The sequence below is a fragment of the Schistocerca nitens genome, chromosome 1 (assembly GCF_023898315.1).
Source record: "Schistocerca nitens isolate TAMUIC-IGC-003100 chromosome 1, iqSchNite1.1, whole genome shotgun sequence".
Taxonomy (NCBI): domain Eukaryota; kingdom Metazoa; phylum Arthropoda; class Insecta; order Orthoptera; family Acrididae; genus Schistocerca; species Schistocerca nitens.
Genome location: NC_064614.1, coordinates 390,220,975 through 390,772,779, shown reverse-complemented (window position 1 = coordinate 390,772,779; position 551,805 = coordinate 390,220,975). Strand labels below are relative to the sequence as shown.

The 551,805-nt window shown below is 42.8% G+C and overlaps 1 protein-coding gene across 2 annotated transcripts; it reads right to left on the bottom strand.

Moving 5' to 3' along the window:
- Positions 1–108,690: 108,690 nt before the first annotated feature.
- LOC126249339 (major facilitator superfamily domain-containing protein 6-like) lies at positions 108,691–455,635 on the bottom strand. 2 transcript variants are annotated; one of them, XM_049950997.1, is made up of 10 exons: positions 455,513–455,635; positions 235,079–235,288; positions 204,811–204,965; positions 159,128–159,463; positions 153,453–153,842; positions 142,847–143,199; positions 140,526–140,689; positions 131,849–132,052; positions 116,815–116,982; positions 108,691–109,894 (listed from the first exon to the last, which is right to left on the bottom strand). In XM_049950997.1, exons 2-10 carry the CDS (start codon positions 235,182–235,184, stop codon positions 109,245–109,247), a joined length of 2,526 nt encoding a protein of 841 aa, XP_049806954.1. In that variant the 5' UTR covers positions 235,185–235,288; positions 455,513–455,635; the 3' UTR covers positions 108,691–109,244. The 2 variants fall into 2 exon arrangements, with proteins under 2 accessions (XP_049806954.1, XP_049806960.1); XM_049951003.1 differs by lacking the exon at positions 455,513–455,635 and adding an exon at positions 284,984–285,050.
- Between the last annotated feature and the right edge of the window lie 96,170 nt (positions 455,636–551,805).

Here is a 551,805-nt window from a genome sequence, read left to right as displayed (position 1 = left end):
AAGTGCCAGCCGGAGTGGCCGAGCGGTTCTAGGCGCTACAGTCTGGAACCGCGCGACCGCTACGGTCGCAGGTTCGAATCCTGCCTCGGGCATGGATGTTTGTGATGTCCTTAGGTTAGTTAGGTTCCAGTATTTCTAAGTTCTAGGGGACTGATGACCTCAGAAGTTAAGTCCCATAGTGCTCAGAGCCATTTGAACCATTTTATTAAGTATATAGATGACTTGCATCAATTTTCGCAACATTTATTCATATTTAATGTCCTCAACTTCAGTCTACAACTGGACTGACAGGACGAATGCTGCAGATTTCAACATTATTTGTAAATGAAGTAGAAAATGGCCATACACTAATGACATCGTACTGGATTGATTGTGCCACGTTCTCTGCGGCAGATAGGTTCGATTACATATCGTTATTTTAACTTAACCTTTCAATTATTCTAAGATTTTCCTGATTCGATCCCATAATATTTTGCATCGATGGTCTTGAGGATGGATTCATAAGTTCAGATCTTCCGGTGATGCATTTTTTACTTGCACTTCACGGAATAATAAGTCTTCACGTTTTAGTTTATAAGAAAGCAGCGATTAATGCCTTTTTATGCGAGTAATTCAGTTGGTTATGTGCTACTGTTTCTATTGAAAATTATGTAGTTTCTTAGACTATTCGCATGTTACATTTGAAAGCCTTCCATCATCTTGAAAAATTCTACTAAATATTCAATTAAATTTTGAAGTTTTTGCCCTAGATTTTGGCCAAATTTTAGGTACGATTCCCTGACAATGCAATCTGACTCCTAAATTTTAGTGACAATGCTAGTTCTTTCGCAAGTGCAATGGATAATTTCATTTGATATTTTCTGGATAGGATATGCGTAGGTTTTGAACAATAACTACTATTGCATGATTGTGTATTGCGTTTTACCTCGTAAATAAAACTCGTGCTATTCAGTGTATTTGCCATCTGTATATTACGAATTTGAGCAAGTAGGATAAGAATGTTTAACTCCTAACAAACAATGACAAACATTAAATTAAAGGAACTGATCTGGTGATTTCGTTACTCTGCACTGCATACATCAGGAAACTCCGACTCACCTGATAACTGTGAAACGTCCCCTTACAAAATTTTATGACATTGTGCTAGTAAACCTCTTACGTTATTTGATTTTCAAACAACTGAACAAAACTGAGTGTACTCAGACACTTCTCTCTTTACTTATTCTGAACATCACTAAACTGACACACCATATTTTTAGCGCAACGCAATCTGACTTTCAATAATCCCCACAAAAGAATGGCACTGACTAACAATAACTTATATCTTTCGTGAATCACTTACCCCACAAAAATCTTTGTTACTTGAACTACTGCAATACAGCGAGCTCCAATACTGCCAGCTAAATAAAAGATTCTAACTACTGAAGGTGTTAACTACTGATAGTCATAGTTAGCAAATGAGAGATTTTGATAGAGAACAAACAATGTATTTACTTTAATAATGTCTTATATATATATATATATATATATATATATATATATATATATATATATAATGACATCCATCTTTACAAATTTCCTTTTCCTGGTGGACTCACGTCTAGATTGTCCACTCAAACCTCTGGCATCTCTCTGTCCACATCCACCACTGCTGGCGGCTCACCTCCAACTGCCAACGCTATGCGCTGTTCACATCCAACTGCCCAACACTACACAGGCGAATATTCCAACATTGGGTCCAACCAGCCACAGACTGCACACAGCACAGTAAGTGATTTTCATACAGAGCGCTACGTGGCGCTACCAACATAAACACCTAAATAGCCTACTTGCAACTGTAAATACTACAAAGACAGCAAGATCATGCATGGCGAAGTAAACGGAATGTGACAAAACATTAAAAAGGTGACCACTGCACTGGTGTAAGAACATAAATCCACCTGGTTGTGAAATCAGACTAAGGCCTCCATTCATTGTAACGAGAAGACGAAAGCCAAACTGTGCTAGAAAGAGATTCTAACGCTCATAAATACTGTACATGACAGATAACACTCTGTGATTGTTTACAACGGGTTTCAAATATCAAGCTGAAATCGTCAAATACATCTGTGTATCACATGAATAAAAATATTGCAGTAAAATCATTCCTCGTTTCTTTCGTCTAGAGAGAGAACATTTATTTACCATCACTGTTCACAGATGTGATTATCCTAAGTGGATACTGCCACCTACCAGGCCGCTTCCCTCCTATCTCATTACAATGAAAAATAGGCTTCCTCATAATCTGAACAAATACGTGTCTTGAGAATTTAGTCCGTAAACATGATTCAAAGATAACACGATTTGCAAAAAGCGAAAGTTATACGAGTGAAATGCTCCACTTGTTAATCCAAAATGATGCAGTGATCTCACACAAATATGTGAAACAGTATGGAGAGCTCTATTGTCCGTCAGAAAACTATAACTAGGATGTCCACACCACACGAAAGGTGGCCCGGAGCGCCTTCCTCTGCAAACTACGTTGTCGCAACTACAATGTCTGAGTGCCTCTCGCAGGGCAAAAACTCTGAATTTCACGAGACACACAATACGAGACTGTCCAGTGGTACTGTGCGAAACTGCCGGAGTAGTGCTCTCAGACCTCACTACTTTGGCTTGAGAACAGAAGACAGGCGCGTGGCGCGCTTGCGCGCTAAACTGAAGGAATTCGTCACGATGAGACACAGCCTTTCACATTTTGAGTATCTACAGTCTAAGAAAACTGCATTGGAAATATGTGGAGTTTAAAGAAGAGAGGCATTATTAGAGAATGCTCGATCCTGTAAGACATTAGCGAAAAAGGAAGCTATCGATCAACAAATAGCAATGTTAGGAACGTTTCTCTTATTTACAGAGGTAGACTGTAGTCGAGAGTACTGCATTAAGAACGTTAATGTTTCTCAAATGAACATATTAAGATTGTTTCGTCATTTTGTTAAACAGTGGCCGGCCGCGGTGGTCTAGCGGTTCTAGGCGCTCAGTCTGGCACCGCGCGACTGCTACGGTCACAGGTTCGAATCCTGCCTCGGGCATGGATGTGTGTGATGTCCTTAGTTTAGTTAGGTTTAAGTAGTTCTAAGTTCTAGGGGACTGATGACCAAAGATGTTAAGTCCCATAGTGCTCAGAGCCATTTGAACCATTTTTGTTAAACAGTCTTAGAATTCTGCGGCAGAGGTACTACATTTATGAATATATGGATCGTTCGAAAATAGGGGATTCTTTGCCATCAAAATGAACTCATATGGATCGGTATTTATTAAACTGTTTCCCAGGATCGTCACAGCTGATATATACTTACCGTGCTGGCGGAACCATGATTTCAGCCTTTAACAAAATTTTATTTGACTACGAAATCCTGTTTTTGCAAATTAGGTAGAATAGCTAAGTAAACATGTAGATATTAGCAAAGGTAGCCTACCATTAGTTTTATTGCTGCGTATCACCACGTATAAAATTAGTTTTTTTCTATACTGACAACTGTATCGTTAAAAATACAACAGCAGAACGACTCATAAAATCCTGCAAGATGTTAGTGTACAATTTCTTTTATACTTTTTAATTATTTGTTTTATTTAACAATTATTTATTGATGAATTTTCTTTTCATTCATATGACTGTACTGCTATAATATGAAAATATATGATAGGAAAATTGAATTATTGAGAACTTCTTTATCTATTTGCAGGAAGAACCTGAAAGGCATGACTTGTAATTTTAGTCATCCTCAGTTTTAGAGATGTACATAATTACTTCTATTTCAGTATACAACAGCAGTCAATAAAACACATAAAACACCTTACTTCATTTAAACTGTTTTATTTTAAAAGTAAATAAATGAAATGAGAATGAAGTACATAATGCACAAAGAAATGACAGTTTTACTGTGCTATATAAATAAATAAATAAAATGGTCGTGAAAAATGTTATATACAGTGAAAATGTCTAACATGAATCGTAGTGCCATCAAGGCAATCTGTTACTCCTTTGACGACACATTAAATCCTGTCTCGACAGAGCCTGATCAGCATGTAAACAGGTATAAAGATACTTGAGGCCTGATTGACCAAAGGTACACATTTTGCACTTCAAATATATCAAACAACTTTACATTGCACGTAATACGGTTGATAGAAGTTTCCAGCTGCAGATCAATTGTTTGAGAGCTTATTCAGTAGTTACAGAGATAAAAGAAGCGTAAACACGGGAAGTTATTGATCATTTATTAGCTGTTATTGTGCTTTTTCAACTAAATGACGAACAGTTTGCCGTGCTGCAAAAAGTGCGGAAAAGGTAAAGAGGGAGTTACGCTGCAATTTTCAGCCAGTAAGTAGTTCCTAATTGCTCACATTCAGCCAAGAAATTATGATATATAATTCCAAGAATTACAATGAATTACTCTGCCAGAAACTCTCATGGGATCTATTCCGTGTATATTTCTTACAATTAATGTCATCAGATTCACTTGCCACTGGAAGCCATTGAATTATCTTTAAGCAGAAAGTGGTATTTTCCGTTATTTTAACCCTAGTTTTGGTTATGTCAAAGAAACATTAGAAAGAGATGAGCAGAAATCTTAAATTTTTCTGTACTGTCAGACCTATTCCGTTTAACAGTTGGGAAGGGATTGTAGCGTACGGCAGAGCTCTCCCTGTCTCTGTCTGTGTGGGTTTGTGTGCGTGTGTTTGTGTATGTGTGTGTGTGGGGGGGGGGGGGTGTTGCTTAAGACTTTTATGTACAACGCCATAAAAAATAGGAACAAAGACAAACAACAATAAATAGGCTTTTGCAGTGGAAAAATGAGGTAATCGAGTATGATTTAGATACCACAGAACACATATTGAAGAATACACTGCGTCCTGTGTTATCTGAATGTCCGTAAAGGACTGAAAAGTATACGCGCAAATTAATTTTTACTATGTGGAATATTCGTTTTCTTAAAGAGTTTTACGCACTCTGATGTGAAACACAGTAACTAACTGTAGCGTTTTTCAGACTGAAAATCCCACGGTGGTATACTGGAAACCGAGGAAAGTTGCTAATCTGTGCAACGCTCTACTGTTTGGACAACTTCAGCAGCTTTCACAGTTCAAGAGATATTTCATCAAATACGTGTATCAGTCGTATTTGGAGGCGGCCGCCCGTAGGGCTCTGTGCACAGTCCTAGCCAGAGCAGTGCCGACCGCGTCGGCCACTGACCTCTTGTCCCAGCCGTGATGTTTCTCGGTCTCTGGGTACTCTATCTTGTGTCTGGAGATAGACTTTATGACAAGGGACGTCAGGTATATTATGTAGTATACGCTGAACCAGAGGGGAACGTACCAAAGTTTGCGTCCCAGTCCATAGTATGGCACGTACGACGGCCTGTTCAGTCGGCTCCCCTCCTGGTCTTTCTTGGAGGGATCTTTTTGGTGTTCAGGCTCCTCCTTCCGTTCCCTATCGTTTCCTTTGCGGTCGGATGCTGACCGCTGATCACCTTCTCGGTGAGCTGTTGAAGAAGAAATATCACTTGACGGCGCCGGCGGCGTCGTAACTTGCCTATGAGCCACGTCACTGTCGTCGTCGTCTTCGCTGGCACCGTCGTTGTCATCATCATTGTCGTTATTGTCGTTGTCGTCAGCGTCGTCTTCATCGTTGTCGCTCTCGTTATAGCTGTCATCAGCGACATCGTTGTCGTTGTTGTCATAGTGTTGCGCATCAACATTGTGCGAACTGTCGTTAATTTTGTTGCTGCTGTTATCGGCATACGTGGGTACCACATCATTTTGCACCTTCGACCGGGAGTGTTCTAGTGGAGTTGGGCGCGCCGTAGACTGCGCTGGTGGCGACGGCGGGTTATCGCCCTCTGTTTCCTCCGGCGAGCCGCCGTTGACCTCGGTTTCGCTTGCCTCTTCACTGTCCTCTCTGTAGCTCTCGCCTTCCCAGTACGTCGGTGGATAAGATTCAGACGGGGCAGTGAGGCCATCCGTACTCTGGACGCCGTCACCTCTGGCAGAGCTCTGCTCCTGTGTTCTGAGTTGGTGCCTGCTGGGCGAGTATCCGTAACCACCAGAGACCTGTGAGGCGTCGTCTTGTGTACCGTCTCCCGCCACATCGGCTAAATTTCTGCTGGCCAGCTGCTTGTGTTCGCCGAAGTCTGATCCGAACGAATACTTCGCGGACTCCGATTCGTCGGACACCTGCTGCTCCAGATGCGACGCGACGTTGCCGTGAGATGGAGAGTGTCGATAGGCGGCGTTGTCGTAGGCTCTGGCGCCGCCCACACCTTCATCCTGACCTTCTGTACCGCTGTTTGGATCGCTGGATGTCATCTCGCTGCCCATCAGCTTGGCAGCCCGGTCGGGGTAGTAACGGCTTTGTGCGTGGACATAGTACGGGCCTCTCTGCGGGCTGTAGCTGCTAACTATCTGCTCTGAAACAGTTAGAGGACTCACGTTAGTACGTTAAGAAACTAAGAGTCGTTTTATAGTATGAAGATTGCCACAGTAACAATTATAAAACTAAGAAGAGGAAGAAACTGTGCTGCTACGGAATGTATACACCAGTGTATTAATACACAGTGTTTAAAAAAAAAGGGATATATTTTGAGAAGTCGTAGTATCGACCAAATGAAGAAAAGCATGAGCTCTAAAATGCAAGCTTTAGAATTTATAATGGCCTGTTCATCTTCGCTGCTGTGAAACATGTGACTTCTACTGTAAGCTTTTTGCTATCTACAGAACGCAGTAGACAGATGAGTAAAGACGTGATAACATGTTATTCTGTTACTGCGAAACAGCAGAGCTTCTAATGTAATCTGCATATTATTACTTAAGAGCTGTATTTATGAGCCATCGCTAAAGGAGGTGCTCAATATGGTGTACATTCACAGAAAGGCATACTTTTGTCCGACGTCTTAGGGAAAGCCGGGCGTTGTGGCCGAGCGGTTCTAAGTGCTTCAGTCTGGATCCGAGCGACCGCTACGGTCGCAGGTTCGAATCCTGCCTCAGGCATGGATGTGTGTGATGTCCTTAGGTTACTTAGGTTTAAGTAGTTCTAAGTTCTAGGGGACTGATGACCTCAGATGTTAAGTCCCATAGTGCTCAGAGCCTTTTGAACCGATCTTAGGGAATCATGTATTCTGTGAAGAAATCCAGGTGGTTACGAATGCTCTAGCAGGCATAGATGATACGTTCCTGTAGTAAATCATAACTACGCTTGTATACGACAAACATTTCAAGCATCTCGACAGCCAAAAATCCAAAAGATTAAGATCAGGGGGACGAGATGGCCAAACAACACTATCAGACATTCGCTACAGGCCGTTTCTGGGGTCAGAAGAGTGTCTACACATTTCTCTACTGCATTCTGTAGGTTGTTGGTAATATCAAAGAGCTTGCAGTAGAATAGACGTGTCCCACACTACCACAGATAAACAGGTGCTCAGAGTCCACGTTTCTGGATATTTTTGTCTTATTTCGTTCTGTACCAACATGTCAAAATATGGAATACTTTTTAACGTCCTTTGTAACTGGACGAGAAACGTAATTAATGACACGTTATGAAAGAAGGGTAAATATATAAAGTGCACAACAAGAATTTACCGAAATACCTCGGCTCTTCCGGGCAACCAAACGAATAAATAGAACAAATCGGCTCTGGAGAAAGTTGAATGCAAGCGTTATCGATTATTATTTTGATTGTTACAAGATAGCATTTGCTGCTGCCAGTCAATATTTTTCTTTATTTGTTTTCGGCGGCATGCGTTTCGGAAAATGATTCCGATCATCAAGTGATATTTATGATCTGTTGGCTGCTGCATTATTCTGGTAACTTTGCTGATGATTGCGTCTGTTGCGTTTGTAGATTCTCATGTGGTCTGCCGTATACCAAGTGTGAAAATCTCGGCCTGTTGTCCTAGGTACAACATGAAGCACAGTATTCTTAAATAAGCAAAAGAAAACAGTGATCCACAGCAATAAGTATTCTTACAGACAATATTTAACATAGATAATGGTTTTAGATTACCACATACAAAAAATTGCCTCTACACTAAATAATAGCTTATATACTCTGCAGACGACCTGTAGCATCACATCACTGTAACAGCTTACGTTTGTGACCGTTTCTATGTGCTTCTTATTTTGATGTTCATTGCGGACTGTGATCTCCGTAAGCGTTATACAAAATGTGAGAAGCTCTACATAAGAGGTCAGATACAAATACGTAAGCTAAATTACTTCCAAAATTGCCGTTATTTGAAGGGAAAGATACATCAGTTATTACAGAATTGTGTCCACATTACACTGGAGTAAAATAACAGAATAATGCAGTAGACTGCACATCACAATCCTTACACGTATAAGATGTTGGAGTACACGAAAACAAACATGACGATGGGAATCATTGTGCGAAATGCGTAGTGCGGAAAATAAATAAAGAAGCAACAAATGTTATTTATTTACAAAACAAAACTTTTGTTTTTACAGCCGCACACTTTCAACAGTCATTTGGATACAATACAATTGTCCGTGACAGATTCAATGATTTGTGTGTTGTATACAACTCCGAATTACAAACAGCGAATGTGTCAGGGAGTAGAGGTGATGACCAGAACTACCTTCCACTGTATACTAAGGCGACGTGCGGGTAAATGAGTAAATGCAAATGCAAAGAGTGTTTAGTTTCCTTGCAAAAATGTCGCTTAAAACATAACTAACAGTTTCCGATAAAGAAAAACAGGTGGACAGCGTGTTCTTTGGCTTTTGGAAGGCTTTGCGACTGGATTCAGATCTTTTAGTAAACATGTAGGGAAGCAGCCTACTCACGCCGTAGTAAATTCACATCAGTCTTTCCATTGTGTGCCAGCCAGTCCGCTGTAACTAGCTCTGACGTCATAAATGTTGCGCAATACTTTTAAAATCAAGTAAATAACCTGAAACGGTTCTAGCATGCCAGGAATAATACTAAATTAATATGTGTTGAATATCAGTTCGATAACTTTAACCATTTTCGAAATTTGGATGTTTTTCTGTAAAAATCATTGGCGCAACAGAAAAGAGCTAGAGACTTAAAAATTTATATTTGGATTCCTTTTCCATAATAATTTAATAGAAACAGTACTTTGGATCTCACAAATTAAAATTTTTGTTGAAATTCATGATTTTCTGGTTTTTGTCTTAAAAATTAAGGAAGCAAGATAGATTAAGTAGGCTAATAAATAAGGCTAGGATGTTTATATTTAAGTAGAATGGAGATCCGCTATAACCATAAAGATGTGAGAAGTTCTATTTGAATAACTATAAAACTATAGTGATAGCGTATCTCCAAAGGGCAAGTTCAGAGCTCGTCTACTGCGTGTAGTGTAATTAAATTAATTCTCTCGCCCAAAATATTTAACTTAGCCACGTCAAACTTTTATTATGATTACTTACCTGTATGCTGAATGCACATTTAAATTGAGAGCTTCATCGGCCATCACCAAAAGAGGCTATGATTTATTTGGTAACTTAAAGTGGTGCATTACTAGCCCAGCAGCTAGTCGGGAGAGCCGATTTGATCAGGCGTTCCCTTAGCCGTCCGCACCGCGGCTTTATATATAAGAACGCTGCATGAGAGAAGAAGGCCCCAGTTCTCTCCAGACGCTGAATAGCACACCACCTGTGTCGGGAGTCGCGTCGCGTCGGTATCATTGCTATAAACAGCCTTGGATGGCGTATTAAGTTACTCGGGATATGCGTAACCATGAAATCATTTTCGAGTGAAGTGTTAATTCTGGGATGACTTTAATTATCTATCTTCAGTTTTCGTATGTCGTTTTTTCACGTGCCGTCGCGGGACAGACATTCTACCATTATTTAGCGTGGCGTTTGATGAACATTATCATCAAATTATGGCGAGCATTCACTTAAACATTTAATTTGGACAGTTAATGCTGCATCAGCGCATTAGACTCTGAACTACTCTGTTAATCAGATTGTGTGGATTCTTTTGTTTTTCATCTGTGACTTTCAGAATATAGAGAACTTTTTTTTTTTTCACGATCGTTTTTGATTATAAATCCCAGACAATCTCCTAATTCCTCAGAGCTATAAGCTGTAGCTATAAGTGTATTTCTCAGATGAAGTGGGCACTAGGAATTCTAATTACAGGCTTCAAGTTTTGCTAATCACTTTCTGGTTGCCAATATTGTAGTTAGAGTGCCAGTGTTGAGAACGGCAAAAGACAGCATAAATAATAGGAACGTTTATTTAACAACAATAATTCCACCCGCCGCCCCACATATGGTTAGACGGCAGGGAAATGCATCTTTTCTACATTCTACATTTAAATTATTAACAAAAGAAAATTCCACCGCCGCCCCACAATTGGTGCATCGGCCGGGAAAAGCATAATTTCCACATTACATTTATTAACAACATAAATTCCAACCGCCGCCCCACAAACAGACCATAACGTGTTGTAATTTATAGAGAAAATTCGTCAGATGTAAAAGTAACTTGGGCACATCGTAGGAAAACTTGTAAGATATTCTCGATATTTGTAAATGTTGTGGAATTCTGCAAGGCTTTTACCGGATGACGCTATTGTTTATAGGAAAATTGCAAGTCCAGAAAATTTGTGAAATGCAAGAAGATCTCCAAATAATAGACGCTGACCCAGAAAATAAATAACTGCAAGGTATCGCGCATAAATAAGCGCGAAGGTCCACTACTATTCGATTCTGTAAATGGCGGTCAAAACGTTTCTGTTTGAGGGCGTTTCTGCTGCGTATACCCAACTTAGCGCGAGCAAGATGCGGCTACTGTAAGCACCGACATATAGGCGAGGGATGAATGTGACATTAGTGTATCTGCGGCATGCGTAACGCAAAATGAGGAAACTTGAACTAAGGCGACGTTATTACCAGGTCGTCCAAACAGGACCAACGTGCTGCTATTCTTTTCTTAGCTGTCGAAGGACAAATGCAGGTAGACATCCATCAGCGATTGAAGAGTGTGCATGGAGCAGCTTCTCTGTCGAAAACCACTGTGACAAGGAGATCTGTTGATCGTAACGCACAAGCCCTACAGGCGTGATATATCCCCATGCTAATCCGCCATCGGTCCCTTTAAAAAGCCCTTGAAGTGTCGTCGATTCCTGTCGGACGAGGATATGCAGCAGGAAGTTACGGACTTCTTCACGCAGCAGAACACTGTTTTATCAAACAGGTGTCTTCAACCTGGTACGTCCATGAGATTATTACCTCAGTCCTCACGGCAATTTTGCTTGATTGCCATACCGATTCTGGGCTGTACGGCTTCCAGTGGATACTTTTTGACCGTCCCTTATACTACCTCTAAAAAAATTGAAAACGGAATTCTGTAAAATATGCAGCAGCATGCGTCTGGAGAGACTTAAAATGGAAAACCCACATGAAACAAAGTTTAGGAAAAGCTGATACCAGGAAGTGGCGAAATGTAAACAATGTGATGCTATCGATTGGCTTGAAGTAACTAAATAACAAACTCGTACGAAGGCTTTATCACTGTTAACACACAAATCTGAATAATCCCTGACGAACAGATACATGGCTTCCTCTCAGTAGTTTGGCATGGTTTATTTGTAGACTAGATACCCATGAATTTTCTTTTATAGAATTTTCAGATGTATGGCATTGTCAGTATTTTGCATGCTAATGGGCTTCTAAACTCTCAGAAATATGTAGCGCTTAGGCCACTAACTTTTAGTAGCATGTAAACAAAATACTTCACCAATACTAAAATTATCAGAGCGAAGATGATCAAGTAAAGATGCTGGAGACCAGTAGTGTGACCAACAAATATAATATACCCCAAACAGAATCGATGGAAGCAACAATTTTCCAATTGTTTCGCGAAATAATAATGGTTTCCTATAATTTAAATAATGAGAACGTGGCAGTTTACAAGCCATCCCTCTAAATTTAGTGTATAGCAGTCATTTTTCATTCTAAATCCAATAAAGTATACATCAATATAACCACGAAAGACTGCAGGGTAATAAAATAATTGTCCATAACTCGAAAGCACCCTATGTCCTAAAGTCGATGACGTGCCCGACACGTGTAGTGTAATTTCCCTAGTGTCTTGCAAAATCAATGATTTTCTAGATTCATTCTTCTGTGTTCACATCGGAGAGAAGAACTTGTTGTTGAGACTGAATAATTAACGAAAACACCAGGTACCAAAACACAAATACAACATAAAAATCTTCACTAAAATAAATATCAGTAGTACCTTTGACTCAGTTAACACAATCCAGGATGCATAGAAAAATTGAATTATTTAGCGTCTGTGCAGTTGCATAGGTTTCGAAATATGTTTCAGTTTCATCAATCGGATCGAACTGAAGCTCATTATTTGTGTTGCTGGTCCTGGCGGAGGTTCGAGTCCTCCCTCGGGCATGGGTGTGTATGTTTGTCCTTAGGATAATTTAGGTTAAGTAGTGTGTAAGCTTAGGGACTGATGACCTTAGCAGTTAAGTCCCATAAGATTTCACACACATTTGAACATTTTTTTGTGTTGCTCACGCCGATGGTATAAGAACTGATATCAGCCACGCAATGCAAAACTTATCATCCTGTACGTTTAGCCACATTATATTTAAGAATTGATATGGTTAGAAATTGATTTATGTCTTTGCAATCCAAATGCCGCTCACAGATGCATGTGATGACGCTAATTAAATATTCTGCACTCATAACTTTGCAGAGTATGAGTACTGGAACTGATAATACTGAAGATTCTGATGTTCATCAAATCATGCAGACATTCTATAGACTCAGTTTCATGAAATTCGTTTTTAAATACAGTCAACCATTTCTGTACATGCTGATATAGATGCAGCCATTTTACTTATTGACATTTCATACCTTGACGTAACATAGAAATTTTTTGTGATACGTATTTACAGTAGTATAACGTGTTAACAGAAACATTGCACGCCCTATGTGCATAATGCTTTTTTGAACATCAAGAAGAGCCTCATGTGACAACATAAAACGCTAATACAATGCATCTCGTAATGTTCAGCAGCTTCTATCCAATGTAGTCGTTACTGATCAGCAACGATGTAGCCAGTAATTGCGTGTAATTGGGTGTAGACATACGTGTGGAGGCCTAACATCTCTTCATAAATGTGTTGAGATGTACGTAAACACCACAGTTGGTTTATTCTGACCATAATTCGATAATGTAACAGTGGAGTAGGAAAACAACAGTTAGTTTAGAATAAACTTCATCTTTGACGTTCGGGTTGCCTGCTGGCTTAACTAAGGGCAATTGCATGGTGTCGTCCTGTCCCAACCCCTTTCCCTCACTTTTCTCTGCTCTCCTTACCATACCCTTCCTCTACCCTCCCCTACCATCTCTTGCGCCTACTCCTACTGTTTCTCACGCTTCCCCTCCCCAGTCCTAAACCGTGCCCCCTTCTATTTAATTTCCTGGAAATAGGCCAGTCAGACACCTTGTAGTCAATAACATTAGGGTAAACACATATTTAGCTCTAACAATCACAGCTCTGTATTTTACAGCCGTATGAGCTCATCCAGTCACATTTCTCACTTTCTACCTAAGTCACGCCCCTTCACCTCTCTCTTCCCCTTCCCTATTTCATTTCTTGGAAACAGACCAATTGAAGAGTCGTATGGGAAGGATTTGAGGAAAATGACATCTTTCTTCAAATGAATTTATCATTCAGCAGCGGAGTGTACGCAAATATGAAACTTCCTCGCAGATTACAACTGTATGTTGGACCAAGATTCCAACTCGGGACCTTTGCCTTTCGCGGGCACCGACTGAGCTACACAAGCAATACTCACGACCCATCCTCACAGCTTTACTTCCGCCTGTACATCTCCTAACTTCCTTCCGGTAAACGGTTGTAATCTACCAGTAAGTTTCATATCAGCATGCACTCCACAGCAGAATGACAAATTCATCCTGTAAACACCGCCCCGTATCTGTCTCGTATCCTTTCTCCCAGGGGTGCTAGTACACACAAGTTGCGAGACACAAGTTATGAGACACTTAACCTGCCTCCAGAGGATGGTGGCCTCGGACTCGTCAACGTCTATATGGGAGCTGCGGCCTTGTATGTGAGTACCGTGAGAAGACAGTGGACCGGACGGTGCACATCTTTAACACGCAACTTGCTTGAGGTCCTCCTGCCTGCGTCCACCTCATCACCGGTGTCTGGGGGCCCATTGTGCCTCATTTGTCTCACATTGCGACCTTTTTCGTCGACTATTCCATGAGGGACCTAAAGACCGCCTCGACTTCTGGACCTATTTACGAACACACATACCAGTCTCCCAGATACGCATCCGCCCAGAACCAAGGATTCTTACAGCCTACTATTGCGCCGTATTCCCCGGAATGTGATGGAGATGAAACATCCCTCCATCCAGATTCCCATAGTGTGGAACACCATTCACCAGCCCTTCCTCCCTACAGGATGTCCGGCCAACGTGGCATCATATAGTCAACAGGAAATTTGGCACAAAACAGCGACTGCACAACACTGGTTTGTCGGATTCCCCTCTTTGTCTCCTTTGCCAGCAACTCGACACTGATGACCACCATCTGACCTGCGCCACTTCGCACGAAGTCTGTCGGTTCGTGCAGCGAATCATTGCCTGCTATCTCCGAGTGCCACCAAACACAATAGAGCCGCGAATGTTTCTATACCCTGGGACAAACTTTTCCCGCCAACAAATATCATGCCATTAGGTGGGTCAAGGGGTGGGCGGCCGGTTACCTATTCCATGAGGGACCTAAAGACCGCCTCGACTTCTGGACCTATTTACGAACGGCCCATGCAGCGTTCGAACACACGCCACGTTACCGAACATTATTTGCCAATTATCTTCGACGGGTCTCAGGCCTCCACTAAGTTGAAGGGGGGGGGGGGGGGGGCTGCGGGCTGCGTGGTGCGGGAGGGGGGGAGGTGCCTGGAGCTGAAGGCACCTGCCCTCCGCCGGCGGTGTCTGAGTTTAAGCTGCCTATGATCGATTCTGCTTCCGACCCCCGCGGATGGGAGAGCGCCCATAAATGTGCGGATTTTTTTTTCTTTGTCTTTTCCTTTGCCCGTCTTTATTTTTTCAATGTGGATGACATATCTTCCATATACCCTCATAATAATAGTGAAAATTACAACAAAAAATGAAGATAAATAAACAACATTAAGCCTTCCACTTCTGTTGATTCCTGTGTCTCCTACTTCCCTCTGTTCCACAGGTTCGGTGGCCAGGCCTCGGGTTTCGATCCCTGGCCACTTTGTCCCCTGAGCTCCCACCAGTCCACTTCTAGTGACTAAATAAAACTGGGGTAGCGCCTTTGATAATAAAATCAGTATAGCACCTGCTCACGAAAGGCAAAGGTCCTGAATTCGATTCTCGGTCCAGCACACTGTTTTAATGTGCCAGGAAGTTTAACACCATGCTGTTCTAGTTGTGATGGAAACTGCGTAATGTCTGCATGGTTTCGGACATAGCTGCACTATCGTCAATGGTAGTTCGTTCTGTGTACGCCAGGGGGCTAAAAACCTTATACTATGAGCAATTCCGAGAGGATATTACTAACTTATTTTATTAAATTGTCTATTTTCGATATGAGTATGGTGAGCAGTTTGTGCCTACACATATGCATGGTGACTTCATTGAGGCCGCCTACAAATGATAGCATAATGCTGTAATTGGCTATATTTCGAGTTTTGATGCTTTTTGTGAAAAAAGATTTGAAGTTAAAATCGTTTTCGTAGATTAAACAGTAACCTGTTTTTTGTTTGTCAATTGTGTTGCCATATTTTCAAGTGAGTGATAGGTATTTGAGAGCTATTTGTAGAAAGGCCTGTTTACTTACTATTTGCTACACTTCTGCATTGTTAATTCACTATATACCAAGTACAGGGACTGAATATTGATAAAAGTGTTTCTGTGATAGGCGGGGCGGTACCAGCTGCTATTGCAACTGATGTTCAAAGAATAGTGTGTACGAAAATCAAATGTTTATCACTTGACATTTTGTTAAAGAATTTCAGGAAAGGTTGAACATGTTTGTTGTATGCATATAATAAAAGTGTTCCAAAATATATTGTAACTTTTTCATTATTCTCTCAATGTTAAGTAAGAAAACTTTAAGGAGCACAGGTTTCTTGAGATTAAATTACTGTCTGATTCCTCATATGAATTTTTGGGATCTTGTTGTCGCATATGTACCTCTCTGGAATTGTACAGACGGGTTAACAAGTATACTGAGGAAACAAAGGATAAGCATACAAAACAAAAAACATATTCTTGGCAAATTTACGCACACCAATAGAAAAATCAGACACATACTGAGGAGGCAATATGTACAAGTTGGAATATCATGATCGCAAATCAGTACACCTGGGGATGACAAGCAGAAATTTAAAAACTAGATATAAATAACACACAAAAATGGTTCATCTAACTTGGAACAGAATAGGAAAATTATTTGAATGAACAATTGCAACAGACAACTCTTGACATTACAAGAAAATTTTCACATACAAAGAGCTCTTGCAGTAAACAAGAAAGTAATAAATGGCCAAATTAATGTAAGTAATAACTAACTGATCATGTTAAACACAAAAACAATAAGAAGCTGATACGAATAACGCAACCAGATTAAATAATAACCTCCTCAATATATCCACCTTTGACATGTCCTTTAAACAGAACACACATACCAACAGAAGAAGGAGGGGACACTAAAAGCATACAGAAAACGCAACGCAAACAATAGACGAGTGCAGAACGCACAGTGATAGTTGACCTCACTATAAACAGTATGCATACATAGCCAAAACAGTGCAAAACTGAAGTATTTACGCTAAATGTGCTCGCAAACGCTGAAAATCCGACATTTTAGTGTATCCAGGACAATGAAGTACAATTCCAGGGCGACACCTATGTGATAACAAGATCCCAAAAATTCATATGTAATATTTAAAAAAATTAATTTTACGAAACTTCCGTTCTAGAACGTTGTTTCTTACCTAGCATTACGAGAATAACAAAAAACAACAATACATATGGGAATTTATTTATTATATACTTACAACAGACATGTTTAATCTTTCCTGAAATACATTAACCGAATGCCAGGAGATAAACGTTCGATATTCGTACCCACGATTTCTTGAATATCTGTTGCAATAGAAAATCGTGAACCACATCGCACACTACTCTATCATCAAAATACAACCCATTTATTTGAAGTACAGTGACTTAACAATTCAAAAGTGTAGGAAATAGTAAGTAAACGAGCCGTTCTATATTTTGCTCACAAATTCGCTTTCAAATATGTTAACACTATTGACAAATAAAAAATAGGTTGTTGATTTATCTATGGAAAACTTTTTCACAATAAAAACATCAAAATTCAAAATACACCAAATTATAGCATCATGCTACCATTTGTTGGCGATCTCAGCGAGGTCACCATACATAGGTTTAGGCACCACATTTATATCGAAACAGATAGTCTAGTAAAATAAGCCCATGGTATCCTCTCAAAACTTTCCTTACCATTAGTACAATGTTTTTAGCTCCCTAGGGTACAGAGAAAGAACTGGTATTGGCGACGGTGCAACTATGTACGACACCATGCAAACATTAAGCAACCGTCGTCACCACTGGACGAGAACGACGTCATGCCCCACCAGTCCATGCCATACGACTTTCTCCGAGAGAAGAGGGAGAGAGAGTTGAAAGGGTGTGGTTATGTAAGAGTTGACCAATGTGACTGAATGAGCTGATATGCCATTAAGATATAGAGCTGTGACTGGGAGAGCAAAATATATACCTACTGTAATACAATTGGCTACAAGGTGTCTGACTGACCTATTTCCCAGAAATTAAGCAGAAGGGGTCGTGGCTTATGAAAGGGGAAGTGAATTGTGAGAGGCAGAATGGGTAGGGGAAAGCATTGGATGTGGAGGGGCAGGGTTTGGTAAAGGGGGGCTAGGGATAGCGGGAGGACGGGGATGGTTGGGGCATGATGAATTCATGCATTTGCTCCTTCCCATGCATGTAGCCAACCAAGTTGTGTAGACTCAGTCTTTGCCCAAAGTTGGTATTGCCTTCCTACTCAGTAGTATCAGTTTTAGTACGTGTACGATAATGCTTTGTTTAGAAGATGATAAACGGCCAGTGTTTCAGCTCTGCACTTTCTCTATACTGTCTAATAAGTGATCTTTGCATGGTGCAATGACTTAAGTCTTGGTACCTGTTGTGATAAATGATGAGTCGGTCTGATCTGTACACAACTCTCTTACGATGAAATATTACGTTACACTCTCACAGACGACAAATTAGTAGAAAAATTTGTCAGAAATATACACCAGCGCGTCAGTCCAGAAAACAATGGCTATAAGTGTGCAATGCAACTTAAACACAAAAATGGTTCAAATGGCTCTGAGCACTATGGGACTTAACTTCTGAGGTCATCAGTCCCCTAGAATTCAGAACTACTTAAACCTAACTAACCTAAGGACATCACACACATCCATGCCCGAGGCAGGATTCGAACCTGCGACCGTAGCGGTAGCGCGGTTCCAGGCGGTAGCGCCTAGAACCGCTCGGCCACTCCGGCCGGCACTTAAACACAAGCAGATACTATAGTTGTATAATTATTTCGAGTTCTAATATCTCGATAACTTCCTCGTTCTGGAGGACCTGACTAAACATTCGAGTATGTTTCTGGTTTATCGCAACGTCGGGTCTCCGAACCTCCTCCACTACTGAAGTAACTGGTGCAGTGCTTAAGCCACGGAATTCATACACATAACACTCCATTTTTAGTGTTTACGAAAATCACCTGAGAATAATTCTTCAATTATCCCTTTAAGATGGCTACTGCTGGGTATCTCCACCATCTTTCTCTAATGACTTCCGTACTGAAAACATGCCTAAGCACTAACATTTCTTCTCTTATCTTTTTTTGTCCGAGTTATGTTCTATCAGCAACGACCTTTGGAAATTGGAAATTTATGGTAAGTTCTTTGGGACCAAACTGCTGAGGTCATCGGTCGCTAAGCTGACAAACTACTTAAACTAACTTACGCTGAGTACAAGACACACATGCATGCCCGAGGAAGGACTCGAACATCCGACGGGGCGAGCCGCGTGGACCGTGACAAGGCGCCTGAGATCACGAGGCTACTCCGCGCAGCCAACGACCTTTCTGACGCGTCATTCACCTTTAACGATAACACAAAATAACTATTCCAAAAACCGCTCCCTATCTCAGTAAACGACCTATATCACATATTGTCCACATTACAAAATTCTATACATGCCACGACATTGACAAGCTGCACTGTCCAGCTGAAATATCCACCTTTCCTAAAACATCTGTAGTCAATAACGGGAATTAGACGACTACTCAAGTATCGAACTAAAAGGTCGTCGCTCTGTGATCACTCCAGTCCAATGGTACACAGACTGTAAAGGAACCATACCCAGCTATGGCTTAACTCAATTCTTAGTGACCGTGGTTTCACTGTGCGAGTACATACTCTGATCTCGATATGAACTTCAGAGAACATATCTGTAAATTATTCTATTCGAATTCATTTTTCTAAATCTTTATGAATTAAATATATCAAAATCCAAATAAGACAAAGAGCCCAGTTTTGTGCTGGGGAGCACTGTTGAGGAGATAATCTACTGCTGAGCAGCTAGTATTTGCGACAGTTATTTACAGTACACGAGTTCCGTTTTCCATTTCCTAGAGTTCATAAAAGTGGCCTGAAGCTACGTCACAAACGGTTATTTGTAATACAATGTCGGAAAAAATCGGAACACCAAGAAGAGTTGCGCGACATAAACGAAAGTTGGTAGGCGTGTTTCTATTCAAATTTCGCACCAGTCGCTTAAGAGTGGCGATCATTGTGCCACTATGTGGATGCAAATCTGATTTGCTTTAAATACGTGCTGTAATGGTCGTGATCGTTAGATACTTTTGAGATTGGACTTGATGAGTTGATGCTAGTCAAGAATGTCTTTAAGGCGACAAAGATGCCATTACCACCCGCTCCGGACAGCCAAGTGGCACTACCGTGAGGGAAGACCATCGTGTTCGGCTTATGGCTCTGGAGCATCATATTCGATCTGCAGCAGCAATGTGAGCAGCAGTCGTCACCACAGTGACACAAAGAACTGTTACAAATCGATTACTTCAAGGACAGCTTCGAGCCAGATCCCAAACCACCGCCATTTGCGACTTCAGTGATGTCAACCGATAACTCATTGGACGGCAGGGCTTTGGTCTGTGTGTTTTCTGTGAAAGCTGGTCTTGCTTCGGTGCCAGTGATGGCACTGTGTTGGTTAGAAGGAGATTACTAGAGGACCTGCACCCAACCTGTCTGCGAGCTAGGCACAGTGAACCTACGAGCAGGAGCGCTCTCTTGTTATCCCACGCAGTCTGGCAGCAAATTTGTACGTCAGTCTGGTGATTTGATCTTTTGTGCTCGAATTCATGAACAGCATTCCAGGGGTGTATTCCTACAGGATAACGCTCGCTTGCATACCGCTGTTGTAACTCTACAGAGTGTCAACGTATTGCCTCGTCCTGCCCGATCGCCATATCTGTCTCCAGTCGAGTACATATGGGTCATCCTTGAACGACAACTTCAGCGTCCTCCACGAGCAGCATTAAGGGGGCTAGGACGTCAAACTGGCCGACTTGGAGCAGGAGAGGCACCACATGACATTTTAATTCCTACTGTCCATACTTTTACAAATAAATTCATAAAACTTTGTCAGCATGACCAAAAAGGATTCAGGATTCACACTCGTACCAGTTGGAGTTCAAAAACAAAACAAAATAATTTTTTTTAAATGTCAAATTTCATCATTTTTTCACTTACTTGCCAGCATGTGTTGCTATAGGTACACTTTTCTTCATAAGTAAGAGAGATTCTTCGATGAATTTTGCACAGCACACAAACCATACTCACAGGTGTATGAAACTCTAGAATTTTCCAAATCTATCAAAAACTGCGGTAAAAATTCAGATAATAAATTGTAGAATTTGAGTTTTTTCTAAACATGAAGTTTAAAATATAACAGTTCATTCATTTTTTCGTAAACTAAAGAAATTCTAGAGTTTCATACCCCTGTAAGTATGGTTTGTGTGCTGTGCAAAATTCGACGAATAATCTCTCCTATTTATGATGAAAAGTGTACCTATAGTAACAAATGCAGCCAATAGTAAGTGAAAAAATGATGAAATTTCAAACATTTAAAAAAACAAAATTGTTACGTTTTTGAACTTCCACTGCCAAGAGTGTTAATCCTGAATCCATTCTGGTCATGCTGACGAAGTTTTAAGAATTTGTTTGTAAAATTATAGACAGTGGAAGTTAAAATGTCCTGCTCCATGTTGGCCCGTTTGACGTCCTACCCCCCTTAACCGTTCCTGTACTGACCGATCAAGTGCAGCAGGCACATAATTCCGTCTCGCAAACTGACATCCGGTATCTGTCCAGCACAGTTTATGTACGTTTACACTCTTGCATGCAACATTCTGGTTACGTCGGTTATTAATGTACCAGCATTTCACATTTGCAACGGCTGATCTAGTGCTTATATTAACCTGTTGTCGCTGAAATATGTTGCCTAGACTGATGTATTCCCGAAATTTCGTAAGTCTACATTAATTATTTTTTGGCGTTGCGATTTTTTCCGTCAGTGTATTTTTTGTGCACTATCAGTTTCTTCTCCTATCACCACAATCATCGCCTCTAGTTGGTTACCCGCGTCACAACACACAATTATAGCAACAGAATCAATGTTCCATCTTTAAATCTCAGAAATACTGACGTTGATAACAGTAAAGATGTAAGTTTCTCCATGCCAGTTGATTTTTAGATTCTTACCTTACCATCAGACACATTCCCAAGACAAGATGTCCTGTGGACGTCGGGATCATCAGAGACATTACATGAACACTGAAGTGGTTTAGAGAAATAACGGAAAAACTAAATCACTGTGAACGGATGGGGATTTGAACTCCACTCATCGCCCCTAGTGTATTATGGTGTGCATGGTTATGACAGTTAGGTACTACGGGCAAAATCATACCAGGCTGTTGCGGTGGAGGCTGCAGCTCTGTCAGTCCAGCCGACGCAGGCCCTCCTCCTTCCCTGGCTCCGAGCAGGCGCACTGAACCACTGAAACAGGTCACACGTACAATCCTTTCAGATATCCCAGTTGTTGATTTTATTTACGCTCCAATTAAAATAACTTCGTTGTGGACAGCCGCCACATGCTCGCTGTTTTGCCTGTCTAGCAAGTACTGAGTGTTTATAAATTAGTTATACAAAAGTAGCCTTTAATTGTGAAAATGGTGAATAACTTACAGAAACGTTTGATAGAACTCTGAATGCAGTATATCTTCAAAGATTATTTACAAATGTTCAGTTTGGCTACCTTTTGTAACAGTACAAGTGTCCCATCTGTAATTAATTGCTGCCAAACCCTATCAAGCAAGTCTTGATTTACGGTGACAGTTGCTTGTGTTATCCGTTGTCGCAGCTCGTCGATGTTTCCCGGAAGCGAAGGAACAAACACTCTGCCTTTAATGTAACATAATACACCGAAGTCCATTGGGGTTAAATCAGGGATAGTGGTGGCCACGATTTCGTTCTGTCACGTCCAATCGAAGTCGACACATTCCTACAGCTTCACGACGATAATGTGGTGGTGCGCCATCTTGCTGGAAAATAAATTCTGTGTCCATATCCTGTTGTAACTGAGGAATTAGATAATATTCAAGCATGTCCATGTACAATATGCCAGTGATAGTTGACTCGGAAAAAAAGGACCGTAAATATTTTTACGGCTTACAGTGCAAGAAACTTTTACCTTAGGAGAGTCGCGTACATGCTCGATTGCGTGACGTCCTTTCTGCTCACCCCATATCCCAATATTATGTCGATTCACTTTACCACAGGTATGGAATGTGGCTTCGTCACTTAAGGACACAGGGTACTTTCCCGGCTCAATATTATGTAAAATCAACACCTTTTTCTTTCAGGCACTGTTTATAATGTATATGTTTTACAGATTTTTTGTTGATATCAGGTAATACAGCAGGCTTTCTAAACAAATTAGAAATATTTTTAATCTGCTTAGGGTTATTAAAAACAATTACACAGAAATTGATGCAATTTTTTTTTCCAAAATGCTTCCTCAAACTGAGGTACCATTTAATCCAATGTTATACATTTGAAGGACACCAAATTTTTACCAGATATGCATGACATGGTGGCTGAGGTACTAGACCTAGTTAATTCCACTTATTATGTGTATTATAAGGATAAAAAATATCACATCTTACATTTTTATTTTTATAATTTTTTTCCTAATAAAAATGTTATTTTTTCTATAATTTAGTTGATTCTGCAATAAAACTTAGGTCTACTACGGAAGTATGGGCTATTGCAAGTCACAGAAAAAAATGAGAACAATAAACTTTAGGAAATATTTGTACCTGAATTCTGAAAAATAGAGCTTGCGGGAAATTGGGAATGAAGATATGGGTCCAATTAGACCGTGCCTCAGAACATTCCTGAAACATAGTTCTTCATCCTGCAGCATTTCTTCATCTTCAAGCTTCCTCTTGGCATTCCTTTTAGCACTTCTTGTTTCTTTGGTAACTTGAAGAGCTAACCTTTCAGCTTCATGCACCCGTTGTCTGTCACACCCAAACAATTTATCTTCCATATTAGAGCCACATTTTGTTCCTAAATTTCTCAGGACTTCCAACCTTCCTAACACTCCATCATTTAGACATGTCACTGCATCTAGCACTCCAACTTTTAATGTATTTGGTCCTACAAAAACATTCTTGGGTAATCTTTCCCATACGCAATGGTTGAAACTTTCATTTGTATTCTGAGTACCCGCATGAAGCCATTTATTAAGCAAAACAGGGTCACTCAGGTCGCTAAAAATTGGTTTTATTACATTCATAACAGGCTCAGGAAGAGAATGCTTGTGATGGAATATTTGACTACTTTCTTTTGCGTTTTGGTAAACCACACCAAGAATCTGCTCCTTTAGGGCAAAGTCCGTGAACAGGGTGGTCATCTGTGGATAACTTATGAAAGTAGGTGGCCCACACAGTTTTTCTAATTGCTGTAACATCATTCAGAGACGCAGTTCGTCTAATGGCCAGTCCATAATAACTCTGAAGAAGGTCTATTTCAGTTTCTGTCAATCTGACTCGGCCAGACAGAGATTTTCCATCAGATAGTAACTTTCTTTTCATTTCTCTTCGTAGCTTCCTTAATCTAGCACCCATCCTCTTTTGCACATGTCCACAACACTCCAGTTTTGTTAACAAGACATCACAACAAACATTGAACTCATTAATTTTATTGAAAGCTTTAGAATCCCCATCGCCTAGGCACTTCGTATATCTAACGTTGTAACCGGACATCGACCTCTGAAATATTTTTAGGGCTCCATCACATCATAATTCTTAGAAAACAAATGTTCAATATGTCCTTCAGTGTTACCATGGCAGGTGTGGCAGTACTTAGATAAGCACTCAACAACAACAACTTTTCCATTCTCCACAGAAGTAGCACTTACATCGACATTCAAGGCACTATGTCCTCGACGTTGCCATGTCCCATCAAGTGCAACAGTAACGTCCCTGGTTCCACTAATATTTACTGTTTCTTTTACTGAACGTTTCATAGATGCTTTAGACACAGCCGTCAAGGCACCTAAAAGTATTTTCATGTACATGATGAACCTACTGAGAGAAGGAGGAAGTTCCATCAAACTACAAAACATTTCAACTATCTTTTTCCATTTCCTATTGCACGTATTGCATACACTAACTTCCAGTTCGCATCATACGAATTATGCACAATGTTCGAAATCATTTTCGAGGTAGATTTATTGCAGAACAACTAATTTTGACTCTAAACCCTTCCTGCTACATTATTGTTCAGTTATTTCCAGACAGCCTACACCATCACATAGTTTACATTTCGCCATTTCCTTTATCAAAGAAGATAAGATGCTCACATCAACAACAGCAAATCCACTACAAACAGCGTCGTTTTCAACACAGAATTTTGAATCACCAGGAGGCGTGCCACGTGGGAGTTCCTTGCCTGAAGAACTGATACATAGGTTACTTTCAACAATGTGGCTTGCTTTGTTTTTAAACTTGATAGCACTGAATTTCCTTTTATTGAATTTCGTGACGCGTGGCATAGTTCGTATTTATTGCACACTAAAGGTATGTACTTCCACAAACACATGTAGCACTTGGGCAACAAACATTCAGTAACACATGAACAAACTGCTTCAACGAAACAAAAGTTAATACTGGCAAAGATAATCATTTACAGACACTAGAAACCTGCACTGTTACCAACATATACAATGTATCATACGTAGAATCGCTGGAAACAGAGAGTTCACAGGTCTTTTCGAAATAATAGTGGTTTCTGTAACAGAAATAAAGGAGGCATGGTGGCATACATGACCGTAACTTTAAAATTTGGTATATATAGGTCATTTTTCGTTTGAAATCCTATGATGTGTACATCAACGTAATCAGGAAAGACTATAGAATTTAATAAAGTCATAAAAATTTCGATTTTCCCACCATTTATAAGTATCCTGTATCCTTAACATAATTTTATAAAGAAAATTGTCCTCAGTCTGTTTTTCTTCGTCTCTTTGTCTTAGATCTTGCAACATTTCCAAATGGTAGGGTTTAAATGATAGACGTTTCCACAATACCTTCCACACTATAACACAAAACATATTTAATTCAAAGCTGGCACATCGCGTTACTTTACTGGGACTACGTATGTAAGACTGCCTAATCTATTCAATTGCTGCATCAGAAACTGCTAGCCTACCCTGATCCAGCGGTATATGTGATACACAGCCAGTAACGAAATAATTTCATAAAACATTTCATCCTCTATTTCACTTCCTTAGGGGTTGGATTTCCTAAAATAATGAAACACATATTTTTTAACTGCAACCGAGTTGTCAAGTACCAGTTTTCACAGATGTAGCTTTAGAAATGTTTTAGTAGTCCTTTAATAATTATTTATTTTCAAAAATATTTCACCCACTATTTTACTCCCTTAGTGCTAGAATTTCCGAAGATGCTGAAATATGTATTTCTTTATTTATGACTGAGAAACCAAATACTAGTTTTTGTAGTTCTAGCTTCAAAATTGCCTTGATTGCGACATATTCTCAAAAAGCCCCTATTTCAACCGTTTGGAAGTGGAATTTCGAACAGTCCCTTCTTAAACCATGGTGACAGCTTAAAATCCACTCGCTTTCCAAATATCAAGTTTCTGTCCTTCGCGGTTTGGGCTGTGTGGGAAAAAAAATCCCAAGACCAAGGAGCTATGTAAATGTCGTGTGGCTACGGCCTCCCGTCGGGTAGACTGTTCCCCAGGTGCAAGTCTTTCGATTTGACGCCACTTCGGTGACTTGCGTGTCGATGGGGATGAAATGATGATGATTAGGGCAGCATAACACCCAGTCCCTGAGTGGAGAAAATCTCCGACCCTGCCGGGAATCGAACCCGGGCCCTTAAGATTGACACTCTGTCGCGCTGACCACTCAGCTACCGGGGGCGGACCACCAAGGAGTTGTGCGACATAAACGAAAATTGGTAGACGTGTTTCTTCATCTGAAAGATGAGTGTATTCCAATTTCGCACCAGTCCCATTACAGTGGCGGTAGTAACACCACTTTGAGGATACAAATCGGGTTTGCTTTAAATACACTCTGTAATCGTCGTGAGCGTTATTTACCATTGAGATTGGGCCTAGTGAGTTGATTTTAGTCAAGAATGCCTTTAAGGCGACAAAGAAGCCATTATCGGACGCTGCTGAGATTGAACAATGTGTAATAGGACTACGAGAAACAGGATGTTCCTTCTACGATATTCCAGTGGAAATGGAAATGCCGTGTGGCTAGGGCCTCCCGTCGGGTAGACCGTTCGCCTGGTGCAAGTCTTTCTAGTTGACGCCACTTCGGCGACTTGCGTGTCGTTGGGGATGAAATGATCATGATAAGGATAACATAACACCCAGTCCGCGCAGAAAAATCTTCGAGTCAGCCGGGAATCGAACCCGGGCCGTTAGGTATGACATAACGTCGCGCTGACCACTTTTCATTTTTCTTTTTCTTTTTTTTTTAAAAAAAATCTCATTTTGCTCTGTATTGGTCGATGAATTTGTTCGTGGCGGACGCCCGATAACAGCCGTTCACGTTCTTTCTTGATCCGTTGACTCAGTTCTTTTATTACAGAAGGTAGCTAACCCTCTTCGTTGTATCAGCTCGGGGCGGACGACGCAAGACACCCGTTTCAGTTCGTTATTGATCGATTAACTCAGTTTTTTATTACAGAGGGCAGCTAACCCTCTGCCCCAAACACGCTGAGTTACCGTGCGGGCTAACCCTCTGACCGAGCACGCTGAGCTGCCGTACCGGCAAGACTCAGCTACCAGAGGCGAGCGTGATATTCCAGTAAGACTTGGCAGTAATCTAGCCACTCTACATGACTCCTGGCAGCGGTGGTCTTGAGAATGTGCGGTCGCAAGAAGACTGGGCTCCGGACGACCACGTGGCACTACCGAATGCGAAGACCACCGTGTTCGGCGTATGGCTCTGGCGCATCGTACTGTATCAGCTGGAGAGCAGTTGGCACTACAGTGACACAACGAACTGCTACAAATCGAACACTTCAAGGACAGCTCCGAGTCAGGCGGCCTGTAGTGTGCATCCCACGGATCCCACACCACCGCCATTTGCGACTTCAGTGGTTTCAAGCGAGCGCTCACTGGAGAGCAGGATAGAGATCCATTGTGTTTTCTGATGAAAGCTCGTTCAACCTCGGTGCCAGTGATGGCCTTGTGTTAGTTAAGAGGAGGCCAGTTGAGGATCTGCAACCAACCTGTCTGCGTGCCAGACTCACTGGACCTACACCTAGAGTTACGGTCTGGGGTGCGGTTTCATATGACAGCAGAAGCACTCTCATGGCTATCCCATGCATCGTGACTGCAAAATTGTACGTCAATCTGGTGATTCCGCCATTTGTACTGCCATTCATGAACAGTATTCCAGGGGTGTTTTCCAACAGGATAACGCTCGCCCACATACCGCTGTTGTATCCCAAAATGCTCCACAGAGTGTCGACATGTTGCCTTGGTCTGCTCGATCATCAGATCTTTGTCCAGTCGAACACATATGGGACATCATTGAAGAACAACTCCAGTGTCATCTACAAACAACATTAACCGTCCCTGCATTGATCGATCAAATGCAACAATATGGAACCCTGTCCCAGAAACTGGCGTACGGTTCCTGTACAACACAGTTCATGCACGTTTGCATGCTTGCATTCAACATTCTGCAGGCCGGCCCCCGTGACCGAGCTGTTCTAGGCGCTTCAGTCCGGAACCACGCGGCCGCTACGGTCGCAGGTTCGAATCCTGCCTCGGGCATGGATGTGTGTGATGTCCTTAGGTTAGTTAGGTTTAAGTAGTTCTAAGTTCTAGGGGACTGATGACCTCAGAAGTCCCATAGTGCTCAGAGCCATTTGTATGTCAATGAAATCTACTGTACTGTCCTGCCGCTGTAATCATATTTTCCGTGAACAGCTTTTAGTTGCATATGTGGTAGGTGATTAATGTACAATAGAGTGCGTTTTATATGTTGATCAAGCTGTTATTGAAATTTTCTACATTTTTTTCTGCGCATCTCAGGGAAAATAAACATTTCACTGAAAACTTAGAGAGACATCTCATTGTTATACTTAAAGCCTGCAAAGGTTAATTAATGGACATTTTAGAAGAAACATAAATCTAAATTCATACAGCTAAATACCGAGAACAGATGTTAAATGAGTAAACAGAAACGCACAGCAATAAATCTATGACGTAACCCGTAAAGTTCATCTCGCGCATCCATTATCCATCTATACATCCTTTTAACTTAACAAAAATGGGAGTTGTGTCTGGACATCAAGGCGACCAACTGCAGCTAGTGCACTGTGTAGGGGAAGTACCTCACAAGTGTAGAAGGGCTCCATCATGCTGGAAGTACAATGCGTTCCGTGTACTCAAAGCGCAGTCAGCTTTTTGCCAAAAATTCAAGAAATTGTGTCTCGGGCACATACTCAAACCTCCGGAGTAAAACGACCTACGAGCATAGTAACGCTCATACCGTGCCATTCATTGATAGAGCAACGAACCTGGAAATTTTTGTTTTGGCTGTACCATTTTTATCCTGCATTTGCCAATAGGTATTTAGCGTATTATTGGTCCCATCCTGTGTGAACATCGCTTCAGTAGTACTAACGGAAGGGCATCACGAAATCTTTAAGAAATGATAAAACTCTTCTCCCACAGTACTACTTCCCATATGACAATGTTGCAGACGATTCCGGAAAAATAACTACAAGCTTTCTGCGTGCACTATTGCCCTACACATCTTCGTGGATCTTCGAGACGGAATCGCACAACTTTTGCAGGATTACACTCAACGGTGCCAATAATATTACTCTGTTTATCCACCTTTTGTCCAATCCCTCATTCAGATGAAACATATGCCAACAATGGACTACAGAGTTGACGAAAATATGAAAAAAAGGAACAGTATAAGTCTGGCGTCCGTTCGGAAGAAGTTGAATAGCAGAGGAAGACAGGAAGGAGGGCAGCTGGCGAGAAACGTAAATCTAACCATAACGTTCTACATCTCGTAAAATCGGTCGGAATGAAGCATCTGTCGACCTGAACTTTTTAGCTTTAAATTATTATTTCGATCACATCCCGGAAGCATGACCTTCAAGTATTATATTAGACTGCGTGAACTCAGCGGAAATTTTCAAATGTTTAAAATTCACTTCAGCGCAAATGTTTACCGTCTGCTGATCTCGAAGTGGATTTGCAAGAAGAGCTGTGTGTCGTCGAATACAACGTAATTATTGCTTCCATGTCATACGTAAGTTCGGCGGCGAATTCCACGTAAACTTTGAATAGTGAGAGACTTTTGATGTAATGCAAATAATTAAATTAAATTGAAGTGGTACAGCATTGTTAACTGAGGAATCCCGCAGGGTGGGTTTAACCGCTTACGTGGAAAGGATTTTCAACTGCCCTCACTTTATTACACATTGGGAGAGGTCTGGAATCTAATCCAAGCAAACAATAATGCGTTTTAACCCTGAAACAACAACCAGAGACATCAAAATACAGATTCGGTCTTTTTATAATGACAAGTGGTGATGTTGAACCGACAAGCTTCAGTAGAAATCCACCAAAGGCACTTCACCCAAATACTGGACACGTATTCGGTGGCGGGGATGAAATTTCAGTGGCACAGTCAGCTACTGTGATTGAGAAGTTCGTGGTTTCCCTATATTAAGTGAGTGTTGTAAATTTTCTTTTTAAAAAAAATACAGAGCCAATTCTTTATTCTTAATCTTTAACGCTACGAACGTGGAACTACAACTTTATGTTTATTCTTCCCAGCCTATCTCGTTCCAACTGCATCCAGAGGAGGCCACCATAAGTCAATATCCAGTCATTTACGGAGATCTGGCGATCTTCGTCTTTCAAATGTCTGTTTCTCAGATACACAATAATATTTTTATTCAGTTAAAAGAGGAGAGACCTTCGTAAAAAGTTAGTTCGATTACGAACGATGCTATTTCTTTGCTTTTTATTTGTTGCTTGATTTAAAAAACGGTAACAGTGAAAGCTATAGGGAAGGTTCGGTAATCAGTAAGCATCCAACAGCATGTGTTATATGTTCAAAAGCGATGCACATGAAAACGGCATTTTTCCATGTCTCATATCTCCGGTCCAGTCGGTGATACAAAGGTAGAGTCAAGTGTTTCGGATAGTACTTGGGCTAGGGATTGTTTGTATTCCCATTGAAGGATCAACTTTACGTAACTACCCTACAGTACAGGGTCAAAGTTTGAACATAACACACTTCCTCCAACTTAGGCAAATGGAGCAAGTCGGTTGTTTTTCTACTATTATATGTGGTTTATTCCGCGTCTTAAGAGGCTTATGAAGGAACCATTTAGTTCATGGGCGGTTCCAGATAAAACCCGAAAAATACAGTATGTCTTTTGGGTACCAAAACCGAGCCAGACATTCCAAGACGGCTATGCATCTCAAACAGTCCTGAAAATTTTCTTGAATTCTTTATCCGTTTCTGAGATACAGAGATTCAAAGTTACCTTACTTGTACGCGTAAAATACACACGTGATATTCAGAGTGAGGCGAAAACTTAGTTTATAAAGAGACGTAGCACGGAGAAATATGCTGTAAAGTGTCTCCTGTGTCATCATAAGGGTTCTGAGAACCCCATTTTGTAGTACTGAATCATACGCAAAATATTTGTGCACGTAAAAGCCGGTCTGAGGTGTACAATTAGTTTTGCATTATTTCAATTTCACCTAAGTAAATTACCAAAAGTTTACTGACACATGAGTTCTTTTCATATGAGTGACAGGCCATTCTGTAGCAGTGAAAACAGGAAAGAAATGCTCCTATAGGGCCACAAAAAAGGCTAATGTGCTCCTGCTTTTTAAGACTCTGAAAAGTAGCGTAACAGCTGCCTTCCTCGGCGCCTTTAAAGATGTTCCCAAAAATTTTGGCATGACAGCATATTAACACTTTTTTATGCTGAGACAGCAGGAGATAGTGACAGTGGGAAAGAGACGGAAAAGTAATAAAAACAGAAGATAATAGACGGTGGTTTCGGTATAGAAAGAGTGATGAATACAATGGCAGTATGAGAAAAACAGTGGGACACAGTGGCAGTGGAGCATATTGACAGTTACAGACCAGTGCTAGGAAAAGAGTAAAGGAGACAAGTGCCAGTGAAAGGGGAATAAAGAGGAAGAGAAAATGGAAGCGGGTGGAGAGCCAGTGATAATGAGGGACAGAGTCTATGGCAATGACAACGAGGAATAGAATGATAGTGACAGTGAGAAGAGACAGCAGCAGTGGGAAGAAATTAATGAGATAGCGGTAGTAACAGAGAGCAACAGGGAGACAGTGACAGTGAGACGAAACTGTAGTAGTAGGACAGAACAAAGGACATTATGGCTCTGAGACAGGACGTAGTTCCAGTTAGAGAATAATTACAATATGTTATGCTGAATGAGTGAGTGAGTGAGAAGCAGCAAGTGGGAGTGGTTGGGTATGAGCGACTTACAGCGGTGGACTAGTGGGAGTGAGCGAGTTACAATTAGGGAAGCTTGTGCGTGTGAAGTGTGAATTTCATATTAAACAGAATGCGATATGTGTGCATGCCAAACCTTTTGGGAAAATTTTTAAAGATTCTGAAGAAGGTAGAATGAGGCAGCTGGTAACGCACTTTTCAATCAGAGTCTTTTAAAACAGGAGTATATTAGCCTTTTTTGTGCCCCTATAGGTGTAGTTTTCCGCTTGTACGCAGCATGTGCAAGAACCAAGGGGCAACAATAAGTCTGGAAGACCTAGAAGGAAGAGCTTGGATTACAAAGGATGTAAGACAGGGATACAGTCCCTACTGTTCAGTCTATTCGTAGAAGACGCAACGAAAGAAAAGAAAGAAAAGTTCAAGAACGGCATTAAAATTCAGGGTGAAACGACATCTGTGATAAAATTCGATGATGACATTACTATCCTCAGTGAAGGAGAAGAAGAATTACAGGATCTGTTGAATGGGATGAACAGTCTAAAGGGTAGAGAATATGGACTGAAAGTAACCCGAAGAAAGAGGAAAGTAGTGAGAAGCAGCGCAAATGTGAATAGCGAGAAACTTAACATCCAAACTGGTGATCCCGAAGGAGACTAAGTCAAGGAATCTGCTTCCGTGGGAGCAAAATACCCACGGCGTATGAAGCAAGGAGGACGTAAGCAGACTAGTACTGGAAAAAGGAGCATTCCTGGCCAAGAGAAATTTACTGTTATCAAACATACGCCTTCATTGTGAGAATGTATATTTGGAGCACAACGTTGAAGGATAGTGAGTCTTGAACTGCGAGAAAACCACAACAGAAGAGAGTCAAAACCTTTGAGATGTGGAGCTATAGAAGGATGTTGATAATTAAGTGAATTGATAAGGTAAGGAATGAGGAGGTTGTACACAGGATCGGCGATGAAAGGAACCTACGGATAACACGACAATAGGATAGGACAGGATAATAAGACATGTGTTTAGATATCAGGGAATAACTTCCATGGTACTAAAGGGAGATGTAAAGGGTAAAAACTGTGGAGGAAGACAGAGACTGGAATAAATCCCGCAAATAACTGATGACGGATGGTCGAGTACTGCTTTGAGATGAAGAGGCAGGCAACGGCCTAAATCGACAGGTTTTTAGTCCTGGTGATAGATAAATGAACCGAGCGGCCAGAATCATTGAATAACGTAGTTCCTTAGTATGTAAGGCAAATTCGTTGTCGGGGCCTAAGCTCGTAGCCAGCAATGTTCTGTGTGAAGCGTCTGTTATTTTTATGACAGCAGCCGATATTGGGGAATCTCTTGTCAGATACTTCAATGGAAACATCCATTCTTCCTAATTCACTGGAGGAACACTGGTCCCTGTAGCTGTTCATTGGAAAAACTGATGAGCCATCTAACAAACGGTCAGAAGTATTTACAACAGGCATTTGAAGAAAATTCGAAATTACGGGAAGCAACTGAAAGGAGAATAAATGTGTAAGAGGTAAATAGGATTCGATAAGACCATATTTAGCGTAGAAACATTAAACAGGGGTTGACGGGGATGTACAGGGAAAATTACACAGATGGTGGATGATGCTATCCTGAGTACCTCCAGATGAGGAGCTAATGAATTGAAGTAAATATTAAGTTCTGTATCGACAGAAACAACTTTCATCTTGAAGTAATGCCTTAAGCAGATATCACATGTACCATATACAGCTTTGTATTTAGTTAAATGAGGAGAGACATTGGTAGAAGTTGCTTTGATTAAACGACATAATTTTCTCACTTTTAATTTGCTGTAGGTTTTAAAGGAATGAAACATTAAAAATTCTCTGGTATCGGTGATCTACGAAAGTATCTAACGCTAGTATTACGTGTTAACATATCTAAACTCTATAAAAGCCGATACAGTGTAGAGAGTATTGCGTTGTCGGCAGGCGTTTATTCCCGCTGAAGAAAAGAAGAATAAAGCGAGCTGCCAGAAAGGCCCAAGGAAGGGGATTATAAGTATTTGAGCCTCGTTTGCTGTCAGAGACAAGTGACTATTAATACGTAATATTACGTTAGAAGCTTTAACTCCCCTTTCGTCTTCGATAGACATTAATCAAACCTTAGTTATACTCGTACATTTCATCAACAATATTATTATTCCTAATTCACTAGATGATCACCATTCCAGACGGCTGAAATTTCTCATTACAGAGTGTATTACTTTTATTGCATCAGTGCCTCTTTCGTACTCAGTGACTTATCAGTTTGTTATATCTCAAAAAATATTTAGTTCGAAACGTCTTGAGATGTACAAACGGTCTTGCGTATTTTATGTAAGTTCGAAAACGAATAAAAGGAATTGTAGCCATCAAAATACGATTTTTAAACAACATTGAAAACACAGCTGTTGGTATTTCGATATATATATTTCTCTTATGAACCAGCTTTAGGTTTGCAGCGCATTCCTCAGACAATAACGTATTATTTATTGTTTGATAGTAGCGTTGCATTGGAGGTGCTGAAAATTGAATCACAAAATACATAAAATTACAGAAAATCAACTGTTTATATTTTCGTTCACAATTATGAAATATTTCTGCGAAATAGTGACGGAAAATCAATCAACAGAAGCTTATTTGTCTTTTATGGAATAAATTCCCAATTCTAAGATGAACGCGTGCACGTTGTGAGGACACCCGCTACGCCACGCTGCGTTACGTTGAGTTACCTGTGCGAGACCCTGCTGTAGGCAGACTCGACGATAGGCGTGCCTCGAACCACGGACGGCAGCGCCAGCAACACAGAAGCAGCCACAGCCAGGGTCCCCACCAGCAGCAGCGGACGCCCCATCTCGACTGCGCGCGGCGCCGCCTCCCTGCTCCTTATATACCGCGCCGCCACGCCCGCCTGTCGCTGCTGCTGTTGGTACTCGGTACGACTACTGCAACAGGACCAGATCGTTTTGCTTCGTGAGTGGGTTGCTCTCTTTCTATTCATTTTATAGCAAGCTTACTAAACCCTCCTAATATTTACGATTGCATTTGGTACCATTTCACGGTTCCCGCCAATCTGGTACTATCAGAAAAGGTGAAAAGGTATAAAACAGGATATTTTCTACTTACTCTGAAACATCCCCTTAGAAAAATTTATGAATTACTGTACTGGTAAACGTCTTACGTTATTTGATTTTCAAACAGCTGAGCAAAACTAAACGTACTCAGACATTTCTCCCTTTACTTACTCTGATCATCACTAAACTGACACACAATACTTTTAGCGCAACGCAATCTGACTTTCGATAATCCCTACAAAAGAATGGCCCTGACTAACAATTACCTGTACCTTTCATGAATCACTTACCTCACATAAATCTTCATTACTCGAACTACTGCAATACAGCGAGCGCCAATACTGCCAGGTAAATAAAAGATTCTAACTACTGAAGGCACTAACTGCTGATGGGCACAGTTAGCAAATGAAAGATTTTGATAGAGAACAATGTATTTACCTTAATAGTGTTCAAAAGTCATAATATATACAGGGTGTTACAAGAAGGTACGGCCAAATTTTCAGGAAACATTCCTCACACACAAATAAAGAAAAGATGTTATGTGGACATGTGTCCGGAAACGCTAAATTTCCATGTTAGAGCTCATTTTAGTTTCTTCCACCTACGCTCAATGGAGCACTTTATCATGATTTCATACGGGATACTCTACCTGTTCTGCTAGAACAAGTGCATTTACAAGTACGACACAACATGTGGTTCATGCACCATGGAGCTCCTGCTCATTTCAGTCGAAGTGTTCGTACTCTTCTCAACAACAGATTCGGTAACCGATGGATTGGTAGAGGCGGACCAATTCCATGCCTCCACGCTCTCCTGACCTCAACTCTCTTGACTTTCATTTATGGGGGCATTTGAAAGCTCTTGTCTCCGCAACCCCGGTACCAAATGTAGAGACTCTTCGTGCTCGTATTGTGGACGGCTGTGATACAATACGCCATTCTCCAGGGCTACATCAGCGCATCAGGGATTCCGTGCGACGGAGGGTGGATGCATGTATCCTCGCTAACGGAGGACATTTTGAACATTTCCTGTAACAAAGTGTTTGAAGTCACGCTGGTACGTTCTGTTGCTGTGTGTTTCCATTCCATGATTAATGTGATTTGAAGAGAAGTAATAAAATGAGCTCTAACATGGAAAGTAAGCGTTTCCGGACACATGTCCACATAACATATTTTCTTTCTTTGTGTGTGAGGAATGTTTCCTGCAAGTTTGGCCGTACCTTTTTGTAACACCCTGTATATCAGTTCATGACATCCAGTCTTACAAATTTCCTTTTTCTGACGGACACACGTCCAGATAGCCCGGGTTCAAAACTCTGTCATCTCTCTCTCTCCACATCCACCACTGCTGGCGGCTCACCTCCCACTGCGCAACGTTACGCGCTGTTCACATCCAACTGCCCAACACTACAATAGCAAATATTCCAACAATGCAAATCAGCCACAGACTGCACACAGCGCAGTCAATGATTTTCATACAGAGCTTTACGTGGCGTTACCAACGTAAAAACCTAAACAGCCTACTTACATAAGAGCGCTACGTGGCGTTACCAACATAAAAACCTAAACAGCCTACTTACAACTCTGTATGTGACATACCATAAGATACCTTATAATTTTAATTAAATAGTGCATAAAGTATGAATCATGACTTCCTTTGAATAAAATATGTAGTAAACTTCACGATGGTTTAGTAACAATGTGACATTTTCCCCCCTTTAGGGTTCTAGAGTAGAAGAATAAGGGCCAAAGAACAGTCTTGATCAGCTGTTCTACAATACTCTTGGAGGTGTGTGAGGAAAGTAATGAGACTGACAACAGGAGCTATATGGCAACGTTGTGTTGTTCTAGTTGTGTAGACTGATGTTTTCATCCCTTCCAGATGCTCAATCTGAGTTTCAGCTACGTACAGCCATCACGTGATTTTTGTGAGCGTCATCACTAAAATTTAGTTTTGGTTGTGTGTTACGAAAATGGAACATCGGAATTTAGAGGAACGTTACGCCATCAAGTTTTGTGTTAAGCCTAGGGAATTCCCGAGCGTGACCGTTGAAAAGTAGAAAAAGGCCTACGAGTAACATTCTTGATCGAGAACACAAGTTTTTCGCTGGCACAAATCATTTTTGGAAGGCTGAGACATTGTCGAAGATGAACCTCGTTCAGGTAGGACTTCAGCTTCAGAAACCGACGAAAATGACGAACTTGTGCGTGCTCTTGTGAGATCAGATCGATGTTTTACACTAAGAAATATGAGTGACTTGTTAAAGTTAAATACGTTCACCATATATCTAACTTAGGCCGAAGCTTTGAACATGTGAAAGGTTTGTGACGAAGTGGTGCCGAAAAACCTCACAACGGAGCATGAGTACAGTCGAAGAAACCTGTGCATTGACCTTCTCGATAGGATTATCCATCACTCCGTATGTCTCAGTCGTGTGATCATAGATGATGAATCCTAGATTTTTTAGTACGGCCCTGACATTAAGCGATTAAGTGAGGAGCGGCACACTGAGGAATTTACTCTACCGAAACAAAATCGAATGAGCAAGTCACAGGTCAAAAGAACGCTTATTTGCTTTTTCAACAGTATGGGTGCCGTGCATAAAGAATTTGTTCCTCCAGGGCAAAATGTTAACCAAGAATTTTACAAAGATGTTCTTGAAACGCTCAGGAAAAGGGTGAACCAAGTGATGCGCTGGACATTGCAAACTAGTGGATGCTAAGTAATGAAAGCGCCCCATGACGCATAGACACTTCTATCACGGAATTTTTTTACCGCAAAAGACGTTTCTGTTATTCCACAGCGCTCCCCCCCCCCCCGCCCCCTCCCCCCGGGCACTATTCATGTCCGAAAGAACAGACACCATATCCATATAAGTATATAGTTCTGGCAATACCGGCCATGACCTTCTTCTGTGCGGATGCACACATATTACCCGAACACTTACGGGACTTGGTAAGAATGTCTTCCAGTAATAATGAGTGTGTTGGGCAGGGACACTACGAATGTAGTGCGTGGACATATAAGGCGAGAGTGTAGATCTCGCGGGAGGCGTGCGCGAGATAGTCCCTGCAGTCGCACTATTCTCTGTGTGCTCGGTTGCTCAGATGGATAGAGCGTCTGCCAGGTAAGGAGGAGATTTCCCGGTTCGAGTCCCAGTCGGGGCACACTTTTTCACCTGTCCCCGTTGATATATATCAACGCCCGTTAGCAGCTGAAGATATTAATATACAATTCTAATTTCGTTGTAGACGGCTGCAGGTCATCAGTGGTGTCTGTTTTTTCAGACATGTCCGAAAGAACAGACGCCATATCCATATAAGTATATTAACAGTAAGTATCCGGCAGAACATCTTACGGCATGGAATCTCCTGAATCGACGCCGATGGCGTACGGGGTACCTGCAACAAATCAGCAACGCGAGAACTTCAGCCCCACACGAATGCCTAGAATGGGAAGAGAAAGTGCGTTAGACATACCATTTCGACTCATATCCGACGAAACCCTGTGAATCATTTCCTAAATACGCCTGTACTTCACTTTGCAACATGAGTGCTCATTGTCAGGATTAAGATTGAGCTATCATTTATATGACCCCTAACTGAATCTACATGAAAAGTTATGAGTGAATACTTCCAAGCACTATTTCTTACAGACTCCAGTATTTTGAATAATTTAGAAAGCATGTCTTCTCCAAAAAGGTCACGTGGGGTTTAGAGGGATCTAGTGTTCGCTTTCTTCAAACACAATTGACATTAAATCTTGGACGAGGTAAACAGATTTTAGATTTCTAGAGTTTTTTTTACCGTTGTTTGAACCTACATCGCAGTGTTGGCTCATAATAAACATGTGATTTCACATGGAATCTTCCCTAATACGGTACTGGCTATTATTTTTTAGAGAGATAGGGCCCTTTGGGCAATCGTCATTCGTGCGTGCTCCTCAGAAGCAAGTGCATCGTTGAAGGTGCACAGATGAATTAATTACTTCAATAAATACAAGTGACTAGTTAGACAGTGTCAGAACAGTTGGAGATTATTCTCTGGAAATGCTATGGCCTTTGGATGCCATCATCGCTAGAGGACTGCCCAGATATAAAAAACAAACATATTTTTTCACTCAGTGTGCTGCTAATAGTAAATATATACAGGGTGAAACAGAACTCCACCGACAAAGGTTTCAGAGTCTGGGTCAAAACAAGAAAAAATTGAACAGCAAACATAGGTTCTAAAGTGGACATGTTAAGCGCTACGACCACATGTTCATCTTTGCTATTCTCAGTGACATCTCTTTTATTGAAAAAGTGTTCACAGCTCTTAAGGATGCATTATAGAACCCATCTTTACTGGGTATGTTTTACTTGTCTTGATTCAGACAACCTTCACCCACAATACGGAAAGAAAAAGGCTCGCACTAGAAGAGATGTGTTCCTCTGTATCTAAGTTGAAAACGTGCTCGTAGATCTTTAGGGATTCATTTAAGAGCCCATGTTTACGAGACATTTTTTCTTGTTTTGGTCCAAACTACCACCTCTGAAAGTTTGTGGGTGGATTTCTGGTTATCCCTACATAACCGCTAGATTGAGAGAGAAAAATTTCATAGTTTTCTACCTTAAATTCATCAAAAGCACCTGGGTTGAGGCATGTGTGACGCAGTGGAGGAATATTAAATGGAAGGAACTCGACGTGTGAGTTGAAAAGGAAAATGAAAGGGCGATATTGTTATTCTGAAATAATTCGGGGATAATACACAGAATCTGAAAAGAAGACAGAATCCGTAAGATCTGTCGTGAACGTTTGGGTTCTCATGGAATTCAGGAAAAAAGAATGAATTCTAAGACGTACTGCTAGGCTTGTAATCGGTCGGTTTAGGCGTACGAGTATGTTGTAGAAATGTTCGCTTGATGACCGGCAGTGAAACGTATTGTTGTGGACAACTAATGCTGTATGTACTTAGGAATAAGAACTTTATGCATGAAGTATAGGTAAATTCCAACTATTCCATCGAACTGGATGAAATTAGTGTTCTTCTTCGGATGTTTGTTTATTCCTATATTGAAAATGATTATTCTCTTGTAAGTGTGGTAAATGTTGATACTGGAAGGTTGTTGACAGTTCCGTTTCCGTCCCTGAAAATTCGAATTTCTGTGGTTACTCACTAATCAAAACACTTGCTTGTCTTCAGTTACAGCCGCTACGTCACCCTCGTTGTAAGCTCTGTGTTGGCGGAATATGAATGGGCTGCAGTAACTGGGGCTTGGCCAGCGAGACGTGTGATGGCCGCGTGCGTGCCCGCAGCGCGGCTCTGGACAGGAACAGGCGGCTCGCCGTGACCGGCCCATCAGCGCCTGGGCGACACCGTTACCCCCGCTAACTGGCGCTCCCGCTCTGACGAGACTGATATCTGGACCAGGGGGACGCAGGCAGGGGTCGGCCAAAGAATGGGTCGCCCGAGAATCCGCCCACACTTCTCCTCAAGCTGCTTAAAGGAAAATAACGACGATTTGTGAAACTGGAACTTCTCCTGTCGTACTGAATTACGGGAATGCTGCCTCGTTATTGAAAACGAGCACGAAGACAGTTGAAAGTGGAGAGTTGGAAGGGAGCTTATGACGTGGAAGTTTGATAACGAAGGAACGCATTGTATTTTGCGTAAGGGAGAGGTATTTTGTGGCAATGGATGAACGATAAAAGTCGAGAACAGCGCTAAAGGAATACTGTAACCGGAGTCAGCGTAATGAAGAGGTTGTCAGGAACGGTGTAATGGTGTCATGCTATGATGAATCAATAAAATTTTCGGCAGAACGTTAAATGTGAAAAGAATTCATAGAGAAGAGCGCCTGATGAAGAAGTAGGGAGGATCCGAAGAAATAAGAATAATTTTAAGTTGTCGCAAAAGAAATATAGAACACAGAAGAGAAGAGAAGTAAAGAAGGCATCACAAGAAAGTTTAGTGTCGGACAGCATTTATGTTATCGTGAGAAAAGGTACCACCAGCTTAGACTCTTATTGATAACGCGTGGACGGAAGGAGTGAAGAATAAGTTTAACAGCAAATGCAGGCGTGAATTCTTGAATTTGTTATACAAACGACGTCATATGTACAAACAATGGATCAGTGTCTGGGGTGTGTTTTAGCCGGAACAAAAAGGGTTTTGAGACTATCGCGATTTACAGGATAATTGGAGCTACATTCACGGCATATCACCTACTTGAGAGTGAAAATTTTGAATAAACTGATGCCCTTTCAGCTGAAATAAATAATTGTATAGATGTAAATTTTTGCCTAAAACAACTGTTTGTATATTCTACAAAACAACTCACTGAATCACATCAGTATAGGGTACCTAAATTTATTTAAAACATTTCTTGTCTACGAACAGTGTTACAAAGATGAATTATGACTTCGAGAAATTTTCAACAAATTTATTTACGTTTATAAACCATACATCGCCATATTAGCGCTCAATACTAATCAACGACGGATTTGGCGTCGCCGTCAGTTTTCGTACCGCTCTGTAAACACACAGCCACTTAAACTCCGCTTACTCAAGAGAGAACTTTTAAATTATGAATGTATTTAATATTATTAATTTACTGTCATATTAATTAAAGAGATTGCCTGATATATACGGGACTAGATACATATTCAGTCACAACACAAGATCTATATCGAAAATTCATCTCAGTCAGATTAAACACTTATGCAGCCATACAGCCATTCAATTACTACTGCTATTATCACTACTGCAGTTGTAGTGCTTTATTTTTTACCTTACGTTCTGTTCTCCTTGTATGTGTGTGATTGAGTGAATTTGTGTGCTTGCAGAAAGCCAAACACAGATAGTAGGTCTACCTAAACTGAGACAGGGTCCTAAGAGCACAGTGCGATTGTCGTATTCGGTCTATTTGTTAAAACGATATACTCTCTGTAAGAAGAGTACATTTGGAAGCAACCGTTTTACCATACACAGGAGGAAAAAACTTTTCATTTTAATCCTTGTGTCCATACACAAAAAATTATGCTTTGTCCTATAACCTGTTTACTGGGGTAACTCAATGAAGTTATTGACACGGTTGGCAACACTCAGCTCTGAGTATATAACAAAAGTGTTACAAAAATGCATTCTAATTGTTGCTGGCTACTGTTGCACAACATTATGAACTATTCATTACCTTACTGGATTTTCATGGTTGATATACGAGAACCCTCTAAATCTATTATTCCTCAATTACCTAATAAATAATAAAACTACTAACATATTATGTAAAATCATTTGTCAACTTTACATCTGTTCTAATGGAGATATGTAGTTACCTGGGTAACCCGTACACTATTAGACAATGCATTACGAGTATATTCTTGTACATTGTAAATGCTCTTCCTTGAAAGTATTTATATTTTGATTTTGTTATGATATTTATGAAGATGCAAATCAGGAAAAAACTGAGGCTTGCGTATGCTAGATTAAACATACCTGATAAACTGGCAGTGATGAAAGTTACCCAGGTGAACCAATGTGGACACAAGGGTTAGGTTAATCAATTAGATCTACTGTAGAATTGAATAAAACGCAATGGGCCAATGCATGCTATGAAGGAAATTTTCGAATGCAGCAACGACTATGAAATCTCTCTTTGCATAGGATTCACAGATTTTGAGAAAGTTTTTATGTTAGTCTCAAGGAAATGCATCTAGCTATGTTAGTGAAATGAAGAACGTATGTACTATGGACTGTGAAGTGAAGTAGGAAATAACGATTTTTCGCGGACAGTAACGTTCTATCCTATTACTCCTCTATACGTCAATGCAATAAGGTTAATGTCCGGGTATTTATATAAGAGACCAAATAGTTTAAGGATTCTTGCATACTTCATATTAAATTCGAATTTTTTAATACATTGGCCGGTAGCAAGTACTTTTTTTTTAACTTTCTTGAATTCACGTTATTGCCCTCCAAAATAAACAATGTCCTTAATGACTACCCCAGAACGACATTTTCCGTATTTATTCATTGTCCGTAACATACATACAGGTGTCTATAACTAAAGTTCCAGTTCTGTTTCAAAACGCTGTAGAAAGAAAATAATTGCTCAGAATGATGTCAAATTTAAGCAGTATTTATGCAGGTAAAATTCATGGAAAAAAGGTTTAATGAAAATTTGACTACTAGACTGCTGACAAAATTCGAAAAGACAGGTCCTTTTGAAGTGCAATGAGGCAGAGGGAGGAATGCAGTAGATCCGGCGTTTGTCGAAGACGTAGCCATAACATTGCAAGAGAGGTCGAGTGGTGGTAGGCAAACATGTTGTGCGTTGGACATGCCTGTACGACGCATAAAATCCTACGAAACATCGTGCATTGCTGTCCATACAAAATCACTCATGTTCAGGAGTAGCCTCCTGCTGGCCTGCCAGCAAGACAGACGTTCGCCCTGGAATTTCTCGCTCGCATGGAAGTGGACAATGAATGGCCTTGGAGCATTCTCTGGACAGACGAAGCCCATTTCTATCTTCAGTGACATGTCGATACGCAGAATTGCAGAATATGGGCAACGGAACGTGCGCACGCACATCGACCGGTACTACTTCATTCTATGTGGTGTGAGTTGGTGGCATCGCTTATCGTAGAGCCGTAACTTTTCGAAGACATGAATCCTGCGGGTCCTGTAACCTGTACCGTCACTGGTAAACGCTATGAGTCTTTTGTGTACCAGCGTCATACCAGCCCTTCAACAGCGTGGTTGTGTGGATAGGATCATTTCCATGCAAGATGGCGCTCCTTTGCACATTGTACAGCCAATGAAGCAGCTGCTACAGAGGCATTTCGGAAATGTTAGAATTATGAGCCATTCCCCTACAGCCTGACAGTCCAAATTACCTGACCGCAGTCAATTTGACTCCTAGTTGTGGGATTATTTGGAGGACGTGGTCAGCGCTCCAGTTTACGAACGTAGCTGAATTGCGCCAGTTTCACAATTATAAACAGATATCATTTTTCTTTTTTTGCCTTTTTGGCCCCATGACAATTAAAAACCAATTTTTCCTATCCTATGTTGTGCGATCGTGCACGGTGGGTGGGCTTACGTAACAAACAGTGCCGAAATTGTGCGCACACGTACACTGAACAGTACATGTGGTCTAATGTACAATTCAAACCATAGCCGACGTTTTACAATTCATCTATCATTCGTAGCCGACCCCATTTACATTAAGAAGCTTACAGTGCATCTGTTGTTAAAATTTTCGTTAATTTTTTGTTTGTTCCATGACGTTTCCCCCTGCATCAATAAAATGCTGTTCAAACTGGACGTCATTCTGAGCAGTGGTTCTCTTACTACGGCGCTTTGAAAGTGGTAATTTAATTATGGACATCTTGTATATCAATGCTACATCTTCCATTAGTCGTCCTCAGGATAGTGAGAAATTCAGTACTGAAAGGAGGAGTGAGGCCCGGTAAAAGTGGAAGGAATACAGAACAACGTAACAAATCTGAATCACCATCGCTATGTTGATGACAATGTACTGTGTGCATCTAGTGTAGGTATCTTCAATAACGAACTGTAAATCGTATTAGGGTAAATTTGAAAGTAGGCTAAAATTTATTACAGTAAGACTAATGAATCCATAGCGATCATGACAAAAATCAAAGTGGTAAGAATTAACATTGAGTCGTAGAACCAGTTGATGAGTTTTCGTATTTATTCTTGTTGAAGGCAACCACTGAGTAGAAAAATAAATAAGCGGATGATCGATATTGGACCTAAAATCCTTTGGGAAACTAAACAGAGTTTAAAAACATAGTCCTCTACGTCTGAAACGGATATTTCACAATCAATGTACGTTACCAGTATTTGCATATGAGCATATTATAAAAGTCTGCAACGTGAAAACACTAAAAACAGAAGATAGCTCAGTATGCAATGAAAACATGCTTATTGGGAAAACAAATACACCGCTAAGGGAACTAAATGGGTTCGAAGGCATTATAATAGCTAACGAAAATTAAATCGAGATGCACTGAAACGTATCCAAGTAAAAGGGTCGTAGATTATACTGTTGGTGGTGGTGGTGATGGTGGTGGAGGTAACAATAATAATAATAATAATAATAATAATAATAATAAGTCGAAACAACAACAAGTCGAAACAACAATAACAACTATCAACACAATCATACACAACAAAATAAATGAAAATACAACAATGGAAGAGTTACAACTACTGGTTTATGTAGGAGCACTCACTACACTAAATATACACACTAGGCAGAGATCAGAACCAACCAACACACAGAAGAAACCCACAAAACCAGCATGGCAACACAGGCTACAGATCAGAATAGAAAAACTGAGAAAAGACATCAGACAGCTAACACAATTTATAAGAAATGAAATATCAGACAAAAAACGAAAAAGGTTAGGTAAAATCTCACAACAAGAAGCAATGGAGCAATTAGATGAAAAGAAGCAGAAGTTACAAGCATTGGCCAAACGACTTAGAAGATACAAAAAAAGTGAAAATAGAAGGAAACAAAACCAAACATTCAACACAAACCAAAAGAAATTTTACCAGACAATAGATAACACACACATTAAAATAGACAATCCACCAAACATAACAGACATGGAACACTTCTGGAGCAACATATGGTGAAACCCGGTACAACATAACAGGCATGCACGGTGGATACAAGCAGAAACAGACTCATACAAGATGATACCACAAATGCCTGAAGTGATAATTTTGCAACATGAAGTCACCCGAGCAATTAATTCTACGCACAATTGGAAAGCCCCTGGAAATGATAAAATAGCAAATTTCTGGCTAAAGAAGTTCACCTCAACACATTCACATCTAACTAAATTATTTAACAGTTACATTGCAGACCCATACACATTCCCTGATACACTTACACATGGAATAACCTATCTGAAACCTAAAGATCAAGCAGACACAGCAAACCCAGCTAAATATCGCCCCATAACATGCCTACCAACAATCTACAAAATATTAACTTCAGTCATTACACAGAAATTAATGACACATACAACACAGAACAAAATTATAAATGAAGAACAAAAAGGCTGTTGCAAAGGAGCACGAGGATGTAAAGAGCAACTGATAATAGATGCAGAGGTGACATATCAAGCTAAAACTAAACAAAGGTCACTACACTACGCATACATTGATTACCAAAAAGCTTTTGATAGTGTACCCCACTCATGGTTACTACAGATATTGGAAATATACAAAGTAGATCCTAAATTGATGCAGTTCCTAAACATAGTTATGAAAAACTGGAAAACCACACTTAATATCCAAACAAACTCTAATAATATCACATCACAGCCAATACAGATTAAGTGTGGAATATACCAAGGAGACTCATTAAGTCCTTTCTGGTTCTGCCTTGCTCTGAACCCACTATCCAACATGCTAAACAATACAAATTATGGATACAATATTACTGGAACATACCCACACAAAATCACACATTTGCTATACATGGATGATCTAAAACTACTGGCAGCAACCAATCAACAACTCAACCAATTACTAAAGATAACAGAAGGATTCAGCAATGATATAAGTATGGCTTTTGGAACAGACAAATGTAAGAAAAATAGCATAGTCAAGGGAAAACACACTAAACAAGAAGATTACATATTGGATAACAGCGACTGCATAGAAGCGATGGAAAAAACGGATGCCTATAAATATCTAGGATACAGGCAAAAAATAGGAATAGATAATACAAATATTAAAGAAGAACTAAAAGAAAAATATAGACAAAGACTAACAAAAATACTGAAAACAGAACTGACAGCAAGAAACAAGACAAAAGCTATAAATACTTATGCCATACCAATATTGACCTACTCATTTGGAGTAGTGAAATGGAGTAACACAGACCTAGAAGCACTCAATACACTTACACGATCACAATGCCACAAATATAGAATACATCACATACATTCAGCAACAGAAAGATTCACATTAAGCAGAAAGGAAGGAGGAAGGGGATTTATCGACATAAAAAACCTACATTATGGACAGGTAGACAATTTAAGAAAATTCTTTCTAGAACGAGCAGAAACTAGCAAAATACACAAGGCAATCACTCATATAAATACATCGGCTACACCACTGCAATTTCATAACCACTTCTACAACCCTTTAGATCACATAACATCAACAGATACGAAGAAAGCAAATTGGAAAAAGAAAACACTTCATGGCAAGCACCCATATCATCTAACACAGCCACACATCGATCAAGACGCATCCAACACATGGCTAAGAAAAGGCAATATATACAGTGAGACAGAAGGATTCATGATTGCAATACAGGATCAAACAATAAACACCAGGTATTTCAGCAAGCATATTATTAAAGATCCCAATACCACAACAGATAAATGCAGACTTTGTAAACAACAAATAGAAACAGTAGATCACATCACAAGCGGATGTACAATACTAGCAAATACAGAATACCCCAGAAGACATGACAATGTCGCAAAAATAATACATCAACAGCTTGCCTTACAACATAAACTTATAAAACAACACGTTCCTACATACAAGTATGCACCACAAAATGTACTGGAGAATGATGAATACAAATTATACTGGAACAGAACCATTATAACAGATAAAACAACGCCACATAACAAACCTGACATCATACTCACCAATAAAAAGAAGAAATTAACACAACTAATCGAAATATCCATACCCAATACAACAAATATACAAAAGAAAACAGGAGAAAAAATTGAAAAATACATCCAACTGGCTGAGGAAGTCAAAGACATGTGGCATCAGGATAAAGTTGACATCATACCAATTATACTATCAACTACAGGAGTCATACCACACAATATCCACCAATACATCAATGCAATACAGCTACATCCAAACATATATATACAATTACAGAAATCCGTAATTATTGATACATGTTCAATTACCCGAAAGTTCCTAAATGCAATATAACATATACCGTTCAGCAAAAAGGAAGTGACGCTTGATAAAGGTCCGCGTCACTCCATTCCTCACCAGACTTAACGTCTGAGAAAGTAAAGATAATAATAATAATAATAATGATGATTCCCGTGGAGGCCCGGGAAAAGAATAGGCCTCCGGTATGTTCTGCCAGTCGTAAAAGGCGACGAAAAGAACAAACCACTAATAGGGCTAACCCCCCTTTTAGTGTGATTACTTGGTTCAGGACAGAACTAAGAAGCCTCGGACAAGCGCCGTCATGGTCGGGGACGACGCTTGAACCCTATGCCCGCCCACAATGGTAATGACACTGCTAGCCAACTGGAAAATGATTTAAATCCAAATAGAGGTGTTTTGCAGGATATGCTTCCTGCAACCACCCTAGAAGGAAAACAAAGACAGAGGATGAGATGGTCAGATGAAGTTAATCGACACCTCATGTTCTGTTATTACCAAGCAACAAACCTAGGAACCAACACAACTGGATACAGATCACAAGTATACACAACATTTATTACCAGATACCCGGAATTAAAATTTTTAACAGAACAACGACTAGCTGTTCAGATCCGTGTAATAATAAAAAATAACAGGATACCCCAGTCAGAATTAGAAAACATCAAACAACAAGTACAACAAATACTGGAACAAAATAATGTGCAATTAGAAGAAGAAGAAAATACAGTAATGGACTCAAACATCCCAGAGCAAACAAACAAAGAACAACACACATCAATTAAACAATCAGAGGAAAACGAAATCTTAAGACAGCCACCAGCACAAGCACAAATAGAACATGAAGTGACACACATGTTAGATATAGAAGAAAAATTTCAGTTGACATATATAGAATACAAAGACACAAATACAGACATTAGACCATTCTTGCATAGACCACCAAATAACCCACAAGTCGAAACAACAATAAAAACTATCAACACAATCATACACAACAAAATAAATGAATACACAACTATGGAAGAGTTACAAATACTGGTTTATGTAGGAGCACTCACTACACTAAATATACACAGTAGGCAGAGATCAGAACCAACCAACACACAGAAGAAACCCACAAAACCAGCATGGCAACACAGGCTACAGATTAGAATAGAAAAACTGAGAAAAGACATCAGACAGCTAACACAATTTATAAGAAATGAAATATCAGACAAAAAACGAAAAAGGTTAGGTAAAATCTCACAACAAGTAGCAATAGAGCAATTAGATGAAAAGAAGCAGAAATTACAAGCATTGGCCAAACGACTTAGAAGATACAAAAAAAGTGAAAATAGAAGGAAACAAAACCAAACATTCAACACAAACCAAAAGAAATTTTACCAAACAATAGATAACACACACATAAAAATAGACAATCCACCAAACATAACAGACATGGAACACTTCTGGAGCAACATATGGTGAAACCCGGTACAACATAACAGGCATGCACGGTGGATACAAGCAGAAACAGACTCATACAAGATGATACCACAAATGCCTGAAGTGATAATTGTGCAACATGAAGTCACCCGAGCAATTAATTCTACGCACAATAGGAAAGCCCCTGGAAATGATAAAATAGCAAATTTCTGGCTAAAGAAGTTCACCTCAACACATTCACATCTAACTAAATTATTTAACAGTTACATTGCAGACCCATACATATTCCCTGATACACTTACACATGGAATAACTTATCTTTAACCTAAATATCAAGCAGACATAGCAAACCCAGCTAAATATCGCCCCATAACATGCCTACCAACAATCTACAAAATATTAACTTCAGTCATTACACAGAAATTAATGACACATACAACACAGAACAAAATTATAAATGAAGAACAAAAAGGCTGCTGCAAAGGAGCACAAGGATGTAAAGAGCAACTGATAATAGATGCAGAGGTGACATATCAAGCTAAAACTAAACAAAGGTCGCTACACTATGCATACATTGATTACCAAAAAGCTTTTGATAGTGTACCCCACTCATGGTTACTACAGATATTGGAAATATACAAAGTAGATCCTAAATTGATGCAGTTTCTAAACATAATAATGAAAAACTGGAAAACCACACTCAATATCCAAACAAATTCAGATAATATCACATCACAGCCAATACAGATTAAGTGTGGAATATACCAAGGAGACTCATTAAGTCCTTTCTGGTTCTGTCTTGCTCTGAACCCACTATCCAACATGCTAAATAATACAAATTATGGATTTAATATTACTGGAACATACCCACACAAAATCACACATTTGCTATACATGGATGATCTAAAACTACTGGCAGCAACCAATCAACAACTCAACCAATTATTAAAGATAACAGAAGTATTCAGCAATGATATAAATATGGCTTTTGGAACAGACAAATGTAAGAAAAATAGCATAGTCAAGGGAAAACACACTAAACAAGAAGATTACATATTGAATAACCACAGTGACTCCATAGAAGCGATGGAAAAAACAGATGCCTATAAACACCTAGGATACAGACAAAAAATAGGAATAGATAATACAAATATTAAAGAAGAACTAAAAGAAAAATATAGACAAAGACTAACAAAAATACTGAAAACAGAATTGACAGCAAGAAACAAGACAAAAGCTATAAATACTTATGCTATACCAATATTGACCTACTCATTTGGAGTAGTGAAATGGAGTAACACAGACCTAGAAGCACTAAATACACTTACACGTTCACAATGCCACAAATATAGAATACATCACATACATTCAGCAACAGAAAGATTCACATTAAGCAGAAAGGAAGGAGGAAGGGGATTCATCGACATAAAAAACCTACATTATGGACAGGTAGACAATTTAAGAAAATTCTTTCTAGAACGAGCAGAAACTAGCAAAATACACAAAGCAATCACTCATATAAATACATCGGCTACACCACTGCAATTTCATAACCACTTCTACAACCCTTTAGATCACATAACATCAACAGATACGAAGAAAGTAAATTGGAAGGGGAAGGCACTTCATGGCAAGCACCCGTATCACCTAACACAGCCACACATCGATCAAGACGCATCCAACACATGGCTAAGAAAAGGCAATATATACAGTGAGACGGAAGAATTCATGATTGCATTACAGGATCAAACAATAAACACCAGATATTACAGCAAGCATATTATTAAAGATCCCAATACCACAACAGATAAATGCAGACTTTGCAAACAACAAATAGAAACAGTAGATCACATCACAAGCGGATATACAGTACTAGCAAATACAGAATACCCCAGAAGACATGACAATGTAGCAAAAATAATACAGCAACAGCTTGCCTTACAACATAAACTTATAAAACAACACGTTCCCACATACAAGTATGCACCACAAAATGTACTGGAGAATGATGAATATAAATTATACTGGAACAGAACCATTATAACAGATAAAACAACACCACATAACAAACCCGACATCATACTCACCAATAAAAAGAAGAAATTAACACAACTAATCGAAATATCCATACCCAATACAACAAATATACAAAAGAAAACAGGAGAAAAAATTGAAAAATACATCCAACTGGCTGAGGAAGTCAAGGACATGTGGCATCAGGATAAAGTTGACATTATACCAATTATACTATCAACGACAGGAGTCATACCACACAATATCCACCAGTACATCAATGCAATACAGCTACATCCAAACTTATATATACAACTACAGAAATCTGTAATTATTGATACATGTTCAATTACCCGAAAGCTCCTAAATGCAATATAACATATACCGTACAGTTAAAAGGAAGTGACGCTTGATCAAGGTCCGCGTCACTTTCCATTTTTAACCAGACTTAACGTCTGAGAAAGTAAAGAAATAATAATGACAATAATGATGAGAAGCGCCATCGTCATCACCAGAATAAAATGGTTGTAATAGGTGTCAAAAGATGCCAGCTGGAGGTTTTCAACGCTTGTAGTGTTTTATGAGTTTATGTATTAATCGCATTTTCACTCGAGCACCTTTCCTTACACTCTAGCTCGAACCAAGTAAATTCTTCGTCATTACATGTAACATTACTGTTGAGTATAGTTTGGAGATAAATGTGAGATAGGAAACTCGACGGTTATATTCTAGATTTATTTCACTTGACCCCCAATTAAAAATATTTTTTGTGGGATGGATTACATATAACACAATGATCATAACGTATTACTATCTGAACTTGCAACAATTGTTGTTAATTTTGTTCTACAGCCAGTCAACATTAATTTTAAATGAACTTTTATAATTCCATTAACTTCAGTAAATAGCTTAGAATTTTGTGGAGTCAATTTTTAACATATTGCCTTGCTTCTTCAACTGAGCTGTTTGATGCTAAGTTTGCTACTACATTTCCAAAGTGATTATTAAATATAGTTTAAAGTTGCGAACTATGGTTACAGTATAGTTATTCAGTTTAATTGTGATACTATCTTGTGCACTCACTGGTTTCTCTCGTTTCATGATTTTCCCCATAGTTGTAATTCTATCGTCAACGCTATTGATTTATTTATTATTTTGCATATTTGTAGGACTGTTTATAGTTTCCCTTAGGATATAGCAATATTTATTTATTTATTTAGCGTATGGCATAGTACATCACTTGAATTAATTACGCGTAATTAGTCTACGATACACACGTTAAGAATGCATATAAGACTGGCAGGTCACTTATACTGACGGAAAAAATAGCAGCACCAAAAAAAAAAAAAATAATGTAGAGTAACGTAATTTCGGAAATACATTTGTCTAGGTAACATATTTAAGCGATTAACCTTCCATGATCACTGCTTAATACTAAAATGAGATAAGCTATTACAGATGTGAAATGCTGGTACAGTACTAGGCAGTGTAACCACCATGACCTTGAATGCAAGCACGCTAACGTGCTTGCATTGTGTTGTACAGTTGATGGATATCAGTTTGTGGGATGGAGTTTCATGGTTGTTGTACTTGGTCTGTCAATACAGGGACGGTTAATATTGCTTGTGGGTGACGCTGGAGTTGTCTTCCGAAGACGTCCCATATGTGCTCGACTGATCAGGTGATCGAACAGGCCAAGGCAACATCTCGACACCCTATTGACCATGTTGGGTGATAGCTGAGGTGTGTTGGTGAACGTTACCCTGTTGGAAAACATTCCCTGAAATTCCGCCCATGAACGACAGGATAACTTGTCGAATCAACGGATTGACGTAGAAATTTGCAGTCAGGGTGTTTGGGATAAGCACGAGAGTGCTCCTCCTGTCATAAGATATCGCTCCCCTGGCCATAAATCCAGTTGTAGGTCGAGTGTGTTTATCACGCAGACACGTTGAGTGTAGGTCCTCAACCGGCCTGCTTCTAACCAACTCACGGCCATTACTGGCACCGAGACAGCAGCAGCTTTTCGCTTGACATATTGAAATCACAAACGGTGGTGGTTTGGGGTCAGTGGATTGCACCCTCCAGGGCGTTTGGCTCGGAGCCCTATTACAAGAGCTCGTTCGAACGCAGTGAAGAGTTGATGATGGCATCCTTGTCGCCTTAAAGGCATTCTGGACGAACATCAACTCTATATGTCCAACATCAAGGATAACAAACGCTCAGGACCGTTACAGCGTGTATTTAAAGCAAACCTGATTTGCAGCCTTATAGAGGCGCTAGTAGCGGCGCTCCTATGCGACTGGCACGAAATTTGAATAGATATCTGTTTTCAAAGGTTGAAGCACACCTGCCGACTTTCCTTTATGTTTCACTGCTTCATCTTAGTGCTGAAATATTTTTCCTGTGAGTATAGAAATAAAAAAGAATGGGTATACAAATAGATAAAATACAGAGTGGTCCATTGATAGTGACCAGACCAAATATCTCACGAAATAAGCATCAAATGAAAAAACTACAAAGAACTTAACTCGTCTAGCTTGAAGGGGGAAACCAGATGGCGCTATGGTTGTCCCGCTAGATGGCGCTGCCATAGGTCAAACGGATATCAATGCGTTTTTTAAAACAGGAACCCCCATTTTTATTACATATTCGTGTAGTACGTAAAGAAATATGAATGTTTCAGTTGGGCCACTTTTTTCGCTTTGTGATAGATGGCGCTGTAATAGTCAAAAACGCGTAAGTACGTGGTATCACGTAATATTCCGCCAGTGCGGACAGTATTTGCTACGTGATACATTACCCGTGCTAAAATGGACAGTTTACCGTCGATATCGTGTTTATGTATGGCTATTGTGATCAAAATTCCCAACGGGCGTCTGCTATGTATGCTGCTCGATATCCTGGACGACATCATCCAAGTGTCCGGACCGTTCGCAGGATAGTTACGTTATTTAAGGAAACAGGAAGTGTTCAGCCACATGCGAAACGTCAACCACGACCTGCAACAAATGATGATGCCCAAGTAGGTGTTTTAACTGATGTCGCGGCTAATCCGCACATCAGTAGCAGACAAGTTGCGCGAGAATTGGGAATCTCAAAAACGTCGGTGTTAAGAATGCTACATCAACATCGATTGCACCCGTACCATATTTCTATGCACCAGGAATTGCATGGCGGCGACTTTGAACGTCGTGTACAGTTCTGCCACTGGGCACAAGAGAAATTACTGGACGATGACAGATTTTTTTCACGCGTTCTATTTACCGACGAAGCGTCATTCACCAACAGCGGTAACGTAAACCGGCATAATATGCGCTATTGGGCAACGGAAAATCCATGATGGCTGCTACAAGAGGAACATCAGCGACCCTGGCGGGTTAATGTATGGTGCGGCATTATGGGAGGAAGCATAATTGGCCCCATTTTATCGATGGCAATCTATATGGTGCAATGTACGCTGATTTCCTACGTAATGTTCTACCGAAGTTTGCTACAAGATGCTTCACTGCAAGAGAGAATGGCGATGTACTTCCAACATGATGGATGTCCGGCACATAGCTCGTGTGCGGTTGAAACGGTATTGAATAGCATATTTCTTGACAGGTGGATTGGCCCGCACGTTCACCGGGTCTGATGTCCCCGGATTTCTTTCTGTGGGGAAAGTTGAAGGATATTTGCTATCGTGATCCACCGACAACGCCTGACAACCTACGTCAGCTCATTGTCAATGCACGTGCGAACATTACAGAAGGTGAACTACTCGCTATTGAGAGGAATGTCGTTACACGTATTGCCAAATGCATTGAGGATGATGGACATCATTTTGAGCATTTATTGCATCATTAATGTGTTATTTACATGTAATCACGCTGTAACAACATGCGTTCTCAGAAATGATAATTTCACAAAGGTACATGTATCACATTGGAACAACCGAATTAAAATGTTCAAACCTACCTACGTTCTGTATTTTAATTTAAAAAACCTACCTGTTACCAACTGTTCGTCTAAAATTGTGAGCCATATGTTTGTGACTATTACAGCGCCATCTATCACAAAGCGAAACAAGTGGTTCAACTAAAACATTCATATTTGTTTGCGTGCTACACGAATATGTAATAAAAAAGGGGGTTCCTATTTTAAAAAACGCAGTTGATATCCGTTTGACCTATGGCAGCGCCATCTAGCGGGCCAACCATAGCGCCATCTGGTTTCCCCCTTCAAGCTAGATAAGTTTCGTTCTTTGTAGTTTTTTCGTTTGACGCTTATTTCGTGAGATATTTGGCCTGGTCACGATCAAAGGACCACCCTGTATATACATCCAAAAATATATGGGAACTCAACTACAGCGAGATATCCACGTATTATTCTGCCGCCTTTGCGATAGTCTGCAAGAATTCGGAACGGTCGTCAGCGAACTCTGTCAATGGGCAATCTTCAACTATATGTTTAAAGTTTGCCTGCAAGTGCCACAATCGGACTTGGAAGAAGATATTTTTATCCATGTACACAGTGAATCAGCACATGTGCCACAGTTCTTTCATATTCTATATTCTGTTTAGAGTAGGCCAGATTTTTCAAGGCTTGTAAACTTCAGGTGGTGTGGTGGCGAAGCAAGACATAATATAAACGGCAGGGGGTGCGTGTTTGGCTCAGTCCTCTTTCCAGCGATCGCTTAGCCTGGATTCATTTTCATTCAAACCTGTTGCAGTAAGCAGTATAGCTCCTCCTCATATGCGACGAGAGAAGTCACTCATTACAGAACTCAAGAAGGTCGACGATAGTCCTCTTCCATAAATCCATCAAGACACCCCCGACAGTGAGAGAACCAGACTGTACTCTAGACATTTGTCTGAAAATTTTATTGAGTACAGGTACTAAAAGATCTTTACTTGTTCATGAAATTATACAGATTTCACTTTCTTTATATATTCTGTACGCTAGAACCTGTTAGTTATCAGTCATCAATGAAAAGTTGCATTTAGTATAATACTATAATCCTTTAAGCGACAGCCACTTTGCACGCCGTTGTTATTTGTGGAGTATAATTATGCTATAAGTACCGTCTGGTATTTGTAACCAAACCCACTTATTCCACGTGTGACCGATTCGCCTAATTTTTTGAAGTACACGAATCGCTTTCTGAGGTTTTCGCAGTGGGGGAAGTATTTCTTTTTGACTACGTAAATAGAAATTATTAGCTAATATAGCAGCTGTGTTTGCTTACAAAGATATTTAATATTGTACAGAATACGACAGTTAATTACTAGAAAGCCAATGTTTCAACGAATGAAGGGCTACGAAAAAAAGAAAAAAGCCTCTGTATTGCCCTTTCAGAAGGAAACGCAGCGAGCGACACGGCCGCTGCCTCACGTAGTCACAAAAAGTCGTCTAACATGACGCCCTCTTCTTCCCAGTAAACTGACGGATTTTGTCGCTCAGTTGAGCACTGGCATTTAATCTGCACTTTATAGCTGTTACTATTTTTCTGGCCGTAGAAATATTTAATTTTTGACCACGTGAACCCCCCCCCCCCCCCCCCCAAAGCGCGATGAGGATAACGGGGCCCGATTTACAGTAATTTTTACAGTAATTTCCGCTCACAACAAAGGCTATTTCACTGAATAATCACTTCATTGCCTGCCTTGTCGTCTTACCATCATCACATTAGCGAATGCCGGCCGGAGTGGCCGAGTGGTTCAAGGCGCTACAGTCTGGAACCGCGCGACCACTACGGTCGCAGGTTCCAATTCTGCCTCGGGCATGGATGTGTGTGATGTCCTTAGGTTAGTTAGGTTTAAGTAGTTCTAAGTTCTAGCGGACTGACGACCTCAGAAGTTTAGTCCCATAGTGCTCAGAACCATTTGAGCCATTAGCGAATGTACTGTAGACTGGTATGATCTTGCAACACGACAAATGAACACCAACGGCGTCAGGAAACACAGCAACATAGTTCTCACCGTTCTTTGCGAAGTAAAAAGGCTTTTATAAAGAAAGAAACTACAAAAAGGACATTAATACATGTGTGCAGTGTCCTTGGAACCTAAAACAAAAAGAATCAGTCACAACAAAACGTGAGTAGAAACAATTATGTATGAAAAACATTCTGACACGCCAAAATCACATTTTTTAAAAATAAAGAGATGTGTTAATTCGCCGATGCAGTGTACATTTACAGCGTTTGGTTTGCAGATGACCAGCTAACAGTGCAGGACGCCATAGAGTTGGTCCTGCTAAACCATATAATATGAAATCACGGTAAGAAGCAAATGAACAGAAACTTTCTTTAGGCCTCACATTGTTAAATTAGTTGTAACCTAAAATACTTCCATTTTTTACAGTTTTCAATAAACAAAAGCCTAATGATGATGCACAGAGGTACTGAAACATATTTGAGTAAAAAGAAGAAACAGAGTGTTTGTAAAAACGCGGAACTCATATCCTATGATTTAACTGCAAATGCGGAAAGAAAGAACAAGAGCTGCAGATTCAAAAGATAAACACAACAGTTCCTCAGTTCCTCTGTAATAGATACTAACTCTACAAAAATTTGTGGTTGCCAGCTCAGAAGGAGCAATTTAACTTTATTCTTTTAGAAGCTATATACCTATTATTGAAATGAATTTACTTTTTATAACTACTTGTTGTGTTCACTTGGAATCAAGAGGGATGCAGCTTATGCTTTTACAGCATAGCTCGATGGCAACCATCTTTAAATTTTGCTGTTACGAATTAAAAAATCTAATAACTAGAATATTAGTGAAATTAATCTATGGATCAATATCAGCAAGTAATTTGACAATACGACCAGTAAACATTAAGTTAGCAATGCGATCAGTAAATATTACCTGAATACAAATATATTTGATGCTGTCTTTACCAACTTCAAAAACATAAGGTTCAATTGCGACAACTTTCCATTGTCGCGACTCCGAAAATTTTGTACTACCTTCTGACTATTTACATTCAAACAAAATTGTTTAAAAATAGTGACAAGGAAATAGGATTATATTTATGACTTTAGCATAATGGATTTAAGAGACAATTTAAGTAACTGACTCAATTCAATAATAGTTATGCAGTTTGGATTGTAACATTCAGTGCAGTTCTATTCACTTACATTTAATAAAAGTTCTTGCTTTTTTACTGTATCTGTTGTGGCTGAAAACTAGAGGATGATAACTGCAAAGGCTCTTCACGTCTCCCTTGAGGCGGAATCAATTTATTACTACCATGTTGCCTGCGGTAGTCATTTTTCTTAATGTAGAGTTGGCTCCAAATTAAACCATAAAATATCTTTGGATAATCTTGATTTCCCAAAACCTGCAATTTCCGGAGACGATTTTACAACACAAATGCCACTGCCACAACAACTTTCACTCGAGTATGTACAGTTTCAGCACTTAGAAAATATTAACATCGCCAGATATGATACAGGCTACAGTGCCTGCGACTGTCGCCTTTTCGCTCTTTCCACGCCACTCTGCGCCAAGCCCATCCATACAACCACGGGCTGAAAACCCAAAGTGCCGCTATTCTTATTGCCTTTGTCAAAAGAACAATAAATTTTCCAATAGCTTCTGAACATTATAGTCATTATAATTATTGTAAACATTCCTTAATGTATCATTAGTTTCTTTAGTTAATTCTTATTCTTTCATGTTATTTTAACAAGTGATCAAAGACATTTACCATACTTTGAAAAAATCTCAAATAGCGATTTTTATGGTTACTGTTAAATTGTAATTTTTTTATAAAATTTTAGTAAAATTTAGATGTTACGTTACATGTTCATCAATTTTGGTTGTGTTGAACTAGACAAAAAATGACTTCTGTATAGAGGAGCGCAGCTATGAAGTCATGTCAAGGTAGAATGCACAGAACCAAGCAGAAGTGTACCATGTGATCCCAATCGCGCGTCACTGATGTTCCCGGCTTCGTTCTGCGCGGGTCGTGCTGTGTTCCACGTTTATTTTAGTCTAGTGTTATGTGCTGAGTGGTTATTTTGCCCTCATGGTGTTCTTTATGAACAATGGTAAGTAATCACGCCAAGTCTGCAAAAATAAACGCGAGGAAAAGACAGTCTTCCGCTGAATCCATCACGGCACAAGATGCGTGTCTCGCCGTTGCCAAATGTCAGAAGCAGACAGCTGAGGCCTGTGCTGTTGGTTTGAGAACCGTTCAGAGGATATCCAGCGACGCCAAGGCATCTATCCAAGTCCGTGGCTCAGCTGTTTTCAAGTCGCCCGGCAACAAACACAACACAAAAAAGCTTTATGGCGCATAGTATTCAACATGTATAACGTTTTTTTGCGAATGTCCGACAACAGAAAACTTAGTTTCACGTATGAAAGATGCCGAAAATTTTAACGGGAGCTAATGGACCATGCTGAGAATAATTGAAGATACAGGGTTCGTACATCAGAAAACGAACGACGGGAGGAAATTACCAAAGGAACGAAGCGATATTGTAGTTGCCAGACTGCTTTTGAGAACAACGAAGAATATCAGAGAAGTTGCCACGTCTAGAATTTATTATGTGAATGAAATTTCCATCAATCAAAATCACACAAAGGATGTATGCTGGAAAATATAGATGGGTGCAGTGGATTAAAACTTCCAATTACTAACGGTAACAGAATTGTAGTCCTTAATGTCCAATCAGTAGAAATTCACATCACTCCCAAGAGTAATCTCATTTTTAAGGCGCCAAAGGCTAAGAATGCTGAAGATTACCATTCTGAAATGAGGTACAGTGTCTTTAAATGGTGGTTTACAGAACAACTGTTGCCGTAAATCTCTGCGTGTTCGGTTATTATCTTGATTGGTGCGGCCATCCGCTCAGTGCAAGTAAACAAAGCCCCTAATACGAGTTCCATAGAGGCAAACATCATTGCACGGTTGCCATCTTATGGAACACCTCATAGTTCGTCATATATCACATCAGAATTTCTGCTTCTTGTTAATGGCCATAGACCCGCGTAAGAGTTTTTAAGGCAGACGAAATTTTAAAGCAGCATGCACAAAATGTTGTTGCCTCCATATTATTGTCATTACAACCCAATCGAGCTGGTATGGGCTCAGGTAAAGGCATATATTGCGGAAAAGACTAGTACGTTTAAAACTGCTGATGCTGAGACACACAACAGAGGAGGCAATAACAGCATCTCAACATCTGCCTGGCAGCTTGCGTAAGATACACAGAAAAACTGAAGGATGAATAGTACCGTAGGTAAACTGGCAGGACAGGATCATGGAACCTTTCGTTATAAATCTTGCTGAATACGAGTCATTTACGTCAGACAGAGAAGTATGTAAGTATTGATTCCGGGTTCTTATGACTTTGTAAGTTTTTGCAGCTGTATTAAAATTATTAATAGCTCAAGTATTCATCTTTATTTACTTCAATTAAATACATAATTTATAATGCTGTAGTATATTGCGCAACGAAAGAAAATTAGCTTTGAATAAGCTTTAAACTATCTGACATTAAACATTCAAAGTATTCAAAGAAAGAAGCTACATCATGATCAATGACGAAATGTTGTGTGTGTGGGTATGTGTGTGTGTGTGTGTGTGTGTGTGTGTGTGTGTGTGTGTGTGTGTGTGTGTGTGTGCGTGCGTGCGTGCGTGTGCGTGTGCGCGTGCGCGCCCGTGTGTGTGTGTGTATGTGTGTGTATGTGTGTGTGTGTGTGTGTGCTTTCACGTTACAAAGAAAGCAATTCAATGTGGAGCAATGTTTATGAAAAAAAAGTCGTGTGCCTAGGGCCTCCCGTCTGGCAGACCGTTCACGGGTGCAAATATTTCGATTTGACGCCACTTCGGCGACTTGCGCGTCGATGGGGATGAAATGATGATGATTAGGACAACACAACACCCAGTCCCTAATCGGAGAAAATCTCCGACGCAGCCTGGAATCGAACCCGGGCACTTAGGGTTGACATTCTGGTGCGCTGACCACTCAGCTACCGGGGACGGACAATGTTTATGGTAGCGTGCCATTAGCTTAACCCTGCGTAGGATGTCGGAAGAAAATTTACAGCGTTGCAACGAATCTTCCCTCTCTCCGTGTGCTGAAAGCGCCACACACCCGCCTTCGTAGCGGCTCTCCACTCGTGTAGAGCACTTGATAAGTGTTAAGTTAGGGTAGTAAAATTTATTTAAAGTTCCCGTTGCTTGAAGGCTGAAGAACAACGTGGTTAGGCAAATGAGCGAAATCCGCAACTCTTCATACACTGCAACCATTTCTGCTGATCGCTACACCGGGCAGCATACGTATCAGGCGTACACACAAGCGTTTTTGTCTCACTCTTCGTTTAAGAGAATATATGACGCGCCCTGTAATTATAGTATCTACGAAAAACTTACCTAATGATAATTTTGCATTTATTCATCGGAAAAGTGACTGCTACACTCGATCTTCCAACTTAAGCTTAAATTCACTTCTTTCAAATCTATCTGCTCCTAAGTCTGTTAATGGTCTGAAAAGTCAATGAAGATATTAGTCATGCTTTAGAAAAATAATAAAAATACATTTAGGATAAAAAACAGTCGTACACAGCCTGCTGGTAATTTATAACCAGAATAGTCCTTGGATCTCACGTTAACCAGATCGCAGAACGTTTAACGGCGTCGCTGCAATCTTATGGTGGTCAGAGTGAACAGCATGTAGAGTATATTGTGTATTTGATTCAAGAGATAAAGCTCACGTTGACGAAATTTCAAAGACAACTTGTAACACCGTCCACTATTTCCTATTGTCAAAGATTTACTAACGGAATTCTGCTTTATTCCACCTATAGTTTTAATTGAACACGTCCGTTTGCGTGACTTTGTCTCACGATTTTCACTCCCGCGTGTATCGGAACATTGACACTCGTGCTCGTTCTTAACATGTTGCTATCGATCACAACAAACATCTAAATTTAAATAAACACAGTTTTATCAGAAACAACACTGGAAAAAATTGGTGTTGTTACGGTACAAACTGATGTGTATCTCAAATGAAATTAGACACCGTAAAATTGACGACAGCACCCAAAGTTAGTATTTTCAGATCGGAGAGCTGTTTCTTATTGTTACTGTCTGACCATAACACAGTTAACAGTGTACAATAAATAGTGTAATATGGCGTGTCAACTATAGCGCCCAATTACTACATGGATAATTTTATAAACTGACTCTCGGAACTGCACGTGAAATACTAGCCTCTTTCTTCGATTTTTCATGAATCTTCCGTCACAGACTTATAGTGAGTAGAAGTTCACATATTTTATGAAAGTAAACTGTAAAGTACTGTTTACAATATTACAGTAAAGGAAAAGATTGGGAAGCTTTCTTTGACAGACGTTTCTATAAGACGTTAAGACGATACACTGGACCGCACAGTGTATGGATCAAGTTGTTCAGACTAGCATTCAAGATAAACTCGGGGTAAAACAAAGGTCTTTGTTCACCGTGAGTAAAAAATTAGCGAGGCGATAACACTACAGTATCGAATTAACTACTTGTATACTCGTGGTTACGCGTGGATGGAATTCAGTCGAGAAATGCGCCTCAGAAAATACGGAGAGCATCATAATTAATAGCGAAAACCGACAAGTTGAAAATATACAAAAAGAAAGTAAAAACGTTCCAGTGAACAACGTTCCGAAAATGAGATATTCGCTAGATAACTGCGAATGTACCGCCATTGAATTCAATATGAAATATTATCCTGGTTAGAACAGGCTTCTGGAAATGATTCGTTCGTCTTCAAAGCTTTATATTTTTTGAAGTATTGCATCTACAAATATGACTGATGCATGAATCGAACCAGGAACTCAGCAAGTTTGCATTTTGCACTCTAAAAATGTTCTGAGAGTTCCCTTGTGGTCACACGACCCACGTCGAAGCGGCAGCCGAATGTGCTCCACATCTTATGTAGCGACATCCCGCCAGTGGTCATCACGGCAGCGCAGGTGAGTTGTCTGAGTTGTTCCAGTGTACTTTAGGTCAGGCGAACTGGGAGGAGGGGGAAGGAAAGGGGGGACAAGGGAACAGAGCTAGTCCACCTCACGACTATGCCCAGTCCAGTGATCGGGAAGTTCGTTGTTTAGGTAGCGATGGTCATCGATGCTCCAGTGAGCGGATGCTCCGTCTTGTTGGAAGATGGAAGTCACGGAATCAGCAGTCAGTTGTGGAAGCACCCACAACATCAAGAAATCAAGGTAAGAGGTACGCGTCACAGTCTTTTTCACAGAAGGAAAACGACCCATACAGCTTCGTCTATTACGTTCCACAGAAAACATTAACCTTTGCAAATGTCGTTAATGCGTCACTATGTATTGAGGATTTTCAGTGCCCCAGACTCTCACATTGTGGTGGTTGACCTCTCCAAATAAATGGACCGTTATTTCGTTGCTGAGTATCAGTTTGGACACGTAATATTCATCTTCAAGTGCTTTCTGCATTGTGATGCATAGCTGAAGGCGCCCGCCATAATCTTCCGGGTTTAACTGTTGCACGGGCTGTAGACATGAAATGTAACTCTCGTCGCAAAATCTCCCACACTGTTTGTACCGGTATTCCAAGTTTGTGGCTTGGCCGGAAGGTTGACTTTTTTGGACTGTGTACGAATCTTACCCTCAACCTCTCCACGCTGCATCCGGCACACTTGGTCGACAAGTACTTTTTTGTTTACAGATACAACCAGTTTCTCAATATTGTCGATACCAACGAACAGTGCTCTTTGCAAGTCGGTTCTTTTCCATAATTCTTTCTGAATCCTCGCTGAACTATTGTAATAGATAAATATCTCGCAAATTCCAATCCCCAAAGATTCTTTAACTGGTTTCTCTCAGTTTTGTCAAGAACTGCACTCGAGACGCAAACTGGTGGTCGCAATGCAAACTCGGTGAATTTACGGTCCTATTTGTGCATGAAATTCTCTGGAATAAGACTTTGAAACCGAATGAGTCATTTATAATAGCCCTGTATTTCGAATACTGTAGTACCTGCATAACGGAGCACCGGCACATTCTCCTGCTGCAGTAAGACGACGTCTAACGCACCAATACCGTCCAGATCATCTGTTTAGTTTTCTGGATTTTTCTGTCCGCGACCATCTGAAAAGTGAAGTTTACAGCAGTCCCGTCGAGGCGGTTGACGAAATGAAGTGAACTGTACAGCCTTGTCAAGATTTAAGGTATGATGTGGTGGAGTTAGAAAGGATTCGTAACTCACTGCGAAGAGTACAGTATTTCATCGAAATGTGAGGGTCGACAGGTGTAATACCTTCTTTAACAGGTGCGAGGGTACCGTAAAATGGAACGCGCAACGTCCTGAAGAAGAATTTAAGGCTGTGGGTTAATTTTGGGCGCAGTTAGAGTAGAACTTAACTGAAAAGTGTGCATTTCAAATACGTTTGTCCTAATTAGGACAGTATGTCATGGTAAAGTTAGTAGCAGCGCGAAACCACGCATTCCAAATTATTTTGCAGTTTACATACTCACGATTACTGGAATGATTTTATCAAAAAAATGGTTCAAATGGCTCTGAGCACTATGGGACTTAACATCTATGGTCATCAGTCCCCTAGAACTTAGAACTACTTAAACCTAACTAACCTAAGGACAGCACACAACACCCAGCCATCACGAGGCAGAGAAAATCTCTGACCCCGCCGGGAATCGAACCCGGGAACCCGAGCGTGGGAAGCGAGAACGCTACCGCACGACCACGAGATGCGGGCTGATTTTATCAGTTCGCATGCTACAGCGTGCGCTAGCTCATATGTCCCAAAACGCCACGCGTAAAAAACGGGCTATCTCGAGTTCCATTGGTGATAGAAAGGTAGTGTCAAGTGTTTCGAATAGCCCTTGGGGTAGGGACCATTTGTATGCTGAACGGAAGGATCCATTTAGTGTCACTAACCTGCAGTACAGGGTCACTGTATGAATATCACAAACTTCCTCCTACTTAGGTAAATTGAGTAAACCTAGTGGTTCTTTCTGCATTTGATGTGGTCTACGGTGGGCCTTAAGTCATTTATGGAGACACCATTAGTTCATGGGTGGCTCCTTATAAAACTCCAAAAACAGGGTTTTCACCATTTTTTCGTACCAAAACCGAGCTGTGGATTCTAAGCTACGCACAGTAAATGGTTGAAATTTTTAGGATCTACTTCTAACATCGCGATTTAGAATAACTTTAAAAAATTTAGTGATGTTTTTATCCGTTTCCGATTTTTTATTTTTATTTTATTTTATTTTTTTGTTTTTTTGTTTTTTGGGCGTCTACTTCTGACTGGTTTGATGCGGCCCGCCACGAATTCCTCTCCTGTGCCAAACCCTTCATCTCAGAGTAGCACTTGCAATCCACGTCCTCAGTTATTTGCTGGCTGTATTCCAATCTCTGTAGACCTCTACAGTTCTTTCCCTCTACAGTCGTCTAGTACCGTGGAAGCTATTCCCCGATGTCTTAACAGATGTACTATCATCCTGTCCCTTCTCCTCGTCAGCGTTTTCCATATATGCCTTTCCTCTCCGATTCTCCACAGAACCTCCTCATTCTTTTCCTTACAGTCCACCTAATTTTCAACATTCGTGTGTAGCACGACATTTCAAATGCTTCGATCCTCTTCTGTTCCGGTTTTCCGAGAGTCCGTGTTTCACTACCGTACAATGCTGTGTTCCAAACGTGCATTCTCGGAAATTTATTTCCCAAATTAAGGCCTATGTTTGCTACCAGTAGACTTCTCTTGGACAGGAATGCCCTTTTTGTCAGTGCTAGTCTGCTTCTGATGTTCTCCTTGCTCCGTCCCTCATGGGTTATTTTGCTGCATAGGCATCAGAGTTCCTTAACTTCATCTACATCGTGACCACCAATTCTGATGTTAAGTTTCTCACTGTTCTCATTTCTGCTACTTCTCATTGCCTTCGCCTTTCTTCGATTTACTCTCAGTCCATATTCTGTACTCAGATTCTTCGTTCCATTCAGCAGATCCTTTAACTTTGACTGAGAATAGCAATGTCATCAGCGATTCTTATCACTGATATCTTTCACCTTAAAGTTTAATTCCACTCTTGAACCTTTCTTTTATTTCCATAATTGTTTCTTCGATGTGTAGATTGAACAGTAGGGACGAAAGACTACATCCGTCTCTTACACCCTTTTCAATCTGAGCACTTCGTTCTTGGTGTTCCACTCTTATTATTCCCTCTTGACTCTTGCACCTGTTGTATATTACTCGTCTCTCCCTGAGTATTTCGAATATCTTGCACCATTTTACCTTGTCGAATGCTACTTCCAGGTCGACAAATCTTATGAACATATCTTGATTTTTCTTTACTCTTCCTTCCATTATTAACAGCGTCAAAGTTGCCTCTCTGGTGTCTTTACCTTTCCTAAAGCCAAATTGATCCTCATCTTACACATTCTTAATTCTGTTTTTCATTCTTCTGTATATTATTCTTGTGAGCAACTTGGATGCATGAACTGTTAAGCTGATTGTGCTATGATTATCGCATTTGTCAGCTCTTGCAATCTTCGGAATTATATAGATAATATTTTTCCGAAAGTCAACTGGTATGTCGCCAGGCTCATGCGTTCTACACACCAACGTGAAGAGCCGTTTTGTTGCCACTTCCCCCAATGATTTTAGAAATTCCGATGAAATGTTAGCTACCCCTTCTGCCTTATTCGATTTTAAGTCTTCCAAAGCTCTTTTAAATTGTGATACTAATACTGGCTCCCCTATCTTTTCCCTATCGACTCCTGTTTCTTCTTCCATCACATCATCACGTAAGTATTCCCCCTTATAGAGGTCTTGAATGTACTCTTTCCGTTTATCCGCTCTCTCCTCTGCATTTACAGTGGAATTACCATAGCTCTCTTAATGTTACCACTCTTGCTTTTAATTTCATCGAAGGTTGTTTTGCCGTTTCTATATGCTAAGTCAGTCTTTCCAATAATCATTTCTTTTGTGATTTGTTCACATTTTTCATGCAGCCTTTTCGCATTGATCTTCCTGCACTTCCTGTTTATTTCATTCCTAAGTGACTTATTTTTCTGTATTCTTTAATTTCCCTGGACATTTTTTTACTTCCTTGTTTCATCAATGAGCTAAAGTACGTATATCTTATATTAACCATTGTTTCTTCACAGTTATTTTCTTTGTGCCTATGTTTCTCTGTCCAACTTCTCTGATTGTCCTTTCTAGAGATATCCATTCCTCTTCAACTGAACGTCTACTGAGCTTTTCCTTATCGCAGTATCTATACCCTTAGAGAACTTCAAGCGTATCTCTTCATACCTTAGCACTTCCGAATCCTCCTTCTTTGGCCACTGATTTTTCCTGACTAGCCTCTTAAACTTCAGCCTACTCTCCATCACTACTAAATTATAAGATGAGTCTGTATCTGTTCGAGTGTACGCCTTACAATCCAGTACCGATTTTGGATACAATCTAATTGAAATCTTCCCCCATCTCGCGGCATTTTCCAAGTACACCACCTCCTCCTCTTGTGGTTCGTGAACAGAATATTCGCTGTTACTGGCTGAAATTTATTACAGAACTCAATTAGTCTTTCTCAGCCGGCCGAAGTGGCCGTGCGGTTAAAGGCGCTGCAGTCTGGAACCGCAAGACCACTACGGTCGCAGGTTCGAATCCTGCCTCGGGCATGGATGTTTGTGATGTCCTTAGGATAGTTAGGTTTAAGTAGTTCTAAGTTCTAGGGGACTAACGACCTCAGCAGTTGAGTCCCATAGTGCTCAGAGCCATTTAGTCTTTCTCCTCTCTCATTCCTAGTAACAAGACCATATTTTTAAGTAACCCTTTCTTCTACTCCTTCCCGTACAACCTCATTCCAGTCCACCATGACTATAAGATTTTCACCTGTGTCTCGGAACACAGCATCACCAATGAGGAACAAACATTGTACCCTGAGATGGAGCTGATCAGCAAAACGGGCACATAATTCTTGTCAAGAATGCAACCTTGCAGAATAACCACCTGGTCCTAAGAATACCACGATATTACTCTTCAAGTGGTTCAAATGGCTCTGAGCACTATGGGACTCAACTGCTGAGGTCATTAGTCCCCTAGAACTTAGAACTAGTTAAACCTAACTAACCTAAGGACATCACAAACATCCATGCCCGAGGCAGGATTCGAACCTGTGACCGTAGCGGTCTTGCGGTTCCAGACTGCAGCGCCTTTAACCGCACGGCCACTTCGGCCGGCTTATTACTCTTCAAATGATTACTAAATCCCTGCCACGTTTCATTCTTAGGAGGTAAACTCGACCAGAAGTTGGAAGCAGTGTGAAACAACACTCATCCCACCAAATTACTTCTCTCCCTTACTCCATAGTGTTGGCTTATGATTTCAGCACCGCATTTTTCTGTTACGGTCATTAGCATCACTGATTAGTGGTTTTGGAATTACAGTTCGCCCTGCAATTCCCTGCTTATGGGCCTCCCTTCGTGTTGCTTTAGTACTGACAGGGTTCGCGAATGCAACGTTCAATTCTGGAGAGACTTTTGTAACTGTCATCCTCTTATTTTTTGTCGCAGTCCTCTTCAGTAACCGTCAGTCATGATCATTCAACACATACTTTTACTGGCGTTGTGACGTAGCGGATGTTTCTCCGCTTCCGCTGTGGTATAAATCTTCGATACGGTGCCTCTTGAAACACCGCACACTTCGGCTACCTTGGTTACGGTAGCATCCATCATACGAGCACCAAGAATTTGCCCACGATCGAATTCATTTAGCTTCGATACAGCACACTCAGAACTACACAGAACACTGTTCTGAATACGACTACATTTGTAACTTACTAAGAACATTGCAGTGTTACGCTTTGGTCAAATATAACAGCGCAACCTGCAAGCTTGGCTAACTTCTTCATTTGCATTCAAGCAAGGATTTTGCGTCGAGTTTTACGTTTTTATCCAACCACTTTATTGGACTACCATTCCTGTCAGAAAGAGTATCGCGGGGAAATAGCTAAGCCTAGTCTAGTTAATCGTTACCAAAATGGATCTTTCACTCTGTAATGAAGCGTGAGCTGTATTTAAACTACCGGGAAAATTAAAACTGTGTATTAGATAGATGTCCTGGGCTCGTTTCCTGGTCCAGCATACAATTTTAATCTGCCACAGGAAATTTGATTGAATTATCCAAGGAATTTTCCAAGCTTGAGGCTATAGCTTGGTGGTACAGCGTTGATTGAAGTTCAGTGTTAAGTAAACGTAGCTTAATGAGGTCGAAACTCAACTGCACCGGCACAACCTTGGCCTCGCGTTGATCACATTTACCGGTTATTTATGTTAATTTTTTTCACTGTGAACACTAATGACCGCTATATTACTACACCATAATTTTAAGAGCTATCTAGCTCTATTCCATGGCAGATCATTCCCACTTTAAAACTCTTATTTGCGGCAATATTTGGACATTGATTTGGTTTGACATTGTATTTGTTTTTGTTATAATTCCTTAAGAAAAGTATACTACTCCGTAAAAATTGTAAAAATACACTTGCATCAGCACAGAAAGCAAAAATTTATCGATTATTATTAAATGTACAACAAGAACTTACTACGCTGTCCCAGCAGGAGGAGAGGTGATACTCCCACGTGGCGTACCCCAGGTGGCGTCTAGGGGTGTCCTAACTGGCTTTACTTCAGTGAAATGAAATAGCTCTCACGGACCGAACATACCCTCTGCGGTTGACAGCGGTAGTTGTAAACCGAAGCTTGTTCCAGCTAAGGTTAATTACCTTTGAAAGTCAAATATGGACAGGTCGTATGAAAAAAATACCACCGCCCTGCCCAAAGAGGGAGGTAAATGCCACATCGGATTCGATGGGTAGCCAGTTACATGAAAGCAATGAATAGGTGCATTTGCAATCACCCAGATGCATAGTGGCACACAAAAAGAAGATTCAACATAATCAAATGAACTATAATGCAACACACAACATAAACTCACAAACAACACGTTACAGTTATCGCAAATTCTCAAGTGAACTATACTACATTCTCATCCAAGCCTGCCCATTAATAAAAAAGAGAATTCAGTCACATGCTGTAACCCGAAGCTGGATATCAAGTTCAGTCACTGAGGCTAGAGAAAAACTATGATGGTATGAGTATGCTATGTTAAATGGCTTGACAAATAAAAAATTGAAAGAAGAGTTCAAAAAGTTTCATAAATACTATACGGACCTCCTAAGTTCTGTGAAACAGAAACATTTTGAAAGCGTCATTCAGAATTCAAATAATATTTCCAAAACATCACGGTAACTAGTAAATAGAGAAATAGGTAAACCTGGGAAACATATAACAGAAAATCACTTACTGATAAATGGTACAGTAGAAATTGATCAGAATAAGGTAGCACATCTATTTAACATTTATTTTGCCTCTGTTGACTCCAGCATAACAAATCAGCTTAAAAATCACAAATACAATTTCAGAGGAAGTGTAAGACCAACAAGTGAAGAAGAAATAATCAAAATAGTGAGTACCTTGAACAATTCTCGTGCAGCAGGATATGATGGTCTTAGTCTGAATACTCTTAAGAAATGTATTCATAAAACTGCATCATCTTTATCAGCAGTTATCAACTTTCATGTGAAAGATAACATTTCCAGATGAGTTGAAAATTGCTGGAGCTGTGCCTATTTTTAAAAAAAGGAAACAGAAATCTAGTAGAAATTTTTGATCCATATCTGCTCTTCCAATAATATCCAAAATTTTTGAGAAAGTAATACACATTAGAATCTGGAGCTTCCCAGTAAGCAATAAGTGGTTTATAAGGGGCAGTATTGGTTTGTCAAGGAGTCATCTACAATTACAGCAGCATCCGACTTAATCGAAGACATCACTCAAGCTATAGATAATAAAGAACATGCATGTGGCATCTTTCTAGACTTACAACAACCATTTGACTGTGTTGATATGACCATACTGCTGGACAAACGTGGAGCTGTGCATTCCATGCACAGCCCATAGTCTGATTAGATCCTACTTGACAAATTAGGATCTTCTAGAACAAACTGTGAAGAGAATATATTAAAGGAATGTAAAAATCTTATTGGGAGACTTTAGCGCCCAGCAGGGAAAAGAAAGGAAATATAAAGATATAATTGGAAAATGGGGTCCACGTAACGTTACAAACAAGAATGGCCAAAGAGTTGTGGAACTCTGCAGAGAAAACAACCTTATATCGAAATCAGCATACTTCGAGAGGAAGCCAAATAAACTTAAAACATGGAAAACCCAGATTGGAGGAAGGGAGAGTGGCAGCTAGGCCATGACTGTATGGACAACGATTTTCATAAGGATATATACAATGTTAAATATTGAGGAGCAGACACATGCTCAGATTACTTAGTTAAAACTAAAATAAAATTCACTCTATTAAAAAAATGACAAAACTAATAAAACATGAATGAGGTATGACTCACATCAGCTATTAAAATTGACAGATCCCAACAAACAACACAAACCATTAAAGTAACAGGTAATCTCGAGGGACTGGTACCAAGTCTCCTGAAATAAGCTGAGAATCTAGCTCTCTTGAACCTACGAAGAAAACAGGCATGATTGGCTCTAGGATATGAGAAAGTCCATGAAGAAAGACACCAAGCATTGTTAAAGTTTCAAACACACAAAACAGAAGTAAATGCCATCAACCTCAAAAATGAAAGGAAAAAATTTCACACAAAACATTAGGATAACTAAGAGAGAATTCCATAAAGACATAATAAAAGGTGTAGAAGATAATTACAACAAAGTCAATTCCAGGTAATACTACAAAATCTTTGGGAAAGAAATACAATAATGTGAGCCCGTGACACTAATACTGAAAGATGAAGATGGAAGAATGGCACACAGTAGCCAAGAAATCGCAGAAATTATGGCAAAAGCATTTAATAAACTTTTGAATTGTGAGGAACCCAAAGAACTCTTTCAAATCGCCGTAAATACCCTAATGAAAACCGAACCTAATAAACTGGACTTTTCAACTTTCCAAGAAGTAAATAGATTCATCAAAGGACAAAAATGTATATGGCACGTGGAGATCAGGTTTTTGTTGAAATGTGGAAATATTCAAGTGACACAGTCAAGACCTCCTTACACATGGCTCTAACAAAAATTTGGATGAGAGAAAAATCCCCTGAACATTGGACCATGGCCATCAAACACCCTCTACACAAGAAGGGGGATAAGAGCAATCCGGACAACTGCAGAGGAACATCTCTCCTAGATTGTACATACAAGATTTTATCCAAGATCCTACGTGGCAGATTCAAGGAAGAACAAAAACAGGAGTTAGGGGAGCACCAAGGAGGTTTCGCAGCATGAAGAAGTTGTGCAGAGCAGATCATTAGTTTAAAATTGAATATACCATACTACATGAAACGACAGACCTCTTGCAATAATATTTGTAAATTTTAAGAAGTCATATGACTGCCTCCATAGACCTTTAGTACTAAACATTTTAAGAAATTTGGTACTCTATCCAAAACCAATTAAATTAATAGGACACTCTACCCAATGCCAAACCAAAGGACAAGTTTAGAGGCAGAAATTTCTGAACCATTCCTTACAAAACAGGCTTAAGAAAATGTGACCATCACCATTACTATTCAACTGTGCCCTACAATACGCAATCAGAAAATGTTACAAGATTAACCCAAAGAACATAAGAATTCGATGTTCTAAAAATAATATAAGTTTGAACTCTTGGGATTTTCTGATGACCTTGCTCTCCTAGCCAACAATTTTCAAGAAGGCAGACAACAAGTTAAATCATTAAAAGAATAGCACAGAAAATTGGTCTCAGAATATCATTTGAAAAAACAAAGATTATACTAACTGACTCACCACTTGCAAACAAAATTACAATAGGAGAACATGAAATCAAAATTGTTGATAAATTTAAATATTTAGGTGAAATCGTAACATACAATTTAAATGAGAAACCATCATAACAAAATAAAATAAAAAAGCTGAACGAAGCAAATTACATTGTCAAAAACCCATACAACAAAAAGAATTTATCCATAGACGCAAAATTAAAACATTATAAAACAGTTACACAACCAGAAATAACTGACGCTGCTAAAACCATCTTCAAAATAACAAATACACAGAAATTGACAAAATACTAAAGACAGAAAGAAGAAGTATTAGTACATACATAAATAACAATATAAAGTAAATGGGCGTTCGAAAATATCTTCAAATGAAACAGTGTACAAGAGAATAAAATTAGTAATGAACATGATCTGGAAGAAGCGTATCTCATTCTTTGTACATTTGATGAGAATACCAGAAAACAGTATTATTAAGGGAATAATAGAAAAATTGTGGATCAGTAAGAGCAACATTAAATGGATCACAGAAATTAAGGAATATATAAGAAAACTCCAAATTACAGTAGATGACTTAAAAAATCAGAGAAAACCAGAACACTGCAAGACACAAAAACTAGGCTACTAACGAAGATCAGTAAAAGGGCTACCGGAAGAGTGATCTCAGATGAAGAAAGAAAGAAAATCTTTGAAAGGATGAAGAAGTATTGGGGAAAACAGAAGAGTAAAACACCCATCAAATAACAATAAATTATAACAATCCCTGTATAACCACTATACACCGGTTCCCGTGAGATCACCGAAGTTAAGCGCTGTCGGGCGTGGCCGGCACTTGGATGGGTGACCATCCAGCCGCCATGTGCTGTTGCCATTTTTCGGGGTGCACTCAGCCTCGTGATGCCAATTGAGGAGCTACTCGACCGAATAGTAGCGGCTCCGGTCAAAGAAAACCATCGTAACGACCGGGAGTGCTGTGTGCTGACCACACGCCCCTCCTATCCGCATCCTCCACTGAGGATGACACGGCGGTCGGATGGTCCCGATGGGCCACTTGAGGCCTGAAGACGGAGTGCTGTATAACCACTGCACTATTGAATTGTCTTATTGAATTATTATTGAACTTTATTGTATTATTGGATAACAACAACCTGTATAACCTCGGTATAACTGACTAGAGTGATCCAATGAAGGCCATAAAATAAAAAATAAAAATATACAACAAGATATTCTGTAGTCCATATACGCTTTACGAAATATTAAAGGTGTCCAAGGCACGTTAAGCAACATAACATGGATACAGTATTTTATGAATAGTGAGAGGCATCTTTACAAAGTTTTCCACCAGTGATACTACGCGAATTGGAGAACTTTTTGCTGCATGTGTAAACTTGGAACGCCCACTCTTTACAAAGATACTGAGCTAAAGTTTCTTGTTGTGAAACAGTGTAATTTTGTTGCTGCATTCGATAACTCATAGTATCACAAGTACTTTGACACACCCAAAACAATGTGAATTGTGTACTCTTCGTATAAATAACAACTAAGTATTACGTTTGAGTCTATCAGACCAAGTTCTATTATGTCAATATAGCATTACGAAGTCAAACATACTATCTGGCCTTAGAATCGACCTTAGACCTTCAAAAGTTCCTGGTCTTTTCAATAAACCGTTCAGCTTGTACATTCACTCATATTGCACCTATGTGCTTATAATTTCACAAGTTATCGAACGCCATTAACAGAGTTCTTTCATTCCTTTTTAAAAGCCATAGCTGCTTTAGTATATTTGTAGCGAGTATTAACAGTACAGAAAATAATGCTTCATTTACGTCCATTAACTTCAAAGAATATCCGTACCAACATCTGGAACCGTTTATGAAATATTAGGGACATTCTCGTATAACACTTCTACCAACTTTCGTGAACACAATCTATGCGCATATTTGAATGGAAAGCGGTGGAGAATCGAATCAGTTACTGTTCCATTGTTTTTCAGACTTAGTTTACGAATGTACGAATATTTTCCCTTGAACTTAACAGTGTGAGTAAATTGCGCATACGTGTGTTTCTCATTAATCTACGACTGAACAGCCTCGCAGAAGTAAAGCCATGAAATGCAAACGACGTCTCACTTATCTTTCGTTGGATTATTGGCCTCAAGAGTAATGGCTCGCAACTTTGAAATGCCCATGACACGGTTGTGGGTAAGCCGTAAACTTCGCTGCGTGGACATGGAAAGTACTTAACGAATGTGGAAATTCCTAGACACAGAAGGACTCTGCTGTATCACAGTGCACTGTAGTAAAATATGGAGTAGCCAGACGTCTAGAATGAGAATCAACTCGTCTAGGTCACAGGAGAGCACGTGCAAGATGTGAGAGAAATACAACAGTTGTGGAGATATACAGAACTCATTCGGCCAGCTGTGTGCCGTGTCTTGACGAAAACGATAATTTAAACGCCTTCAACAGAATGCTGTCTCTGATGGTGCAACAGAGGTGACAGAGTACCATGTAATCGGCAAGGCTACTGGGTGGCATTACTACTATCCTTCAGGAAGTGAATAAACAACGATGTAACTGCTAACAGGCGAGAAAGATTTGTATATCTGAAACGTCCCTTTTGAACAATTATACAGGACTGTGCTTAAACTGACACACAATATTTTTTTGCGCAACGCAATCTGACTTTCAAAAATCCCTACAAAAGAATGGCCCTGACTAACATTAACCTATACGTTTCACAAATCACTTACCTCACAAAAATCTTGGTTACTCGAACTACTGCAGTACAGCGAGCGCCACTACTGCCAGCTAAATAAAAGATTCAAACTACGGAAGGCACTAACTACTGATAGGCATAGTTAGCAAATGAAAGATTTTAATAGAGAACAAACAATGTATTTACCTTAATATCATCAAAAGTCATAATATATATAGCAGTTCATGACATCCAGTCTTACAAATTTCGAAACTCCGCCATTTCTTTCCCCACATCCACCACTGCTGGCGGCTCACCTCCAACTGCGCAACGATACGCGCTGTTCACATCCAGCTGCCGCTGCCCAACTCTACAATGGCAGACAACAATGCAAACTAGCCACAGACTGCACACAGCACAGCCAGTGATTTTCATACAGAGCGCTACGTAACGTTGCCAATAAGAAAACAAACAGCCTACTTACATATCCATTGCGTATCAGTGAGCATAGGCACCGAAGGTTTCTTCGATACCGAGGATGCTCCGTGGTTCAGCAGACAGTAAACAACAATAATGGCGCACAGTTGTTTCGCAATACATCATCTCAGCAGCCGACAAATTTGGTGCTTGCCCATATAGACTTGGTAACACTGTTAGTTATAACCGCAGTGGTCACGAGAAAGTCACTATCGCATAGGAGGAGGAGGAGGAGGAGCATGAGTTTCCTTTCAAGTGAATCACTCTGGCACGCTAAAAAATGTTCAAATGTGTGTGAAATCTTAACTGCTAAGGTCATCAGTCCCTAAGCTTACACACTACTTCACCTAAATTATCCTAAGGCCAAACACGCACACCCATGCCCGAGGGAAGACTCGAACCACCGCCGGGACAAGCCGCACAGTCCATGACTGCAGCGCCATAGACCGCTCGGCTAATCCCTCGCGGCTCTGGCACGCTAAGATACGACTCTTTTCCGTAAACCTCACGCTCGGTACGTTCATCGAGGAATGTACCATGTCTAACCATTTCCCTGTTATGTTCTTAATATGTAGGTATATCTGTTAATGTTACAAACAGATCCATAGAGCTAGCAGAGTATGCGCGTATTAGTGCTGATTCACTTCATCTATTCATGACTTGTCTTCCTCATCAATATACGTCACTACAACATGACAACTGATTGCGACAAAGGGTCAGAGTCGTACTATTGTGGTTTTACGCGCATAATGAAGAATTTACAAGAGCGTGCTGAAAGCTATGCGTCAGAATTTTTTATATGAAAACTCTTACGGCTTTTTGAATAAAACAAACGTTATGAACATTATAAATCTTTATTGATCATGTCACTAGTTTTCCGCCTTCTGCCTCTAGAGGACTTCAAACTGGAGCGCCGGCCGGTGTGGCAGAGCGGGACCACTACGGTCGTAGGTTCGAATCCTGCCTCGAGCATGGATGTGTGTGATGTCCTTAGGTTCCTTAGGTTTAAGTAGTTCTATGTTCTAGGGGACTGATGACCTCAGATGTTAAGTCCCATAGCGCTCAGAGCCGAACGGGAGCATGTAACATGGCAATCTCTATCGTAGCTATGTCGGTGCGTGAGAAACAGCGTTCCGTAATCGAGTTTAGAATTCGAAGAGTTCGTCCACACATGGAGCACAATCTCCTTCAGCATGAGAATGCCAGACCACACACCAGCGCTGCGACATGCGCATTAATCCGATGTCTTGGATTCACTGCTAACTATCATCCTCCATACAGTTCCGACTTAACCCCATTCGATTTTCATTGTTTCCGCAACTTAAGGAACACCTTCGAGCACTTAGCTTTGATAGTAAAGTCAAACATTCTACAATGGTAGTATCAACAAACTGATCTCTCGCTGGGAGACATATGTTCATCGCCAGGGTGACTATGCTGAGAAACAATATGTAGACATGAAAAATAAAGATGTAGAGTGTTAGAAGTTTGTTTTATCTAAAAGTCTTTAAAGGCCTTCACATAAAAAATCTGGAGACATTACTTTTCAACACGCCCTCGTAATTTGACGTCCTGGTCTACATCTACATCTACATCTACATGATTACTCTGCAATTCACATTTAAGTGCTTGGCAGAGGGTTCATCGAACCACAATCATACTATCTCTCTACCATTCCACTCCCGAACAGCGCGTGGGAAAAACGAACACCTAAACCTTTCTGTTCGAGCTCTGATTTCTCTTATTTTATTTTGATGATCATTCCTACCTATGTAGGTTGGGCTCAATTGGGCTCAACAAAATATTTTCGCATTCGGAAGAGAAAGTTGGTGACTGTAATTTCGTAAATAGATCTCGCCGCGACGAAAAACGTCTTTGCTTTAATGACTTCCATCCCAACTCGCGTATCATATCTGCCACACTCTCTCCCCTATTACGTGATAATACAAAACGAGCTGCCCTTTTTTGCACCCTTTCGATGTCCTCCGTCAATCCCATCTGGTAAGGATCCCACACTGCGCACCAATATTCTAACAGAGGACGAACGAGTGTAGTGTAAGCTGTCTCTTTAGTGGACTTGTCGCATCTTCTAAGTGTCCTGCCAATGAAACGCAACCTTTGGCTCGCCTTCCCCACAGTATTATCTATGTGGTCTTTCCAACTGAAGTTGTTCGTAATTTTAACACCCAGGTACTTAGTTGAATTGACAGCCTTAAGAATTGTACTATTTATCGAGTAATCGAATTCCAACGGATTTCTTTTGGAACTCATGTGGATCACCTCACACTTTTCGTTATTTAGCGTCAAGTGCCACCTGCCACACGATACAGCAATCTTTTCTAAATCGTTTTGCAACTGATACTGGTTTTCGGATGACCTTACTAGACGGTAAATTACAGCATCATCTGCGAACAACCTAAGAGCACTGCTCAGATTGCCACCCAGGTCATTTATATAGATCAGGAACAGCAGAGGTCCCAGGACGCTTCCCTGGGGAACACCTGATATCACTTCAGTTTTACTCGATGACTTGCCGTCTATTACTACGAACTGCGACCTTCCTGATAGGAAAAAACGAATCCAGTCGCACAACTGAGACGATACCCCATAGGCCCGCAGCTTGATTGGAAGTCGCTTGTGAGGAACGGTGTCAAAAGCTTTCCGGAAATCTAGAAATACGGAATCAACTTGAGATCCCCTGTCGATAGCAGCCATTACTTCGTGCGAATAAAGAGCTAGCTTCGTTGCACAAGAACGATGTTTTCTGAAACCATGCTGATTACGTATCAATAGATCGTTCCCTTCGAGGTGATTCATAATGTTTGAATACAGTATATGCTCCAAAACCCTACTGCAAACCGACGTCAATGATATAGGTCTGTAGTTCGATGGATTACTCCTACTACCCTTCTTAAACACTGGTGCGACCTGCGCAATTTTCCAATCTGTAGGTACAGATCTATAGGTGAGCGAGCGGTTGTATATGATTGCTAAATAGGGAGCTATTGTATCAGCGTAATCTGAAAGGAACCTAATCGGTATACAATCTGGACCTGAAGACTTGCCCGTATCAAGCGATTTGAGTAGCTTCGCAACCCCTAAGGTATCGACTTCTAAGAAACTCATGCTAACAGCTGTTCGTGTTTCAAATTCTGGAATATTCCATTCGTCTTCCCTGGTGAAGGAATTTCGGAAAACTGCGTTCAATAACTCCGCTTTAGCGGCACAGTCTTCGGTAACAGTGCCATCGGCACTGCGCAGCGAAGGTATTGACTGCGTCTTGCCGCTTGTGTACTTTACATACGTCCAGAATTTCTTCGGATTTTCTACCAAATTTCGAGACAATGTTTCGTTGTGGAACCTATTAAAGGCATCTCGCATTGAAGTCCGTGCCAAATTTCGCGCGTCTGTAAATTTTAGCCAATCTTCGGGATCTGAACTTCGCATGCTTTTTCCGTTGCCTCTGCAACAGCGTTCGGACCTGTTTTGTGTACCATGGGGGATCAGTTCCATCTCTTACCTAACGACTGCGCTACAATCTGCCTGAATTCACGATTACAGTAACTAAAACTAGAAATTACACCTCCTATACGAAACTCACGCGCAATTTAAGTAAGAATCTACGAAGTAAACACAGAAAAGAAGCTATATACGTATCTTTCTGCGCTGTCGATGTGCACCAACTGGGAGCTCTTCGAGCGTCAACACACAAGGAATGGTGCTTATAGTTATTTGAAAGGTAGTAGACTGCGAAGAAGCATCGCCGCCATCTGTAAATATCCTAAAAGGCAAATATTACTTGAAATGTTTTAATTATATATTTTTGGGGTCATTCGTAACTGGATAGAGACCAGACAATCAATTATATTAATGAATTTAAAAAAAAATTATACAAACACTCGGCGCTTGAGCATGGCATTTTCGTTAAAGGTTCATTCATGTATTTTTAACCGTGTTCCTTCTCTCTGTGATTTCTCTAAAATCGGACTTCGTTATCAAACAGTATCAGGAGACAAAGGTGGATCGAGCTGGATGACTTTTTGCTTAGAAGTACGGAACCTTTTGCCATGCCCAGTCACCCAAATATCTTACAATGACTAAAGACACAAAATAAAACGTACATTGGTTAGTAATCAATAAAAACACAATTAAAAGTGCACTAACTGTTGCTACACACTAGTGAAATCAAGGTCACAGTAAAACTTCTGCTCACACACACCTTTATTCTCACACGTCCATTTTACAGTTACCGTTGAAATATATCCGCTTCAGAGGGCAGCACAATGTACAGACTTAACAGAACATCAACAGATGGCGTAGGAGTCTTCATTCCCCGACATCCTCCCCACCCTGGAGGCGGATGACCAGCTGGACCGGTCGACAGATCTTCATACCATCTGGCTGGCGGAGGATGATGCACCGTATTTTACTGTCTCTGCCATGCCGCACTTCTTCTACCACAGCCCTCTTCCACAAGTGCCGTGGTTTGCTGTCTTCTTGGAGCAGAACAACCTCTCCAATTCTCGGTTTCCTCTGCGAAGGGTATCCCTTCACCTCATGATATTGTCTTAGCAGCAGGAGGTATTCTATCTTCCACCTGCGCCAGATGTCGTCATTGACCTTTTGTCTGAGTCAGAACTCCTTGGCAAGGTCCTTTCTAGTTGCTGGCTCTGGCCCACATGGAATTGTTACTAATTTCCCACCATTTAGAAAGTGGGCTGGCGTCAATGCAGTGTCGCTCTCTCCTTGAGTGATGGGTCGTGAGTTTATTGCGGCTTCTATGCTGATCAAGGTGGTGTTTAAGCTCTCTTCATCCACCTGGGAGCGACCAAGAACTTTCCTCAGGCAGCGCTTGACTGAGCCTATCATGCGTTCCCACCAGCCTCCTCACCAAGCCGCACTTGGTGGTATGAATTTCCAAGTGATTCCATGGTGGGCACAGTAGAGCTTTACGTCAGTATGCCGCATGGTTTTGAAAAGCTCTGCCAGTTCTGAGCTGGCTGCATGGAATGTTGTAGCATTGTCTGAGTAGACAGTGACTGGTAGGCTCCTACGTCCTGCAAAGCGTTGCACGGCCATCAAAAATCTGTCAGTGGACATGTCAGTTGCAAGTTCAATATGAATGGCCCGTGTTGTTGCACATGTGAATAGGACCATGTAGGACATTTTTGTTTGATGTCCAGATTTGACATATAATGGTCCGGCAAAATCGATGCCTGTTACTGCAAATGGTCTTGAAGGCTGAACTCTGTCCAGTGGTAGTGGGGCCTCCATCTCTTCATACCGGCGACTGTGTATTATCTTGCATGGTAGGCAAGAGTGAAGAACTCTCCTAACAGCTTGTCGTAAGGCGCGAAGACGCGCTTCAGCAGTTGTGCGGTTGCAGGAGAGAGGCATATCCTTCTTTCGAGGCAGAGATACAACTCTGCGACCATATTCCACACAGTATGATTCTCGGAATTCCTGATAAATAGGGTGGTCCATGGGTTTCAATGCTCGCTCTTGATTTCCTGTTATCCCGATTGTCTCCAGGTCCCAAAATCGGCGCACTGACTCATCAGATATATCACTGCAGCTGCCCTGAATAAAATTGACAGTTGCTCTGTTGATGGTGGTGCTAGGTCTGTTTCCACTGAGAACATATCCAAAGATTGTTGGGAGAAAAACCAATGATGGTGATACCTTGATTGGTTGTTCCAAAGTCACGATTCTCCAGTAATAATCAGCTCCAATCAGGATCTCAATAGGTAGATCTTCAGTGTCTCCTTTAGTATCTGCGAGCGGTGTACCACCCCTCAAGGCCATATCTCCTACATCTTGTGGCACTGTTGGTTGCTGTGAAAAATTATTTGTGGTTTCAAAGGCTGTTACTGATATGCGGGAATTAGTGGAGCACCCCATCCTATTAAACTGCACCTTCTTCCTTGAGAGTGATGAACTGTAACTGGATTCGAAAGTAGTTATCTCGAGAGTAGTGCTTCCAATAACACTTAGTTGGAGAGATTCGACCAGTGAATGGTGAATGAAACTCGATTGACTCCCTGTGTCCAGGATGGCACGTGTCTGTTTGCTCTTACCAGTGGGTCCTGTGCTACTCACACGAGCAGTCTGCAGGTATGTGAAGTTAGAAGTCATAGTTTCAATTTTATTTACTGTTGTGATATGGCTACTGCAGATAGAAATGTGATGCTCCCCCTTACATTTCGCACAGGGCGCCTTTCCCAGTTTGAAACACTGATTTCTGTTGTGGCCACGTCTCAGGCATAGAAAGCAACGGTTCATTGTCTTGAGAGCGTCGATTCTTGCCTGCAAGCTTGCAATCTTTTGGCAGTCTTGGCCCCAGTGCCCTCTTTCGCCGCAATACACACAGAAGGGCTCTGAATTCTGTTGTTTCTTCTTGTCCCTCTTCGTTTTAACCTTTACATGGAAGGCAGATGCTGTTGGTACGTAATTTTCGTGTGGTACAGTTTCTCCACGAATTTTGCGTGTGTTGATAGCTCCTTCCACATTTAAGAACTCCATAAGGTGGGTGAGGTTCCCTTCTTCAATCTTTTGCCTTCGGGCATGAACAAGCCAATTTTTGCAAATTTCTTCAGGAAAGGCTCGAAGAAGTTTGGGTGCAAGCACTCTCCCATAAGAGTCCACATTTTCTCCTAGTGCTCGTAGTGCTTGGATGCGCTTGTGGCACTCAATGTAGCTGGAATTGAGAGCCTCTGGACTGCCTGAAGTCGAAGTGTTAAGATTCTCCAAGAAATCCAGGTGACTTTGGATAATTCTGTTCCTATCCCCATATTTGGATTTCAAAATTTGCTTAGTCTGCTCATATGTATCAGCTGTAACAGCAATGCCATCGACCAAGTCCTTAGGTTCCCCATCAAGGTAACCACGGAGGAATACATGCTTGTTCATTGTTGACACCATCGGATTCTCGTCTATGGAAGCTGTGAATTGCTCCCAAAATCGAGGCCAAGTTTCTATATCCCCTGAGAATGCGTGCAGTTTGATAGTAGGCAATTTTATGTCCATACAGGCGTGTTGTTGAGCCGCTGACGTCACGTTTGTGTCTCCTGAGCGCGCTCCTCCTAGAAGGCCTTTCGGAGGGCGCGTTTGCATTTATCAGTATATTCCTCACAAGCTTCCGTGTCGGCTTCGTATTCAGAGTCATCCAGCAAGTCCTGTATTGTATCGTTGAGTCGGGTCAACTCTTCTAATGTTTCTTGTAGGCGTTCCTGGAAGTGTTCTACTTCTTCTGCAGCTGTAGAACCATCGAAGGCGTTTATTTGGCTGACGAAACGCGTCGCTTTCGATCACAAGGTCGTCCGCTTCCGGCGCATCCTCCCCAAGTTCGTAGCTACTGCTTCTGCCATGGTGAGTTGGTGGTTTTGCTTTCTGTCGCGAGAGTGCGTTCAAGGTCAGTTGGATGCTATCGCTAAGGGATGGCGCTGTCCAGGAGTGTGAACCGTTAGCAGCCCCCTAGTGGTGTTTGTTAGTGATGGGCTAAACTGCGATTTTCCGATATCAGTGATTTCTGTGAATGCTACTTTTCAGTATCTGTTATTCTTAACTGCGATTTGTCGCAGTTAAGAGTCGCAGTTAAGGAACATAGGTCGTGTATCCCTCCGCCACTGCTATTTCTGCGATTTCTGCTACTTCCGCGATTTCTGCTACTTCTGTGACTTCTGCGATTTCTGCTACTTCTGTGACTTCTGCGATTTCTGCTACTTCTGCGATTTCTGCGACTTCTGCGATTTCTGTGACTTCTGCTACTTCTGCGATTTCTGTGACTCCTGCGATTTCTGCGACTTACCACTGTATGAAAAAGTTACATCTGTCAACACAGAAAATTGCATCGCAACAAACCTGTCATTGGCAAGTATGTTTTACGTTTTTTCTTCCGTTGGCTTTAATTTTGTATTAAAGAAACAACTGTGAAAATATTAAAAGTGTAATTAATATGTAAATAGCCGTACAGTACCGTAATAGTTCGTATTTAGAAAATGAATTCTAACATATTGTTATGTTCACAGGTACCTGAACTACATTTCAGTCACTCAGTAAAGTGATAACTCAAAATATCATTGTCAACAGATCTGAAGAAATTGCCACTGCGTCTTTAGACCGTTTTCGTCAGACGAGAGGTTAGTTTCTAAGCGTTTCGATGGACTTAATTACTTCAGTGAGATCGTTCTTGCAAATGTGATATTCATTATAGCAAATATTAGCAATCTACTCTGTCAATTATATTGCTAGTAATTAGTGACAGCAAAATTTGTTTAATAATCCTTGTGTTTTTGCAGACACAGTTCTGACTCTGATTACTGGTTGCTGTACGTATCTATCCACATCAAGGCTGTTGGGAGAGACTCGTGAAGATTCAAGACAGCTCTTAGAGGATTTGCAGTTTAAAAGTGAAATAATTGTGAAATAAGTGTGTGAATGATTAAACTGTGTTTTATTGAAGTTGTGCGATTTTAAAGGAATAATAAATGTCAAATACAGTGAGTGAATAATAAAAATCTCATTTTCCACATGTTTAAGCTGTCCTATACCCATAATTTTCCGCCACTTACTTATTGGTAAACACTTGTTGGAGAGCGACATGCCGCCTCCCCCCCCCCCCCCCCCCCCCTTTCTCCACAATCTTGGTGTGACACTGACCTGTAACATATCCCGAAGTCTACAATATGCATTTTGAGGCTGTTGATATGAAAGTGGGAAGTACAGATCTTCCAGTTAAATCAGGAATAGCTTAAGTGCATTACTTGAAAGTAACACAGGAAAAGTTTACTTATGTAGGTGGTAGTAGTGTCGGCAAAAAGTTCTTGTGTGTGAAGTTGCCATGTAGAACACCAGGTGTAAAACTTTTCTCCCGAGTCTTGAACTGTGTCGGAACAAAAGTGAGGCATTCATATGACTGTTTTCATTTCTCTACACTTATACAGATGTCTGAGTTCTGCTGTGTTAACATTGCAAAGTCCTGTAGGCATGTGGAGTATTAACCAAAACTGTCATATTGGAAGCAGAATCAAACACATTTGTTACGTTACTTGATATTTTCAGGAGAAAAGGGCAATGTTGCTTCTTATTAATATAATACATTCAGAGTCACAGCAGTATTTGACCAACCATAACTGATGCTGAATGTGCATGTCGTCATATAATATGAAAGGCTTATTTCAATAGTGGTACAAGTCCATTACCTCCACTTTTCTGTCTATAATGCTTCTGAAATTAGTGATCCAAACAAACATAAATAAAGGTTCATCTCTAGCAAGAAGCCATATGCTTGAATATTTCTGGTATCTCAAGTGCAGATTTTTCATCGCTCATTTAACTTTACGACTCTGTATCTCAAAATGAACAAAAATGGACTTGTACCACTATTGAAATAAGCCCTTCATATGCACACACAGCACATCGATCTCGTGAGGCACAAGGCTCTCATAACGAAGTACGTACGTCGGTCAACAGATGACACTAGGAAAAGTATGTTAACTGCGCTTTTTAGTTGCTACTTGCGACTCTTAGTTGCGATTTGTCACAGAAATCGCAGTTTGACTCGGTAGCGAATAGCGTAGTATGAGCTTTGCTCAACAGATGGGAGTGCTAACTGCGCTTTTTAGTTGCTACTTGCGACTCTTAGTTGCGATTTGTCACGGAAATCGCAGTTGGACTCAATAGTGTATCGCAGAGATGGGCGTAGTACGAACTTTGACTCGCAGATGGCACTGTTAACCGCGCTTTCTAGTTGCTACTTGCGACTCTTAGTTGCGACTTGTCACTGAAATCGCAGAAAGCAGTGCTAAATTCGACCAATAGATGGCTCACGTCTTTGAATGTGAAATACTTATTGCGACTGCTAACTGTGACTGAAATCGCAGTTAGATTCTGTAAAGTTGCTACTGTGATATCTGTGACTTCTCAGTCACTGTGATTTCTAACAGATACGCGATTTCCTGCCCACCACTAGTGTTTGTAGTTCTCAACAGATGGCGCGACCGTGCAGTTTTCAACTTCCGCGACCTTTAGTAGTGGTCGCTGTTGCTAACAGATGGCGCTGCAGTCTACCAATACTTTAGCAAGTCCCCTTTGTGCCTTGCAAATAATACGCCAACTGCCCTCTATTGCTCTGCCACCAACAAACATGCACCAAGTAACATCACATACAAATCAATCGCCCCGCAGTGTCCTCTGCTACAGTTTCAGAGCAATGCCGCAACTTATCTGTGTGAGCTGAACGTGGCGTGACGTGACCGGATTTTGAGATTGAAGTCGCTCAAAACCTTCTCCGCCAGCGTCGAGTCCTCTTTAATGTGTAGTAGCACTCTATCTCTTCATGTTTTCCCGGGTTTCGGCCCCAAAATGTTGCTACACACTAGTGAAATCAAGGACACAGTAAAACTTCTGCTCACACGCAGCTTTATTCTCACACGTCCATTTTACAGTTACCGTTAGAGGTGGCAAAAAATAACGTAACTGATAGAAATAACCGGTTACTGAAAAGTAGCGGTTACTGCGATAACCGTTCCTCTGAAACAGGCAGTTATTTCAATAACTGTCTAATGTCAACAGTGCCTGGCGCCATCTGTTGACCGAAGATCGTACTACGCTTTCCCGTCAACTCATCGGAGATCTGGCTAGGAACTATGGAGAGGGTAGACCATTTGGAAGGCGTTCAATAGGCCATGGGAATAACTGTGAGACTGCGCGCCATCTGTTGATAAGAACTGTGTACTATATCGTGCGCCTTCGTTACTTTTAGCACAAACAATTAAATAAGGTTAATGTTCGAGTGGTGGCTGATAGGAGCTGCAGTACAGGCATTAATAAGTACGGTCGTTCCCTTAAGCCACCGCCTCATATGTCAATTTAGCTTGGACGGGTTGTATAAAGAGAGGTACCATAAGGAATTCGAGCGACTATGGAAATAACTGTCAGAGATCGGTATTTTCCTGTGGCAGTTATCGTTAATGGCTCACAGTTCTCACTCTCTGGCAGTTATTGCACTACCATTACAAGTAACCTGGAAGTTGGTAACGGAGTAACAGTGTGTCTGTGTCCCTGATACAGTGACTCCAGTCTTAGACCCCGGTGATATTACAGAGACGATAGTTACTGGAGCGAACAAATATTTACGTACTTCTTCGGAAATAGCCACTGGCCATCGCGAATGACAAATAACATGTCAGAAAGTATAACATAATACAGTGGAATATAATAATTATTATCCTCATCAATTGTCAGGAGATTGTCAAAATATTTGAATATATCACAGTAACTGCTAATATTTACAGAATTGGTACACTGACAGAATAAAACACAGTTACGTACTTTTAATAAATTTATCGTACACAGAATACCCGATCTTGACTGTTGCAACCAAGTGCTGTCAAAACTGAAATATAGCAGAATTTTTACCTAAGTTGGTCTATCAGTCTCTGTTGCGATATTCATCTACAGAATAGAAGGAGGGGTTAATGGAAGCGTCTGATTCCACCCGTCTGCTTTGACGTAAAGGTGTTGTGGTGTGTGAATGTCGTTACGGCACGGTGTTTATGGGTTGGTTTTAGTGTGTGTGTGTGGGGGGGGGGGGGGGGGGGGCTGTCGATCTAGGTTGCAGTGCCGGAATTTGCTGGTGGTAATTAATTTTTTTTTCTAGCTGTGATGTTTTGTGTATTTATGAAGTATTGAATGTGATTTAATTTATGTAGGGATGATTGATTTGTGGACTTTTGGGATTGTGATTTTATTTTTCGCAGTTGTAGGTGTTGGTTTTTTGGCATCAGTAGCTGTGGTGGACCTATATAGGTCACCGGAAATGACCGATTCCCATTTTCATAGTTGTGTGTGTTGATGTTTTAGTATCGTCATCTGAGGTTGACCTATGTAGGTCAAGGGAAATGTCCGATTCCAATTTTCGTACTTTCAGTTGTGGGTATTGGTGTTTTGGTATGGTCACCTATAGTTGACCTATATTGTTCGGAAGTGTCCGATTCCTGCAGATTTTTTTTTTGGTGTAGCAGAATGCTGTATTTTTTTTCTTTTTGTTCTTCATTTTGTGTTTTGGGATCATGGTGTGTTTTTTTTTACTAGCTTGTCCTCACCCTAAAACCCCCAACTTCCCGCAGTTGTCCCATTGGTTTGATTGTATTTTTGGTGAGAAATGTTATTGTATTATTTATACACTCCTGGAAATTGAAATAAGAACACCGTGAATTCATTGTCCCAGGAAGGGGAAACTTTATTGACACATTCCTGGGGTCAGATACATCACATGATCACACTGACAGAACCACAGGCACATAGACACAGGCAACAGAGCATGCACAATGTCGGCACTAGTACAGTGTATATCCACCTTTCGCAGCAATGCAGGCTGCTATTCTCCCATGGAGACGATCGTAGAGATGCTGGATGTAGTCCTGTGGAACGGCTTGCCATGCCATTTCCACCTGGCGCCTCAGTTGGACCAGCGTTCGTGCTGGACGTGCAGACCGCATGAGACGACGCTTCATCCAGTCCCAAACATGCTCAATGGGGGACAGATCCGGAGATCTTGCTGGCCAGGGTAGTTGACTTACACCTTCTAGAGCACGTTGGGTGGCACGGGATACATGCGGACGTGCATTGTCCTGTTGGAACAGCAAGTTCCCTTGCCGGTCTAGGAATGGTAGAACGATGGGTTCGATGACGGTTTGGATGTACCGTGCACTATTCAGTGTCCCCTCGACGATCACCAGTGGTGTACGGCCAGTGTAGGAGATCGCTCCCCACACCATGATGCCGGGTGTTGGCCCTGTGTGCCTCGGTCGTATGCAGTCCTGATTGTGGCGCTCATCTGCACGGCGCCATACACGCATACGACCATCATTGGCACCAAGGCAGAAGCGACTCTCATCGCTGAAGACGACACGTCTCCATTCGTCCCTCCATTCACGCCTGTCGCGACACCACTGGAGGCGGGCTGCACGATGTTGGGGCGTGAGCGGAAGACGGCCTAACGGTGTGCGGGACCGTAGCCCAGCTTCATGGAGACGGTTGCGAATGGTCCTCGCCGATACCCCAGGAGCAACAGTGTCCCTAATTTGCTGGGAAGTGGCGGTGCGGTCCCCTACGGCACTGCGTAGGATCCTACGGTCTTGGCGTGCATCCGTGCGTCGCAGCGGTCCGGTCCCAGGTCGACGGGCACGTGCACCTTCCGCCGACCACTGGCGACAACATCGATGTACTGTGGAGACCTCACGCCCCACGTGTTGAGCAATTCGGCGGTACGTCCACCCGGCCTCCCGCATGCCCACTATACGCCCTCGCTCAAAGTCCGTCAACTGCACATACGGTTCACGTCCACGCTGTCGCGGCATGCTACCAGTGTTAAAGACTGCGATGGAGCTCCGTATGCCACGGCAAACTGGCTGACACTGACGGCGGCGGTGCACAAATGCTGCGCAGCTAGCGCCATTCGACGGCCAACACCGCGGTTCCTGGTGTGTCCGCTGTGCCGTGCGTGTGATCATTGCTTGTACAGCCCTCTCGCAGTGTCCGGAGCAAGTATGGTGGGTCTGACACACCGGTGTCAATGTGTTCTTTTTTCCATTTCCAGGAGTGTATGTATCTTCGTGTTTGTTGCCATGTGTATGTAGTGACGTCATAGACACACTTAAAATAGCCATTTCCGGCATATTGATGACGGGTGGAATCAGACACTTCTGTATCAAATAGTCTTTCAAACACAGTGTAAACCGTGCTTTATCTGAAACCAAGTTTTTAATGGTTGCTGACTTGCTGGCAGTTTATTGAAAATGCATGTTCCTGAATACTGGACCCCTTTTGGACCAAGGTAAGCGATTTTAGGTCTTTATGTAGATTGCTGTTCCCATTTCTAGTACTGATATTATGTATTAAGCTATTGGTTGGAAATACTTGTAACAAATTTCATTAAGGAATAAATATACTAGGAAACAGTGGTTAGAATACAAAGTTCCTTGAACAGGTTCCTACATGATGTTCTTGAATTGATACCACAAACAATTTTTACTACACGCTTTTACATGCGAAAAACTTTTGCTACGTTTGATAAGTTACCACAGAATATGCTCCCTTATGAAATAATAGAATGAAAAAATGTGGTATGCCCTTCCCAACTGAATTTATTATCGAGTTGTAGTCCCAGAAATATAACACTGTCAACCTTTTCGATCTGCATGTCTTCATATGTTATAAACATGCTGTAGCTGGAGAAATCGAGCAGTTTCCAAATTTGACATAAAACTTGGATTAGCGTACTCACACTTTCCCCAATAGGTCTAGCTTTTACAGCACAAGAGTAAACGAATCTGTCACATTACGTATATTTTTTTTTTTTATTACAAGGCTGTACATTTTATTCTATTATCTGAGCAGCACAAGAAATTAAGCTTCGAATTTAACCTACAGTACTCAGTTTACATATTACTTCATACTTAAAAACGCACGTTGTTAACATTTTACTTAAACAGTGCTTTGGCGAAGTTCCCCGTACTTTCTGTCGCAGCTGCGAAGATAATATTTCTAATAGCGACCGATAACCTACAAACATATAATATGAAACACTAATAATCGTTCTAACATCAACTAAAATGTACCCGGAGTTAATAAGCTAAGGCTATGACACGATTCATACGACATTCCTGCTATTTCACACTACTCGCAGTTATACTGATAACTGATGGATTCCAACTATGTCGTTATTTAACTGTCGGAGTATTCGGTATTCGCTAGCGAAAAATAACTTGGCAGTTATTAATAACCGTTAAAGATAACGGTTATCAAAGAATAACTGGAACTGTGTTAACGGTTCCTCCAGAATAACCGTTTGGCCCACCACTAGTTACCGTTGAAATATATCCGCTGCAGAGGGCAGCACAATGTACAGACTTAACAGAACATCAACAGATGGCGTAGGAGTCTTCATTCCCCGACACTAACATTTTTTTTTTACGATTTTGGCCGTCTAGGGACCGCGTTAAACAGCTATTTTTCAATGTACATTTCTCCTATTGCGCTCCTCCTCTTTTCTCTTCTGCCAATATGTCTTCATCCTCTCTCTGTGCTGCTCCCTTCGGTCTTCTGTCCACACTGTTCCTCCAGTTCTTCTCTTCTTCACTTCAAATCCTTCAAAATGTTGAATTTTGTCTCTCATTAAGTCTCTGTTGGTTATATGATCTTCTCCTATACCCATCTCCTCCAAGTCTGCTTTGACTTCTTTGAACCAGGTAATTTGGGTTCTGGGGTTCTTGTCAAAAAACATGAGTATTTTCTTTGTCAGCCTTTCATCATTCATTCTTTTCAAATGGGCGTAAAAGCTTACTCTTCTCTTCCTTATAGTATCTCCCACTTTCTCAATTTTGTCATACACTTCTCTATTACTTCTAAGCTTCCAAGTCCCATTCTCAAACCTCGGCCCAAGTACTCTTCTAATGATTTTTCGCTCCTTTTTTGCTATAGCTTCCATTTCCTTGTTAGTGTTCATTGCTAAACATTCAGATGCATACAGACACTCTGGCTTAATCACAGTGTTGTAGTGCCTTATTTTTGCGTTAATTGATACTGACTTCTTGCTGTACACATTCTTTGTTAGCTGGAATGCCATTTCCATTTTTCTTGTTCTTGTTTTATTTCCTTCTTTATCTGAAGCATTGGGCTGGATGATTTCCCCTAAATATTTGAAATTAGAAACCTTCTTTATCTGGCCATACTTTGTAATCATATTGTTCGGTGCCTCTTTTGCATTGGTTAGGTACTCTGTCTTTTCAAAGGAGATTTTCAGTCCTGCTTTTCCTGCTGTTTCATTCAGAATATTGATCTGTTTGACTGCTTCTTCCAAACTTCCTGCCAGAATCGCTAAGTCATCAGCAAAAGCGAGGCAATCTACTTCTAATCCATCCTTTATTCTTCCTAATCTGATTTTTTGTATTCCTTCTTCAGTCGTTTTCTTCCTCCACTCTCTAATAACTTTTTCTAACACACAGTTGAATAGGGTAGGTGACAACCCATCTCCTTGTCTTAATCCTATTCTGATTTTGAATGGTCTGGATACCTCACCACGGAACTTTACTTTTGCATCCGTAAGTGTTTCTTTGACGATTGCGACTGTTTTCTTGTCTGCTCCAAACTCCCTAAGGATGTTAACCAAGGTTGTTCTGTCAACGGAGTCGTACGCCTTCTTGAAGTCAACAAACGTGATAAAGATGTCTTTTCCTCTTAATCGTCTATATTTAATAATTAACTTCAAGTTTAAAATTTGCTCCACACAAGATCTTCCCTTCCTAAAGCCTGTCTCCAATCTGTTTTGTAGGGCCTTAGATAGAATTTTATACGTTACCGGAAGTAAAGATATCCTTCTGTAGTTATTTGCATCGGTTTTATCCCCTTTCTTGAAGATGGGGTGGATTAATGCAGTTTTCCATTCTTCCGGTATACGTTCCGTTCTCCAAAGCTCATTGATTATTCCCAGTAGTTTTCTTGAGTTGTATTATCCACACTTTTCCGCATTTCTGCAATTATCATGTCTTCCCCTGGTGCTTTATTGTTCTTAAGGTTTTTAATGATTTCTCTGATTTCTATGAGGCATGGGGGTTCAGAATTATTGTTTACTGTGTTTGGGGTGTTGGCTGGCAATTTTTCAATAGGTTCCTGACAGTTGAGGAGTTGTTCAAAATATTTTGCTAATACTTCACAATTTTCTTCATTATTCATTGCCAGTTTTCCACTGGTATCTTTAAAACACAGATTTGGTGCTACATATTTTTGTAGTTTCTGTCTGAATGTGCTGTAAAAGGATCTTTTATTGTTTCTCTTAAAATCTTTATCCATTTGTATAAGTTGGTTCTTTTCAAATAGTCTTTTTACTGATCTAATGAGTTTTGCTGTAGAAGATCTTTGCTGTTTGAACTCCAGGTAGTCCTTATCACTTTTGGTTGAGTTCCATTTCTTCCATGCCTTCATCCTTTGTTCTATTGCTTCCTCACATATCTCATTCCACCATTCGTGTTTCTTTCTCTTTTTCATTTTTGCGACTTCTTGAGCAGATCTTATCATTCCTTCTTTTATATCTTCCCATTTATCCGAACATATAACTATGTTTTGACAGAATTCTTCTCTTTTCTCTTTCAAGATGTTTGCGTCTATCTTTTGAGTTTTCCTGTTTTGTATTTGTTTCTTTCTTTGTGGTTTGACATTTAATTTGATTGTCGATAAGTAGTGGTCAGTTACAATGTTTGCCCCTTTCCGAACTCTCACATTCATTATTTCTTTTTGATTATAGTGTGTGATGGCTATGTGATCTATCTGGAACTCTCCAATACTTGTGTTTGGTGATTTCCATGTTTTCTGTTTCTTAGGAGGTTTTTTGAAATTTGTAGACATTAATTTTAAGTTATGACCCTTGCATAGTTCTATTAATCTTTCTCCATTTCTTTTTGTCCTTTTGTGAGCCGGGTAGTTTCCTACTGTTTTTTTGTATTTTTTTTCTTGGCCTATTTGTGCATTGAAGTCCCCAAACAGTATTTTCACATTTGATGTTGGGATTTTAGAAAGTTCGTGGTCTAGAGATTCCCAATATGTATCTACTTTCTGAGGGTTTTTCTTATTGTCATTGTTGATGGGTGCGTGGCAATTAATGAGTGTACAGGTTTTATTTAGGGCGCGGAATGTGAGAAAAGACAAGTGTTCATTAGGTGACTGGAAGTCGGTTATTGAGTTTACCCGGTTAGATTTCACGATGAAGCCTGTTCCAAGGTGGGGAAGGCCTCTTCCACATGGGTTCCAGCCTTTCTTTCCTTTAAATATCCTGTATCCTTCATAATCCATTAAATCTTCATCTGTAAATCTGGTTTCCTGCAGCGCACATATTTGGATTTTATATACCTTCAAGACTTTGGTGAGCTGCTTCAGTTTTCCCGGCTTCAAGAGCGAGTTAATATTTAGGGTTCCAAAGAAATGTACGTTGTTTTTCTTCAGTTTAGAGGATTTTGAATTTCTTGAACGACATGGTGCTTCAGGCTCTCCAGAATCCTTAGGCCTGATTGCGATGCTGTTAGCGGCGGAGGATTGGTTACCTCCTGGAGTAGTTCTATCTAGAGAAATTGACATCATGCATAGTTGTTTGAAATTCAGGGGGGAGATGGCTTTTTGGGCCATTCCGAGGTTAAAACTGGGATTGTAAGTTCCAGAGTGTGTGTTCAGCCGCTCCTAACATGGAGAACAGACGCTGTTTGTAGCCGCTCCTCTAGGAGTTCAGACGCTACATTTCGTTAGTTTATGGTCCGCCCCGGGTATTTGATTTCCCCAGTACCACCTATATCTAGGAGGCATTCCCCTATCCGCCACCTGGGGAGGCGCCCGATGGGGTACTAACAACCCCACACGGGCGACACTAACATTATGTGATTACGAGTGCCGTTTGGTTGCAACTCGTGAATATCTAAATAAAATAATGTAGTATTAATGGCGCTGTGCAACATCCGTCCGATCTGGAAAACAAAAGGTGACTCTTCCTCTTTCGCTAATAATATAACGATCAAAAATCTTCAATTGTTTCCAGCGGCCGCATACAATATTTATACAGCCATGGACCATATCTATGGCTCAAATTACTTATTCCATTACTTATAATTGCGTTTTCTGCTAAGAAAAGCTCAGCATGCAAATGTGCCTAAAAATGTCGGGACAAAAGTGTCAAGGTACTAAGTCGCGGATAAATGGTGGATGTTAAACGCGTTAAATTTCGCATATACGGTATCCCTAGTACGTGCAGCTGTAGCAGGACGTATGTTCTCATGGTGCAACAGTTATCCTTGTGAAAAGTATCCGCCGTTTAGATCGTATGGCAGGCTCATCTTCCTTACCAGTAGCTTATTGTACTGAGCATGACGTTGTTTAGCCCGTCTCACTGCAGTGCACTAGTTGTGGCTCAAATGGTTCTAAGCACTATGGGACCTAACGTCTGAGGTCATCAGTCCCCTAGAACGTAGAACTACTTAAACCTAACTAACCTAACGACATCACACACATCCATGCCCGAAGTAGGATTCGAACCTGCGACAGTAGCAGCAGCGCGGTTCCGGACTGAAGCGCCTATAACCGCTCGGCCATCGTGGCCGGCTGCACCAGTTAGACGGCTGTGTAAACACAAAAATTGTCTACGTCACAGCAGATTTCTGTGAGGTACTACTCTTTCTTTTGCTGTGTTCGTGGTGAAATAGAAGCAGCTTCCTGCGCTTCAGTGCCTGGGATATTTTTGGCAACGCTGCGCCGACGCGGACCCTTCGAGTATTTGCTGCAATAAATAATTATAAAAAGCGTTGTTATTAATCTGTTTTTAAACGTTTACAGTTTTATAAATATAATCTAAGTGTTGTTACATTAGTGGAAGTGTTAGTGAAGTGTTAAAGAAGATTAAACGGGGTAAGAAGTTTATTTCCCTTCTCTCACCTGTAGCATGGATTTTAGGCTTAATTTTACACGCGCATGTCGTAAGTAAACAGTGACTCAAACTTATATGTAATCACCAGTTTTTTTTTTATTCGGTGCTCTTTCAATTTATTTATATCTGTCTGAATAGTTTCTATGGTCCTTTGTTTACGTTTTAGTCAGTACTTAAATCAGTTTATACGATTTCTCTTTTTACCATGAGTGAGAAGTGTGTGACATGCCGTAGGATCGTTAGTTGTTGTTGTTGGGGGGTTGTTTTTCGGGGAAGGAGACCAGACAGCGAGGTCATCGGTCTCATTGGATTAGGGAAGGACGGGGAAGGAAGTCGGCCGTGCCCTTTCAAAGGAACCATCCCGGCATTTGCCTGGAGCGATTTAGGGAAATCACGGAAAACCTAAATCAGGATGGCCGGACGCGGGATTGAACCGTCGTCCTCCCGAATGCGAGTCCAGAGTCTAACCACTGCGCTACCTCGCTCGGTGGATCGTTAGTTCCGGAGTGTGGTGTGATGGGTACTGTAGTTTCTTTCATTGGGGCGAATGTAGTGGCGTGGGAAATGGGGACATAAATGAGGCTCACCAGTGGTATAGTAGGATCTGCATTAGAGATAGGAAAATACTGGAAGAGGAAGGGAAAATTGCAGCTCTTCAAGCTGACTTAGACAATTCAAGGGAGGATCTGGACAGGTTAAAGAGGGTGAGGGGTGAACAGAGGTGGGAAGTGGCAGCAGGTAATAGGGGGGACAGGCAAAGGAGAGCATCAGACAGCTTTGTCGCAAATCTTGAAAATAGATTTGACCTGTTACCTCAGTCAGAATCGGATGAGCCTCATGTAGCTGAAGCTGTAGGTAGGGCACAACAAGCTTTCAAGGACTTGAAAAAGGTAGGGAAATCTGTAAAGAGAAAGAAAGTTCTGTTGTTAGGTAGCTCCCATGGTAGAGATGTTGGCCAACTACTGCAGGAAAATCTAGGTCCAGAGTACCAGGTCACAAACTTTTTCAAGCCTAATGCAGATCTGGGTCAGGTAACAGAGGATGTAGGTTCTTTATGCAAGGATTTCACAAAGGAGGATGCCGTGGATATAATGGGTAGTCCGGGAAACAGCATTGACAGAGACTCTGAATATTCCATAGAGAGTGACCTGGTGAAGATAGCATCAGCAACGAAGCATACGGATGAGTCTCATTTAAAATCGTCTCAAGCGGGTGAATGTGTACGGGTATGAAGACGATCTCATGAATCCATGGACCCTCGTGTGAGCAAGGGACTGACCAAGCTGGTGGAGGCTCTGTAATGGTGTGGGGCGTGTGCAGTTTGAGTGATATGGGACTCCTGATACATCTAGATACGACTCTAACAAGTGACACGTACGTAAGCACCCTGTCTGATCACCTGCATCCATTCATACGAATTGTGCATTCAGACGGACTTGGGCAATTTCAGCAGGACAATGCGACACCTCATGCGTCCAGAATTGGTACATAGTGGCTCCAGGAACACTGTTCTGAGTTTAAACACTTCCGATGGCCAGCAGACTCCCCAGTCATGAATATCGTTGAGCATATTTCGGATGCCTTGCAACGTGCTGTTCAGAAGAGATCTCCACCCCCTCGTACTCTTACGAATGTATGGTAATCCATGCACCATTCATGGTGTCAGTTCCCTCCAGCACTACTTCAGACATTAGTCGAGTCCATACTACGTCGTGTTGAGGCACCTCTGCGTGCTCGCGTGGGCTTAAACGATCTTAGACAGATGTACCGGTTTCTTTGGGTCTTCAGTGTATAATACGAAGGAACTCTTGAGTAGAAAAAATTAATACTCATAGTAATATATAATTTATGTATGCCGTCACTGTGTTAGTATGTATAGGTTTTTTTTTGTCAACTGCTAGGAACTAAATACTGCCGTTCGCCCATATGGCAGGGATCATTTTACATCACACATTTCAAGGCAAATAAAACAGTAAATATACGAAGCAGAAACAATGCAGCATTAACTTTGGGCAGAATGTATAGAACAATTTATATTCAGTTACGAAGAAAAGTACTTTGTTTCTACACTTTATGATGGTGTTCATTAGCATGAAAAAATTCCTAATCGTTTATGACCACATGGTTGTGGAGAGAAGCAGCGATTACTATGATTAATCAATAATTCAAGAACAGTCCTAATCGCATTTATTATTGTTATAATACCGCCAACCGGTTTCAACCCGACGTAGGGGTGATAGTTTCCTGCCGTTATGTAGACAGGAGTGACGCCACCAGCAGTCGACCAATGGTGTAAACGCCCAGAAGATGACCCCTACGTCGGGTTGAAACTGGTTGGCGGTATTATAACAATAATAAATGCGATTAAGACTGTTCTTGAATTATTGTTTATGACCAGCTTCTCCAGTGCTGCCACTTTGAAGTACCTTTCTTTCGCCTGCTGGTCGTATCGTATAGGCGTAAATCTTGCATTTTCTTCCTTCTCTCCGGAGTTGTCTGATCGTCGATGACAGACTTTCCTGCACTTCTTACCTACGAGGGAGCTCAAATGTTAACCTTAAAAAGGTAATTAAAAATCGACATTTCGCGCCATTGTTCTGCAAGCTGCAAGTTGGCGGTACAACATAGTACGGGCGGCAGCATACCGCAGCAAGCGAAACCACAATACCAGTACAAAATGGCTGCCACACTTGCGACGTGCACCAAGGAAGAACGGCGTTCTATCTTACGTTTTATGAGTAGTGAAGGTTCGAAACCTATTGAAATCCATCAGCGAATGAAGGTCCAGTATGGTGATGCATATCTATCACTTCAGCAAGTGCATGAGTGGAGCAGAGATTTCGGAAATGGCACGACTTCAGTGACAGACGTTCAGTTCCCAGGTCAGGCATACCACGTTGTGGCACCAGAGTCTACTGCAGCAGTTCGCGCTCGTGCTATTCTCGGTGGTTCTGATATCGGTGTGCTGCAGCTTACAGCAGCTTTACTGCTTTTCCTACTACTTCCTGGGGATGTTACTTCTTGTACTTCCTTTTGCGGTATGTCTTCTCGTTGCGCTTCTTTCTAGTTTTTCTTTCCTCTTGTTACGTGGGCCGCTCACAGCTCCTCACGCAGCGGGTCCGGCCACCTCGTGGTCGTTCGCCAGTGTACCTGGTTTTCCAGGGCAATTGAAAGACTGTTTCCTGAATTGTGCACAGACGCGTAAAATTTCGTCCAGATTGCCGGAATCGATCTCTTAACATCGGAATTCTGACAGTGCAGTGCAGTGCAGTGCAGCCCTACACGCCGCGGCAGGTGCAGTCTCAGCGCTTTATTTTGAATCGTCTGCGGTGTGTTGATCGACGTGCCTGCGACCTTTCCCCACACTATAGCGGCGTAATTCAAGCAGTGGACTGCTTGAGGGGGGGGGGAGGAGGAGAGGAAGCATGCGCATTCTCTCTAGGGCTGTACCCCTCGTCTCCTGATGTGTGGTTTCCACGTAAGGCGTATGTCCATTGCGACACCGAGGCATATGCCGTTGTTGGAACAGAGTATGGGGCCTCCCATGACCTTAGCGGCTGCAGCTCTAGCGGAATCTTCTTCCTGGTGAAAATCACGGCCTGATATTTGGCCACACTGAATTTGAGCCGCCATTTGGTGGCCCGTGCTCCTACCTCATTGCAGGCCAGCTGCCGGCGGCGTCTCATCAGTCGCGCGTACATTTTTCGCGTGAAAAGCGTAGAGCGCCAGTTGGACCCTTGGTGTCTTTGGGACGTCTACCGTGAAGAGGTAGTGAGCCGTGCTGCGGCTCGCGTTGGTGCCGTGTTTAGGTTTGTGCCATACCGTATCGTTTAGTTGACATGATTGCGTTGTTTGTCTTCTTCTCGTGTTCACTGGCGCCACTCGGTTTCGTAAGCGTTGCCTGTCCGCTGGTGGCAGCAGCGGCGCTTATTGATGTGTAGTTCTGCTGCCCTATGTTTGGGGTGACCTCGTTCTTCTTCCGTGTGGTGTGAGTCTGGAGATCGGTTGAGCACGCAGGAGCAGCGAGGTCCGCGCAGAGCTGAAACACGCCGGGGTCGCTGGCGGCGTGTAGGGACAGCCGGACCGAAGGGCAGTGGTCACGAGGGTGCACGATTCGTCGAAACCGGTTCCTGCATGTTTAAGTTAAGTGCATTGCAATTCGCGTAGAGAAACCACCATTTTGAAATCTCGACCGCAGCTCGTGGTCGTGCGGTAGCGTTCTCGCTTCCCACGACCGAGCGAGGTGGCGCAGTGGTTAGCACACTGGACTCGCATTCGGGAGGACGACGGTTCAATCCCGTCTCCGGCCATCCTGATTTAGGTTTTCCGTGATTTCCCTAAATCGCTTCAGGCAAATGCCGGGATGGTTCCTTTGAAAGGGCACGGCCGATTTCCTTCCCCATCCTTCCCTCACCCGAGCTTGCGCTCCGTCTCTAATGACCTCGTTGTCGACGGGACGTTAAACACTAATCTCCTCCTCCTCCTCCTCCTCTCGCTTCCCACGCCCGGGTTCCCGGGTTCGATCCCCGGCGGGGTCGGGGATTTTCTCTGTCTCGTGATGACTGGGTGTTGTGTGATGTCCTTAGGTTAGTTAGATGAGTAATGACCATAGATTTTAAGTCCCATAGTGCTCAGAGCCATTTGAACCATTTTTGAAATCTCGCGATTCTCCAGTGACTTGGGTTCGTGTTGCTGCTCGTAGTGTCACCGAGGCGAAAAGCAGCGGGTGGAGTACCTGGGGAAGGCGGATCTGATTAGCCTTCCTGAGCTAATTACTGTTTACAATTTTCAGTTTCTTACATAGTTAAGTTCAACCAGTGGTATTTTTTCTGTCTTGTGGCAGGTAACGCCCCAGTCACCTGCCCTGGGGGTTAGTGTATGTACGGCAGTGTACATTTCCTCGCCTTGCCGCCGCTGTCGGGTGAGGCGTGTAAGTTTGACAGCTTTTTGACTGTAGGTTGGGTGGCGTTGTTCTAACTTAGTGGTGGTCATTCCTTCTTGTTTCGGGCGCTCTAAGCACAGTATTCTGTGGGCAGAGCCCAGATCGCCGGTTCCGGTTTTGGCGTAATTTTAAATCTTGCATTTGTTTCTTGAATGTCACGTAGCTTCACCAAGATTATCATTAGTCGCTCGTTAGACTGCCACTAGTCCGAGTTACCACTTTGCGATCTGAATGCAACTCTTGGCTGCCTTTCTCTTCGCTCGCGAAAGTGTTTTCGTGTGACCTACTCAGAGGTCGAATCCTGGAGCACCGTCTGTCACTGGTCCTTGTGTTTTATTTTATTATTGTATTATTAAGTTACCATCATTTGTCTCACCTGTTTAGTGCCTTTTTTGCTATGCCATATGCCGTTTGACGGTATATTTGTTAATTTTTTGTTTATAATTACCTTTTTGGCGTTAAAGGCCTTCACCCGTGATTGTGGTTACTTGCCTTAAAATTCTGATTGCGACCACAGTGGCTTGTCTTAGAAACTGTTGGCTGTCCGTGTTTTATGTATTTGTTAAATTTTAAGTAATTGCCATTTTTCGCGATAAAGGCCTTCAGCCGTGATTGTGGTTGTGGTTACGTGACTTAAAATTGTGATTGCGATCTCATTGGCTTGTTTTTAAAACTTATTTATCAAAATAAATGAGTGAATTTCCAAAGCAAACCAATAGTGATTGATTCGGGTGCCGTCCACAATCGTAACCCAATCCTGCCTTCCTTAACTACCAGGTTTCAGGTAGTACAGGAGGGGGCCAAAGGTGCACCCATGTGGTACTCCCGCTCTGATGAGACGTGCTGTGGACTCTTCATCGCCAGGCAAACATGGAAGGTGCGCCCCGTCAAGTACTATCGGAGCAGGCGGGCGTGCGACACTGGTAGTCCATGTACCAGATATCTGAACACGAGGCCGTCGTGCAACATGCTGTCGAATGTTCTGGAGACGTCAACGAGTACCGAGCCGAGGTACTCGCGTCACTCCAGTGTTCCCGTCGCCAGCACCACCAGGCGAAGCAGTTGATGCTCAGAGGCCGAACTGCTCGTCAGAGAGCATGCCTTCATCCCTCGCAGTCGCTTCGTGTACAGCCTCTCTAACATCTTGGAGACTGCAGGCAGCAGTCTTATGAGGAGGTAGTTCTGCACAGCCTGTTGTCCTTACCAGCCCTAGGAATGGCTAGCACCTACGGTGTTTCCATGCACACGGGTAGTTGCAGGTCCTCAGGATAGTTACTGCAGCAGTTGAAGCCGTTGTGATGGAAAATCGCCATGTTACGGTGGATGGCATAGCCACCAACATGAACATCAATCGTGGCTCAGAACATCACATCATTCAGAAAGCGCTTAAGTTTTGAAACATGTCTGCAAGGTGGGTGCCACAGCAGCTCACTCCACAACTGAAAGATTCATACTCCGCCACAACTGTCATACCCACCCGATCTCGCACCGAGTGGTAACCCAACGTTTGGATCACTCAAAGAGGCAATGGAATGAAAAACGTCGTTCCGATGAAGAGATGCAGCAGGCTGTGCAGGAGTGGCTGCGCACACGACAAAAAGTTTTTCTTCTTTTTTTTCAGAGGAATTCATGCACTTTCTAAGCTCTGGAGGAAGTGTGTTGAATGACGGAGACTATATCGAAAAACGACAAACTTCTGTTCCACTTTTGTTCAATAAATTTTTTTTAAATAGTAAGGTTTTAATTTAACTCTGTCTCGTATACTGTACAATCTCTATCACATGATTCACAGCCACGGTTGACTGTTTCCTCCAATATCGACTTACTCTACTAAACACGTTCGAAGAACAGACTAGAGTTAAGCAGTGATACAGCGTTTGACCGGCAAGTACTGCCACTCTCTTTTCGTAATTTATTATTATTTTCATTTGGGTCTTACTCGGTCATCAGTGCATCACAAGGGGCATTTTCTGAGTTTTGTTTTAACATTCCTTTGCGCCCACACTTTCATTCTCCCAGAAATGGCTTTTTCTGCTTGTCAATCAAACTGTCTCGGTCTTTTCGAGTTTATGTCAGGCCAACTGACAAGTCGTCAGTTTTCTGACTCCTACACAGTGTTTTGTTATTCGTGCTTGCTTCAGGTCTTGCTCTACTAATCCATTGTATGGCTTCAATTTTAGTTAGTTAATCTGATTTACATTCTTTTCATATTCTCATAGAATTATAGCTTGCGTTTTTTCTATCCTAACAGATATTGGCATATTTTTATATGTCTGTTCTTTCTGTGATCCTTATTCAGTACAATTTTGACCTCAAATGCTGCTGATTACTTTTCGTTCTCTCTTTTCGATTTCTTAAATGTGTGTGTCTTTCCCTATAATACAGGGTGTTTCAAAAATGACCGGTATATTTGAAACGGCAATAAAAACTAAACGAGCAGCGATAGAAATACTCCGTTTGTTGCAATATGCTTGGGACAACAGTACATTTTCAGGCAGACAAACTTTCGAAATTACAGTAGTTACAATTTTCAACAACAGATGGCGCTGCGGTCTGGGAAACTCTATAGTACGATATTTTCCACATATCCACCATGCGTAGCAATAATATGGCGTAGTCTCTGAATGAAATTACCCGAAACCTTTGACAACGTGTCTGGCGGAATGGCTTCACATGCAGATGAGATGTACTGCTTCAGCTGTTCAATTGTTTCTGGATTCTGGCGGTACACCTGGTCTTTCAAGTGTCCCCACAGAAAGAAGTCACAGGGGTTCATGTCTGGCGAATAGGGAGGCCAATCCACGCCGCCTCCTGTATGTTTCGGATAGCCCAAAGCAATCACACGATCATCGAAATATTCATTCAGGAAATGAAAGACGTCGGCCGTGCGATGTGGCCGAGCACCATCTTGCATAAACCACGAGGTGTTCGCAGTGTCGTCTAAGGCAGTTTGTACCGCCACAAATTCACGAAGAATGTCCAGATATCGTGATGCAGTAATCGTTTCGGATCTGGAAAATGGGCCAATGATTCCTTTGGAAGAAATGGCGGCCCAGACCAGTACTTTTTGAGGATGCAGGGACGATGGGACTGCAACATGGGGCTTTTCGGTTCCCCATATGCGCCAGTTCTGTTTATTGACGAAGCCGTCCAGGTAAAAATAAGCTTCGTCAGTAAACCAAATGCTGCCCACATGCATATCGCCGTCATCAATCCTGTGCACTATATCGTTAGCGAATGTCTCTCGTGCAGCAATGGTAGCGGCGCTGAGGGGTTGCCGCGTTTGAATTTTGTATGGATAGAGGTGTAAACTCTGGCGCATGAGACGATACGTGGACGTTGGCGTCATTTGGACTGCAGCTGCAACACGGCGAACGGAAACCCGAGGCCGCTGTTGGATCACCTGCTGCACTAGCTGCGCGTTGCCCTCTGTGGTTGCCGTACGCGGTCGCCCTACCTTTCCAGCACGTTCATCCGTCACGTTCCCAGTCCGTTGAAATTTTTCAAACAGATCCTTTATTGTATCGCTTTTCGGTCCTTTGGTTACATTAAACCTCCGTTGAAAACTTCGTCTTGTTGCAACAACACTGTGTTCTAGGCGGTGGAATTCCAACACCAGAAAAATCCTGTGTTCTAAGGAATAAACCATGTTGTCCACAGCACACTTGCACGTTGTGAACAGCACACGCTTAGAGCAGAAAGACGACGTACAGAATGGCGCACCCACAGACCGCGTTGTTTTCTATATCTTTCACATCACTTGCAGCGCCATCTGTTGTTGAAAATTGTAACTACTGTAATTTCGAAAGTTTGTCCGCCTGCAAATGTACTGTTGTCCCAAGCATATTGCAACAAACGGTGTATTTCTATCGCTGCTCGTTTAGTTTTTATTGCCGTTTCAAATATACCGGTCATTTTTGAAACACCCTGTATGTGTACAGTACTTCAAGGTCAGACAGACGCCGGTCTGATGACTGTTGTGCCTCCGTTTTGTTTACGTTGAGGGGCATTTTTTATTGTAGATACCGTTAGCAAACTTCAAAGTTTTTTCCGTTTTGTGACATCGAGTTTCGTAACCAGACTACTTCCTTGGATGACTTTGCTCAGATATTTGACTGGCAACCACCACTCGATTTTGTTGTTTACAAAAGGTAACAAGTGCATCTTAATTCTGGTTCTTCCTCATTTGATACGTCCGTCAGTGCGATGCTCCGAATTTAGTTATCACCACTCTTGCACTACTATCTCATACACAACCGAAAAGTAATGCGAGTCCGTCTCCTCCTCTCATTCTGGTTTTAATTTCAGAGCGTTCCGAAACTGCTTTTGATCTTAGATTTTGTATCATTAATTGTTTCACGAAAAATTTCATCTGTTCTGAAGTTCAGTTGGTGGTCTTTCAGAATTTGGAAGTGACTTACGATCCACTCACTAATAAGCTTTTTTGAAACTAAGTTAAACTTTCTTGTAATTTTTTTTTTTGTTCTTGAGAACTGAAATTTGTTTTGGGTACTATCTATTTGGTTTGAAACCTGCTCGATATTCGCTAATTCTGCATTCAAGTTATTGCGCTTGGTGCAGGAGACATTGAAATGGAATTTTGTACTGGTTATTTATTGAATTTAAGGATGCGATGCGCTGTTCTGGCCAGGAAAACCAAAGGTCTCTTTTCCATTTACATTTTCACTAGGCAGATCGCTTAATTTGTCAGCACGTTTTATTATACCATTCTTTACAGTTTTTCGAAAATAGCGACATTCAGTCTATGGAGATCAGTGGTTGACGTACTACACACTTATTTGTCTAAATTAAGTACTAATAAAAATAAACTGATTTTGGTCATGTCCATATGTTGGTCGTCTATAAATTCTACACGTCGTAGGCGGAATTTTGATCGCTCAAAATTCACCAAACACCAAAATCGTACAGACTGTCCTCGTGCAAATTTCCCAATGGATCTTTGTCACCTCTATATCAGCCTGTTAATTTGGATATTCCGATGCTAATATGATATTGGCTTGTAACAAGATTCCTTTCGCCTCCATCTTCATTCACATGTCATACTGTAAAACTAAAATACTTTTCCCGCATTCAGCCTAAAAGTTTTTATGTCAGTAAACGTCTGACCTTACCGTTTCTCAGAAACTTTTATTAGCATTTCCTCTTATTTCAGCACCACAGTAGACCTCTGCTGGTTCTGATGCTATCAGAGTAGATCCTTTACAAATACGGACTACTTGTCAATATATTTCTCAGTGACGTAGGTCATTAACTACAGATGATCTAATGGTACAACTCAATGTAAATAACTACGTAGATGGTTTCCAGGTCTTGCACAACTTACACAATCACACACCTTTCTTAATTAGTTTTCCGTTCGACTACTGAAATGTGTGTTGAACTTACACTCACTGATTCTATAATTATTTGGCACCATGTTGTAGGTTGTCAGCTGTCTGTACTATTATAGATTTGATTCCTCAGAAAAAAATAAACTTTTAAAGGTGTAGAAAAAATTGTGGTGTTAAACTCTGTTCATTCAACAAGTTTTCGGAATATTTTTCTTTGTGTAGCATTGTATCTAACTGTTCTAGTAGATTAAGTTTTTTACTGTTGGGTTCTGTGTGAAGTACAGTTAGGCTGTTGTGGATGTCGTCAAGTCTGTGTTTATTAACATACATGTCGTTAGCTATTGTAGATTTTTCAAAATTGTTTAGTCGAAAGGCGTCGGTGTGTTCTTTATACCGTGTGTGGAAGGTTCTTCCAGTTTTTCCTGTGTAAATTGCAGGGAAACTGTTACATTGTAATTTATATATTCCACTGTGTTGTGTTATTGGCTAGTTTGTGTTCACTGTGTGAGGTAAGTAGTATCCAAGTTTGCTGTTTGTGGAGAAAGATATTTTAATATTGGTTTTTATGAATAAGTTAGCTATTTTTTGTGATATTGTGCCTAAGTATGGAATGCTTGTGAAGATTTGTTTTGTGTCGGTAGTTTTCTTTTCAGTGTTTTTGTGAGTGATTTTGGTCTGAATTTTTCTAGATAGTTTATCAATTGATTTTACAGAGTAACCATTATTTACTGCAATTGTTTTAATAGTATCTATTTCTTGTGTTAGTGCTTTGGGTTTTAAAAGTAATGTATGTACCCTGTTCAACATTGATCTAAATGCAGCATACTTATGTGTGTTCGGGTGGTATGAAGATTCATGTATTGTGATGTCAGTGTAGGTTGGTTTTCGATAAATGTACAAGTTATGTTCTTGTGGTTCATTCACAATTGTGAGGTGTAAGATATTTATGGATAGATTTGTTTCATGTTCTATTGTGAACTTTATTTTATTGTGGAGTGAGTTGAATGGTGTGAGGAGTTTTTCAAGTTCATCTTTAGTGCCATCAAATAAGAGTAGTGTGTCAAGTACATATCTCTTGTAATACATAATTTTTTGACCAAGTTTATTTTCTCCTTTGAAGAACTTATTCTCTAAGTGGTTGATGAAAATGTCAGCTAGGAAACTTGACATGCAGTTACCCATAGCTAAGCCTTCTTTCTGTTGATAGATTTTATTATCAAATGAAAAGTAGTTGTGGGACAGCCTCCAGGGCTCGAAATGCAAAGTGCAGTAAATAAACGCAACTTGTGACTGAAGGCGGTTTGTTCTTCATTTTACGAAAATAATCTTGTACTTTTAAATCCACTTCCAAAAGCGCCATAGCTACAACGTAGCTTTTAGCTTAGACGACACCCCTAACGAAACCGACAGTTGTTATTTATGCAGAATGAACAACACAAACAAATTTACTACAGCTACTTTTACTATCAAAATAAAATAAAAAGGTAGTATTTTCATTGAGCTCGTGGTTTTTTTCATAGTTACCTGATTTATCTGTATGGGATACAGTTACGTGTTTTAAGAATTCGATGAGTTCCTGGGTCTAACATCGTTCACACACCTGTGCGACCTGACGGCAAGGGCTTTAAAGCAAGCTCCCTGAAATAACTGATGATTTTAAAGTGCTTTAACTGCAATTCTTTAAGGAAATAAAGTACCCATCTGTCGAGTTTCACAGTGTTACTGATTTATTGCATGATCCTAGATATATTAGAGGTCTGTGACATTTAAACACGATCACCAGACAAATCCTTACGTCTTTTGTGTGTGAAGTGCAACGTAACCTGGCTCAACCTCAGTTCTGTTTCATACCTGACACTATTGCCACAGCAAGAAAATATGGAACTGCTGGTCATTCTTGTTCTATTGGCTTGAAGTGAGTCAGCAACTACTCGGGCGCAGAATGTCACCGCCTAGTCACTTAGACGGGATGAAGTCTTCCTCACTGCTTTATGCGTAGTGGACAGAGCAGTGACATGTGGCATTCTACTGCACAGTTAGTTTGATTGATAATGTGCTTTTGAGGATAAAAGTGAGAAAAGAATAGGAGACACAGTTCAAATCTTTAACTGAATTTGTATTTTATATTTTTTTTACAGGTCTTAGACACGCACTAACAAGTTGAGAAAGGGAACTAATGTATATAGTTCCCTTTCTGTTAATGTTCTACATCCATCCTCTTTAGAGGAATGAAGTGGAAGAATTAATACAAACAGGAATGAACAATTTTGAGCTCTGTTTTAACGGCAAGAATCGCTATCTTAGTCTACAGAGATCATTTATTGATGTCATTTTGTCCATTTCGTAGTGTCCATTTTAGTGTCATTTAAAATAACTTTATTGTCACACATATTTTTACCTAACAAAGTTTATATACAACAAGTTATGTTACAATATGTCACAGGAATACTGAACAACGAAACGTTGCTGTGTCAGAGTTTACTGGTCAGAATGCACGCCACATGGCCTAGCAGTCACATTCCTTAAAAACAGTGATGTCCAGTTCTCCGTACAAGTCGTCCTCGAACGAGCGCGGTCTCTCGAAGTGTCATTCCCCTGCTCGCACCGACACAGACAGCTAAGGGCAACGGTGGCGGCTATTCTGGCTCCAGTTGGGTCGCGTCCTTGAACACTATTTCGCGTCGCCTTCCGCGCTCGGGGGCGTAACTTCTGGTGCTGCCGAGGCAGTCTTCGTGTCTTCCTGGGTGGTGTCGCCCTCTTCGGTGCTAGCGGGTGCCCCGCTGCTCTCTTCATCCTTAACCTTCTTCGGACTTTCAGACTCTTCCGGCGGCTGCTCGTCACCTCGATCTTCACTTCTGTTCTCGTCAACTTCATTGGGCTTCTCCTTCACGTCACTACACTGCTCGGTGGCGCTCTGCCCCTCCGTATCTTCGTAAGCGTGGTTGACGTTCCAGCCGGCGGCAGCAGGCGCCGTCGTGTCGAAGTTGGCAGCAGCTATGCTCGCGTTCACCACCTCATTGGCGGAGTAACTTTTGGACGTGTCCTTGTTGATTGGGGAAGTCTCGATGGCGAAAGCGCCCGCTTCCTTGTTCTTGTTCTTTTTGGATTTCCCAAATCCCTTTTCTCCACCGTCCATAAACTTTATCTTGTCCTTGATGATGTCGTTACCCTCGACCTGCGGCCGGCGGCGCAGGTAGAACTTGTTGAAGAAGAAGTAGAAGGTGCCCACGACGGCGCACATCGCGGCGAACACCTGGTAAGTGGGTCGCGCCCCGATCCCCTTCATCAGGTAGCCGCCCACCAGGCTGCCAGCTCCTTTGCCTGCGGAAACAAACCGAGAGTCACAAAAAAATCAACTCATATGTGTCATTTTGCGGGCTCAAAAATATGCTGGGTGGTCAGAAATAGTCTCAAAAGCTTGCAAAGGCGTTCCAGGGTAGGTTGCGCCGGCAAATGATTGTTAAGAATAAAATTCGATACGTTGCACCGTTTCCGTAGTAATTACCATGAATTTAGCCAGGCATGCCGTTGCGCGCGCAAATTCAAGCACGCTGCCAGATACAAATAGTGCCATTTGTTCTCAAAGCGTAGATGATACAGTACGAGACTACTCAGCCTCTGACTCAGGTTCCATCCTTACTAACCCCCCCCCCCCCCCATTATCCAGTTTTTGTACCGCCCTCTTGATCGGATTTAGGAAACCGAACGGGCCGCTTGAGTTTGTGCAGGCAAGAACGGCCTGATTGAAACGGTGCAAAGTATCTAATTTTTTTCTTAGCACTAATTTATCAGCACAACCAAACCTGCAACACCCTTACGAGCTTTTCAGACTGTTTCTGGCCACTCTGTACAATTTCAGGTCATTTCGGTAAATTCTGAGCATCATGTGTGTTCAAAACAGAAGTGTGACCACATAATTATGAAAATCGATGAAAGTAAATTTATGTAATATTTCTAAATACGGTGCTACAGAATAATGATGTTGATTAGATGCGTAACTGGAGTAACTAAGACACGAGGCCCGCCCGGTTGACCGTGCGGTCTAGCGCATTGCTTGCCGGGGGGGAAGGAGCGCCTGGTCCCCGGCACGAATTCACCCGGCGGATTTGTGCCGAGGTCCGGTGAACCGGCCAGTCTGTGGATGGTTTTTAGGCGGTTTTCCATCTGCCTCGGCGAATTCGGGCTGGTTCCCCTTATTCCGCCTCAGTTACACTATGTCGGCGATTGCTGTGCAAAAAAGTTCTCCACGTACGCGTACACTACCATTACTCTACCACGCAAACAGAGGGGTTACACTCGTTTGGTGTGAGACGTTCCCTGGGGGGTCCATCGGGGGCCGAACCGCGCAATAACCCTAGGTTCGGTGTGGGGCGGCGGAGGGGTGAAGTGGACTGCGGTAGTCTTCGTGGGGTTGTGGATCACTGCGGCTGCGGCGGGGACGGAACCTCTCCGTCGTTTATAGGTCCCCGGTTAACATACAATACAATACAATACAATACAATACAATAGAACTAAGAAATACTCGATCGAATTGGGGCGATAAGAAATTTGTAGCACACCTTTACGAAAAGAACAGATAGGCTGACAGGACTCATCCTGAGGTATCAAAGCTATGGAGGGAATTTGGTTGATAGTAATTTCAGGGGAGAGCAAGGCTTAACCACAGTATGCTAAAGTTCAAATACAGAAGTAGTTTTCAGTAGGGTCGTGGAGACAAAGGAGCTTGTGCAGAATATTTTAGCATGGAAAGCTGCTAAACAGTCTCCGGTATTAAGACCCCAAAAACATCAAATTCTTCATTGCCTTTTTTTCCCTTCACGATATTTTCTTGTACAACTTCGTTGAGAGTCTGATCGTACAAACATTACTGCTAAAATAATATCTAATTGTGGGCGATAATATTAGAGGCAAATTTAATGAGTTGATTCAGAACTATTTATAATGTTCAATATCTTGAGAGACTTCTTTTTATGAACTACAAAATTGGTAATCTGTCATTTCTGTCTTCCGCGAACTGAGTGAGAGGAATTAACTGTATATTGCCCAAGTTAATAAGTGTGACACTAACGAAACTGCTCACCCGAAGAGCTGAAGTTGACAGATGCTTCGTATGCTACGTTCTGATGATTGACTTTACGATCGAGATTTGAACAGGAAAACCGAGACTGGCATTCATTCCATTGGCGAGTACAAGCCACAAACTACTCACAAGAAATAATTTTTCATTATTTTTATCATAATTAAAACTCCGACTAGACATATTGTCAATAGTTATTTCATGTACTTTTCTATGGAATTTTCATGGAAGTAAGTGTATCTTTTTCGTATATAAAGTTTCTTAAATTGCTGTAACTGCCGTAATTTTATAGTTCAATGACCAGAAAATTTTGGATAACGGTTGAAAAACAGATTTTTAGAACGAAACTCATTTTGAACCAATCTTATTCTCGAGTAAGTGTGGTATTTTGATGTTTGACGTACGTTTTGGATTTAAGCATCGATACTGTTGAAATTCGCTAAGCAAAAATTATTTTTTTATTTAGTAATAGGTATAGGAAAAAATTAAGCAAAAATTTTATATATACATAACTAATATCTTTCAGCTCTAGAAATATGCATTTTTAAGTGCTTGCCGGAACAATACACTATTTACGTTACATTTCGTGTCGTATTGCAAACTTATTGCTTGCTTACTGAATTGCTAATTTTAGCATCAGCACAGAGACTTTACGACTCTTGTGAAAGATTCTTCTGAGAGGCACGAGTGTGTAGTCTTAATTTATGACAGTGACCTTGGCTACGGGTCTGCAGTACGTGACGGAGGATGTACTAACTACAGTTAGGTTGACGAATGGGTAGTTGGCTACAAGTGCCCTATTACGGGCTGCAGAAGCGGGAAGTCGACAACAGAGGCACGTTCCGGAGAAGCTGCCCGCCCGCTGGCATGAAAAGCAAACACGCACCATTTTGACGCTGAAGAAGAGAAGCTGCGTTTCTATGCTTCGAAAGATAGAAAATTAATATAATTTGGAGCTTAAAGGTATGTGAACCAAAATGGCGGCCCCGTCATTTGTCGCCCCCTATCTCTCAAACACGCCACTTCTATCAAGAAATTTCTTCAACTTTTGCAGTTTCTGTGAGAAACGTATGAGAAGGACGTATGTGAGTGAATAGCTGGTATTGTGCAAATGCCTAAATTCACTGAAAAATGCGGAATGGGTATGTTATCAGGAATAAAACTGATAGAGCTGTAAACTTTCGCACTGGTGGCTTGCACAGCTATTTTCACGACTCACCACAATTACACGAAATCCTTTTAATGCAAAGTCAGTGATAGTATAATCAGTTGTGCTAACTCTGTACTCTTATCGAAATTATTCGCACACATACTATAACGGAGCCTTGTTTTGGCGTTCGTTTGTTTCCTAATGTGTTAATAGGAGCCACAAGGTTGAGGTATCTCCATTTCCTATGAAGCTCCAACTCTTGTAGTTCCACAATGCACTGTCTCTTACATAGAAACTGGTATTTCGTTGGAACGAAGCAGTACACCTGCAACAACTTGTTATAAGATTCAAATGATTCATCATCAATTGGAACACCTTTATTCCGTCATCAATAATGACATTGTAGCTGTACTACACCGTTCTCTTCTTCATTTTGTTACCTGTATCAGTATTTTGTTCTACAATAGGCACATTACAGAACTAAAAGCAAGTGAAACTTGCTTCAGGAAACCTAATCTTGGCAACATGTTTTGCAGAACTTCCTATATGACGAAAACTTAACCAAAAGCATTTTTTTAAAAGTGTACATGGAGAAAGACGAATAGTGCAGAAGCTCTAACTATTAACATTAATGTCAGAGTAGTGTATCCACTAGCAACCCCAAGAGAGTAGAAAAATCTGTTTGAGTGACAAGAAATAAAAACTAATTTTGTGTCGGTTGGATCTGAACAACAATAATAAATATAAATATCTAGGCAGTTATTTCGTTGGTAAGTGGGAGCTTCAACCTGCCTAAGCAGGAGGAAGATATCAAGGAAGATTTACAAAAATTCATACTTGTTTTACTTTCTGAAATAAAATCTTACTGAGCTGAAATTATTCCTCATATATCAACTGCAACTTTTCAAATTTTTTTTCGTGCAATCTGTTTCTAGTTATTTCACAAAGGTATTGTCCATGGCGTATAGGAGCTCTGCATCAGTAAAAAAATTGTTGATCTATCAGCTGAATCTTAATTTTTGGAGGCAGACATATTCAAGTCAGTTAACTGCAGGAGTATAGAGAAGATCAAAGGCACTAAGATTATTGCAGTTACAATATCACCACATTTTTGTTTTGCAGAGTGTTTTCTGTTTGAAAAAAAAATTACCGAGTTTCAGTTCCGTGAGTAGGAGATTGGGCGTAAGGGGTGTCTGTGGCTACCACAATCTCTGCAAACAGAGTTACACTTCGTAACGCTTACCACTTCCCAGTGATTGTTTTGTAAAAGGTGAAGAAAATAGTCTCAATTCCGTAATTCAGAGTCCGAGCTATCGGCACTGCTATTGTTGAAACCTTATCTTGATACTTTCAATTCATGTTTTGCCATTTGTTTGGAATAACTTAGTTATATAGGATGTTCACTACTAAGTGATATACTATTCCGCTTTGTATATTGGTGAAACATTTTGCAGCTACCTTTCGCAATATTTGTAGCTAACTGATCCTCTTGGAAAATGTGACTTGGTGCAGTGTGGCATATATCCAGCTGAGTAACACCTGTAACGTTGTGATCACGAGCCGAGTGCGTGGGTGATAATATGAATGATCGTTTTCTCATCTCCTACTGGCTGTCCAAAGCATGCCTTTACAAGTGTTTAAGTGTTGCTTTCCTGACCTTTGATTGACTAAAGGTCGATAACAGATTCCAGAATAGCTTGACAACAAGTTCGTGGCGACTGCTTGTGGAATGAGGTCGCTCTGCGCAGGAGTGTGCGCTGCGATCATATCCAGACGACTACGCGACGTCGACCGACTGCCGTGTCATCCTCTTCACGCAGCGTCACGCAGATGCAATATGGGGAGCCATGTGACCAGCACGCCGCTTTTCCGGTCGTTCGCTTCTTTTGAGTCGTTTGAGTCACTACTCATTCAAGTAGTTTCTCATTTGTCACCAGGAGGTTCAGTGCAGTCCGTCATAGTCCTCTCACTAAGGAAAAATACCTTTAAGTTTCGGCAATTCAACCTGGGTCGTTCACATATGAGAGTGAGACGCGCTGGTCACTCGGGCTACGGAAGCTAACTGCATAGTGCGACAGCGCTTTTTTATTCAAACTGGATCCTGTTTAAGAACTACACCGCGATTTTGGCAAAAACTTAATAGCACACATTGCACCATGGCAATAAAAGTGTTGAAAAACCCTAAATCTTTATTAGTCAGGAAGGGTTTGGTCAACGGATCTACGACTGTGTCAAGTCTCTTGCGAAATGGACACAATTAGATTAAGTCGCAAGACTGGAAAGAATCTTGTTTCATGATTCTGCTTTCTTAAACTGCAAGTCCAGGACACATTAGATTATTTAAAATTTCTCCTAATTAGCATAATAGCAGTAAAGATTCTACAAGTTATTTAAATCTCAAAAGAACATCTGAAAATTAAGATCTTCAAAGAACACAAGAAATGGACATGGTACATTAGTAATTGGGCCGCAGGAAAAACAAGCAAACCAAAACGAAAGATTTCAATTGGAATGAGTTCGGCCAAAAACTACGCGACGTGACAAAAAAAAAAAAAAAAAAAAAATTGCTTTGCTCACATCGTTCTTCAGTAATGATAGTTCAGCCTGCATGATATGAAATTGCATCTGCTAGGCAACGAATAATCACTCACGTGTTAAAGAGAAGTTGAATTAACAGAATGAAACAAAGTGAAACCCGCGCTTCCACAATTTCCATGAGGCCTGAGAAATCGGTTCGGGCCTAGCGTGGTGTTTGGCGTAGACACACCTGCCAAATTAAACACTCGCCACCGTAAAGTGGAGGCAGCTCCAGCACTGCTTCCAGACGCAAGAGTCTGCGCCGCTCAGGATTGGATACCAGGACTGAAGTATGGGCGCCAACGCCCCTTCTGCCCCATTCTGAGTTCCGCACCAGAATGGGCTTCCCAATTCGCATCTCAGTTGATTTGATTTGATTTGATTTTATCAGGAAAGCAAGAACAACTTGGTCAAGCCTGCTGCTGCACAGAGTTTAATGTGCGTTATCGTTCCCTGTGTCTCTAGTAAAGTCAACCAATATCCTTGAACAGTGAAAGATCTTTTACCAGTGCTTTGTTAGACGATATCCTCAGGTCCAGTTGATCCGAATAGTCTGTTTTTAATCTCCAACGCCTCGCATTCAAAGATCAAATGTCATGCGGTTGCCTCGCAGTTAACTGACAGACCCCAATTCACCGACTTGTTTCAAGATGGTGGACAGGACTTGTGCGACATGTGCCTGGAGAGGATACTTCCGTCTGCAACGCCCACGTGAAACTTAAGACTGTGAAAACGAGTCCACATCACGTTTTCCGGAGTAATTTCGGCTGCAGATACACTTTCTATAAATAGTTATATGTAGATAAAGGTTCAGATGAACTCCATCCAATCAAACACAGTACTCTGTTTCCTTTCACTCCAAGTAAGTCATATGGGCATCTCAGACAATTTGTAATGTGCAGAGAAGACTAAATATTACGGCGAAATGATGATAAGAATCAAGACCATAAGCTGTCGACAGGCGTTGATAAACATCAACGGGGCAGTTGAAAATGAGTGCTCCGACTGGGACTCTAACCCGGATCTCTTGCTTACATGGCAGACGCTCTGTCCATCTGAGCCACCGAGGGCACAGAGGATAGTGCGAGTGCAGGCATTTATCCCTTGCACTTCCCCGTGAGAGCAACACTCCCAACTTAATGTCCACACACTACATTCGTAGTGCCCCTGCCCATTACACTCATTACTCGCGACAGACAACCTTACCGAGTCCTGTAAGAGTTCGGGCAATGCGTGTGCATCCAGCACAGAAGAAGGTCAATGGCCGGTTAGCCTTACCTACATATAAAGATGGTATCTGTTCTTTCGGATATGTCCGAAAGAACAGATACCATATTCATATAAATATTACGGCGGTTCCCATTGGCGACCGTCGAACCCTGCCTGGAAAATTCTCAGCGTGACCGCAGCGCTGAGGAGCGAGAGCTGGACACTTACCGACTCCGAAGTAGAGTCCGCCGAGCAGCCCCTGGATGCTGGTGTCTGTGGTGGTGGTGGACAGCTTGGCGGCGTACGTCACGGCCGCCGTGAACGACAGCGAGCTGGTCACGCTCTCCATCGCCTCGAAGATGAGGCACAGCCACGGGTTGTAGATCAGCGAGTAGCCTGTGGGCAGAACGCAAAGCGGCCGTCACAGCACGCACAGTGGGCAACTGGCGCTTTCCATACCTCGCGCAATGAGAGTCCTAACCCTTCTAGAATCAACACTTTATTACCATTTTCGTAAAGGAAAGGGAAATGTCATGATTCATACAGGAAAGCAGCGTCATTAAATCGTGTGGTCTTAAACGAGAATACTAACTTAAAGGGTGAGCATCCAGTATTTCCCTGTTTACAAAAACTGCTAAATATAATTAAGCAGCAGCTTAACCCAAACCACACTTTTTGCTATAAAATGTCGTATGTGCTCCGTTTGTTGGATGTTGGACGTTTAGGCGGTACGCGGTTTCTACCCCCGTACTTGCCAAACTCTTCTCCGTCGCCACTTCCACACCGTGTCGTATTCGTGAATTAAGAGGCTGCACATCAGAAACTGGTGAACTGAACACAGTCTTAACGTGAGCCCACACAAAAGTCAAGAAGGATTATATCCGGTGAGCATACTGCCCATAATGGTTGACCTTTGCCGTTCCATCTGTCTGTAAAGGTTGCACCCAAGATCTGGCGAACGAGTGACTCAGTGTGGAAGGGCACATCCTTTTCAAACTCTGTACATCGGTGAAATTTTTATTCAGATGCTGTCAGAGCAAATGAACTTCTAGTTAAGCTACCGTTTGCAAAAACACACACGTCTGTAAAACCTTCGCGAGTTAAGCTGCCATATGTAACAAACAACGTAGATGTATCTAGCGCAGCTCCTTAAAAATAAATCTTTGCAATGAGGGTAAGACTGTGTTCGACTTGTACATTCAGTATTTTCTATATTTTTCATACGAAATACAATCCATTGTGTAGAAAACGAACTTTCAGTTGAGATACACTAGTTCAGTTTACATTATTAGTGATAATACTTTATACACATGGCGAGTCGCGTAAGACATAACAACTCTTACTGCGTGATACTTTCGAGATACCGAAATGAGGACCGAGCGAGGTGGCGCAGTGGTTATCACACTGGACTCGCATTCGGGAGGACGACGGTTCAATCCCGCGTCCGGCCATCCTGATTTAGGTTTTCCGTGATTTCCGTAAATCGCTCTAGGCAAATGCCGAGATGGTTCTTTTGAAAGAGCACGGCCGACTTCCTATCCTAATCCGATGAGACCGATGACCTCGCTGTTTGGTCTCTTCCCCCAAACAACCCCAACCCAACCCGAAATGAGGTTGACACACAACATTTCTTCTGTGTTTAATCCTGTTAACCGAGACATAGTAGCAACTTAGATTCTTTAATAGGACGATGTATCTTTTTTAACGCCATTTGAAAGACAAGTAGTGTGATAACGCTTGTTAATTCTGGCGTTTAGGCTTTTCGAAAACAGTCCCAAAAATTTTCTGAAATTGAAAGCCAATGTGGCCGGAACCGGTAATTGCGGTGCGACCCAAACACCGCCAGGCCCCGGCGTTGTATCAAGTTTTTCGGCGGTTTATTTATCGCCACGATAGCTGTTAACTTGAAAGTGGGAGTAAGTACACACAGGTGAAATATTTTTCTTAAAACCCTTACGATACGCTAGCATCGAAATACTATTTCGGGGGATTCGGTTAGGTTATCGCTGGACAATGGAGTGGTAACTGGAGACCAGTTCTTTCAAGAGAATTGACGGAGTGAATTTACGTTTGCAAACCGTTACATATCGACATCCCGCTAAGCTACGGCTTATGGAGACACCTAAGCTCTTTACTTTACTGCCAAATACTCTCTTCTTAATTAGCAATAATATGCTATAAAGCTTTTTCAGTTTTACTGGTCCGTAAATGAAATACAGAAGACGCCCACCAACGTCGGAGAGGCTCAGCATTACGAAGTGCGTAATTGCTTGCTTCTGGACTCAGTTCATCTGTTTGGCCATTAACAATTTAGATTACATGCATTTTCAGAGCCCTCTGTCTTGAGAACGGAGGGCTACGCAACACTCGCTCTATGATGTCTGAGTGACGGACACTGGTGCGCATGTGACAACTGGACAAGTTTAATGTGACAGAATACAGCATTTAGCACGCCGCAGGGCAATTTGCTTCAGGTTGACAACACTGCCGTTCCCACAATTAAACCGCGCTCTAAAATCACGTCCAGCTGACATTAACATCTTCCGCCCTCGACAGCAGTGGCAAAAAGATAGTTGACAAGTCCTCCATTTAAGAAAATTATGGGAAAAAATTTAGTACTAACGTCCTCGAAGCAATAATACAGACACTTATATGGCATCTTATGAAGAAAATAACTTTGCACTGACGTTGGCTGAAGTCATCACGTCCAAAACGAGCTTGTGTGAGATAGTAGACGGCTAACCATTTGTGTTTTTTCCGAATTCTTTGCGGCTAGAGGCTCATGTTTCGTTATAAAACATTAACAACTGAAGGTAACAAGCAAAACTCGCCCCATCTTCACAAAAAAAAGAAAAAAAAGGAAATGAGCGTATGGTATCGTTGCCCTGGAGCCCCATCCGGCTAAGTTCGGCCGCCAAGTGCAAGTCTTATCGTTCTCGCTTCCCACGCCCGGGTTGCCGGGTTCGATTCCCGGGGGGGGGGTCAGGGATTTTCTCTGCCTCATGATGGCTGGGTGTTGTGTGCTGTCCTTAGGTTAGTTAGGTTTAAGTAGTTCTAAGTTCTAGGGGACTGATGACCATAGATGTTAAGTCCCATAGTGCTCAGAGCCATTTGAACCATTTTTTTGCAAGTCTTATTTCAGTCTAGGCCACATTGGGCGACTTGCATGCAGGTGATGAGGATGAAAGGATGAAGACAACGCAACACCCAGTCCTCGTGCGGAGAAAATCTCGAGCCCGGCCGGGAATCAACCCCGGGCCCGCTTGTGTGGGAGGCTAGCACGTTACCACCCAGATATGCAGGCGGACAAGCCCAAAAAATTCCTTTACGTCAGATTGCGGAATGGTAGCAGATGAAAGCTGTCCTGTTTCTTGTCACAATTATTTCGGAAATCATGCTATGCCAAATAAACGGGAGTCGTGTGAAAAGTAGCTTCCAGTGCAACAGAAAAAGTTATTAACAGTAATAGTAATAATTTAATAAAGCAAATTAGATCTTTGCTCAAATTTCCTACACTACTTAATATGTTTCAGACAATTACTCGTCATGCAAATTTGCCGCATATGGTAACTAGTTGATCACCGTAAGGTTCCAAGTGTACTGATGCAGCCATCCTTTTCCTGGTTCCCTCGGTTCTGAACTAAATTTTTGTTGACACAATGACGGATTTTATTGCTCGTGATTTAATTTTTCTACCCGGGTCAGTCGCAATAACGTACACTTGCAAACTGCTTGAACATGACATTCTAAGGTAGTTTCTATTGTGTTTTCGTTTATAAATAGCTGTGCCATATCTTTCACAGCAGATTAACTCAAATGACGAATGTTTCCAGCCAATCACGCGAAGCATAGGCATATCTGTAGAGCCCTAAAATACAGACAGGATTTAATCAACGTGAATCACGTTTAGGATGACGTTTCGTAATTCCAATTGACACCCAGGAAGTCATCTTACTGGAAGTTATATATTTTAAACGTGATCGAGTCATGTTTATCATGCATGCGCATAAGAGTATTATGCCGAGAAGCCCAGAAGAACAGGCTATGGTACCACAAGGTCCAGTCACAGTAATTTGACAATCGCCTAAGTACGACGTCAACGTGCAATAACAAGTCACTCACGGTAGGTGGCAACACTAGCAGTGGAGTTTATATAAAGCTTACGAGGGAGGAGGGGGAGAGAAAGGGGGAGGGGGGAACGCGGCAAACAGTGCAATTGTTGTAATATGAAAACGGAGAGATTTACCTAATGTCCAAAAGAGCATCATCACTGACTTTCGGGCCATTGGTGCAAACACTTCCGAAACGGCTAAGTTTGTAAACTCTTCGCGTGCCGGCGCGGTTTAACTATACAGTGCGTGGCAAAATCGCGTTTTCTAAGAGAGGAGCCGAGCCAACTTGTGCACAACGGGCCATAAATGACAGGGAGTGAACGCTGGTTGTGGAGATGTGTTCAGATGAACGGGCGTGCACCTGTTGAACTGACCACCCAGGTGAATGAAGGGGCAACCAACAACGTCTCCTCAACGACCGTTCGGCAAACGTTGCTGCGTACAGGCCACCGTAATAGGCTTCTCATTATTTTACCTGTGCTCACTGCTGTTCACCAGCGATGAAGACTCGATGTGCACGCCATTACCGCAACTTGACGACCACTGAACGGTGATAGGTGTCTCTTTCAAATGAATCGTATTTTATGCTCCTTCAGACAGATGATCGTTGGTTTGTACGGCGTGAAACGTGTGAAAGCAAACTCCCTGCATCAATCATCGGTAGCGCCCATGCCGGAGTAGGGAGCTTTGTGGTCTGAGGAATGTTTTCGTGGCGTTCCCTGGGTGATCTAGTCATTCTGGAAGACACAGTGGATCCATCCACAACAAGTACGCATCTATCCTCGATGACCTTGTCCACCCTTACACGTAGTCTGCTTTTCCTTGGCACGATGGCATCTACCAGCAGGACAATGCAACGTGTCGCACAGCTCGTAATGTATGTGCTTGGTTCGAGGAGCACCAGGCTGAGTTTATCGTGCTCCCCTGGCCATCCAACTCCCCGCATTCAAATCCAATCGAGAATCTAGGGGACCACCTTGATCGCGCTGTTTGCGTCATGAGTTCTCAACCGATAAACCAGCGTAGCCCGCCACGGCACTGGAGCCAACATGACTCCACGTCCTTGTCGGTAAGTTGCAGAACCTTACTGACACTCTTCCTGCACTTCGTGCAGCTCTTCGTGCTGCGAAAGATACTTATTCAGGCGTTTGACAGGTGGTCACTTTAAGGTGACTGGACAGAGTACATTCCTTAGGGACAATCACTGAAACTTTACGAAATCTGTTAATCGCTATCGTTCAAACACAAATCACTTTTGCTGTGAATAAGCTAAACAGTAGCCTTCCAAGTAAACAGAAAACTGCTTACTGCTTTCGATAGCTCAGAGAAATGCAATGGCTGGAAAATGGTTGGAGAGTAACACTATCAAAACTTCCATTTCATTTCATTCAACTTCAGGCAAAGGTCTTTGAACAATTAACATAAAGTACTGCTCCAATGTGAGAGAGTACTTTGTCGTACTGCGTTCACTGTACTAATACCAACAATATTTATTCAGTGTCCAATTCATGTGATAACTTCGCTTGGGAAATATTGATGTTGATTCAGTCAGTGATGTGACAATGTTTCATATAGTTGGCTGCAGAGAGGAACTAATCCATGACAAATGAAACAATACTAGACTGCCAAGATTCATCTGTCCAATATCTGCACGCAGTTTAGCGCACGGAAAGTCCTTCCACTTTAAAACCAGAGAATAAAACGTTATAACGGCTCCTTCATTAGGTATTGCTAACGCACACTTATGTGGTGTTGCTGAATCTGATGTTAGCTTTTTTCAGGAGTAGTTTTTCTTTCCAGAGATTTGCCGACAAGCAACTACTTGCGCTGGTTGGTTAGTAATCACTAGATCGTGTGACGATATCCTTCACTGAACACTATTCTTCCAGTAGCAACCCACACAGGTAGAGCATATAATTGGTGGTGGTCTGTCCTTGGGTTGATCAGTATGTAATGTCCCCACAGAAAATACCCTCTACCACGCACCAATTAATCATTGTCAATCAAACCATCCACATTCATTCACTTTGGAAAAGTATCTGATCTGATTTTCTCGTAACATATGCGGCGACAGCTAGACGACGCCAAAGTATTTTCTAGCGCGTTTATTCTTTGAAATAACAGATGCATATATGCATTCTCCATGGTTGTTAGAGGGGTAACTAGGACAGCTTCTGGAGTAGGGATTGAGGGATTGACGTGTTTCTGAGAGATACATATTCCGATTTTCTTCTCGCTTCGTACACATCTGGAATTCGCAATCTTTCGTAAAAGGAACAAATTGTCCACACGATTGATTCTCCCGACTGAATGCAGTGTTTAACAGTGTTAAAATGGCCAATCCGTGACAGGACACGTTTTTGGACGTTGCTAAAATAATTTTGTTCTCTGTTTCATGTCAACTACGACGAGCTAACCTAATTGACGCTTGGGAAAGAGAGGAAAGACTCGCAGGTTATATAATTGGATCTACAAATAAAGTCGAAAGACAGCACGTTGGGCGCAGAGAAAAGGCCAAATCTATATTTTTATTATTAAAGCTTGCTAGTATAGTTGAAGTATACGCTTATTTTTGTTTAATGTTATTTGGTTTTTGAACATTGATTAATTGTGTTAATGTTAGATGCGTTTTCATTGACCTGTCCCAGTTGCATTTATCTGTATATGTACATTAAGAAAGTAGACACAGAAGTACTCTTGTGTAAACGGAGTTACATATACTGAAAGTAGAAGGGAGTTATATATATATATATATATATATATATGTGACAGTAGAACATTTATATGGTTTTAACTAGGGCAATGTTCAAGCAGAGCAAAGCAGCACGCAACAGCCTTCAGCTGTTAGCACTGATAATAATGACGTAGTAAGAAGTGTTGTAGGACCGATGGCTACAGATAGCGCAATAGAACGCCCTGTAGACACGGCTGGAGGTGTAACAGCAAGTACACAGCAGGGATTAGATCCATTGGTAATTATCATGAGACAGATGCAGATGATAACCGAGAGCATGAATACTTTGAAAACCGATATTGACGCGAAATTAGCCTCAGTTACTGAAGGGCAAAATGATTTGAATACGAAATTAGCCTCAGTTACTGAAGGGCAAAATGATTTGAATACGAAATTAGCCGCAGTTACTGAAGGGCAGGAAAATCTGAAAACCGATATTAAAGCACAATTAGTGACAGTCACTCAAACTCAAGAAGAAATGAAATTAGTCCAGACTGAGATTAAGCAGCAGTTACAAGACAGTTTTTCCGAATTAGAGCAGCGGATAGAGGCGAAGACCAAGGAACTCAAAGATTAGGCCGAAGAGACGGAACGAAAATTAACTGCACAAATAGAATTGGTGAAAGCACAATGTGAGGAATCTACTCACCGCGTACGTGTCGAAATGGAGGAGTATGTGGCTATTAAGATAGATACTATACGGGAACAAGTGGAAATGGTTCCGCAATTAATACAAAAGCAAGACGCCATGTCATGTGCAATTGCGCAACTTCCTGAATTGGCAGGTACACAGGCTAACCTAAAGGAAAGCGTTGAACATCTGACAGAGCGTCAAGACGTTATAGACCACCAAATTAACGTATTAACGGGTAAATTATCCGAAATCACATTAGAAAACAAAAGGCTAATGTGTGAAAACGTTGAGCAAAATGTTAAGGCAGCATTCCAGAGTTTATTTGGCAAACAGGAAGAGAATTTGTTTGCGAAAGGACTTGAGGAGGTGCGACACCAGTTAGGTGCTGATTTGGAGCATTGGAAACAAACGATAGAAGAGTCTATGCGCGCTTCATAACAAAGCTCAGAACAAATTAATACAGGGCAGCAGCAGAAGTTGGCAGCGACTATAGAGCCAGTTACTGCCCATTCGCACACAATACCGACTTGTGTAAGTAATTCAAACATTAAATTGCCACAAGCGGGCTGTTCGCGTGAATTCTTATCTAACGGAGATTACGAAAGCCTTTGCCATGCCGAAGAAAAAATGATAAAGCATCGGCAATTCCAGATTTTTAACCCTGACAAAAGGGGGGTCCATCCAATTGTTTTTATTCGAAGTTTCAGAGGAGTGCTACCCAGAAATTGGTCGGAGTGGCAGTTTTGTTACAGGATATATACAAGATTCGGGGGCGATCTGGGCCTCGGACACGACTTCTGTTTGCTCGACATATGACGATTCTGAGAAGGCGTTTTTAGCAAAGTTCTGGTCAGAAGGGGTACAGGAACGCCTAAGGCAGGAGGTGCTCTACCCAGAGCCTTTCTCCTTTTCGAAAGGAAGCCTTAGAAAGTATTTCGAAAAATATATAAATAAAACGAGATACTGGGACAGACCTATGCCTTTGCCAGACATAATAAACATACTTAAGGCAAGACTACCAACTAGCATCCGGAATCAATTGATTTACGGCAACGACAAAGACTTTGAGTCGTTCCTCACGACGTTAGACCATATAGATATTATCGAAGAGAACAACCAGAAAGCCCGTAATAACAGATTCCAATATAGGGAGATAGAACCTCCGCCAAACGGTAGGCAAGGTGGAAGTATGTGTTACGCCAATGGCGATCAATCGACACTTAGAAGGAATGAACAGAGATCGTTAAGTAATGGAGAAACCCCTCAAAATCTCAATAGTAATCCCGGAAATGGTCTTGCGAGGGGCTATTCAAGGAACAACAGGAACGGGAAAAGATACAATCCCGTGTGGGGGAACGAAAGAAATTTCAGACCCCAAGCCTGGAATAATAACGATAATAGGAAGTGGAATCAACCGGGAGGAATGAATTCAAATAGCCAACATCAGTGGGGACGGACATCTACGAATCAACCGGTAAGTACCGAAGTGACGGATGATGTCAACCAGCCGACAAATCAAAATCCAACAAACTTGTAAGGACCCACTCGTGCCCCGGAGGAGCGGTCAACAATTGGTTGAGGGGCAACAGGATATGTGTACCAATGCTAACGTATAATTATGGACGATTACTGGCAGATGAACTGACCGAGGACTTAGAACAACAAGATGAGGATAAGGAACAGGTGGCAGTAGCCGAAGTGCAAGTCATTATGGAGACCGTACCTATAGTGGCGGTTTTAGACATAGCTGCAACCACAAATGTTATTTCGGAGGCACTATTCAACAGGATCAGAAATATAAGACGAGTACCAGTATTTCCAGTTCAAAATTGCAGAATAATAGGCTCCGTTGGGGCTCGATCGGCTAATGTAAAGGTGCAGTCACTGCTTGGTGTGGAAGTCGGAAATGTAGCAATATTATGCACATTCCTGGTTGTGAAAAATTTGGTGGTAGATTGCATTATCGGAGTCGACAGCCTACGTCAATACGGATGCAGAATACATTTTAAAACAGGAAAAATTTGGTTGAATGTTAATAAACAAGAAATTGAGTTGGATATTTAAAAAAAAGGCATTACAAGAAAATATAATTGTGGGATCAGTGTGCAAGTAATCAGGACGGCCCACAATTCGAAAGAGCACGTAATTAATGAGTTCCAAGTCAAAGAAGATTTCGGTCAATTAGTGTTTGAAAAGTTAAATGAATCCGACTGCATTATTGAAGATCAGAAGAAGCAGCTCAATGAATTATTATTCACCTATGAAAACGTTTTTGATGAAAGGCCAGGAGTTATTAAGGGATACATATGCCATCTCTACGTTAAGCCGCACGAAACGTATTGTAGAACTTTCTATCCTGTTCCCTGGAGGTTAAAGGCTCAAGTTCAAAAGGAAATAGATCGCATGTTGAAATGGGGTTTGATCGAACCCTCTGCAAGCCCATATTGCTCCCCATTGCGAGTGACAGAGATGAACGCTCGTAAAAACATTACAATAAACTGTGTGTGTTTAGTGTTAGAAAACTTTAAACTGAAATAATTAATCAGTGACACAGATTGTAGAAATAGTGACTAACCATTACTATCGAGTGCTGCAAAGAAGATAGTGGAGATAGGCTTCACCTGTGTTTGGGTAAACATAGAACTTTAGCATTGCTAATGTCATCAAGAATTATAAAGGATTTGAATGACCTTCAAGAAGAAAGAAATGTTTCCCGAAAATGACGCTGCATAATCAAAAGAGGTTCCCAGTGAATGTTCATATATAATTTCAAGTGCACGCTTAGATGTGTAAACGTGTGAAGTGATGCGTTTAGGCAGTGAATCATGAGTGACGGTTAACGCCGCAAAGATAATTTCCCGCGCAGAACAATTGACGTCGGCGCGAGAGTTAGAATCTATATAGATGACACAGATATGCTTTGCAAGAGACTCGCATCAAACGCGAGGGGAAACTGATTGATGTTGAACTTCAAAAAAGTGTCATAATTAGATGTTAAGAGTTCTTGATTTATTGTTGAATGTCAAAAGAAAGTAATATTCATAGAATTAGTAGTTATTTAATGGGTCTTGTTCACTTTGGAATTTTGTTTGAAAATCCATTTCCATATATATGCATGTATGAATGAATGCCGGATGAATCAGAATAAATGAAAGAGGTGAATCCACATTCCCCACTACTAATAACTTTTACATTACAGCAATCAAGCGGAGAAATATATGTATTTAGGATAAAAATTTTTATGAGTATAGATAAATGATATGAGTTTTCAAGGAAATGATGGATTATGTCTTCGTATAAAATGATCCACACTTTCCATTATTCGATGATTTGAATCCAAAATCTACTGCAAGTTGCATGAATCCTTTAAATTACGAAGAACAAATCATTGACAGAAAATGTGTCAGAATTTTTGGACTTACAAGCACAAGTGGTGATGCGAAGTCCAAAAGAAAATTCAAACTAGAGTAAATATTATGATGTTTTCGGCAACAGCATTAGTCAATGGATAAATGGAAACTAAGTCAATGGCTTAATTCCTTGCAGTACATCGTAACAAAAAGGATGCATGAAGCCATAGGGATTTTGTTTTCAAAAAGGAGAATCTTGGACGGTGGAACCTAACCAGTTCTTTTACAGGAAGAGTTTCCCTTTCGGTCATTGCTAATTCTTTTGGAATGAATGTTCAAAAAATGGTTCAAATGGATCTGAGCACTATGGGACTCAACATCTTAGGTCATAAGTCCCCTAGAACTTAGAACTACTTAAACGTAACTAACCTAAGGACATCACACACACCCATGCCCGAGGCAGATTCGAACCTGCGACCGTAGCAGTCCCGCGGTTCCGGACTGCAGCGCCAGAACCGCACGGCCACCGCGGCCGGCGGAATGAATGTTGCATGTGAAATCTAGTATCCCTGTTCCTTCTACTCTTCCCATTGTGGGCCGCGTAGAAGACCGACTACAAATGTGGACGTCGGGGACATGCAAGATCCGGGGGAGTTTCAGCATCGCAAGATATTGTCCTGGGAACAAGATTGTAAAAAAAGAAACTCGAGTTATTTATTGTAAAATTTTTTTGCTAGAGGCACAAATCACTCTTCTCCAAATCGTTATATAAATCGATCCCTATGTTTCCTTTAGAGATCGATTTCAAAATTTTTTTTTCTCTTCTGTAGGCTTTCCTATCTTCTATGTACCGTAGGCTGGGGGTCTAGGCTTAAGAGGTTTTCCAAGGTTTCCCTGCTTAAGAAAGTTCTCGAATGGGTAGACCCTGATAACAGTCTCATGAAAGATCATCTTCCTTGGTTGTGCACAGCAAACCTAACACCTTGATGCACGTAAAAGCAATACAGCCGCGGTACCTGTCTCTTCATTTCTTCTGTTTCCAATGTTTATTTTCTTCGTCTGTCTTAAACATAATTAATCTGTTTCAGTCGGAGGACTGACACTCATCACTTCCGGGTTCCCCACACTAATAGATAGCTCGCGAAGTGTGTTCGGTAAATCAAAATTAGGCTCACAAACTTCGCTCGCAGCGAGGGGCATTGTAATGTCCCCACAGAAAATACCCTCTACCACGCACCAATTAATCATTGTCAATCAAACCATCCACATTCATTCACTTTGGAAAAGTATCTGATCTGATTTTCTCGTAACATATGCGGCGACAGCTAGACGACGCCAAAGTATTTTCTAGCGCGTTTATTCTTTGAAATAACAGATGCATATATGCATTCTCCATGGTTGTTAGAGGGGTAACTAGGACAGCTTCTGGAGTAGGGATTGAGGGATTGACGTGTTTCTGAGAGATACATATTCTGATTTTCTTCTCGCTAAATCGAGCGAATTAACTTTTGTGCCACTAGCGGTTTGTTTGAATATAAAGACAGTGTAAACGGAAAATAATTAAGACGTGGAATCACCGGAGATCTGGACATGTAATGGAGATGGATTTAATACACAATTTCCTTCATAAATAAGGTTTGTGACTTTTTGTTCTGGAGTGAATGAACGAATGAGTTTTTTCTGAATCATTTGATGATCACGTTGGCCCTGTAATTAGTGGGGAAGTTTCAGCTGTGTCGAAGAGAACCTGCAATCACTGAGTCTGTGTTAAATCGTCCAAAAAGGCTTCGTACACATCTGGAATTCGCAATCTTTTGTAGAAGGAACAAATTGTCCACACGACTGATTCTCCCGACTGAATGCAGTGTTTAACAGTGTTAAAAGTAGACAATAAGAATTGCCAACTATTCGACATTTATTTTATCCTCCATGTTTACTTTCCTTTCAGTTCTGCAAGTGACAATATAAACAGAAACTTAAATTGGACAAGCAATAGGATATGAAGAAACATGTCATACATTTTAGCACGTTAGAATTTCACCTTGCTCCACAACACGAAACTGAATCGCAGAATTTGTGTTTTAACTTGAGACTAAGTGTAATTACGTGTTCCGTCCGGACAACACAGTTTGATAAGGCTAGTACACACTGATATAACGTGGTCATCCTTAATATTTCTTGAACGAGTGAGGAGATCAAAGAGAAGTTTTGAACAAGGTACCATCAGAGTCCCTAAGTGACATTCTGCACTGTCACTGTTCATTTTAATGTGTTTACTTTAAAATCTAGAATGTCAGACTTTACTAACGAGATTCCATTGATCACCAATAGCGGTGACAAGTGACACAAAAACCGTTAATATTTCTCTGTAATCACCTCATAAAAATGAGGAAATGCGCTGAAAGTTAAGAGAACGCTCTAGGCAAAGCAAATTGGATAATTGGATTAATTGATTCCTTCACCTCCACATTCAAAATATTTCCCCTTCTTTATAACAGAAGAAACAATTTTCAGTTCTTTACAGCAATTTCAATTCCGACGAGATTCGCTTCTTAAAAGCATCTTCTGTGGAATGTTTACAATTTTTTACTGTTTTTCTGTTTTACAAAATACTTATGTATTTGAAAAGTTCGTGACCTCAGTTTTGGTTGAAGTACTATTGTACTCTCAGTTGATATAAATGTCATAGATTGTGACTTCTTTTCGTTTATTCCGTGACGTAAGAAAAAAAGATTCTACGGAAAGGAGAACTAACCTAAACTACTTTCCCATTTACATTCGTAGAATGTCTTCAACAAAGCATTCGGGAGCATTATATGCGTGTACTCTTCTTTCCCAGACCTACAAAGTGTCATTACATGATACATCGTCCGAATTAAGACGAAGATTTTTCTCACATCTCGGATAATTTTTTTATCGCCCCCTAAGATTTTGTGAGATGTTCCGCTTTCGTCGCAAACAATTACACTACTGGCCATTAAAATTGCTACACCACGAAGATGACGTGCTACAGACGCGAAATTTAACCGACAGGAAGAAGATGCTGTGATATGCAAATGATTAGCTTTTCAGAGCATTCACACAAGGTTGGCGCCGGTGACAACGCCTACAGCGTGCTGACATGAGGAAAGTTTCCAACCGATTTCTCATACACAAACAGCAGTTGACTGGCGTTGCCTGGTGAAACATTGTTGTGATGCCTCGTGTAAGGAGGAGAAATGCGTACCATCACGTTTTCGACTTTGATGAAGGTCGGATCGTAGCCTGTCGCGATTGCGGTTTATCGTATCGCGACATTGCTGCTCGCGTTGGTCGAGATCCAATGACTGTTAGCAAAATATGGAATCGGTGGGTTCAGGAGGGTAGTACGGAACGCCGGGCTGGATCGCAACGGCCTCGTATCACTAGCAGTCGAGATGACAGGTATCTTATTCGCATCGCTGGAACGGATCGTGCAGCCACGTCTCGATCCCCGAGTCAACAGATGGGGACGTTTGCAAGACAACAACCATCTGCACGTACAGTTCGACGACGTTTGCAGCAGCATGGACTATCAGCTCTGAGACCATGGCTGCGGTTACCCTTGACGCTGCATCACAGACAGGAGTGCCTGCGATGGTGTACTCAATGACGAACCTGGGTGCACGAATGGCAAAACGTCTTTTTCGGATGAATCCAGGTCCTGTTTACATCATCATGATGGTAGCATCCGTGTTTGGCGACATCGCGGTGAACGCACATTGGAAGCGTATTTTCGTCATCGCCATACTGGCGTATCAGCCGGCGTGATGGTATGAGATGCCATTGGTTATACGTCTAGGTCACCTCTTGTTCGTATTGACGGCATTTTGAACAGTGGACGTTACATTTCAGATATGTTACGACCCGTGGCTCTACCCTTCATTCGATCCCTGCGAAACCCTACATTTCAGCAGGATAATGCACGACCGCATGTTGCAGGTCCTGTACGGGCCTTTCAGGATACAGAGAATGTTCGACTGCTGCCCTGGCCAGCACGTTCTCCAGATCTCTAATCAATTGAAAATGTTTGGTCAATGGTGGCCGAGCAACTGGGTCCTCACAATACGCCAATCACTACTCTTGATGAACTGTGGTATCGTGTTAAAGCTGCATGGGCGGCTGTACCTGTACACGCCATCCATGCTCTGTTTGACTCAATGCCCAGGCGTATCAAGGCCTCTATTACGGCCAGAGGTGGTTAGTCTGGGTGCTGATTTCTCAGGATCTATACACCCAAATTGCGTGAAAATGTAATGACATGTCTGTTCTAGTATAATATATTTGTCCAATGAATACCGGTTTATCAACTGCATTTCTTCTTGGTGTAGCAACTTTAATGGCCAATAGTCTAAGTATTCCTTGAGCTCCCGTGTTGTGAATTCAGCGTGACTGCAAGCCGCGCTGCACTAACCGAAGAGCCTGATGGCATAGAAGACGAATCCGATGAAGAGCACGTTTGCGTGGCCGATGGATTCGATGATGGGGCCCGAGAGCACGAGCAGTGGGATGCCGGCCAGCCCGGCCACGGTGATGGTGACGCCCATCAGCGAGCGGGAGCCGCCCAGGTCCTGCAGCAGCCAGAACAGGAAGCTCTCGATGTAGCCCCACGCCGTGCCTGCAACACCACCAAAAGGCCACGTCACGTTGTGAACAATTTAACACAGGTGTATTATCTAAATTTTAAATACGAGGGTGGGGGTGGGGTGATCAATAATAGTGCAACACTTTTTTCTCTGAAAGAAGGTTGGTTTTATTAAGGATTCCAACACACAACATTATTCCCCACTCTTTTGGGCACAAAACCCTATTTTTCCAACATATTCTCCGTTCAATGCGACGGCTTTACGCCACCTTACTGAGGGGCTTGTATGCCCGCACGGTACCACTCTACTGGTCAACATCGGAGCCAGCGCCTTACTGCCTTAATAACCTCCCCATCCTCCATCTACTATTTCCATCATTGGGCCGAACAGATGGAAATCGGAAGGTTGTTCGTTAAGGTCTTCTGTTAGGTGACTAGGAACCCAGCGGGCGCACACTTTCGAGTACCCCCAACTGCTGGACGAGTCCAATTGAGCAGCGAGGTGGTTGGTTGTGATCGTAGATCACCTCGATTAAGAGTGTCCGCACGTTCCAACATTTAGGAGTCACAGCTGTGTGCGTCTGGCCGGCACGCGGGCGAGCGGACAGGTTTGCGCGATTTTGTTGCGATGATGACTGACAACTCGTACAACTCCCCACGTTTTTATTCACTTCCAGGTCTCCGTAGACATTCAGCGAGTGCCTTCGAAAATAAACGATGCTCTGATTTTCCGCTAAAAGAAACTCAATGACGTCTCTCTGCTTGGAACTCAGAAGCACTTTCGAAGGCTGTGTATAGCGCCGCCATCTACCGGAACTTCATGAAACCATAGAGGCTGACGCGGGGGTGTACCACGGTGTCCCACACCAAATACCGCAATTTTTCCAACTGCAATTGGCCGAGAAGAAATCTGTTTTATTACTTACTGAATGCCCCTCGTGTTATTTGATTATGCCAAAGCCCTTGCCGAGGTGGTTACACCGGTTCCCGGCAGATCATCCAAGTAAAGCGCCGTCAGCTAGCACTTTGATGGGTGGCCATCAGGGTTTTCCATACATAATCTACAAGCGGGATACACCCGGGCCTTGTGACTGAGAAGTAGCGGTAGTGGGTCACGAAAACTGACAACGGGAGAGGTGTCCTGAACCCACGCCCCTTCATATCAACATACGATAAAGCCTTTGGGCTGCGGGTAACACGGCGGTGGGAAACATTTGGTGCCTCCGAGGCCTGTTCGAAAAAGAGTTATTATCTGATTATTTGAGTTGTGGCCTGTGAGTTTATATAACTGACGCAAACATTCTAAAAAAAATTAAATTATCTTTGTAACGTACGTTATGATTACACAGGGACAGCGCCGAAGGAACCGATAGAAGACGTTAGGCACATTTTGTATAACACTGTCTTGTATGACGGACAACCGCAGCCTTAAGTACACATCGCGTATAATAATCGCTTAGCTGCTCTTATAAATAATTTATTTAACCACCGGTTTTGGAATCTAGAAGCCACATCATCAGATTAAATACGGTTAATCGTGAAAAAGTTGCAACATGGACGGGACCGAACATTTCCTGAATACGAATCCGCTAATTGCGTCATTTATTCATAAACAAAGAATTTCCGGTCCCGTCCATGTTGCAACTATAATGTCATAATTCACCATATTCAATCGTATGACGTGGCTTTTAGGTTATGAAACCGGTAGTTAAATAAATTACCTAGTAGAGTAGCAAAGCGGTTATTATTCATTTTGTTTCGTTTGTTGCGGCGCTGCTGTGTGACAGAATGTGCGCGGCTCTTCAATGTTTGATACGTAGTTGCGTGGACGCGCGTGTTGTATGCAGAGTTAAAAGTTGGGTTCATGTGAGGCCAAATTCGTAAGTACGAGACAACGGCCTTGATACTTCTAGGCAGATGTGTAAGACACCAGTAATATCGCCGGCCGGGGTGGCCGTGAGGTTCTAGGCGCTACAGTCTGGAACCGTAGGACCGCTACGGTAGCAGGTTCGAATCCTGCTTCGGGCATGGATGTGTGTGATGTCCTTAGGTTAGTTAGGTTTAATTAGTTCTAAGTTCTAGGGTACTAATGACCTCAGAAATTAAGTCCCATAGTGCTCAGAGCCATTTTTGAACCAGTAATATCAAGATCCTGCCCCATAATTGGTAGTCGCTAATCAGAGTGTGATCGTAATGAAAGGAGAGGAAGAAGCATTGTCACAGAATTGACGCCGTCCTCTCAAAGTCTCAGACGAACTGTGATACTTCACATTTATTCAAATTGGAAATACTGTGAGGCGCACCAAGTCACTTAGACTGAGCTTCTCAATAATAGTTGTTAGACATTAAAACTGTAGCTCTGATCTCATCACTCGCCTACATCGTTGTTACTTGTACCTTTCATTCTAACACAGAGTGTCGTCGTGTTATCAATGATACAAAATACTGAAAACATCAGTACTGCCAGCCTTATTTTCTTATTAATTGAAATTGATCAGTAATGGTGTTTCAATGAGTTAGCTATAATGTTCCATAATAATCAAAGGCAATGTTCATTACAACGATTCAACTGAATTAACAATAAAGTAAAAATTAATAGAAGTAATACTGACAAATTAAGATTAAAACGAAATTAATATAAATTCTGCACGTTTTATTTCATGGGTTCTATTGCAGTGGTAATTTATGTTCGTTTGAGCGGCTCGTGTTCCAGCGACACAATTGCGCTGAAGTTGATTGTTTTTAATTCACTGAAATGACTTCTTAATTATTTAAGATTGATAATTTCGATGAGCTTCATTTGTACAACCCTTGAGTTCAGTGCATATGAGTAATCGTTACTGCAAGACTATGTATTATTTCCGTAACACTGTTTCTCGCAAGTCAAACATTTCAGTAATGATAGTTTGGTTCAAATGGCTCTGAGCACTATGCGACTTAGCTTCTGAGGTCATCAGTCGCCTAGAACTTAGAACTAATTAAACCTAACTAACCTAAGGACATCACACACATCCATGCCCGAGGCAGGATTCGAACCTGCGACCGTAGCGGTCGCTCGGCTCCAGACTGTAGCGCCTAGAACCGCACGGCCACTCCGGCCGGCAATGATAGTTTGCTTACCATTCCTAATAATTAATTTTGATTTCATTAACAGTTTAAAACAATTGCTAACAATTTCCCACCTTCTGTTGGCACACGTTTACTTTAAGAAATACGTAATTATTGCTGTTCCTACTATTGATTAGGTGACGAACAGATTTATACCTGACACAGCTGATGACAAGGTATTCGCATTCAGTGATTTCGAGATATTATCCAACTGCACTGTCAACTGTTCTATTCCTAAAACTCATTCATTTGATTTTGCTGCTGGGCCGGCCGCGGTGGTCTAGCGGTTCTAGGCGCGCAGTCCGGAACCGCGCGACTGATACGTTCGCAGGTTCGAATCCTGCCTCGGGCATGGATGTGTGTGATGTCCTTAGGTTAGTTAGGTTTAAGTAGTTCTAAGTTCTAGGGGACTGATGACCACAGATGTTAAGTCCCATAGTGCTCAGAGTCATTTGAACCATTTTTGCTGCTGGTTATTTCGAATTTAGTGGTATCCCTTCTTTCGTTTCGTCTTCACTGTGTGTCATTACAGTGTCTTACATACGCTATTCAAATAAACAGAGTAGAGAAAGTTATTTGTGAAAATACCTTGTTATACATGTTCTCCATTCATCAGTTATTCACTTCGGAAATTATTGTCCTGAAATTTTCACGCGATCACTGTCAATTTTTGCATAGCCTATTACAAACGGGGGGGGGGGGGGGGGAGAGGGAAGAGGAGGTTACGTCACTACCTTGGCAAGGCGCTTTCTCACTTCCGCTGTCCCGTGACGCTCTTATGCGTCAGCCGACAGGATGTTCTTGACTCATTCCAGCGGAAAAGTAAAGTAAGTTTCACAGCTCTAATCACAGTCATGTCACTAGATACAGTCTAATTACACATGGACACAACAGGAACCATCCCAGAATTCGCCTCATGGAGCATGAGCAAATTCTGGGAAATTAAACCTGCATGACCAGGCGGGGTTTTGAGCCAGCTCCTCCGAAAGGTATGAAGAAACAAAGATGAAGGTTTAACATTCCATCAACGATGAGGTCCCTGGTTGTTCCCGACAGCTCTTAGCGATCTGAAGATGCTACTACATGCTGCGGCTTAGTGTGGAAGGGAGACTAGGACCGTGAAACATCTGGACAAATTTAAACTTTCATTCACGAGCAGTTATTTCCGTCCAACTCAAAATTACATTTCGTCGGTACTTCGTTCTAACATTCTACGCTTCTTCTGCCTTTCTCGCATACCGTACTAAACTAGCACACTTGTGAGAACACACACTGAAAAGTGATTTGAGTCCATCCCACAACTAATCTTTCTATTTGTAGCGGAGTGAACGCTAAAATAAAATTTCATGCGAAATTACTAGGGTGTCACAAGTCCGGCTCTTTTTCCACAAGGAATGCAGTTGGACCGTTATGGAGTCTGGAAGAGATTGAAACTCTACTAACGAAGCCGCAAAGCATCGACTAACAATGGTATTCTACACGACTGACCGAGGAAGGCAAGTTTCTGGGAAACAATGAATCAAAAATAGTTCGTCTCATCCAAGAAATCTTAAATCTGGATAACCCATAGCAGGCTTCAATTCCGTAAATAAGTCCGTCGTCCACATTCGAGCCTCGATACCAGCACGCGATTTTAATCCATTGGGAGATTTCATCAGAGTGCACATCAGTCACGAATTCGATCACGAATATTTCAGCAGTAAACTGCAGTTTATTGATATTACCTAACGTATTTCATAAGTCTTGTTTCTTAGCAGGACAAACGCAAACTGTATGTAACAGTTTACTGTTATAACTAAAGTTAAGTTTCTGCACGCCTAATCCCGAATCTGTTTCACGAACATTATCCATATCTGCAATGAGACACATTTCCCGCCACTGAAGTATTTATAGATCACCTTGACGGTGTAGAATGTTAATTAAGAGAATTGAGTGCAGCTTACGTTTTCCAAGGTGAGCAAGAGAAACCGAATAAAGGCAACGACCAGACTGACTTAGAGATGCTAACTGAAGCTGCATTTGGGATCAGATTTCGTTATGATGAAAGTTATGACAATGTGGCAGAATGACATTCTTAAACGTCAACTTATTTTTCTTTCGACTAGTATTTTACGTTACACATATTTAGATTAAGATTTTAGTTTGAATTAATTTTTTTGTAGTTTCAGACATTTGTATTAACAGATCAATGACTTTGCTGACTGGAATAACTGAAATACTCGGTCCAGTCACATTAATGTGACCATGTTCGACGCCAACGTCAACTCTCAGACGGCAGCTGGGGGAACAGTGGAGGGTACGTTAAGTGTGTTGCTAGGGCGCCGAAAACAGTGCAGTCATTGTCGTAATGCGGAAACGCTGCGATTTGTCTGGCGTCCGAAACTGCACGACATTGGCTTTCGGAACAATGGTGGAAGCAGTTTTATACTGCATCCGACAGACAGCTGTTTGCGTGTACGTCGTCAAACATCTGAAAGGTAACACCCTGCAACAATCGTCCGAAGGGTCCAGACCGGAGGAAGAAGCGTTATGGTCTGAGGTACGCTTTCGTGGCATTCCCTTGGTAATATCGTCATTCTGGAAGGCACGACGGATGAACGCAAGTATGCATCTAACCTTGGGGGCCACTGTACCCCTGCAAATGCGATTTGTTTTTCCTCGACACGATGGCACCTACCAGCAGAGCAATGCAAGGTGTCACACAGCTCTTAGTGTATATGAGTGGTTCGAAGAGCACCAGCACGGTTTTACTGTACTGTCCTAGTTACCAAACTCACCGGATATAAACCAATCGAGAATATGTGGGACCACCTCGATCGGACTGTTCGCGTCATGGATTCTCAACCGAGAAGCCTAGCGCAGCAGACCACAGCAATGGAGTCGGCATGGCTCCACATCCCTGACGGCACATTTCCTTCCTGCATGTCTCGCGATGCAAAGTGTGGTTTTTTCAGGCTTTTGGCCGGTGACCATAACGTGAATGCACAGTGTATTTTAAGGGCGTGTGAGTAGCGTCACGTGAAGTGCACTGTAATGGCACGATTTCGTACTATCGATAATTATCGAGAGAATGCAGTTAGTGTATTATTTATACAGGCAAGTATATTGAATTTGCTGGATTCATAACGAGGGTGAAGTAAGAGGGGATCTACACGGCTTTCCGGATTGGGAAGGAGCGCCTGGTCCCCGGCACGAATCCGCCCGGCGGACTTGTGTCAAGGTCCGGTGAGCCGGCCAGTCTGTGGATAGTTTTTAGGCGGTTTTCCACCTGCATCGGCGCATGCGGGCTGGTTCCTCTTATTCCACCTCAGCTATACTATATCAGCCATTGCTGCGCAAACAAGTTCTCCACGTACGCATACACCACCATTGCTCTACCACGCAAACGTAGGGGGTTACACTCGTATGGTGAGAGACTTCCCCTGGGGTGGGGCGGAGGGGGGGGGGGGTGCGAACCACACAATAACCCTGGGTTCGGTGTGGGGCGGCGAAGGGGTGGACTGCGGTAGTCGTCGTGGGGTTGTGGACCACTGCGGCTGCGGCGGGGACGGAGCCTCTCCGTCGTTTCTAGGCCCCACTTAACATACAATACAATACAGTAGGGGATCTAAGAGCATGCACAAAGAAGAACGCTTTTGTCATAGCATCGCGTGTGGAGCTGGAGGGAAACATTTGACAACCTGTAGACATTAGGAGGAGGACGCTAAGTACCTGAGGAAAATATACTTAAAATTTGAAGAGCTACATGTCACTAAGAGTGCTAGGAATGAATTTTAGTCCCCTAAAATCTTCAGTCACTTAGACAGAAAATGATCTAATTAATTACACCTAGTGGTTGTTGCAATGGTACGACACAAGCTTTTTCGTTAGGAACGATAGCGGTTCAAATACTCATCCAGATTTAGATTTCGCGTTGTTTCCCTAAATCTCTTTCTTACAGATACGACCGATTTCCTTCCCCATCTGAGCTTGTGTTCTATATGTGATAACTAGGACATCGTCGACGAGACGTTTTACTCCCATCTTCCTTACAACCAATTATAGCTAATACATTGAGGTGTAGGAATCAACATGGATTCCGGAAACAGCGATCTTGTGAGACCCAACTCTCATTATTTGTTCATGAGACCCAGAAAATATTAGATACAGGCTCCCAGGTAGATACCATTTTCCTTGACTTCCGGAAGGCGTTCTATACAGTTCCGCACTGTCGCCTGATAAAGTAAGAGCCTACGGAATCAGACCAACTGTGTGGCTTGATTGAAGAGTTTTTAGCAAACAGAACACAGCATGTTGTTCTCAATGGAAAGACGTCTACAGACAAAGTAACCTCTGGCGTGTCAAAGGGGAGTATTATGGGACCATTGCTTTTCACAATATATATAAATGACCTAGTAGATAGTGTCGGAAGTTCCATGCGGTTTTTCGCGGATGATGTAGTATACAGAGAAGTTGCAGCATTAGAAAATTGCAGCGAAATGCAGGAAGATCTGCAGCGGATAGGCACTTGGTGCAGGGAGTGGCAACTGACCGTAAACATAGACAAATGTAATGTATTGCGAATACATAGACAGAAGGATCCTTTATTTTATGATTATATGATAGCGGAACAAACACTGGTAGCAGTTACTTCTGTAAAATATCTGGGAGTATGCGTGCGGAACGATCTGAAGTGGAATGATCATATAAAATTAATTGTTGGTAAGGCGGTTACCAGGTTGAGATTCATTGGGAGAGTCCTTAGAAAATGTAGTCCATCAACAAAGGATGTGGCTTACAAAACACTCGTTCGACCTATACTTGAGTATTGCTCATCAGTGAGGGATCCGTACCAGGTCGGGTTGACAGAGGAGATAGAGAAGATCCAAAGAAGAGCGGCGGGTTTCGTCACAGGGTTATTTGGTAAGCGTGATAGCGTTACGGATATGTTTAGCAAACTCAAGTGGCAGACTCTGCAAGAGAGGCGCTCTGCATCGCGGTGTAGCTTGCTGTCCAGGTTTCGAGAGGGTGCGTTTCTGGATGAGGTATCGAATATATTGCTTCCCCCTACTTATACCTGCCGAGGAGATCACGAATGTAAAATTAGAGAGATTCGAGCGCGCACTGAGGCTTTCCGGCAGTCGTTCTTCCCGCGAAGAATACGCGACTGGACCAGGAAATGGAGGTAATTACAGTGACACGTAAAGTGCCCTCCGCCACACACCGTTGAGTGGCTTGCGGAGTATAAATGTAGATGTAGAAGTCATTATGAACTCTCCTCCGGTAAATTAAATAGAGAATACCGTACAACAGAAAGTCCACTGGCTTATCGAAAGACAAGACTGGCAAGAGTGTCCCTCCTGCCAGTACTCGCGTACGAGAAACTGAAGCGTGTGACGTTGGGATTGTAGAGACTCACCGAGCACGAAGATGACGCAGAGCAGCGCCAGCAGCTCGATGTTCTTGAGGACGGTGAGCACGTCGGTGACGACGTTCTTGGCGGGCGTCTTGAACTCCAGGCTGATGGTGAGGATGAGCAGCCCGCTGGCGATCTTCAGCGCCGCGTACAGGTAGAAGGCGGGCCTGCCGATCACAAACACCGTCACTCCAGTTGTGGAACTTACGCAGACTGCGGCAGTTTTCCTAGAAGTCTTGGTCAGATTAACATCGTACACGTGTTACCTGAACATTAGGCATATTTCACACCTATCGGACTTTACCTTGTACCCATCGCTTTGTTCACGTACGTGAACTGTGTCTTACTACATTCTTCTAGAAACCAGACGCAATGAACCGTCTAGAAACAGTGAGAATATATGAAAGGGCTGTGTAACGGAAGATTTTCGTTCTGAGCAGTTGTCCTTTGTTATTTAAAAATGAACACTATTTATAGCAAATTGAAAAATGTTTTATTTGAAAATTTTTGATTTGTAACGTGAAACAGAGGATGTAGTAAAAATATAAAGAATACAGATTTATCATACAGTGCTAGAAAACGCTATTTTATCGGATAAAAAAATCCCAATATCGCTTCAACACCTCGTCGAGCTTGTATACAGCATGTTTCTGTCGTTCATAAACAACTTTCGCATTTATCGGTAAAATAAACGTCGCGTGACTAGGCCCTCCCGTTGGGTAGACCGTTCGCCGGGTGCAAGTCTTCCCATCTGACGCCACTTCGGCGACTTGCACGTCGAATTTATCGGTAATAACGGGAAACTCTTTCCTTTAATCATGAGGAACGTTCAATTGAGTAATTAATAATAATAGTTATACAGTTTTTTATTTTTACATTTGTGCATGCAAACTCTACTTGCGTCAGTAGTAATGCCTTTGTTACATAAAAGTGCAGAAGTTACACAACAAATTTTTATTACTTATAAAATGCAGTTTACATTCTCTAAGGACATAAAACACACAATAGTCTTACACCGAATAATAGCTGTTCAAATTAAGTGCAAAATCAGCAACCAAAACAAAAGAAATATAGGTCGTTGGCTCTAAGTTCCTCTCTTACACATTCGTTTGTGTTTATTTCCCTTCCAATGCTACCAATACTACCGGTAATCTTATCATTTACTGCGGCCTTTATGTATTATACCAAAGCTACTAAACCGTAGTTTTCGTAAAGCGCAACACTGTGACACGCCCTGCACTCTTATCTGTGCTTACGGCAAATTTAGGGTACATGTCCTGTGTAAAAACTGCAATTGCAACAATAAAATATCCGTGCTTCACAAAAATCAGTTTGCTATATTTCTTCCTAACAGCAGGAAACTCAACAAATTTTTATTTTTCGTTTATGGCATGAAGAGTAGAATTTTCACCCAAATTTACGGAACAGTAATTACACTTATTTTCTTATAGGTTGTGCATGAACACAACAGATCAGCAACTTCTATCATGAATGAGATTTTCACTCTGCAGCGGAGTGTGCGCTGATATGAAACTTCCTGGCAGATTAAAACTGTGTGCCCGACCGAGACTCGAACTCGGGACCTTTGCCTTTCGCGGGCAAGTGCTCTACCATCTGAGCTACCACAGCTTTATTTCTGCCAGTATCTCGTCTCCTACCTTCCAAACTTGCGGACGGGGATTATTTTGCTGAAATGTAAGCTAAGGATGGCTTGCCATGAAGGGCGCTGCGGATGACAACCAAAGGGGCCCTGGTATGACGAGAAAAGGGACCCCAGACCACCACTCCTGGTTGTTGGGCTATATGGCAGGTATTACACCGCTATCCGAGACGTCTTCAGACATGTCTTCGGCCAGGACTCTCATTGAATGGAGTAGAATTGTCTTCAGTGATGAATCACGCTTCGAATTTAGGCCCGATGACCATCGAAGACGTGTCTGGGACGTCCCGGACACGAATGGGACACGAACCTGAAGTTAGCCAATCAGGCCGTTGCGCGCGCAAATTCAAACTGATTCGATCCTTACTATTGTCCCATGTCTAATTTTTGTACCGCTCTCTTCCTCGGTTTTAGGAAACCGACGAAGACGAAGTTTCGCGACATCGTCTCTGGTGATCCGCTTGAATTTGCGCGCGCAGCATTGGCTAATCTCAATCCCAATTAAAGTGGAGAATGCGCAACACATCCAATTTTTACTTAACAGTTATTTCTCAGCACAACTCTCACTACAACACCCTTGAAAGCTTTTCAAACACACACACACACACACACACACACACACACACACACACACACACACACACACACAAAGAGAGAGACTCACCTGAAGTCTGTGTAGGGCTTGCCCTTGCTGAAGTAGTCAATGAGCGCCCCAGAGAGCGGCGAGCTGATCATGCCGCCGATGGTGGCGTAGATGCGCTGCAGGCCGTAGTCGGCCTTCTGCTCTCGCAGGATGGCTATGACGGCGCCCTCGAACATGGCGAAGGCGGTGCCGCCGATGATGCCGATGAAAACGCGGATGCTGAGGTAGAGCCAGAAGGTGAGGCTGACGTCCAGCTCGCGCTTCTCCAGGCGCTCGCGGCACGCCAGAGTGCGGTTCACAGTGGCCAGGCAGCGCGCGGAGCAGTTGGCCAGCCGCGCACCCCACGGCAGCGTCACCGACACGCCGCCCTCCAGCTGCCGGTCACGCAACACGATCCGCGTCAGAAAGACAATCATGTTCTCGACATTTTTATGAAATAGACAATGAAGAACGAAAGGGAAAGGGCGAGGTGAGGTGACTCGTGACGTATAGCTGCACAGGGCATTGTGGTAATGCTAACTCAGATTTACCGCTTCTCATCAGCGGTTGCCTTAACCGCTTCGGTCATCCGAACACGGTCCCTCACATCCAGCTTATCTCACGCTGGAATCCAGCGTCCCTCTTCCGTTAACCAACCACTCGAAAATTATTTATTACCGTAGGATTTCGGACGATATTAGTGGATCCGCACTAAAACACCGCTCAAATATTTTCATTCTGTAAGAGCGCGACAACTCCTCGACGTTTGTTTCGGTGAGGATGCGTTATATCGTCCTAACTCCTATGGGAATCAATAATTTCCAAGTAGGGGATTAAAGGAAGAGCGACGCTGCATTACAGCTTGAGTTAACTTGGGAGTTAGTTGGTCACAGACCGTGTCCGGATGGCCGAAGCGGTTCAGGTAACCGCTCTTGAGAAGCGGTAAATCTGGGTTCGAGTCCGGGTCCGCCACAAATTTTCAATTGTCACCACTGCATTAACATAACGCCCTCCGCAACCGAAAGTCGCAGTTTCCGACGCATCCCTTTCCGTTCTTTGTCTAAGCAGTATTTCATATAAATGTATGCATCAGCTGCATCGTAACGAGTGGTGTCTTCTGTCGGAGATGTTTAATAGTACAGACACCACTCAAATACAGACATTCTCGAGAGCAACCAAGGAGAAAGTGCCGGATGGGGTGGGGAGACATTGTTGCAAGTCAACATGCGCAAACGACCACCCAGGAGTAGTCAGCCGCACTGGTGGAGGAATGGAACGCCCTACCAGAACTCCCTACCAACCTTACGGTCAGTACCAAAGCACCCTGCAGAACATGCATTGCCGTCGCTGATGATTATGAACTCTAATGAACCATATAGTGTCTTGTGTAATGTCCAGGGGACCATAATAATTCGCCGTGTTGTTCTTAAGGCTCCTTCTCCTGACGGAGGTTGGCGGTCCATGTACCAGTTCTGGACCTGACGTTGCCGCATGAGAAGGCATTTTCTGATGTCCAATGTAGCATCTCCGAATGTTCTTCAGTCACGAGATCATCTTCCAACAGAAAAAAAAATGGTTCAAATGGCTCTGAGCACTATGGGACTTAACATCTTAGGTCATCAGTCCCCTAGAACTTAGAACTAGTTAAACCTAACTAACCTAAGGACATCACACACATCCATGCCCGAGGCAGGATTCGAACCTGCGACCGTAGCAGTCTCGCGGTTCCAGACTGCGCGCCTAGAACCGCTAGACCACCGCGGCCGGCTTCCAACAGACCTTTCCCCCTATATTTTCTCTTCAATGATGAGTTATTATAACTTATCTTTCGCAGTCACTTCAGTGTAGTGAATATCTTTGAATAAAAGGGTCATTTCTGTTCCTTTCATTGAGTTGTTCTGTGAGTTACGTTCTTTACTACACAGCAACAGTTCTTTCTATGTATGCGCCAAGTGTCATTGAGCTATGCTGCTTGGAAGGAACAGCATGCTAAAGTCAGTTTTATCCTTAAGTTTTGCACACCAGTTCATATAACAAGCAGGAAGAAACAGACATTTTCTTATTAAAAGGTTACTGGGGAACATATTGAGCTTGTCACGTCGTGTAATTAGAATAACGCTAAAACAGTGGTACGAACTGAGGCTATCACGTGAAGACGTTATCAAGCAAGACATTTGGAAGACAGATTTGACGGAAAGTTTCTGGGAAAACGCAGTGTGTATGCAAAGGTAATAGCATACTAGACGCGAATCCCATGAATGTAAGAGTATCGTTCCAGCGTTTGGCGTCTGTAGTATATCAAATTAGCACGGTAACAGAGATCCATCTACTTCAGATAGACGCTTTTAAGATTTTAATATGTCAGTATAGGCAATACAAAACTGTAGGAAAAATAGTAGGGGAACTTAAGCTGTAGTCGCTGGAAGGAAGACTATGCAGTTCTCGGCAAACCCTGTTGCGAATGTTTAGAGATCTTTTATTCGACAAAGACCATTATGTCGCCACCAACATATAATTCGGATAAATGATGACGAGAGTTGGATGAGAGACTAGGATAAGACCATAGACATATACAAATTCATTTTTCCCTTCGGGAAGTGGAATAGGAAAGAAAAACAACAAAATCGTCCAGGCAAGTACAATGGCTTGTGGTCGTATATGTACATTTAGATACCATGCAACCTGCACAGATACAATGCAGCTGTCTGAAGAACGGTATCATCTACTTACATTATAGCAGACACCAGAAGTTTGTGGAAAATTGAAGTCTAATGACATTACCTGCTAAGAGAGGACAAGGAGCAGGTTGGAATACTTAGTCTGAAATCCTTTCGTTGCACATTTATTACGCCTTTCTTTCACAAAATATGAGTGTTGCTTCTCAAAGGTAGGTGCGTGACTGACGACTGCAAGTCTAGTGTAATTAATAATGGTGAAGGTCAAAAGAGGATGAATCCAGGCACCGACACGTGTCCAACTCCAGTTTCCATCCCTAACCGATGGCTGGGTAACCAAGAGCTCATATTCTCTCACTTTAGCATTCCGCAGTTTGGCGTTGGTACTAGGATAATGGACTGCAGTCTGAAAATTACTAACTTTACATCTCCCCCCCCCCCCCCCCTCTTTCCGATCAAATACAATCGATGAGATATTCAATTGTGTTAAAGTATTGCCACTATAGTGTTTCGAGTCTGTTACGTAAACAGATGCAATACCTTACAAAGCCTGAAAGGGGGTTGGTGTAGCAAACCCGAAACAATGCCAAGTACAACAAACGCTGCGCACAAGTTAGTAGAACGCTAAAGCTGTTAGCGGATCAGTGCAACGATATTTCATTATTCATTATCTACTCCTAGTTTTACACACTTGCTCCATTTGGACAGTGAACTAATCTGTAGAATCGTATTACAGAAATCTCTAGAGTACGATGTTGAAAGTAGCTCTGCGACATACGACTTCCACGTACCGTACATGAAGTATTAGGAAATGAAAGACATTAATTTCCCCAAAATCTTTCAGGAAACATAGGATCTGAATGTTAAGTTAAATCATAAAACATGCCTTTTGGAGTGGTTTGTTCGTCGTGCCTGGATTCCTCAGTGTGTATGAGTACTGTCTTTAATAGCAACGCTTCGGCTTCGAACCCCTGTCCGACATACAGCTGTAATATGTTACAAAGCACGGATGGAGGTTGGCGTAAGTTTCGCGTCGTTAATGAGAACAGTAGTTCTGTTCACTGCTATACACTTCTCTCTTGTACATATGACGACATACTCAATACCTATTATACCACAGTTGCTTTTAGCATATAGTCCCGTAAGTCTCCGCAATGATTCCATTATCCCAAACATCTAGTGTAGTTCCTAACGGTATAAACTTTGTAGAAACTAATTTCATTCCGTTTCCACTGGATTATTACCTCGTGCACGGTATTTTAATAGGTACGTTAACATATTGCCGAGCTGTGGGCAATGCTTGCCCTAATAACGCGCACTACTCACAATATTTATGTTACTAATACTTCCAGGTTTAGTAACTGTTCTGACAAGGTACTATTTCTTTCATTCGGAGTTACAGCAACATTTTGCCTGGGCATACACTGAACATATTGATGATCATATCGTAACAAGGAGAACCAGGTTTAAGACTACCACAAATTATATAAGGATTTCAAGGTGCCCCGTTTTTATTGTAGTTGCTCCTCCCTCTAGGGTAAGTTCATTACAGAAAGAAAAATAAGAACAGAGGGGAGATATTTCTTTTTGGAGCGTATAATACGGAGCCGGCATACCGACCGGCCTCGGCAGATCCTGTGCGGGCTGGTCGGGACACGCCCACCGCTCTACCGGCTCTCACGCCAACCTTGAGCTTCTTGTTGCTTTGGCAGCACTGTTTCAAGTGAAACAACGAATTGTAAAGTGCAGAGAGCCTAGTAATTCATTTCATAATATTAGGTACTCGACATTTTTTCCACTGAAAATTCATTCACGCGTAGCCAAGACTTACAGAGAGCATCAAGGGAGAAAGTAGAAATCGCAAAATTAAGCTAACGTGAAACCTTGCGACACCGAGAGAGTCAAGTTCAATACCTGACTGCCGACTGTGCAATTTTTGTACCAATGTTGTTGTTGTTGTTGTTGTTGAGGTCTTCAGTCCTGAGACTGGTTTGATGCAGCTCTCCATGCTACTCTATCCTGTGCAAGCTTCTTCATCTCCCAGTACTTACTGCAACCTACATCCTTCTGGATCTGCTTAGTGTATTCATCTCTTGGTCTCCCTCTACGACTTTTACCCTCCACGCTGCCGTCCAATGATAAATTTGTGATCGCTTGATGCCCCAGAACTTGTCCTACTAACTGGTCCTACTAACTGGTCCCTTCTTTTTGTCAAGTTCTTCCACAAACTCCTCTTCTCCCTAATTATATTCAATACATCATTAGTTATGTGATCCAACTATCTAATCTTCAGCATTCTTCTGTAGCACCACATTTCGAAAGCCTCTATTCTCTTCTTGTCCAAACTATTTATCGTTCATGTTTCACTTCCATACATGGCTACACCCCATACAAATACTTTCAGAAACGACTTCTTGACACTTAAATCTATACTCGATGTTAAATTTCTCTTCTTCAGAAATGCTTTCCTTGCCATTGCCAGTCTACATTTTATATCCTCCCTACTTCGACCATCATCAGTTATTTTACTCCCCAAATAGCAAAACTCCTTTACTACTTTAAGTGTCTCATTTCCTAATCTAATTCCCTCAGCATCACCCGGCTTAGACTACATTCCATTAACCTCGTTTTGCTTTTGTTGATGTTCATCTTATATCCTCCTTTCAAGACACTGTCCATTCCGTTCAACTGCTCTTCCAAGTCATTTGCTATCTCTGACAGAATTACAATGTCATCGGCGTACCTCAAAGTTTATATTTCTTCTCCATGGATTTTAATACCTACTCCGAATTTTTGTTTTGTTTCCTTTACTGCTTGCTCAATATACATATTGAGCTACAACCCTGTCTCACTCCCTTCCCAACCACTGCTTCCCTTTCATGCCCCTCGACTCTTAAAACTGCCATCTGGTTTCTGTACAAATTGTAAATAGCCCTTCACTGCCTGTATTTGATCCTTGCCACTTTTAGAATTTGAAAGAGTATTCCAGTCAACATTGTTAAAACTTTCTCTAAGTCTACAAATGCTAGAAACGTAGGTTTGCCTTTCCTTAATCTTTCTTCTAAGGTAAGGCGTAAGGTCAGTATTGCCTCACGTGTTCTGTACCAAGACTGATGCAAATGAACTGATAACTGTATCGCCCTTTCCCCAACTTTGAGTTATCTGTTGAAATTATACTTTACAATTAATTCATTTTTTAAATTGTGAAAAATTCAGTATCCCTGACCATTTATTTTGGGACATGCGTCTGTGAACCAAGCCGGAAGCAAACACTTTCAGATATTATCCTGAATAAAAGAACAGAACAATAATTGCACTATGGCTGACGGAATCCTTTCACGTCCTGAATGAAACTTTGTTTTTCTGCTTTCGGTTGCACATTGCATCTTACTTCCGAGCAACCCAAGCACTGCACTATCTCATTTATCCGCGAACACCAGGAAAGCGAATTTAAGTTAGAATGTGTCCCTTGTGATATATCATAATCATCCAATTCAGTCATTGAATGATGTTGCCTCTTCGAGTCGTGGATTCAGGTAGGCTTTCAGCAGTCTTCTCCAAGTGGGACGGTCTTGGGAAGTTCTGTGCCAGGTGTTACCAGCGATCTTCTTGATGTCTTTGTCCCATCTGTCTGCTGGTCTTCCTCTAGGCCTCCGGTGCTCTCTCGGACTCCGCTCCAGTACTAGCTTCGTCCATCTGTTGTCTTTTCTTCTTGCGACGTGGCCAGCCCACTGCCATTTCAAGAAACCTACTGTCTCTAAGATGTCATTAATCTTCGTCACAGACGGATGTCATCTGCCCTTTTCCTATTCTTTCTTGTATAGCCCAGCATTGATCTCTCCATGGCTCTCTGTGCTGTCCTAAGTTTCCCTTTTGTAAATGAGTTCAGTGTCGATGACCCGCAATCATACGTCATCACAGGAAGAATGCATTGGTCAAATACTGCTTTCTTCAGATTTACTGGCATTTTTGATCTGAATACTGTTGAATTCTTCCCAAATGCTTGCCAGCCAAGCTTGATGCGTGATAGATTTCTGGCCTTATGTCTCCCTTCATGTTTATAATCTGGCCAAGGTAGACATATTCACTGACCTCTTCTGGTAGACTGTCCTTAACTTTCACATCTCCAGCTGGGACCCATTTGTTGGACATTACTTTTGTTTTGGAAAGGTTCATGTCCAAGTCAACCAGCTGACATTCCGATGCAAGATCTGTAACTAAGTTTTGGAGCTCTTCGAAGTCTTTGGCCAGTAAGGCAATATCATCAGCAAATCTCAAGTTGGTAAGCCTTCTTCCATTAATTCTAATTCCCTTACCTTCCCAGATCAGCTTTGACATAGCCATTTCCAATACAGCAGAGAACAGTTTTGGGGAGATAGGATCGCCTTGCTTGACACCCCTCGTGATGCGGAATTCTTGAGTTGATTCGCCGATGTTAACGTAAGTTGAAGAATTGTCGTAGATTTTTATATCCCACTATATATATATATATATATATATATATATATGTATGTGTGTGTGTGTGTGTGTGTGTGTGTGTGTGTGTGTGTGTGTGTGTGTGTGTGTGTGTGTGTGTGTGTGTGTATTGGAAGTACGAGCTCAGGTTGTAAACTCATGGTTGGGTAAGACGACCGCTCGTGATAAGCGGGTAATCCGGGTTCGAGTCCCGGTCCATCAAATTTCATTGTCTTCATTCCATTACACAACTTACGGTTGTCCATATTCGGAACTGGAAAACGTTTCATGTGGTCAACATTTAATCTCTCATTACATAATCGCTATAGAATACGGTCCTTCACATTACACGAGGTGCATTTGTTACACCTGGTGTTGCGGTCTACAATACTGAAAACATCAGTTGATAATTTTTTTCATGGTATCACTGAATCGATCTTGGGAAAAGATTCATCGACCAATATGCAGAATCAACACTATGTCAGGCATTTCACCGAATAAAATGCAGCAGTAAAGCGTACACATACTTTAATACACTAGTGACGGCTTTAGTATCTTAATAAACGCTGTAATTTATCAACAGAGAAGTATGAATATTTTTCTTATTAACTTCCTCGGTTTCTTTTAGCTGCCTAACTGCATGAATCACAATGTGCAAACTGCGGTCTTTTGTTTCACATCTATTAGCAAGATTACGCGCAGGATAGTGTGAGAGCAGTTGTGAAGAACAGAACTCTAATTCAGATGATCTCTACAGGGAAAATAACCATAATCCCTTTATTTGTACGTTCAGAGAACGTTTCCCGACATTCGGCTTGGAAGAATAGACACGCCATATCATTCCGAACGAAACGAGCTGCCATTCAACGGCTAGTGCAGCCATTCCAATTAGGCCGGTACTCGAATCCGTGTGAGCTGTTATTCGCCTCACTGCGTAGTCTATCAACGTTCCATCCATCCATCCATCCATCCATCCATCCATCCATCCATCAGTTTTTGAATTCAAAGCATGACTGAAAACTTCATATACGAGTGGTCAATCTTTCTCGAATTATTGTTTTCAGAAACAGGGCGGAGATTCAGCTACAGCTTAACATCACTCTCTTACCCCGAGCCTGCTGGAACAGTTCCTAATGACTGATCACCAGTGACCAACAGCAAGGAGAGGAGAGGACAACAACCCGAAGAGTCTTTCTAAAACTCTCTACATATCTACTTTACGCATAAATATTTCGAGGTATAGTGAATATTTTGTCACTGAATGTAGGAAATCATCTAAAGAGCATGCTAACGTTCTAAGAGCATAGTTGGAATATTACTAATCGTTTACTGTGGAGGAACTGGAAATTAAGATGAGGGTGATGGGCAAGCTGACGACATATTTAGCAGGGGTTAATGATGTAAAATGGAAATAGGGCAAAAGCTTGTCAGACAACTGTCGTTTGCAACAAAATCGGTGTATTGTGTATTAGGTGTTCACACCGTTATGAATAAGAAAGTGGGTAACGCGCCTTGAGTTACTACTAGCATCGCTAATGCACAATTATTCTCAGGTGCCAGCGATAATCACAACCTATTGATTTCCATGCCTTTGTCACAAGCTGATGATTAAATAAAGAATATTTATTGAGATACAAGAACCCTGATTGTCTTGGATGAGGAGAGAAATGCATTCAGAATTATTGGAGAACATTGTATGAAAGAACTAAATGGGAGAGGAGACAACTACTTCATTTGCTGTACGTTGTAATTTTAATAGACAAGACGCCCTTCCAAATTGTAGGAACTGCTGACTATAATTCGCAGTTACTATCTTGGGACACGCAGTTAACCAAACTGCTAAACTATAGTCTCCATTACCTCTCCTTATTGCATGTAAGAAGAATTTTCTGATTTTTATTATTAACTATACAATTAGTAAGCTTTGATTCTGAAATTGAGGAACACTTTTTCATCTCTAATCATTTTCTATACTGTATCATCTGTTTGCCTACACGTTAAATAAGCCTGCAGCGACCGTTGAAGGCTGCCATTTCATTGTTCCACACAGGAGCACTCATTCAAGCTGATACCTCCATAGATTAGTCTGTGTAAGGCATAGTTAGGTCGTGTACTACTTTTGTTAGCGCTATTTTATCAAAATTAGAGCTTACAGAGTTCTTAGTACAGTTAATGTTCGAGCCACTTAAGAGTGTGGGTTTGACCGGAATGGCGTTAATCCAATGTATAAGACATCCCATTTTTAATAAGCCAGAGTACCTGAGTCGTGTGCAGTGAGATTCCTGGATACGGTATTGATGAGGGCTACTACGTGACTTATGTTCTGAGGAAATAACTAAGTGTGGCTGTCAGATCCGTGGCACTCCTCCAGTAAGAGGAGCAATCCTTCATTCTAGTTGGACTAAAATCCAAAATAAGCAATTGTCACATTATTGCAGGAAAAAACAAAATAAGCGATACTTGACTAATCTGCAATTCTAGAGTGAGTAGCAACCTTAAAAACGGTACACAATGACAAGCATCTCTTCTTGTAGGTGTAGAGCTACACGGGCAAAATTATCGTCGTGGTGGTGGGTCGAGGCGTTGTCATGGCAAATCTGCGAACGAAAGAAAATTCTTACTGGCCGATTACTTCATCCATTGGTGACAACTATCCATTAACAGGTTTCTCCAAGCTCACTATAGATAATTCAGGGGACTAACTCTTCAGTTAAATGCAATAGAGGAAGATTATATATAGCTACAGGAATTGGCAGAAGTGAATCTAAAGATTTACTAGAGCCCACGTAAACAATGCGGAGGAACCCGGCTAAGGCGCGTGAAAAAACAGTCTTTTACGTAACCTGAAATTTCAACAATGTACTTTGCCAAGATGTTCAGATACTGCCTGTAGAATGAGCGTCTTCGTTACATCGCGCCTCCTTGATATTTATTCACTCCCCTTTCTTTACTCTTATCGGGGAAAGGGGGCGAAAGGGCGGCTTGATCGTCCCGAGTGATTGTGATTCTGCTTCTGCCCCCCTTCGTAGGAGTGGAAGTCGCTCTCGGCCGAAGCTGTGACTTCAACTGACTGAGCGCTGGGTTTCACGCTTTCCAAGAATAAAGCCACTGTCCCATTTTATCAGGGCCGGCCACTCTTATTCGAATATACGAGGTCTCAAATCTTCCGTTTCTTCGTAAGCGATTGACTTCCTTACTGTGTGTGTGTGTGTGTGTGTGTGTGTGTGTGTGTGTGTGTGTGTGTGTGTGTGTGTGTGTGTGTGTGTCGTGTTCTTAGCGTAAGTTAGTTTAAGTAGTGCGTACGTCTAGGGACCGATGACCTCAGCAGTTCGGGCTGACGTAATAACTTTAAACTTCGTATTCGAAGTTCCATCGTACTAGTGCAATAAAATAACACATAATTGGGTAAGTCGTTTCAGAAGAACCGTACAAAACATCTCACATAGGTAATGTGCCTTAGAGACATAGATAACAGAAGACCTTTAGACGAGTGCAGTGAAGTGTTGTCAGGCACTGACCTCTTCGAAGCGGTCCTCGCACGTGGCGTTGCGGCTGGAGTTTAGTGGCAGGGTGACGGCGGCGTGTTGCGGGTTGCCTGCGCCCGAGACCGACAGCCAGAGGCGCCGGCGGTCGTCCGTGGCATTGACGCCGCCTGCAGGCGCGTACAGCTCGCAGCGAGACCCCTCCTCCGCGGCAGGGGGTGCAGCCGTGGTCGCCTCCGTGCCGTTGGCGCTGGATGCAGGCACCCGCCCGGGGCTGCAGCGCATGCGCACCAAGCCCGACGTGGGGAAGAAGACTGCGTTGGAACTGGCGGTACCCGGCAGCACTCTCACCGACGTCCGGAAGCGCTCGTTCAGGTGCTGCGACAGGTGCGCGCGGATGTCCGGGTCCTCAGACTCGTGCCACGCCTGCAACACACGACACAACCGTCATTGGGTTGCGCTCCTCTTAAATGATACGTAACAATATCACGAGAAAGTTAGTCTCGGCTGGAAACGACAACGGAAGTAACAATTAAAAATGCTTTTAGAAGCGACTTCAAAGACAAAAGGTTCGTAATTGGACCTCCATTTGACCTTTTCGTTCACTATCGAACTTCCAGACCCTGAAACGTTTTCTGTAAGTCAAACCCGATAGGCTGTTACTCAGTTTTCGTTAACTCTGTGACTTCACGTAACTGCCCTGGTGGTCCAATTCATAGGTCTAACAAGAGGAAGGCCTCAGAGGCAGCCAACTAATCCAGCTCCCATTTTTGAGAAAACCACAAGGAAAGACACTTTCGACTACCATTGTATACCCAAATTATACTGGCGTAGCGACCAAGACATCTAGACGGGAAGAAGAGACCATGTTATCCCGTAGTGTTTTTCTCATTTGTGTTTCTTCCTCAGCAAAATTGATAACCATAGAGGGCTAAAAAGGCAAGCAAATCAATAAAGAATACAGGCCAATAAATTTCTGAAACGACTTGGATTAGTAAAGAATTAAAATTTTAGGCCTCCTTCTATGAGAATATTTCTGGGAAACACTGCTGTGAAGACGAACATTGAATGCACGCAACCACATGAGGGAAAATAACTCTTGTCGCAATTGGTAATATACATAAAATGACGCATTCGTTCACTATGCAATATTCCACAATACTGTCTGGAAAGCTAACGTCTAAAGTTTTTTCTGTGGTTATAAGTAACTAATTATTAATGTGGTCTTCGTGATATGGATGAGGAACAATATACCCGACTCCTTAACGAATGTTTTCGTCATCTTTTCCAAATCCGAGAAATTGACGTCTTCAGTTTACAAAACAAAACTTGAGAATGTTTGGAAACCATACTTTGTTTATAATAACTATTGTGTGATGTTGGATTCCTGGAGTAGATGAACTTGTGAAGTCATTTATGAGGGCATATTTATAGATGAGGTTCAACTGACTTTAACGGTAAACTACAAACCTGTGTGCCGGTTATGTTTATTTTTATCGCCAAGCATAACACCCATTTACAGGCTACAAAACTGCAATCTGCTTTTGGAAATCCAGCGCGAATTACACAAACATTCTGATGCAATAACGATTCACAGCACGATTCATAACCTATTTTCAGGATAGATTTTTTGGGAAATGTTATCGTGTGCATCAAAATTAATTCCCGAATAATAACTATTTTAAAACGTAAACCAAGTCTGTTTTCTGCCGAATTTTCGGAATTACGATCTATTTACTCCATATATATTTGCTTCGAACGTTTATTTGACAAGTACCAGTCATATAGTACTTCAACAGAGTGAAAGAGCCATTGTAAAGCTACCAGGATTAAATTTTTAATTTGATACTAATGCAAGTCGTTTGAGAAGTTTGCCTACTTTGTTATTATTCCTTATTGATTTATTTACCATATTAGCCCTCTTATTCTTGTCAATTCGAAGCGGAAAAAACGAAAAAACTGCATATGCATTTGGGAATCGAACTAAGGTTCTCTGCTCCGAAGGCAGATGCTCTCGTCGCTACGCCAGCAGCGTTTTCGTTAATATTTCTAGGAAAATACTCACTTTCGGGCCTCACATATGATGAAAATGCTCAGTTGTAAATTATCTACTGATCCCATCCATTTTGAGTAGAGTGGGCGTCATGAACTTTAGGGGTGGTTTTCTCAAAAACGGAAATGGGGGGGGGGGGGAGGGCTTGATTTTGAAGCAAAAATCTTAGTCTTTCATTTTAGGCTGTACACCTGCCAAATAAGAGCCGAATCGGTTGGCTATGTCTGAGGCCTTCCCCTTGTAAGAAATCCAAAGTTTAATAAAGAAGTATTCTAATTAATGGTTACATTACTTTCTAGAGGACCGCGAGAGAAGGGAGCAAGACTGAACACCGCAGTGATTTGTCTGGGGGAACCCGTATTAGTAAGTATATGTAAATATCTGAAGTATCCTTCCTTGAGTAAGTGGTCAGTGATTTGAATGCATGAGTGGAACAGTAACTCCTATGCGGATTTCTTTGGCTTCAATGACCATCTGCAATCTTGCTTCCTATTTCCAGTTTACGGCAGTCTCCTCCCTAGCACTGTCAAGTGATCACGGTGTTCACTTTATTTTGTGCTTTGCCTATTTATCTATCTTCATTTCGTGCACAGTTGCCCTTCCTGCCACCACATTTGTCGATTAATCTAACGAACAACAGCCTCATGATCTACCTGTATTTGCCTGTGAATATTGTTCAGTGTGTTATGGTATTTTATATTTTCCGAATCGCAACCCATACTCTGACTAGGTGTACCAGACCGAAGGTTGTTAACAGGGCACTTAGACTCACTCTCTATCTATCTCTCTATCTATCTCTCTATCTATCTATCTCTCTATCTATCTCTCTATCTATCTATCTCTCTATCTATCTATCTCTCTATCTATCTATCTATATCTCTATCTATCTATCTATCTATCTATCTATCTATCTATCTATCTCTATCTCTATCTCTCCCCCCCCCCCCCCCTCTCTCTCTCCAGTAAGCGGGTGGCCGTTCTTACCCATACAGTATTTCTTTCCAGATTGTAACTAATGTGAATACCAGATTTGATTGAAATCGTTCTAGGGATTTGGAATGAGCTTCTTACCCATTGGCTTTGCTTGCATATGCAGATATTAAATCTATTTCATACGCATTTAACTATTTCATCCGTATTTGTACATATATGTCACCTGTATTTGTAGTTAATTTCACCGTGCAGTTTCGTTTTAATGCAGCTTACTGTTAATGACGTTTCTCCTGAACTGTGTATCGAAAAACGATGCTGTCTTCGAAATGTGTTGCGAATCTAAGTGTTGTACAATTATTTAATTTTTCTGGTTCATTCAGTGGTATATGTAAATACTGTGTGCATATTGAGTCACGAATACACACAGCAGTAAAGCAGTAATCAACTAGAACGTTATGCTTCAGCTCTACTATATGAACAGCGAAAATGTAAATGGCAAACTTTTTTCACCATTTTTTTCGGGGGGTCATCTGCGAGAAAAATGTGGTAAAGGCCTGAAGTTAAGTGTCAAGTTTATTGAAAGTTTCCAAGTGCTCTCATCCCCAATGACAGAATGACTGAAGTACGAGTATTCTTATGTCAAGGACTACACTGCTTTTTCCATCCCCATTCCACAACCCTTTTGTAGGGGCGTGGTTCTTAGCAGCACAATGCTTCTTTCGAGATAGTAAAAGATGTGTCTCGTTCGGTTAAAATCGGACCAATGGTTAGGAGAAGATGTTAAGCATGCATGCATGCATGCATACATTTTTATAATTTTCATGGATTTAAGCAGTGGCCGGGTTCAACCCGAGACTCAGGACGTTCTGATAACATGTCAATCATGTCTGGTGAAGACTGCAAACTCACGAGTATAGGAAGTTCGACACTCTCGTAAGCTACCTCTTTCGTAAGTAAATTAAATTTCTTGTTCTTCGAATTTCAGGTTGGTACCTTCTTGTCCTGCAGCTACATTTATGCGGTCGTTTCACGTAAGGTCGTTGCAGAAGCCTACTCATATTTCATGGCCGTTTCCAATAATGTTTGGTCAGTCGTGTAATTTGCATATTACAATTAGTTCTATTTACACTACCGGCCATTAAAATTGCTACACCAAGAAAAAATGCAGATGATAAACGGGTATTCATTGGACAAATATATTATATTAGAACTGACAATTGATTACATTTTCACGTAATTTGGGTGCATAGATCCTGAGAATTCAGTACCCAGAACAACCACCTCTGGCCATAACAACGGCCTTGATACGCCAAGAGATTGAGTCAAACAGAGCTTGGATGGCGTGTATAGGTTCAACACGATACCACAGTTCATCACGAGTAGTGACTGGCGTATTGTGAGGAGCCAGTTGCTCGGCCACCATTGGCCAGTCGTTTTCAGTTGGGGAGAGATCTGGGGTATGTGCTGGCCAGGGCAGCAGTCGAACATTTTCTGTATCCTGAAAGGCCCGTACAGTACCTGCAACATGCGGTCGTGCATTATCCTACTGAAATGTAGGGTTTCGCAGTGATCGAATGAAGGGTAGAGCCACGGGTCGTAACACATCTGAAATGTAACGTCCACTTTTCAAAGTGCCGTCAATGCGAACAAGAGGCGACAGAGACGTGTAACCAGTGGCAACCCATACCATCACGCTGGGTGATACGACAGTATAGCGATGACGAATACACGCTTCCAATGTGCGTTCACCGCGATGTCGCCAAACACGGATGCGACCATCATCATGCTGTAAACAGAACCTTTATTCATCCGAAAACATGACATTTTGCCATTCGTGCACCCAGATTCGTCGTTGAGTACACCATCGCAGGCGCTCCTCTCTGTGATGCAGTGTCAAGGGTAACCGCAGTTATGGTCTCCGAGCTGATAGTCCATGCTGCTGTAAACGTCGTCGAACTATTCGTGCAGATGGTTGTTGTCTTGCAAACGTCCCCATCTGTTGACTCAGGGATCGAGACGTGGCTGCACGATCCGTTACAGCCATGCGGTTAAGATGCCTGTAATCTCGACTGCTAGTTATACGGCGTTCCGTATTACCCTCCTGAACCCACCGATTACATATTCTGCTAACAGTCATTTGATCTCGACCAACGCGAGCAGCAATGTCGCGATTCGATCACCCGAAATCGCAATAGGCTACAATCCGACCTTTATCAAAGTCGGAAACGTGGTGGTACGCATTTCTCCTCCTTACACGAGGCATCACAACAACGTTTCACCAGGCAACGCCGGTCAACTGCTGTCTGTGTCGCCAACCTTGTGTGAATGCTGTGAAAAGCTAATCATTTGTATATCACATCATCATCTTCTTGTCGGTTAAATATCGCGACTGTAGCACGTAGTCTTCGTGGTGTAGCAATATTAATGGCCAGTAGTGTATTTAAGCGTCGTGCGTTACATTTATTCGTGTTGACGATGAACTGCCATGGCTTGCAAACAAGCGTTGATTCCCTTGAAGCTCTGTATAGCATTGAGACTTCCCAAATTTTGGAAGGATCATCCACGAAGTTTCCCGTTCACCCTTTAGAGAACCACCGGTACACTGAAACCGAGGAGTCGTGAAATAGCGGCAAATAGGGAAGGTGTGAAGGTGTGTGTCGAGTTGTAAACCAGTGTCAGACTGCACATCCTGTTGGCTGGATGGCGCTGCGAGGATGCGACGTACCTGGTCGTCCTGCTGCAGGGAGTAGCTGTATGAGGAGGCAGCCTCGCCGGGCAGAGAGACGGTAAAGTTGCGCACCGTGGCGGCGGACTGCAGCAGCTCCGGCGGCGGGTCGTCGCACAGGAAGCCGCACGCCTGCAGCGTGGCGAGCGTCGGCCGCCCCAGCGGAGAGCAGGGCAGCCCGTCCGCCGGCGCCGCCTCCCAGCCGCCGGCGCCGCCCCCGCAGCCCAGCGACACCGCCGCCAGCGCCGGGTACGTCAGCGTCACGCGGCCCACGGGCACCAGCAGCAGCAGCAGCGCTGACGCGCCGCCCAGCGAAGAGAACGCCGCCAGCAGGATCTGCGGAAAGTTAAACCATTTGCATTCGTCCCACAAGAGGTGTGCAATTGGAGCTTCGCAGGTTGAGAGGGTATTACAGGGGTCGAGCCCAAGACCCCTATGGTTGCTACGATAGTGCCGAGCAGAGCGCGACGAGGAGAATCTCTTCTCATCAAGAAAATGTTTTTCACAACGAAACTTATTAATCAGAAATAAGTGACTGTCTTCCCCAGGCGCTGACAGCTCATTCGAGCCAATGGTATGTGGATTCAGTCAGCCGTAACAGGCACAGGTCACCTGGCAGTTCTGCTTCGTCATTGAAGGCTCCCGTGGAAGCCATTACGTCACGGACGGTTGATCGCTCCCAGGCGTCGCCCTTAACGGACGGTGACGGGGATCAACCACTGTGAGTTGATCTCTAAAGTGCTCTCGTTGAGGACCTGCCCCCAGGAGACTCGCCCTCTAGCGCAGCCTGCAGTACTTGTCTTGTAGAGTTCGACCTGCGGCTCTCCAGGAGACTGTGGCCGGCAATATAAGTGTCGTCTCCAGGAACGGGCTGAGCAGCAATAGTGGCTCCCACTCGCGATGGCGGATGGCATACAGCTTCTTGCCTCTGCTGGTGAAGTCTCCAGTAGGCCAGCAAAATGATCTCTGCATCCTATCATCAATGTTGGGGCTGCAGCTGACAGTGGAAGACTATCTAAATGTTCTCTTTTGCTAGATCAGTGGCTGAACAGTTACTGGTGCGTTATAACTGGACTTTTTTGTGACACTGCTCTGTCACTAGTCTAACGATATCTGTCTGTTGTCATGATGTCACTGCGCTTTGTTTGTGGACTGGGACGCTCGGATGGTCCCACTTGCCACAATGTGTTGCATGTTCACTTTGGCCTGCTCAACATTTCCTCCTAGCTGACAGTTTTCCGGTCATTCAGTCACGAGGCTTACTTCTGGTGTCGTCAGTGAAGAACTTCAACAAATTTTTAGTGTCACGATATTATTCTGGGATTCAGCCAACCCACTTGCATTCTCCCCACAAGAGATGTGCAGCTGAAGTAGTCAGGCGTCAGCTAAATCAGTCTCTTGCAAATAAACACTGCCTCAGAAAAAAGTGAGGAAGAAACTGAAAGGAACTTAACGATTTGAGAATGTACGTCGTGTTATTACACTGATTACTGTATAGAGTAAAATTTACAAAAAAAAAAAAACTTGGCAGTATGAGCCCAATTATCAATATTCCGTGGCATCAACTCTTTCTTGGATGCTTGTAGTGATTTGATAGGAAATTGTTTCACCAAGACTGCTGAAGCGAGGTGCTCCACAACTGTTTTAACTGGCCCTTGATACCTTGAGTACTCCGCTGGGACGGAGATTACGTCCGAGCTGGTCCCACTAATGCTCTGATGGGGACAGATCTAGCATCTTGCAGCCATGGTACTACCTCATCATCATGCAGACAGTTCATATAGACACCACGATACCGCCACACGAGAGATACCACAGTACTATTGTGCCGTCAGAGTTCCCTCAGTCGCTGCCAGCCGTGACAGCTCATACGCGATGACTCCCCATCGTATGACACCAGGACCAGCAACACTGTGCCTAATCAAAACCTTCGAAGAGAAGGACGTCTCCCCTTGTCGCCAGCACACACGCTGCCGATTGTCATATGGTGTGATGCACAACTGTGCTTCATAGCTGAACACAAAGCGACCCCATTAATCTTCAGTCCATTCTTTCTGGTTACAGCACCACACCAAACGTAGCTATTCGTGTTGCGTTATTGGCAAAATATCCATGGGACTAATTGCTTAGTACGTCTGGTGCTAGTCTCTGACCAATGGTGTGGGATGACAGTGTGTAGCAGGGAGTCCATTACTCGGATAACAGGCCCAGATTTGAAGGGGTTACGATGTGCCTGGTACAAGATCTGATGATCCTGTGTTGTGACTGCCAGACATAGTCGACAGAAACCAATACAACGATGATGTGTGCCCTCACATTCCCATGTAGTCAATCATCAGACCATTGTCATATCCCAGTGTCCCACAGTTCTGGATATTTCACAATGCCACTAGCAGGCCAAATGAAGAGAAACCATGAGGCCCCTTGCCAACTCTGCCAGGTACTGATAACCCTTTCTCACACATAAGTGGTGTGCTGGCGTTAAGCTGGCGCCAGTACACCATGTGGCAAAGAGGTTGCAAGACGATAGAGGCCAACAAGAGACTCGCAGGAAACGAGCCGCCAACGCCCTTGTAACACTACCGTCTGCTACTGCTGTACCATAACCTTAAAACTGGAAACAAGTTATGAAATAAAACTATTTTGTTAAAGCAATTATGGTATATAGCAACAGAGCAGTGTTACCCTCTGAGAGGAATTTTGTTATGTTGACCGTGTCGTACCTAACGGAGGTGGCTTATCGGAAATGAAAGTCAGAATTACGTAAATATTTGAACAGTAACAAACAAATTTTTGCCTATCTGCACTCTTTAACTGATAAAGAAAACGGTCGCCAGCCTAACTAGGCAAGAGAATGATTAACATTCTCGTTCAAGAAAATAGTTATTAGTAACTTTAATGGATAAACACAACCTATACTTGGCCATACGCGAGTGCAATGAACTCTGACACATACATATGTTTACGTTAAGATTGAAGCTAACAACTGGAGCAGCACAAACTATTTGCGAAATTATAACAGATACCGAAACACACTATTACTTTCAGGGCTTATACAAACTGAATGGTCTTTATAACGTTATTATTACTATTCACTGCAGAATACTTAATTGGATATAGGTTAAGCCTCTTTCAGTTAAATACTTTACTATTAAAAATGAAAGTTAATTGGAATTCACTAACAGGTTGCTTCTCACTATCATTTGAATAAAGAAATTATGGTTTCCATAATTAGTGGTCTTTCCGTTACTTGTTACCGAACATTAACACACTAGACAAACTGTGGATCCTGTTGTACTGTTAATATGCACTTATAATACACAAGAGAGACAAACACTTAGTAAACATGAGTATATAACGTTTCACAACTGCAGTTTTCCACTTTTACTACCCTGAGAGACAAAATTAACATATATGTAAGATACTGACTCACCTTCTGCGATTTACAACAACAGGCGGTAATGTGAACATTTACTAAGCAAAACTTTATAAGCCTCAGTCTTAAGAACTTTTAATTTGAAGTTGGCAACAACACATTAATAAGCAGTTTTACTAGGAAAATTATTTTCAGCAAGCTACATTAACTTTAACTTTCCTTTTACTATGTTCAAGAGGCATCGATTAGCAAAACACTGGTATTTATCGTTATTTCAGTAGGGACACTCGGTAATCACTTTAGTTCAAACGGAGAGGAACCTGAGGTGTTATGATGAGGAGAAAGATCAAGGTAGGTACATAAATTCAGGGACAGAATCGCTGGACTCTGGCCCTTCTTGGTGGCGATGATGAATACCAAATCCAGAATCGTTCGAGCTATTTATCCATCCATCCGAGGCATTGGAAAGTAGCAGAAAAGCCTCTCTCGGAACCAGCACAATATGCATCTTTTACATGGCAGTGCACAGTTTAGTAGCTCGTCCCCGACTGCTAGCTCGTCCCCGACTGGTGGCTCGTCCCCGACTGACTATCAATTCCACCTTTTCGTCCTAGGCCAACCACAATTTGCGCGCGCTACACAGTTCCGTTCCCGAGGGGCACCACAACAACTTTTACATACAGAATAACTAAGAGCCCTAATTGAGGATCAGCAGTTTACATAACAGTAAACAAACATTTTCAATAAAACAGAACCTTTGGACATATTGACATTTCTACAAAAAATTATTCACACAGAAATCACAATTATATATAGTAAGTTTTGTTCCCTCCAAATGGGACAAAGAATTTAAATGACAGATACACTACATTGATAGAACCAAATCATGACATCAAAGTTTGTATAAAGAAAGCAGTATACAATTTTGTGTTATCTATTCAATCAAACACATTTACAGAAGCTCAACGATGTAATTTTAAATGAAACAAAAGCAAAATAAATCAGTAGAGCATTAGAGCTATGGTGTTACACCCTCTCGACCGCCAGTATTTAGGATCGCCACTGCGTACTGGAGGGCAAGTCCATCGTAGTCTGTCGCACTGAGTAAGTTCCAGTGTCATCTGCCTCAGCCCAGTGACAATTGCAGTAGCACATAACAACCTTAATAGAGTACATAGCCATGTTTGTGCTTCACCAGGAGTGAGGCTAACTAAGACTATACAGAAGAGCTTGTACCACAACGAATATCTTGATTTAAATAAACTTTCCATTCTTATGAATAAAGAACCCAGTTAATCTATGCGTGCCGTTTGTGTCATAGAAAGAGGATACTGGCACCAAACAACATCCTCTCCTTGCCTCCCATACTACAGCTCTACAGAGACAACGAGACGACATACAACGTGGCATCTCTGTGTCCTTCACAGTGATCACACCTCATGTACCCTATCAGGGCTGAGAAGAACACCGAACACGAACAAGGCGAATGCACTCTGGTGGTGATTCTACGTGTCACAGAACTGCTACTTTTATCATTTAATCGCCTGCCGTTAGTGTGAACCTATGCATACGAAGTTATACCGATATCCGGCCATGTCTCGGAGTGCTTCAGTTTTTTTCTCAGGCAATGTAATTACTTTTCTTTCTTTGAACACTATCGTAGAATATGGAGGAGATTAGTGTTTAACGTCACGTTGACAACGAGGTCATCAGAGACAGAGCACAAGCTCGGATTAGTTAAGGATGGAGAAGGAACGTGGCCGTGCCCCTCTCGAAGGAACCATCCCGTCATTTGCCTGAAGCGACTGAGGGAAACCACGGAAAACCTAAATCAACACGACCGGTCGCTGGTTTGAATAGTCGTCCTCCCGAATGCAAGTCCATCGCAGAATATGACTACGGAGTGCGGCTGGCCGGAGAAATCATTGTAGTCAGTGTGTCATATGACGCTACGGTTACGGAATGTTGTTTACTGTACACTTAAAAGATGCGTCACATTGAGAGGGAACAGCATTTTTTACAATTTAGATTGCTGTTATGAGCTGTTCACACACTATAAATGCAACCGAAAATTCTAATGGTAATTGCAATGTCCGCAATTCCAGTTTATTCCCTACATTTTGTGCAGAGTGTGGCAAGTGGACCATATTTGCCGCTGACGACGTTGTTTTGGAGACCGATACATTGTCCTCCTAACAATGCGTGTTTTTCGATCTGAGCGCGGACAAGTGCTGAAGCGCTGTACCTGCAAGTGGGGAGGCAATGTGTCACTAAATCGTGTCACGAAGAGAGAGAAGGTGGGCTCGTGAGTAGAACAAAGTTATATTGAAGATTAGTGAGAACCGATAGTTGTCGCCAAGAGGTAAGAGATGGAATAATAAACTGAAAATTCTGGGGAAGCTTAGTCGTAAGCGAAGCTATGTTCGAATTTGAGTGGCTCAAGTGTTAAGATTATTAATGGCGTGTGTATAAAGAGGAATAGGAATTATGGTATACAATGTTTCATCTACACTTCAGAAACTTTCACGGGAGAATATCCCCACGGCATTAACCTGAGTGAAATTGTATAAAGTTAACGAGTTCCGAGTACAGATTAAAACTGTTAGGATGAAATTATTGTTAAACAGCAAATCACAAGATGTGTACCAGAATTACTGAATATAATCCATGTGGTTCATATCGTTATGAAACTCAATGTTAAAGTAACTGTGTTATAGTCTCAGCTGGGACATGGGATTGATAATAGATGCAGTGTCAATGCTCTTATCTTTTCCTTGCCTGCCTGTGAGTTCTTTACCTCCAGCCGAATAATATAAAATTTCTTCTAATTAAATCTGCACCTCAAATTGTCATCGACATATATGGACAGGGTGATGAAAGCCACAAAGTACTTGAAAAAGAGAAAAGGAAAACGTTCGCACAGAACTTTATGTGTTATTCTGTTTGTTCCGACTAAGCTACTGTTTCTTTCAATACGCTGCTGATGAGCCTAGACTGCGATTCAAGTTTTAGTTTGGCAGTATTTATGGTTAGCTTCACAACGTCGTTTAATTCTGAACACTGACTGGGTTGGTTGTTATGAGAACAGACCAATGTATTATTAGGTGACGCGCTGGCAATAGATGTTTCCGTTCAGTACTATTCTGTAGCTGATGAGGTCCGGTGCTTGTATGGCTGCAAAGTAGATATTTTACTGGCGGTATGAAATTACTATCTGTTTAATAATGTTTCTGAACGGCCAACCTGTCAGATACGTCAACATAATCGATTGTGAACAAAACAAATGACCACTTTAGTTATGTACCTTTCCTCTACAGTGAGGAATTGGTTCAAAAAATTTTTTGAAATGTGACGAAATGGTGTAACCTAAATAAGGAGGATGGAGGGTTGAGGGAGGACACACAGTTCTTTAAAAATAAAAATCTTTTTTGCATAACAAATTGTTTGCCCATACATTCTTTATATCGCCCAATTAAACATTTAGAGAAATTATCTCGTACTGACGTGTCGCCATTCATAATTCATTACGTTGTTTTAGTGACACTGGTATGTACGAGTTCCGACCATGTTTACTCATCGAGCTTTTGCATATATTCTGTATATGCTACAGTTTCGTGGAAGGTGATTATTTTTTTTATTTCATCTTCGAGCAAAGTGGTGGCTTTTCTCTGTTCCTACATTGTAGTATCGTACCAGTCATATGTTACTAAAAAGATAATCAGAAGCACTGGACAGTGAATCGTCTTTAGAAATCAGTTTACTTGAGCACATGCGATTCACGAGAAATACGAACTTCGCGACGAACTTGCGACGTATACTAGTCAGCTTGTCCGCCATACTCTGAACGCTCGACTCGGTGCAGGACTCCCAGGAAATCAATACGTCAATGACACGGTCCCCACAGCAGGTCTTAACTTTTCCGTGTTCTATCGAGAGCTTGTACTCATTTAAAGGCGCAGTTGATAATTGTTAAGCTGGTCTGAAGTAGTTTGTCGCTCCCGCCGGAAACGGCTGCTGGCACTTTTAAGGGCTGGCACCGCGACCTGGCTTTCTCGAGGGCCCACATCTGCATCTATATTTATACTCCGCAAGCCACCCAACGGTGTGTGGCGGAGGGCACTTTATATGCCACTGTCATTACCTCTCTTTCCTGTTCCAATCGCGTATGGTTCGCGGGAAGAACGACTGCCGGAAAGCCTCCCTGCGCGCTCGAATATCTCTAATTTTACATTCGTGATCTCCTCGGGAGGTATAAGTAGGGGGAAGCAATATATTCGATACTTCATCCAGAAACGCACCCTCTCGAAACCTGGACAGCAAGCTACACCGCGATGCAGAGCGCCTCTCTTGCAGAGTCTGCCACATGAGTTTGCTAAACATCTCCGTAACGCTACCACGCTTACCAAATAACCCTGTGACGAAACCCGCCGCTCTTCTTTGGATCTCCTCTATCTCCTCCGCCAACGCGATCTGGTACGGATCCCACACTGATGAGCAATACTGAAGTATAGGTCGAACGAGTGTTTTGCAAGCCACCTCCTTTGTTGATGGACTACATTTTCTAAGGACTCTCCCAATGAATCTCAACCTGGCACCCGCCTTACCAACTATTAATTTTATATGATCATTCCACTTCAAATCGTTCCGCACGCATACTCTCAGATATTTTACAGAAGTAACTGCTACCACCGTTTGTTCCGCTACCATATAATCATACAATAAAGGATCCTTGTTTCTATGTATTCGCAATACATTACATTTGTTTATGTTAAGGGTCAGTTGCCTCACCCTGCACCAAGTGCCTATCCGCTGCAGATCTTCCAGCATTTCGCTGCTATTTTCTAATGCTGCAACTTCTCTGTATTCTACATCATCATCCGCGAAAAGCCGCATGGAACTTCCGACACTATCTACTAGGTCATTTATACACATTGTAAGGATTATTGGAACATCTGGATGAACGTGTACCGAAAAGTACAGTCTTAAGATCCTGTTAGACACTCGGTTTAACGTTTAATTGAGGCAATCACGGCTGAAAAAGCCGACTTCTAATTACAATCACCGTATATACTCAAGCACAGTTTCGAAGAAAGCTTGTAAGATCAGTACAGCAGTATTCACCGACATCACAACAGTAGAGCTGACAGAAGGTGCGACAGTGATTAAAGGGATTTAGAGTCATGCATGAGCTCTGAGGCGTCCGCCAGATCCAAGTAGCTCTTTGGAAAGCCGACTACCTCTATAAGGATTCGCCAAGTACCGGAGGCGTCTTTATGTTATTCGCGACGACGTACGTAACGCAGCAGTACCTGTGTAACGAGAAACTTAAATATGGGGATAAAGATGAATAATGATCACAACTAAGTATAAGGATTGAAATAGAAAATCAAACATGCCATGAAAAATATTTATCAGCTAAGAAATATGTAAATAAAAATTATAGTGTGTAAGAAAATTGTTAAGAAAAATGTTTTGTAAAATTTAAGTTCTTAAGTATCCGCACCAAGCTCTTTGTTGGCGGGATAGCCCGCGCATTGATACATAGGGAGCGTGGCGAGAAGCGAGCAGCGTTGTCGATAGAACACTCTTGAGTCAACCTTTGTGCAGTGAAGTTGTGTGTAGAGACATAGAGGTGTGTCTTTTCGCTACCAGCTATATATTACGTGAAGAATACTATAATTATATAATTCGTAATTATTTCGGAAATACTAAAAATCGACGTCATCAAGAGATCAAAGGTATTTAAGCACTAACTGCATACTGTAAGTTCGTTGTTACATTTTTTATCTGTTTTATGTGAACGATCCCCAACTGAATCACTATAAAGAGTTAAAAATTTATATTCAATCATTTTCAGAATAGATCAGTTTATCTCAGTCAGTATCGTATTATTTTTCATTGAACCCAGTAACCACAAGATTTAACTTTTGTTGAGTTTTCTAAATTTTTTTGTTTAATAATGACATTGAATTTTTCACCAGTATCTTCAATCAAAAAAGCAAATAAATAGTAAGTACAGTTGTAGCTCACATGTTTGCAGTCCCAGTAAACGAACGCCAACCCAAATAATTATCAACAATAGATCAGAGCGAGTACATTCAGACAAGCAGTCAGATGATGTTATCCAGAGGCGACCCAGTAAAATAAAAAGTAAGGAAAATATATATATGAATGTTTTCAGGTTCACTGTATAGATAATCAGTGCTAAGGGCTACGGCGTAAGCTTGTGTGTTCACGTCGAAATAATCTTCTTTTGCTCAGTCACATTAGTATTGTTACCAATAAAGGCACAAGGCGTACAAAATGTGTACGCTAAGGACTATCAGATCAGACACGTTGTCAAAAGCAAGTCCAGACAGGAAAGCTTCAAGGCGCAAACAGTTCAATTTTCTTGCTTTCTTTATTTCTTTCATTAAACGGAAAGTAAGTTAAATTAATTTATTCTAGACGTTAAGGCTACCGTCAAAACGCATTAAATTCAATAATTATTTCTTTTATTTATTCGACGGGAAGGTTTCATGATTGTTTAAATTAGAGAACAAATAACACAGATAAGTTAGTTGCCGACTATGCTTTTGCTGTCGTAATATTAGGTATTATAACCGCAAAGAAATTCTGAGACTTATAAAGGATTTACGTTTGGTGTACTAAACAGTACCTCACGTTAAACAGGAATCAAGGGAACATAATGCGTACACACAAGAATCCGAATCATTTACCTATGTGATGGGCCTCTAACGAAACATCCTAACTGTGACCAAACTAAGTGGCAGAGAGTAGAATTAAGACATTAGGCCATATTTATGTGGAGTGAACTGTGCTTTTTATGATCTTTGTACAACAACAAACTTCAACGCCGAGACGCGTGAGAAGATTTGTAGACCAATTATACTGCTGGAACCTGAAAAATTGCTGTCAGTGGACTATAAGCGGTTCGCTTTATTAAAGCACGGGTATTTCCTCAATTTCTGTAACTATGTAGCATTGAGCGTGCTGGCGACCTTGTTCGCGCTTAGCCGAGCGTAGCCGGTGCTATAGAGCTAATCAGCTATCGCTGCACCTAACAGAACACGCCTCATTACAATCTCAGTGGTGGAAGGAGGCGGAAACCACCACTCTAGCGCTACACTTTCGATGCTGACCTAGAACTACTACTATGAGCATTCACAGGAAGTGCGGGGTGTATTTCACTAACTTCCAGAGGACGACCTCATCACTAAGAGTATGGCCAAGTTGCATTAAATAGGGTACAAACAAAAAATACTACTGTACTGTGAATAATTTTCCTCTACCTTCACAAATATATTCCAAAGTACTATTAAGTTTTAAGTTTCATTCTGGAAACAAATCAATCTAACAGGAAAAAAATTCTTCGTCCACGGCAGAAATGTCATCCTCAAACAGTCAAAATTGTTGTCCACGGATCATGTCTTGAGTGAACTGCTACGGGTAGGAAAGTTGTAATTATTATTCAAAACAATAACGTTACGCATTTATTTATTTATTTGCACTTACATATCCCCAGACCTTGTAAACACCGAAATCCTTACGCCACAGTAAGGTAGCATACCGTTAAGGAAGAAAAAACAAAATGGTCCAACCCTTTGATAAAGTAAAGATGGATATGCAGCTCCATTTTGTTCAGGCTTTCCAGCGGCTAGCTAATGAACTACGGTGCGGAAATGTCAATGTTTACCAGGACTGTTGAGAGGTACTTGCAAACAAATATGTTCATTGCGTAACTATCTTTCGAGGTAATAAAATTTTAAGACTACCAGTCTCCCTTCTGGTCTTTAGACACCAGTCGTTGATAAGGAAGATTAAGGTTTTGCCTGCAGTATTCTATTCTCTCGCACTCGTTGCCACAATACAGTGTAGTAACTGCCAGAGCTAACAGAACACCGAATTTATCGGCAATTGTATGCCCACGCGCTGAGGCAATTAACCTCAGACTATTGTCCGTTAAACAATGAGCTACAGCTTACCGCATCCAAACGTCAAACCGCAGCTGTTTCGAAAAGCACCGATCACGAAAGCGTGAAAACGGTCGGCACAAAAGCACGTAGACTGCTGTTTATTTGTAGCTTTACATTTACTGCACAGGAACAGGGCTATAGCTATCCATTTAATGCACAAGAACAGGGCTATTTCGAAAATCTCCGGCAGCGAAATATTTACGAAGTGACCACGAATTACCAGCTGAAATCTGATGAACCCTTTTGGTGTGATTACCGTAGACTTAGTAAACTCAAAGATACTACAAAGACCCTTCATTAATATTAAATAAACGACAGAAAGATAGGCTAATAGTGTTAACTTTACTGTGAGTGAAGTACAAATGATTAATAAAACTTCGTACTTTGACTGTAATATGAAGCACGTTCGGTTTAATTCCCACAAAAACCTGTAAATGACTAAAATATTTGCTCGAGGCCTGTCACGAAAGTGTTTTATTTTATTGTATTGTATTTTATTTTAACCGGGGACCTAGAAACGACGGAGAGGCTCCATCCCCGCCGCAGACGCAGTGGTCCACAACCCCACGACGACTACCGCAGTTCACTTCACCCCTCCGTCTCCCCACACCGAACCCAGAGTTATTGTGCGGTTCGGCCCCCGGTGATGTCCTTAGGTTAGTTAGGTTTAAGTAGTTCTAAGTTCAAGGGGACTGATGACCACAGCAGTTAAGTCCCATAGTGCTCAGATCCATTCTAGAACATACTTTGCACTACATTGCAACGAACCACCACCCGACCAAATGTTTCTAAAAATCACCCCAACAACAAAGTTCATTGCTTCCCCGTTTGGACGATCAAACTTTTAGGCGACTAAATAACTTACGTGTCTCAACTGGCTCTTTAGTAACAATCAATGTGGAACAGGCTCGAAGCAGACTGACTGCCAGTGACACACAATCGTCAGATATCCCGACGATTCCATCTCAATGCTCCTGTTTCAGGACATACTACCTTACGTGACAATGATCTGCAAGTACTAGTCCCTAACATTATTCATTTATTGTTCAACATTATTTGTCTTCTGTATTGTAAATACATCCATGCTTCGGTCACCCCTTCTCCAGGCTGTGGGGCTGTCTCTCCACATTCCCACCTCTTAGTTTCCATATAGCACAGCAGACATAGGAAGGGTGGAGGGGGGGGGGGGACGACGACCGAGCAGTTAGAACAAGTACAGGGTAGCTGTAATTAAAGTGCAGCTGGTCACAGAAGTCGAGTGTGCGCTGTAATCATCGTATGGCAGCCAAACTTGGTAGATATTCTAATGCGCTAATGTGCAACCCATTTACGCTAGAAAAAAATTATTTCCAGTTTTGGCCTCCAGATGCAAATCCGGCCTTTTGAATGCTAGATAGACACACAGTAAGGTTTCCATATGTAATGCAAGGGAAATGGGATCGAGGCAGAAAAACGTCAAACAAGTTAGAGTAGCTTAATGTTGATTTAATGGTAACCAGTGCTCACACAGTTTAATGTGAGCACCGGTGCGTCGAGTAGCAGTACCTGCTGCACCTGGTGGCCAATATCTGAACTACTTTTCCGGTGTCAATCTGTTCCGCATTAAGGCATTAGCGTATCTACGAAGGTTCGCTGCCATATGATCGTTAAGAGCCCACACTGGACCTCCGCGAGTAGCTGCTTTTTAATTACCGCTATCCGGCAGTGAAATGGAGAGATTGAGGACGTATGTTGTCGGAGCCGCCGGCGAGACGTAGTGCGAACCTACGGCAGCCGTGCAGCGGTGGGCGGAGCGGAGGCGGCAGTGTGAGGTGTGCAGAAGTGAACTGGGCCAGGGAGAAAGCTGCGACGGCGCGCAGCCTCGGCGGCTGCGTGGCGGATGTGTCTCCGCGAAGGGAACGACGCTGCGCGCGAGTCGCAACGTTGCCGCTGCCGCTGCCAGGGGGAGGGGTGCGTCTTCCAGTTCCCGGGAACGTCATTTACTATTAGCAGCGACGTTTTGTCTGGCATGTGCTTTGCAAAATTTGGTTGAAGCTATTGATACACATTGGTGGGGCCGCCATATCGAATGCCGACAAGTATTTGAACATTAGAGTAAAACTTCTGACAAGGTGTGTTTAATAGCAGACGTCTGAATCCTAACGACCCTGTTTTGTGTTTTACTTCTCTTCGACATCGAGATCATTAAAGATGGAACGTTGTGACATTCCGAGAGGCCGGCCTGCCGACAGAGAGGCTGTGATGAGTGAGGCAGTTTGCGGCGGCTGCCCGGACAAGCGAGGCATGCGCGGAGCAAACTCGTTGGCACGTGACGGAGGTGCTAGAAACAACTCACTGTCGAATAAGGTGGTCGATATGAAAGACCAATACTGTATATTTTTAACGAAATTACTTAAGATCGCCCACAAACACGATGGAGAAAAGTCAAGTAAATCATAAAATCGTAGTGGTGGCACGAGTTCATTGCAGCTTCAAATTTGATATTATGATTAATATTAACAAAGTGTGAATTGTTTTCGTTATTATAAAGTTAATAAATAAACCACTGGAGCAATCCATCTTTTAATTTCTCATATGAAAGCTGTCATGTCACCGAACACCACAAAAAATACATTTAAAAATGATCTGTGTAGATTATTATCTAATAAATTGCAGCCAAGTAGCCATATACAGTTACTTTGCTTAACATTTTACATATCTGCATATTCATTTATAGATTTCACTCTTTTACTGCACAGTTCTATATATATCATTCACAGGCCTCGCTACACAGTTCACACATATGTTCTGGTTGGGTCGTGATAATTTTTGTTTTTGCAAATTAGATGGTGAAAGCCGTGAATAGTTAATCTAGTTACGACATGTCGCAGTTCGAAGTTTGGTGCTGTCCATGAGCGGTTCCTCATTGCTTCGGTGCCATAGAACTCCGGCCATACTTTATCTCGTTTATCCTCCATGACCTCCACTTGATTTCTGGAAACCTTGTGTGTGTGTGTGTCATATCTAAGTTTGATGTCTTCGATTAGAAATATATCTCTCGTTAGCAGGTACACTAGTCTAGATCTTGTCTTTGAGAGACCTAGTGCTCTTTTTAGATACGTCGATTTTACCTTTTCTAGTGTTTCTAGATTTTTTTTTCTGTCAGGTGGTCCCATATAACCTCCATCCCGTAGGCCAGGATTGGCAAGAATTTTGCGTTGAACAATTTAACCGCCTTTTCTGGACTGAGTAGGCGGATGTTTTTGATGTCCTGTATTGCTATTATTGCTTGGGCTGCACATTCTGTTGTACGTTTTGTGAAGCATTTGGCTATTGGTTGCAATGTCACCCCTAGGTATTTAAATTCTGATTAGATTTTTATTTTTTGTCCTCTGATGTTGATTTCCGCATTCTTGGGTGTTTTGCCTCCTTTTCTGAAAATCATCATTTCGGTCTTTGTTATGTTTAAGTGAAGTTGGTGTTCACTGCACCATTTATTTTCTCAATGATTTTCTGCAGCTTCCTACGGCTATGTCGTCAGCGTATGAATATGTATACATCATCTTCATTTTTTCCAATTCGCAGTACTACTTCAGTGGCAAGAATGTACAGCAAAGAGCTCATTGGGTCTCCCTGTGAGACCCAGTTCGATTGCAAAATGAGGTTCGAAAAAGAGAGGTTGTCTGATATTGTGATTAAGTTTTATTCGAGGATTGACTTTACTATTCTTGCCCACACGCTATCTGTGTGGATAATTACAGACGAGTTTATTAAAATTTCAGATGCAAATGAATCAATACCACAACTCCGAAACAGTTAAACATGGCATGATGGGAGTTATGAATTTTTCAGATCCTCCATATTTTAGTGGCTGAGCAACCATGATTTGTTACCTCATACAGGGTGACAATTACTGAACTATACGAAAAATACGTAAATTGGTTACAAATTAGGCGTGTGCACACTTTATTCAACATGTAAGCGTCACTACAGATATTCAGATTTAGGTTATGACATGTTCGATATCCCTGCCATCATTGGCGATGATGTGGAGCAGACGAATAGCGAAATTCTCCACGATACGCTGAAGTGTCGGAACATCGATGCTGTCGATGACCTCCTAACTTGCAGTATTCAGCTCAGAAATGTTTTTGGGGGTTATTGCTGTATACCTTATCTTTAATATATCTCCACAAAATGGAGTCGCATGTGTTCAGACCCGGAGAATGTGGCGGCCAATTGAGGCCCATGCCAGTGGGAAATGGATACCTCATAGCCAGAATGCGGTCCCCAGAGTGCTGTTGCAAGACATCAAAGACTCTCCCGCTTCGAGGGAGTCGAGCTCTGTCTTGCATGAACCATATCTTGTCGAATCAGGGTCACTTTGGATAATGGGGATGAAATCATCTTCCAAGACCTTTGCGTACCGCTCGGTAGTCACCGTGCCATCAAGGAATAACGCACCGATTATTCCGTGACTGGGCATTGCACACCACACGTAAGTTTGTCATGTTGCAAAACCGGATGTAGGTATACTTCCTGAACTTCGTTATATCATGTTATTTTGAAGAGCTTTTCAAAACGATCGCAGTTATTTTCAGTTTTCTTTCATCTTAGAAATATGTACGGTTAGCTTTCGATTCGAATATTTCCATTATTTAAGACTAACTTGGATTCAATAATGTGTGTCGTCAGTATGTACACTACTAGCCATTAAAATTGCTACACCAAGAAGAAATGCAGATGATAAACGGGTATTCATAGGACAAATATATTATACTAGAACTGACATGTGATTACATTTTCACGCAATTTGGGTGCATAGGAAAGTTTTCAACCGATTTCTCATACACAAGCAACAGTTGACCGGCGCTGCCTGGTGAAACGTTGTTGTGATGCCTCGTGTAAGGAGGAAAAATGTGTACCATCACGTTTCCGACTTTGATAAAGGTCGCATTGTAGCCTATCGCGATTGCGGTTTATCGTATCGCGACAATGCTGCTCGCATTGGTCGAGATCCAATGACTGTTAGCAGAATATGGAATCGGTGGGGTTTAGGAGGGTAATACGGAACGCTGTGCTTGATCTCAACGGCCTCGTATCACTAGCAGTCGAAATGACAGGCATCTTTTCCGCATGGATCGTGCAGCCACGTCTCGATCCCTGAGTCAACAGAGGGGGACGTTTGCAAGACAACCATGGACTATCAGCTCAGAGACCATGGCTGCGGTTACCCTTGACGCTGCATCACAGACAAGAGCACCTGCGATGGTGTACTCAACGACGAACCTGGGTGCACAAATGGCAAAACGTCATTTTTTCGGATGAATCCAGGTTCTGTTTTCAGCATCATGATGGTCGCGTCCGTATTTGGCGACATAGCGGTGAACGCACATTGGAAGCGTGTTTTCATCATCGGCATATTGGCATAACACCCGGCGTGATAGTATGGGGTGCCATTGGTTACAAGTCTCTGTCACCTCTTGTTCGCATTGACGGCACTTTGAACAGTGGACGTTTCATTTCATTTCAGATGTGTTATGACCAGTGGCTCTACCCTTCATTCGATCCCTGCGAAACCCCACATTTCAGCAGGATAATGCACGACTGCATGTTGCAGGTCCTGTACGGGCCCTTCAGGATACAGAAAATTTTCGACTGCTGCCGTGGCCAGCACATTCTTCACATCTCTCACCAATTGAAAATATCTGGTCAATGGTGGCCGAGCAACTGGCTCGTTACAATACGCCAGTCACTACTCTTGATGAACTGTGGTATCGTGTTGAAGCTGCATGGGCAGCTGTACCTGTACACGCCATCCAAGCTCTGTTTCACTCAATGCTCAGGCGTATGAAGGCCATTATTACGGCCAGTGGTGGTTGTTCTGGGAACTGATTTCTCAGGATCTATGCCCCCAAATTGCCTGAAAATTTAATTACATCTCTGTTGTAGTGTAACATATTCGTCCAATGAATAGCCGTTTATCATATGCATTTCTTCTTGGTGTAGCAATTTTAACGGCCAGTAGTGTATGTAAGGTCCAAGTCTCACCGAGCCATGTTACTTGGCAGGGACATGTCATGAGACAGTTACTTTCGTCGATAAGATTACCACACCACCAATGTATATAACAAATATATTTCTTCTCAAATGTATCCATATTCGTCGTAAAGAGCACCCAAATTACACCAAACCCTTTGTGAGCCTAGACATGAAAGTTTTTAGCAATTAAGAGTGGAGATCCAAATTAGACGGCCTGTTGCTACAACCATACTTCGTTCATCATAAGAATAAACCTGATGTAAACATTACGCCAATGATTCTTCCGAGTTTACTTTATCTCATTAGATTGTTTCACGTTGAGTGGAAGCCGAGTAGTGCCCAATACAGGCAAATACGATCATAAGGATAAGTTTCATCCTTTGTTACACGCACGTAGACTGAGCAATAATGCGGGACAGCAGCTTGACCGGTGCATTAAACTTTGACAGCACTGACCAGCCAGCTGCTCCAACTAACCCGCAATGATATGAGCAATTACAGTTCAGACGAACCAAGAAACAATGTAGCTTCGAATGCCATTTAAATATTACAGAGAATGAAATAATATTCGGCAAAACTCCAACACTACCGCACGCTTCTTAAGCGACCAGACAAAGCATAAAATGCTCTCGTTCTCACCTGACAGTGTTCTAATTACAAAGAAGTGTGATGAATATTCCTAAATTAAACACAAGATAATTTTTCTATGTGTGATTCAAAGGCATACTACAGGGATTTCATCGTACTGTTGAATACTGAAGCCACCGAAGGTATAAATTAAAGTCAGTCAGTGAGTCTGGTAATCACTTAGCTTCTTCCTTATCCGAATCCGAGAAACACATTTCAGTTCTGGAACTGTCACCTGATAGGTTGATAACGAGCCTATCAGCAACAGAATCCACGAAGCCCACCAGGCACCTCATTTGCTTCTTTTCGTTTATGACATGATGTTCTATATCCCGCCAGCATTCTGCAGTCACATGTAAGAAAGCTGCGTGCGTGAAGTTCCAGTACATCTGGCAGCTTAAGTGTGTTATTTCTCGGGATAAATATCTTAACTTGGATCCAGATGACTTCTGTTGGGTTCATATTGAAATGGTACAGTGGCAAATGTAGGAATGAAACATTTATATTGTGTGCTCGATGCTGTGAAAATGATTTTTTTCATGTTTCTACGACACTGATCTCACCGTTTCGTATTAGACTACAGCAGTGGTGTAGAACGATGGACATAGTCGATATAACACGTTTTCGGCTTTTCATTTTCGCCCTAATAATTAAATTAGGTTTTCTTAATAAAGGTTAATATAAGCAACCATTATTAAGAATACTTCATAAAATATCAATCATTAAGAATTTATATTTGAAATGAAAACAGGAATTCCGCGTGAAATATTTGATTATAAACTAAGAAGACATGCATTATTCACAAACAATGACGAATTTTACAATTAGGAGATGTAGGTATTTCAAACTGAACGAAAAAAAAAAAAAAAAAAAGAGAGACGGGACTCGTTCAAAATAACCATGAAGGGCAGGAAGTTATTAATCTCTTACGCTACCGATTCTGCTATACATCCAATGTGTATTTCATCTCAAATGTATCAAATACAGTCCCTCGTATAACTTCAAAGCCTATTATTTCTGAACATTTATGAAAAACATTCAGAACAACGCATTTCTCGGCACATTTTAAACTTGTTCCACACACATGTTTCGCTACTTAACAGGAAGCACTCTTAGCCATTTTCATACTGCGTATTAACAGTGCGACAATCAGAACACGATTTTTGAAATAAAAATTACAAAGCTAAAGCATGATTAAGGAAAACGTTGACGGCTGTGAATAAATTAGAATATCTTAAAGTTTCATTTCATGTAACTTCTTAATAATATATCTGATACATACGTAGGAGCTACTTCCAAGAGCTTAACACCACCAGTGTACGTGTGCTACGGCTTGTGACCAGTCATTGGGTTTGTATTTACATCAGGTTTATTCTTACGATGAACGAGGCATACGCTTCCATTCCAAAGTTCATCCAAATCTGTCGTGCCACTTCAGAGTGGAGGAGTAACAAACATACTAATTCGACGAAGAAAAGCAATTAGCAATTTCTAGTTTGGTGCAGTGCGAATTTATAATAACTTTTGTATGTGCAACAACGTCATCTGCCCTCACGTGTCTGTCACCAGCGGATTGACTCTAGTATCAGTGAAATCCAGCCTACCGCATTCTGTATGTTAATGTCACGACGTCTCTATCGTACAGCATTCAAATGAGACCGTCGTTTTGAGTCTTCAGGCGTCTCATAAGCTATAAGATACGCGTGACGCTCAACAGCTAAAATGCAATGCGCTTGTATGGAAGTATGGATTCACACTTTGAAGATTCTGTAACCTATTTCGTAATGCTACCTATTTCGTAATGCAACCTATTTCGTAATGCAACCTATTTCGTAATGCAACCTATTTCGTAATGCAACCTATTTCGTAATGCAACCTATTTCGTAATGCAACCTATTTCGTAATGCAACCTATTTCGTAATGCAACCTATTTCGTAATGCAACCTATTTCGTAATGCAACCTATTTCGTAATGCAACCTATTTCGTAATGCAACCTATTTCGTAATGCAACCTATTTCGTAATGCAACCTATTTCGTAATGCAACCTATTTCGTAATGCAACCTATTTCGTAATGCAACCTATTTCGTAATGCAACCTATTTCGTAATGCAACCTATTTCGTAATGCAACCTATTTCGTAATGCAACCTATTTCGTAATGCAACCTATTTCGTAATGCAACCATGTGTCAGAAACCCATACTGCATGAGCACCAAGCATGTGTAAGTAATACAAGAGTGGAGCAGATAGAAGTCATAGCGTCTAATGTTGGTGTTAGTTTGAGATACGTAGTATATTGCGTTGTCTTTGTGTTTGAAACCAAGCCATTGAAGTGCGGGTGGCACTAGCGCCTAGCGCCTGCATTCCAGCTGCAGGGGACGACCTGCACATTGGCCTGTAAGATTCCCGAAGCTGATCCCATTACACTCCTTTCTCTGGGGCTGCATGAAAGCCGAGCTGTATTCCACCGCTGTCGGCAGACAGAATTGATTGCAAGAATTCTTGCAGCGGCCACACAAACAGAGAAAACACCACACATTTCCCAGTGAACACGGGACTCCCTCCTACGTCGATACTAGCACAGCACTGAGATTGATGGTGATTACTTTGAATATTTATTGCACTGTCATAGTGATCAGAATAATAAAGCCAAGAAAAACATATAAGACCGTTATACTCTCAATCACACACAACTACCTCCTGCATACTCAGTGCTCCCAACAGAATGAGTTTTCGGCACATGGTTTCTTTACGAAATGTACACTGCTGGCCACCGTAAATGCAACACCCTGAAGGAAGCATCTGAATCAAGTGAAATTTACACCATGAGTTTGCAGCGATGAGATATGCAACTGATTAGAATTTCAGCGCAGACGCACATCACGCGCGCCTGTGCGCCACCTCATAGCGCTATTTAAGGCTTGGCGATTTCGACGAGTGTACGTTCGGCACGTGTGTTTACCTTGTGGTTGTTTCACAAGACGATCAGTTATGCCTCGTAGACAACAGCGAACATCGTTTGATCAAGTATCCGAGTTCGACAGAGGAAGGATAGTGGCTTACCGAGATTGTGGATTATCATACAGAGAAATCGCTAGTCGTGTTGGACGAAACCAAACAACTGTAATGCGGATATGTGACCGTTGGATGCAGGAGGGTACGACGGACCGACGTGGTCGATCGCATTCACCTCGGTGCACCACTGCACGTGCTGATAGGCAAATTGTGCGCATGGCAGTGACGCATCGCTCAGTGACATCCCGAACCATAGCACAGCACATTGCGTCTGTAACGCATCATCCAGTGTCTGCGCGTACCATTCGACGCCGTTTACAGCAGAGTGGTCTGTCCGCAAGACGTCCATTGCTTCGTCTACCATTGACGCAGAACCACAGACGTCTCCGTCGCCAATGGTGTGATGACAGACGGATGTGGACGGCAGAATGGAATGACGTTGTCTTTATTGGCGAGGCACGCTTCCGTCTGCAGCACCACGATGGTCGGATTCGAGTGTGGAGACACCGTGGAGAGAGGATGCTGGGCAGCTGCATTATGCACCGCCACACTGGTCTTGCACCGGGTATTATGGTATGGGGCGGTATTGGATATTACTCTCGCACGCCTCTAGTACGCATTGCCGGTACTTTAAATAGCCGGCGCTACATATCCGAGGTGCTGGAGCCAGTTGTCCTTCCTTACCTTCAGGGCTCGGCCACAGCCATATTTCAACAGGATAATGCGCGACCACACGTGGCACGCATTGTCCAAAGGTTCTTCGTCAATAACCAGATTGAATTGCTTCCCTGGCCGGCTCGCTCTCCGGATCTTTCGCCGATAGAAAACATGTGGTCCATGGTTTCTCAACGAGTGACCCAGATTACAACCCCAGCTGCCACACCAGATGATCTTTGGCAACGTGTGGAAGCTGCTTGAGCTGCTGTACCCCAGGAACACATCCAACATCTCTGACTCAATGCCGAGACGTGTGGCAGCGGTGATCTCCAACAATGGCGGCTACTCTGGCTACTGATTCTGGCAGGAACCACATGTCACAGACGTCTGTAAACGTAATCATTTGATACTTGGTCAACATGTTATCTACAAAATAAATTTTGTTGTGCTACCTCTTGTCTTTCTTGGTGTTGCATTTACGGTGGCCAGCAGTGTATATCCCTGTTAGTTTGGCCATTGAGTTTGTTAACATCCTGCATAGAGGATTATTTTCATCACGATTAAAAATATAATTTAATTCTTAGCAATTAAACACGGTAATTGCATACGTGAAATTTAATTAAGGCTCGAGTATGAGAACTTCAAGATTTCATACGATGTATTATTTCTCCCCGATTTCCTATTATTACTTTATAAAGTATTCCCAGAACTGAAGCGTCGTCATATCCCAACTGTTTTCCCGAGACTTATGCCTTCCACTTCACGCAGTGACGTCATCCGAGTGGTCTCGTTCCGCAGCTGCCCCTTCTTCGAATCGGCGCTCTAGAAACGGTTGCGAATGGAGCAGCACTTCGCGGGAGAGGCCAGCCGTCCAGGCGGACGGCTCGTCGATCTTGACCCAGTGTGCACAGGCTGCGGCGGTCAAGGCGATAGGCGCAGGGCGTGGCGCCTGCCGACTGGCCGGCACCGAAGACGCCACTTGCAAAAAAAAAAAAACCTTACGTCGTCCCGTTCCCTACATTACTCAACTACACATCGGGCCGTGTCTAAGACTCATATTGTCACTACCACCTCAGAAGAGTAGGTACGTCCTGGTGAAAGGGAACCTACAAGAAACAAACTAAATGACGATTAGAAGAAGCGCTGTAACGAAATACGTAGGGGTATTTCTGGATGAAGTAATTTTGCACGCCATATACAGGGTGGCCCATTGATCGTGACCGGGCCAAATATCTCACGAAATAAGCGTCAAATGAAAAAACTACAAAGAGCGAAACTTGTCTAGCTTGAAGGGGGAAACCAGATGGCGTTATGGTTGCCCCGCTAGATGGCGCTGCCATAGGTCAAACAGATGTCAACTGCGTTTCTTTAAATAGGAACCCCCATTTTTCATAACATATTCGTGTAGTACGTAAAGAAATATGAATGTTTTAGTTCGACCACTTTTTTCGCTTTGTGATAGAGAGCGCTGTAATAGTAACAAACATATGGCTCACAGTTTTAGACGAACAGGCAGGTTTTTTTAAATTAAAATACAGAATGTAGGTACGTTTGAACATTTTATTTCGGTTGTTCCAATGTGATACACGTACCTTCGTGAACTTGTCATTTCTGAGAACGTATGCTGTTACAGCGTGATTACCTGTAAATACCACATTATTGCAATAAATGCTCAAAATGGTGTCCGTCAACCTCAATGCATTTGGCTATACGTGTAACGACATTCCTCTCAACAGCGAGTAGTTCGCCTTGCGTAATGTTCGCACATGCATTCACAATGCGCTGACGCATGTTGTCAGGCGTTGTCGGTGGATCACGATAGCAAATATCCTTCAACTTTCCCCACAGAAAGAAATCCTGGGACGTCAGCTCCGGTGAACGTGCGGGCCATGGTATGGTGCTTCGACGACCAATCCACCTGTCATGAAATATGCTATTCAATACCGCTTCAACCGCACGCGAGCTGTGCGCCAGACATCCATCATGTTGGAAGTATATCGCCATTCTGTCATGCAGTGAAACATCTTTTATTAACATTAGTAGAACACTACGTATAAATCAGCATACATTGCACCATTTAGGTTGCCATCGATAAAATGGGGGTCAATTATCCTTCCTCCCATAATTCCGCACCATACATTAACCCTCCAAGGTCGCTGATGTTCTACTTGTCGCAGCCATCGTGGATTTTCCGTTTCCCAATAGTACATATTATACCGGTTTACGTTACCGCTGTTGGTGAATGACGCTTCGTCGCTAAATAGAACGTATGCAAAATACCTGTCATCATCCTGTAATTTCTCTTGTACCCAGTGGCAGAACGGTGCACGACGTTCAAAGTCGTCGCCATGCAATTCTTGGTGCATAGAAATGTGGTACGGGTGCAGTCGATGTTTATGTAGCATGCTCCAACACCGACGTTTTTGAGATTCCCGATTCTCGCGCAATTTGTCTGCTACTGATGTGCGGATTAGCCGCGACAGCAGCTAAAACACCTACTTGGGCATCATCATTTGTTGCAGGTCGTGGTTGACGGTTCACATGTGGCTGAACACTTCCTGTTTCCTCAAATGACGAAACTATCCGGCGAACAGTCCGGACACTTGGACGATGTCGTCCAGGATACCTAGCAGCTTACGTAGCACACGCCCGTTAGTCATTTTGATCACAATAGCCATACATCAACACGATATCGACCTTTTCCGCAATTGGTAAACGGTTCATTTTAATACGGGTAATGTATTACGAAGCAAATGACGTCCGCACTGGCGGAATGTTACGTGATACGAGGTACTTACACGTTTGTGAATATTACAGAGCCATCTATCACAAAGCGAAAAATGTGGTCCAACTAAAACATTCATATTTCCTTACGTACTACACGAATATGTAATAAAAAAGGGGATTCCTATTCAAAAAACGCAGTTGATATCCGTTTGACCTACGGCAGCGCCATCTAGCGGGCCACCCATAGCGCCATCTGGTTCAAAAATGGCTCTGAGCACTATGGAACTTCTGAGGTCATCAGTCCCTTAGAACTCAGAATTACTTAAACCTAACTAACCTAAAGACATCAGACACATCCATCCCGAGGGAGGATTCGAACCTGTGACCGTAGCGGTCGCGCGGCTCCAGACTGTAGCGCCTAGAACCGCTCGATCACTCCGGCCGGCCTAGCGCCATCTGGTTTCCCCTTCAAGCTAGACGAGTTTCGTTCTCTGTATTTTTTTTTCGTTTGATGCTTATTTCGTGAGATATTTGACCCGGTCACTATCCATGGACCATCCTGTAGAGGAATCAGGCAGAAAAGGTAGAAACGTGATGTATAAAATAATAGCAATTGCAAACAGACAATTTGGGCTTAGCTTGAAAACAATCAGAGGATACCACCAATGTCTATTAGTATCCGTTGTAGGATATGGTGCCAGCCTTTGGGTTCCTACACTGCATCTAGCCAAGGCAACCTCATTAGTGAGAAGAGTTGAACGAGGAGTGCTACTAGGAATAAGTGGCACCTTCTGCACCATCCCGAGTGAAGTTTTGTTACTAGTTCTAGGAATATTCCCATTGGACATTGGAACAAAGGGAGTCCTTTACTGATTAAAGGAAGGCAATCAGATGGATGCTTGGAACTGGGGCCAACACGAAAAATTTAATGAAAGACCACATATTACAACTATGGCAAAATGGAACACGTCAGCAACGGGCAGGAGAACTTGCTCCCTAACACCAGGGAGGGACTAAAAATGAGATTTCTTAACCAATCGAGTGGACTCATACATTACCTTACCGATCATGGCCCTCACGCTGCGTATGTATACAAAATCAAAAGACAGATAAATGATAGTTGCGCCTGAGGCAATGTGGGGACTCAGGGAAACACTTTACGAAGGTGCGGCAAGTAATGAACGCAGGTATTAGAGATGTTGGATCCCAAAGCAGCACTCAGGAACCAGTCAACCTGGCCCATCTTTGACTATACTGCAGCCGTAGTATCCAGAACGGCCAAGACAGACTTCACGAGGCATTCAACCACAAGTCAACATGCTGCCATCCCGGCTAGACAACGTACTCTGCAGTTGGAGAGGACAACTGAGGTCGGCGACCACCGAATGAAATGGTCTCTCAGCAAACGTAATAGGTGAAGTGTGGGCTATGAGGTAACAGTGAATAGTGGAATTTCCCGTTACAATGGAGTGCAGCAGACGTGCCGCCTCACACCTAAGGTCTCCAGCATACAATGGCTGGTTAATGGTGTGATACGAGGGCGGATCCAGTAACTAAAACAGCCACCTACCTGTCAAATGCAACAAAATAGAGAAAAAAACAGAACAGACTGTGGTGCTAACGGTAGTATTAATATTTGGGTAACTGGTTATGTGTTTTATTGTAGTAAAAGTAGTTTCAGTGTTAGAGAAATTAATCATCAAAAATAAGTCGTTAATACATCAGAGATAATGTTATTTGTATAGCCTGTTTTAGTTTCGAGATAATGGGCTCCAACTGCGAAGAATGAATGAATGAATGAATGAATGAATGAACAAGTAAATAAATAAATAAATAAATAGTGGACAATTACCGTTTACAAAAGTAGTGGATAACTTTGTAGGTTTCGTGAGGCTGCTAGCGCATGATGCTGTTGTCTATAGGAAGCCTGCAACTCCAGAAGACTGTAGTGAAATGAGGGAAGACATTCCGAATGTTAACAACTGCAGGAGGAAATAAGCATTTAACGTCCCGTCGACAACGAGATCATTAGAGACGGAGCACAACCTCGGATTAGAAAAGTATGGAGGAAAAAAAAAAAAAAAGCGACCGCGCCCTTTCGAAGGAACCATCCCGGCATTTGCGCGAAGTGATTCAGGGAAATCACGGAAAAACCTAAATCAAGATGATAGGATGCGGGTTTGAACAATCGTCCTCCAGAATGTGAGTCCAGTCTGCTAACCGCTGCATTACCCCTCCTGGTGATCGTCAATTAATACTGATACTGCCAATTGTCGCTTACAATGTTGGCGGCAGATCGTTAACAATGACCACCCTAGAAACACTTAGGAGTACCCACCTTGAGCGACCTATAGCGGTGTGACTTATAAATATGGAAGCAGGAGCAAGTGCTAGGCTGAGGTTCACTGGGAGAAAGATGTGATTTTCAAAACACGTCCGTCTTTGACCGATTCTCGAGTATTCTTTGCCTGTCTGGGGCCCTTTCTGTTCTCCAGCATATTTCAGTGACAGACGCTACATCATGAGAGCTTTACTGTATTAACTGTTTAAATTCCGAGATCATATGTTCCAAGAAGAGTCTGGCAACTGGCTTACTTCCTCCCATATACGTTTCGTGAAATGACCACGGCGAGACAACCAGGGGAAAGAGAGCTCATACGGATAGTTATCTGCTGTCTTTTTCCCTATGTACCATTCTTGAATGGAACGTGGTAGGGGGAAAGAAGTACACTCAAACTAGCGTAAGGTGACTTGCAGGGTTCAAATGTAGATTGAAATTGTTATGGCTGACACCAACAAACAGTGAAATCTGTGTTTCAACCACCTTCACCTCTTCAATTTATATTGTTTGACGTATATTGTAACCAATGATGGAAAAAATTTACCACTGTTTTAGATACCTCAAAAAATGTTTCTTGTAGCGATTCAGTAGTTTCTTGGGATGATCTAAATCGCCGTTGACCAGTGTGTTTTACACAACAGGAAAAAGTGATCGCTTAGCAACGAGACATTAATTCGATATTCATCTGCATCACGCAACTGTTTCATGTGCAATTTGACAACTGGCAGTCATGATTAGCGGCTTGGGTCATAATGATGTATACCACGCAGCATTAACTGTTCTTCAAACCTCTGAAGCACTGGTCGTGACAGGTCTCATGTAATCAAAGAAGCATGTTACAATTTTCTGGAAGAGCTTCGTCAACGTACCCCTTTTGTTGGATTGGTTTCGTCTTCAAATCTAGTGAACCGTTCTTTTAGACGATCATTTGGACGCCTCTGTCTCACGGTAAGTAAAAAGGAATTCGGCAAGCCAACAGTAAACGTTATTTTCTGAATGTAGTTTATTACCGAAAGCCTAAAGTTGAATAAATCTAATCGTGTCGTCGTTCTATGCCTTTGCAAAAATATTAAAAATCGTCTAACGAAAAGCGTCACGTGAAATTTCCGTTTTTTTTTCTCTCAACACTTTCTTTTAAATGTTTACAGTAACAAAATTATCGGTCAGTTGGAGTTCCTGTTTTACTGAAATTTCTTAAAACAACAGTAACACCACGTCTGAATAACACCATATGGTGCTCTTCCGAAAGGAAATAAAGTGCTATAGACGCCGTTGTCATTGCCGATTTTAGTAACAAGGCAGTGTCTACAGTATACTCGAGAGAATATACATAATATTGTGCTTTAAATTTGTTAATATGAAGTAGTTCCACCAAGAAGCGACGGAAGAATCAGTTAATACGAACGTTATTCAGTTTCACATACATGTCTAAGCAACGAACTGTATAGAATTGAAACGATTATCTTTGTGATTTTTCCCCTCTTTTTTTTCTTCCTATGTCAGCAGTATTTCTGCAATGTTACTTCTATTAAGAAGTGCAACCGTGCACATAATCCTGCACCAATCAAGACCTGTTCACTTGATATTTCCTCCAGCACGCTACTGAACTCGCCGTCACTTCGATTTTGAAGCAATAATATACCGCATTAAATCAGGCAACGTGGCTGGGCGTCTGTTATTTCCAGTTTAATGTCACGTGTGCTTCATTATCGAAGAAAGGAATGTGAACAAGGAAGGGGCAAAATAGCCCGACCGGAGACCAATCAACTGCTCAGGAAGGCTGTCCAAACACCAGACGACCTTGCAGACTTCAGAGCGAGGATAATGTGGTTTCTTAAAAAATTCGTCTTCCAGGTTTCGCCATCTACATTAGCTTCAGCTATTCTTTAGCAAAATTTATTATTCCTGATGAACTAATTCACCTTACTGACGGAACTAAGTTTCACCAAAGGTTTCAATGCAGTTCTTTTTCACAAACTGACTGCAGCCGCACCAAATTCTGTGACAGCATTCATGCAGTCTCTTTAGGTGAGTTTCCATCCATCACTGACCAATGAAACACAAAAACGTAGTTAATAGTCATCAAACTTTGCAAGTATGACGCAGTTGGAGATGGCGTACTCTGAAACGGCTTACCCAGCCAGGTATAATGGAAATCTACAGATTAATTTTGAATCCTAACAACAAAATGTTTCTCTCAGCAACAAAGCTTTTGCCACAAAAAGAATCACTAACAAGACCCTGGAATAACCATGGAACTTACGACAGTTCCAGCCCGTAACCATAAACTGCAACACACATCCTCTCCATCAACGAGCCAAATTTGCAGGACACAATGAAAGGTTATGAAGGCAAATATTATTCAGTGCAATATAGACCAAATTCCCCTGGTCACGGTTAATAGACAATGACAGCATTTATATATATTTCTTAACGTTTTCGTTTGTCAAGAGATTTAAGTTCATCGCTCCAACCTGTAGAGCGAAAAAGATCTACGGAGACGCCAAAAGTTAGTGAGTCAGAGCGTAGAGTGACGCAACTGGAATGTTTCTGCATCTGAAATGATCTTCAAGTAAAGTAGCAACAACTAAAAATAACCGTGACTTCATTCGGTACTTACTCTGGGACGAGACCAGTTCCAGTAAATTGGAACAAGATAGACCGGAAACGTGTCTTGTTAATGGGGAACGGAGTGGCATTTCAGTCGAACCAATTTTTTTATTCTGAATCTCTAGAATTTTATTTTTCAAATGGTGCTTAAATATTGTTTATTCACGTGAGCTCCCGAAGCCCACCGCAAGGCGTCCATGGAGACGAGGCGCACGCCAGAGCTTAAGTAAAGTCTTTGTGTTGACTTAGTACTTACGTACCGCATTTTTAAAATGTTACTACGCCTATTCGGGCTGTTTTAGTTTTATTTCTAGACCATGCCCTCTGAGACAAATTATAGATTCAGATATATCTTCTGAAGAAGGCTCAATTATTTGGGCTGAAAACTAGGTAAAGGGTGGTTTCATTACTGCAATCGAGGCTGATAGTTTCTTATATATTACTGTACGAATTAGTCAACTACCAGAAGAAGTTTCTGAGGTCAGGAACAAATATTTTAGATTTAACAGTAGAAATTTCTCCAGAAAGACCAAAAGATAGATCTGCAACAGAGATGTCTTGTACAGGCTGCTGCTTAGCAGCCACCGTTTTATGAGCTGTTCTGAGGAAAGACAAATGAAAAGGAGTGAGCTTGATATGTTGCAACTTCTTCGAGAGACCACCTCATAGAAGTGAAGAAGAGAATGCAGAGGAAGATGAATTTCAGGAAGAGGATGAAGGTCTGAATTCTGTAGAGTCAGATTGAAACTGCCGATATGAAAACTGAATGTGTAAATAGATGAACTTATTGGCATAACTGACGTTTTATATATTTATAAATTAATTGTATTTCTTTAAGCTGTACTTATAGAATAACCAACATTTCCTTTCCCATTAAACAATACGCTGTTAAAATTACTTCGTATGTTACATTTTTTAAGAAGATAAACTCATACTTTCTCATTTATACTAGTGAATCTCTAAACCAGTGGCCTCATGCAAATTCGAACGCTAAAAATTGATAGTACGTACTTTAAACATATGGGTCGGCTATCGTGATCGCGATCATTAGACAAATGAACGTAATTGCCGCACCAACCTGGACCACACATACTAACGTACACACCTCAATACATGTATATGTAAGTACATGAAATACCGTTGTACATATAGGTAGGATTACTGAATTAGCTTGAGAGAGTAAATTTTTTTTAAATGCAGCGAGAAATTATGACAAACCTACTACTTATTGAACAAGCGAAGAGGCATTTGGTTACTATAATGGAAGCATCCCTCTCAAAGCGTCATCGACACCTGTACAGTTAAATAAGGGCATCTCACGAGCTGACGTTGGAATTTTCATGCCGAAAGACCAGAAATTGTGGAAAGCAGCGTGGTATGAAGCGAAAGACAGGCAGGCAAACTAACATATACATACAGATTCATCCCAAGGCGCCTCTACGGTTGGAAATTAAGTAGCTTAGGGGTATTTACACATAAAAGTGAAAAGATGTGCTTTAAATGTTTAAAACTATAAAAATTAATTTTGGCCAGAATTTCGGTACAAAAATTCCGCTATGCGTCGTTTTTCCAAATGCGAATCCAGTGTGGCAAAACACGAGAAACACACATTTAAGCGAGGCAGCTGGAGGCGGTTGGAATCTTATTCCTTTCGAATATAGTGACGCACATTTGCAAACAACAAAGTAGCTATCAACATAATCTGAAACGTAAAACACACTCGTTTCACACAGTAGTTACGTTTACTTCTCACCTCATGATGATGATCGATTTTTTTCTGGAACAGTATTGCTGAACAGTGCTCTCTGACTTCTGTAGGATATCATCCGCTACAGCTGACATTTCAAATCTGGTATGTCCTTGAAAAGGGCCTAATGGGTGTGTATGCAGCACTGCGTTTGAAAGACCGCCTAGCAACGTGCGGATCCATGTTTGGCAAGCCCTTAATCCCGGACCTTTGTCCTGCTCTGCGAGAGGCTTTCCAACAAGCCTAGGAATTTAGAGGGGCTCCTGTTTTACGCGAAATACTAGGGATGCACTATCTCAACCTAATTTAACCTCTGTTATTCGACTTTTGTGAACTTACATTTTATATGTACCTGAAGATGTGACACAGGTCCCGAGACCGGGTGGAGCTTTCCTTTTAGGTAAAAAATTATAACTGCAGCGAATATTATCACTCATGATAAAAAATACACTATGTACTTTATTGCTATACTGCTGGCTGTAGCAGTTGCTGCTGAAAGCAGTCTCCCCACTTTTATTACATGCTGAAAGCACTCAAGAGCCCAGACCAGTTACATAACGAACTGGAATCCTCTTCACGGATGAGCAATCGAAGTTGTTTAGAACAAATACAAACGACCAGGTATAATTCTTGCATTCTATTGGTTAACGATACCTCGACGTTTGGAGGCCATACCAGGCACACACAGCTTTTCCTGCCTCTGAAGGTTATTCACTATATCACCTTAACTGCTGTTAAACGAACCTGTCAGAACAAATTCCACTACATTAAAGGGCATAGCAGAGCGTGCTTTTTCTTTCTCTTGTTCTAATACCGGCAATGTTATATAACAATATTACACTTTTATTTAAAGTACAAGTTTCGAGCACACAAAGCTACCTCTACAGTAATACCTTATTGAATTCTACTAACAAGGGAACCTCCCCATCGCACCCCCCTCAGATTTAGTTATAAGTTGGCACAGTGGATAGGCCTTGATAAACTGAACACAGATCAATTGAGAAAACAGGAAGAAGTTGCGTGGAACTGTGAAAAAATAAGCAAAATATACAAACTGAGTAGTCCATGGGCCACATAGGCAACATCATGGACAATGTGAGCTCAGGAGCGCCGTGGTCTCGTAGCGTGAGCAGCTGCAGAACGAAAGGTCCTTGGTTCGAGTCTTCCCTCCAGTGAGAATTTTACTTTCTTTATTTTTACATCGTTATTATCTGTCCGTTCGTTCATTGACGTCTCTGTTCACTGTAATAAGTTTAGTGTCTGTGTCTTGCGACCGCATCGCAAAACCGTGCGATTAGTAGACGAAAGGACGTGCCTCTCCAATGGGAACCGAAAACATTTGATCGCAAGGTCATAGGTCAACCGATTCCTCCACAGGAAAACACATCTGATGTATTCTATACGACACTGGTAACGGCATGTGCGTCACATGACAGGAATATGTTGTCGATCCACCTAACTTGTACACTTGGCGAATGGGTAAAAAGATTCTTCTACCTTGCCCGATTTAGGTTTTCTTGTGGATGTGATAATCACTCCCAAAAAAGTGGTGAAAACACAATAGTTTGTCACATAAACTGAAAATAAAAAAATTAAACTTTTCACTCGATGGAGGATTTGAACCAAGGACCTCTCGTTCCGCAGCTGCTCACGTTACCACGAGACCACGGCGCTCCGGTGTTCTTAGAGACCTTGATGTCGCCTATCTTCCCATGAACTACTCAGTTTGTATATTTTGCTTATTTTTTCACAGTTCCACACAACTTCTTCCTGTTTTCTCAGTTGATCTGTGTTCAGATTTTCAAGGCCTATCCACTGTGCCAACTTATAACTAAATCTGAGGGGGGTGCGATGGGGAGGTTCCCTTGTAAGTACAACCATTATACTCAACTAAGGGATGCCATATCGTAATATTTATAAGATTGTCATCTGGAGTGACTTGAAATATGCGGACCCCTTTTGAAACAGTGAGCTGATGCCCTTAACGAAACGTGATTCTGAGTAGTTTTCCGCACTTTGCCAGACAAGATTTAATTCAAGATTTTTTCCGTGTATGGTTCGAGTGTACAGTATTTTTTTTACGTTAAAGTGTGCTGTTGATGACTAGTATGCTTCTTATATGTGAATGAAAGCACTAAAAAATCTACCAGTAAGACATATCATGTGCCAACCCGTAGCCCATTTGTTTACAAGATCACAAAGGTGGTATTCGATAGTAAAAACATGGAACGGTGTTTAGTAATCGAGCCACCAAAGCAACTGTGGAGGAATCAGGAATCTGTCCCAAATAACCTGCTGATGACTTAATGAACACCTCCGTCTCTAGTCAACTAGTCTGCTATCAACTGGTAACTCTGATTTTTGATCACCAAATTCTAAACAGTGTATAACGCCAGAATGAACACTTTTTACAATGAGAAATCAGCTGTCAAAATGCCAACTTTAACGAAGCCAGGAAGGCTTTTGGAACTGGTTGCGTATTATCCAGATACTGATTTCTTTCATATTAATTCTGTTCATCGAGCTACATTAAAGTGTACACTAACTAACTAACTAAAGTGTACACTAACTAACTAACTAAAGTGTACACTAACTAACTAACTAAAGTGTACACTAACTAACTAAAGTGTACACTAACTAACTAAAGTGTACACTAACTAACTAACTAACTAAAGTGTACACTAACTAACTAACTAACTAAAGTGTACACTAACTAACTAAAGTGTACACTAACTAACTAAAGTGTACACTAACTAACTAAAGTGTACACTAACTAACTAAAGTGTACACTAACTAACTAAAGTGTACACTAACTAACTAAAGTGTAGCCTAAACAGTAACCTTAAAATGGTGGGAAACCTTCCTGCAACAGAACATCTCCACTGACGTGCCTTTACTGTGTCGTTTCTCAGTTTTGTCAAGCAGGAACGAGCCCGCTTTGGCGGAAGAAATTCTGAGCCACATTGCTCTAGAGGCAGCGAGTGTTTCGCCCACCACAGCAAGCTCGAAAGAATCACATTCCAAAGAAAATTAACTGAAAACACCTACGGAGCTCCCCAGCCAGATACTATCCCGGCCAAGACGGCCTACAACTAGCTAGAGTTTGCTGAATCAACTCGGTAGCTACTCGTTTATTTACTACGAACACTCGGCATACAGTAGGCGTCTCAGAATCTTTTCTGGCTGGTCTCTCAGCAGAAGCGCTTACGCCTTGTTGCCCTTTAAGCAAACTTAAGACTGATACGATGGATATTAATTCCCTGTCTGTTAGCCTGCCTGGTAGGCCGAAAGCTTCATGATTTGTTTGGGCTTCTCATTTCCAAGCTCCAACTATTATTCTTGTCACGGACTGAAAGTCAGGACATTCGACCAACTGGTGTTACGAGTTGAACGCAATCAACTGGAAGTTTGTACTAACGACGTCGCAATATCTTAAACCAAAACTGGATACACAGCATCCATGGCAAATCACCCGTGCGATGTATCCCAAAATATTGGTCAAATGTGTGGGACCAGAACCAACCAGGATTAACATGGAATACTGAATGTAATAAATATGAAAAAACCGTCTTCGGGAAGCTCATTTTTAATTTTATAGACTACCCGTTTCAGCGATGTAGTACGTCATTATCAGACACAAAACAACAAATTTACGGCAGTATTAACAACAGTAACATGGGATAAGATATGTGGAGTCACATTTGTCAATAATCAATAACATGTGAGAATATATGCAATACGAAGTCGTCACTAAGATCTCAGGAGCTACGTTTATTATGTAGATACAGAATAAATTAGAAGGTCCAAAAGTCACACTTTACCAGCGGTTTAACCATTTCGCGGGGCATCTCTTTTTTTTTATATCTACATAATAAACATATCTTTTGGAACCTTCGAATATGGTGGCTTCATATTGGAAATCTGCTCATACCTTATTGATTAGTGACGTATGATTTCATTTATCTACACACAATATTCATATTCTGTGTATTTATTGTTAATATCGCTGTAACTATGTTGTTTAGTCCCTGATGGTGGTGCACCGTATAGCTGAAAGCGGTAGTGTCTACATTAAAATGAAGGTAAACATACAGCTAACAGCTTTTTGATATGTACTACATACATATCGGCTGCTGTCTCGCCATCCAACCCAGGAAGAATCGATGCACCTAAGTGAATACTCCCCCCCCCCCCCCATGAACCATAGACCTTGCCGTTGGTGGGGAGGCTTGCGTGCCTCAGCGATACAGATAGCCGTACCGTAGGTGCAACCACAATGGAGGGGTATCTGTTGAGAGGCCAAACAAACGTGTGGTTCCTGAAGAGGGGCAGCAGCCTTTTCAGTAGTTGCAGGGGCAACAGTCTGGATGACTGACTGATCTGGCCTTCTAACACTAACCAAAACGGCCTTGCTGTGCTGGTACGGCGAACGGCTGAAAGCAAGGGGAAACTAGGGCCGTAATTTTTCCCGAGGGCATGCAGCTTTACTGTATGGTTAAATGATGATGGCGTCATCTTGGGTAAAGTATTCCGGAGGCAAAATAGTCCCTCATTCGGATCTTCGGGCGGGGACTACTCAGGAGGACGTCGTTATCAGGAGAAAGAAAACTGGCGTTCTACGGATCGGAGCGTGGAATGTCAGATCCTTTAATCGGGCAGGAAGGTTAGAAAATTTAAAAAGGGAAATGGATAGGTTGAAGTTAGATACAGTGAGAATTAGAGAAGTTCGGTGGTAGGAGGAACAAGACTTTTGGTCGGGCGAATACAGCGTTATAAACACAAAATCGAATAGGGGTAATGCAGGAGTAGGTTTAATAATGAATAAAACAATAGGAATGCGGGTAAGCCACTACAAAAAGCACAGCGAACGCGTTGTTGTGGCAAAGATAGACACGAACCCCACGACTACGACAGTAGTACAAGTCTATATGCCAACTAGCTCTGCAGATGAAGAAATAGAAGAAATGTATGATGAAATAAAAGAAATTATTCAGATAATCAAGGGAGACGAAAATTTAATAGTCATGGGTGACTGGAATTCGGTAGTAGGAAAAAGGGAGAGAAGGAAACGTAGTAGGTGAATATGGATACGGGGTAAGAAATGAAAGAGGAAGCCGCCTGGTAGAATTTTGCACAGAGCATAACTTAATCATAGCTAACACTTGCTTCAAGAATCATGAAAGAAGGTTGTATACATGGAAGAATCCTGGAGATACTAAAAGGTATCAGATAGATTATATAATGGTAAGACAGAGATTTAGGAACCAGGTTTTAAATTATAAGACATTTCCAGGGGTAGATGTGGACTCTGACCACAATCTATTGGTTATGAACTGCAGATTGAAACTGAAGAAACTGCAAAAAGGTGGGAATTTAAGGAGACGGGACCTGGATAAACTGACTAAACCAGAGGTTGCACAAAGTTTCAGGGAGAGCATAAAGGAACAATTGACAAGAATGGGGGAAAGAAATACAGTAGAAGAATAATGGGTAGCTTTGAGGGATGAAGTAGTGATGGCAGCAGAGGCTCAAGTAGGTAAAAAGACGAGGGCTAGTAGAAATCCCTGGGTGACAGAAGATATATTGAATTTAATTGACGAAAGGAGAAAATATAAAAATGCAGTAAATGAAGCAGGCAAAAAGGAATACATACGTCTCAAAAATGAGTTCGACAGGAAGTGCAAAATGGCTAAGCAGGGATGGCTGGAGGACAAATGTAAGGATATAGAGGCTCATCTCACTAGGGGTATGATAGATACTGCCTACAGGAAAATTAAAGAGACCTTTGGAGAAAAGAGAACCACTTGCAAGAATATCAAGAGCTCAGATGGAAACCCAATTCTAAGCAAAGAAGGGAAAGCAGAAAGATGGAAAGAGTATATAGAGGGTCTATACAAGGGCGATGTACTTGAGGACAATATTATGGAAATGGAAGAGGATGTAGATGAAGATGAAATGGTAGATACGATACTGCGTGAAGAGTTTGACAGAGCACTGAAAGAGCTGAGTCGAAACAAGGACCCCGGAGTAGAAAACATTCCATTGGAACTACTGACGGCCTTGGGAGAGCCAGTCCTGACAAAACTCTACCATCTGGTGAGCAAAATGTACGAGACAGGCGAAATTCCCGCACACTTCAAGAAGAATATAATAATTCCAATCCCAAAGAAAGCAGGCGTTGACAGATGTGAAAATTACAGAATACCAGTTTAATAGGTCAGGGCTGCAAAATACTAACACGAATTCTTTACATACGAATGAAAAAACTGGTAGAAGCCGACCTCGGGGAAGATCAGTTTGGATACCGTAGAAGTGTTGGAACACGTGAGGCAGTACTGACCGAACGACTTTTCTTAGAAAATAGATTAAGGAAAGGCAAACCTACGTTTCTAGCATTTGTAGACTTAGAGAAAGCTTTTGACAATATTGACTGGAATACTCTCTTTCAAATTCTGAAGGTGGCAGGAGTAAAATACAGGGAGCGAAAGGCTATTTACAATTTGTACAGAAACCAGATGGCAGTTAAAAGAGTCGAGGGGCATGAAAGGGAAGCAGTGGTTGGGAAGGGAGTGAGACAGGGTTGTAGCCTCTCCCCGATGTTATTCAATCTGTATATTGAGCAAGCAGTGAAGGAAACAAAAGAAATATTCGGAGTAGGTATTAAAATCCATGGAGAAGAAATAAAAACTTTAAGGTTCGCTGATGACCTTGCATTCTGTCAGAGACAGCAAAGGACTTGGAAGAGCAGTTGAACGGAATGGACAGTGTCTTGAAGGAGGCTGTAAGATGAAAATCAACAAAAGCAAAACGAGGATAATGGAATGTAGTCGAATTAAGTCGGGTGATGCTGAAGGGAATTAGATTAGGAAATGAGTCACTTAAAGTAGTAAAGGAGCTGTGCTATTTGGGGAACAAAATAACTGATGATGGTCGAAGTAGAGAGAATATAAAATTTAGGCTGGCAATGGCAAGGAAAGCGTTTCTGAAGAAGAGAAATTTGTTAACATCGGGTATAGATTTAAGTGTCAGGAAGTCGTTTCTGAAAGTATATGTATGGAGTGTAGCCATGTATTGAAGTGAAACATGGACGATAACTAGTTTGGACAAGGTGAGAATAGAAGCTTTCGAAATGTGGTGCTACAGAAGAATGCTGAAGATTAGATGGGTAGATCACATAACTAATGAGGAGGTATTGAATATAATTGGAGAGAAGAGGAGTTTGTGGCACAACTTGACAAGAAGAAGGGACCGGTTTTTAGGACATGATCTGAGGGATCACAAATTTAGTATTGGAGGGCAGCGTGGAGGGTAAAAATCGTAGAGGGAGACCAAGAGATGAATACACTAAGCAGATTCAGAAGGATGTAGGTTGCAGTAAGTACTGTGAGATGAAGAAGCTTGCACGTGACTGAGTAGCGTGGAGAGCTGCATCAAACTAGTCTCAGGACTGAAGACCACAACAACAACAACAACAACAACAACAACAACAACAAGTGAATACTGAATGCATTTAGAGAAGCGCAACACGAAAGGTCACAAGCCTGTTTGACACATGCGGAGTGTCACAGAGATGCTGAAGAATCTGAACTGACAGCCTGTTGAAGATAGAAGTAAACTATACCGAGAAAGCTTAATTTCAAAGTTCCAAGAGCCGGCTTTAAATGATGACACTAGGAACATTCTACAAACCCCAACGTATCTTTTCCGTAGGGATCATGAGGACAACATTAACTACAGTGTGCAGAGCAGGATTTGGACAGTAATTCTTTCCGCACTCTATACGTGAATAGAATGGGAAAGCCATAAAATCTGTTACAATGGGAAGTACCCTGTACCATGCACTTCAGTTGTTTGCAGGGTACAGCACTAAGTGTAGACGTAGATATTCAGCCAATCTAATTCTTCTCTAGCTCATAACTTTGGACTTCAATGACTATTTAGTAAAGATTTAGTAGGGTAACCGTTGTTCTAATGTCTGTTCCTAGAGGAGACTGTACTCTTAAAAGATCTTTACACAGTTCGGAAGGACAAGTTATTCGCCGTCGCTACTGCAGCGAGGCTTTCCACGTTCTGCATGTGTCAGCGGTGTTCTGAAGTTACCTTAGAAGCATGTACTCTGTGGCTAGACCTTAGGAGAGTCGATGTCCTTCAGATAACTGAAAGCCGAAGGGCACTTAAGCGCGTGTTGGAAGCGTACAACACGCCCACAGGAAGGTCGACGTAGGAAACCTCTTAAAGAACCAACTCTTAACGTGGCCACTTGACGGTAAGTACTTTGAGCGATTACCGAAAACACTGGACACCCGTCGTGGTGGCAGTGTCGCTGACCACATGGATTCTTTGAGGTAGAGAATGTATCAATTGGGAAATACCACAGCTTCTGCCACCATCTCCTAGGCAGCTAGGGTGAGGTTCCAAAACTCATGTTGGGTTCCTCGTTCTGCGCACAGGTTATGACCAGTTTGCGAGGCATCGGCCTGTTTCAGGCCTTCTCATTTTTATTTGCATACTGGATTAGCATACGAGATTATTCCTACTTCATCTACCCTCCGATTCGTGTTTTATTTGTCAACATTTCACTTTTTTTTCACGCTGACTAGATGAGTGGTTGGGGCGTATCTTTTAGCGCCTCTCTCTGAACCTAATTTAACATTTATTACTTGAAATAGCTTTTTCTCAGCTGGCTGTCACTCAGAGTGAGGGTTTCGCGCTAATGGACAGCACAAGCAGCCAAACGAGCCTTTCAGTGCTCATCCTCCTGGTGCCTGGTACAATGGGAGGGTGGCCAGAACTTTCAACAATATAATTGGAAACGGTGGTGGAAGGGGTGAGAAATCAGCCAGTTAATAAACTTTCGGTGGAGTCTTCAGCTGCCCACTTCCCGATGCCTCGCTGTGTTTTTGTTCTTCAGACACTGTTCCGCAAGTTAAATACATGGGCCACACGTGTTTCTGTCCTTTCCGTGGGAATCCAGTGCGAAGCTGACACCAAAATTTCGGGAATTATCCTACAATCAAGTCAGGCAGTGGGAAAATGGCGACACTGTCTCATTTCCGTAAACACGAATCTCGTTAGTGGATATATCTTTAACTTGTTGGCGGTAGCTAGTAAACCGACTTCCAGACACCCCCCCCCCCCTCTATTCCCCTCCATTGGAGGAGCACTTAGGCCCTTTCTGGGATTGGCTTGAAGGAGTGTGACGGATGCCCTTCCTAGATCTGAAGGAAGATTATAAGAAGTTAGTGTGGGATTCTGGGTTGGAACTCTTGATTCTGACACGACTGATGGTTCCGTGCTCGTCTATGTTGTTCTGGACTTCAGCCCAGTGATAAGCCTTCCACGTGTTACTTTGAACTTACTCAGGACTTTTTCCACAACCTCGATCGGTAGTTGGAAAGATGATGAGGTCCGCGACTCCCAATCACAACACACCGACCCACACCAGCCACTACGGCGCGACTGGTCAGCAGCCATCTCAGTTGCAGCCACCACAAGATCCCGTTTGCGATGGTTGGTTGGTTGGGGAAGGAGACCAGACAGCGTGGTCATCTGTCTCATCGGATTAGGGAAGGATGGGGAAGGAAGTCGGCCGTGCCCTTTCAGAGGAACCATCCCGGCATTTGCCTGGAGTGATTTAGGGAAATCACGGAAAACCTAAATCAGGATGGCCGGACGCGGGATTGAGCCGTCGTCCTCCCGAATGCGAGTCCAGTGTCTAACCACTGCGCCACCTCGCTCGGTATCCGTTTGCGATGGCCACCTCCAACTTCGGAAATCGTGGCAGTGCGAAGGGAGACGAGTTCATTCCTATCTACTGCTTTCAGCTTGTTCGTAATTCTGTCAGTGAGCTTCATGCACTTATATACATGTGTTCTGCAGTCTATTTCTTTTTTCGAAGGGGCATCTGTCTCCGTATTCAAATAACCACTCATGTTTCGTTTCGTTGTCGAGTTTATATAAGTGAGTACAAAAGTCTGGTGGTGATCTCTCCGATTTTTGTTCGTTAATCTGTTGTTTGCTCTGACAGGATTCATGGAGGCCTTTTGTAATTTTGTTTAAAGAATTATTAAGTTTTCTATCACGGTTGAATACACGACTCTTGTCCTTTATGTGCCTTGGCACCATTTCTACGGTTACAGTCCAGCATCACTGGTGGCAACCCTAATAATCACTCATTTGTATCATTTTTTGTTTATTATGCAAAAACATTTTCTTGTAATCTCTGTATTAATGTGTTTTTGATTAATTTACATACTGCCTGACCAAACGCGATGATTCTGCAACCAACAACTAGACATATTCAAATGAATACCCAGGTCCTCCAGCCGTAAGTAGTAGGCGAGGCGCTTGACGATATAAGAAACTTTTCATATGAAGTTTATAATGGGCACGCCTGTTGATTTTTCAAGTGGCCTATTAACTTCATGGAGGTAATCTATCATTTTATACGATCTGGGGTATAGAATTAGCAGCAAATCTAATCTGCATATCCACGGACCACCTGACGAGCAAGAGATTGTATTGACACCAAACCGAACCTCTCGCAAGTTTTCTCCCATGGTCCGTTTCGTCTCCGCTCGTACACTTTCAATGCCCACTGTGGCCCGGTGGAGGAGGAGGAGGAGGAGGAGGAGGAGGAGGAGGCGAGTGAGGAAGAGACGTTATCCTGTTCTGCAAACCACACCAGCACAAGGCTCATACTTTTACTGCATGCTTCTATTGGAGAAAATCCTACTGGAAACGGATTAATACCCAAAGATAAAGTTGTCACAGGCATAGGAACATAATATTGCTCATATTATGGGTATATTGACCTGCCTCACGCCGACCGTCTAACTTCTGAAGCAGACACTTCGGAAATCTTAGACCACCGCTAAGAAAAACACTGATTCGTCACAACAGATTACGTTCTGGCAGTCACGGCTGATTATGTCCTCGGCAAATGCAAAGCGGTAGTGTAGATGGTTATACTGTAGTATCTTCCTGACGTCCGTCGCTTTCTTTGTAATAAGATTCCCCAGCCAGCGCCGGACGGCGCCCAACCAACCAACCTGTGAAACAGTGGCAGATTTTAGTAGCACCGCGTTTTAAAAAAAAAGACTTTCCCGTTGCTTGTGTCATGGATCAGTACTGTTACACACTGAAGACCATTTCAGCACGCTTCTAGGATTCTCCAGTATTTCGATATCATTTTATCCATCGTCGCGCAATGCACTCAAAAAGCTCTTCCTGTACTGTTATTGGCTGTTATAGGGCGATTGGTGCGCTTTTAACTTACAACATTAGACAGTCAGTCTCTGCAGTAAAATACGATCTCCGTATGTAGTGTAACATAATAGACTAGAAGGTAATTAAAATACTTCAGAAGAAAGTTATACTCTGGGTAAGGCGATTTTACAAGTAATCTAAGTAGCTTTGTCTCTGCAAATGTCTCCACATAGTTCTACCATTGGAAACAGAACACAAGAGGGCAATGCAAAATTTCCCCATTTGTGGTAACGGACAGCTAGCTAGCCTACTCGTCTCCGAGAACCAGTAAACTTTGAAGGGGAGATCAAGACGTTCAAACTTTTTACACCTTTAGTAGGGCATTAAAGCAACAATGTGCAAGCAGCGAGGTGCACTGCTCTGGCAATTCCGAGAAAATCGCAAGAGAAGTTTTACGCGTCTATTATGTAACTGATGTACGACCGCAAGAAGTCGGTGTGGTCGTTTCAATGGCCTACTAAAGGTGTACAAAGTTTCAAGTAAATGTTCGTCAACACTGTCACCATCCACTTGTCGCCACATGTGACGCCTAATTATGCTGCTAAATTCACTTCATTATCCCTTATCTCTTGGACGTCACACTGAATAATCATTATAGTACAGAGTCTTGAATAACGAGGTTAATCGTCATATGTCTTGTCTGCAGGGATGCCGTTATACGCATTATAACTATTCTTAGCTTTAAAATTAAGCACAATTTACCTTAGCAACTACTGTAGCGATTCCAGATTTTTTCAGGCTATAGTGTCTCGTTAGCTTTGTGGTACTACAATCGGTACGTCATGCGAAGCTGCGCTATTCATCAGTTGAAAATTTCCTGGAGGACTACTATACTTAATGTCATTCCCGTGTTCTATTCTGCTTCGGTCGCTAACGACCAGAACGAAATCCAGTAATACAGTCAGAAGAAACCCTCCTTGTTTGCTGCTGCGTGAACAATGAAATCAGATTTTTAAAATCAACTTTTCATTAGATTGATGAAAGACGTCTGTTCATCTGCAGTTTCTATTTTGGTTCACTATGTTTTTCATTTCTCCAATAGCGGGTTGTCTTTACAGTGCTTTACCTGTTTCTGTTATAGCTAGCTTCAATTTATCTACGTAAGCTCTTTGAGCAATCTCAGTTTCTCCACTGATGCATTTCGTATCTTTGTAGCCGGTTTTCATCGTCGGCGTATAAGAAAGTTTGCGGTCGGATGGAAACTGTACACTGGGCAGTGCCAAAAAACAGTAGCATGAAAAATAAAAAAATATACATACTTGCGGAAAAATGTCGCTCTTCAAATTAACTGAGACTGTGAGGTCATCGTAGAAGAAAATGATTATTTTAGGAGTGCATTCTAAGTAACAGCAGTGTTAACTTGTTACCACTCCGCGAACACACTTGCGACGATATTCTTCCATATGGTGAAACTGTTCATTTTAGCTAACTGGAAACTTATTATAGGGTCGAATATTATCTTTGCAATCTGTCGTGCTGTAGATTGAAAGTTATCATCCCCTCCTGCGTTATAAAAAAAATCATTGCCTTGTTACAAGTTGTGCGTTAAGAGTGTATGATTTGATTACTGTGTCAGAGAATCTTATTTGAGTTTGCTATTCTGATGACCCATGAGGGATTTTTAAATGTGTCTCATTCCTTTTAGAACAACAAACATATTTTTAACATTTTCTATAAATTATTTCGTCTGAGCCAAGTAGTTTCATTTATTGTCTTTACTCAAAGCAGTTCCATGCTGCGAGGCTTCCTTAATGTGCACACTTGTTACAAACGATATTTTATCTCGTAAATGCTCTGAGATGGCACAAACAGTTAACTAAACTAATTACACGCAGCAATCTCAAGTCATTAGCAAATAGCGTTTCTTTACATGAAGTCAGGATTCAGATGGACAAAAGGCAAGTCGTTAGCTGCTTTTTAGAAGATTGCTCCATGCTGAGTATGATGGGTAATGATCTGGCATATTACTGAGGTATATGGTGGAATATTCGATAGCGAGGGACCAATATCCATTTTCGTTGCACATTAATTTAGTAGGCCCATAATACTGACGGACAAGTACCTTTACCATTTTCCTTTCTTGGGCATGCAGATTCATATGCTACAGCATAGCTTAGCAACTCAGGGTTTTACTGAACTGGTCAGGGGAGTACTTCAGCTTATTAAGCAACACACACATCACATTATGACTAATAATATTAATATTAATAATAATAATAATTATTATTATATATTGCAGAAGTTAGAGGGTGGCCGAGCAACAGAAGTTGGCTACCGTTTTATCCCATCTGTCATAAGGAGTGTCCCTCTGTTTTAGAATCAGGAGTAACCCTCTCTTTTTAAAACAAAACTCTGTCATATCCACTGTGGTGTATAAACAAGACAACATAAAGAGGAGGCGTTTCATGTCAGTATAGGGGCGGTGGGAGAAAAAAGGGGGTGGGGGGAGAAGATAGGGTGTCAAACACGCAATTGTTAATCCAGAAGAATTTTAAAAAATAGTAACTGACAAAACACATCGTCGCTTGTAGCTCTGCCTGGTACCCTACCCACGGGATGTCTTGACAATTCAAAGACGGACGTTTTCAATCTTCTTACTACAGATAAAAACTGCAAATTTCATTGAAAGGGAAGTATCTGTCCCTGGGAAAAATGTAGAAAACTGACAGCACGAGTTTCACTTTTTAAAGAAACAGTTACTCTTCCTCGTGTTTCTAGTAAAAAAGAAAAAAAAAGAGAAACTGAAATGTTGCATTTCATTGCCGTTAATTCTCTCCGAGACTTTAGCTCTGAATGGGACCGAAGAACGGACAGTGTACTTATCCGTTAACTGTATTTCTGGCAGAGTATCTCCATTGAGCTTATGATTTGAGTACTTTCTTTTAATAACGTGCAACATTTTTTTAAATGAACTAACTTTAATTAAGTGCAATAAGAACAGTTTGATGTTACGCTGCATCGTTACCGAACACTGAACAAAACCGCCGTTTCGACCAATACACATGTACGAGTTTAGAGAAAATGTCCATTCGTACAGGTGTTACAGCAGTTAAGACATTTACGTCACTGCACGCTGAGAATTTCTAAGAAAAAAAAAGCCACGAACAAACTTGTTAACAGGTGAGATATTCAGACACATCCAGGTCTCATCGCGGTTTAAAATAAAACTACGAAAGGGATATCAGGGAATGAAGCGGTCTGGGAAATTCTAGACCAACGGCGAGCGAGATTACGCGCAGTTCGATGCAGCTGTATCGTGTGTCTTCCGAAAGCAAAACGAATGAGAGGAGGTGGCCGGGGCGGTCGTAGAGCCCTCACCTTGAAGTTGCCGATGCGGTCTGCGACCATGCCGGCGAGCGGCGGCATCACGATGGCCACGACCGGCGTCACCGCCGACATGATGGCCGTCTCCTCCACGTTGATGCCCAGCTCGCGCATGTGGATCGTCAGGTACGGGTACAGCACGAACACCGCTGCAACACACAACACAGGGAGCCCTGCTGAGACTGCGACAGTGTCTGAAGGAGCCGACGAGTTCCAGCCTGTTTCAGCAAATAAACATCGTGGGCAACGCATCTCTTAGGCGCAGCTGGTACGCTACCTTAGCGTCACGTTAGACAAGCGTCAAACGTGACGGCAGAAAGCTGAAATTAAGAATAGGTCTGAACGACGCATCACCGTCTACCTAGTGCTAAATTCAAGCTCAGCTCCGCCGCCGCAGGTCGGCACCGTACTGCAGAATGCGCTACTCAGACCTGCACGTGAGCACGCTACGATGGTATGGGATAACGCCGCGAAAAAGCATGTGAAGAAGTTCCGAACACTGCAGGACCGAGTACCAAGGGTGGCACTACGTGTGGAGCGCGATCAGATGCCGGGAGACGTCCACCAACCCACCCCCTATACCGCCCTCCGTGTTGGTACACACACATCATGCAGTTGCTGTATACTATAGTTCAATGTATGAAAGCAGTGTTTATAAAATTTTTATCCATTTGTTGCATCCTTGAGCCCCCGCTTCGCGACGTACGCTCAGCGGTTGGTGACGTCAGCATTCGGAGATTAAGGCAGGAAAGTTAAAGTTCTCATACACTGAGGGATAGGAGTCACTGTTTACAATGCTATAAAATAATAGTAGATATTGTAGATAATAAAAACTTGTCACTGATAATCAGCATTAAAAAAGGATACACGCCGATCTTAGTTTTTCAAAATTATTAAATTTATTTTTGGCAAAAATATGTCATTTCGGCTGTTCGAGAACGCTTCAACGAAACTGGGCGATCCTTCTCTACGGGTCTTGCACAATTCTAAGATCCAGGCGTTCGAAGGAAATATTACATCGCAGACAGAGACGCGTCAGGTCCCGCTACCTGGTGACGCCAATCTGCATTCCAAGCACGAGCAACTTGCAACAGGACCATCAATCAAAAGCGAAGATCCAGTTAAGAAGAAACAACAATCGGAGGCCAACCACACGGATTGAACTCCAGGAACTAACAGGGAAGAGGAAAACCCATCGAAGACAAAGATTTCTTAACATCTGCTTCCCTTTATGGGAAAAAGCACCTTTAATTTCGCACCATCGTTGCCAATTGCCGGCCACTGTGGCCGTGCGGTTCTAAAGGTAGGAAGATTTTTCTGTTTAGCAAAAGTGACAAAAAGCAGATTACAGAGTACCTGACGGCTCAACACAAAAGTTTTGTCTCTAGTACAGATAGTGCTGAGGATCAGTGGACAAAGTTCAAAACCATTGTACAATATGCGTTAGATGAGTATGTGCCAAACAAGATCGTAAGAGATGGAAAAGAGCCACCGTGGTACAACAGCCGCGTTAGAAAACTGCTGCGGAAGCAAAGGGAACTTCACAGCAAACATAAACATAGCCAAAGCCTTACAGACAAACAAATATTACGCGAAGCGAAATGTGGTGTGAGGAGGGCTATGCGAGAGGCGTTCAATGAATTCGAAAGTAAAGTTCTATGTACTGACTTGGCAGAAAATCCTAAGAAATTTTGGTCTTATGTCAAAGAGGTAGGTGGCTCAAAACAAAATGTCCAGACACTCTGACCAAAATGGTACTGAAACAGAGGATGACAGACTAAAGGCCGAAATGCTAAATGTCTTTTTCCAAAGCTGTTTCATAGAGGAAGACTGCTCTATAGTTCCTTCTCTAGATTGTCGCACAGATGACAAAATGGTAGATACCGAAATAGACGACAGAGGGATAGAGAAACAATTAAAATCACTCAAAAGAGGAAAGGCCACTGGACCTGATGGGATACCAGTTCGATTTTACACAGAGTACGCGAAGGAACTTGCCCCCCTTCTTGCAGCGGTGCACCGTAGGTCTCTAGAAGAGCGTAGCGTTCCAAAGGATTGGAAAAGGGCACAGGTCATCCCCGTTTTCAAGAAGGGACGTCGAACAGATGTGAAGAACTATAGACCTGTATCTCTAACGTCGATCAGTTGTAGGATCTTGGAACACGTATTATGTTCGAGTATAATGACTTTCCTGGAGACTAGAAATCTACTCTGTAGAAATCAACATGGATTTAGAAAAAGACGGTCGTGTGAAACCCAGCCCGCGCTATTCGTCCACGAGACTCAGAGGGCCATAGACACCGGTTCACAAGTAGATGCCGTGTTTCTTGACTTCCGCAAGGTGTTCGCTACAGTTCCCCCACAGACGTTTAATGAATGAAGTAAGAGCATATGGACTGTCAGACCAATTGTGTGATTGGATTGAAGAGTTCCTAGATAACAGAACGCAGGATGTCATTCTCAATGGAGAGAAGTCTTCCGAAGTAAGAGTGACTTCAGGTGTGCCGCAGGGGAGTGTCATAGGACCGTTGCTATTCACAATATACATAAATGGCCTTGTGGATGATATCGGAAGTTCACTGAGGCTTTTTGCAGATGATGCTGTGGTGTCTCGAGAGGTTGTAACAATGGAAAATTGTACTGAAATGCAGGAGGATCTGCAGCCAATTGACGCATGGTGCAGGGAATGGCAATTGAATCTCAATGTAGACAAGTGTAATGTGCTGCGAATACATAGAAAGATAGATCCCTTATCATTTAGCTACAAAATAGCAGGTCAGCAACTGGAAGCAGTTAATTCCATAAATTACCTGGGAGTACGCATTAGGAGTGATTTAAAATGGAATGATCATATAAAGTTGATCGTTGGTAAAGCAGATGCCAGACAGATTCATTGGAAGAATCCTAAGGAAATGCAATCCGAAAACAAAGGAAGAAGGTTACAGTACGCTTGTTCGCCCACTGCTTGAATACTGCTCAGCAGTGTGGGATCCATACCAGATAGGGTTGATAGAAGAGATAGAGAAGATCCAACGGAGAGCAGCGCGCTTCGTTACAGGATCATTTGGTAATCGCGAAAGCGTTACGGAGATGATACATAAACTCCATTGGAAGACTCTGCAGGAGAGACGCTCAGTAGCTCGGTACGGGTTTTTGTTGAAGTTTCGAGAACATACCTTTACCGAGGAGTCAAGCAGTATATTTCTCCCTCCTACGTACATCTCGCGAAGAGACCATGAGGATAATATCAGAGAGATTAGAGCCCACACAGAGGCATACCGACAATCCTCCTTTCCACGAACGAGACTGGAATAGAAGGGAGAACCGATAGAGGTACTCAAGGTACCCTCCGCCACACAGCGTCAGGTGACTTGCGGAGTATGGATGTAGATAGATGTAGATGTAGGCGTTTATGTCACGCACCGCGCTGCTGTTACGGTCGCAGGTTCGAATCCTGCCTCGGGCACGGATGTGTGTGAGGTCCTAGGTTAGTTAGGTTTAAGTAGTTCTAGGGGACTGATGATCTCAGATGTTAAGTCCCATAGTGCTCAGAGCCATTCGAACCATTTTCGTTGCCCATTCCCGGCTGCTCCTGAGGACTGTCTCGCAGTCTTCCCACACTGTCCAGTCAGATTAATGCGACCTCATATCAAAAACTTGAATAAGCACCTTTTGTGGAGCGAGACGTGCAAGAAGAGAGCGATTGAGGTTCGGGAAGCCATGCCGACTACAGTGCCGTGCCCAGCTGCGCTAGGTTCATCGGCTGATATCCATAGTGCGAACAGCCAGATCGAGGTGACCCCACAGAGTCTCGATTGAGTTTGTTGACCAAGGAAATACGGTAAAATTGTCCTAGTGCTCTTCGAACCACGCTTGCACACTGCGAGTTGTGTGACAAGTTGCATCGTCCTGCTACCAGATGACATCCTGCCGAGGAAAAACGAATTCCATGTAGGGGGGAAAACGTCCAAAGGATAGAGGCGTACTTTTACCTTTGGAAGGCATAATGGATCACCACAAGATCACCCAAGGAATGTACAGAAACATTCCCTAGATCATGATGTTCCCTCCTCCGGTCTAGACCCTTCCGACATTTGCCCGATGCAGCATAAAAATCTATTCATGATCAAACGCCTCCCGTCGACACTCACTCAATGGACGTCCATTTCCAGTAATGGCAGGCAAATTCCAGCCTTCGTTGCCCATGAACAGCAGTCACCGTACGAGCAAGAACCAGGTGCCCGCCGTGGAGGCCATAAGCAGCAAAAAGTTCGCTGTACGGAGACACGGTAGCCTCTCGATTCATCTGGGCAGTAGTTGAACATTTGGACGTCTGTTCGCCCGTACACATCCCGGCAGCCGTCGTTCACCCCTGTTATCAATGGCCCGGTCCGCACAGTTCTCTAGGCGCCGGTTTTGGATAGCGCCATTTTTGCCATGAGCGGTACATTTCAACCACGGCGGCACATGAACAGTTCACAAATTCAGCTTTTTTGGGGATGCTTCCACTCATGGCCCGAAAGCCAACGATGTCCTTTTGCACGTCAGATAAATCGCTCCATTTTCCGTATTACAACGACTGCACTGTTTTTCGCGTTTCCTCGACACACACTACACACCCTCCACTGCTGCTGCCACTACCTGCTGTTTGTGGGTGATTATGCACGTTGACGTCGAACAGAGCCGGCGGTCACATTAATGTGACTTCCCCGTGTATATTACACGCCACTGATTGTGTTATGTAAACAAGGAATGACAATCCCCGCCAAGTGTTGGTATTGACTAAAAATCGGACGTGATCCACACTGAGCCGTATTGCTCGCTTCGACCTATCTGAAGCGTGATCGTGTTTGCATCTCTGCCAAAGTGCGGCTCGGCGGCGGGACGACAGCACCTGCGCGTGACAGGCGGGGCAGAGTGCTCCGAAAAGCACGGGCTGGCTGGAACCGTTGCGTGAGGCGGAACTGATACCAGTGGGACAACGGTGTCGCGCTGGCTTTGGAGAGCTGTGTTTCTGTTTTGGCAGGAGCGTACGTGGCTGGCCGGTGCGAGTTGAACGCAAAGTTACACTTAGAGCCCTGAGGCGCGTTCGCTATTCGTCTCTGGTGACATATGTCGTGAGAAGCAAGCCTATGTGAAATTACCTTGGACCTTGTGTTTGTTACCATTCTCTGCCAGTTGTGAGCGACCCGTTCCTGTGATTAACCATGTGATGAGTAGTTTTAGATTGTTCTACGTCGTAGAATTTGGTGCCTCGGAGCTACTGTCTGAACTCCTCTGCAATGTTTTTAATACCGGTTGACTTGGGTTTTATACAAGTCCTTGCGGACTTTCATTTGTGCACAGCTATTGTGTTTATGGCCGCAAAGCGTCCTACCTGAATTTGTCACATGTTTCGAACTGTTATTTATACTTTGTCTGTATCAAGAAGTTGGATTTTTTTCCAGAGGATCCCAAGAAGGAAAAAAAAGAAAAAAGAGAGACTATCTTAAGGTTAAGGCTAAAACCAACTAGTAGTGAAATGCCGAGCGAGCTCTTGAGCTTCAACTGTCATTCCCCACTATTTGAGTTGGTACAGCAATAAGGGCCGCAGTTTACGAATTTTATTGCGTTGTCCTTCATAATTTCGATTCTCCTGACACCGTATTTGGAGCTTCTTGTATGTATAATTATTTAAGCTGCCTTAAGTAATCATAATGATTAAGCTCCCTGTACTCTTGTTACGTCTTGAGCCGATGGGTTGTGAGCACATTCTAAGGGTGACCTGGAGTTTAACTTCCTGCTCCATACTATTTCTTTTGCTTTAACGGCCACTAATTTGCAGGCCGAGTTATTTTAACCTATTTCCCTTAATAGTAGGGGTCTCCTGAAGCTCCTCTCAAGCCGCAGATATGACCTTGGCACCATTTGTGAAACGTTTGAAGTGGCTATTTAAGCGCGCAATAAATTTTGTAAAATCTACAGATTTTACTTAATGAATTAAAAGTAAGCCAAAGTTTTTTTTATTTTTAGTAATACTTGAGGGAATTTTACGCACGGCCCGCATCTCGTGGTTGTGCGGTAGCGTTCTCGCTTCCCACGCCCGGGTTCCCGGGTTCGATTCCCGGCGGGGTCAGGAATTTTCTCTGCCTCGTGATGGCTGGATGTTGTGTGCTGTCCTTATGTTAATTAGGTTTAAGTAGTTCTAAGTTCTAGAGGACTTATGACCACAGCAGTTGAGTCCCATAGTGCTCAGAGCCATTTGAGCCAATTTTACGCATTTGGTATTGAGAAGTACCAAGAAAACCCACTGTTAGAATTGGCCTTCGTTCGGTCGCAGCTCTTGGTTGGCATTTCTTTCTGGTTGAATATTGGTGTGTGTGTGTGTGTGTGTGTGTGTGTGTGTGTGTGTGTGTGTGTTTTATTCGTCCAGTAACTGTAATCAGAGTTTAGTTTTTGTTTGTTATTGTTTTCTGTAATGCCCCGTCTGATCCGGGTGTGTGTTAGCTTGCTTTGGCGAGCCGTACTGCCTCGAGCCGTTGTATCTGCGTTCGTCCTGGTGGCAAAGTTACTGTTGCTTCGTACTGAACGTTGTGTAATTTAATCAACTGATTTTAGCACTACACGACTGTATTCCCCCTCATATTTTGGCGTTTAATGTCCGAGTCATTCTTTAAACAAATCATTTAATTCCAAGGTTTTAAGACGTTAAAATTTTAATTCTTTGATACTTGTATCAAGTCATTTCATTCAAAGTTAATGATTTTTAATTTTTTTTTAAATTTGACAAATCCGTTTACTTCACGGTTTTGAAATAAAATGATTCGATTGAAATAAAGATAAGCGAGTCTGGTTGAATTAGTGTAAAGTAAAAGAATAGAACCTCTAAGGTGGTGTTTTGGCAATAATCTCTTCTGTTGTGACTTCCTCTGTAAGTTGGTTGCTAGTTTTATTGATTAAAAAGAAAATTAACATATTTTGCTGTAATTTTTTCAAATAAATTGCCAGTTTTGTTCTTGAACTATGAATCATACTGTGTTTATCCCCTTGCGTCAACCATCCCACTCCACAATAGAGTGTGCTGAATCACTGTGACGCCTGTTAAAGAATGCACTAAAACCTCTCTCACTTTACCTCATACAGAATAGGGCAACACTCTTCAGTTCGCAGTAATAAAATGGCCTTGGGCAACACTCACGGTGACAAATGTAGCGATGTCTTCTCCACGATAGTATTTTGCTGTTTAGAGTGCTGTTGTTTATCAACAATTACCTAGTTTTAAGAAACTTTGCTTACGACTACGAAGCTAGGCATAAAAATGGTTCTCGACATTTAGTCAACATGTGAACAAGGAACTATTAACACGCTGGCAGTTAAATTTTGAGAACCGCAACAACGATTGTTCGCGAAATCGTCGCATAAAATGGAGGAATTCAGCACAGCTCTTTCAGTGCAGCACTTACTAGCGTCAGCGATTACCTAACAGGAAAACACTTACTCTCTGCCCTACCAAGCACCAGATATTGTCAACAACTGACACGTCTAATTATTACATAGGGCGTGAGCTGCAAGCCACTGAAATCTAACAGACTGAACTGACGAATAAATATGAAAGGTGGCATCCTCGTTACGAAATTATATCTGTAGCACAAGAAGTATCTGGTTGCTCAAAACGTCCTAGTCATCTCTTTTAAACTTGAGTATCTACGGAACTGCAGTTCCACCAGTCACAGATCAGTCCCAGCTTTTAATTTGAGAACGCTGGTAGTTTGGTAAATTGCCTCTCTTTTGTGTGGCTCTACACAGAGAAACGTGGTGGAGTCACTCACGCTCTGTACACTCAAATTCCTTTGAAGTGAATATCAAAGTCCATCCATCTTTATCTAGATTCTCCGTAGTTTCCAGAAACCACTACACGTGAATGAGAGAACAGCCCTCAATGGTTGCTTGAAACGGCTCATAACTGCTTCCTTGTTTCTTACTGCTACACAACTTGTGCTCAAGACTATTTTACAAGCGTGGCACAGCTGAGAATCGAAACGGATACGACACTGAACGTTTCCTGAACCAGACACGTCGCCTAGGCTGTGTGACGCGCCGCTCATAGCTAGGAGCGCGCGGTTTCGTGCCACTCACGCGCGACGAACAACGAGCGCTATGCTACGGCGTCGCGAAGGACGAGGCAACGAACGTCTCAGACTGACTTCTGTGTCCCCCCCTAGCGTTTAGCTCATGGTCGCAGCCTTGTTCCCTGACGTGCCACAGTAATAACGTTTCCCAAGCCTTTGTCTCATGTCCTATGCGGCCCCGTGGGAAGTGTCTACCTGTTCCCATGTGACAGCTGAGTGGTCGTTGCAGACGTGCTGGTCCGTGTATCTAGCTGTCAGACACGCATTCACTTTATTACCTCGAGAGCGGAGGTAACCGTTTTCCTTTTTTTTGTTACAAAGATAATTTATTTCTAGTGAACATATAATCTTTCAACAATGTAGACACATCCACGATAAGCAGCAGACAAAGATTTCTTCTTATAGGTTTGACGTTTCTTTTATCTAATGGTGCGTGGCGGAGGGTATTTTCGGTACCACTATCTGAACCCTCCAACCCTGTTCCACTCGCGAATAGTACGTGGGAAGAATTACTGTCGGTAAGCCTCTGTACTGGCTCTAATTTCTCGAATTTTCTCCTCGTGGTCAATACGCGAGATGTATTGGGGTGGGGGGGGGGGAGGGGGGAGAGAGAGAGGGAGTAATATGTTGTCCGACTCGGAAAAGTGCTGTCCCGAAATTTCTATAGTAAATCTCTCCGTGATGCACAACGCCTTTTAACGTCTGCCAGTGGAGTTTGTTCAGCACCTCCATAACGCCCTATCGCTAGCTAAGCGATCCCGTGACGAAACGGCGCCACTCTTCGTTGGATCTTCTCTATCTCTTCTATCAGTCCTGCCTGATAGGGATCCCAGATAGATGAACAATACTCAAGAATCGGGCAAACAAGCACATTATGAGCCACTTCTTACGTAGCTGAGTTACATTTCCTTAAGATTCTTCCGATGAATCTGAGTCTGGTATCTGCTTTTCCCACTATCTGTTTTATGTCGTCATTCCACTTAAGGTCGCCCTGGATGGTTACGACTAGATATTTTACGGCAGACTTTGTCTCCAGCTGTTTGTCATCAGTAGTGTAGCTGTACAGTAGTGGATTTCTTTTCCAATGTATGCGCAATATTTTATATTTATTTACGTTCAGCGTCGACTGCCAGAGTCTGCACCACTCATCAATTCTCTGCAGGTCGTTCGGAAAATTCTTACTATCTTCTGGCGTTGCTACTTTAGTAAAGACAACTGCATCATCTGCGAGTAAATCGCCTAAGTGGCGTCAAAAATGGTTCAAATGGCTCTGAGCACTATGGGACTTAACTGCTGAGGTCATCAGTCCCCTGGAACTTAGAACTACTTAAACCTCACTAACCTAAGGACATCACACACATCCATGCCCGGGGCAGGATTTGAACCTGTGACCTTAGCGGTCTCGCGGTTCCCGACTGAAGCGCCTAGTACCGCTTGGCCACTCCGGCCGGCGTAAGTCGCGTCGACTCGAAAGACTTGCACCAGGCGAACGGTCTAGCCGACGGTAGGCCCTAGTCACACGTCGTTTGCATTTTGCATCTGCGAATAGCCTTAAAGGGCATCAGACGCTTCCTACTAGATCATTTATATACATTGTAAATAGCAACGGTCCTATGACGCTTCCCTGTGGTAGTCCGGATATTACATCTGTCGATTTAGTTCCGTTAAGAGCGACTTGTTGAGTTCTGTCTGCAAGAAAGTCTTTAACCCAGTCGCAGGTCTGTTCAACACTCCGTAAGCTCGTGCTTTTTTCATTAAACGGCAATGCGGGACGGTGTCAAGTGCCTCACTGAAATCAAGGAACACGGGATCAACCTGAGCACCGTTGTCCACTGCGCTGTGGATCTCATGGAGTAACAGAGCGAGCCGAGTTTCGCCGGATCTCTGTTCGTGGAATCCATGTTGACTTTTATAGACGAGATGTTTATTTTCCGAACAATGTCAGTTATTCAGCGTAAAACATGTTCCATATTTCTACAACAGATTGACGTCAACGATATAGGTCTATAATTGTGTGCATCTATCTTACGGCCTTTCTTAAAACGGGAATGACCTGCGCTTTCTTCCAGTAATTAGTACTTATTTCTTGTGGAGCTTAGGGCTATGTTATCATCATTACCAGAAGTTTGATTGTCATCATCGGCTGCTTCGTCGTCGTCTTCACTGATTCACTGTCTTACTTTGTTTGTGGCAGTTTCTTCCTATGCAGGCTCTTGGTTTTTCTCGGTTCAGCATATAATGTTTAACAACATGGTAACTTGCCCTCTTCCTAGTTTCGTGGAGATGCATTTAAAAAGATAAACGCGTTGCAGAAGAGAAAATCTAATTAACAGCCCAGGTCCCTAAGCTCACTGACGATAAAGAAAACGCGAGGTTTCAGGAATTCATTGTGGCGTTAAAAGGATTACAAGGGTAGTTTTCCAAACCTTTTGAACATACTGCCAATGTTATATTTGTTTCAGAGACAGTTTGTTACTTCAGCTGAAAGCTCTCCTGCGCATGTACATATGTAACTGATTAAAACGGGAATTAAATTGCTGATCAAAGGTAAATCCTTTTACGTGAGTACTGTCCACAATGTTTACATTGCTTTCCTTAGGTAGAGTTTTCACGTCTGCATAACGAGGTTATGGAAGTGTTACAATATTTCTATGAACGCGCGCACACTTGCGCCTCTCACTCACTCACTCATTTTTACAGCTCTATTTCCAATAATTCAAACACTGAGGTACCGTTTAAATACTGTTGCCTACTTTTAGCGCCTTGGTTTTTGGGCTTGGGTTGCAATATATAATCTGCAGACAAGACATGATGACTCTTCTTATTAATCATGCCCAGGCATTTTTCTTTGTTGTGGGATAGCAGTTTTTATCTGGTTGCAGCACTAATGATAGTCAAATTTACTGTCTTGCTAGTCTGCAAGTCAAATATTCTTACTAGCTCATTCCCACACGGCGTTCTCTCCACTAACGTATCTGTGTGGCAGGGTGTTGGTAAGATTACAGTCTATATTTGCTACTTGTGAACGTTCTTCCAGATTATGTTCGCGCGCGCGCGTGTTAACGTGCCACAGCAATGCCTCTGCGACGTGCATGGCGTCGTCGCTGGCGGCGCAGCGTACCTGTGTATCGCAGTTTGAAGGCGATTGATATTGACTTGGCTGGGCAGTTTAATAAACGGCAATTGATTCGAGGTTCTAATGTTTTTCGTGGACTGCATCTAAACTTCACTTGTGATGTTCAGGCTGTGTTTGGAAGTAGTACATGGCTCACACTGGCTGTTGTATGGGGCAACCAAGCAGATTATGGTGGCCTTGAAGCTTTTCCAGATTGTGTGTGTGTGTGTGTGTGTGTGTGTGTGTGTGTGTGTGTGTGTGTGTGTGTGTGTGTGTGTGTGTGTGTGTGTGTATTGTGATGTGTGACGCATTCATCGTCTACTGTATGGAGTACACAATGCTGTAAAATGTGTTGATATCCTTCTGCATTTATAGTTTTCTTAAGCGCAATAAGGGAATCACACCTTAACCACCGAAAACCCTGATACACCGTTAACACCACCTTCTCCATATTTCACTACCACTGCATATGATGGCAGCTAACATTCCCAAGTCATCCGCCAAACCGAAACCATTGCATCTAATTTACAAGAGGTATAACGTGGTTGATCACTCCAGTTCAGTCGTTTCCAGTCATTCATGTCGTGTGGTGTCGCTTTTCTTGCCATTTCAATCATCGCTTACCACTGACTGTAGAAATGTGTGGCTTACAAAGAGTTGTTCGACCGTTGTACCTCATTCTTTGTAACTCCTTACATAGTCTTTATGCTAGATGGACTGTGCAAATGTAATCGGGCTCGTTCACTGTTTTACACGTGGCTCATCTGCAAAGGGGTTGGTAGTGAACGGTTGCATTTGCGCTCCTGATACTGACTCATATATTGGCTAGCCTTTAAACAGAAGTAAATTGAATACACAATTGTCTATACCACAACCTTGCGCAAAATGACCTACATCTTACAAGTTCAGATTGAAACTTATTTATTAAAAAACCTACTAACTCTTTGGCCATGCATATTAAAGTTCACAAATAAATCCGATCTGGATAAATAATAATCGGTGCAATTCGTACACATGGTTTATTGTCTCGCACCTACAAACTTTCACGTTGTTACTTCACAGTTTATTCGCAAACACTGGCGTCCATCCTTACACTCGCAGCACTTTGCCGCTCCAAAACAACCACCACAACCGACAACGACGAAAGGACCACACTTTCCCGCTCATATTCCCAGGCCTGAGTCGGGTCACGTGACACTACATTAATCAAAACAATCATCCTCTCCCTTCATTTAATGACGTCTTTGCACGAAATATGAGACATACAAATACTTGTCTGGCACTACAAAGATCGAAACTGAATGGTGTCTTCATAATAAATAATGACTTACTTTGCAGTTGTTCTGAACATCTTTGTAACTTAATTCAACTATGAAACGTTTTGATTGAAGTACACCAGCCCAACATATTATTTCTACTACTGTGCTTTAAATTTAAATTACGAACTATTTGTAAGTGCTCGTTTTCACATGACTTCTGTTTCAATGATCCAAGAACTCATTACAAGCACACCCTACATTATTTACGTAAGTGCAAAGTCATGTACAGTAATTATATGCAATTATGTAACCAGGTAATTTAAACCATCTGAAACTACTGAATGCTGCCTTCTCTTTGCCAGGGAAAGGTGAATCTATAAGTATATTCACTTGTCTTTGTGCTTTTCACATCCCATCCATTTTTTCCATAGCTGGTATTCACATTGCCAGCAAAGCTGGTGTATGGCCATATTATCCCCTGGTACCTTACAACTGGTGCTTCCACGAAGACTTTTTTACCAGCACCTGCGCAATTCTCGGCGGTCCATATCGGTCCGTACACGAGGTCTACCTGGTCTCTGTTTAGCTGTTGTTGTTCCTTCCCATTTCCACATCACAGCGGCATCGCCAACACACGATATGTGCAGTTTATAATGGTTCGAATGTCTGATCTGTTACGTGACATCCAGTTATTTGTCCACGTACGAAGTATCTCAGCTCTCTTGACCGTTTTATTCTGCTGTTATTGCTTCCCTACAGAGAATACAGCACTCCCCGCTGTCATAAAGGAAAACTAATCATTAGGTGTGATATCCATACTTCCTTTAATGTGGCATTAAGGATTTTTTATGCTTTGATGGATTATCTGCAGCGACTCTTATTTCACTCAAACTAACAGCGGAATATGCGCTGCTGAAGATGGGATTTCGAGCGATACTGATACAGCGTTCTAGCATGTTGTTGTTGTTGTGGTCTTCAGTCCTGAGACTGGTTTGCTGCAACTCTCCATGCTACTCTATCCTGTGCAAGCTGCTTCATCTCCCAGTACTTACTGCAACCTACATCCTTCTGAATCTGCTTAGTGCATTCATCTCTAGGTCTCCCTCTACGATTTTTACCCTCCACGCTGCCCTCCAATACTAAATTTGTGATCTATGATGCCTCACAACTTGTCCTACCAACCGATCCCTTCTTCTAGTCAAGTTGTGCCACAAACTACTTTTCTCCCCAATCCTATTCAATACCACCTCATTTGTTATGTGATCTACCCTTCTAATCTTCAGCATTCATCTGTAGCATCACATTTCGAAAGTTTCTATTCTTTTCATGTCCAAACTATTTATCGCCCATGTTTCACTTCCATACATGGCTACACTCCATACAAATACTTTCAGAAACGACTTGCTGACACTTAAATCAATACTAGATGTTAACAAATTTCTCTTCTTCAGAAACGCTTTCCTTGCCATTGCCAATCTACATTTTATATCCTCTCTACTTCGACCATCATCAGTTATTTTGCTCCCCAAATAACTAAACTCCTTTACTACTTCAATTGTCTCATTTCCTATTCTAATTCCCTCAGCATCACCCAACTTAATTCGACTACATTCCATTATCCTCGTTTTGCTTTTGTTGATGTTCATCTTATACCCTCCTTTCAAGACTCTGTCCATTCCGTTCAATTGCTCTTCCAAGTACTTTGCTGTCTGACAGAACTACAATGTCATCAGCGAACCTCAAAGTTTTTATTTCTTCTCCATGGATTTTAATACCTACTCCGAACTTTTCTTTTGTTTCCTTTACTGCTTGCTCAATATACAGATTGAATAACATCGGGGAGAGGCTACAACCCTGTCTCACTCCCTTCCCAACCACTGCTTCCCTTTCATGCCCCTCGTCCCTTATAACTGCCATCTGGTTTCTGTACAAATTGTAAATAGCCATTCGCTCCCTGTATTTTACCCTTGTCACCTCTAGAATTTGAAAGAGAGTATTCCAGTCAACATTGTCAAAAGCTTTCTCTAAGTCTACAAATGCTAGAAACGTAGGTTTGCCTTTCCTTATCTATTTTCTAAGAAAAGTCGTACGGTCACTACTGCCTCACGTGTTCCAACACTTCTACGGAATACAAACTCATCTTCCCCGAGGTCGGTTTCGACCAGTTTTTCCATTCGTCTGTAAAGAATTCGTGTTAGTATTTTGCAGCTGTGACTTATTAAACTGATGATTCGGTAATTATCGCATCTGTCAACACCTGCTTTCTTTGGGATTGGAATTATTATATTCTTCTTGAAGTCTGAGGGTATTTCGCCTGTTTCATACATCTTGCTCACCAGATGGTAGAGTTTTGTTAGGACTGGCTCTCCCAAGGCCGTCAGTAGTTCCAATGGAATGTTTTCTACTCCGGGGTCCTTGTTTCGACTCAGGTCTTTCAGTGCTCTGTCAAACTCTTCACGCAGTATCGTATCTCCCATTTCATCTTCATCTACATCCTCTTCCATTTCCATAATATTGTCCACAATCTTTCATGATTTTTGAACCAAGTGTTAGCTATGATTAAGTTATGCTCTGTGCAAAATTTTACCAGGCGGCTTCGTCTTTCATTTCTTACCTCCTATGCATATTCACCTACTACGTTTCCTTCTCTCCCTTTTCCTACTACCGAATTCCAGTCACCCATGACTATTAAATTTTCGTCTCCCTTCACTATCTGAATAATTTCTTTTATCTCGAATCATACATTTCATCAATTTCTTGATCATCTGCAGAACTAGTTGGCATATAAACTTTTACTACTGTAGTAGGCATGGGCTTCGTGTCTATCTTGGCGACAATAATGCGTTGACTATGCTGTTTGTAGTAGCTTACCCGCACTCCTATTTTTTTTATTCATTATTAAACCTACTCCTTCATTTTCCCTATTTGATTTTGTATTTATGTATTCGATTTTGTATTTATATGCCAAAAGTATTGTTCCTCCTGCCACCGAACTTCACTAATTCCCACTATATCTAACTTCAACCTATCCATTTCCCTTTTTAAATTTTCTAAGCTACCTGCTCTATTAAGGGATGTGACATTCCACTCTCCGATCCGTAGAACGCCAGTTTTCTTTCTCCTGATAACTTCGTCCTCTTGAGTAGTCCCCGCCCGTAGATCCGTATGGGGGACTATTTTACCTCCGGAATATTTTACCCAAGAGGACGCCATCATCATTTAACCATACAGTAAAGCTGCATGCCCTCGGGAAAAATTACGGCTTTCAGCCGTTCGCAGTACCAGCACAGCAAGGCCGTTTTGGCTAGTGTTACAAGGCCAGATCAGTCAATCATCCATACTGTTGCCCCTGCAGCTACTGAAAAGGCTGCTGAAAAGGCTGCTGCCCTCTTCAGGAACCACACGTTTGTCTGGCCTCTCAACAGATACCCCTCCGTTGTGGTTGCACCTACGGTACGGCCATCTGTATCGCCGAGGCACGCAAGCCTCCCCACCAACGGTAAGGTCCATGGTTCATGGGGGGCCTTCTAGCATATTTGATCGATTTCTAAAAATGGAATTCTAGAAAATCTGTGACGACTCACGCAACTCTTAAAATCTTTTATCTCTCTTCTATTAATCCAGCCCGGTAGGGGTCTCAGAGGGATAAAATACACGAAACAATTAGGTGGTAACACGGTTTTGTGAGCTACCTCCTCGCTGGTGAATGACACTTCATTAGAATCTTCCCGGTATGTCTCATTCTGCCACTAGCCTACCACTCGACAAGATTTACGTGACTATTTCATCTTAAGTGGCTTATATATATATATATATGTGCGTGTGTGCGTGCGTGCGTGTGTGTCATTTCTAGTTGTGATTAGTTTTGGCTGGACTGTACAAACGAAGTTACTATACGCCGTGTGAACACTGGTTGCCGCTTCAGGCGCTCTGGTGCGCGCACCCCGCGGACGGCAGTGCGATGTGCACGGCAGAGGGAACAGGTCGGCGGCAGTTCTGGTGCAGCAATCGGCAAGCGAGCAGTGTACGGAGCTCGGCCGGAAATAGAGCGTGCGTGTGTGTGTGTGTGTGTGTGTGTGTGTGTGTGTGTGTGTAACAGTCGTCTAGGATTAAGTTTCGTGGACACTCAGGAATACTACAGCATTGATTCAGGGTGTTACCTCAGGAACATCTGTCTACCAGTGTGTGTAGTTCATTATTGAACGTGATTTTGTGTTAAGAAATGAACATGCGATGTGACTGATTATTTGTTCAAAAATAATTATTACGTAAACATTCACAGTATTGTCAGATTTAAATATTTAGGTCGAAAAAACGAGAAATTGTCATTTACTTAAATTTCAACATGCTTCAGACCCACTTTAATTCGATAGGTAACAGTAGTGCCATATCGATGAAACGCAAAAGACATTCCTAACCTGAACATTAAAAAATTCGTTGGTTCATATTTTATTATGTGTAGTGACTAAGCATTAAATTATTTTCGAGCTTAACGTCTGGAAGTTAGAAGGAAGTTATGAGCCACGAACAGAGGACATCTAATGGAAGGTTACTTTCAATTAAGGCACCCATATCATTAAGGAGGGCGAAGAAATGTTTGCCAATCGAACAGTAGATGAATTAGTCAACAGACCATATGCTCAGTTACTTGGCGCAAGGAGCTGGTGAGAGATTTTATTTCAAAATTAAATCCATACCAGTAAGTTTCATTATACATGCACGAGACGAAACATCGTACTCGACGGAATCATAGATTTCGTCGTATTTCAGGCGTTACATTCCAGAGGCTGTGGAATTTGCGATATCGATCCGCATGTCAAGACTACACAAATATCAAGCTGAGCTAAAACGTTTAGTTGTTCTAATTGATCTAATAATAATCGCCTCGGTTCGGTATCAGTACTACTTAACAAGTATCGACGTATTAGAGCTCGCAATAGACCCTGTCTAATTTTCTGCTATTGGGGTAAACATCGTAATTTAGCGACCATGATGTGAAGAGCTGTAGATTTTCAGCTCTTAGTCTTCAGATATTACCCCAGTTTTCAGAATCTGATTTGTAGGCTTCACTATCGTGACATATATGGTGTGGACACGACACATGATTTGTCGAAACAGAAATGTCGCGTTCGGCTGCACCATGTGTTGGCAATTTATCCGGAGCTCTTGTTTCAGTAGGTAAAGAACACATTTCTCAAGCAGTCATTCCTCTGACACAACTTAGTACTGGACATATTTTGACAGTTGCATAGTTTCAGGGGCGACAGCAATGTGTCTCCACTTGTACCTTCTCTGTACACCACTGGTAGAATGGTTCAAAGAGCTATTCTTGCATCCCAACATCTGTTTCGTCTTCTCTGGATTGAATGTGGGATCGTGTGCTTTCGTTTATCGTGACTTCGTTTACCTCCGTTTCCGCGCCCACACGTCGTCTCTGATAAAAATGCTGAAGGAATTTTTCAACAGACCAGTTACTAACAGTCTAGAATGTATGAACTGGATACACGTGTACCGAAGTACTGGGGTCCCGCCTACCACAAATATTCTGCATATGTTTCATGTAGACTTCCTCTGTGTAGTATGACAGTTACGAGCTACTAAGCAAATAGTTCAAGCAATCATATTCTAGCCTAACATACATAGTGTATCGTAAGGCATGTTGGGTGGGTAACGTGTGAGCATATTTTCTTTATGAACTTATTTTCGTAAACGTTTCGTTTTCAATCTAATGTCGCTGAAATACGGAGCGGGACGTAGGCAATTTGAACCACACAACCTAGGCAAGGAGTGAAGGAGACGATGTACATTGCAGTCGGTAAATACCAGTGTAACTTATAGAAGGTGCTCAATATCATATGCATGATGATGATTTGCGGAATCCTTGGAAAGATTCGCGGCATATCAAATATGACTTCGGCTGCTACTTTTATTCGTACCAGGAGACCTTGTGGTGACAACACTGGTGTGTCTTACACGACGGTTTTCATGTACCATCAGAAATGAATATCCAGTGAGTGAGGGGATTAGGGGTTCGGCAAGGCATCAGGAGGTACATAAAATGTATCTAAGTTGGTAGCGGTCATATTGTGCATCTCCTGAAAGTGAAGGAAGCTGGTGTTTACTGACAATGTACAGTGTCTCCTTTACTCCTTGACTAGTTTGTGTGGACCGAACAGCCTACATTCTCCTGCCCATTTCAGAGATGTCAGCACGCAAACGAAACGTCTTTGAACCTAAGGTCATTAGCAAAATATGGTCACATGCTACCCATCTACCGAACACCACGTCTTGTAACATACCTTTTGATACATCCTGTATACCGTGCTTCTATCTTGATAATGAGAACCACTGTGTGTGTAATGTGTGAGCAGCAGTGTATATAGAAAAAGGATATTATTAAAAAACTAAGGTTTAGTGAACGACATGAGCATCTTCGACATGGTTCTTAGTGACTTCCTAAATTAATTCGTATACATAGAGCGTGTTCGGAATTACATCAGATTGAATGGAAACTTCTTTCGTGAATATTAGATTAGTAGTTAAGAAAATGTACTTGTGACGTCACGTTCAGTTTCTGGTTGTCTATATGATTATGAAAAAGAATTTTCCATTTCAAACTGAAGACAATCTATTCAAACAGTTTACACCCTGTAGATCTACTGCACATGTCGTTAAAACATTCTCTTCTCTTGTGTACTCCAAGATAAGAAAAAATAAATGCATAAATTTTTAATAGCTTGTGACGAAAAAGGAATAAATAATCGTGCATAGGAGGAAAGACGTAAGAGCATATACGTTCGAAAAGCAGCATCACGTAAGTTACGTTACGTAAGTCAGTTACATACAAAACTTGAATCGATATTTTCTTAAATATTACTCCTCTCGGGCTGCCCTTTCAAGTTTACTGTTCCATGAACATGGCGCAATAGGTCTGTGCAATGTGTAGTTGTGCTGCTAGAACTCTAAACATTTCTAGTCCAGTTTCCGTGTAAGAATAGTTTTACAGTTTATAGCAGCGAAAGGCAACTTCTCGCATTAATCCCGAGCTTGATTATGTTTAACGTTTTCGACTGTCCAATATTGACAATTCTATTTTCGAACAGCACTAAAAAGTTTTTTTTAAACGCAGTTAATTGTGGGTTACGATGCATGATCAACAGACCACAAAAAATGGGCGTATTCCGAAAATGTCTTAATAAAAATGACGTACACGTATACGTATTAATTCTAAGACCTTGGTAGACAGGAAGAACAATTTCAATGCAAAATGTTAATATTAAGCGAACTTTAATTGTGACATGGCAGCTTATTTTCTAAACCCAAAACAAACCACATGCAGTTGTCAACACGCATCACGAAGGCACTGGCGGAAGGCTCCAGGTAGGCTTTTGATTTGGCAGTGACTCCGGACAGACATAGAAAAAGGTCGTAAAACTTACGTGTTAAGACCACATCTTATAAACCAGAAGCGGTGCTACTACTACTACTACTACTACGTGATCAGGCCCAGTGGACCGCACGCATCTACAAGTTTCCTCCTCCACTGTATTCTGTCCACTGCTGGTATCCGCCATTCGTGCACATCTATTGACACTTGGTTTAAATCTTCATGGAGTCCATCCCTCCAACGCTTCTTGGATCTCCCTGGCGGTCTCTTTCCTGCAGGTGTGAAATCCAGGAGCTTCCGAGGCCATCTGTGATCCTCCATCCGGGCCACATGGCCGGCCCACTGCATTCGTTTGGCTTTGACAGTTCCTGCTATGTTGGGCTGCTGGTATAGTTCCTCAAGCTCTTGGTTGCATCTGATCCTCCATTCCCCTGTATCTGCATCCAGAACCGGACCGAAGATCTTCCGAAGCACTTTTCTCTCAAAAACAAGGAGCTTATGGAAGTCCTGTTTCCGGATACTCCATGTCTCACAGCCATATAGAACAACAGGCTGGAAAAGGGTTTTGTACAGTCGAATCTTGAACTGTCTGGAGAGGGATTTGGACCGAAGCAGTTGTGCTAGGCTGTGGTAAGATCGGTTTCCTGCTTGTATTCTGGCATTGATCTCTGCTTCAGATGAGTTCTCAGCGGAAAGTGCCCCTAGGTATTTGAATTCTTGCACTCTTGTAGGAATGGTCCCCAACCTGCAGTGATTGTAGATGATCAGCAGTCTGACAATGGCCACGCGTCATAACGAGGTACTCGGTCTTGGCTTCGTTTATGTTTAGCCCAAATTTGCTGGCAGCCTCCTTTAGTGCTTTGGTCATTTGCTCCAACTCCTCTTCCGACCTAGAGAGTAGACAGATGTCTGCATAGGCTAAGTATGCCACTCTCTTTCCTTCGATTTCAATCCCTACGTTCTCTTTGAAGGTATCGCGTACGATCTTCTCGAGGGCAAAGTTGAACAGGATAGGGGACAACCCATCGCCTTGCCTGAGTCCTGTCAGAATTTCAAATTCCTCAGTTACGCGATTTCCCATCTTCACCTTTGCACGTGTTTCGTTCAGACAGATCTTTAAACAGTTGAGCAGGCTCTTGAGATGTATGCAATCATAGGCCTTCTTAAAATCAACGAATAAAATATGCAGATCTTTACCATATTCACCTAGTTTCTCAGTGAGCTGCCGGAGACTGAAGATGTGATCTACTGTTGACCGTCCTGGCCGGAAACCTCCCTGGTACACCCAAATCACCGATTCTGCCACTGGCTGAATTCTATGTATGAGGCAATTGGACAGGATCTTATAGCAGACGTTAAGCAGGGCGATTCCTCGATAGTGGTCACATTTCAGTTTGTCGCTCTTCTTGTGTATTGGACAAATCAGAGCTGTTTTCCATTCTCCTGGTAGTTCTTCTTTGGTCCATATTGCCTGTATCAGTCGGTGTATTTTTTCCGCAAGTTTCTCTCCTTCCAGGATCATTTCAGCCTGTATTCCATCTTGACCTGGAGTCTTATTCTGTTTAATGTGTCTGATTCTGGTTTTTATCTCATCCAGGGTAGGTGGGGGATAGTCTGCATCAGCTGTAATTGGGTACTGGAAATCAAACTGCAGTTCAGGTTCATCACAATTTAGCAGCCGTCGAAAGTACCCTTTCCATCTCTCAGCTATGTCCCTATCGTTCGTCAGGATCTCATAGCGGTGCTACATGTTAAAAAATCTGGAATAACTTATTTTACGTAGAGTTCCTAGATCATTTCCTTTCACCTACCAACACGACGGCATCCCTACACGAATACCATTTCTTTCAGCAGACCACTGCATGACAGTGGAAGACGCTAAATTGTACCAAACCTGCACGAGAGAACTCAATTCAAGCTGTCTGCACAAAGTGTAACGAATCTGCCGACACCAGCAATCTGAAAGCAAACAAGGACGAGAAATCGCGAATGTGTAATCAATAGACCTCGACGATGCGTGATGTTGCATTTTATAGAAGCATACGGTAGCAGTAGTATTTGCGTGAACACTGTTTTAGAGTATCAACAACAACAGAGAGATTCTTCTCTCGCCTGAGTTGTAACCACGTAGGAGCGGCGTTCAATATTGCTCCACAGCCGTAGGAATATTAATACAGCGACCTATATGCGAAATCTAACCAGCGCATTAATAATTCACCTCTGGGTCTGTACCACGTAAATGGTCACAAACAGCAGCGAAACAACTACTCACCGTATTGGCATGGTTTACAACGAATCGAATGGGCCCATAGGCTTTTGGCGTAATAAACTACGTGACAAATCCTGGAATAAACAACCGGGTAAGGCGTTCCTAGGGGCGTCCCAAACTTAACTATGTTCATAAGCGTGGTACATATACACACAAAAGCAGAATTACCGTAAGTTCAATCGACATCGAGTTCCTTAGAAATGTCAATAGAGAAGAATGGAGAACGTTTCGGCTATGGTTTAGTTTATTTAATCTTGGAATTCGTACGAAGTGCATGACAGAAAACGAGATAAATCTTTGAATATTATAATGGCTGGGCCGCCTTCGGAATCCGCTACACTCTAGTAAGAGTAACTGCACCTTCTCTGAGCGAGCATAGCCTCTAATTAGTTATAGTAATGAACTTAGCAACATACGCATGTGCCAAGTGTAGACGTTTCAGACGGTACCAGTTACAGTAACTTCTGAACTTTCTGCGCGAATAACGACAAAAGGACTTTGCTTTTGCAACAAAGACAAAAAGTGCCACTGTTAGTTCTTAGATATAAAATGGCTTTACCGTTGCGAAGGCAATATATACAAAGAGTGACAAGCACAATGAATACCACGTACAACCCAGGAATTTTTATTACTGACTCCTTTACTTTCATGCTACACGTTTTGCCATAGCACAGCATCAGCTACTGCGTACGTCTTAGTTCTCAGCCACGTCCTGTATGAAACCCATCCAAGAAACCAGCACGAGAACTTGGTGGCACTGAGTAAGGATGAACATGATATCACGCACTAGAGGAATAATCGTTCTCACCCGTTCTTAGTTGCCAGGCAATTGACAGGTGCACTGGTTAGTAGCACGCTGCGCTCTGATTGGAGAACTGGATTGAGGAAGAGTGTGCGAGTGCGAGTGTGTGTGTGTGTGTGTGTGTGTGTGTGTATACTTGACTTGAAATACTTGTTTTGAGAAGCTGTAGCGCCGGCCAGCTGCCAGCATTTTGTGTGAGCAGCTGACGAGCACGAACAAAACACTTCGGCAGGAATATGCGCATCCAGAAGTTCCACCGCAACAGCTAACCTCGCGTTAGTATGATCAGCTCCGATTATTTATTTATTTATTGTTTAGCTAACTCAATCTATACAATATGTAGCCTCTAAGTTATTAAATACAGTTTTAAGAGGTTTTTCCATGCATCTCTGTCCGCTGCTGTCTTCTGCCAGTTGAAGCCCGCAATTTTCCTCAGTTCCTTATCCCAGCGATCACGTGGTCTCCCTGGTGGTCATCGTTTTTCTCTGAGACTCCACTCTAAAACTGATTTTGTCCATCTTCCATCCTTCGTTCGTGCAATATGTCTTGCCCACTGCCATTTTAGAGTCTTAACCCGTTCTATAATATCTTTTACTCCTGTTATTGCTCGAATGTCTTCACTTTTCTCTCGATCTTTCTTAGTGAGACCTAACATTGATCTTTTCATTGCTCTCTGAGCAGTTCTAAGTTTCCTTTAGAAAAATTCATTTAAGGTCCTAGTTTCACACCCGTACGTTAAAACCGGTAGGACACACTGATCAAAGACTTTCTTCTTTAAGTAGACTGGCATGTTAGATTTGGAAACTGTTGCATTCCTTCCGTAAGCCCTCCAACCCAGTTTAATTCGATGAAAAATTTCAGGTTTCAAATCCCCTTTTGTGTCAATTAATTGCCCCAGATAAATGTATTCTGTAACATTGTTTACGATGTTGCCATTCAGTGTTACTTGCCCTGCAGCTGCCCACATATTATGCATAACCTTAGTTTCAGAGTGATTTATTTTAAGTCCAACTTCCTGACAACGATCTGTTAAGTCTTTTATAGAGGACTGCATTTCCATCTTACAGTTAGCTAGGACCACTACATCGTCAGCAAATCTCAGGTTGGTGCCACAGACGTGTCATGAATGTTGCACAATATGTTTGTTTCCACTCCTTGCTCGGCCGGTGCTCGTATGACTGCAGTGTGGCTGACAGAATCAAAGGCTTTTTCGAAGTCAATGAAGGCTATGCATAGTGGCATTTCATACTCATTGGCTCGACTAATTACCTCACGCAGTGTGTTTATATAGTCGATTGTACTGAAACCTCCGCGGAATCCAGCTTGTTCTATGGGCAGTGCAGTCTCCACTACCATTTTAATGCGACTTATCAGGACTTTAGTGAACACTTTATATATAACAGAAAGTAAACTAATGGGGCGGTAGTTCTTCAGATGGCCAGCCGGAGTGGCCGAGCTGTTCTAGGCGCTACAGTTTGGAACAGCGCGACCGCTGCGGTCTCAGGTTCGAATCCTTCCTCGGGCATGGGTGTTTGTGATGTCCTTAGATTAGTTAGGTTTAAGTAGTTCTGAGTTCTAGGGGACTGATGACCTTAGAAGTTAAGTCCCATAGTGCTCAGAGCCATTTGAGCCAGTTCTTCAGATCGTGAATACTTCCCTTCTTATGTAATAAGATTATGTTTGCTTTGTTGCAGCAGGTTGGGATGCTGCCATTCTGTATACACGAAGTAAAGACTTTAGCCAGATGTTTCTCTGTTTCCTCCCCAGTAAGCTTCCGTTGTCAATTATCAGACCATCATGACCCCCTGCTTTGCCATTCTGCATCTCGTTTATAGCTTTTCGTATTTCTTCGGGGAGGATTTTGGTGACATCTCCGTAAGGTTTTCCTAGTAGTTCATGTATTCTTTCATATAATTTTCAATAAAAATTCCTTACGTGCTTTAGAGTTTCTTCCTTTCCCGTTATGCGCCCCTTATCACCGTCAATTTCGTTTTTACCAATCATAAGCGTTTGTTTAGCTTTCTTGCAGCTCCTTTTATTCTATAACGCTAATTTTATGATGTTTTCATTGCATTTTTGTATGTCGGCTTTTATATTCTTCCTAATACACTTACACAGTTCTAAATATTCTATCTTCTCACAAGAAGTTTTAATTTTCATCTCTCGTCTTTTTACGAGTAAATCTTTGGTTTCCGCCCTTAACTTTCCTGGTTGTTTAGAAATTGTTGTCAGACCAGTTATTTGTTTTGCAGTTTCCATTATCGTTTCAGCTAGATTTTCTTCTGCTGACTCCTCTAATCTCACTCTAAGAGTACACTGAAAATCCTTTCTCCTTTCGTTCAATTTATGCATACCTATAATTTCTTTTTCTGTGATATTAGTTTTCTTCGTTCTTGTTGAGTATTAATGTTTAATTTCGCTCTTACCAGTCTATGGTCACTACCAGTATTAAATTGATTTAAAACCGAAACATCTTTGGTTATTTGAGTGTGATCTGAGATTATAAAATCTATTTCATTGTGGGTCTCATGATTTGGGCTTCTCCATGTCCATTTTCTATTATGGCGTTTCTTAAAAAAGGTGCTCATGATGAATAATTTATTTTCTTCCGCAAACTGAACTAGCCTTTCACCCCTTTCGTTCCTCTCATCGATTCCATGGCAGCCTACTGAGACATTGGTTTTTGATACCAACCTTGGCATTTAGGTCCCCAATTACCAGTTTAAAGTGGCAGTCTCCTTTATTATGTGCATTTTTTACTTCATAAAATGCTTCTACTTCATCGTCCGAAAAGCTTGGTGTAGAAGGACTATTTGTAGTTTGTACCTTTTTGATATTTTAATAACAAGGCTTGCTTCTCTACTAGATGTTCCTTCTATTATTGATTGTCTTTTACATCTTTATTTATTAGGAAACCCGCACCCTTTGTTCTACCATCTTCTTCTCCGAAGTGATACAAAACATTTCCCGACTCTTCCCCTTTACGATGTACTTCACTCAGAGAAGCTGCAGTCCATTTTATTTTCTTCAATTCTTCTTCACTTCGCTTAGTCTGTATTTACCCACAAGTGATCTGCAGTTATATATGAAGATGTACAGAGATCTGCTGTTTTCCTCTTCAATGGTTTTCTGTATGAGTGACGCTAAAGCAGTCCCCTCCCGGATATCCGGTAGTTGGGGGACTAACCCCTTTTGCATTAGCGGTACTCATCATAATAATAAGTCAAAGGTTTGAAGCATAATGGCCACGCCTGCTTCAGAGCGGATTGGCGATATCATTTTGAGGCCGCCCCTAACCTAGACGCCCTTGGCTGGCCGCCCCTCTGGAGTACAGACGCCGCCCTTATCGCTAGTTTTGGTCCACCCCTGGTATTTGATTTCCCCGGCACCACCCATATCTGGGAGGCTACCCCCTATCCGCCACCTGGGGAGGCGCCCGATGGGGGACTAACAACCCCCGCACGGGCAGCTCTGATACTACTGCAGGAAAACGTATGATAATATACCTTCCGGTCTGGCTCTTCACTAACAACCTTCACACGTCGTCCGTCAGCGTAATACAAACTTCGGCAGTCAATGTAGCTCTCCTTCCTCGCTAGTTTGATGTCGACCCATTCTTCTTACTGTTTCATTTTGACCTTAACAGCGGTGTCTATGTGGCCAGTGCCTTCATTGTTTTACTTTGGTTACTGCATTGCCTCTTCCTAGGTATCTTTCTGCTACTCCTTCCAGTGCCTCGTAAATAGACACCTTTCACCATTTTCACAAAACGTGGCCCTTTCTCTGTTCAAGACTTTTTATGTTTTCTTCTTAGCTCATTCCTGTCATTCCTCCTCTGAAGCCCGAGTTGGAGGCGAGCTGATTACGTCAGTTAACAATGAGACAGCAAACGTGCGAGCCTCCCTGAACTGCTGGAAGAGTTCTCTGATAACGTGTAGCATCTTGGTTCACTTGCCAATAAATACATTTGCTGTGTCTCTTATTTATAATTCACATTTAAATCTGTCCCTATATTCGATGCTGATGGATCACTACCGAGGCTGTGTAGATCTTAGTTCTCAGCACTCGGGTCGACAGTGGGACAAATGGATGATTAGAATGTTTGCATCCTCTGAATTAGTGCGACTATCTAGTTAAATACCGATGAGCAGAATAGAGAATGTCGATAAATCGCGGTATCTGTTCTCGAGAACCAGCTGAAATTGAATACACGCCCGATATTACTTGTAGTATACAGCCGTCTGCATGTCCGAAGCGCACAGTGAAACCAGCGTGCAGCCAAGTGCACCCCATTAAGGTGCCCACACACATCCAAGCAATATGACCGAAGACTTCGAATCGTGACCACTTCCCAACGTTTATGTGGATATTTATGCTGGCCGAAACAACTTCAACGGTCCTCAGAAGTAGAAACACAGAACTAGGTCGGAACAAGTTCGTAGGGGCGTTGCAGGGTAGGTTGTGCTGAGAAAAAAAGAGCTATACAGTGCGCCGTTTCCGATTTAATTGGCCGACCGGGGTGGCCGAGCGGTTCTAGGCGCTACAGTCTGGAACAGAGCGACCGCTACGCTCGCAGGTTCGAATCCTGCCTCGGGCATGGATGTGTGTGATGTTCTTAGGTTAGTTAGGTTTAAGTAGTTCTAAGTTCTAGTCCCATAGTGCTCAGAGCTATTTGAACCATTTGAAACGACTTAGTTACCAATGAAGTTGGCCAATAAGGCAGTTGCGCGCTTAAATTCAAGCGACCCGCGAGACACAATTAGTGTCAATATATGAATGTGCGGCGTCTGTTCTTTCAGACTTGTCCGAAAGAACAGACACCACACATTCATATAGCTGATTCGCCTCGACGTGCAGACATCGATGCTGTGGCATGAGGCTCGACCGGTGCCGTCAGAGGATCACTTGAGAGATGGAATGGTTTTTAGCGATGAAAGCAGATTCAGTCTGCACGCAAGTGATGGTGGTTTGAGCGTTCGACGTAGACCTGGTGAGCGCTGTCTCGTAGGGTGCAGTAGTCAAAGACACACTGGTGCCACTTCAGGCCTTATGGTGTGCCTACTTCGATGCTGTGGCGTGAGTGGAAGACAGGCTAGAAGTGTGCGTGCCGTAGTCCCACTACTAATAACCGGTTCGCAACATTGGTGTTGACACGTCTGGATTCGTCAGTCCTCTTATTTGCGCTGTGGTAGCTGCACGATCTGCCACTACTGCCTTGCAATACGACAATTCCGGCGGGCATCTGTGCCACGTAGACGTCCAGAACCTCATCTACCCATGTGACAATGTTCACGTGATCACTGATACGAGCATCGTTGCACAACTGAAGCAGAACCTCCAACTTGTGTGGAAATTCTCCGAAAGGACCATCCCGCCACACGGAAGGCCACAATTCGACCCCTTTCAATTTCGCTCATATGGCTGCAGGAAGCCCGAGTGCGTTTCCGTAATATGGTTGTCTGTCTGCTTGCGCCACACGTTTGCAACACACTCAAAAGCAGTAATCACCTCTTTTTACTGATAAGTATGATGAAGATATGGATTATTGGAAAGTACAGCCCAGACCTTCGCCGCCTAAAAGAAGACAGCTGGAAAAAGAACGACTGGTTTTATAATATGAGGCGATACTATAGCTCAGAAAGTTTATTCCTGTGCACAGCAGCTCTAGAAGCAGATGTTTTATATACACTACGAAATCATTAGTCTATTCAGTGTAAGTAGTAAGTTCACGACAGCCGACTGCAAGCGGGTACTACGCTCAGTTTATTAAGTTGTAAATCACCTCCCTGGTTATAGTCTGGTGCAAATTTTATCATTTCATAAATACGGTATAACTGCAAAGCCAAAGATAGGGAAGAAAAAGGTGGATGTTAGAGCGCTCAGGACAGAGATCCCACCGTTCAGGTGCAAAAATAATTTTTATTTTCTGTAACCACACTGAGAACTACGTGTTCGCATACGCAGTATAACGGGTAGTGGTTTACAGAATACGTGATCTGAAAGCAAAGGTTTGTTTAAACTGAGAAAAGTTTAAGCTTGTACAGCTTGTAAGAACATCTAAGCCAGTCATAGACAAACCATTTGTTCTTTGTTTTATACCGGGTCGCCAACATTGAGTAGTGATGGTGAATGGAGTTCTCAAGCTGTCTAAAAATTTCCAATGCAGTGGCATCTGAAGACAACATTTTCTTTTTCGGTTGCAAATAGCTTCCTATAACAGAAGCAGGGTTTGTTCGAGTACTGCATCAAAAGCTATTTAGCCCGTCATCATTAGAACTATTCTTGCCGATAATCATCTATTACATTTCTGATTATCCCAGTAAGATGTTACAAATTAGTGTACTGTTCTAACAACCAAGCACCATTTACTAAAATTACAATAAAAGTGATCTCGATCAGATGAGAATAAGCTGGTCTAAGTAGTCGAAACTACGACTTTTATTCAATCAAAACCACATTAAAATTCCGACATTCCCATTCGAGGCCGCCTCTCTATGATCTTACTAAGGCAGTTATATAGCTGAGTGTGTTCAGTTGTGAAACTTCCTGACAGAGCGAAACTGTCCGTTGGATTTGTATGGCTCACAGTTTAGTCAGTTTCAGGAACTACATTTTTACAATATAAGATTGCGCTCTTGAGATGAAAAACTTTCAGAGCCAATAGGTTGTATTTTCCCTTTTAGTACCAGGCCTAGCAGCGTACAGTATGTAATCTGAAACTTTTCTTGCTACTCTTCTTCAACAATGTCCAACACTAGGCACGTAATAAACAGATATTTCATCAGCATCTGGAGGAAAGAGAGAGAGAGTGAGAGAGAGAGAGAGAGAGAGAGAAGTGAGAGAGAGAGAGAGAGAAGAGAGAGAGAGAAGAGAGAGAGAGAAGAGAGAGAGAGAAGAGAGAGAGAGAGAGAGAGAAGAGAGAGAGAGAGAGAGAGAAAGAAGAGAGAGAGAGAGAGAAAGAAGAGAGAGAGAGAGAGAAAGAAGAGAGAGAGAGAGAGAGAGAAAGAAGAGAGAGAGAGAGAGAAAGAAGAGAGAGAGAGAGAGAGAAAGAGAGAGAGAGAGAGAGAGAGAGAGAGAAGAGAGAGAGAGAGAGAAAGAGAGAGAGAGAGAGAGAGAAAGAAGAGAGAGAGAGAGAGAAAGAAGAGAGAGAGAGAGAAAGAAGAGAGAGAGAGACTGGGACAGGAAAGGAGGGAAAAAGAGAGATGCTCTTGCTTTTTAGAAATGTTGCATAAATTAATGTTAATCCCTACCGAAGCAATGTAACTCTTATGTGACAGTGATGAGTGGCTAATTAACTGTTGAAATTGTGGTCGAATACTTACTTGAGGAATGCACGAAGAACAGAAGTTTCAGCGGCAAGAGTTCCTTGTGGCGGAAGTCTGTGATGATCCGCCTGAAGAAGGCCTTGAGGAAAACTTTGGTTCCCATCTTGCTGGTGGCGGCTCGGCTGCAGCGGCGGTGTTGCTGGCAGGTGTCAGCTACTCGTGCTCCCGGGTGTTAGGCACTGGCTGCGTCCATAGCCGCTTACTGTCCTGCAACACAGCCCAGTTGCCGGTGAAGAGCGCCTCTCACACGACGGCACTGCAGTCTCTGTCTTGCCTCTAGCGCCGTACTGTTAAGTATTTTCTCTAAACCGTGCTGCAAAGCTGCCGCGTGCTTAAAGAACGGCATCACGAACGTGCATATTTATCGACGACTGTTTTCTGTCAAGGGAGTGTTTTCACATCACGATTACCATCACGTCAGGTTGAAAGGACGTTCCTTGACGTTAAATACATAATTATTACTTGCAATATGTCTCTCACACACGCACCCGTTCTCTTACATTTGTTTTCCTTATATTGTCTGTAGAAGACAGTGGACGCATGCATGTCAGATGCTGCATTGGATATTACTTTTGAATACATCGCGGGAGCAGACAGTGATCAATGTTATTACTAATAGTTACTATTAAAATCAGTCTATATCACAACTTTATTTATTCTGATAACCGGTTTCGATTACGCCTGTGGTCATCTTCAGACCAAAATTCTGTATGAGCAGGAGCCGCCTTCTGGTAAATCACTGCAGTGATTTACCACCAGGAGGAGACTCTTGCTCATATAGCGTTTTGGTCTGAAGATGACTACAGGCGTGGTCGAAACCTGTTATCAGAATAAATTTGTGATCAAGACTGAGTTTAATAGTAATTATCTGCATTGGATAATTGTGTACTTCAGATCAAGAATCTTTTACTTAACCCGACATAGTGATATTCGTGACTAAAATAACTTAACTGAAACAGTGTCGATAGTTATATAAGCGTTAATCAACAATCGTCGACGTTATTGCCGTCCGCATATCGTCCTCATCTTCCTAAATTGACATCTGCTGTATTTAAAAAAAATATTACTAGAAATATAATAGAAAATTGAATTTAGTCAGGTCACAGTCATTAGAGTTACGTTATTTGTGAACATCGTCACCACCTACAGTACACTGGATAACTATACAAATGTGTTTTCAGTGTTTCGTAACTCAGTCGGTATAAAGTGAACCAATATAGGAACGCTCTGCTGTCTGTAAACATCTCCCTGAAGGACCGATATACACTGCTGGCCACCGTAAATGCAACACCAAGAAAAACAAGAGGTAGCACAACAAAATTTATTTTGTGGATAACATGTTGACCAAGTATCAAATGATTACGTTTACAGACGTCTGTGACATGTGGTTCCTGCCAGAATCAGTAGCCAGAGTAGCCGCCATTGTTGGAGATCACCGCTGCCACACGTCTCGGCATTGAGTCAGAGATGTTGGATGTGTTCCTGGGGTACAGCAGCCCAAGCAGCTTCCACACGTTGCCAAAGATCATCTGGTGTGGCAGCTGGGGATGTAATCTGGGTCACTCGTTGAGCAACCATGGACCACATGTTTTCTATCGGCGAAAGATCCGGAGAGCGAGCCGGCCAGGGAAGCAATTCAATCTGGTTATTGACGAAGAACCTTTGGACAATGCGTGCCACGTGTGGTCGCGCGAGAGTAATATCCAATACCGCCCCATACCATAATACCCGGTGCAAGACCAGTGTGGCGGTGCATAATGCAGCTGTCCAGCATCCTCTCTCCACGGTGTCTCCACACTCGAATCCGACCATCGTGGTGCTGCAGACAGAAGCGTGCCTCGTCAGTAAAGACAACGTCATTCCATTCTGCCGTCCACATCCGTCTGTCATCACACCATTGGCGACGGAGACGTCTGTGGTTCTGCGTCAATGGTAGACGAAGCAATGGACGTCTTGCGGACAGACCACTCTGCTGTAAACGGCGTCGAATGGTACGCGCAGACACTGGATGATGCGTTACAGACGCAATGTGCTGTGCTATGGTTCGGGATGTCACTGAGCGATCCGTCACTGCCATGCGCACAATTTGCCTATCAGCACGTGCAGTGGTGCACCGAGGTGAATGCGATCGACCACGTCGGTCCGTCGTACCCTCCTGCATCCAACGGTCACATATCCGCATTACAGTTGTTTGGTTTCGTCCAACACGACTAGCGATTTCTCTGTATGATAATCCACAATCTCGGTAAGCCACTATCCTTCCTCTGTCGAACTCGGATACTTGATCAAACGATGTTCGTTGTTTTCTACGTGGCATAACTGATAGTCTTGTGAAACAACCACAAGGTAAACACACGTGCCGAACGTACACTCGTCGAAATCGCCAAGCCTTAAATGGCGCTATGAGGTGGCGCCACAGGCGCGCGTGATGTGCGTCTGCGCTGAAATTCTAATCAGTTGCATATCTCATCGCTGCAAACCCGTGGTGTAAATTTCACTTGATTCAGATGCTTCCTTCAGGGTGTTGCATTTACGGTGGCCAGCAGTGTATTTATCAAGTTGGAATTTATGTCAAATACGGTCCCTTGGCGGTGTCGGTTATTTAAGCTTTTAAGTCAATGCAGTGATCAAAGATACAACCATAGATGTCACGTATTTCGATACTTGGAAACGCTTATCAAAACCGATATACGTTTTGGGCCTGTGAAACAGGTGTCTGGAAACAGAGGTCGCGGGATCTAAACTCGATCGGACAATGGATTTTTCACTCTTCGTTTTAAGCTAGTCTTCATCTCTTAACTACACAATAAATCGCCAGAAAGAACACGTGATTCAGATTTCACGTTAATCTGTAGGTCTCTTTCCCCCTTGGTTAACAGAGGTAGATAAGGGACACTCAAGTCGGCGAAGTGTCGACTGATATAAAGACTTGCTACACGAAATTATTATCTATATACACAATTAAGTTTGTACAGATCCCTCACAGCACGAGACCTACTCGCACTTTTTAGGGTTTTCCTATCTTTGCGTCACCGTTTTTATTTATTGAAAGAACCACACCATTTCGAAATCAGCTTTGGTCGTTACCACTTGTTTATATACTCGCATTTAAAAGGATAACTCTGTCTGCCGTCACACTAACGTCTTTCATGCAATCTAGTTCGTGCTTCGTACTTTACAGTGTTAAACAAATTACATATTTACCAATAGGCGAAAAGCTCTTTCATCCGACATCTGAATGGTAACTCTTCGGTGGCCTGTCGAATAAATCTGAATAAAAGTTTGAACAAAGAATGGCTATATAGTTCTACGGAAACACGACGTTACACCTTCTAGCAACAAAACTAAATTTAGCAAGAACAGGAGTTGCCTGCAGGGGACGCGACTGTTCAAACTAAGTTTTTGAAAGCAGCCACAACTCTCACTACTTATTCTGGATTTACCGGTTTCGCTCTTCAAATGAGCGAGAGCATCATCAGAATAATCAGTTTAAAGTTGGCTGATGGGACTATAGATTACGCTTAAAGTTGGTTGTACTATAGTACTTAAACTTACATTTAAACTTTAAAATACAGCCGGCCTCGGTGGCCGTGCGGTTCTAGGCGCTCCAGTCCAGAGCCGCGCTGCTGCTACGGTCGCAGGTTCGAATCCTGCCTCGGGCATGGGTGTGTGTGATGTCCTTAGGTTAGTTAGGTTTAAGTAGTTCTAAGTTCTTGAGGACTGATGACCACAGCAGTTGGGTCCCATAGTGCTCAGAGCCATTTGAACCATTTTTTAAAATACAGTAGATTAAACTGACATTGGCGCTGTCAATGTCATCATTTTCTACTGTACTTTAAAAGCAAGTTTAAGTACTATAGTGCAGCTAACTTTAAGCGCAATCTATAGGTGCTGTCAAGTAACTTTAAATGAACAAGAGCATCACCAGAACATATAAAGAGCTAAACCGATAAATAAAAAATACTAAGATGGGACTTGTGGCCATTTTCAGAACCAGAACCAAATTCCTTATGGACAAAGTTGGTGAACAGTTGCTTGACAGAATCATTACTGTTTTTCGGGAGCATCATATTTCACAGCACATCCGTTAGATTCTTCACGGAGAAAAAAATACTTACTGGAACACACGCTTACCCATAAAGATATTTGCTTGCATACACCACACCAACAGTTATCAAGAAATGTGTGCGTGAGTAGCCTCCTCCTTGAAATGTAAGTGTAATTTCCCTTTAGATCGTGTTATGTTGTTAACGTTGAAATCAAGATAAAAAAAATTAAAAAAGTTCAAATGGCTAAGTACTATGAGACTTAACATCTGAGGTTATCAGTCCCCTAGACTTAGAACTTCTTAAACATAAGTAACCTAAGGACATCACACATATCCATGCCCGAGGCAGGATTCGAACCTGCAACCGTAGCAGCAGCGCGGTTCCGGACTGAAGCGCCTAGAACCGCTCGGCCACAGCGGTCGGCCAAACTTTACAAATAAAGCTGAAGAAAATTCAATATCCTTTGCAACCTGGCACAAGAAAACACTGGTTCTTTATCATTTTGTTTTCAGAAATAATATTAAATTCTCCATAATGCTGACTTTTTAAACTGAGAGTCACGTGGCTAGTAGAAAATCACAGTATACATTTCTACTGTATCGACCGCTAAGCTTATAGCGTACCTCTTACGCTCTAATTTCACAAGGTGGCTTTGGGAGTGAGTCGCTTATGATTTCTGAGTTGGTTAGACTCCTAAGCAATCGGGCACAGCTCTGGTACGACTCACAAATCCTCTGCAGTTGCAGTGCGACAACCGCTTATGAGCGACTCAGATGTATAAAACCGCCTTGATGCTAAATGCAACTTTTTGTTATCTGTCGAAACGCTTGCGCCATCAGCTTGTTTTCTACACGCTCAAATGAGGGAGAACAGTAGAAGTGTTACGTGTGCATAACTCAAAAAAATTTCAAGTAACACGATCATGATGGATTATATGATGGGTATTGAATTAGAACCAGTGTTTCGTATAAAAGAGACCAATAATTCATAAAACCTCTACAAAATTTAATATTTTACAATTCCGGTATTTGCAGCTATTTCGTATTTTATCTGTTTCACCAGTGCCATTTATTCTCAGGACCGTGCATGAGAAGTCCACAAGTGTATTACACTGTTTGGTTTAATAATCACAAATTACAGTAGAAAATTCACAGTATGAACATTCCTTCAAGCATGTGTCTTATAAAACAAAAACTGCAGTGACCTACAGCGACAGACCCTACGGATAATTACCACAGTCCTGCAATCTTTGACTTATTATTGCTGTGTTACTTACAAGCTGCAAAAATGAATTTCCGATATCTGAATATTTCCTTAAAAAATATTCGCGATTAATAATACGTAGCAAACTTGTAACATAGCACAGTTTACGATAGAGGCCTTCTGATTTTTAAGTCCTAATTACCAACTAGGTTACACCAGTGGCAGCAGCGCGTCTTTTATCACGATGGAAGCAATGTAGCCTCCTATGTTCAACCTCACCAGTGACCACGTGAGTTCCCGTATCTCACGGAACACTGTAGCATTCGTTTCGACAGCTTCTCAAATGCGTATAGTTTGACGAGGCCTACGGTAACCAGATTATGTTTACTTGGCTTCAAATCGACGGGTGATAAAATCACTGATCGCAGTGAGATTATCGATGCCAGAGGGATGTGCATTCTGTCTGATATAGGTCTCTCCTTTTCTGAAAGCGATTTTAACGCTGAGATAAACATGTAACAAATTAGAGAATGAAATTTTCAGTCAGCAGCGGAGTGTGCGCTGATATGAAACTTCCTGGCAGATTAAAACTGTGTGCCGGACCGAGACTCGAACTCGGGACCCTTGCTTTTAGCGGACATGTGCTCTAGCAACTGAGCTACCCAAGCACGACTCACGCCCCGTACTCTCAGCTTTAATTCCACCAGTACCTCGTCTTCTACCTTCTAAACTTCGCAGATGCTCTCCTGCATACCTTGTAGAACTAGCACTCTTGGAAGAAAGGATTTTGCGGAGACATGGCGTAATCACAGCGTAGGTGATGTTTCCAGAATGAAATTTTCACTCTGCAGCAAAGGTCCAGAGTTCGAGTCTCGGTCCGGCACACAGTTTTAATCTGCCAGGAAGTTTCATGTAACAAATTAACTTACTCCACTTGTCAAGTCCACAGATTTATTTATTTATCTCACTTGGTATGCATCTTACATATGACTAGACATTCTCAGTAAATATAGCAGTATGTGTAGTTTATGGTTTGGAAAGATATTTTTAACTTTGTGGCCGATTGCCAGTCTTGTCGCCAGGAAACAATTAGACCAAGGAAAGGAAGTTGTCTGCACCTTTTGTCTGTCAATCATGTAAGCTTTTTCTGTGTTTTATCGTATTTTAATTATCTGTGTATCGTATTTTCTTAGACAGAGATTAGGAAACAGTCCAGCCTTTGCCTGGACGAGCGTGAAAAAACAGCCTGAAAGCTCCATTCGGTCTGGCCGGATTGAATCAGTGTGTCACAACTCCACGTCTCTCAAGGTTGGCCGCCCTGCGTTAAGCTAGTGAATAGTATAATTACACTGTGTTAAGTGATTTACTCGTTACGATTTTGTCTTGTGAGCAATGGCAGCTAATATGTGTGGGAGTAGAACGTCAGCAATCAAATCTGGTGAAGTAGTTAACTGATCCAGGAAGAAGCAAGATTTAATAGGTTAGCTGATGAGTTGGAAAGTAAACAGACAAATAAATATGAAGAAAGCATGGATAGTGTTGACAATGTGGCGGAAATACTGGTTCGCTATTGGACAGAAGGAAGACCGCCGGAAAATGTCGATGCTAACAGATGAACTTTTAATTCTCTATTGAATCACGAGTGGTTTTGGACAAGACGCAGGTCACTGGGCAATTTGTTCCAAAGTCGTGCGATTGAAATGGGTGGTATGAGAAATGTTTATTATGCCCAAGTACATCTAATGTGTTGGACGTGTCAGAGCTCATATTTTTGTATGGAATAGTAAAGGTTGTCTGATAGTCGAGGAGAGCTATTAACAACAGTGACCAAGGAAAGATAAAAGAAACAGAGCATGTAGGTATCACGTCGCCTATCTGGTTCAGTCCACCCTGAACATAGGAAGGACTGACGTATGTTCCACAAAAAATCTGTCGTGTATATACACGGTTAGCTCGAGGATGTGTGTGTCGTGTGTAACTACATCACAGCAGTAAAGATCAGGGATCGGTAAATACACTACTAGTTTTAATTTTACTTTGTGTTGAAGTACTCCGCAAAATTTTGGGATTTTGTGTAAGCAGTTCTTTCCAGTTTAAATGCTTAGCAAAATTACTTACAGATATTTTAAATTTTTATGGGAGGGTAATTGGGCATATCAAGAAATATGGGAGGAACTGTTTGAAGAGGGAGGAACGATGTTCTTACCTTAGGAATTGTGCTTTGATACAGCTGCATGTCAGTATAAAATTTGTAGTTACGTAATATGCAGACACGAATGGAGAAATAGTGGACCAACGACTTAACCCTGGAGGACTCCCAAGACCTCATTTAATTTAAATATTCATTATTGTATTCTAGATGTAGTACTTATCAATGGAGGATTACCGTGTAAGGTTTTTCCAAGTGTATTTCAGGTCGACTTCTCACATGGTTCGAGTGCTTCCGGCTACCGCTATTTCTTTTTATTTTTCATAACAGCAGCTGGATCATTTATTTCGGTGTTTGGGAATTAGACAGCAAGGAGAGCCTAAGGCGACGAAGTTTATATAACATTTGCTCCGAGGTCAAGCCGTTCAGGATGTAAACAGGAAGTTACAGATCGCGAATAAAATGTTTCTTTTAAGATATTCAGCAATGGTTGCGTTAGTTATGTACCAGTTCTCATTAAATGAGGTGTACTTGTAATTAATTCTGGCATACATGTTAGTTTTCCATTAAAGTAATTTTAGAAATAAAATCATAAATCCAGAGTGAAATTTCACCATGCAGCAGAGTGTGCACCGATATGAAACTGTGTGCTGGGCTGAGACTCGAACTCAGGACCACTGCGTTTCGTGGTCTAGTGCTTTACCGACTGAGCCACCCAAACACGACTAATGCCCCGTCCTCGCAGGTTTATTTCCGCCAGCGCCTCGTCTCCTACCTTCCAAATTTGCCCGCGAAAGGCAAAGGTCAGGAGTTAGAGTCTCGGTCTGGCGAACAGTTTTGATTTGTCAGGAAGTTTGAAGATCATAAATATTTGATGCTTGTCATTGCATGAGGAATTCCGTATTTCTCAGAATAACTGGTTATGAGTGAGTCTCGATTTAAAGAGCATAATATATACCGATTTGCTTTAATATGTTGAAACATTAATGTACTCTTTACGTTAAAAATGTTTACATCATTGAATTTGAAATAACCATAGCTTCACACGACTAATAATCTAAATGGGTGGAAATTTCCGTATTCGTGAGTACAAAAGGAAATCCAAACATCTACGATATTTGAACGAGGTGTATGCGTTAATCTTTATACCTGCCATTTATTAATACATAAAGTGGAAGTTTACTGTCGCAGAGAATGTAGGCGGCGGCTGTGCCTGATGTTTTCATTTAGCTATATTTTGGAATGAGTTTAATTCTTATTAAATACTGATATTTATGCTTTCGGGGATTTTTCTACCAAAAATACGTAGTAAATCTGTTTAATTTCTAATTGTTTGTAAATCACGACCACAACTTACTGTAAGACACGCCGGCTCCGGTACTGCCAGACTTCTCACTACGTTGATACTCATCCATCGCGAGGTTCAAGAATGTCGACAGAGTCCACAGAAAAACACCTAACCCAATGGAAAAATTCCCAATTTCAGAAAATTGCATCTATACTGGAAACTGCAGTTCAGCGAAAATTCTGACTACGTTCACTATTATTGAGAGGCCAAAACTCCCCGAGTTGTCATGAATTGGTTGTCGTCATTACAAGACAAGAGAGCCTCATAGCTTCCTGAACTCCTGTTCGAGAGAGAAAGACCACAGAAATATATATCTGTAACCAGTCACTTGTGAAATATTTATTTCTATAAATTAGTTTTCCGAACCTTTTCAGGCGCATCTCCATAGTCAGAGGTTATCTACTTCTTTGTAGCGTGACGCTGTTGCTGGCTCTATGACAAGGTGATAGGAGACGTTATCGTATCCCCGCGATTATTACACGACAATTGTGTGTGTGTGTGTGTGTGTGTGTGTGTGTGTGTGTGTGTGTGTGTGTGTGTGTGTGTGTGTGTGTGTGTGTGTGTGTGTCGAAAAAAGACTTTACTTATTGACAGCAACAGTATGGGCTGTGTAGTTTATAATGGTAGCTTCCACTTTCATTGACTATTCGCCAAGTAGTTAAATCAGAATTCTCTACAAACAGCATATAATCGATATAAAACTCTTAGTAAAAGTAAAAAGTCGAACGATGCCCTCGTGGTTCCTCGTAAATGACCTTGCTTTGAACTCTAGTCGCTCTCGAAAAGGCCAGGACGGCGCAAACACTATCTCTCGAGAAGTATGCGGACACCGGTTAATAGAAACTAATCTGTGATGTGTCCACCTTTCGCCTTTATGACTGCTTTAACTCTGAGGACACTTGTACTGACGTGCCCGAATGTCTGTCGAGGAATGACAGCCCTTTCTTCTCCAAGAGCCGAAAATGAGCGATGTAGTGACGTTGAGGGAAGTCGACGTTTTAACTCACTGGGTGTTGCACTGGGTTCAGGCCGGGACTCTGGGCAGGGTAGGCCGATCAGTTTCAGGAATGACGTCCACAAACCATGGTCTCACACGTGCTGTTTCATAATAACGTTCACTGTCACGCTGATACGAATAATCATCATCCGCGAACTGTCCTCTACTGTGCGCTGTGCAGAATACTGTAAAACGTGTTCGTATCCTTCCACATTTAACGTTTTCTTAAACGCAGAAGGGGTACCACACCAACCACGAATAACGCCCCCATACCATAACGCCTCCTCCTCCGTACTTCACCGTTAGTACTACACATGGTGGCCAGTAAAGTTGCATCCCCTGAAGCATCGCTTAGCATTGACTGTAGAAATGTGTAGCTTAAGAGAAGCTGATGGATCATTGTACCCAATTCTTTCTAACTCCGTACACACAGTCATTTAGCTACATGGACTGCTAGCAGCATTTCCGAACTCACCAGTAATCCCTTCCGCTCATTTCATACGACGTTTACTACCACCCTCCGCAATTCTCGAAGGTCCTTATCCGTCAGTACATGAGGTCCAGCTGGTGTCGGTTCAGCTGTGCTAGTTCCTTTGCGTTTCCTCTTCTTAGTCATATCACCAACATTCGACGCGGGCAGCTTTAGAAAGGTTGGAATGTCCCTGATGGATTTGTTACTCGGGTGACTATCGCTAGTCATTGTTCCAAGTTACTGAGTACTCCTTACTACTGCTGTGCTTTACTGGCAACACCGTACTCCCCGTTTCCTTTTACGCTGGTGGATGAGTCATTCATGACACTTTGTGGTCAATTCCATCTAGCATTGCGGTGTCCGGATCCTTTTGATCGGATAATTTATCTGCATCAAGCTACTTGGTATTTCAGGTAATACAGTGACGTAAGATTTTCATAAACCAGTTAATGGAAATCCCACTGGCTAACGAGAGCAACACGTTTCTGCTGGGCAACGCCAAGCAGACTTACGTAGTTGGATTATATAGGGTCTCGGAAAGATTCTCAGCTGAACAAAGTAACCTTTGGAGGGAAATACGAGATAACCCTCTACTCCCCGCCTCTGCCCTACTCTGTTTCAGGCTGTGCCCTGAGGCATTACGTTCCCAACACTCATAGTTCCCACTGAAGTATTCTTCGTGTGTCGATCGCTCAAATCCTCACCCGGTCATCCGTTATTTACGCGTTTTCCCTACACGATCTCTGCCGGGATTGTTCCCTCACCCAACCCGCAGCCGAATGCCTTCCTCGTCCTTCTCGATCCATGCCAATACTTTACTTTCAGTGAACGACAAGACGCCACTATCTGAAGAATCTTCAGAAGTTTTGATGTCTTCCACTGTGGCTGGCCTGTGCTTCTGTCTGTGAAAGTACTATCAGACTTCAGGACTGCAAAATTGTCAGTAACACTTCGATAAAGCTCATGTAATACCGTCTGTCGTTTTGTCTTTTGCACCAGCTGACTGCAGTATCTCTACCCTATATTGTCATTACTCCTGATAGAACAGCAAATTCCATCACAGCTGCTCATATACCTTTCGCCACAATTGATGGGGAAGGGGTTCCAGTTGTCTCGTATTTTCTTACGTGGTAATCACCCTTATGGCCCCGCTATGTTGTTTGTTCTTGCATGCGATGGAACCATGTACGTATTTTTCCAGTTGACATACGGATGCATATTAGAGTGAAATTTAAGGATACGGAGAATATTTCCCATGAGACACACAAGCTACTGAATCGTTTGGCATCAAAGATGGCATATGTGTATCAGTTACTGGAAGGTGTAAGGAGAATGACTGATTTACCTGTGTATCTGTTTCTGGCGGACAGGGTTATTTAAGGTTTCATAGTGTTTCTAGGTGGTTTTCCGCGTATGTGAAGTGAAAGGACCCTTCTGCTTCTTTTCAATTCTCCAGAGGACTGACTTCAACTTGCTGGTTATTGATGCTTTTAACTAGAGAGTAAGATCTAAGATGTAGAGGCTTATCTCACTAGGGGTAAGATAGATACTGCCTACAGGAAAATTAAAGAGACCTTTGGAGATAAGAGAACCACTTGTATGAACATCAAGAGCTCAGATGGAAACCCAGTTCTAAGCAAAGAAGGGAAAGCAGAAAGGTGGAAGGAGCATATAGAGGGTCTATACAAGGGCGATGTACTTGAGGACAATATTATGGAAATGGAAGAGGATGTAGATGAAGATGAAATGGGAGATACGATACTGCGTGAAGAGTTTGACAGAGCACTGAAAGACCTGAGTCGAAACAAGGCCCCCGGAGTAGACAACATTCCATTGGAACTACTGACGGCCTTGGGAGAGCCAGTCCTGACAAAACTCTACCATCTGGTGAGCAAGATGTATGAAACAGGCGAAATACCCTCAGACTTCAAGAAGAATATAATAATTCCAATCCCAAAGAAAGCAGGTGTTGACAGATGTGAGAATTACCGAATAATCAGTTTAATAAGCCGCAGCTGCAAAATACTAACACGAATTCTTTACAGACGAATGGAAAAACTAGTAAAGCCGACCTCGGGGAAGATCAGTTTGGATTCCGTAGAAATACTGGAACACGTGAGGCAATACTGACCTTACGACTTATCTTAGAAGAAAGATTAAGAAAAGGCAAACCTACGTTTCTAGCATTTGTAGATTTAGAAAAAGCTTTTGACAATGTTGACTGGAATACTCTCTTTCAAATTCTAAAGGTAAAATACAGGGAGCGAAAGGCTATTTACAATTTGTACAGAAACCAGATGGCAGTTATAAAAGTCGAGGGGCATGAAAGGGAAGCAGTGGTTGGGAAGGGAGTAAGACAGGGTTGTAGCCTCTCCCCGATGTTACTCAATCTGTATATTGAGCAAGCAGTAAAGGAAACAAAAGAAAAATTCGGAGTAGGTATTAAAATCCATGGAGAAGAAATAAAAACGTTGAGGTTCGCCGATGACATTTTAATTCTGTCAGAGACAGCAAAGGACTTGGAAGAGCAGTTGAACGGAATGGATGGTGTCTTGAAGGGAGGATATAAGATGAACATCAACAAAAGCAAAACGAGGATAAAGGAATGTAGTCGAATTAAGTCGGGTGATGTTGAGGGTATTAGATTAGGAAATGAGAAAGTAGTAAAGGAGTTTTGCTATTTGGGGAGCAAAATAACTGATGATGGTCGAAGTAGAGAGGATATGAAATGTAGACTAGCAATGGCAAGGAAAGCGTTTCTGAAGAAGAGGAATTTGTTAACATCAAGTATAGATTTAAGTGTCAGGAAGTCTTTTCTGAAAGTATTTGTATGGAGTGTAGCCATGTATGGAAGTGAAACATGGACGATAAATAGTTTGGACAAGAAGAGAATAGAAGCTTTCGAAATGTGGTGCTACAGAAGAATGCTGAAGATTAGATGGGTAGATCACATAACTAATGAGGAGGTACTGAATAGGATTGGGGAGAAGAGGAGTTTGTGGCACAACTTGACCAGAAGAAGGGATCGGTTGGTAGGACATGTTCTGAGGCATCAAGGGATCACCAATTTAGTATTGGAGGGCAGCGTGGAGGGTAAAGTTGTAGGGGGAGACCAAGAGATGCATACACTAAGCAGATTCAGAAGGATGTAGGCTGCAGTAGGTACTGGGAGATGAAGTTTGCACAGGATAGAGTAGCATGGAGAGCTGCATCAAACCAGTCTCAGGACTGAAGACCACAACAACAACAACAACAACAACAACAACAACAACAACAACTAGAGAGTCTGACGCATTATCCCTTCCTTCTGGGAAATATTGTTTTAATTCCATGTTTTTCATCTTTATCGAAAATTAACGACCCATATTCTCACTATTCTACACGATCTGAGCTCTAGTTTCTTCATCGAAAGAATGAGTGTTGGTGCAGGAATAATCAGTGAAAAGGTACCACACTCCCGATATACTCCTTGCACAAAGAACGCAAGTTAGAAAGAGGCTTAAGTAACGACAATCAGCAGCCGCGTTTGGCGTGTTGTTTCCAAAGAATAAGATTCATGTTTCCCATTATGACCGTTCATACTGTTGGATCATACACTGTCATGAGCATGATCCTTTGTTGTGAGACAGGTATAAATGATTGGCACCTATTTCTAGTACTTCAGTTCACCCATATCTTCTTCGTCCTATTTTGGAAGTCGGACATACGGATTATAGCCCAAGCGATTTCACGTCCTTCCCATACTACAGATGCATACACTTTGGCGTAGAGTCCGTTATTCAAGAGGGCCGATTGCTCAGTAGCAGGAACAATAAATAGATTGCAAAAAAGATTTTTAGTTGTCTTCACACTTTCCGGCTGTATCTCCGCATGATTTGATACACACTAATTGCTTAGCTGCAGCCAACTTTTACGTAAATGCTACTTGCTCTCTGCCAAGTTCTCGAGAGTAAATTAAAGTACACGATGTCCGTGACAGCCTATTTCACATTTTTAACATCACCAGTAATGATAATATTGTTAGTGGTAGCATTGCATTATTATCGGTTAGACACTAACGCTGGTCAGTTCATACATTTGTATTTAGCAGACAGAAGTGTTAGTTAATGTATCTGTCTGACATTTATCCTAAATCAGCAATCCACAGCCATAACCCGTGTACGTGTGTAAAAATCATTTCAATTGAAATAATGACTGGGAATTTGGCAGAAATTTGTAGCCTCCACCTATCAAGAAACACGGTAACATTACGCTCTGACCCGTAGGTCACGGTGTGAAAACTGGCTAAAGACTGAAGGAGAAAGGACGTGAATCACTAGCAATGCTTTATGGCAGTCTCTTGAAACATCAGTAACTCATAGGTCTGGAGAGTTTCAGAAAGAGGGTTACAACCTCTTCGACGCAGACACACTGCTGCGCCGGACAAAATAACGGGGATCCATTGTTTTTCCAGATTTGCTGTCTTTATTTGGCTTTTCCACAACCAGTTTGCGGCGATATTCCACTTACTACATATCCTCTGCTGAACCTACAGGGAAAGTTTTTTATAGACGAAGATCATAGAATCGACGTTTTTAAAGTCATTTATTCACTGGAATATGAAGTTTAGTTTCTTAACCTGCTTTCAGGTTGCCTCAAAGAGGGATCGATAGATAGACTTCAATAGAGTAACACGAAACTGCTTGCTAGATATTCTCGCATATCACCTGATAAAGGAATAATCGGAAGTAAAGAATTAACTCAAGAGCTAATCATGTTTCACAGTAAAGGTTGCTTGTTTCAGTATATGCACCTTTGGAGCCTACGTACGTAAAATTCTATTACTTAAGTACTTGAGTAGCTAGCATATTGATGGCACCACGACTGTGTTACTAGTGTTTCTTGTGGCAAGGTGAAAAATTAATCTTACTCGCTGAACTTCTCAAACCCGTTCACTTGCCACGTGCAAAGAGCTCGGTGAAAGCTCTGATCGGAATATCTGGTGGATGACGCGCTGTCCCCTCTCTTATGAGGTTACAACCTCTTTACTATAATGTATTGCTTCTCTCCTCCGTTTTCTGGACGGTCTAAGGAAATGTGGAGCAAGACAACTCTTGTGGATGTTAACGAGTTCCATTTTTACCAAATATCTGCCTCGTAAAAACATGTAGAGCAGCTTGTTAGCGATTCCTGCAAGACCAGTTTGACATGATACGAAGTGCTGCTACTGCTCCGCCCACCTCAGGCACAACATCTGCAGTTCACTTCGTCAATACACTACGTCTGAGAATATATGCGGAAATTAAATGACTGTTCGTAATGAAAATTGTTAGTACTGTTCAATGAGATTTTAGTTTGATCTAACTTCTGAATACAGGATGTACCCCACAAATCCTAATTTTCGCTAAAATTGTCATGGGAATCTGAAAAAATACATAGGACGATGTGCTCACTTTTTATAGTTGTCTGCGTAATTGTACTTTTCCTTTACTCAATGACTCAACGAGACATTTCATTCTTAACAGCACAACGTAGCTCCAAGAACAATTATTGATTATTTTTCTGGTATCTGTACTGCTGAATGAGCTAACCACCCTGGTGCCGCTGACAGGATATATTCCAAATAACACAGCTTTAGCGATGGAAGCTAGTAATACCTTACAGCTGCCTACCAGATAAACCCACAGAAGTGACCAAAGACGCCAGTCTTTTGGTTGGCAATAGAATATTCATTTACGAAATTACAGCGCTGTCCACCAAAAATTCTGGACCAGATATCCGAGCACGCAAACAAAATGTCAATAAATGGTTTGAGAAATGAAACCATGTGCCAGACCATGAATCGGTCCCAGCCCGCTTTCTTTTTTACTGACAGTCTCATTAACCAGTGGGCTTACCTCAATGTCTCCAGGCCTAGCACATACTTTGGAACTTGTGTTACGGCGTTTTCCTTATATTAATAGTATTAGTAAATGTTCAAATTTCAACACCTCCTCCGAATTTCCCTTCAATTAAATACCATTGACTTGCAAAATAGACGAGATGCGTCACCCTCTAATTTTTCCACTCACGAACTACACACACTGAGGTACAGAAGTCAACGGATACCTCCTAATACCGCATCGGACATCCATTTCCCCGGTGTAGTGCAGCAACTCGACGTGGGATGGGCTCACCAAGTCGTTTGAAGTCCGAAGCAGAAATATTGAGCCACGCTGCCCCTACAGGGTGAAAAGTGTTTAAACCGACAAACTCTGGGATGTTATAGGGGACATCAAAACAAATTTTTCCCTAATGTCATTTTCTCCTATGAGGAGTATTTAAACCGGTGGAGGTCGTATTACGATCTTCAGTTGTTAGAGGGCATATTACGCTCTTCAGTTGTAGGCAACTGCTGTCCACCAGTGTAATAGTGCATTGCCTCTGTTTCCTAATGCAGCGATACACCTGGAGTGAGTACACTGATATGGTTGGTGGTTACTACGTAGCCCACCACAATATCCTAATCGCCGTATCCCGCAACATGCGACCTTTGCTGCTGTGTACCAACGTCTACGCGAGACCGGGTCATTCAGCACATTACCTGGACAGGGACGCCGTCGCACGGTAAGAATGTTGCAATTTGAGGAAGCTGTCTTGCAGCATGTGGAGCGGGATATTTCAATCAGCACTCGTGCAATTGCACGTAACATGGGGACGAATCAGACGAATGTAAGAACAATACTTCGAGAGCAATTGTTACGTCCATTTCACTGACAGCGTGTTCACAACCTGGAACCAGTAGATTATCCAACCAGAGCATAGTTTTCGCAGTGGTACCTGGGACACTGAAATGCATCCTACATTTCCATCCTCTGTGTTGTTTACCGATGAAGCAACGTTCGGGCGTGATGGAGTCTTCAGCATGCACAATTCGCATGTTTGGAGTGAGGATTACCCACATGCCACAGATACTAGCGCTCATCAAGTGCGGTTCTTCGCTAATGTGTGGGTCGGTGTTGTTGGGGACTGTTCAATTGGGCCGTATCTGCTACCTAAGCCATTAAATGGCAGGCACTAATACAATTTTTCTCGCCAGAGCATTGCCAGAATTGCTGGAAAACGTCCCGCTCCCTAGAAGACAACGCATGTGGTTACAACATGACGGGGCGCCGGCATATTTCAGTCGACATGTGCGTCTATTCTTGAACCGACGGTTCCCAGAAACGTGGATTGGCAGAGGTGGTCCTGTTCCATGGCCTGCTCGATCCCCAGATATGTCCCCTCTGGACATTTTTGTTGGTTTAATTAGTTGCCAGAGAAATCTTCCTCTGTCCGTTTAAATACTCCTCATCGGAAAAAATATTAGGGAAAAATATTTGTTTTGATGTCCCCTACAACCTCCCAGAGTTTAAATACTTTTCACCCTGTATAGCCGACCACAACTACCGAAGCGTTGCCGGTGCAGGATGTGGTGCACGAACTAACCTCTCGATTATGCCCCACAAATGTTCGATAGGATTCATGTCGGACCATCTGAGCAGTCAAAATCATTCGCTCTAATTCTTCAGAACGTTCTTCAAACAATCGCGAAAATTGTGGAGCGGTGGCATGGCGCATTGTCATCCACAAAAATTCCATCTTCATTTGGGAACATAATTGTACTTGAATGGCTGCAAATTGTCTCCGAATAGCCGAACACAACATTTCCCGTCAGTGGGACCAGAGTACCCAATCCACATCACTATGGAGCCGCCACCAGTTTGCACTGTCTTGTTGATAACATGTGGTCCATGGCTTGTGGAGTCTGCACCATACACCAACCCTACCATCAGCTCCTACCAACTGTAATCAGGACTCATCTGATAAGGCCACTGTTTTCCTGTCGTCCAGGGTCCAACCGATATGGTCAAGAGCCCAGGAAAGGTGCTGCAGGCGATGTCTGACAGCAACGGCACTCGCATCGGTCGTCTACTGCCCTAGCCCACTAACGCCACACTGTCCTTTTCTACTGGGCGACACAGAAAAGCGGGAACATTTCCACAGTGAAGGAAAGAAACTGCATTCACAGTAATTGAAACCTTACAGTTTTGCCATTTACGAAACACTGATGGCATTTGTTAGTTTTTAAAAATGACATCCTTTAGATGGCGTCCTCCAGTACGAACACATTCGTGGAATCTGCTGTTGCCATTCCTCATTGACCGCTGTAACATCTCAGTTGGGATGCTGTGAACTGCATCCCGGATTCTCTGTTTTAACTCATCCAGAGCTCTTGGTCGAGTAGTGTAGACTTTGCCCTTGCAATAGCCTCACAAAAAAAAAAAAAAAATTCACGAACTGATAAATCTGACTAACGGGGGGGGGGGGGGGGGGGGGGGCAGGGAATGTTACCGAATCGTGAGATCACACGGTTGCCAAACAATTCTCGCACACATGCCTCTGATTGCCGTGCAGTGTGTGATGTCGCTCCGTCCTGTTGAATCCAGGCTTCTTGAACGCTGGAAAGTTATTCAATGCAGGTGTAACGAAAGGTCGTAACATCTCCACGTAACGATTGACAGTTATTGTGTTTCCCCTGTTCATACATACGGTCCGATAATCCCATTTGATGAAATACACCATACGGTCACTTTACTAACATGTAAAGGACGGTCATGAACGCCATTAGGATGTGTGTTTGCCCAGTGACTGTAGTTCTGTTTATTCACATAACCTGTGAGATGTGAATGTGAATGTGAATGTGCACCGGCTGGGATGGCCAAGCGGTTCTAGACGCTACAGTCTGGAACCGCCCGACCGTTACGGTCGCAGGTTCGAATCCTGCCTCGGGCATGGATGTGTGTGATGTCCTTAGGTTAGTTAGGTTTAAGTAGTTCTAAGTTCTAGGGGACTGATGACCTTACAAGTTAAGTCCCATAGTGCTCAGAGCCATCTGAACCATTTTTTTTTTAAATGTGTCTCATCTGACATCCACATCTTGTTTAGAAATTCATCGTCTTTGTTATCATTTCTTGACAGAATCCTAATAGTAACCGGTAGTCGTTATCCTTCACTTGTTGCATCATCTGTAGTTTGTACGGATGTCATTTTAAACCAAGATGACGAATTCTGTGAACACACTCCCCGAACATACCAACTAATGCTGCTTGCTTATGAATCGAGCACTAAGTTCCGTAAGACAGACTCATGTACAACATCAAAGTTCGCTGGAGAATGGACACTTCTTGGCCGTCCTGTTGGTTCCTTTTTGAGGGGAGATCTAGTCTCTTCAAAGTCATTAATCCAACATTTTATCACGTGTTGCGACAACGGCATCATTACATCCTAAATTATAAAAACGTCGAAACTCACCTCTGCGTCGCTACCAAACTACGCTTGTCCGTCCTCTTTTAGAATACTGCTGCGCGTTGTGGGATCCTTACCAGATAGGACTGACGGAGTACATCGAAAAAGTTCAAAGAAAGGCAGCACGTTTTGTATTATCGCGAAATATGGGAGAGTGAGTCACAGAAATGACACTGGATTTGGACTGGACATCATTAAAGGAAAGGTGTTTTTCGTTGCGACGGAATCTTCTCACGAAATTCCAATCATCAACTTTCTCCTCCGAATGCGAAAATATTTTGTTGATGCCGATCTACATAGGGAGGAACGATCACCACGATAAAATAAGGGAAATCAGAGCTCGTAGGGAAAGATATAGGTGTTCATTCTTTCCGCGCGCATTACGAGATTGGAATAACAGAATTGTGAAGGTGGTTCGATGAACCCTCTGCCAGGCGCTTGAATGTGATTTGTAGAGTATCCATGTAGATCTAGATGGCTGTTGTCCGTTCCACTGATATGATTACTGAAATGGCGGACTGTTTACTCGCCAACTGTCACAAACACGCAGTGCTGCCACCTGCCAAGGCTACCACTACTCATTTCAGACATTCCCGTTATTCTGTGTCACCCTGTACCTTGTGTTCGCGATACTACATCTGTATATGTGCATATCGCTGTCCCATGAATTCTGTCTCCTCGCTGTATTTAACACGCTGACTGCCGCGATGCCGCCAGCAGACACCGCACAGAATCACGCCTCACGGCGTGTGCCAACCTGCGACAGTTCGCTCCACTATGTTTAGCATAGTACAGAAGTATACTGCGGTACTCTACTGTGAATTCTATTTCTTGACTGAGTTGACTATGCAGTGAAGGAGAGAGATCGCCGGCGAGCACACTCAGCTGTGTCCGCCGGCGGCGTCGTCGCGGCCTTCAACGTGTTAAATAATGTTGCTCTAAAGAGATACTGCGACAGCTACGCTCACAGTTTTCTGCTACTTAGCTGTGCCTCACTAGTTTCAGTACTACTTGTGAGTCCCGTCCTGTGACCAGTAAATCGCAATAGAGAACAACTTCCAACGTAGCTGTTACAACGTCAGATGTTCACTGTCGCGCATGCGCATAGTTGTGTTTACTCACAACCGGAGTCAGTGGACGTAGAGAGAGAGAGAGAGAGAGAGAGAGAGAGAGAGAGAGAGAGAGAGATATAGGAGATATTCACTTAAGAAGGGAGTTGTGACGCAAATGGCAGAATCTGCGCCTTAATTTGTCAGCGTGAACTTGCAGAAAAGTGAAGTAGGAGTGCCCTTGTGTACCTAACACGAAGGATCCGCGTCTACGTCCAAGTGTTAGAAAACCCAGCTGCTGACTGATGTATACACCACTGTCAGCGCCTAATTGTGTGTAGTACTTTGAGGAACCGGCCGTGGTGACCGTACGGTTCTAGGCGCTTCAGTCCGGAACCGCGCGACCGCTACGGTCGCAGGTTCGAATCCTGCCTCGGGCATGGACGTGTGTGATGTCCTTAGGTTAGTTACGTTTAAGTAGTTCTAAGTTCTAGGGGACTGATGACCTCAGATGTTAAGTCCCATAGTGCTCAGAGCCATTTGAACCATTTGAGCTCGGAGGAAGCAGGGTTTAAAAGTTCTCCACTGCATGCATGGTTCTTACACGATATGTTTGCAAAGTACAAGCAGAAATTCGAAGGGTTATATCATGTACACAGCTCGCGTTGCGCCTGTTATCACTTGTTACAAAAACGTTTAAATTCGTCGCAGGAAATAACCATCATTTTTCAACATGTGACGCTTTGCGTAGTTGCTTGGCGCTACCCTACACTCAAATGATGAAAACTGGCAGTGAGACACTGTGCGGATTTGTTGTGTAAGTGGCCATCAAAAAGTTTCCGTCTGAGGACATTGCTGCAAAGCCTATGCAAAGTAGCGCGACTCCGATACGGATATATAAACTTATACATATAGGCAAGGAATTAAAGTGACTTTCGTGTCTTTCCGACGTACGTGCGGTAAATGCGGAAACTAACTATGGCGACGTTATTACCAAAAGCATCCAAACAATATCAGCGTGCTGTTATTCTTTTCCTGGCTGCCGGCAAACAAAAACCAGTAGACATCCATCGATGAAGAATGTGTGTAGGTCAGCAGGTCTGTCGTAAACCGCCATTGTGGAATGATGCAGCAAGGGGTGCTGCTGCTTCATGGAACGCACGCCCCCATACCGTAGGTCCCTAGAAGGGCGTAGCATTCCAAAGATTGGTAAAGAGCACAGGTCATCCCCGTTTTCAAGAAGGGACGTCGAACGCATGTGCAGAACTATAGACATATATCTCTAACGACGATCAGTTGTAGAATTTTGGAACATTTATTATGGTCGAGTATAATGACTTTTCTGGAGGCTAGAAATCTACTCTGTCCGAATCAGCATGGGTTTAGAAAAAGACGGTCGTGTGAAACCCAGCTCGCGCTATTCGTCCACGAGACTCAGAGGGCCATAGACACCGGTTCACAAGTAGATGCCGTGTTTCTCGACTTCCGCAAGGCGTTCGATACAGTTCCCCCACAGTCGTTTCATGAATGAAGTAAGAGCATATGGACTATCAGACCAATTGTGTGATTGGATTGAAGAGTTCCTAGATAAAAGAACGTAGCATGTCATTCTCAATGGAGAGAAGTCTTCCGAAGTAAGAGTGATTTCAGGTGTGCGGCAGGGGAGTGTCGTAGGACCGTTGCTATTCACAATATACATAAATGACCTTGTGGATGACATCGGAAGTTCACTGAGGCTTTTTGCAGATGATGCTGTGGTGTATCGAGAGGTTGTAACAATGGAAAATTGTACTGAAATGCAGGAGGATCTGCAACGAATTGACGCATGGTGCAGGGAATGTCAATTGAATCTCAATGTAGACAAGAGTAATGTGCTGTGAATACATAGAAAGAAATATCCTTTATTATTTAGCTACAATATAGCAGGTCAGAAACTGGAAGCAGTTAATTCCATAAATTATCTCGGAGTAGGCATTAGGAGTGATTTAAAATGGGATGATCATATAAAGTTGATCGTCGGTAAAGCAGATGCCAGACAGATTCATTGGAAGAATCCTAAGGAAATGCAATCCGAAAACAAAGGAAGAAGGTTACAGTACGCTTGTTCGCTCACTGCTTTAATACTGCTCACCGATGTGGGATGCGTACCAGAAAGGGTCGATAGAATAGATAGAGAAGATCCAACGGAGAGCAGCGCGCTTCGTTACAGGATCATTTAGTAATCGCGAAAGCGTTACGGAGATGATAGATAAACTCCAGTGGAAGATTCTGCAGGAGAGACGCTCAGTAGCTCGGTACGGGCTTTTGTTGAAGTTTCGAGAACATACCTTCACCGAGGAGTCAAGCAGTATATTGCTCCCTCCTACGTATATCTCGCGAAGAGACCATGAGGGTAAAATCAGAGAGATTAGAGCCCATACAGAAGCATACCGACTATCCATCTTTCCACGAACAATACGAGACTGGAATAGAAGGGAGAACCGATAGAGGTACTCAAAGTACCCTCCGCCACACACCGTCAGATAGCTTGCGGAGTATGGATGTAGATCGCAAATGTCGTAACGCAGAAGTTACACCAACTCAAGTGGGAGGCACTCGAGTACCCGCTCTATAGTTCTAATCTCCCTCGTGCGATTATCACGCCTTTCGATTCGTTAAAAAGATGCCTTGAGAGGTTTACGATTCCTGTCGGATGACTATGTGTGCTTGGCGGTTACGGACTACATCACGCAGCAGGACACTGTTTTTCTTTATCAAGCTGGCATCAAGCTCTATGCGTTGGTGGTGGTGGTGGTGGTGGTGGTGGTGGAGGGGGGGGGGGGGTGATTGAGGGAATGCTCACGACTATTTTTCCTGATTAGCATACCGATTCTGGACTGTGTGACCTTCGAACGGAAACTTTTTGGATGATCAGTTACAGAACGTCGGCTTTCGCATCAGGTGTTTCAGCAGCTGCAGTATTTACTTTGTGCAAAAAATTTAGTCTTCGTGTCTTATTACATACTTCTCAGCAGAAGTAAATGTTGCGTAGATTTTATTTGAGCGAATTAGTGTCTATTTATCTAGTTTCGTAACTTGATTGTATGTTTACCAGAGAAAGGCTTGAGCCTGTTTTTTTTTTTTCTTTTTGTCAGAGTGAAGACTGGTTTGATGTAGCTCTCCGTGCTAGTTGTTCCTGTGCAAGCCTCTTCATCTCTGCATCCTACAACCTACATTCATTTGAACCGGTTTATTGTTATGTCTTGGTTTCTCTACAATTTTTCACCTCCGAATTCCATTATCACAGAGACAGTTCATTGGTGGTTCAGGATGTGTCCTATTAATCGATCCTATCTTCCTTTCCTCTCTTTCATGAACTGTTTACCATCCAAGCAAGAGGCTGAAGACAAAACAAGAGGTCCTCATGTCGTCACCGACTGTTTTAGTCAACAATAAAGCGTCACATCCCGGCGGGGTTAGGGATTTTCTCTGCCTCGTGATGACTGGGTGTTGTGCGATGTCCTTAGGTTAGTTAGGTTTAAGTAGTTCTAAGTTCTAGGGGACTGATGACCAGAGATGTTAAGTCCCATAGTGCTCAGAGCCATTTGAACCATTTGAAAGCGTCACAGAAGCACTCAGAAAATTCCAGTTGCAAACGCTAAAAATAAAAGTATTGTGCCTCGCATAAAGCTCACGTTTCATGATTAATCAAGAAACAATGATCTCTCTTCGTCTTGTATACTGACGTTCTGAGTAAAACTGTAAAAAGCCCAATAAATATGGATAATTTACTTACGGGCACGACACACTTTAATAGGACAGCGTTTGATGACTCAATACTTCCAGATGTCCGAACGTATCTCAAGAAGGCCATGTTACTGCCTAAACGTAGAATTATTAGAACAATTCAAAACAAGATTTATGGAGTCTTTACTCCGTAAATGCAAACCACAGTACGTTCATAACATGGTGCACTGTACACGAGGTCAGTTAGTCTACCCAAATGATCCTTTTAATACTGTACGCCGTAGACCCCACGTATACGCCTGTCCCAATGACTTCTCGTCGTCGTCGTCGTCGTCGTCGTCGTCGTCGTCGTCGTCGTCGTCTCCTACAGTTCCGGAGTCACTTTTTCGGTGCTGCTAATGTATCATATCACTTTTTGACACTTTAAAGATACATAGAGCATACAGCATAAAATGTAGAAAACAGACACTCACACATTTAGAGTATTTATGTGATACGTCGACTTTGGATTGGCCAGCAGTAAGTCTTTTGGTCCACCACCAAACGATCTTGCGGCGGCATTCTTCTGTGATTTATCTGCGCTTCTCTGCAACCGCAAGAGGATGAATTCTTACCTGATTTTTGTAAAACCATGTTGGGTTTTAATTCTGTAAGCATTCACCATATTTTTCGTCGCAAGTCAAATCATGGTGTTTTTTTGAAAAATACGTGGCACGTTGTCTAATCTGTTCTTTAATCCACGCATTAGTAAGATAGCACTCTTCTTTCACAGCGACCCTCGCTGCTGGTGGTGGTGGCGGTCGTCTAGAGCGGAATGGGTTAACGTTTGCATCATGGGTATCTCGGATTAGTAGATTTTTATTATCCATGATGTTGTTGTACGTGTCGGTGAACATTTATGAGTCGCAGTCGAGGTGTTGTAATGTGCCTTAGTGCTGGCAGCCACTCCGAAGGTGTTGATAACACCAGCAATCATTCTCATGGCATTATTTACTTGGACTTCTACGTTTTATGCATATTGGCTTTTCAGCCAAACTGGAGCACAATAGTCAGCGGTTGAGAAACCAAGACCCAGAGCAGAGACTTTTTTTATTACTTGATAGCATGCAAATATCGAACTCCCATTACGGGCCGAGGTAGTTTTGGAAAGGCAAAAAAACATCGAACATCCAGACTGATTTCTTGATAATAAGTAATTTATACACTGATGAGCCAAAACATTATGACCACTGCCCACTATAACGTTAGATGCCGCCTGGTGGCGTTGCAGGCACGTGGCACACGGACGGGGAATCACTCTAGCGAAGATAGCGGCTGCATTTAAATAAGAGATTTAGACAAAGGTCAGATTATTATTGTTACGCAGAGCCCGTGAACGAGTACCTCGAAAAGGGCAAAGATGGCCGAATATTCACGTGCTACTGTCATGAGTATGTACGGAAACAGTTAAAAGGATACAAACTACCACTAGGCGCTAAACAATTGGACGTCCACGACTCTTCACGAAACGTGGGGTTCCGAAGCTTGTCTGCTCTGTAGAGGAGGACAGATGAACCGAAAGAGTACACTGCTGGTGCACGCTTAAGTTTTTCGGAGCACACCATTCACCTGACATTGTTAAACAAGGAGCCCTGTAGCAGACCACCACGTTCACACGTTGTTACTATTAAAGTGGGAACGGAACCATCGGGATTCGACCGTCGTTCAATGAAAACTTGTCGGCTCTTAGGGTGAATCACATTTTTGCTACACTATGTCGATGGCCGTCTCCACAAACGCCGTCATCGAGGTGAACGGCGGCTTGAAACGAGTAGCGCTCCATGGACTTAGGCTCTTGGGAGCAATATATTACGCCGTGGGAGGCATTCTCCGGCGCTTGCATGGGACCTGTGGTACTAATCGAAGACATGTTGACAGCTGTGAACCTCCTGAGTCTCTTCATGCTTGATAACTTCTCCGACTGCGTTATCATCTTCCAGCAGTGTAAATGCCCCTGTTCCGGAGTCAGAACCGTTCTACAGTATGACACTCCGCTGTACAGTGAAAATTTCATTCCGTTCTACAGTAATTTGAGGAGCATTGTAGTCAACTCACGTGGATGTGTCTGACAAAATTTGCCTCTTATTTACGCGAATTACATGACCTGTGAATTGACATCTAATGCAACATACATTCCGAGAACAAGCTGGCGGATCCCCGATACACAGAATCAGTGCTGTATTTCGTTCCAAAGACGGACACACAAGTCATTAAGCAGGTGGTCATTATGTTTTGGCTATCAGTGTTGATGGTGCGATAACTGAACTGCTGCAGCTATATATATATATATATATATATATATATATATATATATATATATATATATATATATATATATATATCACACAGTAAGAATCTTAGATATTTTCAAGGCTGCGTAGCGCCGCAGCACCCAGAGACTGCCAGCAATGGACATGGGCGCCCTTTTGTGGGCGACCTCTCGACCTGACGCTCGTCGCGACACATACTCGCGGATACGCAAGGCCTTTGGAAAGTACGCACGCCGCTGGCCTTGACACGTACTCGTCGTGCAGCCACCAGTAACCGTTACGGGAATCTCTATCTCGTAACATACAGCACGTGAGCTGTATGAGACTACGATGTATAATGCTACCGTGAAAGTACTGTACGGGTTTGATTTGTTTCGGCAACTTCAAATTGTGTCCACCTGTCGCAACCGACAACTTTTGAAGTGACTCTAAACTACTATTACAGACGCAGAGAGACACTAAAACCATGTCTGAAGGATCGTCGAGTACTGGGAAACCACGTAAAAATTAGATTAGTACTATAAATCTTCAATTTTGTATTCCTTGGTCACTCTACAGAAATATAGGTAATTTATATCGCTTTCGATATTTCTCTGATAAATACTATTTTCAGCGTTCTGCCTAATAATACGTGTAAAACAATCTAAGTGTCAACAGCATACAGCTGGAAGTATCCTAGGTGACAAAATGCACTGATCCCAGACATACTTTTAGACGTCTAAACATTTCATGACTACGTACTACACAATATAACTGCGTTCAAAATTTAATGCCGTGGCAGTCAACCTGTTCCCCACAGTGTACTAATGAACGTTCCACCTTTCATGGTGGACGGTAGGCAGTACGGATTTTAAAAGTATTTTCGTTAGGATTTCATGAAATTTTGACATGAAGTATTTTTCAAGTAATTATTATTATATTCTTTAAGTTACAGTAACTCAGCTTTATAAATTTTTTAAAGATAAGTTTCTTCCCTACATTATAATCACTGTTGCTGTGGAACCGTGGGCGATTAGAAAATTTTACTACTAACATGAATATAGAAATTGGCGATAGGTAAAGGGAATTGCCTGCCTCTGATCTTACGTATTCCTTAATGCCTATTTTCCACAACCGTGTGTACGAAAGAACTGTTACATTATCTATTGATTTATATAGACAAGTTTTCTGTGAGTTAATCCATACACCACACGATCTGCGCCAGGAAGGAAGACAGCAGTATACTAACGGCAGCGTCAGGCAGAGCTATGGTTACATAAAAACTGACGAGTGAATCTGCAATCATCTTGAGGGAATGTCTTCGACGTTTTGGTAGAAGCGACGTATTAAAATAATAAAGGAAAATCTGATTCTGCTGTTCCAAACTGATTCCAGTGTTTTTCCACTGGACCAGAACGGTCTATATTTCAACAGGAGCGCTTAATATGCTTGTAATCATTAACGATGCGAAGTGGTAAGAATTATTTTTTCCTCTTATTGAAGAAGATAAAGTTACTAAAACTTAATTTATGATTTCAGGGATATTTAAAACTCGAGAAATAACGAAATCGATAAAATTAATTATAGTCTGCCCGTAACAGACGAAGCGCAATTCAGATCACTGTTTTCGTATCGCTAGTTACATGCAACAATAATAGATGTTGCAACCTTGGCATGGGAAAGTCTTCCTTCGTTTAACATACGTATACAATACTTAAAGCATTGTCAAATTACACACTTCGCATTAACGAGAGTTGAAATAACTTGTGTCAGTAGTACACAGGCTAACAAAAAATTTAGAAATCAACAGGCGTAGTCCAGCTCTCGTTAGGCACCGCTAGCAGGTAATAACCTACAACTGACGCGCGTATGGTAGCCCCACAAAGCTCATAGCTATATGAAACACAGAGCAAGTGCCGACAAAAACATAACTGAGCAGTTGTCTTATTGCTCTTGCTAATGCCTCGCATACATAAACAGTACAAAGCAAATTTAATCAAGACTGAAACATGTAACTGTCTCTCCGTACGAAATCACTGTCTTGTAATCTACCAATCATTCTACAGAAACACTTTCATTGGCAATAAGTTTGAAATTAGTAAATGAGAACTTCCCAGCTTGTTTTCCACCTACTTGGCAATCTAAACATTATAATTACGTACACTTAGTGGTGCCAAGGGTGAGAAGCCGGTACTTTCCAAGGCCCAGTAATGGTCCAGGCAACGTTTGTCTTGTTTCATTCAGGAATGTGCGGACTGGAAATTAGTGAGCTCCAAGGATAAGCAGTCAATATCAATTGTGGCTAAGTAATTACGCCTTACGCAGCATGCCGATCCCACGAATCAGTGCCAGTAACTACCAAATGCTTGGGGTTTTGTGAGAGTGGTGGGCAGGGGGCGAAAGGGAGGGGAGGAGGAGGAGGAGGAGGAGGGATACCTAACGACTGGCGATTGTGCTACGTTACATAATTTTTTCCTTTTTCCTTTTCTTATATTCTTTCCAGGAATGTAAGAAAACCCTTACACAAATAGGAATAACCATATAACCATAAGCAGTAATTGTACGTACGACAATTGAAAATTAAAATGCTCGAGCTTTCGATGGCCACCTCCGCCATCCTCGTCAGCAGTTCTTGACTGCTGGGCTGCTACGGTTTCTCGCTTATATAGGCGTGATGACATCAGCAGCCAATCAGATCGACCCAATGTAGCGTGCGCGTGTAAGTCGGCCCAGGCAGCTAGCGGAGCTATTGCCCGCGGCAGTACCGGTGACGTCAGGTGGCGCCAGGCGCAGGCGCCACGTTTGAAACTGTCGCTCCCACGTCACCCGTCTGTCTCTGCTTTTTTTCGATGTCCAACGCCCGCCCCATGCCCTGCTGAATGCGTACCCCTGGTCTCTGTTGAAATTGTGGTTGCTCAAACGAATCTCGGCCGCTTCCATTATGTAGATACATGAGCCAAGCTTTTGTATTTTCGAACTGTATTTTCTGTCCGTTTTCTAGGCAATGTTCCGCCATGGGCGACTTGTCAAGCACCCTTTGTTTTATATGGCGCTTGTGTTCAGTACAACGCTCCGCAATCGTGCGAATTGTTTGTCCGATATACATGCTGCCACATTCACTGGGTATACCATACACGCCGACACACTAAGAGCAATGTCGTCTTTAATAGGGCACAACATATCCCGTTTCTTGGGAGCGGGCCAGGACACTGGTCTTAGCCCATGTTTCTGCAGCAGACATCCTAACTTGCTGCTAGTTGTTTCACAGTATGAAAGTTGTTAAACTGATTCGCATCATTGAAGAAACACCGACTCGATAAAACTGGATGTCGTTACGGATTTAATAAAATAAAGAATTCTAATTTTGGCATGAACCTCAAAAAACACATTTCTTCTTCTTTCTTCGTTTGGGTCATTTGACGACCACGCACCAATTTCAATGCTTCCTTGTTTTTTGTTCAAAAACGTTCAAATGTGTGTGAAATCTTATGGGACTTAACTGCTAAGGTCATTAGTCCCTAAGCTTACACACTACTTAACCTAAATTATACTAAGGAGACACACACACACACACACACACACACACACACACACACACACACACACCCAAGGAAGGACAGCGCTCTAGACCGCTCGGCTAATCCCGCACAGCCCTTCTTTTGTGTTCTTTCTTTTTCCTCCCGTATTCTTTTATCTTTTCACTATGTATCCTTTCTCTCTCTTCGAATCACTTTGACTCTGTCTTCTCCCTCCTGCCTCGAATCCGTCCATTTTTAACACTTTCCTCTTGAAAATCTCTGTTGCATCTTTTTCACCTATGTTATTTCTTTCTAAATATTTCCAAACTTCTTGAATCCAGGCTATTTTTCTATATTCTATATTCTATTCTATATAAGTGTCCAAAAATTCATTTATGTTTTCTATGTTGCGATGAACTACTTCATTGCTTCTTAATTTCCATTCCTCTATTTTTTTGTGGCCCAAGTATTTTTCGAATGATTATTCTTTCTAGGATTTTAAGTTTGTGTAATTTGTAGTTCAGTACTAAACATTCACATGCACAAAGACATTATGGTTTTACTACTGTGTTTTAGTGCTCAAATTTTTAGACAGGCCCGTTTTGTTGTAGACATTCTTAGTTATTTCATAAGCTCTCTCCATTTTATGTACTCTTTCTTCTACAACCAATTTTTCTAAGCTATTTTCTTGGACAATTTCTCCCAAATATTTAAATTTATTTACCCTCTATCTGGCCAATATCTGTTGCAAGGGATTATGGAGCATTTTTTATATTTGTCATAAATTTTGTTTTTCTACAGATAAACCTCCTTTTGCGGCTATTTCTTCTAAGAAATTGATTTGTATTCCAACATTTGTTAGGTTTTCAGAAATAATGGCAAAATCATCTCCAAATTCTAAACAGTGAATTTCAATACCTTTGTTTTAGTTCCCAGTCTGATTGGTGATAGCTTCTGTTCTTTTAGGTTTTTTTCCATTCTCTATATTCTCAATTACGCAGTTAAAGAGGAGTGAAGACAGGCCATCACCTTGCCTTACACCTTTTTTTATGTTTAATGCCTTCGATATTTCACCCCGAAAGTTTACTTTTGATTTGGTGTCTGTGAGCATTTCACGAATAAAGTGTGCAAATTTAGATTTGATGCCAAATTCTCTGCTCACTTTATCTATTATTTCCCTATCAACAGAGTCAAATGCCTTTTTAAAATCTATAAATGTTATAACTACATCTTTGGATTCTGTAAATATGTGACGAATTATGGACTTTAGGTTGAAAATCTGTTCTGATCAAGACCTTCCCTTTCTAAATCTGCTCTGATATTCTCCCAAATAGCTATGAAGTGTTGCTTTTACTTTATACAGTAGTATTGTTGAAAATATTTTTAAACCCACTGGCAACAAAGATATATCTCTGTAGTTTCATTATGTTGGTTATTTATCTATATTCAAAAGCAACAAAATAGGTCAATTTTCAATATCCACATTCTGAAGTGGCCTTCATTTTGAAATTCACTTCAGGAAATTTCGAGTTCCACGCGAGACAGAATTTAATTCTCATAACGTATATATATTAAATTATATATTAAATTTTTGATTGCAGATTTACACTTCACCCTCAAACGTGCAAACCTCTTATTCCCGCAATCCGCGCAGAGATATTTGGGGCCCCGTTGTGTGCTACATAGGCTTGTCAGTTCATCGACCAAGCATTATTTACATAGTATTTGTGATATATACTTTTTAATAAAGATTTGGATTAAAACAATTTCTCCATAAAATGTTTGACATGAGCATAAAGTAAGGCTCCGAGTCCGGATAACCCCCTTTAAAGAGGCGCCTTCATACACCCTCCTCTGCATCGGCTGGAGCTCATACAGGGTGGTATCTCTGAATATCGGAGATATTATCTGCTTTCTGTGTCGAAGCGTGTAGAACATGGCCTCTCAGCAGCTGACAGTCTTCTTCTTAAGGAAAGTTCCCGATGACCCAACACTCCGAGGTCAGACTTCGTGACGCAGCCATAACATACCCACACTCTTTGGTCAGGGACAAGCAGTTGCACGTTTTGAAAACTGCCACATAGAATCTAGTTACAATTTTTGCTGTTAAGCTCTTCATTATTCTCAACAGTTTTCAGATAATGACGGCAGCGCCAACGGTTCAAAAGGACTTGAGGCACTGTTTCGAGCAGGAACGTTGCAGTACCGATCAAGATAGCACAAATCTTTGACATCGTTATGTGCCGAGAGGACGCCTCAACCCCCGATCCTATAACGGGCATATTTTCAGCCCCTTCTGTGTTTGCAGGACAACCGCTCACCAGTTTAATATCTAGCAGGTGCGAATTACAGTTTCCTTCATTTAATCAACCTCTTTATGTAAATGAAAATGTAAGGAAAAAATGTACGAGTTTGTAACATTTTTGCCGGTCTGTGTGGCCGAGCGGTTCTAGACACTACAGTCTGGAACCGTGCGACCGCTACGGTCGCAGTTTCGAATCCTGCCTCGGGTATGGATGTGTGCGATGTCCTTAGGTTAGTTAGGTTTAAGTAGTTCTAAGTTCTAGGGGACTAATGACCTCAGACGTTAAGTCCCTAGTGCTCAGAGCCATTTGAACCATTTTGTAACATTTTTCTGTCAATGCTATTATTTGTAAGCTCTGTATATTATGAAGTTTGGTCAGGTAGAGAACGTTTTACTTGTGAGAAAAATGCTAGATGTGGAAGCCACAAATGAAGTAGTCACTCTCAGAAAGGAGGTATTGAGACGGGCAGAGGTGATAAAACTGATAATTTACAGAAAATCAGTTTTATTTTTAAGAAGGAACGCGCGAGCGCGGCATTACTTAGTAGAGAAATTAGTTTTTGAAGGAAAGTAGAACAGTTCTGGTAGCGGTGGAAAGTAGAAGAGCTTAAGAATATTACGAAGACAGTATATGAAAACGGATAATGTAGTAATTAAATAAAGACACGAGAAGAACCCAGAACTTCCCAGACCCTGATTGTTTCACTATTGTTGTCATAACTTTTAGGGGTTTCGAGAATTCCGAAATCGGTGCAGAAGTGTATTTCGCAAGAGGAAGTATTTTGAAGGAAAGAAGGCAAGCAAGAAAGAATCTCCAACTTCAAGAGAATTATTGTTACAAGAGCCATCGCTGAAGACGTTGTGAGGCAGAGGCTAGTATTACACTGAGCCGCTCCAATCAGCAAGAGAAAGCGAACACTTCGCTATTTCTCCTGGCAGGATAACAAGCTATTTTCCGTGCTATTTAGGACAGAATAAAGACTGAAATTTGCCCGTTCTATGGATTGTATTACGACCTGAGACTGCCATCTGCTGTTTAGTGTGCCGAACTGAGAACTGTTTCAAAAATGAGCTCAAACAGTGTAAGGGACAAATCCATCGAAATTTTAAAGAGAACCAATAACGCAAACTACTTGTTATTAAACACATTGTTACGCAGTCGTCCATCAAATCTAAAAAGTTAACCATCCCGACTTATTCCAGTCCCGCCTCCCATTCCTAATAGTTTAAAACTTTTACTGTCTATTCAGTCACGAGACGCCGGAGAATCTGGCAAAATTTATCTGCGGTTTAGTAATGAACTTTCCGATTGACAAAGTAGCAGCCACCTTCTTGCTGTGGCCCAGAAATCTTCAAAACAGAAGCAGTGAGACGGTGTCACAGAGTGTTCACCGGTGCGAGAACAAAGCAGGGTGAGACATATGATTGTTCTAAAGCGACAGCATTTTTGAACGAACTATTTCGTAAATGATGATAGATATTTAAGGAGAGCATTCAGCATTCCATAAAGAAGTATTTAAGATAATTTTATTCCATACCACTGCATTAGCATTATAGCATTTTCACAGAATTGCAATAATACGGCATAACAAACTGTGTAAGCATTGGAGCTTTTATAGGAAATATGAATTTCCTACTACGTTTAAACCTCAAAGTACGTCACTGCTGAAACTCTAAATACGTTGGAGAGTCACAAAAGAAAGGATCGACAGTAATTTCGCATACCAAGAATGAGTTTATGGATAGAACGTAATATGACGTAACGAAAATAAAAGATTTGTCTTGCAGCAACCGTGAATCTTAGATTTTATTCAGTAATGCTGTCCTTTCATTGGTCAGAGCCTTTATCTTAGGTCTCAATTCCTCATAGTCTCGTTCTCTCTGGTGTGAGAGTACAGACTAAAGTTGCGAGAGTTAAGTGATGAATGTAGGGACTATGGTATGGGGATGTAGAGAGTGCAGTACGTGAAAGCTTTGGTCGGTAAGGGAGGCGTACACGGATAGCCAAAGTTGTCACGGAGACATTTCGCTACAAACGGGAAATCCGGTTTCGAGTCCTGGCTGGCATAAATTTTCATATGGTGCTGATCGGTAATAACGTATCTATACCTAACACAGTCGATATCATATTCGTTGTCACTGAATTTATTTCGTTGCAAATGGATTACAAACAGTCGACTGCAAAAACGTTTACTTCGATGGTAACTTTTTCAGTCAGTAGATGACCATCCTCAGGTCTCACACTACAGTTGAGATTCGGGGAATCACAACACCCGTTCCGTTCACTGCCACCGGCTATCACCGTGGCATTACGAAACACACCTTGCCCTTTTCACACAAGATATAATGCGAACTAAGGATGAAGGGCAACAGGCAGATTCTCTATTTCTAGATGTGAGGAAAGAATTTGACACGATGCCCTATTGCAGGCTGTTAACGAACGTAAGAGCATATGAAATAAGTTGACAGATATGTGAGTTGCACAAAGACTTCGAAATAATAAAACCCAGTAGGTTGTCTTCGACGGCGAGTGTTCATCAGAGATAAGGATATCGTCAGGAGCGCCCCAGGAAAGTGTAACAGGACCGCTGCTGTTCTTTACATACATAAACGATTTGGCGGGCAGGGAGAGCGGCAATCTACGGTTGTTTGCTAATGATGCCTTGGTGTATGGTAAAGTGCTGAAGTTGAGTGACTGTTGGAAGATATGAGACGACTTAGACAAAATTTCCACTTTCCTGTATGTAGAAAAATGCAAGTTAATGCTTACGAGTAGGAATATCAAAACTGTAATGTTCGGATATTGGTGTTGTTAGTGTCCTGCTTGCCACAGTCAACTCGTTTAAATATCTGGGCGTAACGTCGCAAAGCGATACGACATGGAATGATCATGTGAGAACTGTGGTAGTGAAAGCGAATGGTCGATTACGGTTTATTGGGAGAATTTTAGGAAAGAGTGGCTCACCTGTAAAGGAGACTGCATATAGGTCGCTGGTGCTACCAGTTCTTCAGTACTGCTCGAGTGTTTGACATCGGTACCAGGTCGGTCTGAAGAAAGACATCGAAGCAATTCAGAGGCGGGTTGCTAGATTTGTTACCGGTAGGTTCGAACAACACGTATGTGTTACGGAATTGCTTCGGCAACTCAAACGGGAATCCCTGGAGGGCAGGAGACGTTTCTTTCGAGGAACACTATTGAGAAAATTTAGCGAACCGATAATTGAAGCTGACTTCCAAACGGTTCTACTGCCGCGAACATACCCTGGATGTAAGGACCACGAAAATAAGATACGAGAAATTAGTGATCATACGGAGGCATACAGGCAGTCGTTTTTTCCCTCGCTGTATTAGCGAGTGGAACAGCAAAAGAAATGACTAGTAGCCGTACATGGTACCCTCCGTCATGCACCGTACTGTGGCTTCCGGAGTATCGGTATAGATGTAGATATTAGGGTCTGAGGATGGTCGAATACTGACCGAAATATGTTACCATCGAAATTAATATTTTTGCCATCGAGAATGCTTGTAACCCATTTTTAAAGTACTTTTCGCCAGACCGCTGTTTATCCACGAGAAAATTTATCAAAAATTACGAATTTATTTCGAATTAAAGGTGGGTAGTTGGACCGTTTTATCCCTTTGTCCCCTTGGCCAAAATCTCTTTAGTGCTATGATTTCTGATTTAAATTTGAAGCCTTCCCGCAACGTATCTTTAGTGTGGAACTTCTGGAGTCCGCCACTCTTGTCACTATTTTTTGTTAATGAATTACTGACGTTTGTGTCGGTGTTTTTCTTAGTGTTGTCCGCAGTCAGTTCGTACGTGTAACTGTACTTTTGTGATGAGCTGTTCTCGGCAATGTCGATTTTTTTTTTTTTTTAATGTTTGACTAATGATAACTTCTGCGTGTGTTTAACTCCTGTCCACTTACTCTCTTAATTAATCAGTTTGGAAGCCGCTGCAAGTAGGGGCGGATTCGATTGACTTACGCGTTCAAGAAACACCGGAACCCACAATTTTCCTCCGGAGAATAACGCGGGGACGCTTCGCTCTCCTCATCCAAACGGAGTGACTGCCAAGTGCAGCTACAAATGTGATTTTTTTACTAATGAATCAAATCAGTCGTGATTGTAAACAGTGTTTTATTTCATTACTGGTGACCGATTTCAGTCTTGGTGGACTTTTTTCAGACCGAAGGGTGACTCATTGGTTTTTTATTTATTTAATCGTATGGCTAGGGCCCCCCGTCGGGCAGACCGTTCGCCGGGTGCCGGTCTTTCAATCTGACGCCACTTCGGTGACCTGCAGTCTACGAGGATAAGAGGATGATGATGATGATGGACGACAGCACAACACCCAGTCCCTGGGTGGAGAAAATTCTCCGACCCAGCCGGGAATCGAACCCGGGCCCAGAGGATTGACGATCCGTCACGCTGACCATCCAGCTACCGGGGGCGGACTACCCATTGGTGACATGCGTAGACGATGAGCAGAGTTATTGTGCCGGAGACACCAGTCGTCATCTGGTCTTCAGACATCAAAAATTATTTCTGTCAGCCTATTCTTTAGTTTCAGGTGCCCAACTTCTTAATCTAACTTGTCGTCAAGCTGCAACGCTAATGAAAGGTTCTCCGCAAGAATTTCATCGACGTCACTTACGTTCCATCGAGACTTAAAATACAGACTGAGGGTTCTTCAATCGCGCCAAAGCCTAGAGACTACTTTAACAGCGAGTGCAACGCGTTTATAATCTACCGCAGCTACACAGACAGGGCGCTAAGGACGACTGACTTCAGTCCGCTGCGTTTCACTGCTCAAATCCCGCATTCCAGGGACGTACATCGCGATACGACTGTCAGCAGTGACACACTGAGCGACGGACGCCGGATAGTTTTGGCGTGGGCGACGGGTGGGACCCGCAAGGGCCGCGCCTAACGGTCACACACACACACACACACACACACACACACACACACTGAGTCACGACCTCCCGCAAAGCAAGGCCCGGCCGGCCACCTCCATTGTACTTGCCGTGTTGCGAGTTGTGCCGACGCAAACGCGACCTACACCCAACTCCTAGCCGCAGGCTTAGATCACTGAGTTATACGTAACCATCAGCTGTCACGTCATTTTCTGCCATACTCTAAAAGTACGCTTAAAGCGTAACGATGAAGATCGCAGATAGCTGAGGGAACGGTAACGAAATAGCGAGACAATGGAATTAAAAATCCGAGAGAGTACGATTATTAGACAACCAAGACTTAATATTTGCATTTCTTCGCTGTTAATTATCACCATTTGGCGTTTAAAATTATCAGCTGACTGTATCATATGTCTGTAGTAAGGATCTCCGAGCTGCTTAGTACGAAAGTGTAGGCGGGGGACATTCTGTTCTCTTATCGAAAGCTCTAACGCTAACTAGCATGCATTACACGGGGTTATATTTTACGACTTTTGGCCGTCGTAATAAAATGTAGTTTGTGGCTAGTATTCCGTAATCCTTAAACTGTCGAGTTTCCTTCGTCGTCCGCACGAGAGAGAGAGAGAGAGAGAGAGAGAGAGATCGCAGGATGTTGAATAGAGAGCAAGAAAACTAAATGAATTGATTGAGTATGAATGGCAGCAAATTCCTGGAAAATGGTGACAGCAGGCAGGGTGGAGGGAAAGGGAAAATCGAAGGAATGGATGGAACCAATCAGATTGACGTAGGATACGTGTTGCGAAAGATGAACAGCATGAAATCTGCTGAGTGACGGGGCCAAGTTGTCACGGCGCAGAGTACGTATCATCATGCTGCGGTGACAAATTATTTTGAAACTGGAGCGGTTTTGCTTACTACTTGTCCAAATTGTGACGGTTCCAATATAAGAAAGCTATGTTCCAGCGAGCTTTGACGTAATTACAGTGAGAAGCAGATTTTTTTAAGGCTGTCTCAACCAAAACACGTTAAATACTATGTCCAGTGGAGAAATGTGGGTAAAAACAATACCTATATAACTTAATAAGAATCCATACTATGTGTCAAACAGTGTACACTGGGGCGGTGCAATAATCGGGAAAATACTGAAGATAATTATTGGACTGTTATTTCTTGTTGGTATACTTTGGGGTTGTTTTGGGGGAAAGAGACCATATAGCGAGGTCATGGGTCTCATCGTATTAGGGAAGGACGGGGAAGGAAGTCGGGCGACCCTTTTCAAAGGAACCATCCCGGCATTTGCCTGGAGCGATTTAGGGAAATCACGGAAAACTTAAATTAGAATGGCCGGACGTGGGACTGACCGTCGTCCTCCCGCATGCGAGTCCAGTGTGCTAACCACTGCGCCACCTAGCTCGGTAGCTATGCTTTCATAAATTCGATGTAGCCGAGATATTTTGGATTGAATTACAACAAAGGGAAACAAGAACTTAATTTCCTTTATAATGATTTTCACACACTGACTGTTGCAGGTTGTGTGTTAAATCCATCTCCAAAGCAAACTAGTATGAACACCGGGCATAGATTCCTTCCAAATCTATGCCTTATTCAGCACTCTAAATTAGACGGTTCTGAATAGTAATGGGATTCTTTCTGTATTAAAGCTAAGCGACTCCTACACCAGACTTGCGCTTTTCGCAAGTCAGACACAGTAGCATTCCTCACTACCTGGCTACAAGGACCAAGTATCCCGTAGCTATTACCGTGGCCTTTAACTATAGTACAGTACTGAGCCAAGTGTTCATTTCGTACTTTTAATTTTACTAAAGCTAATGGGTATCAGACGCAAAAATTACGTCCACTTTCTGACAATAGATATTTTCAGATGTTATTGATGGCCGATGTGAGCGTTGAACACTACGGTGCGTGAATGTACGTCGCCCAAACACAGCAGAACAGCTAAACGTCCAAATAAACGAGCAATCAAACTGACTTGTGTATCAAGATAGTCTACGGACACTGCTGCGTATAAAGGCTCCAAAGTGGACAGATGTCTAGGCTTTTCAACTGGCTAAAACTTTATGAATGAATGTAATTTGGTCAACAGCATGTAAATTAAAGCAAAAATCTTCTGTTAGGATGGATGTTGGCGTGTCCTGCGAGTTAGTTCAGAAAAAAATCATTGCAATCACTCCCGGGAGAAAACAAGACTGTCGAAGCAGCATTATCGTCTCTGGAAGTTTTATCTCGATTTCAAGATCCATTTGGTTACGGATCAGATCTCTGCGAACACGTTGACTGTCTTCATAGAGCACACGAGTTTGAAGATATGTAATTAAACTTTCCTTACCGCTGAAAGTGTCCACGGAAAGCTCAATACTTCGAAGTATTTCCTACCGTCTCAGCCTAATTAATTAATCATTTGCGAACTCCTTCGATCATCTTACTGGCTGTGTATTAAATGTCACACCTTTCAACAGCTGTGGCAAGTATTGCAGAAGGCCTGGCTCAAGAGACAAAGACATGATCGCACCTGACTTTCACTTCCAGCGGTCTGGCTGCGGTAAGACACATACGACGATTACTGTAGACACCACAAGAAGATTACGAACTGTAATTTGGCAGCGCAAAGCACAGCGTCTCGAACTCACAGGGATCACTGTTGTTATCTTTGTGAGTTCGAGACTCTATGCTTCGTTCGTTCGCTGACACTGTACATCACCTATGTTTACGGGGCGTCTACTGTCAGCGAACATGTCTCAGCGTGAAAGAGAAGATAGTTCAGTGTATTTTCTGGGACTATTGGATGGCTAACCCTTGTGAGCAGATGGCACGCCAGAATGAGAAGGCGATTTCTGTCTCGGTGGACCCCTGTGGGTTAGCCCGGCACGTCAACACGAGGCGCGTTGTTTGCCCGGCACGAGTGCCGTTTGCGTCACGGGTGGCCGCCCCCACCAGGGGAAAACCTAACTACTCTTTCGCGGAACCACCGCCGTTTAAAGACAGTATCCCGACGATATATTCGCAACAGCCGAAACTCTTCATGTCACCCGGCGTTTGCAGAGACGGCTGAACAGCGAACGGAGGAAATATAAAATGATACGCTCCTGCGGTCGGATCACTGAAGGTCAACCACAGCAACCCTTTGTTGCAAGTTGTTACGGACATCGCAGGTGGTGGTCAGCTAGGTGAATCTCTGCTAATTTGCAGGAAAGCTGATAGAGGTGAAAGCTGTTGACGATAGAGTCCCATACCTCAGAAGTCTTATTATTACGAGGTTACGTTTCCTATCATCCTGAAACTTACCATGGAGTCCGAGTAACATTTCCACTTAACCAGGTACTATGTCATACCAGAAATAAATACTAATTATTTAAATATGCCATACTCCTTATATATTACTATCATTAAATTATTTCTAAGATAATGTTAAATCATTTGAAATACTGAATACTCCTGACGTAACTTTCCAAAGAAACCTGACGTGGTGTTGCTGAAAGTATTACGTCGGTATGCATACGCAACAACTTAACAGAACAGCTACGAACATGAATTACCGTGGATCACAATATTTTATCAGCCTTTTACTTTCTTTTATCTAAGGAAAGATTTTCATTCAAAATACAGATGTCACCACAATTTCGACATGAACATATAAAATAGTTTTTATATATACATACATATATATACACATATATATACATAGAGAGAGAGAGAGAGAGAGAGAGAGAGAGAGAGAGAGAGAGAGAGAGAGGAGTGTGGGGAACAACTTTTAGCTTAATGTTCCCAATGCCACACACTTCAACAATGCCCTGGGTCAAATTCCAAACTTTACGTCTTATGGCAAGAGGTAATGTGACACTATTCGTCAACTAACGAACTGATGTTGCTCTTTTGCATTCAGATTTGGTCTTTCGTCTATTCGGTTGTAACAAATGAGGTTTGAACCTAAAGTGTTGTAAGACTTTATTCTAGTCTCCTGTATTTTTAATTAGTATGCTTACTATAATAAGACGTACAATAACACCACATGTATTTGCCCCCATCAAAGGCTGAACTAACCCGTGACCTCGTATACACGAAGCAGTGGAACTGCCCTGAAATATCTGAGAAGGATCTCTACGAATTTTATCTCCGCAGTACTCTCGATGCTAGTCGAGAAAAGTAGGCTTTGTGTCCCTAACGGGCTAAACGGTCAATTTTCCGCTTTACGGTCATCATGACGCTCCTGGATGAAAACAAAATTCTCTGAATGAATTAGGACGTATTCAGGGAAAACAAATTGTGTTGTACATTCTTTTTTCATGCATGACATCTTGCAAACAACAGATACAGCGGGCAGGTCGATTCCGCCTCCCTAGATTTCTGGGAGGTATTCGTCATTGTACATCGTCGACTATTGGCGAAGAAACGGCCATGCAGAGCACCTTGACACGTAATTATTTGGTTAGATGAATGTTTAACATAACTCCTCATATTATACTCTATGGGCTGAATCAAAGTAACATCGGATACCCCAACCAAGCACAACAATATATATGACATAGGACGATCAGTGAGATCATTTTAGGAAGACGAATGGAGAGCACTTTAGTTTTGTTGAGTAGTCCTTGTAAAAAAAAAAATCGCATGCGAGACTCTAATGCGACCAACTCTGAAATATTGTACCAGTGTTAGGAATTCTTACCACGTAGCTATGACAAGAGACATCGATTGAAACCTAAGAGTTGCTATTAAGATTAGCAGGTCGGTAAAACTCGTACTTAAGTGTATCAGACACTCTGGACGAACGTAAGTGAGAATCCTAAGACAAACGACTCACCCTGTGTAGTAAATTTAGATAACATGCATTTCAAGAAGACACACCATTATTCTGTCGCCATCGTTTAACTCATTTTCTCATCACACGAATAGAAAAGGACAAAGTCGATAATAAGTATATATAAGGTGTAAACGGTAACTACACTCCTGGAAATGGAAAAAAGAACACATTGACACCGGTGTGTCAGACCCACCATACTTGCTCCGGACACTACGAGAGGGCTGTACAAGCAATGATCACACGCACGGCACAGCGGACACACCAGGAACCGCGGTGTTGGCCGTCGAATGGCGCTAGCTGCGCAGCATTTGTGCACCGCCGCCGTCAGTGTCAGCCAGTTTGCCGTGGCATACGGAGCTCCATCGCAGTCTTTAACACTGGTAGCATGCCGCGACAGCGTGGACGTGAACCGTATGTGCAGTTGACGGACTTTGAGCGAGGGCGTATAGTGGGCATGCGGGAGGCCGGGTGGACGTACCGCCGAATTGCTCAACACGTGGGGCGTGAGGTCTCCACAGTACATCGATGTTGTCGCCAGTGGTCGGCGGAAGGTGCACGTGCCCGTCGACCTGGGACCGGACCGCAGCGACGCACGGATGCACGCCAAGACCGTAGGATCCTACGCAGTGCCGTAGGGGACCGCACCGCCACTTCCCAGCAAATTAGGGACACTGTTGCTCCTGGGGTATCGGCGAGGACCATTCGCAACCGTCTCCATGAAGCTGGGCTACGGTCCCGCACACCGTTAGGCCGTCTTCCGCTCACGCCCCAACATCGTGCAGCCCGCCTCCAGTGGTGTCGCGACAGGCGTGAATGGAGGGACGAATGGAGACGTGTCGTCTTCAGCGATGAGAGTCGCTTCTGCCTTGGTGCCAATGATGGTCGTATGCGTGTTTGGCGCCGTGCAGGTGAGCGCCACAATCAGGACTGCATACGACCGAGGCACACAGGGCCAACACCCGGCATCATGGTGTGGGGAGCGATCTCCTACACTGGCCGTACACCACTGGTGATCGTCGAGGGGACACTGAATAGTGCACGGTACATCCGTCATCGAACCCATCGTTCTACCATTCCTAGACCGGCAAGGGAACTTGCTGTTCCAACAGGACAATGCACGTCCGCATGTATCCCGTGCCACCCAACGCGCTCTAGAAGGTGTAAGTCAACTACCCTGGCCAGCAAGATCTCCGGATCTGTCCCCCATTGAGCATGTTTGGGACTGGATGAAGCGTCGTCTCACGCGGTCTGCACGTCCAGCACGAACGCTGGTCCAACTGAGGCGCCAGGTGGAAATGGCATGGCAAGCCGTTCCACAGGACTACATCCAGCATCTCTACGATCGTCTCCATGGGAGAATAGCAGCCTGCATTGCTGCGAAAGGTGGATATACACTGTACTAGTGCCGACATTGTGCATGCTCTGTTGCCTGTGTCTATGTGCCTGTGGTTCTGTCAGTGTGATCATGTGATGTATCTGACCCCAGGAATGTGTCAATAAAGTTTCCCCTTCCTGGGACAATGAATTCACGGAGTTCTTATTTCAATTTCCAGGAGTGTATTTACAATGTACCACAGCGGTGTTGTGGGAAGTCGAGACGGAAGATTTACTAAAGGACACTTGTTTTCTGTCAAGCCGGGAAACAGCGTCAAATTGGCCTGCAAAATCCGCCTGAGCTTCACCGCATGCGCGCCTCGTGGGAGTTTCAATGTCCTCTGTCTCTTAAGGCCAGTGGCTTTGTCGGCTATTATAGTAACTTATTAAACTTTCCCATGAGGGTAACGAGCGTTATGCACAAACTAGTTAAGTTTACAAACAAAGTAATTTCGTAGTAAGACGGCGAGATAGACAAAATGATTTAATTGTTAATTTTGTGCTGTAAAAATTCAGAATACTTTGAGGTATGATTCACACAACGTGAATTCTACATTTTGCAAGTGCATGGCAAATGGTTTTGATGTTCAGTGAAAATTTTAACCAGGTTCGATTCACGCCATGCATGCGCTTTTTCCGAGACGACTGCCGTGGGCGAATCTGAGGCTGTTTCCCGGCTTGATAGACCACAAGTGTCCGGTATCAATTTGTTCGCCTCGACTTCACCTACCTCACTGTGTTGTGGCAACTGCTTACACGCTACTGTAATTGCTTATGCTTCCACGGCCAGAATTAGTCGGCTTAAAAGGTTTATGGGTATGGTACCGTGTCATAATGTATGAAACTACTGCTGCTCGAGAATAACCGAAGTTTCGGCCACGGTTACAGAGGCCGCCTCCTGGCCGCTGCAACCGTGACCGAAACTCAAAAATGGGTCAAATGGCTCTGAGAACTATGGGACTTTACTTCTGAGGTCATCAGTCTCCTAGAACTTGGAACTACTCAAACCTAACCAACCTAAGGACATCACACACATCCATGCGGAAACGTTGGTTATTCTCCGGCAGCAGTAGTTTTCTACATCATGGCGCGGTACCATACCCAAGAAACTTTTATGTCTACTGTTTACACCGTGTGTATGTGGATATGCTCCCCGCTGTACTGCAGAAGAGCTCACCACTTCATCCAATTGATGCAGTGGTACAGCTATTTTGACAAGCGATAAGGTAACAAGAAACACCTGCCTCAGTGTTAGAATATACTCGGGTCCCAAGGTTCGCGCTGTGACGACTAGAGTTCAACAAGCTGTCTGCTGCCAGTCTAACCGCCTGTTGACACAGACAGCCAGAGCCACAAATCAGAGCAGTGCGGCTGCTTCTTGGTCGCGACTGTACCTCAGCTGGATGTGTGTCAGCGGCGACGCGCGGGCGGTAATTTCGCAGCCGCCGGTTTTCACAGCGTGATAGCGCCGCTGTCGCCGCCGCCGCCGCCCTCCGCTCCCGTGCTCTGTGCTACCGGCCCGGTACCATTTACGACGTTGTCGTAAATACCGCCGCAGGTTTATTGCCCTCTCTTTACTGCTCTCGGCAGGCGTAATCGCACAGTATCTCAAGAATCCCCAGAATAGGTGGCAACTGGAAGCCTCTTAAGAATCGAAGTGATTGTCCTTCACTACTCACATAAAAAAACGTTTTTCCATGATTTTACACTACTGGCCATTAAAATTGCTACACCAAGAAGAAATACAGACGATAAACGGGTATTCTTTCAACAAATATATTATACTAGAACTGACATGTGATTACATTTTCATGCAATTTGGGTGCATAGATCCTGACAAATCAGTACCCAGAACAACCACCTCTCGCCGTAATAACGGCCTTGATACGCCTGGGCATTGAGTCAAACAGAGCTTGGATGGCGTGTACAGGTACAGCTGCCCATGCAGCTTCAACACCATACCACAGTTCATCAAGAGTAGTGACTGGCCTATTGTGACTAGCCAGTTGCTCGGCCACCATTGATCAGACGTTTTCACTTGGTGAGAGATCTGGAGAATTTGCTGGCCAGGGCAGCAGTCGAACATTTTCTGTATCCAGAAAGGCCCGTACAGGGCCTATAACATGCGGTCGTGTATTCTCCTGCTGAAATGTAGTGTTTCGCAGGGATCGAATGAAGGGTAGAGCCACGGGTTGTAACACATCTGAAATGTAACGTCCACTCTTGAAAGTGCCGTCAATGGGAACAAGAGGTGACCGAGACGTGTAACCAATGGCACCCCATACCATCATGCCGGGTGATACGCCAGTATGGCTATGACGAATACATGCTTCCAATGTGCGTTCACCGCGATGTTACCAAACACGGATGCGACCATGATGATACTGTAAACAGAACCTGGATTCATCCGAAAAAATGACGTTCTGCCATTCGTGCACCCAGGTCCGTCGTTGAGTACACCATCGCAGGCGCTCCTGTCTGTGAAGCAGCGTCAAAGGTAACCGCAGCCATGGTCTCCGAGCTGATAGTCCATGCTGCTGCAAACGTCGTCGAACTGTTCGTGTAGATGGTTGTTGTCTTGCAAACGTCCCCATCTGTTGACTCAGGGATCGAGACGTGGTTGCACGATTCGTTACAGCCATGCGGATAAGATGCCTGTCATCTCGACTGGTAGTGATATGAGGCCGTTGGGATCCAGCACGGCGTGATGGTACGCATTTCTCCTCCTTACACGAGGCGTCACAACGTTTCACCAGGCAACGCACATCAACTGCTGTTTGTGTATGAGAAATCGGCTGGAAACTTTCCTCATGTCAGCACGTTGTAGGTGTCGACACAGGCGCAAACCTTGTGTGAATGCTCTGAAAAGCTAATCATTTCCATATTACAGCATCTTCGTCCTGTCGCTTAAATTTTGCGTCTGTAGCACGTCATCATCTTGGTGTAGCAGTTTTAATGGCCAGTAGTGTAGCTCTGTAACAGGTTTGTCACTTTCTGAGTAAGTCCAGAAGTTCTGAATAGCGGGTTAAGCCGTCAGGAACAGAAACACTGTCAAAATAATTATTATCAGAGGAAGGAGACCGCACAACGCCTCCAGTAACAGCAGCATTGTCTTAACCGCAACGCGCGTTCTCGCGCTCCGTTCTGTTCTGGCATTTACTGAAATTCTGTTGCGTAGTTGAATCCAGCGGCCTGTCGAAAAACTAATTCTCAATAAGAAGTGCCATAGGCCTCAAATTGTGTGTCCACATTTCAATGCCCTCAGTGAGCGTATGCTTTTAAACGATTTTAGGTATCTATCTCTAGCAAAAGACGTCACGATGTACGAATCACCAATCTTTTTCACTTGATAATGCAATCCGCAATATTTAGGTGCAGTCTACTTCCTAAGTAATTACCCAGATTGACGATTAGCAACACTATTTAAACATAATAAAGCATTACCGTCTCCCTAATTTGTCCTTTGTAGTTGCTTTTAGTAACGTTTCACTACGTATTGTCTGACTCATTTACCCGTAACCAAGATAACAACGCCATCACCCAGTATGAATCTTTTACTTTCAGTCCTAAAAATCATCATCACGTACAGTGTTTGCGTCTGGTAGGGGAAAGAGGTGCAAATTAAGATTTTTATTCAGTCACGTTTACACATTCCAGGACATGTTTACCCATATGGATGTTTTCTTGAGGGGAAAACATGACAGTACCAGAACTGCCTTAGTTATTTTTACGACTTCATAGCGACAATAATTTATCACATTTTACAAAACACTTTCAGATTAAAAATTTCTATAAAGGTGTATTTTCGTATTTCCTCCAAACTCGTCACCCGTAGACTCCAGCGTTCGAACATACCACATGGAATCCCAGAATTCAAGCGGTTGGAGCACCTGGGTACTTGACTTCAGGTTCTTGCCTTACCTTGGGATCAAATTATTTCAAGTGTATGTTTCGTCATTCGTACACGATTTTCATTTGTTATGGAGTAGTTTGGTTGGTTGACTTAGGAGAGGGCACCAAAAAGCAAGGTCGTCATCGGTCCCACCGGTTAGAGGAAGGACGGGGAAGGAAGTCTGCCTTGCCCTTCCGGAAGGACCATCCCGGTGTATGACTGAAGCGATTTAGGGAAATCACTAGAAACCACTATCAGGATGGCAGGACGCGGGCTTGAACCGTCGTCCTCCCGAATGCGAGTCTAGTGTGCTAACCTCTGCGCCCCTCGCTCGGTGGCTCGTTTGGATCACATAGCGCCATTAGATGAAGTAAAAAGTAAAGTAAAGAAAAAAGGAAAGCAAGCAAAGCGACGTTTACCGGTATTAAGAGAAAGATTCCTCAAAATTTAGAAAATTTTTCCAATTACAAATTATCGTGCAATTCTTAAGGGTTTAGTAAAATGGGGCACATATCATTTTAGAGAGAGAGAGAGAGAGAGAGAGAGAGAGAGAGAGAGAGAGAGAGAGAGAGAGAGAAAGAAAGAAACTGGTTGCTAGTGTATCACACTGGATTTCATAATACCGAAAACTTACTTAGCATACCGTTCAACGGGGTTGATTGAAACATTTGGTCGTTACTGTTATAGTAGAAAACTAACATTCAGGTGTTGGAGCATAAAAAAAGTAAACTGTACCTATCAGAGTGCGAATTAAGCAACGAATGATGTCAGCGAGATTTTAGCAGCGCATACTATTGATTACAGACTAGAAGACCGTGGTTGGTCCTTCATCAACAGATTACAGAGAGCAGCTTTGAAAAAGGATAAAAGTCGGTAAGTCCGGTCTAAATATCACGTAAAATTTTGTTATTACCGCTGTGTACTTGCCATACCATTGAGAAGTAGTAGCCGTATCCTTCCACTGCTAAGTAACCCAAAATGTTTCATGAAAAATTATCAACGAATGTTGAAGTGTACCTTTCTAGCAATTTTTGTGATATTTTATCACTTCTACGTGTTGGAAATACTCCACAGGCAGATCAGATAATAAGCTTATCACGTGACATACTGAAAACCATGGATCATGGAAATCTGATAGGAATATTATTTCGTGACTTCCGAAAAGTATCTGGCTCAGTATCAGACCAATGCTTAGTAATGAAAGTGTGATCATATGTACTACCAAACGAAACTTTTTACTGGAATAAGAGGTTATCCTGGTACGGAGAACGTAGTGTTACCTTTGAGGTGGTAAAAAAGATGTAAAAATTTTTGACGTGCCCCAAGAACGCTTTTTGAAACCTCTGTTCATGTTTTACGTTAATCACCTGCAATATTAACAGCAACCTCATGCCTTCTGGAGACGATTTAGTTACTATTAATCCATTACGAAGTGCTGAAAAAAGTTGCATACGTACTCAAATCTCTATATAACTTCAGAGAGGTGCGAACTTCGCAACGACTTTGAAAGTTCATACACGTAAAAATGTCCTCAGCGCTAAATGGAAAAAAGTGTTCTGTGATAACATCTTCAATCACTGTTGCACAATAGTTCAACTCCTACAAATGATTGGGATACGAAATGATCACGAAGGTTCAGTTCTAGATGCAGCAGATGGCAGTCTTCAATTTATTGAAAATACAGGGAAAATTCCGTAAGTTTACCAACAAGATTGCTGTAAAACACTCGTACGACCAAACTTAATCGTATTTGGTAAATATTTCGCAACCTTCAGCAATATTTGACAGAGTATATTGGACGAACACAAAGAAAATCAGAGCATTAAGAAGTATATTTGCCGCATGAGAGTTTGTCACGGCCATGCTGGACCACACGACCTGTCAAACTCTTGAAGGTAACTGCCAACTTCCTGCGAAATCCTAGATTCAAGAATAGGCATGAAGCGAGGAATCTGGAAATACAGTGCAGACGCCTAAATACCAGATGGTTGTAATTGAAGTGCACCTACTCGCAGAGGTCCAGTATGGGCTGTAATTATCTTAAGACAACGAAAATCTGTGGATATTCTAATGCGTTAATGCTGAATCGATTTACGCTGGGAAAAGTATTAATTCCAATTTTGGCCACCAGGTGCAAATCTGGAGCCCAATCTGCAACTTTGTTTTCAGCGTAAATCGGTTACGAATTCACGCACAAGCTTATCTAAAAATTTTCGCTGGCTTACGATAGTTACAGCCCACGTCGGACCTCCGTGAGTAGCTGCACTTTAATAATAACCACCTGGTTCCGATCGCGTAGTGACTACTAAGCAGAGATTAATGACAGCACACCTATTGGCACTTTAGTATTCCTCCTGCCCATGCTGCACACGCGAATGGAGCAACAGCAAGTACCCTCTGTCATGCGCTTCACAATGGTTTGAAGGGCATAGATATAGACGCAAATTTATTGAAATAAGGTAACACTGGCAAAGCGAGGTTAGCTTACCGCATGAGGCAGGGAAGCCGCTGGGATGGTGGAGCGCCGTCTGCAACTCTTAGGCCGGAGGCGCCAGGACTACTGACGGCGCGGCTGGCGATCTTAAATGGCCTCGCCGCGAAGGGGGGCCGGGGGATTTCCCACGTCACAAGGAGGCTACCTGCCCGCGCCGCCTTACTCCTGACCCCCTTCGGAGACAGTGCGATGCCCTTGCTGCGAATCATCCGGTATGAGCGGCAGCGCCCTCAGCTGAGCGTCAGGCACGACGGTGCCTTAAGTTCGTCCCTCTGCGTCAGGCTCGCCCCTGGCCGTACTTCCCCGTGGCACTTAGACTGTACCAGCCCAGTGATGGCTCTTCTATTTACCTGTTTCGTCATGTGTGTATGTCCAAGGAGATGTCTCATTATTGGCACGCCAGTGAAACCGTCACAGTTTCATTACCACGTTCTCAGTTCTGTATCACAAACTTGGAAATGACTTGTCTTACTAAATTAAGTTCCATCTAGTAATACAAGATCCCGTTACATCAAAGTGACCAACGCTTATGTCCGATGTCAACGTGCAATAAGCACTCACAGATGGCAGCACTAGCAGTGGGTACGTAAAGCGTGTCGTCCGAAAGGGCATGATCAAATGGATCAAATGGTTCTGAGCACTATGGGATTTCTGAGGTCATCAGTCCCCTAGAAGTTAGAACTACTTAAACCTAACTAGCCTAAGGACGTCACACACATCCATGCCCGAGGCAGTATTCGAACCTGCGACCGTAGCGGTCGCGCGGTTCCAGACTGTAGCACTAGAACCGCTCGGCCACTCCGGCCGGCAAAGGGCATGATCATTGGCTTTCGGGCCAAGAGTGGAAGCATTTCTGAAATAGCTAAGCTTCAGAACTATTCGAGTAGCGCCGTGGTTAGAGTATACTGTGCATGGCAAAATGGCGCTATTCAAAACCGTCGCCGAGGCAGCTGCACTGCACCACGGGCCTTAGATGACAAGGGTGAATGACGGCTGCGGAGATGGGTACGGACGAACAGACGAACTGTCTACAACTGGCCGCCCGGGTGAACCAAGGGGCTACCAGCAGTGTGTTCTCAGCGACCGTTCAGCAAACGCTGCAGCGTATGGGCCTCTGCAGCAGGCACCCGGTTTATGCATCCACGATGACTGCCTCTCGTCGGTAAGGAAGGGTGGAGTCTGCGTGCTAATACCGCAGTTGGATGTACAGTAGTGGCTACAGGCAACCTTTTCGGATTAATCACGTTTTATGTTCCATCGGAACCGTATGAAAAGTCGGAAAGCAAACACTCTGCAACAATCGTCCGAAGGGTCCAGGACGGAGGAGGGAGCGTTAAGGTCCTGGAAATGTTTTCTTGCCATTCTGGAAATCATATGGATCAACTGAAGTACGCATCTACCTTGGGGATCATGTTCACCCCTACAAGCAGTTTGTTCTTCATCGGCACGACGGGACAACGCAACGTGTCACACAACTCGCAGAGTACGTCCGTGGTTTGAAGAGCACCACTACGATTTTTCTGTGCATCGCTAGCTACCAAACTCACCGGATTTAAAGCCAATCGGTAATCCGTGCAACCGTTTCGACCGGGCTTTTCGCCCCATGGATCCTCAACAGATAATCCTAGAGCCGCTGGCAACAGGACTAGAGTCGGCAAATCCTTTTCAGTAACGTCTAGAATCTCACTGACACACTTTCCGCACTTCTCGCAGAGGCCTGCGCTGCAAAACATGGGTTATTCAGACGTTTGGGAGGTGGTTGCAATGTGACAGGACGGTGTAGAATTAGGATCCAAGGCGTGAGCATAATTTGCAATGATACCAACAGATTTTATTCATAGCTGCTATTCCAACAAAATTGGTATATAGTTCACCAAAAAAATAACTCAGCTGCCGAATTATTTTTTTTTTTTTTATTAACCGGTTTTAACAGGTTAATATGTTACCCTTGGATGTTCACTGTTTGCTTATAACTTGCATAAAGACATCAGTACCTTCCTCAGTGAAGCGTTATGCCATGACATATCTAAGAATGTACATCTGGTATGCGGTAATTGTACATGGAGATTGATAGCTTAGAGTGAATTAATCACACTTACGTACCGAGTCAAGATGATGTGCTAGGCAATACTGATCTTTCGAAATATGACAGATTAGTCTGTCGAAACCGGTTAGGTCAGTGAAATATTCCAACTGGCTTGCAGCCAGATGTCTACGTCTATACTAAATATATCGGCTGACGAAGTGAGTTCCACACTGGCGATTGCTGGTGCACATCGCTGGTTTGACTGAAAATTCGCGCCGTGGCTCATGCACATAGGTTATAGCTGTACGACCACCTTCTGTCGAGTTCAGCTCCCTCCGTCTAACATTCCTGCATCTCAGATGCACAGGCGCGTGCGTAACAGGGATTTCGAATTATGGGGCCGCGGACAATAATTCTGTGGTCAAAATAATAAAACTATCGCTTGCCATTAGTTCTAAAATTTTATCTCTTTCGAGATAGTAGGTAAATCACTGGGTACAGGGTTAAAAGCCAGAAGTATGATTAATAAAGACCTTCTGCTAATCTTATTTCCAGACATTCCATAATTACCGAGCGAGGTGGCGCAGTGGTTAGCACACTGGACTCGCATTCGGGAGGACGACGGTTCAATCCCGTCTCCAGCCATCCTGATTTAGGTTTCCCGTGATTTCCCTAAATCGTTTCAGGCAAATGCCGGGAGGGTTCCTTTGAAAGGGCACGGCCGATTTCCTTCCCAATGCTTCCCTAACCCGAGCTTGCGCTCCGTCTCTAATGACCCCGTTGTCGACGGGACGTTAAACACTACCCACCACCACCACCACCATTCCATAATTGAATCCCAGAAAGATTTCGTCGCCGTCAAGATTTTCATGGTATAGTAATCTATAGAATGTCTTGAGATGCAATGCTCGGCTGCAGATGACTTACTGGGCTGTGAAAGACTAGTTTCATTTATGTTCCACGCATCTCATGAAATGCGCATGTTGCCTGACCAACCTATGCCTTGCCAAATTGACATGTTATTCTGGAGACTCCACACTTCTGTATACTCGCAATCCTGCTGGCTTTATAAATACACTACAGCCTACGACTCAATGGCTCTGACTTAGAAAGTTTTATGATTCACCCTTGACTCTCAAGCATTGTCACTCGACGACAATGAGTTCAAAATCAATGTAAGTAGCTCTGTTCCATCATGCTCGTTCGTCAACTTTTTATTCAATAGTGACTATTTTTAAAAAATTACGGCCAACAGATGTAAGTTTTGAGATGCTGAATGTACGAGATGGTTCAGCTGAGGCGGGGTGATAGAGATGACAGTGAGTTTTCATGGAGGGCCGAGCGCTTGGCGATAAAGGAGAGGCCAGTGATGGCTAATAGGAGGGTTTTCTCTAGGAACTTCAAGCCGCCAGCCGGCATTTAGAATGGTCTGAAGTGCTACATATGACTCGCCACATTTAAATATTTCTTAATCTCTACATATAAAATGAAATTTCCTGACCCATCACCCAGGCCAAACCGCTAAAGACAGACGCTTTAAATTTGGAGAGTGTGTTGATCTTATACCGTGGGCATTGTTCGATATTACGTCCCTATGGCAGTGAAGTGAGGGAGAAAGGTTTTTTGAAAATATGTCGTTATTAAGGCAATTTTGAAGATAGAACTACGAAAATTGGTATTTTGTTTCTCTGTCAGAAATAAAAAATATATTTTAGAATTTTTGGGAATTCAACCAGTAAGTAAGTAAAATGGTGAAAGTTTTTTCTAAATGAATCTTCATTGAAGTATTACTAATGCATTTTTGAAGCCACTGCTAGAAAAAGAGGTATATGCCTTCTCGGTTAAAAATAAAAGAATAAGTTTCTCAGTGTTTTTGGAAATTCATCACCTAAGACGGTGGAATAGGGGATGAAAATTGTTACGAAAATATTTCGTTATAAAAGCAATTTTTAAAGACAAATCAGTTGAAATTGGAATGACTTCTAAAGAAGTGTGTATAAGGGGATGAAAGTTCCTAGGTAAATACCATCACAACAATTCTAGAGGAAGCGTATCGTGGCACTGAGGACGTCTAATGGAACAATAATATTAAAAATACCACAGTAACTACAGGAGTTACGTTATCTTAGTAAATAAATATTATCACGACAATCTTTCCAAATTAATGGCATTGAACACTTCACGCGGTATTACCAAGCAAGGTATTGGACGATGAGTCTATCGTCCCTGAAACTCACATTTTATTTACTGAGTTATGTTTTTATATCGTTTTTGTTATGTAAGTGTGTAAGAGTATCTTATTTTTCTCAGTTACGTAGTATGGCAATTCTCGTATCTGGAGAAATGCTAGCATCTTTCAAGTGTCGACAAAAAGTTTCTGTTTGAGGGTGTTACTGCAGCGTATATGCAACGTAGAACGACTGCAAAGCGGCACCGACATATAGACAAGGGATTGGCGTGGCATTCGTGTCTTAATGTGTGTGCGGTAAATGCGGAAACCTCAGCTATGGCGACGCCATTACCAAATGAGTCCAAACAAAACCAATATACTGTTACTCTTTTCTTGACTGCCGAAGGCCAAACACCGGTAGACATCCATCAGAGAGTGAAGAATGTGTATGAGGCAGCATGTTTGTCGAAAAAACAGCGTTTTGGAATGGTGTGCCAAGGAGTACTGCTGCTTCAGGAGAGAGAAAGAGAGAGAGAGAGAGAGAGAGAGAGAGAGAGAGAGAGAGAGTTGTATATCTTTGTATATATATGATATCCTCGGTGTGGAAGCACAAGAGGGTCCAAACCTCCCGTGGGAACCCACGAAACACTGCGAACAAACGAGGTATGTTGACAGGGATGCTGCGAGAATATGGGTTGGCCAGTAAGCGTGCTCGGGTAGCCGAAGCGACGCTCGTGTAAAGCGGGAAATTAGGGTTCGAGCGCTGCTCCGGCAAAAATTTTTCACGATCACCATTGAATTCAGAAGGATGTAGGTTGCAGTAGGTACTGGGAGATGAAGAAGCTTGCACAGGATGGAGTAGCATGGAGAGCTGCATCAAACCAGTCTCAGGACTGAAGACCGCAACAACAACAACAACAACAACAACAACCATTGAATTATTTCAATGCCCAAGTGCGGCTGACGTCAGTATCTATCTCTAAATACTGGCCTCTGTATCAAAAATATAGGTGTCTGACACTCATCTTCCCTATATATGACTGACTGACTGACTGACTGACTGACTGACTGACTGACTGACTGACTGACTGACTGACTGACTGACTGACTGACTGACTGACTGACTGACTGACTGACTGACTGACTGACTGACTGACTGACTGACTGACTGACTGACTGACTGACTGACAGCACCAACCGCTAAGGCGTCATTTAAGAAGAGATTGTTCGAAATTCCACTCTTGCGCTGGTGAACAGGAGACCAAAGGCTTGTTGAATGCAAGTCGCTATTAAGGCAATTTTGACGCTAGCACCACGAAAATTATTTGGTTTCTCAGTCAAAAAAATACATGTTCCTGCATTTTTGGAAATTCAGTCACTAAGGCGGTAAAACAGTGGGTGAAAGACTTTTTGAAAACAAACTATCAAGACTGACTGCCGGAACTGCATCACCGAAGGTTTTGTACCAGCACGAGCCCATTTTCTGGTGTATATAATTGTTAGAACATTACCTGTGATGTTAATTTCTTCGATATCAAACCTGCTAGGCCACATGTATGGGAATTATGCACAATATTCAATAAATCGAGACTCCTTTCAGTATTTCAAACGAACAACACTTTTTTGCAACAATAGAGCAGAATGAATATAAATACGATATATTTCTGAAATCAACAGGCGGTGTGGCCGTGCGGTTCTAGGCGCTTCAGACTGGAACCGCGTGACCGCTACGGTCGCAGGTTCGAATCCTGCCTTGGGCATGGATGTGTGTGATGTCCTTAGGTTAGTTAGGTTTAAGTAGTTCTAAGTTATAGGGGACTGATGACCTCAGATGTTAAGTCCCATAGTGCTCAGAGCCATTTTTGAAACCAACAGGTTGGTTTACAATTTCACAGCAGATGTAACAACATATTTCAATTAATTAATAGGTTGTGTGCTTTGTTTTACATGTTTGAATAATGAAAAAAACAGTCCAAGGACATTAACTTTTCCTTCGGTCAACCCTTACAGATTGTGCTGACTTGCCTTTATTTCTTCATGGTTTCAGCGCGTCAAAAATTTTTGAGAGTATCGTCGTTAACATAATATGCACCTTTTTTCTTGCAAGACATTGTTCCCTGAACTTTGTGTTTGAGGTGATCCTAGTACATCATTCCGGTTTCCAATGTTTATCAGTACAAATGCAACTTTCTCTCGAAATTCAGTTACGTGCACTTTGTCAGTTGCTTGTAGACAGCGTGAGCATTACCAACTGCCCTATTTGAGCTCCAATATTGCGGTACCATTTCACTCCTCCTCGTGGAAGCATGAAATGCTATTTGATATGACACATCTGTGAAGGATTTTAAGTAATCAAATTTAAAAAATTGTGGATGATTTTGTGGTTGCTTCTTTTCTTGAGGTCGTTGCTATCATTTCTGGAACGACCTTAGTGGTCAGAAACAAGATATCTCTCCTATTCTTCCATTTTCCTACATCATTTGTGTTACACTGCGTGTATAACATTAAACCTTTCCTGAACTTCCCTTTCACTACGGTCGCTGGACTGTACTTTCTGTTTACAGCATGCGTCTGGCATTCAATAATAGATCCATCAGCTCAATCACTACGAATATCTCTAAGCACTATGGGGCTTAACATCTGAGGTCATAAATCCCCTAGACTTAGAACTACTAACCTAAGGACATCACACATCCATGCTCGAGGCAGGATTCGAACCTACGACCGTAGCAGCAGCGCGGTTCCGGACTGAAGCACCTAGTACCGCTCTGCCACAGCGGCAGGCCTCAATCACTACACTGGGGGCCATGCCATGATCTGTGGGGGCAATGTCCTTTGCAGGGTACACTTTCACATGCCGTGTGTAGCCCCCAAGAACACAGTTTGAATAGCTCGGGTCCATATTTATAACGTTTCCCCGGGATATACTGGCGGAACCCCAGCCTCTCTCTGAACGGCACAATAGTATCATGAATACACACTTACTCAACAGGAGAATTCACTTCGTGAAATGTATCTTTTAGTAGTTTAACTAATGACGAATTTTTTTTTACAGTTTTCCATTGTTTGTACCAGAACTGTCCTAAAAATGTAACATACTCAAAAGGACCTCAATCCTGTTGCGTGATAAAGCTTTACTTCATTTTTGTATAGTATATTCTTTGACCCGTACATATTTCTGGGGTTTATGTTTTCGTTCCAATCCAAGCCACAGAACGACACAAAAATCCGGTTTCTCCATTATTTCTGTCTACCTATTATTGAAGTCTGTCGTATTCAGTACATTTTCGTTGTCAATATTGTCAATTCACTGCTTAGCATAAGAATTCGTCTAAGTAACAATGGCTTCCAAAATTTGGTCATTAAAAAACTATCGGTAAAACTCTAGTTCATTGCATCTTCCAGCCATTTTCATCTTCGCATGACCAGCAATTCCCTCATTAAAGGTTGTGGTAAGGTTATTCATATTTCCAGTTACATAACGCCAAGTAACTTCAGCTGATGCCGCAACGGTGGTTGTTCCTGCATCGGAATCGTCGGACTCACGATCAGGAGTATATTCAGGATCATCGCCGTGAGATACGTCACCAAACAGGTTTCACTCCCACTGAATTCTCAACAAGCAACTGACTCTGCATCGGGCATTGTCACAAACTAAAATTATATATAATTAACTCAGATCTTCAAGGATACACCAACCTCTTCATCTCAGAATGGCAATTGCAACCTATGTCCTCAATTATTTGCTCTGTGTATTCCAGTCTGTTTTCCTCTACAGTTTCTACCTTCTACAGCTCCATCCAGTATCACCGAAGTTACTCCCCCATATTTTAACAGATGTCCTTACCATCCTGTCCCTCTTGTTTGTTGGTGTTTTCCATTTATTCCTTTTCTCGCCAATTCTCCGGAGAATCTTCTCATTCCTTACCTGTGCGTGTTATCGGAAATGTAACCAGAGGTCGTAAACGCAAGGAAACAATCCCGGAACATTCGTAATTTTGTGCTAATGGTGTGTTGGAGCGACATGCAGTTGACTTCCCTGTACACGCCTTTGTTTAATGTGTAACTGCCGGAAGTTTCATTGTTGTATGTCAGTTATTGTTCACTACTGTACTGAGTAGAACGTCGTGTCGCAGTGTCTGCGAATTTCGAAATGGCAGAGTTAGAGGAGCAATGCGTCTTCATTAAATTTTGTGTGAAACTCAAGAAAACCTTTACAGACACCAAATGATACAGGTAGCCAACGGTGTCAAGTGTCAGGAACGTCAACAAACCTGTGCGTGGCAATCAAAGACAGACCGAAACATTGCATAAGAATGTAACATTCAGTTCGGTAATCTCATAAAATCCTGACACAGCATCTTGGAATGCATCGTGTTGCTGCCAAGTTCGTCCCACGGCTGGTGAGTCAAGATCAGAAAGACCTTCCTTGCAATCTGTGAAGAGCTTTTGGATCGCGCAAATGAACATGAGATGTTGCTGAAGAGAATAATAACTGGTGATGAGACTTAAGTCCATGGTTATGCTGTTGAGACCAAGGTTCGATCTTCACGACGGGTCGGGAAAGGTTCTCCAGTACCAGAAATAAAGCTCGTCAGGTTGGTTGGTTGGTTTGGGGAAGGAGACCAGACAGCGTGGTCATCGGTCTCATCGGAGTAGGGAAGTATGGGGAAGGAAGTCGGCCGTGCCCTTTCAGAGGAACCATCCCGGCATTTGCCTGGAGTGATTTAGGGAAATCACGGAAAACCTAAATCAGGATGGCCGGACGCGGGAAAGCTCGTCAGGTCAAATGTCAAATGCATGCTGATAGTTTTCTTTGACTTTGAAGGATTAGTTCATCATGAATTTGTGCCACAGGGAAAGACTGTTAATCGATGGTAACATCGGGAAATGTTACGACGCTTGCGAGAAAATGTGAGGAGGAAACAGCCTGAAATATGGGGAGACAATTCATAGCTCTTGCATCACGATAACGCACCCAGACATTCATTCCTGCGGGTGCGTGACTATTACACGAAGCATGAAATCACTGTGCTGCCTCATCCTCCGTACTCTCCAGACCTGGCCCCCGCGGACTTTATTTTCAAAGTTGAAAACCCCGTTGAAAGGACGAAGATTTGCAACGATAGACGAAATAAAAGAAAATTCGCAAACGGCGCTTCGCACAATCCAGCAAGAGGCCTACAAAGACTGTTTCCGGAAGTGGAAATGGCGTTGGATGCGGTGTATCAATTGTGGAGGAGAGTATTTCGAGGGAGACCATGTACAGTAAGTGAAAGGTACGCGTAGAAAAATTTTATGGAAAAATTTTATGGAAAAATTTTATGGAAAAATTTTATGGAAAAATTTTATGGAAAAATTTTATGGAAAAATTTTATGGAAAAATTTTATGGAAAAATTTTATGGAAAAATTTTATGGAAAAATTTTATGGAAAAATTTTATGGAAAAATTTCCGGAATTTTGTGCAAAGATCTCGTGAAGACGAGGAAGACTTGTGCAAGTCTTACGCGTTCCTCCCTTACGTGGAAAGGGACGGGGGCGGGCAGAATCCTGAAGGAAGATTACATTAAAACAATCTTCCCGGCTCGGTAAGTAAGATCTGGTTTGCGGAAGGCGGATGTCTGCGGAATACCATGTCATTCCGGCAAAGCCTAAATTGGTCTGACTACAATTAACAGTGCGTGAAACACCACACTCGCCCTGCGCGGTCTAGTGTATCAGCAACAGCCAAGCATTGAATCTCTATGGTACGTGCTATGGACTATTCTGCTACGAAACTCTCTGGCACGACAAGATCTCTATGAGATTTAATAACTAAGGAATCTGCGGAAATACGTTTGGTGGAATATCTTGTTAATGGTGATGACTCAACTTTATAGGACTTGGGACTGATTTCCCTATTATTCTGAGACGGAAAATTTTATGCCTATTGATACGTCCAGCGACAATTTCGACCACTGAATTTTACTGAGCGGACCAGCTTTTCGACAGAGCGGTCATGCAGCAAAAACCTTTGCAATTGCGGCGCCGCGCCAATTTTTGGCATCAGGTCAGCGACGTGTACCATAAATTTTTAGAATAGACCTCACCTGAAGATAGAATAATAGTTGTCAGCCGAAATATCGTGACGAGATAGCTACGTCATCAAGCTGCAAGCCGGAAACCACATGGAATAGGCATTACGACGGCAAGAATCACAGAACTACGACCTATCACTACACGTATTCCACAATTTACGTTACAATTTGCGTGTCTATGGTTACTTACGCTGCCACTTCCCAGTGACGTAACTGGGGTACGGCAACTTGGCCGCGTGCCCTGGGCGTCATTTCCGTGGAGGCTAAAACAAAGGCCAAAAAGGGAAAATGGGGCGTAGAAGAGGATAATGATGGGAAACAAGAAGGGAATGGACTAGAGAGTACTAAAACGCCAAGGGGGCGGAGATATATGAAATGGAATCATGAGGCGACTTCGATTGTTCTTTAGCTACAGTTCCCTAGGATGCCCTGGTACAACTTTGTATTCACTGGCAATGAGACACTGAAAAAAGAATCATTAGCCGTTGGTTTTCCATGTATCGAATTGCACCGTTCAAAATAGAACTTCAAATGTTACGTTTTGCTTCACTGCGAAGTCATGTGCGCAGTAAAGGACAAATAGTACAAGCAGCCACGAGCATTAAACAAAAGTTGACCTGATGTCGGCAGGGGAGGTAGGGGTTGTACCAAGTCCAAGTTTATCTAAGTTTATCCTTCCCTGTTTGAGCCACAAACTCTCCCGCTAATAAACCTCCTCCACCCCACCCCCACCCCTCATTTTCTCTGTTCCAGTCACGAATGTGACAAAGATTACCGTCGCAATATCGTATTCTCCCTTCATGGTCATACGACGAATTTTTTTTTTTTTTTTATTTGGAGGAAGTAATGAGTTTCCAGACACCTCTTGGGTCGTGGGCTGTCGGAAATTACGAGTATACAGCAAATTTCTCCGACATGCACAATGCATCTCTTCTATCGTGTGATACTGGATACTGACGAACTTGTCTGCAACGTGCATGTGCTGAGTAAACGAACCCACGGCGAAACACAGAGCTCTTCGTTAGATCTTTCTCATGTCCATTAATCCTACCCTGTAAAGATTTCAGTCTGACGAACAGTACAGAAGAATCGATCGAACAAGGGATTTTTAATTCAATCTCTTTCGAGGCGGAATTAAATTTCTTTAGGATTTGCTAATGACTCAACCTAGAACTTGTATTATAGTGTCATTCTACTTAGGGTCCGTCCCCGGTAGCTGAATAGCCAGCACGACAGAATGTCAATCCAACGGGCTCGGGTTCGATTCCTGGCTGGGTTGGAGATTTTCTCCGCTCAGGGACTGGGTGTTGTGTTGTCCTAATAATTATTTCATTCCCCTTGGAGGTGCAAGTCGCCGAGGTGGCGTCAAATCTAAAGACTTGCACCAAGCGAACAATCTACCCGACGGGAGGCCTTAGTCACACGACATTTACATTCATCCTACTTAGGTATTTTACGTTTGCTACATTCCATTGTTACATTCTCCATTTATCACTAGAAGTGTAATCGATGAATAATGGATCATTCAATTTATGCGAAATTTGTTTTTTATTTACGCTGCATGCACCTTACTCCTATCGTACCATCTGTGAGGACACTAAAAGCTTCATAGTCTGAATATGAAATCTAATATACACCGCAAATTCCTTTACTTGCTCTTAACTATACCACCGCGTTCCACACATTGTTGCTGGGATTCTCTTCCGATCGTTTAGCCGATTTCGATGTTCTGTTAAATATACGAAAGGAATTTAAAGATTACAGAACCTGTCTGTCGACCACCTGACTTACCTATTTAACATTTAGACGACTTTACATTTTGTAATGAGACATATGTTACCCCTTTGCTTCTTAGGCGAAGACTGCAGAGCCCTCTGAATTATTTCATACGTTGAGATACATAACTTCGTCTCGCTGAAGTCTCCTCGACCCAAATGCGTTGCGCAAGAGTGTAAGGTCAGTATTCCGTGTCGCAGAAACCTGACGCTTACGTAAGGTCGCCAAATGCAAATTAATCTTCCTCGTACTACGCGATTTGAAAACGTTTCCACCACAACAGATGGAGGAAAAGGATTTGGTTGAGTTTTTAGGTTTTGAACTTTTATTTGTGTCTTGGGATTTAGCTGCTATTGGTTTATATAACCACCAATTTTATGGTACAATTGGCAAAGGCAATACTGGCGAATAATTTGAAGACATATTTGGCGTGAATGGTATCCAAACGCAACAAGATACAGAATTATATTTTTCAAGAAGGTGGCTTTCTAGTGGTTGATACTTGGGGGCAAATTTAGTATGTTTAACATTCGATAGTCTATGGCTTGTTGCTTCTACAGCTTTCTATAATCGATTTAGAATCGTTTTAACAAATACTAGTTAAGAACTAAAGTTCGGATGAGGCAGAAAGGCTAGATTTTAAGGTTGCGTAGGTGTCTGGTCATCATATACAGACAACTAGCGCACTGGAGAAAGGTGTGGAGGAGTTAGTCATATTCCTATCGAATATGACTCCAGTACATTCATCAACCACTCTGTCAGGCCACTCTTCAGATGTTTTAGAGCACACCTTTGTACCAGAAGTAACGGAGGGTAGGAGACACGGTCTTACAGTAAGTAGACTGTACCCTGCTGTCAATCCACACCACGTAATCGGCCAAATTTTCACTGTACCATCTTACGTGAGATTTCATAAAACAGTGAACATATTACGGATAAGCCGTGGAACGTTGACACCCAACACTAATTAATAACTTTACATCACTCCGCTTGCTCCAGCCTTTGGTCATATTTGTGGACGAACTGGATTATATTGTTAGGTTCTCTCTGCTATCGGGTGTCAGTAGCGTGATGTACTGCAATCGGTTCTGTTTTGCTCGGTCCATGATTAGCAACATCACAAGCACAATAGCACGTCTTACACGTAGTACGGACTATGGTCTGTTTGCCCTAAAATCCTTTATACTAGCAGCATTTCAGAACATTTCCTGAAACTCTTTTTGTAGATGGCACAAGTCATACCGTTTCTTCTAAGACATGCAAAACACTTGTGGTAAGCAGGGCATACTTAAAACAAGATTCTGCTCATATGATACCACATGGTTCAACACATGATTCAGCGATTACGACAGTATCAGGATGTGTGAACTTATTCAGTCCTTTAAATTTTCTAGCCAACGTAACAAAAATACATGTTTGTATGTGCACTTTGAGAATGGTAATCAAATCTGCTCCATTTATTTCGTATTTCTAAATCCATTATGAGTTATGATGTTGTAAAGTTACATACAAATGAATTAGAGGCGTAAAATTATGTTGAAAAGTTTGAAAAATCTGCAGGAAATTAGTGATGTCAATTCTGTTTGCAAACTTATGCCATCAGGAGGAAGAAATTTCCCGAAGGACTAGAGTTCACAACCAACTTTAGGCGATGCATATACAAGATGGTTACAATCAAACTTTCGCTAATTTAGCCAGTGTAGACGGAAAACTGTTAGCTGTATGGGTATCCAACTTTTGAGGAATGGTGTACAGACTGTGTGCTACAGGATCTTCGTTGTTAGTTGTGTGTTACAGTTAGGTGCCCGTACTGGTACGGTGACAGGTTTGAAACACAAGCATCAGTGTGCCTAACACCTGCAAACAGTCTACATGTGTCCGAAATCGGTGAGCAGGGCTTTACTTGTGAAGCTGTTTTATCAAAACAACAGCAATAGTGCTGCTCCTCTGCCAGAGTAAACGCTTTAAAGGAATACAGAGATGTCCTCTTTCTGCACCTAGGTTGAAGAGCGTGACCCGAAAGTTCGAATTAACTGACGATTTGGTAATTGCTCCTGGGTGAGGACAACGGTCAATTGCGTCGCATATAGTTGAAATTACTTTTGCCGCGACTGAGAAGGCTGGACGCAATGTAAGATCTTCAAGCAATGCACGAGCTATCATGACAACTGAACATTCCATGGTCCACCATTCGAAAGGTGCTGCGAATACTTGTGGAATGCCATCTCTAGTGCTGTTCCAGGCTGTCGTGCATGCCAATGGGCGCCACACTGATCATCATTTGTAATCTGGAACATACACGTGACACACAATTCACAAGTGTTGACCTTTCAAATAGAAATTACATGAGTTTCTTTCAGTGGTTTATTCGTTGTTTATCTTCTACATGTCCTTGCAAATGTGTCTACAAAGTGTCTGTCCTACGTTCCTTTTTTCACAGGGGCCATCTCAAGTAGCGGTAATTAATTATAATCACCCTTTAAATCCATATTAGCAGCCATTTCAGTATCAGCCAATTTCACAACTTACATTAAATGTTCATTCAAGCACACACTATTTGTTACATCTGTTCAAATCTGTGTGAATTCCTAAGGAACGAACCTGCTGAGGTCATCGATCCCTAAACTTACACACTTTAAAAACTAATGTTAAGAGACACACACACAGGGACACACACACACACACACACACACACACACACAGAGACACACACACAGAGACACACACACAGAGACACACACACAGAGACACACACACAGAGACACACACACAGAGACACACACACAGAGACACACACACAGAGACACACACACAGAGACACACACACAGAGACACACACACAGAGACACACACACAGAGACACACACACAGAGACACACACACAGAGACACACACACAGAGACACACACACAGAGACACACACACAGAGACACACACACAGAGACACACACACAGAGACACACACACAGAGACACACACACAGAGACACACACACAGAGACACACACACAGAGACACACACACACACACACACACACACACACACACACACACACACACACACGACATGGCGCCTCAAACCGCGCGGCTCTGCATCTGTAGTACACTAGTCCACTTGACACTGTGAGGCCCAGACTGCCATCAGTTACTGCAGTAGTGATCTGAACCGTAGAAACATTAGCTACATCATCTCTATCAGTCTCCCCTCCAAATTCTGAATCCTCTTCATGCTATTCTGCCACCTCTTTCCAGAAGTTCATTACACGATCTGCCAGAACTTCAACTGCCGTGGAATTATTCCACCTCCATAAAATCACTGTTATAAACCTAGAAGAAATGTTCACGAATCTCAGTATGACCCTTGAAAGTATAAAAACCAACCAAACATGAGGAAATATACTTATTACGCTGAAATTTATATATATAAACTATTGTCACGCTGCATGTTTTCACTTATTCTGTGTGTGTGCACTTTCAGCAGAAGTTGTTATTATTATTATTATATGAACGGCTAATAGTTTGGAGGCAATTTGTGAAACATTATCTACAATGCTTGTTCTTCATCAGAAGATTCATTTCAGAACATATGATGTTATACTGGATGTACCTTGAGACTGAATTCACGAAAATCTATTTGATTACATTCTCGGTGCCAACGGACTTGCCGCAATGGTAACACCGGTTCCTGTCAAATCAACGAAGTTAAGCGCTGTCGGTCTTGGCCAGCACGTGGTTGGGGTCTGCGAAGCGCTGTTGGCAAGCGGGGTGCACTCAGCCGTTGTGAGGCCAGGTAAGGAGCTACATGGCAGCCAGGAGAAGGGCGTGCTGACCATATGCCCCTCCATAGCCGCATCCGGTGACGCCTCAGGGCTGAGGATGACACGGAGGCCAGTCGGTGCCGTTGGGCCTTAAAGGCCTGTTCGGATTGTGTCTTCACATGTTAGGAAGTTCCCTGATCTCTCCAAGCCATATGTCTGGATATCGGAAATGTTTGTGTTATGGCTAGAATCATTTTCGTCTCCAGCTTAGTCCAAGTAGTCGGGAACAAAGATGTCGAGTCAGCCATCTACGATGGCGCCAAGTTGCAAGGTAATCAGCATCGAGAAAGACACTCGAGGCATTCGCAATCGTTGATAGTGAAGTGCCAGTGACGAAACATGTCCGCGCGACAGATGTTTCTCTCCTGGATTGTACGAGTCATGGTCTATGCAATAGCCACAGGAAAAATATCATTTATTTAAATATGTACGAACAAATGACAGCAATGTCTATTAGTACAAAACACCGAACATCCCAACATGTGACGCATAGAAGAAAGAAAAGGAGGAACATGTTTAACGTTCCTTTGGCAACGGGGCACATAGTTCAGGTAACTAAAGGATGGGGATGAAAATCGGCAGTGTCGTTTCAGGGCTACTACCTCAGCATTTGCCTTCCGCAATTTACAGAAATCGCGGAGAAAGGTTAATCTGAATGATCGGATTAGATTTGAAGCGCCGATAACCCGGATGCGAGTCCAATGTGCTAACCTGTGCGCCAACTTGCTCGGTACGCACATAAGGTACGAATGCGCTACCGTTGATCATTAGAACGATCATTTGCTGCAATGGAAACGACAATCTGTTTTATATTTTTACTTTTTACAGCGCCCTAATCTTAGAGTATCTGCGGAAAATTATCCTACAGCAGCTGCTGTGACGGATGCTTACTGAGACGCTAGCATTTATGTAACTTCTCATGCATTATACCACCAATACTGTGGTAATGGCGGCTATTACATGCGGTAAAGACGTTAGCAACACGTGCAGACGGATGTACGAGTAGTTATTTCGTGAACTAAGCTCTCAAGTACAGTAGTTAGCTAGTAACCTAGTTCACACCTACATTTAACCAAAGAAACGTAGCAACAGTAACTGTAGGCTCTGGGTGTGCTAACGGGTGCAATTTGCAAGGAAACCAACAGTAAAGTTTTTGCCCAATGCTCGCGGTCTCCTGCGAGGTACGTGAGACACGTGCAAATTGCTTTATGAGCCTCGGTCCGTTGACCTCCGATTCCGTAGTCTTCCCGGTCCCCTCTTCCTCAGCGAAAACTTCAATATAAAACATCTCTCTCTTCAGTATTGCCCGTCGCAGTAATTTAGTTTTGGACGCAGCATCCATCCCATTTGAATGGGAACAGCAGGTCACCGTCCTGTAATAAATCTTGCGGAACCACATAGACCACTCTGGAGCTGTACCTTGATTGACCGACCGAGCAACTTTTACGGCTACTAATTTCGCGAAATTCTCTCAGTGTCGGTCTTTGCTCTTTCGAAACAATTTACGATTTGCCTCAAGACAGCTGCAATAATTCCATTTCTTCTGTAATATCGTACAAAAATTGATGGTGATCACGGGCACCAGTTTCCCTACACGTTATTTGCCATGAACAGCAGCTCCAGTTTCACGACATTTTGTTGGCCAATACGAGCAGTCCTGTCACGTTGTTGGAATTAAATTTCTCTTTCGAAACAGAACTTCGTGGCACAGTTGAAGCACCAACTTAGTAACTCCTAACGGTCGTTTATAGGGTTTCGTTAGTGGCTTTTAATTCCAGATAAAGTAAGTAGCTCTTATCTTGAAACCAACTGCATTAATGGTTTTGAGATGCTGGAGTTAGGTTCAGACGCCAAACTGAAAAATTTCTATATGTGCAGTTCGGGTGCGCGCCGTAAGTTTTTCGTGAAAACTTCGGGAGAAAATTACAAGAGTATTTGTAACAATTATACTAAAGAGGTTGCTAAATTACCTATTACTCAGTAGTATACCAGTTATATCTGGCCGCTGCATGCCCGATGTACCAGCTATATAGCTTTCCGCCATATTTTCTTTTACTGTTCGCCCCTGTCATAGCCCTCGCATAAGATCGGCACAGTACGTTTTAGGCGGTTTGGATTCCTTTTGACGCACGCTTTCCTCCGACTAGCGTTTTCTATAATTTCGGGTGTACTTAAGTTCATATGAAACTACGTCTTGTGTCATTTTTCAGTGTAATTTAATATTGATTTTTATTAACATTCCGACGAATATTTTTATTGTGTCTCTTTCGGCCCTGATAGTGCCCCGCAACCTCTTAATTTCTCAATGACATCCGAATCAATGTCCTAGCTAATCGCTGCATCATTTTTGAACATTGTTGTGGTAGTCTCCAGTCCGAAGACTTGTTTGATGCAGATCTCTGCACTACTTCATCCTGTGCAAGCCTTTTCCTCTCTGAGTAACAGCTATACCCTACATCCTTCTGAAACTTCTTACTCTATTCACCTCTTGGGTTTCCTCTACCGTTTTTACACCCCCACATTTCCCTCCAGTACTAAATTTGTTATCCCCTTTGTCTCAGAATGCTTCATATCAACTGATCCCTCCTTTTATTCAAGTCATGGCACATTTCTCTTCTCCCTCAGTTTTTTTCAGTAGCCTACCTTATTAGTTACGAAATCTACACTTGTAAACTCCAGCATTCTTCTGTAGTACCACATTTCAAAATTTTCTGTTCTCTTCTTGTCTGACCTGCCAATCTTCCAAGTTTCACTTCCGCACAAGGCTACACACCAGACAAATGCCTTCAGAAATTACTTCCTAACATTTCAACTTCTATTCAATGCCAAAATTTCTTTTCTTCAGGAAAGCTTTTCTTTCTACCGCCATATTGCATTTTATACCCTCTCAACTTTGGCCACCGTAAGGTATTTTACGGCTCAAACAGTGAAACTCATTTACCACTTTTAGTGTCTCGTTTCCTAATGTAACTCCCTCAGCATCAACTAACTCGACTACACTTCATTACCTGTATTTTGTTTTTGTTGGTGTCCATCTCATATCTTCCTTTCAAGGCACTGTCCAGTCCAAGTCCCTTGCAATCTGACAGTATTAAAATGTAATCCGCAAAGAAATTTTTTATTAATTTTCCTAAATTCTAATACGTACTCCAAATTTCTCTTTTGTTTCCTTTGCTGCTTGCTCAGTGTACGGATTGAATAGCATAGGGAATAGGCTACAATCCAGTCTCACTGTTCCCAACCACTGCTTTTCTTTCATGCCCTTTATCTTATGTCTGGTTTCTGTACAACTGGTAAATAGTCTTTCACTCCCTGTATGCCGGCCGCGGTGGTCTAGCGTTTCTAGGAGCTCAGTCCGGAACCGCGCGACTGCTACGGTCGCAGGTTCGAATCCTGCCTTGGGCATGGATGTGTGTGATGTCCTTAGGTTAGTTAGGTTTAAGTAGTTCTAAGTTCTAGGGGACTGATGACCACAGATGTTAAGTCCCATAGTGCTCAGAGCCAATTTGAACTCCCTGTATTTTATTCCTGTTACTTTCAGAATTTGAGTGTATTTCAGTCATCATTGGCAAAAGTTTTTTCTAAATCTACAAATGCTATAAACGTAGGTTTGCCTCCCTTAACCTAACTTGCAAGAAGAGACAGTCAATAGTCTAGAGTGTCCCAACATTTCTCCGGAAACCAAACTGATCCTCCCTTTATGCAAGGATAATGAAGGGCACGCACCTACACCGGTCACGCGCGTAAGGAATACTGCGTGAGGAACACGTGCAGACATCTATCCGTTAGAGGCTCAAACACTGTTTACGGATTGTTAGTCTCTTAGTTATTAGCGACCCATATCTGACGGCATTTGTCACGTAGTTCAGCCGACGAACGAATAGAAGTTTTCATGTCAATAGGTTGTGTTTCTTCGCTCGTGTTGTTACTTTATCTCCAATAGGCGTAAGTGTTGTCTTCAGTGCAACTTTTATTTGTGTCGTCGCATCTCTCTTTAAACTCCAGATTCCTTCCCTTGGCTTCCAGAGCACTTTACCAATTTCTAGAAAGGAAGAAGCACGTCAGTTCCAATTCTGCAAAGCCTATTAAATCCTACCATTTAAGGAGACTACTGCTTTCGTTGTTATTGTAATTGCTTCCAGACTTCTATCTGATCAAGTTCCCATCTTCCCGATACTGCATGATGGGAGAACATATTCTGACCTGATAGTCAAAAACATCGTTTATGTTTAGTAATTAAAACTTCCAGGCTAAGAGGCCGTGGTCCAATAGTAGAAATACTTCTCCCTGACATTTCGTTGCCAGCTGCGGGCAACATCATCTGAGGTGAGTCTACGACTGGCTGCTAGGCCGTGGAGGTCCTGTTTATATAGAGCGCGTAGAGGGCGCCACCACTCGTCACGTGTTGTCAACAGTAAAACTATCTCTGGCTGGCGTCATAACTCTCGATCGAAGGTAATCGATTGTCACATCCAAAAATACAATTCACTATGGAGACAGAAAGTAATGGACAGATAAATTTTTTGGACGTCTCAGTAATTAAACGAGCAGATGGGACTCTGGGTCACAAAGTCTACAGAAAAGATACGCATACCGATCGTTATCTTCATAAGGATTCGGACCATCATCCCAAGCAGAAGAGAGGTATTATCAAGACATTGGTGAACAGGGCTAATAAAATATGTGAGCAGCTTATTTGCAAGAGGAACTAAACCACTTGCGAACCGCTTTCCAGGAAAATGGGTACGCTGGCAAGGAGATAGATAGAGCACTCCATCCCAGAAGAAAAATGTCCGAAAACGTGCAACAACAACAACCATCGGTGGGGAAAGTTTTTCTTCCATTCATCCACAATATTACGGACCGTATCGGGAAAGTGCTGGCTAAGTTTCAGAGTTGAAACAATCTTCAGACCCACCAAGAAGATTAGTGAATGCTTAAGATCGGCGAAAGTTCACGACACCCTCTAGCTACTCCTGGCGTCTATAAGATTCCGTGTAGTTGTGGGAAGGTTTACATTGGAACCACAAAAAGAAGTATCAATACTCGCCTAACTGAACATAAAATGAACTGTCGACTGGGACACACGGACAAATCTGCTGTAGCGGAACATGTTTTTGAAACGGGTGACCATGAAATAAAATTTTGTGAGACGAGCGTGCTAGCTAAGACATCGCATTATTATGCACGTATGTATAGGGAGGCTGTAGAGATTTTTAAACACCACAATAATTTTAAAAGGAAAGAAGAAGGCTTGAAGCTAGATAAGATATGGCGATCGACTCTGTACCAAAGATGTGACAATCGATTACCTTCGATCGAGAGTAATGACGCCAGCCAGAGATAGTTTTACTGTTGACAACACGTGACGAGTGGTGGCGCCCTCTACGCGCTCTATATAAACAGGACCTCCACGGCCTAGCAGCCAGTCGTAGACTGACCTCAGATGATGTTGCCCGCAGCTGGCAACGAAACGTCAGGGAGAAGTATTTCTACTATTGGACCACGGCCTCTTAGCCCGAAAGTTTTAATTACTGAAGACGCCGGCCGTGAAAGCGTACACGCTATGATCGTTTATGTTTGTTATTGGTGGCACAAAAATTTTATGAAGATGGCTTTAACACTATGTATCACACGTGGCTGACTGTTTCGTTGGATAGCAACAGCAGAATTCGGTGGGAATAAATTTTACATCCTCATTGTATCCCTCTCCAAGTAACTGGTTTCAAACAGACCACTCGTAGTAACAGAGACCGTTGATAATGTGTACTGTGCGTCTCCAAACTGCAATTTTAGTATGCGTGCACCACTGTCTTCATTGAAGTGAGTGATTAGTGCACGAAGGTCTTATTGGGAAAAAAGTCAGCCATATTTGTTGCATTCATCACTTCCTGCTGAACAATGAGTTTCAATGGACTATTTTCTGCCTCATATTGAACAAACAGCGGTTGCTGCACGTGTTTCAGTTGGCTACATTGGCCATAATACCTACGCGGGCTTAGGAAACCGTTACCAACAAGCAGCAGTACTTACGAATCTTTCACATCGCCTAGAGGTGACTGCTGAGAGCACGTTGTAGCACCGACCGAACACTCGTTTCAGCATTCTAAGCTTTCTTTCCAGCGCAACAGCGGATTTTTTTGGTTCAAATGGCTCTGAGCACTATGGGAGTTAACATCTATGGTCATCAGTCCCCTAGAACTTAGAACTACTTAAACCTAACTAACCTAAGGACAGCACACAACACCCAGCCATCACGAGGCAGAGAAAATCCCTGACCCCGCCGGGAATCGAACCCGGGAACCCGGGCGTGGGAAGCGAGAACGCTACCGCACGACCACGAGATGCGGGCGGATTTTTTTTTTGCATGTGCATGTGCATGTGCATGTGCCACTAAACGTACATGAAAAATCATCTGTCGACTACGAGACAGATTATTTTTTAGTTTTATTCGTATGTTGTGTAAATTCCATGATCTTTTCCAGCCATTTGCGTTGTGATGGTTCTGATATCAGAAAATTTCATTGAATACTCATTCAATGAACTGTGGATGAAGCCCGACCAACAGGCGTTACATGCATTGATCAAACATGATAGTGCATTGAGAATGGCTAGTTTCTTGCTGAAATCTAGATCTGCCAATAAAATTTAAAAAAGGTCGACCGACAGCTGAAATCTATTATTTACAAGATAACTGACCAGTTTTCGTACAGCTGTTCTCTAGTCTTCATGCATCTTCGCATCCCACGTTCACCTGTGACATCAGTAGCAATTTGAAATTTATAATTTCCCATTAATATTTGCAATTAGTCCATTCTCTGCTCACTTTCGCTACAAATGAACATAGTTTAAAATGTCGCTATTTTAAGAAAATGCTGCATACTCTGCCCAATAACTAGTGATCATTCCGGCTTACAACTCCAAGGCTTCTCGTTTACCGATCACAGCAGTGGGTGAAATGAGCACAGATTCAAGATATAATACATACGAGATGTAACATGTTCCTGCTACGTGTGATTAGTAAGTTAAATTAGTGACTTCATTCTGCTTCGTGGGATTAGCATACAGCTCAGTGGGTCAGTATCCCAGTGGTGGATGTCTTTTTCACTGCCCGTATCTGCCCAGCAGGGGCAAGAGAGGTGGTACCTGAAGTTCCTGATCACCAGCCTCTGTGCCAATGTCCTGAAGCTGCTGTTGATCTGTCGGACGGGGACTTTAAGCGTGGTGGCCCCCTTGGTGCTATTCGGAAGAAATAGGTTATGTGCTGGCACTGTGTTGCAACCTCTCGCTTCTACCGTATACCTCACGTCGCGTCTACACTCATGCTCGTAAATTAAGGATAATGCTGATACATGGTGAAACAACGATCTGGTGGGCGGTTTGCAGGTTTAAATCACTTCGGGGTATGACCATGCAGTGCATTTGACCTGCGGTCGTCGCACAGTGGCGCTGGCAGCAGTCCACATACGCAGAGGGGTGTTGGTGCATGTCAGAGTACGGTGCAGCGAGTAAGTGTGCCGACGTGTTCAGATGTGCTAATGCTGACTGTGTATTGAAAATGGCTCAAAGAAAACATATTGATGACGTTATGAGGGGTAGAATACTGGGGCAACTGGAAGCTGGTCAAACACAGCAGGTCGTAGCACGGGCCCACAGTGTGCCACAAAGTGTAATCAAGATTATGGCAACGATTCCAGAAGACAGGAAACGTGTCCAGGCGCTACAGTATGGGACGTCCACAATGTACAACACCACAAGAAGATCGATATCTCACCATCAGTGCCCGCAGACGGCCACGGAGTACTGAGGGTAGCCTTGCTCGGGACCTTACCGCAGCCACTGGAACAGTTGTCTCCAGACACACAGTCTGGAGACGACTGAACAGACAGTTTATTCGCCCGGAGACCTGCAATGTGCACTCGACTGACCCCTGGTCACAGGAGAGCCCGTAAAGCCTGGTGTCAAGAACACAGTACATGGTCATTGGAACAGTGGTCCCATGTTATGTTCTCGGACGAGTCCAGGTGTAGTCTGAACAGTGATTCTCGCCGCGTTTTCATCTGGTGTGAACCAGGAACCAGATACCAACACCTTAAAGTCCTTGAAAGGAACCTGTATGGAGATCGTGGTTTGATGGTGTGGGGTGGTATTATGATTGGTGCACGTATACCCCTGCATGTCTTTGACAGAGGAACTATAACGGGTCAGGTGTATCGGGACGTCATTTTGCACCAGTATGTCCGCCTTTTCAGGGGTGCCAGGGGTGCAATGGGCCCCACTTTCCTCCTGATGGAGGATGACGCACCGTCCCACCGAGCTGCCATCGTGGAGGATTACGTTGAAACAAAAGACACCAGGCGAATGGAGTGGCCTGCCTGTTCTCCAGACCTAAATCCCATCGAGTATGTCTGGGATGCTCTCGGGCGACGTATCGCTGCACGTCTTCAAACCCCTACGACACTTTAGGAACTCAGACAGGCACTGGTGCAAGAATGGGAGGCTATACCCCAGCAGCTGCTGGACCACCTGATGCATAGTATGCCAACCCGTTGTGCGTCCTGTGCACGAGTGCATGGTGATCATATCCCATATTGATGTCGGGGTACATGTGCAGGAAACAGTGGCGTTTTGTAGCACATGTGTATCGGGACAGTTTTCTCAACCTATCACCAATACCGTGGACTTACAGATCTGTGTCGTGTGTGTTCCCTATCTGCCTATGTTATTACCGCCAGTTTTGTGTAGTGCCACGTTGTGTGGCAGCACATTCTGCAATTATCCTTAATTTATGAGCACGAGTCTGTCATTACGTATCTTATCACATCATACCTGTGACGACATTTCATAGCCCCGTAAACGACATACGCATCTGTTATATTCACCTACACTCCACCATACACGTACGTCAAAGCTCTCACAAATCCGCAAGGAAATGAGCCAACATGCGTGAAGGAAGAACGCCGTTTCCGAGAGGCGGCTGAACCCTCTTAGTGGAACATCCCAGCCCACAGTACCACACTATATTTACATTTTTAAGGGGGTCGGTATCTCTTGAGCCCGTGGTGCGGCTGGGCCCATGTAACGCAGATCACTGTGCGACCTCTGGCCGCCGGAAGCGCGCTCACAAAGCCACCGGATGGTCGGGGCGTCGCTGTGCTGACGGTCACTGCCGCCGCCGCCACGCAGCAGCGCAGCGCAGCCATCACATCGTGACAGGGCAGGGCTGAGCCGCCTCTGCGCCTGGCGACACTTCGAGGCGACGCACCAGGCCGCGTAATTATCGTTGCCTTGATGTTATTTCTTATTCTGACGACGCTGTGCGTGTCACTACAGGAACTGTCTAGCTGTCAGGGAACGTGTCGTAAACTGAGGTTTCGACGGGAAACCTGAAGGCACTTACGCACATCCAAAAATTGTTGTCCTCTCCTGAATAACTTATGTAAACACTTTAAGTGCTACATTGTAATGTGTGGCATGTGACAACCGCCGCCAGACTGACTCTGGAATAAGCATGATCACAAACATTTGATTCATACTTCAGGGACAAAACACCTGTTGCCTACGCAGATGTGTCTACATACGTCAGAACATGTGGACAGCAATAATTACGCCGCCTGGTGCGTCTCGAAGTGTCGCCGACGCAGGGGCGGCTCTGTCCCGTCAGTTGCCATCAAAGTCAGCTCAGCTCACGTCTGCGATCGAGTACGTTCTCCACGCAAACTAACGCTGCAGATTTCAGTCACGTCGGAAAATGAAATTTTAGTGAAAGGAAACACAAAACGATGGATAAAGAAGGTAGACAGTGACAGACGTCAACTGTGCACCAAGCTCAAATTGATTCTCCCGGGATTCACTATTGTTCTAATGCTATCGATATAACTGCAGATCGAGGTTAGAAACAAGTGAGCACTGAGAAGACCTGTGTTAGAACCTCCCGTACCTAAGGTGAGAGGAGAGGTGTTTTGTCACGGGAAAATATGAGCGCTCCTGCTCGATACAAAATCCCAACTCTTAAGAATGTAAGTAAGCTGTTTAGGTTTTATGTTGGTAACGCCACGTAGTGCTCTGTATGAAAATCGCGAACTGTGCTGTGTGCAGTCTGTGGTTGGTTCGCATTGTCTGATATTCGCTACTGTAGTGTTGGGCAGTTGGATGTGCAAGCAGTGGTGGATGTAGAGAGAGAGAGAGAGAGAGAGAGAGAGAGAGAGAGAGAGAGAGAGAGAGAGAGATGCCAGTTTTGAGAGGTAGCTATAAGCGGACGATCTGGAAGTGTGTCCGCCAGAAAAAGGAAATTTGTAAAGATGGATATCATGGACTGAGATTATATATATATATAATTCTTTGAATACTGTTAAGGTAAATACATTGTTTTTTCTCTATCAAAATCTTTCATTTGCTAACTATGTCTATCAGTAGTTAGTGCCTTCAGTAGTTAGAATCTTTTATTTAGCTGTCAGTATTGGCGCTCGTTTTATTACAGTAGTTCGAGTAACGAAGATTTTTGTGAGGTAAGTGATTCATGAAAGGTATAGGTTATTGTTAGTCAGGGTCATTCTTTTGTAGGGATATTGTGTGTCGGTTTAGTGATGATCAGAATAAGTAAAGAGAGAAATGTCTGAGTACGTTCAGTTTTGCTCAGCTATTTGAAAATCAAATAACTTAAGAGGTTTACCAGCACAGTCATTTATATTTTTTTCTAAGGGAACGTTTCAAGAAGAATGAAATCATGTAGCTCACGGAAGGAGTACACACTGAATATGGCGGAGGAAAGTGTTAGAGGAAAACAATTCACACCCTATGTCGTAATTTTACATCGCAGTACGATAATTCAAACCCTAATGAAATCTTCAGAACCCTGTATATAGGTTAAATATGACGTCCATAAAAACTACACTAGTGTGCAGAACTTTACGACGAAAGCAATTTTCGCGTGATGTGTCACGGTCAGCTAACACAGCTTTATTGAACTGACTTCAGACAGAACTGCTGCACTATAGTGCAGAAGGTGACGAACAATGAGAGGACAGTTTTGTTCAAAGACAATAATTAAAGTAAAGGCTCCGTGATCCAGGATGGTCCCCTGAATATTAGAAAAGGCAGGATATGGTTATTAATAAGGTGTGTGATTATCACGGACTGCAATGCATGCTCTGCAACGTTTTCCCTTACTGGACATACGTTTGGTAACTAGTTGTTCTGGTAAGGGGGTTCCATTGCTCCACTAGCGCTGTAATAAACGCTGCGTGCTGGTTGCTGCATACGGACAAGCTTCAGTATGTCTCTCCAACGCATTCCAAACGTGCTCGACGGGTCGAATATCCTCTTGTTCCAAGAACTACTCTACGTGCTCTGTACCACGTGGTCGCGCATCGTCGTCCATAAAATGAAGCCACGGCAGAATGTAATAGAAGCACATAGGGAGTGAGTAAGTCATAATACCGTTGACCGGTAAATATACCCTCCCCCGTCCTTCATCCCCTGATATGACTTTACTGTTATTGATGGTGAAGTACACGCTCTTAGGAAACTCCTTAACAGTTAACGCTACGCCAGATCTCGCTTTCGGAGGTATATTGTTACGACTAAATCATCATGGATCAACTCCCACTTTTCAGAACTCCACGAACTTTGTTCTATTTAAAACTCAGACTTTCACAGCCGCTTCTTGACGTGTTGCCTGGTGGCCACCTTTAGCCTCGGAGGGCGAATCTACGATAATACACTACTGATGATTAAAATTGCTACTCATGGACTGTGCGGCTGGTGCCGGCGGAGGTTCGAGTCGCCCTCGGGCATGGGTGTGTGTGTGTGTGTGTGTGTGTGTGTGTGTGTGTGTGTGTGTGTGTGTGTGTGTGTGTGTGTGTGTCCTTAGGATAATTTAGGTTAAGTAGTGTGTAAGCTTAGGGACTGATGACCTTAGCAGTTAAGTCCCATAAGATTTCACACACATTTGAACATTTTGAAAATTGCTACTACAGACGCGAAATTTAACCGATAGGAAGAAGATGTTGTGATATGCAAATGATTAGCTTTTCAGAGCATTCACAGAAGGCTGGCGCCGGTGGCGACACCTACAACGTGCTGACATGAGGAAAGTTTCCAACCGATTTCTCAACACAAACAGCAGTTGACCAGCGTTGCCTGGTGAAACGTTGTTGTGATGCCTCGTGTAAGGAGGAGAAATGCGTACCATCACGTTTCCGACTTTGATAAAGGTCGGATTGTAGCCTATCGCGATTGCGGTTTATCGTATCGCGACATTGCTGCTCGCGTTGGTCGAGATTAAATGACTGTTAGCAGAATATGGAATCTGTGGGTTCAGGAGAGTAATACGGAATGCCGTGCTGGATCCCAACGGCCTCGTATCACTAGCAGTCGAGATGACAGGCATCTTACCCGCATGGCTATAACGGATCGTGCAGCCACGTCAACAGATGGGGACGTTTGCAAGACAACAACCATCTGCACGAACAGTTCGACGACATTTGCAGCAGCATGGACTATCAGCTCGGAGACCATGACTGCGGTTACCCTTGACGCTGCATCACAGACAGGAGCGCCATCCAAGCTCTTTTTGACTCAATGCCCAGGCGTATCAAGGCCGTTATTACGGCCAGAGGTGGCTGTTCTGGGTACTCATTTCTCAGGATCTATGCACCCAAATTGCGTGAAAATGTAATCACATGTCAGTTCTAGTATAATATATTTGTCCAATGAATACCCGTTTATCATCTGCATTTCTTCTTGGTGTAGCAGTTTTAATGGCCAGTAGTGTACTACAACTGGCGATACCTCATGAAAACCACTAACCGGCCACTGGCCCAAAATCCAGAAACGAAAGCCATCAGATCGCATCTCAACACGTAGCCGCGAAAGCCCTAACGATTGTGTACTATGCCTAAACGAGGGAGAGTTATAAATCTGACAAGCTACGCAGAAAGAATGGCCATTTGTTGTTCTATCATTTACATCATGGTTTTTTTCTCCTTCATAGCTTGGTAAGCTAAAGTAGGGCCCCTTCCATAAAATGCTTTCACGAAAAACGGTGTAGCCACTGTCTAAGCATGTTACTTGTAGAAAGAATCATCTTAAACTGTGTGCACGCAGTTGTGAAACTTTCTAATAAATCCGTGTATCGCATACTTTTCATTCCGGGTCTGCACTACGGTTTTCTTCTGCAGTATGAGTAGTGGATTTTATCAAGGGTTCATTTAGACTGCCTTTGTCTACTCAGAGCCATTATAACAGCCAAGCCACTTTTGGTAATCTCCGCTATGGCCATGTACCATTTAGTTAATGATGTTGCTCTGGGTTTGAGTTCTTACTATATCATGTGCGTTTTGTAATATGGTGAGGTAAATTGCCGTTGTACGAATCATTGTCTTTCGTACTCTATTCTTCAAATTAAGAGTGTCATGTGTTGTCAGCACAGTTTTTATTGTTCTACACCAGAGAATGACGAAGTCCATTCTGCAGTACCGTCCATTCTGCAGTACAGTACATTCTGTGACACGTACACTGAAAATCTTGTCCAGAGGTAAACACCGCTGGTAAAATGCTGAAGAAGTTGAGTTCGTATCCTTGTCCCTCATTCTCATGTGTTTTCCTTAAGAAACTTCGGCGACAACGGTGATCATTCTGTTATCAAAGTAAGAGCTACTTTCTTTCTCGGAAGTAAGGTATGGCGGGAGTAGTGCCATTGTCTGGACGAGCAGCGCACACGTACACGCCTTGTTGAATAGCTCGGCCGGTGCGGTGCGTTGCCTGCCTTCGCGTAGCCTTCCATTTCCTTTTGCAGGAGCGGCGGCAGCTTGTCCAGCACCGCGGCCTCTCAATAGCCAGGGGTGAACGCCCGGCTGCCCGCGCCGCAACGCGATCTGACGTACCACTGACCGGCGTCAGCAGCGGAAGAGCGGTTCCCACCTCCAGGCCACCAAACCGTAGCGACACTAAGTTTTTTGATGCACGTTTTATTCTGTCTGCGTATCTTTTGTGTGTCAACGCCGGAAGTTCCTTTCAGCAAAGATTTAATCTAGATAAATTACTTTTGAATACATTATGGGCACAACAGTGATCAATGTCTTATAAATAATTACTATTAAAAACAGTCTTGATCACAATTTATTTAACAAGGTGACCGGTTTCAACCACTACTGTGGTCATCTTCAGACCTATAAGTTGTATACAAAGCTTTAGAGGGCTACATACATTAAACAAAATACATAAAGTTATAAAACTATAAAACGTTGAATTACCATTGAGTAGGAACCTCTTTCCTTGAAGAATCACTACTGGAGAAACCAGTGCACGTCTTACTATATATAATGGAGGCTCCACCCACTTCTGACTGCATGATGTCATTATTAACCAATGAGTTATAAGTCGAATTACAATTAAAACTTTTAGTTAAAAGAACAATTGTCAAGAAATTAGAAATAAATACACACTAAACTTAGCTTATTAAACAGCTATTGTCAATTAGGAAGCCTTGAAAATATTTAAATACGTAGGAAAATAAACTTCGGTTTGGCAGTACATGGGTTGCCCTCTCAAGGCCAGTCAGCGAACCATTTGGAACCACTGGTTGCTATAGTGAAGTTAGACGCCGTTGCAAAGATGAAGCAGCAGGCTTTTTTCACAGAAGTTATTGTAAAGTCGATAATCGAACTAGTGGTTGCCATGGTGAGGACAAACGCCAGTGCAAAGATGTGGCAGCAGGCTTCTTTCCAACGAAGTTGTTGCGAAGTAGAATGGCAAAAGACTGGCGTCAGACGATGTATTATTGAGCAGCATGTCTTTATTGAAACGAAAAGAGTAAGCTACAATAATCTGTAGCTGACATGTATACTACATGCTGTCCAAATATGATACGAAGTAGTTGTCCGTATATATGAAATATTATCTACGAAGTTGATATGTAGATTACATGTGCTTGTTGAAGGCATTGCTAATCCTCAAGTTATATGCCAGTCATATAAGCAAATAAAAATGAGAGAATTTAAAATTATAAAATTATGAGCCAGTGTCAAAAATAAAACGATGTGAATTAGCAATATGCAGTCTAAAAGCATAAAAGCAAAATTCTAAAACAGATAGTCAATCATAAAATAATGTTTGGTAAAAGACAATTACAATGAATAGATAAAATATTTGCTAAAAAACTTTTTATAATTTAAAAATCAAAGGACAGAAGAGTAAACATTCTAAATCAGATCATCGAAAAGCTCAAAGAAATGTTTGTCTTTGAACTGAAGTTGTTCGTTTAAAACAGATAATGGATTACTTTTGTGAAGTGAAAAAATTTCAATTTCTTCTAAGGTATTTAGCAGTGGTCCTTTTGGCACAGTATGTAGTATTTTCAAATTGCTAGAAACGCAACCCTCAGAATGATTGCATCCATCAAGATGTTGACCAAATATTGATTTGATACGTGCAGTACCAGTAGTATGTTCTTTGAAACGTGTTAAAAAGTTACGGCCAGTTTGGCCAATATACTGTTTTTCACAGTCATTACATATTATTTTTATAAACGCCTGACTTTAGGTATCTATTTGAGTCTCCAATTGTGTGTTTCAGTTTCATCTGTAGGGGGTTAGTAGTTTTAAACGCTATTGTCACGCTTGTGTTCTTAAATAATTTATTTATTTTATCTGAGATAGGTCCCATGTATGTCATTTGTGTAAATCTCTTCTTGGAATTTATAACACCATCATTTTTTTCTTTTAATTTTTGATATAACAGATCAACCTGAAGGGAATTATAATTGTTAGCAACTGCTATCTGTTTTAATGTGTCAATTTCCTTTTGGATTGCATCATGTTGGAGAGGTAATTTCAGTATCCTATGTATCATAGTTTTAAAAAATGCCATTTTGTATCTTAATGGATGGCATGACGTAGCATTTATTATTACGTCGGTTGATGTGGGTTTTCTATAAATAGAAATAATATGTTTTCCATTCTGATTTGTAATTGTGAATTTTCAGTTTTCACGGCTTAATGAATAGTCCATTAACTTTCGTGCATATAGCCGTGCAAATTACATCTTCTCCACTAGGCTTGTTATCTTCAGCACATGGTCGAGATAAGCCAAGAGACTTTACTCTCTCCGAGGGTGGCAGAAACGTCCGAGATGCTAGCTCTATTAAAACAGATAAGCAATTGGTGTAAAACAAACATGGAAGCCAACAAAACAGTTACGTAAAGCTAAAAGGTAAACTACAAAGAAACCCTGTGAGTAAACTAGATAACATTTCCAAAAAGAACAATAGAACAGCACGATACCTTCGCGTACACGCTGACGGACGACTGAGCTTTCGTAACCACAAACAGTTTCAGACTAGGCCGAACGACTATTACGAAACTATCGAGAGTAAATACCGAACACTTTAGATTACTATTTTTCGCACTTCGTGCATACCACTTGGCGACCTTTGACTCGATCGTATGCTTTGCAGCCAGTACATGGGCACACCGCCTGAGCTCCGGTACTACCGGAACAGCTGTTAGGCGAAGGCAAGGTGGGGTGGGGTGCAGCTCAGGCTGTCCGGGGTTTTCCGGACCAAGTCACCTGAAGCTATGTTTGTGCTCTTGGGAACCTACCCGATACACTACACGACCAGATATCGGACTGTGGCATATTGGCTCAAGATGAGAGAACTTGGCAAGGTTACTACCATAATAGGGGAAGAAATGAGAGAGAAACGCAACTTAAATGTACTGGTCCTGTAGCAGGCAACGGGAAGAGGTTAGCTGTGGTAGGAGCTGGAGAGTTTAAACCTTCTCCTCCAACGTCACGGAACGGCACCGAGTGAAACACATCGGCCAACGCAGAGGTATTGTCCCCTTCCTGATTGGACATGGCACCTACCCTCTGCACTTCCACCGCATGCATCTCATCTCAGGGAAAAAGAAGAATGTATTTGTGGGCAGAGGTTTCCCAGAGCACAACGTCGTAATACACTGCAAACTAGTCATACAGGCCGGCGGGAATCTAGAACTCGTCTCTAATCTTTCCTATCAAATTTAAGTTGCAGGAAGTTTAAACATCTTATCTGACACCTTCCGTTTCCGTTAATTTAAATTTTTTCTTTAGAACTACTACTACTACTACTACTACTACTACTACTACTACTACTACTATTTTTATTGCTGAATACAGTATTTGCTTGGAATAACTGAACAGTATGTTCGCATAAGCAAAGTAGTAAAATGTACGCCCTGATTTAAAATACTAAGCAGCGGGGTCCTAAATATACAATAAATGAAAAAATCTGAAGTGTAGAAAATGGAGTTAGCGCGGCTACATGCCCGAAATTTAATGGATTATCAGTATTATAGAACTTTGTGAAGCACTTTCTTTTTGAATATCAAATTCCCGTCAGGCTAATCGGCTCAGCAAGAGTATTGTTAACAATCTTTTCAAGTTCGGGTCTCTCCTCAATATTCAGGAGGCTATTGATAATTTCGACTATACTGTGTTTTATTATAGCCACATCCTATCAGTACTCTCTGAACTGCAGTGGAAAAAATGGTCTTACTTTAACATAAGTAGAGGTAAAGATGCTCTGCACAAACCGGAAATATAATGCATTATTAATAACTATTCGTGAATTATTTTCGCGTCATAATCACGATCCCTATTACGTCCACATTATAGGATATGAAAAGTGTTTCTAGGTTAGTCGTAGAAGTGTTCAGTTCTTCGCTCTGTTTCGACGCCAATCTCCAGCGAGTCAAATAATCCACTCACCAGTCAACCTACCATCTTCATATTCACGCGATATCCTAGACAGGTCACAACGTACATTGAGCACGTTGCGGAAATGTTGTGAACTCTTGTCTTTCGCAGACATATCAGTAGGTTCCCAATAGCGTACTAATGAAGGATGTTTATTTTACCAACGTTTTAATTAAACTGATGTTTCTGTAAGTCAGTGACACCACTATTTTAGCAGGACTGCTTATAGCAGGAAAAGCTCATGTCCAGACTATTATTGGCAGTTGTAGCAGAACACATACGGCCTAGGATACACCGTTTCCACTGCATGTAGATCGGCAGGACTGGGTTGTTCTGCCTGGAACCATCGAATAGTGTGTACGTTTAGCGTAACAGTTTCATCGTTGCTGTCTTACGGCTATTATTCTGTAGTGGTGTTGCGGAGTACTGACTCGTCATGTTAGCACCCGCAAGAGGCGTAGAGAGGAATTTTTGTTGATGTGGCACAAAATAAAGGAACTAACTGCCTCTGCAGATGTTCAGTTACAGGCTCGATTTCTCTAGATCGGAATTTTCTCATCATTCCTTAGGACGCGTTTCGAACATAGCTATTATCTGGTCTAAAAAGAAAAAGGGAACGGAAGAAGATAGTCGCTGTGACAAACAGATGAGCTAGAAACATTCAGACACCATTGACACACGCCAGAATAAAAAATGTAGATATAGTGTATCTTGTCCACAACTATACTGAACATTATACTAGTGAATGCCAGATGAGCCCCAAGGAAGCATGTATTTTTTAGTTAATCACTCAAGTAAACTATGCTATACTACACTATGTAATCACAATTTTTATCACCCTAGTACTATTCGAATGTCGACTGGCCGCTTTGTGCTTATCCCTCTTTATTTTGGTGTCTACTAATGGTGTTAGAAGACTGTGCTGATCTGTTTGCCCATTAACTCACAATGGATTTCTTCAGCTTCCTTTTTAACTATTTAGGCCGGATGATGGCTAGGCTAAAACGCGTTAGATGGGATAATACAAATTGCGAGCTAGACAAATTGTGTAAGGGTTAAGAATCATCGTTGACAACCACAAACATTTCTTATATAATGAAGCACTGTGTATATGTATTTATAGGAAGGAAGACCAGGTAGAAAGGGTTAACGTTCATCCGACATCAACGTCGTCGCAGAGAAATGTAACTCTTAAGGGGACCCCACCTACTCATCACCACCGATTTCGTCCAGATTTATAGTGTATCCAGGACTTGGCCAGGAATGTGACGGAAGTGGGAACTCCAGATGACACCGCGTTTACAAAAAAAATTAGCGTTTTTGGCGCGTGTCTGCCGAATCGTCGGCCATTTATATTATGCTGGCATCGTTTCCAGTGCCGCAGCGGAACGATCACAGAACGATAATCCGAGGGTCGCGGTTCCGTAAGTGTAAAGCATTTTTTACTATTTAATTTTTAGGCTACTTACACTGAAATTAAACCGAAATAAGGCATTAAAAGCGAAGGCGAAGGCGAAGGCAAAGGCAAAATATAGGAATGTCGTCATTACTTCATCAAAATCTGTGAAACGTAGAACAGCCTTGTACAGAAATTTGACCGATGTAATGAAGCCCTACGTCAGAACAAATTTTCTTCTGTTAATGACTCGTGGGGAGGACAAACAAGTCCACCACTATACGACGAGATTTTTCAAGATTTAGGATTACCATTGTGTACCAGTGAAGACTGCATCAAAATACATTCCACCGTACGTCAACTGACATGCTAGCCCTTATTTGGCGACGTGATGGATTACGCGTAGTCTGCTGCCAAACTGTGCGATGAGAGAAGCTTATGAATGTAAACAAAGCTTTTCTCTCCAAAAACTTTGAAACAGCCATGTAACTGACGTTTACAACGAGTGAAAGATGCCGAGAAAACAACTGTTTTTCTGTCTTTACGATAAGTATCACCTCAGCACGGGTAAATCATCAATCGTAAAATAATAAAACATAACTTTACACACGAGGTTCTCGTGTAAGACTTACAGTTCTTTCTCAGAAATTTATTTTTAATCCTAAAGTTTGCTTTGTCTTAGCTTTGCATGCCTTTTATGAAAATAATAAAGATAATGTAATGAACATAATTTCGGTTTATTTTGCAATGTAAGTAATGAGTACATTGAAAATATTAGAAGTTCCCGTACAGGGACAAATTCGCAGTCTCCGCATTACTGCTCTGTACCCTTTCCGCTGCGCCAGCTACGCCTGGAAACCACGCTAGCAAATGCATCATGCTTCGCCCGAGCCGTGCCTAAAATGCTACTCTTAGGGTTCCGTAGCTCAATCGGTAAAAACGTAACGCTTACAGGATCATTTTGTCGTCCATCTCTCGGACTGTTGGAAATCCCTTTTCCCGGGAACGGGTAGACGCATCAAGTTGCGATTTGTGTCACATACTAAGATCTGTGGTCCCTTCAGCGTAAAACATGTAAGCTTCTGAGTCAATGCAGTCAAAAGATACGGCTATTAGTCACATATCTGCGAGTGTCGAAAGTCATTCATCGTAACATCTAGGCCCAGAACAATGGTATCTGTTGAGGACAACGTTTAGCAATGTAAAGGAAAAAAATCCGAAATCACTAATTTATAATTTAATCTCACTAAGAAACATTTGCCTTGTAATTTACTATCCAACTTCAAACTTAAGACTAAAAGATTCTCGAAAGTCTTTGAATCCTCAAGGCCTATATCCTGCCGGTATCAGTGTCCTTAATAGGTAAAAATCTTCCAGTTTCTCAATACCTGGGACTGATGACTTATCTGTATACATAATTAAGTTTGTACGGAACCCTCAGAGCGTGAGTACTACTAGCACCTAGATTTTTTTCCATTAAACAGTTGGTCCTGTGGAGTTCCAATTCTTTTTCACTCATTTCTGTCCAAGGCCTGCATACATCATAATTTGGATGAAATTCGTGGCGATGAGTAGGCGCGGTCGCCTTCATCAGTTGGAAAGGGATGAGGAATTATTGAAATCCTGGGATTTGCCTTGAGTGATTTACAGATACAGTGGGAGTTACTGATCAGGTTGGCCGGATGCGTATTTTAAATTTCTCTTTCCGAATACGAGTCGATGGGAATGCTTACGCGACTGCAGCCAATGGCTTTCTCCGAAAGTCGTAGCGCCGAGAGGAGCTTTTGTGCGTTTGGAACTGCGGGATAACGATTGGCACTTTTTCTTCGTGTTATTTGTCGGCTGAAAGCCGGAAGCGGGTGCTTGCTCCTGCTGCTCCTTGGCGTCTTACTTTAGCTGGAGGCGTTATTTCTTCTAAAACTGACGCTAGGTCGTTGGTACGTCGGAGTCCTGGTATAGGAAACAAATTTAACCTTCCAGGGCGATGAATAATCAGCGACCATTTCACTGAAGGCATATTTCAGTCCGAAAGCTGTGTGTACAGATCGGCAGGTTCTCATACGTTTTCTGCTATTGTAAATAATTCATCTTCCCTGTACTGGGACAAAGATGAATGAGCGCACTACACGAATAGTGAATAACATCTTTGACTGTTAAGTTTTATCTATGGTTGAGGTGCTAGTCAGCCAGTTGTACAGCGCTGGGGCATTCTTTGAGGCATAGTAGCGAGCAGTTGAGTTTTTCAGGCAATTAGATCTTATTTGAGAATCTGGGAGAAATAATCTGGAATACTTTATTAGAGAGATGAAAACTCATTTATAATGCTTTATTCTTTATATTGATGGAGAAGACTGAGGAATTTTAAAAGTATTTTTTTAGTTTCTTGTAATTGTTGGAGTCCCTTTTGTGCAGGCTTTTTGCCAATAATCAGAGTTTGATTTCTCAGAAACGATTTTATTAAAGTAAAACGCACCTCCATGATTCATAGTAAAGTTTTGAATATTCTATCGTATGTGTATTGCACCTCACGCCACACGCCGCAACAGATTGTTTCTGACAAGCAAAAAAATCTAGGTTATTCCTGTTTAGCTGCTGCATCTGCTGATGCGTGTTTTCTTTCGAGAACGTCGGTACATCAGACACAAATCAGCATGCTGAGCGAAAGGTAAGTCACTTATTTCAGGGCAGATGACACCATGCACTCTTGAGTAAGCGGTGTGTAGTCTGGATTGTCAGGCGATGGTAAACAAATTTAATCTTTCAGAGCGATCAATAATCAGCGACCAGTTCACTGAAGACGTATTCCAATCATTGAGCTGTTTGTACAGCTTTAAGCTTTTATGTGCTTATACACTGTGTTCGGAAATTCCCGTTACAATCTAGGGCTTTTAGAGGGGGCGTGAGAACGCAATGTTTTGAATAAGAAACGATGTCCGCAAACGTACCGTTTCTGTTCTACGACGGCTACAGTTAAGATGTTTAACTCGTCGACTTCTGCTTGATGAACTGAATTAGGTGTGACGCAGTACAGTTATTAGGTAACAATTCGAAAGGTAACGTTGAAAGGTCTCTGTTGGATTCCTTTCATGTTTAATTTCTTAAATCTGTTGTCTTTTACGGCATAAATTCCTCTTCTAAATTTACTGTGGCGTTTCTGACTATCTGGGAGGAGACTGAGTAGTGGAACGTGTTACTTTTACACATAAACAAGAACGATCTGTCACACTACTACACTTTAAAACACAGTTTATATGTAATTCATGTCACACAGTCTCATACGGAACCTACATCCGCTTTCTTTTATATACTGTATATGATAAGATACTGTCATCCCCCTTCCCTTCTGTGTGAGAGGATGAATGAGCAAATGTATTTCTAGTTGCATGCTTGAGGGTAGCGGACAAGGCTGTCTGTTAGAGAACAGTAGGACCAACGTCGGAACAGGTAGCTACGCTTTCTAAAAGCAAAGAGGTTTCTATCCTTAGTATGGTCCTGTCCGTCTGTTGTCATGTTGGTATAGGAAGCTGCCCCTCTGGCCACTTCCGTTTGTGTTTGTGAGCCACCCTCAGGAAGCACGCTCGGTAGTAGCGCAGGTCAGTTGGTCCGTGGCGAGCGTCTGAAGTGGTAAGATCTCCGGCTAAGCGCGTGTCTGCTAAGTCCGTAGGACAATGGATTTGTTAAGTTCAGCCTAACTGAAAATTTAATCACCTTTATTTCAGGTTTAGCTCTAAAATATCTAATGTTATCTTAAATTGCAGCGCAGTGCAATTCTCGTGTGAAGTTCAGATTATTTTCCGGTAGTTGCTTTGTCACTACTTTGTGAGTAAAGTGGAACCATGTGTTGATCAGTAACTCTAAGATCAATCTTAAATGCGAATGCTTGTGTGATTATAACGTCTCGTCTTGACAATATTTTCAATATAGCAACTTTTCTTTATGTTCAACCCACGTGGGATGTACTTTGCGAGACCAGCACCACGTGCTTATATAACTGTTTGACCCGTCAGGTTAACAGTAAGACGTTAATAACCAGTTCGAGGTTTTTCTTTTGTAAATTGCTTTTCGATCTAATTTATTTTAATTATCAAAATTATTGTGGAGTTATACGCTTTGTGTAAACCAAGTTGACCACGTGAAGCATGTGGTGTAATCATCAAAGTAGCCCTGAGCTATTCTTTTCGCTAAGATTTCACAAAGAGTTAATATGAATTTAGTATACCAGTGTGTGGTAATTACATGACGGACAGGATTGTGCTACGAACGTAATTTCTTTGGGTAAAAATTTGAATCTGTTTGTAGTGGTTAACTTTCTCTTGCATGCGTTTCAACGTTCTTTGCGTGTTGTTTTATGAATGCAGTGTTGTATGCAGTCTCCCAATCTTGGCTCCATATTTGATGTGTTCCGTAAGATTGCAATCTCACATTTTCACAATCCTAAATAAGGCACCAGTTTAGTTAGGAATCATATGTAATATGCTGAAATTTCAATGATCAATCTTAAAATAAATTTCCAAATATAAACTGATTTCTTTCTTTTTATTTAAATTCTCTTTTTATATACACTCCTGGAACTGGAAAAAAGAACACATTGACACCGGTGTGTCAGACCCACCATACTTGCTCCGGACACTGCGAGAGGGCTGTACAAGCAATGACCACACGCACGGCACAGCGGACACACCAGGAACCGCGGTGTTGGCCGTCGAATGGCGCTAGCTGCGCAGCATTTGTGCACCGCCGCCGTCAGTGTCATCCAGTTTGCCGTGGCATACGGAGCTCCATCGCAGTCTTTAACACTGGTAGCAAAATGGTTCAAATGGCTCTGAGCACTATGGGACTCAACTGCTGAGGTCATTAGTCCCCTAGAACTTAGAACTAGTTAAACCTAACTAACCTAACGACATCACAAATAGCCATGCCCGAGGCAGGATTCGAACCTGCGACCGTAGCGGTCTTGCTGTTCCAGACTGCAGCGTCTTTAACCGCACGGCCACTTCGGCCGGCTCACTGGTAGCATGCCGCGACAGCGTGGACGTGAACCGTATGTGCAGTTGACGGACTTTGAGCGAGGGCGTATAGTGGGCATGCGGGAGGCCGGGTGGACGTACCGCCGAATTGCTAAACACGTGGGGCGTGAGGTCTCCACAGTACATCGATGTTGTCGCCAGTGGTCGGCGGAAGGTGCACGTGCCCGTCGACCTGGGACCGGACCGCAGCAACGCACGGATGCACGCCAAGACCGTAGGATCCTACGCAGTGCCGTAGGGGACCGCACCGCCACTTCCCAGCAAATTAGGGACACTGTTGCTCCTGGGGTATCGGCGAGGACCATTCGCAACCGTCTCCATGAAGCTGGGCTACGGTCCCGCACACCGTTAGGCCGTCTTCCGCTCACGCCCCAACATCGTGCAGCCCGCCTCCAGTGGTGTCGCGACAGGCGTGAATGGAGGGACGAATGGAGACGTGTCGTCTTCAGCGATGAGAGTCGCTTCTGCCTTGGTGCCAATGATGGTCGTATGCGTGTTTGGCGCCGTGCAGGTGAGCGCCACAATCAGGACTGCATACGACCGAGGCACACAGGGCCAACACCCGGCATCATGGTGTGGGGAGCGATCTCTTACACTGGCCGCACACCACTGGTGATCGTCGAGGGGACACTGAATAGTGCACGGTACATCCAAACCGTCATCGAACCCATCGTTCTACCATTCCTAGACCGACAAGGGAACTTGCTGTTCCAACAGGACTATGCACGTCCGCATGTATCCCGTGCCACCCAACGTGCTCTAGAAGGTGTAAGTCAACTACCCTGGCCAGCAAGATCTCCGGATCTGTCCCCCATTGAGCATGTTTGGGACTGGATGAAGCGTCGTCTCACGCGGTCTGCACGTCCAGCACGAACGCTGGTCCAACTGAGGCGCCAGGTGGAAATGGCATGGCAAGCCGTTCCACAGGACTACTTCCAGCATCTCTACGATCATCTCCATGGGAGAATAGCAGCCTGCATTGCTGCGAAAGGTGGATATACGCTGTACTAGTGCCGACATTGTGCATGCTCTGTTGCCTGTGTCTATGTGCCTGTGGTTCTGTCAGTGTGATCATGTGCTGTATCTGACCCCAGGAATGTGTCAATAAAATTTCCCCTTCCTGGGACAATGAATTCACGGTGTTCTTATTTCAATTTCCAGGAGTATATATATATATATATATATATATATATATATATATATATATATATATATATATATATATATTACCGGTTGTTGGATGACTATTAAAAGATTATAATTAATGTTAGTCTGTTTGGGAATTTGGTAAACCTAGACTAGATACCTGATGAAACAGTTGCTTAGTAATGCAAGATTAACTTCCCCAGACAGCTCACAGCGTTTAACCCGCTTTTATTGGCAAGCAGTAACGCTTACATAGCAAAATAAAGCAGCAACGTTACAACGTAACGAAACACCCATTTATCACTTAAGCACATTTGTGTTCTGTACGTACAGTAATCTTGTTTCTTTTCTGTTTCGAAATAATGTAAATACGTAATGTTAAAGTATCAATACAAATATGTAATGAATTTGTAAATATATGTTTCGTCATGTTTCCTTTCGAATTGTTACCTAATAATTGTACTGCATCACGCCTAATTCAATTCCTCAAGTAGAAGTGGATGAGTTAAACATCTGAACTGAAACAGTCGTGGAACAGAAACGGTACGTTTTTGCACTCTGGTTCCTATTCGATATGTGCACTCACTACCTCCTAGGAGTCCTAAAAATTTGTAACTGGAAGTTTCTACATCCTGTATAGACCTAAATGTATTTAATCCATACCTTTACACTAATATTGCGAAATGGAAAAATAGCTCTGTTGGTTGTGTTTCCACGACAAACCACTGAACCTATTTTCATGAAATTGGGTATGGACATACCCTGAACCCCGAGGACGACCAAAGGCTACTGCAGAAAGTAGCAAAAATAATCGACCCTGAAGAGAGTGAAGTAAGGAAAGGAGCGCCTTAATTTGCGTCAGTGAATATAAACCACATTTTTAAAATGTCAAATGGTAGAGGACAGCAATCAATCGTCCTTTTTTTCAGTTTTTATTAATCAAATTGAGATTTCGCCTAGTGCCTAGCCATTAACAATGCACTATTTCATAGTATCAAAGCGTGTCCTAGTACATCAGTCCCCTGTTTTTCGGGCATTCGTCACAGTTCGTTCAAGACTTTGCGCACTAGGACACGCACTGATACTATGAAATAGTGCACATAATGGCTAGGCACTAGCCGAAATCTAGATTTGCCTAATAAAACCTGAAAGAAAAGGACGACAGATCGCCTCTATCATTTGAAAATCATGTCACAGTCTTTGAGTGTACCCGTGTAAGGTGTCAGGCAAATCCAACACCTTCCATGAAGACCCTGACATGATAGCAAATCCGGCAGTATGTCACATAGCTCCGAATAAATCGTGACATTAAATTAACCAAAGTAATAGGATCAACGAGTGAGCAAATGGAATACCACAGACTAACACAAGAGCGCCATTATGCATGTCATACCTTCCCACCGTGAAACAGACGCAGTTCCGAGGGGAGAAACGAGCACAGAAGCAGAGAGCAGAGTCGTGTAAGCGAGAAGGCCCTACGATAAGGTACGGACACCCACGTCGCCAGCTAACCACCAGGACCAGCCCCCAGCCCATGTTAAAAGCTAGAGCCATCCAGAAGAACAGTGTAGATCTTACAATAACACTGAAAGGGCCACACCAGCTGCAAGTTTTAGCGTGAGACTTTTTCGCGTCTGTTACGTTGCAAACGTTGAAAACATTGCCCCACCACGAAAAGTATAACGTTTCTCATTGAAGACAGAATTTGTGTAGGCGGAGCTTAAGGTTACCACTGAGACCATGATTGGTCAGTTGAAAACACAGCCAGATAGCTTTTCTAAAACCAACTTCGGTAAATTGTAGTAAGGAGAAGTTAGGAGAGTTGCTTCCGAGCTGGCGAGCTGTGTGGAGCTGCGCCACCCGCCGCCCCCTGACACTGCCTTAACACCGTCAAGGTAATGAACGCACGCGATGCCACATAACAGTGCATAACGCTTCACTGAGAACTGCAGAATTCTCATCTGTTACATCCCCTTTTTACGTAATACCAGTGTCGATCGTCAATAAAAGCTCATGGTATTCACATTTGCTACTTGAAGTTAAATTCTGAAACGCGATGATTTTTCTGTTTTATAATTACTGAGAATCCACATCAGCCACTAACTTACGACAAGTTAAATAAGTAATTAAAGATAATTGAGGGTCTCTGTAGATCATTTGGATAGTTTTCTCTTTTATGAAACTTAAACCTAGATTATAGATGCGATATGCAATAGGTCATCCTTCGATCCATTGTAGAACTTGGAAACCCACTCAGGGAATATTTGTTCACATTTTTGTTGAACGCAGTTGGTTTTTATCATCCTGTATTAAAATATTTCCTTTTATCAATAGTGCAATTTATAAACAATGTTTTTTGAGTAGAATAAAATTTCCAATGGTCAACTTAACTGCTTTTTCGACGTTATTTTACCAGCTAACTAAAAATAGGAAAGCCTTGAACCCCTTCCACTAAATTTAGTTAGTATTAAGATTCTTTTACAGGGAGTGCAGTGGAGCTGATGCTGAAATCATTAAGTATTTGGTTGTATCATCGCTAGTCTCACTGCACTCTTCTGAATTCTACATGTCATGTGTGGTCTGGCGTCTCCTTACCAGCAACAGGTCCCAAGTTCAAACTAGTCAATTCCCTAAAAAACACGCTCAGAGCGTCGTTGCGCGAAAGTGGTAGGGAGACACGACTTAGAACAGACAGACACCACGCAGAATGTTAGACCCGCATTCCTAATGGAAGGTAACATTATGTTAAAAAATTGCATGATGTACACGTATACATGCCCACGATCTTCTGCAAGGACCGCTCGGCGGCGCCTCTGCGCGTGACACGCCATCATACCTAGGAATAGTTGGGGGGAGGGTGGTCACATCACGAGCTATCATTATCCTGAGAGAGAGAGAGAGAGAGAGAGAGAGAGAGAGAGAGAGAGAGAGAGAGAGAGAGAGAGAGAGAGAGGGGGGGGGGGTCAGCTGACGTTATTGCACGTGCAGTAGTTTGCTTGCTCTCCATCACTACTGGTAGGTGAGCACAGCTGCGGGTAACAGCTAGCTTTTTTTATAGAAAGCTTAGTGGGCGAAGGGGGTGAGGAGAGCCGAGCCTGAAACACTAACTGGCAGCACGAGCAGTTAAAACTGTGGATCTAAGCAGAATGGAAGCGTGCTTCCCTCAAGGCAGGGAAAGCGCGCACTTGCGGCGCATACCGCAAGCCGCCGCCGCAACCACAGAGCAGTTTCCGTGCAGCGGGCGCGGAACGCCGCTTTCTAGCCGGTAGCCAGCACGGCAGACCGCTCGTCTCTTCTCTCGCGGCTGCGAGGTGCCTCCCAGCTGCAGCTACGCCTCTGGACGGGACGCGTCCGCTGTTGCTTCTGACGGACAGAGACTCGCCGAACGGTGCCAAGGTCCGTGGCCCGCGGCTGATGGCTGGCGCCTTTAGTCCAATCTATTAGCAGCCCCTTATGTCGTGGAGGTCGCTCTCTACGCTTGCCCAACATCCCTCCTCCACGAGCAGAGCGACGACACTCGTACGTCAGAGCAGCTGGAGTCTAATTCCATCGTGATTTATTTCCCTTTCTCGTTCTTTCTTCTTGTCACTTGAGACGACTTTAGGGAGATTTACTCATACAATGGCAAGGCTGGTTCTTCCCCCTATCATTGTCTCTAAAGACTGCGACGCCGACGGGACGATAAAATCTAAACTGTGTATTTTCCGTTTTACTGCAAAGAAACTTGCTTCCACAACCACAAGCTGGAAGCTGCTTCCTAGTTAATTTCAGCCACATCACGAAAGACGCACTATCACAATGTAAAGCTACCGTAATTATTTAATATTGACCTTGACTGAGTATGAAGGCCACCGCATCAAGTAAGTGATTTCTAACTTTAAACATGAAGGTGGCTTACTGGCCAATCCGTTTTCTGTTGGTACTGTTACTCTTCGCGGGCCAGTTGCTGTTCCAAGTACTCAAGTGTATCCACACAGTCAACATGTGTTTAGAAAACATCGTTCCTGTGAAACACAACTAGCTCTTTATTCACATGAAGTGTTGAGTGCTATTGACAAGGGATTTCAGATCGATTCCGTATTCCTGGATTTCCGGAAGGCTTTTGACACTGTACCACACAAGCGGTTTGTAGTGAAATTGCGTGCTTATGGAATACCATCTCAGTTATGTGACTGGATTTGTTATTTCCTGTCAGAGAGGTCACAGTTCGCAGTAACTGACGGAAAGCCATCGAGTAAAACAGAAGTGATTTCTGGCGTTCCCCAAGGTAGTGTTATAGTCCCTTTGCTGTTCCTTATCTATGTAAACTATTTTGGAGACAATCTGAGCAGCCGTCTTCGGTTGTTTGCAGATGACGCTGTCGTTTATCGACTAATAAAGTCATCAGAAGATCAAAACAAACTGCAAAACGATTTAGAAGAAATATCTGAATGGTGCGAAAAGTGGCAGTTGAACCTGAATAACGAAAAGTGTGAGGTCATCCACATGAGTGCTAAAAGGAACTCTTTACTCTTCGGTTACACGATAAATCAATCTAATCTAAAAGCCGCAAATTCAACTAAATACCTAGGTATTACAATTACGAACAAATTAAATTGGAAGGAACACATGGAAAATCTTGTGGGGAAGGCTAACCAAAGACTGCGTTTTATTGGCAGGACACTTAGAAAATATAACAGATCTACTAAGGAGACTGCCTACACTGCGCTTGTCCGTCCTCTTTTAGAATACTGCTGCGCGGTGTGGGGTCCTTACCAGATAGGACATAAAGTACGTTGAAAAGTTCAAAGAAAGGCAGCACGTTTTGTATTATCGCCAAATATGGGAGAGAGCGTCACAGAAATGATACAGGATTTGGGCTGGAAATCGTTAAAAGAAATGCGTTTTTCTTTGCGACGGATTCTCACGAAATTCCAATCGCCAACTTTCTCCTCCGAATGCGAAAATATTTTGTTGACACCGACTTACGTAGGGAGGAACGATCGCCACGATAAAATAAGGGAAATCAGAGCTCGTACGGAAAGATATAGGTGTTCATTCTTTCCGCGCGCTATACGAGATTGGAATAATAGAGAATTGTTAAGGTGGTTCGATGAGCCCTCTGCCAGACACTTAAATGTGATTTGAAGAGTATCCACGTAGATGTAGAATGGTAGTATAGTTCTCCTTAAAAAGGGCAGTGTTTCAAATGGATGAGCATAATTCACTCTGTTACCTCTGTTCAAGTGTGGTTCACTAATATGTGGATAAATTTCAACCCCACAACTGGTACGCCCAGCCGCCTGACTGCAACATCACTGTCTATTTTTGCCAGAATTATGGTGTGGAAGATACTTTCCAGATTTCCTCACCCATCACCAGTGCCGCACTACATGATGAACGGTACACAGTTTCTACTGGAACAGTTCCTAAGTTGTAACTATGCGTTTTGCACTACGTAACAGTTGCACCTCAGACTCAATTTGTTCTACTCCCAATCAATCCTCGTTCACGTATTTTTTGTACCAATCTGTACAGCTGGAGTCAGTTTCCCCCTCTGCAGCAGACCAACGTCATGAGCGTTACTGATCGAAACGCTGCGTGACATCACCACTCTCAGGCGTTGGCTGCCAGCACCATTCACCGTTGCTGAATGCAATTTCGTCTCATTACCATGTATTTTTCAGCTGTATATCAGCTGTGACTGTGCACGGAAGACTGTGCTGCATCCCTCACTGCAATTTATAGCTGTAGAATCATAATTTCTGTGATGCTCATTCGTCTTCTTTCAGCACGTTGTGCCAGTGAAATATTACATAACACGCAGAATTGGTAAGACAATCCATTCACGAAACCCTCTATCTGTCACAGTATTACCCACCATCAGATTTCATAATCGATGGTGTCTGTTCATACAACCACGTGCAATCAAATTTCACCTTAACCTGCTCCTCAGGTCAGCACAATGACTGATGCAGAGACACTGGAGTCTCTTTCCCTTTACCATTTCACGAAACCAACAATCGTTTTTCTTGTAAATGCCCTAAAATCACTAGTGAATATAATTATCCGTCTTGATCTCTCTTTAATATTTGTACTTTTTACCCCTTAACGCGTTCCGGCCACAGCCATTAAAATATCAGATAAACAGAACAAATTACTAATATTCCTACCACACATATAGTAATATGTTTAAGATCTCGATACCCTGTATCTCGTCAGCTCACATGTACACTTGTACCGTGACTAATACTGTTTAAGCTGGCAGCCTCTGTTAAATAATCTGTGACCATCAGGTGGCGTTAAATGCAATTGGACTATGAATTAAAATTAACGTTCATAAATTAAGCACACACTCATTTCAAAACTTTTTTATAAAGTGAACTGGAACTGTCGCGCTAGAATTCAAAGTAACGCCTCCAAACTGAGCTTACGGTCATTTCATAAAATACAGCACGCTCATTTCATAAAGAGTAATCTATAAAAGCATCTCGCGTCTATTGTTTATACTTGTGTTGTTGACACTGCAAACGTTGTCATATTGGCCGTGGCCGACGAACACACGATGGACAACAGGCAAGCACCATTTAGCAAATGACTTAATGGACCAAGTTGTGAAAGCGAAATTTCCGCAGGTTTCTCTCCCCTCTTATATTCGAGCAGAAATGAGAAGGCGCTATATGCTCAGAACTTTTAGGTTTCATGTCGACATTTTCGACTACCTAGAAAAAAGGAATTAACAAAAAATATTGTTCATACATCGAAAGACCAAAGTCTGTCTGTTGGTCAAACCAGCAACTCGATATGAATAAGATATCGTTTACGTATTAATACAGGACGTCTAGGTGAAGTTAGTTGTGTCTGCGCTTATGATTGCAAACAATCCAATCACTAATATTGAAGATTGCAAGAAACCTGCAACATCGGAAGGGACTTTTTACAAGGATTAATTTCATCCTGGATTACGATGAAGTCAGATTTACTTACGAACATAACTATTACATACGAAAAGTAGCATATGAACGTGATATTCTGCTTGGTGAAGGCGTTTCACTCTACACATTACGTTTATTTTATGAAACAACTGTTCTATTTCTAGACGTTACTTTTAATCTAGCGCTACAGTTTCAATTCACCTTCTTATAAATTAGGTTTTGAAGCTACTGTATGCTTAAATTGTGAACGTTAACCTGAATTTTAGATGACAAGTCCAACTGCTTTTAACGTCACCTAACGGCCACGGATTGTTATTTAACATAGGCTACCTGACTAGACAGCACTAGCCAGGGTGTAAGCGTGCTGGTGAATTGACGGGATGCAGTGTAGAGAGATTTTAAATGTGGTAAATCTTCATTCTGTTCTATTTAATGTATTATTGTATTTCTGGTAGAAATATCACTAGTCTTTTGTTATGTAATCTGTCGAAGGTTGGAGCCGAAAAGGGTTACAGCGTATATTTAAAGGATAAAAACATTAACAGCGATCAATATGGAAAATTGTATTGACTAGCAAAATTTTATTTCAGTTCGTCCATTGACTAAACAGTTTTTTCATTCAGAAAATACTTCCATGAGAATATTATCTCTAGTACCAGGCGTAGATGCCATTTTTCTCTGATTCTGATTAAATACTCTAAACTTTATGAGCATAAACGCTGTTTCGGAAGTGTAACACATCAGACTGTAATTCGAACAGAATTTCGCAGCAAATTTTAACATGTTACGAGTCCAAAACATCCTTGTGGCATTTCACAGTGGTAATTCACGCGCTAACCGGTTTGAACGAGGAAAACTCTGTCTTGCTATCCAAGTTGTTCATCACATAGCTGGTCGAGGCAGGCAAGAAGATAACTTACTAAGCGAGATTCCAGTGGTAATTAACATTGTGTAGTACAAAGTTGCCGCAGTGAGAATGAGGAAAACTCAAGGCACCGCAGTTGCCAGTACCGTTAATTAAATCTGTCTTGCGTAAAATACGGGAACACATCTCCGCTGCCGAGGTCTGAGACGCGCCCCTACGACGGGAAATCGTGTAGAAGTAGTGGGTTCGAGCTCCAATGGTGAATGTATCTTCTGTGCTTGTTTTTGGCAACAAGTAGTGCTGAAGTGAATGGGCCGAATCGTGACTTCCATAACGGTCACAGCTCCGATTTTACTGTTCTCCGTAGTCATATGGTTTCTTCCATATGACCCTTCGCACTATTTAACCAAGAATTTGGCAGAACAACCCGGGACTCTCTCTATTGAAGCGTGCTGGATTGTAAGGATAGCCATATGTTAGTAGAAGTACGAAAGTTCAGTCCATGATATGCTGCTGATGTGTAGCACTGACTGGGAGAAAATACCGACTGTTGGGATCAGCCTCTAATGAAGCTGCGCTTTGTGAGACTGTCTGGAGAGTAAGACGAAAATTAAGTGATGCAGCATTGTACAGAATTGCACATATACTTCATAAGAGCGAGAGTGATATCTGGAAAAAATGTGGCGATTGCTAAGAGGAGCAATAAATCGTAATTGAGACAATTGTCACTAAATCTGCTGCCGACCGAGAGAAGCATTGTGATGGAACATATTAAAATGGGGCCCACGTTTTGCTTGTAGGAAACTCTTTTTATTGAGATTACTTGCTAATTTGTCGATCTCCTAAGGATACTCCAAATACCGAGACGCGGCAGCAACTGTCTGCGTTTCCTTCTTATTTCAGCAAATTCCCGTGGGCTAAACAACACTCAGTCAGCGAAGATTTCTCGGATTGTTGCTTCTCTTTGCTTGCACGTACGCATACACGTGCATCCTCCGTGAACCGTACAAATTATACGGCCTATATACGGAGCTTACGGGCGCCCAACGTCGAGGTTGGCCTATATACGTTATGCCACAGGGACACTAGTCTCTACACGCCTGGCTTCCTTAGTCCCGAATTATTCGTAACACATCCGAAGAGCGCTTTAGTCTTGGCTGGCCGAGGGACTGAAGTGTTGATAAACCTTTTTAAAATGATCGTTAATTTGCATCCCAAGCCCCCAGCGCAAGGAGAGACAGCAACTGTTTTACATCATCATCTGCGCTTCTCGGATGGTCCAACAAACGATTACCGCCCCACAACGCTTGGGACGCGGCCGTCAAAATATTTAGTTGCAGTTGTCCTGGGTTGCTATATATCGCTCCTCCCACCACTCACCATCTGTGTCGCAGTATGTGCAGCTTAAGGGGGCAGCACTGGCTGGCTGTAGCTGACGTGCCGGTAACTCGTGTAGACTTTCTACAGGGTGTCCTGGGAGGAAATGGTCAATATTGAAGGACATTACAGGAACGATCATTTGAAGCGAGGAACTTCATATGGACAAATTTTCTATTCCAAATGGTTTCCGGGACAGAACATCTTTAATGTAAATTGTTATTTATCTTCTCATATGGAATACTTTGTAAGGTCCACACATGCACACGTGGATAACAGGTAGTAAACATTACATGATGAGAAAATTGAAAAATACGTGTTTAATGCCATCACCTCTAGTATTATCTTACTCGTCACATTACAATTTTTGTACAGTTCACAATAAATGTTCGAATATCTCACCGTCAACTTCAATACATTTGTGCACTCTTAAGCAAACGTGTGTTGCTTGTCTGAGTGACACTGCACGTTCCCTAATGGGGGCAGCAACGTCCACGATACGATCAAGCAGTTAATGTCACGTATTAACCTTTCGTTTGCACACCCCAGATTTCATCCAACCCCTCAAAATGATCTAATGGCGTAAGGTCCGGCGATCTTGGTATCCAGTCAACTGTAGTACTATGACCAATCCAGCGATTAGGGTGAGTGCGGCTGAGATCTTCCTTCACAAGTCTGGTAAAATATGGAGGGGCTCCGTCATTCTGGAAGTATGAAGAATTTTCGAAAAAATGCACGTAGTTCTCTCCCATGATTTGCTCTTCTAAAATGAGTCGACTTAACATGTTACTGATCATGCCACACTAAGTAGTGATCGAAAAACCAGCTTGGAGACTGCTACCATCGATAATTATTGTGTGTGTTGTCGATTCCGCTCCGTGCAAATGTAGCTTCATCAGTGACTAGTATTAATGGAAGCAAGTGACTAGTATCATTTACCCGGTGACAAAGTTCAAGTCGTACGACACTGTCGCCAATGTGAAGAGTGTGGACAAGCTGTACGTGAAATGGGTACAAATTTTCCGCTTGTAATGTTCACCATACACATGTTCGTTGGGCACTGATACGTGCAGAAAGTCGCCGTATGCTGATAGAAGTACTATGTTAGTGTATTTCAATAATCGGTTGAAACATTGAACTACACGTTCAGAAGGAAAATGGGAAGCTGGAAAAATACCTGTTTCACACAATGTGCTTTTAAATGGTGAACATACTACGATCAGGACAGCGCCGACGGCATTCGAGAGCAAGAAGAGCACTACCATTGCAGATGTCATACACATACGCCGTATCTGCATATTCTTCATTAGTGTAGATGTGTGGCATTTCAGCCAGCGCACGTACACACACAGTAAAACTAAGCTCCTCTCTGATCTGCTCCCAGTCCTTCGCAGTACATCACAACACACCACGGACAACAGCACTCTCAACGGGATAATTTAATGGCAGAAAGACATTCCGAGCGAAGAGGCTGAAAGCAGTGAGGTAGGTTGGGCTAGAATAAAATGGCAAAGAGGTTGTGTGGGTACGAGGCATTCGTGAGTGAGCGCCACTAACCCGAAACCAAATGTATGAGTACATTAAATTTGTATCTCCGAAACCATTCTAACTGCGTCAAATGTCCATATGATTCAATAGTTCCTGTTACATGACTACATAATGATCATCCCTCCTGGGGTACCATGTATAGGGGTGGCATCATTGGGGTATCAATCAGCAGTTCAGCTTCGTAACTGATGATGGCCAGCTGGAACGCTGAAACGACAGATCAATTTGCGTTTAATATCCGGTTGCATAGAAGTTACCAGTGTTTGTCTTCAAATACTGCAGCTGCCCAGTGCTGCGTCCGGCGTGTGTTCTCTGTACGGGAAGATCCGCTCGCCAACTAGAGCCGACACAGCAGGTAGGAAGACAGAGGCGGCCTCGTCGCTGTGACACAGCCCGCCTTAATTTCGCGTGGTCGGCCGCTGGCTGGATTGCGCAACCGTCCTTGCACAGTGACAATAGCTGCGCTCTAGCTGCCTCCGCTCGTCAAGCCGTCGCTGGTGGCAGCTGCCACCAACTCCCCCGTCTTCGTCACTCCAGCGGGCGGGCCAGCTCGTTACACATATCACCACCTTGATAACGCCCTCACCTGAACTTTTCTTTCTAGTCAACGCCCACTGCAGGATTGCATAAACGAGTAAATACAATTGTCGGCATGTTATCTTCTAAGCCGTAACACCACAGTGATAATATCAAGTACAGGGAGGGACCTATAGCGTTTGGTCCAGTTCCCATATTTATTCAGTGCTATCGAGACGGCCGACAGATAAGTGCAGAACAAATATCTTAATCCACGTATATAGTTTGAAATTTGTCGACTGAAAATCAGATACGCCAAAGGACTTTGAAGATCAGTTTAACGGGACGGATAGTGTCTTTAAAATAAATTATGAAATGAATACGAACGAAAGTAAAATCAGGGTAACACAATACAGTCGAATTAAATGTTTTTTATTCCAGTCTTTGATCACAATATCAATTATTTTGACGATGACCGGTTTCAGTCCGTAATGATCATCCTCAAATCTTTTCTACACTATGTCCTAAAGTGATAAGATCATAATGGTATCGTCAACTACTTCAGTAGCCACTAGCAATAATGACTGGACGACGTGGCCTATTCCACACCTTATTTTAGATCTAAGTGATGATGCTGTGCTGACTGTATGTTTTGACGATGCCATTATGGCCTTATCACTTTAGGACATGGTGTAGAAAAGATCTGAGGATGGTCATTACGGACTGAAACCGGACATCGTCAAAAGAATTGATACTGTGATCAAAGACTGGAATAAGAAACATTTGACAGTGTTGGAGCACTGTTCGTATAAGCGACTATGTGGCAGCTGGTGACAGTCGAATTAGATCAAACGATGCCAAGGAGTTAGATTGGGAAATGAGACACTAAAAGTGGATGAGTTTTGCTGTTTGGACAGCAGATAATTAATGGTGGCTCAGAGATGGTATAAAACAGACTGCCAACGGCAAAGAAACATTTCTAAAAAAAGAAACAATTTAATGTTAACAACGTATTTAAAGCGTAGCCTTGTACGGTTGTGAAAAGTGGACAAGAATAAAACAGAAGCTTTCGAAATGGGGTGCTACAGAAGAATGCTGAGAATTAGGTACAGAGATACGGTAACTACTGAGGAAGACTTGAGGAGGAAAGGAATTTGTGCTAAAACTTGACTAAAAGATGGGACTGGTTGATAGGAAATTCCAAAGTGTCAACGAATCTCCAATTTAGTACTGGAGGGAAGAGTGTGGGATAAAAATTGTAGAGGGAGGCCACAGGTTCCCCGCTGTAATCATGCTGACATGGATCTCGGTTGGAGTAATTACGCAGAGATGAAGAGCCTTGCACAGAGTAGACTAGCGTTGAGAGCCGCATCAAAACAGGCTCCGACCTTAGGATAACGACAACGTAGAACGCAGGTCCCGTCACTCTGCTTTGCACCCATGTGTATTCGCCGACGTCTGCATCCGGAATCCGGGTTTCCTCTTTCTGGAAAGTTCACGTTTGAAATAAAGTAGCTATCAGCATTAAAAATTCTGTCTTGCTGTGACTCGCTAGACTTTTAGGGAATTATTTGTTGCACTCAGTTCGCAGGCGACCATAATGGCAGCTTTAAATGCTTTCTGTAGGGTTTCATAATTTCGGCATTTAGACATGATATGCAAGAGGTGAAAGCAGTTATGAATTAATGTGCACACAAACAGACAAGTCGCGTATTAGTTGCTGCACTGCTCGTTTCGCTCGTCAGACGAGAGCATCTGCAAGTATTCACAGCCCTGACGGCAACGGTTCAGAGTTCCGCTCAGCATCACTATCAAGGCAAACCTCCAGGTTTCATCCCGTTCTCTATATCGATTATAAATTATGTTCCTGACATTGAGCCGCCGGCCGCGGTGGACTCGCGGTTCTAGGCGCGCAGTCCGGAACCGTGCGACTGCTACGGTCGCAAGTTCGAGTCCTGCCTGGGGCATGGATGTGTGTGATGTCCTTAGGTTAGTTAGGTTTAAGTAGTTCTAAGTTCTAGGGGACTGATGACCACAGCAGTTGAGTCCCATAGTGCTCAGAGCCATTTTGAACCATTGAGCCAAAATGAGGAAGGTACCCAGCGTAATGAACTCCGAAGAAAAATTTCAAAAAGCCAGGATCGCTGGTAAAGCATTTATTTCTATTAATTGTTTCGGTAAGGCTAAGTTGTCATCTTCGGATCTTATGCTCAAGAGCACAAATGGAAGAGATTATATGAAATTGTAGAGGAGAAAATCGGAAGGTAGTAACGTAATCTTACCGAAATAGGTTATCGAAATAAATGCTTTAGTAGCGATCTTGGCTTTTTTAAGTTTTTCATCCGAATTTATCTGTACCTACACTATCTGATACGAAGTATCCAGACACCGCTATGTAATCCAGAATTGACCATCAGATGTCACGACAGACGGACCCGTCAGTATAACTGAAGGCGCGCAGTATCGTGTTGTCACTTTTAACAGTAAAGCAGCATCGGCCGGCCACGAGAGCTCGGTGACAACGAACCTGGTCATTGGACGAACCCGACTATCATCCCTCATCAATGTTTCAACCCTTCCAAAGCAGCCCAAGACGGCTTTGGTAATGCCACTGTGAAGTGGAAATGTGGTGGTACAACCACAACAATATCAACACCAGACAGACCTCTGACAGAGCCGTCGAGCATGAAATCGGTGAAAGACATCACTCTTGAGTTCCAAAGAACTACCCGCAGTCTAGCTAGAACGATGACTGTGCGTAGTGAGTTAATAGTGGGGTGCAATGGTATATCTGCTCCTCATAAGCAACACATTTCCATAATCAACGATAAGGGACGCCAGCGCACAGTGGATTATGGGACGTAAGTGATTTGGAGTGATGAACCACGCTATACGTTGTGGCAGGGTCTGGGTTTGTAGATTGCCTGGAGTACGCTACATGTTACAACGTGTAGCGCCAACAGTGAGGTATGGAGCGGGTGGTGTTCTTTGTGATTTGGGTTGGTTCCTTTATTGTGTTTAAGAAAACACAAAATGCGGAAGGATATGAACACATTTTAAAGCATTGTGGAATAGCTCGTAGGCGATGTTTATTTGTATCAGCATGACAATGCACCATGTCAAACCATCATCTGTGGAGCAATTATAGCATTGCTCAGAGTCCCGACCTGAACCTAATGCAACACATTTCGGTTGGTTAAGATGTCGACTTTACTAGCGACCCCAGCGTCCAACATCGCCACGTCCTCTGGTTTCGGCTCTTGAGGAAGAATGATTGGTCTGCCATTCCTCCACAGACATTCGGACACCTCACTGAAAGTGTCCCCTGCACAGTTTAACCCGTTGTAAGACTAAGTGTGGGCATATCCAATATTAGTATTCAGTACCAGGTCTTGGGATAGTTTTGATCGGATGCTGTACTATGTTATTTTTTCTTCACATGATAACAAGAGTCATTCATCTGAACACCAACACGATACGTACATCAGGAGTTATTTTGGAATTTGTTTATTTTCCTAAGTGGACCATGTGTTATCTATGTCAGTGCTCAAGTGACCTATATCTGCCGGGATGGTTCCTTTGAAAGGGCACGGCCGATTTCCTTCCCCATCCTTCCCTAACCCGAGCTTGCGCTCCGTCTCTAATGACCTCGTTGTCGACGGGACGTTAAACAACACTAACCTAACCTACATCTACGCATATACTATGTAAGACATCGTACAATATGTGATTATTTCATCACACTTCATGCGCCTACACAGCAAGGAAGAAGGTTTCTAAGTAACGACATTCTATACATTTTTGCTCGAGCACAGATTCTTGGGTAATAAGTTTTGAACAACCGTATTATTCGTAGTAGCTGACTTCCTAACGGAGTACTGGTATCAGAAACCATGGGTACAAATGTTTAACTATAAAGCTTCCCTAACCCTGCCCGTGACGCACTTGCGACAGGACTACCACCAATGGTTGTGCCTGTGGGACTGCTTTTTGTAGACTCCGGAACAACGCAGCCTGTTTGGAGGCTGCGCCCCCTGTCGTTCACCTTCGGCCGGGAGAAAGCTCCGCAGCGGCTGTGTACTCTTACCCACTCTGGCGACACCGGTCACCGCTGCTCGCGTAATACCCACATACCATGAATACCTTACAACACATCACTGCTTTTTATTTCGTCTTTATCCCGCATCGTCGCAGGGTTGGCATGGTTATTAAAAGATACGGCATTCTTAGTTTAAGGGGCGGCCCGATGCTCACCCTACTACCACCCCGTTAGCGCCGGAGAAGGTTGTGTGTGTGTGTGTGTGTGTGTGTGTGTGTGTGTGTGTGTGTGTGTGTGTGTGTGTGTGTGTGTGTGTGTGTGTGTGTGTGTGTGTGTGTGTGTGTGTGTGTGTGTGTGTGTGTGTGTGTGTGACTGAATGAAGTGTTTTGGATGTTTGCGAATCATAGAACAGAGCCAGGACTTCGGTACCACCCCGGGATTCACCTAACGGGATGTGGGAAATCGCCTGAAAACCACATCCAAGTTGGCTGACACACAGACGATCGTCGTTAAGCTCCCCTAGCATTTACCTTACTACCTGTCACTAGTATTATTACAGAAAAGCTGAGAAACAAGAAAAATGCTTAAATTTCTACCCTCGTGGATTTTACAGAATTATATGAATTGCTCTGTAATTGCTATTTTGTTGAAAACTGATATTCTGAGCCCGTGGCTGTGTACAAAATATAGGTTGACTCTTCCATAGTAGATAACAGTAACCAGCTACTTTTCACAATGCTATTTATTTATTTTAATAGCGCCGTTACGAGTTTCGAACCGATAAGTTGATCTTCAGATGGCTTATTCAGTTGGGAAAACTTAAAGCGATAGCTGATGTAAAATTTATAAACGTGAACTAGGCGTCTGTAGATGAACCTGTCTGTTCGAAACCGGTAAGAGCGCTATTTAAATAAATAAATATCATTGTAAAAAGTGGCTGGTTGCTGTTATCTTCTGTGTAAGGGTCAACCTATATCCAACGATCACAGGCCCTGCAGACCACGCGCTGCTTCCACAAACTGCCTCCATTCCTTCCTGTTTTTTGCCCGGTTCCTCCAGGTGTCTGATTCCCAGGGCTGCCAGGTCCTTCGCCAGGTCGTCTATCCAGCGCTGCCTTGGTCGTCCAATGGGCCGTTTGGTGTTTGGTTTCCCCTCTAGTGCCATCTTCGCCTGTCTTCCATCTGGCATACGGGCTACATGGCCCACCCATTTTATTCTTGTGCTCTTTATCTTCTGTAGGATAGTTGGTTGTCGCATCAGAAGGTAGATTTCCTCGTTTTCCCTCCTCCTCCATTCTCAGTTATCTAAAACTGGTCCCCATATCTTCCTCATTACTTTTCTTTCAAATATTAATATCTTTTTCCTTTCCTCCCTTAGTCATGCTCCATGTTTCTGAACCGTACATTACTGCTGGGCGTATCACTGTTTTAGATTTTCATCTTAGTGTTCACTGAGATCAATTTAGAGCCGAGCGTCTCTGAGGGAACGCTTGCATTTCATTCCCACTGCTATTCTTTCCTTGATGTCCATTTTTATGTTGTTGTCCGTGGTAAACCAAGATCCCAAGTATTTGAACTGGTGTACTCTCTTGAACCTCTTGCCATCTATCTCAAGAAATTCTTCCTGCTCTTCTTCCTAATTGCATGAACTTGTTTTGTCTCGATTCACTTTGAGCCCTAACTTCTGTGACTAGTTGTCCATTTTCTGGTACATTCCTTCCAACTCGTGCTTTGATGCACTTAGTAGTACTGTGTCATCTGCATATGCGAGACAACTGAAGTTCCGTCCATCTCTACTCCAGCCCACTCTTGATGCCTATACTATTATTAATTTCTCTAATATATGCTAGACAGCATCCTCTTGTCTGAGGCCTGTCTCAGTCTCTAATGTTTCTGATGTCGCTCCTCGGAAACTTACTGCTGCCTTTGACCCTTCCATACAAGCTTGCACCATTTTCAATAGCTTCTCAGGGATTCTGAATTCACGCATTGCATTGTATAGACTATTCCTGTGGATGCTGTCATACGCACGTTGAAAATCGACGAACAGGATGAAGACCTCTTTATCATGTTCCCAGATTTTTACAAACAATTGTCTTAGTATGAAAATGTGGTCTATTGTTGATCGGTTTTGGTCGAAAGCCAGCTTGGTACTCCTGTATGTTGTTCTCTATGAATGGTTGCCATTTTCTGATAATGATGGACAGCACCTTATACATTACATTCAAAAAGCTGATTCCTCTGTAGTTACTGCATCCCTTCTTGTGTATTGGGCATATTATAGCCAATTTCCATTCTTCTGGCCATGTCCCCTTCTCCCATATCAACTGGGTCAGTTTATGTATCTCTAAGTGTAAGCTCTCACCTCCCTCCTTGATTAATTCTGATGTTATTCTGTCCTCCCTTGGGCTTTGTTGTTTCTGAGTCCTTTGATTGCGATCTTCACGTCTTCTTCGCTAACTTCCCATTATTCTGCATCTTTCGTTGCCTCCGTAGTGTTTGCAGGTAATATCTCATCTGGGGAGTCAACCTATATGTTGAGTAAATGTTGGTCCATGTTATAGGTCGTTTCGTGCACAGTATGGAGTACTAGACAGCAAAAGCATTTTACTGACGTCTGCAGTTTGTTGAAAACGTCCGTAATGCTGTCACGCCGAGTGAACGATCCTGTGACGAAATACGCCGCACATCGTTGGATCTTCACTCTACCCTCTTATTAATTCTAAGAGGTAAGGATAACATCCTGATGACAATATACTCAAGGATCGTTTGAAAGAGTTTTCTAAACCACTTCTTTGTAGACAAATTACATTTCCTTGAACTTATCTTAATTAGTTTAGACGTGCCATCTGCTTTTCATACTTTGTGTTTTATGTCATCACTAGCTGTATAGCCGGCGTTGCGCAGGTCGTATTTATTCGAATTCTATTAACTCATATCCTTATCCCCCTCCCTCTATACCAACCACCACCACCACCACCACCACCACCACCACCACCACCACCACCACCACCACCACCACCACCACCACTTCTGTGTCCATCTCACCCATGCATTCTATTTCACTCTTCCTCCACCCTTTCTCTCTCCTGGTTATCGCCCCCAACCCAATAAGAAGTTGTTGCTGGTTCTTAACCCCCCCCCCCCAATAATTCTTTCCACGCGGAACATACATACATTTTAATAATACGTATGGATGAATGGATCCTGCTTTAGGTCGCTCTGGATGGATACCACCGACGTATTTTACAGGGGTTACTGTTTACACTAATTGAACAATAGTGGATCCCTTTCGCCTATGTATGCGCTATAGGTCACATAAGTCTTCAAGATCAACCGCCAGTCCCTAAACCAATTTTCGATCCTTTGCACATCTTCTGATGTCGTAACCTTCCTGTAGACATCATAATCTTCCGCAAATAGCCTTACAGTGTCTCCATCGTTATCCAGTGCACCATTCATATAAACTTTGATTAGAAGCGGCCATGGAATACTCCCTTAGGTCACTCCCTCAATTACATTTATATTTGCCGATCTTAAGAACGACGTGTTGAGTTCTGTTCGCAGGAAATAACTGGATGGAGCCACATCTGGTCCGATAATCAGGTGTTTCATTTTTTGTTCACTAAACGACAGTGCTGAACTTCATCGAACGCTTTCCTGGCAGTATAGGAACACTGAATCAACCTGAGCGCCTTATACTGCAAATTTAAATTCTGAAATTAACCCCGAAAATATCTGAAGACAAGTATCTGCATGTAGTAATTCTGATGTACAGCAGGTAACACAAGCATTAACAATTACAACCAAAATGTCTGGCGTCGTAATATTAACTGGTGAAGTTTAAGAGCAAGATGAGAATTTGGAAATATAAAATGATATTAATTTTTTAGCTTCAGGCTGTGCTATAGCGTTAGAAAGATAGGAATCATATCTTCTAGATATATTTATACGCCTTTTTTTTACGAGTCGTGCGAATAATGTTCCATTCAATGCGTGAATTTTAATAGTGTGCCCTGACGAAATTCTTTCTTAAGTAATTTTACCTGTAATGGACATTCATCTTGGTTGTTGAAGGTTTATAAAGAAATCTATTTTTAACAATCAAATGGACGGCTGAATTCGAAAGGGGCTGAACTTTTGTTTTCGTCCAGTCATTTGATGCTCTAAAAGGCAGTTATCGCTAAAGTTTTCCGCGAGTCTTTAAAATTGGTTTTTACACACACACACACACACACACACACACACACACACACACACACACACACACACACACACTCATACTATATATATATATATATATATATATATATATATATATATATATATATCAAAAAACTTTTGTATCACCTCGGTTCCCAGAACTCTGGAAGACAGATATTGTGGATATTTTATCACAGACACAATCCGTTTGACTGCTCAGAGATGTCACTAAACCCGCCCAAAGACGTAAACAACCATGCATGAGCAGCGCCTATTAGACGGAGGGGGTCCGACAGCGATCAGTTCCAGTCATTCTACCAGGAAGGAGGTACACAGCTCGTGTTGTCTGTAGTTCAACCATGCCTAGACGGTCAATACCACGATTCGATTGCGTGCGCATTGTTACTTTGTGCCAGGACGGGCTCTCAGCAATGGAAGTATCCAGGCGTACCGGTGTGAATCGAAGCGATGATGTTCGGACATGGAGGAGATACAGAGAGACAGGAAATGCCTCGCTCAGGCCGCCCAAGGGCTACTACTGCAGTGGATGACCGCTATCTACGTATTATGGCTCTGAGGAACCCTCACAGCAACGCCACCATGTTTAATAATGCTTTTCGTGCAGCCACAGGACATCGTGTTACGACTCAAACTGTGCGCAATAGGCTCCATGATGCGCAGCTTCACTCCCGACGTCCATGGCGAGGTCCATCTTTGCAACCACGACACCAAGCAGCGCGGTATAGATGGGCCCTATAACATGCCGAATAGACTGCTCAGGATTGGCATCACGTTCTCTTCACCAGTGACTGTCGCATATGCCTTCAACCAGACAATCGGCGGAGAGGTGTTTGGAGGCAACCCGGTCAGGCTGAACGCCTTAGACACAGTGTCTAGCGAGTGCAGCAAGGTGGAGGTTCCCTGCTGTTTTGGGGTGGCATTATGTGGGGCCGACATACGCCGCTGGTTGTCATGGAAGGGGGCCGTAACGGCTGTACGATACGTGAATGTCATCCTCCGATCGCTGGTGCAACGATATCGGCAGCATATTGGCGAGCCATTCGTCTTCATGGACGACAATTCGCAACCCCCATCGTCCACATTTTGTGAAGGACTTCCTTCGGGATGTTCTCCAGACATGAACCCTATCGAAAATGCCTGGGATACATTGAAAAGGGCTGTTTATGGACGACGTGACCGACCAACCACTGAGGGATCTACGCCGAATAGCCGTTGACGAGTTTGACAACCTGGACCAACAGTGCCTCGCTGTATGGTGGTACAACATGCCATATGTGGTTTTCATGACCAATAAAAAGAGCGGAATTGATGTTTATGTTGATCTCTATTCCAATTTTTTTCCCACATTATCTGCTGTCCGACTATCACTACGATGCAAACAGTTATGTAATACATTTACTCTTGTTGAATTTCCAATAACTTATACGTTAACTTTTCTCCGCCGGAAGTATAAGGAGACGAGTCACCTTGACATGACCTCATGAACGTCACTTACTGCCATCAGTGAGGCTGGCATGAGGTTCACCTCGTGCAGATGATTGATCGCTTTTTTTTTTTGTCCACCGTCTCCACCCCTTATTCAGTAAGCCTGCCGACACCTGCAGGTCTTAATTCTGGAGTGAATTCAAGCAGCAATGATCTCGAAAACCGTGCTATTTTCCAGCAAAATGCTTCACCTCCAATACGATTTCCGCATCATAGCGGTCACATCGTGTCCGAGGTGTAGATTTTTAGGCAGTGAAAGTAAGTTATTTTATCGACGGTTTATAAATAGATCACGTCTCCCGACTTAAGAGGGCTTATGGAACAGCAGCGTCATGTGCACACCGCAGACGAGGGAAAGACCAAGTTCATGACGCACGGTGCTCTCTATTGACAGAAAAGTTCCACGAACTCCACTGCCGTGGTGAAAACTGCGGTGTACAGCTTCTGCGACGCTTTCCGAGAACAGAGGGCTGGTATCGAAGAGAGTGTGGTGCACGTATATCCTTCCAGACGTCTAGACTCGTGTAGCAGCTCTTACCGGCTGACCTCGTTAGCTCAGCGCCGCTGTATCCAGTTCATGCTGCGGAGCTTACTAGCTGTGAATAGACGACATGTAAGACTGTGTCGTTCTGTCTATCAAGCTACTGCCACATTCAACTCGTCGAAGTTGCTTTTAATGACAGCGAGTTCGGGTGAGTGAGTTTCCGTAATTGCATTAAGATGAGCAAATACTTCTGGAAGCAAAGCAACCCGCTACTGTGGATAAATTACGGCGTTGTGGTCGCTTCGGATCCGAGACAGGCTGAGGTGAAATATTTGTGAAAAGGCTTACATTTGGCTGATGAGGGATGAGAAGAGACTTTATAGTCCCTAAAATTTGTCTAATTCCAAACACTACTGGTGTCTGAGTTTTTGAAACATTTTATGATGGTGCTAAAGTCGAACGTGAAACTAACTTCGCTGTTCTTTTCTTGTGTCTCGAGAACCCATGTTAAACACCAAGGTATTTGTTAAGTAATTGTTACGAGAGAGGAAACTAACTACTTCGACTAAGGTTTTATCAAGGATATCTTTCGACCCGTTACTAAAGCGTGTGTTGAAGTATCGGAAATTTTATAAATTCATGGGTTCCATAAAACCGATTCAGGCGATTTTTCGTTGTTGTGTTGGTAAATATGTTCGAAACGTACGCGTACATTGGTAGCCATATTACATGTATAGTTTGATCAGTTCTCAAGAAGTTTACATATGTTTACGAGTGGCGATTATTGATTTGTTTTATAAATGGGTAAGAGAATTTGCATTAAATTTTGTTAGGAAAGTGGAATAAAATGCAAGAAAGTTGTAGAAATGTTGAATACGGCTTTCAACGAGTCTTCTATGGGGAAAAAAAAGTGTTTACAAGTGATGCGTTTCCAGGATGGCCGAGAAGAAATTTAAGGTGACTAACGTTCTGGAAGCCCCAGCATCATATTCAACAACCGATGAGAACATGGAAAAAGTGAAAAATGATTATGACCGATCGCCGAATCACAGTCAGGGAAGTTGCTGACGATGATGGCGTATCAACTGGCTCATGCCATGAAATATTTTAGGATGTTTTGGGTATGAAACATGTGACAAAATTGTCTGCTAAAGGTGCTGACTTTCGAACAAAAATAGCGGCGAATGGAAGTTGCTCACGAGTCGCTAAATGACGTTAGCAATGATGCCGAACTACTGAAACATGTGAGAAGAGGTAATGTTAGATAGGTGTGCGGGTATGATGTCTAAACTAAGGCTCACTCGTCCCAGTGGAAACATTTTGGATCACAGAGTTCGATAAAAACTCAGCAACTGCGGTCGAATACGAAGGTTCTGCTCAATGTTTTCTTCGATTTTAGCGGCATAAAGCAGCACGAGTTCTATTGAAAGGTCAAATGAACAATAAAGAGTATTACCTGCAAGTTCAGCGCACTTTATGGGAAGAAATCCGGAAAATCCCGAATTTGTTGTGAAGCAATTCATAGCATTTGCACCATGAAAATGAAACTGCTCACACTTCATTGTTCGTGAATTCCTGGCGAAAAACAACACTGTAATGATGCCCCAACCTCCATATTCGCCATTTATGGCTCCGTGTCACTTTTCTGTCTCCAAAAATAAAGAGAACCTCGAAGGACCATCGTTTTAGTAGCTTAGGTGAGATTAAAAGTCAATCAATGAAAGAGCCAAGCGCTATCACAAAAATAGAGTTCCAGAAATGTTTCGGGGATTCGAAGAAGTGCTGGTTTGGGTGTATCATACCTAATGGGTAGTAAATGTAACGTTACTGTAGACGGCCGGCCGCGGTGGTCTCGCGGTTCTAGGCGCGCAGTCCGGAACCGTGCGACTGCTACGGTCGCAGGTTCGAATCCTGCCTCGGGCATGGATGTGTGTGATGTCCTTAGGTTAGTTAGGTTTAAGTAGTTCTAAGTTCTAGGGGACTGATGACCACAGCAGTTGAGTCCCATAGTGCTCAGAGCATTTTTTTTTCGTTACTGTAGACGAATAAATGAAATTATTTCCAAATGATGAAAATTCCCGATACTTTGTTGACACACCTCGTGTATACTCACATTTCTAGATCAAATGTTAAGACCGGCTATTTCTGTCTTAGATTTGCTTTAAACAAACAAACATTTAGAGTGCTAATGAAGAATGTAAGTAACTTAATGATTCGTTAATTATGTAACTTTTATTTTACTTGAGTGGTAGATACAGTTCTATTCTGCTGTGGGACTGACCTAGCTGTTGGAAGATGTTCTACTCAATGTGCAGGTAATTCGCTAGTACATTTTCATGTTTTTCCAGAAATCCGAACAATTCCTGGGATTTAATTTCACTTTTTCTCTGATTGTGCAGTAATCTTACTGTGAACGTTTTGGCGCAAGTTCACTCGATGCTAGACCAGTACTTTAACTGAACTCCGTTCAGTAGAGATTCCAACTGAGGAACACGATTTAGACGAACAGCTCACCAGCGTGGGCAAGTCATCTCGTTTAAACTCGGCATCTTGGCCGCAAGGTCAGTTCTGATCTATAGGACAGTGACCATTACTACCAAACCACGACAGTTATTAGACCATCTACAGTACCCTGTGCGAAAATCAACACACTGATGTTCAGAGTGTGCTATTCAACCAAACCTGTAATCATTTTAACGTCTTGACAAAAATGCACACCATATGTATTGTGTTGAAATGTCGCCGACGCTTGCTGAGAATTAGGTACAGAGATACGGTAACTACTGAGGAAGACTTGAGGAGGAAAGGAATTTGTACTAAAACTTGACTAAAAGATAGGACTGGTTGATAGGAAATTCCAAACTGTCAAGAAATCTCCAATTTAGTAATGAAGATAACACTGTGGGATAAAAATTTTAGAGGGAGGCCACAGGATCCCCACTGTAATCGAGCTGAAATGGATCTCGGAGTAATTACGTAGAGATGAAGAGCCTTGCACAGAGTAGACTAGCGTTGAGAGCCGCATCAAAACAGGCTCCGACCTTAGGATAACGACAACGTGGAACGCAAGTGCCGTCTCTCTGCTTTGCACCAATACGTATTAGCCGACGTCTGCATCCGGAACCGGGTTTCTTCTTTCTGGAAAGTTCACCTTTGAAATTCAGTATCAGAAAATTAATTGAGAAATTATTTTTATCGCGTTAACCTACAGAGATGTACAACGAGCTTTACATTTACTCCAAATTAATGTGAACAATTTCTCCCAACGTTGCTTTCAATAGCTCAGGTACTTTATTAGTGAAAGTAGTACGAGGGGACTGGGCAAGGAGCTTATCGAACGTTACACTAGTCCTGAAAGTGACATTTTTTTCAGTGTAGTCACCGAGTGTGTATAAACAACGATCGGATTCTTCTACCAACTGTTCAATTCTGCGGCGATAGAAACACTCCTTGGTCACTGAGCCACACGAGAATCGCAGTGTTCAGCACAATCATCGTTTGAAAATCTCTCCCCACAGCTGTTCTTTCAGCTTGCCAGAAAGATGGACATCGCACTGTGGAAGTTTTGGACTGTATGGGGATCACCATCGCTCGCGTCTGTGCGACATTGGCCAAATTGGCACCATTCCACTGCGACTGGACGGGAATTCCATTTGGACCCTACAATGCCAAAATTTTACGGTGAATGTGTAATTCAGACCTTTTTCCAACAAGAACTGTACTTTACTGCGTACTTCAACTTCGGAGAGTGCTTTCTGTGCCCGCACCATTTCACTCCCACACTGCGACGCACCTTTTATCCGTACCGCAGCGGAACTGTCTGCAGCAAACCGGAAGCATTACTCTCTTCCGAAAATGTGCCACTCTTGTTGCGCAACGCCCTCAGTTTGACACTTAATTCCAGAAGTTAGTACACATTAGAAATGGTATGCCATTGCCTTCCTCCGAGCGAGATTCAAACGCAGCTATCTCAAGGTGAACTGCGAACCAATCCGCAGGTTAGTATTTTTCTCATTAACAACTCACTGACAGTTGTGAAATAAGTGACAAAAACATCCTATTACTGAGTCAATATCGATTTCCTGACTTGCAGATTTGTAGGCTGCCATTTCCTCACAGCTTCCGGCCACACCATCAACGTCCCACCTACCAACCCCGACCACCACTTCGGTGATCTGGTGGAGCACTGGCGCAACCTCGTCCCACCAGGATCAGAATAATATACACCGTGAAAGGAGATTCATTGGGAGAGTCCTCAGAGAATGTAGTACATCAACAAAGGAGGAAGCTTACAAAACACTTGTTCGACCTATACTTCAGTATTGCTCATCAGTGTGGGATCCGTACCAGGTCGGGTTGACGGAGGAGATAAGATCCAAAGAAGAGCGGCGCGTTTCGTCACAGGGTTATTTGGTAACCCGTGATAGCGTTACGGAGATGTTTAACAAACTCAAGTGGCAGACTCTGCAAGAGAGGCTCTGCATCGCGGTGTAGCTTGCTGTCCAGGTTTCGAGAGGGTGCGTTTCTGGATGAGGTATAGAATTTATTGCTTCCCCCTACTTATACCTCCCGAGGAGATCACGAATGTAAAATTAGAGAGATTCGAGCGCGCATGGAGGCTTTCCGGCAGTCGTTCTTCCCGCGAACCATACGCGAGTGCAACAGGAAAGGGAGGTAATGACAATGGCACGTAAAGTGCCCTCCGCCACACACCGTTGGGTGGCTTGCGGAGTATAAATGTAGATGTCGAAAGCTGTTAACTTTATGTCAGGGCGTGCAATTCGTATCAAGGGGCGTTTAATAATTGTAGAAGCTACACAAGCGACTGCAGTCTGGACTTGCCAGATAGGGGTCAGTTAGTAATACTTTAAAGTTTCTTTTGCTCCCACTTTCAAGACTTGCTCCAGTATTATGCTTCATTTTTATGGTTACCTGCCTCAATCGGTAAAATGAAACCCTTCAAGATCGGTTTGTTGTCCGTCCGACTATTCGGAAACTTTCCCATGAAGGGTAGACGAATAAAGTTGAAATTTACGTCATATACTGAGGTCTATGGTACTTCGGCGGAGTAAAAGAAACTGAAGCTTTTAAGTCTATGCAATCACATATCTTAATACTGGCAAATTCACTCCTCAAAACATATAGGGTACTTGGCCTAGAATTATGAAATTTGGCAAAAAATCCGAAAACTTAATTTTTTAATTATATCATACGAAAAAATATTTCTTTTGTCATTTGTTATCTGACGTCATACTTGAAATTTAAAAATAATCAGTAGTTCTGCATTCAGGCTGACTGGGCTGCAGTGGTGAAACTCAAGTAGCAGACAAGGAATGGCTTTATTGCTCGCATGACGCGTTTCGGAATTTATCACCAGATATCCAGGAGCGATTACTGCATGTAGATATGGTGTTTTAAGTTACTTGTGAAAAACCTTCACTATGTGAGGAATACAGTCATTCCATGCCTGATGTTTGACTTTTATGACCGGGACCCTGTAAAGCCTGAATGCAGAACTACTGATGTAATAATGGTCGCCTGCCTCCTTGCATGACTGACGTTTACTTAACTGAAAATAAATGTCTCGAAAATCTGGGAACCCTTGGACCGTTATCTTGCCAGTATCAATGTTGGTAACAGCTAAAAACGGTAGAGATTCTTGATTCCCGGAATGGGTGAGCTGTCTATAAACGTTATTAATTTTAGTTTGAACCCACAGTGCGCAAGTCCTACTGGCATATCGCTATTTGCCGTCTCTAAACACTCATTTTATGCTTGCATAAACACTCTTAAGACAACAAAACGTCGAATCTCTAAGGAATTATCCTAATGGGACGAGAATCTATAGATGTGATGTAGATGGGCAGGCAAAGAAATGACTACAATTTCAGAAAAAAAAATGTGTGGTCTATTCAAGAGAGAGAACTCCACAACTAAGCAAGTCAATAACACGTTGGTCCACTTCTGGCTGTTATGCAAGCATTGATACATTTGTCGGATGTCGTTCTGACGTATCGTACCGAAGTATGTCCAATTACCGGGTTACATCATCAAAATCCCGAGCTGGCTGGAGAGCCCTGCCAAGAATGCTCCGAACTTTGTTAATTGGGGAGATATTCGGCGACCTTGCTGGCCAAGGTAGGGCTTGGCAAGCACGAAGAAAAGCAGTAGAAATTCTCGCCATGTGCGGGCAGGAACTGTCTTGCTGAAATGTAAGCCTAGGATGGCTTACCATGAAAGGCAACAAAACTGGGCGTAGAATATCGTCGACGTATCGCTTTGTTGAAAGTGCGCCCCTGATGGAAACCAAAGGGGTTCTGCTATAAAATAAAATGACACCCCATAAGATCAGTCCTGGATGCCGGGCTGTATGCCGGGTGACTGACAGGTTTGTATCCCACTGCTGTCCCTCATGTCTCCAGACACGTCTTTGCTGGTCATCGGGGCTCAGTTCCAAGCAGGACTGTCACTTAAGACGTCCGCTTGGCTAGCCGCGCGGTCCAGCGCGCTGCTTCCCGAGCGGATTGGTGGCAAGGTCCGATGTGCCGGCCACACTGTGGATGTTTAAGGCGGTTTTCCATCTGCCTCAGCGAATGTGGGCTGGTTCCCCTTATACCGCCTGAGTTTCACTATGTTGGTGATTGCTGCGCAAACACCCTGTCCACGTACGCTTACACCATAATTACTCTACCACACAAACAATGGGGTTACACTCGTCTGGTATGAGACGTTCCCAGGGGGTGTACACTGGGGGACGAACCGCACAATAACCCTGGGTTCGCCTCGTGGTGGCCGTGAGGTGGGTGGACTGCTGTGGCCTGTTGTAGGGTTGTGAACCACAGGGCTACAGCGGGACGAAGCCTCTCCCTCGCTTCTAGGTCTCCAGTTCAATACAGTACAATAAAGTACAATACAAATCACTTAAGCCTATTCTACCCCAGTCAATGAGATTCCGAGCCGAATGTGCCCGACATCACCGCAAACGGGCTTGTTGGTGTACAGATATCCTTGTCGTCAGCACAAGGGGAGCCTTGAGCTCGGCCCTTTCCCTGCGAGCCACCTACTAATGGTCCTTGTGGTCACTGAAGCACCAGTTGCACCTCAAATAGATGATAAATCCTGGGCTCTTTACCGAGCGAGGTGGTGCAGTGTTCAGCACAATGGACTCGTATTCGGGAGGACGACGGTTCAAACTCGCATCCGGCCATCCTGATTTAGGTTTTCCATGATTTCCCTAAATCGCTTCAGGCGAATTCTGGGTCCTTTGAAAAGGACACGGCCTGTTTCCTTCCCCATCCTTCCCTAATCCGATGGGACCGATGACCTTTCAGTTTGGTCCCCAACCAACCAACCGGGCTCTTAGTGCACCTCTGACGATCCCTCGGTCCTCACGTTCTGCCTTCTCCCTACGTCGAACGCTTACTTCTTGACGCTGTGTTTGGCCATGGTTCAACCCATAGTAGGATTGCTCCCTCTCAGATGTAGAGCGCTTCGCAAATTACTCCAACCGGCTTCCTTAAGCCCAAATATATGTCCTTTCTCAACGCACAATTGTGCGTATAATGCTCGCTTGCGTGTTTGTGAGGCACAGTTACTGAACAACTGAGGTACGGAATGAAAGTTGCAGAGATTTCATGCCCTGGTATCGATATGTCCCCTGTTTACACTTTTTGGCAGCTGCACAGTGAAATTGCGCTGCACCGTCACACATTCATCAATCAACCGCAAAAGTTTGCGTAACTTCTCCGTAATGCGCCTTTTTTTCTAAGAGTATATATGCATTCCATTTTGTCATTTATTCCGGACGAAAATTTAATAAAAATTCTAAGTTAGTAGCTTGGTATCGTGAAAATTTATTTTTGTTATACGAACATGGTACAACATTAAGAAGATTAAATGGATCATCATGCTAGCCAAAACACAAAACTTCATTTCTTTACCAATTATGCGTGATGACTCCCTTTTGTAACTTTAAAGTTGGTCCGTTGTAACCGAAGAGGAGACAGTATTAGATTGTAGAACGTGGAATGTAGTGTTGATGTGACGCAACACTGTCAGATTACGTAACGTGCCGCTGCTGTGGACGGGAAATTCGCGCGGACATCCACTTCCAGAGTGGTGTCAGCAGCAATTACATATCTTTTTGCTAATATCACTGCTAGGCGGTTACATACATGCAGCCATGTTACCGCTGCGGGTGGTGTTTTGCGTAACCTTTTAAGCCGTGTTTAATGTTTTCAGTAGAAAGACATTTATAACTGAACTACTTCACCATTAAGATAACTTTAAACGGTACAAGAGTGAAGGAGCAACAGTGGGGCAACGGTGGCATGTGCGAGCCTTCCAGCGCTGTTTCAACAGATTCTACATCTACATCCATATTCCGTAAGCCACCTGACTGTGTGTGCGGAGGGTACCTTGAGTACCTCTATCGGTTCTCCCTTCTATTCCAGTCTCGTATTGTTCGTGGAAAGAAGGATTGTCGGTACGCCTCTGTGTGGGCTCTAACCTCTCTGATTTTACCCTCATGGTCTCTTCGCGAGATATACGTAGGAGGGAACAATATACTGCTTGACTCCTCGGTGAAGGTATGTTCTCGAAACTTCAACAAAAGCCCGTACCGAGCTAATGAGCGTCTCTCCTGCAGAATCTTTCACTGGAGTTTATCTATCACCTCCGTAACGCTTTCGCGATTACTAAATGATCCTGTAACGAAGCGCGCTGCTCTCCGTTGGATCTTCTCTATCTCTTCTATCAACCCTATCTGGTACGGATCCCACACTGCTGAGCAGTATTCAAGCAGTGGGCGAACAAGCGTACTGTAACCTACTTCCTTTGTTTTCGGATTGCGTTTCCTTAGGATTCTTCCAATGAATATGTCTGGCATCTGCTTTACCAACGATCAACTTTATATGATCATTCCATTTTAAATCACTCCTAATGCGTACTCCCAGGTAATTTATAGAATTACCTGTTTCCAGTTGCTGACATGCTGTATTGTAGCTAAATTATAAGGGATCTTTCCTTCTATGTATTCACAGCACATTACACTTGTCTACATTGAGATTCAGTTGCCATTCACTACACCATGCGTCAATTGGCTGCAGATCCTCCTGCATTTCAGTTCAATTTTCCATTGTTACAACCTCTCGATACACCACAGCATCATCTGAAAAAAGCCTCAGTGATATCCCGATGTCATCCACAAGGTCATTTATGTATATTGTGAACAGCAACGGTCCCATGACACTCCCCTGTGGCACACCTGAAATCACTCTTACTTCGGAAGACTTCTCTCCATTGAGAATGCGTTCTGTTATCTAGGAACTCCTCAATCCAATCACACAATTGGTCTTATAGTCCATATGCTCTTACTTTGTTCATTAAACGACTGTGGGGAACTGTATCGAACGCCTTGCGGAAGTCAAGAAACACAGCATCTACCTGGGAACCCGTGTCTATGGCCCTCTGAGTCTCGTGGACGAATAGCGCGAGCTGGGTTTCACACGATCGTCTTTTTCGAAACCCATGCTGATCCCTACAGAGTAGCTTTCTAGTCTCCAAATAAGTCATTGTACTCTAACATAATACGTGTTCCAAAATTCTACAACTGATCGACGTTAGAGATTCATTTGCCTTCTGCTGCAAGTAGCTTTGCTTCCGTTACAACAAGAATATCCCGAGTAGTACTGAGCTCATCGCTTCCATTAACGTGGTAGCAATAGAGAAATGACATTTATCACATAAATGTATGTTCAGGAATAACTTGAACCGTGTTACTGAAGTACGCAAGATTTGAAAATGACAAGTCCTGTTCCGCAGAAAGAATGTTATCTTCCGTCGTCATCTTCCAACAACCCAATAAAAATCGATCTGGCCTGTCATAATAATACTATGTACGGAAAATTTCGTCCCGATGTCGTGCTAATAGAATAACGTTCGTTGGAACTTTAATATTCAGAAGGACTGGCCGGAAAAATCAGAACTGAGGATGTGTTTAACACCACCTGGAGGAGGAGACTCATTCACCTAAGACAGCATTTTGAGTACTTCTATGCCCCCCCCTCCCCCTCCCACTCACGCGTGACCGTAGAAGTCAGCGTTACGCCAGGCTCAGTCCGTCAACAGTCGCCAAACAAAGCAAGTGTGTGTGTGTGTGTGTGTGTGTGTGTGTGTGTGTGTGTGTGTGTGTGTGTGTGTGTGTGTGTGTGTGTGTGTGACATATATATATATACACATTATTCATCGGCGTTAAAGGGCACATTAACAGCAAGTAAGTTTTGGAACCAGGGAGCTCAACCAGTCGCTGGTGAACGGGTATACTATACCACGATTTACGACTAGCACAGGAAGCTCTGTTGCACGTGTCGAAACAATGGCGGGAAGAGGGCTTTACGTAGTGATCAGCGGGCACTGAACAGCCGCATTGCAGATGAAAAAGTACGACCGACAGGTGCGCCATGCGCTATTGGATGAATCGTGAAATCCCCATTCATACATACACCGTGTACGATTTCAACATCAGCACATGGTGTGTGTTTTAGAGGCCAACGTTCCGTCCCTCTTTCAGGCATCTTTAACTGCCATGTTTCAGCATCTGATCATATGCAGGGACTAATGTGCAAACATTCGAAGAACGGCAACCATCGCGTACATATTCACCTGACGTGTGTAATACCCCTTTACTAAAAACTATTTTGTGCGTAAAATTTGTTTAACGATTTCGGACCACCGAGTCCATGTGTTAACGTGTATGTTATCTGTACAAATAAACGAAGGCGTGGCTTTCAGTTCTTTCGAGGACCGCTAGCAGATGCCTGGCCGTTCGTTTTCATCTTTTGTCTTCCTGATCTTGTCATTTAAGAATCGTTCTTTGTATCTATGGATAATTTATAATATCAATCAAAATATGTTCTAATACTTTACTGCAATATTATTTCACAAATTTATGTTAATAACCACTGTACTACCACGCCATTGGCGTGACTGTTACAAATTTTCAATACCTCTTTTTCGCTTATTGTGTAACCTAAGCCTGCAGTCACCCGCAGTAGCAGTCCGAAAATTTTGATTATTTACACTGCACAAAGCGAACTTCAGATGGGGATAAGGAATGTACATTTCAAAAATTCCATCGGTTCCCATTTTTAGTTGCGCTGCTCCCAAAACCAGTCTGGAACTATTACATCGTGCATTTTAAATGGTTTCGGGAATTATTTAGTGAGTGAAGCTGGACTCTAACGCACACATGTAATCTAACACCATGGGATTGGTTCGGCAAGCAACTCTTTCATCATGTTGTCCCAGCAAACACTGTTGATGGCTTACTGACTCTCACACGAGGAGCGCGGAGGGACATCCCCCTATATCGCAATGTTCTATCATTTAAAATGGTCTGTTCTAAGAGGCTCATATTAATAATTCAGTATCATGTGCTCTAAAGAGATACCTGAAGATTTCACCACATGTTATTTACATTAGAACATTTACTGACAGGAAAACCCTCTTTGGTATAATAAGTCTAAAAAACACTAATGTATAATAGTATTTTTCCGCGTAAGTTATATACCTATCAGCTATCAATACCAATTTCTGCATGTAGTTTTCCAAAAAATTTTTTAGTCGACGATACAGAAGATGGACTAGCTATTACCCGTTTCTAGAGCTAGTCTAGTTGTATGCAGCTCAATAAATTTCAATGCTAAAAAAAAACTCTTTAGCCCTCGTGATCCCTCCACAGTAATTTTCGTGTCTGTGACACGTAAGACCCTAATGACACTGCGTTTATCCTACTTCCAAAAAACCTTGTTGCAAATATTACTAATATGTTATGGGACAATTTAACTATTTCGCTATATGCAGAGTGCCTAGTCAAGTAAGAGTAAATTCTTTAATCAATTACGTGATCAAGTCTACTTATATAATTAAACAAGATTCACAGTTTCTATTCACATTACGTGGTCATTTTCTAGTGTTGCCCTCAGTAAACCTGAGCTATCCGCAGAGAAAAACCAGTCACATCGTTTCCACATACTCACTAATTGGAAGAAAAGTAAAACTAGTTTATTACTTGGAAATCGAGTGTGTGACGAAGGTAGTAGATGGCACAAGTATGATTTTTTAGTCTCCTCGCAAGCCGACAACAAAACAAGATCTCAATTTACTGAAAATTCATATTCTGTTCGTATTCCCTGTCTGCATAGTTTACAGATATTAAGTAGTAGTCTGCTCACGCTGCTATGACGACGAACTGCATTTCACGTCGACAGCACGTATCCCGCCGAATGCGTCACAAGTTGTGCGCAGACGTGGAGACTATAAAATTGTACGATCGGCTGTCCACAGATAGCACTCTTAGGTATCGCAAAAAACGACTTCTTCAAAACTGCAGTGAAGAAATCTTGACCGATGCGTAGCTGGGAATGTGATGATTTCTTTAATTTTCTGTTGCAGAAATGGAAAAAGTAAAATCTGTAACACTGGGGACCAACGTAATAGGAGCAAATAAAGTATTTCGTACCTGAATGGTGTTACTTTGCGTATACAGGGTATGATTGAGTATTCGAAACAACGCCATAAACTTTGTATTACTACTACTACTACTACTACTACTACTACTACTACTAACAATAATAATAATAATAATAATAATAATAATAATAATAATAATAATGTTCAATTACCCGAAAGTTCCTAAATGCAATATAACACATACCGTACAGTTAATAGGAAGTGACGCTTGATCAAGGTCCGCGTCACTTTCCATTCTTAACCAGACTTAACGTCTGAGAAAGTAAAGAAATAATAATAATAATAATAATAATAATTATTATTATTATTATTATTATTATTATTATTATAATACAACGCAGAATAGGCAGCCTCTACATCAAGTGACACTGTATGCTCACTAATGCACATGTTGATGTTCACGACAGTCATACAGCGCTATTGGTCTCCACCATGGATTAATGTCATTGTTAGTGGCAAGTGTAGTGGTAGTACTAATATCACGCAGCCACTCACTCACTCCGGAAGCTAAGATAGCTGACGCATTTTAGTGCTGTTTAGCGTTACTGCTTATCGGACTGTGCGTCAGTATCTCTGATTGACTCCTATTTCCACAATCATCCAAAAAAAAAAAAACACTAACACTGTACTGAACTGTACTGTACTGTACTTCACGAAGGAAAAAGAAAGATTGGGTTTAACCTCCGGCTAAGACGACGTCATTAGATGAGCATCACAAGCTCGTGTCAGGGAATAATTGGTAAAAAATCGGCTCCGTCCTTTTCGAATGAATCATCCCATCCTTTATTGTAAGCGGTGTAGGGAAACTATGCACGAATGAGAGTCGAAAGTCTGACCACTGGACCACCTCGCTCACTTGTCCTAATGTCAACAGCACCAGCGGCAGATGAAAATGGAGAAACTACACTGACTAAAGAAGAATTACGCACTCTCAGTATTTTAATGAGTCTCTGAACGTCCATGGAATGAGAAACAACATTCGGGTTCGCACTACTGACAAGGCGGCAGGACGAGAATAGCTGTATCTGAAAAGTAGTATTCATTTCCTTCGTACTTCATATTAAAATTTAAAATACAGGGTGATTCAAAAAGAATACCACAACTTTAAAAATGTGTATTTAATGAAAGAAACATAATATAACCTTCTGTTATACATCATTACAAAGAGTATTTAAAAAGGTTTTTTTTCACTCAAAAACAAGTTCAGAGATGTTCAATATGGCCCCCTCCAGACACTCGAGCAATATCAACCCGATACTCCAACTCGTTCCACACTCTCTGTAGCATATCAGGTGTAACAGTTTGGATAGCTGCTGTTATTTCTCCTTTCCAATCATCAATGGTGGCTGGGAGAGGTGGCCGAAACACCATATCCTTAACATACCCCCATGAGAAAAAATCGCAGGGGGTAAGATCAGGGCTTCTTGGAGGCCAGTGATGAAGTGCTCTGTCACGGGCTGCCTGGCGGCCGATCCATCGCCTCGGGTAGTTGACGTTCAGGTAGTTACGGACAGATAAGTGCCAATGTGGACTCTCCATACAGTTGATTGTGGAATTTTCAGCTCTCTGCTAGCTCTGCGAGTCGATTTTCCTGGGCTGCGAACAAATGCTTGCTGGATGCGTGCTACATTTTCATCACTCGTTCTCGGCCGTCCAGAACTTTTCCCTTTGCACAAACACCCATTCTCTGTAAACTGTTTATACCAACGTTTAATACACCACCTATCAGGAGGTTTAACACCATACTTCGTTCGAAATGCACGCTGAACAACTGTCGTCGAGTCACTTCTGCCGTACTCAATAACACAAAAAGCTTTCTGCTGAGCGGTCGCCATCTTAGCATCAACTGACGCTGACGCCTAGTCAACAGCGCCTCAACCGAACAAATGTACAACTAAATGAAACTTTATAGCTCCCTTAATTCGCCGACAGATAGTGCTTCGCTCTGCCTTTTGTCGTTGCAGAGTTTTAAATTCCTAAAGTTGTGGTATTCTTTTTGAATCACCCTGTATTTCGAATCCCTCTACCCCTAGTGTCAAAGTATTGCACTATTCCATCAGTACGATCATGTGTGTACGAGAACCGAAATTCTCATGACCAACAGCAACAGGTATTGAACAGGTGTACGAAACAAAGTCATTGCATATCTCTGTAATGGCCGGAAAGTACGCTACTACGTTATTGAGAACATGTAGCCAAATATTACTATACGTACATCACGGTACAGAACAACGAAAGACGATTTTGTAGTGGCCCAGTGCTCGTAGCATTAATTCCTCCCCACAGTCGTCTGTACTCCAATTATTTGCTACTTCCGTACCTGTAGCAACCTCCCCAGATTCGGTATTCTGGACGAGTCGTTCCGCTTCAGAGTCTTGGCTCACCCAAGTCACCTCAGCCAGCTTGTCCTTGGCGTGCTTCGAATTTGAACAGAGAATCGTTTTCTGCTATGACGGCCAGTAGCAGCATGAACCAGAATTCTCAAGTCACGAGGAATTTCCCAGTGTCAGATTGTTCTGTTTTGGACAATCATCCTTTAATTTTTTTTATTTCGACATCTGCACATTTACAAGGCAATAATGGACAATTAGAGAACAACAAAGCAAAGTAAATCACTGCTTGCAGCACGCGGACAATCCGCAAAGGCATAAGAACGACGTTAATTACGAACAGTGAGTGCTAAATTGTAGCATTGCACGGAAAAAATGTCACGATCTTTTTTTTTTCAAATGAAGGTCAACCGCATTCCAAAACAATGCAATAACTTTTCCTAGGCGAGCGAACAAAGTAACCACATACTACGTTAGGTCGATCACAACGAGGAGGTACAAGACTTTTCTCTTCCGTCGTCCTTATTTACGATTACAACAAACTAAGGAGACACACACACACACACACACACACACACACACACACACACACACACTCTGCGAAATTTTTCTATACATGGCAGCGAACAGTTTACTGTAGAAAGATGAGGCATAATTTACAAATCGAAAGGTCACGACTTTTATTTTATGTTCAGAACCCATTTAAACGGAGCCATGTCTTACTACATAGTTCGTAGAAACACGTTTTCTATCAGTTCTGAAGCTCTCGATAAAAATAAAAATCCAACACGAAGTTCTCAAACAGTACAACAGAAAAACTTGGCTGGCCGATAAATGGGCTAATGGATGAATCAGCCCCTCTAACGCATTAGAACATGCAGCTTAAAAGCTTAGGTTGAAACCCAGACACTTCACCAAATTTCAGAAGTTTAATTGCTAACATGAAATGCACTCGTTTGGAACGTTGCGTCCACTGAATTGCGTGCCAGAGGTATCAGACGTGGGTTACTCGATTCGAGGCATGAAACCACGCGTTAGTGGACTGTGTCCTATTCGGAGGCGAGTCGTGAAGCATGAAGACTACACACCACCAAATGACAAGTATGAGGTACTCCACTTCCGACAGTTGGCTCCGCCTACCTTAGGCTTCACATACTACAGCTTATCCAGTACTGATCCTACATTTTCTTAGTGAATTAAGGTACAAATTAAAATAAATGTTGTCTCAATTGTTGTGTCCCAGGAGCGAGAATGTGAGAAATTATCATCATTAACTTTGTAATGGCTAATTTTGGACCAGGTTAATTTTAATTCAATTTAAAGTCTAATTTTTGGTGGTCGCCGAGATGGCGTTGACCTTCAGGGAGGCTTGCTGGCTTGAAGAATCACGACAGGAGCGCAGGGATACTATCTTGGGATGTAGTAGGCGGTTAGGACCAGCCAGATAATGCTAAACATATCTGGAGAGTTTCCTCATAACTCGCTCGTAAGAGGGACAGTGCTTTTTGAAGGAACGGCCGTTTAGAGTGCCAATAGAAAATAGTGCCTAACCCTCTAATGTTTTTTTGTTGGTGACAAGCTTTACAAAGGCGTCAGCAAGGTCGGTGTCCCGGGACAGACAACGCACAGCGTCTGCTCAAATAGTATACCGTAGAGGACCTCTCTGAAGGTGCAGTGTTGGAGGAAGTCTGTCACTAACACCTCATGCACCTTCAGTGGCCAGAGCCTTTGAAAATCGAGTATGACTCTTGGTATTTGCGAGATTAAATGTTCTACGTGTTCTGTGCGATCGGAAAACAATCAAAATGCGATGCTACGGCCTGCACGTTCTCTGGCTCCAGTCCTGTTCCTAACTGCTAGTATTCCCCCCCTCCCCCCCCCCCATCTCTCTCTCTCTCTCTCTCTCTCTCTCTCTCTCTCTCTCTCTCTCAACCCATTGCATTGGCTAGCGGTGGATCTACTGCTACCAATCCAGCAGAAGATGACAGCGCAACCTTTTAAATGGCTCGTCTGCTGGGGTTTTGTTCCACACCGCAGCATTATCCCCTTGCGAAAGTGAATAACGGTTATTAAGGTGGCCTAAGAGATCAGTCAGTGAAATACTGATATATGCAGTGTACCTAATAGCCGCTATGTCCATCTTTGGCAACAAACAGTAGCGACGCGTCGTGGCATGGAAGCAATGAGACCTTGGTAGATCGCTCGTGGGAGTCGGCACCACATTTCCACACACAAGTCACATAAGCCTCTTTAAATTCCGGGGAGGGGTGCTATGAGCTCTGACGCCACGTTCAATTGCATCTCAGATATGTTCATTCAGGTTCAGATCTGGCGACTTTGGAGGGGGAGGGGGGCAGCACATGAATTTAAACTCGCCACTGTGTTCTTCGAACGACTCCGTCACACTCCTGACCTTGTGACACGGTGCATTATCTTGTTGAAAAATGCCGCTGCCGTCGAGAAACATGATCGTTACGTAGGAGTATACGTGGTCCGCAACTATTGTACAAGACCCCTTGGCCGTCATGGTGTCTCGCACGAGTTCCACTAGACCAATGGATGCCCATATGAGTGGGGCCCACAGCATAATGGAGCTGACGCTACCTTGTATCCGTCCCGAAGTACAGGTGTCAAGGCGCTGTTCCCTGGAAGACGACGGATCCGCGCCCTCTCATCGGCATGACGACGAAGGTATCGGGATTCCTCAGTCCTTGCAACGCTCTGCCACTGAACCAACGTCCAGTGCCGACGGTTGTGCGCCCATTTTAGTCGTAGTTGCCGATGTCGTGGTCACATGTAACATTCATGGATTGTCGGCCGCGGAGGTTAATCATAAGGAGTTTTCGGTTCGCTGTGTGTTCACACACACTTGTACTCTGTCCAGCATTAAAGTCTGATGGTATTTCCGCCACAGTTCGCCGCCTCTCCTGTTTTACCAGTCTGCTCAGCCAACGACGTCCGGCATACGTAATGAATGGTGTCCGCCCAACCCCACGACGTATGGACGTGGTTTCACCTTGGTTTCGCCACTTGTTGAATACACTCACCACAGCACTCATAACAGCCGACGTGTCGAGCCTCTGGCCCATCACAATCTGCCCTCGGTCAAACTCAGAATTTGAAGCCATTTTGACTACTTTTCGACCGTGACTGTCTCAAAAAATACTTAAAGATTTTTCACATTAACGCTACCAGTCACAAACTTTGTCAACTATTGTATTACATATTTATTTAGCGACATGTTTCGAGGGTTATACCTCATCTTCAGGCTAAATGGCATTACAAAAACAACTTTACAATAAGGTCATGCTGATGTTACATAGTCTTTTCGTAAAAGCTGTGGTCATCTTTGTTCTTCTGGTGTGGCAGTCTCGTTGTGTTGCGTTGCAGTGTTTCCATTTCCGTGGTTCTCTTGGTCACTGTCACAAAATGTCACTAACGTAGTGTAAGATCGTGTTTCCAAGTGAATTTGTGAACAGTGACCAAGAGAGCCATGGGAATGGAAACACCGCAACGCATCAAAACGAGACTGCCACACCAGAAGAACGAAGATGACCACAGCATTTACCAAAAGACTAAGTAACATCAGCATGACCTCATTGTAAAGTAGTTTTTGTAATGCCATTTAGCCTGAAGATGAGGTATAACCCTCGAAACATGTCGCTAAATAAGTAAGTATTACAATAGTTGACAAAGTTTGTCACTGGTAGCGTTAATTAAAAAAACACCTTTACAAACTCAGATACAGCACCTTCTCCATTCTGCACGGGGGCAGCACGCTCACATACTGGATGCTCCGTGCGTAGGTCTGACAAACAGTCATTCCTCGCCAGATGAATCTGCTATGGCCTGAGGGGGTGGGGGAGGTTACTTTGATAGCAGGTCGGTGGTAGTAATGTTCCGACTGATCAGTACATAACACATGAGTAAAGTAATTAAATAGGGAATGCTGTTATTCTTCGGGGTATTTATGTATGTTTAGCACGTCTTTTAATCATATTATTGCTTTATCCATAGAATATTACTTTGCCATGAACAATGGTCCTACAGATACTATACACAATGGTAGAGACCTAACCTGAAGTAGTTCTAGCGGAGCAGTTGCAGGGAAACAATTCATTATATCACAGTCGCTAGGTTGCAATACGTTCACAATTCAGATTCGCAACTCTCAAAATGATATACCGAAGGCTAACTACCGTATGGTCCTGTAGAGACAGTGATATTTCTACCTCGGAATTCAGACACGTGAGCCAGGCCCACGACCTTTGCCTTGCACACTCTCCTGAGCTTTGTCGTGTAACACTACCCCAGCTAAATTTATATCCATATACATGACCATTCGTATACATTTTTTATACTTCAACCAAATACGTTACACAACTCTGTACGCAATTACTGTTATCACATACTATTATATTTTCTTATCAGAATACCTACTACTTCAACACATTACACGAACCGGAGCAGAACTCGCTCGTCCAAATTAATGCTTTATTCTCTCCTACCCGTTTTGCATTGTTATTCAAATTCCTCTATATTTATTAATAAGTAAATTTAGTATGTTCAAAAATGGTTCAAATGGCTCTGAGCACTATGGGACTTAACTTCTGAGGTCATCAGTCCCCTAGAACTTAGAACTACTTAAACCTAACTAACCTAAGGACATCACACACATCCATGCCAGAGGCAGGATTCGAACCTGTGACCGTAGCGGTCGCACGGTTCCAGACTGTAGCGCCTAGAACCGCTCGGCCACCCCGGCTGGCAATTTAGTATGTAATAAAGATACAAAAATGTCAGTACAAATTACCCACGCAGGGGCTAATAGCTTTATGTATTAGTGGTCAACGCCGTTTTAGGCACACAGTTTCACCTGTTAGCTCACACTTTCAACCCCATAGTGGTTTCCTTGGTGTTTTGTAACCTTCACTTAAGTGATGCTTAAAAACAAGTCAAAACTGATATTCCCTCCCAAATTCTGTGCTTAGTTTGTAAGTCTTGTATCTTAGAGATCTCTTTGTTGGCTATTACTGAATAGTAGTGACTTTTATGCACGAATAACTGTATGGTAAGAGTCTGCGGCGTGGACGTTGTTTTACAGGCTTTCCGCACCAAGAGAAGTCGGGGTTTACCGGCTAGACCAGAAGCTTGGCGCTGGGCTGGGCTGATTCTGAATGCCCTGTGGCCAGCTGAACTCCCTCGTGGTACACCAAGCCTTAGATTTTGAATTTTGAATTTTGAAATTAGAGGGTCGTCTGAGACCCATCCACCTCGCACTCTGATCAATTTCTTTATGGTACTCTTAACACAGAGGGTTGAAGAGAAAGGAATAAGATAGAATGAGACGAGGAATAGCATCGAAGAGATTCGAAAGAGTGAAGGGAAGTGAATAAGATCTTCCACACTGGCTGTCTTTTCACCATGTGGCATTTTGGCTGCGGTTACCAGATCTTTAAAGTTATACGTAAAGAAGAAAGACCTGCATTTGCTTAATCGATCAGAAGTCATTTTTACCGTTTAAGTGACTAGCTTCCAATCGAAATTCATAGATTTTCTATGTGCTTAGTTTTCACTAAGGAGACAAGCTGTTACTCTTGTGTACGTAAGACGTGATCAGCAGTTGTGAGCGAGTTGCCTCCAGCCCCTCAGCGTCGTCACCGCAACCCGGCATGCGGAACGTAGCGGTCTGCCCTGCAGCTCCGTTCCGGTAGAGTGGGTCAGCGTCACTGCTTGTCTCCTCACGCTTCTCCCTCAGCTGACACATTCCGCGGCATGTCACTCACAAAACTTAAGAACAGCTGAGAAAGGTGTACGCAGCAGAATCATTACTCATTATTCGTTACTCGTTTCTAAAAATGTGAGACGAGAAACGTTTACGTGGTTGTTAGAACCAGAGCTCACTATATACACTCCTGGAAATGGAAAAAAGAACACATTGACACCGGTGTGTCAGACCCACCATACTTGCTCCGGACACTGCGAGAGGGCTGTACAAGCAATGATCACACGCACGGCACAGCGGACACACCAGGAACCGCGGTGTTGGCCGTCGAATGGCGCTAGCTGCGCAGCATTTGTGCACCGCCGCCGTCAGTGTCAGCCAGTTTGCCGTGGCATACGGAGCTCCATCGCAGTCTAACACTGGTAGCATGCCGCGACAGTGTGGACGTGAACCGTATGTGCAGTTGACGGACTTTGAGCGAGGGCGTATAGTGGGCATGCGGGAGGCCGGGTGGACGTACCGCCGAATTGTTCAACACGTGGGGCGTGAGGTCTCCACAGTACATCGATGTTGTCGCCAGTGGTCGGCGGAAGTTGCACGTGCCCGTCGACCTGGGACCGGACCGCAGCGACGCACGGATGCACGCCAAGACCGTAGGATCCTACGCAGTGCCGTAGGGGACCGCACCGCCACTTCCCAGCAAATTAGGGACACTGTTGCTCCTGGGGTATCGGCGAGGACCATTCGCAACCGTCTCCATGAAGCTGGGCTACGGTCCCGCACACCGTTAGGCCGTCTTCCGCTCACGCCCCAACATCGTGCAGCCCGCCTCCAATGGTGTCGCGACAGGAGTGTATGGAGGGACGAATGGAGACGTGTCGTCTTCAGCGATGAGAGTCGCTTCTGCCTTGGTGCCAATGATGGTCGTATGCGTGTTTGGCGCCGTGCAGGTGAGCGCCACAATCAGGACTGCATACGACCGAGGCACACAGGGCCAACACCCGGCATCATGGTGTGGGGAGCGATCTCCTACACTGGCCGTACACCACTGGTGATCGTCGAGGGGACACTGAATAGTGCACGGTACATCCAAACCGTCATCGAACCCATCGTTCTACCATTCCTAGACCGGCAAGGGAACTTGCTGTTCCAACAGGACAATGCACGTCCGCATGTATCCCGTGCCACCCAACGTGCTCTAGAAGGTGTAAGTCAACTACCCTGGCCAGCAAGATCTCCGGATCTGTCCCCCATTGAGCATGTTTGGGACTGGATGAAGCGTCGTCTCACGCGGTCTGCACGTCCAGCACGAACGCTGGTCCAACTGAGGCGCCAGGTGGAAATGGCATGGCAAGCCGTTCCACAGGACTACATCCAGCATCTCTACGATCGTCTCCATGGGAGAATAGCAGCCTGCATTGCTGCGAAAGGTGGATATACACTGTACTAGTGCCGACATTGTGCATGCTCTGTTGCCTGTGTCTATGTGCCTGTGGTTCTGTCAGTGTGATCATGTGATGTATCTGACCCCAGGAATGTGTCAATAAAGTTTCCCCTTCCTGGGACAATGAATTCACGGTGTTCTTATTTCAATTTCCAGGAGTGTATATTGTCGGGGGGAAAAAAAATTAGTAAACTTGGTATAAGACTTGTATATTTCTACTGTCTATTGTCAAACCACAATTTATGAAAGGTGTTCATATTTTATTAATAGGATTGAGTAGGAATAATTAATATTTGTCATGTTGGAAATAATTGTGGTAGCAGGGAATGTCTGCACCAAAGTATTGTTGGCAAGAGAGACCGCAAATTGATATAATTTTAAAAAGAGCGGGAAAGACCGCGCATTGATACATTTTGTAATGGTAGCAGGGACTGTCTGCACCAGAAAGCATTGTTGGCAGGAGAGACCGCACTTCAGCGTTCGTAGGAAGTGAGTAGTAAGCGAGAAGTGAAGCGAGTCGGTAGCAGGTCTGAAGCGAGAGGTTGAGGGGAGTAGTGTGCCTGCCAGCCACCAGCTATGATTTACAAGAGATTATAAACGGATGTACAGAGACATCAACTAACTATTATTATAAGAGGAACTAATATTATTGAATTTGAGAAACTCTAGACTACTGAAGGTATGTTTGCGCATTGCTAGTTGTAAGATTATTGTAAAAAGTAAGTCCTATTTGAACGTTTGTAAAATCATTTCATTACCAACAGTGAATATTTGAAGCGTTTTCAGAATATAATTAATTTTTTCCAGCAATGTTTCATTACTGATAAGCCATCCCAAAAAACCATCAACATAAAACTTTGCAAAAATTTTATTGTTGTCAAGAAAAAGTGTAACTGTGAATTACGTAACTTCAGTCAAATTAATTAAAGAATAATGTCAGCTTTGCTATTAAAGAACAACATCAGCTTTTGTAATAAATACAGCCACTTATGACAGCCCACCAGCAGTTAATAGAGTATAGTAAACTAGAGTAAGTATATTCACGCCGCAGTCATATGGCGATCCAGTAACAGTAAAAAAGGTAAGGAACAGTTGTGGGTTATTGCAGATAACGACTGAGGGCCACGACGACGACACATTCTATGTTTCGTCGAAATAATCAGAAAATCACTTTTGTTAAGCAGCAATTAAATTTGTATGCTAAGATTGAGAAAGAGAATGAATTTCAAAGGAAAGATTTTCATCCGACGAAGGGGATAGTAGCTGTACTGGTAATGGTTTCTACGCCGTCCGCCAACACACAGCATACTGCCATAACTATCACAGCGCCATCTGTGTCTACTCTTTAATATGGAATGCCCACAGCCAGAATAATCGGTGTGGTTCAAACGCGTGAAGCAAGCAGGCGAACAGGCAACTGTGCCACAGAGACGCATTCCTGCTTCCTATCACCAAGTTACAGTTTGAAAGGGGTCTAATTGTGGCCTTCCGACTGACAGGATGTTCCTTTCGGAGAACTGACACAAACTGGGCGAGCTGCGTCAGTCGTGCAACGATGCTCATATCATGGGTCACGTGAACACTGTCACATCCATAGACCACGTTCTGGGTATCCACGCAGCACAGACGCCCGACAGGATAACCCGTAATGTAAGGCCAGTAGTGGCAGATCGTACAGCTACCGCAGCAGGGGTAAGACGTTTCAACACTGTCACGAACAGGCTCTGAACAGTGGGTCTACGAGCAAGCACACCTCTATTCAGTCTTCCACTCACGCCACAGCATCGACGTGCACAGCTCGACTAGTGACGCAAGATGATCACTTTGAAGATGGAATGGCGCGCCGACGTATTCAGCGATGAACGCAGATACTGCCCGCACGTGTCGCGTAGACGTAGGGAACGCTGTCTCGTAGAGTGCATTCGTCCAAGACACATTGGTCTTATGGTCTGGGGTGCGATAAGCTGCAACTCTCGTTCACCCTCAGTGTTTCTGGAGGGGACGCTAACCCGCGCTCAGTACATGCAGAATGTTGTGTCACCTGTTCTTTTGCTGTTCTTGTAACAGGAAGATGATGTGTTGGTTCAACGGGATAATGGTGGTTCACACACTGCCCGTGAAACTCAGCGTGCTATGCGTACGTGCAGCAACATAACATGGCCATCACGATCTCCGGATCCTGTTCTTTAAAAATAATGTATATACGACCTTATTAAGTAATTTGTAATAAAACATACACAAATATTTGGGTATAATAATCATGTTGTACTCTATATCAGTAGTGCTATGACAGTTTTGATCAATGATTTTTATCCATTAATTGGTCTTCTCCCCACCTTGCTTTCATACAAGCTTCTATAGGCTTATGACTGGTTTTGTCCTCTATTTGCTTAGGTCTTCAGGTGCTCATTGACTTTGACTCATTGACTTTGACTCATTGACTTTGACTCATTGACTTTGACTCATTGACTTTGACTCATTGACTTTGACTCATTGACTTTGACTCATTGACTTTGACTCATTGACTTTGACTCATTGACTTTTACTTATTGACTTTTACTTATTGACTTTTACTTATTGACTTTTACTTATTGACTTTTACTTATTGACTTTTACTTATTGACTTTTACTTATTGACTTTTACTTATTGACTTTTACTTATTGACTTTTACTTATTGACTTTTACTTATTGACTTTTACTTATTGACTTTTACTTATTGACTTTTACTTATTGACTTTTACTTATTAACTTATTTAATTCAAAATAGTTGAAATGGCTCTGAGCACTATGGGACTTAACATCTGAGGTCATCAGTCCCCTAGAACTTAGAACGACTTAAACCTAACTAAGGACATCACACACAGCCATGCCCGAGGCAGGATTCGAACCTGCGATGATGTCATTAACCACATATTTTAAATTATGTTTTTTACTGCAATGTATATTGGTTTCCATTGCTATAGCTTTGCCGTACGTAGAGGATTGATCCCGTAATGGTTCTTGATTGTATACAGGCACTCAATTCGATTTCCAAGTTACCTTGTTTGACTGAGTTTTAGTATAGGTGACCGCGTGCATAGCAGTAGTGACAGTAGAACAGGTTACATTTTACAACGCACTTAAGGTCGTATACAGATGGTTTTTAAATAACATAATAACTCCCGAATGAAATTTCCACTCTGCAGTGGAGTGTGTGCTGATATGAAACTATCTGGCACATTAAGACTGTGTGTCGGACCGAGACTAACTCGGAACCTTTGTCTTTCGCGGACAAGTGCTCCACCAGAGTTACCCAAGCACGACCGAAGATCTGTCCTCCCTGCCTACTTCCACCAGTACCTCGTCTCGTACCTTCCAAACTTCACAGATACACTCCTGCGAACATTTCACTACTGTAAGAAAGGAAGTTTCATATCAGCGCACACTCCACTGCATAGTGAAAATTTCATTCTGCAAACACTCCCTACGCTGTGGCTAAACCATTTATCCGCAATATCCTTTGTTCCAGCAGTGCTAGTCTTGCAATGTTCGCAGGAGAGCTTCTGAGAGTTTGGAAGGCAGGAGACTAGATGCTGGCGGCAGTAAGGCTGTGAGAACGGGTTTGCGTCGTGCATGGCTAACCCAGTTGGTAGAGAACTTGCCCGCGAAAGGCAAAGGTTCCGAGTTCGAGTCTCCGTTTGGCACTTGCCAGGAAGTTCCAACAGAACGACTATATAACACGTATTTTACTTCTACATACAATTTTGGTTTTGGTGTCATGCTGTTACTAATGCAGCTGTTTTCATATTATTTTTAGTACCTGACGAAGTGTATCCTCGAAACCGTTTCCAGTGAATTGATAATGAAATTACAGCTGACAGTAGTGTTGAAAATTGTAATTAACCTCACGATGATCAACTTGATGCCACATTTGTCCATTCCCGACATTTGCAAGTAGTTTATTTTCGCTCCGCTCAAACATTTGACAAAGGAAAAAAAATAAATCACACCCCCTTTCAGATTTTTAACCCAACTTTCTGCCTACTTCCTTAATTATTTTACATACGAAAGATGCAGCTTCTATAAATTGGCTATTTGGGTAGAACCGAAGACACCAAATTCAAAGAAAGAAACTAAGTGAAATCTTTCACCGCAGTTTCAGAAATATGTTCGATTAAGAAATCAGGTAAAGCCGCTAGGTCGTTGTCAACTTTGTTGCTCTATTACAGTAATTAGGCTAAGAATGCATCTATAACTACATCCACATGACTACCCTGCAATTCACAGGAGGGTTCGTCAAACTACTTTCACACCATTTCTGTACCATTCCACTATCTAACAGCACACGGGAAAAGCGAATTCCTTCATCTCCCCGAGCAAGCTTTGTTTCTCTTATTTTACTTTGTTGATTTCTCCATACGTAGATGGGCAGCAACAAAATGTTTTCGCATTCAGATTCGGGAGCTGAAGATTAATATTTCGTGAAGAGTTCTTACCGCACCGAAAAAGCCTTTGTTTTAGTGATTGCCATTTCAAATTATGTGACACACTGTCCTCTATTACGCGATAGTACGAAACTAGCTGCCCTTCTTTGAAATTTCTCGACGTCCTTCGTCAGTCTTATCGCGTAAGGACCCCATACTCCACAACACTAGCCGAGTATGTACAAGCACAGTGTAGGCGAAGTAGTGGATTTGTTACATCTTCTAACTGTTCTGCCAATGAAGTTCAATCTTTGGTTCGCCTTCCACACACCATTGCCGGGGTGATCATTCCAACTTAAGATGTTCGTAATTGTTATTCCTATGTATTTAGTTGAGTTGACAACTTTTAGATTTGTGAGATTTATCTTATAACCGAAATTTAACATATTCCTTTTTGTACTCATGTAGACAACCTCACATTTTTCTCAATTTAGAGTCAACTGCGATTTCTTGCACCATACAGATATCGTGTCTAAATCATTTTGCAGTTGGTATTTGTTGTTCTGATACTTTACTAGATGGTCAATGAGAGCACCATTTGCAAACAATCTAAGAGTCTGCCTACATTATCGACTAAATCATTTGAGTAGATCAGGAGCAGCGGAGGGCCTGTAGCACTTCCTTGGAGAAAGCCGCATATCACTTCCATTTTATTGTATGACTTCCCGTCAGTTACTACGTACATTGACCTTTCTGACAGGAAATCACTGAAGATTTGTGCGAGTTCGCGAACACCAGCGTGAATGAAGGTCGTACACCTTGTAAGTGGACCGCAGCGCGTCCGTAAGCTAGGCCAGAGGAGCGCCGAGGCGAGGCAGGAAGTGGGTACTTTGCTACCACGTGACCAAGGACGGGTCCACCGTCTGACGACACCGCGGTCCGGTGCGCTAGCTCACCAGTTCGCCGCGTGGGGAAAGGGCCTATTTGGAGTATTGTCAGACAGAATCGATCTAACTGTTAAAAACTATTTGCCTGTACATATGCTATCGCGAATTTCTGCGATACTGGTTATGAATTTAATACGGAAAAAATTTTCCGTCAATCTGAACATTTTAAGTTAGGCTTTACGTGACTGTTATTCACATTAAATCAAACACCAAGTTTACTGTTACTGGTCACTGTTTATCCCCACGATGCGTTTCAAAGGCTTGAACCTTCATCACGTGGATTTACATTGTCACTAAACTCGCACAATGCTGTAAACAACCATGCATGAGCAGCGCCTATTAGACGGAGAGGGTCCGACAGCCGATCAGTTCCAATCATTCCACGAGGGAGGAGGTCCACGGCTCGTGTTGCCTGTAGTTCAACCATGCTTAGACGGACAATACCGCGGCTTGATCGCTTCCGCATTGTTACTTTGTACTAGGAAGGGCTCTCAACTAGGGAAGTGTCCAGGCGCCTCTGAGTGAACCAAAGCGATGTTGTCTGGACATGGAGGAGATACAGAGAGACATGAACTGTCGATGACATGCCTCGCTCAGGCCACCCAGGGGCTACTACTACAGAGGATGACTGCTACCTACGGATTATGGCTCTGAGGAACCCTCACAGTAACGCCACCATGTTGAATAATGCTTTTCGTGGAGCCACAGGACGTCTTGTTACGACTCAAACTGTGCGCAATAGGCGGTATGATGCGCAACATCATTCCCGAAGTCCATGGCGAGGTCCATCTCTACAACCACGACACCATGCAGCGCGGTACAGATGGGACCAATAACATGCCGAATGGACAGCTCAGGATTGGCATCACGTTCTCTTTACCGATGAGTGTCGCATATGCCTTGAACCAAAGAATCGTCGGAGACCTGTTTAGTGGTAACCCATTAGGCTGAACGCCTTAGGCACACTGTCCAGCGAGTGTAGCAAGGTGGAGGTTCCCTGATTTTTGGGTGGCATTATGTGGCGCCGACGTACGCCGCTGGTGGTCATGGAATGCGCCGTAACGGCTGTACGATACGTGAATGTCATCCTCCGACCGATAGTGCAACATTTTGGCGAGGCATTCGTCTTCATGGACGACAATTCGCCCCCCCCCCCCCCCCCAACGTGCACATCTTGTGAATGACTTCCTTCGGGATAACGACATCGCTCGACTAGAGTGGCCAGTATGTTCTCTAGACATCAACCCTATCGAACATGCCAGGGATAGATTGAAAAGGGCTGTTTATGGACGACGTGACCGACCAACCACTGAGGGATCTATGACGAATCGCCGTTGAGGAGTGGGACATCTGGACCAACCGCGCCTTGATGAACTTGTGGATAGTATGTCACGACGAATACAGGCGTACATCAGTGCAAGAGGACGGGCTACTGGGTATTAGAGGTACCGGAGTGTACAGCAGTCTGGACCACCACTACCACTGAAGGTCTCGCTGTATGGTGGTACAATATGCAATGTGTGTTTTTCAGGAGCAATAAAAAGAGCAGAAATGATTTTTATATTCATCTCTATTCCAATTTTCTGTACAAGTTCCGGAATTCCGGTACTCTCGGAACAAAGGTGATGCAAAACTTTCTTTGGTGTGTGTGTACATATCATTTTTGCTTTGTGATAACATTTGTTATTTGCTATTTGATCCTTATACCTTACAGTTTCCAGACCCTATATTTTTTAACGAAGCATGACTGTATACATGTGATGTGTTACGACAGTGAAAGGAACCTGTGACTACTGGAGGCCGTTAGATATACTTTTAGCTTTTGTAAAAAACCTACAACTATGTTAAAATCTTTTGTTTCTCCACTGGACAGTGCCGCCAGTTCTTCCAATAAATCGTAACACAACATACACACAAGTCATATTAACAAATGTAAATACACCTGGAGGTGGTTTAAACCTCAAACGCTTTGTGGAGATAAATAAACAGTGACTGGTAACAGTAAACTTGTTTCATTTGAACCAAAATTTATTTTTTAAATACCACGAATTGCGTAGACATCACACCAAATACAAAACACTCATTTACAAGCAATAAGATTGTCACCAATCAACTTGTTCACCGATAAATTCTTGCCAGTAGCAACCAGTTACAAGGTATGTTTGACGTTTACCACCTAGAAGTTGAACAGTTTTCCGAGAATTAGATTCAAGAGCTTTTCAAGGAATTCTGCCTTTCTCTTTCAAGTGTAACTAACTGCTAGTTAACCTCTTCAGTCTCCCCCAAGAATTAATTGGAACCTCGTTCTCCTTGTTGCTGCTCGTTGTTTTATCACTAAGATAATGAAACAGACGGCATGTAACACATACAGCGTAAGGGTAAAGCTAAATGTAATTTTGTAAACGGTAGTTAAAATTGCATTGCTTGACATTTTTGCAGCATGGCTTTGAATAGTGGCAGTGAGAGATGATATATCATAGCATCTTTACACTCATATGTTTGTAAACACTTTGTATCTATCAAAACATGCGATGCGTGGTAGAAATCTATTCTGCGACAAATCTAAAGTGCTCAATGATACAAATTTGTGTGTGCAACGATAAGAATGTGGCGGAAACTACGAACATCATTTGCTGGACGAAAACTATGAAAAAACAAGTAGTCCAGACCGACATTTCACGTAAGTCTTATGCCAATGCAAATCTGTAACGCGACCATCTGTGTAGCGTGCTTATAATTCTGTATTATTTTTTTTTAGGACAACTAAACAAAAAACACACCACATGTTCTAATGAAAGCCGTCTGACGAACTGTAATGATTCGAAACTGGTAACGGTTCCTTTTGAATAAAGGAACTTAAAATAAGTTTGTGGCTGGTTGCTGTCTCAACACCATCAACATACATGCCCTTGTTTCGTGCTGGAGGAGGGCCGTAAAACGGGATGGAGATTACGCGGAAAAATAGAGTGTGTAGATAAAACACCATTCTTTCGTGTGTATAATTCTCGTTATATTCGATAAAGAATTGCTGAAGAAAAAATGCGTTGCATTACTGCCTGGGCAACCCTCGTATATAGAGCTCTTCAGTCATAAAAAGTTTTATTCGTCTGCAGCGGACAGCTTACTTACCTGGGCTATTGTCCATTATTATGGTCACAAAAATCAAGTGCTGGGGAACCGGCAGGGAGGGGGTTGTACTCTCAAATAGTATTGTTCGTCTCGTGCCTACTCATTATGTACATAAACGGTCTACATTTTCTACTCTTGCGTGGTGGTCTGTGGGAATACTTCTCAGCACGCTCGGCTTCCTGCTGTGTTAAGTGTTCTCACGTGGAACTCAGGGCCTGTTTAGCCTTCGAGAGATGGGAACATTTACAATGGTAAGCGACTACATTTTTGTGCTCTTGTCACTAGACAAAAATATCAGACTTCGTCAGGGAGGCAAACTGGTTGCCCTATTCGCTCGCATTTGTTTCTTACATGTCTGGAATGTCACAATGAATTTCTGCTCTTTAGCAAAGTGCGCACAGATTTGAAAATTCCTGACAGATTAAAATTGCGCTGTGGAAGTTTGGAAGGTAGGTGAGCTGTTACGGCGAGGTCGTGACTTCTGCTTGGATGGCTTACTCGATAGAGCAATTCCCGCGAAAGTTCAAGTCCTGAGTGAGTTTTAATCTCACAGTAAATTTCACAGCTAGAATGTATATACGTGTTGTATAAATCTTTTTAATTAAAAAGTTAAAAGTGCAGTTTCACTCCACGTATCTTTGTTGCTTTAGTTTTGGCATTTTTCAATTCAGTATTTACAAGGGGCGGTCAATAAGTAATGCAACACTTTTTTCCTGAAAGCAGGTAAGTTTTATTCAGGATTCCAATACACCGTATTATACCCACTCTTTCGCCTACAAAACCCTATTTTTCTACAATCTCCATCTAATGCGACGTCCTTACGTCACCTTACTGGGAGGCTCTGTACGCCCGCATGGTACCACTGTATTGGTCGACGTCGGAGCCAACTTCTTGCTGCATCAGTAGCCTCTCCATCATCCACGTACTGCTACCCGCGGAGTGCATCCTTCATTGGACCAAACAGATGGAAGCCAGAAGGTGCGAGATCTAGGCTGTAGGATGGACGAGGAGGAGTCCAGTGAAGTTTGGTGAGCCTTGCGTTGTCATGGAGGAGAAGTTCGTTTGCATTTTAGTGGCGACGAACACATTGAGGTAGATTCTTCAATTTCCTGAAGGTAGACGATACACGTCAGAATTGACCGTTGCACCATGGAGGAGGACATCAAACAGAATAACGCCTTCACACTCCCAGAAGACCTTCGCCTTGATTTTACCGGCTGAGGGTGCGGCTTTGAACTTTTTCTTTGGAGGAGAGGCGATGTAGCGCCAGTGCGTGGATTGCGTTTTATTTCCAATCCGAAACGATGAATCCATGTATCATCGGCTTTGACAATGTTAGACAAAAAAATGTCACGATCAGCTTCGTAAAGCACAAGCTTTTCCGCACAGGTGGTTCTGCGTCGCTCTTTCGGTCTCCTGTTAGGCGGCAAGGAACCGAGCGGGCACACACCTTGAATATCCAAACTGATGCACGAGTGCATGAGTGTGTCAGCACAACCAACAGACGTCAACTTGAGCAGCGAAGTGAAAATGACATATAATCCTTGGTACACTTTTAACCAGTAAATGTCCACTACGTTCAGGCTTATTTCTAACTGATGATAAATTACTTCTGTCAGCGATGGGCGGGGGGCTGTAGTTTCTTGTGGAGGGACAGATTTTGGAATGACCCGGTCTATTTACATGTGTAAGTAACACTAACCGACTGGAGTGTTGGACACAATTTGGATACATTTTATATCACCTCGAACGAGATTGTCCACACGTTCCAGTACTGCAGAAGTCAGCAGCCGGCTGGCACGTGGGAGATTGGACAGGTCTGCGCGACCTCGATGCCGTAATGACAGTCGCGTCGCCCAACGACTCACCGTGCTTTTGTTCACTGCCAAGCTCGTATGGATATCTGTGATCCTTTGTTTTTCACCGAAAGAAACTCAGTGACCGCTCTCTGCATGGAACGTACGTCCCTTACAGATGCCATTTTGAAGGTTACGTATAGCGTTGGCAGCTACTGAAACTTCATGAAACCACAGAGGCTGGATAGGGAATATTCCACGATGTCCCACGAAAAATTCCTCATTTGTGTTACATTACGTATTGTGCCCAGCCCCCCCTCATCAGCGAGGCCAACAGGTTCACACAGAGCAAATGTCACCACGTACCCATTTGAGAATATTTGGATTACGTTGTTTCTGTTAAAGATAATAAAATTTAGTTACCAGACGATTAAATAATAGGTCACATCCGTGAATCTTTTTTGAATGCCTGAACAAAGAATACACTGAATCACCGGGAAGTTTATAAATTAGAAATTTTTTTAAGTTCATTACTTTTGATTTATACTTCGAAGCACAGTTTAGTACTTCTAATATACTGAAAAGTGAATTTAGAAACACTGTCTTTCACACAAATTAGTCGATTACTACAAGTATAAATATGGCTAATTGTTCAGATAATAAGACCACGGTCGCAAAGATTGATTAAATGTATCCAAATTATAACTGATGTGGTATTGTTAACCAGTGCTTCACAGCGTGGGAGTGAATTGGAGCAGCAACTGTAAATGTACTCCGATGTTCAAGTAGACCTGATAGTACGACTCTCGTGGGCAAAAGGCCTAAATTTCCCACAGATTCAACGTGAAATTTGGACGGTGTATGGAGCAAATGCAACATAAGGTGCAATCCTAGTGAAATGATGCCAAACAATTTGACCAAGGCTGCGCGGCCGTGGCTGATGCTGATGGCGAAGGAAGGACATCGACCACAGAATGTCTAGGCAATGATTTGTAGCAACAGCTGATTTGTAACTATGTTCACACAGAAATTGTCTAATAATTCCGTGACCAAGGAGTTGATCGATAAATTGGACGATTGATAAAACTTTCAGATTTTTGTCTAGAGAATTAGTGATTATACTGAAAAACCGTGTCACACGTATCTGTGTCTGACGTCTAGAGAAGCATTTAATAAAAGTTACTTTGCCTGCCTTATTGATGTGTAACTTACTTTTCGAAGCTCCATGGTACGAACACAAATCGTTAAGTGTTCCAACGCGATCGCGCGTAGCTCAGTATTCGCACGAGAATGTATTCATGGTTTAATTTCTACACCGAGGAAGCGGTGACGGAAACCAAACGAAAGTTGAATTAAAATTTAGGGTGGAAGGCTATCATAAAAGAATAAAAATGAAGACCTGTAGAATGGAATGAAACTGGTTGAGCACAGAAGATGGATTACGAGTAAAACAAAGGAATACAGAAGTACTGAAGAGTACAGAAATGCTGTTATCAATCAAATTTGGAGACCGCTTAGTAGAAGAAATTAAGGGAGTTCTGTTAACTTCGTGGTAGTATCAAGCGTGTCGGAGTATGCAGCAGCAGGATCATAGGGTAAGAAGGGAGGGCAGTCTGCTCTATATGAAGTCTAGTAGTAACACGGTCGAATTTGAGGGAGAAATTTCTGAGAATGTTTCTCTGGAGTACAGCTGTATACGGGAGTACGTCATTTACTGTGAGAAAACCGGAAGGAAAAGAATCGAAGCCTGTGAGACATGGCGTTACAGAATAATTCTGAAAGTTAAGTGGACCTTTAAGGTAAGAAATGAGGTTGTTCTCCACAAATTGGCGAAGAAAGGAATATATGGACATACTAACTAGAAGAAAGAATATCGTGACAGGACGTGTGTTAAAACATTAGAGAATAACATCCACAGTACTAGAGGAAAACGTAGAGGGCAAAATCTGCACAGGAAGACAAATATACCTAACAAATAATCAAGGACGCTGTGTAAGTGCAACTCAGATGATGCGGTCGCATGTGAGAGGAAATCGTAGCAGGTCGCATCAAACCAGTGGAAAGACCGAAGAAAAATAGTTAACTATATAAATGTTTCCTATTTGCTCCACGTCCATGCGAGTTGTGCTGTCGATAAAACATGACAGGAGTATGCCCAGTAAAATGCATCCCATGCATATTCTATTGGCGTCCAGGCTGTAGCTGCACTGGCTACTGCACGACACCTATGAACAAATGATCGATCAGTGGAACGCCCCACCCACGCCTGGCCTGTTCAGTGACAATGTCAAGGGGAACAGGCTGGACAGGAGAGAGAAGAGTAGCTGAACTTGCTATCTCCTCGGTGCGCCTGAGAATTCTGTGTATCACGTGGACTAGCACCTGTGGCTGTTGAGTGTCTCCAGGTCTCAGCAGCCAGTACAGATACTTGATGAATGAAAGGCCAACAGTAAGCGTTACAGCCATACGACTTTGCGAAAGGGCCTACCTACCGAGGGACTATCACGAACGCCATCATCAGTGTTGACGATGGCGTTCCATCATAGACGAATTCATCCATTACAGGTTTAACATTCTCAAGCTTGCTGTCTATGGTTACCAAGAAATAACTGTACAAACTTTCACATAGCTCACGGTACAGTGCCAACACCGTAACGGAAGAGTCAGTCCGTGGTACGCTGGTAGTAGCACTCCAGCGTTGTAAAACTTTTTTATATTCAGCCCCACATCCGACCACTGGACGCTGATTAGGCGCCTACTCCAATGCTGCATATACGACTTTCCCAATTCCGATTAATTACTTCCATAGACCCATCAGTGTAGTATCATAACTTCTTATATGGACTGCCGTCTTCAAGAAGCTACAAACCACATTCGCGGAGGCTTAAACCTCAATCCTCCAAGTTGCTTGCAGTCATTGTTGATAATGTCACTTAGTTCCTGTTCTACAATTTTGTGCAATCAAGAAGGCGGGTGCGTTGTGTTTTCTGCGCAAGGAGTGTCGGGGAATAGTTCGCAACGTCACCACTGTGCTGTGGCTGGCCCATGCTACACGCCTCAGTCTCGTCTAGTAACTAGCAGCACAATGAGCCACAGTTTCTGCTTAATATTCTCCCAAGAAAAAAAATGCTTGCTCGGCAAAAGCTTGTTAACATGAGACTTCTGGTTATTTATGCCACCGACGAGAGGTAATGAAAGTTCATTTGTAACCTCGGGAAAAAAAATCATTAAGTTCCTTATCGAATACATTGCTGCATTCCTGGCGCACACGTAAAACTTCACGTCACAGTTTTCTAGCACGCCGCTGGAGTAGCCAGAATAAAAGGGCACAGCCAGCTGATGAAACGGAGTCTTGAGGAGAAATTCTTTTTCGGCAGTAGCGGAAATATGGTGGCTGTGTCAGGTCAATCCCGTTAACTTTCCTGGACCTTTCTCACCCTATTTTTTCAATGTTGTTTCCCCTCATCTAACGGCTTGCTACGGTGCTCTGGAGCGAGTATTTCTATGTTTACTGTGACTGGAGACATGCACCTGCAAACAAAAAATTAAGTGACTTTTTCGAAGCGATGAAACTTTATGACCATCTCTCGCATACACTACAAAGCAGAAATACCCCACTACACCTAAACTAACATGAAAATCTACTCTAAATGTTCTACGAACACCCCAAAGTGTAGGCTATTTTCAGATATACGAGGGGGCTTTAAATGACGGGTGTAGCACTATGAAGTGATAATACAACACACTGTTTTGCAACATAGCTACGAAGTCTGTGTAAATAACGGTCGAAAAGTTCTATAATTACTCAATTCCACGACGATGGAAATCCGATTTTTCCTCGCGGAGATACGTATAACTTATTTTTTGAAGTCCCTATGTAACAAAATGACCCATGCTCTGTATGTCCATCTTTTTACAGAAGGTTGCGGGATCTCAGCTGTTCAGTACAGAATGTCAAATCTAAACACTTTCCACCCGTTTAAAATTCCAAATCCTTATCTTACTGAGCAACCAGTTTCGGTGGTACATTACGCTGTCTTCAGGCCACCAGACTGACGTGGAGGAAGATTCCCATCTCTGGTCCATTCAAACTAGGAACCACCACGGCTTTTCACGGATGATGCTGTAGTATACAGAGAAGTTGCAGCATTAGAACATTGTAGCGAAATGCAGGAAGATCTGCAGCGGATAGGCACTTTGTGCAAGGAGTGGCAACTGACCCTTAACATAGACAAATGTAATGTATTGCGAATACGTAGAAAGAAGGATCATTTACTGTATGATTATATGATAGCGGAACAAACACTGGTAGCAGTTACTTCCGTAAAATATCTGGGAGTACGCGTGCGGAACGATTTGAAGTGGAATGATCATATAAAATTAATTGTTGGTAAGGCGGGTACCAGGTTGAGATTCATTGGGAGAGTGCTTAGAAAATGTAGTCCATCAACAAAGGAGGTGGCTTACAAAACACTCGTTCGACCTATACTTGAGTGTTGCTCATCAGTGTAGGATCCGTACCAGATCGGGTTGACAGAGGAGATAGAGAAGATCCAAAGGAGAGCGGCGGGTTTCGTCACAGGGTTATTTGGTAAGCGTGATAGCGTTACGGAGATGTTTAATAAACTCAAGTGGCAGGCTCTGCAAGAGAGGCGCTCTGCATCGCGATGTAGCTTACTGTCCAGGTTTCGAGAGGGAGCGTTTCTGGATGAGGTATCTAATATATTGCTTCCCCCTACTTATACCTCCCGAGGTGATCACGAATGTAAAATTAGAGAGATTCGAGCGCGCACGGAAGCTTTCAGACAGTCGTTCTTCCCGCGAGTGGGACAGGAAAGGGAGGTAATGACAGTGGCACGTAAAGTGCCGTCCGCCACACACCGTGATTGGATTCAGGATTTCCTAGAAGAAAGAACACAACATGTCATTCTTAACGGTTCAAAATCTGCAGATGTAGAGGTAATTTCGGGAGTACCGCAAGGAAGCGTGATAGGACCTTTATTGTTTACAATATACATAAATGACTTAGTTGACAACATCGGTAGCTCCGTGAGGCTATTTGCAGATGACACGGTCGTCTACAAGAAAGTAGCAACATCAGAAGACTCGTACGTACTCCAGGAAGACCTGCAGAGGATTAATGAATGGTGCGACAGCTGGCAGCTTTCCCTAAACGTAGATAAATGTAATATAATGCGCATACATAGGGGCAGAAATCCATTCCAGTACGATTATGCCATAGGTGGTAAATCATTGGAAGCGGTAACGACCGTAAAATACTTAGGAGTTACTATCCGGAGCGATCTGAAGTGGAATGATCACATAAAACAAATAGTGGGAAAAGCAGGCGCCAGGTTGAGATTCATAGGAAGAATTCTAAGAAAATGTGACTCATCGACGAAAGAAGTAGCTTACAAAACGCTTGTTCGTCCGATTCTTGAGTATTGCTCATCAGTATGGGACCCTTACCAGGTTGGATTAATAGAAGAGAGAGACATGATCCAGCGAAAAGCAGCGCGATTCGTCATGGGGACATTTAGTCAGCGCGAGAGCGTTACGGAGATGCTGAACAAGCTCCAGTGGCGGACACTTCAAGAAAGGCGTTACGCAATACGGAGAGGTTTATTATCGAAATTACGAGAGAGCACATTCCGGGAAGAGATGGGCAACATATTACTACCGCCCACATATATCTCGCGTAATGATCACAACGAAAAGATCCGAGAAATTAGAGTAAATACGGAGACTTACAAGCAGTCGTTCTTCCCACGCACAATTCGTGAATGGAACAGGGAAGGGGGGATCAGATAGTGGTACAATAAGTACCCTCCGCCACACACCGTAAGGTGGCTCGCGGAGTATAGATGTAGATGTAAGCTCTGGCGCCTTTGACTACGGCGCTCTAGTTCTCACAGACGAACTGCTAGAGCTGAGTTCTGAAAGCTGCTCAGGCCTGCTTAACTACTGGCTCAGGGTGCGGTAAGAGCAGGTGCGGCGGGCGCCGACGCCTCCACCGCCGGCTTGGTTGTGCTGCCGGTGCTGGCGAAGGCCCCGCCGGCCCATTACGGGCAATCTGCGGCGAACAGCCGCTGAGCGGCCATTACGGCAATTGCGGCCGCGGGACGCCGGCGCACGCGACGCCGCCACCGCCGCACGGGCTTCCGGCCCCTGTAGCCACCGGCCGGCGCGGCCCACACGTGCCGAAGACACCGCCGCGCAGTTCGCGCTACAATTGCAACGCTAACGGTCTGACGTCTCCAGCCGCTCTGCAGATTCTTCACCAACTACTGTCACCGAGTTGCAAGTCGTCTCGCCGTCGCTGTCTCACAAGGGAACCTCCCCATCGCACTCCCCCCCCCCCCCCCCCCAGATTTAGTTTTAAGTTGGCACAGTGTGTGGAACTGTGAAAAGCCGGCCGCGGGTGTCGAGCGGTCCTAGGCGCTTCAGTCCGGAACCGCGCGACTGCTACGGTCGCAGGTTCGAATCCTGCCCCGGTCATGGATGTGTGTGATGTCCTTAGGTTAGTTAGATTTAAGTAGTTCTACGTTCTAGGGGACTGATGACCTCAGATGTTAAGTCCCATAGTGCTCAGAGCCATTTGAACCATTTGAACTATGAAAAAATAAGCAAAATATACAAACTGAGTAGTCCGTGCGCAAGACAGGCAACATCAAGGATAGTGTGAGCTCAGGAGCGCTGTGGTCCCGTGGTTAGCGTGAGCAACAGCGGAACGAGAGGTCCTTGGTTCAAGTCTTCCCTGGAGTGAAAATTTTATTTTCGCGAAGTTATGATCTGTCCGTTCGTTCTTTGACGTCTCTGTTCACTGTAACAAGTTTAGTGTCTTTGTTCTGCGACCGCATCGCAAAACCGTGCAATTAGTAGACGAAAGGACGTGCCTCTCCAATGGGAACCGAAAACATTTGGTCGCAAGGTCATAGGTCAACCGATTCCTCCACAGGAAAACACGTCTGATGTATTCTATACGACACTGGTGACGGCAAGTGCGTCACCTGACAGGAATATGTTGTCGACCCACCTAACTTGTACACTTGGCGAATGGGTAAAAAGATTCTTCTATCTTGCCCGATTTAGGTTTTCTTGTGAATGTGATAATCACTCCCAAAAAAGTGATGAAAATATTAGAGTGTCACATAAACTGCAACAAATGATTCCAACAGTTTCACAGTCTCACCGTTTTCCCTGTGCTCTGTCGAAACATATGTTTTTAACGTTTTCAAATTTTTCCGTGTGTGGACCGTCAAATCCTGCATATGTCCAAGCAAATCTGAACATGTCCTGGAATTTTGGAGGGCGAAGTTTATGTGTGAGTGCCTGAACTTTGATAATTGTCTGAAAATAAAAAATTAAAATTTTCACCCGAGGGAAGTCTTGAACGTTGGACCTCTCGTTCCGCAGCCGCTCACTCTAACCACGGGACCACGGCGCTCCTGATCTCAGACTATCCTTGATGTTGCCTATCTTGCGCATGGACTACTCAGTTTGTATATTTTGCTTATTTTTTTCATAGTTCCTAACAACCTCTTCCTGTTTTCTCGATTGATCTGTGTTCAGTTTTTCAAAGCCTATCCACTCTGCCAACTTATAACTAAATCTGAGGAGGGTGCGATGGGGAGGTTCCCTTGTCAGAACCCGTCACGCCGAAACGCCGCACACATCGGCCGCCGGAATTCAAGCGTTCCTAGCAGTGTTCCACGTGCGAGACAAGTTATCCGATGCAGTCTACCTGTCACTAGCCGGGAAACGTTTACGACCAACCTGCTTTACTTCTCAGCACTGCTTCAATTCAGAAAGCTATCGTAAGGGACTCCATACTCCGCGAGACACGGTTAAAATGCCGTTGTCCCAGAGTCAATGGCAGATGCCCTGTACCCATCTGACTAAAGAAAGATTCCGAGATCCGAATAGCTCAGTCGGTAGAGCACTTTGCGCTGTATAGACAAACATCCATGGAGTTTCGGTCCGGCGCAGTTTTAATCTACCTGGGAGTTTCGGAAGAATATTATGGATGTTGACCACACTGCCAAAGTCTTACGAACTTAAAATTTGGAAAGTATTGCCATTATTGCTTTGTTACATTCACGAAATTGCAAAGAAATATCAAATAGCTGTAAGATGAGAAGTTTCTCGGAATAATGATATCTCCTTAGATAAATGCCAGCGGAGGGAGCGCCGCGGGCGGAGGGTATTTAAATCGGCCGCCGCCGCGACCGAACCCAGTTCCCTCTGAGCAGCCATAGCGTACGGATCTCCGTGCCGGCACGTTCACAGGAGCTCAGTCAGTTCACCTGATAATGGCGACATATATGATCGCCGAAATATTGTGCCCGTTGGACACTGTAGACCGGCAGTACACCCGTGGATATTTTGATTAAGTCCCAATTGATCGCGAAATGGGAACCACTGTGAGAATCAAAAATTTTATTTGCAATAGTAGGCTACACCTTACAGCTACGTCTTTACATAGTCGCCGCTCCTACTTAGACATTTAACGTAACATTGTACCAACTTTCCAACACCCTCGTTGTAGAAGGCAGCCGCCGTTGCATTCCGCTAATTCTCTACGCTCGTCTACAGCTAGTCATCTGTGTCAAAATGTGGTATTCATAGCCAGCGATTCACGTGAGCAAAGACGACACTCAGGACGAGCCATTTACGGGCTGTGTTGTGGGTGATCGACACTTCCCATCGAAAACGCTGCAGCAACATCTTCATTGCCCCTCAGAGTGCAGCCAAGAATTGTCATGAAGAACGAAACGCATAACTGTTATGTGAGCTGCATGAAATAGCGCGAAATCTCCCACCAGGTTCTCGTACTTGGCGGGAGACACGATTTTCTAGTCCTCTGCGTGTTCGCTGTGCACTCAGAATTGGAAAGAGCAAAGTGCCGCGATCGGCGGGCATGTCACAGACATTAACCAAAACATCTGTGCGAAACTTCATCTGATTTTCACGGTGGTTTCCATTTCGCGACCGATCGGAACAGACTTACCGAATAGTTCTCGTATTTCAACCGACCGCCTTTCAAATTGCACATCAGTGCAAGTCATCCGACAATGTTCTCCAATTGTATGTTTCCGCTACACAGCGTGCGCTCTTTAACAGGTGCTCAGAAGTACGAATAACAATAGACAGCTTGCACAGCACGTACAGTGCAACAGCTCTGTACTAGGTTAGTGCGTAAGTTCCTAGTGGCTTTCCATAAGTTTAGTAAACACAACAAGTACACGTAACAGACATTTGTCATCAATAACATATTCCCTTTCACTCTTTACAACCGTCTGCCAACGCTGGCGTAACTTTTCGATTCCGTGACTGTATAAATCACGCGGTTCTGAGACGAAGAATTCATGGAGCCATGTTCGGAGCGCATTTTCATCCGAAAAGGAACTTCCTTTAAGGTTGTTCAATAGAGAGCGGAGGAGAGAATATTCTGAGGGCGCAAGATGAGGTGAACAAGTCAAGTGCGGAATGACTTCCCAAACCAACTCCCGTATAATACTTTTTGTGAATCTAGAATAATGCGGATGGGCGTTATCATGGAGTAGCATCACTTCATGCATTCTTCCTGATCGTCGTTCTTGGATGGCGTCTTCAATACTTCTCAATTGTTGACGATGAATGTCAGAATGATGGTTACAGCTCTAGGAAGCACTTTCGTAGTATAGCACAGCGTCATTGTTCCACCACATGCGTAACGTCTTTCGTGGATACACGCAATCCTTTGTACGGGTAGTGGCTGCTTTTCTTGCGCTCAACCATTCCTTACTTTTCCGTATTTTAGCATAGAGAGACCATTTCTCATCACTAGTAACGGTACAGAAAAGGAATGCTCGCTGTTGTCCACGGGCCAATTGAACAAGCAGAGATGCACGTGTGGCCTATTATTATTATTATTATTATTATTATATTGGTTACAGCATGCGGTACCCATACACCCGAGTTTTGAACCTTCCCCATGGAATGCAAATATTGCTCGGTGGTGGAATGATGACAGGTCATTACATCTGCCAGTTCTAGAGTACAGTGACGTTGATCATTGTGGATTAATGCATTTAGACGACCTTGGTCAGATCCCGAAGGTGTTCCTGGACGTGGAGAGCCACTAATATGGAAACGATCCTCCTTAAGACGAAGAACCATTTTCCTGCTGTGCTCTGTCCAATGGCTTTATCACTATACACAGCACAAATGGTACTGGCTGCTGTCACCCATCTACTGAATTCAAACAGAAGAAGACGTCGGAAGTGGTCTAATTTCTGCACTTGACACTCCATTTTCTAGACTCGGCGGCTCCACTCACGATCTCTAAATAACAAGGTGACTGTATATAAACTCAAATCTTAATAGACAATTACAAATAAATTACAGTCAGTAAACAAACCCGTAACAATATGAATACAAACATGAAAAACAAAAACGATACGAACTTGCGCACCAACCCAGTATAATGTGCAGTGACTGTATTACTGTATTAATTTTTTCTTTTTAGCTGAGAGCATCGTTTCTTTGTATACGACGGCAACAACATCAATCTACATCGTACACTCATTGTTGGGTTAAAACCTATAATTAAAGCTTAATGTGAAGACAGAATGACAGCGAATTACACCTTTCCTGAAACTGCAGTAATAACTCCAGTTTTTTTGTTTTTAAACCTGTGTTTACTGCAACGTTTTTACACATTCTTGGACGATTAATGGTCTGCATTGTCAAAGACTCAGTTGCTCCCATTGTTCATTACAGACTGGGATCACGCTCTGACCTCTTTCTATTGTACACTGAGTGGAGTGCTATTCGGCGGCCTTCTGCTGAATGCTGATATGCCCCGATTCGTGTCTCTTAGCTGAGGAGTGCCGCAATGGAAAAGGCCTTGCAATGTTTGTTCTGAGAATTTTTTTGTACGGCAGTCGTAATCATTGCGTTTGATTATCAGTGGTACAGGGAAGGGAGTATGTGTTTCGATTTGCGAAGTGATCATTAGTGTTTGATGAATAATTTTCGTTTACCTGACAGCCGGCTGTGTCATTTTAGTGCTACACAATTCTCATGTCAGTTTCCTTTTCATTCCGTGAGGTAGACTGGTTTGATGTCTTGGGTTCGACTTCCTCCTCCGTCGGATCCTACTAAACCTGTAAACGGTGATTTTGATATCTGGAACTGAACAGTGATGCAACGAGTGGATGAGGATATTCCTGGCATGTCACGCCCTGTCACGTAGTTCTCACGGCCTGTTTCCATCTCTCTTTTTTTCTGTCTAATGTGAGAGCAGAATGGTTTCACGAATAGCGACCTTTTGATCACAGTAAGCAATGCAAGACTGAATTTGCTTTGCATAACCTTCAATGAGCGAAAGCTCTCATACACAATTTTATAAAATACGTGCATTCATGCCGTTAGAGCAGTGTGTGTATTTGACAGTGTCTGAAGTTCGGTGCAATGTTCCTTCGCACTTGCATGCATGTCCGAAGTAACCGTGCATCGAACTTTACGGCCAACACACACAGTGCACTAGCATCTTTCATGCCACAGCCAAGGCAACCTGACGAGGAAACTAAGTAAGTATCTCCCTGTGCGAGAATCAGGAAACTGTGCGAGCACTATGAGAAGCAGAAACTAGGATGTACTGAAATGTGTGTGTATCCCTCAAGCATGCTCGAATAGCCGAAGCGGTTAAAGCGACTGCTCGCGTGAAGAGGTAAATCCGGTTCCGAGTCGGGGTATGGCACAAATTTTCGTTTGTTTCCAGTAAATTTGTATAGCTACGGTTGTACCGTATTCGCAAGTGATGAATACAGTTCGTGAATCATTCCTTCCGTAGGATTATATATCAATCCATTTTCCTGTAGTCATAATCTTGTCACGTATGTGTTCGTGTTCTGGATAGACGAGGATAGCAGTCTGAGCGTGACAGTTTTTCGCCAGACGATCTACTTGCAATTGTTTAGCGAAAAGTAATAAGGTTGTACAACTGGAGGTACAGATTTAGAACCTTCCGCTCTCGCTCTCTTTTTCCCCCTTCCCCCATTGCCCTCTTCTCCCACTCACTGATCTACTCACTTTGTACACTACTGGCCATTAAAATTGCTACACCAAGAAGAAATGCAGATGATAAACGGGTATTCATTGGACAAATATATTATACTAGAACTGACATATGATTACATTTTCACGTAATTTGGGAGCATAGATCCTGAGAAATCAGTACCCAGAACAACCAGCTCTGGCCGTAATAATGGCCTTGATACGCCTGCGCATTGCGTCAAACAGAGCTTGGATGGCGTGTATAGGTACAGCTGCCCATGCAGCTTCAACACGATACCACAGTACATCAAGAGTAGTGACTGGCGCATTGTGACGAGCCAATTGCTCGGCCGCCATTGACCAGACGTTTTCAATTTGTGAGAGATCTGGAGAATGTGAAGGCCAGGTCAGCAGTGGAACATTTTCTGTATCCAGAAAGACCCGTACAGGACCTGCAACTTGCGGTCGTGCATTATGCTGCTGAAATGTAGGGTTTCGCAGGAATCGAATGAAGGGTAGAGCCACGGGTCGTAACACATCTGAAATGTAACGTCCACTGTTCAAATTGCCGTCAATGCGAACAAGAGGTGACAGACGTGTAACCAATTGCACGCCATACCATCACGCCGGGTGACTCGCCAGTATGGCGATGACGAATACACGCTTCCAATGTGTGTTCACCGCGATGTCGCCAAACACGAATGCGACCTTCATGATGCTGTAAACAGAACCTGGATTCATCCGAAAAAATGACGTTTTGCCATTCGTGCACCCAGGTTCGTCGTTGAGTACACCATCGCAGGCGCTCCTGTCTGATGCAGCGTCAAGGGTAGCCGCAGCCATGGTCTCCGAGCTGATAGCCCATGCTGCTGCAAACGTCGTCGAACTGTTCCTGCAGATGGTTGTCGTCTTGCAAACGTCCCCATCTGTTGACTCAGGGATCGAGACGTGGCTGCACGATCCGTTACTGCCATGTGGATAAGATACCTGTCATCTCAACTGCTGGTGATACGAGGCCGTTTGGATCAGTACGCCGTTCCGTATTACCCTCCTGTACCCACCGATTCCATATTCTGCTAACAGTCATTGGATCTCGACCTACGGGAGCAGTAATGTCGCGATATGATAAACCGCAATCACGATAGGCTACGATCCGGCCTTTATCTAAGTCGGAAACGTGATGGTACGCATTTCTCCTCCTTACACGAGGCATCACAACAACGTTTCACCAGGCAACACTGGTTAACTGCTGTTTGTGTATGAGGAATCGGTTGGAAACTTTCCTCATGTCAGCACGTTGTAGGTGTCGCCACCGGCGCCAACCTTGTGTGAATGCTCTGAAAAGCTAAGCATTTGCATATCACAGCATCTTCTTCATGTCTGTTAATTTTGCGTCTGTAGCACGTCATCTTCGTGGTGTAGCAATTTTAATGGCCAGTAGTGTAGTTTGTCCAGTCACAACACTGCTTACCTTGATGGCAATTCTTTCTTTCCTTTAGTGAAGCATATTCGGCCCCGGGCTGAAACCCTGGGAGCCTACGGGGAAGCCAAGGGTAGGAAGCATGGTGCGTGTTGCAGTGAGGCTGTGCGCTGTCTGAATGCGTAAGGCGCCAGCTGAAGGTGAACAGCTGACCGGGCAATGCCCAGGACGCGCGCACCACCGCGCCGCTCCGCCGAGGCACCCGGGCAGGTGAAGTGAAACAGAGGGGCGTTCAGTAAGCTATGCAACACACTTTTTCCTGAAAGCAGGTTGGTTTTATTCAGAATTCCAAGCATCATATTATTCCCCACAGTTTTGGTTACAGAACCCGATTTTTCCAATATACAAGATGCGGCAACCCTGCAGGCTTGCGTAGGCACAATATCTTTGACCTTGGTCTATAAGCTGCTTCTAGTCCAAGCGGCACAGCGATACAACTGTTCAGTCGTGAGTTGTGCTGTAGTAAGTTAACACGTGTTTGTGTCTCTCGTCACGGAAATGGAACCGCATAATATTGCGCGACGGTATGCTATGTCTTTTTGCGTTAAATCGGGTGAAAACGTGATGACAACTTACGGTAAGCTTCAGAAGGCTTTTGGAGAGGAGGTTATGTCAAGAGCTCAAGTTTTTCGTTGGCAAAAAATGTTTAGTGAAGGCAAAATGAAAGTTGAAGATGAAGACCGCAGTGGACGACCATTAACCTCACGGACGGATGTCAACTTGGCCAGGGTGCGTGAACTCGTGCGATCTCATCGAAGATTATCTGTGAAAATGATTGCAGAAGAACTGAGCATCAATCGAGAAACGGTTCGTCTAATAACTGAATATCTTGGTATGAGAAAGATTTGTGCAATAATGGTCCCCAAAAATCTCACACCTCAACAGCGAGAAACACGGAAAAATGTGGCAGCCGATCTGTTAGAGCAAACGGAAATCAATTCAGAATTGTTGAGCCGTCTTATGAAAGTTGGTTTTTTCAGTAGGATCCAGAGACAAAACGCCAAAATTCGAAATGGTGCTCGAAGGGATCACCCAGACCATAAAAGCTCGTATGTTAAAGTCAAAAGTGAAATGCATGCTTGTGTGCTTCTTTGATTCCAAGGGGATTGTTCATAAAGAAGGGGTGCCTCCTGGACAAAGAGTTAACAAATATTACTACAAAGAAATTTTAGAAATACTTCATAGAAGAGTTCAAATGGTTCAAATGGCTCTGAGCACTATGGGACTCAACTGCTGAGGTCATTAGTCCCCTAGAACTTAGAACTAGTTAAACCTAACTAACCTAAGGACATCACAAACATCCATGCCCGAGGCAGGATTCGAACCTGCGACCGTAGCGGTCTTGCGGTTCCAGACTGCAGCGCCTTTAACCGCACGGCCACTTCGGCCGGCATAGAAGAGTTCTTCGTGTCCGTGTCAACATTGCTGATAATTGGATTCTGCATCACGATAGTGCGCCATCCCATACTGCTATCAGTACAGCAATTTTTAAACTCAAAATAAATTTCAGTACTACCACAGCCACCTTATTCACTAGATATCGCTCCGTGAGACCTTTTTTCTATTTCCAAGAGTCAGAACGGCGGTCAAGGGACATCATTTTCAAACAACAACAAGATGTCCAAAAAGCTGTGAGCGGGTCTTTGAGGATATTACAGAAGATGAGATCCAGAAATGTTACTGTCAATGGCAGAAGCGCTGGGAAAAGTGTGAGTAATCAGAAGGGAACTGCTTTGAAGGAGACAACACTAAACGTGACTAAAAACGGTAAGCAACATTTTTTTCCACATCAGTCTCATTACTTTGTCTCACCTTGTAGTCTCCGTTCAATCCGACGTCTTTACACGACTTCACTGGGAGGGCCCTTATGCCCACATGGCGACACTCTACTGGTCGACGGAGATAACGAACTGCCTGCATCAATAATCTTCCCGCCATACACGTACCGCATTCCGTGGAGTGCGTACTTCATTGGATCAAACAGATGTAAGTCTGAAGGTGAGAGATCCGAGCTGCAGAGTGGATGAGGAAGAACAGTCCAATGAAGTTTTCTGATATCCCCTCGAGTGCATAGACTTGGGAGAGGTCTTGCGTTGTCGTGGAGAAGAAGTAGATAGTTTGCATTTTTGTGGCGACGAACACGCTGAAGTCGTTTCTTCGGTTTCCTGAGGTTTTTTTTTTTTTTTTTGGTGGGGTTTAAGGGCGCTCAACTACTGAGGTCATTAGCGCCCAGTCACTTGTTAGAGCACATGGAATCTAGTAAAACTCAAGGGGATGGGGGGACACCAGAAAGACCTGACAAAGATGCAGATAAAATAAGTAAAAAGGTTAGATGTCTTTGGACAAGCCAGTCAAAGTTATAAAAGGCAGAACACGAGCAGCTGCTCGAGCGTCATCAGCTAAAATATCTGGTAAAGTAGATGGCAGGGACAGGACAACACGAGATTGACTAAAGCGGGGACACGACAATAAAACATGGCGCACTGTTAATGCCAGACCACAAGGGCACTGCGGGGCTGGGTCACCGGAGAGCAGGTAGCGGTGGCTAAACCGGCAATGCCCAATCCGCAACCTGGTCAGAAGGACCTCCTCTCGCCGAGATGGTCGGGAGGAGGTTGTCCAAGCAGTTGGGAGCGGTTTTACTGCCCGGAGCTTGTTTCCTTGGAGGGATGACCAAGCATCCCACCACAACGACACAAGCCTCTTACAAACATCCCCACGAACGTCAGATGACGGGACACAATGGGAGGCTGGGCGAGGCAGGAGGACTGCAGCCTGGTTTTCTGAGATTGGCATAATACACTTCTGATTTCATCGTTGCGCCATGAGGGAGGACATCAAGCGGAATAGCCCCTTCGGAGTCCCAGAAAACCGTCACCATGACTTAACCGGCTGAGGGTACCGCTTTGAACGTTTTCTTCGTATTGGAGGTGAGGTGGCGCCACTCTGTCGAGTGCCGTTTTTTTTCCGGTTCGAAGTGATGAATGCAGCCTTCTCACCTGCAATCAATTCCGCACATATGGTCCTTCGTTGTTCTTTATGGTCTTCCGTTAGGCGGCGTGGAACTCAGTGGGCACACACCTTTGAGGAGGAGGAGGAAATTAATGTTTTACGTCCCGTCGACAACGAGGTCGTTAGAGACTTAGCACAATTTCGGATTCGGGAAGGGTGAAGAAGCGAAGTAGCCGTGCCCTTTCGAAAGAACCATCCTGGCATTTGCCTAAAGCTATTTAAGAATATCACTGAAAACTTAGATCAGGGATGGCCGGACGCGTGTTTGAACCGTCGTCCTCTCGAATACGAGTCCAGTGGGCTAACCAATCCGCTACCACGCTCGGTCACGCCTCAGAACTCCCACTGGCGGACTCGTGTGTCAGGAGTACCACCAAAATCGTCCAGTTGAGCAGCGAGCTGTTTTTGATTCGTCGATCACGTCAAATGAATGTGTCCGCACATTCCAACATTTCAGGAGTCACAAATGCGCGCAGCCGGCCAGCAAGCGGGAGATCGGTTTGCGCGACCTTGTTGCGATGATGAACACCTCGCCCAACGGCACACCATGCTTTTGTCACTGCCAGGTCTCCGTAGACATTCTGCAAGCGCATGTGAATATCTGCGATGCTCTGGTTTTGCACAAAAAGAAACTCAATGCAGCTCTCTGCTTGGAACCCACCTCCTTTACAGACGCAATTTGGATGACTACGTGTAGCGCCGTCACCCATCGGAACTTCAGGAAATTATAGGGGCTGAAGCGGGAATATTTCACGGTGTCTCGTACCAAATTCCAAAATTTTCAAGCGAAATTGGTGAAGGAATACAATGTGATGCATTACTTGTAGAGCGCCCTGGAAATTAAGTGAACGAAGTGATGGGGATGACGTCAGAGGTACGACGACATGAAACCTCCCGCAAAACGTTCAGGTATGTTGAACCTACGGAGGAGGCAACATGAGTAGCGATCGAAATTTGAAACAGGATGTTCAGAAGCGTAAGGGTCGTCTGAATGAAGTCTCAAATATCTCTGATCTCACAGATCAACAACCTATCGTCAGTGAGATAATCAGGTAGAAATTAACACTGACTTTCCCGTTACTAGCAAATAAAGTTGGTATCAGGAAGTTTGAGGCACCATCCAAGATAGTTATCACAGTCTCAGTACAATGCTGAATCTAACGAACGCATGTTCGAACTGACAAAGGGCCGCCCCTACTCATTATCGATTTCGTCCAAATTTAAAATATATCCAGGACTTTGCCAGAAATCAGTGTGACGGAAGTGGGAGGTACAGATGGCTTAGATTTTAGGAAAATATTACTTTCTTGGAGCTGGTCACGCTAGACATGAACCATGCATGTTGCCATGGTTACCAGTCAGCAACTAGCGCAGCGGAAAGACTAAACAGCGGTCGCCGGGGGTCATGAAACCTGGACTTTATTCAACTTTTTTCTTTACTTGTACTGCAAATGAAGCGCAATAATGCTCAATATATTATATTTATTAACATTTTGTAAGGTGTCAGGCAAATCCAACACTTTCCATGAAAACCCTGAAATGATAAGCAAATCCAGTAGTATGTCACATAGCTCTGAATAAATTGTGACATTAAATTAACCAAAGTAATACGAGTAACGAGTGAGCAAATGGAATACCACAGACTAACACAAGAGCGCCATTATGCATGTCATACCTTCCCACCGCGAGACAGACGCAGTTCCGAGGGGAGAAACGAGAACAGAAGCCGAGAGCAGAACCGTGTTAAGCTATAAGGCCCTACGATAAGGGACGGACACCCACGTCGCCAGCTAACCACCAGGACCAGCCCCAGCCCATGTTAAAAGCTAGAGCCCTCCAAAAGAACAGTACAGATACAATAACACTAAAAGGGCCACACCAGCTGCAAGTTTTAGCGCGAGACTTTTTCGCGTCTGTTACGTTGCAAACGTTGAAAACATTGCCCCACCACGAAAAGCATAACGTTTCTCATTGGACAGACAGAATTTTTCTAGGTGGAGCTTAAGGTTAACATTGAGACCCTGATTGGTCAGTTGAAAACACAGCCAGATAGCTTTTCTAAAACCAACTTCGGTAAATTGTAGTAAGGAGAAGTTAGGAGAGTTAGGAGAGTTGCTTCAGAGCTGGCGAGCTGTGTGGAGCTGCGCCACCAGCCGCCCCCTCACTCTGCCTAAACACCGTCAAGGTAATGAACGCACGCGATGCCGCATTTTTGAGCGCATAAGGCTTCACTCAGAACTGCAGAAGTCTCATCTGTTACATCCCTTTTTACGTAATACTAGTGTCGATCGTCAATTGAAGCTCGTGGTATTCACATTTGCTACGTAAGTTAAAATCTGAAACGCGATGATTTTTCTGTTATAGAATTATTGAGAAGCCACATCAGCCACTGTAATTTACGACAAGTTAGATAAGTAATTAAAGATAATTGAGGGTCACTGTAGACCATTTTGATAGTTTACTCTTTTGTGAAACTTAATTTAAACCTAGATTATAGATGTGATATGGCATAGGTCATCCTTCGATCCATTGTAGAACTTGGAAACCCACTCAGGGAATATTCGTTCACATTTTTTGTTGAACGCAGTTGTTTTTATCATCCTCTATTAAAATATTTCCTTTTATCAATAGTGCAATTTATAAACAATGTTTTGTGAGTAGAATAAAATTTCCAATGGTAATTTTAACTGATTTTTCGACGTTATTTTACCAGCTAACTAAAAATACCAAAGCCTTGGACCCCTTCCACTAAATTTAGTTAGTATTAAGATTCTTTTACAGGGAGTGCAGTGGAGCTGACGCTGAAATCATTAAGTATTTGGTTATATCATCGCTAGTCTCACTGAACTCTTCTGAATTCTACCTGTCACGTGTGGTCTGGCGTCTCCTTACCAGCAACAGGTCCCAGGTTCAAACTAGTCAATTCCCTAAAAAACACGCTCAGAGCGTCGTTGCGCGAAAGTGGTAGGGAGACACGACTTAGAACAGACAGACACCACGCAGAATGTTAGAATTTTCATAAAAGGAATGGAAAGGGAAGGCAAAGAAAAATTCGAGATTGCAAGGTGTACACAAGCAGTTCGTACATAAAAAGCAGATTATTTCATTACTTTACAGTTGACGCGTTTCACATGCTAGAGTGATAGTTATCGTAAAAACAGGGAACTTATTGCTCACGTGCTAGCGCCGAGGCCTGCTCGGAGGCCAAAATGAAACTAATTAAAGTCTTGTTCGCTGGAATTGCAATACCTTCTGGAAAGTTACATATTTTCATAGTTCCCGTGACGCTGCAAGTACAACCTTTCTTCGAAATAACTTGGATTTACAAGTTTTCCTTTATTTTCCCTTTTCATGCCTTTTATAAAAATGTTAATAAACAATATATTGATCATTTCGGTGTAGTTACAGTGGAAATGACGTAAAAATTTGAAAGAAGAAACTGTATCCACATAGGGGCTCGATCCCAAAACCCTCGCATTACCGTTCTGTGCCCTTTCCGCTGCGCCAACTGCTACCTGGAAACTACGCTAATACGAGGGTCAGTCAAAAAGTAATGCCTCCTATTTTTTTTTCTACGTTTAATTGTCAGGAAATTTAAATGCAATTACATAGGTTGAAAACCACAACATTGAGGATCATTTTGTCATTTTTCAATGTAATCTCCGCCCATCTCTACAATTTTGGTCCATCTTTGAACAAGGGCATGTAACCCAGCACGGTAAAAATCACAGCTCTGCTTCCTAAGCCACTGACGCACGGATGTTTTGACGGCCTCCTCATCTTCAAAATGAATCCCACGATGAGCTTCTTTTAGTGGCCCGAACAGATGGAAGTCTGATGGTGCCAGGTCAGGGCTGTATGGGGGATGAGGCAAAACTTCCCATCCAATTTTGACAATCTCGTCAGAGGTGTGACGACTGGTGTGTGGTCTTGCATTGTCATGCAAAAGAAGAACATCTGCCATTGATTTTGTTGGGCGAACTCGCTGAAGACGTGCTTTACGTTTTTTGAGGGTTGTGACGTATTGAACAGAATTTATTGTGCATCCCTACTCCAAAAAATCAACCAGAATCACACCCTCTGTATCCCAGAAAACTGTTGCCATAACTTTCCCTGCCGATCGCACAGTTTTGAATTTTTTCTTCCTCAGCGAGCTTGTGTGACGCCACTCCATTGACTGCCTCTTTGATTCGGGTTCAAAAAAATGCACCCATGTTTCGTCCCCGGTCACAATTTTTTTCAGAAACTCATCTCCCTCCAAACGGAAGCGCTGCAAGTGTTGGGAGGCTATTGTTTTCCTTGCCTCTTTATTCTGATCGGTTAACATTCTTGGAACCCACCGTGCACAAACTTTTGAGTACCCCAATTGTTTAATAATCGTGATCACACTGCCTTTACTAAGAGAAATAATGCGACACACTTCATCTGCAGTCACCCGACGGTCACCACGAATGATGTCATCAACTTGCTGAATGTTGTGTGGAGTCACTGCACTCACCGGCCTGCCGCTCCGCTTTTCGTCAGTCAACGGTGTTTGCCCTTCAGCTTCCTTACAACGACGAACCCATCGTCTAACAGTGCTGACATCCACTGTCACAACACCATACACCTTCTTCAGTCTTTCATGAATGCGTATGGGTGTTTCACCTTCTGCATTCAAGAATTCAATCACACAACGCTGTCTCAAACGAACATCGATGTCGGCCATCTTACAAACTTCTGCTGTGCTGCCACCTGTTGACACAGAAAGTTACTACTGCAGTGGATTGCAGAAGAAGGTTTGAGGAATGGCGCCAAATTCAAATTTTTCACTTAACTTAATTTCTTTAAGTAGAAAAAAAATGGGAGGCATTACTTTTTGACCGACCCTAGTATATGAATGGCTTCTGTCTCTCCCCGTCAGCACAAACACGTTTTCTAAACGCTTGGTCCTTCTGGAGTTATTTTTGGCCAGCCCCCCCCCCCCCCCCCTTCCCCACATGTAACAAAGTTGAGCGAAATCTGATGAATAGGCACGTCGCGTTGTGAGTTACTCTGAAGCTCGTTGTCTGATGTCTGCAACAGATTGTAGAGTCCTTTACGCTATCTATTGCAGTAGCTTCCTTTATCTAAAAGCTCAAGTGACATCCCTTACATACTCTAAGATGTCATTTTTTCACCGTTTTCCCTCTTTTCATTGCTTGGTCCCTAGGAAAGGTCTAAGTCAATGTAAGCATAAATTATGTACGGTATTCAAATGGGAGTGAGTGGATACGATAGTATTTGTTAATGAACTGACGACACACGTGCGCGCCACAAAGTCAATGCTACGTTAACTGTACCGCTACGTGCGGATATTTACACCGAGGACTCGCTTTCCAGACGGGTGGTTTTTTCTACCTCAGTTCAGTCGGCTCGCCGTTTTCTCCTCAGATATCTCAGCCGGCGGAAGAAACCCAGTTTCTTTTGTTAGCGGCGGTCTTCGCGGTTTCACTTTCGTTACAGCGCTTCGCTGGGCACCTGCTCACCAGCGAACACGACCAGATTTCCTAATGTCTGCGCTGATGTGAAATTAAACCATTTCTAAAACCTTTTATTCAACCAAAACTGTCCAGCGTTAAGAGCTCTGCTCTGTTTCTAGGTTAACTTCTTTCGTCACACATGCGTTGGATTACGGTTCTGTTCATTGTCGCATCCACGCTTACCTTTACTCCGTATATAAATCTATGTCCATGTAATTAACTCTGAAAAATATGCTGTACGTAACTGTCCATTTCATTTCTGTTCTAACAAATTTGTACAAATGCCGTGAATTTTTGACGTCTCTGGTAGGAAAGAGAAGATGACAGAAGCACAAAAAGTGTAGCAAACATTCAATGCTTGTAGTAAAGAGTGGATATGTATCAGTCACAACAAGGAACAGAAGCACAACAGTATCCTAAGTCCGTTTTCAGCATGGAGTCTGACTTACTAGTATATGGAGAAACAAGCTGCTGTCGATCGAGTGGGAAGGAGGAGATTGGACTTAATTTTGAGACATATCACAAGCAGCTGTCCACAACAAACTCTCTCACGTAGCATATTTTAAGTTCTTATACAACGACGATTGAAATATTATTTCACCCTCAATACACTTATCTTTAAAAAGTGCGTCGTATGAGATACAGTTGCACTTTTCTATTTTTATTAAAGAATTCTAATTCGGTCATGCATCTGAACATCTGGTCACAAGAAGGTATTTAGCTATGCACTGCAAACTTACAATATTCAATGAAATTTTTAAATGTTCCGTTCTTAATACAGCTGCCCAAATGTAACAGTCTTATTAAGTCATCAAACCGCTATAGCGCGAACACCTTTTTGTGACCCGAAGGTGGTCAGATGCATAACTGAAACCGGTCGTCTCGAATACTCATAAAAAGAGAGAAGCGCAGCTTTATATTATACGATGCAATTTTTAAGCTTTTCAGAGCAATCCAACACACACTGCACGAAATATACCTATCTTTGTTAAAATCATAGTCCCTTGAAGTAAGAACGTAGATGAAACTTAGAGCATTCAAATCATAACATGACAAATGGTTAGAGGAATGTTGTTAGACTTTCACAGCAAAAGTCATTTTCCATAAAATTCTTTATCGTTTTAGGCCGCATTATAGTGTGAAACTATGAACCGACGTTCCGGTGACAGTTACTAGTCAGCATCTGGGTAATAATACCCTTATTGAGACCAGTGTCCCGAATGTGGTTTCGACATTTTACAAAATGGCGATGTTTACAGCCCGCCATAATTTTACGTAAATTGCAAAAATTAGAGCGACAGCGGCTAACTGAGCTGAGCAACGCCCTTGCTCGGTGTCTAAAGGCGTTTAAGGTCCGTTTCATTGCCGGTGGTAAGCGTTGGACGTGTCACTGTGCTTTGTCATCACGTGACAGCACATGGTTATTAGCTAGCGGATTTACGAAACCGGCAAGTGTCTTCATCTGTTTGGTTCCGTAGACTGAAAAATACTAATTTATTGCTAATGCTTTGACTACACAAATCGTGTGAGACACTTGATACAGGGTGTTTCAAAAATGACCGGTATATTTGAAACGGCAATAAAAACTAAACGAGCAGCGATAGAAATACACCGTTTGTTGCAATATGCTTGGGACAACAGTACATTTTCAGGCGGACAAACTTTCGAAATTACAGTAGTTACAATTTTCAACAACAGATGGCGCTGCAAGTGATGTGAAAGATATAGAAGACAACGCAGTCTGTGGGTGCGCCATTCCGTACGTCGTCTTTCTGCTGTAAGCGTGTGCTGTTCACAACGTGCAAGTGTGCTGTGGACAACATGGTTTATTCCTTAGAACACAGGATTTTTCTGGTGTTTGAATTCCACCGCCTAGAACACAGTGTTGTTGCAACAAGACGAAGTTTTCAACGGAGGTTTAATGTAACCAAAGGACCGAAAAGCGATACAATAAAGGATCTGTTTGAAAAATTTCAACGGACTGGGAACGTGACGGATGAACGTGCTGGAAAGGTAGGGCGACCGCGTACGGCAACCACAGAGGGCAACGCGCAGCTAGTGCAGCAGGTGATCCAACAGTGGCCTCGGGTTTCCGTTCGCCGTGTTGCAGCTGCGGTCCAAATGACGCCAACGTCCACGTATCGTCTCATGCGCCAGAGTTTACACCTCTATTCATACAAAATTCAAACGCGGCAACCCCTCAGCGCCGCTACCATTGCTGCACGAGAGACATTCGCTAACGATATAGTGCACAGGATTGATGACTGCGATATGCATGTGGGCAGCATTTGGTTTACTGACGAAGCTTATTTTTACCTGGACGGCTTCGTCAATAAACAGAACTGGCGCATATGGGGAACCGAAAAGCCCCATGTTGCAGTCCCATCGTCCCTGCATCCTCAAAAAGTACTGGTCTGGGCCGCCATTTCTTCCAAAGGAATCATTGGCCCATTTTTCAGATCCGAAACGATTACTGCATCACGCTATCTGGACATTCTTCGTGAATTTGTGGCGGTACAAACTGCCTTAGACGACACTGCGAACACCTCGTGGTTTATGCAAGATGGTGCCCGGCCACATCGCACGGCCGACGTCTTTAATTTCCTGAATGAATATTTCGATGATCGTGTGATTGCTTTGGGCTATCCGAAACATACAGGAGGCGGCGTGGATTGGCCTCCCTATTCGCCAGACATGAACCCCTGTGACTTCTTTCTGTGGGGACACTTGAAAGACCAGGTGTACCGCCAGAATCTAGAAACAATTGAACAGCTGAAGCAGTACATCTCATCTGCATGTGAAGCCATTCCGCCAGACACGTTGTCAAAGGTTTCGGGTAATTTCACTCAGAGACTACGCCATATTATTGCTATGCATGGTGGATATGTGGAAAATATCGTACTATAGAGTTTCCCAGACCGCAGCGCCATCTGTTGTTGACAATTGTAACTGCTGTAATTTCGAAAGTTTGTCTGCCTGAATATGTACTGTTGTCCCAAGCATATTGCAACAAACGGTGTATTTCTATCGCTGCTCGTTTAGTTTGTATTGCCGTTTCAAATATACCGGTCATTTTTGAAACACCCTGTACAATCGGACCAGTCGTAAATCTGGAAGTGAATGGAGGAATGAGACTAGCACAGAACAGCCGTCTTACCTGTTGATAGTGACGTGCCGTAGCATTTCACCTTTAATATTGGCAATACACGGGATTATTTTCTGCAGTTCATACAACGGTGAGCCCCAAGAGAGATCATTACTATTTAAGAGTATTTATTACAAGTGCATGCCGTGCTTCTCTCTCGGAATCGCTACCTCGACTACGACATCAACAATGGACTGAGGCATGTGATTATTGCTGTAGGAAGGAATAAAGGAAGATTAGATTTTAACGCCCCTTCCATAAAGAGGTCATTAGAGACGGAGTACGAACTCCTATTAGGGAAGAAGGGGAAGGAAGTCGGCCGTGCCCTTTTCAAAGGGACCATACCGGCATTTTCCTAAAGCGATTTAGGGAAGACAAGGAAAAATCAACGTGGACGGTCTTCTTCAAGCGAGTCCACTGTGGTAAGCACTGCTGCAGCTCGCTCGGTTACTGCTATAGGAAAAGCAGGCCCAAGTCTGCGACTCATTCGTGTGATTCAAGCGATGTAGTTTGATTTCGGACGAAATAACCGCGAAGCCAAGGTTTTTATACACTCCTGGAAATTGAAATAAGAACACCGTGAATTCATTGTCCCAGGAAGGGGAAACTTTATTGACACATTCCTGGGGTCAGATACATCACATGATCACACTGACAGAACCACAGGCACATAGACACAGGCAACAGAGCATGCACAATGTCGGCTCTAGTACAGTGTATATCCACCTTTCGCAGCAATGCAGGCTGCTATTCTCCCATGGAGACGATCGTAGAGATGCTGGATGTAGTCCTGTGGAACGGCTTGCCATGCCATTTCCACCTGGCGCCTCAGTTGGATCAGCGTTCGTGCTGGACGTGCAGACCGCGTGAGACGACGCTTCATCCAGTCCCAAACATGCTCAATGGGGGACAGATCCGGAGATCTTGCTGGCCAGGGTAGTTGACTTACACCTTCTAGAGCACGTTGGGTGGCACGGGATACATGCGGACGTGCATTGTCCTGTTGGAACAGCAAGTTCCCTTGCCGGTCTAGGAATGGTAGAACGATGGGTTCGATGACGGTTTGGATGTACCGTGCACTATTCAGTGTCCCCTCGACGATCACCAGTGGTGTACGGCCAGTGTAGGAGATCGCTCCCCACACCATGATGCCGGGTGTTGGCCCTGTGTGCCTCGGTCGTATGCAGTCCTGATTGTGGCGCTCACCTGCACGGCGCCAAACACGCATACGACCATCATTGGCACCAAGGCAGAAGCGACTCTCATCGCTGAAGACGACACGTCTCCATTCGTCCCTCCATTCACGCCTGTCGCGACACCACTGGAGGCGGGCTGCACGATGTTGGGGCGTGAGCGGAAGACGGCCTAACGGTGTGCGGGACCGTAGCCCAGCTTCATGGAGACGGTTGCGAATGGTCCTCGCCGATACCCCAGGAGCAACAGTGTCCCTAATTTGCTGGGAAGTGGCGGTGCGGTCCCCTGCGGCACTGCGTAGGATCCTACGGTCTTGGCGTGCATCCGTGCGTCGCTGCGGTCCGGTCCCAGGTCGACGGGCACGTGCACCTTCCGCCGACCACAGGCGACAACATCGATGTACTGTGGAGACCTCACGCCCCACGTGTTGAGCAATTCGGCGGTACGTCCACCCGGCCTCCCGCATGCCCACTATACGCCCTCGCTCAAAGTCCGTCAACTGCACATACGGTTCACGTCCACGCTGTCGCGGCATGCTACCAGTGTTAAAGACTGCGATGGAGCTCCGTATGCCACGGCAAACTGGCTGACACTGACGGCGGCGGTGCACAAATGCTGCGCAGCTAGCGCCATTCGACGGCCAACACCGCGGTTCCTGGTGTGTCCGCTGTGCCGTGCGTGTGATCATTGCTTGTACAGCCCTCTCGCAGTGTCCGGAGCAAGTATGGTGGGTCTGACACACCGGTGTCAATGTGTTCTTTTTTTCCATTTCCAGGAGTGTATCTTTTACCACTTTCAAAGAACTAACAGTTATTCACCAACAAAACAGAGCCAGCCACAATAGACTGTACTACATTCAGAAACCACCCCGAGAGCCCGAAGACTTTCGAGACTGGATTAATAAAAAATAGAGAAGAGTAATATTATGGCTTTCATTCTCCTGGTGCTCTGTATAGTCTTTCCCCACCTGAGCACAGCGCACAGAACGTTCAAACATCCATGCTAAACTGCCAGAAGTAGTCCTTTGCGATGATCAACTCGCGCATCACGCTTGCTTTACTGTCGGTTGCCGTCGAAGGGTTGACCAAATGTGTTACTGCACTTTGCAGTTTGTGGTAGGTTAGTATTAACAACACGAAGTGTCGTCACTGGTAACGATTTTTTAAATAAAAACCGCCCGCGTTTTGCATTTCAGTTAAGTCGCAGCATGCGTCTACTCCTCGTTTTCGTTCGGGGTTCAAGGCGTGCGGGACGAATTTTGCACAACATTTTTTCTCTTCTTCAAAACATTCTGCAGAATATCTTTAACGATTGATTTACAGAGGTTGCTCCATTGCGATTACGGCATCAACGTTGGCAAGCCAGCATGTCAACGTTTTAACTCTGCCTGTACACAATAAACTGGTCGAATGCACATCTCTTGTTAAAGTTATTAGTTAAAGGTTCGATCTTAGATACTGCGCTGACCTCGCTTATATTCCACGAATGTAATAATTGTCTGAACTTTTTGGAAGGACAGCATCTTCAAAGAAGAACTGAACTGTTTGGTTTGTAACTGGTTGCACTTTAGCGATACGAGAGCGCTTTGTAGTTTGACAAACTTCAAACAAGAGTGATGTTAATGTCTGCTGTTAAAATAGTGGCGGACTTTACACAGATTCTTAAGTGTACAGGGTGTCTTCTTTCAGGATAGCACTTTTAAATATAATAGGACGTAATAATGGTCTTTTTAAGGAAATATCTGCAGATTCAATAAGGCAACAACACGATGACAGGACCGGTGGAAGGTCAGAGAAATCTCATTTCCCAGAGTATCTAAAATCCTACTTACAGGATATTACACGCAACGAAGGTCATTTACCTAACGAATACGTCACGACTTCAGAGTGAGATTTTCCCTCTGCAGCGGAGTGTGCGCTGATATGAAACTTCCTGACAGATTAAAACTGTGTGCCGGACAGAGACTCGAACTCGGGACCTTTGCCTTTCACGGGCAAGTGATCTACCAACTGAGCTAGCCATGCACTACTCGCGACCCGTCCTCACAGCTTCAATTCTGCCAGTACCTCGTCTCCTACCTTCCAAACTTCACAAAAACTCTCCTGCGAATCTTCAGAACTAACACTCCTGGAAGAAGGGATATTGCGGAGACATGACTTAGCCACATCCTAGGGGATGTTTCCGGCACACAGTTTTAATGTGTCAGGAAGTTTCATATCAGCGAACACTCCGCTGCTGAGTGAATATCTCATTGTGGAAACATTCCCTAGGCTGTGGCTAAGTCATGTCTCCGCAATATCCTTTCTTCCAAGAGTGCTCGTTCTGCAAGGTTCGCAGAAGAGCTTCTGTGAAGTTTGGAAGGTAGGAGACAAGGTACTGGCAGAATTGAAGCTGTGAGGACGGGTCGTGAGTCGTGCATGGGTAGCTCAGTTGGTAGAGCACTTGCCCGCAAAAGGCAAAGGTCCCGAGTACGAGTCTCGGTCCGGCACACGGTTTTATCTTGCCAGGAACTTCCACGTCACGACTTAACAGAAATACGCCCAGCCTGACATCATCGTTTGCACTATCTTTCTGTTTTAAGATGAATACTTCAGTACCATAATATGCCACACACAGGAAATCCTTTAGAGACTGAGCAACTTATCGCATCAAAAGAAGAGAAATACCTCTACTTATAACTGTAAAAATGAAGAATCGACGGTGTTACCAACGTGTATCTTTCGGGTACGTTTTAAACGATCGCCACACACGTACTGGTTTCCACAAATTTCGAAAAAATTGGAAATCTCAAATGACGTGTCGAATTTAAATAACTTGGTCATTTGACAACGTGTTTAAGCAACACTCACCTGTGAAGTTAACTACCTTCCAGTTACATGCAGCATAGAGCACAAGCTTACGTTCTACGGCAGGCGCGATGTGGAGCAGTGGGTTTAAGCTGAACATGGTTCCCCTCAAATTTGTCCAGGCGAACGCTTAGAGTCCTATCGGCAGAGCCACTACTCCAGACCATAAATATTTTACCAACGTAACTAGTGCTGGGATGACTATCTTAAAATATCTATTGCTGGAAATGTATGTTATGCAGCTATGAGAGATTCTGTGTACATTAATATCTTTTTTGTATGACACATTCATCTAGCATGTACTCAAATGTTCGTGAATTTTGCCGTTTCAACCCTCGACACACGACAGCTGCCTCTACGCTGTAACGACTGTGTGTATTATGTTGACGATGACGAGAAGAGCTTAACTACACGTTTCATAATGGTGCACCGGAAACATTTGAAGCCTGAGTATAGCGAAGCTGGAAGAGGAAGTAATTCCAGCCCCAGCGCACGCTACGATTGGGAACCCTACCGTAAACACACTCGACATACAGTCAGTCTGCAGAATTAGGTACCAACAAGCAGCGATGAAGGTGCAGACACTGCAGCAGCTGCTGCAGCTGCTGCTGCTGCTGCTGCTTTCAAGAGTCCCCACAACCTGGAAATAAAGTATCAGTTACGCAGGGAGCTCCGATCCAGGAGAGAACCACACCTCTGATGTGGTGGCACTTTACCAGGACGTATCTGGCTCCAACCCTGGCCGTGGAAGAAATCTGTGACTTAACAGTTTCATATACATGTGCTGTATCTGATGATTTTTCTTTTTATTCCTTGGCTAGAGTGCATGTCCAAGGAACTTCGCATAGTAAATCTGAATAACATAGGCACTGCAATACCCAGTATGTACAATAACGTTATCAAGCGTATTAATATTATATAATACTAATGTTACAAGAAGGAAACGAAGACTTAGTAAGTGAACTTTATGAACACAGTAAAATAAATGATCGTGTGGTGGAGATGGACTGACAGACAAGAGAAATTCTCGTCACGATTTCCATTTGGAATGGAAGTTATTCAGTACTGTCAGTGTTTGCTTCGACATAACAAGAGATGTCTTGTAAGCTTTTAAATCCTAGCATCATCGTTATTGTCCTGCAACAGCCTAGGCTTTTCAAGGTCGGTACTACACCTCCATAAACATGTTATGGAGCTACCGCACTGAGTATGGCCTTCTCTACTGGGGAGAGCTGCAGCGTCCTTCTAAAGCCAGACGGTTCAGTTACTACTACTACTACTACTACTACTACTACTACTACTACTACTCCTCTCACTTAGCTAAATATCCGCATTCTGTTACTGCAGCCTATTAATATTAATAAATTTTACGTATTCCTAATGCGAGTTTCCCCATCTTGTTCTATCACACCAACGCACGTACGCTTAGCATCTAATGATTGTTTTAATCATGCATGGTACCCTGGAATACAAGTGTGCAATTGCTGTGAATTCATTTACTTTCCAGGATAAATAAAAAATTCAGACGTGCTAGTTTATGAGCTACGTGTCGTTGAACACCAGTATATGTTCAAATCACTGTATTTGAACATGGACAGAAATCACACTGAAAGCTGGATATCCTAATCAACAACAATAACACACACCACTGTAGTCAAATTGTAATGAAGCAACAGTGTGCGACAAACTTTTCCCCCTTTTAGTTGTCCCCCGCAAAGCAAAGCACGGAGAAATCAGACGCTCTAAGACACCATTCCACGAAATCATGGGGATACGACTTGACACGCAACAAGGTAGCACATCTGATAGCAAGTGTTCCGTCAACTGGCATTAGCCAACTGTCGTTGGCAGTATGCACTGACCAATGAAGTGAACAGCGCGTAATCCCTACGACGTATTCAGATATATTCTTTTTATCTTCAAAAAGTTTCTACTTTAACCCCGGAACATTCATGGAACGTTTTTAAGTATCAACGCTTGATCGTTGTACATTATTTCTCGACCAGAAATGTCTAATCAACCACAAAACATCGCCCGCTCAATACATCAGATATATTTGTGCACTGCAGAAGCAGCACTGTGCAAGCACGTCACTGGCCACCTCTAGACTTTCCACCTTATTTTTAAAGTTGATTCTTTTCTTTCCAGTGCAAGATCGAAGACTTGCTAACACAAATTTATATTCAGATATGCTTTTCTCGCTATTGCCTGTCTGAATTTTACATCCTCTCTACTTCGACTATCGTCAGTTACTTAGCTGCTCAAACACACTGTTACTATTTTCAGTGTCTCATCTCCTAATCTAATTCTCTAAGTATCGCGTGACAGTTTTACTACCTTCCATTCACTTTTCTTGGCGTTCACCTTAGAACCTCTCTTCGATACACTACTCATCCCAGTCAGCCGATCTTCCAAATCCTGAAAGAATTGCTATACGCCAGAAAACTCCGAAGCTTTTATTTCTTTTGACAACTTTGTGTCCTTTCCATTGTCTGTTATCGTTACGGATTGTTCAAAGTATAAATATAATCATCAGTGATCGGGTGCATATAACCCTGCCTTGCTCTCCTCAACCAGTTTCCATTTCATTTCCTTCGACTCTCAACTACAAACTGCTTGTGGATAGCCATTCGCTACCCGTGCTTTCGTCCGCAGTGGTCTTCTGTTGTCCAGATGGAACAGTCCGCCTTAAACTGTCCTTCCCCTTCCCTTCAACTGTTTGCGCTCAGTCGCCGCACGCTTTGCGTAACTGCGGGACCGTTGTTTACCATCAAGTGACCACGGCCGTGATGTGGCGGAGCGTTGCTCGGAAGCAGTCAGGTCGTTGGTCGCCTGCCGCTCATCTCACTGCTCATTTAAAACGCCCGAGTTACCCGCCGGCAAGTGTTACGGCACAGCCTGGCCACGTTTGGGCGATCAGTGGTAACGCTGAGTCAGCGTCATCGGACCGTTTACTGCGCACGAGTAAGCAGCTGGTCTTATCGCTGCCCCGACTACCAATAGCAATGTGAACGAGCGTCCAGTGAACAAAATGCCTCGGCAGAATTAACCATCACAGCGGGTTGATCGGCGTCCTGTGGTGGCACACTCTGAAGATTGTCTGTGTGCTATCAGCTTTACTGGGATTAATAGTGCAACTTTCATTACACGAGGAGGTGAGCAGCGGAAACTTCTCTATTTGCTTACGCCTAATGTTCCTGTAATACAAGCAGCTGTCGTATCACCAATTCAGAGTGTTTATCGAAGATTCAGAACGATTTATTTTGAATGACAAAGGTACGGTTCATTTATTTTGAAAAGTGAATGAGGACAAATGTTTAGTTTTGGGGATAAAAAGAGAGCCTGCGCTATGAATACATGGACCGCTGTAGACCAGAAGGAAACGTATACCACGAATTCATCACAGGTCTCTAAGTAATGAAAAATGTGAAGTCATCCACTTGAGTACTGAAAGGTAACTTACACATGTTGGAGTGATTTCTGTTTATGTTTAAATTTGTGATAGCCAAGATCGCTTGATTTTAATACCTTTATTCCAATTACTAGTTTCGACGGAATCGTGCTGACATCTTCAGATTGGAGTTACGCTGTATGGAAAGAAAATAGGTAATCGGTAATCTGCACAAGATAATTTTTCCGTATGTGTGATGTATATTGATGAAATATCTTTGTATGTGGATCGGGTGTGAAGATTTACCTTTGTGATTTCTATTGCATATAATACACTTTTTAACTTGTGTAAAAAATTTCCCGAGACTAATTTAAAAATATTTCAATGTATCGCCGGTATGGCGCCACCTGACATCTACACGGCAAGTCACAAGGACTCTGCGACGCCTCAGTTTAGTTCAGGCGAGGTCATCGACATGGCGTGTCGTTTTAACTCTATTGGTGTTACGGTTGTTTTATCTTTTATTCTTTGACAATCCATCTTGAGGATTTTTTTTATAACTGACAAACTATATGGAATTTTTAATGTAGCAACTTACTGGCAGAACACTTACAAAATACGTCATGGTTACTAAGGAGACCGCCTGCACTACGCTTGTCCATCCTCTTTTGGGGTATTACTTTTCAGTATGGGATCCTCATCAGTCTGGATTGACAGAGGACATCGTTAAAGTCATAAGAATGGTAGCTTCTTTTGCATTGTCGCGAAATAGAGGAGAGTGCCACGGAGATGACATGCTAATTGGAGTGGCAATTATTAAAACAAAGGTGTTTTTCGTTCTGGAAGGATCTTTTCGTGAAATTTCAAACACCAACTTTCTCTTCAGATATTTTAAATATTTTGTTGGCACCCGCCTATATAGACAGAAATCATCGTAATAATAAATCAGACCTCGCAAGCAAAGATTTAGGTCTTTGTTTCTCCCCCGCGCTGTTCTAGAGTGAAACGGCAGGAAAATAGATTGATGGTTCGATGAACGCTCTGCCAAGCACTTAATTGTGCATTGCAGAGTAATCGTGTAGATTTAAGTCTGACCGTCCTGAGAAGGTGCGGAAGCCGAGATACGACTGCCAATTCCTGTAACGTTTCTAGAGTCACTGCAAAAATCTGTTTTAGATTGTGACTCAACTACTTCAAAACGTTATTACAGGCACTAAATTCTTTCATACGAACGACCTTGACCCATTTAATAACAATTGCATTCCGTTTAAATACTCTTGGTTCATAACCAGGGCAAGATGACGTTTGAACTAATGTACTTGTTTCCTATTCATAGTTCTGTAATTCCGTTGTTACGCTAACATAATGATTTGGTGAAACAGTGAGTTTCCCTGATTAAAAAATTTTCCACCAATGCTGCACGTCACACCTTTTCAAGCGAATAAGCCCATTTTGAGGACTTTTGTGAAAAATATATACTAATATCTTTCCTCTATTAAAGCTCTCGTTTCCAGAATTCTTAATTTCACACTCTGCTATGGAACAGATTTCTAAAATCTAATGTCCACTGGTTGGCCAATGAATATATCAAAACAAAGCTATAGCAAACATACTGCGACCTGTGTATACGAAAGACCCATTGACTCAAATTCGTTCCAGCTCAGTTAATAGCCTCGTCAGTCTTCTTGATACTAAAATCAGTATAGTCATAGGGAGATACTAAAGAGGAACGGATGTAACGACAAAATAAATCCGACAACGACGCTGCAGATCAAGGCAGGTAGTTTTCACGTCTTCTCTTTACATTTGTCGTCTCAGGAATAACACCGGAAATAATACCTTATTAGAGGAGGAGGAGGAGGTTTGCGTTTAACGTCCCGTCGACAACGAGGTCACTAGGGACGGAGGGCAAGCTCTGATTAGGGAAGTATGGGGAAGGAAATCTGCCGTGCCCTTTCATAGGAACCGTCCCGGCATTTGCCGGAAGTGATCTAGGGAAATCACGGTAAACCTAAATCAGGATGGCCGACGCGGGATTGAACCGTCGTCCTCCCGAATGCGAGTCCAGTGTGCTAACCACTGCACCACCTCGCTCGGTAATACCTTATTACTTTCCAGACCCGTGATTTCCTATTAATTATTTTCCCCATTAATCAGAAACAAGGAAAATCGTGACACGCACCGTCGTTACATCTATGCTTCCACTACATATGTTCACAGCCGTTGCAGTTGAGAATGAGCAACACGTGTGCTTTCCACAGCGTCATTGTGCTAACTGATACACGCGGAGACGGAGAGCGCTAACTCCATTAGTTTGTTGTCTCGTTCAGCGCTGTTTGGTTCGCGCAGCGGGTATTTCCCAGTTACCTCAGCCACGCGGTCCCCAGATGACAACAATGAGAAAACTCGAATGCACATAATCCTAGAATTTCCGTTCCGCGTATTGAACGAACATGGAACTGAAGATCAGTGTTAACAAAACGCCACTGCAGTGTCATGTGGCGGTATAATGCTATAGGAAAATGCTGTAGATTGTGTTTATTCAGGTTTTGCCGACGATAATAAGCTTAAGCTCTAAATTTTTATTGTTGCACTCAGTACTATTCTGAGCGACAGCCCTGTAGACTATAGCCTCCACTTTCCATCTCCGTGCGTCGTCTCAGTATCACGTAAGTGCCCTGGACGTAAGACGAGCAATATGATCGTTAACCAGAAGAAAAGGCTTTCAGCATGATTGAATTTGTGAAACAATTTGACCATGTTATGAACTACAGCTAAGGTAATCCGTACATGATGGGTCCAATAAGCTAGTGTATAGAGGGAGGAAAAGAACTTAATATTCCAAACAGAAGTTTGTGAAACCTGTCGCATCAACGTTTACGAATGGTCATTTGCCGTCTGCTATTATTGAATACTCTCAGTAAGAACAAAATTATATCTGAATAAAGATCGGCTAATTTTCTTCCACTGCAACAATTAGTGCTGAAGTGAACAAATATGACATACGACAATGACGTAAACGAAAACCTGAAAATACACTGGAGCATGAGACTTCACCCAGGAAGGATAAAAATCACCGAACATTCTTCTTGAGAGAAAGAACCCATTCGTTAAGGACAATTTCATCAATGTTAATATCGCGCTCCAGGGTTTGAGGACTGTTAGCGATAGTCTCAACTCGTTCCTACCTATGATCGAGGAAGAGCTTCAGCACCTCATCAAGGAAACTCCTGATTAAAAGAGTTGCGTTAAAACTAGATCACCATATTGAAATCTGTCGTAACAAGAAAAACTTACACGCAGAACACTTTCGTGTTTATACCTCAATCTCATATTTGAGCCACTTTTCTATGAAACTTGAGCCAACAACGTTTCTCTTACTCTAATCGGGTATATTTTTAAACATGACTGCTCATTGGCACCAGGTATCTCACACATTTTGCTGACTGTATTTATGTATTTAGCAAATTTGCCTGTCCAAAGCCATCGCTAATTAATGTCTAACTTCATATTTTTATTCAAACTTGCACCTTTGCGCTGTAACTAGAGTCAGCAGTTGAAATATACCTTTCGAGATGTTTGCAGCATCAGAGTCACATTTACAGTAAAAATATCACAAAATAACAAGAAAGCGAAACTAAAAATATACATTCAAAATAGCTTCCTGCGCTACTTCGAAACTGAAGTGTGTACGCCAACTATTTCACACTTCAGCACACGATATCTTTCCCGAAAGATAAGAGATATTTAAATTAAATTTTGACTTTCTCCTGTAAGTATATTTAAATAATCAGTTCCCTAAATCAGGTGGACAGGCATAATAATTGGCAGGTTGTCTCATCATCAGACAGCTCACTGATTATTTAAATGAAAAGATTGTACACAAACCTGAAATTAAGAAGTCATATTCATAATCCGCCAGGAAAACGCGTGAGTTCTTTTCTTCCATTGCTCGCATTTATCACAGACTACTGTGATCTTTCTGAAATAAGGACTAAGTGTCGCGCTTATACGACCAGTCATTGCCGTCAGTCGCTGAGCGAACTTTGACGCTGAAGCGGCAGGAGTCCTGCGCCGAGTGCGGCGTGGGGTGGCCTGTATGTGCCACAGGGAAAACTAGATTTATTTCTCGCAGCGCAGCGGCTGCTTGCTGCAGAATTATATCCTGAGTAGGATTACTGGCAAGCAATACACTGATGATAGCTATTTAATGATGATGCCATGTTAACGCTAGTATTCCGACAAGCATTAACAGTGTAATTCCTACTTCGACTACTACGTTAGTTCAGTGACAAATGCACTACGCAGATGTAATGTCTCTAACCAAATAATATGAGGAGATAGTTGCTACGCTCTATACGTAATATAATACTACTCGTTTATTTATTACAGTTTTGCTCTTAACAGTCTCCATGTAGAAATTTTCCGCGTTTGATTTTACCTCATCGGTAATAGCTTCTTTCATTTCCTCATTGTCTAGGAAGATACGTTACTAATGAATGGTGCAAAGAACGCAAATACACTCATCAAAAGTATCCGGACACCTGGCTGAAAATTACTTACAAGTTCGTGGCGCCGTCCATCGGTAATGCTGGAATTCAGTATGGTGTTGGCCCACCCTTAGCCTTGATAACTTCCAATCTCGCAGGCACACGTTCAATCAGGTGCTGGAAGGTTTGTTGGGGAATGGTAGCCCATTCTTCACGGAGTACTGCACTGAGTAGAGGTATCAATGTCGGTCGGTGAGGCCTGGGACGAAGTCGGCGTTCCAAAACATCCCAAAGTTGTTCCATGGGATTCAGGCCAGGACTCTCGGCAGGTCAGTGCATTACAGGGATATTATTGTCATGTAACCACTCCGCCACAGGCCGTGCATTATTAACAGGTGCTCGATCGTACTGAAAGATGCAACCTCCATCCCCGAATTGCTCTTCAACAGCGGGGAAGCAAGAAGGTGCTTAAAACATCAATGTAGGCCTGTGCTGTGACAGTGCCAAGCAGAACAACAAGGGTCGCAAACCCCCCTCCGTGACAAACAGGACCACACCATTACACCACCGCCTCCGAATTTTACTGTTGGCACCACACACGCTCGCAGATGACGTTCACCGGGAATTCGCCATACCCACACCCTGCCATCGGATCGCCGCATTATGTAAAGTGATTCGTCACTCCACACAACGTTTTTACACTGTTCAATCATTCAATGTTTACGCTCCTTACACCAAGCGAGGCGTCGTTTGGCATTTACCGGCATGATGTGTGGTTTATGAGCAGCCGCTCGACCATGAAATCCAAGTTTTCTCACCTACCGACTGTCATAGTACTTGCAGTGGATCCTGATGCAGTTTGGAATTCCTGTGTGAGGGTCTGGATAGATGTCTGCCTATTACACATTACGACCCTATTCAATGTCGGCGGTCTCTGTGAGTCAACAGACGAGGTCGGCCTGTACGCTTTTGTGCTGTGTGTGTCCCTTCACGTTTCCACTTCACTATCACATTTGAAACAGTGGGCCTAGGGATGTTTAGGAATGTGGAAATCTCGCGTGCAGACATCTAACACCTAATCACCTGACTACGTTCCGTAGAGCGCCTCTTTCCGCTCTCACGATGTCTAATGACTACTGAGGTCGCTGATATGGAGTACTTGGCAATAGTGGCAGCACAATGCATCTAATATGAAAAACCTATGTTTTTGGGGGTGTCCGGATACTTTTGATCACAGTGTATACGACAAGCTCGCTGTCTGAACTCTACCTGAAGCCCTCCCATAAGATGATGTTCGTATCGGCTTAGTATATTGTCTGAGCCAATTGAATTTCTGCAGAACGCTCATCAAGTCAGAGTTTAGAGGTGATCAGGTGCATTGTTCTGCTAAAACCCGACACGCATGTAATGCTTCCGCACAGTAACTGGTGCACACGTGTTAGTAGTTGCAAAAGTTTTTAACATTGGACGAGGTATGTGGCGAGTACACGATCTTACTGTGCTCTCTACCACAGCCACTTCCAGGAGGTGTTAACAGTTTATTCCGTCTTTCTTAGAGATGCCTGTTGTCTCGTCGCTAAGGTTCTTAGGCGATCCACTCCATATTATGAGAAAGTATTTCATACAATCAGAACCTCTGTCAGTGTCGCTCGTGCCTTATTCACGAGCAGGATCGGTAGCTCCAATTCCAGGGGTCTGTTTCAAACAACCGGCACTGACTTATCACGCCTTTCTCCATCGTCCAAGTAGCGCCACACTAAATGAAGCGCTGTGTCTATTGCTCCAGTGGATCTTTAGCACAATTAACTAATCTTGTTCCGTGGATATCGTGGAATTTAGTCTCTGGGATGTGGAAAGGCGTCTAGCATGTACGTTTAAGGTCAGTACTACATAAACATAACTTCATGAATTAAATATTACAGCATTTGTGTGCATTATAACATACAAATTTTGTCACTCTGAGGAGATGCCTCACAACATTCTTTAATTTAGTCTTTAACTCCCATGAGCTACAGAACACCTAACAAGACAAGTTGTTGAATAAATTTGTACCAACATTTCTAACTTTAGTACAAATGTTATGCCTGATGTCGTAGCAGCAGAATTCTTGGTCCTAGTATTATCAGATTTTTCACTAGTTTTACATCAATGAAAGATTAATAATGATAAAAGCAATGAATAAATAATTTCTGAAACAATTCTAAAAAAACAGTACAAGGTCACTGAAGCTTTGTCTACCAGATGTTATTAAATGGCAGGTGCATTTTTTTTTAACACACCTCTGTTTTGAAAATGTTATTGCAAGTAGAGCTTCCTTTACCCTTCAGAAGTTACCCAACGTCCGACTTATCTTAATCTTTAGAAGTCTCTACATTCAGTTATGTCACCCTATCATGTATGGCAATACAATGCACTGCATCAGCGAGTGCATCAACTACGGCGCAAATTCGACGTGAATACTCTAGCTTGCCGTACCCACTTCATTCATACTCTCCACAGAAACTTCCCCTATTACAGACAAGCATTGCACAATGTTATCAAACAACCTTCGCCATGCAGCAACAGACGGCTCTGCGGTAATTTTACGCAACGCTGGAAACCTTTGCGTCGTAATAGCGAAGCCGCGACGAAGGTCCATCAGCCTCTGTTAGGGCCGGAAGCTCCAAGCCTTCCGTGAAGCAGTCGTTGATGCAGTCTCCCGACGCATAGTTGGCACGTGAACAGTACAGTTCCATAGCAGGAAGGCGCCACCATTGCCCGGCGGGCCAATACCGTGCATATGGTTGTCAATGTCGACTCGCTTACTCGAAGAAAAAAAGAAAGAAAAAAGTTTTTATTCAGCTTGCATAGGTACGACTTTCGAGTACAATGTTCGGCATAGGAAAGTTACACCCTCTGTATGCAACTTGCCATAAGCATGTTTCGTATTACAGCAGCTTGCCTATTGCATGTCGTCGTCGCCGTCTTCAGTTCGTAGACTGGTTTGATGCAGCTCTCCATGCTACTCTATCCTGTGTAAGCCTCCGACTAACTATTGCAACTTACGTCCTTCTCCATCTGCTTAATGTATTCTTCACTTGGTCTCCCTCTACGATTTTTACCCCTTCCCCACAGATTTTCCTTCGATACTAAATTGGTGATTCCTTGGTATCTCAGAATGTGTCCTATCCAGCGTTCCCATCTTCTAGTGAAGTTGTGACATTTCTTTTCACCTCAATTTTCTTTTTCAGAAACGCTTTTCTTGCCATTGCCGGTCTACATTTATATCCTCGTGCACTTCGGTCATCAGTTATTGTACCGCCCAAATAGCAAAACTCTTCTACTTTAAATGTTTCGTTTCCTAATCTAATTCCCTCAGTGTCGCCTGATTTGACTACATTCAACTATCCTCTTTTAGCCTTTGTTGACGTTCATCTTACATCCACCTTTCAAGACTGTCCATTCCGTTCAACTGGACTTCGAAGTCCTGTGCTGTATCTGACAATTACCATATGTTCAGCAAACCTCGAAGGTTTTTGTATGTTCTCCCTGAAGTTTAATTGCTTGCTCAATATACAGACTGAATAACGACGGGAATAGGCTAAAACTCTGTCTTATTCCCTTCTTAATCACTGCTTCCCTTTCACGATCTCTATTAACTGCCGTCTGGTTTAAGTCCAAGTTCGCTCTCTGTATTTTACCCCTATCTTCAAAATTTCGACGACAGTAGTCCAGAGAACACTATCAAAGGTTTCTCTAGGTTAAATTTTCTGTAAACGTAGTTTTGCCTTTCCTTAACGTATCTTCTAAGATACATCATAGGGTCAAGTATTGCTTCGCGTATTCCTGCATTTTTCCGGAATCCACACTCGTCTTCCTCGAGGTCGGCTTCCACAAATTTTTCAATTCTTCTGTAAGGAATTCGTGTTAGTGTTTTGCAACCATGTCTTGTTAATCTGATAGTTCGGTAATGTTCACACATGTCAGCACCTCCTTTCTTTGGAATTGGAATTATTATGGAAATGGTAGAGGATGTAGATGAAGACGAAATGGGAGATAAGATACTGCGTGAAGAGTTTGACAGAGCACTGAAAGACCTGAGTCGAAACAAGGCCCCGGGAGTAGACAACATGCCACTAGAACTACTGATGGCCTCGGGAGAGCCAGTCATGACAAAACTCTACCATCTGGTGAGCACGATGTATGAGACAGGCGAAATACCCTCAGACTTCAAGAAGAATATAATAATTCCAATCCCAAAGAAAGCAGGTGTTGACAGATGTGAAAATTACCGAACTATCAGTTTAATAAGTCACAGCTGCAAAATACTAACGCGAATTCTTTACAGACGAATGGAAAAACTGGTAGAAGCTGACCTCGGGGAAGATCAGTTTGGATTCCGTAGGAATGTTGGAACACGTGAGGCAATACTAACCTTACGACTTATCTTGGAAGAAAGATTAAGAAAAGGCAAACCTACGTTTCTAGCATTTGTAGACATAGAGAAAGCTTTTGACAATGTTGACTGGAATACTCTCTTTCAAATTCTGAAGGTGGCAGGGGTAAAATACAGGGAGCGAAAGGCTATTTACAATTTGTACAGAAACCAGATGGCAGTTATAAGAGTCGAGGGACATGAAAGGGAAGCAGTGGTTGGGAATGGAGTGAGACAGGGTTGTAGCCTCTCCCCGGTGTTATTCAATCTGTATATTGAGCAAGCAGTAAAGGAAACAAAAGAAAAATTTGGAGTAGGTATTAAAATTCACGGAGAAGAAGTAAAAACTTTGAGGTTCGCCGATGACATTGTAATTCTGTCAGAAACAGCAAAGGACTTGGAAGAGCAGTTGAACGGAATGGATGGTGTCTTGAAAGGAGGATATAAGATGAACATCAACAAAAACAAAACAAGGATAATGGAATGTAGTCAAATTAAATCGGGTGATGCTGAGGGGATTATATTAGGAAATGAGACACTTAAAGTAGTAAAGGAGTTTTGCTATTTAGGGAGCAAAATAACTGATGATGGTCGAAGTAGAGAGGATATAAAATGTAGACTGGCAATGGCAAGGAAAGTGTTTCTGAAGAAGAGAAATTTGTTAACATCGAGTATAGATTTAAGTGTCAGGAAGTCGTTTCTGAAAGTATTTGTATGGAGTGTAGCCATGTATGGAAGTGAAACATGGACGATAACCAGTTTGGACAAGAAGAGAATAGAAGCTTTCGAAATGTGGTGCTACAGAAGAATGCTGAAGATAAGATGGGTAGATCACGTAACTAATGAGGAGGTATTGAATAAGATTTGGGAGAAGAGAAGTTTGTGGCACAACTTGACTAGAAGAAGGGATCGGTTGGTAGGACATGTTTTGAGGCATCAAGGGATCACAAATTTAGCATTGGAGGGCAGCGTGGAGGGTAAAAATCGTAGAGGGAGACCAAGAGATCAATACACTAAGCAGATTCAGAAGGATGTAGGTTGCAGTAGGTACTGGGAGATGAAGAAGCTTGCACAGGATAGAGTAGCATGGAGAGCTGCATCAAACCAGTCTCAGGACTGAAGACCACAACAACAACAACAACAACAACAACAACAACAATATTCTTTAAATCTGAGGGTATTTCGCCGGTCTTAAACTTTGCACACTGTAGTTTAAAAACCATTCTTCGTAGAAAAAGTAAGAAACCAAAAAAACAGCTGACCGACAGTCATTTTTAATGCGCCGAGAATGTTTACGAATTAACATCGAGATTACTACATGCTGTGTTGATATAGAGATGTAGAGTTCAAAACGTGGAACTTCAGATCACTGTCGCAAGCGCATACAAATCTGGAAACCCAAGGAAAACTAATCAAGGTAACAGGAAAAATCTGGATCAACGGATCCCTCAAAGATGAGTCCATTGCAGTAGATTCGGTCCGATATGCCTGAACTCCCTCATCCTGCTTATTTACGCACCCGACATTTACCTGTATTTGTAAATCGTCGATGCAACTAGAATGGTCCCAGAATTCCGATTAAATTTCTTCAAGTCGCACACGAAAGAAATAAAGCACTGACCGTTTGCTTCCAGATGGGCTAACTGGCCATTTTGACCATATTGTTCTCGAGCTTTAGACAGCTTTCCTTATACAGCACCAACTAAGTACCCGACGTTACACAGGTATGTATTTGTTCCGATCTTCTTGGTTCAAATAGCTCTGAGCATTATGGGACTTAACTGCTGTGGTCATCAGTCCCCTAGAACTTAGAACTACTTAAACCTAAGTAACCTAAAGACATCATCACACACATCCATGCCCGAGGCAGGATTCGAACCTGCGACCGAAGCGGTCACGCAGTTCCTGACTATAGCGCCTAGAACCGCAAGGCCACCCCGGCCGGCTTCCAATCTTCTATTAGTTCTTCATCTCCTCCTCCTAGCTGCACGTTACCAACGCCACCCCAATAGAAGGCTGGTGCTTCTTACGCCCAAAATATTTATTTTCAGCTCGTAACTACTACGTGTACCAAATTTGTTTGAAATCGTTGCAGGGGTTTAGGATGAGCTTTTTACTTGGGTCTTTGGCCGCGTACGCACATGTCAAATGTGTGTTACCTGCATTTAAGATATTTCAGGCCTTTTGTACAAACATTTACATGTATCTCTAGTGGTTTTCGCCCTATAGTTTCATTTTCATGAATTTTAATGTGTATGGCGACGTATCTCCTGAACTATGTGCTGTACAATGATTTGATTTTGTAGGCACATCCAGCAGTATATGTGTCTACCGTATGCGAAATATGTTTTAAATAGAGTTAGTAGTAAATAATTAATAAACTGAAACGTCATGCTACATGAACAGCGAAAATGTAGTGAGCTATAAACCTTCGCCCTTTCATCGTTTTGTGAGAATTATCAGCGACAAGACGTTTCACGAGGATTTTGTATTATGTGCAAAGTTTATAGCAAGTCACTAAGTGCTCTCACAAGTACAGGATGAACAAGGTATGGGTACTGGCGCTTCGTGGGTTACGCTGCTTTCTCACTCATATCTTTGATAGGTAGGTGGTTCTTACTCTCTCAGCGATTGTTTCCGGACAATAAGTGATACGTGCACGAACTTTGGTTGAAGTAGGTTCAGCAAAGTAGGAGAAGATGCGGTGGAATGAACATACTCATCCATACTATTTTAATAACATGTATGGATACATTCAAACCCCTTGTAATTACAGTAATCATGTGATGAATTAAGTCTTATCATGAAAGATGTTTAGCGTAAAAAAAACATTTAGACTAACGCTTTTGCTTAAAACTTTTCACACTTCAACACTAAAGTTCGCATCACTATGAGCTACCACAATGAACGCCACGTACACGCCAAACGCTCTATTCTGTTATCACCAAGACAAATTTTTAACAAATTAAGTGTGCTTCTAGTGCAACGATTCTTTGAATTAAAAAAGAAATCAACAAGAAACTGAAAATAAATTACTCTGTATTAAGGAGGAAACTTTAAAATATAAATCCATGCTAAATTGTTTCTAAGGGAAGGGGGAAATTCCTCGTTCCTTACATTAAAAATATTGTGTACACCCTTTATACGTTACAATGACAAACTTTTATTCGGAAAGGATATTCCATCCTTTATGTGCGATTCTGGAATATTAAAAAAATACCTACCTATCTAGAGCTAACGACCTTTTCATTGAATTCCAAACGAATTCCTACAACAGTTTTCTTTATGCGTGGTAATACGTGAAGTCACTGAGTGACTAATCTAGTTAATTCACAGAATATCCCAACGATTCGTAAATGAAGTCTAACGAATCCCCATTGCCATAACACCCATGTCAACTGGTTCACTATCCTGATGAAGGGCCTTTTGTTTCTCATGCAATCAAGCTATTTCTCATCCAATGTTAACTTCCTTTGCTATTTATCTTACAACAACAAAAATAATGCCCACTCTTACCACCATAACTGTGCAAAGTCGAGAAATTTTGACGTAACTACATTACTATGGCAACTAATTATGATCCATTTTTTCAGAAAATATCTGGGAACAATGTATAATTTGCAGCTGCAAAAGTAATTTTGTAATCGAAAAACCAACATACGAAAATCTGTTCATTGTTTACTTGTTGCTGATAACTTATCTAATAGTAAATATGAGAGTAATTGCAATTTTACTAACGTAACTGAAGTTCAATACAGACTGTTTCGAAGATGTTGAAACAGAAAAAGGAATGAAATATGATCTATCAACAACAGCTCCCTCATTTTGTGGTTCAAATGGCTCTGAGCACTATGCGACTTACCTTCTGGTCATCAGTCCCCTAGAACTTAGAACTACTTAAACCTAACTAACCTAAGGACATCACACACACCCATGCCCGAGGCAGGATTCGAACCTGCGACCGTAGCGGTCGCGCGGTTCCAGACTAGCGCCTAGAACCGCTCGGCCACACTGGCCGGCGCTCATTTTGTCGTCTATTTACAACTAAACTGTTGTCAATCTTTATGATATTTTATAAAGAACGGAACACATTCACGTGTACTACTGTTATTGCAGCTTCGAAGTGTGCGTTTCGGATAATGTGCAAGAATCTTTAGAACCAGACTACAAGAATGTTTGATGAAATATTTCCTTACGCTAACCGTCCTTGAACGCTGTCTTAACAACCTCTGCTTATCACGCGCAAGAAATTGCTTTCTTCGAATCTCAAGGCAAAGGAGTACCATCATCATTGCCACCAAGGTAGTAATTAACGTTGTTTATCGCAGTGGGCATCGAAGACACGGAAGATTGCGGCGATTAGTAATTCACAAAACTGCTGTACATGTGCACACATCTCCCTGTAGTTGGCTATTGTGTTTTAATGACCCGTAAAGTAAAAGTGCGTTGCTGAAGGTCACCAGTGAATGTCAGCGCCGCGAAAAGCATTGTGAGCACGTACGCGTGAGTGTTTAATAAACGGGAGAAGTCGTGGAAGTGCGAATCGCGCATGCGCCAGAGCGGAGCCGGCCTTGCAGATGCCACACCCACCGTCTTCTCGTGCAGCAGCTTTCGCACACAACGCCAGAAAGCGGCTGCCTTCCACTCTGTAGCGGCTGGTACAGATGCTACATGGTGCAAAATTTTGACTGAGCGTAGTTGAGTTGGGACTTCATGAAACTCTTTTCAGCGCTTTTACTTTTATCATGTGGGGAGCTACTCGATAGAGTGTAGGCCTGACTTTCTTGAAATTATGGTCTTCCTGCTAGAACCGTGCGAGGTGCCACAGGAATATGACTATTAGATTTCTAGAAGGTGACTATTCAAATCCTAGTCCGGCCATGCAGATTTAGATTTTGCATGGTTTCCATAAATCACTTGAGGCAAATCTCAGTATGGTTCCTTTTTTCATACGCTCGTCACCCTTCCTTTCTATTAGATTGACGATCGCCTTCTTTTCTATGTAATCCTTTCTTGCTTCTTCAGCTGTATACCTGATACATCCTGCATTTGTTGCTTATTCCAGGTCTAACTTCTCTGCCAATGCATTCAGCTTACAACTTGGATGCCTTTCAACATGCCACACCGACCTTTCCGTTTCTCCCAATCAATTTTCCTCCCATCGTCTGCTTCTGAAAGTCTCGTAGCTGCTCCATAGGGGGACATTAGCAACTTAAAATTTTTGTACACTTCTGATAACGAATTTTTTTACTGTAATATTTAGACGCTTCCTGAAGTGAGAATTTCACACTTCCAAATTAGAGATATAGTTATTGTCAGTTAACGATTAGAGTTCCGTCGGAATTTTGAAGTGACTAATCTCATCGATGACCCACAAATCAGGTCGACGTCGAGAGCGTAAAAAAGCAGAACTAGGCAGCTGAGACAATCAGGCGACCCATGGCCAGATGTTTTGAGCGAGCGAGGTCTGTAGAACACACTGGTCAGGGCAATAGTAAACACCCGCCGTAAGTCAGGACAGCATTGGCGACATGCGGTCTTGCGTGACATTGTTGAACGATATCAAAGACCAAGAAGGTATGGCACAGACACCGGCCTTAACACATCGTAAATGTGCTGCATTGTGTCTAAATTACCGGCTACACTAACGGTCGAAAGTTTTAGATCACCCATGATAAAAACTATGTACTTTATTCCAATGTGTGAACACATCGTACGAACTAAACAGACCAAAATAATGAATAGTTCTTTGTCACGAAGTATAGTACAATAAGGGTTAAATTTTACCTGTTCGAAGTATCCACCCTTTGCCCTCAGAACAGCCGCAGAAACTCTTTGCGTTCTGAAGGTAATATTTTGTGGTGTTTTTGCAGATACTGTAGTCCAAAACGACTGTAAATCATTCCAAAGACCTATAACATTGAATGACCTCAGTTTTCTGAAGTCCTTGTCAAGTTCATCCCGTACGAGTTCAATGTGATTTACGTCAGGTGACGTGTTGGCCAAATCGTATTCTTCAGTTCCCACATTTCTGTTTTTTGTTGACATACCCTCTGCTCTATTTAGAAGCATGTTTGAGATCACTGAGCTGCTGGAGAGCAAACCCCTACTCTTACCATATGGAACTGCACTGTTTGACGATATCCAGTGATATCCGTCCTTCTTTAATGTTCCATTAAATCTCGCTAGATCACAGACTTTATCTCTCACAAAACATCTCCACACCATGACCGACTCTCCAACACGCTTCACCGTTGGCATCACACACTAAGGTCAAAAGTAATCTACGAACAAACATGCAGCGATGGCTTCCAAATACTTCAAGTTGGATTCGTTCGTGAACACCACCTTGGAACATTGCTGCATGCTCCAGTTTTTATGTTGCTGTGCCCATTTTACTCTTTCCACCATATTTTGTTTGCGCGGTAAAGGAGTTTTGGCCGCTATGCAGCCCTTCGTACCTTGTTTACGAAGAAGACGTTTCACTGTTGAGAAAGAGATTGGAACTGCTCGCATACTATTTACTTCCTCGTGAATTTCAGGTGCGTTACGAGTCCTCTGACCCGTGCTCTGTACACATATTGACTGGTCTTCCCTGAATGATGTTACTCTGGGCCCTTTTTTATTCCAGTTTGTTGGCTTTCGGCGCGTGCCCATGCAGCCATCCCATCTCAGTAATGAACAGATGACACGACAGTGTGTTGGAGGCGATTTTCCTATAAGTAACGACGTTACGAATGCAAGAACGACAACGACAACTACCAGTCCCCAAGTGGAGTAGATCTCCGACCTGGCAGGGAATCGAAACCGGGCTCCTTCGGTTAGCGATCTGCCGCGCTGATATTGCAGTTTCCGAGGCGGACTACCCTCGGTCTTCCACATCACGAAACATTTGCGTTGGCACCAGTTTGCTTGAACCGCTGCATTATACACGCCACTGTGGATTCGGCTACGCAAACGTTTGTTGCTTCTGTCCTACTGAAGTAGCCTTTCTGGTGCAGAGCTACAATTACAGCACGCTCAAGTCTCCTGCTTCCGTCTCGTTGGTAGGTAATGTGGTATGAGTGTGATCGGGTATACAAACACACTTCTAGATAACCACGAAGTAGTGGAAACTAATGCGTCCCGATTGCTACACAGGCAGCTGAAGGGATAAGACCTATTCGAATGGAACCATGTCAGTGTTGTGGATACTCATCAGCGCCCCTCTATGATAACTTCCTATCTTGCAGCCTCTTTGTTGAGATTGGTTACTCTTTTTTATACTTATTATCAGAGGTGATATAATGGAATATTAGATACGAAACCCCTGTTTCAACCAAACCCATAGTTGTGTTAGGCGATCTAAAACTTTTGACCCATAGTCTACGCAAACTATGCATCCACTAACATCCATTCTAGAAATTTGCAGCTTTGTGGCATTTATAGATGGATGCACGAGTATGAAACAGTGTAGCTCGGTAATTCATTTGTTTCAGGTAAAAATTTCCGCACTAATTAATGAACACTATTTAAATAAAGACGCCTACAACTTTAACGGGAGAGTCAAAATGAAAATTTTTCTGGTTTGTGGATACTGACGTTAAGCCGGTTAGCTATTGTGTGGCTCAGTAAAGTGTCACACGCATCCAAAGATCTCGGGTTTGCTCCCCGGCCAGTTCAAATATTTTGGCACTGTGCTGAAATGCAGAGTTGCGCCGTGATTCGAAGTCCACGTTCAGCCGTAGGCCCTCTTAAGTGGCTGACTACGTCATTTCAAAAATCGGAGGGAGGAACGGCATAAGATCTCGGATAGGATGATATCTAGGAAAGTACTGTGACTGGTGGCCAAATCTACCTTAAAGTTGATGGAAGCGCTACATATTAGTTAGTATACACACTCTTTCCACAACAGCACCATCAGTCTTAACCTTTTGATTAACAATGGTTTCTGCCTGAAATCACCAGATATTACTTTTCTTTTTAAGCACCGGTGCCTTTACTATGAAACTGCCGATTCTGTTACAATACAGACTTCTAGTGGTACACTGAGACATTTCTATGAATTTTAGGTCCATTTTTGCTTATTTAGGACCATAATCTGTTCTGAACATCATGAGATGGAAGTGTCGAGATGGTGGATTGTGTCTAGGAAAAATGCGAATTTTCTTTCAAATATACCTCTTGAAATGATGGGTAGTGGATAACTATGTACTAGTTGTTGCAAAGTGAAACCAGCTACTTAATTTTTTTTTAATTTTACTAATTTCTTGTTACATTCGTTGCTTACTACGATAATAAATGTTAATTATTTGAAAAATTTAAAATTACAGTTTTTCCATATTGGTGAGAAAGGATTAACTGAACTAGCAACAGCTCGCATGCTTTAGGCAGTGTCACTAACGACGACAAAGTTTTCGGCAGCAGTAAATATTGGAAAAATTGTCATTTTGATAATTTTACAGTTGCTTTAACCTGAGTTTGGTACACCAGAAGTTCAGATTTGGATGTTGGTCTAGTTTTTTTTTTTTTCTCTTTTCTTGTTGAATACATACTTTGGGATATCTCTTCAATTTTTCGTTGTCCTGCTTAGCACATGCTTTGTAGAACTGTCAGCTATTTGTATGTAGTGAGAACATATTCTGTGTCCAAAGCAGTCCGAGGAACTGTGCGGTCATGTGTGTTTACAGAACTTTTCTGAACATCATTTTTCTCCTTTGGCGTGCCTTAAAATTCTTCTCAGTTTGGCTTCATGCCAGAGCAACTGAAACCATGAACGTTAACAGATATATAAATATTGTTCAGAATAACCAATTTGCATTTGGTGGCAACGTCAAATACTACGGGGAACTACTTCAAACCGAACCCATCGCGAGATACACAATAGCAGATAAGCAACCAAAGAAATTCCCGTTAAATGCGGCCAGCGTTTGCTTGTCTTGTGACTAAGTCGATAAGATGGCGATATTTGCAGTTGTCGCCTCGATAAACGTATTTGGCACGTCAAGTGTTTTGGTTCTCCGGTAACCGCTCAACCCGGTACCACTTCGTTCCGCAACATTTCACTGTACAGGCAGGACATTAAGAAACTGGAACGCTTACGGCATCAACCACAAACTCCCAACACCAAATTTTTCTTTCAAGTGGTGGCTTGATTGGTTCACGGGGTCGATGGCCCAACCAGTGATCTCAACAGTCCCTCTGTCAAGAGCTAGTTCGTTTTGAGTAAGTGACATCGACCAAAAAATTGATCGAATTACGTATGTATGTATGTATGTATGTATGTAGAAAGCGAGTCGTTGAATGCAATATTAATGCCGGAGTTGAGAAAATTTAAGGAGTAATAAAAGTATATGAGTGGAGGTGGCACGTAGGTCAGAGCAGACGAGGGCTCTCCCAGGGCCCAGCTGTGAATTAACTCCGCACACTTCGGCTCGTAGTTTTACCTTGAACGATTAAATAGATCCTACGTATGTTTAAGCGCCAAACTTGTTGACAGAAGTTCTAGGTAATCTTAACTGGTAAATAACTAGCTTTTCTGATACTAAATTGCGTTATTTACGAGAAATTGTTTTCACCACGCTAGGCTACAGGCAAGCTAATTACTTACTGCACAGAGGAAAAAAAAACCTTAACGACGCGTTTTCCCGTGGTCTCGCCTGCTGGAGTACTAAGTTTTTGTAACTTTCAGCTCTAGACGTCTGTCTTCAAAGTACTTGTATCACACTGTTTGACCGTAAATATAACACTGTAGTTTTGAGCGACTTCATGTCATGGTTCGACCGTCCACACCAACTTGGATTACTCTTCGTACATCCATAGTCGAAATGGAGGACCGTCGGACGTCAGCTGGTATAAATTTACATTAAAAGTGAAGAAATTCCTCCAGTGTATTTGAGGTGTCGATTTTATTTTGGCAACTCGTTTCAACATTTTAACAACGTCATCTTCAGGCCCATACACTTGTTGACTTCAACTGCGTGCGGCTGATACTAGAAGTCAGTGGTGAGATATGGATGTGCTGCCTGTGGAGGGTGGTTAGTAACTAACCACCCTCCACACGGAGGGCGCCCGTATGTCACAACTGACGTCTAGTATCAGCCGCACGCAGTTGACGTCAACAAGTGTATGGGCCTGAAGATTACGTTGTTACAATATTGAAACGAGTTGCCAAAATAAAATCGACACCTTAAATACAGCTGGAGGAATTTCTTCATTTTTAATATAAACTTTGATTACGTTACATACTCATAAAAATTGACAAATTCTTGGAAAGTATGTTGAATAGAGACCAAGTACATTTTAGATGGTACAGAATCTTATTTCTCAACATACAGGCGTATTTGTTTTACTAGTCCACGATCCGACAAACGTATTTATCCGGACCAATTTTAGATTCGTGATCTGTGATGACTGAATTGATGCTGTCACTTCTGGTCGTCGCAGCTGATCTGTGAAGTACCTTCTTCAGAAGGCAGTAATTATCAGAGGTCTTATTTCCCAAAGGCTAGCGTCATTATTTCCAGGAGGGGTTCCAGGATAAGCAGAGCGCTTATGCAACATTTCATAGTTAGCCATTATGTTCTTTTAAAATTTCATTATGTTATGGAGACAATAATATTAACGAAAGCTCTCGCCAGTGTGAATATCTAAGCAGTGATGTGTACTTAGAAGAAGTACTGGTAGGAAGGATGATGATGAGGTCCCTTACTCCGAGGAGCGTAGGGGACGATGCGGGATACCCGCATCGCCGTACTAGGCAAGGTTCTAGCGGAGGTGGTTTACCATTGCCTTCCTCCGACCGTAATGGGGATGAATGATGAAGACAACTCTCAGTCTTCTCGAGACAGGGAAAAATACCTGACTCCGCCGGGAATCAAACCCGGGACCCCGTGCGCGAAAAGTGAGAACGCTACCGCAAGACCACGAGCTGCGGACTGGTAGAAAGGGTGTAGCACTAATTGGAGTAGCTGCTGCTGAGGGGAAAAGCCAGTTTATTTGTAAACTCAGATGGCTAATACGTCGTATGTTTAATTTTTTTTCAGAAGCTGCTGGGGTCTTCACAGTGGAGCAGAGCTTCGCCAAATGAACAAAACATAGTTCCTATCATGTCGTCCTCCGTAACCGAGGAAGTGAGCGCGTTTGACTCCCAGACGGAGGATCCGGGTTCAGTTGCCAGTACTGCCACGTATTTTTCTTCGTGGGAGGACTGGAACTGGTTGACCGAGCCTCGTGATGCCAAATGAGGAGCTAAGTGATTGAGAAGTAGCGGCTGCAAGATCTGAAAGTCGACAGAAATCGGGTGTAGCTACCTGCTGATTACCTGCCCCTCCACCCGCAGCCGTATTTCGACACAGCGGCTGGTCGACATCGTGCAGTCTTCAGTCTTCAGTACTTGACCGCGGAGTTAAGAGGATCTTTATCACGAAGACGGAAGTGCAGTACAGGTGTACATATAAACTTGCAACTTCACTACGAAGAGCAACCGGTAGGTCTCTCTTTACGTTTCTCTAGCTGTCAGCGAATGTAGAGGAAACCACTCTAAGGCGAGCACTCAGATTTCACCATGAAGTGACAAACTTGCTTGGCGGCAACATGCAACCTTACTGCATGTCAAGGTGAGGCAAGTGAGTTACATTTCATTTCATGGCAGTGCTATGCTAAGCTTTACCTGTAAGATGGCGATGAATTTTAGCTTATGTAACATGTCCGAAAGAACATATTTTTGATTCTGCAGCCAGTATCAATCAAGACACAAAGGAATGAGTGACCTCAGGTGCCAGTGGGCATGGATTTAAATCAGTGGAGAAAACTGAAAATTTGTGCCAGACAGGGGTTCGAACCCGAGTCTCCTGGTTACTAGGCAGATACGTTGACCACTGCTCGGAGTACCTTAGCACGCCGCCCGTCAGACCCAAATCCTCAACAAATCCACACAGTTCTGACACAGTCTCTCTTGCCACTATCGTCACTACTCATGGCAGTTCGCCGATTGCCGTCAGAGTTCGATCGTAGTGTGCGTCCCCACTGAAGTGATGATTGGACGCCATCGCCTTAATTATACAAGTGATGTTTTTTTTTCGGATAATGGGTATGATCACTACATGAATAGTGTGTAGATAAGTTGAGAATTTGGGTCTGACGGGAGACGTGCTAGTGGCCAGCACGGTAGCTCAGCACGGAGGAGGCATCGTGACCAGGCCTCTGATTTCAACCCCTGCCCACCCTGTCTCCACCAGCTCACGACTGACTACTCTACTCTTCATTTTTTTCATAATAAAAATATAAAAGAGGGGTAGTGTCTATAAAAAAGATGGCCGGACGTCTCCGGGCCGAAATATCGTGGCAGAATGATGACGGAATCCGGCGGTATGCATCCGAACATTAGAGGCAATAAAAAACAAAAGGAGAAAAAGTGTTCGGTCAGAGGGATATCTACCCTCTATAAAAAACTGAACGTATCAACGGTGAACTTTAACGAGTGTCATGGGACATCCGCCCCGAAAAAATGCAACGAACAATAACGAGTAAAATGAGATTTAAAAAAGTGGTCGGAGCATCTGCCTAGTAAGCAAGAGCCCGGGTTCGATTCCCGGTCCAGCACAAATTTTCAACTTTCCCCATTGATTAAAATCAATGCCCACTGGCAGCAAATGTGATTCATTCCTTTGCGTCTTGAGTACTGGTCCAGAATAAGCTATTGTTTCTGTGGAAACACTAGTTTTTGGGTTTCTGGCACTTTTTTAGCTGCAGAGGTAGGAAACGCTGACAGGATCAAGTAGACAGTTAAGTGCAGACAAGTGCCCAGTCTAGTGGATGGATCAGGAATTTTCTAAGAGCGAAAAGGTAGCAATGGGTCCAATTCAGAGCATAGAAATCACATTTGTCTCCATGTCAATGCGAGCCTGACGATAATTCTGAAAACAATTTTACGAATAGCGGGTGGTAGACGTAAAGCCGCTAGCGAATTTCGTTTGCAGATCTCTGGACTGTTACGTGGCGTAGCGAAATCTTGCTGACAACTACCGCCGACGTTCTTCGACCTCACCGATGGAAAGCACGCGCCCGGTCGCTGCGTTTTACCTCGGTGGGGAGCATAGTAAGAGCGCTGTATAAGTAGTACAGCTCAGACTACGCCTCGCTGAATAAAACGTGGAAAAGTAGCCAAAATCCCTTAAACAGACACGTGTACCTAAAAGATTCAAGGAGCCTTCGAGAATACTGAAGGATACAGAGGATTGAATTATGAATGAGAAAAGGATATTGAAGGTCAGAGTGAGATTTGCTCCAAACGCGTTGCCGGACAAAGAGAAACCACGACCTGGACTCTAAAGGTATTTTAGGACAGTAGCGAAGTGGTCAAAATTTTCTAAATTCTCCACGAACTGCTCAAGTCAGAGAAATTCAACATGACTGATGATGCTAAAGAAATCAAAACAGTAAGTACGCCCGCACTAGGCTGTAAATGATAGTAGTTTTCTTTGTTTAAAAGAGATGAATCAGTAGCAATATCTACGAGAAAGAGACGATCAATGAAGTTTGACAACTGAGTTCACAATGGCTTTTAAGCATGAATTTTTCGACAGAGATTTTACTACTGCAAGAAAAATTCCACTTCTCTCTTCAACGACAATGATATAACTCAAAGCGCGATCGTACAATGCGTTATTCAGGGCTGTTTAATTAAGGGAGTTAGTGCACGGTTCTCTTTCCGCCTCCAAATAGTTTGCTAAACCTGATGTAACGAAACTAACGACAAGAGACGTTTTGTCTGAAGTTCTAGCCAGATTTAGGTACAGAAGGTTTTTGGTTGCTCGCGAAATTCAGTGGTGACGCGGCACCATCCTGAAATTACTGCAACACAGACTATACCACAGTTTGAAATTTAGTGCCTAAAAGGAAGTTATTTCTGAATTAATGAAATTAGCTCATCAGATGACTAATTTTGAACAAAAAGTGAAATTCTATAAATAATTCACGTTGTTTGTGTATTGTCAGTAAAAGCGCTCACATTCACAATCACACCATCTCTGATGATCTCGTTGCCTCCTCACAAACGCAGTAACTGTACCTTAGAGCAAACATGTCCTACGTAACAATCAGATGAATTCATCCTCATCGTCCAGGTAGCCGTGTTCAATAAGTGTAGTAAGTGGAAAACAGTTTCAAATCTTTCCGTGAACAGTACTGATAACTAACTTTGTCTCTCTTAATATGACTGTCAGGATTGTTTGTAGCTGACAACAGTGTCAGGCCCCAGTCACCTGACGCCGGGTGTGTGAATATGAACTCTGCGTTAAAGGAGAATGCTAGAAACCTCTGAGTTGTGCAATAAGAAAAGCTTGTCTAACAGTTTCGTGCCACAAATCTTGCAATTCAAGTTGTTTCCAGAGATCTTGCAACAATGAGTGCCCGGCACCTTTCTAGATTGCAAGACCGATGGCTGTCAATGTTTTTTTAACGATAGCATAACGTTGTTCACAGGAACGGTGACTATGTATCAGCAGAATGCCTCTGCTCACTGAAAACTCACGTTCAGCAGTGCAACCCTACAGTAAAGCATCGAAATAGCTTTCTGAAGACATTCACAAACAGATTTACTGAAAAATTCTGCATTTCAATTGCCATAATTTCTAAATCAAAAACCTAACAATACAGCTGAGTATTTTGTGTCATTCTTTAGACACGTCTCTTCTGAACTCTTTGACGAAAGCCGACCATTTCAATCAAATCCTCTTCCATATTATAGAAAAATGTCATACAACACTTAATCTAACTCTTGTTACCTTAGTGTCTCAAATAGCGTAAGGCTACCACCGTATTATAATTACTTTTCAGTTTGAGATAAAGTCCTCTGAACCGACTTTAAACACTAATGAAAGATCATGTATTGGAACTCTCAGCGTTACTAATCTGAAGCAAGAGCTTACGTAAAATTCAACTGAGCAGTTATGAGAGGCGTGTCATTCTATACATGTTGATTGCGAAAGCGAGCCGTCAGTTCTCAACAGCCAGCTACAAGCGCAGCAAAGTTGCGAACTGCCACTTCTAGTGGTCTACATTGATGCTCTGGAGATAACATTGCTTTCACTCTCAACCATTTCGTCTGGGGCAAAATTACAGAACTACTGGAGGAGCCCGCGCAACAACTAGTGTGATAACGGCAAGATTTCACGCTGATCCAAGGGTTGTCAACCGGCTGTAAATGCAAAAAAGTAGAATTGTTTTCTTCGTGGAATGTTAAAACGTTTTTACTGCAGGATTAACGAGCCACAACGGGGCTTTATAAATACATTGGATTGATAATGCAATGGTAGCTGAAAAACAGCAGTGCACGTTTTACTGTAAGCACTTAAGTCTTGGTTCAAATGGCTCTGAGCACTATGGGACTTAACATCTGAGGTCATCAGTCCCCTAGAACTACTTAAACCTAACTAACCTAAGGACATCACACACATCCATGCCCGAGGCAGGATTCGAACCTGCGACCGTAGCAGTCGCGCGATTCCGGACTGAAGCGCCTAGAACCCCTCGGCTACCACGGCCGGCACTTAAGTCTTGGTTCGATGCATTGTTGGACTAATGAGAAGCTGTAGTCCATCTTCATGAGCATCCTCATGGAACCGTTTAGAGATCATTCAACTGCGTAAGGCTTCTGAGAAGCAAGTTTAGAATTTATCATCTGGCCGATGTCAAAGTCGTTGCAGATAGAATAATCGATTGGTCCGAAAAGGATGTTAGAGGAATTAGCTCGCAATCCTGTGGAAACACCTTTTCTGGCTTTCGCCTTCATTGGGATTTAGAGCAATCACTGAACCACAAAATTAGAAAAATCACGAAAATCGTGGTCAGCGGCTGGGGATTAGAAAGGCGTTCCTCCCAAACTCAAAGACACTTTCTTATCCAGTGCACCTCTCCGTTGTAATCACACTTTGTTGCGACCATGTAGTACGTAGAACGTTAGCAGTCAATGTCGCTTCAGGTTATGAGATTATTTGTGGAAATATCGAGTAACTGACATACTGTCAATACTTACGCTGGGCCTTTTATTTTTACGTACGCACTACATCCAACACTGAGGTAATTTTTTTTTTTAGTTTCTAGTCTCCGACTCGACCACAGAATAGAACCACCTCACGTGCACCTCCAAGTGTACAAGTATTCTTTGAGGCTTTAGCAGATGTCTCACTAAACTGTCGCTTCATATGTGCTGATTTTGCATGGCTTCTTTCATTCTTTCATCTCTTCTTATTCCTAGTACCTGTTCGTATGGCTCTGGTAGCCATGAACTTCATTCACACGCTTTACATCTTAGTTGAGCGAAGATGCAGTAGCCGACGCATGACGTCAAATGAAGCGAGGTACGAAAAGTAGATGTTACTCCAGTTTCAATCATCGTAAGACATTACGCCAAGTGAATGGTGGTGTAATATGATGGGCTGCTATGACAGACAGGATTAACCTCGGACCAGCGCGCCAAAACTCACTGTTGTTCGTTAAATTACTGAAAGTGTAATTCAGATTCTGTGTAAAGAAATAGGGATGAATATCACAACACTAAGGGATCATTACATAGTCTAAACTTCACTCTAGTTTAAGTTTTTGGAGAACAGTAACGACATAGAGCCTCATTATTCGTGTGTACCGAATGAACGCCCAGTGAGGTGGTTTGTGCTGCTCAGAACAGTTGAGGAAGGGTCTAATTAGTAACGTTGCTAGGATTTCAGTGTGTGTTAAATCAAGCAATCGCGATCAAGGCAGAGAGTAATGGAGTTTAGAAAGTGTAACCTGATTTATGAAATACTAACGATACTTTTATCAATGTTCGTCTGTGTAAATGGATTATACTTGTGAATAATAAGGATCCTATCCCCACGCCGAACTTCATTGAAACTTATTGTTATTACTAAGTTATATATTAGTTAGCCTATTTTTTTCAGGATTGGTGAAATGCTAGTGTAAAGTCTCCAAAGGACGTCAACCTTTCACCGTCACGTGGGCATTGCTTTGTTTCCTGGGGGCGGCAGCTCATACAGGCTTAGACCACATACCTGTAGTACGGAGAAACCACTTAAATGACTTTTTAAAGTCTTAACTGTATTAAGAGGTTTTCTTTTCTGTTCTGGGAAGTTATAACTTTTCATTTATTTCAGTTTTTGTCTTTGTTCAGTGTTTCCTTACTACGTTTGCATCTTTCTGTTGATAGCTTTCATTCTGATGAAAGTATGTCCTTACGGATCACATTACAGCAAGTCCTCCATGCCTGGATACTTGTCATTTAGAATGTCGTTTAACCTTACAAAAACTTTTGGGTTACAGTCAATGAAATTGCCGTGAAATTTAAATTCTCTTTCCTTTTTCAAAGAAAATTCCATAAAACTCTACATTGGCTTCATTAAAGCTCCCCTTGAAATTATCTGAAGCCGTTTTTTTTCCTTGAAGCAATTAGCTGATCAGTTAGCTTACCACAAGAATGTGCTAATTTGTGGTGTTTGCGTTTAGCTCTATAAACATCACATCCTACAATCATTTCTAACAGCTCAACATTTTCATTAAAATCTGGAACATTTGCACCTTCCTATTCGGTGCAATTCTCAAACATTTCTCCAAATGGCTCTAAGCACTATGGGACTCAACATCTGAGGTCATCAGTACCCTAGAACTTAGAACTACTTAAACCTAACTAACCTAAGGACATCACAGACATCCATGCCCAAGGCAGGATTCGAACCTGCGACCGTAGCGGTCGCTCGGTTCCAGATTGTAGCACCTAGAACCGCTTGACCATTCCGGCCGGCCCTCTTACCCCTCTCGATGATCTACTCACTTTCTACATTGTCCAGACACAACACTGCTTACCTTGATGACATTTCCAATATTTATCTCATTATTAGGCTCATTACTACGTCCTAAATCAGCACTGGAGAATGGTAGACTGAGTTGGAACTCGAAGGAATATTCAACAACTCATTTTCCACATACCTTTCACACTCCAAATCAAAATGTACTGAGCAGATAGGAGCATTTTCACTCGAAAATGAATCATCATGTTTGATTTGATTTTAACAGAAGAGCTAAAACAGCTTAGGTCTAACCCGCCACTGCCCGCACCGAAACTAGGTTTATTGTGCGGTATCGCTCTCTGTATATCTAGTAAAGTCAACCAGTGCCCTTAAATAGTGCAGGGAGTCCCTCTACCAGTTTTTTGTTAGGCACAATTTCTTCAGGTCTAGTTGTCCCGACGATTCTGTATCTTTTACTCTCCAATGCCATGCATTCAAAGATTAGGTGTGATGCAGTTTCTTCACCCTCATCACAGATCCTACATTTAGGGTCCTCTTCCATTATACCCATTGTGTGTAAGTGTTTTTTGAAATTCCCACGGCCGGTCATCCGTCCAGTCATGAGTGATCTCTTTCCTGTTCAATCCCAGGATTACAGAGCTTCTTTTAAAACATGGCTTGGGCATCATTACCTTACCATGTTTTTGTTTATGGAGCTTGGTCCAATATCCTACGTGCTGTTTCCTAAGCCAGTTCCGTAGTTCTAATTTGATCATAGCCTTGGCGATTGTTAAGACAGGTTCCAGTCCAATAAATGGAGTTGTTGCCCCGATCCTAGCCAATCTGTCGGCTTGTTCATTGCCACAGATCCCTGAGTGGCCAGGGACCCACACTAGGTATACCCTATTGCTTCCCCTGGCTCCACCAGAGCCCTGTGGCACTCTGCAACAATCTTAGATCTTGTTGCAGGAGCTGCCAATGATTTCAGGGCTGCCTGGCTGTCTGAATGGATGTAGATGATGCGGTCATTGAAACACCTACTCATTCTCCTCCACAGATGCCCTGATTGCAGTAATTTCGGCTTGGAATACAGAGGCCAGTTTCCCTAGAGAGATACTGCTGTCCAGTCTTGGCTGAAACCTGCAGAACCCTGCCCCAACGCCTTGATCTGTTTTCGACCCATCGGTGAACCAAACGATGTCCCCCGTATGGCATCTGTTTTCTCCCACTGCTCCCTACTTCCAATTATTATATTGTAAGGCTTGTCGAAGCAGTTAGGAGTTGTTATATAATCAGCGGGCATTTCCCCAGTCATACCTATATTTACCTGACTCACTATGTTAGTGTGTGATTCTGGATGAGACCCGTTTACAAGCCTTTATCCATTTTCATTTCGTCGCATTGTTTTTAGGAAATATATGAAACTTTATTCGTAACTTGTCTGCTGTGGTCAGTACAACTGGCGATCGCGCAGCAAACCATTATTCCTCATTTAAAAAGTTACTCTAAAAATCCCTCAATACATCAGTAATTACGGTGCGACTTTGCACTCAATCGCCAGCCATTAATAAAAATTCGCTATGCCGTAAACGCAATTACAACACAATACGTTACGGCAGTTTCGGACTACTGAGCGCTGGCTGGGTTCACTCTGACGTCAGCGGGCGCTGCTACTGCTCGTGATCTACACCGTGTATTCTGGTGTTCATTGTGTGTACCAGTTGGTTAGTTTCACACGCACCACTTTTTGGGAGATTCACTCAGGTCACATCGCATCTAACTTACATTTCAAGATTGTGCAAAAAAAAACGGGGAACAAAGGAGACTGAAGTGCTGACTTCAGTTCTGGGCTACAGTAGGGCTGTGAAATCTCCGAAGCGCTTGCAGCATTCAGAGCCAGCGGCTGTGTTCCGCCTCGGCTCGGCTCAGCTCAGCCTGCTGCGCCGGGGACTGCCCCAATTGCACACGTACTGCCCGTGGCAGCGGCAGGTCGCCTCGACCCGCCCCGCCGGCGGCCAACTTTCAAAGCCAGCCGACCGACCCACATACTGGACGACCGGCTCCACAGCTGACTGCGCCGCGGCGCAATCCATCAGGCCGGGGGCTGCAGCGCCTCGCGTCAGCGGAACCTACTCAACACACTGACGCTTCCAGATCTTCCCCTCGCTCAGCCTCTTTCTCCCCTTCTCGCATCAATGTCCGAGTAGCATTCCAAAATTAAGGTCCGGCGACCAATATTTAACTGAACAAGTTTCACGCATGAAGCACTGTCTACAGACACTTCATGAAACTACCGCAGTGCTGATTTGATGCAGTAGTCGTTTGCCAGTCGGTGAGAGCAGATCGCAATGGCTGAGACCATCTTAGATCCCGCTAGTTGTGAAGTGCGCAGTGTGATTTTTTTTGCTGCAAAAGGGTCTTCAGCTACTGAAATCTGTCTTGAGTTAAGCCTCGTGTATGGACCTGACTAAAGAGTGACAAGCATGTTCGAGAATGGTGTCGAGACTTAACAAAAGTCCAAGGTGAAAAGTGTAGCGGCACGTCAAGTATTCCGATCGATCACATCGTTGATCAAGTGGAGGAAAAGCTTCGAACTGATCGGCGATTGACTATTGGCGGTCAGGCTAATGAATTCCAAAATGTTGCTGTAACCTCAATTTACAAGACTGTCACTGAACAGCTTGTATAGCACATACTTTGTGCGAGGTAAGTCCCAATAATTTTCACTGATCAGCACAAAGAACGCTCAACGCACGGCGGTTTTTGGAGCGCTGCAGACAAGACAGAGATGATGCGATCTCACACATTGTTAAGGACGACGAGACGTGCATATCTTACACCAACGGAGAACCTAAACAACAGTCAGTACAAGGCGGCCATTCAAGTTCATCCAAACCAAGAAAGTTTAAGCAACATCCTTCCTCGAATCGACAAAGGATGGTTACCGTATTTTGGGACGAAAATGGTGTTCTTCTCATTGATTTCACGGACCGTGGGTCAACAATTACAGCTGATTTGTACTGTGAAAGGCTAAGCAAACATACGTGCGATCCAAACTAGACTGCGCGGAAACTGTCGTTTGGTATTATCCTCCTCCACGACGACACACACCCTCATATCGCTGATAAAACCAAGGAGAAGATTCAAGATTTTCATTGTGAACTTTTTGTCACCCTCCATTCAGTACCTATTTTTCACCAAGCTGTTATTTCCTCCTCTTGCATTTGAAAAAGTGGCTGGGTGAACAAAGATTTCAAAACGACGATGATCTCAAGAAAGAATGGTGTTACCAATTCGTTCAATTCCCCGGCGGCAGACTTCTATGCATGTGGTGCAGCGTTACAGAAAGTGTAGAAACGTGAAAGCTGGTTATGTGGAAGAGTAAAGTAGATACGGTATGCATTAATGATGTTTGGTTTATGGGGCGCTCAACTGCGCGGTCATCAGCGCCCGTACAAAGTCCCAATTTTTTCACACTCCAGTTTTTTACGCACTCCAATCTAGCCCCTATCACGAATGACGATTATGATGATCATGAAATGATAACACAAACACCCAGTCCCCGGGCAGAGAGAATCCCAACCCGGCCGGGAATCAAACCCGGGACCCCGTGATCCAGGGGCAGCAACGCTAGTCACAAGAACACGAGCTGCGGACAGTATGCATTAAAATATTACTGTCAACGGAAACCACCTCTCATGGGCTTTTTTATGGCAACACAGGCCTTACTTCTGCTATACGCCTAGTACTTCCTAGACGTAGCAACACTGACAGTATCCGTCAAGTAACACAGTGAGACCGACACTTTAAGAACTTTCAGTTCGTGTGATATATGTGGCAGAAGCATATGCTGTTCTCCACAATTATAGACACATTTCAAGAAAGAAATACAGAAGTTTTTATTCTTCTGAGAGGAACATAACTTAAACCTCACTAATGTCTAACGTCACTGAATCGTTTTAGACCCAGCATCATAGGAGATAATTTCCTTGCACTGACCTTTTCAAAAACAGAATGTCTGATGGGAAACCGCAATCACTGGTTATACAATGTCAATTATAATCCGTCTTGATTGCAAAAATGTTTATTCACATGACCGGTTTCGGTTCCTCTAGAACGATCTTCAGACATGCAATTTCGGTTACAGGAGTAACCCGTCAACACACAACAACCTTCACATGCTGCGTCACATGCATGTGAAGGTGGTTGTGTGTGGACGGGTTACTCCTGTAACTGAAATTGCATGTCTGAAGATCGTTCTAGAGGAACCGAAACCGGTCATGTGAATAAACATTTTTGCAATCAAGACGGATTATAATTGACATTGAAATTATGACCTGCCGGCCGCGGTGGTCTAGCGGTTCTAGGCGCTCAGTCAGGAACCGCGCGACTGCTACGGCCGCAGGTTCGAATCCTGCCTCGGGCATGGATGTGTGTGATGTCCTTAGGTTAGTTAGGTTTAAGTAGTTCTAAGTTCTAGGGGACTTATGACCACAGATGTTGAGTCCCATAGTGCTCAGAGCCATTTGAACCATTTTTTGAAATTATGACCGCCATCAGCACATGGCACGGAGTGCGTGATGTTCCCAGGATGTAGCAGGAATCTATAGTACCAGCGGTTCCGGCTTGTTGGGCACTCCCACACAGAAGGAGAGGACCAGTCACACGCGGTGGTTGACACTAACACTCAAACCTCCAGGTGTCAGACAGTGAGATCGGTTGCAAACGTACATAGTATCAACGAAAACTCCGATATAGTTTTTTCTATGTCCTGTTGTCCAGGAGAACGTGCGCAAACAGCAAATAATAGGTAAACAGCTGACGTCCGAAGTACAGTAAAAGCGTAACTGTGAGCGTCTGTCCTGTAGAGCTCCCATGGACAAGAGCATTAGTATGCTGTACCAAGGGTCCTGAGTCCGAGCCCTGGTCATGCCAATTTTTGTATTGTAGTACATGTGAAAATTTTATATGGGGGTCACATGTTCCTGACGTCTAAAAAGACTGTTCTGACTTTATAGCAATGTTTTGTTGGCAGTCCTCTTTCGCTTCTTTTATTCGAAAGTAGCAAACCGGTAGAGAATATTTGTAGTTTCACAGAATAAACAAACTAGCGGAACAGATGAATAAAAAAGAAATTGTATACCACGTGCGAAAGTATTAATAAGAATGGTAACAATAACTATAGTAATAATAATAATAATAATAATATAATAATAATAATACTTCAACGCGTGTGACGCAATTGCTTTTTATTCTTCTGTTCCAATTGTTTGCTTATATTCTGTGAAACAAATGTACTCTATGGCTTTGCTACTTTCAAATAAACGAAGCGAGAGCGGACTGCCAATAAAACATTGCTTACTACAGTAAGCAAACTGACACAACCACGACTCGAACCGGGAACCCCTTGTACGACAAATTAACGCTCTACTGACTCCCCCACGGGAACTCTTCACGACAGATGCTCACAGTAATTTTTTTCTTGCGTTCCGTACTTCGAGTGTTACTACAAGCCGTTTGCGCACGTTCTCCCGGATGACAGCACAAAGTGTAGCGTAGTTTTGGATGATCTGTCAATATACAACTTTTGATACAAATCTGACTGGAATCTGGAGATTTGGGTGTAAGTGCAAAGTACATGTAAACCAGTGTGAACACCTGACAGAGGTAAGAAGGCCACGTTCTCGAGTCCTACGGCGAGAACTGTAGCTTCTGCAGTGCCCCCATACATGGAGTCTCGTGCCTTAAACATGTACAGAAAAAACAATCGTGAACAATTGCTACTTACGTCTAGTATTATTTCACTTAAGTCCTTTCAACATTAATGGTAATCTCCATTATTTTTAAAAACTGTATGTTGTTGGATAGCACCTTGCTTTCTTCAATCCCGTCTTTCCTTGCCCTCTATCTTTTCTGCTCTAGGTGACTCTTCTCTTTAACTCTGTTTTGTAAATAGTGGTGCTGTGTTGGTTCACGGGGCTATGCAAATAAATGTTTATAAAGTAATTGAACAATTTTCTTAATCTACTGTGGATTTTAGCAATAATAAATGGATTCTACGACTCCTTCTCAAGTTTCGTTATTTTGCATCATTCAGTATAAAGTTACGGAATACTGTTCCTAACGTCTCTTTGATGGGTTGCTCGAATATATTCTAAGATCGAACATGAGACCTACCCGTGTAGCTGCGCGCGTTAACACCTCGCTTCTGAGATTCTGGGAGGAGCATCAGCTCCGGAATGAATATGAATATGCTGGTTAGCCTAGATGTGGTATTCAGGCGGTTTGCCACACCTGTCAATACTGCGCTGGTACCTACGAGCCGTCTCAACCACACGATTCGCCAACATTTAGAAACTGTACACTCACTTTCACAAGTGATAACATTAGACACAGACAGACGTGGCATACGAATTCTGTCCCAGAGAAGGGTGGGGTGGGAGGAGGAGGATGACGACACGAATGCCATCCGGTGACGCTCTACACTTCAATCATCAAACCCAGACTAACAGGCTGATCCCGTGGTGAAACGGAATGAAGTCATCAAAAAGAAGACATTAACGTCAAAAGTGAGAATCAATTCTATTCTATCGTTAGCGCCTTGTCCAGCAGCTACGCAGGATCGGCCATGGTTAATCGAATTTGCATGTTAAGGTTAAGTGGTGGCCGGATGCCCTTCCTGCCGCCAGCCCCCCAGACGGAATTAGTGTACCCCAAATGTCCGTGTCTAGTGGAATCCATGAAAGAGTGAATGTGTGCAGATGGCTGTGAGCTGTGTAACTGAGGCAGAACGTGGGGACCAGCCCGGTTTTCACCGAGCGGGATGTGGAAAACCGCCTAAAAACCACATCCAGGCTGGCCGGCACACCGGCTCTCTTCGTCAATCCGCCAGGCGGATTCGATCCGGGGCCGGCGCGCCTACCGGAGTCCAGGAAGCAGCGCGTTAGCGCTTTCGGCTACCCTGGCGGGTCGAGAGAGCTTCTTTTCAAATACCAGCGTCAATTAAGAAATCAGCATTGTGACACCTTTCAAATCTTAGGCAAGAGTCGATATAGGAAATTATCCCAGCTGTCCAAAGTTATTAAAAAAGCTGCGTCACGCCGTCGACTCAATGAAGATGCGACAATACAGAGTACTTTTTCAAATATGTGGCTGGTTTTATCACGTTCTAGGATACAGAATCAAGTGCTCTCAAAATGGTTCAAATGACTGAGCACTATGGGACTCAACATCTGAGGTCATCAGTCCCCTAGAACTTAGAACTACTTAAACCTAACCAACCTAAGGACATCACACACATCCATGCCCGGGGCAGGATTCGAGCCTGCGTCCGTAGCGGTCGCGCGGTTCCAGACTGTAGCACCTAAAACCGCTCGGCCACTCCGGCCGGCTCAAGTGCTTTATCTGGAAGAAGTAGCGTTCATCAGAAGCAAGTGCTTAGTCAGATCCTCTTAGGAATGCATGATAGGAGCAACCACGTTCTCCATATATACAAACAACTGTCCATGTTTTATTTGCTCATTAGTAATTTTTGAAGAAGTGAAGTATTGTTTATGATTTTCTTTGAATATGGATCCACAGTTGCTGGAAATTTTTGAAATGACTGCAGACAGCCTGAAAAGCAACTGCTTGGTTTATTGTTGACATTCAACAATTTCGGTCTTAAATCGGTATCAAGTACCGTATTTACAAAATGAAAGATCTAACAGAACCTTAAACTGCCTTAAGGACAAAATTTTACAACAGTACGATAAATTATTCAAGGAACTGACAGTTTCGTAGTGGTCTGGAGTCATTTCAGGAATGAAAGTATTATCGCTGGATATATGAGGATATTTAGTTTCATTTCCACAAAAGTATCGTGCTTCACCTTGGACGTGTTTAAATTCATAATAAGGCACGTAAATAAGGGAGGCAAAAAGTCGCATAACATTGAATTAATCTCACAGATTAAACTACGCAGTTAAATATAAAACGATACGAAGTCAAACGTTCAGGTAGAATTAGTTCTCGTGGTGACTGATTGATTCTGAGTTCAGCATACTGTGTTGGGATATTTGAGCTAAGACATTAACAAATGCAGTGCAAGAACTCATTGTTAACTACGCTAGCATCTGCAGGAAACAAACCGAGCGAGGTGGCGCAGTGGTCAGCACATCGGACTCTTTCGCGAGGACAACCAGATATAGGTTTTCCTTGACTTCCCTAAGTTGCTCCAGGCAAGTGTCGGGACGGTTCCTTTGAAATGGCACGCCGATTTCCTTCCCCATCCTTGACACAATCAGAGCTTGTGCTATGTCTCTGATGACCTCGATGTCGACGGGACGTTAAACCTAATTCCTTCCTTCCTGCAGGAAATATTTTTTCTTTACCTTCTACCGTAAATTTTCCATTCATTTCGCTGAAGATATTCCAGTTAATTGTGCGTTCTCTAAAAGAGTTACGCTTCGCTGTTCTACACCTTCACCCACTTTACGATTTATTTTGTTCCTCACAAGAATGCTTAATATATGTATCCCACACTTGTAAATTTATATTGCATCTTTTAATATACTAGAATACCTGCAGTCTCGATACTAAAGTTGCCTTATCCTGTATTTATTAAGTTGCTACATGTTGAGTCTATGAAAACAGCTATCTTAATTTGAAATATATGTTTGTCACTTCCACACAGCATCTAAAACTTCTATCTAAATTTAACATTTATTTCTGGAGGAAGTTAACATCCTGTGGACACCTAGTGCAAGCTCCGACCGGAGAGGGATGGGGACTCCGTCCACCACTGGCTACGCTCAATGAACCACTCCACCAACTCAGTCACGGGAAGCACGAGAAACCTAAACCAGAATGGCAGACCGAAGTTCGAATGTAGCAACCGCCGCGCCACGCCGCCCGGCTGCTTTACTTTGAGGAACCATGTGATACTATGTATTATTGATAAGACTGGCAAACTGATTGATTAGAGGTGTCAGAATTGAATCTTTTAACTTTCTCAGCATTTCTTAAAATACATCATAGGCACAGAGTAACTGCAAGTAAAATATACGATCGAAATCTTTATTTGGGGCTATTATGTTCCTTGGGCAACGGCCTTGCCGCAGTGGATACACCGGTTCCCGTGAAATCACTGAAGTCGTCGGGCTTGGTCGGCACTTGGATGGGTGACCATCCAGGCCGCCATGCGCTGTTGCCATTTTTCGAGGTGCACTCAGCCACGTGATGCCAATTGAGGAGCTACTCGACCAAATAGTAGCGGCTTCGGTCAAGAATACCATCATAACGACCCGGAGGGCGGTGTGCTGACCCCACGCCCCTCCTATCCGCATCCTCCTCTGAGGATGACACGGCGGTCGGATGGTCCCGGTAGGCCACTCGCGGCCTGAAGACGGAGTGCTATTATGTTCCTTAGTGACAGTTGGAAACAAAATCAACATTTCCTGGCCTCTTAGTACGTATGCTACCAGCCAGATGGATCTCTTCGGAGTTTTGGATCTAATCCGTCAAATTCTGCCACAGAAGATATTTTGAACAGTACATAATCAGAAAAGAAACCAAATTTCGACAGTTTTCCATGAAGGATATTAAACTTGTACCGTCGACGGCTACTCTTGGGTTATTCAAGTTAGTTTAAATCCGTTCTGTTCTCATTTTGTAGATGGGTGAGTCCTTTGAGTTTGGTACTTTATTAGCAAATCCATTTCTTGTCTGGCAGGAGGAACTAAGCTTTGCTGCATATGACAATTTAATATCATATGTACTGGCAAATAAAAATTGTTAACTCTTTATTAATAACCTCTTTAGAAAACTACCAACGCGTGGTCCAATAGATCGTGGGGTTCCGGGTTCGATTCCCAGAAGGATTAGAGATTTTCTTCGTCGTGGACTGGATGTTCGTGTTATTTCGTCTAATGTTCATCGACACGCAAATAGCGGACGTGTCGTCAAACAGGAAGACGTTTTCATTTTAGTTGTAAGTTTAACAGATTTCTTTCGGTATTAAAATCATATGAATAGATTCCAAATATAAAATTCTGAGTAACGAGACTTCCGATTGATTCAGTGGACAATAGCTACGTCATATGGAGCAGTTACGTGTGACATCTAATATCGAGTTACCACGAGAAATTGGAAAACCAGAATAAAATACTGATCGGCGGACAAACACTGCCCGGTGTCTGACCGGACATTATCAACCGGTGATAAACAGCGCCGTACCTTCGACGCGTCTACACTGCTTTGTAATACAAAGCGCAACGCGGAAACGAGTCCCGGATTACAGCTTCATTATTTCGTACAGCTAAAACCACGCTATCGTTAAGGAACAATGCCGTTCTTTGTGCCATAGAAGTGGCGGCAGCGGTAACTACATCGTTTCCGTTTGTTCCCTGCTAAGTTACGTAGCAGCTTCCATGAAATACTGTTACCATTCGGTATGGAGCACTCTCATAGTCTGTATCTGAAGGAAGGTGGTATTCAAAAGGCAGTTCAGCTGAGAGGAACGAAACAAAAAATGCGTCATGGCTTTGTTGGAAAATCATGACAAAATCACCCAGAATTGGATTTGTGTTTCCCTCGAAAACCAGGATTGGCGAAGTAGTTACCACACTCCATCAGAATGGAGAAACCACAGTGCCACATCCTTCCGCCAGGCATTTTCTTGACCCATATGTTATAACAATTTATGGAAACCACATCAATGTTCTCTCCTCTACTATAAAAAAAATGAGCCTTACAGTTACGACCATCGTAGGTGTACTGTTCCTCAGTATTTACTTTTTCTGAAAAATGAAGTGTTTACACTACTTTAGTAACTTTATGCGCTCTTAACAGTCCTGCCCGACAGGTTATGTATTCCCTGGTTGCACAGGAAAATACATTAACATAGTGTTTACACACAGTGGTCAGAGACTCTGGAAAGCTAATAATGCTGCAAGGTACCTTTTGCTGAGAAATAAGCGTTAAAAAATCGATACGTTGCGCCGTTTCCGAGTCATTAGCACTGGAGTTGGCCAGTAAGGCGTTGCGCCCCCAAATTCAAGCGACCCGCCAGAGACTGTGTCAACAAAAGATATCGTTTAGTTTCCTAAACCCAAACAATTAAGTGCTAATTAAATCGGAAACGACGCAATCTATTTTTTTCTTAATTATTTCTCAGCAAGACCTGCTCTGCAACACCCTTACAAGCTTTTCAGACTGTTTCTGACCATTATGCGTTCTATACTTTTAGCAGGGATCAGAAATTCATCCACTGACAAGCTTCGCCCGATTAAAGCTATGTGGCTTGCCGGAATGGTTATAACCCGTAACCTTTGCATTTCGTGGGCAAATGCTCTGCTGAGTGATGTATCCAGGAGCATCTCACGGCCGTCCTCACAGCTTTACTTCCACCAGCAGCTCATCTCCTACCCTCCAAACTTCACGGAAACTTCTGGACAACAGGATATTCCGGAAATGGGTTAGGTAGAGCCCAGAAGATTACTGCGTCGTTCAGTCTGCAGCAAAGTCAGGGCTGTTTTGAAACTTCCTGTTAAATTAAAACTGGGTACTGCTAAGAGGTTACGGATTTATTCTGGAAACAAATGTCTAGATTGCGGCTAAACCATTTCGTCACATGTTATTTCTTCTACGAGTGCGAATCGAGCGAAGTTTACAAGAAATCTTCTGTTAAGTTTCAGAAGCATACATACTGATGGAAGTACATCTATGAGGGCAGGTCGTGAGCCATGCTTGGATAGCTCAGCCTGCAAGGCAGCTCTGCACGTTCGCTCAGGGGACTAGCCACCCTCTGTAATAAAGAAATGTTCTCATCGGTAGAATTTGAATGATGTCATGCGACCGCTAACAAAAAATCTACGAAGAAACATCGAAATAAAGACCAAAACGTCCCGGTCCAGCACACTAATCTGTGAATCTCAAATCAGTGCATATTCCGCTAAAGAGTGAAAGATTCGTTCTGAAATCTATCCATCACTGGAAATTTTCGCCTAGCCCGTTTTTCGAATGTTTCTTCAACAGCTATGTATGTTTCTTGAACGCTGTGAGATTCTCCAATGAGAATCTCTTGTCATTCTTCTGGTTGGACACCATTCCAGCGAGCTGTATTTTTATTCTGCACCATTTTCATGCGGGGCCCCATTTTCAAAGGCATCTATAAACAGTAGTGAAGCTGGCATGAGCATTTCGAGGACATCTAAAATCAAAGGCAGGCACTACGCATTAATTCATCCTATGATTCAGAGAGCACAGTGATACAATTAAAAACATCGAGAAGCTTCACGACACTTAGCACAGCTGAAATTTAGTCATCGGAAGTTGAACAAACATTTCTATGGGATCAGCGGAGAGGAAGAAGATCCAAACCACACATTTCTGCAATGTCCTCGGATTACTTACCACAAACACGTACTTTGAAGTAATCTTCGGGCTCTGTCATCAGTTCCCAAGCAGCCTTCAAACGTGGACACCGTCCAACGACACAGAAAGTATAAAATCCTGTCGGAATTCGTCAACAGTGCCAAGACCCCGTTCCAGCTTCCTGCGCTGCTAATATAATGCTATTGCTACTTAGTATGCCAGGGGAAGACTAAAGCACAACTGACTATATTCCCACGCAGCAGAATGTGAAACATTCATATGTACTTTATGTCTAAATATTTGTGTGTGCGTGTGCAGTACCTGTGTATCCTGTGTAATATTTTTACTCAATTCAGGATACAGTGGTTGTAAAATTTGTTTTATGTCGAAATCTGTTCTTTGTTAAGCCTGGGTGACTTCATACCAGGGTAAGAGACTTATGTCCACTGCGAATTGTCAATAAAAACTGCTGTGTAACATTTCCGGTGTTGATAGGTCTTTATGGGCACATATCGAAGACAGAACTAGAAGCAGTAGTGCAGAATAAAATAACATTCCGGTAGAATAATGTCCTTCAGAATCTCTTGTTTTTCGTATCAGATAAGAGCCAACAAAAGTCAATCTTAAACGTCGATGGTTGAGATAGTATATAAATGTTAGCAAGATTTATTTCCTAGGTGTAACTAGAACTGTTGCTGCTGCTGCCCAGTTTGTGTCATCATTTGCTAAACACCATTAGTCAAACTCACGAAAATAGAAATTCTCCCGTACAGCGATGTAAACAGGACGCCGACTGCCCTCCGCTATCTAGCAGGCGATGCCGGTGAAAGCTTCCGTCAGCGGTGCAACGCTAGCGTGCCTAACGCTTCAATTTAATATTACTCAACTGGCCATTGCACGCTGCTGGATTTGTGCAATCCAAGGGAACGAAAGCCTAGTACGGTAGCTCAGTATCACACTAAGGTTTCATAAAATTCTTTCAACGGGTGTGCCTGTCAAAACTGTTCACTGCCAGTGAACGATGCCGACATGATGCTAAATGCCAATCCCAGCCCGGTGCGCGAGATGGAACACCGCAAGCCCGCGAGGACCGATCTTACTCGCCTGTAACCCTTTTGCATACAATGAGCACTTTATTACTCATGCAAACAAGCGGATCTCAAGCCCACAATTTTTTTTTTTATGCCATCGTTGCGGCTTTCACGCCAAGCTCAGCTTGCAGCTGCTTTATAGCGGACCAAAAATTAACATATCGTAAAAATATTCCGTTCAGCATTTTTTTGTACGATAATGCAGAAAAACCTATTATTACAATTTTAAAGACTCAGATTTTACCAAATAACTAAAACAATTCATTAAGAGCTTTCCTTTATTCTGGTACTAATTCGTCCTTTTAATCTATGATAAAAAAACAGGTCGAAGGCATGTTATATAATGCTGAACCCTCTTGTTCAAGCAAACAAGTTAGGTTACCCTGTTGATATTTACACAATATTGTATGGAATGACACTGTTCTAGAGTTATTTGGGCTGTAATATTTGTGACTGCATATCTAAGCCCACAAAAGCCAACGTGAACACATTTTATTATTGTTTTTCTAGGATTGGTTATTGCCAGTACATGACAGCTCAACTGACTTTGTGTAGAACACTTCGTGCACCAAGTACCGGCGACGAGAGAGAGTAGGAAAAGCTGTTTCCCGTAATCTCATTACCTTGCGGAAATTAGTTCTGGTCTAAAGCGTTCGTTATGAGAGTTGTCAGCTGTTTACGGCCAGTCGATACAGACTGGCAAAAGGCAACTAATTTCTGTGGGGCTCCAAAATCTCAGTTTGCTGGCTCGAATCATGGGCGTGGCTGTTGGATTTAAATGTGCATTTACTCGGACTTCTATACTGATTAACACTCAGATGAGGAACGAAAATACGTGCAGTGAATACGTGTTTAAGGGACATGTCATCGAAATAATACAGACTGTAGAATATGCTGTATTCTAACACCACGAATATAATGTGACTAAATGAATTAAACTCCAAACAAAAGATCTCTGGGCAGTACTTTCAACAGTGCACGAAATCACTGTTTCGCAGATTTAATATTTTCGTATCTTCTGCTCATAATCAGCCTGTCATGTTTGCTATTAGGCTGACGGGTTGGGTTCGAACTAAACTCATTGGCGGTCGAAGGCTGGGAGCACCGAATTCTTAAAATTGTAGCTATCAGAGTATTTTCTCTTTCCAATGTGAAAGGTACCATTAAAAGTGCAGTAACTGCACTATTGCCGGAAAAGCTAGAGAAGCTGTAGCCGATCAAGCTTGTCAACATAGGTCGTTAACACAGAAATGATCATTATTTACATTTTTAAATCTGCACACAAATTTCTTTGAGTGCATTGTCAATGTTCATAATCAGTGTGTATTTCCAGTTTTGACGTTTGGTTGTAGGACATGGAAGATTACTGCCTTTCAAAAATTGAGTTTTGACAGCAAGCAATTGAGAGAGATTAGTGAAATAGTAGTTGGTGGAGCAAACAGTCGCGAATTGATGGCCTAAGGAGCAAGGAAGTTCACTGCTTAACAACATAAGCAGATATCTAAAAAACAGCCTCCAGCAAGATAGGTCTATGTTCCTAGACAACATCCAAGAGCAAGTTGTATGTCAGCAGCCTGAAGATTGTAATGTGTCTAGAGGTACGGAGGCCTCTATTCAGCAGTGAATATGAAATGTTTGATTATGATATGATAATCGAACATATCCTCCTCAGTTTGTAATACTTTTCATTGCGACGCTTGAGCTTGTTGAGCCAAGTACGAGGGTTGGAACTTTAATAGTGGCAAGTATTTATTTACAGCTCGAACAAAACAGATACGTGTTTCAAAGTTTTATTAACCTTCAAAGTAGTCACCAGCATTGTGTATAACCCGCTGCCAGCGATGTGGAAGTCGTAGGATACTCTTAGCAGTGCCAGTTGTGTTGACAGTTCGAGCGGCGCGGTCTATTGCAAGACGAATTTGTAGCAGTTCTGAAGCGAGTGCCGTGAAGTGTTTCCTTCAGTTTAGAAATCGACTTACGAGGGCTTAAGTCAGGGGAGTGCAGTAGGTGGTACAGCACTTAGCAGCCCCATCTGTCACACAAATCAGTAACAGCTTGCACTGTACGTGCTTGAGCATTGTCCTGCAAAATGATGGTCAGGCCCTGCAGAAAGTGTCATCACTTCTGTCTCTAAGCTGGTCGTAGGTTGTGTTCCAAAAATGAACAGCATAGGGACAGAAGTGATGACACTTTCTGCAGGACCAGACCATTTTGCAAGACAATGCTCAAGCACGTACAGTGCGAGCTGTTACTGATTTGTTTGACTGATGGGGCTGCTAAGTGCTGTACCACCTACTGCACTCCCCTGACTTAAGCCCTCGTAAGTCGATTTCTAAACTGAAGGAAACACTTCACGGCATTCGCTTTGGAACTGCTACAAATTCGTCGGGGAATAGACAGCGCCGCTCGAACTGTCAACACAACTGGCACTGCTAAGGGGATCATACGACTTCCACATCACTGTCAACGGGCTACACACAATGCTGGTGACTACTTTGAAGGTCAGTAAAACTTTGGAACACATATCTATTTTGTACGAACTGTAAATAAATAGTTGCCACTATTAAAGTTCCAACCCTCGTATAATAGCATGGTTTGAAATGTAAATTCACATTCCCCTGCCGAAGAACTACAGATACGTTAAGCTGTTGCACAAGGGAAACACGAATGTCGTTAGCAAAGCAGCGTAGGGATGCGTTTCTCAGTACAGGCACATGGCCACACAGTGATCCCAGGTTCTAGACCTATAATAGCACATCTGTAAATGCACAACAGCAGCCTCACAGCATGGATGAGGGGCATCACCGCACCGACAGCTGGATGTCCGGTCGATGCTGTTGACAACGTGCAAATTGCGCGTGTGACTTACGTATTGTAGCGCGAGTGTGGCTGGCGGCTCGGACTGGAGTGCGCGCAGAGAGACGTGTAGCGCGGCGAGCCGTCACGTCAGCTGTGCCGGTGTAACTGAACCTGGCGCACAACAATCCTTCCCGCGACGCCACTCATGCGACCGCTGCGCCCAGGGGAGGGGGCAGCCGCGCGCTCATTGGTCCGCTGTGAGCGCGGCGCAACGGCCGCGGGTTCGAGCCTCGTCGCTTGCAGTCATCTACAACACTGGGTTCGATACACGACCAGTGTCTGTGGCACTTGCATAGCTGAAGGACCCTATACACGACCAATTGCCTGGGCACAAGCCGTTAATCCGTTGGTCGTTAATTAACAAAGTTAAAGAGTCTTTTACACCTGTGCATCTTGCGTCTCATCGCCGTGTGGCTGTGCTTGCCCAACACCAACACGCAAGTAGAGGCACGCGTGTATGCGCATGCATCTTTCTCAGCTTGTGCGCATGACTGATCCCATTCCCACCCACATTCCTTGTCCACATCGCCGCGCTACTCTGCCAAAACGATGGCGCACGTACATCGACTATTCAGCAATCATTCTCAAACAATATTACGGAAACTACCGGGTGCAAACTTTTGATTCTTCTATTACTTATAGCCGTATGTAGCAGTATCAAGAAGAACTACCTGTCTTTTCGTTAATGGTCATAGTTCTCGCCTTATTGACGGATTACGTGTATCAGCATACGAAATTCGAATAGTTTGCAGTGAAACATAGGGGTCGCTATGAGTTTGCGTTTGGTACATTTTCGCCATATGTTGCTGTGTGTCAAATGTAGCTGATATATTGAATTTTTCTTTAGACTTCAGAGAAAGTCTACCTCCGTCTCCAGTCATGAGAAAATGTATTTCATGTATCACACTTCCACCCACGCACTCAACGGTAAGGCTATAGTGAATTATTCAGGCCATCCATCGCATTTCGTTAACAGTTCAAGACACCGAAAAAGAGTTTTTAGTCAATGGAAGAAACTTCAAATTTTTTAAGTGGGATATTTTTTTCATTCATTTCGAATAACATTATCATTTTATATAACATTCATCAAATATTTGATAAGTAACATACACCTAATCAGTACTTTTACGAAAAATGCTCATCACATATATAAATTCTCAGTCTATTACATAAAAGATTTTTAATCAAAATGTTTATTTCGAAAATGTCATCAATTTACCAGCAATATTTTATAAAATATCGGTAATTAAGAAGTTGTTCTGCATTGAACTCTGAAATTTTCCATGCAGTATGTAATTAGAAACAAGAAGAGATGAAGTTTACATTTAAATGATACATGTATTCGAATTAAGTGACAGAAAAACGAAATAAAAAAGTCCTTGGCAATGTTTGAATCAATGATCCATTGATAACCCATTAACCATTCTCCAACGCTACCGAATGAGCTACGCTGTCTAGCGTACAAATGGCGTTCGTTGTTTGCATGTTATACTTATCTGTCAGGGGCCGTTGACAACTATTTCTCTTAATTTTTTCTTTATAGTCGGCAGAGTTGACGAACTGCAAACATGGAAAGGAACGATAATCTTCCACAAATAGATTTGTTTCTCATTAGCTCAATCAGCCATGGTGTTAACACCAACACGTGCAAGAAATTGAATCTTTCATCTGTCAATTACAAGCAGACAAATAAACGGAGGGAACTGGGGACATGCGCACGATTGTTGCGCATGCCTCCATCACTCCTGCGCCTGCGTACGGTAGCCGGTGCGCCTACATCAGAGGCATGCGCTTCCTTGCCTCTACGTGCAATGGCCGCACGCGCCTAGTGGGCACCGGAAGTCGCACAGGTGTACACGCGCCTTAACTTTTCGAGTAATGGATTAACTTTTAAGCTAACTTTAAAAACGTTAGCGGATTCTTCAATTTTGGTTGATTTTCTTAGAGTCCTTTAATGGCTCATTAGGCACAACTTGCGACTAAAATTACGCCGCGCCTCCCACGGAAGTCATGTTCTACGAGCTTGGGTCATGTAGGTGTGTGACTACGCCCGGGGTGAGCGCTATCGGTGTAAATAATTTAGTGCGAATGTGGTGTTAATTGTTGTTTATTTACGGAGTTCGCATGAAGTGCTACTTTTGTTAGTTGATTGTTTTAAACTAGATCAAGTAACTAGGTTCTAGCTATACAACTGATGAAAATCCGTGGCACACTTAAGTGATCGGGAGAACAAATACTTTTCGATTGTAAACTGTGCTTGCCTAAAAAATCAACAATCAGGGCTCATCCTTAACAATTTGAAATAACATGTAAGAAGAGAACATGGAATGGTGTATGTACGGTTTTAAGAAACATGGACGACAGAGTCCGGTCGAGGAGAGCCAAAAAGAAAAATGAAACTTGGCCATTCAGATATCAACAGCGGAACCAGGAGCAGTAATCCGGTCAAAAGAATACCACAGAGAAGCACTGCAGAGCCTTTTGGCATTGTAGCGATGTGTCTTAAGGTAGTATAGACCAATGCATAATAAACATTTTGTTACGAACGTGATTCATTTATGTCCTTGAAGTCCCACCTGAACTTCCCCACCAAAACTTTTTTTATTTAAGCGACGGTAATACATTTGATTCAGTAGCTCCTTTCCGTACACCTACAACATAAACATTACTATTATGAGTTAATCGTTAGCTTTAATTACCGATAAATCTCATGTAAAGTAATGCTATAATGTTTAACGAACTGTTTTAGTAACGGATTGATTTTTAGCGAAGTTAACTTTTGGACTAACGTGTTACGCAGCCTACACACGTCCCGACCGCCTACTCTCAGCCAATATAGCGCCGCCCTGTTGTGATTTGTTCATCTGAAGTTCACTGAGTTTATATTCCACGAGATGCCTTTTGGCTTTACACAGAAACAAAAATGGGTGGGGGGAGGGGGGGCTCCTTGGGTGTTTTAGAGGTAACAAGGCTTAAAAATGCTGAGAGAAAGCTGTGGGCAAAGAAGTGACTAATGAAGAAATAAAATTCAGTCACGCTCTGGACCCGGGAGACGATTATTTTCGCAACTATCTAAGATTGGATTACTCATGCATCTCTAAGCTGCTGAACACCACCAGACCATTCTTAACGGAAAAGAACACAATCATGGGAGAGGGTGTAAGCTGTGAGGAGAGTGTGTTAACTACATTTCGATTTCTAGCCACTGGCAGAAGTTAAGACGACCTCAGATTCGGTATTGTTGTATCCCCACAATTATTAACTAAAATTATTCCCGAAACCTGCAGTATGATGTATAGGTGACTGAGGAAATACATCATGGTAAAGTAAAATAAATAAAACAAAAAAAGTTCATGTAAACGTTATTAATTTATTTATACATGTAGCATAAAATATGACAGGTAAGTTTAAGAAATTCCTTTGAAATTCGAAGAAGAAAGACTACTCACAGTAGTGGCGCACATTATGTAATAAATACGAGTACAACAGATATGTAACAAATAAAGCACCTGGCAATTGTTAGAACTGTATAAAAAATCCCACGCCTTGCTCTTCATAGGAGAGAGCTTCAATATAGGGTGGACATTTTTAAACATTTTTTAAACACTTTCATTTCTGATATGTATGGGAAATAATACCTAAAAACGGAAATACAAAAGGTCGATGGACTTTTATTCTCTCGACGTGCCACACGAAACCATTACGGATTCATTATAAAGATGAAGAAAGTGCTGCATTTCTTGTGTTTGCCGTAGTCCTCGCATGTCGTGTGCCACAAACATCTGCAGTCTTTTTTTTCTCCAGAAACTCTGTCCTGGAAATTACGTCAGCCTGGTACCCTTTTCTGTATGTTAGAACAGCATTTAACCCCGTGTGCAGTGACAAAAGACGACCCTTTGTCGGCGGTTGGCATGACAGTTCCGCACACGGCATGTTGGGTGGAGTGGTGAGGCGGTCGGGTGTTGGGTGGTCCCATCCGCTTGACATCCCAACAAGGAAATTTAGTCTGTCGCTCTGTAAAATGGCTCTGAGCACTATGGGACTTAACTTCTGAGGTTATCAGTCCCCTAGAACTTAGAACTACTTAAACCTACCTAAGGACATCACACACATCCATGCCCGAGGCTGGATTCGAACCTGCGACCGTAGCAGTCGCGCGGTTCCAGACTGTAGCGCCTGGAACCGTTCGGCCACTCCGGCCGGCTTCTGTCGCTCTGTCAAAACACCTAATAACGTCCAATTTGTCGGTCGATCGGTCGGTTGGTTTGTGCGTGTGTAGGACCATTAACATAACTGGCGCCTAGTCCGAACTTAAATTTTGCTGCCCCTCCTCCCACCAACCATCATCACCCCTTTTTTGTTCTAATTCTCATACTCTGTTTATCGACGTCAAAATACGGCTTCACAATGAAGTAAAAGATATACTTTTCAAGAATTATTTTTCGCACGAAACATTTCAAAATATGGAACAACACACTGTCCAAAGTCCCAGTGCTTGCAGCAATAACACCATTTCTTTCCACCTGTTTCAGTATCGATCAATGCAAACCTTAACGGACAAAACAACAGTCCCAAAATACACTACTGGCCATTAAAATTGCTACACCACGAAGATGACGTGCTACAGACGCGAAATTTAACCGACAGGAATAAAATGCTGTGAGATGCAAATGTACTGACATGAGGGAAGTTTCCACTCAATTTCTCATACACAAACAGCAGTTGACCGGCGTTGCTTGGTGAAACATTGTTGTGATGCCTCGTGTAATTAGGAGAAATGCGTACCATCACGTTTCCGACTTTGGTAAAGGTCGGATTGTAGCCTACCGCGATTGCGGTTTATCGTATCACGACATTGCTGCTCGCATTGGTCGAATTCCAATGACTGTTAGCAGAATATGGAATCGGTGGGTTCAGGAGGGTAACACGGAACGCCGTGCTGGATCACTAGCACTCGAGATGAAAGGCATCTTATCCGCATGGCTGTAACGGATTGTGCAGCCACGTCTCGATCGCTGAGTCAACAGATGGGGACGTTTGCAAGACAACCACCATCTGCACGAACAGTTCGACGACGTTTGCAGCAGCATGGACTATCAGCTTGGAGACCGTGGCTGCGGTTACCCTTGACGCTGCATCACAGACAGGAGCGCCTGCGATGGTGTACTCAACGACGAACCTGGGTGCATGAATGACAAAACGTCATTTTTTCGGATGAATCCAGGTTCTGTTTACAGCATCATAATGGTCGCATCCGTGTTTGGCGACATCGCGGTGAACGCACATTGGAAGCGTGTATTCGTCATCGCCATACTGGAGTATTACCCGGCGTGATGGTATGGGGTGCCATTGGTTACACGTCTCGGTCACCTCTTGTCCGTATTGACGGCACTTTGAACAGTGGACGTTACATTTCAGATGTGTTACGACCCGTGGGTCTACCTTTCATTCGACCCCTGCGAAACCCTACATTTCATCAGGATAATGCAAGACCACATGTTGCAGGTCCTGTATGGGCCTTTCTGGATTCAGAAAATGTTCGACTGCTGTCCTGGCCAGCACATTCTCCAGATCTCTCACCAACTGAAGACGTCTGGTCAATTGTGGCCGAGCAACTGGCTCGTCACAATACGCCAGTCACTACTCTTGATGAACTGTGGTATCGTGTTGAAGCTGCATGGGCAGCTATACCTGTACACGCCATCCACGCTCTGTTTGCCTCAATACCCAGGCGTATCAAGGCTGTTATTACGGCCAGAGGTGTTTGTTCTGGTTGGTTCAAATGGCTCTGAGAACTATGGGACTCAACTGCTGTGGTCATCAGTCCGCTAGAACTTAGAACTACTTAAACCTAACTAACCTAAGGACATCACACACACCTACGCCCGAGGCAGGATTCGAACCTGCGACCGTAGCAGCAGCGCGGCTCCGGACTGGAGCGCCTAGAACCGCACGGCCACCGCGGCCGGCGTTTGTTCTGGGTACTGATTTCTCAGGATCTATGAGCCCAAATTGCGTGAAAATGTAATCACATGTCAGTTCTAGTGTAACATATTTGTCCAATGAATACCCGTTAAACATCTGTATTTCTTCTTTGTGTAGCAATTATAATGACCAGTAGTGTTCGTTCTTTACACTTATGCCGAATACAAGGAACAAGTGTTTCTGTACCAGGAAGAGATAGGTATCAGGGAACTGTTGCTCAACACAGTCCAGTTATGGTCTCCTCGAGATTTCCTTTCAAACACATCTGCCCTCTTCCCGTTTTAGTGACTTCTGATCAAGTCCTTTCCCTTCTCCTTTTTCTTCTTCGTTATCTCCCTCCAAATTCTCCCTCCTTCTTTCGCATTTCTTTTACCCTTTCTCTTTTTTTCACCAGTCGCAAAACAGCAGCCTCCCACACAAATAGCGCTCAAGACACGCTCCTCGGCTACCACGCCTTGGTTACGCCACTCGTCCGTGGTGTTGTTATCGTGTCTGGGAAATCCACTAAAGATGGTAAGAGGCACGAGGCAGTGGTAGGTCGTAATTCTGAGATAGACCATGAGGCTTAGGCGGATGGCAGATTTCTGCTCAGTAAAGACTAAGGTCACGGAACTTGGATCTTTAACTACAGCCGGCGACAGCTCACAAGGAATGCTGCGTTGTCGACTTGACTGAAAGTGCAGAGACAGAAACTACCTTACGTTCCTGCACCTTGGCAACGTCATACATCGGCTTGCCTGAACCTGCCTCACGTTTGAAGAACGAGTGCACTTAAAAAATAAGATCCCTTACTAGTTTGTGAAACAGTTGGCTTTTGCTAGGTGTTCAGCTATTACGAGAAAGCTCGCAGAACACACAGAATACCACAGAAATCGGTCATTCGTAGTTTCGCTCGCATAAAAAAGAAAACGATAGAACGCTCAGATACGACGGAAGTTCACACAGTGCGGAACGCGGAAACAGACTGGGCGCTGATTGGCTAGCTGCGCACCTCTCTACTGCGCATCCCCAACCTAGAGGCCATAAACGCTGTCGCGGACTAGTCACCAATGTTTCACTTTCAGCCAATTTCCTGCGAGAGAATCAGAAATTTCCTTCTTTTAAGTAAGAAGAATAGGTTCGCTTTTACTTGGAGGGACGATGGCTACCGTGTCTTCCGCCTCCACAGCTGAGCAGTCAGCCGTCTCATTGCCACAGGGAAGACTCGGGTGCAAACTGCGGGGCAGCTACTGTTTTTCCTTGATAGTAGGGCTAGAAGAACGATGAAGATCTACTTGGAGGAGAAGAAGAAGACGAAGAACTGGCTCCATTTTTGGAACGCCGACATTAACAACTGGAGAACAGTACCCTAAACACATATCTTTACATAAATAATTCTTTCGTTTATCGGTTGTCAGAGTAGTTGATTGAGGGAATTGGTAGACAGTGCATTCAATGTTCCTCCGCCAGAGTGTTTGTCGTTACCATCGTCAAAGTAGCGTAGGTTTCCTAGTCGATACTGGGCACGTTTCATCCACCACCTAATACTACCGTACACTTGCCGTCTTTCCGTGCTACTGAGTTTAGGATACCTTTTTATGATTTTAATACTGATATGTCTGAATCTGGTGATAGAAACATCTGATTGTTAATTTAATTGCAACGATCCCAGTTACTTTGTTCCATATGAGTTCTGCGTCAGATTCACTTTGGTTCTCGCTAGACCTAAAGTTTCTGCTTGTCGCTAGAAAATCTACCCCTGTGCAATCTATCTCTCTTTCGTGATGTACGTTCCTCGACTTAAAGAAAATATTCCCTACACTCTACTTCCGTTTCATCGAACTAACAGTTCTTAGATTTATGTTAGGATGATTCCTTTTTTTGAGAAATGTGAGCTCTGGGACTGTGTTGCGAATACTCTAACGGTTACAGTTAGGAACTAATATTTTAAAACGCCGTTTGCAGAGAACCACACAGTGGTCCCACTAATCGCTATATGTAACTTGGGAGTTTCGTTCTGTGTGGCTCTATAAGTAATTGAGTAAATATCAGATTTCACATTCAAAACTTCCTCGACAGGTTTTAGGATTTTTTTCTGCAGTTTATCGCCTCTTCTACTTCTCACAATGTAAAGTACCGGGTGATCAAAAAGTCAGTCTAATTTGAAAACGTAATAAACCACGGAATAATGTAGATAGAGAGGTAAAAATTGACACACATGCTTGGAATGACATGGGGTTTTATTAGAACCAAAAAAATATGTGAGAACTACTTCGTAGTTCTGAATCCACGTTAAACTGTAGTTTTCCCTATAACTGGTGGGGTAAGTCAGTTCAAATGCCTTACCTACTAAAACACTGTGGCGTTAAAACCAACGTTTGGGTCGAAAATAGCTCTACCTTAGTTTTATTTAATGAAATAACTATAGGAACAGCGTTGAATACTTGCAGAAGTAACTGAAAAAAGTTAAAATACCCAGTATCAATTCTTTCTATGGACAAATAGCGCACTCTAATAAACTTGCACGACAACATCACCATCTCCTCAAGCTAACGACAACGAGAACTTGGAAAAAATTTGAATCGCGCCTGTTGGTTGTCTTACCTCGATCACAAAGCGAAACATTTTCAAATTTTTACTAAGCAGCTTTTACCCACGAACGAAGTGGTACGAAGTGCTATACAGTGATCGAATCTCCCTTACATTAAGAAATATAAAACAGCTCGTTACAACTCACCAACGAGTTATTTGAGTTTCGATGCATAAAGCTGGTCAGAATTCGTGGTGAAACTGTAATAGGCTGTGAACCCTTTGTAGCTAGATGTGGAGTTTGTAGTTAACCTCTTGTATCGCCGGCAGCCGTGCGCCCATAGATCCGAGTGGCGCAGACTGTAAGGATCGTGGGTTCGTGGTTTGTCGGTTGCCATAACATCTCACAACACTAGATTAGCAAAATATCCGGTGGGTGCGATGTCTAGTCTGGCCATAAAAGCATAAAAATATGTATATACGCTAAAAATACGCACTCACGAACTGTTGAAGATATTTCAGACAAGCTGGTGCATATGTAAAGGCACATACAGCATTTGTGGTGTGCAGAGACGAGTCCAAATTCGTTTCCTCATCTTTAATTTTTCCTTCATTGCTCGTATCAGCCCTGTCATTAAGTGCGGGATAGCGGCAGTGATATTACTAACACCCAGCTCTATGAAAATTACAGCCTGAAACAACATTTGCTTAAAGATTAAAGTGACTGCAGAATACCATAAAGGAGCTTGATTTAAATTGTATAGAATCATACCTTAACGGTAGGTAATTAGTCTTCTGGTCTGATGATGCTGGAGTGCAGAATGTTCCTGACGGGATGACGTACGAAGCTGCTTTTGTACTTACTATGGTGCTGCGGCGTTTCTTTGAGTGCTGTGGAACGTTACGGGTGACGTGAGTTTGTGGTAGTGATCAGAAGGGATCGGGGAGAGGCATGGTGATCATTGTTCATGGACCAGAAAAATGGTTCAAATGGCTCTAAGCACTATGGGACTTAACATCTGAGGCCATCATAGAACTACTTAAACCTAATTAACCTAAGGACAGCACACAAATCCATGCCCGAGGCAGGATTCGAACCTGCGACCATAGCAGCATGGACCAGAGATAAATATTTTGAAGTTTTAAGGTTGAAGTAAGTATCACTGGGAAGCTGGTTGTGAAGATAGGAAAATTGGTGTGGAATGCGAATGTCAAGAAGAAAGATAAGGGCTGAGACTAGTAGAAGGGGTAGATACCCTCGAAGATTGATCATCAGGTGGGAGAGTCTGTGGAAATTGTTTTGGGTCAGTATATGGAACGTGCAGAGACGGAGAGGAGCAACTGTACATCGGTGAAGATGTAATAACATGACACAGCCTGACGAAGAGGAGACGAAGTGATTCAGATGTTCCACTTCATGGAAGATGTAGAAGAACTTGAAGAGCGGACGGAATCCGATTGAGTTTAGACGTACAGCATAGCGGAAGTTGTCTAGCTGTCGATTACTGTATGTGTGTCCGAGGTTCGGCCTACTTGTTGTGTTAGGAGTACGAGACGCTGAAAGTTGTACCTCTGACTCCCGTCAGAGTCAGTGCCGTTGTCCGTCTCCCTTTTACCCTCGCTCAAGCACACCACTCAGTTTTTGACTCCAAGGAGACCACACGGCAATCGGATTTTTATAGTTTATATTTTTCTACATGAAGTTCTGATCTGAAATACCGAATTCCCAAGGTACGAGTATGTCGATTCAACTCTCAAAATTTCTTGAGAAAATCGACTTTCAAGCTTTCCGAGCGTCTTTAACGTCCCAAAGTTTGGTACTATTGTCAAGTGGGTGTGACTCTGTTGTAAAATGTTCGCCTTCCATGTAGTGGTCCTTGGTTCAATTCCTCGCTGACGTAAATTTTTAAACAAAGGCGCATGTTCTACGAGCGTTTTCGTGAAGGGTAAGATACACTGAAGATGGAAAAAAGATAGTAGTACTCGAGACTGGTAACTGATGGATCGAGTCTTGTTTCGGTCATTATTTTTGTTCTTTTCTTGCTTTCAGTTCGAATACCTGCACCATTTAAATATAAAATTCGTCAAATATGAGCTAATTAGCACAATCACATCTAAGTGTCATTTTTATGACAAATTCAAGTCTTCCTACACTGCTGGAAAAAATAGTACGCCATTTTAGAGGTTTCCAATTTACTCAAGAGTTATTGACGCAACAGTGCATATGAAGTACATGAAATGATTACATTTACAAATCAATAGCACAAGCGGTTCTGAGGCACTAGGTACCGACCCAAGCTGGAACACCCATATTAGTACGTGGTGTAGTCTCCACAGGCGGCAATTCAGGGACTGAATCTGACATCCACTCAATTGTACAGATGGCAAATACTGTCCTGGGATACGTTATTCCACGCCAGCACAACCTGTTTCCGCAGTTCTGTATGAGTTGTTGGTTGACTTTTGGTCCCATCGTATCCCACACGTGCTCACTGGAGACACGCCCAGAAATCGTTCTGGCCATGGAACTTTCTGTATATCTTGCAGAGCACGTTTAATATCATGATCATTGTGTGGGCGATTATCATCTTCTTGGAACAACACATCACCTTGACGACAGCTTCCACTCTCGCAGGCATTCGTTCAATCAGGTACTGGAAGATTTCTTGGGGAATGGCAGACCGTTCTTCAATTAGGAGAGGTACCGATGTCGGTCGGTGAGTCCTGGCACGAAGTCAGCTTTCCAAAACATCCCAAAGGAGTTCTACAGGATTCAGGTCACTACTCTGCGCACGCAAGTCCGTTACAGCGATGTTATTGTCGTGTAACCACTCCGCCACAGGTCGTCCATTATGAACAGGTGCTCGATCGTGTTGAAAGATTCAATCACCATCCCCGAATCGCTCAACAGTGGGAAGCAAGAAGGTGCTTAAAACATCAACGTAGGCCTGTGCTGTGAAAGTGCCTTGCAAAACAACAAGGGGTGCAAGCCCACTACATGAAAGACACGACCACACCATAACGCCACCGTCTCCGAATTTTACTGGCACTACACACGCTGGCAGATGACGTTCACCGGGCATTCGCCATACCCACACCCTGCCATCGGATCGCCACAATGTGTACCGTGATTCGTCACTCCACACAACGTTTTTACACTGTTCAATCGTCCACTGTTTACTCTTCTTACACCAAGCGAGACGTCGTTTGGCGTTCACCGGCGTGATGTGTGGCTTATGAACAGCCGCTCGACCATGATATCCATGTTTCTCATCTGCCGCCTAACTGTCATAATACTTGCAGTGGGTCCTGATGCAGTTTGGAATTCCTGTGTGATGGTTTGGATAGATGTCTGCCTATTACACATTACGACCCTCTTCAATTGTCGGCTGTCTCTGTCAGTCAACAGACGACGTCGACCTGTACGCTTTTGTGCTGTATGTGTTCCTTCAAGTTTCCACTTCACTATCACATCGGAAACAGTGGACCTAGGGATGTTTAGGAGTGTGGAAATCTCGCGTACAGACATATCATACAAGTGACACCCAATCAACTGACCACGTTGGAAGTCCGTGAGTTCCGCGGGGCGCCCAATTCTGCTCTCTCACGTTGTCTAATGACTACTGAGGTCGCTGATATGGAGTACCTGGCAATAGGTCGCATCACAATGCAGCTAATACGAAAAACGTATGTTTTTGGGGTGACTGGATACTTTTGATCGCATAGTGTATACCTTTTGGGCTTTTGTCAGTATGCTTTTCTCGACGTAAAAACAGTAAATACTTTTTGTTTGATGCTTTCATCCCTAATGGCATCATATGTCACTTGAAATGAAAATTGGTTTCATATATGTCTGTCTTTTTGATCCGATGTTGTAAAATAATTTAGAATCAAGAGTCTATTGAAAGAAAGCCTAGCTTTTATGTACAATCTGCCCCTCTTTTTTTTTTTTTTTTTTTTTTTAGTGAAGGTTAAGGTGAACGAATTTTTCTCCTCTTCAAGGGACAACAAAACGTTCAATTGGCAGAAACAATTTTTTCTTTACAACATAGTAATTCAGTACTGTGTCCAGGTTGTGTCCTTCTCTACCACTCCATTTAGCAGTCAGAGAATAGAAGCACCACGTTTCAGGACAAATCTGTTATTATATGACATCTCTTCCCATGCATCATGAACTGCTTCGGACAGCACTGTGTCAGTTGTCAGTGCTGGTCTTCTACACCTAATGATTTTCCCCACCTCTGCCAATACGTGTTCTGTGGGAATAAGGTCAGCATGTTTGAGAGGCCAGTCCAACAGCTCAATGCCTCCGTTCATATGAAACCAGTGTTTTACTCAGTTTGCTTGAGAGATTCCATGCCCTCTTTTGAATTTTGCCTCCCATTTTCATCAATTTTATTAATGTTTTATGTCATTGCACGGTGGTAACAGACTGAACAAGGTTATTCTAATGAGGGTGTTTGTACTGAGAGCTCAAAGTACTATTCACTTGATTGCTATCCATGTTGCGAACTGTATGTGGTCCTGCTTTTAGTTTCCTCTGTTATTTCCCTGGGTGGCCAGTGCGAGGTGAGCACTGGAGGACGCGGCACACTGCGTTTCCAGTGGGAGGCTGCATTTCCGCCAATACTAAGAGGCTTATACATCAATGGGCTTGAGCGACTGGCAGGATGACTGACCAGGGTCGAGTTTCGCCTATTGCAGGCAGGGCGAAACCACATGTGAGCTGTCTGAGTGTCGCTGCAGTTTATGTGTTTACTGATGCGGCGCATCTGGAACGAAGACTGCTGACGCCGACTGACTGCGTTGTCCTCATGATTCTGAGAATACTTGTGGACCGTGCCCTGCTGGGCGCGACTGTATGGCGCCGGATGGCCGGTGGTCTAAGCATATTGTTTTCCTAGCCTGTCAAACAACAAGTTCAGCGCTCTAAGCTAGACAGCAGAGGCATGATTAGTCAACTTAAACTGAGGCCAGTTGATGTCAAAAGCCCTGCTCGAAATTGGAGGGAACGGTCGCTATTGGAACGAATGATGTTCTGAGATAGTGTGGGGGAATTTGGGAATCAGCTCTCAATGCTGATTTGCAGTTTCCGTGGGTAGTGGGTAGTTAAGTAACGTTGGCTTGGCTTTTGCGATGCGTGGGCGCAGGACATTCGGGATCTGATCTTCATCAGAGTCGGACGGTCTTGCGCCTTAGTCGCACTTTTTCGGCAGAACTTAGAATTCTCAGACAGCCTTCGAGGCCAAGGGTTGAAACAGAGTTTCTGCACAGCAGAAGTCGGCGCCTACATCATCAGAACGCTGCCTACCCGCGGCGTGCTGCAGGTTTCAGGACTGGTAAAGTATTTTGCGGCTCCGGCATTGTAGGACCTATCATTTTTATACTGAAATCTTCAGCAGCACGCTCGCTCGCTTTGCTACAAGTCCACCTTGCTTGATTCTCCATGTGATCCCATTTCAGCTCTCACTACTAATCGCAATACTGCATTATAGTTGGGGGAGTAATATTGGATTCATTAGGACCTCCAGTCATTATCACCACAGAGAGTAGGAGTCCCTTGTTCTCGAGCCAACTCTTATTCTCATAGTAGTCCAGTGTGATCTATCCTTTAGCCTACTGTTTGTATTGACAATCAGGTAACTTTTTGTTCTGGTTTATAAGAAATCACATTGTAATATTAAATCCACATATCATTTCATAGATAGATGCAGAATCTGATGTCCTGTCGTTTATTATGATAAAATCCCGTTTTTCTTTATTCAGTAGATAATGATTTTTATTAAATTATTGTGATTTTGCACTCATTTTACCAACTAGCAGGGTCCATCATCAATTCCTTTCGTTACTGTTGTGCACATAATCAATTAGGTGGTAGGTAAGGAGGGGGTCGAGTGCAAGTCCAGTTCTCATGCAGAATTCGCCAGAATTAAAGAAGTACAAACTCTTCTCTATCCCGGCACCTCGAATGCTGTAAGGACAGAATGACGGTCATGTTGAAAGATTATTCTCCCTCCCGAAAATCTCTGACTAACAGAAGGAAGCATTATGTTCCCCAGTATTTCGTAGTAGTAATGACTGGAAAAAGGATGGTCACTTGCCACAGAATGCCGCAACCTTTTCGTGTGAACTGCAATAAATATTTCCTGAATTTCGCCACAGCTGCTAAAAATGGCCAAGAAGCATTAAATGTTTCCTTCAAGCTCGTGTGTAGCAGCAGCAGAATAAAGAAGTGAATAGCGGTAATGGCAGTAATAATCGAGTATTTGGTAACCTTACACTCTGGAATGGTGTTTCTTGATCTAAGAAAGTTCTTGAAATAGTGGAAATTTCAAATGACTTCCAATCGAGGCTATGATGGCTAAATGAATCTCTACATCCTGTTCCCGTTTCAGAAGCCTGCTTATAATTAACCTGTAAACAGAGAACTGAACTTTTTCACTGTATCTAGTTCGTACGGTAAGCGCATCGTACGTTACGACACAGTGATTAGCCTAGTAAATGTAGGCTTTAGTGGTCTGCTGGATGGAGCCTGTTTTCTTAGCTGTAAGGTATGGGTCCAATTCCCACTTCCTTCATACATTTTAAACACACACGAACAGACCTTCTTCACGTCTAGTAATGCTAAATGAAGAACATCAGGCTGCACCGTAATTCCGAATCCGTGTTAATAACATCGTATCTCTTCGCTACCAAATGGGGCACAGCCGGTTTAGGTTGGGCCGTAGCAGAGGCGGAAGCCGCAGCAAACAGCAAGTCTGTCACCAGTGAGCTTTCTTACACAAGAAACTTTTTTTATTTAATGAACCAATGATCATTAAAGGTCACAGAGGTCTTATTTTATTTGAACTTGAGACGCTGAAAAATTTGGTGCTGGACTGGGATTCCAATTCGGATCTCTTCTTTCGTGGTATGTGACCCACGTGGAACGATGTAGTTCGATTATTTCGTTGTTTTTGCCAAGATGGCAAATTAGTCTAGGTCTCCACGAAAGGCAAATGTGTGGGTTCGCATGCTGTTCCAGCAGCAAAAAAAATACACATGGTTTCATTTGAGGCACTACCATTTGTACACCGAACTACTAATGGTAAATACTTTTCATTTTTATTGCTTCTTCATGTGCTGTTAACAATAAAGATAGGTGCCGTTATTTCTAGTCAAACGTGCATACACTCACTTCTGGTGAACAAACAATTCATGGATAGAAAACAACGGCGGTAAGTGCCAGGTTCGACTTCCGGCAAGGAAAAGAAATTGTATCCTCATTTCAAATGCTAACATCTTACTGCCGGTGAAAAAATTCGATATGCAACATCTGACTTTACTTAATTAACAATCTGATTATGTACTGGGTTCGAGTCCCCGTCACAAAACTTTATATAATGGCACTTCGTTTTAAACACGTGCAAAGTTCGTCACTTGAAATTATATTAAACGTTTTCCGTTGTTAGTTAACAGGGACAAAAGGGTGTTGAGAGGATTCCAGGCAGCGCACAACAATTTTAAAGTTCAGATTTGCTTACTGACACTGGTGAAAACTTCGATATTTCTCGATCTTTGTGTGTAGCCACCACTGACGAACATTACTATGATCGAGTCTCGGTCAGGCATGAAAGCTTTTTGCTTAATTATGTTAGACGTTTGGTTTCAATGCAGATCAGAACAAAAAAGGTTCAAACGTGTGCAAGAATAACTGCTCAATCATATGTACAGAGAAATTACTGGTGATATGACGTTAATTTTGACTTTTCCATAGAGCGCTTGCTGCTGTTAATCGTGTTGCTTTTAACTGGTTAGTTTAACAACCAGTTTATGACTAACCACTCGTTTCAGGAACGAAGTTTCACAGATGTCGGGAAAAATCTTTTAAAGAGCGAAAATACTTCGAATTGTCAGAGAACTTCAGGAGTCCAGACATTGTCTCAAAATGTCTTGTTCATAAAAATATTTGATTTTGCCGAAAGATTACTGGAACGATTTACGTGACGGAATTAGTTAACTCAAATTCTAATAAGTGTTGAAGTGATTTTGAAATGTCACTTACTGTAATAAATTGAGTTTACAAGCATTAAGGACTGTTTCATCTCTAATTATGCATTTCATAGTATTTACAACATCGTGGTCTTGGTTTACATCCGGACTGATTAAAGAACAGTGGTCTCTAGTGATTTCTTATGGTATCCATTTTGTTTAGTCAAACGACTGTACTGCAAAGAGATTAGAGGACCTGCAAGACAGCTACGTTATGTGGGTTGCATGCAGATCAGGCGAAACGCAGTTCAGGTCTTTCGGATACTTTTGGGTATCATAGTACATGTACAAACAGATGATTACAATTTCAGCTGAATGGCTGCTTGCATAAAGGCCAGATGTGGACCAATGTGTTCTAACTTTCTCAGTTTATGAAGCTCCTTGTATTGAATTAGTCATCAAATATTTCTGAATTAGTAATCATTTGTTTGTCTGTACAGGTACATCACACCTATCTATTCATCAAATATTTCTGAATTAGTAATCATTTGTTTGTCTGTACAGGTACATCACACCTATCTATTGGGCGCGTTTGACCCTAGTTGTTTTTGCGCCCTAAAAGAAAACAGAACAAAACACCTATCGATTTCCGTCCCTTTCGGATAATTTCTTCGTAGTGCGTCACTTTTTTTTTCTTAGAGTGGATATGACGAAGCTTGCTTGGCCCATTATTGCGACTCAATCATTTTTACATGTGCTGACTCGATATGATTAGAAAAACATGTGTACTCATGTCTGAAGATGGTCATTATTGACTGAAATTTATAACCTGTTACATGAAAAATTTGTGATTCATGGCTGGAATAAAAAATATATAAAATAAGATGTAGTTCAGACTTTCTTTTCCCTATCATGTCAGTCTACAACAACCTTTCAAAACAAAAACAAAAGGTGCAACTCACTGTGTCACAGGTCTCCACCGAAATACGCGAGTTTCGATACAGATGAATTTGTGGAAATTTGTGAAAATTAAATCACAGCCTAAACCAGTTTGCGCCTCGGCAGCCTAACTGGAGTAGACTGTGCACATCGCATGTAGATGTGAGAGGATGATCATCGACGCACCACGTAATCCTGCGCCGAAGGCGGTTCGCCTTGACATCTACGGGAAGTGTCTTAGTCATGATTCAGGTTTTGCACTCATTTTCTAAATAAATTCAAGAGAATACAGTACACTGATCAAGGCCACGGCCAAGGCCTGTCCAACACACAGTGCTGGGACTCTAAAGACTTCACATTGACCGGATGTATCACGCTAATTGTTTTTTGCGTTCCGACTAAGAGTGGATGAGGGAAAAGATAGTATTAATTGATAATTATTTAATACTTCTCCCAAAGTTAGGCGTTCCCCATCTACACGTCCAATAGAACACAAACAGTCTATTTTCTGGAACTAAAAACAAATAAGAAGCAACACTTGATAGCCATTTGGGAGAATATCAGAGTGGATTTAGAAAAGGCAGATCTTCCTCAGAACAGATTTTCAACCTAAGGTCCATAATACGTCGCAGACTTACAAACTCTAAAGGCATAGTTACAGCATTTATAGATTTTAAAAAGGCATTGATTCATTTGACAGGGAAACGTTACATAAAGTGGTCCGAGAATTTGGCGTTAAATCTAAACTATCAATCGTTATTCGTGAAAAGCTCAAGGACACTAAATCAAAAGAAAAGTTTCGAGGTGGATTACCTAAGGCATTCAAAGAAGAAACACATGCAAAGCAATGTGACGGCCTCCCTCCACTCCTCTTCAACTGTGTAAGCGAATAGAAACAAAAACTAAAAGAACGTAAATTACTACCAATAAGACTTGCACTAAGAACAATGGTATTGAAATTCACAGTCTGGCATTTGCGGATGATTTTGCCATTCTTTCTAAAAACCTAATAAATGCAGAAATATAAATCAATCTCTTAGACGAAATAACGAACAAAGCAGGTTTAAGAATTTCTGTTGAAAAATCTAAATTTATAACAAACCTAAAAAATGTTCCAGGAATGCTAGGAACAGATACTGGACAGGTAAAGAGGGTTAATAAATTTAAATATTTGGAAGAAACGATTCAAGAAAATGGCCAGAAAAATTCACTGTAGAAGAAAGAGTACGTAAAATGTAGAGAGCATATGGTATAATCAATTTACACTATAATCAATTTACACTAAAAGGTCTGTCTAAAAATTTGAAAGTGTAGCACTACACACAGTAATGAAACCAGAACGTCTTTATGCAACTGAATGTTTACTACTGAATCACAAATTACACAAACTTGAAAGAAGACTCATTAGAACAATACTTGGTCCTCTAAGAAAAGCTGAGGTATGGAAATTAAGAAGTAATGAAGAAATAGATCGCAACATAAAAAGCATAACTGAAACGCTATGGAAGTGGTGACTGCTATTTTTTGGACAGTTACGCAGAATGAACGGCAACAGGTTAACCAGACAGATTTTTAAATGTTTTTTGGGCAAGATGTCAACAATACTCTGGATTCCACAAGTTGGAAAGATTTGAAAGAAACAACATAAGTGAAAAAGGGGCAGCGGAAACAGAGATGTTTAAGAAGAAAGTGTTAAACATAGAAGGATTCCAAGGATGGAGGGAGAAGAAGACAGGGTCAAAATGGTCTGAAGAGAGAAAAGATGGGTAATGAGAAGATGAAAGAATACTGGATGAAGAAGAAAGAAGAACAAAGGAGGAAGCATTGAAATTGGCGCGTGGTCCTTACATGGCCCAAACGGAAAAAGATGAGGTATATCGACTGAACTGAAGAACTTAAAGTAATTCATAGCTTCCATACTAACCTGAAAATAATTAGTGAGTGCCTTATAGCACATATATATATATATATATATATATATATATATATATATATATATATATATATATATATATATATATATATATATATTACACAAACAGAGAGAGAGAGATCAGGGCAACAGCACGGCAACCAAAAAAGGGTTACAACTATTTCTTAGGTTTTTTTGCCATCCACTGATTAACTTTACCATTTGAGCTGTCATTCGTTGGAACCAGTGACATGTTCTCTCAGATGCTTAGCTGTGTCCGTGTCGCATTACAGAGAAATGCCACAGCTCGCCTTGAGAGCTTCAGGAGTTCAAGAGTCAACAATCTAGGAAAGTATCAATAATTACAAAATACATAGAAAATACTGAAAAGTGGGACAGAGATACTGCCAGAACTGAAGGTGTGAAGTGGTGTCGGGTAAATTGTGCCTGCATAGCTCAGTCGACGAATGACACGGTTCCAGGTCCACACTGCAGTCCGGCACACACTTGTCATCGCCAGGCAGCTTCAGTTACTTCAAAACTTTGCAGGATTGCACTTGAAGAAATAGGTACGCCAGAATTTTTTGTAACTGGTATCAGAGTCTGACAGTTTCCTGTATTTGATATTCGACGAATTCACACAAGTTTTCCAAGAGAGACAGACTCTTTGCACAGTTAATAAAATATGAGCTTCTGTTAGAAAAATTGTTTCGTGTTGCAGTATGCCAGAATTAGGACGCTTATAATAAATAGGCATCATTCAAAGGCTCAGTTAGACTCAGTGGTGAATGTTTGGAGAACAAGTCTTCTCTATTCGAACACTGATCGCGAAGTTACCTAACGGTTTTCTGCTGAGTCGTAACTCTCTAAACAACTTCCCACACGAGCAAACCAGTTGCGACTTTACCTGATGTTGCTCGCCGCCTTAGGTAGTTGGGCTATGCACGACTCTGTTAAAAAAAGAAGAATAACTCGATGTAGTCATAGGGTCGAGACGCGCACGTTTGCTTTCACGTCCAGCAGCTAGCTCGTTGCAGACAATAATCTGAAGCTGTGAGCTAGCAGTCAAACAGCCTGTGCATTGGCTATAATTGCGAATTAATGAAATACACAGAAATATAAAATATAAGATAAATGAATAATTTAGCAAAAAAGTTTCTATTCTAACATCTGTAACTGATGCCATCTGCACTATATCCTGTATAGACGCATACGCCATCACTGTCGGTGCGTGATCTTCTGCGCCGCTCTTTACATCGGCGTCGCCATCGAGTCTCTAAAGGTACGTTTACAAGGGCCATAAAATTTGATACTGCTGACAGCTAATCTTGACAATGTTGTTGCGCAAAAGTGTGGCCACGCGAATTTCGGCCATATGTCCTACAAAATTACAGGTCAGCATCGCCCGGCAATGTTTGCGGCAATCGTTACAGCGCGGAAGCACTGTGACAAATACTTCTGGAAAGGCCACGCGCAGATGTGCTCGGTTCCTTTATGAGCTAGGGACATGGGGTAAAAACGTTTTTGTTTTAGCCCGGAGCAGAGGCCATTTCTGTAGCCATTCGAACATCTGTCTTACAGTAGCTAAGTTCCATTATATTAAGCAAAGTTTGAACGGCGAACCAGAGCTGACGCCCAGTCAAATTGTGTGAATCGATTAATTCATTTTGCAAAAGATTTTAATTGCAAAAATTTCGAATTTTACGTGTAAAAACAGTCACCCTCAAACGGCTACGGACAGGAGTCAGACTGTTTAAATTTGGTCCATCTGTGTATCGGACCTTTTAAGTTCCAACCGTTTGAAAAAGTCTCGTTTCGTTTGGATTTTACGTGCAAAAAACACATTTTTCTGTGAGGTTTTTGAGGCGTGGAACTTCTGTACTCTGAATTTGTACGAATTGGTTCAAACTACGCACGACGAAAGTAGATCAATAGATAAAGTCAAAACGAATTTTTCTTTTCACCCGGTAATCTTTATCCGTTGTCAAGACACAACGGTCAAGAGACAAGCTAAATGTAGCGCGTAAAATTCGTTCTTACGTGGGTTGAATGACAGGAAACGGTTTAAAGTGAATCAAATAAATAAAAAACAAATTATTACCATAAAATTGAAATCTCACATTGAAAACTTCAGCTTCATTCGAATTTTTCGAGTAAAGAATACGTTTTTGTGAGATTTTTTACATGTGCAACATCTGTATTTCAAAATTGTGCAAATGTGTTGAAATCTTTTAAGAAATTAGACCAATACATCTAATTAATAGTCATCGTGTTGTTTTATGAAAGCTTTATCTGTTACCACAATATAAGTAACAGGGTTCGAAAGACGATAAAAAAAATCTATACCGGATCAGTCGTCGCCCGATTCAATAAAAAGCTACACCGGTTGCCGAGCTGTGGCGGTCTAACGTTAAAATTATGGGACAGTACAAGTTGGGAACCAGAATGAAAATTACACCCATCGTAACACAAAAAAGGCGAATATGTTATGGGAAGAGTTAGAGATGTAAAAGAAGGGGACTAGCTTTTCGACTTGTATGGCAGCTTCAAAGAAATTTAAATCAAAAGGTCTGGACATATTCGCACTTTTTAACGAGTTAACCCTACTTCCTCAGCGCAATGACCTATATTGGAACCACTTTGTTCATGAAGGCCAAGGATGTAAGAACAAATGGACAAAAATTTGTGTGCTTCTAGAGATTGGGATGCTCCTACAATAGGAAGTATCCAAGAGTGGGGGTGCGTCTATAATCGGAGGTATCCCAGAGTGGGGATGCATGCATCCTCAACTTTAATGACAGGTTGTGTTTTATTGCGCGACATGACAGATGCCATGGTGGATGACATGAAGGCATGTGTCATGTTATACGACATGATATCAAGTATCTTGTTAGATTTGTTTTTGGACGGAGCCCGCCTTAAGCAATAGACAATTTTTATTTTTATGTCCCAGACATTTTTCGCTGAAGTTTCAACGTCATCAGTGTGTTTCAGCGAAACATGTCTCGAAAGTAAAAATAAAAATTGTGTTTTGCTCAAGTTGGACTCTCTCCAAAAACAAATCCATTTGTAAGAAAACACGGACAGAAGAGCTTCACCGTCAAGATGATTCTATCATGTTACTTTACTTGACACGATACGTTATATTAGATGGCATGGGAACTAGTACTAACAAGTAAAAAAGCGCGAATACGTCGCAATGTTTTGATTTAAATGTCGTTGAAACTACCAGATAAGTCGAAAAGCTAGTTTGCTTCTTTTTCATCCTTAACTCTGCCCAGCTTATATTCATCATCCCTTGTGTGCTATGACAGGTGCATTTTTCTCCTTCTGGTACATTTCTGGGCCAGAGGTCTTAACACAGGTTGCCTCAAAATAGACGAACGTTAGCTAGTGGAAGTGAGTGCGTCTCTACTGCTTTTGCATCACACAAGGAATGAAGTCAGAAATAAGAAGGGAAATTGGGCTTTGTGGAAGCGTTTTTCTTTAAGTAAGCGGAATGATTCACAAAATTTATCTCGGATACTGATGTGTTACATGATTTTTCCACAATTTTATCAGAATGTCTAAACACGATTTACAATATCATTTGGCCCGAGAATAGCTAAAACCGATACAAATATGAGTGAGTGTATATTAATTACAATCTGACTGGTGATCACTCTTCGTCATTAACAAGTCTCTTGGTACCAGAAATATGCAATGCTTTGGTAGGACTGAAGGCTTTTGTTAATCCTGTAAGTGACAAATGAGTTTTTCCAGCATAACGATGAATAACAAGTCAGTATGTGGTCTTTGATGTTAGCAGTGAATATACCTGCTCAATTTATTGTTTGTTTTTAAGTCTACCATGCGGTATGGGGCAGTAAATATTGATACCAAAGAATGGTTAGCAATGAATATACCTGCTCAATTTATTATTTGTTTTTAAGTCTACCATGCGGTATGGGGCGGTAAATATTGATACCAACGAATGAGGAGAAATACAGTTACACATGATAATTCCAGTTATTTACCAGTTGTATACATATTTACAGTTAAGGCACGTTTGAAATGAGAATACAATTACAGTATTCACATTTTGTTTTTATTCACCAGCACACACCTCTGTTTACACTATCAAATTCTGCTTCAGACACGTCTCGGGATAGTGTGAGATTCACGGCATCAGATGCAATCCATGTAGATGAAGAGCCACCTACACTTCCACTGTTTCTATGCAACTTTGTTGCCTCGCATTTGGCATATATTCGAAGACTTCGGAGTTTTTTGCATGCCTCATTGAGCATGATTCCGACCTCATCGGCAGCAGCTTGCCACCTGCCCTTTTTCAGACTGCCATCTCTTTATGCATTACTTCCGACGTTGCGTAGCTATGGTCGTAGATAAATTGCCTTTGTATCAACAAACAAGTAACAAAACAGGTGGCCTGCGCGCTCAAACTTTTGAACAAGAGCTGAACGCTATTGAATGAAATAGGAATTTTCAGATCTCAGGTGCATACGGTTACTGCATTAAACGCAACGGCGAAGGTGAAAATTTGTGCCGGACAGGGACTTGAACCCGATTGCTTCGAAAGAACAGTCACCACACCTATAACAGTATGTACATATATGCGCCTTGCGGCGAAATGATATTTTCCGTGCGGATGCTCTCACTCGTCCGAACCCCTGCGGGAGTCATCTGAATAGCTGCGGGGTTGTTCTTGTGTTCTTCAGTCAATGCTACTCTATCCTGTACGAGACTCTTTATCTTCGAATAACTGCTTCACTCTACATCCTTCTGAATCTACGTATTGTATTCATCACTTGGTCTCCCTCTACGATTTTTACCGCCCCACACTTTCAAAAATGGTTCAAATGGCTCTGAGCACTATGGGACTCAACTGCTGTGGTCATAAGTCCCCTAGAACTTAGAACTACTTAAACCTAACTAACCTAAGGACAGCACACAACACCCAGCCATCACGAGGCAGAGAAAATCCCTGACCCCGCCGGGAATCGAACCCGGGAACCCGGGCGTGGGAAGCGAGAATGCTACCGCACGACCACGAGATGCGGGCTCCCACACTTTCCTCGGATACTAATTTGGTGATCCCTTGACGTCTCAGACTGTGTCCTATCAACCGATCACTTCTCTTGATCAAGCTGTGCCCCAAATTTCTTGTCTCCCCTATTCTATTCAGTACTGATCTTCAATGTTCTTCTGCAGCACCACATTTAGCAAACTTCTATTCTGTTTTTGTCTATACTGTTTCACTTCCATACATGGCTACACTCCAGACAAATATCTTCAGAAAAGACTCCCTAACACATCTATATACGATGTTAGCAAATTTCTTTTCTTCAGAAATGCTATTCTTCTCATTGCCAGTCTACATTTTATAGCCTCTTTACTTCGGCCATTATCAGTTATTTTGCTACCCAAATAGCAATACTTATCTGCTACTTTAAGTGTCTCATTTCCAAATCTGATTCTCTTAGCATCAGCTGATTTAATTCAGCTACATTCCATTATCCTTGTTTTTCTTCTGTTGATGTTCATCTTATATCCTCCTTTCAAGATACTGTCCATTCCGTCCAACTGCTCTTCCAATGCCTTTGCTGTCTCTGACAGAATTACTATGTCATCGGCAAACCTCAAAGTCTTTATTTTGCTCCCTGAACTTTAATTCCTACTCGAAATTTTTCTTTTATTTCCTTTAATGTTTGTTCAATCTACAGAGTGAATAACATCGGGGATTGGCTACAACCCTGTCTCACACCCTTCTGAATCACTGCTTCCCATTCATACCCGTCGACTCTTATAACTGCCGTCTGATACCTAAACAAGTTGCAAACAGCCTTTAGCTCCCTGTATTTTACCCCTGCCACCTTCAGAATTTGAAAGAGAGTGTTCCAGTCAATATGTCAAAAGCTTTCTCTAAGTCTACAAATGCTATAAATGTAGGTTTGACTTTCCTTAACCTATCTTCTATGAGAAGTCGTAGGGTCAGTATTGCCTTGCGTGTTCCTAAATTTCTCCGGAATCCACATTGATCTTCCACGAGGTCGGCTTAAACTAGTTTCTTCCGTTCTTCTATGATGAATTCGTGTTAGTACAGGGTGATTCAAAAAGAATACCACAACTTTAAAAATGTGTATTTAATGAAAGAAACATAATATAACCTTCTGTTATACATCATTACAAAGAGTATTTAAAAAGGTTTTTTTTTCACTCAAAAACAAGTTCAGAGATGTTCAATATGGCCCCCTCCAGACACACGAGCAATATCAACCCGATACTCCAATTCGTTCCACACTCTCTGTAGCATATCAGGCGTAACAGTTTGGATAGCTGCTGTTATTTCTCGTTTCAAATCATCAATGGTGTATGGGAGAGGTGGCCGAAACACCATATCCTTAACATACCCCCATAAGAAAAAATCGCAGGGGGTAAGATCAGGGCTTCTTGGAGGCCAGTGATGAAGTGCTCTGTCACGGGCTGCCTGGCGGCCGATCCATCGCCTCGGGTAGTTGACGTTCAGGTACTGTAGTTACGGACAGATAAGTGCCAATGTGGTGGCGCTCCATCCTGCTGAAATATGAATTGTTGTGCTTCTTGTTCGAGCTGAGGGAACTGCCAATTCTCTAACATCTCCAGATACTGTAGTCCAGTTACAGTAGCACCTTCGAAGAAAAAGGGACCAAAAACTTTATTGGCTGAAATGGCACAGAAAACGTTCACCTTAGGCGAGTCACGTTCATACTGAGTTGTTTCCCGCGGATTCTCAGTGCCCCATATACAGACATTGTGACGGTTAATTTTCCCGTTAGTGTGGAAAGTTGCTTCATCACTAAACACAATCTTTGAAACGAAAGATTCATCTGTTTCCATTTGAGCAAGGATAAAATCACAGAAATCGATTCTTTTAATCTTATCAGCTGCAGACAGTGCTTGAACCAATTTCAGACGATAAGGTTTCATAACTAACCTTTTTTGTAGGACTCTCCATACAGTTGATTGTGGAATTTGCAGCTCTCTGCTAGCTCTGCGAGTCGATTTTCCTGGGCTGTGAACAAATGCTTGCTGGATGCGTGCTACATTTTCATCACTCGTTTTCGGCCGTCCAGAACTTTTCCCTTTGCACAAACACCCATTCTCTGTAAACTGTTTATACCAACGTTTAATACACCACCTATCAGGAGGTTTAACACCATACTTCGTTCGAAATGCACGCTGAACAACTGTCGTCGATTCACTTCTGCCATACTCAATAACACAAAAAGCTTTCTGTTGAGCGGTCGCCATCTTAGCATCAACTGACGCTGACGCCTAGTCAACAGCGCCTCAAGCGAACAAATGTACAACTAAATGAAACTTTATAGCTCCCTTAATTCGCCGACAGATAGTGCCTAGCTCTGCCTTTTGTCGTTGCAGAGTTTTAAATTCCTAAAGTTGTGGTATTCTTTTTGAATCACCCTGTATTTTGCAACCATGACTTATTAAACTGATAATGGGTAATTTTCACAATTGCCAGCAAACTACATTATTTTTGAAGCGTAAGGATACTTCTCCTGTCTCGTACATCTTGCACAGCACATGGAAGAGTTTCGTCGTGGCTGGCTCTCCCAAGGCTATCAGTAGTTATGACGGAATATCGTCTACTCCAGGAGCGTTGTTTCGACTTAGATCTTTCAAAGCTCTGTCAGACTCTTCTCGCAGTATCATATCTCCCATCTCATCTTGATCTACGTCCACTTCCCTTTCTATAATATTGCTTTCAGGTTCATCTCCCTTGTATAGACCCTCTATAGACTCCTTCCACCTTTCAGCTTTGCCTTCTTTGCTTAGGACTGGTTCCCCATCTGAATGCTTGATATTCATACAGCTGCTTCTCTTTTTTCCGAAAGACTCTTTAATTAATAGGCTGTATCTATCTTTCCCCTAGTGAACTATGCTTCTAAATCCTTATATTTGTCCTCTAGCCATTTCTGGTTAGCCGTTTTGCACTTTCTGTCATTCTCGTTTTTTAAACGTTTATATTCCCTTTTGCCTGCTTCAGTTTACTGCATTTTTAAATTTTCTGCTTTCATCAATTAAATTCAATATCTCTTATGTTTTCAAGGGTTTCTACTAGGCCTTATCTTTTTATCTATCTGATCCTCTGCTACCTTCACTGTTTCATCTCTTAAAGCTACCCGTTTGTCTCCTACTGTGTTCCTTTCCCTGTTCTAGTCAACAGTTGTCTCATGCTCCTTCTAATACTCTCAACAACCTCTTGTTCTTTCAACTTGTCCAGACTAATCTCCTTAATTTCCTAGCTTTTCCCAGTTTCTTCAGTTTTAATCTACAGTTAATAACCAATAAATTGTGGTTAGAGTCCACAACTGCCACTGGAAATGCCTTATAATTTAAAATCTGGTTCCTAAATCTGTGTCTAACCATTATATAATATATCTGAAATCTTCCGATATCTCCCGGTCTCTTCGATGTTTACCACTTTCTTTTATGATTCTTAAACGAAGTGTTAGCGATGATTAAATTATGCTCTGTGCAAAATTCTACCAGGCGGCTTCCTCCTACATTCCTTTCCCCCAATCTCTATTCACACATTATTTTTATTTTTCTTCTTTTTGCTACTATCTAATTCCAGTCCCCCGTCACAAATATATTTTCATCTCCATTAACTATTTGAACAATTTCTTTCATTTCATCATACATTTCTTCAGTCTCTTCATCATCTGCAGAGCTATTTGGCATGTAAACTTGTACCACTGTGGTACAATAATACGTTCACTATGCTATTCATAGTAGCTTACCCACATTCCTACTGTCTTATTCATTATTAAACGCACTTCTGCTTTATCCCTATTTGACTTTACATTTATAACCCTGCATTGACCTAACCAGAAGCCCTGTTCCTTCTGCCACCGAATTTCACTAATTCCCACTATATCCAACTTCAATCTAGCCATTCCCTTTTTAAATGAATCATGTACGTTGCCGTCAGTGGGATGGCTTGTGTGTCTCAGCGATATGGATAGCCGTATCGCCGGTGCAACCAAAAATACACTCCTGGAAATGGAAAAAAGAACACATTGACACCGGTGTGTCACACCCACCATACTTGCTACGGACACTGCGAGAGGGCTGTACAAGCAATGATCACACGCACGGCACAGCGGACACACCAGGAACCGCAGTGTTGGCCGTCGAATAGCGCTAGCTGCGCAGCATTTGTGCACCGCCGCCGTCAGTGTCAGCCAGTTTGCCGTGGCATACGGAGCTCCATCGCAGTCTTTAACACTGGTAGCATGCCGCGATAGCGTGGACGTGAACCGTATGTGCAGTTGACGGACTTTGAGCGAGGGCGTATAGTGGGCATGCGGGAGGCCGGGTGGACGTACCGCCGAATTGCTCAACACGTGGGGCGTGAGGTCTCCACAGTACATCGATGTTGTCGCCAGTGGTCGGCGGAAGGTGCACGTGCCCGTCGACCTGGGACCGGACCGCAGCGACGCACGGATGCACGCCAAGACCGTAGGATCCTACGCAGTGCCGTAGGGGACCGCACCGCCACTTCCCAGCAAATTAGGGACACTGTTGCTCCTGGGGTATCGGCGAGGACCATTCGCAACCGTCTCCATGAAGCTGGGCTACGGTCCCGCACACCGTTAGGCCGTCTTCCGCTCACGCCCCAACATCGTGCAGCCCGCCTCCAGTGGTGTCACGACAGGCGTGAATGGAGGGACAAATGGAGACGTGTCGTCTTCAGCGATGAGAGTCGCTTCTGCCTTGGTGCCAATGATGGTCGTATGCGTGTTTGGCGCCGTGCAGGTGAGCGCCACAATCAGGACTGCATACGACCGAGGCACACAGGGCCAACACCCGGCATCATGGTGTGGGGAGCGATCTCCTACACTGGCCGTACACCACTGGTGATCGTCGAGGGGACACTGAATAGTGCACGGTACATCCAAACCGTCATCGAACCCATCGTTCTACCATTCCTAGACCGGCAAGGGAACTTGCTGTTCCAACAGGACAATGCACGTCCGCATGTATCCCGTGCCACCCAACGTGCTCTAGAAGGTGTAAGTCAACTACCCTGGCCAGCAAGATCTCCGGATCTGTCCCCCATTGAGCATGTTTGGGACTGGATGAAGCGTCGTCTCACGCGGTCTGCACGTCCGGCACGAACGCTGGTCCAACTGAGGCGCCAGGTGGAAATGGCATGGCAAGCCGTTCCACAGGACCACATCCAGCATCTCTACGATCGTCTCCATGGGAGAATAGCAGCCTGCATTGCTGCGAAAGGTGGATATACACTGTACTAGTGCCGACATTGTGCATGCTCTGTTGCCTGTGTCTGTGTGCCTGTGGTTCTGTCAGTGTGATCATGTGATGTATCTGACCCCAGGAATGTGTCAATAAAGTTTCCCCTTCCTGGGACAATGAATTCACGGTGTTCTTATTTCAATTTCCAGGAGTGTATGTACTAAACAATATTGTTTTCGATGACACACGTGACTACAGCACTATCGGTGACAGAAGTAAGTAACTAAGGCGAGAATGAGAGGGAAACATTTGCAGGCAAGGACAGAGATAGGTATTACTCTGCAATACGAAATATTCTCCACCCTCGGAGACAACACTGCCAACCCGTCGGCAGTACGTCGGCAGCTATCTGCAACAGCCTTCAACATCAGCAGTATTGTGCAGCCATATTGCAGCAATGTAGGTGGCAACGCTATTGCAGCTAAATATTGCCGTAAAATGTGGGATACTAAATGCAGATTTAGGTCTACCTGCTTGCCTGTTAGTTAGTTGTGGCTCCAAATTGACAGATTTTCGAGCGCTGACAGATCGTCAAAAACTTGTACTTCACAGAGAATTGTGGTTTGCATTAGACATTAGAACCCTAAATGTAGTGTTAGTGGCAGATTTGAACAAATGTTAGCGCACTGGTATTTTCTGTCCATTTTCATGTAATATATTCCGAGGATGTAAACGAAGCCGTGCATGGTGCATTCTAGTAGTACTCGGAAGAACTTTTTGATCTCATGTGACGTCCCGTGTCAGGCAATGTGTAACTAAACGGACAGTCTCAGGAACGATAAGTAAGGCGTGGTACGCCACATAATATAAGAATGTCACAGAACATAAATATGAAAACGAAAAACACGTCTATCAGTGCTGAAATTCATTGCACTTTTGATATCTGTGTAACCTGGATGTCGAACTACGGCTGTCTCTTTGTGCCAGTCGAAGGCCCTCGAACGTTTATTTCCTGCCTAAATACAACATGGACGCCTCGAAGTGCACAAAAAATGTACTTTCCAATCTTGTACATACATGAGTCAATTACAACAGATGTTCAAGAATTCGAGCAGAACAACATGAGATTCTCCATGACTAGTTTACAAAACGGTTGCGCTTTGGCTGTAGGATTTTCCAAACTCTCGTGTGATCTGGACGTAGAAAGGCTGATCAGAATCAGAAACGTCATGTTCCGTCCTTCTTCCTCACAAAGACCACTGAAGAGAACCAAACACTCTCTGGAGCTTCAGGGATATCATCTTGTATCATCTTCTCCACTTCTTCCCTAATTATCCGTTGTTCATCCGGCAACAAGTTATATGAGCGCTGGCTAATTGGTGTATGATCCCTGCGTAAATACGATGTTTTGTCACGAGCCGCTTGGTCTGTCTTTTATTCACTCCGAGCTTGAAAGCATCCTAAAAGTGACGTAGAATGTCTATTACAAACCGACATTGTTCCTCTGTCAGGCCACACACTTTTGGCAATTCATCCCCTCCGTTGTTTGTAGTGGTAGAGACCGCGGCTCTTCATCCATCACACTAAGCTGTTTTGGAACTAGTATCCTTGATGATGGCGGGATAACAACGTCTTAAACAGCAAACAACAGACCAGGGCTATCCTGAAATAGCTTCATCAATCTGGAACTCTGACCTTCCACAGTCCATGACTGTTTATGACGGCCGCAAGAGGTGCCATCCGATAATAACATTATAATAGCATTCTTCTAAAACGACAAATTCGAAAAGCTATGTTCTACCGTATGTAGTTGTTCCTGCAATACATGTTCCTGTAGGCGGGACGCATTTCCCATTTGCGATCTTCAGCACAGTCGCCTTCCTACTGCAAAACATAGTCTTCTTTAACTGACAAGGATAAGCATTCAACATTAGAGAGAAAAGGAGCCCTTGAGTTGACTATCGCCCAGACTAGTTGGCCGTCGATGATCACTTCGATGAGATTTCGTGTGATTTTGGTAAATATCGCCTATGGAGAATTTTCGTCTGCGGCAGCCTCATCTCCATAGACGGTTGTCTCACTTAGTTTTCCTGAATTAAGAGGCTATGCCGGCGCCTGATGCCTATGTACAGCGACGAGTAATGGCTACGGCATGTTGGGAAGCGACCTCGTCCAGTGTACACGATGAGATTCATCCTACAGATCAACTATAATCGAATAGTCTGCAGTTGACTGGCGTGGATAGGACTGTTTCGATGGATGACGTCTTGTGGCGTAATAGTCTAGCTCCCGTCTTCTTTCTCTGTAGTGGCGCACAAGGCGTCTGGGTCGTCAAGAGAGAAAACAGACTGACATATTGTCTCCAGATATCTGTTCTTCTGCATGGCGTTTTACTTGGTGGCGGAGTTGGTCGTACCTGGATTGATCTTCGTTTGGTGGTGGAGATTCGTGCAAAACATCGATACACTTCTTCTTCAACATTCTGTATTACATCCTAACATATGGAATCGACATTCTCTAGTGTACTACGTCCGACAATTCCAGCTGTCTCAAAATGCTCTGTCTCCTTACAACCTGGCGTATGAGAGAAGCGAGGTCATGACGGTCTTCCAAAACTGTCCTAGAGACCAGATTCAGAATCCCATCACATCTCTTCCATCCGAATCTCCTCTGGTGGCGAATTCTTCTGTTGGTGTGACATCCTTTATCAGAGGATCTTTGTACATGTCTTCTGCGCCTCCTTTCATCAAATGTGAGGTTTTGTCGGTGTCCATGATATTCTGATTCACAGTGTTGCACAAGGGCAGAATATCATGTATGTACGATTGTGTCGTTTCCCCATGACGTTGGGTCGTGTTCTATTGTTCTTCCGCTAAGGAGACTTTCTGTAGACTGTCACCAAATATTTTCTTCATTTGGGCACGAAATTTGTCCCAGCTGCTGGACCACAGCAGGGCTGTGCCGTCCACACAAAAGCATACTTTTTTGAAACACATCATGTCATCCCACCAGTTGTATCTGGCGATTCAGTCGAATTCTTTCGCCATTTCGTCGGGTCCTGACCGGATGTGTAGCTGACTTACTGCATGCTTGGACTCCATCTGTCTCCTCTAAATACAGATGTTCGGAATTGCTTGTTTTCTGATACCTAACCATGTAGGTGACGGATTTAACTTTTGCCATCGTGATGATTTCTTGAAGAACCCGACCTCTCCAACAAACAATATCCTGTCCAAAACGGAATCAAGTCCAAATCTGAAGGCAGGGTCGTCAGTGAAGTACAACACTTAGAACTACAAATACGTTCATTACTGACAACAACCTACAACCAGTGCAGAACTGACCTCCTGGATGGAGAGTGTGGCTATTTATACAAACATAACATTTTCCAGAATGATGGTATTTAAAGAAAAGACGAATATTCCAGAATATACTAAATGAAGCATATCAGTAATATACCAGAAATGATAAACACTAAATAAGAAACTATTACTAGTGGTCGTGGTTGAAGTGGTGACCCACAGCATATCAGCCAGTGATGCTAACCACTATTTTTTATTGTCTTCTCTCTATCTATTTCTTCGTCGTTTTTTCGTCAGTGGTTCTGTGCGGATTTCGCATGACGTCTTTCAAATTCTATTGATGAGAACCTTCACTCAATTTTTCTTGAATGCGGTCAGACCCCACTCACCAAACACGGTGACAAGAGGACCATACGAAACTCCCCTTGCTGAGCTGAGTCATATTGACAGGGCTTGTAGGGCATGGCTGATACTTCAACATATCTACATCTACATCTATACTCTGAAAACCACTATGAGGTGAGTAGTATTGAAATCTGTGTTCTGGTGCATTTGGTTAGTATGGGTTGCGTACATTTAGGGGCGAACTTGATTGATTTATGAATCCCTCCCCTTAACCTATTGTTATGCTAAATCATTTATGACCACCTGAGGGTTGATTTATGACCCCTTCAGAATAATACATCATTCCAAGAAAGCCCTCCACCTTTCTCACCCTCTGGAAACCTCCAACCCTCCCCCTCAGTCATACAAGCATGTCTATCATATCAAATTAATTGACTAATTCATTAAATGTATAAATTAATTAAGCCCTCTCCCCCATCTGAGAAATCTCCCAGCCCTCCACTCCCTTCCCCCACCTAGAAATTGGCGAGGAAAGGACTCAGTCTGTGCTGGAGAAGAAGGATCCCACAACAGGAAATTCTAATCAATGTCAATTACACAGCAAAGGATATACTGTTTATTTATAAAATTCAATTCACATCGGTTGGTTCTTTCCTTTATTTGATGAGAAAAGCTCATCATTCTTTGCTGTTTTGAAATATAATGCTCTTGTAAAATACACCACAATGAGATACAAATTATGTTCAAAAAGTTTTGCACAGTCGTCTCTAATTTCTTTATTTTTTGCAGGAGGAGAATGAAATTTTTTGTGAACATACTTGGAACATTTAGCTATGCATCGAGCCCACTCAATGTAGCCTCCAACAGTTGTCACGCATCTGGCCCAGTGTTCTTTCCATGATGTAAATGCACTTTGGTAAAATTCTGAGGATTGATATTTACACCATCGCTTGACACAGGAAATAAGGTCTTTCTCACTATCAAATGTTTCACCATGCAGGTGGGTCTTCAGACGACTAAAGAAGTAAAAATCATAATAGAGACAAGTCCGGACTGTAGGGAGGATGAAGAACAATTTTCCAACCCATTTTCCTGATTTTCTCTTGCATCATAAGGGCTGTATGGGGTTTGGCATTGACATGGTGTAGTCTGATGAGTTGACTCTGAAGCTGTGGTCTGTGGGTCTTGATGGCACATCGCAGCTTGTCCAGTGACAAACAGTGACGTTTCCTGTTAATTGTGGAGGCAGGTTCCAAAAAGTCAATTAAAATAACACCACACTGATTACAGAAGAAGGAGGCCATCACTTTTTGGCCTGCTGTTCGTGAAAGTCTTGGTTTCTTCTTCTGAGGGGAACCCAGATGATGCCACTCCATGGACTGGGTTTTGCTCTCAGGCTTGGACAAAGAAAAACATGTTTCATCCTGGGTAATTACACCGTCAAACCACTGTTTCCACTCTTCAGTAAAAGTCTTCATGAGACACTCGCACACATTCTCCCTCATCGCTTTCATTTCTCGTGTCAATAGTCTAGGCACCCAACATGCACAGATTTTTCTGTACCCTAGTGACTATACCAGTGATACCACAAACCCAAAGACAAACAAGTCATTTCAGCAAGCTGTCTGTCGTTTTGAATGATTTGATCAATGATGTCCGTATTCACATCACTCACTACCGTCGATGGTCTACCGCAACGTGGATTGTCCAGTAGAGAGATATCACCTTCTTTAAACCTCTGCAACCACCGCTGGATACTGCTCCGATCCACTGTGTCCTCCCCATAAACAGGGAGCACCTTCCTGTGAATCGATGTGGTATAGACATTGACGATCTTGAAGAGGAACTCCATCACCGACTGTTGTCGCAACCTGACATCTACTTCACTGTCCATTATGGCTCACCTTAAAATAAAAGAAAATACTTTTATATACAAAGTTATAGAAAAATATTCCAAGTATGTTCGCAAAAAATTTCATCCTCTTCATGCAAAAAATAAAAAAATAGAGACAACTGTGCAAAACTCTTTGAACGCGCTTTGTAATTAAATAAATCACTGTTTTGCCAACTGCGTAAGGAATACTATCTCAGAATTGGCGTCGACGTAACTTACAGCACGCAATACACTGTTAAAATTTTTTCCCGATCGATCTCCGCACCAGCAACAAGGCAGACGTGCCAGCCACCTTGTGTATTCCCCCGCGCACCACACCGTACCACACCCACCATAACACAGGCAACCTTTTGAGCCCTGAGCATTGGACTGTGAGTTGCCAGTCGCCCGAAGAATAATGCGTGACACTGGATGTCAGCTTCCTCGGAAGTTTGATACAAGATTCACTTCCTATTTAGTTCCCATAAACACACTCTCCAGCGGAAGCAGCTGTTTTATGTGATCGCCCTGCATTGTAAATACCAACTGAGCCAGTTCACAACACCACCAGCAGAGGATACCGACAGAAGCAACCTCTCCACCCTCCCCCTTTCCTCCAACCATTCCACCCCTCCTCCGTTACTCTCTGTTGAGCGAAATATCAGGTGGTGGCAACTCTTTGATACCTGAGAAATTCCTGTAGACACACATGCTCCCTACCCTTCCTCCCCCCTCTCTCTCTTTCTCTATTTCTCTCTCTCTCTGTCACAACTGGTTACTTTCTGTTTATATGAACCACATATGCAAACACACCAAGATGTCGTCCTTAACCCTCCTGCCTCTCATTCCCCTTCCCTGCCCCCCTCAGCCCTCATGCACACATGGCACTGGTAGTCGGTACATCCCTATGTTCTCACACTTCCACGGCTGTGCAACAAAGCCATTCGAGAAGAAGCAGCTAGTGTCTGTTGTGTGCCACACTAACCCCTCCCTTGGCCTGAAAAAAGCACCAGATACCTGCCAAATCTACAGCCCTTCTGAAAATGCTGGACTGATGAGTATGTCTTGGAAATATTGCCTCAGTCTATCAGATTGATTGACTACTTAATTAAATCGATATCCTCTGTGTGGGACAGATTTTTCTTGCATTCTGTTGGTAGATACTAGAACTGGTATACTTGGCGGGATTCAATCCCGCAACTGCCTGGTTCCAAACCCTCCTGGACTTCTTCCCCCTTGCCTCCTATCGGTGGATACTGCCACAGTTAGGTCACTTGGTAGTAAGTCCATTACGTTGGAGGTAGCTGAGAATTTCAAACGTCAGCCCAATTGCATGCCGTTTCCTTAAACTATGGTTCAAATGGCTCTGAGCACTATGGGACTCAACTGCTGTGGTTATCAGTCCCCTAGAACTTAGAACTACTTAAACCTAACTAACCTAAGGACATCACACACATCCATGCCCGAGGCAGGATTCGAACCTGCGACCGTAGCAGTCCCACGGTTCCGGACTGCGCGCCTAGAACCGCGAGACCACCGCGGCCGGCCTTAAACTATCTGTGGAGGCGTTGGATTGATGTGTCCTTGCAGTACCATTATCGGAAACAAGAAACTGATCAAATGGGAATTTGACGTCTCAATCGAGGAAGTGGTGCTGTATAAAATGATAGAATTTTAAATTTTGGCGTGATTTACACAGTCATGCTTGTGTAATTCCCGACCGCTACAGATCTGCTAAGTATACTTTATAAAGCACTGTAGAATTCCTAAGTTGATTCTCTCAGTTACCAGGACATAGAAGGAGGAGGAAAGGGAATATCGTGTGATAAGATACTAACAACAACAAATGCCTCTGCAGGACAGAGGGAGCTGCAGTATACTGAGAAGCACTAAACCACGATCCTAGTAGGAGGGTTTGGCTGAAGACAGGAAGAGATACGAGATGCATAGAGAGAGGCCGTATAGAATTTTGCTTAGGGTCCTTAGCCTATGTGTTCAACAAAGAGGTCGCTCATTTCGAAATAGAGAGCTGAGTGCTAGAGCTTTGAATCTCCGACTTTATCCCATGAATGCGAGAATACTTTGTGACTCCATCCACATAGAAGGAGATGGAAAGCTGTAATAAAATGTCAGAGAACATATGAAGTGTTTCGGCTAAGGAAAGCAGTTCTAGCGCCACCCTTCTGCTGATGGCTGTTTCCTGCACTAATAAATAGTATTTGTGTCATGTGACGTAGGCTGTGTAACAGGATTCATGATATGTCCACATGTATATGTCCCTTGCAAAGTAATGGAGGGGTAGTTTAACGATGATACAGAAACTGAGAACCGTGTTGCAATGTCATTGAGAGATAGAATCACGAGATCGAGGCGATAAGATGTTTTGTTGACGTCACAACTAGTCGAAAATGATGGTTTGGACCTCGAGTGATTGAGTAAAAAGCGTCCAAATTACGGGAAACCTGGTAAAATTACGAAAACTGATGTAAAATACGTAAAACTGATGAAAATACGACAAAAAATGTGGAGGGATCAGGATACTTACATGCTCGCCTGGGTGTATGAAAATCATTCCATTCGTCCACCGGTAGGATTGACAACTGATGGTACTTACTATCCGTGCTCTATGGGCTTGAGTCCTGCAGAATACCCCCTTGTTCGACGACTTCCGCTTAGGTGCGACTTTAACTGTAAGGAGCACGAGGAGAAAACTGCAGGGAAGGCGGGACGGAGACCGAGGGACAGTTACAAGATTCAGAGAGACTGTCTAAACCCACGCGTTGGGTCTTGCTGTATGGGGTCCTTAGCAGACAGAATCGAAAAATATACTTATATGGATACGGTGTCTGTTCTTTCGGACATGTCCGAAAGAACAGACACCATATCCATATAAGTAAGTAGTTCTGGCAACACCGGCCATGACCGTCTTCTTCTGTGCGGATGCACACATATTCCTCGAACTCTTACGGGACTTTGTAAGAATATCTTCCGCGAGTAATGAGTGTGTTGGGGTGGGACACTACGAATGTAGCGTGTGGACATACAAGGTGAGAATGTGGGACTCGCGGGAGGCGTGCGCGAGATAGTCCCTGCAGTCGCGCTATCCTCTGTGCTCTCGGTGGCTCAGATGGATAGAGCGTCTGCCATGTAAGCAGGAGATCCCGGCTTCGAGTCTCGGTCAGAGCACGCATTTTCACCTGTCCCCGTTGATATGTATCAAAGCCCGTTAGCAGCTGAAGGTATTAATATAATTCTAATTTAGTATCGAAAAAGGTGACTCGATTCGAGATATAAGAGTGCCACGAAAATGATTTAGCAGTGGATTTAATCATTAAAAGACATCTTCATAGGATACAACGCAAGTGTGTGGTTGAATAGAGAGACTTAAATCCAGATCGCAGACCGAATTTCTACCAGAAAGCGTTACACTATAGGTCTGAAAAGCTGGTGTATTGGTCACAAGGTTTAGTACATTTATTATGACTTCATTCTAGCGTTGCATTTTTTAAGTGATTCCTCACATAGCACACCATCTACTATGTAACCCCCTGGATATATTGCAGAACTTCTGTTCCACTGTCTAGATGGCATCACGATAGAATGTGTTACAAATACTGTATGTTGGCGTGGGAAATACCTGGCAGCGGCATGAGAGAATTCTATCAGCTTAATACCATGTTCCTTAGCCAAATCACTTTCTCAATTCCGTGATTTTATTAGGAGCTTACACCGCTGGCGACGTGCACCCGCACTTTCGGTCCGTTAATACGCATCACGGCGATCACCGTCTATAATCAATGTCGCGGTATTTGTGTGGAAGACCACTTCATTCAGAAGCAATACCATATCACGATTTATAAAGCATATATAGTTTTTAACATGGATATCGTTAGCGACACTTGTGTGTGCTTGTAGAACCAAGACCGCATTTTATGCAGTGTGACACTAACATAACCATTGCGAACATGTTTTCAATAGCTGGTCGTTTATACGACGATTACATCTCTCTCCCTAAGACACACTGGTATCACTCGCAAGAAAAACAAGTGAAACGTGTCCGTCCATCACTGATTTTCGCTCTATATTGTTTGGTGCCACCAGCATTCTGTTATTGCTTAATTGTTATACTTAGTAGTTGGTGTGTGATACACTCGCTGTGATCAGTATGTTTATAAAGTAAGTGTTAGCTTTTAAAGTTACTATGGTCAGTGTTACGACATGTGCAAAGAAACTAACTATGTCTAATCCAAACGAAGATATGAAATTGATGTGAAAACTGCGTTTTCAACGTATTGATAACCATATTCATAGCCCATGAACCACTGACCTTGCCGTTGTTGGGGAGGCTTGCGTGCCTCAGTGATACAGATAGCCATACCGTAGGTGCAACGACAACGGTGGGCTCTGTTGAGAGGCCAGACAAACGTATGGTTCCTGAAAAGGGGCATCAGCCTTTTCAGTAGTTGCAGGGGCAACAGTCTGGATGATTGACTGATCTGGCCTTGTAACACTAACCAAAACGCCTTGCTGTTGTGGTACTGCGAACGGCTGAAAGCAAGGGGAAACTACAGCCGTAATTTTTCCCAGAAGCATGCAGCTTTACTGTATGGTTAAATGATGATGGAGTCCTCTTGGGTAAAATATCGCGGAGGTAAAATAGTCCCCCATTCGGATCTACGGGCAGGGATTACAAGGAGAACGTCGTTATCAGGAGAAAGAAAACTGGCGTTCTACGGATCGGAGCGTGGAATGTCAGATCCCTTTATAGGGCAGTTAGGTTAGAAATTTCAAAACTGGAAATGGATAGATAAAGCTAGATATAGTGGGGATTATTGTAGTTCGGTGGGAGGAGGAACAACACTTTTCGTCAGGTGAATACAGGGTTATAAATACAAAATCAAATAGGGGTAATTCAGGAGTAGGTTTAATAATGAATAAAAAAATAGGAGCGCGGATAAGCTATTACGAACAGCATAGTGAACACACCCACCACAATAATACAAGTTTATATGCCAACTAGCTCCGCAGATGACGGAGAGATTGATGAAATGTATGATGAGGTAAAAGAAATTATTCAGATAGTGAAGGGAAACGAAAATTTAATAGTCATGGGTGACTGGATTCGATAGTAGGAAAAGGAAGAGAAGGAAAAGTAGTAGGTGAATATGGAATGGGGGTAGGAAATGGTAGAATTTTGCACAGAGCATAACTTAATCATAGCTAACACTTGGTTCTAGAATCATGAAAGAAGATTGTATACATGCAAGAGGCCTGAAGACACTGGAAGGTTTCAGATAGATTATATAATGGTAAGACAGAGATTTAGGAACCTAGTTTTAAACTGTAAGACATTATCGAGGACAGATGTGGCTGGCCAGATGTTTAGCAAGTTTATAGATCGGCCAGCCTCCTCTTAACGCACGTTGGACACTGTGAACACCATATAAAGAATACGGCGGACTTCATCAACCGGATTAAAGGTCTGCGACTTGCTGAAGGGGATATTATTGTTAGCTTCGATGTGGTTTCTTTATTCACGTGTGTCCCCAACACAGATTCTATTGACTTGCTGTCCCAGCTCTTTCACGACACCATCATGGATTTATTTAAGCACACTCTGACGTCGTCATGTTTCTTACATGATGGAAAATATTTTAACCAAACTGGCGGCGTGGCGATGGGAAGTCCATTAGCCCCAGTAGTAGCCAACCTCTTTATGGAGCATTTCGATGACATCGCCTTGGACACGGCTCCTGCAAATCCGAGCTGTTTTTATCGCTACGTCGACGATACCTTCGTCATTTGGGCACATGGACAGAAAAAGTTAGACGAGTTCCTGGAGCACTTCAACAGCATGCACGACCACATCAACTTCACAATGGAAGTAGAGAAGGAGGGTTCCCTGCCGTTCTTGGACGTGCTTTTCCGCCGTAAACCCAATGGGTCTCTAGGTCATAGCGTTTACCGCAAGCCCACCCACACGGATCGCTATCTGCACACCACCAGCTTCCATAACCCATCACAGAAAGTCAGTTCTGGTGACTTTAGTACATCGAGCTGAAACCGTCTCAGACACTGAGAACTTGCCGAGAGAACTGAGCCACTTACAAACGTTTTTAAGGAAAACGGTTACAACAACAAACAGATCTCACAAGCAGTGTCATCCAAGCCTCAAAGGAAGAAGACCTCTGAAGATGACACCAAGCATGTTGCATTCTTACCATTTTGTGGCTCGACAACAGGTAAGAATAGTCGGCTCCTGAAGAGGTATAAAATAGACACAATCTTCAGGCCTCCGGCACGTAATGATATCTGTGAAAGACGATGTAGGCCTCAGAACGCCAGGAATTTAAAAGATACCGTGTGGATGTGGGCAGTTCTATGTCGGCCAGACTGTTCGCACTATTGAACAGCACCGCATAGAACATGAAAGGTGTTACCGTCTGCGTGATCCCGAAAAGTCAGCTGTAGCATGCTCTGGAAAACGGACACCGAATTGCATTCGATAAGACGTCTATTATTAAACGGACTGATAGCTTCTGGGATAGCGTGATAAACGAGGCCATAGAGATTAGAATTTCTGACTACACCTTCAATAGAGACGGTAGATTGCAGCTGAGTACAGCGTGGGGTCCGGTGCTGAGGGAGTTGAAGCGTGCCCGGCGGTCGCGCTGCCAAAACATTACCATATATGGTGCGGGACGGAGCACCAGTGACGTCACTAGCGACGTCACGACGGCGCGGCTATATAAGCATTGCAATGACAACTACACGTCAGTCATCCACTTGACAATGGCAGAGGAGATCTCTGCCGAAAGCTCGTGGGCAGTAAACCACTTGACGCGGCTTGAAACCCGATAATGTTTTATTAACGGATATCGCCGCGAAAGCATGCATTAGTAAAGAGGTATTTCTTGTTGTTACTATCTTATCACATGATAGCCCCTGTCTTCCTCCTTCTATGTCCTGGTTTAACTGAGAGAATCAACTTAAGAATCCTATAGTGCTTTATAAAATACACTTATCTGTATTAGTCGGGAATTCCAGAACCATGACCGTGTAAATTCACGCCGAAATTTGAAATTCCAACTATCATTTTATACAGCAACACTTCCAATTGAGACGTCAGATTCCCGTTTGATCAATTTCTTGTTTTCGATAATGGTAATGCGAGAATACATCAACACAACGCCTCCACAGATAGTTTAAGGAAACAGCATGCAATTGGGCTGACGTTTGAAATTCTCAGCTACCTCCAACGTAATGGACTTACTACCAAGTGACCTAACTGTGGCAGTATCCACCGATAGGAGGCAAGGGGGAAGAAGTCCAGGAGGGTTTGGAACCAGGCAGTTGCGGGATTGAATCCCGCCAAGTATACCAGTTCTAGTATCTACCAACAGAATGCAAGAAAAATCTGTCCCACACAGAGGATATCGATTTAATTAATTAGTCAATCAATCTGATAGACTGAGGCAATATTTCTAAGACATACTCATCAGTCCAGCATTTTCATAAGGGCTGTGGATTTGGCAGGTATCTGGTGCTTTTTTCAGGCCAAGGGAGGGGTTAGTGTGGCACACAACAGACACTAGCTGCTTCTTCTCGAATGGCTTTGTTGCACAGCCGTGGAAGTGTGAGAACATAGGGATGTACCGACTACCAGTGCCATGTGTGCATGAGGGCTGAGGGGGACAGGGAAGGGGAATGAGAGGCAGGAGGGTTAAGGACGACATCTTGGTGTGTTTGCATATGTGGTTCATATAAACAGAAAGTAACCAGTTGTGACAGAGAGAGAGAGAAATAGAGAAAGAGAGAGAGGGGGGAGGAAGGGTAGGGAGCATGTGTGTCTACAGGAATTTCTCAGGTATCAAAGAGTTGCCACCACCTGATATTTCGCTCAACAGAGAGTAACGAAGGAGGGGTGGAATGGTTGGAGGAAAGGAGGAGGGTGAAGAGGTTGCTTCTGTCGGTATCCTCTGCTGGTGGTGTTGTGAACTGGCTCAGTTGGTATTTGCACTGCACGGCGATCACATAAAACAGCTGCTTCCGCTGGAGAGTGTGTTTGTGGGAACTAAATAGGAAGTGAGTCTTGTATCAAATTTCAAAGGAAGCTGACATCCAGTATCACGCATTATTCTGCGGGTGACTGGCAACTCACAGTCCAATGCTCAGGGCTCAAAGGGTTGCCTGTGTTATGGTGGATGGGGTACGGTGTGGTGCGCGGGGGAATACACAAGGTGGCTGGCATGTCTGCCTTGTTGCTGGTGCGGAGATCGATCGGGAAAAAAATTTTAACAGTGTATTGCGTGCTGTAAGTTTTGTCGACGCCAATTCTGTGATAGTATTCCTTGTGCAATCGGGCAAAAAAGTGATCTATTTATTTATTTCATTGTGGGGTATTTTACAAGACCGGTATCTTTCAAAGCAGCAAAGAATGATGAGCTTTTCCCATCAAATAAAGGAGAAATCCAACCCCTGTGAACTGAATTTTATAGATAAACTATATATCCTTTGCTATCTAACTGACATTGATTAGAATTTTCTGTCATGAGATCTTTCCTCTCCAAGACAGACTGCTATTTCCCGCCAATTTCCAGGTGGAAGAGGAAGAGGAGAGCTGGAGGATTTCCCAGAGGGGGAGGGGGTCATCAATTTATCGATTTAATGAATTAGCAAGGTAATTTGATATCAAAGGTTGGCTTCTATCAGTGGGGTGAAGGGGGGAGGTTTGAAGGTTTCCAGAGGGGTGGTGGAAGTGGAGGGAGAGGGGTGGCGGGCTTTCTCAGATGGACAAATGTCCTAAGGAGGTCATAAATCAAACCTCTGCAAGTCCTAAATCAATTAGCATAACAAAAGGTTAAAAAAATGGTTCAAATGGCTCTGAGCACTATGGAACTCAACTGCTGAGGTCATTAGTCCCCTAGAACTTAGAACTAGTTAAACCTAACTAACCTAAGGACATCACAAACATCTATGCCCGAGGCAGGATTCGAACCTGCGACCGTAGCGGTCTTGCGGTTCCAGACTGCAGCGCCTTTAACCGCACGGCCACTTCGGCCGGCTAACAAAAGGTTAAGGGAGGGTGTCATAAGTCAATCAAGTTTGTACCTGATGTACGCAACCCTCACTAAGAAAATGCACCAGAACACAGTCTGCTCTACTACTGAGGTGCATGGCATTGGGTACATCCCACTGTATCAGTTATTAGGGTTTCTTCCCATTCCATTCATGTATGGAATATAGGAAGAACGATTGTTTGAATGCCTCTGTGCTGTAATTATTCTAATCTTATCCTCATGATCCATTTTGGATTAGAACACATAGGGGATTTTAGTATATTCCTTGAGTTATTATTAAAAGCCAGTTCTTGAAACTTTGTTAACAGCCTTTCTCTGGATAGTTTACCCATAACTGAGCATATGTGATCATTCCATTTCATTTGCGTACAAAAGAATCATATATAACTGCATCATCAGCAAAACCTCTGAGGTTACCATTAACATTTACCATTAATATTGTCTGTGAGGTCATTCATATAAAACATGAACAGTAAGGATCCTAACTCACCTCACTGGGGCACACCTGAAGTTACTTCTACATCTGACAATGACTCTCCATCCAAGGTAACATGCTGCGTCCTCCCTACCAAAAAGTCCACAATCCAGTCAAAAATTTCACTTGATTCCCCATATGATCGTACTTTTAACAATAAGCATAGGTGTGGTACTGAGTCAAATGTTTTTCGGAAATCAGGAAATACTGCATCTACCAGACCACCTTGATTCAGAGCTTTCAGTATGTCAGGTGAGAAAAATACGATTTGAATTTCAAATGATCGATGTTTTCGGAATCCATGCCGATTGGCATTGAGGAGGTCATTCTGTTCATGATACCTCATTATCTTTGAGCTCAGAATATATTCTAAGATTCTACAACAAATCGATGTCAAGGATATTGGACGATAGTTTTGTGGATCCCTTCTACTACCCTTTTTTTAGACGGTTGTGAGCTGTCCCTTTTTTCCAAGGACCGAGCACGGTTTTTTGTTCTAGGGATTTACGACACATTACAGTTAGAGAAAGAGCTAAGTCCGATGCAAATTCAGTACAGAATCTAATAGGGATTCCATTGGGGCCTGGAGTTTTGTTCAATTTTAATGTTTTCAGGTGTTTCTCATCACCACTGGTACTAACAATTGTTTCATTCATCTTTTCATTGGTACGAGGATTAAATTGGGGCAGCTCTCCTGGGGTTTCCTTTTTAAAGGAGCATTTGAAAACGGACTTAAGCATCTCAGCTTTTGCTTTGCTACCCTCAATTTCAGTTCCTGTCTCATCTATTAGGGACAGGACATTAACTTTGATACCACTAACAGCCTTTTCCTACGACCAGAATGTTGTGAAATATCATTTGACAATATTCTGCTACGGTAGTCGTTTTCAGTAAAATCGAATTTCAAAATTTTATGCGTGCTAACATAGTTTGTATGGTCGCTAGTGGTTAAGGAGTCCGCAGCCAAGTGAGTAAACGCTTTGTTTCATAAGCGTGAAGTCTCTAGATCGAATCTCGCTGCTGACACTCTTTTTCAGTTTTTTTTATGCGTGCATGCAAACATCAAAATGCTACTATGACATCTCCTAAGTCCAACAAGCTTACAACAGCATTACATAAGAACTATCTAGCCGAGTTCTTGAAGCCATAAGTGAGAGACGAAGAATTTCCTTTGCTCCTTCATTCATGGCGAGGGAAAACGAACCCAGATTTGTACGACGAACCTTTTCAAGATGGAGAGAGTTTCCCAGCGTGCAGTATCAAAGCAGTTCTTCCAAAATGTACTTCGCTGGTGCAGCCTTGCGACTTTTTTTTTTTTTTTTTTTTTTCGGGCAGGTGAAGAATTTCATAAACGACCGTGAAATTGCGCGTACATCAGGATTAAAATAGAAAGATAGGTTCCTAAATAATTGAATAAAAATTCATTCAGCCGCTCACCATTAGCTCTCTGTACCAATATTTGGTATCATGCTTCGATATGCGTGGTACGCTGCTGAATTGTGTGATGACCAAGAACCGTTTATGAATCTAAATCAGGTTTGTTTTCCAATCAACACACTGAAAAAAAACCATGAACATGCAAAAATTTGGTGTTCGTTACATCTGATGTATGTCTCAATAATTACCGTTTTCCACGTTTCTACGATCAGTAACGTACAGTATTGCCCCATAGCTTACACATTATGTATGCCATAAACACAGATATAATATAAATAAAATTAATTTCGTGATCTAATTGACAGCTGTCGTGTACCCTACTTTTATTACCAGTCCACTTATGAAAATAAATTTTTCCTTTTTTCAGAATAAAGATTATGAAAATAATAAATGAATAACTAAACGTTCATAATTTGCACAGTAATAATAAACCTGTTGTTAAAACAACATGGGAAAGAAGCAAAGTACCGGCAGGATATTCGATCCACGGACCTCACGGTTATGAAACCAACCACTTACTCGCTCGGCTGCGGACTCACTGAATATCGGCGACAATACTAAGTATAAAAACAAGCATAAAATTTCCAACTCAATTTACTCGAAAACCGTTGAGAGTTGTCTCTTCTTGTTCATATATGTTGAAATCGTAACCGTGCCATATACACCCCGTCAATATAAACCAAATCGGGGAGGAGACCTCGTACGGTGCCCTTGTGAGCTAACCGGCCGGAGTGGCCGTGCGGTTCTAGGCGCTACAGTCTGGAACCGAGCGACCGCTACGGTCGCAGGCTCGAATCCTGCCTCGGGCATGGATGTGTGTGATGTCCTTAGGTTGGTTACGTTTAATTAGTTCTAAGTTCTAGGCGACTGATGACCTCAGAAGTTAAGTCGCATAGTGCTCAGAGCCAGCCCTTGTGAGCTACCGTGCCGGAACAGAGCTATACGCTATGCGCAGTTACTGGAGGCAATATTCTTCAGTATACCAAAGTAGATTGAATCACTGCCTTATTTCTCTAGGACTGTTGGTGTAAACCTAGGGAAATGCTTTCTCAAAATTTATGAATCCCAACTATTGTGGTAATGCAGACTCATTGACAAGTTCTACAACGTAATTTACCTCTTACAGATACTCCAGTGTGCTATATTCACTTGCAATGCAGGCTTACTCCTTTGTTTGATTAATCCAGTGTTATTCTACGATGTTGATAATAACTTTCGTGAATGCCTTGCACACCACAGAAAGAAGGCTGTTACATTTATAGTTTTTTATACCTTGTCTATTCCCTTTCTTGTGAAGAAGAATAATTATAGTGTTGTTCCAGTTTTTGCGAATGTGACATTTTAACAGCAGAAACGTACTGACTGCCTTTGTTCGAGTTCATTTTGTTTACATCAAACATATGTTTCTCTCAACAGTTTCATTGTCGTTACACAATAGAACTCATTTTCTCAAATAACTCTAAAGCTGCGTCTGCAGTAGTCAATTGTGTAGATAGCGAAGTCAGAGAGGGGAAACTTTCGGAACACTTCACTGAGAAGGTCCACAAAAATCATGCACACGTTATTCAATTTTGGACAGCCACATGTAAACTAATATTGTTTGCTGCTACATTATACCATAGCGGCATTTTATCTGTGGTTGGAGGATTCGCATTAAGATTATAGGCACAAGAAGTGCACTGGAACGCCCGAAAGCACAATTTGTGCGCACACAGCGAGAAGTGCTTCTCCAGTCAACTGGAGCACCTCGTATCACAAAAGCTGATCGATCACAAGTAATTCTGGGAATGTGTTCTTCAGATGTAGCTTTCATGCACAAAACTGTATGCTACTGTTTGCCGAAAAGTAATTCCAAGAAGGTGTGACAGATTATTGTTTTATAAAAAGTACTGGGGAATAAATCGATGGCAGAGGGAATGGAACAATAGGAATACAGGCTACTGTGCTTACAACTTTTTCTTAACTCCCGTGAAAGCAGACACTGATACAAACCAAACTACAAGCATTATCCATTGTGTAAGGGGACATGATCCGCGTCCACTGTATTTCTTAAAATCAGTAAAAGAAATCTAGTTAGATATGAGTGTGAAGAGGATGGTATCACGTAAAATATGGTTTTACGGCGTACTTTAGACTGTGACATAAGGGACAGTTTTGTCGCAGATGAGGACCTTCGGTCTGCATAAGGAAATCCCGACTAATAGGCGATTACAAGGAATTACGTCAGTAAAATTTCCCATAGATAACTGTCAAGCTTCAGAGTAACAACTCAGATTATTTCGATTACATACAGCCGATTGTTTCACCTTGTCCCCACTTGTGAGATCATTTTCTTTAATATACTAGTACACATTGTTACACCACAGTCTAGTCTGGTACAATGAACTGCCCAGTATCGATTCACCAAAATGATGTCACAGGGGACGAAGCGACTGTCAGCCACATGACCAAGCACTATGGATCAAGAGACCATATTCAGGATGCACTCAGTATACTGATGCTGAGGAATACGCCAGCCAACACCTCTGATAGCCAAAGTTATAACGCCTTACAGCTCTGTCAAGGTTTATATAGGAGCTGACCAGAAAGAAAAATTGGAATGAGGGAAGTCATTGTAGCCGGACGGTGATGACCAGCTTCATCAGCCTGTTATGATTTCCAGGCTAGGACTGCTGACATTGCAAAAACACTAGCCAGCACAACTCACATATGTTCTTATACCACCTAAGGCAGACGCTCATTCTCATGTGATCCTTGTGCTCAACTGCCACCGAAAATCTTTACTTTCAACAGCTGCAGGCCTCCACCTGAGTTCAATCTGTATACAGTCAAATTGGCACCTCCTCACCAACAAGTCACCCACAGGGTAACTGCCATCAGCTGACGGCCCCCTTCCTTGTGAGCGATGGGTCTGAGCCTGGGACAGCTAGCCGCTCAGGTACACACTCACATGTGGACTGGCATTGTTGCTGCCCAATGCTCAGAGCAGGCCCACGCCATCATCTGCAGTCATGCCAGAAGCTACAGTTTAATGCCACCTGTACCAGTGTGTTTTATGCTGCCATTATGCGAATAGCCCAGCAGTTGCCTTCAGTCAACACTATCCATTTAACTGTCTCCAGCACACGCTGCCACTAGCATATGCCGCCTTCCTGGTGAACAACCGTTAACGCTAGCACACCTATAGCGACTGTGGCCAACTTCATCAAAGAGGCCACTGACCTGCTCTCCAGCTACGATTCTATCTCTGTGACTTTCTTAACCAGGGATTTTTACTGACAGTCTACTGTTCGACCACCACCACCACCACCGCTAAATCCACATCCATGTAGGGAACAGACCTCGATCCTGACCTACCAGCAGTCCAGTTCACCAGCTGGGATTGTGGCCACATACTGACCCCTATATTTTGGTGGGACAATATTTTGGTGACAGTAGCCAACGGCTGCCATTCGTGAAGAGGACGCTCCAGCTGGAACATTATTGCCAGCTCCAGTTTGTAGCTTCAGCAGGAAAGTGGATGACCCACCTCTGTTATTGTGCGTAGACATGGTGGGGAGAAAAGCTTGTCATAGGAATTTGAAGGTGCAATTTGTGAAGGGTGAGGGGCCTGCCGACGTTTCTGAGTACAAGGATAGTGCCAGAGAAGACTATAATGGCATGTGACCAGTAAGACGCACACAGTGCAATTTGTTGGGCTACGAATTGCCATATACTCAGTCAGCGCCTGTTATATGTCGTGCATGCTGGTGCTATGGCCATTATGTCCAGTAATGTTGAGAATTAAGATGGTTCATGATTAGAATCAGTGATTGATAACTTTTTTTGTTATTATTTTTGAGTGACTGTAGGAGCTATACTTGTTTCCTTATTTTGTGTGTCTTTTGTTTGCAATTTCTTTTTTTTTTTTTTTTTTTTTTTTGTTTGTGTAAGTTCTCATAATACCAGAGTCACAAAATGAGTTGCAAACACTCACAAAGCAATTCAGTCTCTGTCAATCAAGTAGCCTAGCTGCAGATGGACTACATGGAGCTACACAAAAAATAGCCATGGTAGAAGCAAGAAAATCTTAATCTAGCGTAGCCACACGTTTGTTAGAGTCGACTACTACTAGTCTGATTACCCCTTTTTAGGGTAAGACATTTGGGAATGTGTCAGCGTTTATAAATGATTTGAAAGCTGCTACAAGTCTGGGCGTCTGGGCAGACAGAGTAACGTTGCAGATGACCAAATTATGTTTAGTGGTGAGGTGAAAACATAGATAATGTACCGGTACCACAAGGAACCGAATAAAGTGTGTATACTCCAGCAGTTGAAAAATGGACATATTGGAAACGAAACACTGCCAGTTCCGTTTGAGAGCAGCTCAGTGGAGTGTCCCAAAAGCAAAATGAATGAGGGGAGACATTTTCTAGACAGGATCACAAAAGTAAAGTTTCAGAGTTATCAGTATTCAGGAAGTGCAGAGAAAGACAGGTTTATCTTGCAAGAGGATGAACATAGTGCATTAGGTGCTTTTTAAGGGGGCTCCCACCTGAAATGTCTAGGAGAGTACAGAGGAATACCCGAAGGTCTTGACTACCGCCGTCAGGGCAGCTATGAAGCTAGAGGAAGTAGATGTAGTGACATGGATACAGGACAAACAAGGTGTTTTTTATGGATGTAAAGTGTTATTGATGTGGGCACATGGGCCACATTCAGAAGTAGTGATGCCAACCACAATGCAATCAGTGCAGAGTAGTGGGACACTATGTGGAGGATTGTAGTAGTAGGAGACATAAGCTCTGCATGTTATATGTTATGTGGAGTAGGGGACATCGATGATGCATCACTAAGTTATGCAATGCTCAGTTTTTGAGCAACGCATTTTCGAGAGAATATGGAAATCTTTCCCTATATAGATGATGAGTCCAGCGCAATCGTGGGATTGGATCTTTCACAGCACACTGTTGAACTCAGTGGGACATTATTCTAACTAGGAGGGACTGCTGAACATACGCAGTCGCATTTCTCCTGTCATGAGGGCAGAACAAAGTAAACTGCGTGCACAATCATAAAGTCTCAGTTTGCATGACTGAGTGCCAAATAGCATGAGGAAACTACTCTGTGTAAGTGTAGGTACTGACTTAATGAAAAATATCTTGTGTGTGGTACAGCCACTGCTAGGCAATGATAAACTGCATACATCATATTGTTTGATATGGAAGAGTGTAGTACATATGCAAGACATAGATAGAGAATATATCATTCCTGTTAGCTACTGACCTAATGAACAATATCTTGTGTGTGGTACAGCCACTGCTAGGCAATGATAAACTGCATACATCATATTGTTTGATATGGAAGAGTGTAGTACATATGCAAGACATAGATAGAGAATATATCATTCCTGTTAGCATGAATCATTTCAGCACCAGTGAAGTGATTGTGACAAAAGGCTTGTCATTTGGCATTCTGTGTGAGCAAACCATAAATACATCTGCATTATGAGAGAATATTTGGCGCCGGCCGCTGTGACCGAGCGATTCTAGGTGCTTCAGTCTGGAACCGCGCGACCATTACGGTCGCAGGTTCGAATCCTGCCTCGGGCATGGATGTGTGTGATGTCCTTAGGTTAGTTAGATTTAAGTAGGTCTAAGATCTAGGGGACTGATGACCTCAGATGTTAAGTCCCATAGTGCTCAGAGCCATTTGAACCATTTAGAATATTTGGCGTTTGAAGGGAGAAGATATAACAGCCAATCCTAGTGGGCCGTTGCCGGCAATACCCATAACTCAACACAGAAGTCTGACTACAGACAAATTTCCTCTGTATAGAAAACCGTACAGAATGCCTAGCCATTTGCAACCAATAATGGTGGAATTTGGATAGTCCCAGGGGAGAGCCGGTCGTCATTGTACCCAAAAATCATTGGACCAGACAGCAAAACAACACTTCTTATTACGACAATTTTTATTTAAATGCTAGAATGGTTATGGATGCATACCCTATACCATATATTACGGAAACATAGGCATTATGGAAGTACTTCCCACAATGGAGCTAAAAACTGGTTACCACCAGTTGATTGCAGTACCAGAGGACAGGCCAAAGATCGCATTTATCATCGTAAGGCAACATTACCAGTACCAATGGATGCCATTTTCGCTGAAGAACACACTGGCCACATTTCGACTGCTAGATGCGTTTTTGAAAGGTCTGAAACCTTATCAGTGCATAGTTTACATGGATGACATTATCGTCTTTTGCAAGGATATGAAGGAGAGCACAAAACGACTAGAAGTAGTTTTAAAAAGGTTATATTCAGTGTGATTATCACTGAGTATCAAGAAGTGTCATTTTGCATTGACAGAAGTGAACCATGTAGGCCATGTGTTTAGCTAAGGCGTTAAGGTTGATAAGGGCAATAAAATTTCCCGCCACCACAGGCTATGAAACAGCTTTACTCATTTTTGGGGTTTATCCTATTATTATAGAAAATCCCTCCAGGGATTATCTGATGCTGCCAGATCGTTGAAACTCTTATTAAAGGGGGATGTGGAATGCCTGTGGATGGCTGAATGTCAAGCCATGTTCAAGAAGTTAAAGAAGGCACTACTGAGTAGCCCTGTATGAATATCTCCTACCCTGTGACATGAGCAGTCAGGTGATAGGACGCTTTATAAGCCAAGAGGTGGATGGGAAGGAGCACTCAGTAGTGTACGCATCAAGATAATTGAATGAAGCCAAGAAAAATTATTCAACCACAGAAAAGGAAATGCTGAATTTAATATACAATATCACATCCTTCAAGTGTTACATATATGGCAGAAAATTCAGAGTTTTGACTGACCACATAGTATTAAAATGGCTTTTAGTGTCAAAAGAACCTTTGAGCAGGTTGACTCAATGGGCGCAGAAATTAAGTGAATTCAACTTTGAAGTAGTTAAAAACTTGGCAAGAAGCATGGCAACACAGATCGGCTAAGCAAAAAGATTGGTGTCATACAGCTGCTTGGCTGATGCCTTGGTGAATGGCACAAGGTGCAAACGGCTGATGCAGACTGCGAGCTATTTGAAACGCAGCCACAGTTCGCAGGGAACTATGGATTGCTCTGTAGGACGGTGAAGCTTGGACCACACATTTTGGTGCCTGTGGCAAGAAGTATTAAAGAGAGGTCATGACCAAGTGTTATCAGCTCGAGTAGCGGAGGTGTGCGCATCACTGGTGCTGCTAGTTACCTGAGCTTGGGCAGAAGAGGATCTGCGAAGCTGTGCTCGAACTGTGGCGTGACGCAAAGAGAATTGTCGGGAGGTCGTTATTACGATACAGCAAAACTGTCGTGTTCTCACGCCACATCATGGGCAGAAACGGCAAGAAGAAGAAGGCAGACACTGAGAAGAAGCTTTTGACACCTCAGCCCTTCTAGAAATGCGGAACGTAAGCGCGACGATCGTCATTCAGCTGTCCCCCTCTACACATCTAGTGCAGTAGAGGGTCGTGGGCAGGCGTGTATGACGTTACAGCCGACTGCTGCAGGGAAGAAGTTGGCGTGGAGTCCCTCGACGCAGACGCCGTCGTTCAGCTGCAGGCAGCGAGCGTGGCCGACCTCTACGCACTGAAGAGCGCTGTAGCCGCCCACATCGTTGATCCACCTACCATGGAGAAGACGACTACGCAGAAACAGCGCGAGAAGCTATCCAAGGCTCTGACCAGCGGGCTGCCTTGGGTCTGCAGCGAGAAGACGATCCAGGAGGGGCTGTTACGTGCCAGATTCCGGCATGCAATTGCAAAATTGCGCAATTGGACGAATAAGAAGCGACTGCCGCTGTACATTGTCGTAGTGGAAACTGCGACGGATGGCGACGACATCTTCGGGCTAAGGAAGCTCTTAGGCTTTCCTGTGACCGCCGAAGCTCTTCCCCTACGCATGGACACTGAGCCCCAGTGCTTTAGGTGCCCAGCTGAAGGTCTTGTGGCTAAATACTGCCGCAAGTCACCGAAGTGTATAATGTGCGCCGGTGCACAACACTCGTCCCTGTGACAGCCGACGAGACGAGGCGCGAACATGTGGCAAACTGGCGTGGTTGCCCTGCCCGGCCTTTGCCAGCGACGGCTGCTCTGGAGACAAGGCGCAAACCGAGAAGAAACGACGACGGCGCCGTACGCGCCGCCGAACAAAGATGTGACCGAGAGGTGAGAAGACAGCTTCCACTGCCCATAGGCGGCTGGAATACCTCGCCAGTGAGAGCGGAGTAGGGGACCGGCCGCCGGCGGTAGCACAGCAGGCACCGCAAGTGCAGGAGATGCGCGCCATGCTGACGGCCGCACCAGAGGAGGCGACTGTGGCCTTCAAAGCCGCCATGGATGCAGAGAGGGCAGCTCTTAAGACCACCCTGTCCGTAGAGACGAAGGAGGCATGAGCCAGCTGCGACAATTCCAGTCACAGCTGGCGCATGACATCTGTGCGGACGCCACAGGAGAAGGGACGGCACCTTCCGCCGCTCACCTCGTGGAGCAGCCGGTGGAAAAACACTGCGACGGACACACTGAAGAAGAACACGGTTGCCGCCGCTAAACCACACCGAAACCCATTGGCTCCAAGTAGCTGTGCTCCGACGAGTGGTCTACCACAGCGATCAGGACGCTCAAGGGTATCGGCTACGTCATCCGCTACACAGGGGAGACTCACCCGTGGCCCTCACTGAGCCTGTCAGTGCAGCCAGCGGAGGAGGAGTGGTGCCACTACGCGACCCTACGTCTTCGATCGTTTGGCTATGACACTCGCCTACCACCTACCGATGGGCGACCTGGGTTTTCCCCTGCACCCAGCCACCACTGACACAGCACAGCAGGGGGCTCTCAAAGCTTAAACGGCAGCACGGTGTGCTGCCGCACCGTAACAGACTGATCTCTTATGATGAACACATAGCTTGACATGGTATCCACTTGCATGATACGCGCTCCTGACTTAACCTACCCTTGCATGACCTGTCGCAGTCAGCAAGATTCTGCTACTGCTCTTACTACCCGACCCAACTATTGCAGAGGTTTTTTTCTCTTGGCACTTTTTTCCCTCTGCCCTTCAAACCACTACAGTTCATTCCATTTTTGACCCAATCTGTCTCCAGATGAGTGTACATTAAAGGTTAACCTTAACCATTCATAAGCAAACATTGCAGTATCCACATCCTGCGATGTAAACTTTAGTGAACACTAACCCTTATGCAGAGATGGCAGTAGACCTTTTGTGTTGGCCATCAAGCCGGTCTGGCCATGGAGGAGCACCACCTCTTATTTAAATGTGTTATCAGGACATGAAGGATGAAGAACAACAGGTTGTAGGATAAGTGAAAGATATTGGTGGAAGACAAAAAGACATGATGTTAGCCAGTGTGTAAGAAATTGTGTGCCATGTGTACAACATACCAATGTGAGCAATCAGAAGATACTGCTTCGAAGGTTGCCAGACGTATCCAACCTGTTTGAAATTGTAAGGTTGGACACCTTGGATCCATTTAGCCAAACATTGATGGGTAACAGTTACCTGTTAACTGTCATGCACGATTCTTCATGTTCACTGCGATGATTGCCATTCCAAATCTGCAAGCCAGTGTTGTAGCACAAGCAGTGGTTAATAATTGGTTATTGACGTTTAGTCTCCCAGACACAATAAATACTGATCAGGACATCAACTTTATGTCCGAACTAATGAAATAACTGTTAGTTCTTACAAATGTGGAAACTAAGAACTATTCCCTTGCATCCACAAGCTAATGAGAGTATATTCGTTGTACCATCAATAAAACGTCAAGTTACTGTGTAAACATCCACCACAATGATTGGTATGTTTACGTACCCTCTGTTGTGGCTGCTTATAGTTCAAAGGTGCATGATAGTGCTGGGCTCTCGCAATATGAGATGGTGTACAGAATGAAAATGCCATCACCTTTTGATGTTATTAAACCTAAAATATGGAAGAATGGGGAGCCAACGCGAAATTTTCGAAAAAGTTAAGAGATGCATGGAATCAGGCGAAACATGTGAATACTAAAGCACTCAAACAGCAAAAGAGGATAGGATGGCATACTGTTAAGTTGTCAGAATTTGGAGTCGGCCAATGGGTAACGCTAACTAGCCTCTATACACCTAAGGATAAACTCAAGAAATTTATGATCCAATATCAAAGACAGAAATGACATCACCAGTAAATATTAGGTTGCAAGTCCCAACACACACCACCATTGTCCATATGGGGCGTATTAGACCCTGTAACGGTGCTCCAAATGTTTTGCCACAAGTGCTAGTGCCAATACTCGTGAAGAAGGCAGGGGGCAAGAAGGGAAGGAAGGAAGGAATCAAAAGTTTGTATACAGGTCCTTACACACTTAGATCATGCCAATAGGTGACGAGACTTATGGAATACATGATGAAGCTTTGTGATAAATTATATTGTATCACATTGTTGTCTTACTTTGTTGAATTTATTATATTCTCTTCTTTAGGAGGAGATGTATTTTCATTTTTATGTGTATTCTGGTAATAGGGCCAGTAGACAGTATAATGTTTAAATGGAACAGAGATGTGTCACTGTAAGAGGATAATAAAGCTTTCTTCAGGTGGTTACCTACAGTTGTTAAATATGTGGAACAAATTATTTTTTGTCCTAACAGCTGTACAATTTTACGAGTATTTAGGTACTGGCAACCATCTTCACTGGAGATACTGCAAGGTGCAAAACAGGATAACACAAGTATGTGATTTTCTACAATCTTAAAACGTGAAAGCAGACGCAAAAATTTTTGAAGCATCATATACTTACATAATGTACATCGATTGGTCAAAAATACACTCCTGGAAATTGAAATAAGAACACCGTGAATTCATTGTCCCAGGAAGGGGAAATTTTATTGACACATTCCTAGGGTCACATACATCACATGATCACACTGACAGAACCACAGGCACATAGACACAGGCAACAGAGCATGCACAATGTCGGCACTAGTACAGTGTATATCCACCTTTCGCAGCAATGCAGGCTGCTATTCTCCCATGGAGACGATCGTAGAGATGCTGGATGTGGTCCTGTGGAACGGCTTGCCATGCCATTTCCACCTGGCGCCTCAGTTGGACCAGCGTTCGTGCTGGACGTGCAGACCGCGTGAGACGACGCTTCGTCCAGTCCCAAACATGCTCAATGGGGGACAGATCCGGAGATCTTGCTGGCCAGGGTAGTTGACTTACACCTTCTAGAGCACGTTGGGTGGCACGGGATACATGCGGACGTGCATTGTCCTGTTGGAACAGCAAGTTCCCTTGCCGGTCTAGGAATGGTAGAACGATGGGTTCGATGACGGTTTGGATGTACCGTGCACTATTCAGTGTCCCCTCGACGATCACCAGTGGTGTACGGCCAGTGTAGGAGATCGCTCCCCACACCATGATGCCGGGTGTTGGCCCTGTGTGCCTCGGTCGTATGCAGTCCTGATTGTGGCGCTCACCTGCACGGCGCCAAACACGGATACGACCATCATTGGCACCCAGGCAGAAGCGACTCTCATCGCTGAAGACGACACGTCTCCATTCGTCCCTCCATTCACGCCTGTCGCGACACCACTGGAGGCGGGCTGCACGATGTCGGGGCGTGAGCGGAAGACGGCCTAACGGTGTGCGGGACCGTAGCCCAGCTTCATGGAGACGGTTGCGAATGGTCCTCGCCGATACCCCAGGAGCAATAGTGTCCCTAATTTGCTGGGAAGTGGCGGTGCGGTCCCCTACGGCACTGCGTAGGATCCTACGGTCTTGGCGTGCATCCGTGCGTCGCTGCGGTCCGGTCCCAGGTCGACGGGCACGTGCACCTTCCGCCGACCACTGGCGACAACATCGATGTACTGTGGAGACCTCACGCCCCACGTGTTGAGCAATTCGGCGGTACGTCCACCCGGCCTCCCGCATGCCTACTATACGCCCTCGCTCAAAGTCCGTCAACTGCACATACGGTTCACGTCCACGCTGTCGCGGCATGCTACCAGTGTTAAAGACTACGATGGAGCTCCGTATGCCACGGCAAACTGGCTGACACTGACGGCGGCGGTGCACAAATGCTGCGCAGCTAGCGCCATTCGACGGCCAACACCGCGGTTCCTGGTGTGTCCGCTGTGCCGTGCGTGTGATCATTGCTTGTACAGCCCTCTCGCAGTGTCCGGAGCAAGTATGGTGGGTCTGACACACCGGTGTCAATGTGTTCTTTTTTCCATTTCCAGGAGTGTACATCTAAATCAAATATGGCAACATCAAGTATAACATGTGACGAATTATCAGAATAATTGTTTCACTGAATTTCCACTGTAGTAGATGTACGCAACTGAAGTCATGTACACACTTGATCTGAACATCAAATAATCACCACAAGCCTCAAACAGAGCATGATCTACACTAGAAGACATATTTTGTCGATATGTAGTGGACAGGTCATAATACAGTTCAAAGATAACATTAAAATGTTAAAAATAAGACGTTACATGTTCATCAAAGAACGTACATAAGTCAATACACAGATCATAATACCGTCCACAGATAAAATTACAGTATTAAAAGATAAAGGTATTACATATCCATCAAAAAACATGAGGCTATAGTTATATGTTGCTGGTATATCTACAGTACTGCTTCTTTGATCACAGATAAAGTGGATAAACATTCAAGTTAAGATAGTGTCTATGAGTAGTAGTAACAAAGGTACATTACTCTAAAGTGTACATCACATTTGCATACAAAACTAAATAAGCTCTCAACAGAGAGCAATGTACAGTAATGATATTCCCTATACATGTTACCGAGCGAGGTGGCGCAGTGGTTAGCACACTGGACTCGCATTCGGGAGGACGACGGTTCAATCCCGCCTCCGGCCATCCTGATTTAGGCTTTCCGTGATTTCCGTAAATCGCTCCAGGCAAACTGCAGGGATGGTTCCTTTGAAAGGGCACGGCCGACTTCCTTCCCCGTCCTTCCCTAATCCGATGAGACCGATGACCTCGCTGTTTGGTCTCTTCCCCCAAACAACCCAACCCATATATGTTATGTGTTTACTATGTTAAACAGCACTGTGCAAAAATCGTGATCGTAACAAGTTTTATGCACAACAGCAGTGAAAGAATATGTAGCTCATACAAACTCGACATTGGAACACATTAAAAATTATTTCATATCAAATTTCTACTACAAATATTTTTCGTCCCCTCTGACTGAGCTTATGGTGGTTATTTGATGTTAACATGTGTGTGCACGTTATCACACATCGACTGTGTAAATCTACTACTGTCGAAATTCAATGAAACGATTATTGCGATAATTCGCCATATGTTATACCTGATGTCACCGTATTATTGAAAGTCATCTAATACGAGTCCTAATTAGTAGGTTACCGTATTATGTAAAGGAAAGAATGATAGAAAGGGAATGGTCACAACCTTGCGAAGTATTAGGATATTTAGAACAGTTAGATATACTTAATAGAGAACGAAAAGACGAGAAATTTAGATTTCGTAGAAATGACAATTCTCGAAACAATAATAATTCAGAACCACGAAAATTTAACAACAACAATCATAGCCGGTTTTGTTATATAAAACGTCAATCTAAAGATAAAGAGAGCCAACAAAATCGGGGTAATAACTATAGAACCCTCATTTCAGGTAGGAGACCTTGTATTAGTACGATCTCATCCTAAAAGTTCGAAGATCAATAAGGAATGTAGAAAATTCTTCTTTATCTTTGAAGGTCCATATGTTGTTCATAAGATTGTACATCCCAAAGCGTTACTTCTTATGGAACCTTCATCAGGTGTAATTAAAGGATTATATAGTGTCGATCAAATTAAACCCTTCATTCCTAAATAGGTTAATATTTAGTATATGTTACATACGGACGAGCGTTCATAGTTTATTCACGTTAAGTTTTTCGTGATAGTTACATGTTATTTGAAAGAAATGACAGGAAGTTTAAACAAGTGTTCTACAATAATCTACCGGTACTTCAAAAAGGGAAAGATAACTAAAAGGGGATTTATATGGAAGAAATTTTTGTTATTAGGTCAGAAGGAATTTTGTATATTTTATATTTACTCGGGTAGTAGGAACCAAAGGGATGGTTAATAATTTTAGGGACCATGGGCGTCCAGAGCTGTATGGCTCACGAGAACATAGCAGAGTGCCTTTAATAGAGATTTGTAATAGTGTTAATATAGAACACACCAAACGGGGCTCTCTCGCTTGTTTCTCCTGAATAAATGGCCATTACCGAACAAAGTGTCCAAAGGTAAGGAAAGCCGTGCCGAGATTCTAAAGAAAGTTTTGCTTGATTTCTTCTTGACCTCAGGCATAAAAAAAGCATTATGGAAAAGAACGACATAAAGTAAATAGTACTATTAGTTATTGTGAGAAACTTATCAGTAATATATATTTTGGAAAGAATAACTCTAGTAAATGAAGAAAACAGAAATTAACCTATCACAATTTGAACGCTCTGTCCGAATGTAACAACGTTAAAGAACGTACTAAATTATTATTTACTAGCAACTATTAAATGAAAAGGAGTAATCTCCATATATTCGGTTATGAATTATCATAATAGCACAATTAAAAGTATTGACAAATAGTTACAACAATATCGTCATAAAAGGATTGAATCAATCTAAGAGCAAGGACTTTAGGTTACGGAAAATGAGAGAAAAATGTATAATATTAACGGTTAAATAATGTATATAGAAGAAGTTTTATTTTCGGTTAAAACCTGACAAACGGAGCTTGTGGGTGGTGTATGTAGTGGGACGCGAAATTGAAGCGTCACCCATCCACCAGTGTCAGCCCAGCCTGGTGAATATAATTTTAATTTAGTGTTTTGTTTATGTATTTTGTAATATTTGTAATGGTTGTGAATTATCTAAAGTTTTGTATTTATTTTTATGTTTCATGTACGGAGAGGGCGGCGCAACGAACGGAGACAGCATCTTCACTGCCGGGACCAGAGAGAAAATTGCTGGCCACTATACGTCGCGGATCCTGAAACCGAGTTGTTGCGTCGTGCTTCTAAAAACTGAAAAAATAAGAATTTGTAATGTTTCTACAACAATGACGTCATAGGAAGTTTAATCATGTTGTAAATGTCAAGGCTCATGTTCACGTCTATATGTAGTATATAGGAAGATAATAAACTAGTGTATACTACAAAAGTTTAAATACGTGTTCCGAGAATTTATTTATGAAGAATTATATTAAGGAAGAAGCATTAATGATTTATTTGACAAGATTATTAATTTTGACAACGTTCATCGCGAGTTTGAGTCTTAAAAGTTTATTCAATGTGGTTTTAATATTTATTAAAGCAGATAACTTGCATTAATATAATGTCTGAGAAGAAACAAACGACATCTAAATTGAAAAAAGTTTACGCAAACCATTTGGACTGAGTGACGTAATTCTGCACATACGACTCAAAGGATGATGTTTTAATTACAGTTTCGTTCAAGAACCATTCAGAGACAACTTTAAAAAGAATTTAAATAATTTTGAAGTGTTTTGTAACTGACGTAGGTGACGAAGTCTACACATGGTCATATGTCAAAAGAAAATCGTTTATACAAAAATTGTGTCGTTACACTACAATCACCAATTTAGTACTGGAGGGAAGCGTGTGACGTAAAAATCGTAGAGGGAGACCAAGAGATGAATATAGTAAGCAGATTCAGAGGGATGTAGGTTGCAGTAGTTACTCGAAGATGTAGAGGCTGAAATAGGACAGAGTAGCATGGAGAGTTGCATCAAACCGTCTTCAGACTGCATATACCGTGAATAAAAGAGTTTCTTAGCCAGGGATGTTTTACTGACGATCCACCGTTCGACTCCAGCAACCACCACCATTGCCCTCACGTCCAGTCGGAGGAAAGGTCCTGCATCCTGACGTGCCCACAGCCCAATTAACTTGCCACTGTGGAGGTCACGTCCCGACCCCTACAACATGTTTTTGTTTTTTGCCTTGTTTAATTTGTTTTTCTTGTTGATATTCGTCATTGCTTTCCTGTTGCTACATTTCATATTTCTTATATAATGTTGTGAGCGAAAGTGACACAGTAGGTTGTTCTAGGGATTATGCCAAATGTTATTCTTAGAAAACTACTCTGCATTCTGAAAATGTTCTCTTTAAGTTGAGCTCCAGCAAAACGCAATTTCCTAGAGGTTCACTCTACATCCTTCAGTAAAACCCATAGAGGGGCTTGCAAAGCATAGACAAAGATATAATTAAGAATGACCTGCGGATCGAATACTACCCGACATGTCAAAAGAGGAGTCTAAATAGGTTTGGACAGACAGTGCATGATGCATTAAAATATTTGCCACAATGGCTTCAGAGGCCTTTTCCAGGAGCAGAATTATACTGCTGCAGTGTCTACATGGTCTCCGTTGTCTCACTGAAAAGTGAGAGGATCGTGTTAACGGTCACGCGGCGAGAGTTGGTAGCCACCTGCGCAGTAGTAACCTAAGGCCGTGCTGAGGAGTCGTCTTATTGGAACGGCGGAGGTACTGTGTTGCGTGCCTAGCGTCGCAACGACAACACAGCAAGTACCCGCGTACTCCCACTCTCAGACGCCGATTAAACTATGTCTGCACTCGTCGTCTACATCCTTCTTCCTATTCCTTTGGTAGAGTTTGCAAGGAAGATATGATTAATAACATGCCACTGTATAACGAAAAGTCTTTGACTACCGCCATTGCCACTGCGTCAGGTATGTCCTAGCTTTTCCTGATATGTCCGCTGTCGCAATTTCAAGAGTGAATCTTACCGTGACACACATCGTTTCTCTTTCAGCATCTCCCATTGAAGTTTGCTGACCATTCATGTGATAGTTTGGCATTATCTAAATAATTGTTGACGAAAAACACAGTTCTTCCCTGAATATTTACTGCATGATGTGGGAACTCAACTTGATGAGCGTTCAAGACAGACAAACAATATTTTTGAATTAGTCAAACGGGAGTCCCGTAAGGACAAAATGCTTTAGCTCTACTCGCAGTATTGTCTATATAAAGCAGATCTTTGTATTTCACGCATATCAGATGGCAATGTTTACATAACGATAGAGCAAAATCTACGGAGTATTGCTGTAAAGCGGAGCGACTAAATTGTGCCATATAAAAGCTTGTTAGGGCAATTACTTGTGAGAAATTGATTGTTTTCACACGAAGCTGTCTGAGAAATTCATAATCGTTGTGGACCTACGCACGAAGAAAAGAAAACTTGAGTTTTTATCGTAACGAAGTGCCACACGCTGAGTTTCATATGAGCGTGACGTATAGTTCCAGAATTCTTGAACCATCTGTTTCCCAAATCGCGTTGACGTTCAGTATTCTTATCTCACCCAAACTTGTAGATTGAAGAAACCACCCCAAAAGCATTTCGATCTACTAGGGTCATAGAGTAATAAACGAACGGTGGGTATCGCGTTGTGATCATAACTTTTGTTTCACGTACGCCCGGTCATTCTCCTACACGCAGCCGTCAGGCCCTAAATGTAAACGTGCGTTCTTCTTAGCTAACTGGATCGCCGGAATCACATTCCTGTTCACACAGTCGTCGCTGCCAAAGCAGCAACTTGGTGGTTAAAAAGCTCTTCTGCGCTAATCAGTTCAGAATCAATATGCCATTCTGATTACTACTTCCTTGTCTCTAAATAAGCTACTGAAAGATCTTCAGAAACTTCATAGCTAGGCATAGTCCTTAACACGAGGCACAAATGGTAAAGAAACAATCGTAATATTGAGTGGAAGCCGCTATCTCTGTAACAAGAATGCTAAAGTCGATTACATCTACCAAAAAGTGTCTTCTGTGATGTAAAATAGCATCTAATAACTGATTACCTTGACGTCGTCGTGGTATTCACTCCGAAAATTGGTTTGATGGAGCTCTCTATGCTACGTTATCCTATTCAACCCTCATCATTTCTGAATAACTTCAACTACTTGCTTACATTTGAACTTGCTTACTATATTCATCCCTTGGTCTCCCATTACAATTTTTGCCCACACGAGCTTCCCCCTATTACCAAACTCACGATTCCTTGATGCCACAGGATGTATCCTATCCATAAATCCCTTCCTTTAGTCAAGTTGTGCCATAAATTTCTTTTTTTCCCGATTCGCTTCAGTACCTCCTCATTAGTCACTCGGTCTACTCAACTAGACTTCGGCATTCCTCTGTACGACATTTCAAAAGCTACTATTCTTTTCTTGTCTGAACTACTTATCGTCCACTTTTCACTACCACACAAGGCTACACTCCAAACAAATACCTTCAGAGAAGACTTCTCCACATTTAATTTCTTATATTAGACGTTCACAAATTCCTCTTTTTCAGGAGTAATTTTCGTGCTGTAACGAGTCTACATTTTACGAGGGTTGGAACTTCAATAGTGGCAACCATTTACTTACAGTTCATACAAGGCTGGTCGTAGGTTGTGTTTCAAAAACGAACAGCATAGAGACACAAGTGATGACACTTTCTGCAGGACAAAATCATCATTTTGCAGGACAATTCTCAAGAACGTACAGTGATTTCCAGAATGAGATTATCACTCTGCAGCGGAGTGTGCACTGATCTGAAACTTCCTGCCAGATTAAACAGATTAAAACTGTGTTCCCGACCGAGACTCGAAATCGGGACCTTTGCCTTTCGCGAGGCGGGCAAATGCTCTGCCATTTTTTATTTATTTATTTTTTTAGATCTCAGTTTATTCTATATTGTTCGTTGAATTCGTTCGGGTCGGACGTCCGATGACACCCGTTCAGGTTCTTCGTTGATCCGTTCCCTCAGTTTTTTATTACAGAGAGTAGCTAACCCTCTGAGCGAGCACGCTGAGCTACCGTGCCGGCGCCATCTGAGCTACCCAAGCACGACTCACGCCTCGTCCCCACAGCTTCACTTCTGCCAGTACATCGTCTCCTACCTTCCAAACTTCACAGAAGCTCTCCTGCGAACCTAGCAGAACTATCACTTCTGGAAGAAAGGATATTGTGGAGACATGGCTTAGCCACAGCCTGGGGGACGTTTCCAGAATGAGATTTTCACTCTGCAGCAGAGTGTGCACTGATATGAAACTTCCTGGCAGATTAAAACTGTGTGCCGGACCGAGACTCGAACTCGGGACCATCTGAGCTGTGAGGACGGGGCGTGAATCGTGTTTGGGTAGCTCAGATGGGTAGAGCACTTGCCCGTGAAAGGCAAAGTCCCGAGTTCGAGTCTCGGTCCGGCACACAGTTTTAATCTGCCTTGTTACTGATTTGTTTGACTGGTGGGGCTGCCAAGTGCTATACCACCTGCTGCACTCCCCTGACTAAAGCCCTCGTGAGTTCAATTCGATTTTTAAACTGAAGGCAACACTTCACGGCATTCGCTTCAGAACTGCTACAAATTCGTCGGGCAGTAGACCGCGCCGCTCGAACTGTCAACATAACTGGCACTGCTAGGAGTATCCTACGACTTCCACATCGCTGGAAACGGGGTATACACAATGCTGGTGACTACTTTGAAGATCAGTAAAACTTTGAAACATGTATCTACTTTTTACGAGCTGTAAACAAATAGTTACCACCATTAAAGTTCCAACCTTCGTATATCCTTTCAGTTTCTACCATCATCAGTTATTTTAATGACCAAATATCAAAACTCATCTACTTATTTTAATGACTCATTTCTTAGTCTAACTCTTCCACCAGCACTTGATTTAGTTCGACGGTATTTCATTATTCTCGTTTCACTTGTATGTTCATTTTATAACCTCTTTTCAAGATAATGTCCATTCCATTCAACTGCTCTTCCAAGTACTGCTACCTTTGACAGAATAACAGTGTCATCCGCAAACATCAAAGTTTTTATTTCTTCTGCCTGAACTTCAGCTCCCTCTTAAAATTTCTCCTTGGTTTCCTTACTGCTTGCTGACTGAACAGATCAAATAACATCGGGTTTAGGATACAATCTTGCCTCATTCCATTCTCAAAGTTAACCTCTCTTTCATGTCCTTCGAGTTTTCTAAGTGCAGTCTGGTTTCTGTACAATTTGTACATAAACTTTCATTCCCTGTAGTTAATCCCTGCTACATTCATAATATCAAAAAAGTATATTCAAATTTTCTCTAATTCTTTTACAGCGTCTAATGAAAAATATGTAATGATGGAAAAGTGTGGAAAGTATTTAATAAAATGAAAATTATTTAATTTGGAAATTTCTAACGAAAGAAACCTTGACTATTGAAAATACTAAATGAAACAAACCTTGTCGCGGAAATGCTCACTCACGGTGATTATACATCGCCTGTCGAGAATGTATTCAGTCTAATCTATTTCACTGCACGCAACAAGGAAATCTCCTTACAAATGAGTTCTGTAATTAGGCCGTGGTAATATATTACCGTAAAGGACGCTCGGTTATGTTCTGTACCAGCGTAGCTGCCAATGACAATGCTGTTGCGACATAATAAACTGAAAGAGAAAAGTGCTGCGCTGTGTGATAAAATTTACCGCTTGTCAAGAAAGATAACACCCTATCCACACGTTGTTCTGTTCATTCTTAACAATGCTCTTAGTACTAATTGTATTCAAAATGGATTCAAAATGTATGCTCAAAATTTCAAATGTAATATTTAAACTCCTTTCAAAAAGATTACTCATCATTCCTCTTAACCCTATCACAGACACCAAACATTATTGAAATATAAAACTGTCTTTCAGTTTTACTTTCAAATCATTAAATCAAAATCATTTTCAAACTAAATGAAGTAGATGAAATTTACTAAAGTCTTGGACATCTGACTCATAAACCTTCTCCTTTATCTAACACTCGAAATTAGTGAAGAATGAAAATTAATAAAAAACAATCCTCGCTCTATGCACGAAAAGCAATGCGACAAATACATTTTGATTGCTGAGTCGTTTCTGCATCAAAATCAGATTCTGAAATTTTTCCTCCCATAATATTCAAATCCTAGCTATTTTCCTCAAATTTACTCGTACTCAAAAGAGAACCACCCACAGTTCCTCAGTTAAGTAAACCGATCACTGTCCCATCTCGCCCAAGATTTAACTACGACTGGCTAGCTATTCCCGCTGTTGTTGATCTGCTTAGCGCGCGCTATTTTGCTCAACAATGCTTTTCTTAATACTCAAGGACAATGTATCCTTTCACGTGTTCAAGCTTTACAAATGTGTCGTTGGAAGTAAAAGTCTTTGAGGTCGATCTGTTACGCAGATGACTGATAAACTCATGATATGAAAAATTACGTATCACCAAATCGATACGTTGCAAATAAGTCGACAAACTATTTTTATAAATAAATTTTTTCGTGATATGAGTGTAGACAATTTCTATTAAACAAGTCAAATTGATCTATAAAATGTTCCTGTGTCATGCAAAGAAGTTGACTTATTATTACATGAGACTTCCAACTTCAAATGCTAAAGATCTGTCTTTCTTTAACCTATCGTGTAGATAAATGGTTGGGTCAGTATTGCCTCACGTTTTCCGACATTTCTCTGGGACTCGAACTGATCGTCCCCCCATGGTCAGTTTCTGCCAGTTTTCCCACCCTTCTGCAAACAGTTAGTGTCAGTATTTCGCGGGCATGACTTATTAAACTAATAGCTCAGAAATATTCACCCCTGTCCGCACTTGCCTTCTTTGTAGGTGAAATTATTACATTCATCTTGAAGTATGAGACTATTTCCCCTGTCTCATACATCTTGCACACTACGTGGAATAATTTTTTCAAGGCTGATTCTCAGACTCTCCCTTAGGATATCAATAATTCTGAGGGAATCATCTACTCTATGGGCCTTGTTTCGACTTAAGTCTTCTGTGCTCTGTCAAGTTTTTCCCGCAGTATCGCATCTCTCAACCAAATGTCATTTACTTCCTCTTCCATTTCTATAACATTGCCCTCAAGTTCATTCCCCTTATTGCAGGACATCGTGAAATATTCCCGTTCCCGCTTCAGTACCTACAGTTTCAATATGGCGTCTGTGACAGAGATGCGTTCCAAGCAGAGAGCTGTCACTGAGTTTATTTTGGCGGAAATCCAGAGTATCGCAGATATTTTAGGGGTTGCAGAATGTCTACGGAGACATGGCAGTGAGCAAAAGCACGGTAAGTCGTTGGGCGACGCAACTTCGTCGCCGAAAACTGTCCGATCTCCTGCGTCTGTTCTCTTGCAATGTCGGAAAGGGTGGACACTCTCAATCAAGCTGATCTACGGATTACAATCAAACACCTCGCTGCTCAGCTGGACGTCTCTGTTCGTAGTACATACACAATCGTCCACCAGTTGTGGTATTCAAAGATGTTTGCCTGCTGGGTCCTTCACCGCCTAACAGAAGACCATAAAGAACAATGAAATACAATCTGTGCGGAATTGCCTGCACGTTACGAGGCTGATCGTGACAATTTCTGCCGAAAATCGTCACGAGTGATGAGACACAGCAGCCGGTAAAGTCATGGCGACGGTCTTCTGGAACTCTGAAGGGGTTGTCCTGTTTGATGTCCCCCTCACGGTGGAACGATCAACTCTGAAGTGTATTGTGCTACCCTGAGGAAATTGAGAAAACGATTTCAGGGCATTCGTCGCCACAAAAAGGCAAAAGGACTTCTCCTTCTCCATGACAATGCAAGACCTCACTCACCTGACAGGAGCTCACAAAACTTCATTGGACTGTTCTTCCTCATCCACCCTACAGCCCAGATCTCGCACCTTCAGAATTCCATTTGTTTGGCCCAATGAAGGACGCACTCCACAGGAGGCAGTACGTAGATGGTGGGGAGGTTATTGATGAATCAAGAGGTTGACTCTGACGTCGACCAGTAAAGTTGTACCATGTGGGCACACAGGCCCTCCCAGAAAGGTGGTGTAAGGCTGTTGTACTGAACGGAGATTATGTTGAAAAATACGGTTTTGTAGCCAAAAGAGTGAGGTACAATATGGTGCATTGCGATCCTGATCCTGAATAAAACCAACCAGCTTCCAGAAAGAAAGGTCTTGCATTACTTATTTAACGCCCCTCGTAGGTCTCTCTCTGTGCTTTTATAATTTACTTTTCCAGTTGGTCATGCTACGATTGGTAGGAAGCGTGCATGCTGTGTGTGGTCGCAGGGCTGTGAATCTGCTTTTGGCTACAGTCAGCCATCTTCAGGCTGCTGCCGCGGGATGTAACGGTGGCGGATAATCTAGCGCATCACATGGGACATCTCATGTGTCTCTAGTTTCACCCAGAACTCTGTTTCCGAGGCACCTCCAAGTGTAACTGACATAGTGGATCTGTATTCACCACAAGGTGGTAACGCATTCGCAACACTCAAGGCAGAGGGTCAATGTGGAGGCTGGCCTACTGGCCTCGCCCATTCGCCCTGTGAGTGGACAGGTGGCCGCTCATTCAGCGAGGTCCGAGAAGGCACACGTGGGCAGGGGGTTTGCAAGTTATCGGGCGCTTCAGCATTAGGCGTGTTGTGGAGACCCTTAGGAAGATAGCGTTCAGGGCCAGAAAGAAAGTCAGTGTGCACTCGGTATATCGGACAGTGGGCCTCCTCCGAGATGGGGAGCAACCCTTGCCTGTGGTTGTAGAGCGTGCAGGGTACAGTCGTCTGAAAGTTATGGCTCACATCAGTACCAATGACACCTGATGACACCTGTCGCTTGGGTTCTGAGGACATTCTCGGTTCATACAGACGGCTGGCGGAGTTGGTGAAGGCTTCTGGCCCTGCTCACAGGGTGAAATCAGAGCTTACAATTTACAGTATTGTTTCCAGACTCGATCATGGTCCTACGGTTTCGAGCTGAGTGGAGGATCTCAACCAAAGGGTTTGTCGACTCTGCAACAGCGTTGCCTGCAGATTTCTGGACATGCTTATTGATTGAAGGTTAGGAGGACTCCCCTCGATAGGTCAGGTTTGGACTACACAAAGGAGCAGAGTAATGCGAGTGCGCAAGGGTTTTTTTAGGCTAGGCAGTAGTTTGAGGTACTCTGACGAATACTCCCCTGTCGACACGCATAAAGAGGAATAAGACAGCATTCAGCTTAAAGATGCTTCGACTGTAACCTGACGAAGTATTCGTAACAAAAGTTCCTGAACTTATTGTCCTCCAGGAAATGTTTCGCGTTCAAATTATTCTCAGGACCGAGAGCTGGCTGAAACGCGAAGTAGAAAACTCTGAAACATTTAGCGAGTCATGGACGTATATCAGGAATACAGGTTAGACGGCATAGGAGTGGGAATGTTCACTGCAGTTAACAAAAATATCGTCTCTATTGAGGTGGAATTTGAATGTGACTGTGGAACTGTCCGAAGCATTTAACAGGTGTAGGTGATATCAGGTTCATTGTTGGATGTTTTTACCAGTCACCCGATTTCGCTGTGACAGTTTTGGATTCATTCAAAGAAACTCTACACATCGGGTGATGCTGAGGGAATTAGAATAGTGAATGACACACTTAAAGTCGCAGATGAGCTTTGCTATTTGGGGAGTAAAATAACTGATGATGGTTGAGGTAGAGAGGATATAAAATATAGACTGGCAATGGCAAGGAAAGCATTTCTAAAGAAGAGAAATTCGTTAACATCGAGTATAGATTTAAGTACCAGGAAGTCGTTTCTGAAAGTATTTGTATGGAATATAGCCATGTATGGAAGTGAAATATGGACGATAAATAGTTTAGACAAGAAGAGAATAAAAGATTTCGAAATGTGTTGCTACAGAAGAATGCTGGAGATTAGATGGATAGATCACATAACTAACGAGAAAGTACTGAATAGAATTGGGGACAAGAGAAATTTGTGGCACAACTTGACTAGAAGAAGGGATCGTTTGGGAGGGCATGTTGAGGCATCAAGGGATTAGCAATTTGGTATTGGAGGGCAGCGTGGAGGTTAAAAATCGTAGAGGGAGACCAAAGAGATGAATACACTAAGCAGATTCAGAAGGATGTAGGTTGCAGTAGGTACTCTGAGATGAAGAAGAGTGCACAGAATAGAGCTGCATGGAGAGCTGCATCAAACCAGACTCTGGACTGAAGGCCACAACATGTTTTGAGGAAACATATTGATGAGGCTATATTAGTGGTAGAATGTTAAACTAGTTGTTAAGGTAATCCAATTTTTAACAGTTATTTGTAACTGTGTAGTTTGTTATGTTAGAACATTGCGTATGGCTGAAGTTTGCTGCAGAAATTTTATAATCCGACATATGGTCTCGTCTTATAGTTGAAAACAGTGTCATGGAAAGCAGTTGTACGCAAGATAGTTATTAAGAAATATTTTGCTAATTTGTCTAGGTGTGAGAAGTTTACGTAAAGGTGTATTGTTGTCATGACTTAATGAAGCATAGTTAAACTTTGAGTCTTTGTTCTCATTTATTAGACGTTAAGATTAGTTCCCCGTTTTCATTTACTTTCATAACTGTTGAGAAACATTTACGAAAACTGGTAGGATACCGTCCTGCACTGCACAGTGCAAGTACAGCAAATTAAATTTGATTTTTGACTATCACGTCATTATTCCTACAGCAACAGGTTGCAGAACAGACGAGCATTCCGCGCGCACAAGTATGCCAATAAATTTATTTACCACTAAAGCTCACGACCATTGTAAGGTACAGTGATTGTCAGAGTGTTTTGTGAAAACATCAATATCAGCTCTGAGGCTTAATATTACTAAAAGATTTCAGTAATGTGTTATCTTGTGACTTTTCATGCAGCTTTATCAGGAAGTTGGTTGGTTGGTTGGTTTGGGGAAGGAGACCAGACAGCGTTGTCATCGGTCTCATCGGATTAGGGAAGGATGGGGAAGGAAGTCGGCCGTGCCCTTTCAGAGGAACCATCCCGGCATTTACCTGGAGTGATTTAGGGAAATCACTATCAGGAAGTCAGATGCGTTAATTTTTATGTTCATTTGCTCTGTAATCACAATAACAGTTCTGGTGCAAGTGACTGTTTACAAGATTCAAATAAAGATTAGCCACATTTAGGGCAACATTTTAATCTTAGCCCTTTTTTTGCAGTCTGATAGCATATGTAAATTTCATTGAAAATGGATTGCTTTTTCACATACGAACTGTTTTGATGTAGCCTGGATTTCGCAGCGTGTAGCGTGTGCTCCACATGTTTCCGTTCGAAATTAAATTTTCGCTTAGTTCGATTGCCCGGGGCTGAGATTTGCGTATTTCAATATCAAAATAAGTTTAACACAGTTCTCAGTTGCCATCCTGACGCCCATGAACACGAGTTTAATTAACTATTACAATGAACTTTGAAACTGAAGTCCAAAAGCCGCGCGGAGTGGCTGCGCGGTTAGAGGCGCCATGTCACGGATTACGCGGCCCTTCCCGCCGGAGGTGCGAGTCCTCCCTTGTAGCATAAGTTAGTTGAATAGTGTGTTAGTCTAGGGACCGATAACCTCAGCAGTTTGATCCCTTAGTAATCCACACACATTTGAAGTCTTAAACTTCGCGTTAAAGAAATCGTTCGCGCGGGAAGATCGTACAAACATACCGTCGTTTACCCGCCCCGCAAACTCCCGTATGGAGGACATAGTAATAGGCGTCCCTGGAGTATAGGAGCAAGTGAAATAGTTGAAAATAAATAAGTCACCCAGGTCCGGATGCAATCCCAGTTCGGTTTTACAAAGGGTAGATTATGGACTTCGCCATTTACTTAACTTGCATTTATCACTAATCTCTCGCCCAACGCGAAATCCCAAGCGACTGAAAAAAGCTCAGGTGGTTCCAAAGTACAGGGTGGTCAGAAACATGGTGTTGTGGTGGGGTGAGGCTGTGCTGAGAAACACTTGTTTAGAAAAACTTCGATAATTTGCGCCGATTCCGAATTATTTAGCAATCAGATCGTTGCTGGAGCAAATTCAAAAACTTGCTCGCGCAAAAATGCGGAAACTCACAGGTGTGCGGGTCCGTGAGTGACCACTTGTTCAAATGCTCATTACCAGCTAAAATGTGCCTTTTTTCGAATATGATAAATTTAAGGTAGGTGAGCAAAAGATACTTTTGTTCTGTTTGAGGAAAACAAACGAAGAACAAGTTTGGAGACACTGTCTCTGGCAGGCTGCTTGTACTTGCGCGCACGACGAGCCAACTGTCTAAATTCAGTGCTAAATAATCCGCAAACGAAGCAATGTATCAGATTTTTTTCTTAACAATTATTTATCTGCACAACCTCCCTAGCAAAATCCTTACAAGGTTGTCAGACTTCTTATAAGAACGGTAAGAGAATAGGCCCCTCAGGATTACAGACCAATATCCTTAAAATTGGTTTTATGTAGGATTCTTGAACATATTCTCAGATCAGATATAAGGAATTTCCTTTTGACAGAAAAGCTTTTGTACAAAAATCAGCATTGCTCGTATGAAACTCAGCTTGGCTTTCTCTAACATGATATCCTGCGAACCACGGATGAAGGGCAACTGGCAGATTCCACATTCCTAGATTCCGAAAAGCATTGACACGGAGCCCCACTGCAGATTGTTAACAAAGGCACGAGCATTCGGGGTATGTTCCAGATATGTGAGTGGCTCGCAGCCGTCTTAAGTAATAGAACACAGTACGTGTCCTCGCGGCGAGACAGGGCATCGTTAAGCCGTCGGCACACGGACCGTGCTGTCGAACGTTAACGTTGAGCGTGCCAAGTTCAACGTGCTGCTGAACGCTCAGGAACGATGCGACTTGTGCATACGGTACGTGGGCCCCAACGTGGTATACGCGATCGCAACGCACTCCAGTGGCAGCTGAGGGATGTTTCTAGTTCGTAAATCACACCGTTTACTCGACGGGCGCGCGTAAAATTCCCACGTTACCTCCATTAAAACGGACATTTCCTCCATCGTCCACGAAAATGAAAGTACCACGTCCAATCAATAACGACACAGGCTTATAAAAGTTCCATTACAAACAGTGTGGTACAAATTTGAAATACTTCTCCGCATAAGATAAACATTATTTCATCATTCCCACATTTTAGTAAAACCCCAGGGTCAGTCTCACTTGATCACTGTTCCTATCCAGTAGCAGAATCTTTGCAACATGTGAATTACGAAGCGTAAAAGGACAAAATATCTTTATACAGGTAGCGCAAGCTGTCCTGTAGATTAAGCTAATCGGACAAAGTCACCCCTCAAAAAAAGGTAAACTTATATTTACATAACATCAAATATTATAGTATATACTTATATTAAACTTTAGGAGTGGCCCAAACGTGTGGTAGGACCGCTGTTATCCTCTCCATACACAAGTGATCTGACGGAGGGGGTAAGCTGCAATCTGCAGGCGTTTGCAAATGACGCTGTGGTGTACGGAGGTGTAGTAGGCGAATGACTAAAGAAGGGTACGAGTTGGCTTAGACAAAGTTTCTAGCTGTTGTGGTGAATGGCAGCTAACTGGAAATTTAGAAAAATGTGAGTTAATACAGATGAGTAGGAGAAACAATCCCGTAATGTTCGAAGACAATATTAGTAGTGTGCTGCCTGACACAGTCACGTCGATTAAATATCTAGGCGTAACGTTGCAAAGCAATATGCAATGGAATGAGCAAATGAGAATGTTGGGAGGAAAGACGTATGGTCGTCTTCGGTTTATTGGGATAGTTTTAGGAAAGTGTGGGTTATCTGTAAAGGAGACCGTGTACAGAACACAAGTACGACCCATTCTTGAGTACTGCTCAAGTGACTGGGATCCCCACCAGGTCGGATTAAAGGAAGACATTGAAGTAATTCAGAGGCGTGCTGCTCTGTTGATTTGTACCGATATGTTCGATCAACACGCAAGTATTGCGGAGATTAGTACAACGAAAAATCAGCGCAAGTTACAAATTTCACTGTTTTAAATCACTAGATGACTAACTTCGGACCGGGACTCATTATCAAATCATCTTAACATATTCAAAAATGATATTTCCGAAAATGATTTCAAAATGTGTCCCAGCCCGAAACTAGTCACTGAGTGAATAAAAAAATGTGAAATTTGCAGCTTAGGATGGTTTGTCGTTGTACTGAAGTTGCTGACTTACAATTGTTTCAGCATGCTGGAAATTTATATTACGGAAATGTGTCGAAAACTCATATGGGAATCCTGGGGGGGGGGGGGGGGGGAGGCAACGTTCTTTTCGAGGAACACTGTTGAGAAAATTTAGAGAAACAGCATTTGAAGGTGACTGCAGGATGATTCTACTGCCCCTAACGCACGTTCCGCGAAGAGACTACAAAGATAAGATCTGGTCTTTTAGGGAGGCATTTAACAGTCGTTTCTCCCTCGCTCTCTTTGCGAGTGGAACAGGAAAGAAAATGACCAGTAGGGGTACAAGGTGCCCCGTGCACGCACCATACGGTGGCTTACGGAGTATCTGTGGAGGTGTAGATTAGAAAAATATTAGATTTACGCTGATTACACTGACCGATCGCTCCACTCTTCATGCAAAAAAGGAACTAATCTTTCCCGTCTATGACACATCGCACTACTTTAGAACACTCCAAACTGGCGTAGAGAGTCGTATCCCTGAAAGAAGTCAAGAAGTGTGTTCTTAGTTACGTAGGGGGTGACCTTGGCGGAGTAGTCAGATGAAGTGCGTCTCACAAGATCTTGCCAATTCTATTCTAGTCCAAGCCTTAACCCAACGTTGATAGATCAAGATCGAAAATGCAGTTTTCTAGTGACAGAAAACCACGAATACGATGTACCTGATTTTCTAGGTTTGATTTATGGTGTCGGCCTAGTTAACGTCGTCTGAAAAGATATTTCTTTCTAAAGCCCGACCAGTCACGTCGGAAAAAGCAAATGGTATGAGAAATACTCTGAATGTTGGTACATGGAACATCGAAAAACAGTCGCTAAACTTAATGGATTGTTCAGACACATATAGAAAAAATACTTCTTTGTAAAATCCAACAGAGCTGATACAGAGACGAAGGGATAGATACAAAAGAAAAGCCTATTGTATTCACAGCCATATTAGCGGCATTAACGAAAGACAACACAGACAGGAATTTCGATACGCATTAAATATAAGAAAGACACTAAGTCATGGGATAAAGTGAATGACAGGATTCTTCGTGGACAGACGTAAGTGAATAAGTACCAGTGACGATGATACTGAGAGGTATGGGACAAGTGAAGATCCTGACAAACGTCAGTCACAGCTTACTTATTTCGAGTGTAAGAGAACAGATGAAAAGGACAAGCGATTTAAAAAAAAGAGGGAAAGTATTATAGTGGAATCTAGCCTTACAAAGGCTGGAATAAAGAATGAAGCACATAGTAGTGTGACAAGGAGTTTAAGAAAAGGTGACGTAATGAACTACCACCAAAATTTTAATTCCATTGCAGTTTCGCAGAATCGTTCAGTTGATCCATTAGGTTCTGGATCAGAGAATGAATGCCAGTCATCTTGAAGGAAATGTAAAGGCGCTTTTGTTTTCTGCAACAAATTGATCCTGCGTCTTTACTAGCTGAGTGAGTGGTACGGTTCAGAAAAAAAAAAAAGTGAATGACATGAGTATATGCAGTGTGAACTGGCAAGTGGATCGGAGTTCCGTAAAGAGCGCGCCATCCGTAATCTGCGGTGCTACCTTAGCAGCCGACGAAGTACCGGAACCCAGCAGGAGCTAACGGCCAGCGTAAAGGTAGTCAGCAAATCGGAGCTTCCGACTGACAGTGCTATGACAGGAGGCGATGGGGAACGGATGTCTGTGGTGACTATTTGACAAAAGACTGCTGCAGTGGGTTGACAGTGACACAGTTTACGCATCAACAAAGAAGCGTGTAGCCGCGCGGGATTTGCCGAGCGGTCTAGGGCGCTCCAGTCATGGAATGTGCGGCTGGTCCCGGCGGAGGTTCGAGTCATCCCTCGGGCATGAGTGTGTGTTTGTGCTTAGGATAATTTAGGTTAAGTAGTGTGTAAGCTTAGGGACTGATGACCTTAGCAGTTAAGTCCCATAAGACTTCACACACATTTGAACATTTGAAAGAAGCGTGTAAATTATAGTTAATGGATCCGCAGATTCTTGCAAAAGTGATTTACCTAAGAATATTATAATATTTGTAACCGTAAATAAATATTGTTTTAGCTATGTCGGTAAGGACATCGGACGTGCGCCAGTTTTTTGAAAGAGCGGACGGTCAAAACAAACTTGTTTGGACGGTCCAATGCCACAGGTGGAAAAAAAGTCTAATTTTCACAATCAGTTAATGCGATACTATGAAAATAATGAGTGACAAAAAGTAAGGAAGTCTTGAATTATAAAAGGGAAAGCATGTAGAACAAGATGTATGTCTTGATCTAACAATTATGTCTTACAGTCTCCTGATCTCCATCGGAGGTTAGCAAAAAAAAAAAAAACAATATTCAATCTGAAGCAACCATGCCGGAGCAACAGGAAAGAATTCCACTACCCCAAGCCCCAGTCAACAGCATGGTTTCCCGTTCTGTTCCTAGGACTCTCGGAGACCAGACATGCCATGCAGGGAAGGATTAGAGTTTCTCAAAACCTCCTTCACAAGACTAAAATTTTTCGTAGGCACACTGAACGTAAACACTCCATTGAAACCAGGGGAACCGAAACACCTAATGAATATGTCGGACAGCTTCGGCAGAAAAATTCTGGCATTACAAGAAACCTAGTTTACAGATAAAAATGATTTCGACTCTCAGAATTACATGTTCTATAAAGGAAAACCTACAGTGCGTATCAACACAGGACCGAAACAATTTGGCATAGGTTTTGCGGTCTACAAGTCCACTATAGATTTGGTCATCAACTTTACGTCACCTTCAGAAAGATTCTCAACAGTGTCAATAAAATCAGAAAAAAGACATATACACCGATTAACGCGCACGCGCCAACAAATGACTACAACAGGAAATACCCTAGGGTAATAGAAATACTTCCGGTATCCTCTGGAAGAAATCATGAAAAAAACGTCACATCAAGATTCTACTAGGTGACTTCTACGGGCAGTTATGAAAAGAAAATCACAGCACCGCTCACAACAGGACCAACAACGCCTATAAGCTTCTGCCAAACGTTTAATCCCAAAATTATGTCAATATAATTCCAGAAACCAGTTTAAAAACTAAAGGCATGTAAATCCCCCAATAAGACACTCGGAATATTCCAGATTCACCATACTGTTACCTACAGGGAGAACACCAAAGAAGTCCTCAACGTAAAAAGCAGGAGAGGATCCTTCGAGCAAGACCACCACTTACTCCAGGTCAAAGTAAAATAGCAAAATTTCAGCCCAACAGAAAATGGACAAGAGTAACCAAGATTCTCCGGACTGTTCTTGAACATCTACAACCCAATACGAAGAAAATCACTGAAGAAATCCATAGCGTAGATACCACAAACTGGTCTGGAGTCACGTATAACGTGAAGCAAACAATAAAATTAGGCAAACCCCCGAGAAGAAGAAAGCATAGGTGATGGAATATCACATACGACCAAGCTGTCGAATATAGGATTAAAACATGGAATAACTCCAGTAGTCATAAAATAACAGAGAAGTGGGAACGCAAATACAATAGTTAGATGCTGAACGGCGTAGAAGAAGACTTTACCAAGAACAACACCCGCAATTTTTACAAGACATTCAGAGAAAATTTACCTGGCTACCAATGTCCTGACCTATGCTTTCAATGATCTGATGGATCCATGGAAACTAATACAAAGAATAATTGTGAAATTCTAGCCAGATATATCAATACACTCCTCACCTGCGAAGAGCCATCTGAAAAACTCCAATTTGCAAAATCTGTACCAAATCCTGATCCACTTTCACCCCCACACAAAGAAATAGTGAAAATGATCAAATCATTGAAAAACAATAGAATACCTTGCGAATATGCAACTACTGCAGAATTATGTAAATCAGGCCACAAAAACATAACACCAAAAATTTGCTGAATAATATCAGTAATCTGGAAAACATAGAAAATCCCAAAAGAATGGAAGAGCGCCTTAATGAACCCACTCCCAAAGCAAGGAGACAAAACAGATCCGAACAATTACAGAGGAATATCACTTCGTCCAGTAACTTACAAAATTCTCTCTAAAGCTTTGCTGAACCGGCTTGAGCCGCAAGCGGACACACATATAGGCCAATATCAGGCGGGATTCCGGAAAGGAAGATCCTATACTGAACACACCTGGAACCTCAAAACCTTACAACACGTGGGACAATGCTAGAAAACTACAGTCACATTTGTGGATTTTAAAAAGGCTTAACGGTTCTGTTGACAGATAAACGCTGTTTAATAGCTTAGAAGCATCATCCAGGTAACTTTACCAAGATCACCTCAGAAGTGAAGTTCATGGGAGAAATCTCAAACTCATTCGAAATTTACACAGGAGACTGGCAAGGAGAAGGTTTATCGCCACTATTGTGAATTGCTTAGCCTTTGTAGATGACTTGGCTTTATTAACAAAAAACAAAGATGAATCCAAACTAGCGCTAGCTAAACTGCATGTAATCCCTCGCAAAACCGGACTTCAAATTTCCTATGAAAAACTTCACCATATGGACACCAAAATAAACACAGTATGGAAAAATCTCACAGGTCACTCACTTCACGTACTTAGAAGAAACCATCCAACCTACAGGACATGAACCACAATCAGTAATACACAAGGAATATTCGAACTGCGAAAGGTGTACAAACTGACATGGACTCATTGTAACAAAAAGGCAATATGTCGTAACGCAAAACTGAGACATTTCAAAATGGTTCAAATGGCTCTGAGCATTATGGGACTTAACATCTATGGTCATCAGTCCCATAGAACTTAGAACTACTTAAACCTAACTAACCTAAGGACAACACACAACACCCTGAGACATTTTAACACAGTTGTTTTACCAGAAGCCTTGTATGCTGCAGAAAGCACGCTAACCAGAGAAATGGAAAAAAAATTCATGACAAAAAGAAATATGAACGAAATATTCTTAGAAAAATCTACGGCGCCGTTCTCCGAGATTGAACTTGGATCAGACGACCTACAAAGGAACTCCACGAACACACAGATAGTATCACAGACAAATTTAGGAAAAGAGACCTACAGTTCTATGGATATCTATGTAGGATGGGTGAAAATACATTTACAAAATATAAACATCGTTAATGCAAGCAAATTAAAGACCAGAAACACAAGAAGACCAGCAACAATAGAAAGTTTCATAAGGAAAATTGAGGGCAGAAAATAATTCAGAAGTAAAATAAAAAACAAGAAACATGAACAGGTCTCAACGAAAGAAACAACAGGGTAAAAATAGACAGACGAAAGGAAGGATAAACACTTTGAATTAATGAAGAGGTCTTGGAAAGAAAAGAAATGAAGAAAAGGAAGTGAAGCTGTGATTGGCTCAAGTTCGCACGCTCTGCTAAAGGGAAATAATCGAGAATAATAATAACAATAGTAATAATAGCAATAATAATATGCAGGGTGTCCCTTCTAATATTCTAAAAGCGCATTCTCTTTGATTTTTCGACACATATCTGCCATTTCGTTTTTGCAGTGAGTAACTGAAATCAATCCAGACACGTACTGCTCATGACGTCTGTCATACAAAGCCCAGTGTCGACAGAACGCGTTGGTTTGTTTCCTGTTGCAAACGGAATGATTTTTTAAACGGAATTTTACTCGCCCATTCGGTGGAGCTGTCTGGAAGTAGCCCAGCGCGATAGTCAGTTTATCGAATGTATCAACAGAGACATTAAAACACGAAGAATATCCAATACTCCAGCAATGAGTGAGCAGCGCTGCTGCAAGGCAGTAGCATTCAACAAGGGCAAGAGCACTGTGGTCGCTATTTGAATAATAGTTATTCTTCGTGTTTTACTTCCCCTGTTAATACGTATTGATAAAACAAATATCACTCTAGAATAATTTTGGACCGATCTATCGAATGAGCAAGTAAAATTCCGTTTTAAAATTTATTTTGTTTGCGACGGGAATCAAACCGGCGCTTTCCATCGTTATTGGGCATCGCATGAACGATGTGATGAGCAGCATACATATGGGCTGACTCCATCTACACAGTGCAAAAACTAAATCGCAAATATATGATGAAATAAAAGAGAAAATGCGCCTGGCGACTCTTCAGAGTGTCATCCGTATAGATTATTTCGCTGGGGCCATCTATAACATTGTTATATTTGGCAGTGGCCTTTGCTTTTCTTGAAACCCAGATTTCTGTCATTTCTTATGAGTTCGTTTGCTTACGCTCTTCCGTCCAAGGGGCACCGCACCATCTTTGGTTGTTCGTCTCGGTGTAGTCCGTTTGTCACTTTCTACTTGCCGAAGAGATCACCGTCGTAGGTGTCTTCGGGTTTCATTTGTAGGAGACGGAGATCTTTTTTGGTATGAACATCTTCTTGGTCTGCCTATGCCCGTCCCTTCGTTTGATGTGGGGTTTGCAGATTTAGTCTGTAATTTTTTTGTATTTTAGCTTAGACTTCCTTGTTGGATCTTATTTGGTGGATGCTATTCTTGTAATTGGATCCCATGATTTCTCTTTTTTTCCTACATTTCTTCGAGGAGGTCTTTATCTGCGTTTAGAAATAGCGTTTCGGCTGCACACATAACTACTGGCTTCCGAACCGTTTCATAGGGATGCATCTTAGTGTTTTGTGAAAGGTATTTTTTTGTCGTAGAACGTGCGCGTCGGATGGCAGGCTGTTTCACGTTTAAATATTCGCTCCTTACGTGCTTCCTTGTCCAGTCCATTTTTCATAAAGATCTCAACCAGATACTTAAATTTTTATATTCTTCTGACGTCTCCATATTTTATCCAGAGTTTTGGGGAGGCCTCATGAAGTTCTGTTGTTTTTTTTTTAATGTTATCTGCAGGTCATTTTGTTCGGCGGTTTCCTTTAAATTTCTGATCTGAATCCTTGCAGTTTCTACATTGTTGACAGAATGGCAATATCATCAGCAAAAGCTGGATAGTCTACAATGATTCTCTCGGATTTAGTTCCAATTCTCATCAGGCTTCCACTAATCTCTTTCGCCAGCCCTTTCGATTTTTTCAAGAACACAGTTGAAAAGGATGTAATTAATGCCGGAATTCATTAAGGATATTTAACAGGACTTTACGGCCTACTGGACCTTTCCTGAAATCCACAGAAACTAAGACGTACTGTTTAGACCTTAGAGTATAATATTCGATGATACTTCTGAGGTTATGTATCTGTCTGGCTGTTGAACGACCTTTCCTGTAGCCCCCGTCGCATTCCTCTTCTTGGTGTTCGACATGGACTTCTAAACGTTCCAGTATCGCAATTTTGTAGCTTTGCGGTAGCAGGGATATTCGTTCACAGTTGTTGGTAATTTTCATGATAGCTTTCTTGTGCAATGGATGGATTAGCGTATGGCATGATTTCCTCAGTCCAAAAGTTAATAATTAGCTGTTGCAAGGTTTCAGCTGTTCCCCTGGGAAACACATCCACAGTCCTGAAACGACTGAGGCTTCTTTAGGCGCTTTGTTGTCTTTAGACAGACAGTGTGGCGCTTGATTTCGTCTTTGCCTGGTGGTATGGATCTGCGTACCGGTGAATGGTTTCGTTGATCTCAACTGGTTTGCGGTTTGTCACACTTTAGTAGTTCATTTAAGTAATCTGTCAGAATGTTACAATGTTCTTCATTTGCAGTCGCCAATGTACCATACATCCGCTGAAAGCACAGCGATGGCGACTTGCAGCACATGAGTTTCCTTTTAAGCTCTCTGGTTTCATTTCTCATAAAGTTTCGGTCTGTCTTTTCAATAAGAGATTTTTCCTATGCTTTTCAATTCTGATCACTATAGCTGTTTGGGCCCGATGGATTTTGTATGTTGCCCAGCCAGTTGCCAATTTCATCGAGTCCATGCAGTGAGCCTTTCCTTCAGGGCGGACTCGCAGGTAACATTCCAACAGGCAATTTTTTTTATTTTTTTTTTATTTTTATTTTTTTTTATTTTTTTGCGTCTTTAGACTTCTGCAGCTTCTCTGGCTGTCTCAGTCAGCCGCCTTTTGATGTTATGAAAATTGCAGTCACTTGCCGGCCGGAGTGGCCGTGCGGTTCTAGGCGCTACAGTCTGGAGCCGAGCGAACGCTACGGTCGCAGGTTCGAATCCTGCCTCGGTCATGGATGTGTGTGGTGTCCTTAGGTTAGTTAGGTTTAATTAGTTCTAAGTTCTAGGCGACTGATGACCTCAGAAGTTAAGTCGCATAGTGCTCAGAGCCATTTTGCAGTCACTTGGTCTAGACTTATCCTGGAATTGCACAATTTTTAGTCGAAGTTTATCACTGTCAAAGTTTATAATTCGTTTCGAGGTCTTCCTGGTCTTTGTGAGGATCTCTTTGGATTTAGTTATTATGAGGCCACGTTTATGCCTTATTTAACTCTGATATTCATAATCAACGGACTGTCACTCCTGGAGATCGCGACGTTAGCAATTTGGAACTCTCGTGTTGTTTGTACGAGAGATCACCAAGTCGTCCGCTTCCCCGACAGATGTCGAAAGTGGGTACACATGGCCTCCAAGTTGTGACTTTCTCGTATGGAGACCGATCTCTTTGTCATTTTGGTTGGTTCTTCTGTGAGCGAAATGGATATTTCGGCTAGTGTTTCATCCAGTGGATACCAGAAATTATCCACTTCATCTGGGACAGATCTATTTTTGTCATTTGTAGAGCCATGTGCGTTATCTAGTGTGTAAGTATTGCTGGCGTATTTGATTGTTAAACAGGGTAGCTTGTCGTGACTACGTAGACTTTCCTGATGTAATAAGTCTTGAAAGTCTCTTCGGGTTTGCTGCCGGATCCTAAAATCAACTTGATATTTTGATGATGGGATGTTTCCATTTTTAGACGTTATGGTTTATAAAAAACCAGATGGTACTTTGAGACACAGTGTTCACCGAAAGCCGACGCACACAGATCGGTTTCTGCATTGTAAGAGTTGTCATCCACAACACTAACGCAGTGGTGTCCTTAGGACTTTGGTACGCAGAGCATATGCCATTTCTGACGCGGACAGCTTAAAACAAGAACTTGCCCATTTGATGGCTGTTTTTAAGGAAAATGAATACTCCGAGAAGCAGATTCGTCGGGCTATTGAGTTTGGACCATCTCTGGAGTTGCAGGAAGAGGAACCAAAATCGATGGCCTTTCTTCCTTATGCTGGAGGCATATCATTTAAGACTGGACGAGTTTTAAGGAATTTTAACATAAAGAGTATGTTCCGTCCACCTTCTAAGATTAGAGCACTACTCGGCTCAGTGAAAGATGATTTGGGGCTTAGAAAACCCGGTGTATACAAAATTCCGTGTCAATGTGGGAAGGCTTACATTGGCCGTTCGATTCGCACAGTTCATGACAAGTGTGTGGAACATCGCCGTCATACGAGGCTACAACAGCCGGAAAAATCGGTAGTAGCAGAACACTGCTTAAATGAGGGATACGGTATGTAATTTGATAAAACTGTGGTAGTTGCCAACATTTCCGGTTTTTGGAACAGTGTCCATAAAGAGTCGATTGAAATAATGTTGGCGGATGAAAAAAAAAATCAACAGAGACAATGGCTCTAAACACTATGGGACTAAACATCTGAGGTCATCAGTCAACAGAGACAATGGGTTACCTCTTAGCAAGACGTGGAATCCTGTATTATCTCACATCAAAATTGAACGTTCTTCGGTGCGGCCCTGAGTGCGATATATCGTTGCCACCGGTGTCCTATTAAGGGCGGCGCCACCTCCCTGTCTTGGAGGGCAGCAACCGTAATGGGCGGCGCATGCGCCATGTACTGAACGGTGGCCTATATAGGACGTCGATTTGCAGCCTGGCGTCAGTTCTCAGCGGGACTCATCAACAGAAGCAGCACTCTCCTGAAGATGGCGACCAGTTGGATCACCGAAATATCGAGTCAAGTTGATTTTAGGATCCGCCAGCAAACCCGAAGAAACTTTCAAGGATAGCCTGTCATTCATTGGTTCGAAATTTGCTACAGATTTACGAAAGCTCGTTCTCAGGGCAAATGCAGTTCCAAGCATTGCAGATCCCTAGAGAATTCTTTTTTGTCTCCTGCTCTCGGGGAAACGATAACCTTCACATTCAAAGGTCTCTCTATCTGGGTACCGAGTTTCCTGTATAGCAGATGTGGACATTTGATATACTAAGATACTCAAACGAGGCCCCTTGCATGATGTGAATCTAACCCAGAATCGGAACGAAACACATGTATCGTGGCTTTCGCGATAAAGGATTTATTCGAGGTCTTAGGTCCTTCGGTATCTTTCTTGAAATGAAGAGCCATCAAGCTTCTTGATGTAAATTTATTTTGGATGCATGCACATCTATGTTGCAACTAGGTCTGTTAGACCTAGAGGTTTCCTCAAGATGCTCTCTGACCTTCCTATATCTCATGTTTTCTAGTGGGCTGAATACGAAACCCCTTGAATTTTATACTTATGTCAATAATGAAATGCTTCGCAGAGATAGGAGATACTCCATTAACCATGTATAGTCCTTCTGAATATTTGAATGAAGTTCGCTAGAATCAGAGTACCCGTAGATTAGGCTGGTATTCATTTAATTTACGCTGCTCGTAAAATATTTAGTGCTGTAACTTCATTAATTTGTATATATTTTTTAAGTCTCGATGATTTTTAGTAATGAAGAATTAGCTGGCACGTGCTGATTTGTGGTGATGCATAAACAGCCGCAGAATTTATCTAGTACCACCATCCCGGAATCAGAAAACAGAATGATTTCATCTGTGGAATCCAAACTGATGTCTACTCTCGACGTTTATTAAGTTAGGATGATAACAAGCTGTTCACTGTTTTAAGAGATCATAATGTCTATTCGTCAGAGCGAAAAGAGAGTGTCATGCTTAGCATATCAAGAAATGTCTAAAGCGAAATAGTTCCGTTACCTTATACACGGGATTAGAGCAAGTGACGTTACATAGTCACCAAGGAGGCCATCGGTTTGAATTTCCCTCGCTTCCTGCCCCACCAGAGTAATTCGCAGTCTCCGATGGGAAATGTGGGAAAGCTCTGCCTCCGGATAACTGCTCCGTGACCAGCACCATGGTGAACACAGATTTGTTTATATTGTCGCTCCAATTCACGACAAATCACCACCTCATTCGAGACAGCTAGCTTCGTGCTTCGTCTGTGGTGTAACTCACTATGGCGGTAATACACCTAAGCGCAAAAGAAACTGGTGTAGGTATGTAGAATGAACTTTTCACTCTACAGTGGAGTGTGCGCTGATATGAAACTTCCTGGAAGATTAAAACTGTGTGCCGGACCGAGACTCGAACTCGGGACCTTCGCCTTTCGCGGGCAAGTGCTCTACCAACTGAGCTACCCAAGCACGACTCACGCCCCGTCCTAACAGCTTGGTGTAGGTATGCCTATTCAAATACATAGATATGTAAACCAGCAGAATACGGCACTGCGGTGGGCAACGCCTAGATAAGTCAACAAGTGTCTGGCGCAGTTGTTAGATCTGTTACTGCTGCTACAATGGCAGGTTATCAAAATTTAAGTGAGTTTGAACGTGGTTTTAGAGTCGGCGCGATGGGACACAGCATCTCTGTGGTAGCGATGAAGTGGGGTTTTTGCCATACGACCATTTCACGATCTACCGCAAATATCAGGAAACCGGTAGAACATAGAATCTCCGACATCGCTGCGGCCGGAAAAGATCCTGCAAGAAAGGGACCATCGACGACTAAAGAGAATCGTTCAACGTGACAGAAGTGCAACCCTTCCACAAGTTGTTGCAGACTTCAGTGCTGGGCCATCGACAAGTGTCAGCTTGCGAACCATTCAACGAAACATCATCGATATGGGCTTTCGGAACCAAAGGCCCACTGGTGTACCCTTGATGACTGCACGACACAAAGCTTTGCGCCCCGCCTGGACACATCAACACCGACACTGGACTGCTGATGACTGGAAATGTGTTGCCTGGTCGGACGAGACTCGTTTCAAATTGTATCGAGCGGATGGACGTGTAGGGGTATGGAGACAATCTCATGAATCCATGGACCCTGCATGTTAGCAGGGGACCGTTCAAGCTGGCGGAGGCTCTGTAATAGTGTGGGGCGTGTGCAGTTGGAATGATATGGGACCCATGATACGTCTAGATACGACTCTGACAAGTGACACGTACGTAAGCATCCTGTCTGACCACCTGCATCCATTCATGTCCATTGTGCATTCCGATGGACTTGGGCAATTCCAGCAGGACAATGCGACACTCCACGCGTCCAGAATTGCTATAGAGTGGCTGCAGGAACACTCTTCTGAGTTTAAACACTTCCGCTGCCCACGAAACTCCCCAGACATGAACATTATTGAGCATATCTGGGATACCTTGCAACGTGCTTTTCAGAAGAGATCTCCACCCTCTCCTACTTGCACGGATTTATGGACAGCCCTGCAGGATTAATGGCGTCCATTCCCTCCAGCACTACTTCAGACATTAGTCGCGTCCACGCCATGTCGTGTTGCGGCACTTCTCCATGCTTGCAAGGGTCCTACACGACAGTAGGCAAGTGTACCAGTTTCTTTGGTTCTTCAGTGTAACAACACCATTTCCACAAAAGACATTAATTTTACTGACGAAACAAAGAAGTAACAGATTTTTGCAGGTGTCTGCTTAGCCATATGGTTTCTTACTACAATTTTCGCTCATTCTGTCGTAATATATCTGTACTCTGTTTTGTCCGCAGCTCGTGGTCGTGTGGTAGCGTTCTCGCTTCCCGCGCCCGGGTTCGATTCCCGGCGGGGTCAGGGATTTTCTCTGCCTCGTGATGACTGGGTGTTGTGTGCTGTCATTAGGTCAGTTAGGTTTAAGTAGTTCTAAGTTCTAGGGGACTGATGACCATAGATGTTAAGTCCCATAGTGCTCAGAGCCATTTTTTTTTGTACTCTGTTTTCATCACACATGCTTTGTAACTAGAGCGCAGGTGACCTTTGTTCTTCCGGACCATTGCTTTTATTGTATCTTTTCATTATCTCGAACTAGACTCGCAATGACCAGCAATTTGATATTCGACTAGCAGTCTATGTATGACACAGTTGATCAAAAGAATCTGTGTCTCCTTTAGTTGCATCACATAACATTACCACTGCTGGTTTCTTTGCAGATTCATGCATTCTCTTGCTGCAATACAATGTGGTCAAAATCGAAAACATCTTTGTTTTTGGTTGGCAACTATGGGACCAACATGCAACAGGTGTCAGAGGCAAACAGACAAGTGCCTTGAGTCTTCTTGGCAACAAAAGATCGTGATAATTCTTGGTTTTCATGCTGAACTGTATCTGCTATAGTAGTCTTAGGCTCTTGTACCATTTGGTGGAACAGAGAAGGAAGTACCCCCGCTCGGGAGCCCGTAGCACTTCTCGACCATACCTCATTCACCGACCATCGACACCGATTGTATAACATGTTTTTTGTACGTGTTGCAAGTGCGAGAGTGATGTAAAAGTGATAATACCCGGGAAGTGAGGAAAAGAGAGCCGCAGGAATAATAAATTGTCTGAGATTTTCAATTTATGTGCTCGAGATGTCCTTTCTAAAAGTTCTAGCGCTTACTGCTTTTGCATGCTATTTGTGTGGTTTCATTATAACAATAGGCTTAGCGTCATTTAATATGGCCAAAGAGGTCCAGGGTAATTTAAAATTACGGTAAGATGAAAAAGGTAAAATCATTATGAGTTTAAAGTATTAAATTTATACAGAAATTTGGTACTGGTGTATTGATTTGTCAAAACTATCTGAGTTTTAAAACAAATGGAGGCATGGTGAGAGGTGAGAGGGAGATGCTATTTCCCTGTGTAACGTTGGAAGTACACGCGGAATGCTTTTTTAGTTCTACCACCGTACAATTGCGAGGCCTGAACATGTGAACTGTTCCGAAAACAAACTGTATCTTGATCAGCTTCTACAGTATAGTGCCCTTAAAAAAAAAAAAAAAAAAACGCGATCAGGCCCAGAGGACTGCGCTATGCCGACTGGCCCTCATCCTGTCACGTGGCGTCCTCGGATGCGGTATGGGTGGGGGGGAGGGGGGGGATCGGCATAACACACTCCCGGCAGTTGTCGGCTTTCCAAGCCTAGCAGCCGGTACTTCTCTTTCTAGTAGCTCCTCAGTTGGCATCGCGAGTCTTAGTGGATCCGTTCCCATCCTCCCACCAAGCAAAGATCGTGCCAGTACCGAGAATTCAACCCGTGTTCTCTGCGTGCGAGTCAGTTACGGATGCGAACTTCAGATTGCTGTTAAGAACTAAATTTAAATCCAGACTTGATTCTTTCTTGCACACAGTTGTACACACCACTCATTAAGAATGCCCTACCACAGCTTTTGCCGCAACGTTTACTCACATCTAGGCCATTTCGTTCCACAGATTCAATTATTACTATTGCAGACTGATATTTAACCTGGGTGAAGGAGGCAGATGCTTCATATGTCTTTACCTCTTAAGATTTTTCAGAAGAATCTCTGATTATTTGTACACAGCGAAAGAATTCACATGACTGATCGATTTCAGTAGTTTTCCACTTTTCCTTTCGATTTTAATTTTTCCTTTATTTCTTAGTTCTCTTTGATGTTGCAGGGTCCCGGGGCATTGCCCCGGTGCTCCAGCAAAGTTACGCCCTGCTATTATCGCTAGACAGTTACCTTAATTATACCGTGTTAATTTTCCACGCGTCCTCTGAGAACGAGCCACGAATCACGCACGGCATGCCGCGGTTCTCAACAATGGAGGGGTCCTTGCAGCGACCTCCAGCTATGCTTATGACCAGTCTTAAACATGCGACGACTGGCGAGCAACATGAAAGTATCCCGTCTCTAGCCAGAAAAATCTGAAGAAAACTGCATAATTCAACAAGAGTACAGCTCTCATGGAAAGGAAAATTTACACGGTGGTCCACTGATAGTAACCGGGCCAAATATCTCACGAAATAGCATCAAACGAAAAACCTATAAAGAACGAAACTTGTCTATCTTGAAGGGGGAAACCAGATGGCGCTTTGGTTGGCCCGCTAGATGGCGCTGCCATAGGTCAAACGGATATCATCTGCGTTTTTTTTTTTTTTAAATAGGAACCCCCATTTTTAATTACATATTCGTGTAGTACGTAAAGCAATGTGAATGTTTTAGTTGGGCCACTTTTTTCGCTTTGTGATAGATGGTGCTGTAATAGTCACAAACGTATAAGTACGTGGTATCACGTAACATTCCGCCAGTGCAGACGGTATTTGCTTTGTGTTACATTACCCGTGTTAAAATGGACCGTTTACCAATTGCGGAAAAGGTCGATATCGTGTTGATGTATGGCTATTGTGATCAAAATGCCCAACGGGCGTGTGCTGTGTATGCTGCTCGGTATCCTGGACGACATCGTCAAAGTGTCCGGACCGTTCGCCGGATAGTTACACTATTTAAGGAAACAGGAAATGTTCAGCCACATGTGAAACGTCAACCACGACCTGCAACAAATGATTATGCCCAAGTAGGTGTTTTAGCTGCTGTCGCGGCTAATCCGCACATCAGCAGCAGACAAATTGCGCGAGAATCGGGAATCTCAAAAACGTCGGTGTTGAGAATGCTACATCAATATCGATTGCACCCGTACCATCTTTCTATGCACCAGGAATTGCATGGCGACGACTTTGAACGTCGTGTACAGTTCTGCCACTGGGCACAAGAGAAATTACGGCCGGCCGGTGTGGCCATGCGGTTCTAGGCGCTAGTCTGGAACCGCGCGGCCGCTACGTCGCAGGTTCGAATCCTGCCTCGGGCATGGATGTGTGTGATGCCCTCAGGTTAGTTAGGTTTAAGTAGTTTTAAGTTCTAGGGGACTGATGACCTAAGATGTTGAGTCCCATAGTGCTCAGAGCCATTTCTGAAGAAATTACGGGACGATCACAGATTTTTTGCACGCGTTCTATTTAGCGACGAAGCGTCGTTCACCAACAGCGGTAACGTAAACCGGCATAATATGCACTATTGGGCAACGGAAAATCCACGATGGCTGCGACAAGTGAAACATCAGCGACCTTGGCGGGTTAATGTATGGTGCGGCATTATGGGAGGAAGGATAATTGGCCCCCATTTTATCGATGGCAATCTAAATGGTGCAATGTATGCTGATTTCCTACGTAATGTTCTACCGATGTTGCTACAAGATGTTTCACTGCATGACAGAATGGCGATGTGCTTCCGACATGATGGATGTCCGGCACATAGCTCGCGTGCGGTTGAAGCGGTATTGAATAGCATATTTCATGACAGGTGGATTGGTCGTCGAAGCACCACACGCTCACCGGATCTGACGTCCCCGGATTTCTTTCTGTGGGGGAAGTTGAAGGATATTTGCTATCGTGATCCACCGACAACGCCTGACAACATGCGTCAGCGCATTGTCAATGTATGTGCGAACATTACGGAAGGCGAACTACTCGCTGTTGAGAGGAATGTCGTTACACGTATTGCCAAATGCATTGAGGTTGACGGAGATCATTTTGCGCATTTATTGCATTAATGTGGTATTTACAGGTAATCACGCTGTAACAGCATGTGTTCTCAGAAATGATAAGATCACAAAGGTACATGTATCTCATTGGAACAACCGAAATAAAATGTTCAAACGTACCTACGTTCTGTATCTTAATTTAAAAAACGTACTTGTTACCAACTGTACGTCTAAAATTGTGAGCCATATGTTTGTGATTATACAGCGCCATCTATCACAAAGCAAAAAAAAGTGGTCCAACTAAAACATTCATATTTCTTTTCGTACTACACGAATATGTAATAAACGCAGTTGATATCCGTTTGACCTATGGCAGCGCCATCTAGCGGGCCAAAGATAGCGCCGTCTGGTTTCCCCCTTCAAGCTACACAAGTTTCGTTCTTTGTAGTTTTTTCGTTTGACGCTTATTTCGTGAGATATTTGGCCCGGTCACGATAAATGGACCACCCTGTATAGTGCAGTTAAGTGTTTTTCTTTCGCGAAAATGGTTTAAAATTCAGCATTACGTTGAAACGGCCTAAGACCAAAATATTTATTACATAGCTTAGTTACACATAATCTTCATTTTTTAAATACGAGTTCAAACTATCTCAAGGTGTGGTGCAGAGCAAGAAAGAGCGTGGAAGCGCCACGTCCTTGACGAGTCATCCCCCCCCCCCCCCTTCACAACCCAACCCAAGTACACACGACAAGACAAGACAAGACAACACTGTGTATGTTATCCGTTAATATGTTAAAACAAAGTTTTTACTGTATAGGTATACAGTCTCCTACATTTGGTCTGGACTTAGGTCAGTGAACTCAGTCATCGTAAATAACTTATAAATAAGCGTAAATACATCCGTGAAAAGTGTATTATTATATAGTGATGCTTAGTTTTCCTCTTTTGTCGCAAGGCTCAGAATATTTACAGTTTTTCTGGTGAGCAAAACATCTTCATAAATAACACTTATTATTGTTTCTGATCAAACAATCCCTTAAGTCTGTTTGCAATGGCAAGTTGGTCTTAGTGGAACTACTCTTTAGAGTTCCTTAAGTCACGTTTCCTTTTATTTATTTCAGAGATCGATATCAGAAATTTCTTTGGACAAAAAGGTGTTTCTGCTACACAGTAGAGGAACCTCCACGACTCATTATAAGTTCCGGGTTCGAAGATACACGTCACAACTTCTACTTTATTCTCTACACAAGCTTCTAACTTCACTATACTTGAAACTTCCTGGCAGATTAAAACTGTGTGCCCGACCGAGACTCGAACTCGGGACCTTTGCCTTTCGCGGGCAAGTGCTCTACCAACTGAGCTACCGAAGCACGACTCACGCCCGGTACTCACAGCTTTACTTCTGCCAGTACCTCGTCTCCTACCTTCCAAACTTTACAGAAGCTCTCCTGTGAAACTTGCAGAACTAGCACTCCTGAAAGAAAGGATATTGCGGAGACATGGCTTAGCCACAGCCTGGGGGATGTTTCCAGAATGAGATTTTCACTCTGCAGCGGAGTGTGCGCTGATATGAAACTTTCTGGCAGATTAAAACTGTGTGCCCAACCGAGACTCGAACTCGGGACCTTTGCCTTTCGCGGGCAAGTGCTCTACCAACTGAGCTACCGAAGCACGACTCACGCCCGGTACTCACAGCTTTACTTCTGCCAGTACCTCGTCTCCTACCTTCCAAACTTTACAGAAGCTCTCCTGCGAACCTTGCAGAACTAGCACTCCTGAAAAAAGGATATTGCGGAGACATGGCTTAGCCACAGCCTGGGGGATGTTTCCAGAATGAGATTTTCACTCTGCAGTGGAGTGTGCGCTGATATGAAACTTCCTGGCAGATTAAAACTGTGTGCCCGACCGAGACCTGAACTCGGGACCTTTTCCTTTCGCGGGCAAGTGCTCTACCAACTGAGCTACCGAAGCACGACTCACGCCCGGTACTCACAGCTTTACTTCTGCCAGTACCTCATGTCCTACCTTCCAAACTTTACAGAAGCTCTCCTGCGAACCTTGCAGAACTAGCAGTCCTGAAAGAAAGGTTCGCAGGAGAGCTTCTGTAAAGTTTGGAAGGTAGGAAACGAGGTACTGGCAGAAGTAAAGCTGTGAGTACCAGGCGTGAGTCGTGCTTCGGTAGCTCAGTTGGTAGAGCACTTGTCCGCGAAAGGCAAGGTCCCGAGTTCGAGTCTCGGTCGGGCACACAGTTTTAATCTGCCAGGAAGTTTCATATCAGCGCACACTCCGCTGCAGAGTGAAAATCTCATTCTGGAAACATTCCCCAGGCTGTGGCTAAGCCATGTCTCCGCAATATCCTTTCTTTCAGGAGTGCTAGTTCTGCAAGGTTCGCAGGAGAGCTTCTGTAAAGTTTGGAAGGTAGGAGACGAGGTACTGGCAGAAGTAAAGCTGTGAGTACCGGGCGTGAGTCGTGCTTCAGTAGCTCAGTTGGTAGAGCACTTGCCCGCGACAGTCAAAGGTCCCGAGTTCGAGTCTCGGTCGGGCACACAGTTTTAATCTGCCAGGAAGTTTCATATCAGCGCACACTCCGCTGCAGAGTGAAAATCTCATTCTTCACTCTACTTGTCTAGCAGAAATATTACCACTGCCAGCGATCAGAAGTGTCGCTGTCACAAAGTTCTGCCACCATTAGTTCTGAATCTGCTAATATCATTACACTTGACGCTACTGAGAGCGATGAAGTCGAACAATTAGCTTCGGTTTCCATAGTCAAGAAGATGGAGGAACTACATTCATTAGTAGTTAAGCACAATAGATATGTGAGGGGCATTCTGGCATGATTTTCTGGCATCCTGGCGAAACTGATGACGTCATGAAATTTCCTCAGTCCCCCATCCTGCTCCCCTCTCTGGCAGAGGCCAATTTCCTCATGTATAAAATGGCGGTAAATTCCAATTGAGGCGGGGAAATCCAAAAATGATGGGAAATTCCAAAAATAGCCAGATTGCGCTAGTGTGTTCCCTATGGAAGGAGTTGTCCGAAGTATAAACTGGCGGGAAATTCAAAATGGCGCATGGTCAGCCTGGCTAATTCAGAATACTGGCCCTGGCTCTAGGATGTCACAATCGAAGACTTGGAACACGAGCATCACCCTAACTATGACGTCAGAATCCAAGATGACTGACCGGGTATACAAGATGGCGATCGAACGTGGCGACTGGGGCATACTGGTGCATCTCTGATGATGTCACAATCCAGCTGAGACCTGCCAGGCTATTTATAACACTGTAGAAACTGGCATATTGGTCTAGATTTGAAATATTGGCTCTGGCTCTTTGATGTCACAATCTAGCTCAAATTTGTTGAGCTATTTATAACAGCCAAGAATTCCAGCATATTGGCCCAGACTTGAGATACTGGTACAGGCTCTGTGACATCACAGTCCAAGACTTGGAATACTGGTGATCTCCTGTCCAAACCATAGGAGAATCCCAAATTTGGTCATGTCATCATCTCCACAAGAGATGGCCCAGAGATTATGAATGTCAAGAATTAAATAAGGCATAAACACGATCCCATGTCAAAAATTACGTTTAAATTGATCTTCACAAATACCATGAATACCCTGAAATGGATCATTCGCTTTGACAATAATAAACTTCGACAAATGGACATAAAGTTTCATGCAAAGGCTAGAATAAGTGACTGCAACTTCAATTACACTAAAAGGTGGCTGGCTGAGGCGACCTGTAAATCAGTCCTCAAGGAAAGACATACTGCGTGGAAACAGCGTTACATAACGAAACTGGAAACTGACTGGGAAACCTATAAAATTTCTGGCCAAAACAGCTAGTACGTTCAAAAATGAGAAACATACATATGAAAAGCCACTTATTGAAAAGATAGATCAGACCTTTATGAGAAAGGAAACCAGAGAGTACAACAGAACTTTTCAAAGGAAACTCATGGAAAATAAGCCGCCATTGCTATTCTTTTGGCGAAATGATGGAACATTGGCAACTTATGAAGAAAATGGTAACATTTAGCAAATTACTTTAAACAGTTACTAAATTGTGATAAACTAAAAAGCCTAATCGAGATCAATGAAAGCATTCACCGTTTTCAGATCACCTGACAAAGATGAAATCAAGCATCACATTGTCTTTCTCAAAAACAACGAAGCACTAGGAGAAGCCTAAGCAGTTGCAGAACTATGGAAAAATGTTTCTGTGGAATCAGGTGAAACCTTGCAATAGCTAATTTAAAAAAAAAAAAAAATGATTGAGGAAACCCTACCCAAAAACCGAAAACCAACCCTAATCCACCCATTGCATGGAAAGGAATCATGAAGAATACCAACAGCTACAAAGGAGTATCTCTACTAGCCTAAAAATTCTCTCATTTACCACCCTGGAGCGTTTAGAAGCCCAAGTTGAACATCCAATAGCGGAATACGATGGGGCTCCTGGAAAGGTCGTTTAACAGCCAAAGCAGTTACATAACCTCAAACACATTATCAAATATTATACTCTTAAGGTCTAAACAGTATATTCAACAGACTGTGAAATCCTGTTAGATATCCTTAGGGAATTCAGCACTGACCTTAAACTGCTGGCATTAATTATATGCTTTACAACTGTGTTCCTTAAAGAATCAACAGGC

Excerpts from the sequence above, each read along its gene's own strand:
- LOC126249339 (XM_049950997.1), bottom strand. The coding sequence starts at position 235,184 with ATGGGAACCAAAGTTTTCCTCAAGGCCTTCTTCAGGCGGATCATCACA. Across the intron at positions 153,843-159,127 it reads CCCTGCAGCAGGACGACCAG|GCGTGGCACGAGTCTGAGGA; the intron begins GTACGTCGCATC and ends CGTGTGTTGCAG. Across the intron at positions 109,895-116,814 it reads CGGACTCTACTTCGGAGTCG|GCAAAGGAGCTGGCAGCCTG; the intron begins GTAAGTGTCCAG and ends TTGTTTCCGCAG.